The 576,716-nt window shown below is 36.9% G+C and overlaps 2 protein-coding genes, 1 long non-coding RNA gene and 4 pseudogenes across 4 annotated transcripts; 1 reads left to right on the top strand and 6 right to left on the bottom strand.

Annotated features, from left to right (window-relative positions):
• Positions 1–20,809: 20,809 nt before the first annotated feature.
• On the bottom strand, positions 20,810–104,018 carry LOC143671398 (ribosomal protein S6 kinase alpha-3-like). Its single transcript, XM_077146552.1, has 5 exons — positions 103,640–104,018; positions 78,234–78,404; positions 54,879–54,993; positions 22,909–22,991; positions 20,810–20,889 (listed from the first exon to the last, which is right to left on the bottom strand). The coding sequence occupies exons 2-4, from the start codon at positions 78,345–78,347 to the stop codon at positions 22,960–22,962; spliced, it is 261 nt and encodes an 86-aa protein (XP_077002667.1). The 5' UTR covers positions 78,348–78,404; positions 103,640–104,018; the 3' UTR covers positions 20,810–20,889; positions 22,909–22,959.
• Positions 104,019–169,511: 65,493 nt separating this feature from the next.
• Positions 169,512–169,730, bottom strand: LOC143670258 (cytochrome c oxidase assembly factor 5 pseudogene; annotated as a pseudogene).
• Positions 169,731–241,058: 71,328 nt separating this feature from the next.
• LOC143671910 (ZZ-type zinc finger-containing protein 3-like) lies at positions 241,059–244,792 on the bottom strand (annotated as a pseudogene).
• Positions 244,793–263,128: 18,336 nt separating this feature from the next.
• Positions 263,129–543,200, bottom strand: HDX (highly divergent homeobox). 2 transcript variants are annotated; one of them, XM_077146730.1, is made up of 10 exons: positions 543,066–543,200; positions 486,503–486,649; positions 480,612–481,721; positions 454,382–454,435; positions 348,216–348,362; positions 328,607–328,814; positions 284,941–285,020; positions 281,074–281,157; positions 269,575–269,697; positions 263,129–267,251 (listed from the first exon to the last, which is right to left on the bottom strand). In XM_077146730.1, exons 2-10 carry the CDS (start codon positions 486,647–486,649, stop codon positions 267,126–267,128), a joined length of 2,079 nt encoding a protein of 692 aa, XP_077002845.1. In that variant the 5' UTR covers positions 543,066–543,200; the 3' UTR covers positions 263,129–267,125. The 2 variants fall into 2 exon arrangements, with proteins under 2 accessions (XP_077002845.1, XP_077002846.1); XM_077146731.1 differs by lacking the exon at positions 543,066–543,200 and adding an exon at positions 542,546–542,919.
• LOC143671527 (dnaJ homolog subfamily B member 6 pseudogene) lies at positions 329,352–330,133 on the bottom strand (annotated as a pseudogene).
• LOC143670314 (HAUS augmin-like complex subunit 2 pseudogene) lies at positions 422,055–423,337 on the bottom strand (annotated as a pseudogene).
• LOC143671528 (uncharacterized) lies at positions 449,952–455,653 on the top strand. Its single transcript, XR_013169586.1, has 3 exons — positions 449,952–450,192; positions 454,396–454,466; positions 455,576–455,653. It is a non-coding gene; the product is annotated as an uncharacterized LOC143671528 (long non-coding RNA).
• Positions 543,201–576,716: the final 33,516 nt, after the last annotated feature.

Genomic DNA, 576,716 nt, shown 5'->3' with positions numbered 1-576,716 from the left:
TACATCTTGGAACTGGGAGTGGTTCTTAAGAAACAGAATCTTAAAAATGGTTTTTTATGAATGGTTTTCTACTCTGACTGGACTCAGAGATACTAAGGACTCTGATTCCCATAATCAGAATGACACTCCCAATCCATGGAGTGAGTTGGCAAAGGAGATAGTCAAAATATCATCATTCGATTCTCCTAATGCTTCAGGTGTACGAAGCCAGACTCTGGAGGATAATGTTTTTGACACCTTTACAGAGTTTTGTAGAAATAAGAGTTATAGAGATGTTGGTTGGTTGTTGCTAGATACACTGGCTACATTAGGAGTGAAAGGGATGGGCTTAAGGCTTCAAATGAGAAGCTTAAGCACCGTCTGAAAGATGTAGATGTTTCTCTGAGTATCCTGAAGGAAAATCTTATTTCCTGTAGCCATAGACTTGAGATCAATGTAAATCAGACTTAGAATCTTATTGTTAGAGTAGCAACTTTACAACGTAAACTGAAATCTCAGTCTACCATTAAAGTGAGGGCATTGATTGGAAAGGAGTGGGACCCTGAAAAATTGGATGGTGACATATGGATTGATAATGATGTTGGGGGCGAGGTTGAAACCCTAGGCCATGCTGAGTCTTCTCTAGATAACCCTGTAATAGTCTGCCCTGAGGACACAGCCACTCCACCTCCAGCCTGCCTTGAGGAATTGGCCACCCAACCTCCTCCTAAAGGGATTAGCCCTACAGTGATTAATCCTGTTTCACCAGATGAACCTGCAAATGAAGGCCCTGAAGCAATTGGCTTGGAAGATATTTCTAATTCTTTTCATGACCCACCCCCACCACCTCTCATTTCTTTCAGACCTATGACTAGACTAAAGTCCCAACAGACCCCTAAAGGTGAGGTAGAAAGTATCACACATGAGGAGGTACATTATACTCCAAAAGAACTGTGTGAGTTTTCCAATTTATATAGACAGAAATCAGGGGAATATGTGTGGCAATGGATTTTAAGAGTGTGGGATAATGGTAGGAGGAATATAAGGCAGGATCAGGCTGAATTCATTGATATGGGCCCACTAAGCACAGATTCTGCATTCAATGTTATAGCTTGAGTGGTTAGAAAAGGTGTTAACAGCTTGTTTGGGTGGTTGGTTGAAACATGGAATAAAAGGTTGCCAACATTACCTGAGGATGAAATGCCAGAACTGCCCTGGCATAATGTAGATGAGGGGATCCAGAGGCTTAGAGAGATTGGAATGTTAGAGTGGATTTATCATGAAAAGTCTGCTCTTACACCCCAGGAATGTCCAGAGGATACACCTTTTACCAGAACAGTGAGAAATAAATTTGTGAGACTAGCACCATAATCCCTAAAGAGCTCTGTGGTTGCACGCCTCTGTAGGTCAGATATTACTGTAGGAACTGCTGTCACCGTGCTGAAATCCCTAAACACAATGGGGAAGACAGGATCCCAAGTTGGCAGAAGCCAGGTGGCAGCACTTAAACACCAAAGACAGGGTAGACGTGACTATTATAATAGAAAGCAAACTTAAAGGAGGCGTCAAAATTATATGACACTCAGAGATTTGTGGCATTGGCTAGTAAATCATGGGGTACCTAGAAATACAATAGAAGGTCTACTAAATCCTTGTTGGAACTGTATAAACAAAAGAGTTCTAGGTCAAGTGAACAGAAGTCTAACCTGAATTACAAAAACACAGAGTCACGGCCCCTTAATCAATTTCCAGACTTGAAACAGTTTACAGACCCAGAGCCCCTTGAAAGAAGGGGAGGCCAGGTCCCTTTGGGGGAGAACCCTGTTACACTGCCAAAAATTTATACTTTTAATCTTCTTCCAAGTCTACCCCAAGGAGACCGACGACCTTTTACCAGGGTAACTGCATTGGGGAAAAGGAAATGATCAGATATTTCGGGGATTATTAGACACTGGTTCAGAAGTGACATTAATTCCAGGGGACCCAACACGTCACTCCGGACCAACAGTCAGAGTGGGGGCTTATGGAGGCCAGATGATCAATGGAGTTCTAGCTCAGGTCCATCTCACAGTGGGTGCAGTGGGCACCTGGACCCATCTTGTAGTAATTTCCCCAGTTCCGGAATGTATAAGTGGCATAGACATACTGAGCAACTGGCAGAATCCCCACGTTGGCTCTCTAACTCATGCAGTGAGGGCTTTTATGGTGGGAAAGGCCCAGTGGAAGCCACTAGAACTGCCTCTACCAAGCAAAATAATAAATCAGAAGCAATATTGGATTCCTGGAGGGATTGCAGAGATTACTGCCACTTTTAAGGACCTGAAAGATGCAGGGGTGGTGATTCCCACCACATCCCTGTTCAACTCTCCTATTTGGCTTGTGCAGAAAACAGATGGGTCTTGGAGGATGACAGTGGATTATCGTAAGCTCAACCAGGTGGTAACTCCAATTGCAGCTGCTGTTCCAGATGTAGTATCATTGCTTGAGCAAATCAATACATCCTCTGGTACCTGGTATGCAGTTATTGATCTGGCAAATCCTTTTTTCTCAATAGCTATTAGTAAGGACCACCAGAAACAGTTTGCTTTCAGCTGGCAAGGTGAGCAATATACTTTCACTGTCCTACCTCAGGGGTATATCAACTCTCCAGCCCTATGTCATAATCTTGTTCGCAGAGACCTTGATCGTTTCTGCCTCCCACAAGACAGCACACTGGTCCATTATTTTGATGATATCATGTTGATTGGACCTAGTGAGCAAGAAGTAGCAACTACTCTAGATTTACTGATAAGACATTTGCGTGTCAGAGGATGGAAGATAAATCCAACAAAAATATAGGGGCCTTCCACCTCAGTGAAATTTCTAGGTGTCCAGTGGTGTGGGGCATGTCAAGATATCCCTTCTAAGGTGAAGGATAAGTTGCTGCATCTGGCCCCTCCCACAACCAAAAAAGAGGCACAATGCCTAGTTGGTCTTTTTGGATTTTGGCGACAACATATTCCTCATTTGGGTGTGCTACTTCAGCCCATTTATCGAGTGACCAGGAAAGCTGCTAATTTTGAGTGGGGACCTGAACAAGAGGAGGCTCTGTGACAGGTCCAGGCTGCTGTACAAGCTGCTCTGCCACTTGGGCCATATGATCCAGCAGATTCAGTGGTGCTGGAAGTGTCAGTGGCAAATAGAAATGCTGTCTGGAGCCTTTGGCAGGCCCCTATAGGAGAATCACAATGCAGACCCTTAGAATTTTGGAGCAAAGCCTTACCATCTGCTGCAGGTAACTACTCTCTTTTTGAGAAACAGCTTTTGGCCTGCTACTGGGCCTTAGTAGAGACTGAACGCTTAACCATGGGCCACCAAGTTACCATGAAACCTGAGTTGCTTATCATGAGTTGGGTGTTCTCTGACCCACCAAGCCATAAAGTTGGGCGTGCACAGCAGCACTCTATTGTAAAATGGAAATGGTATATACGAGATAGAGCCAGAGCAGGTCCTGAAAGCACAAGTAAGTTACATGAAGATGTGGCACAAATGTCCATGGTTTCCACTCCTGCCACATTACCTTCTCTTTCCCAGACCAGAGCTGTGGCCTCTTGGGGAGTTCCTTACAGTGAATTGACTGAGGAAGAGAAAACTCGGGCCTGGTTTACAGATGGTTCAGCACGATATACAGGTACCACCCGAAAGTGGACAGCTGCAGCATTACAACCCCTTTCTGGGGTGTCCTTGAAGGACAGTGGTGAGGGGAAATCCTCCCAGTGGGCAGAACTTCGAGCAGTGCACCTGGTTCTTCATTTTGCTTGGAAGGAAAACTGGCCAGAGGTATGTTTGCATACTAACTCATGGGTTGTTGCTAATGGTTTGGCTGGATGGTCAGGGACTTGAAATGACCGTAATTGGAAAATTGGTGACAAAGAGGTCTGGGGAAGAAGTATGTATATAGACCTTTCTGAGTGGGCTAAAAACATGAAGATATTTGTGTCCCATGTGAATGGACACCAAAGGGTGACTTCAGCAGAGGAAGATTTTAATAATCAAGTGGATAAGATGACCCGTTCTGTGGATACCAGTCAGCCTCTTTCCCCAGCAACTCCTGTCATTGCCCAATGGGCTCATGAATAAAGTGGTCATGGTGGTAGGGATGGAGGTTATGCATGGGTTCAGCAACATGGACTTCCACTCACCAAGGCTGACCTGGCTACAACCACTGCTGAGTGCCCAATCTGCCAGCCGCAGAGACCCACACTCAGCCCCCGATATGGCACCATTCCCCAAGGTGACCAGCCAGCTACATGGTAGCAGGTTGATTACATTGGACCACCCCCTTCATGGAAGGGGCAGCGATTTGTTCTAACTGGAATAGACACATACTCTGGATATGGGTTTGCTTTCCCTGCATGCAATGCTTCTGTCAAAACTACCATCCGTGGGCTTACAGAATGCCTTATCCATCGTCATGGTATAACACATAGCATTGCTTCAGATCAAGGAACACACTTCACAGCAAATGAAGTGCGGGAATGGGCGTATGCTCATGGAATTCTCTGGTCTTACCATGTTCCCCATCATCCAGAAGCAGCTGGATTGATAGAACGGTGGAATGGCCTTTGGAAAACTCAATTACGGTGCCAACTAGGTGGCAAAAACTTGAAAGGCTGGGGTAATGTTCTCCAGGAAGCTGTGTATGCTTTGAATCAGCGTCCGCTGTATGGTGCTGTTTCTCCCGTAGCCAGGATCCGTGGGTCCAGGAACCAAGGGGTGGAAATGGGAGTGGTACCACTCACTATTACCCCTAGTGATCCACTAGGAAAAGTTTTGCTTCCTGTCCCTGCTACCCTGAGTTTTGCTGGTCTACAGGTTTTAGTTCCAAAACGGGTGTGCTTCCTCCAGGAGAAACAACAATGATTCCACTGAACTGAAAGTTAAGACTGCCACCTGGTCACTTTGGGCTACTTATGCCCCTGGATCAACAAGCCAAGAAGGGGATTCCATTATTGTTTGGGGTAATCGACCCTGACTATCAGAAGGAAGTAGGACTGAAACTACATAATGGAGGGAAAGAAGAGTTTTATTGGAATATAGGAGATCCCCTAGGGTGTCTTTTAGTACTACCATGCCCTGTGATTAAAATCAATGGAAAACTGCAACACAATCCAGGCAGGACTATTAATGGTTCTGAAACTTCAGGAATGAAGGTTTGGGTCACCCCACCAGGCAAAGAACCACGGCCAGCTGAAGTGCCTGCTGAGGGTAAAGGGAACATGGAATGGGTAGTGGAAGAAGGTAGTGATAAATATGAACTTCGACCATGTGATCAGTTACAGAAACGAGGACTGTAATGCTGTTTTGTTCATGTTATACTATTTAAGTTGTAAGATATCAAGTTTAAGAATGAATGTTGCCCAAGGATTTGCACCCTATTCTGGAGAGATTTAATGTGTTTCCAGTTATATGCAGGACAGTTGAGTATTGTCAGGTAAAAGAAAAAAATGTGTGCTTATTTGTTTTCATTTGGAAATTAAGTATGGTTTAAGGTGATATATATATATAGGTGCCAATTTGACAAGGGGTGGACTGTCATGGTTAGGCACATGTGTCAACTTGGCCAAGTTGTGGTACCTGCTTATCTGATACAGCAAGTGCTGGCCTGTCTGTTGCAATGAGGACATTTCATAGGATTAGGTCATGATCACATCAGCTGCATCCACAGCTGATTCCATTTGTAATCAGCCAAAGGGGAGTGTCTTAGAAGACAATTAGTAGACAATTACTAATTGTCTTGTAGACAATTAGTAGACAATTACTAATTGTCTTGTAGACAATTAGTGATGCTTAATCTAATCATGGGAAGCCTTTTAAGGAGGACTCAGAGGAGACAGGTCCCATTCCTGCTTCGGCTGGTGAGCCTCTCCTGTGGAGTTCATCCAGACCCTCCATCGAAGTCATCGGCTTCACACCCTGCCCTGTGGATTTTGGACTCTGCATTCCTGTGGTCACGTACGACACTTTTATAAATTTTATATTTGCAAGTGTTCCCTGTTGATTCTGTTTCTCTAGAGAAGCCTAACTAATACAATTGCCAATTAAAAAGGCAGTCTGAAAGGCTACATATTGTATGATTCCACCTCCGTGATGTTCTGAAGAAGGCAAAACTATAGAGAGTGTAAAAAGATCAGTGGTTATCAAGGGTTCAAGTGGACAGGGGTGAATAGGTGAAGCACTTTTAGGACAATAAATCTATTCTATCTGACTTTGCAATAGTGGATACATGACACTATGCTTTGGTCAAAACCCATAGAACTGTACACAATAAAAAGAGAACCTTAATGTAAACTATGGATTTTAGTTTATAATATGTATCAATAGTAGTTCATCAATTGTAACAAATGTACCACATTAATACAAGATGTTATTCATAGGAGAAACTATGGTGGAAGCAGTATATGTGAACTTTTTCTGTTAACCTGAGAGTGCTCTAAAAAACTAAAGTCTATTATTTTTAAAATGCATGTATACAAATGTGCATAGCACCTTTTATCATTATTGCCACAAACAAGAAAGGTGCATATGGGTTGTTTCTTGTTTGTGGCAACAATGATATATGTCCCTTAATTGGAGAATGGATAAACACACTGTGGAACCTCAATAAAATGGAATACTTACTACTTAGTGATAAAATGGAACAAATTATTGATACATGCAACAATATGGATGAATCAGAAATACAGTAAGTAAATGAAGCCAGTCTCAAAAGGCTATATACTTTACGCTTCTGTTTATGCTACACTCTATAAAAGGCAAACTGTAGGGGCAGAAAGCAGAATGATAGCTGTCTGGAGGCAAAAGGGAGGGATTGATTTATATTGTCAGAATTTTTGTGGGTGATGGTACTGTTCTATATCTTGATTACAAGTCTGTATATGTTTTTCAAAACTAGTAAAACAATAAACAAAGTGCATGTTATAAACTTTTGGGGGGGGGATAATTGTAGATTAACATGCAGTTATTAAAAATAACAGAGATCATGTTTACCCTTTAACCAGTTTCTCACAATGGTAACATCTTTCAAAACTATAGTACAATATCACACCAGGATACTGACATTGATAAATCAAGATATAGAAAAGTTCCATCACCACAAGAATCAAAAGGATGAGTTTAAGAGATGAATATTATATAACTTTAAAAATTGAAAAAAAACCTTGAAGCCCTATATAGCTTTTTTACAATAAAATACCAATATTAACACTTTATTTTTGGACCAGTCCAAGCTGATTTACTACTTGTACTCAGTATTTTCATTTAAAACCAAAATTACTTATCCTTGCACAGTAAGTATACTATAATTAGTAGTATAAGTTTTAAAGATCATTTCAATGTATTACTATGTTCTTTCTCTAGATTCGAGAAGTTTTAAACCCTCCACATTTGATTTAGAAAATTAAGTGAAATAAGAGCTAGTCTTCAAGGTCAGTTCAGCTGAATATAACTACAACTTACTTTGTAGAGAAGAATATTGGCTTCCTCTGGCCAGGAAGAATGGGAAAAGGGAAGAGAATTTTCTTATCCTTCTGATACCTTTCAGAGATTTATGTCACTTCATAGAGTTCCTTTATGACAAAGCTGATATTTAATGCTAGAATTTGTTCATCAAATAGAGAAAAATTTTTCCAATCATGAGTTAGCTATAAGATTAAATAAGATATTTGATATACAATGGATTCTCCAAACCATTAATTTGAAAATAAAATGAATGTATAAATCAGCTATATAAAGGAAGGGTATTTTTTGAAGACGTGGTATTTTACATCTTTGTAACTTTAAATGACCATTTTATAAGACTTTAACATTTTTAAAGTAGGCTAAAACACAATAAATAAAAATAACCTCAGTGGTTAATTTACAAGTAACCTTCAAAATTACCTAAAAGTTGCTTTCTTATGCATACATTTTCTCTTAAATATTCAGCTCAATTACCCTGTGATTTAAATTCCTGCCATTGTACAATTTCTCATCTCTCCATAAAAATTACTTCTGAAATATGTCCTTCAGGAAACACTTTGCAGCAACCACATACATTTCAAATCAGTTCCATATTCGATAAATATTTTTAATTGGAAATTATAAGTAAACTTTTTTCTAAACCAGAAAAGCCATATTATGTATTTAGTTTTTAAACAGACTATCATAGGTTGGAGGATTCTAGAGGAAAATTACTTCATATGGACAATAGAAATATTAGCATGTACACAGGTGTATTGGGATAACCTCTCATTTTGCTCATTTCCTATTAAACCATAATCTCAGGAGGAAGTCCATCAGACTCAAGGTATAGTCATATTGCCTGCTACACATGGGGTCCATTCCTCATGCCTATGGGATTTTTAAAGTTATTGCCCCTCCCCTAAGATTTTTCAGGGGAAATTTAGAATGCTGGACAAGACCTTGCTTAGATGAGACATTCCTAAGCCACTGCAACCCATACACAACTCAGTGGTATTAAGGCCAAACAGGAATTGATCTGACACTTCTGGCATTCAAAATAAAAGGAAGAAGACAGTACGACGGTGGCTCAGTGGTAGTTCTTGCCTGTCATGCCCGAGACCTGGGTTTGATTCCTGGTGCCTGCCCATGCAAAAAAGAAAAAACAAAAGGAAGAAAAAGGGAGGGAAGGAGGGAAGGAAGAAGGGATGGGAGGGAAAGACAGATGGACAGATGGACAAATGGAAGGAAAGAGGGAGGGAAGGAAGGAGAGAAGAGAGAAGGAAAGATGCAAAACATAAGAATGCAAAATGGAAGAAAAAAGAGGAAGAAGGAATACAAAAGGAAAGAATGAAAAGGAAAAGAAAAGAGAAAGTCTTAAAATATTTGCTATGAATGGTCATACTTAACTAACTTAACTGGAATCTTGTGAGGATACATCCATAAGTTAATTGCTCATTATAAACTTTTAAATCAGGTTATAATGACAAAAAGATGTAAATCAGTATTTGTTATTGTGTACTTTCTTCAACAGGGTGATACTTTGTTTTTACATTAAAGAAGGAAACCTAGGAAACTAAAGCAACTTACCTTTAAAGCATACTGTCCAAACTTCTCTGTAAAGAACCATATCTTAATATTACCTCTGTTTTAACATTCAGATCATTAAATATATACTTAACTGTTTATTTAAAATATATGTAACCTTTTGAGATTGGCTTTCCCACTCAGCATAATGCCCTTGAGATCCATCCAAGTTGCTATGTGTATCAATAATTTGGCTCTTTTTATTGCTGAGTAGAATGGATCTACCATAGTCGGTTTAACCATTCACCCTTTTGAATGGTATTCAGGTCATTTTATCTTTTATAAACATTCATGTACAAGTTTTTATGTATGCATAAGTTGTTATTTTTCTAGGATAAATACCCAGGAATAAGAATGTTGTATGGTTCTATTTATACAGCATTTTCAAAGTGACATAATTTTATAGATGTAGAACATATAAGTGACTATCAGGGGTTAAGGAAGGGGAGGGAAGATGTGACTATCAAGGGGCAGAGCAAGGAAATTTTTTGTGGTGGTAGAACAGTTCTATGCCTTGATTGTGATGGTGGAATACAAATCCATATATGTAATAAAATGTTGTAGAATTATTCACAAAGACCTACCAAAATAAGCATACTGAAAAACTAATGAAATCCAAGTAAAGTCTGTAGTCCAGTTAATTGTAATACACCAACGTCCTGGGTTTGATAATGCACTGCTGTTTTGTAAGATGTCACCACTTAGGGAATTTAGGTTATGGGTACACAGGACATATTGGCCCTATTTTTGCAACTTCTTGTGAGTCTATGATAATTTTTTTTAAAGTTTTTAAAATGATATAATAAAGATACTTTATACCTAAGTGTCCTATGAGGATTAGCCAGTGTGTTATACTCAATAAGCAAAACAAAATAAAATAAGAACATTAACCTCCAATTATGAAAACGTGTGGATGAAAACTTTATAATTCACTATGTTTCAAATGTGGCCACTAAATAATAAAACATACCATATACATACCGTATAGACTGAAACATAGATGCCATTTTTAAATTAGGATAGTGATTCTATTCTTATATTTTTTAATGCTACAATTAGAATATATTGAGATACTGTTATTCGATTGGCATTATTATTGAAGTACAATTCCCAGATAGATGAAACTAAGCTCTAAGAATCCACTCCTTTAATATTAACCAATTTAATATAAATCTCCCTTAAATATTATGTAGCTTGCATTTCTTCTTACACAGAATGCACTGTACAGAATTTACCTTTTTTTAAATGACTTGGTATCATAATACCAATATCAACATTAGTATTCTGCTATAATATAGTGATGCCCTCCGCGTCTTTGAAGTATATAGGATGTTTTATTTTAAACTGGCAATTCTACTATTTCTACCATTTTTTTCTTTCACTGCCTACTATCACTTCTCAGGAATTTCATTTTTAGAATCTCTACTAACCCAAGGCTTCTAATATACCACCACAAAGTTGTTAAATTAGTAAGCCAAATATTGCACACAATCCTAACCCCATTTCTGATCTAAGGGGTAGTTCCAGGCCTCTTCTACTAAAATATATGGGTTTAATGCCACTGTATTCTTCAAACATTTTGTGTCTGGGAATGGAGCTGCTATGATAAGAGCACTATAAATCTAAATTAGTATTTTAACCTTAGTCATGTCACTTCCCTCTGGGCCTCAGTTTCTAAAAAATCTGTAAAACAGAGATAATATTTGTTATAACTACAAAAAAGAGTATTAGAAGAATCGAATTAAACTAGATGGATAAGAAAGCTTTGTAATCTGTAAAACACTGTGCAGCCACGAGTTATTTTTATGACAGGTTTATGTTTATATCCATTCATAAACGAGTGTTAATTTACACACATAATTGGGAACTACTTAAACATTAGGTGTAATTTTAAAGATTTTTCAAGGATTGTAAAATCAATTAGCTCTTTCCATTTTAAAAAAACCTCTGGATTACTGAAAAGGCTCAAAATTTGAATAAAATTCAATAAAATTGAACAACTAGCTTGCCGATTTACAGTCATGTCCACTATATTACACAATGCAGATTCAGGTTACTAGTAAAACTGCAGAAAATGAACAGTTAAAGATAACTTCCATGTCCCATTTACTTTTCAAAGTGACCTATAGGAAAACACAGATTGTTCATTATCTAAGTTTCAGGAGAGTTACTTTGGATATTATAATGGTAAAATAATAACATCACTTTTACTTGACACTTCATTCAGAATAAAAATATCATTTAACTTCTGAAGAATAAAAATGTTCACTGAAATTCAACACATAGGAAATCCCTAAATAAAACTCTTTCAGTTCTAAACTTAAAGAAGAAACTTTGCTTAGATTACAGTTTATGGGAAGCCTATCAACTTATCATGAAGTTGTCTCTATGGAAAACTTCATGATGGATGCAAAGAAGAAGCTGACTAAAGCAATTATATGAGAAGCTTAAACAATTATGTGACAGTTGTTTTACATTCATTATATTATTTTGTAATGTAATGTAAAGGTAGGTATTATCAGTATTTTACATATGGGAAAAGACATATGGTGATTAAATCACTTGCCCAAAATAACATAGCGAGTAAGAAGCAGGCCTAGGGTTTGAACTCAGATATACTTGTCCCCAAAGCTATAGGCTGAGCCCCCAGTCTTGGGGTTTGTTCACATGAAACTTAACCCCACAAAGGATAGGTCAAGTCTACTTAAAATTTAGGCCTGAGTCATCCCCAAGAGAGCCTCTTTTGTTGCTCAGATGTGGCCCCTCTCTCCAGCCAACACGGATGAGCAGTCCCACCACCCTCCCCCTCTCTGCGTGGGACATGACTCCCAGGGGTGTGGACCTTCCTGGCAACATGGGACAGAGATCCTGGAATGAGCTGAGACTCAGCATCAAGGAACTGAGAAAAACCCTAGAATGAGTTGAGAATTAACATCAAGGGATTGAGAGATCCTTCTCGACCAAAAGGGGGAAGAGTAAAATGAGACAAAGTGTCAATGACTGAGAGATTCCAAACAGAGTTGAGAGGTTATCCTGGAGGTTATTCTTACACATGAAGTAGATATCACCTTGTTGTTCAAGATGTAGTGGAGAGGCTGGAGGGAACTGCCTGAAAATGTAGTGCTGTGTTCCAGTAGCCATGTTTCTTGATGATGATTGAACAATGATATAGCTTTCACAATGAGACTCTGTGAATGTGAAAACCTTGCGTCTGATGCTCCTTTTAGCTACTATATCAACAGAAGAGTAGAATATATGGAATAAAAATAAATAATAGGGGGAACAAATGTTAAAATAAATTCATTTTGAAATGCTAGTGGTAAATGAAAGCGAGGGGTAAGGGGTATGGTATGTATAGTCTTTTTTTTTTTCTCTATTATCATTTTATTTCTTTTTCGGTTATCTTTTTATTTATCGATGCAAATGTACTAAGAAATGATGAATATGCAACTATGTGATGATATTAAGAATTACTGATTGGTACTAAGAAATGATGAATATGCAATTATGTGATGATATTAAGAATTACTGATTACATATGTAGAATGGAATGATTTCTAAATGTTTTGTTAATTTTTTTAATTAATAAAAAAAGAATTACTGATTGTATATGTAGAATGGAATGATATCTAAATGTTTTGTTTGTTAATTTTTTTTAATTAATAAAAAAAGTTTTAAAAAAATCTTAACTATATTTAGTCTTTCAAACCATGAACATGGAATCTCCTTCAAATTATTTAGGTCTTCCTTGATTTCTTTTAGCACTTTTTGTAGTTTTCAGTCTTTACACCCTTTACATCCTTGCTCAAATTTATTCTTAGATATTTGGTTCTTTTAGTTGCTATTGTAAATGGAATTTCCTTCTTCTTGATTCCTTCCTCAGTGTACTCTGTACTAACGTACAGAAATATTACTGATTTTGCACGCTGACTTGTATCCTGTCACTTTGCTGAACTAATTTATTAGCTCTAGCAGCTTTGTTGTAGATTTTCTGGGAGTTTATAAATATAGGATCATGTCATCTGGAAACAGTGAAAGTTTTAGTACTTCCTTTCCAATTTGCATGCTTTTATTTTTTTCTTGTTGTTGCCTAATTTCTCTAGTTATAACTTCCAGCACAATGTATAATAACAATGCTGACCAAGGGTAATCCATGTATTGTTCCAAATCTTAGAGGAAAGTTTTCAGTGTTTCACCATTGAGTATGCTGTGGGTTTCCCATATCCTTCTATCACATTGAGTAAATTTTCTTCTATTCCTATCTTTCAAAGTCTTTTTAATCAAGAAAGGATGGTGAATTTTTTCAAATGCCTTCTCTGCATCAATTGAGATGATCATGTGGTTTTTCTCCTTAAATTTATTAATTTGTTCATTACAATAATTGATTTTCTTGCATTGAATCACCCTTGCATACCTAGGATAAAACCCATTTGATCGTGGTGAATAGTTCTTTTAATGTGCTGTTAGGGTGAATTTCCAAGTATTTTCTTGAGGATTTCTGTATCTATATTCTTTAGTGAAATTGTTCTTTAATTTTCTATTCTAGTACCTTTGTCTGACTTTGGGATTAGGGCTTTCATTTTTTGGAAGAGTTTGAACATGAAATTGGTATTAATTCTTCTTGGAATGCTTGGTGGAATTCACCTATGAAATCATCCAGTTCTGCTTTTATCTGTTGGGTGGTTTTTTATGACAGTTTCAATCTCTACTTATAATTAGCTGGATGAGATCTTCTATTTCTTCTTGAGTCAGTGCACGTTGTTCTTGTGTTTCTAGGAAGTTATCCATTTCATCTACATTGTCTAGATTGGTGGCATGCATTTGCTCACAGTATCTTATTATGGTCTTTTTAATTTCTGTGAGGTCAGTAATAATGTCCCACCCTTCATTTCTGATTTTATTTATTTGCATCTTCTCTCTTTTTGTGTCAGTCTAGCTTAGGGATAATTGACTTTATTGATTTTCTCAAAGAACCAACTTCTGTTTTGTTGATTCTCTATTGTTTTTTGTTCTCAATTTCATTTATTTCTGCTCTTACCTTTTTTATTTCTGCATCTGTATGCTTTGGGGCTAGTTTGCTGTTGTTTTTATAGTCCTTCTAGTTATGCAGTTTGGTCTTCACTTTTAGCTCTTTCTTCTTTTTTTAATGTAGGCCTTTAGTGCAATAAATTTTCCTCTCAGCACTGCCTTCATGCATTCCATAAGTTTTGATATTTTTCATTTTCATTTATTTCAAGATATATTCTGTTTTCTCTTGTAATTTATTCTTTTACTCACTGATTGTTTAAGAGTGTGTTGTTTGTCCTCCATAAATCTGTGAATTTTCCAGCTCTCCCACTGTTATTGATTTCCAGTTTCATTACATTATGATCATAGGAAGTCCTTTGTATAATTTCAATATTTTTAAATTTATTGAGACTCATTTTGTAACACATCATGCAGTCTATCCCGAAGAACGATCCCTGAGCACTTGAGAATAATGTATATCTTGCTGTGTAGGATGCAATGTTCTGTAAATTTCTGTTAGGTTTAGTTCATTTATCATATTATTCAAGTTTTCTGTTACTTTATTGATTCTCTGTCTAGATATCCTGTCTATTGATTAAAGTGGTGTACTATTATTGTAGAAACATCAACTTATTCCTTCAGAGTTGCCAGTGTTTGCCTCATCTATTTTGGGGCACGATGGTTAGGTGCATAAATATTAATGTGCTCTTTCTTCTTGGTGAATTTCCCCTTTTATTATTATATAGTATTGCAAATATCTGAGTCCCTTCTTTCAATTATTTAGGGTATATACATAGAGGGATTGCTGGGTCATATGGTAATTCTGTACTTAGCTTTCTGAGGAAAGGTCAAATTGTCTTCCACAATTCTTGCATCATTTTACATTCCCACCAGCAGTGTATGAGTGTCTCTATTTCCTAAACTCTCCAACAATTGAAAGTTTCTGTATTTCTTTTTAATAGTAGCCTTTCCAGTGGGTTGGAGGTGACATCTCATCATGGCATTGATTAGTTATCGTAACAGGTAATTAAGTTGTGTTTTTGGCCATTTGTGTGTCCTCTTTGGAGAAATGACTATTCAAGTCTTTTGTCTATTTTTAAAATTTGAAAAAAATATATATAGTGTCCTTCTTTGTCTATTTTAACAGCTTTTAACTTGAAGTTTATTTTGTCTGATATTAGTATAGCTATCCCCACTCTTTTCTGGTTTCTGTTTGCATGGAATATTTTTTCCAACCCTTTACTTTCAACTATTTGCGTACTTGGTATTGAGTCTCTTTTAGACAGCATAGAGATGAATCATATTTTAAAATCCATTCTACCATTCTATGTCCTTTAATTGTGGAGTTCAATCTAGTAACATTCGATGTTATTACAATAAAGGCAGCATGTTTTTCAACCATTTTATCCATTGGCTTTTATATGTCATGTCTTATTTTTCTCTGTTTTTTTTTATTACCCTTACTGAAAAATTTTTCATTTCTACACTCTCCTCCAAACCTCTCTCTCCTTTCTTTTTCTTTCAGCCTGTAGGACTCCCTTTAGTATTTCTTGTAGGGTATGTCTCTTCTTAACAAGCTCTCAGTTTCTGTTTATCTGTGAATATTTTATATTCTTCCTCATTTTCAAAGGACAGTTTTGACAGATAAAGAATCCGTGGCTTGCAATTATTCTCTTCGAGTATTTAAAATATATCATACCACTGCCTTATAGCCTCCATAGTTTTTAATGAAAAGTTGGGACTAAGTCTTATCAAGCTTCCCTTGTATGTAATGAGTTTTAGAATTCTCCTTTTGTTTTTGGCATTGGACATTCTGATTAGTAAGAGGCTTGGACTAGTTCTATTTGGATTTAGTCTGCTTGTAGTATGTTCTGCTTCTTGAATATATATTTTGATATCTTTCTTAAGATATCAAGATTGTGGTGTATTATTTCTTCAAATACTCTTTCTGCCCCTTCTCCCCTTTCTTCTTCTTCTGGAATATTAGTGATGTATATATTTGAATGCTTCATGCTGTCATTCAATTTCTTACAACCCTGCTCAAATTTTTCCATTCTTTTTATTGTCTGTTCTTTTACCTATAAGATTCAGGATGTCCTACACTCTGGTTTGCTTATCCTTTCTTCTGCCTCTTCAAATCTGCTGTAGTATGTCTCTACTGTATTTTTATCTCTTCTGTTGTGCCTTTTATTCCTCAAAGTTCTGCTATTTTTGCACTTTTTCAAATTCACCTTATGCTCACCCAGTGTTTATGTATATACTTTATCTCTTTCACCACGTTTTCATTCATCTCATTGAAATGATTTAGAAGATCTGTTTCAATATCTTTAATTAGTTGTTTCAACTCCTATATCTTGTCTGAAGCTTTAGTTCATTTCTTTGATTGGGCCAGCTCTTCTTCTTTCTCAGTATGGCTCGTAATTTTTGCTATTGTCTAGGCATCTGATTTCCTTGATGAGCTTATTCTGTAGGTCAGTTTCTTTCTCTTGCCAAGGTTGGTTTTTTGTTTATTGGCTTTATGCTATAGCTCTTCTTTGACACTTGGATCAACTTATTCGAGACCTTTAGAATAGCTCGAGTTTAACTGGTCAGAATTTTTTCAACTCTTATCCATCTGAATCTTGCCCTGAATACATGGTATGATTTTTGAGATTGCAGTATTTGAGCAATTGTTTCACCCCCGGAAAAAGCTTCCTTTACCCTGTTACTCCTCTAGAAATACTGATCTATTGTGTTTGATTTTTATTTGACTCTATATGTTTGTAACACTTCTTTTGTTATCTGTAGCTCCTTTTCTCTGGAGGGCTAATTCTGAGAGGAGGGTTCCCCTGGGGAGAACCTAACCACATCAGTTTTTCCCAGTCAAAAACAGGCCCAGGACCCACAAAACAGGGTACAGATCATTTCCAAAATGCCCAGGGTAGGTGACACAGAAGGATGCCAGTCTTCTCTATGACACTTCTCCCTGATTCTATAATTATCTGTCATGTCCAGAAGATGGCATTCTTCAGCCAACTGCCCGCCACAGTTCTAAGGTAGTTCTGTGCCTTTAATTCTCAGCCAACTCTGCCCCTACCAGATATGGGTATGTGGTTGAGACAGAGGTTGTCAGCTGCTTCTGGCCTGGAGCAGGTTGAAACTGCCACTCAGATTCCTGACCCGGGAACCTGAAGTCTCTAATAAACAGCCACAAACTGCCCTAGGCATCCCCCACCCCTTTTCTTTGGGAAAAGTTACCATTCAGCACCTTGTTCCCTGCAGCCCTGAGAAGTTACAGTGTATATCAATTCAGTCCCACTGCCACCTAAACCGACTGTCTGGTTGAGGCAGAGGCTGCCAGCCATTTTGGGCCAGAGAAGGTAGATAATCTTGCTCAGATCCCTGACCCAGGAATCTAATCAACAGCCACAAGCTATGCTGGGACTTTCCCTATATTTTTTCTTAGAGAACAGCCACCATTGAGCAACCTGTCCCTCACAACCCTGAGAAGTTACTGCGTCACTCATTCAGTCCCACTTCTGCCCTGGCTGGGGGCAGGGTTGAAATGGAGGCTGCCAGCAACTTTCTGCCCTAGGCAGGTTAAAAATGTAGCAGTTTTCTTGGAGCTGGAATTCAGCACTCTGAATTCACTGATCAAAAGCGGGATTTGGTGATGGCCCTACCCACTGAACAGTACATTTTTAAAAGGGTAAGTTTTATAGTATGTGAATTATATCTCAAGGAAGTCATAATTAAAAACAAACAGAAAATGCACAAAATATCTGTAGAGTAAAAACTACAAAATGTTGCTGAGCATAATTAAAGGAGACCTAAATAAATGGAGAGATTTGCCATGCCCATGGACTCGAAGAATGTCTATTGCTAAAAAGTCCAGTATCTGCAAATTGACCTATAGATTCAACACAATCACAATCCCAGCAGGCTTTCTGTAGATACTGAAAAGCTGATTCTAAAATTGATACAGAAATGCAAAGTACCTAGAAGAACCAAAATAATTTTGAAAAAGAAGTACAAAGCTTAAGTCATTTGTGATATCCTGATTTCATTATATATTTTAAAGGTACAGTAATCAATTCCCAATCCCCAAAGAATGTGCGCCACCATCTCCAAGGCCTGAGGCAGCACCACTCCTCCATTGCAATGAGGTGGAAGGCCCATCCTCTAACTTCTGGGCAAATTCACCCTCTCCAAGTGCTTGGGTGGGTCTGCTCTCCTGGCCATGGTTCCTTGACTTCAGACTTTAGATTCTATAGTTCTGCCTCTGAAATTATGTTTCCTCCAGTGTATCCCTTTTCTGTCCCTCTCAGTCCAGACTGACAGTGGTTCTGTTTATACGGATCCCACAACACTCTTGTTGGCTGTCTATGCAGTAGGCTTGGATTATGCCCATCAGATAGAAGGAATTTCCACAAATCCCTCCTGGATAACTCCATCTCCAATCCTAGCCTTCTCTGAAATGGGTGACTAGTTCCACATTTGGTTAAATCCTCACGTGAGGTACTATTCTCTTGGGTCTCCTTTCCTAGAAGCTGAGAATTTTCCAAAACATCAATTTCTGGTTTCTTTATACCCAAGAGTTCAGTTCTCAGCTTATCTCTTTCCTGTCATATTTCACTATAAGTTGCAAGGAGAAACCAGGCTGCACTTTCCATATTTAATTTGGAAATCTCTTCTGCTAAATATTCAAGTTCATGGCTTTTAAAATCTGCCTTTCAGTCAAAGTCACTAGTCAATTTTGCAAGATTATCTGTCATTTTAAATCAAGGATCGCCTTCCTTCCAGTTTGCAATAACACATGGCTCATATCTGTTTAAGGTCTTATCAGAAGTATTTTTAGAGTCCACATTTCTATCAACAGTCTCTTCAAAGCATTCTAGGGCTTTTTCCTCAATTTCCTCAAACTCTACCAGAATCTTTCCCTTATCCATTTAAAAAGCTGTTCCAACATGTTTGGTATTTGCAAACTGCAGCAGAACCTCACTTTTCCATTACTAAAATCTGTTCTAGTTTGCAAGCTGCTGGAATGTGATATACCAGAAAGAGAATGGCTTTTAAAAAGGGGGAATTTATTAAGATGCAAGTTTACAGTTCTAAAGCTGTGACAATGTCTAAATTAAGGCAAGGCTGTGAAAGTGTCCAAATTAAGGGACCAACAAGGGGTTAACTTCACTCAAGAAATGCCAATGAAATTCAAGGTTTCTCTCTCAACTGAAAAGGCACATGGCAAACATGCAACTTCTGCTAGCCTTCTCTCCAGGCTTCTTGTCTCATGAAAGTCACCTGGGGGTGTTTTCCTTCTTCATCTCCAGGATCTCTGGCTGTGTGGGCTCTCGTGGCTCTAAAGCTTTTTACAAAATGGTTCCCTCTTAAAGAGCTTCAGTAGGCAACCCCTCCTTGAATGGGGGGAGATATATCTCAAAGGAAACCTTCTAACAAAAATTTACCACCCACAATTGGGTGGGTCACATCTCCATAGGTAATCAAAAAGCTCCCACCTTGCAATGAATAAGGATTAAAGGACATGGCTTTTCTGGGGTACAGAAAAGATTCAAACTAGCACAAATGGCAAATCAGCACCTGAAAAGATGGTCAACATCAGTAGTCATTAAAGTAATGCAGATTAAACCTATAATAATATACCACTACAAACGTACCAGCATGTCCAAAATTTTAAAAAGATTGACTTTACCAAATGTTGGCAAGAATGTGGAACAACTGGTACTTTCATACACTGCTGGTGGGAATGTAAAAAAATATATAAGCACTTTGGAAAACATTTTGGCAGTGGCTTTAAAAATACACATACATGGCAGTGTGACGGTGGCTCAGTGACAGAGTTCTCACCTACCGTGCTAGAGACTGGGGTTTGATTCCCGGTGCCTCCTCATGCAAAGAAAAAAAAATACACATACATATGACCCAGTCATTACAACTCAAGGAATTTACCCATGAGAAATGAAAGCATATGGTCACATAACCACTTGTACATGGATGTTTACAGCAGCTTTATTGGTATATCCAAGAACTGCAAACAACCCAAATACTCATCCAGAGGTGAATGGATAAATAAATCATGGCATATCCATACAGTGGACTACAACTCATCAATAGAAAGGAATGAACCATTTGTACCTTCAACAACATGGATGAATTAAAGAAGCCAAACAAAAAAGTATATATTGTATGATTCCATTTATATAGAGTCCTAGAAAATGCAGAGCAAACAGTGACAGAAAGCAGCTTCAGTGGAGCAGGAGAGAGAGATTATAAAAGGGCAGAAGAAAACTTTTGGGGATGATGAATATGATCATTATTTTGATTGTGATGATGGTTTTACAAGTATATACAAATGTCACAAATTCTCAAATTGTACACTTTAAATGTACAATTTATTGCACGTCAATTATACTTCCATAAGGCTATTTTAAGAAATGATTAAATTAAACATTACTCCCAGAGGCATTCGGTAGTTTGAGAAGCTAAAGTTCTAAGCTGGCCCCTATCTACTTCATCCAGTTATTTATATTGTTCTTGTACATAAGAGAAAAATGAACAGCACAGGAGAATGACATTTTTCTGTCTGCCTTTCATTTAGACCATTAACTGATACATCTACTAGATACTAGGCATTGAAACAGGCAGAATAATTACTATTAAAAGTTTCTATATGAAAAATGTAATTGACAAAAGAAAAAAAGTGATTTTTCTTAGTTTTGTTTCAATAAAATATAGTAAATATTTACACACAGATGCTCACCTCTTTGGATAATCTTGTGAAGACATCCCTTCGTCTGAGAAAATCCAATACTAAATACAGCTTTCTTTCAGTCTGAAAGGCTAATTAGAAACGAGGATGAAGTAATAGAGCACTCTTAAAAGCTCAGAAAGTTATTTATTATGTTTTTAAATTAATATATCTGTTTAGAATTTTAACACTAAACATGATAAAGCAATTAAGCATTTAGTCACATGGTCTATTACTGGATAACATTATCTTAAAATTGAATCCAGTATTAAGTCTAGTGTAGAAAACAGCTATAAATCCATTCCCAGAAAATAATCAACTTTGCATGTGTCTTTAAACGGAAACAACTAGAACCGTCATTTTCTTGATCTATGAAGCATCATGTTCTACTGCAGTTCCCTGAGCTCTGACTCTTAACTCTAAAACACCTATGAAATTCTAATTCTTTACAGCTTAACAAAAAAGCTGCCTCCTGTATTAAGTTTTCCAGGATGTCCCCCTTTCTTCATTTCCCTGCAGCATCCTCATCCTCTTACCCATCAAAATTGATTGCTACTGCTTTTGAGATCTCATTTTGTTTATACCTCTTTTATGTTACCTATTCCATTCTGACTGGTACAATTAAGTCGTTTATATGTCTGTGTATCCTATAAATTATATATCCCTTCACGTTAGGGATTACGTTTGCTTCGCCTATATAGTCCCACCATATTAATACAGACTTTTGTGTACAGTAGGTGTTTACTGATTAATCTAATGACATAATGGAGAGTCAAGGAAGGAAATCTTTAGATATTGTTACTTTCAATTCCATTAGAGACTAAGGTATCAGGGAGTAAAAGAATAATGGATGAAAATTTTTTCTGGATTTTTATAGGGATCCTTGGGTATATTTTGAATGTATTAGTTTTCAAACATACACTAAGAATACAATCAATAGCTGCTACTTTTTAAATCTAGAAAACTGAAAGTAACAAGGTATACTATAACAATGACTTAATGATACATATTCCTTATAGTTCTAAGGAAAAAATTCCTCAATCTCATCCATATATTATAATATACCTATTGCTTCTCACTAGTATTCTTCTTCCCCTAAGTATAAGAAAGAATAACTCAAAAAGACTAATATAGTTATATGATCCTCTCAACAGACCCAATAAATGGATAAATTTGGGTAATATAAACATGTCAGAACATCCAAGTATTACAATGTTTTACATAAACTATCACAGTAGTTAATATACTAAGATAGATAAACTAGTAGAATAGAAACACTAGCAGAGAGTTAATCAGAAATCATATCTTTTTACCTTAGAGAAGTTAACCAACTTAGACAAGAAAAATTTAAGAAGGAAAAGAAGGATATTTATATTTATTTCAGATAGATATATTTTACATAGTTAAATGTATTGAATCAGTTTTGGAGTATTTATTACCTGCTATATGACTGTCTGAAAATAAATCTTAATTCTCTAACACCATATATAAAAAAATACATACCATAGTGCAATTTGACAATAAATGGATGATTTAATTCCACAAGTATATCCCTCTCCACCTTTGTCCAAACCCTGTCTCGCTCTAAAAATTAAAAGCAATATACTTACACTAAAAAGAGTTAAATATATTACTCTTGTATGTAAGTTCAGTAAAAATATCATCAAATAGTAACATATTCTAAGAGAAAAAATTTTTTTTCATTTAGTAAATATTACTTTACATATTTATATTAAATAAAAAAACAGGCCAATTCAAGATATAGTGTAGATACGTGTATGCAGTCAGCTGTGTTTTCTCAATATGTAATGCCAACAGAAATGGTACTGGAAAAAACAAGTTTCTTGAAAGAAAAGAGTATTGCTTAATAAAATTAATAAGTTCATTTTAAAATAAATGAAATGTGTCACTTTTTCTAACATTAGGAAAAAGTAAAATCTCACTAAATTAGGACACATGGCAATATCAAACCCAGAAATATCACTTATTGAAAAGAAAACTGTAACAACCAAAAGAAACAGAATCTAAACATTTTATGCAAGCAATACACAGAATGTCTTTTAAAACGAGCTATACCAAATTCTATTTTAATAAACTGTCTAATTGTCTACCTTTTGAAGAAGCTTTTTTTCAACACCTTCATTGCATAGAGCTGCCCAGCATCAGGACCAGTTTTCTTCCTGACAAGAAAAACCTAATGGGAGAATAAAAAAATGTTAAATTCATATTTCAAGCCATTCTTGCTATATACACACATCAGCACACACATATATCCTTGAATTTCCTTTCATTTTATAGATAAAATGCTATCCTATAAGTTATATTATCATTTATAATATTAGTTAATATATTATCATTTTCTTCATTTAATAGATCATACTTTACATACACATACTACTGTAAAAGATGATTAAGAAAAATAGATAAATGAACTCACTGGCCATTTTTTATTCTGAAATATTACTAAATATTGGTTTACCTTATATATTACTTAGGTAAATGTTACTTTGCTTAGTTTGGGTAAATCACCTTTTACAGAGGCTGTAAGGATTTTCTTTTGTTTTGTTTTGTTTTTTTCTTGTAAGGACTTTTGGAATATAACTAAATAAGAGCAGTTTTGTGCTCTTTGGAGGAAAAGCAACAAATTAATGTAACATCTCAACCCAAAGAAGTTATAACCACAATTATATTGCCTCATTTTAATGAAATTTTGTTCTCTACAACTGTACTGAAAATAAAGGGAGGAAACATAGAAAAAAATAGATGAATTTGAGAGGTTTGTAATATGAGAGATAAATAATACACCAAAAGACTAATTTGAGCTAGATACCTCCTTTTATATCCCAAGCACCTTTCTGTTACTTTGATAAAGAGCAAACAAACGTTATGTAAATTAATTTGGTAACTTCATCTTCATTTTTAGAAGTTAACAGGCATTTCGTTTTCTAATTAAAAAATCAGAGGAAATTCCTATTTCTCTGACAGGTAAAATAATCAAGATAGCATATGTCAATAAGCAAATGAAAGTGAAACTCTTCAGAGTTAACAAGCAAGCTTTATTACCTTCTTTTTTTCAAACTAAGATCATGACTCATTAAAATCAAAGTTTCCAAAAAAGCTTTATCACAAAGACAAATATGAATAGATTACACACTTTTTATAACTGCTATTTATTAAGAAAGTACCACTTCATTGTTTAAATTGACTAGTAAAACTAGTTCACTGCCTCAACCTACCATCTCCAATTCTGCCAGGTTCTAATCAAGTATGCTTAAATTAAAAATTAAATTATTTTCACATAAAATTGCAGATGGAAGGGCTGTTAATAATTTCAGCCTCACCTCTTCCTGAAAATATAGTCCAAAACCTTTTATTCCAGATCTTCTATGTGATAATTACTATTCTGCAAACTGGAAGGTTAATTCAAACCCTATGACCAGAGTGTCTGTGCCATTTAGCAGATTCACCCATTAAGTGATCAATTACTCACCTACCAATATCCTTACACTTCATGGAATCTCTGCTTTCCTCTCTCCAGAAGATAAAACTTAAGATCAGACCTACACTTATAGACCATTTTCTCTTTAGAGTTTTCACACTCATCTAGGGTAATACTTCTAATATTTCTCACATTTTCTCTACAGAAGAACCAGTTTGGTTTTCCCTTGTACCAATCCATTGCAATCTTACTTTTATAAAACATCATCAAAATGAATTACTAAGAAAAATGAAATTAAAATGTCATTCACTTATGTTGAACCATCCTTGTATACCTGGGATGAATCCCCCTCAGACTGTTCATTACTAGTGTATAGAAATACTACAGTTTTTTGAGTGCTGATTTTGTAACTTATCACTTTGCTGTACTCATTTATTAGCTCTAGTAGTTTTGCTGCGGATTTTCCAGGGTTTTTGACATATAGTATCATATCATCTGCAACAGCGAGAGTTTTACTTCTTCCTTTCCAATTTTGATGCCTTGTATTTCTTTTTCTTCTCTAATTGCTCTGGCTAGAACTTCCAACACAACGTTGAATAACAATGGTGACAGTGGACATCCTAGTTTTGTCCCTGATCTTAGGGGAAAGTTTTCAGTTTTTCCCCATTCAGAACGATGTTACCTGTGGGTTTTTTCATATATTTCCTTCACCATGTTGAGTAAGTTTCCTTATATTCCTATCCTTTGAAGTGTTTTCAACAAGAAAGGATGTTGAATTTTGTCAAATGCCTTTTCTGCATCAATCGAGATGATCATGTGGTTTTTCTGCTTTGATTTGTTGATATGGTATATAACATTAATTGATTTTTTTATGCTGAACCATATGGAATAGAATAGATTGGTCAGATGTAGACCCTCTCATCTATGGTCAATTGATCTTTCATAAGGCAGTCAAGCCAACTCACCTGGGACACAACAGTCCATTCAATAAATGGTGCTTAGAGAACTGGATAGCCACATGCAAAAGAATGAAAGAGGATCCATATCTCACATCCTATACAAAAATTAACTCAAAAATGGATCAAAGACCTAAACATTAGATCTAAGACCATAAAACTCTTAGAAGAAAATGTAGGGAAATATCTTATAAATCTTATAATTGGAGGCAGTTTCCTAGATCTTACACCTAAAGCATGAACATTGAAGAAATAAATAAATGGGAAGTCCTCAAAATTAAACACTTTTGTGCATAAAAGAACTTTGTCAAGAAAGTAAAAAGACAGCGTACACAATGGAAGACAATATTTGGAAATGACATATCAGATAAAGGTCTAGTATCCAGAATATATAAAGAGAGTGTTCAACTCAACAACAAAAAGACAGATAACCCAATTATAAAATGGGCAAAAGGCATGAACAGACACTTCTCAGAAGAAGAAATACAAATGGCCAAAAGGCACATGAAAAGATGCTTGCTCAACTTCCCTGGGTATTAGGGAAATGCAAATAAAAACCCCAAGGAGATATCATCTCACACCCACCAGAATGGCCCTTATCAATAAAACAGAAAACAACAAGTTCTGGAGAGGATGTGGAGAAAGAGGCACACTTATCCACTGTTGGTGGGAATGTAAAATGGCACAACTGCTGTGGAAGGCAGTTTGGTGGTTCCTCAGGAAGCTAAGTATAGAATTGCCATATGATCCAGCAATACCATTGCTAGGTATCTACTCAGAGGACATGAGGGCAAGGACACAAATGGACATTTGCACACCAATGTCTATAGCAGCATTATTTACTATTGCCAAGAGATGGAAACAGCCCAAATGTCCATCAACAGAGGAGTGGCTAAACAAGCTGTGATATATACATATGATGGAATATTATGCAGCTATAAGACAGAATAAAGTTATGAAGTATGCAACAACACGGATGAAACTTGAGGACATTATACTGAGTGAGATTAGCCGGAAACAAAGTACTGTATGGTCTCACCGATATGAACTAACATTAGTGAATGAACTTGGAGAATTTCAGTTGGTAACAGAGACCATCAGGAGATAGAAAAATAGGGTAGATATTGCGCAACTGGACCTAAAGGGATACAGATTGCGCAACAGGACTGATTGTAAAAGTTCAGAAATGGATAGCACAATCTACCTAACTGTAATACAATATTGTGAGTACACTGAATGAAGGTGAATGTGAGAATGATAGAGGGAGGAGGGCTGTGGGCACAAATGAAATCAGAAGGAAAGATAGACGATAAAGACTGAGATGGTATAATCTAGGAATGCCTAGAGTGTACAATGATAGTGACAAAATGTACAAATTAAAAAATGTTTTTGCATGACGAAGAACAAAAGAATGTCAATATTGTAGGGAGTTTAAAATAGATGGTAACTCATATTTTAAAACTTTAACTTGTGTGTAAGAGTTATTTGGTACAAAATTTATAATTTGACTAGTGTATTTCCTAATATAACTTATGTGGACAGTTTTAAAAAGTGTCATTCACTAATACACGGTGTTAATAATATGGTGGTATATGGAGAAAGATACACCCTAAAGTAAACTATCATTATAATATTCTTTCATCAATTGTAACAAAGGTACCACACTAATCAAAGTGTTAATAATGTGGGGGAGGGGATATGGGAATGCTATATTTTTACATGATTTTTCTGTAAACTTTCAACTTCCGTAATTAAAGCTTTTTTAAAAAATTTCTACAAAATACAATCCCTTTTTTAACCTAATAAATTTCACATGCATAAAATTAGTCCATGAAAGAAAGTGCTATAAGAGTTTCTCAATGCTTAGTCTTCTGTTTCTGAACATGTTTCATAATGAACAAGTAACAAGCAGTTCAAAGACCACACTTGGGATAGACTAATCAAGAGAGTCTACATATTAACAAATGGTTGGTTTTTGAAATGCAAAAGTATTTTTAGAGAAAAGAATTCAGGAGTTGAACCAATTCATACATTTTGAGATCACCACAAATATTTCAGTATTAAAAGGGGCTGACATGTTAAAATTACTATCCTATGCTATTTTCTGTTGTCTGAAACCTAGTCTGAACCCCAAACAGATTTCCCCAAACAATTCAGAGCCCTGAGAAAGCATTGAGTCTTACCACAGATTTCAGTGGATTCATTCCATTTAATTAATTTTACTGGATTTGAACTTAGAATGGATATTCCTAAAAACCCAGAATTATCACTAATAAAACTGGTAAATATCTGAGCAAAGATTGTCGTATTTAATACAACTATAGCCTACTCTCAGTGTTCTTTTTTTTATTAATTAAAAAAATTAACTCAGTGTTCTTTATAATAGAACCATTAGAAAATAAAATCTTCCATTCCTGCCAATCCTGAAGAATACCTAGGACATTATATAAAATTCTACAAAGGATCAATGCACTAGGTAACTTTCCAGAAACCTACAACCTCCAGATGGGTCCCGGACTAGATAAATCCTGAAATGCAAAGAGGCCAGCCTCTCCATAACATCAACTAGTTCCATCCCCCAATCCTATATTATCAACAGCCCCTTCCAACATGAAAAAGTTAGAATGGGCATAGCCCAAATACCCCTAAAGAGTAGGGGAAAGATCAAAAGTGATGGTGGAGTTATACAGAGAAGGTAGGGTTTAACAAATAAGTATGATTGCTGAATCATTACACTGATATTTCTTTTAGTCTCCAGTACCTTAGAGCAGCTAGAAGTAAACACCTAAAATTGTGGAATTGTAACCCGTACCAAACTCTGAAATCTGTTCTATAACTACCTGTTAAAATGTACTTGGGAATTTACTGCTTTTCCATATATATTTTTTACAATAATAAAACATTAAAAAAGAAGAGAAAATCTTATAAATTAGCAGTGCTATAAATCAGGCTTTTTAATTATAGAAGAATGTCATTCAACCTAGCTTACATAGAATATACACACAAACAATTATCATAGAGTCCTAAATGTCATTCAGTAATTATCAATAAGCTAAATAAGATACAGTCACAGATACACATTTACTCATCTGCTTTTTCCATGTTTTCAGTTATTGGCAAACAAATGGACTTGTATATATCTGAATAGCTGATTTAAGAGGCAGTCTTCAGCAGTTTCTTAAACAGTAGATTAAGTGAACTGCCACACACTAAAAAAGCTTCAAAGCTAAGCAAATGGCGTTAACTCTAAGCATCAGGCTCAAAGTTTTCCCTCAGTTTTACTGAGAAGGGCAAATAAATGCAGATAACCATAGAATTCCCTTTTTCCTAATCAAAATCATATGACTAAGAGATAACAACAAAGAGATCAAATCATTTTGAGTGATGACTCCACCTCAAATCTCTTCCAGGAGAACAATTCTCAATTTTTTGGTCTCAGTAATACTTTATATTGTTAACAATAACTAAAGATTTCAAAAGCTTTTGTTTATGTGGGTCATAGATATTGATATTTACCATTAGAAATTAAAATGAAAAAATTAAATATGTAATAATTTATTAAAAATAAACTCATTAAATATCAACAAATATTTTCATAAAGATATTCATATTTTCAAAAAAATTAGATGTATGACACTATATTTTTGCAAATCTCTAATATCTAGCCTAATAGAAGAAAGTTGGATTCTCATATCAGTTTCTACATTCAGCCTATTGCAATAAGTTGCTTGGGTTGAAAGACAGGAAGAAAATTAGGCCTCACACAGCTATGAATTGGTGTGAGAAAAGGGAGGAACATTTTTTAATAGCTTTTTCATATTCTTTCATATAATTGTATATCAAAGAAGGTACTCAATATGTATCTTCTTAATATGACACCAGAACTCAACAAGTGGCAGTTTCTTAAAGCTTATGTACAGTGGGGAATCTGAAACCATATCAATTAACAGTCTGTATTCTGTTATATAAAAATCTATTGGTTGGTGGTACGACAGTGGCTCAGTGGCAGAATTCTCACCTGCCACGCCGGAGACCTAGGTTCGGTTCCCGGTGCCTGCCCATGCAAAAAAGAATCCATTGGTTTATCTTGTATTTGAATGGATCTTATACCCATATCTGATTTGATAGCATCATGCATTAGTCATCACAAAAATATTGGTTCACTGAGTTCTGTGCATTTTTCAAATGTGGCACAAACTTACCTCATCAGAAAAGTATTAGGAAGATGTCAAGCTCATGGTGGCAAATAAAAAATTTCCAAAATTGTAATTTTAGCTTGAAAAGCTCAAATTGTATCAATAATAAAAATACAGTGAGTTGTTTTCCATGAAGTAACAGGATCATTCCATTGATTTCCTGAGAAAATATCTACCAAATACTCAGGTTTAAATAGCCATAGTTTGTCAGTTGTTATTTCAAGGAAAAAGTCTGCTCCATGATAAAAGTTGTTAGCTCAGCTCACAAATTAAAAAAAATTGCAGAAATGATTTGCTGTGAGACAACCATACTATTAGGTTAGCAACTAAAGTGTACTTCCCATTTCATCACACAGAATATTTTTTTAAAAGTGTACTGAAGGGCTGAGATTTAATCAAATTAATAATTTTTAATGTCTCAAGAACATTCTTACCTAAAATTTACATTTTTATTAGAGAAGTTGTGAGTTTAGAAAACAATTACGCACAAAATAAAGGATTCCTGTGTACCACCACACCACTTACATCTTGAATTGGTATGGAACATTTGATACTACTGATCATAGCACTTTTAAAATTATACTATTTTTTAAACAGGGGTTACCTTTGTTACAATTGATGAAAGATTATTAAAATAGTTCAATCATTGGTTATTTACATTAGGTGTATTTTTTCCCAGACACCACCCTATATTAACACCTTGTATTACTATCCCTATACGTTTGTTATAATTCATGAAAGAACATCCTTATTCTTACACTATTAACTATAGTTCATTGGCTATAATAGGGTTCATTGTGTTGTACAGTCCTATATTTTATCTTTTAATTTTTTTCCTACTAATATATAAGTCCTAAAGTGTTCACTTTAAATCACATTCACCTATACACTTCAGTACTATTGAAAACACTCACCATAATGTCTAACATCACCATCATCTATTTCCAAACCTTCAGCCTACATAGAAAAACTGTACAAATTAAGTATCAAGTCTCCATTCTCTAACCCCAATCTATCTCCTAGTAACATATATTCTAGATTCTAACTCCAAAGGCTTGCTTATTATAATTAGTTCTTAAAAGTGAAATCATGCAATATTTGTCTTTTTGTGTCTGGCTTATTTCATTCAACATAATGTGCTCAAGGTTCATCCATGTTGTCACATACATCAGGACTTCATTCCCTTTTACAACTGAATAATTTTCCATAGTATGTAGATACCAAATTTTATTTATCCGTTTAATGGTTGATGGACACTTGGATTGCTTCCATCTTTTGGCAATTGTGAATAATGTTGCTATGAACACTGGTGTGCAAATATCTGTTCAAGTACCTGCTTTCAGTTCTTCCTGGTATATATTGAGTAGCAGTGATACTGCAAGCATGGCTCTTTCCCATAGAAAGGCCCACCTGACCTGGTGCTACAAAGGAGAAACATGTCTCTCAGAGTGATTTATTACAAGTGTACTTGTAAGGAGCTGGAAGAAATCTTCCCCAAACCAGTTCAACATGAGGATGTGAGTGATAGCTTTTATAGGTAGACAAAGTGGTCTCTTGTTAAAATTAAGCTAAGATACAGTCATATAAATGTTATGTTCTTGATTTTTTGGTCATGTCTTGCTTCTCAGAATTGTTACATGCAGAACTTTATGGTCTTAAGTAATCAGCCATAGGGGTCAGAACTTCTTCTTTATCTTGGTGACCTATAGCCTCTGCTTCTCATAGTAACTCAAAACAAGATTTCAGTTAGGGTTTGCAAAGTACGGTCTCATACAAAGAAGAAAATATTATTTAAAATATTATTTATAGATTCCTTCCTTCCTCCCTTCCTTTCTTCCTCCTTCCTTTGCTCCCTTCCTTTATCTCTGTCTCTTTCTTTCTTTCTTCCTTTCTTTTCTCTTTCTCTCTGTCTCTATCTCTTTCTCTTTCTCTCTCTTTTTCCTTCTCTCTCTCTTTGTTGCCTCCTCCTCAGTGTGATGAGTGGTTTATTACTTTTATGCGTTAAAGTTTTAAATTAATAAGTAAAAGAAAAAAATAGATAAGACCATCAATTTTGCTGTGATTTTCAGCTATTTAATTTTTTATAAGATTTTTTTTAACTAACCGGGATTAACAAGTCATATGGTAATTCTATACTTAGCTTCCTGAGGAACTGCCAAACTGTTTTCTACAGTGACTGCACCATTTTACATTGCTACCAGCAATGAATAAGCATTCCCATTTCTTTATATACACTCCACACTTGCAGTTTTATGCTTTGTTTTTAATAGTGGCCATCCTAGTAGGTGGGGAATGCTATATCAGAGTGGTTTTATCTACATTTCACTAATAGCTAGAGATGCTGAGCATCTTTTCATGTGCTTTTTAGCCATTTGTATTTCCTCTTTGTAAAAATATCTACTCTTGCCCATTTTTTTCATTGGGTTGTTTTTCTACTGTTGAGTTGCAGGATTTCTTTATATAATCAGGATATTAAATTCTTATCAGATAGGTGGTTTCCAAATAGTTTGTCAATTGAATAGGTTGAGTTTTCACTTTTGCAACAAAGTCTTTTGAAGCTCAAAAGGTTGTAATTTTGAACAGGTCAAAATTGTCTGTTTTAAATTTTGTTGCTTCTGCTTTGGGTGTAAATTCTAAGAAACCATTGTCTAACACAATCCTGAAGATGCTTCTCTACATTTTCTTCTAGGAGATTTATAGTCCTGGTTCTTGTATTTAGGTCTTTGATTCATTTTGAGTTGATTTTTATATAAGATCTGAGATGTAGGTCCTCTTTTATTCTTTTGCATATGGATATTCATTTCTTCCAGCATCACTAATAGAAAAGACTGTTGTTTACCAGTTGAATGTATGTGGCTGCCTTGTCAACTATCAATTAGCCATAGATGTGAGGGTCTATTTTTGAACTCAGTTTGATTCCATTGTTCAGTATATCTATCCTTATGCTGGTACCATTAATTTTTGACCACACAGCTTTGTAATATAAAGTTCAGAAGCGTGAGACTACTAACTTTTTACTTCTTTGTCAGAAGGTTTTAAGAAATTTGGCGGCCCTTTCTTTTCCAAATACATTTAATAATTGGCTTTTCCATTTTGGCACAGTGGCTGTTGGAATTTTGTTTGGGATTACATTCAATGTGTAGATCAATTTGGGTAGAACTGATATCTCAATGATAGGTACTCTCCCAATCCAAGAAGATGAATGTTCCTACCATCCACTTGTGTTTTTATTTCTTTAGGCGATGTTTTGTAGTTTTCCGTGTCCAAGTCCTTTACATCCTTGGTGAGATTTATTCCTACATACTTGATTCTTTTAGTTGCTATTGTAAATGGAATTTTGTCCTGATTTCCTTCTCGGAATACTAATTAATAATGTATAGAAACACTGTTGATTTTTACATATTAATCTTGTATCCCAGCACTTTGCTGAATTTTTTTTTTAACTCTAGAATCTTTGTGTAGATTTTTTGGGGCTTTCTATATATAGGACCATGTTTTCTACAAATAGTGAAAGCTGCATTTCTTTCAATCCAATTTAGATACATTTCTTTTTCTTGCCCGTTTAGGCAAAAAATTCTAAGCACAAAGTTGAAAATCAGTGGTGACAGTGAACATCCTTGTCTTGCTCCAGATTGTAGAAGGAAAGATATCAGTCACCATTGAGTAAGATATTAACTGTGGTTTTTTTCATGTGTACTCTTTATTGTGTTAAGGAAGTTTCGTTCTATTCCTACTTTTGAAGTACTTTCATCAGGAAAGAGATACTGGATTTTTTCCAATGCCTTTTTTGCATTAACCAAGATGATCATGTGGGTATTCTCCTTTGATTTGTTGATGTGGTGCATTACATTAAATGATTTCCTTGTGTTGTACCAACCTTGAATTCCTGGGATAATACACACTTGTACATGGTGTAAAATTCTTCTGATGTACTGTTGGATTTGATTTGCAAATGTTCTGTTAAGCACTTTTGCATCTATATTCATAATAGAAATTGGTCTGTAAATTTCTATTCTTCTGGTATCTTTATCTACTTTTGGTATTAAGGTGATGTTGGCCTCACAGAATCAGTTAATGTAATGTTCCCTCCTCTTCAGTTTCATTGGAAATTTTGAGCAGTATTGGTACTAAGTCCTCTTGGAATGACTGGTAGAACTTATGTGTAAAACCATCTTGTCCTGGGCTTTTCTTGGTTGGGAGTTGTTTTTGTTTTTTTTTTCTTTTTTTTTTGCATGGGCAGGCACTGGGAACCAAAGGTTGGGAGGTTTTTGATGACTGATTCAATAACTTTACTTGTAACTGTTCTGTTGAGGTCTTTTCTCTCTTCTAGAGTCAGTTTAGGTTGTTTATTTCTAGGAGTTTGCGCATTTAACTTTATTTTGCCTCATTTCACTCATCCCCCTTTTGATCGAGAAGGCATTCTCAATCCCATGATGCTGTACTGACCCATCCTGCGAGTCCTGCCCCACATTGCCAGGGAGATTTATACCTCTGGAAATCCCACGTAGCAGGGAGGGCAGTGAGCGCATCTGCCAAGTTGGCTTAGAGAGAGAGTCCATAGCGCATCAACAAAAGTAATTCTAATGCTTTTAATCTCAATTTTATTTATTTATGCTATAATTTTTTATATTTCTTTCCTTCTGTTTACTTTAGATTAGTTTGTGGTTATTTTTCTAGTCCCTCCAGGTGTGCAGTTTGGTCTTTGATTTTATCTCTTCTTTTTTAATGTAGGTTTTTAGGGCTATAAATTTTCCTCCTAGCATTGCCTTGATTGCATGCCATAACTTTTGGTATGTTGTGTTCTCATTTTCATTCATCTTAAGATAGTTATTGATTTCTCTTCCAATTTCTTCTTTGACACACTAATTGTTTGAGAGTGTGCTGTTTAAGTTTCACAGTTTTATGAATTTTCCAGTTCTCCACCTGTTATTGATTTCCGGCTTCATTACATTATGGTCAGAGAAAGTGCTCTGCATAATTTTAATCTTTCAAAATTTATTGAGACTTGTTTTGTGACTCAATATGTGATCTATCCTGGAAAATGAACCATGTGCACTTGAGAATAATATATAGCCTGCTGCTTGGGGGTATAATAGTCTGAATATGTCTATTAGGTTCAGCACATTTATCATATTGTTCAAGGTCTCTGTTTCCTTACTGATCCTCTATGTAAGTATTCTATCTATTGATGAGAGTGGTGTACTGAAGTCACCATCTGTTATTATTAAAGGTGAATTTTTTCCCTTTAGGTTTTGCATTGTTTGCATAATGTACTTTGGGGCACCATGGTTAGGGGAATGCATATTTATGATTGTTATTTGTTCCTGGTGGATTGCCACTTTTATTAACATTTAGTGTCCTTCTTTGTCTCCTATAACCATTCTGCAATTAAAGTCTATTTTGTCTGATATTAGAATAGCTATTGAATCTCATTTTTGATTACTGTTTGTGTGGAATATCTTTTTCCAACCTTTTCCTTTCAAACTATTTGAGTCTTGGGTCTAAAGTGAATATCTTTTAAACATTATATATTTCGCTCATACCTTTTCATCCGTTCTACAAATCTGTGTCATTTGATTGGGAAATTTAATCCATTAACATTCAATGGTATTACTGTAAGGCAGTACTTACTTCAGGCATTTTATCCTTTGGTTATGATTTTGTTTTCTTTTCTTTTTCTTTCTTTTTTTTTTTTTGCATGGGCAGGCACAAATCAAAGCAGGGTCTCTGGCATGGCAGGCAAGAATTTTGCCACTGAGCCACTGTCGCATTGCCCTATCCTTTTTGGTTTTTATATGTCATATTTTTTGTCTCTCTTTTTACCCTTTTAATTACTGTTACTGATAATCTTCATTTCTTCCCCCTACTTCAAACCTCTCTCTCCTGTCTTTTCATTTCGGCCTTCAGAATTTCCTTTAGTATTTCTTGTAGAGCAGGTCTCCTGTTGACAAACTCTGTTTCTGCATATCTGTAGCTATTTTAAATTCTCCCTCATTTTGAAGGTCAGTTTTACTGGATAAAAAATTGTGGGCTAGCAGGTTTCTCCTTCAGTACTTTAAATATGTCATAAAATATTTATGCCATCTCACCTTCATGGTTTCTGATGGAAAATCGGCACTTAGTTTTATGTGGATCTCTTATATGTGATGAATTACTTTTCTCTTGCTGGTTTAAGGATTCTCTCTTATAGTTGGCATTTGATTCTGATTGTACGTGTCTCAGACTAGGTCTCAGCATTTATTCTGTTTCAAGTACATTGCTCTTCTCAAACATGTATATTTATGTCTTTCACAGAGCTAGGAAATTTTCAACTGTTATTTCCTCAAATATTCTTTCTGTCTCTTTTCCCACTCTTCTCCTTCTGTGACACCCATGACACATATGTTTGTGCACTTCATGCTATCATTCAAACCCCTGAGCCTCTGCTGTATTTTCTCCATTCATTACTCTACAAGTTCTACCTTCTGTTTGATTTTGGATGTTGTTTCTTCTAGTTTGGTGATTCTTTCCTCTGCCTATTCAATCTGCTGTTGTATACCTTGAGTTTGTTTTCAATCTCTTCGAATGTACCTTTCAGTCACACAGTTTGTTACATTTCTTTTTGTACTTTCAAATTTTTCTATATGCTTACAGTGACTTTTTAGTATCCTTTATCTCTCTAGCCATATATTCCTTCAGCTCCTTCAATAGATTTAGATTTGTTTGAACATCTTTGATTACTTGTTCCAAATCTGTGTCTCCTCTGAAGTTTTAATTTACTCTTTTGATTGGCTGAACCCTCCTGTTTCTTAGTAGTACTTACAATATTTTGCTGATGCTTGGCCATGTGATTATTTTGATGAGTTTACTCTAAAGGTAAGTTTCCCTCTCTTGCCTGGAGTTTTATTGTTGATTATCTTCATGTTAAGGCTCTACTTTGATGCTTGGTTCAACTTACTCTAGACCTTTAGTATAGTCTATGTTTAAATGATCAGATTTTCTAAACTCTTCATCTGATTCTTGCCCTGGAAACACAGAACAATTTTTAAGATTGCAGTTTTTGTGCAATTTTTTTTACCCCCAGGAGAAAGCTTCCTTTCCTTTTTTCCCCTCTCTGGGAATCCTGATCTATTCAGTTTGTTTTTGTTTTGCCTTCATAGCTTTTAGACACAACTTCTGTTGTCTCTAGCTGCTTTTGCCTGGAGGGAAAATTCCAGGAGGAGAATTAGCCCAGGGAGGACTTTCCTATATCATTAATTACCCAGCCAATACAGGGCCAGGGACCCAGGAAGGGGTGTGATCAGCTCCAAAGTATCCTGGGAGGGGATCAGGATGGATGCTAAATGACTCTTGTCAAAGCTATGCTTCCCTGGCATGTCCATAGATAGCCCCCTCAGCAAACTGATCCCTGCAGACATGAGGAGGTACTTTGTCTTAAAATCTCTCCTACCTCCTCTGGGATGGGGCTGAAATAATGGCTTCTGCCACCTTTTGTCTGGTGGTGGGTTGAAACACTAGCTCAGAGTGGAAACAGAGATCCAAATTTGCAAATCAAAGGCCTTGATCGGGGCTCAGCTGTGTTCCTCTCTGTTGCTGGGGAAGAGGATTTTATGTCCCTACTGTAGCCAGAATGGGAGCTAATCCTAAATTTGCCTGCCATGAGAGTGGGGAATGGGTGTCAGCAGCCTCCAAGTGAAAAGAGCTACTCAGAGTTCTTTACAGTATTTTGTCAAACTCTTCCTTCCACCCTTTCCTGGATGCTACAGTGTTCTTTTAGCTTCTTGAGTCCCAGAAGTGTTATTTCAGATAGTTCCTACTTGTTTACCCAGCTGCTTTTATGTTTTTTCTAAACTGCAAGTCTAAGGCAGTAAGGAATACAATAACTATGGGTATAGCTTGGAGGCAATGCCTTGACTGTGTCAAGGCACCAGCATTTTTATAAATAATACCTCAGTAGTATTATGAAAGTAATTTTGATCTTGAGGACCCCCTGAAAGGGCATTAGGGATGCCCAAGGACATGCTGACCATACTTTCAGAACCACTATACTAGAAAATAGTGGGATTAAAAAAGAGCAAGAAGAGACAATGAAGGAAAAAAGGGAAAGTCCAGGCTTTCAGGAAAACAGTTGTACAAAGCAGTCATTTTTTCTCTACCATCTAATAGAAGCTATAATTCATAGTCTAAAAAATTAATTGCTTATCTGTTCATAATCTGCTTTATTCTTTTCAGTTCTTATGGATTAATAGATGTGAAATTTCCTAGGATGTGAAAACATCATCTCCCTCTCCCTTTTACCTAAGATCAACAACAGAAGAAGCTGCATAGTTTCAAACTACTTTACCCAAAAAAAAAAATCTATCCTGATAATAGAGGTTACTTTTCTGGCACCCCAAACCAATTCTGGGAAATTTCTCAGAACTGACTGAGTTACCGTAATGTACCCTTCTCTCAATCACAGGAACTTTTATAATTGTCCATTAAGAAGGTATTCAGAAAGTGTTTATTGAAGTGAACTTAAAAGATCACAGAGTGGAGGAGAGTCAAGACGGTGGCTTAGCGAGGTGTGTGATTTAGTTCGTCCTCCAGAGCAGCTCATAAATAGCCAAGAACAGAACAGAACAACTGCTGGTGAAATGTCAGTAAACGGACACACAGCATACCCCAGTCTGGACCAGCTGAACTGGCTGTGAACGCCCCCAGAACTGTGAGTCCCCCAGGCCGCAGCGGCCAGTGCCCCACCCCAAAGGCTGCTTCCCAGAGGGGAAAGGAAATGGACTTTACTAGCAAGAGGGGCTGAGCACAACAAACTCCAATTTTGGAATTAATTAACAAATTCCGCTACAAAAATAGACCCCCAGCTTCAGCTGAACCTTGAGTAAAAGCAGTGGTCAAGTAAAAGTGGAGGTTGCTGGGTTTTGCCCTGGCACAAAGGGGGCAGGGCTGACAGAAAAAGAAAAAAAACAGGTTTTTTTTTTATCTGAAAAGGTCTGGGCCCTGCAGGAAAGGAGGGGGCACATAGGACCTGGAGATACACAAAGCAACATACCAACTTAAGCTCTTGATTGGCAAACCCGAGGAACAGGGTCCTGCTCTGAAAAAGATGTTTCATTTTCTCTTTTATGTCTGTGTTCCTATGCCTTGATTACTGTTTGGATACAGCTGCAAGGCTACTCGGGCTCCACTGCCCCAGGCATAGGCAGAATTGAGCTTGTTTGAGAGATTGTCTGGAGCCTGTGCCTTCACAGGAGAGGGGTGGGGCTCAGCTCAGGTGGAATCCCTTTCTCAATGAATTAAGACCCCAGGGTCTGGAAGAGTGAAGCTATTAAAGCCAGCCTACAACCTCTCCTGTCTCCACCATGCCCCCAGCAGGGAGAGTCTGCTGGCTGAAGTCAAAGGTACCACATCACCTTATGCTGGTGGGACCTGCAGGTCGAACAGCGCAACATACTGGGCAGGATAGGAAAAACACTAAGTCCAGAGACTTCATAGGAAAGCCTTTCAATCTGCTGGGTCTCATCCTCAGGGAAAACTGAGGCAGATGACTCTTTCCTCCTGAGAGATCAGTTTGGTCTGGGGAAATCTGACTGGGGTCTATAATACCTAAGTGAACCCTCCTAAGGTGGGTGGGGAGAAAGGCACGATTCAGGCAGGGTAAGAAATGGAAAAAACAAGAACTGAAAATTTCTGATCTATTAAACAAAACCTAAGCTAGAGGATCAGAATAAACTGAACTGAATGTCAAAGAACAGACAGACATCAAAGTCATCCAGCAAGAAAATCCTAGGGAAAATAATCACCAGAATAAACTAATTAAGGTAATTAACTGCCTAGATGTTAGTAAAAAAGGACAAATCATACTAGGAAAATTGAAGAAATGGCCCAATCAAAGGACAAACCAACAATTCAAATGAGATACAGGAATTGAAACAGTTAACTCAATGTTCAAACAGACATGGAAAGCCTCATCAAAAATCAGATCAGTGAATTGAGGGAGGAGATAAAGAAGTCAAGGAATGAAGAAAAAGAAGAAATCGAAAGTCTGAAAAAACAAATCACAGAACTTATGGGAATGAAAGGCACAGTAGAAAAGATGAAAAAAACAATGGAAGCCTATGATGTCAGATTTCAAGGGGCAGAAGATAGGATTAGTGAACTGGAGAACAGGATATGTGAAATCGGACAAGCAAAAGAAAATATAGGGAAAAGAATGGAAAAATATGAACAGGGACACATGGAATTGAACGACAACATGAAGTGCATGAATATACATTACACATGTTGTGGGTGTCCCAGAAGGAGAAGAGAAGGGAAAAGGAGGAGAAAAACTAATGGAGGAAATTATCACCGAAACTTTCCTAACCCTTATGAAAGATTTAAAATAACAGATCAAAGAAATGCAGCATACCCCAAACAGAATAGATCCAAATAGATGCACTCCAGGACACTTACTAATCAGAATGTCAGATGTCAAACAGAAAGAGAAAATCTTGAAAGCAGCAAGAGAAAAGCAATCCATCACATACAAGGGAAGTACAATAAGACTATGCATAGGTTTCTCAGTAGAAATCATGGAGGTGAGACAACAGTGGGATGATATATTTAAGACACTGTCCTAGTTTGCTAGCTGCCGGAATGCACCACACCAGAGACAGATTGGCTTTTAATAAAAGGGGATTTATTTTGTTAGTTCTTCAGAGGAAAGGCAGCTAACTTTCCACTGAGGTTCTTTCTTACATGGGAAGGCACAGAATGCTCTCTGCTTGCCTTCTCTCCAGGCCCCTGGGTTCCAACAACTTTCCCCGGGGTGACTTCTTTCTGCATCTCCAAAGGCCTGAGCTGAGCTGCGAGTGCTGAGATGAGGAATGCCAAGCTGCTTAGCTGTGCTACGCTGAGTCTCTCATTTAAGTACCAGCCAATTAAGTCAAACGTCATTCATCGCAGCAGGCACGCCTCCTAACCAACTGCAGATGTAATTAGCAACAGATGAGGTTCACGTACCATTGGCTCATGTCCAGAGCAACAAAGCTAGGTACATTCACCTGGCCAAGTTGATAACAAATGAATCTAACTACCAGTGATACTAAAAGAAAAAAACAGCCAACCAAGAATTCTATATCCAGCAAAACCATCTGTATTAGTTAGGGTTCTGTAGAGAAAAAGAATCAACAGGGAACACTCTCAAACATAAAATCTATGAAAGTGTCCCACATGACCGTGGGAATGCAGACCCCAAATTTGCAGGGCAGGCTGTAAAGCCAATGACTACGATGGAGGGTCCAGATGAACTTCACAGGATACACTCGCCAGCCGAAGTAGGAAGAGCCTGGTCTTCTGAATCCTCCTTACTTCCTATTGGCTGATTACAATGGAATCAGCTGTGGATGCAGCTGACATGATGATGATTTAATTCTATGACATGTCCTCATGGCAACAGACAAGCCAGCACTAGCCCAACAAGACAAACAGGTCCCACCACTTGGCAAAGTTGACATATGAACCTGACCATGATAGTCCATCCCTTGTCAATTTGGCAGCTATACAAATCACCATAAACTGTGCCTAATTTCTAAATAAAAAACAATAAAACACATTTTTCTTTCAACTAACAATACTCAACTGTCCTACATATAACTGGAAATACATTAAATCTCTCCAGAATAGGATGCAAATACTTGGGTGATATTCATTCTTAAACGTGATATCGTAAACTTAAATACTATAGCATGAACAAAACAGCACTACAGCCCTCGTTTCTGAACTTATTACGTGGTCGAAGTTCATATTTATCACTACCTTCTTCCACTACGCATTGCATGTTACCTTTACTCTCAGCAAGCGCTTCAGCTGGCCGTGGTTCTTTGCCTGGTGGGGTGACCCAAACCTTCATTCCTAAAGTTTCAGAGCCATTGGTGGTCCTGTCTGGATGGGGTCTTGCAGTTTTCCATTGACTTTAATCACAGGGCAGGGTAGTACTAAAAAACGCCCTATGGCATCTCCTATATTCCAAGAAAACTCTTCCTTACCTCTATTATGTAGGTGCAGTCCTACATCCCCCTGATAGTAAGGGTCAATCACCCCAGACAATAATGTAATCCCCTTCTTAGCTAGTTGATCTAGGGGCATAACTAGTCCAAAGTGACGAGGAGGCAGACTTAGATTCCAATTCAATGGAATCATTGTTGTTTCTCCTGGCGGAAGCACTCTCCCTTTTGCAACAGCAGAGCTCAGGGACGCAGGGACAGGAAGCAAAAATTTTCCTAGTGGATTATTAGGGGAAATAGTGAGTGGCACCACTCCTATTTCCACCCCTTGGTTCCTAGACCCACAGATCTTGGCCATGGGAGAAACACCACCATACAGCAGACGCTGATTTAGAGCATATACAGCTTCCTCAAGAACATTACCCCAGCCTTTCAAGGTATTGCCACATAGTTGGCACCATAATTGAATTTTTAAAAGGTCATTCCACCATTCTATCAATCCAGCTGCTTCTGGATGATGGGGAACATGGTAAGAACAGAGAATTCCCTGAGCATGCACCCATTCCCTCACTTCATTTGCTCTGAAGTGTGTTCTGTGATCAGAAGCAATGCTATGTGGAATACCATGATGATGGATAAGGCATTCGGTAAGCCCATGGATGGTAGTTTTGGCAGAAGCATTGCGTGCAGGGAAAGCAAACCCGTATTCAGAGAATGTGTCTATTCCAGTTAGAACAAACTGCTGTCCCTTCCATGAAGGGAGTGGTCCAATGTAATCAACCTGCCACCATGAAGCTGTCTGGTCACCTCAGGGAATGGTGCCATATTGGGGATTGAGTGTGGGTCTCTGCTGCTGGCAGATTGGGCACTCAGCAGTGGCTGTAGCCAAGTCAGCCTTGGTGAATAGAAGTCCATGTCGCTGAGCCCATGCATAACCTCCATCCTTACTACCATGAACATTTTGTTTGTGAGCCCACTGGGCAATGACCGGAGTTGCTGGGGAAACAGGCTGACTGATATCCACAGAACAGGTCATTTATCCACATGATTATTAAAATCTTCCTCTGCTGAAGTCACCCTCTGGTGCACATTCACATGTGACACAAATATGTTCATTTTTTTAGACCACTCAGAAAGGTCTATCCACATAGTTCTTCTACAGACCTCTTTGTCACCAATTTTCCAATTATGTTCTTTTCAAGTACCTGACCATCCAGCCAAACAATTAGCAATAGACCATGAGTCAGTACACAAGTGCACGTTTGGTCAGTTTTCTTTCCAAGCAATATGAACAACCACGTGCACTGCTTGAAGTTCTGCCCACTGGGAGGATTTCCCCTCATCACTGTCCTTCAAGGACACCCCAGAAAGGGGCTGTACTGCTGCAGCTGTCCACTTTTGGGTGGTACCTGCATATCGTGCTGAACCATCTGTAAACCAAGCCCAAGTTTTCTCTTCCTCAGTCAATTCACTGTAAGGAACTCCCCAAGAGGCCATAGCTCTGGTCTGGGAAAGAGAAGGTAATGTGGCAGCAGTGGAGAACATGGGCATTTGGTCCACTTCTTCACGTAACTTATTTATCCCTTCAGGACCTGCTCTGGCCCTATCTCAAATATACCATTCCCATTTTACAATAGAGTGCTGCTGGACACATGCAACTTTATAGCTTGGTGGGTCAGACAACACCCAGCTCATGACAGGCAACTCAGGTCTCATGGTAACTTGGTGGCACATGGTTAAACATTCAGTCTCTACTAAGGCCCAGTAGAAGGGGAAAAGCTCTTTCTCAAAAGGAGAGTAGTTATCTGCAGCAGATAGTAAGGCTTTGCTCCAAAATTCTAAGGGTCTGCATTGGGATTCTCCTATAGGGGCCTGCCAAAGGCTCCAGGCAGCAACTCTAAATGCCAGTGACACTTCCAGCACCATTGGATCTGCTGGATTACTCGGCCCAAGTGGCAGACCAGCTTGTGCACCAGTCTGGACCTGTTGCAGAGCCTCCTGTTGTTCAGGTGTCCACTAAAAATTAGCAGCATTTCTGGTCACTCGACAAATGGGCAGGAGTAGCACACCCAAATAAGGAATATGTTGTTGCCAAAATCCAAAGAGATCAACTAGGCATTGTGCCTCCTTCTTGGTCGTAGGAGGGTCTAAATGCAGCAACTTCTCCTTCGCATAAGAAGGGATATCGCAACATGCCCCACATACCTAGAAATTTCACTGAAGCAGAAGGCTCCTGTATTTTTGTTGGATTCATCTCCAATCCTCTGACACGCAAATGCCTTACCAGTAAGTCCAGAGAAGTTGCTAATTCTTGCTCTCTAGGTCCAATCAACATGATATCATCAATATAATGGACCAGCATGATGTCTTGTGGGAGGGAGAAACGATCAAGCCCCTGCAGACAAGATTATGACACAAGGCTGGAGAGTTTATATACCCCTGAGATAGGACAGTGAAAGTGTACTGTTGACCTTGCCAGCTGAAAGCAAACTGTTTCTGGTGGTCCTTACTAATAGCTATTGAGAAAAATGCATTTGCTAGATCAATAGCTGCATACAAGGTTCCAGGGGATACTTTGATTTGCTCAAGCAATGATACCACATCTGGAACAGCAGCTGCAATTGGAAAAACCATCTGGTTGATCTTATGATAATCCACTGTCATTCACCAAGTCCCATCTGTTTTCTGCACAAGCTAAATAGGAGAGTTGAATGGGGATGTGGTGGGAATCACCATCCCTGCATGCTTCAAGTCCTTAAGAGTGGCAGTAATCTCTGCAATCCCTCCAGGAATCTGGTATTGCATCTGATTTACTATGTACTTGGTAGGGGCAGTTCTAGCGGCTTCCACTTGGCCTTTCACACCATAACAGCCCTTACTACAAGAGCTGGAGAGCCAATGTGGGGATTCTGCCAGTTGCTCAGTATGTCTATACCCGTTATATATTCTGGAACTGGGGAAATAATTACAGAATGTGTATGGGGTCCCAGTGGACCCACTGTGAGACAGACCTCAGCTAAAACTCCATTGATCATCTGGCCTCCATCAGCCCCCACTCTGACTGGTAGACCAGAGTGATGTTTTGGGTCCCCTGGAATTAATGTCACTTCTGAACCAGAATCTAATAATTCCCAAAATATCTGATTTCCTTTTCCCCAATGCACAGTTACCCTGGTGAAAGGCCATCAGTATACTTGTGGAAGTCTTGGAGGAAGATTAACAGTATAAATTTGTGACAGTGTGACAGGGTTCTCCCCCAAAGGGACCTGGCCTCCCCTTCATTCAAGGGGTTCTGGGTTTGTAAACTGTCTCAAGTCTGGAAATTGATTAAGGGGCCATGACTCTGTTTTTGTAATTCAGGTCAGACTTCTGTTCACTTGACCTAAAACTCTTTTGTTTATTCCACTCAAACAAAAGTTTAGGAGATTGCCCTTCTATTGTATTTCTAGGTACCCCATGATTTACTAGCCAATTCCACAAATCTCTGTGAGTCATATAATTTTGACACCTGCTTTGAGTTTGCTGTCTATTATAATAGCTACCTGTACCATGTCTTTGGCGATTAAGTGCTGCCACCTGGCAACTGCCAATTCAGGATCCTGTCATGCCCATTGTGTTTAAGGATTCCAGCTCAGTGACAGCTGCTCCCACAGTAATATATGACCTAAAGAGAAATGCAACCATGGAGCTCTTCAGGGATGATGGTGCTAGTCTCACAAATTTATTCCTCATTGTTCTGGAAAAAGGTGCATCCCCAAGACATTCCTGCGATGAAGAGCATGCTTTGCATGATAAATCCACTCTAACATTCCAATTTCTCTAAACCTCAGGATCCCCTCATCTACATTATACCAGGGCAGTTCTGGCATTTCAACCTCAGGTAATGTTGGCCACCTTTTGATCCATGTTTCAACCAACCACTCAAACAAACTGTTAATATCTTTTTTAACTCCTCAAGCTATAACACTGAATGCAGAATCTTTGCTTAGTGGGCCCATATCAATAAATTCAGTCTGATAAGCCTTATATTCCTCCCACCATTATCCCACACCCTTAAAATCCATTGCCACACATATGCCCCCGATTTCTGTCTATATAAATTGGAAAACTCACACAGTTCTTTTGGAGTATAATGTACCTCCTCATGTGTGATACTTTGTACCTCACCTTTAGAGATCTGTTGGGACTTTAGTCTAGTTATAGGTCTGGAAGAAATGAGGGGTGGGGGAGGTGGGTCATGAAAAGAATTCGAAATATCTTCCAAGCTATTTGCTTCAAGGCATTCATTTGCAGTTTCATCTGGTGAAACAGGATTAATCACTCTAGGGCTAATACCTTCAGGAAGAGGTTGGGTGGCCAACTCCTCAAGGCAGGCTGGAGGTGGGGTGGTTATGTTCTCAGGGCAGACTATTGCAGGGTTATCTAGAGAAGACTCAGCATGACCTAGGGCTTCAACCTCACCCCCGACATCATTATCAATCCATATGCCACCATCCCATTTTTCAGGGTCCCACTCCTTTCCAATCATTGTTCTCACTTTAACAGCAGACACCATGCAACATTGAGATTTCAGTTTATATTGTAAAGTTGCTACTCTAACAATAAGATTCTGAGTGTGATTTTCAGAGATCTCAAGTCTATAGCTACAAGAAATAAGATTTTCCTTCTGGATACTCATAGAAACATCTATATCTGTCAGACAGCACTTAAGCTTCTCATTTGAAGCCTTAAGCCCATCCTTTTCACTCCTTAATATAGCCAGTGTATCTAACAACAACCAGCCAACATCTCTATACCTCTTATTTCCACAAAACTCTGTAAAGGTGTCAAAAACATTATCCCCCACAGCCTGGTTCGTACAGGCGAAGCATTAGGAGAATTGAATGGTGATATTTTGACTAACTCTTTTGCCGACTCACTCTATGGATTGGCAATGTCATTCTGATTACGTGAATCAGAGTCCTTAGTGCCTTTGAGTCCAGTCAGAATAGAAAACCATTCATAAAAACCCACTTTTAAGATTCTGTTTCTGAAAAACCACTCCTGGTACCACGATGTATTAGTTAGGGTTTTCTATCGAAACAGAATCAACAGGGAACACTCGCAAACATAAAATCTACAAAAGTGTCCCACGTGACCATGGGAACTCAAGAGTCCAAATCTGCAGGGCAGGCCATGAAGCCAAAGACTCTGACGGAAGGTCCAGTTGAACTCCACGGGAGAGGCTCACCAGCTGAAACAGGAAGAGCCTGGCTCTTCTGAATCTTCCTTAAAAGGCTTCTAGTGATCAGATTAAGCATTACTCATTGCAGAAGACACTCCCCTTTGGCTGATTACAAGTGGAATCAGCTGTGGATGCAGCTGACATGATGATGATTTAATTCTATGAAATGTCCTCATCACAACATACAGGTCAGCACTTGCCCATCCAGACAAACAGGTCTCACCACTTGGCCAAGTTGACACATGAACCTGACCATGACACTGTCCTTCAAAAATGAGGGGGAAATTAAAACATTTGCAGATAAAAATTCATTGAGAGAATTTATGACCAAGAGACTGGCACTGCAAGAAATATTAATGGGAGCACTAGAGACAGATAAGAAAAGATAGGAGAGAGAGGTGTGGAGAAGAGTATAGAAATGAAAACTATCCGTAAAGGTAAAAAGAAGAAAAATTAGATATGACATATAAAATCCAAAAGGCAAAATGGTAAAAGAAAGTACTGCCCATACAGTAGTAACACTAAATGTTAATAGATTAAACTCCACAATCAAAAGACATAGGCTGACAGAATGGATTAAAAAACAGGACCCATCTATATGTTGTCTACAGGAAACACATCTTAGACCCAAGGACAAACATAGCTTGAAAGTGAAAAGTTGGGAAAAGATATTCCATGCAAATAACAATAAGAAAAAAGCAGAAGTAGCTGTACTAATATCCAACAAAATAGACTTCAAATGTAAAACATTTAAACGAGACAAAGAAGGATGCTATGTATTAATAAAAGGAACAATTCAACACGAAGACATAACAATCATAAATATTTATGCACCGAGCCAGAATGCTCAAAAAAACATGAGGCAAACACTGAAAAAAGAAATAGACACATCTACCATAATAGTTGGAGAGTTCAATTCCCCTCTCTCACCAATGGACAAAACATCTAGGCAGAGGATCAAAAAAGAAACAGAGAATTTGAATAACACAATAAATGAGCTAGACGTAACAGACATATATAGAACATTACACCCCACAAGAGCAGGATACATCTTTTTCTCAAGTGCTCATGGATCATTCTCAATGATAGACCATATGCTGGGTCACAAAGCAAGTCTCAATAAATTAAAAAAGATTGAAATCATACAAAACACTTTCTCAGATCATAAAGGAATTAAGCTGGAAATCAATAATAGGCAGAATCCTAGAAAGTTCACAAATATATAGAGGCTCAACAACACACTCTTAAACAACCAGTGGGTCAAGGAAGAAATTACAAGAAAAATCAGTAAATATCTCGAGGCAAATCAAAATGAAAACAGAACACATAAAATTTATGGGATGCAGCAAAGGCAGTGCTAAGAGGGAATTTATTGCCCTAAATGCCTACATCAAAAAAGAAGAAAGAGCAAACACCGAGGAATTAATTGTCCACTTGGAAGAAACAGAGAAAGAACAGCAAATTAACCCCAAGGCAAGTAAAAGAAAAGAATTAATGAAGATGAGAGCAGAAATAAATGAAATTGAGGACATGAAAACAATAGAAAAAACTGACAAAATCAGAAGTTGGTTCTATGAGAAAATCAATAAGATTGATGGACTCTTAGCAAGGCTGACAAAAAGAAAAAGAGGATGCAAATAAATAAAATCAGAAATAGAAGAGGAAATATAACCACTGAACCCACAGAAATAAAGGAAGTAATGAAAGGATACTATGAACAACTTTATGCTAATAAACTAAAAATTGAAGACGAGGGAAAGCTATCTAACTCATTTTATGAAGCCAACATCACCCTCATACCAAAGCCAGACAAAGTTATTACAAAAAAAGAAAACTATAAACCAATCTCTCTAATGCATATAGATGCAAAAATCCTCAACAAAATTCTTGCAAATCGAATCCAGCAGCACATTAAAAGAATTATACACCATGACCAAGTAGGATTCATCCCAGGTATGCAAAGATGGTTCAGCATAAGAAAATCAATTAATGTAATACACCATGTCAACAAATCAAAGCAGAAAAACCACATAATCATCTTGACTGATGCAGAAAGGGATTGAGAAAATTCAACATCCTTTCCTGTTGAAAACACTTCCAAGGATAGGAATAGAAGGGAACTTCCTCAACATAATAAAGGGAATATATGAAAAACCCGCAGCTAACATCATCCTCAATGGTGAAAAACTGAAAACTTTCCCCCTAAGATTAGGAACAAAACAAGGATGTCCACTATCACCATTGTAATTCAACACTGTGTTGGAAGTTCTAGCCAGAGCAATTAGACAAGAAAAAGAAATACAAGGCATCAAAATTGGAAAGGAAGAAGTAAAACTCTCACTGTTTTCAGATGAAAACACTATATGTCTAAAAGTCCAAAAAATCCACAACAAAACTACTAGAGCTAATAAATGAGTACAGCAAAGTGGCAGGTTACAAGATCAATACTCAAAATCTGCAGTGTTTCTATACACTAGTAATGAACAATCTGAGGGGGAAATCAAGAAAAAAATTCCATTTACAATTACAACCAAAAGAATAAAATATTTAGGAATAAACTTAACTAAAGATACAAAAGACCTATACAAAGAAAGCTACCAGAAATTGTCAAAAGAAATCACAGAAGACCTAAATAAATGGAAGGGCATAGTCTTCATGGATTAGAAGACTAAATATAGTTAAGATGTCAATTCTACCTAATCTGATTTACAGATTCAATGGAATACCAATTAAAATCCCAAAAACTTACTTTTCAGAAATAGAAAAACCAATAACCAAATTTATCTGGAGTGGCAGGGTGCCCCGAATAGCTAAAAGTATCCTGAGAAAGAAAAATGAATTTGGAGGCCTCATGCTACCTGACGTTAAGGTGTATTATGACGCTACAGTGGTCAAAACAGCATAGTACTGACATAAAGATAGATATACTGACCAGTGGAATCAAATAGAGTATTCAAATACAGACCACTCCATCTATGGACATTTGATCTTTGATAAGGCAGTCAAGCCAACTCACCTGGGACACAACAATCTATTCAATAAATGGTGCCTAGAGAACTGGATATCCACGTACAAAAGAATGAAAGGGGATCCATAACTCACACCCTACACAAAAACTAACTCAAAATGGATCAAAGACCTAAATATTAGATCTAAGACCATAAAACTTTTAGAAGAAAATGTGGGGAAATATCTTATCACTCTTATAAAAGGAGGCGGTTTCCTAGACATTACACCCAAAGCACGAGCACTGAAGAAATAAATAAATAAATGGGAACCCCTCAAAATTAAACACGTTTGTGCATCAAAGATCTTTGTCAAGAAAGTAAAAACACAGCCTACACAATGGCAGACAATATCTGGAAATGATATATCAGATAAAGGTCTGGTATCCAGAATATATAAAGAGATTGTTCAACTCAACAACAAAAAGACAGACAACCCAATTACAAAATGGGCAAAAGACTTGAACAGACACTTCTCAGAAGCTGAAATACAAATGGCCAAAAGGCACATGAAAAGATGTTCAACTTCCCTGGCTATTAGGGAAATGCAAATCAAAACCACAATGAGATTCATCTAACACCCACCAGAATGGTCATTATCAATAAAACAGAAAATGACAAGTGCTGGAGAAGATGTGGAGAAAGAGGCACACTTATCCGCTGTTGATGGGAATGTCAAATGGTACAACTGCTGTGAAAGGCAGTGTGGTGGTTACTCAGGAAGCTAAATATAGAATTGCCATATGAACCAGCAATACCATTGCTAGGTATCTACTCAGAGGACATGAGGGCAAGAACACAGACATTTGCACATCAATATTTATGGCAGAATTATTTACAATTGCCAAGAGGAGGAAACAGCCAAAATGTCCAGGAGTGGCTAAGCAAGCTGTGGTATATACATACAATGGAATATTATGCAGCTGTAAGACAGAATAAAGTCATGAAGCATATAACAGCATGGAAGGACCTTAAGGACATTATACTGAGTGAGATTAGCCAGAAACAAAATGACAAATACTGTATGGTCTCACTGATATGAACTGACATTAGCAAATAAACTTGGAGAATTTCAGTTGGTAACAGAGACCATCAGGAGATAGAAATACGATAGACATTGGGTAATTGGAGCTGAAGGGATACAGATTGTGCAACAGAACTGATTGTCAAAATTCAAAAATGGATAGCACAATACTACCTAACTGTAAATACAGTAATGTTAGAACACTGAATGTAGCTGAATGTGAGAATGATAGAGGGAGGAAGGCTATGGGCACAAATGAAATCAGAAGGAAAGACAAACAATAAAGACTGAGATGATATAATCTAGGAATGCCTTGAGTGTATAATGATGGTGACTAAATGTGCAAATTTAAAAATCTCTCTGCATGAGGAAGAACAAAGGAATGTCAAAAATGCAGCGTGTTGAAAACAGATGGTAATTAATATTTTAAAACTTTAATGTATATGTGAGACAAGCAAAAAAACATTTATTTGGAACAAAATCTATATTCTGACTAATGCATTTCCTAATATAACTTATGTGGACAGCTTAATCAAACACCATAGTATTTGGAATCTTGCATAGAGCATCAGATTTTGTAGGTTTGTTCAGAGTGATGCCCAGATAAATCCCAGAGCGATTTGAACAGTGACTAGGGAAGTACTTGCAGAGTCCCCTAGAGGGAATGGTGAGAAAGAGGGAAAATTCAACTTCCCCAAGTGGAGAATTCTTGATATTTTCATAGGCAGTGGGGATAGCCAAAGCAATCGGCCGAGCCTCCAATCTTGGGGTTTGTTCATATGAAACTTAATTGCACAAAGGCTAGGCTAAGTCTACTTAAAATTAGGCCTCAGAGTCACCCCCAAGAGAACCTCTTCTGTGGCTCAGATGTGGCCTCTCTCTCTCGGCCGACACAGCAAGCAAACTCACTGTCATCCCCATCTCTATGTGGGACATGACTCCCAGGGGTGTGGACCTTCTTGGCAATATGGGACAGAAATCCTAGAATGAGCTCGGACTCAGCATCAAGGGATTGAGAAAACCTTCTCGACCAAAAGGGGAAGAGAGAAATGAGAGAAAATCAAGTGTCAATGGCTGAGAGATTCCAAACAGAGTCGAGAGGTTATCCTGGAGGTTATTCTTATGCATTAAATAGATATTACCTGTTTAGTTAAGGTGTAACAGAGAGGCTGGAGGGAACTGCCTGAAAATGTGGAGCTGTGCTCCAGTGGCCATGTTTCCTGATGATAATTGCATGATGATATGGCTGTAGCAGTGTGACTGTGTGGTTGTGAAAGCCTTGTGTCTGATACTCCTTTTGTCTACCTTATCGATGGACAAGTAAAACATATGGATCAAAAATAAATAAATAATAGGGGGAACAAATGTTAAAATAAATTTAGTAGTTTGAAATGCTGGTGATCGGTAAAGGGGAGGGGTAAGGGGTATGATACATATGAATTTTTTTCTGTTTTCTTCTTATTGCTTTTTCTGAATTGATGCAGATGTTCTAAGAAATGATCATGATAATGAATATACAACTATGTGATGATAGTGTGAGTTACTGATTATATAACAAGAATGGAGTGATCATACGATAAGAATGTTTGTGTTTTTATGTGGTTATGTATCATAAATAAAAAATAAATTAATAAAAAAATCACAGAGCTTTGAATGTTGACTGAAGAAATGTTAAGATAAAAACATATTTTTTAAATTATCATTTGGTGCTGATTAATTACTTAAGAGCACAAGGCCTCAATAATTTCAAAATTTCATTTTTAAGTCCTATAATTAAAGGGTTTACTATTGAAAAGCAGAAATATTGTTTATTCATAATCCATGAATATTAAAATGCATTTTTTGCTAAATACGATTTAGTTTTTGAAATATACAGAAGGCTAGTTTGACAATTTCAAATGTATATTTTCATGCATTTTGTTTTGTGTTTTTAAATAACTAATTTTAAGTTGCTTGTATACTAATCTATACATTATTGATTAATAGTTATATATTATAAATGGCATGCTAAGTACAGAATTGAATATGCAACATTCAGGATGATAATGCATACTTCTTTAAAATATATATTAAAATGGACTTTTTTGTTCCTCCCTCCGCCAAAAACATTGAATAAGCTATCAAGACATTTAGATCCCAAGGGTTTATATAGGCTAAAATCCCATTTATTGTGTTTTAATGATGGAACATTTGCAGATAAACTTAAATAAGACTCTGCAGCCCAATTCCAAGTTTCATGGAATTTCTCCTACCCTTATCTGAATCACAGCCTTGGCCATATTCCTGAATAGGTTCAACATATAAGAAGTGACACTCACACAATGACTACACAAATGATGTAATACTGACAAGCAAGTATATTCACATCCTAGGAAGAAAAAAAAACAATCATCTTAATTTTTTTTGGTTATGAACTGCATAAAGATCACTATTCTGTATTTTAGTATTAGAAATCTTAAAAAAGCTTCAATGATATAGTTTGTTAGCTCAAGGTTCCTGTACAGACAAAGCTGAGTGTTTCCTGAATTTAAGGATGACATTGACAACTTATCAACATGTTGTTGTTTTTATTGTGAAGATGTTATTGAAGACATTTTCTTATGTTATACAATATCCCTCTTTCTGAAAAGCCATGACAGAAATTTCTTTGGTCTGATCTATTTCTATCTTACAGATACTGCAAATAATCCTATAATTGAATGCATCTGCTTCTTTATAATGGTTACCAGAAAACTTTACTCTTTCACACACAGCTTCATTTTTGGCCCATTTCTCCAAAATGTATAGGTCTTATGTTATGCATTTGTGGATAACAAAGTATACTCCTGGCTTCAACTAATCTTTCCTCTACTCATTTTTCCCTGCTTCCACCACCTTCTCTGCTTAGTCACTCATATTCATCTAAGAAAGCCTTAGATTCTTTCTGGAATAAAAGCTGGATAGAAATAAATACATACATGAATATACACATATATCAAATGACAAAATAATCACTTTTTTTTTTGCATGGGCAGGCACCGGGAAAATAATCATTTTTTTTTAATTTAATTTTCTTGAGATATAGTCACACACCATACAATCCGAAAATAGTCACTTTTAAAGGCTTCCAAATTTTGCCTATGAAATTTTAAGTCAGATATTTAAGTATTTATAAAGTTGGGATGAAACTTCATTTCTGTTCTTCTAAAATTAACACAATAAAATAGGTATATATAATAACATAGTCAGAGCAACACTGTACATTTTGAAACCTTAAAATAAAGGTTGGTTAGGTACACGTCACTACTTTACAGGTGAGCTCTACAAACATGTGGCCTTCTACCAGTCTATTAACAGCTCCTTCTAGTTTTGCTTTCACCAGCATAGCTGTCCAAGTCTTTTTCAGAGCATAATAAATCATCACTATTCTACCTAACTGCCTTACTTCCCATCTTTTTTTTTTTAACTTTTTAATTTTTTTATTTATTTATTTTTACATGGGCAGGCACCGGGAATCAAACCCGGTTCTCCGGGATGACAGGTGTGGACTCTGCCACTGAGCCACAGTGGCCAATCCACTTCCCACCTTTTAAACTGGAACTCAGACATTCTGAAATTAGTACTTTCATCTTATCTTTCTTCCCTTCAATTGCTGTTGCTGTGGTTTTCCTAAATGCTGCTACTTACTATGGGTATGCAATAATTGTCATGTTTTAGATATTAGGTATACAAATCTCAGGAACCAGACATAAATACTTCTTTGCCGAGAAGAACTTAATAATTCTAATAATGAATTTAAGAGTTAAAACTTTCAATTTTGCTTTCTCCCTTGAAATTTAAGCTGCTTACAAGAGTTTAAGACAATTCATATATCATTCAGTATCTACCATTGCCATATGTTACACACAAATTGCTCTAGCACATGATAGATGAATTGATATACAAGTTCTACTATCTACGGTAGAGCTAAGGAATGTAGACAAAATTACTGGGAGAGAGCAAGTTGTATTTATGCCAGTATGTGAACAGGAAGACAAAGATGACTTTTTTTTTTAAATATCAAACTATCATCTAGATTTAAGCAGCTAATAATTAGCATGCTGTATTTTGCCCTAAAGGAATCAGTGAGCACAGGAGATTGGAAAGTCTTGATTACTACAGAAAAAGTATAAAGAAATGGGGATGAAAGTATAAAAAAAATAAAAAGTTTGGAAATGGCACGTATATCAGAGTCCTATATATATGTACATTTTTGCCAGATGTTTAGAAGAGAAACAAATGGGAAAAAATATTACCTTTCCATGATCCCTGACCAAGAACTTTGAGCAACTCAAATTGGGCAGGATCTGCTTTCTCATATCCTTCCTTAACATGATGAGTAATAGGGATTTCTTTAATAGCTCCTTCATCCTATTAAAAGAAACCCAAACAATACTCAATTATAGTTGCAAAGTCTTATGATTAGTTCCATGTAGAAAGAACAGTCTATCCCACAGATTAAGTTCCTCACAGTACAAGAAATCACATAATACCTAACTCCCTTAATCTAGCACCAGGCAGTTTTATGGGCATTAGTATCGTCATTTACCTGTTTTCCAACACATAAAGGTACACCACCATCATTTTCACTATGATATAATTTTTGTAAATAAGAGCATTTAAAATCCATGTTCCATTCTTCCCTTCCGACTACACTGCAATTGAAGGAAAGTATTAACAACTAAGAGTTTCAAGAACCATGCTGGAGTATGACTTATGAGGTGGATGCAGAGAAAGTAAAGAGGTAGATGAAACCATGTAAATTGCGAGGCATGATAAAAAATGTAAACCTCAACATCTCCCTTAAATAGTATTTCACCAGCCTTTTAAATAGTCATGATAGATAAATATTTAAATGTCTAACTAGAAACATCAATGAAAAAGAAACTGGCATAGCCAAAATTTGCAGAGCTCAAACAAATGTTTCCATGCCATAGCCCCACTTTTTTTGAAATTTTGTGTATATATGATATGCCATATAGCCTTACACCAGGGTGAGGCATAAAGGAAGTCACCCAGGAAGTGTTTATGTTTCTGGTACAGGACTCTACTCGTTCTGATGACTACACCCAAGTGAGTTGTAATTCTTGTCTCTAGATAAGCACAGCAGCTAGAATGAAATAAAACCTCAGATGTATTACATATCACAAAACAATGGATCTGGAAGGGATACTTTATCTAATACTCTGACTATATAGAGGGGAAAACTGAGCCACACAGAGTTTAAGTTCACATGACTAGTTAATCATAATATTTAGAAGTCTAGAGAACTTCCTATTATACCATATTAATCCTGGTCTGGAGGGCAACAATGTTCTGAAATTAACAGCTAATTAAATTCCAACATCCAATCAATCTACCATTCAATTAACTGATTAATCAATGAGGACTGATTAATCATCATCTTCATGGCAACTAAGCTTCAAGGCAGATAAAACAACTAAATAACATAGCTAATCAGGCAATCATGCTCCCAAAAGGGGAATCTACAATGATGAATCTTAGCTTTATGTATTGGTAGCCACTACTAAATCAATAGGAAATGAAGAATAATCAATTCTGAAAGTATGTCAGTGGATGTTTCCTATACATCAAAATAGCATTTCACCAGACCTTTTTATGTATTCAGTGATTTAGAAAGTTATATTTGCTATAGGAATGGATTTCCCCATTTGAAAGGGGTCTTTTTTTTTAAGTCAAGAACCTCTTTTATGCAAAAACATAGGCTCTATAGCTTACATTTTGGAATTATATTAAATTATGGTATATCTGTAAGCACCTTTGTAATATAAAATATATATATATCAAAAGAAAGCGATTGTATGTTCTTATTAATACTATGGTTAACTCAGTCTTCACCACAAATTATGAATGAATTTCTTCTGTTCTTCAAAACAGAGGATATAACAAAAACATACTTTTTGGAAGTTTTCTTCAATGGAAAAAACACTAAGGAAGAGTCTATTGACTTTAGCTTTGGTCCTGGCACTGCTGTGCATAAGCTAAGTGGCCTTGGTAAAATCACAAAGCACTTTCTACTTCAGTTTTTGCAAATGAAAAAAAGGAGTTATGTTGGGTCAGATGGGCCACTAAGGTCTCCTACAGAACTGTGATTCTATACTGAAATAACACACTATTTTTATTGTTAAGAAGGCATTTCAATTCCTGCCAGGTTTGAGACCATCATTACAAATTTGGATAATAATATCATCTTTGAAAAGTGATCAGAGCTAAGAAACAACTGTACTCTAGTTATTCTGAACCTATGCAAGTTATCAAAAAGAAAATGTCTGTCTAAAGCCCCTTCTTCTCTTTATTAAGATCCATGTATGTCAATCATTGTAAAAATACAATATGACATTTTATTTTCAGCAGCATTACCCTAAAAGTTCCCAAATAAGCCTAATAACTTGCTTGTTTTTCTCTCCTACTAGACTGTAAGCTTCTTAAAAGCAGGTACTATCACAGTCATCTCTGTATTTCTAATGTCTAGCAAAATACTTGTTTGATCTTATGGTAGTAGAAAGCCAAAGAAGTACAGTGATTCTCCTAAAAAGGAAAAAAGAAAAGAGTAATTTTTTGAATAAAAGAGTTTAAAAATAAAAATACCAATAGAAAACCTCCAAACTACTTTTAAGGGGAGTTGTTGTTTGGTAGGTATTGGAAATTAAATCACATTTCCCATAAAAGCATGCTCAGATCTCAACCCCCAGTCCTGCGGATGTGAACCTATTTGTAAAAAAGACCTTTAATAATATTTTAGCTAAGGTATACCCAATCTGAATGAGTTTGGGTCTCATCCCAAAATGGATGCAGTCATTATAAGCAAAAGAAAGTGGATACAGAAGGGAAAGCACAGGGAACAGCCAGAAGCTAGATGTCAACAGAACCCAGAAGAAAAAGGAAAAGATGCCACAATGTGCAATATAACTGAAAAGCCAAGGAACCCCAAAGACTGTCAGCAAGCCCGAAGATACAGACTCTGGAAGGAATAAGCCAACTAAACTCTGAAACCATGAGTAAATATATTACTATTGTTAAGCCAACTCATTGTATGGTATTTGTTTTAGCAGCCAGGAAATTAATACATTGGAAATAGAGGCTGCATAAATTTTAGAAAATTCTAAAGAAATTTAATTAAAAATACAAATAATTACTCATTTGAAAGTTTACACAGCTGTAGTACAAAGGTTCCTCATTTAAAAAAAAAGTGACTCAAAACCAGAAGTAAGTACTGACATTACATGAGAAGGAAAAAAAAATAATGATGAAACATAACTGGGCTAATGTCCTTGGAATGGAAAGACAAATGCAGGCAGGAAAAATATACCATAACAGGAAATAGGTACCCCAAACTTAATCTGGTCCCTACTTTATAGTTCTACAAGAGGTAAACTAAGTAAAAAACAATATCAACAAGTAGTAAAGCATTCTTACGAGACATATGTCAAGAATAGTTTTGCAGTTAGAAATTTAGGGCTAAAAAGTGCCAGGAAATCAGTTTTGGTGTCTGTGGTAGTTAGATTCCAGTGTCAACTTGGCTAGGTGAAGGTGCTTAGTCCTACTGCTGTGGACACCTAGTTCTATTGCTGTGGACATGAGCCAATGGCATGTGAACCTCATCTGTTGTTGATTACATCTGCAGTCAGCTAGGAGGCGTGCCTGCTGCAATGAATGATGTTTGATTTAATTGGCTGGTGCTGAAATGAGAGACTCAACATAGCACAGCCCAAGCAGCTCAGCATACCTCATCTCAGCACTCGCAGCTCAGTCCAGGCCTTTGGAGATGCAGAAAGAAATCACCCCGGGGAAAGTTGTTGGAACCCAGAGGCCTGGAGAGAAGGCCAGCAGAGATCACCCTGTGCCTACCCACATAACAAAGAACCTCAGTTGAAAGTTAGCTGCCTTTCCTCTGAAGAACTAATGAAATAAATCCCCTTTTATTAGAAGCCATTTTGTCTCTGGTGTGTTGCATTCTGGCAGCTAGCAAACTAGAACAGATTTGGTACCGGAGAGTGAGGTGCTGCTGCAGTTTGCAAATACCAGACATGTTGGAATGGTTTTTTGGATGGCTAAGGGGAAGATTTTGGAGGAACTGTGAAGAGAATGATGGAGAAGTCCTGGAGTGCTTGAAAAGACTGTTGTATAAATGGAACCATTGCCAATCTGGACAAAGGGGAATCCAAAAGGGACAAACAGCAGTTTGCAGAGTGAGAACCATGGAAGCTTGGGTCTGAAACCAAGAAACCTCAGCCAGGAGAGTGAACCCACCCATATACATAGAGAGGGTGAGTTTGCCCTGAGGGCAGAGGATGAGTCTCCCATCTCATTGCAGTAGAAGAGTTGTGCAGCCTCAAGGCTTGGAAAAGGTATAGCACGCTCCTTTGGGACTGGGGAGAGCCTGGCTGCCACCACATGGAGGGTGTGTCCTGGAAATGGCAGAGAGCCCAGGGGTGACCCTGATGCCTGGAGAGAGTGGAGCCGAGAAAAAGGTGGTCTCCTCAATGTTTCCCAAGGTTGACTTGGAAAGAGGCGGGCTACTGCATAAGCCCTTGGAAAGGGTGGGACTGCCACTTTCTAAAGCTGAAGGATAAATGACTTTCAGACTTTGAAATCCAATGGTCTTTGCCCTGCAGGTTTTCAGAACTGTTTGGGTCTTGTGACCCGTGTTCCTTCCAATTTCTCCCTATGGAAATGAAAACCTGTATCCTGTGAATGTCCTCCTTTGCATTTTGGCTCCAGATAACTTGTTTTGAGATTCATAGGTCCACAACTAGAAGAGAATTTTTGGCACTTTATTATTGCTTAAGGTGATGAGTCTAATTGCCAAGTTGACAAGGGGTGGACATGTGGTAGTTAGAGTCTGGTGTCAACTTGGCCAGGTGAAGGGGCCTAGTTCTATTGCTGTGGACATGAGCCAATGACATGTGAACCTCATCTGTTGTTGATTATATCTTCAGTCAGCTAGGAGGCGTGCCTGCTGCAATGAATGATGTTTGATTTAATTGGCTGGTGCTTAAATGAGAGAGCTCAACATAGCACAGCCCAAGCAGCTCAGCATACCTCATCTCAGCACTCGCAGCTCAGCCCAGGCCTTTGGAGGTGCAGAAAGGAATCACCCTGAGGAAAGCTGTTGGAACACAGAGACCTGGAGAGAAGGCAGGCAGAGATCGCCATATGCCTTCCCACATAAGAAACAATCTCAGTTGAAAGTTAGCTGCCTTTCTTCTGAAGAACTATCCGTTAACTAAATAAATTCCCTTTTATTGAAAGCCAGTCTGTCTCTGGTGTGTTGCATTCTGGCGGCTAGCAAACTAGAACATAAGCCAATCAAGATATTTACATGCTGTGAAGAGAATAGAAGACCACTAAGCATACCATGATGCAGACAAATATAGCCATGCCTAATGGCCACATTAAAACACCTGAGGAAACACAGACATTGTAACAACTAATCAAAGGCGTTCATATAACTCTACTAAATAAAATAAATGGATGGCAAATAAAATAAAGGAAATCTAGAAGACCATAAAGAGGAATTTTTAAAAAGAAGAAAACAGCAGATATCACAGAGATTAAAGATGCTATAGACAAAATAAAAAACATACTAGAGTCACACAACAGCAGATTTGAAGAGGCAGAACGAAGAATAAGCAAAATAGAGGACAGGACAACTGATTTCAAACACTCAAAACAGCAAATGGCAAAAAAGATTGAAAAATATAAACGGGATCTCAGGGAAATGATGGACAAAACAAAGCACACAGATATAAGAATCACTGCTGTCCCTGAAGGAGAAGAGAAAAGGGCTAGGAATATTATTTGAGGATATAATGGGGTTAAAACATCCCAAACCTTATAAAGGCCATAAACACACAAATCAAAGAAGCTAAAGGAACTCCAAATAGAATAAATCCAAATAGGCTTTCCCCAAGACACATACGAATCAGTCTGACAAATGTTGAAGAGAAGCAGAAAATCCTGAAAGTGGCAAGAGAAAAACAATCTACCACACACAAGAGAAACCACATAAGACTGAATTCAGACTACTCAACTGGAACTATGGAGGCAAAAAAGCATTGTTATGATATATTTAAGATCCCAAAAGAGAAAGACTTCCAGCCCAGAATTCTGTATGCAGCCAAACTGTCCTTCAAATCTGAGGGAGAGATTTAAATTTTCACAAACAAACAAATCCTGAAAGAATTTGTCAACAAGAGACTGGCACTACAAGAAATACTAAAGAGAGTTCAACCAATTGAAAAAGAAAAAAAGACAGGAGTGGGAAGTCCGGAGGAGGGCACAGAATTGAAGAGTACCAGTAAGGGTAACTTAAAGGATAAAAAGAGAAAGAAGGAAAAGAACATACACATCAGAAAAATAAAATACAAAAGATAAGATGGAGGATTCCAGAAATGCCTGTTCAGTAATAACTTTTAATGTTAACAGACTAAATTTACCAGTTAAAAGATAGAGATTGACAGAGTGGATTAAGAAATATAATCCAGCTAGATGCTGCTTATAAAAGACTAATCTTAGACACAAAAGGATACAAATAGATTGAAAGTGAAAGGTGGAAAAAGATTTCCACCCAAGTTGTAACCAAAAAAAAGCAGGAGTAGCTATACTAATACTTGACAAAATAGATTTTAAATGTAAAGATAGTATAAGAGACAAAGAAGGACACTATATATTAATAAAAGGGAAAATCTACCAAGAAGAAATAACAATCATAAATGTGTATGCTTTCAATCAAGGAACTCCAATGTATGTGAGACAGACATTGGCAGAAATGAAGGGAGTGATAGATGTTTCAACAATAATAGTAGGAGACTTCAATATACCACTCTCCTCTATACACAGAACAACAAGACAGAGGATCAACAAGGAAATACAGAAGTTAAGCAATTTGATAAATGAATTAGATCTAACAGACATATATAGGTCATTACACCCCAAAACACCAGGTTATATGTTCTTCTCTCATGCTCATGGAACAATCTGGAGCACGATTGCTGGAGCACAAAAATGTCTTTATAAATTTAAAAACACTGAAATTATTAAAAGCACTTTCTCTTATCATAATGGAATGAAGTTGGATATCAAAAAACAACCAAAGAGCAAGACCTTTCACAAATTTATGGAGATTAAATAACACACTCTCAAGTAACAGTGGGTTGAAACAAAGATGAAATTGACAGAGAAATCAGTAACTATCTGGAGATGAACGAAAAGGAGAATACAACATATCAGAACTTATGGGATGCTGCAAAGGCTGTGCCCAAAGGGAAATTTATTATGCTAAATGCCTATATTAAAAAACAAGAAAGAGCAAAACTCAAGGACATAACTGCTCACCTGGAGGAACTTGAAAAAGAACAGCAAACTAACCTCAAAGTAAATAGAAGAGAAATAACAAGCATTAAAGCAGAGTTAAATGAATGTGAGAAAAAAAGAGCAAAAGAAAGGATCAATAAAACCAAAAGTTGGTTCTTTGAGAAAATCAATGAAATTGATGGGCCACAGGCAAGACTGACAAAGAAAAAAAGAGAGAGGATGCAAATAAGCAAAATCAGAAATGAGATGGGGTGTATTACCAAAAACCGAGAAGAAATAAAAGGAATCATAAGACGATACTATGAACAACTATACGCCAACAAACTAGACAAGTTAGGTAAAATGGACAATTCCTGGAAACACACAAAAACGCTACACTAAGGAAGAAATAGAAGATCTCAAAAAACCAATCACAAGTAAAGAGATTCAATCAGTCATCAAAAATCTTCCTACAAAGAAAAGCCTAGGGTGAGATGGCTTCACAGGGGAATATTATCAAGCATTCAAACAGAACTAACACCAATCCTGCTCAAACTTTTCCAAAACACTGGGGGAAAAGGAACACTACCTAACTCATTTTGTGAAGCTAATATCATTTTAATATCAAAATTGGGTAAAGATGATGTAAGAAAGGAAAACTAGAGACCAATCTCCCTAATGAACCTAGAGGCAAAAATTCTCAACAAAATGCTAGCAAACTGAAACCAACAACACATTTAAAGAATTATACACCACAACCAAGTGGGGTTTATATCAGGAATACAAGGGTGTTTCAACACAAGAAAATCAATTAATCTAGTACAGAACATTAACAAATCAAAAAGGGAAAACCACATGATCATCTCAATAGATGCTGAAAAGCATTCGACAAAATTCAACATCCTTTTCTGATAAAAATCCTTCAAAAAATGCTAGTGATCAACGAAAGGGAGGGGTAAGAGGCATGGTATGTATGAATTTTTTTTCTGTTTTCTTTTTATTTCTTTATCTGAATTGATGCAAATGTTCTAAGAAATTATCGCGATGATGAATATACAACTATGTGATGAAAAAAAGAATGTTCATATTGTATGTTGATTGGTTTTACTAATAAAAAGTTTTAGAAAGGAAAAAAAAACACTTCAAAAGATAGGAATCAAAGGTAACTTCCTCAATATGATAAAGGTCATATATGTAAAACCCATAGCCAGCATCGTACTTGATAGAGAGTGACTGAAAATTTCCCCCTAAGATCAGGAATGAGACAAGGATACTCTCTGTCAACCACTATTACTCAACATTCTACTAGAAGTTCTAGCTAGAGCAATCAGGCAGGAAAAAGATTGGAAAGGAAGGAGTAAAACTTTAATTATTTGCAGAAGACAGGATACTATACTTGGAAAATTCTGAGTAATCTACAACAAAGATACTTGAGCTAATAAACAAATTCAGCAAGGTGGTCGGATATAAAATTACTGTACAAAAATCAGTAACGTTTCTATACACAAGCAATGACCTAACCAAGGAGTCAGTTAAGGAAAAAAATTCATTCACAATAGCAACTAAAAGAATCAAGTACCTAGGAATCAACTTAACTAGGGACATAAAGGACTTATAAACAGAAAACTACATAACATTCTTAAAAGAAATCCAAGATCTCAATAGATGCAAAGACATCCCCTGCTCATGGACAGGAATGTTATAAATAATTAAGATGTCAATTCTACCCAAATTGATCTACAGATACTACACAGTACCAATCAAAATTCCAACAACCTATGAAGACTTGGAAAAGCCAGTTACCAAATTCATCTGGAAGGGAAAGAAACCCCAAAGCCACAAGCATCCTTAAAAGAAGAATGAAGTGGGAGGATTAACACTTCCTGACTATAAAATTTATTATAAAGCCACAGAAGTCAAAACAGCATGGTGCTGGCACAAAGATAGAAGTATTGACCAAAGGAATCAAACCAGGAGCACAAAAATAGACCACCAAATCTATGGTCAACTAATTTCTGACAATGATCCCAAATTCACAGAATTGGAACAAAACAGCCTTTTCAATAAATGGGCATGAGAAAACTGGATATCAATAGCTAAAAGAATGAAAGAGGACCCTTACTTTATACCCTACACAAAAATGAACTCAAAGTGGATCAAGCACCTAAGCATAAGAACTAGCACCATAAAACTTTCAGAAGAAAATGTAGGGAAACATCTTCAAGACCTAGTAATAGGAGGTAGCTTCCTAAACTTTACACCCAAAGCACAAGCAACAAAAGAAAAAATAGATAATTGGGAACTCCTCAAAATCAAATGCTTCTGCACCTCAAAAGACTCTGTCAAAAAGGTGAAGAGACAGCCAACTCAATGGGAGAAAATATTTGGAAATTACACATCAGACAAAGGTCTGATATGCTGTATACATAACGAAATCATACAACTCAATATCAAAAGAACAAACAACCCAATTTTTAAATGGGTTAAAGACATGAATAGGCATTTTTCTGAAGAACTAATACAGATGGCTCAAAAGCACATGAAGAGATGCTCATTTTCATTAGCTACAAGGGAAATGCAGATCAAGACTACAATGAGACACCACCTCACACGGATAAGAGTGGCTGCAGTTAAACAAACAGGAAACTACAAATGCTTGAGAGGATATGGAGAAATTGAGACACTTATGCATTGCTGGTGGGAATGTATAATGGTATAGCCACTATGGAAGACAGATTGGTGGTTCCTTAGGAAAGTAAATATTGAATTGCACTATGACCCAGGAATAGCACTACTTGGTATATAACCAGAAGAGCTGTAAGCATAGACACAGACAGACATTTGCACAACGATGTTCATAGCAGTATTATTAACAATAGCAAAAAGATGGAAGCAATCCAAATGCCAATCAACAGAGGAGTGGATTAACAAAATGTGGTATATAAGGAATGATGGAATATTATGCAACAGTAAGATGAAATGATGTCCTGAAGCACAAGACACAATGGATGAGCCTTGAGGATATAATGCTGAGTGAAATAAGCCAGACAGTAAAGGACAGATACTGTATGACTCCATATTTATGACCATTGTAAAAGTAAAACCAGAGGCTTATAATACAGAATATAGGGGACTTAGAGTGATATAGAAGTTAGAGATGGGTGAATGGTTAGCTAATGAGGTTGAACTCAAATGTAAGGGAACAGATAGAAGTGAAGTCAGTTCTCTAGTGTGTCTATAAGTAACATTACCATATTGAAGGTGAACATGACTGAAAGGGGTTGTATAGACATGTGTCTGATTAAATTACAGAAATAAATAAGTTCTTGCAGAAATTACTTCAAAGGTATGATTCATGCACAAGGAATGTTTTAGTCCAGGGTACAGGGGGAAAACTGCTATTGCATGCTATGTGCTGTTTGTCAGGAAAGTATCAACAGTACCACAGCAACAGGGGGGAGGAACAAGGGTTAAGGGGAGGTATAGATTTTCTATTTGGACAGATGTGTTTACTGGTTATCCTTCTCTTGGGAACAATTAAATTACGTAAAATTGAGAGTGCTGATGGACTGTGGACTTTGGGCATTATAAGTGATGCCTAACGAATGCAGGTAGCTGAAGGATGCACTGACTGAGAAGCAGATTGGAGAACGATGGTGTATATATATGACTGAAAATTGCGCTGCTACAAAATGGAATGAATCATGAGACATGCAGCAATGTGAATGAACTTGTGGGACATGTGGTGAGGGACAATTATTATATTGTCTCCTTTAGAAAATGCTTATAAGGAAACAGGGGCCTAGACTGTAAGCTCTTACAGCAGACACATTTAGTCTGGAGTGGTAATTATTTTTTCTGGGTTTTGAGAGGCTATTTTTGTATATGTATAACCTGGTATTTAGAGATAAGAATGAAGCCAAGCAGGTCAAGATTAAGGTAATTCAGAACACAAGGGCAATGAAGACATTGTCTATATTTTGGAACCACACATATTCTTTGAGATCAAAGGAAGAAAGGTTTATTTTGTGTGGAACCTAAATTTTCTGAAGCACATAATCTAACTCAAACTGGATAGCTCATTTGAACAATTGAAACACAGGGAGCCCAGAATAAAGAATGAAGCCTTTAATCTTGTGTAGCTAAATGTAATTCCTAGATACATCCTAGAATATATTAAGCAGATAATCAAAAAGTATTGGCAAAGTCCCTTGAGGAATGGGAGAAAAAATATGTAATTATTAAACTTTGCCATCGGGCATCCCCTGATACTGTGTCTAACATTAGGGACATCCAAATCAAAAGGACAAGCCCTTGATCTTGAGGCTTACTCATATGAAGCTTATGTACGTAGCGGAGAAGCTTAGCCTCCATACAGGTATGCCTAAGAGTTACTTCTGGAGGACCTCTTTTGTTTCTCAGATGTGGCCTCAGTCTCTCTAAGCCCAACTCTGCAAGTGAAATCATTGCTCTCCCAGCTACGTGGGACATGACATCCTTGGGTGAAAGTTTCCCTGGCATCATGGGAGATGACTCCCAGAGATGAGTCCAGCCCTAACACCATGGGATCAACAATTCCATCTTGATCAAACTAGGGGAAAAGAAGTGTAATTACTACAGTATCAGTGGCTAAGAGAGTTCAAATAGAGTCAAGAGGCTACTCTGGAGGTCACTCTCATGCAAGTTTCAGTTAGACATTGCTACCTATCATAACTTGCCAAACCACAACCAAAACAATTCCAGCCAATCCTAAAGAACCCCTAGGGCAATATATAAGATTCTACAAAGGTTCCATACACTAGGGTAACTTTCCAGAAACCTACAATCTCCATATGGGTCCCTGGAATAGATAAATCCTGAAAGGCAGAGAAGCCAGCCTGTCGAGAACATCAACTAGTTCCATTTCCCTATCCGATATTATCTGCAACCCCTTCCAACATGAAAATGTTAGAATGGGCCTAGCCCAAATACCCCTAATGAGTGTGAGAAATATCAAAGTTGATGGAGGAGCTATACAGAGAAAGTAGGGTTTAACAAATGTGTATAATTGCTGAATCGTTATATTGATATTTCTTTTAGGTTCTAGTATCTTAGAACAGCTAGAAGTAAAAACCTAAAATTGTAAAATGTAGCTCTTACCAAACAATTAGTTGTGATACGCTAAATGTTTGTGATGTACTTTGAAATTTACTGTTTTTTTATATATATTATTTTTCACAAAAAAAAGAAAAATATATATTTCTCCTAGCCTCCAGTTTTTGGTGCAGCTAGAAGGAAAATCTGAAATAGTGGAATGGTAACCCATAACAAACTCTGAAATCTGTAACTACTTGTTGAACTGTGCTTTAGAAATCATTGTTTTTTCTTTCTTTTCTTTGTATATATGTTATATTTAACAACAAAAACATTTTTAAATGCTTTGATTGACAATTTTTTTTTATTTTGATGATGTCCCATTAACCTATATTATTCTTTTGTTGCTTGTTCTTTGGTTGTAAAGTGTTCTAGTTTGCTAGCTGCCAGAATGCAACACACCAGAGACGGATTGGCTTTTAAGAAAAGGGGATTTATTTTGTTGGTTCTTCAGAGGAAAGGCAGCTAACTTTCCACTGAGGTTCTTTCTTATGTGGAAGGCACAGGATGGTCTCTGCTGGTCTTCTCTCCAGGCCCCTGGGTTCCAACAACTTTCCCCGGGGTGACTTCTTTCTGCATCTCCAAAGGCCTGGGCTGAGCTGCGAGTGCTGAGATGAAGAATGCCGAGCTGCTTAGGCTGTGCTACCTTCCGCTCTCTCATTTAAGCACCAGCCAATTAAGTCAAACGTCACTCATTGCAGCAGACACGCCTCCTAGCCGACTGCAGATGTAATTAGCAACAGATGAGGTTCACGTACCATTGGCTTATGTCTGCAGCAACAAGACTAGGTATGCTCACCTGGCCAAGTTGACAACTGAATCTAACTAACACATAAAGTCTAAGAAACCATTACTTAAAACAAAGTCTTAATGATGCTTCCATGTGTTTTCTTCTAGGAGTTTCATATTCCTGACTTCTTTTATTTAGGGCTTTAATCCATTTTTAGTTATTTTTGGATATAGTGTGATATAAGGGTCCTCCTTCATTCTTTTCAATATGGACATCCAATTCCCCTAGCAACATTGGTTGAATGACCTATTATTCCCCAATTGAGTGGCCTTGGCAGCCTTACCAAAAATCAACTGGCATAGATTTTAGAGTTTATTTCTGAACTCTCAATTTGAATCCATTGTTCTATCTAGTTTTGTGACACTATCATGGTGTTTTGTCCATGGTTACTTTGTAATAAGTATTAAAGTCAGGAAATGTGAGAACTACAACTTCATTCTTTTTCAACATATATTTGGATATTCAGCACCAATTACCCTTCCAAATATGTCCGATTATTGGCTTTTCCATTTATACAAAGAAGCTGATGGAATTTTTAAAAATATTTTTATAAGGAACATCCACAAACACACAGTACAACTATATTCTACAGTCAATGGCTCACAATGTCATCACATAATTGTGTATTCTTCACCATGATCATTTCTCGAACATTCACATCACTAAAAAAGAAAAAGAAGAGAAAAGAACTCATACATCCCATACCCCTTACCTCTCCCTCTCACTGACTGCTAGTATTTCAATATACCCAATTTTTACCCTTTATCTCCCCCTATTAATTGTTCCTTTTCATCCTTATTGTTTTATTCATCTGTCCATACCTTGGACAAAAGGAGCACCAGACACAAGGTTTTCACAATTACACAATCACATTGCAAAAGCTATATAGTTATACAGTATTCTAGAATCAAGGCTGCTGGAACACAGTTGAACAGTTTCAGGTACTTCCCTCTAGCCAACCCAATACACCATAAACTAAAAAGGAATATCTATATAATGCCTAAGAATAACCTCCAGGATAATCTCTCAACTCTGTTTGACATCTCTCAGCCACTGAAACTTTCATATGTCTCATTTCACTCTTCCCCCTTTTGGTCAAGAAGCATTTTTCATTCCCATGATGTCATATCCCAACTCATCCCAGGGAGTCACGTCCCACATCAACAGGGAGATTTACATCCCTAAGAGTCATGTATCACGTGGGGGGAAGGACAGCCACTTCCCCTGCCAGGTTGGCTTAGAGAGAGAGGTCACATCTAAGTAACAAAAGAAGTCCTCTGGGGGTCTCTTAGGCATAATTATCAGTAGACTTAGCCTCTCCTTTGCGGGAATAAGTTTCACAGGGGAGAACCCCAAGATCAAGGGCTCAGGCTACAGAACTGGTCATCACCACTGCTTGTGAGAATATCAGCAATTCCTCAGATTGGGAAGTTGGACATTTCCTCCTTTTTCTCCATTCCCTCAAGGGCACTTTACAAAGACCGTTTTATTCTCTTTCTGAAGTACTCAGGGATATATCAGGGAATTGCATTAACCTATACAAACCAACAAGATCTCACACCCTATTCAAGATTATATGCAATTACGGTGTTCAAATAAACTGACCATACAAGATAAATTAGATAATGTGCTATCCAAAATGTTAATTTTGCACCAAATAAACATCTCTCCCTTTGGTCTTGCACAGAAATTGGAGTTTGAAAATATGGGCCATATCAGGCTAATGGATTTTGACTGGGATTGCACTGAAACTGTAAATCATTTTGAATAGAGTTGACATCTTTTTTTTTTTTTTTTTTAATATGGGCAGGCACCGGGAATCGAACCCAGGTCCTCGGGCATGGCATGCAAGCATTCTTGCCTGCTGTGCCACCGTGGCCTGCCCTAGAGTTGAAATCTTAACAGTATTTAGTCTTCCCATCCATGACCATGAATTTCTTTCATTTATTTAGATTTTTTATGTGTTTAGCAAAGTTTCTTTAGTTTCCCATGTATAGGTCCTTTATGTCCTTGGTAAAATATATTGTTACATATTGATTGTTTTAGTTGCTATTGTAAGTGGAATGTTTTTGGTTTCCTCCTCAGATTGCTCATAAATTGTACGTAAAAACACTTAAGATTTTGTGTGTTTATCTGGTACCCCACCACTTTGCTGAATTCATTTATCACATCTACTCGGTTTGTTGTACATTTTTCAGTAATTTGTATATGTAGGATCATGATATCTCCAAATCAAAACTTTTACTTCTTCCTTTCCTATGTGGATGTCTTTTATTTTTTTCTTATTTTAATTGCTCTACCTAGAACTTCCAGTACAATGTTGAATACTAGTGGTGACAGTGGACATCTTTGTCTTGTTCCAGATCTGAAAGGGTGAAAGCAGAACTTTTTTCACTTCATTTTGTTAATGTGGGACATTGCATTAAACAATTTTCTTATGTTGAACCACCCCTGCATACCTGGATAAACGACACTTGTACATGGTGTATATATAATTAATTTAAGATACTGTTGGATTCAAATTGTTAGTATTTTGTTGAGGAATTTTGCATCTATGTTCATAAGAGAAATTGGACTGTAATTTTCTTTTCATGTACAATCTTTAACTGGCTTTGGTATGAGGGTTCCCTCCTCTTCAATTTTTTGAAGCAGTTTAAGCAGGACTGACATTAAATCTTATTGGAATGTTTGGTAGAATTTACCTGGGAGGCCATCAGGTCATGCACTCTTCTTCATTTGGAGGTTTTTAATGACTGAATCAATCTCTTTACCTGTAATCGGTTTGTTGAGATCTTCTATTTCTTCTTCAATCAGTATAAGTTTTTTGTGTGTTTCCCAGAAGTTGTCCATTTCACCTAGACAATCTAATTTGTTCACATGAACAGTTGTTCATGGTATCCTTTTGTGTTCTTTATTATTTCTTGGGGGTCAGTAGTAATATTCCCCCTCTCTTGTTTGATTTTATTTATTTGTGTCTTCTCTCCTTTTTTCCTTGTCAGTCTAGCTAAAGGTTTGTATATTTTACTGATCCTTTCAAAGAACAAACTTTGGTTTTGTGAATGCTCTCCAATGTTTTTTAATTCTCTATTTCATTTATCTCTGCTCTAATCTTTCTTATTTCTTTCCTTCTTCTTGCTTTGGGTTTAGTTGCAATTGTTTTCTAGTTTCCCCAGGTATGCAGTTAAGCCACTGGTTTGAACTTTCTTCTTTTATAATTAATCACTTAGGGTCTATAAACTTCCCCCTTAGCACTGCTTTCACTGCATTCCATAAGTTTTTATACAATTCATCTTATGCTATTTAGTAATCTCCCTGTAATTTCTTCTTTGACCCACTGATTGTTAAAGAGTGTGTTACTTAACTGCCATATATTTGTTTATTTTCAAGTTGTATTTCTCTCCATTTTTGCCAGGGTTCACCTCATATATTGTGGGCACCATGGTTAGGTGCATAAATATTTATGATTGCTATTTCTTCTTGGTGGATATACCCTTTTATTAGTATATAATATCCTTCTTTTCTCTTTTAACAGCTCTTAACTTAAAGTCCATTTTCTGTGATATTCATATAGTTACCCAGCTATTTTTTGGTTATTTGCAAGGATTATTTTTCCATCATTTCTCTTTCAACCTCCATGTATCTTTGGGTCTAAGGAGAGTTTATTGCATATAATTTTTTTAACTTTTTTATTGTAAAATAAAACACATACACAAAGCAAAGAAATAAAAAAGCAATAGTTTAGAGAGCACTCTTCAACAAGTAGTTACAGGACAGATCCCAGAGTTTGTCATGGGCTACCATATCCTCTCACATTTTTCCTTCTAGCTCCTCCATAATATAGGAGGCTTAAATATTTTTATCATCACAATTGACTTTCTTTCTTTTTTGGTGAAAAATAACATATATACAAAAAAAAAACTATAAATTTCAGAGCACAGCACCACAATTAGTTGTAGAACATATTTCAGAGGTTGACATGAGTTATAATTCCACAATTTTAGGTTTTTACTTCTAGTCACTCTAAAATACTAGAAACTAAAAGAGATATCAATTTAATGATTCAGCATTCACATTCATTTGTTAAGTCCTACCTTCTCTGTATAACTCCACCATCATCACCTTTGATCTATCCATCTTTCTCTTTAGGGGTGTGTGGGCTATGGCAATTCTAACTTTTTCATGTTGGAAGAGTCTGTCACTAATGTGGGGTAGGGAGATGGAACTATCTGATGTTCTGGTCATGCTGGGCCCTCTAGGTTTCAGAACTTATCTGCTCCAGGGATCAATCTGGAGGTCGTAGGTTCATGGTAAGTTGCCCTCGTGCATGGAATCGTTGTGGAATCTTATATATCACCCTGGGTGTTCTTTAGGATTGGCTGGAATGGTTCCGGTGGGGGGTTGGCAGGTTATGATAGGTAGCAATGTCTAACTGAAGCTTGCATAAGAGCAACCTCCAGAGTAACCTCTCAACTCTATTTGAACTCTCTCTGCCACTGATACTTTATTAGTTACACTTATTTTCCCCCTTTTGGTCAGGACAGAATTGTTGATCCCACAGTGCCAGGGCCAGATTTATCCCTGGGAGTCATCTCCCATGACACCAGGGGGACTTTCACCCGTGGATATCATGTCCCATGAAGGGGGGAGAGCAATGATTTCACTTGCAGAGTTAAGCTGCGAGAGACTGAGGCCACATCTGAGCAACAAAAGAGGACCTCCAGAAGTAACTCTTAGGCATGCCCATAGGTAGTCTAAGCTCCTCTACTACTTACATAAGCTTCACAAGAGTAAACCTCAGGATCAAAGGCATGGTCTATTGATTTGGGTGTCCCTAAAGTTTGACACAGTATCAGGGATTCTCTGATAGTAAGGTTTAATAGTTTCATATATTTTCTCCCATCCCTCAAGGGACTTTGCCAATACTTTTTGATTATCTGCTTACTATACTCTAGGATGTATCCAGGCCTTACATTAAGCTATACAGGATTCAAGGACCTCTTTCTTATTCTGGGCTCCCTGTGTTTCAGTTGTTCAAATGAGCTATACAGATAGGTTGAGTTAGATTATGCACTACAGAAAATTTCAGTTCCAGACCAAATAAACCTTTCTTCTGTTGGTCTCAAAGAATATGTGTGGCTCCAAAATATAGACAATATCTTCCTTACCCCGTGTTTCGTGTTCTGAATTACTTTAACCCCAACCTGATCGGCTTTGTTCTTGTTTTTAAATTCCAGGTTTTATATATACACATAAAACAGCCTCTTGAAATCCAGAAATAATAATTACCACTCCAGGCTTAATATGTCTGCTATAAAAGCTTACAATCTAAGCCCCTGTTTTCTTATAAGCATTGGAGACCATACCATTGTTGTTCTTTTGTTTCTGGCTTATTCTGCCTTACCAAATGGCCCATATATTAATTCACATCGTTGCATACTTCACAACTTTGTTCCTTTTAGTATACTGCACATAATTTAATCATGCATTTTTATCCATTCTGCCAACCTGTGTCTTTGGATGGTTTATTCCGTTAACCAGCAGCGTTATTACTACAAAGCGGTACTTCATTCAAACATTTTCTCCTTTAGTTTTTTTACACGTCAAATATCTTGTCTCTCTTTTCCTTTATTGCACACTCCTTTTCTGTATAGTTGGTCTTTTGTAACGTATGTCTCTGATCCCTTCCTAATATCTTTCTGTATATTTTTTAAATACTTCCTTAGTGGAGAGGATTGTGGGAAAATAGCACAGTAGGGAGTTCCAAGACTCAGTACTTCCACTAGAACAGCAATTAAACAAGTAGAAACTACCAAAAACAATTATTTTGAAACTCCACAGGCCAAAAGAATACAGTACAGCATACAGGAAAGAGTGGGAGGAAGAGGCTTATATATAATGGAAAAACTATTAAATTGTTCTCTCTGCCCATGGGCACTATCAGATAAAAATACAGAAAACACCATACTGAACAAAGACATTAAAAATATGATCTTAAAAATTCTGAAAATACAGAGAAAGAAATAAATGATATCAGGAAAACAATCAATGAGCAATATGAGACTCTTGGTAAAGAGTTAGAAATTTCTAAAAAAATCAAACGGAACTACTGGAGTTGAAGACCACAATAAGTGAAATGAAAAATACCAAGGACAGTTTCAGGAAAAAATTGGAACTGGAGGAAGACTCAGTGAACTTGAAGATAAGACACTTCAAATGACAGACTAAGAAGCAAATGTTTAATGTGTACAGAATTTTTAACCAAGTTGAGTATAAATGTTTGGAAATGCATACAGGAGTGTTATTAACACCACTGAATTATGTGCATGATTGTAGTTGAAAGGGGAACTTTAGAGTCATGTATTTCACTAGAAGAAAAGCCAAAAGATACAACATGAGACTCTATAATACAGTGAACCCTGAGATGGATGATGACAATAATTAATAGTATAAATATAAAAATATTCTTTCATAAATTGGAACAAATTCCTGTTACTATTGCAAGGAGTTAATGATACAGTTATAAATGGAAAATATGTACCTATTATAAACTGAGGGCAATAGCTAGTAATATTTTAATATTATTTTATCAATGATAACAAATGTACCACACCAATATTAAAGGTTAATAATAGGAGGGATTAGGGGTATAGGATATTTTGTAGGGTTTTTTTTTGAAGTACTGAAAATGTTCTAAAAATGTGGGGATGAACCCACAATTATGTGAAGAAACTGTGAATCACTAATTCCATATTTGGATGGCTTGTATAGTGAGAGACTATATCTCAATAAAACTTTAAAAACTGCCCAAGACACCTCAGGGACACCATCAGGCATACTGATATATGAATTACGGGAATCCCAGAAGGAAAAGAAAGAGAGAAAGGGTCAGAAGGGATATTCATTTAAATAATGATAAAGAACTTTACAAACTTAGCAAAAGACATGAACATACATATACAAGAAGACTAGAGAAGACCAAACATGAAGAAAAATACAGCCCATCATACAATGATCACACTACCATATGCAAAAGACAAGGAGAGAGTTTTGAAAGCTGCAAAAGGAAAGGGACATGTTATGTGCAAAGGAGTCCCAATTAGACTGAGTGCCAAATTCTGATCAGAAACCATGGAAGCAAGATGATCATGGGTTGAAATAAAGTACTGAAAGAATACTACTGCCAACCAAGATTCATATAAATGGCAAAGCTTTATTTCAAAAATGATGGAGAGATTAAGACATTATTAGACAGACAAAAGCTAAGTTATTTCATCACCACTAGACCTGCACCACAAGCAATGCCAAAGGGAATTCTTCAAACTGAAAGGAAAGGACACTAGGCACCTGTTCAAAGCAGGATAAAGAAATATAGTCCTGCAGGAAAGGTAACTATTTGGATAATTATAAATGCCAGTATTTTTTTGGTATGTAACTTCACTTCTTACTTCCTACATGTACTAAAATGCAAATAAATAAAGGTAATAATAAATCTATAGTGTTTGACATACGGCATACAAAGATAAAAGTGGTTGAAAAGACAAAAAAAAAAAAAACGGGGACAGACATGTATAGGAAAAGGATACGTGTATACTAGTGAAGTTCAGTTGCTGTCAAACCAAGTAGGATTGTTATATGCCGTGAATATTACGTTTTAACTCCATGGTAACCAAAAGGAAAACAAACGAAAAATATATCCAGATAGACAAGAGAAGGCACTAAATATAGAAAAACACAAAAATAAAATAAATATGAGTAGGTATTAACAGAAGAATTGAGTGACTATAAAGATAGACATACTAGGCTAAATAGGAAAATGGCAGAAGAAAGTGTTGCATTATCAGTAGTGAGTTTAAATGTAAATGGATTAAGCTATAGTTAAAAGGCAGAGACTGGTAGAATGGATGAAATAGCTTGAGTCACCTATATATAACCTCCAGCAGAGTCACCTTAAATTAGAAGATACAACTAAGGTGAAAGTGAAATGATGGGAAAAAATATATAACCTGCAAGAAGTAAACAAAAGAGAGCTTGGGTAGCTATACTAACATCAGAAAGTATATACTTTAAGCCAAAAATAGTTACAATGATCAAAGATAGCAATTATATATTGATGTAGGAGACATTTGAACAAGATGATGTAAGAATTTTAAGTATATATGCACCTAGCAGCAGAGCCGCAAGAGATATGAAGCAAATACTGACAGATTTGAAAGGAGAAATTGACAATTCTACATTAATTTTAGGAAACGTTAAGGCACCACTTTAAATAATGGCCAAAACATCTAATCAGAAGATCTATAAGGGAATATAAGATTTGAAGGTTACTCTAAAGCAACTAGAACTAAGGAACATACATAGAACACTTCAGCCAACAAAAACAGAATGTACACTCTGCTTAAGTGTACATGGATCATTCTCCAGGATAGACCATGAGTTAGGTCACAAAAGAAATCTAAATAAATACAAAGATAATGAAATAAAATGCATTTAATCTTACCACAACAAAAGGAATCTAGAAATAATATGCAGCAGGATATATGGAAAATTCACAAACATATTCTAAAACAACCATGGGTTAAAGAGGAAGTCAGAAGCAAAATTTGGAAATATCTCACAAAGAATGAAAATCAAAATACAAGTTACCAAAATTTATAGAATGCAATGAAGGCAGTGCTGAAAGGGAAATTTATACTTCTAAATGCTTACCTTAAAAAAGAAAACTTCCATTCAAAGAGCTAAACTCAGAACTAGTAGAACTAGAAAACAAAGAGCAAACTAAACCCTAAAAGGATCAGAAACAAGGAAATAAAGACTAGCATGTTTAGAGATAAATAAAACAGGAAAAAAAAGAGAAAATCAATAAAAGCAAACATTGGCTCTCTGAAAAGACCAATGAAATTGGCAAACCATTACCCTGATTGACAAAGTGAAAAAGAGGATAGTCAGAACTAAAAAGGGAGACACGATTACCGGCCCAGTTGTAATACCAAGAATTTATAAGAGCATAGATCAGGGCGTACAGGTGGTTCAGGGGTAGAATACTCGCATTTCATATGGGAGCCCAAGGTTGATTCCCGGACTATGCCCCCCTACCCCTCAAAAATAGAAGATAGATCAATAAAGAAACAGAGAATTTGAATAATATGATAAGTGAACTAGACCTAACAGACATATACAGAAGACTGCACCCTAAAATAGCAGGATATACATTCTTCTGAAGTGCACATGGGTCATTCTCCAGGATAAGCCTCTAGTTGGTTCACAAAACAAGTCTCAATAAATGTAAAAAGATTGAAATCTTACAAAGTTTCTTCTCTGACCATAAAAGGATGATGCTGAACACCAGCAACAGTCTGGAAATTACAGAACTGGAAAATCCACAAATATATGGAAGTTAAATAACACTCTATTAAAGAAGCAGTGAGTCGAAGAAATTGTAAAGGAAATCAGTAAATATCTTGACAAGAAAGACAACGAGAACACAACAAATCAAAATTTACAGAATGCAGAAATGCAGTGCTGAGAGGGAAATGTATACCCCTAAAAGCTTATGTGAAAACAAGAAGAAATAAGGACCATACTTTTACATCCACTGCCAACCTGCATTTTTTGATTGGGGAGTGAAATCCATTCAAATTCAATGATATTACTCTATAGGCAGTAACTTATTTCAACCACTTTATCTTCTGAATTTTATATGTTATATTTTATTTTTGTCTCTTTCTTTTAATCCTATAAGTGAAACTTAACAATAATCTTCATTTCTAAACTCTCCTGAAAACCCCTCTGTCCTGTCATTTCCTTTTGGCCTGCAGAAATCCCTTTACCATTTCTTGTAAGGTAGGTAGGTCTCTTCTTGACGACCTTTTGTGGTTACTGTTTATCTTTGAATATTTAAAACTATCCCTAATTTGTAAAGGACAGTTTTGCCAGATAAAGAATTTTTAGCTGGCAGTTTTTCTCTTTCAGTATCGAGAAAAACAGCACATAGAGGCCTTCTTGCCTCTATGGTTTGTGATGACAAATTGGCACTTAAACTTATTGCATTTCCCTTGTAAGTGATGAACTGCTTTTCTCTTCCCACTTTCAGGATTCTGAAAGCTTGCTAAAGCTGCCAGAATTCAATATACCAGAAACGGACTGGCCTATATAAAGGGGATTTTCTAAGTTACAAGTTACAATTCTAGGTCATGAAAATGTCCAAATTAAGGCACCAACAAAAGGATACCTTCAATGTAGAAAAGCCAATCATGTCAAGGGTTTCTATATCACAGGGGAAGGTACATGGTGATATCTGCTCTCCTTCTCTCTGGGATTCTGTTTTCAAATGGCTCTCAGCATCAATTCCCAACCAATGAAGTGGAAGACCCACCCTCTGCTTCCAGGGCAAACTCACTCTCTCCACAGGCATGGGTGGATCCACTCTTCTAGCCTGAGATTTCCTGGCTCCAGACGTTAGCTCCCATGGTTCTGCCTTTGAAGTCATTTTTCCTTCAATCTGTCCCTTTTAGTCCATACTGGCAATGGTTCCATACATACAGATCTGAAAAAAAAATCTGGTTACTCAGCATGCAGGATACAAGGGTCAAAACCATGAGTCAATAGGACTTTCCACAAATCCTCATCTCCAATACTGTCTTTTTCTGAAACAGATGACTGGTTTCTATATTTGGTTAAATCCTCACATGGAGCAATATCTCTGGGGTCTTATTTTCCAAAATTCAGAATTTTCCAAACTATCAGTTTCTGATTTATTTTTACCCAAGAGTTCAGTTCTCAGCTTATTCATTTCCTGTCACATAAACTGCAAGAAGAAATCAGGCTGCATTTTCCATATTCAGCTTATAAATTTCCTCAACTAGATATCCAAGCTCATCACCTTCAAATTCTGCCTTCCATCCAACATTAGGACTCATTTTGACAAATTCTGTGCCACTGTAAAACAAAGATCACCTTTCAGTTTGCAACAACACATTTGTCTAAAGCCATCTTGGAAGAACCTTTATCATCCATATTTCTAATACGAGGCTTTTCAAAGCAATCCAGATCTTTCCTGTTCACCTCCTCACAATTCTTCAAGAATCCCCCTAATCCATGTAAAAAGACACACCAACACATTTGGTATTTACAAACTGTAGCACCCCACTTCTCTGGTACCAAAATGTTTCAGTTTGCTAAAGCTGCCAGAATGCAATATATGAGAAATGGATTGGCTTTTATAAAGGGTGATTTACTAAGTTACAAATTACAATTCTAAAGCCATGAAAATGACCAAGAAGAGGATACCTTCAATCAAGAAAGACTGATTGAATCTGCAGTTTCTCTGTCACATGGCAAGGCAAATGGTGACATTTGCTGTTCTTCTCTTGGGCTTGTTTTCAAACAGCTCTCTCAGTATCTGTAAGCATCTGTGTCTGAGCTATCTCTAAAATGTTCTCTTACTTGAAAAACTCCAGTAAGACCCACCTTGAATGGGTAGGGTCACACACCATGGAAATAGTCTAATCAAAAGGTCACATCCAAAATTAGGTGGGTCACACCTCCATGGAAACTACCTAATCAAAAGATCTGACCCACAATAAGTCTGTATCCACAAGATTGGATTAAAAGAACATGGCTTTTCTGGAGTATATAAGTTTCAAATCAGCATACCCTCCTTATGTTTTACATTTGATGTTCTGATTAGTATACGTCTAGGAGTAGGTATATTAGGATTTATTCTGTTTGGAGTATGCTGAACTTACTCAACATGTATATTTATAACTGTCATAAGACTTGGGGATTTTTCAGCCATTACTTCCTCAAATATTCTTTCTGTCTCTTTTCCCTGATGCATATGTTTGTGTGTTTTGTGATGACATTCAAGTCCCAGAGGCCCTGCTCAATTTTTCCCATTATTTTTTCTTTTCTGTTCTGTTGTCAATAAGATTTCCACTGTCTTGAGATCTAGCCCACTGAAAATCCTAGAAAATCTACAACAAAGCTAATAGAACTAAAAAAACAAGTTCAACAAAATGGCAAGATATAAGATCAATGTGCAAATATCAGTAGTGTTACTGTACATGAGGAATGAGCTAACTGAAGATAAAATCAAGGGAATAAAGCCATTTACAATAGCAACTATGAAAACAAATACTAGGAATAAATTTAATCAAGGATATAAAGGAACTGCACACAAAAAACTTCAAAACTATGCTAAAAGACATCAAAGAAGACCTAAATAAATAGAAGCATGTTAAGTGATAATGGATTGGAAGGCTAAATATTGATAACATGACAATTCTACAAAATTAGCTTTCAGATTCAATACAATTCCAATCGAAATTCCAACATCCTAATTGGCAAAAATAGAAAAGCCAATTATTAAATTTATTTGGAAGGGGAATGGGCCATGAACAGCCAAAAACACCTTGAAAAAAAGAAGAAAAAAGTTAGTGGACTCATACTTCCTGACTTTAAAGCATATCACAAAACTACAGTGGTCCAAACACAATGATATGGGCACCAAAACAGATATACTGACCAATGGAATCAAACTGAGAGTTCAGGAATAGACCTTCAAATCTATGGTCAATTGATTTTTTTTTAACTTCAAATTTGATTAAGATGTACTCACATACCATATAATCCATCCAAATTACACAATGTCACCATATCATCACCTAGTTGTGCAATCATCACACTCAATTTTAAACCATTTTCATTGCTCCAAAAATAAAAATAACAGTGAAATATAAAAAAAAAGGAAAACCCAAAACACCTGAAACCCTTTATACCCCCCTATTATAGACACCCAGTACTGATGTGGTACACTTGTTACTGCTGCTGATATTAAGATATTACTGTTAACTAGCCTGTAGCTTGCAGCACATACTTTTTCTCCATATACCACTCTATTATTAACTTTGTATAAGTGTCATACATTTGTACTTGTTCATGAAAGAACTTTTTAAATTTATAATGTAAAGCTTAAATGAAGTCCACCTCAAATTAACTGTTACACAGTCCCATATTTTAATCTCTAGCTTTCATTCAGGTGACATACATGATTCTAAACTACCCTTTCAACCAAATTCACCCACAATTCAACACTCTTACATATAATCCAAATAATGAGCTATCCTCACCTCTATTCATTTACAAACATTTAAGTTAACTTCATTAAAAATTCTGAACATATTAAGCAATTGCTCTCCATTCTCTACCTTCTGTCTATCTCTAGGTAACCTATATTCTACATTTTATGACTGTGAGTTTACATATTTTAATCAGTTCATATAGTGAAATCATGTAATATCTGTCCTTTTGTGTCTGACTTATTTCACTCAGCATTATGTCCTCAAGGATCATCCATGTTGTTGTGTGCTTCAGGACTCACTGCTTCTCACTGCTACATAATATTCCATCATATATATATACCACATTTTATTCATACATTCAGTGGTTGATGGACACTTACTTGGATTGTTTCCACCTTTTGGCAGTTGTGAATACTGCCACTACGATCATCATTGTGCAAATGTCTGTTCATGTACCTGCTATCAGATCTTCTGGATATATAACTAGTAGAGTAATTGCTGGGTCATAGGGAAACTCAATATTCAGCTTCCTGAAGAACTGCCAAAATGTCCTCCACAGAAGCTTAACATTTTACATTTCCAACAACAGTAAATAATTTCTACACATCCTTACCAACACTTGTAGTTTCCTGTTGTTTACTAGCATCCATTCTTATAGGTATGAGATGATATCTCATTGTAGTTTGGATTTGTATTTCCCTAATAGCTAGCTAATGAAGATGAACATCTGTTCATGTGCTTTTAGCCATTTGTATTTCTTCTTTGGAGAAATCTCTATTCATATCTTTTCCCTATTTTATAATTTGGTTATATATCCTTTCATAGTTCAGTTGTATTTAGTTGTGGGATTTTTTATATATACTGGATATCAAACATTTATCAGATATGAGGCTACCAAACATTTTTTTCCATTGAGTGGGCTGTCTTTTTACACTTTTTAATTTTTTAATTTTTTATTTTTGGCATGGGCAGGCACCAGGAACTAAACCCAGGTCTCCAGCATGGCAGGTGAGAATTCTGCCACTGAGCCACCATCACACCGCCCCCTTTTTACCCTTTTGACAAAGTCCTTTGAAGCACATAAGTATTTAATCTTGAGTTCCCATTTATCTATTTATTGTTTTTTGCTTGTACTTTGGATTTCAAGTCTAAGAAGACTATTAATAATAGTCAAGACTATTAATAAGTCTTGAAATATGTTTCTATATTTTCTGCTAGGAGTTTTACAGTACTAGCTCTTTTGTTTAGGTCCTTGATCCACTTTGAGTTAATTTTTAATACTCAAAATAATGAGATAAGTAATATGGGTAATACTTGTCTCATAAGTTTTGATATGTTGCATTCTAATTTTCATTCATCTCCAGATATTTAGTGATTTCTCTTGCAATTCTCCTTTCACCCACTAATTGCTCAAAAGCATGTATATTCTAGTTTGCTAGCTGCTGGAATGCAATATACCAGAAACAGAATGGCTTTTAAAAAGAGGAATTTAATAAGTTGCAAGTTAACAGTTTTTAGGCCATGGAAATGTCCAGTTAATGCAAGTCTATAGAAATGTCTGATCTAAGACATCCAGGGAAAGATACCTTGGTTCAAGAAGGCCAATTAAGTTCAGGGTTTCTCTCTCATTTGAACTCACCAAAGACACAGATTGTCAGAATGAATAAAAATGTACAATTGATCTATATGCACTTTCCAAAAGACTCTTTTTAGACCCAAAGATACAAGTAGGTTGAATGTGAATGGAGAAAAAAGATATTCCACACAAGCAATAACCAAAAATGCAGAGGTAGCCATTCTAATATCAGATAAAACAGATTTCAAATGCAAAGATGTTATAAGGCAAAGAAAAACTAAATATGAATAAAGGGGAGAAATCACCAAGAAGAAATAACAATCATGACTGTTTATGCACCTAATCAAGGTACTCCAAAGTACATAAGGCAATCAATGGCAAAACTGAAGGGAGCAATCTTACTGTGTTTATCTGTGAAAATTTTAAACTCTCCCTCATTTTTGAAAGACAGATTTGCTGGATAAAGAATTTGGAGCTGGCAATTTTTCTCTTTCAGAATCTTAAATGTATCATACAATTGCTTCTCATCTCCATGGTGCCTGGTGAGAAATCACGGCTTTGTCATATGTTGCTTCTATTTTGTGTGGTAAATAGCTTTTCTCTTGCTGCTTTAGGGTTCTCTCCATCTCTTCGGCATTTGACAATCTAATTAGTCTGTATCTTGGAGTGGGTCTATTTGGATTTATTCCGTTTGGAATTCACTGGGTTTCTCTGATTGCATATTTATGTCTTTTATAAGGGTTGGGAAATTTTCTGCAATTACCTCCTGAAATAATCTTCCTAGCCCTTTACTCTTCTCTTCTCCTTCTGGGACACCTATGATTCATATATTTGTATGCCTCATGTTGTCAATCATTTCCCTGATATCCAACTCAAGTTTTTTTCCATTTTTTCTCCATTTGCTCCTTCTGCCTTTGAAATCAGTTGCTCTGTTCTCTGGTTTGCTTATTCTTTCTTCTGCCCCCACAAATCTGCTGTTCTGTGTCTCTAGTATATTGGGGAGGGGGATTAGAATGTTCAGACACCTTTTCTAGTATATTTTTAATTTGATCTATAGTCTCTTTCATTTCTGTAAGTTGTGCTATTTTCCTATTTATTCTTTCAAATTCTCCTTTATGTTCTTTTATTGTATTCTTAATATCCTTTATTTCTTTGGCCAATTCATTGAAGTTGTTTCAGAGATTTCTTTAAATATCTTTGATTAGTTGTTCCAAATTCTGTTTCTGCTCCAACTTTTTAATTTGATCATTTGGCTTGGCCATATCTTCTTGCTTCCTCATGTGCCTTATGATACATGCGTGTTTCTTGGCATCTGATTATCCAGATAAGATTATTTTAAATGTTGGGTCTCCTCACCTGTGTAAGATTTTGTTGTTGCTTGGGTTTATTTGAAGGTCTCCTTTGCTGTTTTGTCAGAAATTCCCAGTAGACTGCAGGATTCAGACCAGGTAAACATACGGTTAAGGTCAGACTCCAGAGGGTCGCCCTCTCCAGACAACTATTAGCTCAGGACTAATCTATTTCTCCCTCTTTTCCTGAAGGGACAGCCTCCCTGTCTATCCCAAGTCTGGGTGCTCTAGAAGCCACTGGCTCCAGGGGTGGGACATGTACACTTTGTACCATAGAGAAGATTGCATTTCTATGTACAATGAATCTGGTGTTTCCCAGACTCCTGTGTAGGAAAACTCCAGGCTGTGGGACAGAGAGGATCACCTTCACTAGCCAGCAGCCAGCCCAGGAGTGTGCTGCACTCTTACATAAAAACTGTGTGACCCTGTCTCTCTATTCATGTATACACCTAAGCCATGAGTACTCTGGTCCACTATGCAGAAAGGATCCTGGTTGTGGAACTAACAGGGTCTCCCCTGCTGGTCAACCATCAGATCAGTACTACACTACATCCCCCTCTCCTCCCAAGGCAAGTGCTTTCCAATCTCCCCAAAATCCAGGAACCTACAGCAGCCAGCCTCAGGGATGGAGGGTAGAACTGGGCACCCCACAAGGGTCTCTGTATGTGGATAAAATGGGTCTGATGGTTCCTGGGTTCCCATGTGGAAACTCTAGGCTACAGGACTGAGAGGGCTGACTCATCCCACTGGCAGTCAAAGTAGGAGTGCACCACTTTTTGGTTGCTAGAACTGGCTAGTGCACAGACAAGAGGCTCAAGGGTGGCCACAACCAAGTACACTCACCCATTTCTCAGTTGTACTTTCTCTGGTTTTCATCCAACTCTTCCTTAAATATTGCAGTGTTTCTTCTCTGGTAATGGAAATGCCAGAACTGCAGCCTTTGGTCAGTTTCTGCCGGTTCTCCAGTTGTTTTATTGTAGAGAAGTGAGTTCTATCTGTCCTTATATGGTCATCCTCCCAGAAGTCTTCTCAATTAATTTTTGACAAAGCTATCAAGTCCACTCAACTGGGACACAACAGTCTCTTCAACAAATAGGGCTGGCAGAATTGTATAGCCATATCCAAAAGAATGAAAGAGGATCCCTATCTCACACATTACACAAAAGTTAACAGAAATGAATCAAAGATCTTAATAGATGAGTCAGAAATATAAGAATCTTAGAAGAAAATGTACAGAAACATCTTCAGGATCCTGTGGCAGACAATGGTTTCTTAAACACTATACCCAAAGCACAAGCAACCACTGAAACAAAACAGACAAACGGGATCTGCTCAAAATTATATACTTATGTGCTTCAAAGGAATTTGTTAAGAAAGTGAAAAGACAGGTGTGGTAGTTAGATTCAGTTGTCAACTTGGCCAGGTGAAGGTACCTAGTTCTGCTGCTGTGGACATGAGCCAATGGTATGTGAACCTCATCTATTGCTCATTACATCTGCAGTCGGCTAAGAGGCTTGCCTGCCATAACGAATGATGTTTGATTTAATTGGCTGGTGCTTAAATGAGAGAGCTCAATGTAGCACAGCCCAGGCAGCTCAGAATACCTCATCTCAGCACTCGCAGCTCAGTCCAGGCCTTTGGAGATGTAGAAAGGAATCATCCTGGGGAAAGATGATGGAACCCAGAGGCCTGGAGATAAGGCCAACAGAGATCGCCTTGTGCCTTCCCACATAAGAAAGAACCTCAGTCAAAAGTTAGCTGCCTTTTCCTCTGAAGAACTATATGTTAACTAAATAAATCACCTTTTATTGAAAGCCAATCTGTCTCTAGTGTGGTGCATTCCAGCAGCTAGCAAACCAGAACAACAGGCTATGTAGTCTGTTGGAATTGTGATTGGGATTACATTCAATCTAGAGATCAATTTGGATAGAACTGACATCTTAATGACATTCAGCCTTCCAATCCATGAACATGGAATGTCTCCATTTCTTCAAATCAGCATGGTACTGGCTTAAAGACAGATATACAGATCAATGGAATTGAATCAAGAGTTCAGAAATAAACCCTCATATCTATGGTTAATCGATTTTTGTCAAGGCTACCAAGTCCACTCAAATGGAACAGAAAAGTATCTTTAATAAATAGTGTTGGGAGAAACATATACAAACAAAAAGATAAAAGAGGATACTAAATCACACCATATACAAACACAATAACTCAAAATAGGTCAAAGATCTAAATACAAGAATCAATACCATGACTCCTAGTAGAAAATGTAGGGAAACACATTTAAGATCTAGTGATAGGTGGTAGTTTCTTAGGGTTTACACCCAAAGCACAAGCAATGAAAGAAAAAAATAAATGAAAACCTCTCAAAATCAAATACTTCAATTTTCAAAGGACTTTCTCAAGAGTGAAAAAGCAACCAACATAACGGGAGAAAATATTTGGAACGAACATATTTGATAAGGTTTGATATTCAGAATATATAAAGAAATCCTACAACACAGCAATAAAAGACATGAATAGACATTTTTCCAAAGAGTAAATACATATGGCTGAAAAGCACAGGAAAAGATGCTCTCAGCTTCACTAGCAATTAGGGAAATGTAAAACAAAACCACAATTATCAAAAGATGGAAACAAAAACTGATGAAAGAATAAACTAATGTGGTATATACATACAATGGAATATTATCCACCAGTCAGAAAGAATGAAGTTCTGAAGCATGCAACATGGATGAAACTTGACAAAATTATTTTAAGTAATATAAGCCAGACACAAAAGGACAAATACTACATGATCTCACTGATATGAACTAATTATGTTTGTAACTCATAGATTATAAAAACAGAATATAGGTTACTGAAATACAGAATGAGGCTAATGAATGGGAAGCAGCTGCTTAATTTGTGTAAATGTTTAACTAGATTGAACATGAACATTTGGAAATAGAGGTAACAGTAGCAGGTTATTGTAAGAATAATTAACAGTGCTGAATCATATATGAATGTGGTGGAAAGGAGAAGTTTAGAGTCATGTATGTCACCAGAAGGAAAGTTGGAGGTTAAAACATGGGAATATATGATACATGAATCTTCTAGTAGACAATGTCTGTGATTAACTATACAAATATTTAAAAGTTCTATCATGAACTAGATAAATGCACAATACTATAAAAGGAGTTAGTAATAAAGGGATTTTTTGTAGGGGGGAAATGTATTCATTGCAGATTATGGGTCAATAAAACGCCAGGATAAGGGCTATGGGAGAATTTAGGTTTTCTTTTGTATATTTATTTCTTTTTTGAAGTAATGAACATGTCCTAAAATTGAACATGGGGATGTATACACAAATATTTGAAGACACTGGGAGTCAGTGATTATATAATTCAAATGGTTTGTATGGTGTGTGAATACATCTCAATAAAATTGCGTTTTTATAAAAAAAAAGGCAGCCCATACAGTGAGAGAAAATGGCATATGCAATAAAGGTTTAGTATCCAGAATATATTTAAAAATCCTACAATTAAACAATAAAAAAGACAACACAATTTAAAAATGGGTAAAAGATTTGACTAGACATTGCCAAAGAGGAAATACAAATGGCTACAACGCACAGAAAGAGTCAACATCACTTGCTATTAGGGAACTGCAAATCAAAACCACAATGAGATATCATTTCACAGCTACTAGAATGGTCACTGTTAAAACAAACAGAAAACTGTAAGTCTTGGAGAGGATGCTGATAAATAGGAACATGCATTCATTACTGGTGGGAATGCAAAATGGTGCAACCATTGTAGAAAACAGTTTAGCGTTTCCTCAGGAAGCTAAGTATTGAATTGCCATATGATCTGGCAATCCCATTACTAGGTATATACTAGAAGTGTAAGCAGGTGTGCTGGTTTAAAAGGATGTATGCCCCTTAGAAAAGCCATGTTTTAATCAAAATCCCATTTCATAAAGGTAGAATAATCCCTATTCAATACTGTATGTTTGAAACTGTAATCAGATCATCTCCCTGGATGATGTGATTTAGTCAAGAGTGCTTGTTAAATTGGATTAGGTGACTACATGTCTCCACCCATTTGGGTGGGTCTTGATTGGTTTATTAGAGTCCTATAAAAGAGGAGAAATTTTGGAGAATGGAGATTCAGAGAGAGTAGAGAAGAATGACATAACCATGAGAGCAGAGAGCCCACAAGCCAGTGACCTTTGGAGATAAAGAAGGAAAATGCCTCCCGGGGCATTTTCATGAAATAGGAAGCCAGGAGAGAAAGTAGCAGATGATGTCCTGCTCGCCACATGCCCTTCCAGCCGAGAGAGAAACTGTGACTGTGTTTGCCATGTGCCTTTCCAGATGAGAGAGAAACCCTGAATATCATCGGCCTTCTTGAACCAAGGTATCTTTCCCTGGATGCCTTTGATTGGACATTTCTATAGACTTGTTTTAATTGGACATTTTCTCGGCCTTAGAACTGTAAACTAGCAACTTATTAAATTCCTCTTTTTAAAAGCCATTCTGTTTCCGCTATGTTGCATTCCAGCAGCAAGCAAACTAGAACAGCAGGGATGCTAATAGACATTTTTACACTAATGTTCATAGCAGCATTATTCACAACTGCTGAAAGATGGAAGCAACCCAAGTGTCCATCAACTGCTGAATGGACAAAGAAAATGTGGTATACACATACACAGTGGAATATTACTCAGCTGCAAGAAGGTATGAGGTCCTGATGCGTGTAAGCACATGGATAAACCTAGAGGACCTTATGTTCAGTCAAACATGCCAGACACAAAAGGACAAATATTGTATGATCTCACTGATATGATCTAATAAGGAAACTCAGAGTGAAAATCTAGAATATAGATACCAGGAGATAGATAAGGGTAGAGAATGAGGATCTGACACTTAAAATTTGTGCATTTTAAATGTTTTGGGATGGGCAGAGGTGATGGCAGCACATTATTGAGAGAGTAGTTAACGACATTGAATTACAACTGTGATTGTACTGGAACAAGGAATTTAGGGTCATGTATGTCACTAGAAGGAAAGCTAAAGGATCAAATGCAAGATTGTATAACAGTGAACCTTGTAGTGGACTATAACTGTGGTTAATGGTACAAATATAAAACTGGTCTCTCATGAACTAGAACAAATGTACATCATTATTACAAGGTGTTAACAATAGGGTAGTATATGAGAAAAAATATACCTAAGGCAAACTATGGACTACAGTTAACAGTAATATTTTAATATACTTTCAATGATTGTGACAAATGTACTCCACCAATGCTAAGTGTCAATGATAAGGCAGCAAAAGAGAAATAAGGTTTTTTTTCTTTTTGGAGCAATGAAAATGTTTGAATATTGATTGTGGTGATGAATATACAACTCGTGAATGTGTTCCAAGCCATGGGATGTAAACTTTGGATGGATCATATGGTATGTGAATATATCTCAATAAAGCTGCCTTAAAAAAAGAAAGAACTAAAATCAAGAAAGAACAACATTCACCTAACCCCACACCTGGATGAACTAGAAAAGTAATCCCAAACAAAGCAGAAGGAAAGAAACAACAAAGACTAGAGTAGAAATAAATGAAATTAAGAATAAAAAATTACACAGACTTAATATAACCAAAAGCTGATTCTTTGAAAAGAGTAATAAAATTTACAAACTCTTAACTAGACTAACAACAAAAAAAGAGAGAAGACACAATTAAATAAAATCAGAAAGGAGATAGAGGCATTACTACTGACCCCACAGAAATAAAAAGATCATAAGAGAATACTATGAACAGTATGCCAACAATTGATAAAACCTAGATAAAATGTACAAATTCCTAGAAACACATGAACAACCTACACTGGATTGAGAGAAATAGAAGACCTCAGCAGACTAATTACAAGCAAAGTGATAAAATCAGTAAACAAAGTCTCTCAACTAGTAAAAGCTCATGACCCAATGGCTTCACAGATGAATTCCCCCAATCATTCCAAGAAGAATTATTACCAATTCTGCTATTAACACCTGTGCTGTACACTTGTTAACAATAAGATGGTATTTGAGAAAAAACACAATTAATGCAAACTAAGGTCTATAGTTAACAGTAACATTGTAAAATTTATTTTACTAATTGTACAAAGGCACTATACCAAAGCTAAATGTCAATAATAGAAGACAAGTGTATAGGATTTTCTTTTTGGAAGAAATGGGAATGGTCATATATTGATTGTGGTGGTGAAAGCATAAATATGTCATTAAGCCCAGAGCCACTGAATGTATACTTAGGATGGATTGCATGGTATTTGACTAGAATTGCTAAAGTACACACACAGACACACACACACATACATACACAAAATTGCAAGTGCTGGAGAGGATGTTGAGAAATAGGTACACTTATTCACTGTTGGTGGGAATGTAGAATGGTGCAGCTTCTCTGGAAGGCATCTTTGTGGCTCCTCAGAAAGCTAAGTATAAAACAGCAATATAATCTGGCAATCCCATTTTAGGTATATATCTGGAAGAACTAAAAGAGTGCAGGCTACACTCTGATGTTTATGGAAGCATTATTCATGACTGCCAATGGAAGGAGTTAGCCCAAGGGCCCATCAACTGATGAGTGTATGGGCGAACCGTAATGCATAATATTGTGCAGCTAGATGAAGAAATGAAGTCATGATATATGCAACAATGTGGATGAACCTTGAAGACATTATGTGGTACAAAACAGGCCAGAAATAAAAGGCAACTGTTTATGATCTCACTAATATGAACTAACTATAACGAGCAAACTCAGAGAACTAAATATGAGAGCATAGGTAATCAGAAGATAGAAAGAGGATAGAGATTGGGCAACTGATGATTACGGAGTATAGAATGTTTAATAAGGTTGATTGTAAAGGTTTGGAAACTGGTAGCACAATATTGTGTGATGGTAGCACAATATTGTAAGTGTAAGTAACAAAGCTGAGAGTGAATAAGGTTAAAAAAGGGTCATGTATGTCACTAGGAAGAAACCTAGATGATATAAACTTGAACTATATAGCTTAGCAAAACCTAGAGTGGATGATGACAGGGGTTAATTGTACAAATATAAGAAAGTTCTTACACAAGCTTGAATAAACGTACTTCATAATTACAAGGTATTAATAATAGGGAGGTATGTTGGAAAATACAATTCATGCAAAGTAATGTCTATAGTTAACAGTAACATTATAAAAGTCTTTCATTAATTGTAACAAAGGCACTATACCAAAGCTAAATATCAATAACAGGGTATATAAAGGATATGGCATTTTTTCAAAAGAAATGAGAATTTTCTCATATTGTGGTGATGAATGCATAACTATGTAATTATACCAAGAGCCATTGATCATACACTTAAGATGGATGGCATGGCGTGTGAATAAAACTGTTTAAATTTTAAAAGTCGCCACCTCCCCACAAAAAAGCAAAAAACATTCAGCCTATATATGCAAGACAGAAAGTAACACTGAAAAATGACTTTTATATTTAAGGTAAAATAATTGTGATTGCACTCATCTGGTGAAAATTTAATTCTGGTTCCATTAAACATTTCCCAGAATATTGAAGATAAGCCAGTATTCCATGGAGAAGAAAGTATTATGCAGCTTGCATATATGCATATCTGCATATCAGAACACAAAATATTGACATGATAATCACAGTCAAGCATGAGTGAACAGTGGCTTGTGAGAATTCAGCTAGTGTTGTACCAATAGGTGGCTGTATAGGACAGTCTGAAATACAAAGTACAAGTTACCACTTTATTCAGCATGGAGAGGCATCATTTAAAAATCCTTGAGGGCAACCTTGGTGATGTGCAGATGTTAAAACATTCTATTCTGAAGTGCTGATATTTTTGAACACTGTAAGAGACTTCTAAATTCTGGAACAAGACAAAGATGCCCACTGTCACCACTGTTACTCAACACTGCACTGGGAGTTCTAACCAGAGCAAATAGGCAGGAAAAAAAAATAAAACGTGTCCAAATTGGAAGGGAAGAAGTAAAACTTTCTTTATATAAAGATTACATCATCCTATTTGTAAAAAGTCCCCAAAACACAAAAAAGCTACTAGAGCTAATAAACTAATCAGCAAAGTGGCAGGGTACAAGATCACCATGCAAAAATCAGTAGTGTTTGTATATACTAGTAATGAGCAATTTGAAGAGGAAATTTTAAAAAATTGTGAATGTTAATAGCACAGAAATGTACATCTGAATATGATTGAAAGGGGAAATGTCAGATTCTATATACAGTAACAGAATAAAAATTTAAAAAGCAATTCATGGAAACAATTACACAAATAGTGAATAGCAAGTTAAATGATGGACTATAATTTATAGCACAATTATAAAAATTGCTATCATCAATTATAACAAATGTTTCACACTAATGTAAGGTGTTAGCAATAGGGTAGTATATGGAAATCCTGTATGTTATGCATGATTGTTATAGAAATACACAAATTATCTAAGAAAGAAAAAAATACTTTCTTTGTGGGTACACTGGGGTTTACAATATACAATTAACATCTATAACGAACCAGTTTGAAAAGATAACAACTTAATTTCAATAGAGTCCATGCTCTCTGTTCCCATATCCCTCTGTTTACCCTCTCTATATTGTTGTTGTCGTACATTAACATTTTATATTTTTCATGCCCATTATTAGGAAATATGCATTTTTCCTGTTCAAGTGTATTCTAACTCTTATACACATTAGAGTGGAGTTATCTATTGAAGATACAGTATTATTGGGCTTTCTATTTACCTTTTTAGTTATCTTAACTGAAGATCTTCACTTCCTCACATGACTCCAAGCCCTGGATCCTCTCCTGTCTTTTCCTTTCAACCTATAGAATTCCATTTAGTAATTCTTGTACTGCATGTCTTTTATTGGCAAACTCTCTCAGTTTCTGTTTATCTGAATATTTTAAACTCTCCCTCATTGTTGAAGGACAGTCTGCCAGATAATGAATTTTTTGGCTGGCAGTTTTCTCTTTCAGTACCTTAAATATATCATAGCATTGCCTTCTTGCTTCCATGGTTGCTGATAAGAAATCAACACTTACTTTTATTGAGGATCCCTTATGTTTGACAAATCACTTTTCTCTTGCTGCTCTCAAAAGCCTCTATCTTTGGCATTTGGCATTCTGATTAGTATATGTTTTGGAGTAGGTCTGTTAAGATTTATTCTGTTTGGAGTATATTGTACTTCTTGGGCATGTATATTTATGCCTTTCATATAAGAGTTGGGACATTTTCTGCCATTATTTCCTCAAATAGTCTTTCTGCCCCCTTTCCATTCTTTTTTCCTTCAGGCACACTTATGATACATATGTTTACATGCTTCAGGCTGTCACTGAAGTCCCTGAGAAGCGCTCATTTTTTTCTGTTCTTCTGACTGTATGACTTCAACTGTCGTCTTCGACTTCACAGATTCTTCTGCCTGTTCAAATCTGCTGTTGTAAGCCTCTAGTATATTTTTAATGTCTATTATTGTGCCTTAAATCCCCATAATTTATGTTTTTTATTTATTATTCTTTTTAGAGGTGCATGGCCTGGGAATCGAACCCAGATCTCCTACATGGTAGGCGAGAACTCTACCACTGAACTACCCTTGCAACGCCATTATGTTTCTTTTTATACTTTCAAGTACTTCTTAAGTGCTCACATTTTCTTTTTAATATCCTCTCGCTTTTTATCCATATTTTCCTCCACCTCCTTGAATTGATATAGATTTGTTTGAACTTCTTTGATTACGTTTTCCAAATTCTGTGTCTTTTCTGGAGTTTTAATTTGTTTACTTGACTGAGCCATGCTTCCTGTTCATATTATGGTGTGTAATTTTTTGCTGATGTCTGGACATTTGATTATCTTGATGAGTGAACTCAAGGTTGGTTTCTTCTCCTTGTTAATGTTTTATTGTTAATTGGCTTTGTTTTAAAGCTGTTCTTTGACATTTGGTCCAACTTATTCTAAAGCTGTAGGGAAGCCTGTGTTTAAATGTTCAGATTTTCTCAGCTCTTGATTCATGCCCTGAATATGTGATACAATGTTTTAGATTGCCCTTTTTGTCCAATTGTTTTTCCTCCAGGAGAAAGCTTCCTTTCCTCTGTTCCTTCCTGGGAATCAATCTGTTCCATTTGGTTTTTTTACAGAATTTTTTCCCCAGCTCCTATGATTTGTTTAAATTATCTCCTTCACTCAGAGCCCCTTTTCATTATACTTTTAGGTTCTGGGTTCTCCTGTATTATTGCCTTTTTCGAAACTTTTCTGCATCCAATTTCTTCCCCTTTAGTGTATCCTGCCCTGGGGAGCTAGATGGCTTCAGCTCAGAAAGGTCCATTTTCATATAAGTGGTCTAGCAATGAGATACTCAATTAAGTGCATTTTCTGGAAACAGTTCAGCCATTGAGTCTTTTTTTTCTCTCTGGGGCACTTTTATTTCTGGAACTCTTCAGCTGCTTGTGCTCCACGATGGGTGTCTGTGGATTTGAGTCTCTGTGCCTGGATACCGTGGGGTTCTAACTCGCTACAGTCAGTGGCTATATGTTCTTCATTCATGACAGGAGGGACACAGAATGGTAGGTCTGGGAAATACATCTCCTGTATTTTCATGGTTTTACTGTTCTTTTTCTTTGATTCAGCATTTGTGGAGTCCTTCTCCAGTCTATACTGTACTCCAGAGATCCAAGTAAAAGGGGGATTTGTCCTTTTATTAGCTGACTCTGAGGTGACACTTTTTCAGGTGATGTCTTACATTGATATGTTGATCATGTCACCTCATCCACATAGTTTTATTGACACAAAATGAGTACCATCATATACTAAAAGTTCAATGTTTTGAGTCCAGATAACTAAGACCCCAAAATAAATCAAATTCCTGGGAGTGATTCTAGGCCCATTCTTCTCCAACCATTTTACTCCTGCTAGCCAAATGGAGCTGACTGCATAACATAAATCATATTAGCATCTAGCACTGTGTATTTTCACTGTCATTCCATTGAAAGCTATGCTTCTTTACTCATTTTTTTAAAATACACAGGTAAATTCTTGGACAATCACTCCATGTATATGTTTGTATGTGTTCTAGTTTGCTAGCTGCCGGAATGCAACACACCAGAGACGGATTGGCTTTTAATAAAAGGGGATTTATTTTGTTGGTTCTTCAGAGGAAAGGCCTCTAACTTTCCACTGAGGTTCTTTCTTATGTGGAAGGCACAGGATGGTCTCTGCTGGTCTTCTCTCCAGGCCCCTGGGTTCCCACAACCTTCCCCGGGGTGACTTCTTTCTGCATCTCCAAAGGCCTGGGCTGAGCTGCTGGTGCTGAGATGAGGAACGCTGAGCTGCTTAGCAGTGCTACATTGCAATCTCTCATTTAAGCACCAGCCAATTAAGTCAAACATCACTCACTGCAGCAGACACGCCTCCTAGCTGACTGCAGATGTAATTGGCAACAGATGAGGTTCACGTACCGTTGGCTTATGTCCACAGCAACAAGACTAGGTATGCTCACCTGGCCAAGCTGACAACTGAATCTAACACAGTATGTTTATGTTGGCTACATACACAAACACACACAGACACATACACGTTTTCTTCTTCCTGTCGCGTAGGGCAAGGTATTCCCTATTAACTTATTACTTCTAAAATATAATAAAGCACCCTTCCTTGCTGTCTTTTGTATTTTGTTACATTCCTTATTGCTTATAAACTACTAACATAAATATTACTGTGCCTTTTAATCCATGTCATCTGTAATGAATGCATAGATGATTTGGCTAGTTTACATTTAACTATACTCAAAAATTGCAATATATAGTTATTCATATGAAGTAAACTCATAAAGCTGAAATGACAGCATTTTCTCTCTTATCCTATTAACAGAACTGGAGTACAATCTGTTACCCAGTCACTACTGGAAGAGATACTTGCTTTTTAAAATAAACTGTTTCAAATAAGAGGCTTGGGCAAAATCCAACTTAAATCCACTTAGGAACCAGATACATGCAGTTTTATGACCCAATGTAAATAATAATCTCTTTAGATCTCTGTAGGCTAATATATACAATTAAAGTATTATAAAATATAATGAGGCTCCTTCCAGCTTAAAAAATAAATCTATGAAAAATTAACTAAAGAACTGTCAGTCATAAAATAATATAAATGTTATTTATGTTATTATGCCAACTTTTGTTGATGCTTTCTAAAATCTTAAGACCTTCTTCCATAAAACTAGATCTTGTGAAATGAGAGGCTCATATATAGGCCTTGCAAAGAATGGCCTCCCCTAATACTTATGCTAGCCTTAAAACTGGAACAGAAATTTCTGTAATAATTTACATGTAATCTTTTCTGAAAGCTAAGAAATGGATTTTAAATGAACTTAGGTTGTCCATGTGGTTAAATACTTCCAAGTGAGATCTCCCTTGAAGCTGCAGACAATCATATATAGTTTAATTCAAAGGATTCTGTATATAAGTAATCAAATTACTTATTATATATGAACAAATAAAAATTTCACCCCATTACAATTAAAATAGGTGAATTCTGTGGTATGTAAAATATGCATTAATAATAAAGTTGTTAACAAGGAACTTAATGCACAGGAATTTCTAAGAGGAAAGTATTTTCTATATTTTGATTTATTTATTCATTAATAATTGGCTAATTTATTAATAATTGGCTTTTTCTACTAACAACTTACCTGAATAACTTTAACTGACACAAGATTTGCCTACTTCTCATTATCTCCTTCCTTATATGCTAAAAATGATGTTTAATAAGTTAACAAAAGTACTTACCATGGCAAGAATTTGCTTCCTTCTCTTCCATTGGCTGATCAACCATTTTAAAGCTATTTACCTGAAAAATATTGTTCAAAAACTGAGGGGATAGATTGGGGTTACAGAATGGGGAGTGGATACTTAGTTTCTACAGAATTTCTATTTAGGTTAATTGTGAAGGTTTAGAAAAGAATGGAGGTGACGGTAGCACAATATTGTGAGTGGAATTAATAGCACAGAATTATATAGGTGAAAGTGGTCAAAAGGGGAAACTTCAGGTTGTATATGTTATTAGATTAAAAATTAAAATATAAAACATAAGCCTGTATAACACAGTGAACCCTACTGTAGATGATAGACTCTAGTTAATAGTGTAAAAATGTTCTTTCATGAATTATAACAAATGTATACACCAATACAAGGAGTTAATAATAGGATGATATATGGGGAAAATATACCTGATGTAAACTAGGAAGGATAGTTAATAGTGCTATTTTAATAACCTTCCATCAGTGGTAAGAAAGGTAACTGGTACAATTATAAAAAAATTAGTACAATTATAAAAAAGGTGCTATCATCAATTGTGATAAATATTACCCAGCAATGCAAGGTATCAGTGTGGGGTAGTATATGGGCATCCAGTATTTTATGCATGATTGTCTGTAAACCCACAACTTCTCTAATAAAAGAAATTAAATCAGCTAGGACATTAAATTTTGTTTTTATTCTTATAGAAAAGCAAGTCCTCAAAACTAAACTGAAAGAGCATACAGTAACAGCTCAAATATCCCCTCTGCCCCAGTCATATCTTAAAACAACAAAATAAGACACACAGAATACCACAATTCACAGAAAATTTATGTTAGAGCTAATTGCTGTCATAGGAAATACGTTTATTTTTTGTTGGATAATGAGAATTATATGACTATTTTCTTTATACATTTTCCTAGAGTCACAGCTATATATCAGAATCATCTGAGGAATGATGCCCAAGCCCCCTCCAGATCAATTAAATTTGTATCTCTGTGAGGCGGGCAATGGCATGAATAATTTTTTAATACTCCCAGGTAATTCTAATATACAGCCAGAGTTGCGAACTACCAGCCCAGAGGAAACTCAAAGCCAAATTTACAATTAAACTACATGTGTAGTAGACTCTTAAGGCCTGTTACCTGTGTTTTAGTTCACCCTCCACTTTTCAAATATCTCCTAACTTATGTTTTCCCTTATCCTGATTATCAAAATTGTTTGTTATTGGATCGTATTTCTTGTAAACCATCTCAAAAACTTTGTGAAAAGAAACAAGGCATAACAGTAAAATACAAACACAGCAGGACTTTCTTCAGATATCCAGAAACAGGTTAACAGCTAGCAGTAGTCAGGTTACATAGAATGCCTCCAGGGCAATCCAGAAAACATCTCTATTATCTGCAAAAGCCAGATGAAGTTTAGCTCTAAATCTCTCTCCCATCCAACTCCTTTCCTACCTAAAAACAAACAAAAAGAAAACAAAATAACACAGAAGAAAAGCTATCAGCAAAAACAGTAAATAATCCTTGGAATAACATAAATGGGCAAACATTATATAACAAATTCTAACAAAGTGCTAAAAGGCTTACCTCAACATTCCAAGTGCTTATCGAATCTTCAAAGCTGCTGCTATAGACAATAACAGCACCGATCAAAACAGGGAAATTACAAGAAAGGAAAAAAATCTTGCATTTCCTCCACAAAATTATGGATGAGAGAAACTAGGAGCAGTGGTATTGAAACAACAACACGGCCACAAGAAAAACAACAGCAGCATTGTTAGACTTTATTATGGAACACTAAGGTAATGAATAGCTTTCTTGATGAAAGTGGTAAAATATAGAGACTGTCCTGAAGGAAATGACCTAAAATCTCCAGACCAGACCAGTTTAAAGGAAGAGACTTGGAGGAACTAAGAATGTACCCCTATGGGGAAGGGGCTAGAACTCTTCTAATACCTCCCTTGCCTATTACGAACAAACCTACTGAAAGCATACACGACATACATATATTCCTGTTGTCTATTCCACATTCCAGAAAGAAGCACCAGTCATTATTTTCTAAACAGCCCTCTGGACCCATGGGCTACTTATCAAGATGAATATTGAAGAAACAGGCATTACACGCATAAGCCCCACATAAAAACATGAAAGACTTTAGCTATAACAAATGCATCCACATTTGGTAGGGAGGATTGTAAGCGTGCCAAACATGACCACAGATCTGTAATTGTTTTTTCTTGTTCAAGACAATATTAGGGAAGGGAAAGTTCATTTTAACTTTCTGTATCCCTAAACTGCAAAGATGGCTCTTTGTATTCGTTCAGTGGCTAGCATAGAGCCTGATATTGACAGACATGAATTAAATATTTGTTAAATTGAGCTGATTCCTACTACAACATTCCTAATCTCAGTTGTTTTTATATTCCTCCTCTTACTTTCCCACATCAAATCAGTTGCCAAATTCAAACAATTCCTCTGCAAGGTCTCTCACATCAGTCCCCTCCTTTTTAACCTTCTGTACTTAACTTCAAAAATGTCATTACTACTTCCCATGAATAATGCAATAGACTCCTAGCTAGTCTTCCCCACCTTCAGTGTTTCTTCCACTCCAATCCACCCAACACACTGCCATCAATTATTTCACAAAGCACAGACACGATCAAGTCATTCACGTCCTCAAAAACCTTTGATGGTTCCCATTTACAGAATAAAATTGAGTCTTTAACCTGGCTGGAAAAGTCCCATACAACCTAGGTTTAGCCTACCTTTAGTACATTTCCCTACCTCAGCTCACATTATATCCCACTCTAAAGACCTTATACCCTAGCAATATCAGATTCGTACCTCCTCCCATAAACCTTCATGCCTTTGGTTATAGTGCCCCCAATCACTTGAAATACGCTCCATTCATGTCTAACTGTGAAAATATTACCGACTTTCTAATGCCCTGCTCAGATTCCACCTCCTTCACAAGATCTTACCAGACCCATTCCTAAATCACCCCTACACAACCTGGTTGCTGGTGGTCCTGTGCCTTATATAATTATAATTTCCGAACTTGCCTCTCTTTCCCATCTAACTGTAAACCCACAGGAGCTGCATTGCAACTCAGGGTGGTATATCTTTAGGCTTTTCACATTATAGCACTATGCACTGCCCTGCGTTGTACTCAAAAAACATTTGATGAATTGAAGGAACTCCTACCATGATAAGAGTTCAGGATAGAAAAAAAACTAACAAAATAAAATGTAAATGAAATACCTCATTTGACAGTAATAATAAATAAAATTGCCTCATCCCCCAAAGCGTTCATAAACATAACCTCATATTTTATTCCTGAATTTAAATAAAACTGGTCACCCTACCTGTGATCAGACATGTGTGGAGTAAGAGCCCCCTACACTTGAATGAAATAATCAGATATAAAATGGAACTATTATGCACTGGAGGCCTACTATATGCAAAACACCCTGTAAAGTGTATTAAATAGATTACTGCACTTTCTTTTCATAACAACTCTTGAAGATGGTTTTTCTCCCATTTACAGATGAAGGTTCAGAGAGATTAGGTAACTTGTACTGGGTCACAAAGTTAGTGTGAGGTGGTAGGGGGATTGGAACCTAGATTTGCCTGTCTCCAAAGCCCACATTCTTTCTTTTGTTATAAGGGTCTCGTGCAAATTAATTAAAATAGCACTTTTCCCAATCTGCCATATATTTGCCATCCTGGTTAAATTTTTAAGGTCTGTGGCTTTAATCCAAAACTGTTTTTATCAGGGGAATTTATTACTCTCAAACCCAACTTTTTAAACAAAGGTAGCACTGCTAAACAAAGAATGTAAAAGCACCATCATTTTTATAATATAATAATACACAATTTGAAAACTCTATAATCAATTCCTTCATTAGGATATAAACATTCACTCATTAAAACCAACCAAACCTACAACTAAGTGCACAAATTGCAATGCACATGGCACTAACTCCAGAAAAATTCATTTTACTAAAACAGGCAGTATTTATGACCCCTGCACAGGAATGACCAATACCCAACTAACCTCAACTAATATCTCTTCCCAGATCCTGACAAAATCCAGGCAAGAGCTAAAATTGCAGCTGCCTGAGGAGTGATGCCCTTTGATGTCTCTATTCCCAACAGACCTAATTGAGACAGCCCCTGCAAGAAGTCCCATCACCAAAGCCTCTTACTTATCTTTTTCCCTCTTCCAGGAAATTTCTTCCCAAGAGAAATCAGAGCCTATGTCTCTCTTATTCAGGCCCATTTTCCACCTCCCACTGGAACCAAGCTAAAAGCTAGTTCTTCATTGAAACCTTGGACACTTTTTCTCATAGGACAATTTTATAAAAAGCAGTTAGACTCTTCATCATTATACCTCACTATTGTGTACTGATCTGAAAATTTAACAACCCTTAAAAACTTTTTCCTATGGGAAAATATGTTAACAGTCTCAAACAACCAATTTATACACTTTGGAATTATAATTCAAAGGTTAAGAATATCCCACACAGTAGGTGAGTAATAAAATAAAGACAACATAATAAAAGGGGGGATGAGGTGGATGGGATGTTTTGGGTGTTCTTTTTAAGTTTTTTTTTTGAGTAATGAAAATGTTCTACAATTGATTGTGGTGATTTATGCACAACTGCATGATGATACTGTGAGCCACTGATGTATCCTCTGAATGGATTATATGATATGTGAATATATCCCAATAAAATTATATTACAAAAAATAACTTCCCACACGAACAATATAGGTAAAATATATTGAAAAAGGCTCCAAAATATTCATTTCTGTCTATAATCTTTAATCTTACCAAGATTCAAAACACACAAAAATTATTTCCTTTAAACTTTAAAATTAACAAATTCCTATATTTTCTTAAAGATTCTAACACCTTTTAAAATATATATTTTACAGTGGAAACATTTTTACTTCTAAAAATTATCACGAATGAGGACTGTAAAACTCAAATTCAAAGGTTAGTACTTCCAAGGCCAGCATTAACAAATGTGTAATTAAAATAAGTATAAATTCTATATATAAGAAGTAGAAATTGTTTCCTTCTAATCAAAAGAACACCCTTAAAGCAAAACTCTTCTGAATACTAAGCAGGTTTGTTAAAATTCAACATTTAGTTTTTGGCTAGAATATTTTAAATTAACTCACTTGCAGGATAACCATTTAAGATAAAAGCAGAAATACTATCTTCACTACATTACCTTCACCTCTCCTTTTACTTTATAGGGCTTAACTATTTCCACTGGAGTATTTTTCCAAATTGCTGAGATAGAGAGACCAATTATTACATCTGTACAATACCTAAAACAAATATTGCAAATTAAAAAAAAAAACATATGAGGTAATCACAAATAAAAAACATATTATACTCATAAGTTAACCAAAAGAATAAAATATTATGCATTAGAAAGGCTCCCTACCTCCCCATCCCTTCATTATATCAAAGCATTTAACTATTTTTATAAACTAAATGTGACTATTAGTCAATATAATACATTCATACATACAAACAAAATTCCTGTCACCTTGCACAAACCCCGTGTAAGCAGGAAGCATATCCATATTCTAAGAAGAAATTAACTCCTCTTCATTTATCCTGTTCTTACAAATGTGGAATATTTAAAAAGTATTTAACAATTGCCTAGTTCACTAATAAATAAGATATATCCTAGTAAGTACAGAAGGTTCAAGTTTAGGCTATTTCTGAATTTATTTCTGCTACATTTTTTGTTAAATGTTATTTTAGCATGTACACATAATCCTAGCTGAGTTGGAATTAAGAAAAAAAAAGTAAGAGATAACGAAGTAAACATACAGCAGTCCAAAGCATGCTTAAAAAACCAAACAAGTTCTTGAAAGACAAAGCTGCATCTTGATCTGTCAAGGATTTGTGTGCTTATCTCAAAATATCCTATTAATCAATTTGGCATTTATCAACTATTTTTAGGAGGCGTATGGTGGCCTCTACTGGAGTAGTATGCCGTCAGTTACGTTATACAAAAGGATTCGACTTTCTATCACAAAAAGGCACATTTTTGTGTTTAAATGCCGCCTACTTATATAACTAAAAATAAATAAATAAATAAAAACAAAGTACCTGTACGCGTCTAAGACCAAAGCCCAAGCAGAACAGTTCAGAAGGGAGACGAGCGCGAAGAGAAGGAAACCAAAATATTTTGGATGAACCTTGCCAAGCCGTTCCTCTTATTAGGGCTGGGATTTACTTTTCGTCTTCTTTTTTATGGACCAACAGGGTGGGGCAGTGGTTGGCAAAGGGAGAAGAAGAGGCGGCAGGAAGGGGCCATAGAATTGAGGGGACCAAAGAGGAGGCAGAACTTCACATGAATGTAGATAAAGAAACCTGGCCTCCAACAAATCTCGCCTTTGGTTTTACAAAGGCAAAGAACCAAACAAGCCACAGCAAAACAAGAAAGCTAAATCACCAAGGAGCAGTCATCCCTACGTGCAAATGTCCCCAGAGTTACTTCTGCAACTTGGTGTGTTTTTGTAGTACTGGGTTCTTAAGCTAGGAGTTAGAATAAAGCACTCTGGAGTCAGTAGCTGTTCACCCAAAGTGCTCCAAGCCAGCAAATCCGGCGCAGCAGAAAAAGAGGGGCACACGGAATCCGACGCAGCAGTCGGCGCGTCCCTCAGGTCGGAAAGTGAAGAAACTTAGTCACAACTCCCGCGTGACCCGCAAGGAAAGTGATCCGCTAGAGGACAAGACCTGGATGCACTCACTACACAGTCTGAGGTGCGCCACCTTGTCCCCGCCCGCTCACGAGCTGAAGAGCAGTTGGGGCCGTGCTTGCTCCGCCGCCCGACCCCCTGAAGGGGGATCGCTAGGGAACCTAGCCTACCAGGCCCACGCACCTTTTCTCTCGGTCCCCGCCAGGATTCTGAGGGGAGGAGGGGTTAGATCCAGTCCGCTGAACCACCACACTAACCCCTCGGGTGCTCGCGTCGCCGCCGGCAGGGAACACCTTCATTTCTTGGTCCCACGGTTCCTCCTGAGTTGCTAACGGTAGCATCTCTCTTTCAGGAGCACCCGAACAAGAGCTGCCGGCCGCTCTAGCTTGCACGCATCCAGTCTCCGGAGCCTCCCAGCCGCCTCCGCAACCCCCAGCCCCGCCTTCAGCGACCTTCAGCGACCGTTGCCTTAGCTGCAGTATCCCTCCGAGGCTGGGAGCTCCCCATAGAGGACAACTCTGTGCTGCCTCTCCTAGAGCCACTTAACTTGTGCTCACCGCTGCCGTCACCGCGGCTGCCGCTCAAAAGTGACTAACCCCCTCAGGCCCACTCGCCTCTTCCCCCTCCCAGCTCTGGCAGTATCCGTGCGGCGCCTGGAACAAACCCCACCCCACCCCCCACACACAAACTATGACGGCGGCACAAGGCGTCACAAGAACCTCAGTGGTGATTTCCTCGCCTGGGGTAAACGAAGAGGGGGTGAGAAAGAGGGGGCGGAGGTGGATGTGAAGAAACCCTTGGTAAGGAGTGAGCCGTGCTAGGCAGGGTAGGTGGGTGAAAAGCAGTAAAAACCACTGCTATTATTGCCTCAGTAAACCTGCCCACTCCTCAGAGCATGCGCGACACTGTTTGTATATGCTGAGCAGGTCCTCTCAGGTCCACTGAGCACCCTAGCCAGAGGGACGATTCCCTAAAAGGGTGCGGGAGGCCGGGGATCCTGGTGTAGCGTTTGAGAAGCCGAAGTCAGGAGAGACGGGTGATTCAGTGGTAGAATGTTAGCCTTCCATGCGAGAGACCGGATTCGATTTCCGGACCATGCACCCAAAAGAAAAAAAAACACCGAAAGTCAGGAGAGGACTCCAGGACTTTATGCTTGCAGGACTTACAAAAGCAGGTGTCCTGTACGCCGAACCACACTTGGTTCAGTACTTAGTGGCAAATACTAAGACAGGAATTTTAGTCCGTTATACACTAGCTTTCTAGAGGCAGGAAAGAAGTGTATTAAAATGAGTTCACCTGTACTCCCATCAACCCCACCCCCTAAACACTTGTCCCTCGCACTGTGCTCCAGGCCCTCTGAAAACTTCCTGCTCATTGCCCCCCTGCGATTACACCCAATGTTTCCTCTGGCTACGCGCGCACGCACACACAAATACTAATTATTGTACTCGACGTGAGACTAGGAAAGGTGCCAGCTAACCCTCCCCCCACCCCGTTCAAAGGGATATTGGAACTGTAATGGCAATAATGATAATTTTCCATCTCCTTCAATTCAAACCTTAACTGCTTTGCTACCCTAAGGCACACACAGTACTAGGCGCGAGAGATATAATGAAGGTTTAAAAAAGAAAAGAAGAAAAAAACAATCTCAAACAAGGGGAATAATCAAATACTTCTCATCCAAACACTTTAGAACCCAAAGTAGAAAAGTTACCACCATCACCACCCCTCACCCCCGGTCCCTTTGGCACTTCAGAGAGACAAAAGAGTAATTATAATGTCTATTAAACCAGCTTAGTACCTGGCAGAGGTTTTTAACATTCTAAGTAAAACGTAGGACACCCCTCCCCACTTCTACATTTATGGCTGTTGTGTTGTGCTCCGGGAAAACACTGAACTATGCCTTTCATTTATTTCACTATCTGGCATCCAGCGCTAGTGAAGTAAACCGGGCCAAGGAGGTTGGTGTTGAATTGCAAACAAGGACCATGAATAGTGCCCTCCCACCTTCTGGGGGTTAAAATCCATGGAGAAAGTGGGCTTCAGGAATATAGTTCTATAAAAGTGAAAGGTTTGTATAGAATCATTGTAATGAGCGGATAGTCTTTCTAACTCTAAATTTATATTCTCTCCCACCAATACATTCTCCCCGCTGTCAACCAATTGATGGAACACCCTTCAAAGATTTTCCATCAACTTCAGTAAAACTACAAAATTACTAGCTCTGAATGCAAACACTTTCACCATTTGGCCTCTGACAATCTTTCCCTCTTCATCTTCACTATCTACTACCAGGCATAGATTTGACTCCAGTTACTGCTTCTTCTCAACCCGGCTCTTCCTTGACAACATATTCTTAATAGCAATCAATACTAATAACTGCCTTTTTTTTTTTTTGTAAGCTGTATGGCAGTGTTCACATTTCATTCTTTTTCCATGTGAGTATCCCATTATTGCAGCACTATTTTTTAAATTTTTGTTTGTTTTTTTCTTTCTTTGTTTGTTCGTTTGTTTTGGGAAGTGCATGGGCCAAGAATGAAACCCAAGTCTCCGGCATGGTAGGTGAAAATTTTACCACTGAACTACCCTTGCACCCCCTAATAACTGTCTTTTATTGAGAGCCCACTATGCTCCAGGCACGTACTCTTCATCAGTTCATTTAGTTCGCATGGCAATTTGTAAAAGTTTACATTATCTGTATTTTACGGATGAGGAATCTGAGTCTAGAAAAGGTTCAATGATTTTCCAAAGACCTCATGAAAACCAAGTGAAAAATCAGGGATTAAAACCAGGATGAACCTTCCACCACACTATTCCATAAAGCCTCTCTGATCTTACCTTCCCCTCTCTATGCCTTACTTCCACTTATCCCCTGGGGAATATTAGTTACCCAATCCTCTGTACTTCCATAACATGTTTTTCATATTCTTATTAAAGCACTTTTACATCTTTCTTTAGAAACAAACTTTGAGCTTTTGAATGGTAGGTAACTTATTAAGCTCTCTGTTCACGGCATATTGGTGCTCAATAAATATGTAAGATGGAAAAATAACACTTTTTTGTTCTATGCAGACATTGTATTAAAGCTTTCTTGACTCCCTATGTCAAAGCTATGTTATCCAATTTAAGCTACTAGTAAGCAGGGCCCATTAGACCAAAAGGGGCAAGAGTGAAATGACACAAAGTGTCAATGGCTGAGAGATTCCAGAGTCAAGAGGTTATCCTGGAAGTTATCCTTATGCATTAAGTAGGTATCACGTTGTTATTCAAGATGTAATGGAGAGGCTGGAGGGAACTTCCTGAAAATGTACAGCTGTGTTCCAGTAGCCATGTTTCTTGAAGATGATTGTATAATGACTTGCTTTCACAATGTGACTGTGTGATTGTGAAAACCTTGTGTCTGATGCTTCTTTTATCTACCTTGTCAACAGACGAGTAAAACATATGGAATAAAGATGAATGATAGGGGGAACAAATGTTAAAATAAATTTAGTTTGAAATGCTAGTGATCAATGAAAGGGAGGGGTAAGGGGTATGGTATGTAAATTTTTTTCCCTTTTTGTGTTTTTGTTTTATTTTTCTGTTCTCTTTTTATTTCATTTTCTGAATTGATGCAAATGTTCTAAGAAATGTTCATGATGATGAATATGCAACTATGTGATGATATTCTGAATTACTGATTATATGTGTAGAACAGAATGAACATATATTAAGGATGTTTGCATTTCTTTCTTGTAATTTTTTAATTAATAAAAAATTATTTTAAAATTTATTTTTTAAAAGAAGATATCCTTTCAGTCAAGGATATAGAATGCTGACAATTCTACCCTAACAACAAAAAAAAGGCAGATAAACAACAAAATCTTAACTTTTCTTCAGCTCATCAGAGGGCTGAGGTCACAGGGCAACCAAGTATCCTAAAATCCAAAGAGACAGGATGCAGGCACTGGCTCACCTGTAGCAGAGCATGGGGCAGGAGATGCCAGGCACCATAAAAGTAGTAAGGAGAATTGAGCTAAAATTTTTAATGAATTGCTAAAGGTCAATTATGGGACAGCATAAGATTATAGAACTTCTTGAAAGTTGCAGATACAAAGGAAGTTGGCATTCACTCTCAGGTTGTTCTCCACATATTTATATCTAGTGGTAGGAAGAAAGAAAGCAGAATAACAGAGAAAGCATTGCTGAGCTTTGCAAGCCTGGAAGAGGGGTCAGTAACTGCTTTGGGAAAGGTGAAACTTCTTCACAAATGCTACTCATTGTTGGAGAAAAAGAGAAGCACATGCTCTTGTCCCACCCTTCCCAGAGAACAAATGAAGGCACATTGCTGCTGGGGAAGGATAAAAGAATAAAAAACTGATCTTAGGTGAGGGGCAGAGAGCTGTCAGAAACCCAGAGAATGAGAGGCTTCCTACCAATGGGAAGAGACAGGATCCTCTCTTCCTCAAAAACCAGCCAAGATACAAGGAAGAATTTGGCTGCCATGGTTAAAAGGGGCAATAACACTGAGAAAACTGCACTCCTGAGAACCAGAGACATGACACCTAAGACTGAGCCTAACCTGGGCAACATAAAATCTCCCCTGTCCTACTACCATGCTAGCAAGTACAGAATAAATAGCAACAGTAAATTAACTCAATATAGATCGTATGGTAAAACATAAAACTTTTAGAAGAAACAATAGGAATAAAACCTTTGTGAATTAAGTTACCAAGGCTTATACAAGGTTATTACATATGACATCAAAGGTATGATCCATGAAACAACAAACTGACAAACTGGGCCCTCATCAAAATTTTAAAATTTTGTTTTATAAAAGGCCCTGTAGAGTAGATGAAAAGACAAGTCACAAACTGCGGAGAAAAGTTCACAGTTCACATATCACTCAAAAGTCTCAACTTCAGGATATAGAAAGTACACTGTAAACTCAACAGGAAGAAAACCAACAATCTAATTAGCAAATAGTAAAAAGAATGGAACAAAAGCTTGAACAAAGAAAACATGCATGTCCATAAGCACATGAAAAGATATGCAACATCACTACCATTAAGGAACTGCTAACCCACTATGACATACCACTGTATACTTATTCAGAAGGCTAAAATTAAAAATACAGAGAGAGAGAGACAGTACAAATACTGGACTGTGGAGAAATTGACTCTCATACATTACTTATGAGAATGTAAAATGGAACAACCACTCTGAAAAAGATTGGTATTTTATTATAGCTTTAAACATACACTTACCATATGAGCCAGTAGTCACACTCTTACGTATTTAGACTAGAGAAATAAAATTATGTTCTTACTAAAGCCTATATGCAAATTTTCATGGCATCTATATTTATAATAGCCATAGACTGGATAAAATTAAAATGCCCTTGAATGGATGAATGGATAAACTGTGATACATCCATATAATAGAATACTGCTAAGCAATAAAAAAGTAGTAAATTTATGATACATACATGAACTTGGACATTTCTCCAGAGCACTGTGTTGAGTGAAAAAAAGCAAACTTCAAAAGGTTACAAATGATATGATTCCATTTATAAAACAATTTTGAAATGACAGTACATTAGAAATGAATGACAGATTAGTGGTTGCTAGGGGTTAGGATTGGGAAAACAGTATGATTATTAAGGTGCAGTATGAGGGAGTTTCTTTATGGTGATGGAAGAGTTCTGTGTCCTGATTGTGGTGTTAGTTGCTTAAATCTACACGTGTGATTAAAAAATATAGTGTATGTCATTTTTGTGTTATCCCTCCTCCCAAGATGACAGAATAGGGAGCTATAGGATTCAGTTTGTCTTCCAGGGCAGCTAGTACATAGCCAGAAACCATCTGAATCAACTGTTTGGGAGGCTCTAGAACCAGAAAAATTCTATACACTATCCAGGAAAGAGCAGAAGGAGTAGACTAATAAACTGAGGTGAAGATCTGTGAGTAGATCTCTCCCTGTTGCAAAGGCTAGTGCCCACTGGCATGGCAGGCTACTTTGAGAGCCCCTCCCTGGTTGGAAATAGTAGCCCTCTCTCCTAGGGCTGGCAGAACACAGCCAGGCACCAATGGCAGCATCTGATTTAGGGAACTTGGGCTGCTGGCTTCCTGCTCTGAACACAGCTAAATTTACAACCTACCCAGAAAACAGCCAGTGTTTCAACTTCACTCCTGATTTGGGAAGAAGAGAGGTGGTTTGACAGACACAGTAACCCCTCCGGTGGCAGGAAGCAGTTTGCTGGAGGGGAGCTTCTCCCAAAGAAAAGGTGTAGGAGGTGGGGCAGGAAGGAATGCCAGGCATAGAATGCTGCTGTTGATTAGCAAATTCAGAATGTTGGATGCTAGCTGTCAGAATAGCAAAATTTTAACCCTCCCGGGGGAGAGAGCAGCAGGCAGATTCTGTTTCAGCCATGCCCCTGGCAGGGAGAGAAGTGGAGCTGATTAGGAGATGTAGTAACTTCTTGGGGCTGCAGGGAATAGGTTGCTAAAGGGTAATGCTTCCTCCAAAATGTGTGTGTGTGGGGGGGGGGAATGCTTAAACCAGCACAGTTTGCAGCTGTTCTTTATAACAACCCACCCTGGCCAAAAGTGGTGGGAAACATCTGTTTCAACCATGCCCTCAGCAGTGGCAGAGTTGGTAAAGAAGGCACATTCTTAAGGAAAGCACGTAATCAGGGAGGCATCATAGAGAAGACTGGCATCATTCCAGGTCTCCTCCCCAGGTGCTTTGGAACCGATCTATGCCCCTTTCATGGATCCTGAGCCAGTTTTGACTGGGAAAAACTAACTTCGGTAGGCGTTACTTGGGGGACACTCCTCCCAGAATTAGTCACCCAGGTAAAAGTAGCTAGAGATAATGAAAGGAGTGTTAAACCCAGAGGAGGAAGAGGGAAAAGGAACCGTTTATCTGGGGATGAAACAGTTGCAAAAACAGTGCAGTATCAAAAATCTTATATGTCCTAGGCAAGAGTCAAATGAATAAGGAAGAAACAAGAAGATATGGCAGAAAGGAACAAACCAAAACTTCAGAAAAGATTCAGAATTTGAAACAACTAATCAGTGATATTCAAACAAATCTAATGAATAAAAGGAAATGAAGGAAAATATAGCAAAAGAGACAATGGATATTAAGAAGACATTGGGTGAGCATAAAGAAAAATTTGAAAGTATGCAAAAAATTAACAGCTCTTATGGAAATTAAAGGCACAACAGAAGAGATAAAGAATACATTAGAGGCATGCAATAGCAGATTTGAACAGGCATAAGAAAATATCAATGAACTGGAAGAGAAAACATCTGACATCTTACAGATAGAAGAACAGAGAAAGGGATGGGGAAAAAAATGGAGCAGTGTCACAGGGAATTGAATGGCAGCACAAACTATGCAAATATAGGCATCATAGTTGTCCCAAAAAGAGGAAAGAAGGAAAAAATGTCATAAAGAATATTTGAGGAAATAATAGCTGAAAATTTCCCAAGTTTTATGAAAGACATAAAGATACATGTCCAAGAAGTACAACATACTTCAAACATAATAAATCCTAAAGATCTGCTACAAGACACATACAAATTTAAAATGTCAAATATCAAAGACAGAGAGAATTCTGAAAACAGCAAGAGAAAATTGATTCATCACAGACACATGATAAGATTAAGTTCTCACTGTGAAGGTGTGAAGGCAGTGGTATGATATATTTAAGATACTGAAAGATTAAAAACTGCCAGCCAAGAATTCTTCATCCAGCAAAACTGACCTTCAAAAATGAGGGAGACAAAAAAAAAAAAATGAGGGAGACAGAGAATGCCCTCCTTCCATGTAGGAGACCCGGGTTTGATTCCCAGACCATGCACCAAAAGAAAAAATGAAGGAGACAGAAAACCTCTTCTGTTGCTCAGCTATGGCCTCTCTCTCTCTATGCCAACTCAGCATGTAAACTCAATGCCCTCACCCCTACATGGGACATGACTCCCAGTGGTGTAACTCTCCTCGGAAACAAAGGACAGAATTCTCAGGATGAGCTGGGACCCAGCATGAAAGAATTGAAAAAGCCTTCTTGACCAAAAGGGGAAAGAGACAAATAAGACAAAATAAAATTTCTGTGGCTGAGAGATTTCAAACAGACTTGAGAGGTTGTATTGGAGGTTATTCTTATGCTTTATATAGATATCCCTTTTTAGTTTATGGTGTATTGAGATGGCTGAGGGAAATACCTGAAACTGTTGAGCTGTGTTCCAATAGCCTTGATTCTTGAAGACAATTGTATAAATATATAACTTTTTAAATAAATGAGGGGGAGTTTAAGATAGTCAGAGATAAACATAAATTGTGAGAGTTCATTAAGAAGAGACCTGCCCTACAAGAAATACTACAGGGAGTACTACAGTCTGAAAGGAAAATGCAGGAGAGAGATGCTTATAGGAGAGTGTAGAAATGAAGAATATCTATAATGGTAACAGAGTTAAAAAAGAGAGAGAGAGATGAAATTGAATGTGGCATATCAAAGCAAAAGGGTAAAATGATTGAAGTAAATAATACTTTTACAGTAATAACATTGAATGTCAATCGCTTAAATTCAATCAAAAGGCACAAAGTGGCAGAATGGATTTAAAAAATACAATCAAACAATATGCTGTCTACAAGAGACTCACCTTAGAATAAAAGACACAAATAGGTTGAAATTGAGAAGTTGGAAAAAAGATTTCCCACACAAACAGAAAACAGAAAGGAGCTGGGGAAGTTACACTAATATTGGGCAAAATAGACTTTAAACACAAAACTGGTAAATAAGACAAAGAAGGTCATTATATATTAATGAAAGGGACAATCCAACAAAAAGAAATAACAATCATATATATTTATGCACCCAATCAGTGTACCTGATAATACATGAGGCAAGCGCTGGCAAAACTGAAGGGAGAAATGCAAGAAAATAAAATCAGAAATGAGAGGTCATTAACAAAGACCCCGAAGAAATAAAGATCGTAAGAGGTTACTATGAACACCAACAAACCAGACAACTGATAAAAAACAGACAAATTCTTATAAACACATGAGCAACCTACACTGACTCACAAAGAAATAAAAAACCTCAACAAACCAATCACAAATCAAGAGACTGAATTAGTCATTAAAAAACCTCTCAGTAAAGAAAAGCCTAGGAACAGATGGCTTCACAGGTGAATTTTGCCAAGTATTCCAAAAAGAATTAATGCCTATCCTGCTAAAGATCTTCCAAAAAATTGAAGAAATGAGAACACTACCTAACTCATTCTATGAAGCCAACATTGCTCTAATACAAAACCTGACAAAGTTAATATAAGAAAACCACAGACCAATCTCTCTAATGAGTATAGATGCAAAAATCCTAAACAAAATACTTGCAAATTGAATCCAACATTACATTAAAAGAATCATACACCATGACCAAAGAGGTTTTATTCCAGGTATGCAAGGGTGGTTCAACGCAAGAAAATTGATACACCACATTAACAAATCAAAAGGGAAAAAGCACATGATTATCTTGATTGATGTAGAAAATGGAATTGATAAAATTCAGCACCCTTTATGATAAAAACACTTCAACAGGTAAGAATCAAAGGAACCTTCCTCAACTTGATAAAAGCATATATGAAAAACCCACAACTAACGTACTCAATATTTCCTCTAAGATCAGGAACAGGACAAGTCTACTGTCACCACTGTTTTTCAACATTGTGCTAGAAGTTCTGTCAAGAATAATTAGGCAAGAAGAAGAAATAAAGCCATCCAAATCAGAAAGGGAAAAGTAAAACTTTTGCTATTTTCAGACAACATGATCCTACATATAGGACATCCAGAAAAAAATATGACAAATTGATTACAGCTAATAAGTGAGGTCAGAAAAGTTGGAGGATACAAGATCAACATGCAAAAATCAGTGGTGTTTCTATACAATAGTAATAAGCTATCTGAGGAGGTAATCAAAAAGAAAATTCCATTTACAATAACACCTAAAAGGATCAAATATCTAGGAATAAACTTAATCAAGGATGTAAAAGACCTGTAAACATAAAACTACAAAACAGTGCTTAAAGAAATCAAAGAAGACCTGAATAAATGGAAAGACATTCTACATTCATGGATTGGAAGGCTAAATGTCATTCAATGTCAATTCTGCCTAAAATAATCTACAAATTCAATTTGATACCAATCAAAATTCCAACAGACCCCTTTGCAGAAATTGAAAAGCTAATTATCAGTTTTATTTGGAAGGATAAGGGGCCTCAAATAACTTAAAACATCTTGAAAAGGAAGAATGAAGTGGGAGGTATCACACTTGCTGACTTTAAAGAATATTATGGGGCCACAGTGGTCAAAACAGCACAGTACTGATATAAAGATAGATATATTGATTAATAGAACTGAATTGAGAGTTTGGAAAAGATCCTCACACCTGTGGTCAATTGAGTTTTGACAAGGCCCCCAAATCTACTGAACTAAAACAGAATAATCTCTTCAACAAATGCTGTTGGACGAACCAGATATCCATATCCAAATGAAAGAAAGAGGACCCCTATCTCACACCATACCCAAACACAAACTCAGATTGCAGCAAAGTTCTTAATATAAGACCTAGTACCCCAAAAATCCTAGAAGAAAATGTAGGGAAACTTCTTCAAAGTCTAGTGATAGGCAGCACTTTCTTAGACCTTACAGCCAAAGCACAAGCAATGAAAGAAAAATTAGATAAATAGGACCTCCTCAAAACTGAATACTTTTGTGCTTCAAAGGGCTTTTTCAAAAGAGTAAAAAGGTAGCTGACTCAATAGGAGAAAATATTTGGAAACCACATATCTGATAAGGGTTTGACATCCACAGTATGTATAGAAATCATAGAACTCCGCAATAAAAAGTCAAACAACCCTATTAAAAAATGGGCAAAAAACCAGAATAGACACTTTTCCAAAGAGGAAATGCAAATGCCTAAAAAGCACATGAAAAAATGTTCAAAATCACTATCCATTAAGGAAATACAAGTCAAAACCAGAATGAGATATTTCACACCCATTAGAATGGCTACTATTAAAAAGAAAAGAAAACTAAAAGTGCTGGAGATGATGTGGAGAAATAGGAACATTTATTCAATGTGGGTTGGATTGTAAAATGGTACTGCCACTGTGGAGGACAGTTTGGTGGTTCCTCAGAAAGCTCATTATAGTGTTACCTTATGACCTGGCAATCCTTCTACTCAGTATATTCCCAGAAGATATGAAAGCAGGGATATGAACAGGTGCTTACACATGGATGTTCATGTTCATAGCAGCATTACTCACAATTGTCAAAACGTGGAAACAACCCAAGTGTCCATCAATGGATGGATAAATAAAATTTGGTATATACATACAATGGGATATTATTAAGTGGTAAGAAAGAATGAAGTCCTGAAGCACTTGAAAACATGGATGAATTCCAAGGACTTTATTTTGAGTGAAATATGTCAGAAAAAAGGATGAATATTGTATGATCTCAGTAACGTGAACTGATTCTATATAAACTTGTAGACACAAAATCTAGAATATATGTTGCCAGGAGATAGAATGAGGTTATAGAATAGGGACTGGTTATTTGTTATATCCAGAATTTTTAACTAGGTGAAACTTAATTGTTTGGAAATGGATAGAGGTGAGAGTAGCACATTATTGTGAGTATAATTAACAGTGCTGAATTGTGAGCAAATATGATGGAAGGGAAGTTTAGAGTCATGTATGTCACTGGAAGGAAAGCCGGAGGTTAAAACATGGGAATGTATAACACAGTGAATCTTGTGGAGGATATTGACTGTAATTAATAGCACAAATGTAAAAAGGTTCTTTCATGAACTAGGACACACATGTGACGTGTGTATGGGCTGTTTTGAGATTTCTTTTTATTTCTTTTTTGGAGTAATGAAAATTTTCTAAAATTAATTGTGGTGATAAATGCACAAGTATGTAATGATGCTGTGAGCCATTAATGGTATACGTTGAATGGATTGCATGATATGTGAATATATCTTAATAAATTTGTATTAAGAAGAAAGACTGTCTCGCCTGCCATGCTGGAGGCCTGGGTTCAATTCCCAGAACCTGCCCATGCCAAGAAAAAAAAAAAAAAAAGGACTGATAACTACAAGGGCTGGTGATAATGTGGAGAGAGAGTTTTCTCATCCCATTACCTGTGCTGATGTGACTTGCTACTGTTTTTTAGGAAATTATAAAAACAAATGTCTTCTGACTCAGTAATCTCACCTTTGGAAGTTTTATACCATAGAAATGCAAGTATCCATTCATAAAGGAATTAGCACAAAGTGTTTATGGCAGCATTCATTTTACGGGGAGGTTTGAAATAACCTGATTCCCCATTAATCAGGGAATAGCTGAATAAATTTCAAGAACCTCCATGGAATTATGCAAGTAATAAAAAGTATCGGTTAGCATTCTATCTCTTGGCCTGGATGTATTCCCCCAATATACTGCTAAATGAGAAAAACAAGTTGCAGAGAACTGTATATAACTAATCCCAGGTTTATAAAATAAAAAAATAACACTCTCTCCCAAATGCAAATTATCTATATATGTACTATATTTGCATATGAATGCAAACGTACTAAGTTGTTAAAAATGTTGGCTAACCCATCAGGATGAGAATGGGGTAACAAGTGGGTGAGGTGAGAAGAATAAAAGAAAAGACCATGCTTTGTATAATAGTGAAAGAAAATGCTAAATATAAATTCCTATTTATGGTGATAAATAAAATGTAGTAGGCCCAACATGGAGGTACCCATGCTAAGCCCCACATTAGCAAAAAAATGATTAAGATATTTCCAGATAAAGAAAAGCTGAGAGTTCATCAAAAGTAGACCAGCCCTACAGGAGATGTTAAAGCAAGTTCTGCAAGTGAAAGGAAAGGAAAATAGACAATAGATCAGAGCCACATGAAAAAATAAAGATCTCCAGTGAGGATAAAAATAAATGCCAATACTATTGTATTTTTGGTTTTTAACTCCACTTTTTAGTTCTTACAGGATCAAAAAGGCAAATGCATACAATGTAATGACAAATTCATGATTTGAGATTCATAATGTATACACATGAAATTTGTGTCAAGAATTACATAAAGGTGGGGAATGGAGGGATATAGGAACACAACTTGTGTATACTATTGAAATTTAGTTTGTATCAAGTCAAATGAAATTGTAATAGATTTAAGATGTTAAATTTAAGCCTCATGGTAACTGCAAAGAAAATACTGGAACATATGCAAGCTCAAAGAAAGATAAATTAGAATACAGGCTGCCAGGGGTTGGGGAAAAGGGGAATGGGGATTTACTGCATAATGATTGTAGGGTTTCTGTTTTAGAAGATGGGAAATTTTTGGTAATGGAAGGTGGTAAGAGTACTGCAATACCATCAATGTGATTAATCTCATAGAATGCTATGCTTGGGAGTGGTTGAGATTGGAAAATTGATATTGTATATGTGTTCCCACAAGTAACACCCACCTCAAGTGCTCAGAAAATGAAATTATAAATAAAAGATAGATAGATAAATGAATAAGTGGATGAATAGATAAATACAATTATATGGCAAATGTGGCAAAAAGTTAAAATTGATGGCTTTGGGTATTTGGTGGGTTAGGGGTATGTTGGAGTTGCATATATGGTTTTTGCATTACTTTTTGAACTGCCTTTAAATCTGAATGTATTTCAAAATAAAACAAAGAATGAATTTTAATTTCTCAGAACAGACTGGATTAAAGGTGAGTTTGGAGTTGGGTTGGCTTTTGAAAGATTCCAGACAACTGCAGATTAGAGATTTCATCAGGAAAAATTATACTATGAATATTTATGCCAGAGTGCTCACACAAAGCACTAAGCAGGATTAGCCATTTCAGACTCTATCTGAAAGGCTATAAAATATGGTTAGGCTTTACTACTTTTCATTTTAGACTCTTTCACAATGAATGCTTCAGGTCGCCTCATAACTTTCTGACCCTTGCTCAATCTCCTATGATAACTCCTTTTTCTCTGAGCACCCCTCAAATGGAGACATTCTTTTTCTTCCACTACACATACACACACACACACACACACACATTCTCTCTCTCTGATATCGTTCTTCATCTGTTCCTACAACTTCAACAATCCCATTATAGACAAATTGCTACCAAATCAGTATCTTCAGCCAGACCACTCTCTTAAGTATGTCTTTGCATAGCCATCCCTTTCCCTCCTTATCTACTCCAAAGACTCCCACATTTCTTTCAAAATCTAGTTCAAGAAACCTTTCCTTTTGAAGCCTTCTTAATCCAACAGTTTATGTCAAATACCTCTGCTTTTCATTCTGATAGCATATCTTTCCTTCATAGCACTTATGGTCTGAATGTATACATTTATTGTGAGATTATTTGATTATTGTTTGACTCCTTTACTAAAATGTAAATTATAAGATGGCAGGACCACATCTATTTTTTCTCATTACTGTATATCTCCATCATCCAGCACAATTCTTAGCATATAGTACATGCTCAATAAACAATTGTTGGGTAAATAAATATTGATCCTTTGTGTCACCTCTGTACATATCTTTATTATTGCCCTCATCTGCGTACATGTCTATTTTCTCTACTAGCCCATGAGCTTATTAAATACAAAAAAGCTTTGATGAATTATATATATGTTAATGATAGAAGCACCAAAGAAAGGCTTCTATACTGTAAGATAAGAACAGCTTCAGTGTTGCATGTTTTTTCCTGCAAATGAGGAATATTGGGTCCAGAAAGTTTCAAAGACTTGCCCAAAGTCAGACAGCTAGTATGTATTCCAAATGAGATGCCACACAAAGCTTCATAACATAATAGATGCATTTTTAATTGTGATATCTATCCACTGATAATTGTTTGAATGGCTACTTCACTATATAACATTTTTCTCACCAATGAGAAGCAGTTTGGTGTAGTATCTGGCAGACATCAATTTAAAGCTTAGCTTGCACCACATGTGACCTGGAGCAATATACTTAAGCTTTCTTAGCTTCTGTTTCCTCAATTTTTAAATAATTAAACCTATCATGTGGCATAGTTGTGAAGATTTTAAAAGATAATACATGAAAATACCCTAGCATTTTTTGTGGGAAGTATGGAGCTGGAGAGTACCATATTAATGGTTAATTGGTGCAAATCTATACCCATTCTTTCATTAATGTGTATTGATTGCACTGGGACAAAATCCAAGTAGCTGTTTTTCTATGGTTATACAGATATTTCAATTGCAAATTTCTAAATTCATTAAATGTCCGACTTTGCTCTATAGTCACGTTACCTGGGCCGATTTGCTTTCCTCCATTACTAATTTGCTAAGAGTGCTGGTTTCAAGCTGTTATGTACCCCAGAAAAGACCATGTTCTTTTTTTTTTTTTTTTTTAATTTTTTTATTAATCAAAAAAAGAAAAGAAATTAACACAACATTTAGAAATCATTCCATTCTACAAATGCACTCAGTAATTCTTAGTATTATCACATAGATGTATGATCATCATTTCTTAGTACATTTGCATCGATTTAGGAAAAGAACTAGCAAAACAGCAGAAAAAGATATAAAATGTTAATATAGAGAAGAGAATTAAAATAATAATACTACTTATATATATATATAAAAAGGAAAAAGAAAAAAAACAAAAACAAAAGATACAAACACACAAACAAACAAACAAAAAACCCTATTTCAGGTGCAGCTTCATTCAGTGTTCCAACCTAGTTACATTACACTTAGGTATTATTGTGCTGTCCATTTTTGAGTTTTTGTATCTAGTCCTGTTGCACAGTCTGTATCCCTTCAGCTCCAATTACCCATTATCTTACCCTGTTTCTAACTCCTGCTGGTCTCTGTTACCAATGATATATTCCAAGCTGATTCTCGAATGTCGGTTCACATCAGTGGGACCTTACAGTATTTGTCCTTTAGTTTTGGGCTAGACTCACTCAGCATAATGTTCCCTAGGTCCATCCATGTTATTACATGCTTCATAAGTTTAGTCTGTCTTAAAGCTGCATAATATTCCATCGTAGGTATACGCCACAGCTTGTTTAGCCACTCGTCTGTTGATGAACATTTTGGCTGTTTCCATCTCTTTGCAATTGTAGATAATGCTGCTATAAACACTGGTGTGCAAATGTCCGTCTGTGTCTTTGCCCTTAAGTCCCTTGAGTAGATACCTAGCAGTGGTATTGCTGGGTCGTAATCCATTCTGCCATTCTATGTCTTTTGATTGGGAAATTCAGTCCATTAACTTTTAGTATTATTACTGTTTGGATAATATTTTCCTCTACCATTTTGGCTTTTGTATTATATATATCATATCTGATTTTCCTTCTTTCTACACTTTACTCCATACCTCTCTCTTCTGTCTTTTCGTATCTGACTCTAGTGCTCCCTTTAGTATTTCTTGCAGAGCTGGTCTCTTGGTCACAAATTCTCTCAGTGACTTTTTGTCTATAAATGTTTTAATTTCTCCTTCATTTTTTAAGGACAATTTTGCTGGATATAGGAGTCTTGGTTGGCAGTTTTTCTCTTTTAGTAATTTAAATATATCATCCCACTGTCTTCTAGCTTCCATGGTTTCTGCTGAGAAATCTGCACATAGTCTTATTGGGTTTCCCTTGTATGTGACAGATTGTTTTTCTCTTGCTGCTTTCAAGATCCTGTCTTTCTCTTTGACCTCTGACATTCTAACTAGTAAGTGTCTTGGAGAATGCCTATTTGGGTCTATTCTCTTTGGGGTGCGCTGTACTTCTTGGATCTGCAAATTTAGTTCTTTCATAAGAGTTGGGAAATTTTCAGTGATAATTTCTTCCATTAGTTTTTCTCCTCCTTTTCCCTTCTCTTCTCCTTCTGGGACACCCACAACACGTATATTTGTGCGCTTCATATTGTCATTCAGTTCCCTGATCCCCTGCTCAAGTTTTTCCATTCTTTTCCCTATAGTTTCTGTTTCTTTTTGGAATTCAGATGTTCCATCCTCCAGTTCACTAATTGTAGCTTCTGTCTCTTTAGATCTACCATTGTAGGTATCCATTGTTTTTTCCATTTTTTCTTCTTTGTCCTTCACTCCCATAAGTTCTGTGATTTGTTTTTTCAGATTTTCTATTTCCTCTTTTTGTTCAGCCCATGTCTTCTTCATGTCCTCCCTCAATTTACTGATTTGGTTTTTGAAGAATTTTTCCATTTCTGTTCGTATATTCAGCATTAGTTGTCTCAGCTCCTGTATCTCATTTGAACTATTGGTTTGTTCCTTTGACTGGGCCATATCTTCAATTTTCCGAGCGTCATCCATTATTTTCTGCTGGTGTCTGGGCATTTGATCAGATTTCCCTGGGTTGGGGACCCAGCTGGTTGAAAGCTTTTTCTGTGAAATCTCTGGGCTGTTTTTCTTTTCCTGCCCAGTAGGTGGCGCTCGTGGCGCTCGTCTGTCTGCACGGCAGTCGGCCCGGGAAACCGCGCGTGGAGGCGGGGGTCGCTGGCCGCCGCGGCTTGGGAGAGTGCCGGTCCTAATTGCCCAGCTGGCCCGAAACGCCAAGCGTGACGGGAGGGCCCCGCTATCCAACGTTCCCAGTCAGACCGGGGAGCCACGTGCGTGGAGGGGACCCCAGTCGCCAGCCGCCCCGGCCGGGAAAACGCGCACCCCTTGGGTATCTCACCGCAGCGGATTCTCCCTGCCCATTCAGCTGTTCCAGAATGGGGTACGCTGTCTTTTTGGTCTCTGTCGTGACTCCGGGAGCTGTTTTGTATTGTTTCTGTTTCTTTAGTTGCTTTTCTGGAGGAGGAACTAAGACCCGCGCGTCTTACTAAGCCGCCATCTTCTCCGGAAGTCAAGACCATGTTCTTTTAATCCATTCCTGTAGGTATAGATCTATTGTGGGTGGGAACTTTTGATTAGGTTGTTTCAATTGACATGTGACCTACCCAATTCAAGGCAGTTCTTAATCATTTACTGGAGTCTTTTATGAGGATAAATGTTGGAAAAAGCTGAGAAAGCTTAGAGAGAAAACACCCAGAGAGAGAGAGAGCTCAAAGAGAGATGAAAACCCTGGAGATGGTAAAAGAGAACCCACAGAAACTCAGAGAGGAGGCCACTGGAACCAAGAGTTGAAGGCAATGAAACCTGGAGTGAGGGACCAGCAGACAATAGCCATGTGCCTTGCTATCTGACAGAGGAATCCTGGATGCCAGCAGCCTTTCTTCAAAGAAGGTATCATCCTATGCTGTTGATACCTTAATTTGGACATTTTCATGGACCTAGAACTGTAAATTTGTAAATACAATAAATCGCCATTGTTAAAAGCCAGCCCATTACTGGTATATTACATTTTAACAGCTTTAGCAAACCAAAACACTAAGTAATGATGATCAATTAGTTATGTTGCATCTTCTATTACATTATAGCACTGTGTTCAGCAATAAAAGACAATTGATGCCTCATTTCTGCTCATAGTTTCAATGAACTGATATTGGAATAAACATGCATGCTTGTAGTGAAGAAAATACCCTCTAATTACTCAGCCATTACTGTTTGTAGCTGCTTGTAAGTATGCTTGTAGCTATTGCTGCATTTTTAATGGAACAAATTTAATAGCCTTGAACATTTTATTTTATAAGAAAATAATCTTTCATCAATGTTTTATAATATATTTAATAGGTCAAGCAGTAATTGTAAAACTATTTGATATTTTCTGCTCTTGAGTTAGATACATAGCTGACCCAGTTGTTACAGCCCTGTGGTCTATCAATATAATTAGACAACAAATTGAAAAGAGGGGTGGATGTAGGCCAGGAAAGAGAATCTGGATCAAAGACATAAAATAGTATCTGACAAAAGGATTACTTTTAGGGAAGGAGTAAGGGCCAGGATGAGGTGAAGTTCAGGGATGTATTAAGGGTCACAGATGGGATGAGGATCAGCTGACATACTTTTCCTTCTGGATGGGCCTATGCAACTGTCTCACACATAAGCAAATCAATTTCAAAGGCCGTTAGCAATCCAAGTTATCATGGCCAATGGGTCCTGGAATAGACACAACTGTCAGTTTATTGAATACCCACTTTGTGCAGGGATATACTGAAAGTAAATGATGGGGAAAGGACCAGGGATGGAGTGAGGGTTGGGAGTTATTATATGAATAAATGAAAAATTTATTCTTAGAATACACTGGAGACTAGGATTTCCTCTGCCACTCAAGACTGATCATAGACAACCTGGTGCTCATTGCATTATGATTCAGGAAGGAATTCCATTAAAGGATTCTTAACCCCTGGAATTTCCCCTGAACAACCTAAGTATTTAAGTGTGGCACTTGGACCAGCTAAGATAGGCCTCAGTTCCAAAAAGTGCTATTTGAGACCCGTGCTGGTTTGAAACCGTAGTGTACCCAAAAATACCATGTTCTTTAACCCTGATTCAGTATTGCCGGGTAGGATATTTTGATTAAGTTGTTTCCATGGAGATGTGGCCCACCCAATTGTGGGTGGGACCTTTTGACTAAGTGTTTCCATGGAGATGTGTGTCCATCCATTCAAGATGGGGTTGCTGACTGGAGTCCTTAAAGAGGGAACCATTTTGGAAAAAGCTTTAGTGCTCACACAGCCAGAGACCTTTGGAGATGCAGGAAGAAAATGCCTCCAGAGAAGCTGTTTGAAGAAGTCAGTAGAGAAAGCTAGCAGGTATCGCTCTGTGCTTGCCCAGCTGAGAGAGGTGTCCAGCAGTCAAAGATCCCAGCAAATGTCAACCCTGTGCCTTCCCAGCTGACAGGTGTTCTGGACAGCAACAGCTTTTCTTGAGTGAAAGTAACGTTTTTGGTGCCTTGATTTGGACATTTTCACAGCCTTAGAACTATAAACTTGAAACTTAATAAATCCCTTTTTAAAAGCCATTCCATTTTTGGTATATTGCATTCCAGGAGCTTTAACAAACCAATATAAGAACCATGTCTTTAAAGTGCTTTCTCCATTAGGCTGATTTGACATGGGAATATTCCATACTCAAAAAATGTATTTTCTCATATTGTAAGACATTCAGAGGTAAGGCAGGCTCTAGGTTCTAGGATCCAGGCATGCTCAACTTCTGCTTCTCTGGAATGATTTTGACTCTGCCCTCTTTTGCATTGCTTTCATTTTCCACCATCTTTTCTGACATTTTAAACCGTAATTTTAGAATCTCTTTTTTCCTTATTGCATGTTTTTGGTATAACACCACACTGGTAACTACGAAGACTGCTTAGAATCTCGGTCATCTTTTCTCCTTTCCTAATAAAAATGTTTTTACAAGGACAATTTGAAATTGCTATTTATCTTCAAACAATGCTTTTCTTATGAGGAGTCTGTGTCTTGTGCATTTCATTAATTAGCACTACTGCAATTTTTGTTTAGGCACACATAAAGCAATGCAGAAGTTGAGGATTTAGAATCTAGGCAGTGTTCTGAAAATATATTTACTTTCATAAATATTTAATACTGTTCTAGTTTGCTAGCTGCCAGAATGCAATATACCAGAAACAGAATGGCTTTTAAAAGGGGGAATTTAATAAGTTCCTACTTTACAGTTCTAAGGCTGAGAAAATGTCCCAGTTAAAGCAAGTCTATAGAAATGTCCAATCTAATCAAGGTATTGATTAATCCAGGGAAAGATCCCTTGATTCAAAAAGGCCGATGAAGTTCAGGGTTTCTCTCTCAAGTGGAAGGGCACATGGCAAACATAGAGTTTCTTTCTCATCTGGAAAGGCACATGGTGAACACAGTCAGGGTTCCTCTCTCATCTGGAAGGGCACATGGCAAACATGGCATCATCTGCTAGCTTCTTCTCCTGGCTTCCTGTTTCATGAAGCTCCCCGGGAGGCATGTTCCTTCTTCATCTCCAAAGGTCACTGGTTTGTGGACTCTGCTTCTCGTGGCTATGTCATCTTCTGCTCTCTCAGAAATCCCTACTCTCCAAAATGTTTCCTTTTTTATAGGACTCCAGAAACTTATCAAGACCCACCCAAATGAGTGGAGACATGTCGCCACCTAATCCAGTTTAACAGCCACTCTTGACTAAATCACATCACCCAGGGAGTTGATCTGATTACAGTTTCAAACATACAGTATTGAATAGGGATTCTTCTACCTTTATGAAATGGAATTTTGATTAAAACATGGCTTTTCTAGGGTCCATACATCTTTTCAAATCAGCACAAATGCCAACATTTTTTCCACTTCAGTTTGCACAAAGCAACTAATTGAATGAAAATTTCCATTGAAAATTTCAATGAAAAAACATTCAAAAATGAATTTTGAGCATTTTCAAGCCAAAACAAGTGGCTAATTGCCTGAAATTACCAGTTTGTTTGGCTGTCTAGCCTTGGTGCACTTAGGTATAGTCATAGGGGAATTGAAATAGAGAAAAAGAAAGATCCGTTTAGCATGTTTACCACAGTGCTTAATGAATGTCTATTCAGTGAATTAATAACACATTAAAAGTTCTCATTTTTTCCTATTTCTCATTTTATCTCCTGAAATAAGTTTAAGTGGTGAGAATTTATGTCAGTACATAAAAAAATAAATTGAATGACAGCCAGTGGCCCACTTTATTTCAGTTAATTGTCATGAGTATGTGCTTTGGACGTGAAGAAAAAAATTCTTGAGGTAGAAAATTAAGTAAGAAATAAAATGATTATTAAACAGTGGTGTAGTAACTAAACGGAAATATTTTCACGTATATCATTTTAGTTTGCCTAGGAAGCCTAAAACATTAGAAATCATCAATGAGGAGGAAATCAGATAAACAAATGACAGATGTTTAGGCATATTAAAAATGGAAAAACTGTTGGCATTAAGTATTTACAAATGTAAAAGAGGTCTCTGAAACTGATGGTTTTTTTTTAAAAAAAACACCACTGGTGGCAAATGCTATCAAAACTATAATAGGAAACAAAATAAATATTTAGGAGTCTAATTTTCCCCTTTATTCACAAACTTCTATTTCTTAAAACATTTATCCCCAAAATTTTGAATAGATCCAGTTTGCCATTTACCAATCTGCACATAAGTGATTTTATAATGGTAGCTCTTTGCCCTATTCAGAGAAATCTCAAAAGGGGAAAAATTTTGCCCCATATTTCCTTTTAAACATTCTAGTTTTTCAGTACTGTGGAGTGAGAAGTGTTGCATAAAAAGCACACTTCTGACTTGCCCTGCTATAATTAAATCTCATCTCCACTGGTCTGACTTGAGTGAATATGTTGAACAGCTGCCTGCTCCACCCTACAACCCGTCAATCAATATTTTTCCAACTATTTGAAGACTTGTAGTTAAGCTCAACCTTCAGTTCTCCCAGACTTCTTTTAGAGGGACAATTTTCTAAGAGTTTCAAAGGAAAGGGCTTTCCCTGGTCCTTCTCTAAATACTCTGCATCTCACTTACATCATAGACCCTGCAACTGAATTCATTGTTCCACCTGGAAGACATAACAAAAACCTACCTAATGCAAAAATATGCCAAGAAGATTACACCTTGGCCCCTTCACGGTATTACTATAGCTTAAGATAATGTTCACCATTTCAACTGCAGAGCATCTATTACTGGCATTTTTAACCTGTGATTCCCAGAGTCCTAGGGCAATTATTTGCTATACACATACATAATCATTCCAGGATCACCTTGTACTCATTTCTATAATCTGGTATCCTTCTCTAAGTGAGCTTGTCTTTAATAAGCTTTGTTTCATTTATTTTTACCCATTTTAGCTTGTCAAAGTTGTTTGGAATTCCAATCTTATACCACCTCCCCAACCCCACAAAGGCAGAATTCATCAGACTTCTTAAGTTCCATAGAAAAAGTCTCTAACATGATATTCCTATTTGGTAGGTCTGTACTCAGCCACAGCATGAAGACATTTAACATTTCCCACTCTTCTCTCTGGTCCTCACAGCCTAATAAAAGTCAAAGTCTTGTTTATAGATTCCCTTACCTGATTCACAAGACTCTAGTGATGTTTGAAGAATGGAAGACAATAGCATAGGTCTAAATTGTACTTGGCCCTATGGCCAGATGCTCTATGATGTGTCCTTTTAGAATTCATTGCATCTCAAAGTGGGTACTGTCTATAAGTTTGTTCCTCCTGAAGTATAGCCTGAGGAAAGTACATGACTGAAAATGAAATGGTGGTGGAGCTGGGAAACATGCCAATTCAATATGTGGGGAAGAGAGTGGGATGGAATTGTAGAAGTCCCAGAATAAGGGATTTCATCCTAAACGTTGTTCACTGGGCATGCAGAGAGAGCTTTAAGCTGGCCATAGTAACAAAAATTTGCAACTCTTTAAGTCAACTCTTTCTCTTGCATAAGAGGAAGAGAATGCATAAGAAAGACTGAATGAGGTGCCCCCTTACAAAACCTAAGCTTTACATATCCTTCAGACATGGAAGGGGAAAACAGGTCTAGTTTTCCTCTATTTTCTCCTGAGATGTACAGTTACTGAAATTCTTAGCATTACTTTCTCCGAACTGTCCCCATCCCTGGGCAATTCCTGGCATAAATATAATCTTCCACATCATGCTAGACTTTCTGAGCCACCAGCTAAATGGCCACATCCTTTCTATCAATAATTAGATTGTCCCTAATTATACAATATTTAAATGCTACAAATATCAATGTGAGTAATTAACTTGGACTGTGAAGTGATCAACAGCATCTAGTCTATCATTAGCATTTAATACATATTGTCATAACAAACCAGTGCATTATTATGTCAACATAAGTTTGTGATGAAATTTAAAATAGGTTATATCAAATTATTAAAGGTTTGGGGAGATTAAAGAATTTTCCAGTTGAAAAGATCCATGGCATTTTAGTTTTCATAATATAAATGTGGGGAATGTTAATTTGCAATGTTAAGCACTTGGATATATAGGGGACAGAGGACAGCTGGAGTCTGACATTGATATTTATTTTATTTGTTTATAATGTACACTCCATCTACTTCTACACTCCACCTACTTCTAGACATTGAATTGGAAGTGTTTTATTGTCAATTACATGTTAAAGTATGTCACTCAAATATCCATAAAAGGATTGTTCATATATTTGCTCCATTCATATTTTTCTTAAATGCCCTCAAATAAATAAGTTGAGAACCAGATTTTATTCTTTTTTAAGGGAACACTTAGTGATGAGGGGAATTGGAAAGTGTATTGCTGAAAAGGGCAGACCTTCATTTTAGTGAATGGATAGATAATGGAACATTTTTCTCCATCCTACTATGTCCCTATCTCCTTCCTTTTCAACTCTCTCCAATAATGTAATATAATAGAAAAAAATAGAGTTTTCACTATTATAGGTAAATATCATTACTACTATACCATGGTATCTTCTTTCCTATTTTTCAAAGGTACCCTTTGAAAATGTCTGCACACATTAGCTGTCAGAGTCAATTACCAAGATGACCAAATGCATGATTGTTCATGATCTCTGACTGAGGTAATAGTTGGCTATGAACTTTATAAGAGATATGAATGAGAAAATTATAAAAGCAGCAAGTTTTATAAACAAGAAAAATTAGTTTTGAAGAAGGGGAAAAATGCAAGAAGAAAAGGAAAATATCTAGTCTAAGCAGTGTGCTAGGTGGTTTGTGGAAGTTATTTCATTAAATCCTCAAAACTACAAAGGAGATAATATCATCCTATTTTTCAGTTTTGAAAACTGAAGCTAATTAGTGGCATAACTTAAACTAGAATTGATATGTGTCTGATTCCAAGGGCTGTGCTCTTTGTTGTACTCATCACTGTGGTAAAGAGTGAACATAATGAAGAATGAGGCACAAAAACAGTAGCAAATTCCGAGAGGGGCATGCATTCATTTTCTCACTATTCATCTGCTTTGTCCCCAAAACAACACAAAATAATATAACTTTTCTATTCAGTTTTGAAGAATATTTACACAGTTGAACTACTGAATGATCTTTGTTTGTAAAAATTGAGTTGGATTCATAAAGTAGATTCAGAAAAATGAACTTAAGCAGAAAAATGAACATGAGCATTTAATACCATTAGCATTCCAATCCTCCAAACTTTGCCTGTGTGTTTATAATCTAATCACTTGTGTTTCCATATAAACTATTAGCAATCTATTCCAAAACTGGAGTCTATTCCAAAAAATCAAATTAAGGGAAAACCTTTTCAAGGTAACATAAAAATGATTAAACATGACTTAACATAGCTGTAACATTAATATTTTAGCATCAATGCACACTAGACTGAAGGTTTCTACTGGTTATGTACATTAATTGATAGTTTGATGGATTTGTTTATTCATTGGATTTTATAATTAGAACACACATGTAATAATAATCAAATATTTAAATCTTTAACAATTTCATCTTGGCCTAGGTCTACCCAGCTTTGAAACACATCTGTTATTTAATCTTACTGTTTTCTCTAGTTACTACCTTATTTTCTGTTTCTTTTAATAGTCAAATTTCTTAAATGGTCTACACAAATTTTCTCTTCTTTCTATGTAACCTCTCCCTATATACACCACTTCAATTTTACTTCTGCTTCACCTTGCTAGGGCAACTGATTATTCAGAGTTCACCAATGACCTACTTGTTAAGAAATTCACATTCTTTCTTTGAAGCATGTTGTTGCCTGCCACCTCCATCTTGAAACACTTTCTTCCTATGACCTCCATAACCATATGTATCTTGATTCTTTCCCCTCCTTCCAAATATTCATTTTTTATTTACTTAACTGGTTACTCTTCCTTATACATCATTCTTAGTTTTTAATGTCCTTGCTCTTTTTTCAGTTTTTATATCATAAAGTTCATTCATTTTCATGGATTCTATCACATCTGTGTTGATGACTGATAAAGCTAGAAGTTCAGGCTTCTTCCAGTGCCATAATTCCTATGGAAAATGTTTACATGACTATTAATCATTAATATAGATTCCTCATCTCCAAAACAGAGGTCACCATATTTTCCTCACAAAAATTACTTTCCCAATACACTCACACTATCTCCCTACTCTCCCCTTCTCTCAGTTGTAGCAATGTGCTCTCATCTATGTTCCAATACTTTCCTTCATCCATTATATAAAATCAGTCACCAAGAATGACACATAAGAATTCATCCCTCCTGACTATTCTTGTTCTTATAAATCAATTAGGCACATCATCTTAAGCCAGAGTTATAGCTACATTTAAAGCTATTTACATTTTACCATCAGAATAAACTTCGGAACAACTAATCAAAGATGTTCATATAACTCTGAAATAAAATAAATTGGATGGCTAATGACATAAAGGAGATAAAAAAGACACTAGAAGAGCATAAAGAGGAATTTTAAAGAATAAACAGAAAGATAGCAGACATCACAGAGATCAAAGATGCTGTAGACCAAATAAAAAATATACATTAGAGACACACAACAGCAGATTTGAAGAGGCAGAAGAAAGAATAAATGAACTAGAGGACAGGACAACTGATTTTGAACACTCAAAACAGCAAATGGCAAAAAAGATGGAAAATTTTGAATTGGATCTCAGGGAAATGATGGAAAACACAAAGCAGACAAATATAAGAATCATTGCTGTCCCTGAAGGACAAGAGAAGAGTAAAGGGCTAGGAAAATTCTTGGAGGATATAATAGGAGAAAACTTCCCAACCCTTATAAAGGACATAAATATGCAAATCAAACAAGCCCAATGAACTTCAGATAGAATAAATCCAAATTGGCCTTCACCAAAAACATAATAATCAGTCTGTCAAATGTTGAAGAGAAGCAGAAAATCCTGAAAGCAGCAAGAGTAAAATCTACTACATGCAAGAGAAACCACATGACTGAGCTCAGACTACTCAACTGGCACTATGGAGGTTAGAAGGCAGTGGTATGATATATTTAAGAACTGAAAGAGAAAATCTTCCAGCCAAGAATTCTATATATAGACAAGTTGTTCTTCAAAAGTGAGGGAGAGATTAGAATTTTGACAGATAAATCCTGAGAGAATTATTCAACAAGAGACCTGTCCTACAAGAAATACTAAAGGAAGTTCTTCCAGATTAAAAAATAAAAAATAAAAAAAGACAAGAGACAGTGGTCTGGAGGAGGGCACAGAATTGAAGAGTACTAGTAAGGGTAACTTAAAAGATAAAAAGAGAAGGAAGGAAAAGAATATATATATCTGACAAATAAAATCCAAAGAATAAGATGGTGGATTCAAGAAGCGCATTTTCAGTAATAACTTTGAATGTTAACAGACTAAACCTACCAATTATAAAATGCAGAATGGCACAATGGATTAAGAAATATAATCCAGCTATTTGCTGCTTACAGGAGACTCATTTTAAACACAAGGGTACAAATAGATTGAAAGTGAAAGGATGGAGAAAGATATTCCACACAATTTGTAACCAAAAGTAGCTATGCTAACATTGGACAAAATAAACTTTAAATATAAAGACATCATAAGTGACAAAGAAGGATATTATATATTAATAAAAGGGACAATACACCCAAAGAAAAATCATAAATGTTTATGTTTCCAATCAAGGAGCTCCAAAGTACATTGGCAAAATGGAAGGAAGTCATAGATGTTTCAACAATAATACTAGGAGACTTCAATACACCACTCTACTCAATATACAGAACAACCACATGGAGGATCAACATGGAAACAGAGAAATTAAACAACTTGATAAATGAATTAGACGTAATAGGCATACACCCCAAAACACCAGAATATACTTTCTTCTCTAGTGCTCATGGAGCATTCTCTAGAATAGACCATATGCTGGGGCACAAAAGAGGTGTTTATAAATTTAAAAACATTGAAATTATTCAAGCACTTTCTCTGATCACAATGGAATAAAGCTGGATATCAATGACCATCAAAGAACAAGAACTTTCACAAATATATGGAAGTTAAATAATACAATTTTAAACACCAGTGGATCAAAGAAGAAGTTACTAGAGAAATCAGTTGTTATCCGGAGATGAATAAAAATGAGAATATAGCATATCAGAACTTATGGGATGTGGCAAAGACTGTGCTGAGAGGGAAGTTTACTGTCCTAAATGCCTATATGAAAAAACAAGAAAGAGCAAAAATTAAGGACTTAACCAATCAACTGGAGGAACTAGAGAAAGAACAGTAAACTAACGATAAAGCAAATAGAAGAAGAGAAATAACAAACATTAAAGCAGAGTTGAATGAATGGGAGAACCAAAGAACAATAGAAAGAATCAATAAAGCCAAAAGTTTCTTTGAGAAAATCAATAAAATCAATGGGCCACTAGCAAGACTGACAAAGAAAAGAGAGGATGCAAATAAACAAAATCAGAAATGAGAAGGGGTGCATTACCACAGGCCCTGAATAAATAAAAGAAATCATAAGATGATACTATGAACAACTATATGCTAACAAACTAGACAACTTAGATGAAATGGACCAATTCCTGGAAACACACAAACAAGCCACACTGACTCAGGAAGAAATAGAAGAGCGCAACAAACCAATACAAGTAAAGAGATTAAATTAGTCATCATAAATCTTCCTACAAGGAAAGGCTATGCTGGATGGCTTCAGAGAGGAATTTTATCAAACGTTCCAAAAAGAACTAACATCTGTCCTGCATAAACTATTTAAAAAACTTGAGGAAAAAGAAACACTACCTAACTCATTTTATGAAGCTAACATAATTTTAATATCAGTACTGGGTAAAGATGCTATAAGAAAGGAAAACTACAGACAAATCTCCCTAATGAATATTGATGCAAAAATTCTCAATAAAATAATAGCAAATTGAGTCCAACAACATTTTTAAAAATTATACACCCTGACCAAATGGTGTTTATACCAGGAATGCAAGAGTAGTTCAACACCAGTGTTCTAGTTTGTTAGCTGCCAGAATGCAACACACCAGAGATGGATTGGCTTTTAATAAAAGGGGATTAATTTTGTTAGTTATCCAGAGGAAAGACAGCTAATTTTCCACTGAGGCTATTTCTTACGTGGGAAGGCACAGGATGGTCTCTGCTGACCTCTCCAGGCCTCTGGGTTCCAACAACTTTCCCCAGGATAATTTCTACATCTCCAAAGGCCTGGGCTGAGCTGCGAGTGCTGACCTGAGGTATGCTGAGCTGCTTGGGCTGTGCTACATTGATCTCTCTCATTTAAGCACCAGCCAATTAACTCAAACATCATTCATTGCAGGAGGCACACCCCCTAGCAGACTGAAGATGTAATCAGCAACAGATGAGGTTCACGTACCGTTGGCTCATGTCCACAGCAACAGAACTAAGTGTGTTCACCTGGCCAAGTTGACAACTAAATCTAACTACCACAACCAGAAAATAAATTTATGTAATACAGCACATAAAAAATTGAAAGGGAAAAATCGCATGATCACCCAATTGATGATGAAAAAGTATTCAACAAAATTCAACATCCTTTTCTGATAAAAACACTTCAAAAGCTAGGAATCAAAGGTAACTTCCTCAATATGATAAAGAGCATATATGGAAAACCAATAGCCAACATAATATTCAATGGAGAAACAATGAAAGCTTACCCCTAAGATAGGAAACAAGAGAATAATGCCCTCTGTCACCACTATTATGTAATATTGGGCAAGAAGTTCGGGCTAGAGCAATCAGGCAGCAAAAAGAAATAAAAATGGTCCAAATTGGAAAAGAGGAAGTAAAACTTGCATTATTCGTAGGTAACATGATACTATACTTGGAAAATCCTGAGAAATCTACAAGAAAATTACTTGAGCTAATAAATACTTTTAGCAGTGGGGCAGGGTATAAAATTAATGTGCAAAAATCAATAATGTTTCTATACACAATCAATGAGTTAACTGAGGAGTCAGTTAAGGAAAAAATTCCACTAAGATAGTAACTAGAAGAATCAAGTACCTAGGAATAAACTTAACTAGGGATGTAAAGGACTTGTACAGAGAAGACTACATAACATTGCTAAAAGAAATCAAAGAATGTCTGAATAGGTAAAAAGGCATTCCCTGCTCATGGATAGGAAGGCTAAATGTAGTTAAGATATCAATTCTACCCAAACTGATCTACAGATTCAACACAGTACCAATCAAAATTCCATCTACCTACTTTGAAGAATTGAAAAGCTCATTACCAGATTCATCTGGAAGGAAAAGAGACCCTGAATAGCTAAAATCTTCCTAAAAAAGAGAAATGGAGTGGGAGGATTAGCATTTCCTGATTTTAAAACTTGTTATAAATCCACAGTAGTCAAAACAGCAGGCTACTGGTAAAAAGATAGAAGTGTTGACCAGTGGAATAGAATCAAGAGTGCAGAAACAAACACCAAATCTATGGCCAACCAATTTTTGACAACACCCTAAAATCTTCTGAACTGGGCCCAAACAGTTTTTTCAATAGATGGTCATGGAAGAACTGGATATCAGTAGCCAAAAGAATGAAAGTGGACCCTTACCTTATACCCTGTACAAAAATTAACTCAAAATGGATGAAACACTTAAATATAGAACTAGCACCATAAAGCTTCTAAAAGAAAATGTAGGGAAATATCTTCAAGATCTAGTAATAGGAGGTAGCTTCTTAAATTTTGCAAACAAAGCACAAGGAAAAAAAGAAAAAAAATAGATAAATGAGAGCTCCTCAAAATCAAATGGTTCTGCATCTCAAAAGACTTTTTCAAGAAGGTGAAGAGGTAGCCACCTTTTTGAAAATTGACAAAGAAAATATTTGGAAATCACACATCAGACAAAGATTTAGTATCCTGTACACATAAAGAAATCATACAACTCAACAATGAAAGAACAAACAACTCAATTATAAAATAAGCTAAAGATATGAATAGGCATTTTTCTGAAGAGCAAATGCAGGTGGCTCAAAAGCAGATGAAGAGATGCTCATTTTCATTAGGTACAAGGGAAACGAGATCAAGGCTACAATGAGATACCACCTCACACCTATAAGTATGGCTGCTATTAAACAAACAGGAAACTGTAAACGTTGGAGAGGATGTGGAGAAACTGAAACACTTATGCACTGCTGGTGGGAATGTATAATGGTGCAGCCACTATGTAAGGCTGCTTGGTGGTTCCTTAGGAAACTAAATATCAAGTTGCCCTATGATTCTGCAGTACCACTACTTGGTATGTACCCAGAAGAGCTGGAAGCAGTGACACAAACAGACATTTTCACACTGATGTTCATAGCAGCATTATTCACAATTGCCAAAGATGGAAATAATCCAACTGTCCATCAAGAGCTGAGTGGTTTAACAAAATTAAATGTGGTATATAATACGATGGACTATTATGCAGCAGTTAGACAAAATACTGTCCTGAAGCATATGACAAGATGGATGAGCCTTGAGGACATAATACTGAGTAAAATAAACCACACACAAAAGGATAGATATGGTGCAATTCCACTTCTATGACCATGGTAAAGGGAATATTCTAGGCTTACTACACAAAATATAGGGGACTCAGACAATGTGATTGTGAAAACCTTGTCTGATGCTCTTTTTATCTATGCTATGGAGAGGTGAATAAAAAATATGAATTAAAAATAAATAAATAATAGGGGGAACAAATGTTAAAATAAATTGGGTAGATGGAAATACTAGTGGTCAAAGAGAGGGAGGGGTAAGGGGTATGGTATTATGAGTTTTTCTTTTTATTTCTTTTTCTGGAGTGATGCAAATGTTCTAAGAAATGATCATGGTGATGAATATAGAAACTATGTGATGATATTGTGAGCCATTGATTGCACACTAAGTATGGAATGTTCATATGCTAAGAATGTTCATGTTTGTATGTTGTTATGTTTTAAAAAATAAGTAAAAATTAAATATAGGGGACTTAGAGTTACTTAGAATCTAGAGATGGGTGAACAGTTAGCAAATAAGCTTGAACTCAAATGTAAGGAAATAGAAGTAAAGGCAGTGGGTCTGTAAGTAATATTACCATATGGAAGGTGAGCATAATTGAAAAGGGTTGTAGAGACCTTTGTGTCCCACAGATTAAACTACAAATGTAAATAAGTTCTTGCATGAACTACTTCAAAGGTATGATTCTTGTTCAAAGTTTGTTTAAGTTCAAAGTGTAGGAGGACAACTGCTATTGCATGCTGTGGGCCACGTTTACCAAGAAAACATCAGCAGTACCACAGCAACACCAGGGGCAAATAATGGGGGTAGGGACAAGAATTAAGATAAAATTTAGATTTCTTATTTGGTGAGCGTGTGTTTATTGGTTATCTTTCTCTTGGGAACAATGAAATTACGTAAAATTGAAAGTGTTGATGGACTGTGGACTTTGGACATTATGCATGATGCTTAATGAATGCAGGTGGCTGAAGGATGCACTGACTGAGAAGTAGATTGGTGAAAAATGGTGTATACATATGATTGAATATTGCACTGCTACAAAAAGGAACAAAGTTGTGAGGCATGCAAATTGTGAATAAACATGAGGTGAAATAAGCCAGAAAAAAAGGAGCAATTATTGTATGGTTTCCTTTAGAAAATGCTTATGAGAAAACAGGGGCCTGGATTGTAAGCTCTTATAGCAGTCATATTTAGTCCAGAATGGTAATTATTATTTCTGGATTTTGAGAGGCTCTTTTATATACGCATAACCTGGTATTTAGAGAAAAGAATGAAACTGATCAGGTCAGAATTGAGGTAATTCAGCACACAGTGGTAAGGAAGACATTGTCTATATTTTAGAACCTCACCTACTATTTGAGACCAAAGGGAAAAAGGTTTATTTGATCTGGAACTGAAATTTTCTGTAGCACATAATCTAACTCAACCTGCCTGGATAGTTCATTTAGACAATCAAAACACTGGGAGCCCAGAATAAGAATGAGATCCTTTAATACTGTATAGCTTAATGTAATGCCTAGATACATCCTAGAATATATTAAGCAGAGAATAAAAAAGTATTGGCAAGGTAGGCCATGGTGGCTCACCAGGCAGAGTTCTCACCTGCCATACTGGAGACTCAGGTTAGATTCCCAGTGACGGCCATGCAAAAAAAAAAAAAAAAAAAGTATTGACAAAGTCTCTTGAGAGTTGGGAGAAAAAAATATTTAACTATTAAACATTATCACCAAGGAAACCCCTGATACTTTGTCAAATATAGAGACACCCAAATCAATAGGACAAGCCCTTGATTTTGAGGTTTGCTCTTGTGAAGCTTATGTAGGTAACAGAGAAGCTTTGCCTACCTATAGGTATGCCTAAGAGTTATTTTTGGAGGACCTCTTTTGTTGTTCAGATGTGGCCTCACTCTCTCTAAGCCCAACTCTGCAAGTGAAATCATTGTTCTACCCTCTACATGGGACATGACATCCAGGAATGAATGTCTCCCTGGTGGTGTGGGAGATGATCCCTATTAATGAGTCTGGCCCTGGTGCCATGGAAACCAGAATATCATTCTGACCAAAAGGGGGAAATGAAGTGTAACATATAAGGTATCTGTGGCTGAGAAAGTTCAAACAGAAATGAGAGGCTACTCTGGAGGTTGCTCTTATGCAAGCTTCAGTTAAACATTGCTACCTATAATAATTTGCCAAACTCCAACCAAAAACATTCCAGCCAATCCTAAGGAGCACCTAGGACAATATATAAGTTTCTACAAAATTTCCACTGGGGTGATTTTCCAGAAACCTACAACCTCCAGATATATCCCTGGACAAGATAAATCCTGAAACCTAGAGAGGCCAGCCTCTCCAAAATATCAACTAGATTAATTTCCTTACCTTATATTATTGACAGTCCCTTCCAACATGAAAAAGTTAGAATGGGTATAGCCCAAATGCCCCTATAGAGTGGGGAAAAGATCAAAGGTAGTGGTGGAACTAGTCAGAGAAGGTATGGTTCAACACATGAGTATTGGTGATGAATCATTATATTAATATTTCTTTTAGTCTCCAATATCTTAGAGCAACTAAAAATAAAAACCTAAAATTGTGGAATTGTAACCTGTACCAAATGCTGAAATCTGTTCTACAACTAATTGTTGCAATATGCTTTGAAATTTATTGCTTTTTTGTATACACATTATTTTTCACAAAAAAGAGAAAAAGTCAACTGTGATAATAAAAATATTCATTCCTTCTAGCCTCCAATATTCTGGAGCAGCTAGAAGGAAATATTGAGGTAATGGCCTGGTAGCCCATGACAAACTGGGATCTGTCCTATAGCTACTGGTTGAAGAGTGCTCTGAAAACTACTGCTTTCTTTCTTTGCTTTGTATAAATGTTATATTATACAATAAAAATTTAAATAAAAAATACATAATTCTACTGCTTACCTGCTTGTTTGGACTACAAATCCCTTGGAAATACAATCAGGGGAAAGGTAGAATAATCAGGAAACTATTAAGTAGTGAAATTACCAAGATGGCAGAGTGAAGTTCTGCAGAATTCAGACTCCACACAGACTCCTTAAACTAGCAAATACTCTTTTTCAGAGTTCTGGAAAGTATTTAAAGGATTGCAGTAACCAGGCAAGTGTCAAATAAAAAAAAAATGCAACTGAAAAGGAACAAGAAAAACTCATGGTTTCATTGCTGGTCCATTGCTCCCTGCCCTCACCTTCCTAGTTGAGTGTGGAGCCATCCAGCACATTCAATGTGGGTCCCTGGTCTTGGATCCAGAGGGAACAAAGTAACCCCTCAACACATGGTGTGTTTGTATGTTTCAACTAATCTCTCTATTGGCAACATGGACTAAACCGGGACACTTATCTCTAGCTCACTTTCTGAGAATATGCCTGCATGCAGATGTGGCTTACGGGACAAATAAATCAGTGTGAGAAACAATCAAATCGCAGTGGCCTTTGACAAAGGATTACTAGGTTTATGGTATACAATAGAGTGCCCAGAACTGGGAGAAAAGACTATTTCCAAGGAGGAAAACGTGAATCCAGATCTGTATAAACAAGGGAATTCCTAAGCTCATAAGTGCATGCCCAGGATGGCTGAGTTCTGAAGGAGACTACCAAGCAACAAAGAACCAGTCTACAAAGACAGTGAAAGGTACTGTTTTTATGTTTAGCTCCTAGCATTTAAATAATTCTCTATCATATGACAATCTGGAAACAAGCTTAAGGAATAGACACATCAGGAAAAAATTCCACAGATAACATATTAAAATATAAAATGTGCAATAAAAGTGACAAGTAATACCAGGAAATAAGAAATGATAGGCCATCCAAAGGAGCAATATAAAATGTCAGAAACCAAGAACTGTAAGACCAGACTTTGAACATACCTGATAAAGACTTTGTAAAAATGATCTTAAATTTGTTCAAAAAACTAAAAGAAAACACAGAAAGACTAAAGCGTAACAGTAAACAAGTTAACAAAATGAGAATTTCAATAAAGAAAGAAAGAACATAGAAAGAAAAAATACTGGAAATTAAAACAAAAATGATTAATACAAAAAATATCCTAAATGTGTTCAACAGCAGATTGGATCTGGTAGAAGAGTCTGGGAACTTGATCATAAGACAACTGAAGTTATTGAGCATGAAAAGAAAAAACAAAAAAGAATGAAGAAAAGTGAGCAGAGACTGAGAGACCTGTGGGATACCAACAAGTATACCAATGTACATATTATAAGAGTCTCAGATGCAAAAGAGGAAAAAAGAATATTCAAGTAAATCATGCCTGAGACCTTCCAAAAATTTAATGAAAAGCAAGCATATATGCATAAAAGAAGCTCAACAACCTCCAAACAATATAAGTAAAAGAGATCAACAATAGCATTCATTAAATTAGTTAGCAAAAACCTCCCAATAAAGAAAAGCTGATGACCAGATGGCCTCATAGGACAATTTTATCAAATACTCCAAGAATACATAACTCAAATTCTTCCAAAAAATTGGAGGGAGGGAATATTCCCTAATTCATTTTACAAGACCAATATCACCATCACAGCAAATCCAGATAAAAATACCATGAGAAAAGAAAACTATAGACCAATATATCCTATAAATGTAGGTGGAAAAATCTTCAAAAATTACTAGCAAATCACTTTAAAAGAATTATACACCATGATCAAGTAGGACTTATTCCAGGTATGCAATTGTGAGATCAAAAGGATAAAAATAAAACAAAAAGCAGAAATGAAAGGTGGAACATTAATACCAAATTCACAGAAATAAAAAGGATAATAAGAAGATGATAGAAAAATTGTATTCCCCCCAATTTTACAACCTAGAAGGTATAGAAAATGCCTAGAAACACACAAACTACCTACGCTGACTAAAAATGAAATAGAACATGCTAGCAGACTAATAAAGAGTACAGAGGTTGAATCAGTAATCAGAAAACCTCTCATTAGGTATATGAGTAGTTTAGTGGTTAGAATGCTTGCCTTTCATGCAGGAGACCTGGGTTTGATTTCCGGACCATGCAACCCCCCTAAAAAAAACCTCCCATCAAATAAAATCTAATTGTAGATAGCTTCAGTGGTGAATTTTACCAAATTTTCACAGAAGAAATAATACTAAACCTTCACAAACTCTTCCATAAATTGCAAAGGAGAGAACCTTTCTTAACTCATTATATGAGGCAGTATCACATTAATACAAAATCCAGATAGAGTTATCACACAAAAAAGAAAATTACAGACCAATATCCCTTATGGATGTAGCTGCCAAAATCCTCAGCAAAATACTAGCAAACTAAATACAACAGTACAGTAGGGATTAGGTACAACAATCTCATGGGACTTATCATAAGAATGCAAGAGCAGTTTAGCATAAAAATGATTTAATATAATACACCACATTAGTAGAAAGAAGAAAATAGACCACGTGATCCTCCCAATTGATGCAGAAAAGGCATTTGACAAGATCCAGCATCCCTTCTTTACAAAACAATGAGAATTTGGAATAGAAGGGAACTTCGTCAACATAATAAAAAGGCATGAAAAATACACAGTTAACATCATGTTCAAAGGTGAAAGACTAAAGTCTTTCCTCTGAGATAAAGAACAAGACAAGAAACCAACTATGACCACTGCTCTTCAATATTGTATTGGAAGTTCTAGCCAGGACAGTTAGGAAGAAAAAGAAATAAACTGCATCCAAATTTTAAAGGAATAAGTAAAACTTTTCTTAGTTGCAGATGCCAAATTGTACATATAAAAAGTTAAGAATTACTGATTGCATATGTAGAATGGTATGATTTCTAAATGTTGGGTTAATTTCTTTTTTTTTCTTTTTTCCGTTAATTAATAAAAAAAAAATTAAAAAAAAAAGTCCTGAACAATCTACAAGAAAGATACCAGAAGTAGTAACCAAATTCAGCAAAATGGTGGGTAAAAGATGAATACACAAAGCTCAGTGGTGTTTCTATATACCAGCAATGAACAATTTGAAAAGGAAATCAAGAAAACAATAGTGACAAGAAGATAAATATATCTACCAAAAAATTTAACCAAGGATGCAAAGGACTATACAACATTAATGAAAGAAATGAAAGACCTAAATAAATGGAAAGACATCCTATGTCCTTCGATTAGAATAATATATAGCGTTAAGATATCAGTACTACTCAAAACAATTTACAGATTCAATGCAATCCCAATAAAAATTCCAACATTCTTTTTTTTGCAGAAATGGAAAACCCACTTATCAAATTCATCTTAAAGGCAAGAGCACCTTAAGGGTCAAAACCATCTGAAAAATAACCAAGTTGGAGGGCTCACATTTCCAGTTTCAAAACTTATTACAAAGTTACAGTGATCAAACTGTGTGGTACTAATACAATGACAAACATGGAGACCAATGGAACAAAACTTTGAGTTCAGAAACAAACCGTCCAATTCAATTTTACAAGGGTACCAATCCACAATGGAGAAAGTATACTCTTTTTAACAAATGGTGTTAGGAAAACTGGATATCCACATGTAAAAACATGAAAATGGACCCTTCCTTCACACCATATAAAAAGTTTACTCAAAATGGATCTCTTAGAAGAAACGGGGAAATATTCTCATGACCTTGTATTAGGCAATGAATTTTTAGACTTTACAACAAAAGCAACAAAAGAAAAAATGAATAAATTGGGCTTCATCAAAATTAAAATTTTTCATGCAGCAAAGGACATTCCCAAGAGTGAAAGTACAATCTATAAAGTGAGAGAAAATATTCAGGAACCATATGTGTAATAAGGGCATCATATCCAGAATATTTTAAGAACTCCTACAACTCAACAAGAGAAAATAAGAAACCCAACTAAAAATGGGCATACTAGTGCTCTTTTTCAGAAATGGTTTATGTTTAAATGTCCTATTTAAACAGGACATTCTCTTTTTTCATATTTTTAATTCAATAAATATCTTACACAGAACTACATTATTATTGTAATTTTAAAAAATGGGCATAAGATGTTAATAAACATTTCTCTATAGAAAATGTATAAATTGGCCAATAAGCACATGAAAAGATACTTAATATTATTAGCTATAGGGAAATTCAAATAGGATGGCTATTAAAAAAACAGAAAATAAGAAATATTAAAGCAGATATGAAGAAATTCAAACACTAGTGCTTTGTTGGTGGCAATGTAAAACAGTGCAGCCACTGTGGTCAGCGGTTGTTGCAGTCTTTCAGCAACCCCTGCAGAATGAAACACACAGACACACAAGACAAGACAGACAAGATGACTGCAGCCCTGAAGAGCTTCAGCTGCTTTATTTTATATCCTTTCTCACAGCTCTTTTGCTGACCAAGCCTGCTTTTCAGGTTATTACTCCCTACATACAAGAGATAGCTAAAAAGACCTTGGGGCTTAAGAAAAAACAAACCTTCTGTCCCTCTCAGACTGTCCTCCAAGTATGTAGATAACAGTCTCCACAGTTTACTGCCAAGGCCACTCTGAAGCCAGTCACCCCCAATAAATTCCACAGGTTTTTAATTAACCCTTTGGCTCCTACAAGTGGTTTTTTGATTCCTCAGAAAGTTAAGTAGGGAATTACCATATGCCCCCAAATTGCACTTCTAAGAATATACCCCCAAAGAATTGAAAACAGGGTCTTGAACAGATATTGTACATGAATGTTCACAACAGTATTATTCACAATAACCAAAAATTAGAAGCAACCCAAATGACTATCAATGTATGAATGGCTGAATAAAATGCAGTATGTACATACAATGGAATGTTACTCAGCCATATAAAAGAATTAAATTCTGATATGTGAAACAATATGGAAAAATTTGAGGACATCACGTTGAATGAAATAAACCAGTCACAAAAGCACAAATATTGTATAATCTCAGTTATATGAAAAACAAGAATATGCAAATTCATAGAAACGAGAAGTAGATTACAGGTTATCAAAAGTGGGGAGAGGGACAGGGGATCAGGATTTAATATTTAAGGGTACAGAGTTTGGAGTGACAGAAATGTTTTGTTAATGGATGGTGGTGATTGTAGCAAACCATTGCAAATTAATTCCACTGAATTATATACTTGAAAATGGATATAATGGGAAATTTTATGTTGTATATATGTTACCACAATAAAGCATTTTTAAAAGCCCATAGAACTGCACAATGTAAAGAGTAAACTTTAATGTAAACTCTTGACTTTAGTTAATAATATAATTCTAATAATATTGATTCATCAGATATAGCAAATGTACCACACTAATGCAAAATGTTAATAGCGATAACTGTATGTGTTTAGGAGGGGATATGTGTGAACTGTGTTCATAATTTTTATGTAAACCTACAACTGTTCTAAAAGCAATTTTAAAAACTAAAATTAAAGCCTATTTTAAAAGAGAGACTATTAGACCTTTCTTGTCTTAACTTCTGTATCTAGCCTAGATCCCATTATCCTTCACCTCAATTATTCTCTTGCCAAATTCCTTATCTTTCTTATACCATTGTCCTTATGAATCACCAACCTAATAAAATCCAAGCCACATATCAATCCACATATTCATCTCTCTGGCTATACTAAGTTGAATTCCTGAACAATATTGGAGAGAATTATAAATTGGTGCAATGCAAATTATTGGTTTCTAATCTCAACTTGCTCTCAATGCCTCATAGGTATATTCCCATCTTTCTCTCTCTCTATAGCAGCTCTCTCAAATCTACTCTACTCCCTTACCAGCCCTCTGTTGCCCTATAGTCTTTTCAGACAACCACATCTCCTGTTATGTGGAGAAATTAAAAATATCATATGAGAGTCCTTCACACCTGCTCAGCATGCAGTCTCTCCTCTTTCTTTTCTGTCACAATGGAAGAGGTGACCCAACTCTGGTCCAATGCTATTACCTCCAAATATGCTTTTACTTACTTTCTCAATGTTGCTACTCTACCACATCCCCCAACCCAAAATAATTCTCTTTTCTCTCTCACAACAACATTGAAAAAAGTTTAAATCTCTAACTTAAAAACAAAACAGGATGTACAGCCTCTTGGTCTTTTATCTCCTCCTGTTACTACAAATTTCCTTACTTCTGCATAATAGCCAAGCTTATTTAAAGAGTTGTCTACACTTGCTTCAATGCCCACACCCCTAATTTGCTCTTCAACCAACCATAATAATTTATACCCTGCTGATTCATTGAAATTACCAAAGTTAACAATGTGAAACTTATTGCTAAATCACTTGGTCATACTGATACCCCCTCTTATTGAAATGCCTCTTCTCTTTCTTTTGGATTCTAACACACCAAAATTTCCTACTTTTCCTTTTGTCTAGCTACTGTTTTTCTGTCTTTTGGGGGAGGAGCAGTACTCTTAGAAACTCTGTTAAATATTGATGTTGCTTAATGTTATATGCTCAGCGTTTGACTTGCCTCATTTTACACACTCTTCTCATTTGATCTCATGCCTATGTTATTAAATTACAAATTTCATTTTATATCAATATTTCATAATTCATTTTATAATTCATTTAATAATTCAAAAATTTCCAGATCTCCCTTCTAAACTATTAGACATCTCCACTTGAACTTCTATCAACCTTTACAAAACTGAGCTCATCAATCTCCTATCCCCAACTCTAAACTGCTCCTACACCTTTGTTCCTATTCTCAGTAAATGGTCTCACTAACTGCCTGGCTGCCCAAAATCAGAAACCTGGAGGTTAATCTTGACTCTTCCTTCTTTAGTGAACTTCTTACCATTTCCTAGACATAGCCATCCCTTTCACAACTCTATGCTTTTGTAAGTAATACTTTCTATGCCTGAAAATTCCCTCTCTTCTTCATGTTTGCATAGGACATTTCTTATTCATCTCATCCATATTTACTCTTGCATATTTGATATTAAATACCCTATTCAGGACTTTATTCCTTTACACTTCTATAGCAGCCTATTCCTAACTCTGTAGTGATAATTAGCCTATTGTTTCATTCAGTATTATCCCAGCCCATCATAAGACTGTAAGTAATGTGAGGGCAGGGACTGTGCTTTAGTCATATCTATTTCCATATACTCAAAACACTACAACATCCATGTTTTAAAATGTTTGTTGAATAAGAATTTTAAAAGCTTAGCAGAATCAAGTGGGCAGACAGAATGCAAAACTAGAGAAATTATCATAATGGCTTTGAAGAGAAAAGTATAAATATCCAACCTATAGGAAATAGATGCATTTCTTAATCTCTCAACATTAATACATTTTACTGACTATTATAAATGCTGTGTTCACTGGAGGATTATTAGAAAATACAGGTAAATTTTGAAAACAATCTCTGCCAATGGCATCATTTTTCTTTGTTTGTTTATTTAAAAATATCTTCATAATAGAAAAGTCGTGACAATATTATGGAAAACACCTGTTGTGATGATTTGAAGATGTATATACCCCAGGAAATCATGTTATTAAATCTAATCAATTCTTGTGGGTGTGAATACATTGTAAGTTAAGTCCTTTGATGAGGTTACTTAAGGTGTGACCCACCTCATTCAAGATGGGACTTAATTCTATTGCCAGAACCCATTATAAGTGAAATAAATACAGAGAGAGAAAAAAGCCATGGAAGTAAGAAGTTGAAAGCAACAGAATCTGGAAGAGAAGGGAGAAACCAGATGTATTAGTTAGGGTTCTCTAGAGTAACAGAATCAACAGGGAACACTTGCAAATATAAAATTTATAAAAGTGTCTCACATGACCACAGGAACACAGAGTCCAAAATCTGCAGGGCAGGCTGTGAAGCCGAAGATTCTGATGGACAGTCTAGACAAACTCCACAGAAGAGGCTTGCCAAGCAAAGCAGGAAGGGAGTATGTCTCCTCAGAATCCTCCTTAAAAGCCTCCAGTTATTAGCTTGAGTATCACTCATTGCAGAAGACATTCCCCTTGGCTGGTTGCAAATGGAATCAGCTGTGGATGCACCTGGCGTGATCATGATTTGATTCTAAGAAATCTCCTCATAGCAAAGAAACAGGCCAGCACTTGCCCAACCAGACAAACAGGTACCACCACTTGGCCAACTTGACACATGAACCTGACCATGACAGTCCATCCCTTGTCAACTTGGCAGCTATATATATCACCTTACACCATACCTAATTTCTAAATAAAAACCATTAAAATACACATTTTTTTCTTTCACCTAGCAATACTCAACTTTCCTGCATATAACTGGAAACACAGTAACTCTCTCCAGAATAGGGTGCAAGTCCTTGGGTAATATTCATTCTTAAACTTGATATCTTACAGCTCAAGTAGTATAACAGGAACAAAACAGCATGACAGTCCTTGTTTCTGTAACTGATCACGTGGTCATAGTTCATATTTATCACTGCCTTCTTCCACTACACATTTTATGTTTCCTTTACCCTCAGCAAGCACTTCAGCTGGCCGTGGTTCTCATGGTGGGGTGACCCAAACCTTCATTCCTGAAGTTTCAGAACCATTGGTGGCCCTGTCTGGATGGAGTTGTTGCAGTTTTCCATTGATTTTAATCACAGGTCATGGTAGTACTAAAAGACACCCTAGGGGATCTCCTCTATTCAAAGAATCCTTTCTTTACCTCCATTTTGTAGTTGCAGTCCTATTTCTCCCTGATAGTCAAGGTCAATCACTTCAGACAATAATGCAATCCCCTTCTTGGCTTGTTGATTCAGTGGCATTAGAAGCCCAAAGTGACCAGGTGGCAGTCTTAGATTCCAGTTCAATGGAATCATTGTTGTTTCTCCTGGTGGAAGCATTCCCCCTTTTGGAACAAAAGCCTGTAGACCAGCAGAGCTCAGAATCACAGGGACATGAGGCAAAAATTTTGCTAGTGGATCACTAGGGGTAATAGTGAGTGGTGCCACTCTCATTTCCACACCTTGGTTCCTGGACCCATGGATCCTGGCTATGGGAGAAACAGTACCATACAGCAGATGCTGATTCAGAACATGTACAGTTCCTGGAGAACACTACCCCAGCCTTTCAAGGTATTGCCACCTAGTTGGCACTGTGATTGAGTTTTCAAAAGACCATTCCACCATTCTATCAATCCAGATCCTTCTGGATGATGGAGAACATGTTAAGACCAAAGATTTCATTGAGCATGTGCCTATTCCTACAATTCATTTGCTGTGTAGTGTGTGCCTTGATCAGAAGAAGTGCAATGTGGAATACCATGATGATGGATAAGACATTCTGTTAGCCCATGGATGGTAGTTTTGGCAGAATCATTGTGTTCAGGGAAAGCAAACCCATATACAGAGTATGTGTCTATTACAGTTAGAACAAATCACTGAGCCTTCCATAAAGGGAGTGGTCCAATATAATCAACCTGTCACCATGTAACTGGCTGGTCACCTCGGGGAATGGTGCCATATTGGGGGTTGCGTGTATGTCTCTGCTGCTGGCAGATTGGGCACTCAGCAGTGTCAGTAGCCAAGTCAGCCTTGGTGAGTGGAAGTCCATGTTGCTGAGCCCATGCATAACCTCCATCTCTACCACCATGACCACTTTGTTTATGAGGCCATTGGGCAATGACAGGAGTTCTGGGGAAAGAGGCTGCCTGGTATTCACAGAACAGGTCATTTTATCCACTTTATTATTAAAACCTTCCTCTATTGAAGTCAACCTCTGATGTGCATTCAAATGGGGCACAAATATGTTCATGTTTTTAGCCCACTCAGAAATGTTGATCCATATACTTCTTGCCCAGATCTCTTTGTTACCAATTTTCCAATTATGGTCTTCCAAGTCCCTGATCATCCAGCCGAACCATTAGCAACAGCCCATGAGTCAGTATACAAATGCCCCTATGGCCAATTCTCCTTCCAAGCAAAATGAACAACCAGGTGCACTGCTCGAAGCTCTGCCCACTGGGTGGATTTCCCCTCACCGCTGTCCTTCAAGGACACCCCAGAAAGGGGTTGTATTGCTTTGCTGCAGCAGTCCACTTTCAGATGGTACTTGCATATCGTGCTGAAAAATCTGTAAACCAGTCTCGAGTTTTCTCTTCCTCAGTCAATTCACTGTAAGGAACTCCCCAAGAGGCCATAGCTCTGGTCTGGGAAAGAGAAGGTAATGTGCCAGGAGTAGAGGCCATGGGCATTTGGGCCACTTCTTCATGTAATTTACTTTTGCCTTCAGGACCTGCTCTGGCCCTATCTCGTATATACCATTTTCATTTTACAAAAGAGCTGCTGCACACATCCAACTTTATGGATTGGTGGGTCAGACAACATCCAGCTCATTATAGGCAACTCAGGTCTCATCATAACTTGGTGGCCCATGGCTAAGCATTCAGTCTCTACTAAAGCCTAGTAGCAGGCCAAAAGCTGTTTCTCAAAAGGAGAGTAGTTATCTGAAGCAGATGGTAAGGCTTTGCTCCAAAATCCTAAGAGTCTACTTTGTGATTCTCCTATAGGGGCCTGCCAAAGGCTCCAGACAGCATCTCTATTTGCACTGACACTGTCAGCACCATTGGATCTGCTGGATCATACGGCCCAAGTGGAAGAGAAGCTTGTACAGCAACCTGGACGTCTCATAGAGCCTCCTCTTGTTCAGGTCCCCACTCAAAATTAGCAGCTTTTCTTCTCACTTGATAAATGGGACAGAGTAGCACACCCAGTTGAGGAATATGTTGCCGCCAAAATCCAAACAGACCAACTAGGCATTGTGCCTCTTTTTTGGTCATAGGAGGGGCTAGATGCAGCAACTTATCCTTCACCTTAGAAGGGATATCTCAACATGCTCCACACCACTGAACACCTAGAAATTTCAGTGAGATGGAAAGCCCCTGTTTTTTTGTTGGATTTATCTCCCATCCTCAGACAAACAAATGCCCTACCAGTAAGTCTAGAGTAGTTACTACTTTTTACTCACTAGGTACAATCAACATGATATCATCAATATAATGGCCCAGTGTGATGTCTTGTGGGATGGAGAAATGATCAAGATCCCTGCAGACGAGATTATGACATAGTGCTAGAGAGTTGATATACCCCTGAGGTAGGAGAGTGAAAGTATATTGCTGACCTTGCTAGATGAAAGCAAACTCTTTTTGGTGGTCCTTACTAATACTTATTGAGAAAAAAGCATTTGCCAGATCAAAAGTTGCTTACCAGGTACCAGGGGATATTTTGATTTGCTCAAGCAATGATACCACATCTGGAACAGCAGCAGCAATTGGAGTTGGCACCTGATTGTCCTTATGATAATCCACTGTCATCCTCCAAGACCCATCTGATTTCTGCACAGGCCAAATAGGAGACTTGAATGGGGATGTGGTGAGAATCACCACCCCTGTATCCTTCAAGTCCTTAAGAGTGTCAGTAATCTCTGCAATCCCTCCAGGAATCTGGTATTGCTTCTGATTTACTTTTTTGCTTGGTAGGGGCATTTCTAGTGGCTTCCACTTGGCCTTTCCCCCCATAGTAGCTCTCAGTGCATGAGTTAGAGAGCCAATGTGGGGATTCTGCCAGTTCCTCAGTATGTCTATTCCAATTATACATTCTGGAACTGGGGAAATAAGTACAGAATGGGTCCAGGGGGCCCACTGGAACATCTGTGAGACTGACTTGAGCTAAAACTCCATTGATCACCTGGCCCCCATAAGACCCCACTCTGACTGGTGGACCAGAGTGATGTTTTGGGTCCCCTGGAATTAATGTGAGTTCTGAACCAGTGTCTAATCATCTCCAAAATATCTGATCATTTCCTTTTCCCCAATGCACTGTTACCCTGGAAAAAGGCCATCAGTCTCTTTGGGGAAGGCCTGGAGAAAGATTGACAGTATACATTTGTGGCAGTGTAACAGGGTTCTGCCCCAAAGGGACCTGGCCTCCCTTTCATTCAATGAGCTCTGGGTCTATAAACTGTCTCATGTCTGGAAATTGATTAAGGGGCCGCAAATCTATGTCTTTGTAATTCAGGTTAGACTTCTGTTCACTTGACCTAGAACTCTTTTGTTTATACAGCTTGAACAAGAATTTAGTAGACTGCCCTTCTATTGTATTTCTAAATATCCCATGATTTGCCAGTGAAATTCACAAATTTGTGTGAGTCATATAATTTTGACGCCTACTTTGAGTTTGCTGTTTATTATAATAGCCATGTTTACCCTGTCTTTGGTGATTAAATGTTGCCACCTGGCTTCTGCCAACTCAGGATCCCATCATCCCCATTGTGTTTAAGGATTCCCACTCAGTGACAGCAGTTCTCACATTAATATCTGACTTACAGAGAAATGCAACCACAGAGCTCTTCAGGGATGATGGTGCTTGTCTCACTCTTCTGGTAAAAGGTGCATCCTCCAGACATTCCTGGGGTGGAGAGCAGGCTTTGCATGATCAATCCACTCTAACATTTCAATCTCTATAAACCTCTAGATGTCCTCATCTACATTATACCAGGGCAGTTGTGGTATTTCAAGCTCAGGTAATGTCGGCCACCTTTTGATCCATGTTTCAACCAACCATCCAAACAAACAGTTGACACCTTTTCTAACCCCTCGAGCTATAACATTCAAAGCAGAATCTCTGCTTAGAGGACCCATACCAATAAGTTCACCTAATCCACCCTTATATTCCTCCCACCATTATCCCACACTCTTAAAATCCATTGCCACCTGTATTTCCCTGATTTCTGTTCATATAAATTGGATAACTCACACAGTTCTTTTGGAGTATAATTTACCTCCTCATATGTGATACTTTGTACCTCACCTTTAGGAACCTGTTGGGACTTTAGTCTAGTTATAGGTCTGGAAAACATGAGGGGTGGTGGGGGTGGGTCACAAAAATAATTCGAAATATCTTCCAAGTCATTTGCTTCAGGGCCTTCATTTCCAGTTTCATGTGGTGAAATAGGATTAGTCACTGTAGGGTTAATGCCTTCAGGAGGAGGTTCGGTGGCCAACTCCTCAAGGCAGGCTCGAGGTGGGGCAGCTATTTCCTCAGGGCAGACAATTGCAGAGTTATCTAGAGAAGACCCAGCATGCCCTAGGGTTTCAACATCACCCCCGACATCATTATCAATCCATATGTCACCATCCCATTTTTCAGGGTCCCATTCCTTTCCAATCAATGCCCTCACTTTAAGGATGGACACCATGCAAGATTGAGATTTCATTTACACTGCAAAGTTGCTACCCAAGCAATAAGGTTCTGAGTCTGATTTACAGAGACCTCAAGTCTCCAGCTACAGAAAATAAGTTTCCTTCAGGACCCTCATAGATACTTCTACATCTGTCAGACAGTGCTTAATCTTCTCCCTTGATTCCTTAAACCCATCCCTTTCATGCCTTAATGCAATCAGTGTATCTAAAAACAATCAGCCAACATCTCTATACCTCTTATTTCCACAAAATTGTGTAAAAGTGTCAAGAACTTTATCCCCCAGAGCCTGGCTTCATACGAGTGAAGCATAAGGTGAATTGAACAGTGATATTTTGACTATCTCTTTTGCCAACTCACTCCATGGGTGGGGAGTGTCCTGATTATGGGAATCAGAGTCCTTAGTGCCTCTGAATCTAGTCAGAGTAGAAAACCATTCATAAAAACCCATTTTTAAGATTCTGTATCATAACAACCATTCTTGGTACCAAGATGTATTAGTTAGGGTTCTCTAGAGAAACAAAATCAACAGGGAATACTCGCAAATATAAAATTTATAAAAGTGTTTCACGTGTACCGTAAGAATGCAGAGTCAAAATCTGCATGGCATGCTGTGAAGCCAATGATTCCGATGAAGGGTCTGTACAAACTCCACAGAAAAGTCTTGACGGCCAAAGCAGGAAGACAGCTTGTTTCCCCTAAATCCTCCTTAAAAAGCCTCCAGTGATTAGACTCAGCATCACTCCTTGCAGAAGACACTCCCCTTGGCTGATTACAAATGGAATCAGATGTGGATGCAGCTGACGTGATCATGATTTAATTCTATGAAATGTCCTCATAGCAAAAGATGGACCAGCACTTGCCCAGCCCATCAGGAACCAACACTTGGCCAAGTTGACACAGGAAGCCGACCATGACACCAGCATATGCCACCATGTGCTTTGCCATGTGGCAGAAGAGCCAAGGATATCTGGCAGCTGATCTTCAGGAAAAAAGTATTACCTCAATGATGCCTTGATTTCAAAACTTTCTTAGCCACAAAATGTAAGTTAATGAATCCTCATTGTTTAAGCCAATCTATTTCATATTATCTGCTTTAAGCACCCTAGGAAACTGAAACACATGTATACCCCATGACCTGTCATTTATTATCCCTCAAGAACTCTTAAGACTCCATGAGATTTCTCACATAGTTGTCATTCCTGTGTTTCTTCCCCGTTTGGTCTAATTAATGTTCAAAAACATGTATTTGGCCTATCAAGATCTTCCCTGCTTTATTTTATTTTATTTTTTTGCAAAGTATTTCATGGTCATAGAAACAACTGACCAGTATCTCCATTTTCTTTACATAAACCCTCTTCCTTTTCTTGCTGATACTAATTACATTCTTCCTTATCCTTCTCTTCTACAGAAAGAACAACCTTAAATGTGTTAGGGCCTAGTCTCTATTTTGCTGATTATTTGGGTTCATTTTCAAGAGAGTTCCTCCAGGTGCTCTAAGTCTAAAGAACCAAATAGAATGCAGTTTCCAATTAATAATGATAATAAGCAAACTAAAGGGCCATGTAATAGTAATAACAGAGATACCCAGCTTAAAGGAGGAGAATCTTCATTTAAAGAATGCAACAGGAATGATTTTCGTCTTTCCAATCCTTTATTCAGAACCACACAGAGGAAATGTCTTTTTTTCCATTCCATTTATTTATTAATTTGCAAGACAATGATGGTCCAAATGAGGTGATCAGTTATGTAAAAAATTATCGTTAAGAATCCATGGATTTAAACATTTTTGATAAGTTTCAATCTGTTGCAATTATTATCTTACAGAGCTCAAATTTTTCTATTTTTTTTGCCAATGGTAACCTCTTCAAGTTGACTCCTGAGTCTTTTTTTCTTTCAATTTTTAAAAAATTTATTTATTTATTAAAAAATTAACAAACCAAATAAAACATCAACATATATAATCAGTAATTCACAATATGATCACTTAGTTGCATATTCATCATTTCTTAGAACAGCTGCATTAATTCAGAAAAAGAAATAAAAAGACAACAGAAAAAGAAATAAAACGAACATAGGAAAGAAAAAAAAATTTTACCTACCATACCCCATACCCCTTGGTTTCATTGATCACTAATATTTCCAACTAACTTTATTTTAGCATTTGTTCCCCCATTATTTATTTTTATTCCATGTGTTCTACTCGTTTGTTGACAAGGTAGATAAAAGGAGCATCAGACACAAGGTTTTCACAATCACACAGTCACTTTGTGACAGCTATATCATTATTCAATCATCATCAAGAAACATGGCTACTGAAACACAGCTCTACGTTTTCAGGAAGTTCCCTCCAGCCTCTCCATTACATCTTGAATAACAAGATGATATCAACTTAATGCATAAGAATAACCTCCAGAATAACCTCTTGACTCTGTTTGGAATCTCTCAGCCATTGACACTTTGGCTCATTTCACTCTTCCCCCTTTTGGTCGAGAAGGCTTTCTCAATCCCTTGATGCTAAGTCTCAGCTCATTCTAGACTTTTTCTCAACCCTTTGATGCTGAGTCTCAGCTAATTCTAGGATTTCTGTCCCACATTGCCAGGAAGGTCCACAACCCTGGGAGTCATGTCCCACATAGACAGGGGGAGGTTGGTGAGATTTCTTGACGTGTTGGCTGGAGTGAGAGGCCACATCTGAGCAACAAAAGAGGCTCTCTTGGGGGGTGAGACTTAGGCTTAAATTTTAAGTAGACTTAACCTATCCTTTGTGGAGTTAAGTTTCATATGAACAAAACCGAAGACGGGGGCTCAGCCTATAGCTTTGGTTGTCCATACTGTTTGTGAAAATATCAAGAATTCAACTTGGGGAAGTTGAATTTCTCCCCATTCTCACCATTCCCCAAAGAGGGCTTTGCAAATACTTTTCCACTCACTAATCGAATCACTCTGAGATTCATCGGGGCATCACTCTAGACAAACCAACAAAATCTCATGTCCTACCCGAGATTCCAAGTACCTATGGTGTTCAATCAAACTATCTATATAAGTTATATTAGGAAAGACACTAGTCAAAATATAAATTTTGTAACAAATAAACATTTTTTGCTTTAGTCTCACACATAAGGTGACATTGTAAAACATTAATTACCATCTACTTTCAGCACTCTGCAATAATGACATTCCTTTGTTCTTCCTCATGCAAAAATATTTTTAAATTTGTACATTTAGTCATTATTATTATACACTCTAGGCATTCCTAGATTATACCATCTCAATCTTTAACATCTGTCTTTCTTTCTGATTTCATTTATGTCCCCAGCCCTCCTCCCTCTACCATTCTCAAATGCAGTTTCATTCAGTGTTTTAACATAATTGAATTACAGTTAGGTAGTATTGTGCTGTCCATTTCAGAGTTTTTGTATTCAGTCCTGTTGCACAGTCTGTATCCCTTCAGCTCCAATTACCCAATTTCTTACACTACTTCTTTCTCCTGATGGTCTCTGTTACCAACGAAATATTCCAAGTTTATTCACTAATGTCAGTTCATATAAGTGAGACCATACAGTATTTGTCCTTATGTTTTTGGCTAGTCTCACTCAGCATAATGTTCTCAAGGTCTATCCATGTTGTTACATACTTCATAAGTTTATTCTGTCTTAAAGCTGCATAATATTCCATTGTATGTATATACCACAGTTTAGCCACTCATCTGTTGATGGACATTTTGGCTGTTTCCATCTCTTTGCAATTGTAAATAATGCTGCTATAAACATTGGTGTGAAAATGTTCGTCTGTGTCTTTGCCCTTAGGTCCTCTGAGTAGATACCTAGCAATGGTATTGCTGGGTCATATGGCAACCCTATATTCAGCTTTTTGAGGAACTGCCAAACTGCCTTCCACAGCAGTTGCGCCATTTGACATTCCCACCAACAATGAATAAGTGTGCTTCTTTCTCCACATCCTTTCCAACACTTGTCATTTTCTGTTTTGTTGATGATGGCCATTCTGGTGGGTGTGATGATATCTCATTGTGGTTTTGATTTGCATTTCTCTAATGGCCAGGAACGTTGAGCATCTCTTCATGTGCCTTTTGACCATTTGTATTTCCTCTTCTGAGAAGTTTCTGTTCAAGTCTTTTTCCCATTTTGTAATTGGATTGGCTGCCTTTTTGTTGTTGGGTTGAACAATATCTTTATAAATTCTGGATACTAGACCTTTATCTGATATGTCATTTCCAAATATTGTCTCCCATTGTGTAGGCTGTCTTTTTACTTTCTTGATGAAGTTCTTTGATGTGTGAAAGTGTTTAATTTTGAGGAGGTCCCATTTATTTATTTATTTCTTCAGTGCTCTTGCTTTGGGTGTAAGGTCCATAAAACTGCCTCCAATTGTAAGATTCATAAGATATCTCCGTACATTTTCCTCTAACTGTTTTATGGTGTTAGACCTAATGTTTAGACCTTTGATCCATTTTGAGTTAACTTTTGTATAGGGTGTGAGATATGGCTCCTCTTTCATTCTTTTGCATATGGATATCCAGTTCTCTAGGCACCATTTATTGAAAAGACTCTTCTGTCCCAGGTGAGTTGGCTTAACTGCCTTATCAAAGATCAAATGTCCATAGATGAGAGGGTCTATATCTGAACACTCTATTCTATTCCATTGGTCAATATATCTATCTTTATGCCAGTACCATGCTGTTTTGACCACTGTGGCTTCATAATATGGTTTAAACTCAGGCAGCGTGAGTCTTCCAGTTTTTTTTTTTTTCTCAAGATACTTTTAGCAATTCGGGGCACCCTGTCCTTCCAGATAAATTGGCTTATTGGTTTTTCTATTTCTGAAAAGTAAGTTGTTGGGATTTTGATTGGTATTGCATTGAATCTGTAAATCAATTTAGGTAGAATTGACATCTTAATTATATTTAGTCTTCCAATCATTGAACACGGTATGCCCTTCCATCTATTTAGGTCTTCTGAGATTTCTTTTAACAGTTTCTTGTAGTTTTCTTTGTATAGGTCTTTTGTCTCTTTAGTTAATTTTATTCCTAAGTATTTTATTCTTTTAGTTGCAATGTAAATGGAATTCATTTCTTGATTTTCCCCTCAGATTGTTCATTGCTAGTGTATAGAAACACTACAGATTTTTGGATGTTGATCTTGTAACCTGCCACTTTGCTGTACTCGTTTATTATCTCTAGTAGTTTTGCTGTGGATTTTTTAGGGTTTTTGACATATAGTATCATATCATCTGCAAACAGTGATAGTTTTACTTCTTCCTTTCCAATTTTGATGCATTGTATTTCTTTTTCTTTTCTAATTGTTCTGGCTAGAACTTCCAACAAAATGTTGAACAACCGTGGTGATAGTGGGCACCCTTGCCTTGTTCCTGATCTTAGGGGGAAAGATTTCAGTTATTCCCCATTGAGAATGATATTAGCTGTGGGTTTCTCATATATTCTCTTTATCATTTTAAGGAAGTTCCCTTGTATTCCTATCCTTTGAAGTGTTTTCAATAGGAAAGGATGTTGAATTTTGTCAAATGCCTTCTCTGCATCAATTGAGATGAGCACGTGATTTTTTTTGCTTTGATTTGTTGATATGGTGTATTACATTAATTGATTTTCTTATGTTGAACCATCCTTGCATAACTGGGATGAATCCTACTTGGACATGATGTATAATTCTTTTAATGTGTTGCTGGATTTGATTTGCTAGAATTTTGTTGAGGATTTTTGCATCTATATTCATTAGAGAGATTGGCCTGTAGTTTTCTTTTTTTATAATATCTTTGTCTGGTTTGGGTATGAGGGTGATGTTGGCTTCATAGAATAAATTAGGTAGCTTTCCTTGCTCTTCAATTTTTTCTGAAGAATTTGAGCAGGATTGGTACTAATTCTTTCTGGAATGTTTGGTAGAATTCACATATGAAGCCGTCTGGTCCTGGACTTTTCTTTTTGGGAAGCTTTAAAATGACTGATTCAATTTCTTTACTTGTGATTGGTTTGTTGAGGTCATCTATTTCTTCTCGAGTCAAAGTTGGTTGTTCATGCCTTTCTAGGAAGTTGTCCATTTCATCTACATTGTTGTATTTATTAGCATAACGTTGTTTATAATATCCTGTTATTACCTCCTTTATTTCTGTGGGGTGAGTGGTTATGTCTCCTCTTCCATTTCTGATCTTACTTATTTGCATCATCTCTCCTTCTTTTTGTCAATTTTGCTAAGGTCCCATCAATCCTATTGATTTTCTCATAGAACCAGCTTCTGGTTTTATTGATTTTCACAATTGTTTTCATGTTCTCAATTTCATTTATTTCTGTTCTTATCTTTGTTATTTCTTTCCTTTTGCTTACTTTGGGGTTAGTTTGCTATTCTTTCTCCAGTTCTTCCAAGTGGACAGTTAGTTCCTGAATTTTTTCCCTTTCTTCTTTTTTGATATAGGCATTTAGGGCAATAAGTTTCCCTCTTAGCACTGCTTTGCTGCGTCCCATAAGTTTTGATATGTTGTGTTTTCATTTTCATTTGCCTTGAGATATTTACTGATCTCTCTTGGAATTTCTTCCTTGACCCACTAGTTGTTTAAGAGTGTGTTGTTGTGCCTGCACATATTTGTGAATTTTCTGGTGCTCTGCCTATTGTTGATTTCCAACTTCATTCCTTCATGATGAGAAAGTGTTTTGTAAGATTTCAATTTTTTAAAATTTGTTGAGCCTTGCTTTGTGACCCAGCATATGGTCTATCTTTGAGAATGATCCATGAGCACTTGAGAAAAAGGTGTATCTTGCTGTTGTGGGGTGTAATGTCCTATAAATGTCTGTTAAGTCTAGCTCATTTATTGTAACATTCAAATTCTCTGTTTCTTTATTGATCTTCTGTTTAAATGTTCTGTCCATTGATGAGAGTGGCGAATTGAAGTCTCCAACCATTATGGTAGATGTGTCTATTTCCCTTTTCAGTGTTTGCAGTTTTTGCCTCATGTATTTTGGAGCATTCTTGTTTGGTGCATAAATATTTATGATTGTTATGTCTTCATGCTGAATTGTTCCTTTTATTAGTACATGGTATCCTTCTTTGTCTCTTTTAACTGTTTTAAATTTGAAATCTAATTTGTTGGATATTAGTATAGCCACTCCTGCTCTTTTCTGGTTGTTATTTGCATGAAATATCTTTTTGCAGCCTTTCACTTTCAACCTATGTGTATCTTTGTATCTAAGATGTGTTTCCTGTAGACAGCATATAGAAGGATCCTGTTTTTTAATCCATTCTGCCAGTCTATGTCTTTTGATGGGGAGTTCAATCCATTAACATTTAGTTTCATTACTGTAAAGGTAGTACTTTCTTCTACCATTTTGCCTTTTGGATTTTATATGTCCTATCTAATTTTCCTTATTTCCACACTCTTCTCCACACCTCTTTCTTCTATGTTTTTGTATCTGTCTCTAGTGGTCCCTTTAGTATTTCTTGCAGAGCTGGTCTCTTGGTCACAGATTCTCTCAGTGATTTTTTGTCTGAAAATATTTTAATTTCCCCCTCATTTTTGAAGGACAATTTTGCTGGGTATAGAATTCTTGGTTGGCAGTTTTTTTCTTTTAGTAATTTAAATATATCATCCCACTGTCTTCTAGCTTCCATGGTTTCTGCTGAGAAATCTACACATAGTCTTATTGGGTTTCCCTTGTATGTGATGGGTTGCTTTTCTCTTGCTGCTTTCAAGAGCCTCTCTTTCTCTTTGGCCTCTGACATTCTGACTAGTAAGTGTCTTGGAGAATGTCTATTTGGATCTATTCTCTTTGGGGTGTGCTGCACTTCTTGGATCTGTAATTTTAGGTCTTTCATAAGAGTTGGGAAATTTTCAGTGATAATTTCTTCCATTAGTTTTTCTCCTCCTTTTCCCTTCTCTTCTCCTTCTGGGACACCCACAACACGTATATTTCTGCGCTTCATATTATCATTCAATTCCTTGAGTCCCTGCTCATATTTTTCCATTCTTTTCCCTATAGTTTCTGTTTCTTTTTGGATTTCAGGTGTTCCATCCTCCAGTTCACTAATCCTAACCTCTGTCTCTTGAAATCTACCATTGTAGGTTTCCATTGTTTTTTTCATCTCTTCTACTGTGCCTTTAATTCCCATACATTCTGTGATTTGTTTTTTCAGACTTTCCATTTCTTCTTTTTGTTCATTCTTTGCCTTCTTCATGTCCTCCCTCAATTTATTGATTTGGTTTTTGAAGAGGTTTTCAATGTCTGTTCGTATATTCTGAATTAATTGTCTCAGCTCTTGTATCTCATTTGAACTATTGGTTTGTTCCTTTGACTGGGCCATATCTTCAATTTTCTTGGTGTGATTTGTTATTTTTTGCTGGCGTCTGGACATTTAATCAGACTTCCCTGAGTGTGAGACCCAGCAGGTTGAAAGACTTTCCTGTGAAGTTTCTGGGCTCTGTTTTTCTTATCCTGCCCAGTATGTGGCACTTGTCTGTCTGTGGGTCCCACCAGCAAAAGATGTTGTGGCTCCTTTAACTTTGAAAGGCTCTCTCTGCTGTGTGCATGGTGGAGACAGAGGAAAGGTTGTTGGCTGGTTTTAATGGCTTCAAATTGCGAAGTCCTGGGATCTGAATTCCCTGAGAGAGGGACTCCACCTGAGTTGCATTTCACCCCTCCCGTGGGGAAGGTTCATGTGGTAGAGAGCCCTGAAAGCAGCCTCTTTCTGTGTTTGGGGCAGTTGCACCTTGTGTAATCCTGGCGCTGAGCCCAGAGGCCACCGAGCCTCCATAGAAACAGCCGCAGAAGGCTCTGTTTTGCCCCCTTTCTTCTTTTTCGGTTAGCCTAATAGGCGACTTCCGCCTTGATCAGTTTCGCCTGAGCTGGGGGCCTACTTCTAGTAGTCAGAATTTGCCCATTAATGCCACTATTGGTGTTTGGTTGGGCTCAGTCCCTGCTACTGTTTGTAGACTCTTTCCTTTCCCTCCGGGTAGCCACCTGTGGGGGAGGGGTTCTGGGCGCCGGCCACGGTGGCCTGGGAAACTCGCCAATCTGAGACTCGTAGCTGGTCCGGGAAGCCGCCCGTGAGGGAGGGGTGTCGGCCGCTGGCCACCGCGGCCTAGGAAACTCGCCTCTCCGAGACTCCCAGCCCTTCTGGGAAGGAGGGAGGGAGGGGCACCGGCCGCCAGCTGCCACAACCCGGGGAAGCGCGTGCCTCTCGGGGAGCTCACCGCAGTGGATTCTCGCAACCGGACCAGCCAATCCAGACTGGGGTACACTGTGTGTCCAGTCCCTGCCATGGCCCCGGGAGCTGTTCTGTACTGTTTCTGGTTATTTAGTAGTTGTTCTGGAGGAGGAACTAAGATGCGCACAACTTACTAAGCCACCACCTTGGCCCCTTCTCGAAAATTAAACACTTTTGTGCATCAAAGAACTTTGTCAAGAGAGTAAAAAGGTAGTCTGCACAATGGGAGACAATATTTGGAAACCACATATCAGATAAGGGTTTGGCATCCAGAATATATAAAAAGATTCTTCAACTCAACAACAAAAAGGCAAATGACAAAATTTAAAAATGGGCAAAAGACATGAACTGACATGGAACATGAATTATTCCTATTATAATATAATAGGAATAATTATTCCTATTATATTATAATTATATAATAGGAATAATTATCCCTATTATAATTCCTATAATCTCAGAATAGGAATTATAAATGGCTAAGAGGCACATGAAAAGATGCTTAACTTCACAGACTATTAGGGAAATACAAATTAAAGCCACAATGAGATATCATTTGACACCCACTAGAATGGTCATTAAAAAGAAAAAACAGAAAATGACAAGTGCTGGAGAGCATGTGGAGAAAGAGGCACACTTATCCTCTATTGGTGGGAATGTCAAATGGTACAATCACTCTGGAAGGGAGTTTGGCATTCCTCAGGAGGCTAACTATAGAATTGCCATATGATCCAGCAATCCCATTGCTAGATATACATTAAGAGAACTGAAGGCAAGGACACAAACAGCCATTTGCACACTAATGTTTAACAGCATTAGTTATGACTGCCAAGAGATGGAAATAGTTCAAATATTCATCACTGGATGAGTGGCTAAACAAGCTGTCATACATGCATATCATGTAATATTATACAGCTGTGAGACAGAATAAAGTCATGAAGCATGTAACAACATGGATGAACCTTGAGGACATTATGCTGAGTGAAATTAGCCAGAAACAGACAAATGCTGTATGGTCTCACTAATAAGAAGTAACATTAACAAGAGAACTTTGAGAATTGAAGTTATGAGCACAGATTATTAAGATGGGGAGTGCAAGGGTAGTTCAGTGATAGAATTCTCGCCTGCCATTGTGGGAGACCTGGGTTTGATTCCAAGTCCATGCACTTGCCAAACAAACTAATGAAAAACCAACCTACCAAACAAACAAACAAACAAAATTCAACATATGTTGCTGAAATAAGGGGATACTCACATGGAAAAATAATGTAATGTGAGTATCAACAGTAACATTGTAACATGCTTCTACTGAATGTAACAAAGGCCTTATACCAAAACTAAATGTCAATAGGCAGGGGCCATGTGGGAGGGGTAGGGATTCCTTCTGGAAGAAAAGAAATGTCTTCATATAGAATACGGTGGTGAAGAAATGTCTAGATACTTAGGTTGGATTGTATGTGTGTGAATAAAACTGTTTAAAAATGAACAGAGAGAAAGAAGTGCTTGAGAAAATATAGAGAAAGAGATGTACCTATTCACTGTTGGTAGGAAAACTGAGAGGTGCAGCCCACTCAAAGGTACTGTGCTGGTTCCACAGGAAGCTAAGGGTGTGTTTGCCATTTGATCCTGAAACCCCACTGCTCAATATATACCTGAAGTAACTGAGTTTGGGGACAAATGGACATTTGCACATAGGCATTTATGATGGCAGTATTCATGATCCAGAATAGGTGGGGGTGGCCTAAGGGTACAACTACTGAGGAATGGGAGGGGTAACTGCATTGTATACATACACTGGACTACTGAGTGGCCACAAGAAGGAATGAAGTTGTGAGGCATGCAACTAAGGGTGTGAGCATTAAGGACTGTATGTTGAATGAAATGTCAGGAACAGAAGAATACAAATATTATCATGCCTCAATTGATATACAAAACTTGGTGAACCGAAGTCAAGAACATGGGTTATTAGATTGGGGCCTATTGTAAAGGGTTATAGATTGTAAGCTCTTATAGCAGTCAGATGTATTCAGGAGTTGTAACTATTATTTCTAAATTCTGAGAAACTGAGCTGTTTGTATATAACCTGGCAGTTTCCAGAAACTTCGGGTTTTTATGTGGCACCTGAGACTCAATGTGAGAGCTCAGAACCTTTGAAAGTCAGGAGTATCCCATACAAGAACTGTTTAAAAAGTTGAAAAAGTGATGATCAGATATGGATGAAGCTGATCTGGATAAGACTAATGTAAATCAGAATACAGCATAAAGGATGATATCATCCATATTTTAGTACTTCAACATCTGTGTGAGACCAAAGGGAGAGATATTTACTGGGTGCAAAATTTATATTTTGGGTAGTGCATTTCCTAATTTAACTTGTACAGTCAGTTTAATTGAACACCATAAGTACATGTAATCTTGAATAGGGTGTGAGACTTCATAGGTTTATTCAGGTTAGTGTGATGCCTCGATATATCCCAGAGTAATTTCGGCAGTGAACAAAGAAGTATTTGCAAAGTCCTCTTGAGAGACTGGGGAGGAATGAGGAAATATTCACCTTCCCCATTTGGAGGATTTCTGATTTTCTCACAAGCAGTGGGGATACCCAAATTAATAGGTTGAGTCCTCAATCTTGGGGTTCATGTCTATGAAACCTTCTCCTGCAAAGGATAGACTAAGCTTAGTTAAAACTAGGCTTAAGAGTCACCCACAAGAACATCTTCGGTTGCTCAGATGTGGCCTCTCTCTCTAAGCCAAGTCTGCCTGTGAACTCACTGCCCTCCCTCCTACAATGGGACATGACTCCCAGGGGTATAAATCTCTCTGGCAACATGGGACAGAAATATCAGGATGTGATCTGGCATCAAGGGATTGAGAAAACCTTCTTGACCAAAAGGGGAAGAGAGAAATTAGACAAAATAAAGTTTCAGTGATAGAGAGATTTCAAACAGAATCAGGAGGTTATCCTAGAGATTATTCTTATGCATTATATTGATATCCCCTTTTAGTTTATGGTGTATTGGAGTGGCTGGAGGGAAGCATCCGAAACTGTTGAGCTGTGTTCCAGTAGCCTTGATTATTAAAGATGATTGTATAAAGATACAACTTTTACAATATGACTGTGGGATTGTGAAAACTTTGTGTTTGTCACTCTTTTTATCCAGGATATAGAAAGATGAGTTAAAAACAAGATAAAAAATATATAAATAATAAGGAGGGCAAAGGGTAAATCAAATTGGGTATATGGGAATACTAGTGGTCAATGAGAGGGAGGGGTAAGGGGTATGTGTGCATGAGTTTTTCCTTTTATTTCTTTTTCTGGAGTGATGCAAACATTCCACAAAATGATCCTAGTGATGAATTCACAACTATGTGATCATATTGTAAGCCACTGATTGTACACTATGTATGGAATGCATATGTGTGAAGATTTATCAGTAAAAATATTTTAAAAAGATCAATGGTGTTTATATGCACTGATAATGAGTTACCTGAAGATGAAATCAAGTTTAAAATTCCATTCACTATAACATCTAAGATAATAAGATATCTAGGAAAAAGACTAACCAAGTATGTAAAGTACATGTACACACAAATCTACAAAACATTGCTAAGCAGCATTGTGAATGAAATTGTGGTCATTTGGTGAAGCAAAATAAGCCAGAAACAGAAGAGCAAACATTGTATATTCTCATTTAAGAAATACTTACAAGAAAGCAAGGGCCTATATGCTCCTATAGCAGTCACATTTAGTACAGAATGGTAATTGGTATTTCTGGATTTTGTGAGGTTGTTTTATATACGTATAACCTGATATTTAAAGATAAGAATAAAGCTGATCTGGACATGATTAAGGCAATTCAGAATACAGAAGCAAGGAAGATGTTGTCTATATTTTATGACTTCATTTGGTCTTTCAGACCAAAGGAAGAAAAGTTTATTTTGTCCAGAACTTAAATTTTCTGTGGCACATAATCTAACTCAATCTGTCTGTATAGATCATAATCTGTCTGGATAGATCATTTAAACAATCCAAACACAGGGAGTCCAGAATAAGAATGAGGGACTTTTATCCTTGTATAGCTTAATATAATGCCTGGATACATTTCAGAGTCTATTAAGCTGATAATCAAAATGTACTGACAAAGTCTCTTGAGGGATAGGAGAAAAAATATGAAACTATAAACCTTACCACTGAGGAATCCCTTGAAAATGTGTCAAATATTAGGGACACCCAAATCAATATGCCAACTTCTTGATCTTGAGGCAAGTTCTTGCAAAGCTTATATATGTAGCAAAGAAGGTTAGCCTACCTACAGGTATGCCTAAGAGTTACTTCCAGAGGACCTATTTTGTTGCTCAGATGTGGCCTCTCTCTCTAAGCCCAACTCTGCAAGTGAAATCACTGCCCTCTCTTCTATGTGGGACATGACATCCAGGGGTGAAAGTCTCCCTGACAGTGTGGGTGATGACTCCCAGGGATGAGCCTGGCCCTGGCACTGTGGGGTCAACAAAGCTATCCTAAGCAAAAGGGGGAAAAGAAGTGTAACAAATATGGTATCGGTGGCTGAGAGAGTTCAGATAGATTTGAGAGGCTACTCTGGAGCTCATTCTTATGCAAGGTTCAGTTAGACATTGCTACCTATCATAGCTTGCCAAACACCAATCAAAACCATTCTTGCCAATCCTAAAGAACACTAGGTCATCATATACGATTGTACAAAGTTCCATGCACTAAGGTAGTGTGGTAGTTAGATTCAGTTGTTTCCTTGAGCAAAGTAGTAACCAATAAAAAATGTAGAAAAAGCCTCTGAATATATGAAGGAGAATTCTGTAAAGCTTGAATTTCAAGGAGGAAGAAACTTGGTATATTAATTTCACTGTCATAAATAATGAATTACTACAGAGAGAAATATTCCTGGAAGAGAAATCCATTCCTTTCATTGACATACGAAAAAGGTATGGTATACTGATGAGGTCAAGAGTTATTCTGGGAGTTATCCTCCCTGCACATTCTTTTCCTTTAAGATCTTGCCCACTAACCTCACTTCAACTATCATATCGATGTGGGTGACTTCTAAATCTATATCTGTAGCCCACCCAGGCACTCTAACTCCAAATTTGTATCTCAGATGCTTCCTGGATATTTCCACACTGATATTTCAGCAACACTTCAGATCTATCAAATGTCAAACCAGATTCATTATCTTCTATTCCAAGTCCACTCCCAAAAGTGAGAAAAAAATCATTTGATGTTTATTAAGATAAGTACAAATATATTTAGTCAATATTAATGATAGCATTGTTCTTACAGGATTTTGGAGTGTTCTCCGAATCCAGGCACTTACTAAATCCTCTAAACTCTTCCTTTGTGAGATCTCCTCTTCCTTTCTATTTTCAGAATCATCAACTTTAGGCTGATGAATCTTAAATCTTTATCTCTTATCTTACTTAAATAACTGTAAATATATAAAGTACCTGGCATACAGTATGTCACCAAGCAATGTTGGATGTCTCCCCTATGTTCAAGTATTAGACAAGATGTTAACTCAGACACTTAATGTTCAACATGTCTTGAACTGAATTAATTCACTTCCCTAAATGAGATTCTTCTTCTAAGTTTCCAAATTCAATGATTGACACCATAGTCTACTCAGTTACTCAAATCAAAGACCTGGGAGTGAGTAGTATTTGAATCCTTTCCCTTTCTTAGTCCCTACACCTAATTTCTCTTTCTGAAATCTTACCAATTCTGTCTCTGTGTTTTCTTTCCAATATATCTCTTCCTCTGTATTTTCACAGGTTCCAATCTAAAAAAAGAGCTTTGACTCTGACATACCTGGATTTGAATTTACCTCAACAACTTACTGTGTGATCTTGGGTAAATTATTTAATATCCTTAAGCCTCAGTTTTTCCCCTGTAAAATGATGACGATAATACCTGTATCACAGGTTGTTTTCTGATTGAAATGAGATTATTTTATGTAAATCGCTGGTAACACAGTAAACTCTTAAAACTTTATTCCTTCCTTCCCCCTCAAAGTTAGATTACAAATAGTTACTGAAGTTGCTTCACTGACTTCATGCCATTTCCAACTTAGTTTATTCTCTTGACAGATTCATATTAATTAATTAATTTACTTAATAAATATTGAGTACCAACAATGTGCTAAATGGGAACACTGCTAATCTTCCATAAATCATGCTATACACCTACAGAAAAAACTTCTATTTGTCTAAATTCCAGTACCTGACTTTAATATCTTACAAAATCTGATAGAACCCTACTTTCCAAACCTTTAATCCCACTGCTTACCTCTGCTCTGATCACTTCAGTCTACTTACTCCTTCACTACCATAGCATTGTCATTCTTACTTCCATATGACTCTCATGTATAGCAGGATGCCTGGAACATAGTAGATACTTATTTATTTCACTTTTATTTTACTTTAAAAGGGTGAATTTATTTTTAATATTATATATTCACATACCATGTAATCATCCAAAGTGAACAATTAATGGCTCACATTGCTATCATATAGTAGTGAGTTCATCATTACAATTGACTTTTTTTGCTTTTTTTGTGAAAAATAACATAACATAAATAACATAACATAAAAAAAGTAATAAATTCAAAGCACATCACAACAATTAGTTCTAGAACAGATTTCAGAGTTTGGTATGGGTTACAATTCCACAATTTTAAGGTTTTGCTTCTAGCTGCTCCAAGACACTGGAGACTAAAAGAAATGTTAATATAATGACTCAGCATACTCATTTGTTAAGCTGTACCTTCTCTGTGTAATTCCACCATTTCCTTTGATCTTTCTCCCACTCTTTAGGGTTATTTGGGCTATGCCAATTCTAACTTGTTTTATGTTGTAAGGGGCTGTTGATAATGTGGGATGGGGGATGGAACAAGTTGATGTCCTGGAGAGGCTGGCCCCCTGTGTTTTAGGACTTATCCAGCCTAGGAATTCATCTGGAGGTTGTGGGTTTCTAGAAAGTAATCCTAGTGCATGGAACCTTTGCAGAATCTCATATAAAGCCCTAGGTATTCTTTAAGGTCGGCAGGAATGGTTTTGGTTGGGGTTTGGCAAACCATGTTAGGTAGTAATGTCTAGCTGAAGCTTGCATAAGAGTTGCCTCCAGAGTAGCCACTCAACTCTATTTGAATCCTCTCAGCCACTGATACCTTATTTGCTGCATTTCTTTTTCCTCTCTTTGATTAAAAGGGTGAATTTTATAGTACGTGAATTATATATCAATAAAACTGTTGTATAATAAAATGGGATATTATAAAATACATTTTAGAAAGATTCTTATCAAAGCTTTTAATAAAACTTGTAACATTTAGATATTTTCTTTTGCTGAAAAGAAAAAAAAACCCAAAAACTTCTTTTTCCCTTTACCAGTGAAAAATAGAACATGCAATAAACCTCAGTGGTATTCTGCAAACATGACTAGTGTTGGAATGGAATCCTCCCCATCTAAGGTGAACCATTCAAGTAAACAAGCCATACACCACCTTGATTGGTTTACCTCCAATGAACTGTTGAAGGATATAGAAGCTAGGATTCATTATTCTTCAATACTGATATAAAGCTCGAAACTTGGATTCAAAGTTGGTCCTCTGTTGTATGAGGTGATCAAAATAATGTCTATGATTCTAAAGCTCTCCAAGCATTTCCTATTTTCACCTTGCTTTCCACAATGACCAGCTGTTCTTTCTACTTGCTCCAAATCCTTCTAAACCCTCCTGCAACAGGATTCTGCTAGAAGTCATCAACTACATGCAGGTCTGGCTGACCATGTTATCCCACCTCTTTTTCTGCAGGGATTGGTTCAATGGTAGGTGATCCAGATAAGACCAAAATCATTTTGTAAAATTTGATTTGGGGATCTTAGAAAAGGGTATATCTTCTTTTTGGATCTCAGATATTAGGGATGTAAGCTTATGGCTGATACTGCTTATCTTTTGCATCAAGTGGAGAGGGCCAGCCTCAAAATGAAGCCAGGAAACAGGGAAAATGATGAAACAAAAAACACTCAAAACCTGGAGACAAAGAGCCCTGCCCAAAATAATCTGAGGCTCTGTATCCAGCTATGCCTACTAAATAATATTAAAGTTTTTGAATTATTTACTTCAGTGATCAAATGAGAATGAAGCATTTCATCTCTGAGGACTCAAGCACAATTTACCTTAAAGCTAGACTGAAACTAGGACTGGCTGAATAAAAGAAAAGAAACTTTTTCAAATGATACTATCTGACCAAGGTCCATGTTATCTATTGTATCAGTCATATAAGTGGCCTTCATAATATTCACAAAGGATGTACACAAATTGTGCTATTTGAATGAAGAGTCAAGTTTGACACTAACAATCTTTCCACTCTTTGTACTTTAGAACAACTCTCAAAATATATTTATTATTTGCTGTTCTAGTTTGAAAGCTACCAGAATGCAATATACCAGAAACAGAACAGCTTTTAAAAAGGGGGAATTTATAAAGTTGCAAATTTATAGTTCTAAGCCTATGAAAATGTCCAAATTAAAGCAAGGCTATATAATTGTCCAATCTAAGGCATCACGGAAAGATGCCTTGGTTCCAGAAGGCTGATGATATTCAGGGTTTCTCTCTCAACTGGAAAGTCACATGGTGAACATGGTGACATATGCTAGCTTTATCTCCATGTTCTTGTTCCATGAAACTCCCCCAGATGTATTTTCGGTCTTCATCTCCAAAGGTCTCTGGTTATGTGGGCTCTAAAGCTTTTTCCAAAATTGTTCCCTCTTAAAGAGCTCCAGTAAACAACCCCACCTTGAAAGAGTGGGGATACATTTCCATGGAAACCATCTAATCAAATGTTACCACCCACAGTTGGGTGGGTCACATCTCCATAGAAACAATCAGAAATGTCCCACCCAGCAATACTGAATGAGGATTAAAGGACATGGCTTTTCTGGGGTACACAAGATTCAAACTGGCACATATACCCATACTGTTTAACTAAATTTTTCTTGTAAAAGCAACTTAGAGGAAAAGAATATTTATGTTATACATATTCAAAAATAGAACTAATCCATTTTCTCTCATTTTCCATGGAGTTAACAACTGGTCCAACCAGATATAGTAAATGGTATGTTTCCTATTATGGCTTTTCTGTATTAATGACAAGAAAAAATCCATTTTTTAATTTTTATCTTGCTTTTAACATAATAAATAGTATCAATATCCTTTTCTCCCTCTGAATCTTGATCTGGTATATAATATTGACCTTTTACATTAAAAAAAAAGGAGTACTTCAAAGCTTTGCAGTTTCCTTCCTTCAAATGTTGTCAAGGAGGTTTTCCTTCCTGGAGCACACAGTCGAAGTGGAGCACTTAGGCCTTCCTTCAGACCCCTGCACATGCCGCCCTCTGGCTTATACTCATAATATTAGAGCATTTCCAGTGCCTCCACTCTGGCTTCAAGCCACTGGGAATGCAACAGCAGCGGTCTGCTAGAAGTGAGCAACGCCCACTGAAGACCGAGCCAGAACTAAATATTTCTTAAATGAATAACCTGTAATATTATCTCTATCACAAATGACATTTCCCACCCTTTCCCATAAATTCACATGACAATACATATTTGAAGCACAGATCATGCCCCATTTCTTACATAAAGTATTCCAGGACTATCTCAGTCTTTACTGCTTTCTGAAACTTTTCCTGAACTACTGACCTATACTTCTTGGCACATACTTGGAATTGGTTTTATATAATTCATCTCTTTGTTTTTGTCTGTAGTTTTAGTCTTGCCTCACCAAAAATGCTCAAAGCTCTACATCCTCTCTTCTCTATCTCCCATAATATTTAGCTCAATCCTGGGGGCATACAGTTGAGCTTATTTATCAGCAGATTAATTTATTTCTGACAATTGAAATAAGGAACTGATGATTATAAGATTAGAAGAGTAACCAATCCCCAATCTGAAAAACAAAGAAAAGAAGTGCATTGGAAGCAAAATAGAGCTCCAAGTGAAGGTCAACTATTGACCAGTTACCTCCATTGTTATGTGATATTCCGAATGAAGATCAGCTACTGACCAGTTACCTCCTGTTCCAACCCAGCTCTTGAAGAACCTAGGTCAATGCCCCAAGACCGAAGAACACTGTAGGCAGAGATTTAGGCATGGATTTTATTGGAAATTATGAGCAGGAGAAACTCTTTCCCAGTGGCACCCATCTGGAAAATAGAAGTCAGTCCTCTGTAAAAGAGTAGGAAGTGCAAAAGACAGCTTATAAGTGTTTAGGATGAAGACATTCCATGGAATGTGAGACCAAAGTTTCAGCAGGGTCTTGTAACACAGGGGTCTGGGTGTTTGTTAGCAACAGTGATCAAAGGAGGGGAGTTTTAATGCCTTGTTTATAATACCATCTGTACATTCTTCCACCCTCTGAGGAGGTCTGATGACCTTTAACTTCTGTTCCAGTCATTGTAGTTGTCTACATGCAGAAACTTATTCTCAATATAGATGTGAGGGGCAGACCCTGGGTTTCCACAAGTCACCTCTATGCAGTATACTGTGTTGACCATAGGACAGAAATTGTATCCATATTCCACAACAACAGTATAAGAGACTAAAGAACACTAGGAGTTCCCCACACAGAAATAACCCCACAAAGAGATGTAGCTATTGCCAAGAAAGGCAATTAAGCCATTTAGACAAGGGGTTTACTGATTATTGATCAATATTATGTATTGATTCAAACTCATGAAACATTGTGTGAATGATCAGGAATGTATATTCAGCACTGCACATTAATTAAAGCACAAGTGCTGCCATCTGCTGCAGTGAAGATATCTAAGGACATTCTAGCTTATAAGACTACATTTCTATGCTGTCTGTTTTCTTCATTTAGCAAGGATATAGCTACTTTGGGATCATTAACTGCTTCAGCAGTATAATTGGATAAAACTGCCATGTGTTTTTCAGTAACTATTGCAGCTTCACCTGTGCAAGAATGGCTAAAGGATAATACCACCAGGGATTGCTTTTATCCTATATTTAGCTTTAACTATTTCCCAATTACTGAGAGTATGGGGTAAAAAGTCATATAAGGTAGCAAGAACATAGAGCTCTCCCCATGTACAACATCCTGTCCAGTTACGGAGTAAATAAGGCCAACCATATTGCGCAAAGCTCCATAACCATCCCCATAGGGGAAAGATATGCCTATGTTGGTTGGAGATATATTGCCAGTTGTTCTAGTTTGCTAGCTGCTGGAATGCAATATACCAGAAATGGGATGGCTTTTAAAAAGGGGAATTTATTAAGTTGCTAGTTTACAGTTCTAAGGCCAAGACTATGTTCCAATTAAGACAAGTCTATAGAAATGTCCAATCAAAGGCAGCAAGGGAAAGATACCTTGGTTCAAGAAGGCCGTTGAAGTTCAGGGTCTTTCTCTCAAATGAGAAGGCACATGGTGAACAGGGTCAGGGTTTCTCTCTCATCTGGAAAGGCATGTGGCAAACACAGCATCTTCTGCTAGATTTCTCTCCTGGCTTGCCTTCATGAAGCTCCCCAGGAGGTGCTTTCCTTCTTCATTTCCAAGGGTCACTGGCTGATGGACTGTCTGCTTCTTGTGGTTATGTCATTCTGCTCTCTCTGAATCTCCTCATTCTCCAAAATGTTTCCTCTTTTATAGGACTTCAGAAACTAATAAAGACCCACCCAAACGGGTGTAGACAAATCTCTCCTAATCCATCTTAACAACCACTCTTGATTGGGTTACATCTCCGGGGAGATGATCTAATTACAGATTCAAACATACAGTATTGGATAGGGATCATTCTGCCTTTATGAAATGAGATTGTGATTAAAACATGGCTTTTCTAGGGTCCATACATCCTTTCAAACCAGCACATCAGTGGAAAAGAATATTGTTTTGTAGCTTAACAGTAAAATTACACAATTTTGGAAATAGCTACCCCACATCATGAATTCCTTCAAGTCATTCCATATGGACAGGGACAATATGGTCTACTGTTACAGCTTCTGCCATCAGCCACCTTAAACCATCATATACAGCATGCCCCAATAGAGGTTGGGTCTTGTTCACTTGTTCCACTATAAAGGAGGACATGTAAGTCCTGGCCTCATTATAGGATGGTAGTTAGGTTTCAGTCTTAAATGAGAAGATTATTTGCCAGATTTTAATGTGTTACATTATATCAGACCAGCAGGGTCTTCCATGTAGTCCAATTCACAAGGGTTGCAGTCCAAAGAAGGCTGGTAGTGCCTGAAGTTGACAAGTCCATGCAACCCAATGTTGGGTTTGATTGTGCACATGAACAACTACTGAAACCTAGATAAGCCAGCACTGTTCAGGATTGTGACATACAATGGTGGTGTTAGTTTAACTCCTGATAATTGACTGTTGTACACTATGTTCCATCAGGTTTTCATACTGCCCATACAGGACCATTGAAAGAACTATGGGTGGGTATTATTATTCCCACCTGCTCTGACTCTTTGATAGTGGCTGATATTTCTTGGTGGCCTCCAGGAAGTTTATATTGTTTTGAAGCCATGGGCCTCTGAGGTGGGGGAACTTTTACAGGGGAGCAAGCTCCTTTATGACTGCTTTGATCACTCTACACTGGGGGCAGAATTCATCTATAGTTGTCTGCCATGTGGCATTCTGTAGAAGATCAATTCTTAAAATGTGTTCCAGTATAGGGGAAATATATATCATATACACTTTGTGGGAGGCTATTTCCTAATTTGTAAAGTTAGACTGTCACTTTGCTTGGACTGTTTTTCCCCCATAACTGTCTATAGCCAGTATTGGTCTGTGGAATCAGGCTACATTCCCATAGACTAAGGTACATTCAACTCTTGTATCTACTAGTGCTAACACTTGCACTTGGTTAGTAGGGGACAAGTTGATGATTAATTTTCCATGTGGCTTCAATCTCTGGGGCCCCAGGCTATTGTTTTTTTGGTTTGTTTGTTTTGTTTTTTGCATGGGCAGGCACTGGGAATTGAACCCAGGTTCCGGCATGACAAGCAAGAATTCTGCCGCTGAGCCACCATCACACCACCCTGAGGTTATTGTTTGCATCTGGGAATCTCAGACTCTCCCATATGGAAGAGGGAAAGGAGCTCGCCAAACCTCTTGTGAGGAGTGGAAGGCTTCTAGGATCAGGCTTTGAATGGTGGTTTCTTTCCTGACTTATTTTCCCCTTTTAGTAAATCTTTGGCCCTTAGGCAATTTGCTCCATAATTTTACCAGACTTCATTAAGTTGCTTATCTACATCCTCTATCTCTGTGCCTGCAGCAAGAAGATCTGCCCACATCTGCTTGCAGAATATCCAATTATGGCTGTCATGCTCATGGGGAGCCTCGCCCATTGCCCTTTTCCCTCTCCCTTTTTCAACAGCTTCTCTGACTCTCCAAGGCCAGCTATAGCCTGAAAAGCAAGGTAAATTGTCTGTCTTACTAGTGGGCTTAGGATAAACATGAGAGGCCTATAATAATGGTTGTGGGCAGTATGCAATACCATATCTTTCATTCCTGTGTTAAAAGCTTCAGTGTCAGGACCTATGAAAGTCATGGCATAAATGGCATATTTCATTCCCAGCCCCCTTAAAATGTCTTGTACCATCTCTATATTTTGTTAATGGGGGGTGAGGTGTGGTATATTCCCTTTCATTAGGCCATGCAGCCTTACATCTGTCAACTGGCCATACCAATAAGGAGGCCATTTTTCCATCAGCTGATACAGCATACAAGCATTGTCATAGCAAATGTTGGTTGGTAATAGATGCTAATCCACTCATCTTCACTCCAGAATGCATTACCCCTCTGTTCTGGCGTCCCATAACATCAGAAGCCAATTGGGTAGGGACGCCCTAGTTTTTTGTCTATACTACTGCCCTATATCATCCAATTCAGAAGTGGTATAATATCTCATAATAATGTGTAATTTCTGTTCAGGAGGTTGATCTTGTGATGCCTTCCATCTCTGTTGTATTATGGGGCACGCTTATTGGAGCTCTTCATCTTCCTCCACTTCTCATTCCTCCTCCTCCTCCTCCAATTCTTCTTCCCTTCCTCTTCAGAGGATGAGTCTATGAGGCTCGACACTTTGGGGTCCCATCCCAGAATAGCTAAAAAAAATCCTCTGAACTTTTGAGCCCCAGACAATTTACTGCCTTTGACTTGGGCACATCTGTATGCCAGAGTCTCTAACTGACCATCCACTCAGCATAAACAATCAGTCAGTCTTTCATTTCAATTTGGGCAAGGCATTTATCTCTTTCTAGTTTTAATTCCTCCTGTATATGGTGTGCTGTTGTTTTTTTGCTGCCTGTTCTGCTTCTGTGGCCATAGGTAATACACCTAAAAGGAGCCAGCTATGGCCAACTCTACTTGACATTTTTTTCTTTTTGATAAAATTCAGTTGTCCTGTTATCTGTTGTAAAACAATTAGCAACCCCACCTGAGTTTGCAGGGCATCTCCATTCTCTCATAGCTTTCCCTATTTGTCTAGGAGGGCAGCCAACCCTTCCCATATGGGTGATATAGGCCAATTTGGTATTTCCTTGATGGATTCTCCCTTCCCAGAATTTATGCCCACTATGGCCTGTGGCTCTTTTGCCTCCTGGCTGGATCACCAATTGTTCCAATTGAGCTCTTGGAGAGCTTGGGTCAGTGCAGCCCCAAGACCAAAGAACATGCTGAACAGAGAGTTAAGCCTGGATTTTATTGGGGCTTGCTAACAGGAAAAGATCTTTCCCAGTGGTGGCCATCTGGAAAATGGAAGTTAGTGCTCTGCAAAAGATGGGAAATGCAAGGGACAGCTTGTAAGGATTTAGAACAAAGACAATCCATAAGAAGTGAGAACAGAATTTCACAGTGTCTCATAACATAGGGTTCTGGAGGTCTGTTATCAACAGTGATCAAGGGAAGGGTATTTTAATTATTTATTAGTGATACCTTCTGTACATTCCCTCCTCCTCTTCAGAGGTCTGATGAGCCTTAACTTTTGATCATTGTAGGCAGTTACATGAAGTAACTTATTCTCAATTTAGGGAGGGCTGGGCCCTCCACATATCCATTACTACATGGCATTCCCTAGAACTTGTCAGCTTCACCAGGACCTAGAGAGCAATAAGAGACTCACTGGAGGCTTACATACACTAGACCAGGAAATGAAGGTCTTTCAAATGTCAATACTTCTTATCAGGAAGGTAATTTGAGAACACCTTACTGTTTGCAAGTGAGAAAAGACAATGCCACTTTCAGAAAATTGCAGGCGGTTTAATTATCAGAAAACAGTTAAAGAGTAAACTCTGTGGGCAGATATGATAATTAGATGGGAGGGGATGACATGAGCAAAGGCTCTAGGCACCCATAGAAGACATATCTTGACAGGGCAAAGATTCTTCCAGACCAGTCCTGGCTTCATCACTTTACTTGCTATATGACATTGGGTAAGTCACTTCCTCTTTCCAGGCCTCTATTTTCCTGTCTCTAAGGATACTATTGATATTCCTAAATTTCTGATACCTATAGATCCACTCTCCATGCTAGGTTAAATCTAGGACAAGGCTACATAATTGTTGTTTATAAGGCATCCATTTCCAGGCACAGTTCTTGGCAAGAGAATGAAGTTAAAAACTTATCTCTGGTACTCTTCCACTTCACTAACTTGGTGGATAAATCTATCCTGCCTTTGCTTTAGTTTCTACACCACATCTTCCCCAACAGCTAATCTAAAGTCCCTCACAGTTTAGCTGCTAATAGTTTAAATGCTTAAGGGGAGGTAGTGGGCAAGTATAAGGGGAAAATGTGGAGAGAAAAGATGAACATTTGAAGTGAAATATTTGGGGCAAAGTGAATAGTCAAATTTGCTTGGCATTCTGTGTAGATTTCTGGGAGAAATGAGCTGAAAATTTGCATTGTGATCAGATTGTGAAAGACTATATAACTCAAGAGGAGGAGTTTGAAATTAATTTGATTGACAATATTGAGAAACCTTATAAGTTTCTCTCCAGGGGTGATATGAGCAGGATGGAGCACTGTTCTAAAAAGAGCCCCAGTTGAAATTCAAATATACTCCCTAGGAGGTAATATATTAGTTTATTAGTATTAACTAATACCTTAGAGAGTTTCACTATAAAGGAGAAAAGTGCCCTAAAGGACTGGGTCACAGGCACACTGTGTCAGAACCACTTTGATTAGGAAGGAAGACAGAGCAAACAAGGTTCAGAGAACAAAAAGTATCCGGGTGTAAAGATGCCCTGAAGGCATCAGGAGAGCAGTACTTGGATGTGGGTTCGTGTAAGAATCAAATTTTAAGATTAGCTTTCACAAAGGTGATGCAGGCCAGGAAAGGGGAGGGCCTCTGATGCAAGCTTAGAACTGGTGCCAAATCATTAAAGGTCAGGGTCATTAAAAATGTAAAACATAATAAAGGGGAAACCTTCAGCAGGAAGTTCAAATTCATTAGATTTCCCAGATAGGCTGTAGCCTCTGGAGTGTCCAATCAGTGGAGAAACGGGACAGTTTGTGGGTCAGGAACAGGTATAATTGTCTGGGCATTCTATTGTTTGGCATGCCAACCAGCCACCATTTTATGTTTGGCTAGGTGCTTGTTCTTGTAAAATCATGAATAAATTCTTTCCTCTTCCACAATCGAATGAGCATTTGTTCTCCTTCCAGTATGACCTTCTTTCTAACAACTTTGAGGTCTTGTCCAAGGTTTCAGAGGGGCATCCTTGGGGAGAATGATGGGAAGACACATCCTTTTGATTGAGCAGTCACAAACTCTGCTTTGGCTGGGGGGGTTCTGCCTCCAACAGCCAGAGAGACCCAAGACCAGATGCTTGGGTCCACCAATTGTAAATGAGAAAGAGGAAGGTCTGCCTCACAGTGACCAGGCAACTCTGTGCACAGACCAAGGTAAGAAAACAGCTGTTAAGTATTGCCTTGATGATCAGGAAGGATTCTGATGAGTCCGAGGTGGAGTGTGTGTGTCTGAGTTATGCAAAGCAAGCACCAAGTCCCAAATCACCTCCACGAGGAAAAGGGGGGGCTGGAGACTGATGGAGTGAATTGTTGCTGAGGGAAAAGGACCTAGACAAGACTCAGGATGGGGACTAGAGGCAGCAGGGAGGGGGTACTGGTAGAGGCCCCTGGGGATATTCCCCTGGAGAGTCCATTAGGGAGAATGTTAAAATATTGGGCAAATAATTATTGAACAAAGGGGAAGGACAAACAGGAAATGGTTAAATATTGTTATATTTGTACCAAAGAAAGCATTGTGTCACCCAGTGTATGCTGGCCAAAATATGGGGCAGATGATGATTGGCTTTGTGCAAACCTCATGCTTTATGTTAATGATAAGAAGCTCTTTCCACGTGTGAGTTGGATTACACCATGTGTTAGCTAAAGAGAAGGGGAACTCTTCTTTATCCTGTAAAGGTAACCCCAGAGTCAGAGGCTAAATCTTTAGAAGCTAAAGCTTGGGAACTTTTACTGAGACGTCCCCTGCCCTATGCTCCTACCCCATTAAGGCCCAATGAAACTAACCCATGTATCCCACCCATGGGGAGTGGGACGGGCAATCAGGGCCAACTGTTCCACCCATAATGACCCACCAACCGTGAGGAAGGAGTTGGAACAATGCAAGAAAGATATATGGAATTTTCCATTTCCAGGGGCTCCTGAGGGGAAAAGGGTGAGGGAACATAGAACTTTTTAGTCTCTATATCCTCTGAGAGAAGTATCTATTGGAGCAGGGGAAATTGGTTATGTAAATGCTCCCTTGATGAGTACAGAAGTGAGGAACTTTAAGAAAGAACTGAAATAATTAATGGTTGATCCAGCAGGGCTAGCTGAACAACTGGATCAATATTTAGGGTCCACTTGTATACCTTCTCTGAGCTTATGTCCATACTAAAGATCTTCTTCATGGTGGAAGAAAGGAGAATGTTGAGGAGGGCAGCTATGGGAGAATGGGAGAGGCAACACCCACCCAGACAAGGGGGATGGCAGCAGAACAAAAAATCCCTAATGTAGATCCCAACTGGATAATAATGATCAGGAGGACAGGGCACAAATGAGAGATCTTGAAGACCTCATTATACAAGGGATAAAGTTGGCAGTACCTAAATCTCAGATCTTAAATAAGGCTTTTGAGGTGGCCCAAGAAAAAAATGAGACTCCTTCTGCTTAATTACAAAGGTTGAGGGACCAGACAAGGAAATACTCAGGAATGGACACTGATAGCCTTGTGATTCAAAGAATATTAAAGGTCAGCTACATGAAGAGGTCTTGGCCTGACATTCAGAAAAAGAACCGGAAAATTGGTGGGTGGATGGATAAACCACTGGAAGAGCTATTGAGAGAGTTCCAGAGAGTATTTGTGAGAAGGAGGAGGAAAGACAGAAGCAGAAAGCTAAGGTCATGATAAGCATCCAGTCGACCACACGGTCAAGAAGAGATTAGAGATAAAGCAGGGAGGACACAGACAAAGGCAAAAGAGAAGAAGAGTCTGGGCCAGAGGAAATAGAGAGAGGAGGGAACAGGACTCAGTAGGATGTTATCATTGTGGGAAACCTGGTCATTTTAAAAGGGAATGCCTGAGTTTAAAGAAAGATCAGGTGATATCCCCAATGAATTTTGAAGATTAGGGATGTCAGAGGCTCCTTGTCTCAAGAGCCCACTAGGAGCCTTTGGTAAATCTGAAGGTGGGCCCATATGAGGAATAAATTACAGTTTTGGTAGACACTGGGGGCAGATCAATCTTCTATGAACCACATCTCAAAGAGGATTGAGTTCTCTGGTAGTTACCTCAGTTTTGGGAGTAAAAGGGGAGAGATTTAAAGTCCCCATTTCCAAACCTACTAATATCTACTGGGAAGGGAACCAAATCTTCAGTTCCCTGTTATACATCCAGAAGCCAGGGGTAATTTATTGGGAAGAAGCCTAATAGTACTCATGGTACTGGACCTGGAGGTAATGGATGGCCAAATAAAAATTGTCTTAGCCTTGTTTACTAAGGAAGATGAGAAAGACGTCCAAGAAAAAGTATGGGTGAAGAAGGGTAACAGGAGGGTGTTGCAAGTTCCTCCTATAAAATTAAAATAAAAAGGAAGGGGAAGTGGTTTGTCAAAAACCATACACCATCCCATTGAAGGGAAGACAAGGACTTCAGCCCATCATTGAAGGTCTCCTTCGAGATGTGCTCTTGGAAACCTGTATGTCCCCTTTCAAAACTCAAATTCTTCCCATCCAGAAAAGAGATGGCAGTTGGAGGATGGTACAGAACCTGAGAGCCATCAATCAAATTGTTCAAGTTAGGCACCCCTTGGTCCCTGTCATGGTCAGGTTCATGTGTCAACTCGGCCAAGTAGTGGTACCTTTTTGTCTGGTTGGGGAAGTGCTGACTTGTCTGTTGCAATGAGATCAGTTCATAGAATTAAATCATGATCGGGTCAGCTACATGAAGAAGGGAATGTCTTCTGCAATGAGTAATGCTTAATCTGATCACTGGAAGCCTATTAAGGAGAATTCAGAAGAGACAGGTTCTTCCTGCTTTGGTTGGCAAGCCTCTCCTGTGGAGTTCGTCCAGACCCTCCATTGGAATTATTATCACAGTCTTCCCTGTGGATTTTGGACTCTGCATTCCCATGGTCACGTGAGACACTTTTATAAATTTTATATTTGTGAGTGTTCCCTGTTGATTCTGTTTCTCTAGAGAACCCTAACTAATACAGTCCCTAACCCTTAAACTCTCCTTAGTAGAATTCCCTACCATTATAATTGTTTCAGTGTATGTAGATCTGAAGGATGCTTTTTGGGTCTGCCCTCTTGACCCAGAAAGTAAGGACTTATTTGCCTTTGAATGGAAAAATCCCTTCACTGGAAGGAGGCAACAATATAGGTGGATAGTCTTACCTCAGGACTTCACAGAGTCCCCCAAACTCTTTGGGCATGAACTAGAAAAAATGCTGGAATGGTTTTTGATCCCACCTGAAATTATCCTTTTACAATATGTAGATGATCTGTTAATATTAGGTAAAGAAAAAACAGGGGGTTGCCCAGGGTACAATGGACCTGATGAACTTCCTAGGGGATCAAGGACTAAAGTTATCAAAAAAAAAACAACAAAACTACAGTTTGTGGAAAGGGAATTTAAATACTTAGGGTATTTCATAAGTGAAGGAAAATGGAGAATAAATCCAAACAGAATTCTGGCCATAGTTGGATTGCCTCTTCCCCGGACAAAGAGGGAGCTAAAAAAAGTTCTTATGTTTAGTAGGTACTGTAGGTTGTGGATAGATTCTAGTGCCTCTCAAACTAAAGGGTTATACCAAAAACTGTTAGAGGAAGAGCCTGACAAATTAGAATTGGGAGGAGGAGGAGGAGACTTAGAAGGGCTCAAACATGCACTGGTACAGGCTCTTGTTCTAGTTCTCTCCTCCCTTGAGAAGCCTTTCCATCTATTTGTTACAGTGGATAAAGGAACAGCATTAGGAGTACTAACCCAAACTTGGGGAAGCCAAAAGAGAGCTATAGCCTTCCTTTCTAAACTTTTGGATCCTGTCTCCCAAGGATGACCCAGGTGCATTCAGGCTGTTGTGGCAATTGCTCTCCTAGTAGAAGAAAATAGGAAACTAACCTTTGGAGGGCCATTAGTGGCCAGAACCCCTCATTAGGTCAGAACTATTTTATCCCAAAAGGCAGGGAAGTGGCTGACTGATTTCTGAATCCTGAAGTATGAGACAATTTTAATAGAGAAGGATGACTTGGTTTTGACTGTAGACAATAGTTTGAACCTGGACTCCTTCCTTTGGAAAGGGCCTGACCAGATGAAAGCCCTTTAACATGACTGTTTGGACTTAATTGAGTATCAAATCCAAGTTTGGCCTGACCTGGGGGATCTCCTCTTACGTTCAGGGGAAAAATTGTTCATAGATGGTCTTCTAGGGTACTGGAGGGAAAGAAGCACAATGGTTATCCAATTTTGGATGAAGTAATTTATGAAATAAGGGAAGCTAGTCGATTATCCAATGATTGGTCAGCTCAAACTTGTGAGTTGGATGCATTAAAACAAGCCCTCAAATTATTAGAAGGAAAAGATGGTACAGTCTACACTGACTATAAGTATACCTTTGGGGTAGTCTACACCTTTGGAAAAATCTGGGAAGAAAGGGGACTAATTAATAGCAAGGGGAGGGAATTCATCCATGGAGAATTAATAAAACAAGTATTAATTAATCTACTCTTACTAAGGGAAATATCAGTGGTGCACATAAATGGACACCAGAAAGGCCACACCTTTGAGGCAAAGGGCAACAAACTGGCAGATGAAAAGGCTAATGAAGCTTCCCTTTGCCTTTGTTGAAGTTAATGGTCTTAATACCCTCCATTCCCAGAGAATTTAAGGTCCCTGTATTCTCTGAGAAGGAAGTAAATGAACTGGAACAATTGGGAGCAAGTCCAGACAATCAGGGGAGATGGGTCCTCCAGGATGGCAGGCAGATGTTGAATAAATAGGTAATGAGGGAAATATTAGCAGTCTTACAGCATGGAAGTCACTGGGGAGTACAGGCCATTTGTGGGTCTCTATACCATAGCTAAATAAACATATGAATGATACATAATTTGCCAAAAGATCAATAAAAAGTTTCTAAGGAAACAAGCACAAGGGGAAAGGGAACCAGGCCTCAGGCCATTTCAAAGCATTCAAGTTGTTTACACTGAGATGCCTCCAGTGGGATGGCTAAAATATATTCTGGTTCTTGTAGCCCATCCTAACAAGGTGAGTGGAAGAATATTGTCCGGTCTCAGCTACAGCATTGGGAACTTCCAAAATTACCCTTGAATAAATTGTTTCCCACTATGGGTTGGTAGAGAATGTCAATTCTGACAATGGTAGCCACTTTACTTCCCATGTACTGCAAGGTGTTATGCAAAGCTTAGACATTGCATGGGATTTTCACACACCTTAGTATCCATCATCCTTGGGAAATGTGGAAAAAATGAATCAAGCCTTAAAGAAGCATCTTACTAAACTGGTCTTAAAACCCAAGTTACCTAGGACTAAGTGTCTACCCATAGCTCTGCTAAGAATTAGAATTTCCCCTAGGAAACATTTAGGGATCTCCTCTTATGAAATGCTCTTTGGCCTGCCTTTTGGGGGGAGAACTAGAGATCTACCTTCCTTAGAATCAAAGGAACTCTTCTTTAAGAATTATGTGCTGGTTTTGTCTTCTACTCTGTCATTCCTCAGGCATTGTGGCCTGCTGGCCCAGACTGCACCTCTTGAATTTGTTTTCCATCAACACCAGCCCCGGCAGTTGGGTCCTCATCAAATCATGGAAGGAGTCCAAATTCTAACTGTCTTGGGAAGGACCCTATCAAATTCTGTTAACAACTGAGACAGCCATCTGGATGCAGAGAAGGGTTGGACCCACTATACCTAAGTGAAAGGACCAGTACCTGTGCCAGATGATAAGTTTGATTGCTGAGAAATAGCTCCAACTTCAGTCCCTTTAAAAATTACATTGAAGGGCAGGCCATGGTGGCTCAGTGGCAAGAACATTTGCCTGCCATGCCAGAGGACCCGGGTTCGATTCCCGGTGCCTGTCTATGTTAAAAAAAATTACATTGAAGAGGCAATAGTTGGGGAATAAAGGAGGTTTTCAGATTTGGGTTTTTTGAGAGTCTGCTTTTTAACCTAAGATAATTAATAGTGACTCTGGTCAAAGGAAAGATGAGGGAACTGAGGCCCAATTTAAAAATGAGAATAATTATACTCGTCCCAATTGGGGATGCGATAAGCCCTGTCAAGTTGGTGGTGAGTGTAGCTGAAGGTTTGAAGCCCCACACTGTGCAGTTTGATGCTTGCCAGGTGGTGGACCATGGAAACTTGACAAGTCAATGATGATTAAGTTGGGAAAATGAGTGCCTATATCCAGAGCTAGTAAGCAATCACAAATACTCCCCTTGGTCACAGGGGCCTTGCCACCCCTGGATTTTTGTGTGGTGGACTACCCAATATAAGGGGTGTACTATGGCCAGTGCTGGGGTTCAAAAATATGGCAGGACCTCCAAAATGAAATACCCTCTTATGAAGAAAATCTCCCACCAGACTGCCAAGATTTCCAGTACAACCCTTTACTGATGATGATAAAAAAAAAAAGGCTGACAAAAATCAATATCACTACTGATGGTAAGAAATTCAGTTTGGGCTCAAACAGGTGCACCTCCCCTGATGGGGTGTATGGAATGTGGGTAGAAATTACTGGAGGGGAGTCTCTGGGAAAATTCTGGATGCAGGCCCTATCCCTGACACCAATAACACCCTTTTCAATTGGCCCTTCAATAGCACCTAAGGATACTCAGCTAGATGATCCCAAAGTTGTCAGAGAGGACAGGACAGAAGAATTGGAGCAAACAATAAGGTTAGGGACAGGTACAGAGATACAAATGCCTGGGTGGAATGGATCACATATACAGTTCAGACTCTAGAGAAAAGCAACTGTTATGCTTACATAACAAGTTGATTCACTGTTCTTGTTATGCCATTCCCAATGGGTATGGAGGAACACAAAAAAAAGTCCAAGTGCGTGGTACTCCTTTTTCAGAATACTGCTCTTGGTGAAAATTGTACTATGTTGTCCTCTCTTTTCCCTCATACTAACTTCAAGGTCATACTGACTTCTCATCTTGGTTCAAGAAACCACTCTGCCTGTCTCTCTAGACAGGAAGAAGGGCTCCAGGATCTTGCGACCATGATCTTGCATGCCCAAGTGTGGGATGTGGCAGAGGATAGTACTGGCAGTTTCTCCAGTTCCACCATACCACAAACAGATCTTTGGTGGTATTGTCAAAAGGGCATCCTCCAACCAGCTTTGCCCAAGAAGTGGAAGGGACATGTGCTCTCGTCCAATTTGCCATCCCATTCACTCCAGCATTTGAAAAGGAGGAGGATCAAGTTGATTTAGACAGCATAGGGGTGCCAAGGGAAATCCCAGAGGAGTTTACAAGGTCTGAGGTCTTATCTGAAGAATTAGTGAAAAATTTAGGCATTGATGACCCCCTCATGAGATGGTTAGAAAACTGATTTGGGTAATGGAAAAGGGTGGCACTGTCAATGCTATGTTCTTTAACCATCATAGCTGGGTTACTCACAATACTTAGGTGCTGCATTATCCCAGGTGCCCAAGGGTTAGTTCAGATACTTATCAAGAACTTCCTTATAGAGGACGATCCCTATGATGAAGAATGTGAAAAGGCTCTTATCAGCTTCTGAGAAGGGACTAAAATGGGAAACGAAAGGTTTGAAAAGAAAGAGAGGTGATTTGTGAGAATCAAACTTTAAGTTTAGCTTTCACAAAGATGACACAGGCAGGGAAAGGGGAGGGCCTCTCATACAAACTGAGAACTGATGACAAATTCTTAAAGGCCAGGATCATTAAAAATATAAAACATAATCAAAAGGAGAATCTTCAGTAAAAAGTTCAAATCAGTTAGATTTCCAGGATAGGCTGCAACCTCTGGAGTATCCAATCAGTGGAGAAACAGCATTAGTATCAGCTGAGAAACTTGTTAATAAGCAGAGTCTTAGTTTCCAGACTGCAACCTCTGGAGTATCCAATCAGTGGAGAAACAGGGGAGGGTCTGTAGGTCAGGTATAACCATCTTGGTGTTCTATTGTTTGGTGTACCAGCTAGCCACCATTTTGTGTTCAGTTAGACACCTGTTCTTGCAAGATCATGAATAAATTCTTTTCTCCTCCACAATTGAATGAGTATCTGTTCTCCTTCAGGTATGGCATTCTTTCTAACAGTTGGGGAGATGTAAGGGTACTGAGAGCTGAGGTCTCTTAGGTCCAAGTATAATGATCTAAAGACAGCTTCTGATTCAGAATCTGTCCTTTTTACTAGCTGGAAATCACAATATGAGATATTGTTTATGATCTAGAAAGGTTTTTGTTTATTTGCTTGTCTTTAAGACACTCTGAGATCCCTAACAAAACTGAAATACCCCTCAGAAATAAATAACAAATGCATTATTGGGCTCTAATCTCTAACTCCAAACTTATGAGGTAGACAAAACAGATATTATCTGTTCACAGAGATGTGAAACAGAGATAATACCTGTTTTGCCTACTTTATGAGTTTGGGATTAGAGAGAGTGGGGGTCAAATGAGATGGTAGGTGTTACAGCATTTTGTCATTTAAAAAATGCTGGACCATTGTAAGGGAGGATGATAATTTTTATAGTTTTCCTCTTTCCCATACAGGAACTAGCTGAGTGCTGGGTTTTTTGTTGTAATGTATTTAATTAAGGTTGGTTGAATTGAAATGAATTTCCATAATTTAATTTCTTTTCACACAGGCCTTATGGAGCTTAAAATCTCCAATAACAACAGCAACAATTAAAGTCTTTCTTAAGGAAAGTTAGTCCATGATCAGTCTAACTGAGGTTCCAGAAGAAATCTAGAAGCTTGAGAAAGTGTGTGTAATTACCTACATTTACATTTGTTATAGCCTATAGAAGATGTATGCCCAGGCTGCCCAAGTCCAGATTTTACTTCAAGCTGTCACCATTTCTTGATTAAATGCAGGTTTGAAGTATTGACCCATGCTATTTAACTTTAAAGAAATAATGTAGTACAGTTTGTTTATTGAAAGAATTTTGAGTGTTTAATTTTTAATACAAGAAAGAGGTTAATTGCTATTGTCTAAATGTTTCATATCAATAGTTACTATTGGTTTCATATTATTGGTATATATCTTTGCTGAAGCTCTTTGGTCATTCTGTATAAATTAGAAGGTGGAAATAATCTATGAGGTTATTGAAGCAATTAATGTCTTTAAATGTAAAGATTTATTTTCTTAGTCTTCAAATCATGCTTAACCTTATAGGGCGCAGGTCCAGAGACTTCAAAGTGCCTTTATAGGGACTGGTAGTGCACTAATATTTCAGTAGTTCTAGCTTTTCATCTTTCTCATTTTCTCTGCTTCCATAATTACATCCCAACCTGACTTTGCACCATCAACAGCAACAAAGTTTTCCATACTGATATAGATCTATTAAAGGACATAAATGTAAAGGACAGAAATAAAAGTTATCTATGCAAAGCTCATTTCAAAGCCATGATCACTTTTTATGTAACATAAACCACTAAACTGGAAGGTATCTAAGGCCTGTTCAACCTTTACCACTGGAATAATTATGCTTGAGAATATAGGATACAAATTCCGGTTTTCCATTGGCCTAGGTGAGTAACATCAAAAGACATGCAGTTGTTCAGGGGCTCTACCTAATTATTTTATTCCTTTAAATGGGTCCCTTAGCAAAACTTTATACATTATCACTTGTCTAAGTACATATTCTAAGTATGATTATCTTACCACCCACACAACAATATTTAAAAAAATGTAATCTTAGGATCATTCTCATTAAAATCACCTGGAATGTTTGTTGTAATGCTTTTTTCAAAGTTGCAATTCAGAGATGCTGAATTAAGAACCTCCTGGGTGGCTGGAAACTAGGAATCTGCTTATTAATTTTTAATAAATTTTAGCAGCATTAGTATCAGCTGAGGAACTTGTTAATAAGCAGAGTCTTAGTTTCCAGCCACCCAGGAGGTTCTTAATTCAGCATCTCTGAAATGGATCTTTAGAAAAAGCATTACAACAAACATTCCAGGTGATTTTGATGTGAATGATCATAAGAATACATTTTTTGAAATGTTGTGTGGGTGGTAAGATAATCATAAGTTCCTCAGCTGATGCTAATGCCGCTAAAATTTGAGGACCATAGAATACAGGTTTAGAGTCATCCAAGAGTATTTAAATACAGGGAGAAGCAGGATTCATGTCTTGAACAAAGTGCTTGCTTGGGTAGTAGGAATGTGGATGAGGAGGTGAACAGGGCAATTGGTATAATAAAATTAAATCCCTGTTCACAGAACAAAACACTACTTAAAAATTGAACACAATAAGCTTGTAGTTAAGCAAAAAATTGTATAAATCTTAAGGTAAAGATATTCCACTTTTTGAGCGTAAATGTTGTGAGTCAGGCTAGAACAGGGAGAGAGGGGAGAGAAAATACCATGAAAAAAGCCCTTCAGCAAGGATTGTTAGTCCTGTCCCCACAGACCCCTGCCCAGGGGCCTACCCACTTACGGGAAACATCTGGCAACAGCCAACCAGCCCAGATGCACTATCTACCACCAGGCACCATCCTGGAGAGAAGGGAGGACAGGAGGAAGGGCCTCAAACAAGGAATGGGGCAGTAAGTCAAGTGAAGCAATAAAAGCAGATGGTCCCAATGTTAAGGGCCTCTTTGCCTCTATCATCTTGCAAGAGTGCCCACATGCTCCCTGCATTTTGAACTCAAATTTTCTGCCTATTTGCTTTATTTGTGCTGGGCTCTCGAATTCTTTCTTATGGTGCAGCCAAGGACCTGGAAGTTCAAACCCTGCAACATATTTTGGTGAGCCAGTCAGAAGACACATCTCTCTTACCATCTGGACTGATAAGTCATGGCTATTGACCAGAAGGCTTGGCTGCATGCTTTTGCTTTTTTTCTTCTCACTTGGCTCTCTCTCTCCATTTCACTCTGTCTCTGTCTCTTTCTCTGTCTCTTTTTTTTCTCTCTCTCTCATTCCCCTTGGCTCTCTGATAATTTCCTACTTGCTTGGATTCTGTGATTCTAAGAATCTGGAGGCTCTTATTTGGCTCCCCCAGTACAAACTTAGCCCACCCTGAGCCTCTGACTCCTTCCTCAGAGGTGGGAAGAGCCCATCTCCATGCTGTGTAGATCTAAGGAGACTCAGAGTGGTGGGGTGATACCACCCTCTGGGAACTGACTGGGGGCTTCTACCTGTGTCAAACAGGAATGGGAGCCAAATCTAGTCCCCATCTCTCTCACTCTTCTCTGAGACTTTCCTGCACTCTTTCTTTTCTTCCCCTCTGAGGACCCAGACCCATTCTCCTGCTCAATCTGTTACTTTATTCACCCCTTCAACAGAGGTTCTCTCCCCTGCCTCCATGAGAACCTCCCTTTTTCTCCTCTATCTGGCTTTCAGTGCCTCATGTGGCATTCCACCTTTAGTAACACAGGATTCTGGGCTAAGGATTCTTGTATCAAACAAGGTGTTTAATATTCTAAGGAGTCACCTCTGGTTTGCTTCCATGGGAATTAGGCGTCTCCTCACCAGGCCCTATTTGTTTAATCTCTATTAAGACCTTTTGTAGCCAAATATAAAGCTTCTTATCTAAACCACATTTACATTTTAGCCTACAGGAAACAGGAAACTTAGAGGACAAAAGTATTCTTGGGAGCTTTGTCCTAGGTTCTCTCAGTTGGAGAATGCCTCCCCATCATCAGGAGAATAGGTATAGACATCTCCCAAGGAAGAGCATCCCAGAAACACCCAGCAACTTCATTCCCTGTGTTCCCAAAGCATTGGCCCAGCAGAGAGGCAGGGTGGGATTAGAGTTCCTCACCTCTCTTTGGAAATGTCCCAGAAGTTCAGGTCCAGACATTTCTCAAGAAACTGCAGGGTTTGAGTCCCCAACTCCTCAAGAGTATTGTCCTGGAATTATTCCAGGCAAGGACAGGGTTAGGGTCTCTGGCATGTGTCTGTAATGTCTTCTATTTATCTTTCCAGAGAAAATGGGAACTATCAACAATGTCCCTGAGGATTCTGTGCTGGGTTGTCTGTTAAAGAACTGGAATAATTTCCCCATGGAAGGCCTGAAAGGATCCAATCCTTCTTAAGCATACCACCTCTGCAGTAATAAAAGCAGCTCTGCACTTTAGGGATGGTGGGTACTGCCTAATCTGGATCCCTAGATTTTGGGAAATTGTTTGGCTCCTATACCAGTCAGTAGCTGGGACAATAACCTTCCCCTTAATTAGAAAGCAGGAAAAGAAACTGCCTTTAATGCCCTTAAACAAATCCTTGTCTCTTCCTGCCCTGGAACCTCTAAACCTTGGCAAACCTATCACTCTTTATGTTATGAAAAGAAAAGGCATAGATTTAGAAGTGCTCACTCATAGCTCAGGGAACAACCCTTGGCCAGTAGACTATTTTTCTAAATGAACAGATGTCACTGTCCAAGGATGGCTGCCCTGCCTGAGAATAGTGGCTGCCAGTGTGCTTCTTGTTGAAGAAGTCTCAAAGTTTACATGGGGGCAGCCTTTCACTGTCTTTACCCACTATCATGTGTGGGATATTTTAGAAGTCAGGGGCCACCAGTGGCTGATGAGCAGCCAACTAATATAATACCATTCTCTGCTCATAGACTCACTAGAAGTTAATTTACAAACCTGCCAAACCCTCAATCTGACCTCCCTGTTAACCATGGAAGTGGATGCTTCCTTCAACTACTCCCTTTTTCAGACATATTCAAGCATGACTTACCTAAAAGAACAGCCTCTAGAAAACCCTGAGGAAGAATGGTTTACAGATGAAAGCAGCTCTATTGACCAGGGGACAAAAAAAATGTATGCAATAATCAGCCAGACTATAATAATTAAAGCCAAAGCCCTGCCCCCTCTCCCCAGGACCTTCAGCTCAAAAAACAAAACTAATTGGTCCTTGCCTGAGCTCTACAACTAGGCGAAGAAGAAAAGCTAAATCTCTATATTGACACCAAGTATGCCTTCCTAGTCCTGCATGCTCATGCAGCAGTGTGGAAACAGAAAAGCTTTTTCGCAAATGGTGGAACCCAATTAAACATCACCAAAAAATACCCAATCTCTTAAATGCTGTGCTCTTACCAACAGAAATAGCTGTATTCATTGCTCAGGTCATCAAAGAAATAATACTCACATCTCTCAAGGGAATAACTGAGCTGATGCATCATCTAAGACTGAAGCCCAATCAATTAAACCCTTTTTAAGCCTCATTCCTGCACTTCTTAAATTGCCATATGCAACACTCTTATTCTCAAGTCGAACAGGAACATGCTGCCCAGGTAGGACTCACTCTTTGACCTTAAGGATGGTTTATGGAAGGGAATAAGGTATACTTTCTGGGGGCCATCCAGTGAAAAGTTATCCAAGGACTCCACGAGGCCACCCGTCTCAGATGGGCTGCACTAACTACCTTAGCCAAGCAAATCTTTGAGGGGTAAGGAATAAGAAGACCATTAAAAGGATCACCCAAAACTTTTTGCTATGCCTGTCTAATAATCCATACCAAAGTAAATTAAGAAAGTCTCTTCCCCTGAACTCTTCTGTCCAGCATAGAGGAACACACTCCGGGGAAGATTGGCAACTCGATTTCATACAAATGCCTTCCTGTCAGGGATATAAACATCTCTTAGTGCTTGTAGATACCTTTACTACATGGGTAGAAGCTTACTCTATCCAGAGTGAAAGGGCCATTGAAGTGGCTAAAGTTTTGTTAAAAGAGCTCATTCTTAGGTTTGGGTTGCCAAAACCACTCCAAAGTAATAACTGGATTGCCTTTACTGACAAAATCACACAAGTTCTTTTGCAAGCCCAAGGCATTGAATATCACCTACACAGCACATAGTGACCCCAATCATCATGGAAAGTAGAGTGAGCAAATGCCACCCTAAAACAAACCTTAGCCAAACTGCCAAGTGCCACCTTGTGGATGACCAACTTGCTTATATTCACCCCTAGAGGGAATTTGTGCCACAGTCTCTTCGAAATTATATACAGAAAGCAATTTCTCATCAGATACTTTGTCCTAAATTCTGAAGCCTAAGGGCTGACTAATTGTGTTATTAATTTAGGAAAATCTCAACAGCTCATCCAAGAGTATGGGAGTAAAGTTCTCCTGCAACCCACCAAGTACCTTCCCGAGTCTGCCATCAGATCATAGGCTCTAGTATTAATCAAAATCTGGAAAGATGATTGTAGTGGTTAGATTCAGTTGTCAACTTGGCCAGGTGAAGACATCTAGTTCTGTTGCTGTGAACATGAGCCAATGGTACATGAACCTCTTCTGTTGCTCATTACATCTGCAGTCAGCTAGGAGGCGTGCCTGCTGCAACGAATGATGTTTGACTTAATTGGTTGGTGCTTAAATGAGAGAGCACAATGTAGCACAGCCTGAGCAGCTTGGCATACCTTATCTCACAGCTTAGCCCAGGCCTTTGGAGCTGCAGAAAAGAATCACCCCAGGGAAAGTTGTTGGAACCCAGAGGCCTGGAGAGAAGGCCAGCAGAGATTACCCTGAGCCTTCCCATGTAGGAAAGAACCTCAGATGAAAGTTAGCTGCCTTTCCTCTGAGGAACTAATGAAATAAATCTCCTTTTATTAAAAGCCAATCTGTCTCTGGTGTGCTGCATTCTGGCATCTAGCAAGCTAGAACAATGATAGATCCCAGTCCCAGCTGAAACCAAAGTGGAAGAGACCCCATGTTGTTTTGTTTGCTACTCCACAGTGATTAAAGTGGAGGGAATTGCCAGCTGGTTGTATGTATTATGTGTTAAACTTGCCTCTGCAGAAGCTCCAGAGATGCCACCAACACAAACATCATATACAAACCTGTGAGCCTATATGTGACCTCAAATTCATCTTTAAAAATTTGCTCTAAAAGTAAGCGCCATTCCAAAGAATGAACACTTTACTTTCCTTCTGCCTTCTAGCTCTTCTTGCTCCTTTAATACTAGCCAATACCACCTACTTAGTCACCTAGTGCAGTCTGCGACCCACCTTTTATTTGCATCCAATGCTGAATATATATCTATTAGCTAAAAAATCACTAGCATGGCCAGCAGCAGTCCACCACTGTGCTTTAGCCTCTCTATCTATAACCCCTACCATCTCCAAAGAATAGTAGTCTAATGATTATGTGTACCTCCTTCCTGCTGACCTCCAGAATCTTGCAAATAGTTACATCAAAACCTCCTACTCATACCTTCTAAGATTAAGAGGAAAGAACTCTCTGAGGGGGAAGTTGAGGCTGCAGTAGGGAGTGAAGAGAGAGAAAATACCAGAGAAAGCCCTAGAGCAAGGATGGTTAGTCAAGGTTTGGGGTGAGTGTCCCTATAGACACATTGCCCAGGGGGCTACTCACTTATGGAAAACATGTATCAGCAGCCAACCAGACTAGTTGTACTATCAACCACGAGGAACCATTCTGGAGAGAAGGGAGAATAGAAGGAAGGGCTTCAATCACGGAAGCGGGAAGGGAGTAAGTAAAATGAGGCAATATAAGCAGATGGCTGCTGTTCTAGTTTGCTAACTGCCAGAATGCAATATACCAGAAACAGAATGGCTTTTAAAAAGGGGAATTTAATGAGTTGTTACTTTATAGTTCTAAGGCTGAGAAAATGTCTCTATTAAAGCAAGTTTATAGAAATGTCCAATCGAAGGCATCCAGGTAAAGATACCTTGGTTCAAGAAGGTCGATGAAGTTCAGGGTTTCTCTGTCAAATGGAAGGGCACATGGCAAACTCAGAGTTTCTCTCTCATCTGGAAAGGCACATGATGAACACGGTCAGGGTTCCTCTCTCATCTGGAAGGGCACATGGTGAACATGGTATCAACTGCTAGCTTCTTCTCCTGGGCTCCTGTTTCATGAAGCTCCCCAGGAGGCATTTTCCTTCTTCATCTCCAAAGTTCGCTGGCTGGTGGACTCTGCTTCTCATGGCTGCATCATTCTCTGCTCTTTAAGAATCTCTTATTCTCCAAAATGTTTCCTCTTTTACAGGACTTCAGAAACTAATCAAGACCCACCCAAATGGGTGGAGACATGCCATCACCCAATCCAGCTTAACAACATTCTTGATTACATGACATCTCCAGGGAGATGATCTAATTACAGTTTCAAACATACAATGCTGAATAGGAATTAGAATAAATGGCTGCCTTTACAAAATGGGGTTAGGATTAAAACATGGCTTTTCTAGGGGACAGAGATCTTTTCAAACCAGCGGAGTCCCAATGTTGGGAGCCTTTTTGCCTCTATCATTTTGGAAGAGTGCCCATATGCTCCTTGAATATGTACTCAATAAATTTTCTACCTACTTGCTCTATTTGGTAGAAATTTGTGCTGTGCTCTTGAATTCTTTCTTGTGGTGCAGCCAAGAACCTGGAAGCCAAAATCCGGCAATAGTAATAACACATTCAATGTATCACAGTTTTACTAGCAGGACTCCTTATTGCCTTTCTCCAGAGACCAAGACTGCAGCTCTGCTTTACAAGAGGTGTTGGACTTTTCCTTTTAAAGAGAAGGATTTCCCCCAGATGCTTTAAAAGTCAAATTATCAGTGCTTCTCTCCACTCCGAGGTGCCAATTTGGAAGGGGAAATAATGGAAAGAGAGCCAGAGGAAAATGAAACTGTGAGAAAGTAGATGTAAATGACATATGAGTCAGGGAAAGGATTTAATCAAAGAGAGGGGGATCATTTATAGGAAAATGGAGAAGGTAAACTAAGCCATGTAAAATAGTGAAGAGAGATTGGGAGAGTAAACAATGCTGGAAATGAGAAAAAGAAGAAAGCTAGGTAAATTACTTATTGAATGAAATTCTTTCTTGTATGTCACATGAAAGGAAAAATGATTTGTTTGGTTCAATGGCTAACCTGGAGTAGAAATCCACTGCAGATATCTGTTACCCTGACACAAATGATTTTCTACTTGAAATTAAGAGTTAGATCCAAGGTTGTTCTTGCCTTAAAATATCTTTAAAGAGTTTCTTCTTTATATATATATATATATATATATATATATATAAGAACAATCAAATCCTTTTGCACATCATTATATCCTAATTTGCCAAACAGGCAAATCTTGAGACTCCAAATATTTACCTGAGGTACAGTGATAGGTTCTATCTTGTGATTTGAGGCCAAAGACTCTCCACCCAGAACTATGTTCCCTCAACTACCCTGTCTGATATTCCCAGGAGAATCCCAAAGTCTGTGGGCTTTTTCTCCAGAAAGTCTTTGTTAAAATCCAAGGAAGCTTAGATTTCTTTTTGCAGGTGTGTGGTGGGGAGGGCAAGATGAATTTGGGGAAGACCCTGAGAACAAGGTGTTTCTAGGGTGCTGCTTAAGGTTAATGTTCATGGTGGGCTAGGATAAACTGGAGGAGGATTTATGTGTGGCTTTCTTAGTGGCCAGTATTCATGGGCTGCATACCTAGGGTGGGGGAAAGTGTTGGAAAAGGGTTTAAGCACAAGAAGTTTGTGGTGGGGATGTGGTTACAGAGAGAAAAATCTCTAAAGATCAACTTCTATGACTTATCTGGACCTCACTTTCCTCATTTGGTAAAATAAGTGGGAGGGAACAAATAATACCAAATCTCCTCCAGGGGTTAGCATTCTAGGACATTTGCTTCACAATTTGACCCGGGTCCTTCTGCATCTGGTAAAGTTAAGTTTCTAGTATGCTTACTGTTAACAAGGATTCTGGTTAGAAATGTGGAACAAGGAAAAGGCTTAGTTAATTTGCTCACTGGTCTACTGGTAAAGTCCAATAAACCACCACTGGTTTTGAGTAAGTGAAGGAACTGCACTCTCATTGGGTCAAAGTGTCTATGTACAAAGTTGAATAACTAAAAAGAAAGTATAAATGGCTTATGCAGTTTCAATTTTCTTTCATAAAATGGGATTGATGAGCAGTAATGTCTCTCCCTAAGCAGGAAGTAAAGAAAAGTACACATTTTCCATCTATTGATGAGTCACCAAGAGCCATTAAAGTGAGAAGAAATGCCTTGGACATTATACAAAAAATATCTTAGGGTTAGCCTCACTTTCAATAAACTACATATGTATATACACATGCTTTACATATCTTTACATGTCTTGTTCAGTAAACCTCCCAGCTCTTATAAATACTTATCTGAAAAAGGATGTGTTTTTAATTTATTGGTACCTAAATATAATGTTTTTCACTGAGTCCACAAGAGATAAGTACAAGCTTAATAATCTTCAATCCACTGTTTCAATATGGAGGACAAAGACTTATTGCCTACAGAGTTTCATAGGCTTTCAAAACTAGAAGGATTTCAGAATTCATCAGCTCAATCTTCTCATTTGTAAAGTGGCAAGGTTAATATAACATATATACAAAGCAAAGAAAGAAGAAAGCAATAGTTTTCAAAGCACTCTTTCTTGTATCTTTCCTGTAGCTACTTTTTGAAGAGTGCTTTGAAAACTATTGTTGCAGTAGCTACAGGACAGATCCAAGAGTTTGTCATGGGCTACCATACAATCCTCTCATATTTTCCCTTCTAGCTGTTTCAGAATAAAGGTGACTAGAAGGCATAAATATATATTTTTTATCATCACAGTTGATTTTTCTTCTTTTCTTGTGGAAAATAACATATACACAAAAAAGCTATAAATTTCAAAGCACAACACCACAGTTAATTGTAGAATGTATTTCAGAGTTTGGCATGGATTACAATTCCACAATTTTAGATTTTTACTTCTAGCTGCTCTAAGATACTGGAGACAAAAAAATATCGATTTAATGATTCAGCATTAATATTCATTTGTTAAACCCTATCTTCTCTGTATGACTCCAATATCACTTTTGATCTTTCCATCTGTCTCTTTAGGAGTGTTTGGGCTATGAGCCATTCTAACTTTTTCATGTTGGAAGGGTCTGTCAATACTATGTGGTAGGGAAATGGAACTAGCTGATGTTCTGGAGAGACTGGGCCCTCCAGGTTTCAGAACTTATCTGGTCCAGGGGACCATCTGGAGGTTGTAGGTTTCTGGAAAATTACCCTGGTGCATGGAATACTTGTGGAATCTTACGTATATATATATATATTTTTTTCATGGGCAGTGCCAGAGATCAAACCTGGCTCTCTGGCATGGCAATCAAGAACTCTGCCTGCTGAGCCATGGTGGCCTGCCTTGGAATCTTACATATTGCCCTAGGTGTTCTTTAGGATTGCCTGGAATGGTCCTGGTTGGGGTTTGGCAAGTTATGATAGGTAGCAATGTCTAACTGAAGCTTGCATGAGAACAAGCTCCAGAGTGGCCTCTTAACTTTATTTGAACTCTCTCTGCCACTGATACTCTATTGGTTACACTCCTCTTCCCCTTTTTGGTCAGGATGGAATTGTTGATCCCACGGTGCCAGGGCCAGACTCATCCCTGGGAGTTGTCTCCCATGCTGCCAGGGAGACTTTCACCCCTGGATGTCATGTTCCATGTAGGGGGGAGGGCAATGATTTCACTTGCAGAATTGGGTTTAGAGAGAGTGAGGCCACATCTGAGCAACAAAAAAGGTTCTCTAGAAGTAACTCTTAGGCATACCTATAGGTAGGCTAAGCTTCTCCACTACCTACATAAGCTTCACAAGAGTAAGCCAAGATCAAGGGCTTGGCCTATTGATTTGGGTTTCCCTAAAGATTGACACAGTATCAGGGGATTCCCTGGTGTAAAGTTTCAATAGTTCCATTTTTTTCTCCCATCCCTCAAGGGACTTTGCCAATACTTTTAGATTATCTGCTTAATGTTCTCTAGGATGTATTCAGGCATTACATTAAGCTATACAGGATTCAAAGATGTCTTTCTTATTCTGGACTCTCTGTTTCAGTTGCTCAATAGAACTATACAGATAGATTGAGTTAGATTATGTGCTACAGAAAAATTAGGTTCCTGCCAAATAAACCTTTCTTCCTTTGGTCTCAAAGTGTATGTGTGGTTCTAAAATATAGATGTCTTCCTTAACCCTGTGTTCTGAATTACTTTAACTCCAACTTGATCAGCTTTGTTCTTGTCACTAAATCCCAGGATATGTATATATGTTTTATGTATACGTATACACATAAAACAACCTATCAAAATCCAGAAATAATAATTACCACTCCAGAATAAATGTGTCTGCTATAAAAGCTTACAATCTAGGGTCCTGTTTTCTTGTAAGCATTTTCTAAACGAGATCATACCATACTATGTTTTATGTATACGTATACACATAAAACAACCTCTCAAAATCCAGAAATAATAATTACCACTCCAGAATAAATGTGTCTGCTATAAAAGCTTACAATCTAGGGTCCTGTTTTCTTGTAAGCATTTTCTAAACGAGATCATACCATACTTGTTCTTTCATTTCTGGCTTATTTTGCCTCACAAAATGCCCCACACATTCATTCGCATCATTGTATGCCTCACAACTTCATTCTTTTTGCAGCAGCACAATATTTGATCATATGTATACACCATTGTTCAACAATCCACTTCTTAGTCAGTGTATGCTTGAGTCACCTGCATTCATCAGGGATCATGTATAGTGCCCAAAGTTCACAGTCCATCAACACTCTCAATTTTAGATGATTCCATTGTTCCCAAGAGAAGGATAATCAATAAACAAACCCTCACCAAATAGGAAACCTAAACCTCTTTTTAACTCTTGTCCCTCCCTCATTATTTACCCCTGGTGTTGCTGTGGTAGTGCTGATGTTTTCCTTTTAAACAGAGCCCATAGCATGCAATAACAGTTTTCCCCCTGTACCCTGAACTTAAACACTCTTTGTATATGAATCATACCTTTGAAATAGTTCCTGCAAGAAAGTGTTAATTAGTGGGACACATAGGTCTATACAACCCCTTTCAATCTTTTTCATCTTCAATATGGTGATATTACTTATAACCCACTAGAGAACTTCCTTCACTTCTATTTATTCCCTTACATTTGGGTTCAACCTCACTAGCCAACTGTTCACCCACCTCTAGCTTCTATGTATCTCTAAGTCCCCTATATTCTGTATTATAAGCCTCTGATTTAACATTTACAAGGGACATAAAAGTGGAATCATACAGTATCTATCCTTCTGTGTCTGGCTTATTTCACTCAGCATTATTCCTAAATGTTCATCTATATTGTTATATGCTCCAGGACAGCATTTCATCTTACTACTGCATAATATTCCATCATATGTATATACCACATATTGTTAATCAACTCATCTATTGATGGACATTTGGTTTGTTTCCATATTTTTGCGATTGTGAATAATGCTGCTGTAAACATAAGTGTGTAAATGTCTGTTCATGTCATTGCTTTCAGCTCTTCTCGGTATATATCAAGTGGTGCTATTGCTGGGTCATAGGGCGACATGATATTTAGTTTCCTAAGGAGCCACCAAACTGTCTTCAATAGTGGCTGCACATTCATACATTCCCACCAGGAGCACGTAAGTATCCCAATTTCTGCACAATCTCTCCAACATTTATAGTTTCCTGTTTGTTTAATAGCAGCCGTTCTTATAGGTGTGAGGAAGTATCTCATTGTAGTCTTGATCTACATTTCCCTTATAGCCAGTGAAAATGAGCATCTCTACATGTTCTTTTGAGCCATCTGTATTTGCTCTTCTGAAAAATGCCTATTCATATCTTTAGTCAATTTTATAATTAGGTTGTTTGTTCTTTTGTTGTTGAGTTGTATGGTTTCTTATTTACACAGGATATCAAACCTGTGATATGAGATTTCCAAATATTTTCTCTTTTTGAGTTGGCTGCTTATTCTTTTTGACAAAATCTTTTGAAGTGCAGAAGAATTTGATTTTGAGGAGTTCCCATTTATCTATTTTTTCTTTTGTTGCTTGTGCTTTGGGTGTAAAGTTTAGGAAGCTATCTCCTATTACAAGGTTTTGAAGATATCTCCCTACATTTTCTTCTAGAAGCTTTATGGTGCTAGTTCTTATATCTAGGTATTTGAGTCACTTTGAATTAATATTTGTATAGGGAGTAAGGTAGAGGTCCTCTTTCATTCTTTTGGTTAATGTTATTCAGTTTTCCCATGCCCATTAATTGGAAAAACAACTTTGTCCCAGTTCAGAGGATTTGGGAGCCTTGTCAAAAATAAGTTGACTGTAGATTTGATGGTCTATTTCTGCACTCTCACTTCTATTCCATCGTTCAATGCTTCTATCCTTGTGCTATTACCACATTGTTTTGACCACTGAAGCTTTATAATAGGTTTTAAAGTCAGGGAATGTTAGTCCTCCCACTTCGTTCTTCTTTTTTAGGATGCTTTTAGCTATGTGGGATCTCTTTCCTTTCTAGATGAATTTGGTAACTAGCTTTCCCAAGTCTTCAAAGTAAGTTGTGGAATTTTGATTTGAACTGTGTTGAATCTGTAGATCAATTTGGAGAGAATTGATATCTAAACTATATTTATCTTTCTTATCTATGACCAGGGAATATTTTCCCACCTATTTAGATTCCCTGTGATTTCTTTTGGCAATGTTACACAATTTTCCATGTACCAGTCCATTACATCCCTAGTTAAGTTCATTCTTAAGTACTTGATTTTTTTAGTTGTTATTTTGAATGGATTTTTTTCCCCTTAACGGACTCCTCAGTTAGGTCATTGCTTGTGTATAGAAATGTTACTGTTTTTTGCACATTAATTTTATATCCCATCATCTTGCTGAATTTGCTTTTTAGCTCAAGTAACTTTGCTGTAGATTTCTCAGGATTTTCCAAGTACAGTGTCATGTTATCTGCAAATAATGAAAGTTTACTTCTTTCTTTCCAATTTGGATGCCTTTTATTTCTTTGTTCTGCCTGCTTGCTCTAACTAGAACTTCCAGCATAATGTTGAATAGTAGTGTTGAAAGTTGGCATCCTTGTCTCATTCCAGATCTTAGGGGGAAAGCTTTCAGTCTCTCTCCATTGAGTATATTGCTGGCTATTGTTTTTTCAAATATTCCCTTTATTATATTGAGGTATTTACATTTGATTCCTATCTTTTGAAATGTTTTTATCAGAAAAAGATGTTGAATTTTGTTGAATGCTTTTTCATCGTCAATCAAGATGATCATGCCATTTTCCCCTTTCTATTTGTTAATGTGCTGTATTGCATTAATTGATTTTTTGTGTTGAACTATCCTTGCATTCCTGGTATAAACCCCACTTTGTCGTGGTGTATAATTTTTTTACTGTGTTGTTGGGTTTGATTTGCTAGTATTTTGTTGAGAATTTTTGCCTCTATATTCATTAAGGAGAATGGCTTGTAGTTTTCCTTTCTTGTAGAATCTTTACCCTGTTTTGGTATTAAAATGATGTTAGCTTCATAAAATGAGTGATGTAGAGTTCCTTTTTCCTCAATTTTTTTGGATAATTTTGAGTAAGATTGATGTTAATTCTTTTTGGAATGTTTGATAAAATTCCCCTGTGAAACCTTCTGGCCCTGGGTTTTTCTTTGTAGGAATATTTTTGATGACTGATTGAATCTCTTTACTCGTGATTGGTTTCTTGAGATCTTCTATTTCTTCTTGAGTCAGTGTAGTTTGTTTGTGTGTTTCCAGGAATTTGTCCATTTCATTTAGGTTGTCTAGTTTGTTGGCATATAGTTGTTCAAAATATCCTCTTATGATTTCTTTTATTTCTTCAGGGTTTGTGACAATGCATCATTTCTCATTTTGTTTATTTGCATCCTCTCTCTTCTTTTCTTTGTCAGTCTTGCTAGTGGCCCATCAATTTTATTTATTTTCTCAAAGAACCAACTTTTGCTTTTATTGATTCTTTGTATTGTTCTTTTGTTCTCCCATTCATTTAACTTTGCTTTAATCTTTGTTATTTCTCATCTTCTATTTGCTTTGAGGTTAGTTTGCTGTTCTTTCAAAAGTTCCTCCAAATAGGGAGTTAAGTCCTTGAGTTTTGCTATTTCTTGTTTTTCATATAGGCATTTAGTGCAATATATTTTCTTCTCAGCACATACTTTGCTGCATCACATAAGTTCTTATATGTTCTATTCTCATTTTCATTCATCTCCAGATAGCTACTGATTTCTCCAGAAATGTCTTCTTTGACCCACTGGTTGTTTAAGAATGTGTTATTAAACTCCATATATTCGTGAATGTTCTCATCCTTTGGTGGTAATTGAGATCCAGCTTTATCCCATTGTGATCAGAGAAAGTGCTGTGAATAATTTCAATACTTTTTAATTTATAAAGACCTGTTTTGTGCTCCAGTGTTTGATCTATCCTGGAAAACATTTCCATGAGTACTAGGAAGGAATGTATATCCTGGTGTTTTGGGGTGCAATGACCTATATATGTCTGTTAGGTCTAATTCATTTATCAAATTGTTTAACTTCTCTATTTCCTTGTTGATCTTCTGTCTGGTTCTACTATCTATAGATGAGAGTGGTGTATTGAAGTCTCCTACTATTATTTTTGAACCATCTATCACTCCCTTCAGTTTTGTCAATGTCTTTTTTAGGTACTTTGGAGCTCCTTGATTGGGAGCAGAAACATTTATGATTGTTATATCTTCTTGGTAAATTGTCCCTTTAATTAATATATAGTGTCCTTCTTTTTATCTTATGATGTCTTTACATTTAAAGTCTATTTTGTTTGATATTAGTATAGGTATTTCTGCTTTTTTTGTTACAACTTATGTGGAACATCTTTTTCCATCCTTTCATTTTTAATCTATTTATATCTTTGTATCTAAGATAAGTCTCTTGTAAGCAGATGGAATTATATTTGGATTATATTTCTTAATCCATTCTGCCAACCTGCATTTTTTAATTCATAAGTTTAGTCCATTAACATTCAAAGTTATTACTGAAAAGGTGTTTCTTGAATCTACCATCTTATCTTTTGGCTTTTGTATGTCAGATCTATACATTACTTTTCCTCTTTCTCTTTTTACCCTTTAAATTACCCTTACTCTTCTTCAGATTTCCCTCTCTTATCTTTTTTTTTTTCAACCAGCAGAGCTCCTTTTAGTATTTCTTGTAGGGCCTGTCTCTTGTTGACAAATTCTTTCAGCACTTGTTTGTCTGTGAAAACTTTCATCTCTCCCTCAGTTTTAAAGGACAATTTGGCTGGGTCCAGAATTCTTGGCTGGAAGTCTTTCTCTTTCAGGATCTTAAATATATCGTACCACTGCTTTCTCACCTCCATGGTGCTAGTTGAGTAGTCTGGACTCAGTCTTATGTGGTTTCCTTTGTATGTAGAAGATTGTTTTTTCCCTCAGTTATTTATTTATTTATTTTTGGCATGGGCAGGCACCAGGAATTGAACCTGAGTCTCCAGCATGGTACGTGAGAACTCTGCCTGATGAGCCAACATGGCCCACCCTCTCCCTCAGTTTTGAAGTACAATTTGGCTGGGTACAGAATTCTTGGTTGGAAGTCTTTCTCTTTCAGGATCTTAAATATATCATACTTCTCACTTTCATGGTGCCTGTTAAGTAGTCTTAACTCAGTCTTACATGGTTTCCTTTGTATATTGTTTTTCTATTACTGCTTTCAGAATTTTCTGCTTCTCTTCAATGTTTGACAGCTTGGTTAGTATGTCTTGGAGAAGGCCTATTTGGATTTATTCTGTTTGGAGTTCATTGAACTTCTTTGATTTGTTATATTTATGCCCTTTATAAGGCTTGGGAAGTTTCCCCCGCTATATCTTCAACTGATCTTCTTAGTCCTTTACTCCTCTCTCCTCCTTCTGGGAGACCAATGATTCTCAAATTTGCATGCTTTGTTTTGTTCATCATTTCCTTGAGAGCCAATTTAATTTTTCCCATCTTTTTGTCATTTGCTGTTTTGAGTGTTCTAAATAAATTATCCTATCCTGTAGTTCACTTATTATTTCTTCTGCCTCTTCACATCTGCTCTTGTATGTCTCTAGTATGTTTTTTATTTGGTCAAAAGAATCTTTAATCTCTGTAATATCAGCTATTTTTCTATTTGTTCTTTCAAATTCCTCTTTATGCTCTTCTACAGTATTCTCCATCTCCTTTATGTCAGTAACCATCCCACATTATTATTATTATTATTATTATTATTATTATTATTATTATTGAATGGGCAGGCACTGGGAATTGAACCCAGGTCTCTAGCATGGCAAGCAAGAATTCTGCCATTGAGCCACTGTCACACCACCCCATCCTACTTATTTTACTTAGAAGACTTATATGATCATTTTGATTAGTTGTTTTGATGTCTGTGTCTCCTCTGGTGTTCTAATCTGGTCATCTGTCTGGGCTATATCTGTCTGCATTGTGCTATGCTTAGTGATTTTCTGTTGTTTTCATCACATGTAAATATCTTGATTGATTTACTTTGGAAATTGATTTCCTTCAGTAGTCTAAAACCTTGTGTTTGTGGGATGGATGTGTAGCAGGATGCAGGGCATGGTGTGGGGCACAACAGTATAATGACGTTGCAGTGCATTGCAGCGCACATATAGGTTCAAGTTGGGGATGCTACACTGGTGCTTGTGAATGTGGTTGTCCAGCAGCCAGGAAAATGAAGCTATGTGGGTGCATGGGCCTGGGGGAGCATGAACCTTGTGTGTGCTGGTCTAGGGCATGGGGCCCTTTGTGCATATGTGCACTGGGTCAACATTATGCCCACATGGGCTGGGTGTATATGTGACATGGCTGCGCAGATCATCACTTTCCCAGACCTTTGGGGCATGACTGGAGGCCATGCACATGCATGGGTCTAATACTACCATAAACTAATGTCCTTTTATGGAGAGCTCAGGGTGGGCAGAGTGGGGATGTGCCACTGTATGGGCTGGGGCCAGTGTAGCCTGGGAATGGAGGTAAGCACCTGCAGCATAATTTATGCACTGGTGACAGCCTGTAGTGTGCAGGGAGGAAGAAGTAGTGCTTGGAATGGGTGGAGGACAGATGGGTCGGGCTGCACTTGGGGTGGGAGTGTGGCACAGGTATGTGTGCGAGGGTATGGTGAGGCAGGGATGCTTGGGGTATGGAGAGTGGGGGCAGGTGATGAGGTTCCAGTGCCTGGGGTGTGGGGTGAGTCGTGTTGTGGGGCTGCATTGGTGAGGGTAGTGTGTTCAAGGAACATGGCTTGGCTTGCTTTCTAGTCCCCATCTCCCAGTCCATGTACTCCTGTGGGCTCCAGACTTCCACATTCTTCTCCAGTTCTCTGCTTCTCAGTCCCTCAGCTTTTGCAACCAGGGCTGCATTTTGTGGCACAAAAGACTTTCTTGGGAGGTCAGTTTTACTTTGGAATCGCCATCTCATTTCTGTTCCCTTCCCTTCTCTAACTTCCTTGGAAGAGGGTTGAACTCAATCTATCTTATTTGGCCATCTTCCCAGAACTAGTGGTTTTCTTTTAATCCCTGTTCAGTAATGTAGGTTTGAAACTTGATTAAATTATCTCCATGTGACACCCAATTGTGGGTATTAACTTTTGATTAGACAGAGTTGTTACTTCACCCATTCCAGGTGGGTCTTGATTACTTTTCTGGAATCCTTTAAAAGAGGAAGCATTTTGGAAAAGGCTTGAGATCTGAGAGAGTGAGAACCATTAGAGCCTATGCAGGCAGAGGCTGTTAGAGATGAAGAAGGAAAATACCCCTGGGGGAGCTTAATGTAACAAGAAACCTGAAGAGAAACCTAGTAAACTCCACCATGTTAGCTATGTGTCTTTCGAGTTGAGAGAGAAGCCCTGAATGTCAGTGGCCTTTGTGGACGAAGGTATCTTTACCTGGATGGCTTAGATTGGATATTTCTATAGTCTTGCTTTAATTTGGACATTTTCATAGTCTTAGAACTGTACACCAGCAACTTATTAAATTCCCCTTTTTGGAAGCCATTCCATTTCTGGTATATTGCATTCTGGCAGCAAACAAACTAGAACAATCTCTGTGTTAGTTAGATTCAGTTGTCAACTTGGCCAGGTGAGCATACCTAGTCTTGTTGCTGTGGACATAAGCCAATGGTACGTGAACCTCATCTGTTGCTAATTACATCTGCAGTTGGCTAGGAGGCGTGTCTGCTGCAATGAGTTACGTTTGACTTAATTGGCTGGTGGTTAAATGAGAGAGCACAATGTAGCACAGCCTAAGCAGCTCGGCATTCCTCATCTCAGCACTAGCAGCTCAGCCCAGGCCTTTGGAGATGCAGAAAGAAGTCACCCCTTGGAAAGTTGTTGGAACCCAGGGGCCTAGAGAGAAGACCAGCAGAGACCATCTTGTGCCTTCCACGTAAGAAAGAACCTCAGTGGAAAGTTAGCTGCCTTTCCTCTGAAGAACCAACAAAATAAATCCCCTTTTATTAAAAGCCAATCCATCTCTGGTGTGTTGCATTCCCACAGCTAGCAAACTAGAACAGATTTGGTACCAGGAGTGGGGTGCTGCTGCAGTTTGCAAATGCCAGATATGTTTGAATGGTGTTTTGGATGGCTAAAGGGAAGATTTTGGAGGAACCATGAAGAGAATGATGGAGAAGTCCTGGAGGGTTTGAAGAGACTGTTGGTGTAAATGAAACCACTGCCAATCTTGGCAAAGGAGGACACAAAAGGGGAAAATTGGAGTTTGCAGAGTAAGAACCATGGAAGCTCGGGTCTGAAGCCAAGAAACCTTGGCCAGGAGAGTGGACCCACCCATATACATGGAGAGAGTGAGTTTACCTTGAAGGGCGAAGATGAGTCTCCCCTCTCATTGCAGTGGAAGAGTTGTGCAGCCTCAGGCCTTGGAAAAGGCATAGCATGTTTCTTGGGGGACTGGGAGAGCCTGGCTGCCACCATGTAGAGGGGTTGAGCGTGTGCCCCAGAAATGGCAGAGAGCCCAGGGGTGGCCCTGATGCCTGGAGAGAGTGGAGCCCAGAGGTGGTCTCCTCAATGTTCCCTGAGGTTGATTTGGAAAGAGGCCGGCCACTGCATAGGCCCTTGGAAGGGGTGGGACTGCCACCTTCTATAGCCAAAGGATGAATGACTTTCAGACTTTGAAATCCACAGCACTTGCCCTGCAGGTTTTCCAATTTCTCCCTATGGAAATGAAAATCTGTATCCTGTGAATATCCTCCTTTGCTTATTGGCACCAGGCTTGTTTTGAGATTCACAGGTCCATAGCAAGAGAATTTTTTACATCTGTGTAAGGTGATGCTTGAAGTTGCCAAGTTGACAAGGGGTGGACATGTGTTAGTTAGATTCAGTTGTCAGCTTGGCCAGGTGAGCATACCTAGTCTTGTTGCTGTGGACATAAGCCAATGTACGTGAACCTCATCTGTTGCTAATTACATCTGCAGTCAGCTAGGAGGCGTGTCTGCTGCAATGAGTGACATTTGACTTAATTGGCTGGTGCTTAAATGAGAGAACGCAATGTAGGACAGCCTAAGCAGCTTGGCATTCCTCATCTCAGCACTCGCAGCTCAGCCCAGGACTTTGGAGATGCAGAAAGAAGTCACCCCTTGGAAAGTTGTTGGAACCCAGGGGCCTGGACAGAAGATCAGCAGAGACCATCTTGTGCCTTCCACGTAAGAAAGAACCTCAGTGGAAAGTTAGCTGCCTTTCCTCTGAAGAACCAACAAAATAAATCCCCTTTTATTAAAAGCCAATCCATCTCTGGTGTGTTGCATTCCGGCAGCTAGCAAACTAGAACAATCTCTAATTCACATTGCAAGCAGCAGTATAGTATAGTGGTTAAAAGCATGTATTCTGGGGCCAGATTGTCTTGATTTGAATTATAGCTGCACCATTTAACCTCTCTGTGTCTTAGTGTATTCATCTTTTAAATAGTACTTACCCTATAGGATTATGTATAAAAGTATCTTACATGTAGCAACTCAACATTGATGATAGATCTTAGAATTATTATCATATGCTCTCCATCTTCTCACCACCTGGTTAATTGCTTCTTTATGGTTGTAAAGTAGACTAACAAGGGTGGGGTAATATCTATTTTATCCCACTGGCCTCCATTGTGGCCTGGCCTTCTCAGCATTGGTAGAATACCAGGTTTCTGAAAAGTCTTTGAAGCCATCTGTTAGTATACAATCTGCTATCTGAGAGGAGGAACTTTTAAGCCATTTTCACTTTGGTCAGAAGAATCAGATTGGCTTCCAGTATTTATCAAGGACTTTATTGTCAGAATCCAGGGGTTTTGAACTGGGTAGTGAAAACCTAAAAGGTTTGAAAAAGTAGGGAGAAAAACACAGGTAGAAATTCAGAGTGAGAGGTTTTGGGTACTTACATTGGGTGGAGGAGTGGTGGAAGAATGGGAAGCTAGTAAACCAAAGGATGAGAATTAAGAAAGTTGGATTGATGGAGAGCAAATCCAGCCCTACATGAAACTGTGACTTTTCTTGAGTGACACACATACCCCTTCTTCAGCCAATCCTTCATTCTTTTAATGCCACTTCCCCTTTCTGCATTTAGAAAACCAACAATCTCTAAGTTATAGGTGGCTTAATGTATTGCTCTTTTCAAATGTTCATTTTTTATAATCAGATGTGCTTTGGTACTATTTATGATATGGATTGCATATGAAGTGGAAGAGTCTTGAGGATAACATTTTGTCACTTGATACTTTTGCCAAATGTCGACCAAATTTTAAGTCAAGGTGTAAAAATGTGAAGGTCCTCTCTTCTAACTCCTCTAAGGAGGGCAAGGGCCATTTTGAGAAGTGTGTTTATGCATAGAAAGTCAAGGTGACTCACATTCAAACATTTCATTTGTTTTCAAATGGATTGCCTTGAAATGGAAGCATAAGCATAATAAAAGACATCATTGGTATCCACCTCTCCCCCACTCTGATGTGTTGGTCACATTGCTATTTCCCTAGGCAACCCAGGCCTGTCTGCCTCATCATTGCTTTAGTCACTTCAGCAAGGCTTGACTTCCCCCCCAAGAATTGGAAATTGTAGTTCCTCCTACAACTGATATCTTTGTCAGATGGATTTGTTTAATCAAGTATTTTACTATCCTGATTCAGAGCCTGAACAACAATAAACTATGACAGTGGAATGGATCCAACAAAAAATATGAAAAAGTGTCATTCATTAGCATGCCACTGATCTTCTCTAAAATCCTTCACTAAAATGAGTTTGGATTTTCCACCTGATCCAAGAATCAAGAACAGAATTATACTCTTTCCCTCTACAATGCTATTTATGGTTGAGTCTGTGATCTGAAAGAAAATGAATGATTGGAAAGTCAAATGAGATTAAAGGATGTTAAATCCACTTAGTTTTTCCTAATATTAGGAAATGTATTAATAAGTAGAGTAGGGGGAGCATCCTATGTTGTGTGATTCATTCAATAAACATTTATAGTTTCTACTATGTGCCATGCATTTGTAGTGGGCAATAGTATGGTGACCAAAACAAAGCGTCTGCCCTTACAAAGCTTACATTCTCAGGAATGTGAAAAAGGCTGAGAATATCTTCAGATGGAAAAGAGAGATAATGCAAAAGGCACTTGGAAGATGAACTATGGGGAGTGTCAGAGGGGAGTGAGAAAGGGATACTACCAAGAGAAGAACAAGTTCAGTAAGGGAAGATAGATTTTCCTTATTTCTCAATTGTGGTTCCAATGACACTGTTAATATGTCTGACTCACAGCTCCAATTAGCTAGTTCAATTGGTAATTGTAACTCTCAACTAACCAGTACCCTTAGTTGTGGGTACTGGTTACCCTTAGTTGTAGAGAATTATCCTGCAAAAAGTAATGTTTTGCAGTTAGGTTTTATTTCTTTACTTTAAGCATTTGGAATGATTGTTGAATAGGTATTACATTATTTAAGGGAAATGTAAACAAATTTCAATACCCAACAGCCACCCTTATTAGCCTGTGACTGTGTCAGCAATCTTGTTTTGAGAATCAGAGAACAAATAATATAGATTTTCAGTTCTTTCTCCAAGTCCCATTTGTTTCTAATTCCTTGGTAAACATTACTTTAGGGTATATGTATTTTTTTTTTACCCAACTCATATATGTTCAAAAGTCACTGATTACACATCATTGTATCGGCAGTTTCTCACAAGGACAGATATATTGGGTTTATTAGCTCTTTTTGCCTGATTCCTGAATCCAGTAGATAATGATGCCAATGATACTCCTGAGCTGTTTCAATAAATTTAAACAACAATGCAGCATAAATCTCACAGTCTGACATGGTTGAGTCAAAGATTAGAAAATTGCTTTTTAAACTCTACTCTCTAGTTAAGTAGGCAATGCATTTATTTCTGCAGGTGAAACATAAAAAGTTTATTCCTTTTTAAAGGTATGACCACAACAAAAACATCTCTCTAAATTATTGAATAATGCCTTGGTTTATGTATACTATACTACTGCTATTTAACATAAGAAAACTCCCCCCTCTAGTTCCTTAAATATATGAAAGTATCTCCTATCACAGGCTTACCAACCTCCATTCTCCGATCAGGATGAATCTTACTCTATTAGAAAAACTCATTCTGTCTCAGAAAACTATTGAAGTATCTAGTCTTTTCTTATTCCAAAACTCTTTGCAGTCTTCAAATGAAAAAAAACTTCTCTTCCCTTGTTTTGCCAAGGCTGTGAATAACTTCAAAATATTAACAATCTATTAAAATTAATAAGGGAATTTATACCCTAACTTTCAACATTTTTTTCTAAAATCCATAATGGATTTATATACAATTGTTTCAGAAGAACACAAAAGCCTCAGGATTATGAAGAAAAAGATAGATGATTTTGAAAGGATTAAGGTCAATAATTGTGAGATGTGATATTTCTTTATTAAATCTTCATGTAGTTAATACCTCAAATACACAATCCACAAAGAATTATACTTATTATTGCACTTTTAAATATAATTCACTGGTATCTTTACTTATCCATCTTTTTCTCTCCCACCAATCCTTTGCCACAGGAAATCTGCCATATCATTGTTTTATGGAAGCAGATTCTACAGAGTAACAATCTTAATAAAAGCAATATAGCCTTTTCTTGGGATTTCTAGGATCTAATTACAACTATGGCAATGAGGCTTATGAACACATGACAAGCTAGAAAATCTATTAGAGCCTCATATCAGGTTGTTCTTAGAGTTCATGTTATGGATCCAATCCAAGTTAGATTAACTATGAAGCTAATATTGTTTAAGCTTCTGACTTAATCCTGATTGCTGGAATCCTTTATAAGCAGAATGAAATTCAAACAAAGAGGGACAGAGTCATGGTGAAAAGCTGAGGTGAAAGGATAAAATATCTCCTTGTGCATTGCCATGTGACAGAAAGTCAAGGACCAAAGATCACCATCAGCCAGCCCAGAACACCTCAGCCTTTGTAGGTAAAGCATTGCCTTGCTGATGCCTTGATTTTGGACTTCTAGCCACAAACCATGAGCAAATAACTTCCCATTGTTCAAGTCAACACACTGTATGGTATTTATTTAAGCAGCAGGGAAATTAAACAATGGCATTACTAACAAAATGTATAATCCCTGAGTCCAGTCATAAAATAATCACAACTCTATATTGAGGAACATTCTACAAAATAGCTTCCATAATGCATCAAAAGTGTCAAGGACCTGAGAACTGAAGAAAGATTAAGGAACTGTTCCAGTTTAAAGGAGACTAAGGAGACATGACAACTAAATACATCATATATTGGTATGGATTGAATCATGGATCAAAAAACAAACACATTAATTAGGCCATTTGTGAAATTTGAACAAGCTCTGTACATTAGATAACATTACTGTTAATTTCCTGATTTTGATGATTGAGCTATGGTTATATAAGATATTATCACAGAATCTAATGAAGGGTAGTTAGGAATTATTTGACAATCTTTGCAACTTTTTTCTATGTCCAAAATTGTTGTAAAAGACCAAGTTATAAAATTAAAATCAGGGCAGGCCACGGTGGCTCAGCAGGTAAGAATGCTTGCCTGCCAAGCCCGAGGACCCGGGTTCGATTCCCGGTGCCTGCCCATGTTAAAAAAAAATATTAAAATCAAATTTAAATATAGGCTCATATTTTTGAATAAAACAGCTACTTATTTTCTTTTATTAACCTGTTCTCATATTTCAGAGAGCTGGGCTCCGTCTTAATACTGGCTTGAAGAGATTCAATACATCATGTTTTGAACGTATCCCACATGTGAGGTTCAGGACAATGTGGAAGACACTAAAATGAATAAAACTTAATCCCAGGTGCCATCTCAGTCTTTTAGGAAAAAAAACATATCTAACCAAGATGAAGAGTAGTGGTTAGTGTTGTAAGAGAGAGTCATATCGCGTGTTATAGGCATGCAAAAGAAGGAGAGTTTATTTACTGCTTTAGTATGTATACCAGAGAAAATGCCATTGTGAAATTAACCTTTGGGCTAGGTTTTGAAGACAGCAAGATTTTGACAAGTACAATTTGAGATATGGTGGTAAAAGATATACAAGCCTAACAGAATAACATAAAGAAAACTTGGAGGAGAAAAAAAGTTCAAAGAACAGTCTTGCCTTCTGCCCCAACACAACACATTCATACATTTTGTTATGGCTCACATTATTGAGCTATAATTTAATTATTATAATTTTTGATTGCACAAGAAAAATGCAAACTCATACTCATGAAACACTAAATATGAAAGTTACCTTAGAGATTTTCTTACCCAACCATCTCATTTTGGTGTTGGAAAAATGAACAAACTCTCCTAAATTCACATACAATGTGTTGCTGGCAGCAATAGGACTAGGACCCAGAGTTTCTGTCTCCTAAGTGTTCTATCTATCTTAACACTGTGAAACTTTTAAACAAGCATTGTAAAGTTAGCCAGATACATTACCATGCACTTACAGTAAACTTCCTATTGGCTTATCCAGATTTCTATCATTCCCTGAATTTAATCACACTGAAATTCTGGTCTCCTTTTCCTATGCCCTGTCTCTCTTCATTATAAAGTTTTACATTAAAGATGAAGAGGGAGACAGTTTCAAGGCATTCTGACAGTCAGCAAGTGGCCAACTATTAGCTAACTTTGATGGAGTTGAAGTCTTATTCTAATGTAAACCCACTCATGTGTTCATTTTTTTTGGGGGGGGGCTGTAATTGGCCAATGAATCATTCTTTTTTTTAAAACTATTTTAATTGTATAGTATAACATATATACAAAGCAAAGAAATAAAAAAGCAATAGAAATAAAAATGCACTCTTCAACAAGTGGTTACAGGACAGATTCCAAAGTTTGTCAGGGGCTACCATATGATCCTCTCATATTTTCCCTCTAGTTGCTCCAGAATATAGAATGTTAGAAGGCTTAAATACTTTTTTATCATCACAATTGACTTTTTTCCTTCCTTTTTGTGAAAAATATCATATATATGAAAATGCTATAAATTTCGATGCACAGCACCGCAATTAGTTGTAAAACATATTTCAGACTTTGATATGGGTTACAATTTCACAATTTTAAGCTTTTATTTCTAGCTGCTCTAAAATACTGGGGACTGAAAGAGATATTAATTTAATGATTCAGCATTCATATTCACTTGTTAAGTCCTATTTTCTATGTATAATTCCACCATCACCTTTGATCTTTCCACACTTCTCTTTGGGGTTGTTTAGGTTATCACAACTCTAAATTTTTTATATTGGAAGGGTCTGTCACTACTATGGGGTAGGGAGATGGCACTATCTGATGTTCTGGAGAGGCTGGGCTAGGTTTCAGGACTTATCTGGACCAGGGACCCATCTGGAGGTTGTAGGTTTCTGGAAAGTTACTGTAGTGCCTGGAACCCTGGTGGAATCTTATATATTGCCCTAGGTGTTCTTTAGGATTGGCTGGAATGGTCCTGGCCAGTGAATCATTCTTTAGCCTAAAGCAAAACAATCAACAAAGAGCCAAATTATCCTGTAATTTATATCTCTTCAGGTAAAGCCTTCATAACTATCCTGTACAGCTCTCCCTCAGAATCATGTTTTCATTTCTTGAAGATACGGCTTACAAATTCTAAAATGCATTTGTTGAAATTATGTCTGAAATGCATGAACCCAGCCAGAGTAAAAGGGAGAGAGGGTGATGTAGTTAGGTCAGAGGTTGAAGATTAAGACTTTTTTATCCTTACCCACCCAACGTTGTCCACTATGAAGTCTCAATTTTGAAAATTTGCTCTTGCTGTAAAAATAAAACCTTCTCCATTATTTGAAGTATATGGCTGCCTCATCTGGATGGATGTACACAAGGTTTGTGCCTGGACAACTATAAGGGAGAGACAGACAGAATTTAGTGATATGCTCTCTCACTGCTCACTAGATCTGCAGGGTCAAAGGGATCACTAGAAGCCCCCTTGAAATTCTAAGCAGTTTGCCAGTAAATCTTAAAATACATATTATGATAGATATAGCCCCTATTATACTCAAAGCCAAGGTTGAATCCATTTAAATTTGAGCCCAAGTAACAAGGCCGGTCATAAATTACAATAAGAAACTTAAAAAAAAAAAACACAAAGATAAGATGGGGATGGAAGTAAGACTTTGTGACAGCTCTGCAAGGGAAAGATTGAGGTTTCCATTGTCAAGTGGATTATTAAAAGAGCAAGAAATTAGTTAGCTCTATAAATTTCCCACTTGTGAGCAGCTGCTGTTATGATGAAGATTACAGTCAGAGCACCTGGAAGTCTTGGCTTGTAGTCTGATGTGCATGTATTCACAAAATTAGACTGTCAAAGTAGGTGAGTTGTGAACAAATATGGTGAAGGAGTCAAGATTTTAGTCTTATAATACATTTCTTGCTTTTGGCAGTCCATCTCAGAGGTGTTTCGTGCCCCTACTTCAGTTTTTCCTTATTGGAAGATATATCTGAGGAGTAATACTCTTGTTTTCAATATTCTCTTTCAACTTACACTGCTTCCTCTCCCAACATCAAAACTTGCCATTCCTCTGTCTTATTTTCTCAAGACCCTGTTGAAGGAAGTACTAACTGAGATGGTTGAGGCTGATTATTGTGCATTATATAACCTATCTCAGACAAAATTTTATATTCTAACAAGAATTTTAATCCCAGAAACAAGCTAGAGAAGGTACAATGCTTTGGATATTGGATATCTCTTACTGCTCTTCATTTCTTGGCATGTAGCCTACCATATTTTTCACCCTATAAATAATGCTGGTCTTGTATAACAAAAAGGCATCTTTTAAAAAAACATTTTTATTGACAAATCTTAATACACATACAGTTCATATATGGTTGTGCTTGTTTGAAAGGATTATGTGCCCTGGAAATGCCACATTTTAATCCTGATCCATCTTTTAATCCCTATTCAGTTCTGTAGATTGGAAACTTGATTAGATTATATCCATGGAGATATGACACACTCAATTATGGGTATTAACCTTTGATTAGAGGGAGATGTGACTCCACCCATTCTAAAAGGGTCTTGATTACTTTACTGGAATCCTTCAAAAGTGGGAGCCATTTTGGAAAAACTTTCAGAGCCATGAAAACCATGAGAGTCCACACAGCCAGATTCCTTTGGAGATGAAGAATTAATATGCCCCCAGGGGAGCTTCATGAAACAATAAGCCGGGAGAGAAAGCTAGCAGACTCTGCCATGTTCACCATGTGCCTTTCCAGTTGAGAGAGGAACCCTGAACTTTATCAGCCTTCTTGAACCAAGGTATCTTTCCCTGATGCCTTAGATTGGGCACTTTTGTAGCCTTGCTTTAATCTGGACATTTTCATTGGCTTAGAACTGTAAATTAGAAACTTAATTATTTCCCCCTTTTAAAAGCTGTTCTTTCTAGCATATTACATTCTGGTAGCTAGCAAACTAGAACTATGGTGTACAATTCATGGCTCACAGTATCATCACATAGTTGTGTATTCATCACTATGATCATTCTTAGTACATTTGCATCACTCCAGAATAAGAAATAAAAAGAAAAAAAGGAAAAAATCATACATCCCAAACCCTTATCCCTCCCTCTACTGGCCACTAGTATATCAATCTACCCAATTAATTTTACCCCTTATGCTCCCTATTATTTATTTATTTTTAATCCTAATATTTTTTTACTCATCTGTCCATATCCTGGATGAAAGGAGCATCAGACACAAGGTTTCCACAATCACACAGTCACATTATAAAATTCATAGCATTATACAATCATCTTCAACAATCAAGACTACTGTAACATGGCTCATAAATTCCAGGTACTTCCCTCTAGCCACTCCAATATACCATAAACTAAAAAAGGATATCTATATAATGCATGAGAATAACCTCCAGGATAATCTCTTGGCTTTGTTTCAAATCTGTCAGCCATTGAAACTTTATTTTGTCTCATTTCTCTCTTCCCCTTTTTGGTTAAGAAGGATTTCTCAATCTCATGATGCCAGGTCTTTGTGAATCCTTGGGATTCTGTCTTACATTGCCAGGGAGATTTACACCCCTTGGAGTCATGTCCCAGGTAGGGGGAAGGACAGTGAGTTCACCTGCTGAGTTGGCTTACAGAGAGAGGCCACATCTGAGCAACAAAAGAGGTTTTCTGGGGGTGACTCTTAGGCATAATTATAAATAGGCTTAGCTTATCCTTTGTAGAAATAATTTTCACAGGGGCAGACCCCAAGGCTGAGGGATCAGCCTATGGATTTTGTTGTACCCACTACATGCAAGGATACCAGAACTTTTCCAAATGGGGAAGTTGAATAGTTCCTCCTTTCTCCCCAGTGTCCCAAGGGGACCTTGCAAATACTTTATTCACTGCCCAAATTACTCTGGAACATGTCAGAGCATCACACTAACCTGGACAAACCAAAAAGGTCTCACATCATAGTCAAGATTCCATGTACTCATAATGTTTACTAAACAGATCACACAAGTCAAATTAGGTAATTTACTACCCAAAATATAAGTTTCACCCCAACTAAACATCTCTCCCTTTGGTCTCACACAGAAGTTGAAGTGTTAAAATATGGATGATATCATCTTTTACCCTGTATTCTGATCTACTCCAGTCCTATCCAGATCAGCTCATTCATATCTCTAGTTGAAGTCTGATCCCCACAAAAAGGTATCTTGATAGACTAACAGCAAAGACACTACAGTGAGCCTTCCATTCTTTGCTCCATGGATATAACCTTAATAAGTTAATAATGCAGAGTACAAGCATATTGAGATGAGCCTCTGATATAAGGCTAGATTCACTGAGAAGAAGAGTTACTAGTTTGAATTTCTCTTGAATGATCCTCACCCTTCCCATACACATATCCCCCTGCTACCTCTTCTAAGCTGGCTAAAGTAGCCTCTAATATAGCATTCACTGTATAGCTTACTCAAACCCACCCTTCTCCTGGATGCTGTTAATTAGCTGCCTTTATGGATGGACACAATCTGAGAATTATATAATGAGTATAATCAATAGGTATGTGAATCTGAATCTTTATATTATGGAACTACTTTATAGGCAGTTGTGGCCATTCTGAGAGAGGGAAAGACTTTATAATTTAGATGCTGTCATAAGAATAGGATTTTCTATTTTATACCTTGGCTGTAAAAGAGCTTTTTGAGATGGGAAATCAGAAATTGGAAGCTACTTCAAACAAATTAAACAGCACTAGAGTCAATATGTTATTAATTTCTTTCTACTGCTCCTGCAATCGGTTTTAAGACACAGAGTTGGGCTTCCCAGCCATAGAGAGGTTAATCATCTCCAGGTACAACATGACATTTTACAAAAATAAATTATTTTAAATTCTTAATTCAAAAGAAATAAATATAACCCAGACAAGCATTTTTAGGAAGCAGGTATGGTAGTGAGTATAATAAAATCAAACAAATGACAAGGTTGTCCTGACTTTCCATCACATAAGAAATAAATACAGAAGTATATATATGAAGTATGGAGGTGATAAGAAGGTCAAGGACAAAGCAAAGTTAGATCTATCAATATGCCAGGCTCAGGCAGCAGTTGGACTAAAAATATATGTCTTATACTATCCTTGAAGGACAGAGCCCAGGATATGGTCCTTAGCAGTAAAGAATTCCAAAGGCAGATAAGCTATTTTGGTTTAGGGCAGAGAACATTTTTGGGATCAGAATGACAGGTATACACTTCGGATGACAACATGATTAGAAATACCCACTGAACAGCTGTGTGCATCAAGGAAGGCACAAATAATGTACCCCTTTAGTAACCTGAGCAGGAACCCTGTAACTTTTTTCACCCAGTGGTTTTTTTTTATGCCATTGCATTCTCACTAATTCCTGCTAAAGGCTTTACAGCATCAAAACTTGAGCACTGCTACTCTGCCAAGGATATTAATCATTGCTTTGATAACTCCTTAAAAGTGCAGCTCTTGGGACAGAGGTGGAGTGGGGGGAGGGGTAATCTATTGAAAGTTAAATTCACATCTATCTGAAGGCCATTGCATTGCCACAAATGAAATAGGTATCTAAGGGAATGCAAAAAGCTCCTTTGGAATTTAAATATTATATTAAAATTCCACTTCCATTGTTTATTCTTACAGTATCTAATTACAAAAATATTTTCCATAGAAAGCTAGTACTAACAGTCAGCCTCAATTTCTACTTCTTCCTCATATAAAACTTCCACTTATCACAAACTGAATCCTTAATGCTGCTCATGCTTTTCTGATTTGCTTGTACCATTCCCTCTCTTTTGAAAGCATGGCTCTGTCCCATCACCTTCCATCTCTGCTGGTTAGAAATTTATTAATCTTTCAGAGTATGTCTTAATCACCATCTCTTCAATAAATCCTCTTCTAATTCCTTCTTTATGGATACAATAACCCCAAACTTTGAGCCTCAATGAAAATCTTCAGTGTTATTTCTCTTATTCTGCTTCATATTATAGTCATTGATATATTTGACTTTATCTTTCCACCAAGCCAAAAAGTTCTATTAATACAGGGGAATATGTGTACTGGAGGGGTGGGGATAATTCTGGGTCCTCCCAAAAAGATATGCACAACTTCTAACACATAGTCTATGAATGTGATCCTATTTGAAAATAGGATCTTTGAAGATGTTATTAGTAAAATGGGGCCCAACTGCATTAGGATGGGTCCTAAACTGATAGAATTGGTGTCTTTATGAGGAGAAGAAATTTAGACATAGGTAAACAGAAAATGAAGGCATCCATATGACAGAGGAAGAGATTGAGTTAAGCAATAAGCCAAAGTATGTTATGGATTGCCAGCAAGGCACCACCAAAACTTGATGGACTTCAGAGGAAGTCCTGCTGACACCTTGATTCAAACTGCTAGTCCCCAGAACTGTGAGACAATAAATTTTTGTTGTTTTAAGCCACTGAATTTGTGGTACTTTGTTATGGCTTTCCTAGGAAACTAAGACATCTAATTTGCACATTTATTCCCCAAAGCATCAGGCTGTACTGTATACAGTAAAGATGCTTTATGAATTGCTTGTTGAATTGAATTGAAGAAGAAGGCTAATTGTAGCAAGTTTATATCTCATTAGTGTCTATGCAGTTTCAGTTAATGGACTTGCTGAAGCCTTAAATGCAAGAATGGCTTCCTAAAATCAGTGTCCCACCCTAAAAAAAGATAGAAGTAAATGCTCTTATGAAGAGAGCATGTTAACAGGTTTCTTAATATGCTCTTGGAAAGGAAAAGTTATGGCACAGCTTCAGGCACAGCCAATTGTCACCTTACATAGCAGTGACTCCAACCTTTATCCATTAAGAATAATAATATTGATTTCCTCAAATATAATGCTGGCTGACAGGTTGAGCAGATTACTGACAACTGCAAATCCCTTAAAGAAATTATGTAATTTCTGATAATCTCTTTACAAGTTTTTTTTTTTTACATTATGGGACCAATAGAAAATGATAATACTTTGTATAGCCAACTAGGGTAAGCAGATGAGGTTGCTACTGGTCAAAGATAATAGTGGCTCAGCACACCGGAATCCTATTCCCAGTTACCTATTAACTGACATATATCATAGAATGGTGGTGTGGCGGAAGCAATAGTTTGAATTTGATTAGTCATGTAGTCTACCTGTTGGGAATGCTGAATCAGGGAGGTGGTATACGTTTAAGTTGAGAGGTAAAGGGGCAACTAGGAAAAATATTTGGTGATTAATAAAATTTTCAATTAGTTCTCAAAGTCCAAAGTGCAAATTTTTTAGTTGTTCTCAGAAAGTTAGACTGACTTTGTGCTGAAAGTCATTCTGGAAATGTGCCTGATGTTTTCACACCCAGCTCAAGTACAAGTAGAAATTTTACACTCGTAAAGTGAAAAACATTCATAAAATGTAGAAATTTTGCACACTCAAAAAGGTGAAAGCCCAAAATGTGTCTTAGAAAACATGACTTTGAATATTTATAAGCTCTTAAGAAGCAATGTGAATGCATCTGCATTGCTATGCTGCCCCCTTGCAATGAATGCAGATACAAAAACTATTAAGGGCAAGAGCAGTTTCATCCCCTTGATTTCACAAATATAGCCTCACCCATTGCTTGAGATGAGTGGTATGCAAGATTTTAGGCTTCCTAAGATTTAACAGTAATCAATCACTCGCCATCATCTTGTTGGCCTTTTTAAATGTTGCAGATACATGGGGCTATCATTTTAGCTGCTTTCTCAAGCAAATTGATCAACTAAGTCATATAGCCAACAAGTTGGACACATTATTTTCAGCAAACTGATTGGTTATTCTGGTGTCATGTAGACACACAGTCCCAATATCTTCAGGGATTCTTTCTAGTGTGTAACTTATAGAGAAAGTAATACACTATAAACAGAAAAATAAATATCTTTTAGAGGATTAATGGCTGCTGTTTATGTCAGGGGATTAGAAACTTCAGATTTTATTCCAATCATGGCTCTCAATTTTGGAAAAGACCTTGGGTGAATCATATAACTTCTGAGTGGCCTTACATTCTTAATTTACAAAATATGAAATCATATCAACGCCTTAATATGATGTCAAATTATATTTTATGGTTGTGGGCATTTTTCAGTCTTTGTTATGTGTCTTTGTCAATTCAAAATCATGTCCTCAATATGGTCATTTCCATTTCAGCCAATATTTCCCTGAGATCATATATTGGAGATACCAGTGGTTAGTAGAAAAGGAATGCTACCACAGTTCACACAAACAGGCTGAGAGCTACTCTATTGATGGATTCAATCTTCTTACCTAAACTCATATAACTCACTCTCATATTTTTATGAAGACAGAGTAAAATCATTAATAATTCCTATTGCCTGATATCTGGAAAGAGAATATTGGCATAGTATGATCTAGTTCTCTGAAAAACTAGAAGGTAGAATTATTTCTCAGCTAATATGTTGTCAAACCACCTCTCACCATAGAGATTTTGAATCTGTAAAATGTGGAAACAACACATATAACAGTAGTTTGTCTTATCAAGTACATCATTTATTTTTTATTAAGTGCTGTCATGGTCAGGTTCATGTGTCAACTTGGCCAGGTGGTGATTCCTGGTTGTCTGATTGGGCAAGTGCTGGCCTTTCTGTTGCTATGAGGACATTTCATGGACTTAAATCATGACCACACTGGTGACATCCAAAGCTGATAGCATTTGTTAAGGGGAGTGTCTTCTTCAATGAGTGATAATTAATCTAATCACCAGAAGGCTTTTAAGGAGGACTCAGGAGAGACAATCATTCTTCCTGCTTCAGCCAGCCAGCCTCTCCTGAGAGTTGGTTGAGGACCTTCATCAGAGTTGCCAGCTTGTGGCCTGCCCTACAGACCTTGGACTCTACATCCCCATGAATACATGAGATTTTATATTTGAAGATACATCCTGCTGATTCTGTTTTTATGGAGAACCCTAGCTAATACAGCTTGGTACTGAGTGTGGAGGGGTTATTAAGAAACAGAACCTTAAAAATGGGTTTTTATGATTGGCTTTCTACTCTGACTGGACTCAAAGACACTAAAGACTTTGTTTTCCATAATCAGAATGACACTGCCAATCCATGGGGTGAGCTGGCAAAAGAGATAGTCAAAATATCACCATTGGATTCTGCTAATGCTTTGCTTATATGAGGCCAGGCTCTGAAGGATAACGTTTTTGACACCTTTATGGAGTTTTGTGGAATGAGGAGGTGTAGAGATGTTGGCTGGTTGTTGTTAGATGTGCTGTACACATTGATGAGGGAAAGGGATGAGCTGAAGTCTTCAAATGAGAAGCTTACACACTGTATGACAGATATAAAAGTTTCTGAATGTCCTGATGGAAAATCTTATTTCCTATAGCCACAGACTTGAGATCTCTGAGAATCAGACTCTGAGTCTCTTGGTTAGGTTAGTGACTTTACAATATAAACTGAAGTCTCAACCTTGCATGGTATCTGCCATTAAAGTGAGGTCAATGATTGGAAAGGAGTGGGACCCTGAAAAATGTGATGGCTACATATGGATTGATAATGATGGCTGTGGAGAGGTAGACACCCTAGGTTATGCTGAGTGTTCTCTAGATAACCCTGTCATAGTCTGCCCTGAGGACATAGCCACCCCACCTCCATCCTGCCCTGAGGAATTGGCCACCCAACCTTCACCTGAAGAGATTAACTCTGGAATGATTAATACTTTTTCACCAGATGAAACTGCAAACTAATGGCCTGAAGCAATTGGCTTGGAAAACACTTCTAATTATTTTCATGACCCACACTCACCACCCCTCATTTCTTATAGAACTACAACTAGGCTGAAGTACCAATAAGCCCCAAAAGGTGAGGTACAAAGTGTCACCCATGAGGAGGTATGCTATACCCCAAGAGAACTGCATGAGTTTTCCAATATATAAAGACAGAAATCAGGGGAATGTATATGGCAATAGATTTTAAGGGTGTGGGATTATTAGTGAGAGGAATATAAAGCTGTATCAGGCTGAATTTATTGATATGTGCCCACAAACCAGAGATTCTGTATTCAGTGTTATAGCTCAAGGGTTTAGAAAAGGCATTAACAGTGTGTTTGGATGGTTGGCTGAAACATGGATCAAAAGGTAGTCGACATTGCCTGAGGTTGAAATGCCAGAACTACCCTGGTATAATGTAGATGAGGGGATCCAATGGCTTAGAGAGAATGGAATGTTAGAGTAGATTTATCATGGAAAGTCTGTTCATATACCCAGGAATGTCCAGAGGATGCACCTTTTACCAGAACTGTGAGAAATAAATTTGTTAAACTAGCTCCATCATCTGTATTTGTCCTTCTCTGTAGGTCAGATATTACTGTGGGAACTGCTGTCACTGAGTTGAAATCCTTAAACAGAATGGGGATGATCAGATCCCGAGTTGGCAGAAGCCAGGTGGCAGCAATTAATTGCCAAAGACAAGGTGAATGTGGCTTCATAATAGACAGCAGACTCAAAGCAGGAGTCAAAATAATATGACCCATAGAGACTTGTGGCATTGGCTAGTAGATCATGGGGTACCTAGAAGTACAACAGATCGACAGTCTACTGTTCTAGTTTGATAGCTGCCAGATTGCAACACACCAGAGATGGATAGGCTTTTAATAAAAGGAGATTTATTTAGTTCAAAACGTATAGCTTTTCAGAGGAAAGGCAGCTGACCTCCAACTGAGGTTCTTCCTTATGCGGGAAGGCATAGGATGATCTCTGTTGGCCTTCTCTCCAGGCCTCGGGGTTCCAACAACTTTCCCTGGGGTGATTCTTTTCTGCATCTCCAAAGGCCTGGGCTGAGCTGCGAGTGTTGAGATTAGGTATGCTGAGCTGCTTGGGCTGCACTACATTGAGTGCTCCCATTTAAGCATCCAGCCAATTAAATCAAACATCATTAATTGTAGCAGGCACACCTCCTAGCCAATTGCAGATGTAATCAGCAACATATGAGTTTCACATACCATTGGTTCGTGTCCATTGGCATGTTCACCTGGCCAAGTTGACAACTGAACCTATCTACCACATGTCCACCACTTGTCAACTTGGCAACTATACACATCACCTTAAGCCATATTAAAGTGGCAAAAATTATCTTCTGGCTGTGGACCTATGAACCTCAAAATAAGTTATTTGATGCCAATATGCAAAGGAGGGCAGTCACAGGATGTATGTTTTCATTTCCATAGGGAGAAATTGGAGGGAACACAGGAGTCACAAGACCCAAACAGTTCTGAAAACCTGCAGGGCAAACTCCATTGGATTTCAAAGTCTGAAAATCATTTATCCTTCAGCTTTAGAAAGTGGCAGTCCCACCCTTTCCAAGGGCCTATGCAGTGGCCTGCCTTTTTTCAAATCAACCTCAGGGGACATTGAGGAGACTGTCTTTTTCTCAGCTCCACCCTCTCCAGGCATCGGGGCAACACCTGGGCTCTCTTCCATTTCCAGGGCACATGGTCAATCCCTCTAGGTGGTGGCAGTCAGGATCTCCCCAATCCCCAAGGAGTGTGCTATACCTTTTCGAAGGCCTGAGGTGGCACAACTCTTCCACTGTAATGAGGTGGGAAACTCATTTTCTGCTTTCAGGGCAAACTCACCCTCTCCATGTATAGGGTGGGTCCACTCTCCTGGCCGAGGTTTCATGGCTTCAGACCCAAGCTTCCATGGTTCTCACTCTGCAGACTCCAATTTATCCCTTTTGTATCCCCCTTTGTCCAGATTGACAGTGGTTTCATTTACACCAACAGTCTCTTCAAGCACTCCAGGACTTCTCCATCATTCTCTTCTCAGTTCCTTCAAAATCTTCCCCTTATCCATCCAAAAAAACTGTTCCAACATTTCTGGTATTTGCAAACTGCAGCAGCACTCCACTTTTCTGGTACCAAATCTGTTTTAGTTTGCTAGCTGCCAGAATGCAACACACCAGAAATGGATTGGCTTTTAATAAAAGGGGATTTATTTAGTTAAAAATGTATAGTTCTTCAGAGGAAAGGCAGCTAACTTTCAACTGAGGCTCCTTCTTATGTGGGAAGGCACAGGGTGATCTCTGCTAACCTTCTCTCCAGGCCTCTGGGTTCCAACAACTTTCCATGGGGTGATTCCTTTCTGCATCTCAAAAGGCCTGGGCTGAGCTGTGAGTGCTGAGATGAAGTATGCTGAGCTGCTTGGAATGCGCTACATTGAGCTGTCTCATTTAAGCATCCAGACAATTAAATGAAACATCATTCATTACGGCAGGTACACCTGCTGGCTGACTGAAGATGTAATCAATGACAGATGAGCTTCAACATGCCATTGGCTCATGTCCACAGCAAAAGAACTAGGCACCTTCACCTGGCCAATTTGACACATGAACATAACTACCACATCTACTAAATACTTGTTTGAGGTGTATAAGCAAAAGAGTTCTAGGTCAATTGAACAGAAGACTAACTTGAATTACAAAAGCAAAGAATCATGGCCCCTTAATCAATTTCCAGACTTGAGACAGTTTACAGACTCAGAGCTTCTTGAATGAGGGGGAGGCCAGGTCCCTTTGGGGGAGGACCTTGTTACACTGCCACAAATTTGTAATGTTAATTTTCCTCCAAGCCTTCCCCAAGGAGACCTACGGCCTTTTACCAGGGTAACTGTGCATCAGGGAAAAAGAAATTTTCAGATATTTTGTGGATTATTAGACAATGGTTCAGAAGTGACATTAATTCCAAGGTATCCAAAATGTCACTCCGGTCCACCAGTCAGAGTGTGGGCCTATGGAGGTCAAGTGATTGATGGAGTTTTATCTCAGGTCCATCTCACAGTGGGTCCAGTGGCCCCTGGATCCATTCTGTAGTTATTTATCCAGTTCCAGAATGCGGAATTGGAATAGACATACTGAGAAACTGGCATAATCCCCACATTGGCTCTCTGACTCATGGAGTGAGGGCTATTATGGTAGTAAAGGCTAAGTGGAAGCCACTAGAACTGCCCCCAACTAGAAAAATAGAAAATCAGAAGCAATACTGAATTCCTTGAGGGATTGCAGTGATTAGTGCCACTCTTAAGGACTTGAAGGATGCAGGGGTGGTGATTCCCAACACAGCCCCTTTCAACTCTTCTATTTGGCCTATGCAGAAAACAGATGGGTCTTGGAGGATGACAGTGCATTATTGTAAACTCAACCAGATGGTGACTCCAATTGCAGCTGCTGTTCCAGATGTGGTATCATTGCTTGAGCAAGTCAATACATCTCTTGGTACCTGATATGCAGCTATTGACCTGGCAAACACTTTTTACACAATAGCTGTTAGTAAGGGCCACCAGAAACAGTTTACTTTCAGCTGGCAAGATCAGAAATACTTTCACTGCCCTACATCAGGGGTATGTCAACTCTCCAGCTCTATGTCATTATCTTGTCCTCATGGACCTTGTTATTTCTCCCTCCCACAAGAAATCACATTGGTCTATTATATTGATGATGTCATGTTGATTGGATCTAGTGAGCAAGAAGTAGCAACTACTCTAGATTTATTGATAAAGCATTTGCATGTCAGAGGTTTGGAGATGAATAAAAAAAATAAGGGTCTTTCCACGTCAGTGAAATTTCTAGGTGTCCAGTGGTGTGGGACATATCAAGGTATTCCTTCTAAGGTGAAGGATAAGCTGCCGCATCTGGCCCATCCTAACACCAAAAAAGAGGTACAATGTTAAGTTGGCCTCTCCGGATTTTGGATACAACATATTCCTCATTTAGGTGTGCTACTCCAGCCCCTTTACTGAGTGACCAGAAAAGCTGCTAATTTGAGTGAGGACTGGAAGAGGAAGTTTTGTGACATATACAGCCTGCTGTGCAAGCTGCTCTGTCACTTGAACCATATCATCCAGCAGATCCAATGGTGCTGGAAATGTCAGCGGCAAATAAAGATGCTGTCTGGAGCTTTTGGCAGGCCCCTGTAGGAGAATCACAGTGAAGACCATAAGGATTTTGGAGCAAAGCCTTATTGCCTGCTGCAGATAACTACTTTCCTTTTGACAAACAGCTTTTGGCCTGTTACTGAGCCTTAGTAGAGACTGAATGCTTGACCATAGCCACCAAGTTACCAGAAGAACTGAGTTACTTATCATGAGCTTGGTGTTGTCTGACTCAGCAAACCATAAAGTTTGACATGTGTAAAAGAGCACCCCATTATAAAGTGGAAGTGGTATATATGCGTTAGGATCAGAGCAGGTCACGAAAGCACAAATAAGTTACATGAGGAAGTGGCCCAAATGCTCATGGTCTGCATCCCTGCCACATTACCTTCTCCTTCCCAAACCAGAGCTATGGCCTCTTGGGGAGTTTCTTACAGTGAATTGCCTGAGGAAGAGAAAACTCAGGCCTGCTTTACAGATGATTCTGTAAGATATGCAGGTACCACTTGAAAGTGGACAGCTGCAGCACTACAACCCCTTTCTGGGATGTCCACGAAGCACAGTGGTGAAGGGAAATCCTTCCAGTGAGTAGAACTTTGAGCAATTCACCTCATTATTCATTTTGCTTGGAAGAAGAACTGGTCAGAGGTGTCAGTTTGTATACTGACTCATGGGCTGTTGCTAGGGGTTTGGTTGGATGGTCAGGGACTTGGAAAGAGCATGGTTGTAAAATTGGTGACAAAGAGGTCTGGGGAAGAGGTATGTGGATAGACCTTTCTGAGTGGGCTAAAAATATGAAGATCTTCATGTCCCCTGTGAATACATACCACAAGGTAACTTCAGCAGAGGAAGGTTTTAATAATCAAGTGGATAAGATGACCCGTTCTGTGGATGCGAGTTAGCTTCTTTCCCCAGCAATTCCTGTCATTGCCCAATGGGCTCATGAACAATGTGGTCATGGTGTCAGTGATGGGGGCTATGCAGGGGCTCAGAAACATGGACTTCCACCCACCAAGGCTCACCTGCCTACAGTCACTGCAGATTGCCCAATCTTCCAGGAACAGAAACCAAAACTTAGCCCCTGATATGTGGCACCATTCCCCAAGGTGATCAGCTGGCTATATGGTGGCAGGTTGATTACACTGGACCACTTCCATCAGGGAAGGGGCAGAGATTTGTTCAACTGGAATAGACACATAATCTGGATATTGGTTTGCTTCCCCTACATGCAATGCTTATGGCAAAACTACCATCTATGGACTTACAGAATACCTTATCCATCATCACGGTATTCCACACAGCATTGCTTCTGATCAAGGATCCCACTTCACAGCAAATGAAGTGCAGGAATGGGTACATGCTTATGGAATTCTCTGGTCTTATCATGTTCCCCATCATCCAGAGGCAGCTGGATTGATGGAATGGTGGAACGGCCTTTTGGAAATTACAGTGCCAACTAGGTGGCAATACCTTGCAGGGCTGGGGTGATGTTCTCCAGGAGGCTGTGTATGCTCTAAATCAGGATCTACTGTATGGTGCTGTTTCTCCCATAGCCAGTATGGTTGTTAGGCTCAGGTGTCAACTTGGCTAGGTGAAGGTGCCTGGTTCTATTGCTGTGGAGCCAATGGCATGTGAACCTCATCTGTTGCTGATACATCTGCAGTTGGCTAGGAGGCATGCCTGCTGTAATGAATGATGTTTGATTTAATTGGCTGGTGCTTAAATGAGAGACTCAATGTAGCATAGCCAAAGCAACTCAGCATACCTCATCTCAGCACTAACAGCTCAGCTCAGGCCTTTGGAGATGCAGAAAGAAATCACCCCTGTGAAAGTTGTTGGAAACCAGAGGCTTGGAAAGAAAGCCAGCAGAGATCACCCCGCGCCCTCCCACGTAAGAAAGAACCTCAGTTGAAAGTTCGCTGCCTTTCCTCCGAAGAACTGAAAAAATAAACCCCCTTTTATTGAAAGCCAATTCATCTCTGGTGTGTTGCATTCTGGCAGCTAGCAAACTAGAACAGATTTGTACCTGAGAAGTGGGGGCTGTTGCGGTTTGCAAATACCAGATATATTGGAATGGGTTTTTTTGATGGATAAGGGGAAGATTTGGGAGGAACTGAGAAGAGAATGGTGGAGAAGTCCTGGAGTGCTTGAAGAGGCTGTTGGTGTAAATAGAACCACTGCCAATCTGGACAAAGGGGAACACAAAAGGGATAAATTGGAGTTTGCAGAGTGAGAACCATGGAAGCTTGGGTCTGAAGCCATGAAACCTCGACCAGGAGAATGAACCCACTCATATACATGGAGAGGAGGAGTCTCCCACCTCATTTCAATGGAAGAGTTGTGCCACCTCAGGCCTTCAAAAAGGTACAGCATGCTCCTTGGGGACTGGGGAGAGCCTGGCTGTCACCAGATGGAGGGGTTGAGCATGTGCCCCAGAAATGGCAGAAAGCCCAGGTGTGGCCCTGATGCCTGGAGAGGGTGGAGCCGAGAAAAAGGTGGTGTCCTCAATGTCTCCCAAGGTTGACCCAGAAAGAGGTGGGCCACTGCATAGGCCCTTGGAAGGAGTGTGACTGCTACTTTCTAAAGCTGAAGGATAAATGACTTTCAGACGTAGAAATCCAATGGTGTTTGCCCTGCAGGTTTTCCTACCAATTTCTACCTATAGATCCTGTGACTGTCTCTTCTTTGCATATTGGCACCAGATAACTTGTTTTGAGATTCATAGATCGACAGGCAGAAGATAATTTTTTGCACTTTAATATTGTTTAAGGTGTTGCATGCAGTTGCTAAGTTGACAAGGGGTAGACATGTGTTAGTTAGATTCAGTTGTCAAGTTGGCTAGATGAAGGTGCCTGGTTCTATTGCTGTGGACATGAGCCAATGGCATTTGAACCTTATCTGTTGCTGATTACATCTGCAGTTGGCTAGGAGGTGTGCCTGCTGTAATGAATGATGTTTGATTTAATTGGCTGGTGCTTAAATGAGGCACTCAATGTAGCACAGCCAAAGCAGCTCAGCATACCTCATCTTAGCACTTGCAGCCTAGCCAAGGTCTTTGGAGATGCAGAAAGAAATCACCCCAGGGAAAGTTGTTGGAACGCAGAGGCCTGGAGAGAAGGCCAGCAGAGATCACCCTGTGCCTTCCCACATAAGAAAGAACCTCAGTTGAAAGTTCGCTGCCTTTCTTCTGAAGAACTAATGAAATAAATCCCCTTTTATTAAAAGCCAATCCGTCTCTGGTGTATTACATTCTGGCAGCTAGCAAACTAAAACAGCCAGGAATCATGGGTCCAGGAATCAAGGGGTGGAAATTGGAGTGGCATTCTTCACTATTACCCTTAGTGATTGTATTAGTTAGGGTTCTCTAGAGAAACAGAATCAACAGGGAACACTTGCAAATATAAAATTTATGAAAGTGTCTCACGTGACTGTAGGAATGCAGAGTCCAAAATCCACAGGGCAGGTTGTGAAGCCGATGACTCAGATGGCCTGGATGAACTCCACAGGAGAGGCTCACCAGCCAAAGCAGGAATGGAACCTGTCTCCTCTGAGTCCTCCTTAAAAGGCTTCCCATGATTGCATTTAGCATCAATAGTTGCAGAAGACACTCCCCTTTGGCTGATTACAAATGGAATCAGCTGTGGATGTAGCTGATGTGATCATGACCTAATCCTATGAAATGTCCTCATTGCAACAGACAGGCCAGCGCTTGCCCAATCAGATGAACAGGTACCACAACTTGACCAAGTTGAAACCAGTCCCTAACCATGACAGTGATCCACTAAGAAAATGTTTGCTTCCTATCCCTGCAACCTTGAATTCTGTCGGTCTACCGGTTTTAGTTTCAGAATGAGGAATGCTTCCACCAGGGGAACAACAATGATTTCATTGAACTAGAATTTAAGACTGCTACCTGGTCACTTGGCTACTCATGCCCCTTGATCAACAACCCAACAAGGGGATCACTTTACTGGCTGGGGTGACTGACCCTGACTATGAGGAGCAAGTAGGACTGCAACTGCAGAATGGAGGTAAAGAAGAGTTTTCCTGAAATATGAGATCCCCTAGGGTGTCTCTTAGTGCTACAATGCCCTATGATTAAAATCTATGGAAAACTGCAACAACCCAGTCCAGGCAAGACTACCAATGGCTGTGAAACCTCAGGAATAATGGTTTGGGTCAACCCAAGAGGCAAAGAACCACGGCCAATTGAAGTGCTTGCTGACAGTAAAGGGAACATGGAATGGGTAGTGGAAGAAGGTAATGATAAATATGAACTATGACCATGTGATCAGTTACAGAAATGTGGACTGTTACAGCATGAATACTTACTTCTTCCTTGCTTTGTAATTAGTGTCTATGTATTTATACATAAATCAAATACCTTTGTTTTCCTCTTTATTTTATCCACTTTGTTATACGACATAAGTGGTTTTGTTCATGTTATAGTATTTAAGTTGTAAGATATCAAGTTTAAGAATGAACATTACCCAAGGACTTGCACTGTATTCTGGAGAGATTTAATGTTTTTCTGGTTGTATGTGTTACAGTTGAGTATTGTTAGGTGAGGAAAATATGTGTCTGTGATTGTTTTTTACTTAGAGATTAAGTATGGTTTAAGGTGACATGTATAGCTGCCAAGTTGACAAGGTGTGGTCACTGTCATGGTCAGGTTCATGTGTTAACTCGGCCAGGTGCTGGTGCTCAGTTGTCTGGTAGGGCAAATGCTGGCCTGTCTGTTGCTATGAGGACATTTCATGGACTTAAATCATGGTCATTTTGGTGGCATCCACAGCATTTGCAATCACCTAAGGGGAGCATTTTCTGCAATAAGTGATGCTAAATCTAATTATTAGAAGGCCTTTAAGGAGGACTCAGTAGAATCAATCACTCTTCCTGCTTCAGCCAGTCAGCCTTTCCTGAGAGTTCATTAAGGACCTTCATTAAAGCTACCAGCTTGTGCCTGCCTTACAGACCTTGGACTCTACATCCCCACAGTTATGTGAGACATTTTTATAAATTTTATATTTATAGATATCTCCTACTGATTCTGTTTCTCTAGAGAACCCTAGCTAATGCAAGTGCTGTAGAAATAGCTTTTAAAGTAATATTCCAGAAATAATGGTCAGCTTATTTAAAAATATGCTTTATCAATAATTAAATGAGAAATCATTTTCATTGAGATGTCTTGCTATATGCTCCCCAAGTCATTTTACTTAAGTACTTTAAAAGTTCACATCTTTGCAGTATTTCTAAGATATTATATTTCAATTTTTAAATATAACTTAATTGTGACATTTGCCTTAGTCGTGCAATCCGTATGAAACTATATTATTTCTGTAGTTTAATCTGCTGCATTCTAAGAAGTGTCAGACATTCAGAATTCTTTGTCTTGTATTCGCACATTTATAGCTATGCAGACTCATGCTAAGTGTTGTTATATTGGCCTTCTATCTCTCAGAACACAGGAATTTTATCTGGCTCAGGAGGTTCTCAGGATCCTTGAAGGATCTGAATCAAAGTAACTCCTCCCCGTGCCCCCTCCATCTTTTACTGTAAAGTGTTCAGACACACAAGTTTTTATTACAGCCCTATGATGCTTGCTCTTTCAGTTTTTGGTATGTCATAAAACCACATAGGGGAGAACACCTGTGTTAATCAAAAGTAATCCTTATCTGAAAGTGAAGTGTTATTATAAAGAGTTGGGACTGTACAGTCAAATGAGTAGTGTTCCATTCAAAGTAATAACTTTAAGAAGCTACGCATTTTATTTAATGATCCTGTCTTTAGTCTAAACAATGTAAGAACTCCTCTTTGGAACTGCAAGCAGAGCCAGTTTATGAGTCATACGAGGAATTCAGTCCCACTGTTGCATAATCATGCCTTGTACAATGTGGGAGACAAAATGGCAGAGCCATTTCTCTCAGTGGGAACTCATCTGAGATTATCTCAAACTGACTTTACATATGAGGAAAAATTCAGGCCCGGCTTAAATGCCCAATTACTTCCCCCCAATAATTCTGATTTTCCATAATCAGAGGGACACTTGTCCACCTTTAAACTATGAGAGTGCCATTTTGACACATTTCTAAGGGCATTTAGCTCATATTATACTGTACATAGTTTATTATTTCTTTCCCCACCTTAATTATAAATTACATAGGAGCATGTCATATTTAGCTTTGTCTTCCCCTCATGACAGGCAATCAATAAATTTTTCTTGAATGAATGAATGACCAAATAAAAGCCACTTATCTGCTCATTTATGAAATGGGAACACTAAAACTCATATTTAGTTCCAAAAGATGTTGTGAGGATAAAGTCAGCAGAGCTGCAAAATGATTTGAGATTAATAAATGCAATGCAAATGTAAAGTATTAGTAATTGAACAGTTTTGTTAAAACGGAAAGCTCTCCAAACCCTCAACACATATTTATTGGGTAATGTGGTGAAATAAAGATTAGCCCAATATTTTCACTGCTCTCAAGGATTTTCTGAACTTATTCATAGCACTTTATTACTCTCTAAATTATTTATTGATTATTTTTTCTTCTCCACTAGAATGAATCCTTTAAAAGGATAGAAATGTTGTCTATGTTCAGTGCTGTATCCCCAATAAATATTTCTTGAATGAGTAATTATACTTAGTAGAAAAAAATGGCCATTTGACAGTATTCAATAAATATTTACTGAGCACCTACTATGAATTAGACCCAGAGGTGAAGATGTACACAGACATCTAACATAGTAGGCAAAGTGTGAACAGAAAGGTGAGAGACTTAGAAGCAAAATTCCATGAGGATCTGTAAGACTTCATGGAGTTGGTAGTTTAACTAGACCTTAAAGTGTGGGCAGATTGGGACAAGTGGAGAGGAGATGAAAGATTCTAATCAGAAGTAGCAGCATAGGGAGAGGCATAGAAGGTAGGAAAGGTCAAGTACACTTGGGAAATCCAGATATTTCAGTATAATTGAAGGATAAGATCTAGGGGAAGCGAAAATAGTTAAGTTCCCACTACAGAGGGCTTTGGATGCCAGGATAATTCAGTCAAACCATATTCCTGTCTGAAAAAGAGGAGCTTTATGCAATAATTCAGGAAGGCAGGGATTAGAGTTGACTTAAAATTTCACCCTAGACCCATTATTTCCTGATCTTTGAAGGCTGTTACTAGTGCTAAGATTTTGTTTAGAACTCAATGAGAACAAAAGGTAGAGTCTTCGAGGTCAGTTTTATTCAAGGATCTTTTCTGACCCTGTAGAAAGTAGTCTGACATGTTTAGAGAATCTGTGTTTCTGGCAGCAAAGGAAAATCTTGACTAAAACAGAGAACAGCAGAAGTAAGACATTTCCTTTTGTTGTCAATTTCTCTTGCCTCTGGCCAGAAATTTGTTATAGTTTATCTTGTTTTAATTTCCATAGGTCAGTACAAATCAAATAGCATCAAACTCTGGATCAGAAAAATATGTGAGGTTTTGAGCAAACGTATTCCACACAACTTATGATGGGGAAAAAGATGTACAAAGGAGGTCACTGAAATCTGTTTCAGCTTGTTGTTTCTTTTCAAGGTTAGGAGTGATGTATTATGGGAATAAAATATGTGAACATGAGAACTGTTTCCCTTCTCTGGTAGATTTAAATAATGGAATGCCATTTCCTCATTCTAGTCACCCTTAATGTTTGCACACACACACACACACACACACACACACACACACACACACACATACACACAAACATACCCATTTCTGCCTGTAAAATCTTTGGAAATGGGGGAATGATGCTTTACTTCATTCCCTTTGAAAGTCTATAAAACTAAAATGCCAATCCAATTAGTTGTCTTAAATTGTCTCCTTTTTGTATTCCACATATAACTAAGTGCTTGTTATCTGCCATTTTCATCCATCCATCTATTCATCCATAGATCCATGCATCTAAGTATTCATCCAATAAGTACCTCCTCATTTCCAGTACCTTGTTCAGTACTATAGGTACTGCACTTTCTCTTAATAAAATTATTGCATTTATTTTCAGCATAGCATACTCACATGCAAATTCTAGAATGATCTATAAAACATTCATTGTTGATAAAGCTATTAACATTTTTAAATATTTAATGTATACTGATGTATTATTTATTAATTTTTTGTGATGTGACTGAAGCAGTCTTATATTTGAAACTCAGAAAGGAAACAATTGTGTTCCAAACAGCTAAATATGCAGGTCCATAAACAGAAGGCTTATTTTTTTAAACTGCCACATTCACTCTGAAGCCCACTCATCTCTTTTAGCATTCCAAAGATTAAACACATGTTCTGTTTAGCTATATAATAAAGTGGCAAACACGCTGCACCACCGACATCACAGGACAGGTGCCTATAAAACTAGAATTCTGACACTGGGCTCCAGCTTCATTTTCTCACAGGTCATCAACCTCACTGGTAGAACAGTTGTCATGTTCTTCTTTTGGAGTGAGAATGGATTTTGCCTTAACTTTCCTGTCCTTAATATCACTTTGTTGCCACACGACATGATGGGGATGTTTTTGACACTCATACCAGATCTCTATGCCAGTTAGGCACATTCTGGTGAGTAACTTTTGATGTTACATCAAACATTATAATAGCACACTGGGCTTGGATCTAATAGCCATCTCACAGTCTACCGTATTTCTCCTGACCAGTGGTATCCCATACATTTAATAGGTCTTCTGTTGGTATGGAACACAAGGGGATGGACCTCAATGCCCAAGGTGGCTACATACTTCTCAAATTCACCAGTCAAATGGCATTTTATGAATGTAGTTTTTCCAGTACCACCATCGCCACCAATACAAGTTTAAACTAAACTTGGTGTTCTCGTTGGGTGGTCATTGTGATGGTTCTGTGAGAAGCGTCTCCATCCCATCTGACTATGCATTAATTTTTAATTCCCATTGAATGGGTTACCTGAAGAAAAATGTTCCTTTTGTTTTAGATTAAGCAGGGTGAAAATGTGTTAGATACACATGTGAGAAGACACGTGGGCACTCTTCCAAGAAAAGAAGGATGGAGGATGAGAGGCAATAGGCAATTTGAGACCATTTGCTTTTATAAATTAGCTTTACTTACTTCCCCTCCCCCTTCCTTGTTCAGGGCTTTCTCCTAACTCACTTTCTCTCCAGGGCAGTGCCTGGTGATAGTGCATTTGGGTGGGTTTGTTGGCTCTACCCATCACTATAGATAACTCACTCAGGTGGGGGTATTTGCCTCTACGTGGGTTGGCTGCTGCCAGGTGTTTCCCATAAGTAGGCAGCCCCAGGCAGGTTGTCCATCTAGGACACCAGCCCTCCTGACCTTGATTAATGGTCCTTGTTCAAGGGCTCCTTCATGTTTTTTTTTTTTTTCAATCTCTCTTCTTGTTCTAGCCTGCCTCAACAGAGTTCTTGTCACTTAATCTTAAAGGTTGATGAGGGGTAAAGGTCTGTTTTCTGCCTCTGCTTCCTGCTTGATAGAGGGTACAGGCCCTGCCTATTGGGCATAGGACTTTCTGGCTATTTCATTTAAATTGAGAGAAGAGGAGTCTGGAGGGGTGGTTGGAATGGCAGAAAATCTTTGCATTAGCATTAGTTTGATGTGAAAGGCTTCTGGTCTGGAAGAAATAAATTTGGTGAGAAGTTTAAAAATGCAAGGGCTGATCAATAGCAAGAGGATAGGAGTGATTGGGCCTATGAGGCATATTAAACAAGGGAAACTGTGAAAGAGGGAAGGAAATGGCTATCTTTCAGGTTTGATAGTGCACTTTAGTTGGATAGCTCATTCTAACTCAACTGGGAAATAAGAGTACAAATGTACTAAATTAGGGGTTGCAGGAATGAGGTTTAGAAGGGGCTTGATTGATCAGGTTGCAGCTTTGGCTGCCATGTTGGCCTGGTTATTCCATCAAGAGACATCGGTGTTATTTCTTTGATGGCCAAGGCAAAGAGTCACTGTTATTTTTGTTGTTGTTGTTGGTAAAAGCATGGCACTTAAGGGATTGACTATTTTTTGTGCTGTTTAATTGGAAGAAAGCCTTGCTACTTTTACCCTGCTGGGTGACCATACAGGATTAGGAAGGAATAGCTTTTTCCCTTTTCTTAGGTTCTAGAGCTCAGGTGAGGGCAGTTAATTTTTCTTTCTGAGCTAAAGTCCCTGGGGACAGGGCTTTGGCTTCGGTCTAGTTTGGCTATCATATGCTTCATTTTCTTTGTATTCTGGTTAATGAATTTTATTTTAGAAATAAAAATATTTACAAATTACAGCAGGAATTTTATCCCATTTACCTTTACACATTTACTAGGCTTATGCCAATCAACAGGTAGAACATAATTTTTATACTTGCCTTGTTGCTTCTTTAAAGTAGTTTTTATTGAAGATGAAGTTTTGACTTATAGCTGACTACCTGTATTTTTCAGAGAAGTTTTGGAGTAAAGTAGTGTAACTGACAAGCAAATTTGTTGTTCACATGATTGGTAACTTTTCACATTATACAAATTAGTATTAGGACAGAACATTGTTAAAATTTTAAGAATTTTAAATACTTTTCAAATATATGAGTAACATTTCACCCATGAAAATTTAGCTAAGAGAAGGACAGAGACTTTTTTTAATTATTGGTAATTCTTCTTAAACATTTTTCAATGTAATATATTGAGCTGTTTTAGCACTTTACTTTTAAAAGGTGAGAGAACGAATCTTTTGTAATAGTTTACCTTTAAGAGTGAGAAGATTGCTTTCTGAATAAAGCATGATGAGGTTAACATAAACATTAAAATGGATATTTGATGTAAAATTTATCTTTTAGACAGAGTACTTAGATGGTTAAGAAAAACTTTTTATAACCTTTTATTAAAGTAGAATAACAATTTACATTATTTAAAAAGGAAAAACTAAATTCCAGCTTTGTATGCACACACAGTTTTACAAAAAAAGTTATTTTTTAAAAACTATCACAGTTTTATTAAATCTTGTTAGCCTTGAATATGACAGACAGAATTTACTTTCATAAACTTTTAAAAACTTTTTGTTGTTAGCAGTGACTAAAAACTTAGTTTCTTAAACTCTCCACAACTCTCTACATCTATTCAGGGCTTGTAGTCAGTAATGACTATAACAAACAAAATTTACTTTTATATTGGAAATATGTTAGTTTACAAAGTTAATACTTTGCAAGACCATGCTCCGACGCAGTTGGAGGTCAGCAAGGTCTTCTGCTAAAGCCTTTTTAAACAAATGGAGCTTATTGCAAAGCTTTTGGGGCAGCACTGTCTAAGTGAGTATGGTGAGAATTTTATTTTAAAGTCCTTGCCATTTAACAGCAAATAGGTATTGAGAATTAGGATGAAGAGGAATACAAAAAAAAACACGTCTTTAAACATTTAAGATTCAAAATTTGAATGTCATAAGAGCTACTCAGGGGGCTCATACTGGGATGCATTTACGCCTTACAGAGAGGTTTATTTGCTTAACGATTTCCTTTGGGATGACAACAGGCCTCAGATCTAGACGGAGCCTCACAGAAAACAAGGGATAAATGCAAGTCCGGATTATTAGTCTTACAGTGACCCTGAAGGAGCAAAGAAGATCCTTTCTTAGAAAGGGGTGGGGCATTCAGGGACAATGAGAAATTGATGGAACACTGAATGATTCTAAACTTACAAAGGAGAGGGTTAGTGAAGGTTTTCGTTTCAACTTTACTGTCAACTCCCATAACTAGGCAAGTCCAAGTGGAGATGGGCTCAGAGTGGCAGTTTAGAACACTGTGGTTTCTAGTATTAAGAAATTATCTTTCCTGTCATGTTGAGTGTCACCAAGGGTGTCTCTCAGTTGATCACATGTGAAGTCAGCAGAGCCATACGTGGCCTCAGGCATCCTCGGTTTTGTTTACTTGCCATCAGCAGAGCTCGAAGGGCTGTCCTGACCCCCTTCAGGGGACAGTGCAGTCCCTGGGCCCAAAGGCCATGTTGGTGGCACCCGTGGCAAGGACCCAGTAGTCCCAAGGTTGAGGGTTGTTTTGAAATTTCTAGCAACCTCTTTTTGCCAGTAGCCCTTTGAATCACAGATGAAGCAAGGATTTTGAGGCTGGGAGTCATGATTTGGGTGACTTTGAGAGGACAGAGCACTGTTAACAGTTACTGCAATAAGCTGAGCCTGTTTTCTGGTATTTTGCCTACCTGTCTTTGCCTTTTCTTCATCTTCAACCTTGTCCTAATTGTTAAAGACAGAAAAGGCAGTTTCTAATAATTCATTAGCAGGAGTTTGCTGGCCCATGGAGAGCTTTTGCAACTTTCTCTGAATGTCAGAGGCAGACTGGCTGATGAAATGGGTGCCCGGCAAAATCTAACCTTCCCTGGAATACAGGCTTACATTAATGACTTTTTAAGTCTTCCACTAGTCTCCCCTGGAAGAGAGCCAGGTTTTTTTTCTTGAGTGATTTCCCTTAGCTTATTACAGTTAACTGGCTTGGTGGCACATTTTTTTCATGACTTTTAGCAAACAAATTTTAAAAGGGATAATTAAAGAGTTTTCCCCTAATGGAAATTAAAACATGGCATGACACATGAAGCAAGTCATTTTTAGGCCCTTGTCTTGATAGAGAGCCATAAATATCTGGGCATGAGGGTTTTTTTGGCTACTTTCCCTGTCTTTTACAGACTAGAGGATGGTATTATAATTGGGAGTCCCATGGGATGGGCTATCTTTCTCCATCTTTTAGCTTATATTGAGAAGAGAAGCTTTATATTTGGCTTCAATGGATTTTAGTAGAGAATGAATTTTTCCCACATTCCCTCCCTCTTTCAGAAGAGATGTAATTGTAAGACAGCTGACTATTCTATTTGTGGGCCAATGTTATTGGTGATGTTTCAGTTAGGCAGTATTGCAATATGCTGGGAGTACTACCCATTTTTAAGGAAGAGAGAGAAGAAAAAGGCATTTTCCTACAAGTTCCAAGCATCCCAACTAACCAGCCTGTAGTTCCAAATGCTGTTCCCTTGGGCCCAATGGATCAGGTTCCCTATCCTTAGGCATCCATAGGGTCCTCAAGGACTCAGGAAACAAATGGCTCAATACCATCTTGAAGCTTCTGAGCCAACCCACTCATCTTCCTGAGTGTCTGTGCTTTTAATTACTGCCTAGATTATCACCTAAGAGACTAGAAAGTATTTCCCACAAGGAAATTTTGAGGAGATGTCCCAGGTGCCAGCCCTGGGTAAGAATATGTAGAAAAGAAATTGAGAGTGCACTCTACACAGTATATGATTTATTACTATTCGTTGGCTTTAGGTATGGAGACATTGTAGCCTAAACCAGACATGATTCCCTAGAATGTTACAAATAACACCTTGTTTGCTATAAGAATGTTTAGACCAGAATCCTGCGTTATAAAATATGGAGCATCTGAAGGGGCATAGAAAGCCAGGCAGAGGAGAAAGGAGATTCCCTGAAGGCAAAGGAGAGGACCTCTGTGCAGGTGGTGAAAAGAGGGACACATTCAATAGGAGAACAGGTCTGGGTCCTCAGAGGGGAGGGAATGAGAGTGCAGGGAAAATCTGGAGAGCCAAGGAGGGGTGGGGCCATGCTCAGCACCCAGGGGACTCCTGCTCAACATGGGGAGAAGCCCCCAGTAAGGTCCCAATGGACAGTATCACCCGCCACCCTGGCCTCCTTGGATCTATATAACATGGACGCAGGGTTCCTTCCCCCTCTAAGGATGGAGCCAGAGGCTCAGTGTGAACCGAGTTTGTGTCCTGAGGGAGCCAGATTTGAGCCCCTAGATTCCTAGAAAGAATAGTGAAAATGATTCTACCTTTTCAGGAGGACATAGAGTTGCATGAGGACATAGGAGAGGATAGCAATGAGCCAAACAAGAAGAAAAACTGAAAGCACATGGCCAAGCCTCCTGGTACTCACCAGTCCAGATGGTTGGACAGAAGTATCTCCTAGCTGGCTTGCCAAAACATGTTACTGGATTTTAGCCTCCTAAATTCTTGGCCATGCCATGAAAAAGAATTCAAGGTCACAGCACAGCATAGAGAAAGCAAGCAGAATATTTTTTAGTCACACATGTGAGGAGACATGCAGGAACTCTTGTAAGAAAAGAAAGATGGAGGATGAGAGGCCCAAATGTTCTTTTAAAGTCAGTTTACTTGAATAGCTACCATTAATTTTTGGATGGGATCTTTCTCTCTTTTGTTAAGACAGTATCCATATAGTTTATTTCTCACAGTTTTCCTGACAAATGAACATTACTCAAGAACATACCATATACACAGATAAGAAGAAACATACAAAATATTTTAAATGATGCACAAGAAAATCCAGCAAGTATAAAAGAATGCATGTGAACTCTTCCTCAATGTTCGGATTAAGTTTAGTCACTTGTTTACATAGTAATAAAAATAGAATTTTTTATGGATCTTGTGCAGACTACAAAACAGGGAAATTATTACCATATATATGATTTTTATATTAAGCAGTTTTGTTTGATGAGTTGCACTGACAACTATAAATACAGAGGCAGAATCCTGTGGGTTTTAAAGGAATTAATATTGTGAATTAGCATCTTTATACAGTTACTGCCATTGGCACTTTTCACCATAGTTTGTACACATCACATGATAATCTTATATAACATTACATTTAAATATATATCTGAGTGACACTTTTATAACATTCACGCACCATGAGCTGGTTAAGCAAATAATGCCACAGTTGCCTTCTTTAGTAATAAGGATAGCTCATTGTGGTTAAAAGGAATTAGATATCAATATGGTTAAACAGCTCTGATTTACTAAAGGCCATCAGTGGTCACCACTGGGACAGTGAGTTCTTTTAAAGTGTATATCCTAGAAGCAAACACCATCATTGGTTAAACTTTGTCTAAAGAAGTTAGTTTCCGTGCTGAAAACTATTTTCACAACAAAACCGAAAGCTACTAAACTGTTTTTATATAAACACTTTGTATTCTCATTATCATATTTATGACCCAGATCTCTGAAACTTTGGTATTTAGTCTCCTTAATATGTGCTCCATCTCACCCATTTAAATCATCACTTAACAAGGCTTTACAGTGGTGGTGAAAATTCACCAGGGAAAACTCTTCGCTCACCAGGAATGTTCAGCCACTGAACAGTAATCTAGAGCCACAGTGGTGCAGAGCTGCAGTTGATGAGAACACTCAGGAAACTGTCATACTTTGAGTGTAATTTCAGGGAAAGAAAAGAAACTTTACAAATTGTGCACATAATTAACAACGATAGCATTGCTATGTGTTGAAGAGGACTAGCAAATGATGGTCTCCTCCATGTCATTTGTTTGCTGACAGTAGTTTGGGTCAAGGTAATTTTAACTGGTGTACCTGGACACATGGTAGTCTCTCTCTAAGAATGTCTCAGACCTATAAATAGGTTCTAATTGGTGACCTTCCTTGTGAATATCTGTTTCATGCAGGCAGTCTGAACAAGAATCACAGAAATCCAAAGACATCTGGAGGACAATCATGGCAGTGCCACCAAATGTCCTGGATAGGTTCTATGCCACAGTTATCATAATTGAAGCCCAGATGTTTGCACAAAGCCATTTTCAGCTTGCATCTGAAGTTTCTGTTTCTTCAACTTTATTTAAACTGTAATAGTTCTTAATATTCATGTAAACTCCTATAAATCTATTCCAGTTTGCTAGCTGCCAGAATGCAACACACCAGAGATAGATTGACTTCCAATAAAAGGGGATTTATTTAGTTAACATATAGTTATTCGGAGGAAAGGCAGCTAACTTTCGACTGAGGTTCTTTCTTATGTGTGAAGGCACAAGGTGATCTCTGCTGGCCTTCTCTCTAGGCCTCTGGGTTCCAACAACTTTCCCCGGGGTTATTCCTTTCTGCATCTCCAAAGGCCTGGACTGAGCTGTGAGTGCTGAGATGAGGTATGCTGAGCTGCTTGGGCTGTGCTACGTTGAGCTCTCTCATTTAAGCACCAGCCAATTGAAATCAAACATCATTCATTACAGCAGGCATGCCTCCTAGCTGACTGCAGATGTAATCAGCAACAGATGAGGTTCACATGCCATTGGCTCATGTCCACAGCAATAGAACTAGGCACCTTCACCTGGCCAAGTTGACACCTGAACCTTACTACCACAATATCACTGGAATACTTTCTTCATCTGATGCCTCCTCAACCGTTGTATTCATGTGGCTATGAAAACAAGTTTAGTCATCATCTTTGTCCATATACACTGGAAGTTAATGGAATGTCATGAAGGGGAAGGTTTAAAGGCATGCTTATTAAGGGGATACTGTCATCTACTTATTGAAGACTTTTTGGAGTACACATATAAGTTTGGTGTTCTGCCTGGGACTGGAATGCCAGATTTTGTCAGCTTCATAAAATATTTCTGCACTTGGCTGGTGACCTCTTTTGCTGTTCTATTGACCAGTTCATCTGCTATCTTCTACCAGCATTGAGACTGTACTTCTTCAGTAGGGTATTTCAGGAGTAGTTGTTCAGGATTTTCTGTTCTTCTAAAGTCCAGAACTGGTTAAACATTTCACATTTGCTATCATCACACAGGCGTCCTCTTATCATTGGAGGATGACTGTTTGAGCCTTCTGGACCATCACTCAAAGACAACATAGAGTATGAAAGGAACTCCTCATCCTTCTTAGTATCTAAAGGATTTTTTGGTCTTGTAGATAAACCTACTTTATTAAAAACTAATTTAAGTCTTCATTCTAGTTTGCTAGCTGCCAGAATGCAATATACCAGAAACAAAATGGCCTTTAAAGAGGGGAATTTAATAAGTTACTAGTTTACACTTCTAAGGCTGAGAAAATGTCCCAATTAAAAGAAGTCTATAGAAATGTCCAATTTAAGGCATCCAGGAAAGACACCTTGGTTCAAGAAGGCTGATGATGTTCAACGTTTCTCTCTCAGCTGGAATGGCACATGGCGAACATGGCGGCGCCCACTGGCTTTCTTGTGGCTCTACCGAAAAGGGACTCTCTCCAAAGTGTTTCCTCTTCTAAAGGATTCCAGTAAGCAACTCCACCTTCAATGGGGTGGAGACACACCTCCATGGAAATCATCTAATCAAAAGTTATCACCCACAATTGGGTGGGTCACATCTGCATGGGAACAATCAAATGCTCCCACCCAGCGATACTGAATGAGTATTTAAGAACTTGACTTTTCTGGGATCCACCACAGATTCAAACTGGCACAGTCTTCTAGTGTGTCATTTATGGTTTTTAAATTCTCTTTCAAAGTTACCAAGGCTACTGGAATATTGGCTCCATGCATTCTTAGGCAACCGAACAACTCTCTGTGGTTATGGAAGCCCTAAATCAGCCTTTTTCTTTCTTCCCCAAAATCCAGTGGGATTTTTTGGTGCTTCTTTCTGGTGTCTGTCTAAACTTTCAAAGTCTGGAACTGCTTGAGAACACTGAGCCCCGAGTATGGCAACTGTCTGTAAGAGTCTTCGATAATCTTTGTTGTGTTTGAGTGCCACATGATCTGATTCAAAGTAACATACATCAGGATCATCTTCTTCTTCTTCTATAATGTGCTGATTGGCATAAACTTTGGCAAATAACAAATGTTCAGTATTGCGTTTTGCCTCTGGGGCTCACTTAGACATTCACTTGCATAATTTTCAGTCACAACATATCTTTCTTTCATTCTGAGAAATTTCATCTGGATTTGCCTGAGACTCATTTATATAACCACTAACAGTTACATTTGTTTCACTGGGACTAAGATTATTCTTCTCATATTGTCCATTTTCTGGACAGGAAAATTGTTCTTAATGGGACTACCTCTGGTTAGTGCCTGAAGTTCTCAGGGTATAATGGTGTTCTTGAGGTTCTGCTAAAGACATCATCTGAGCTGAAATACAGTCTAGAACAGAAGGTGGTCCTGATTCTTCAAAGACTGACATACTCTCAAGATTTGTGTCCAGGATGTTATTGGTGTTTTCATTATACCATTCTTTTGAGGCACTGCTATCTCCCATCATATCTACTTCCTCCTCAGAATCACTTTAAGATGACTGAATTTCAGAAAAGGGCCCGGTAGCTGACTCAGTCGTCAGCTGATTAATATGTTCTGCAGGCCAGCAGCAGTTAGTATTTTGTGGTCCTCTATATGACCTGCACTTATGAATTTGTGCAAGGCATGTCATGGTTTATATAACTGTCTTCCTATTATCAAGGACCACTGAAGTTTGGATATCAAAATCCCCGTTTTCAACTGCTGATGTTTCCTGCAACACACAGGAATCAGTATTATTTTGTTTAGTGTTCCCTTCAGGGTGACAGTTTCCACAGTTCATAACAGCTGAATCACTGTCATCAATACCACTGACAGTCAAACCGCCTGCAATTTCTTCAACTACTGCAGAATTAACTGGCCTTTCCTCATTGATAATTGCTTTTTAAATTTCCCTTCTCACCCTCATCCAGTATAAGACATCAGCAAGCTCATTTAGGCACTTAAAAATCTGCATTATTGCCTACTACTGTGCTTCTCTGTTCTACTGATTCCTTGTCTGATTTTACAGGTGAATATTCTTCTGAACTGTTTGGTGCTTCATATCTTAGACAACGCTTAATTCTTTTTAAAACTGGTGAAACAGGTTCTGTTTGCCTTCTCTCACAAATTTTTTATAGCCTGCCTTTCTATGTTATTCTGTTCCGAAGAAGAAAGTCCTCTTTTCCTAGGGCTTACTCATGCTTCTTGAGTACTTTGCTGTTTTAAGTGTGTTTCTTCCATTACTATTTCCTTTCTGAATTTTCACAGGTTCTGGTCTCTTCTTTGGTGAGGTTTCTTCAGAATGAGCAATGCTATTATTCCTTAAAGTTCTACCACCAAAAAAAAAAAAATCATCCTAGCCGTTTAACCCCACTGTTGATCTTCTAACATGAGTAGCTCGGGAAACAACCATACGATGACAAGTTCCTACAATATGGTCATCATAAATCACTCATTGGGAAGACTGTACAACTAAAGATCTATCATTGTGGAAATATTATCTCTTTTCCTTATATCCTGATGTGTTGGAGCTACCATCTAGAATTGAGCTTAAGAATCAGGGTTTCATACTCTCAGCTGCAACCATGGAGTATAGTTGAACTTCCTTAATTCCTTTCTTTTTACAAGTGTTTTGCCTAGTATTTGATTCCCAAGTGTCTGCATTTATCTGTCATCACTGTAAATGTCCATGTTACATTGAGACTTCAGGTTTTAATTATTTATATAGACGTGTGAACAAAATTTGGTACCTTTCGCGTGAGGCTGGGCATCGCAGACCAGTCGAAGAGGCACCACCGCGGTCGCCACTCTTGGACCCCGCCACAGCTCTTGCTGGATGGCCACCACAGCTGGAAGCTCCAGAGTGGCGCCGCAGTACCTCCAGGTGGGTTCACGCTCCCTGCTTCTGTCACTTCGCGCAGCACCAGCAGCTCCTTCGTGTCTCCTCCTTTCTCTTTTCTGGGACTGGTGAGCCACGGCAGTTGCACGCGAGCTCACTACAACGCTTACTGGTAACCTAGGCCCTTGCAGCACCTGGGCCGCGGGTCGGGGGCCACAGGTGCCCACTCCAGCAGCCCGCCTCCGTCCCCGGGCGAGGGTGGGTCTTCAGAGGATAGGCTCCAGTCCATCTCCTGTGACAGATTAGTTGGGCCTTACCCATAGAAGAAAGACGTGTGCATAACTTCACTGTTGGAAATCCACTTCACCCTGTCATTTGTGACCTCTCTGGAGAATTTGTAAACTCTAGTTTCTTTAGTATTGTGGTCTCAGGCTAGGAAAAGATATCCGAATGTATATTAGATATGGTCCTGCCTATCTCAGCCCCAACCCTATGGCCACATACTAACGCCTCTGGCTTTCCAGCTGTTCCTACAGCACGCAAGCTCTGTCAACTCTTTCTTAAGGAAGTTGAAGAATGTTACATTTGGAGGGAACCTTGCAATCTGATCATTAAAATGCCCATTTACATACTTTTCTCCAATGAGGAAAGTCCTTTATATTTGTTCGTAAATCTAAAGCACATTATTTTTTGCTGTTTTGTAACTGACACAATGTTGGCCAGTAAAAAGAGCACTGGACTTGGAGTATGAATACTGGTTCTGATTTTTAATTCTATTATTTACTCCACAAATGAGTAGAGGCAAATCATTTAACTTTTTATGAACCTCAGGTTCCTCATCTGAAAATAGAAAAAATAAGACTGCCTTGTCTACATCAGAGAGTTTTCATGAGAATAAAAAAAAATAATAATAGACATGAATGCTCTTGGTAAATTGCCAAATGCACTTTAGTTTAAAGGGAATCTTTTTTATTTCTTTCAGGCTTCATATCCAGATGAAACATTTCATACAATTTAAATCTAAGCTGCTGATTTTTTTTTTCAAAGAACAGTTGTAGAAATCCAAGGAGAACAGAGATATTTCAAACGAAAATCAAAAAGAAAAAACCCAAACCTCCTCATTTATGACAGTGCATTAGGTAGGCCCCAGGTCAGAACAAATTTTCGGATCTATATGGTATTTTTATTACTCTGTCCTCCAATCCATCAATTTTTCTTTGAGCATAAATTATCCATAACTAACAGACTTATGGATAACGCACAGAGGTGAGCGCTGTAGGCTTCAGGACTTGGGGGAAGGAGGGGCTCATTCCAGGAACTGGGAAGTGTCTAAGAGACGCAGACTATAGGAGAGAAAGTGATGAGTCCCCTAGATGGTACTTGAAAGAAAAAAAAGGCCCAAGTCCAGTCCATAAATTTTCCCATTTGAGTGAATAGACTGTAATATAATAAGGGCAAACACAATGCTTGTCTTGTTCATTATTGTACGTGTATCTCAAAGACTGGCATACTGTAGTTGCTTTATACATATGTGTCCTCTAATCCTCAACTTCTAATAAGGGAAAGAACTTTCTACCTTTAACTAACCTTTCCACAGAGGCTTCTAAATATTATTTTATTTTATTTCTGTTTAAGGGCTGATTTCACCTGGATATAAATGTCTGAAGAAAGGCTATGGATGAGGAACAAGTGTTGTTCTAGGGTCTCCAATCAAAGTGCTTTTATGAAAATTACAAAACAGTGCCCCTTCTGGCCAAATAAATTCGAAAAGCGTTCCCCTTTTGACTGGCTGCATTCCATCCTCAGGTTGCAGATCTTGATAAGAAGTGAACAAGTTGAATTTTAGAACCCATTCAATCCCTTGGCTGGGTGCCTAAATGCAGTGTGCACTATACATAATACATACTATCACTTCCACCACTTTCACACTATTCCTTAGAGATTCTCTTTTAGAAACAACTCTGACAACTAGTAATTACTTCTTGGAGTTAATTTTGTTTCTTTATTATTAATTTCTTATTCATCTGTCTTTGCTGCATTACAAAGGCATTGAAAATTTAATATTTACTATTATCTTTGGTAGACATAACCCATATTCTTTTTATTTTTTTTACATGGGCAGGCACCGGGAATCGAACCCGGGTCCTCTGGCATGGCAGGCAAGCATTCTTGCCTGCTGAGCCACCATGGCCCGCCCGTAACCCATATTCTTAAAAACCCCATCTTCTTAAACCAAGAGGGCTCATTTTATATTAATTGTTCCACAATGGTACAGGAAATGAAAGTATTGTTGGAATCAATTCCAAATTGTGTCATAGTATAGACAAAAAGGAAGTCATACTTAATGCTTCTTGAAAATAGAAAGCTTTGAAGATCTGTTCTTAAAAAATTAAGAAATGGAAGGGTTGTTGATCCTTAACTTTAAAGATTTATGAAGAGAGAAAACCATTACTTTTGGTCACTCCTAAGAAGAAGATTAATTACACAGATGCCCAAATTCAATAATACTTTAATTTGAATAATAAAAATAAGGCATGTGAGATTCTATAGTATGTTGTGAATGTTTTAGCTTTTCTAATGTGCAGCTTAGACTATTTAATTGTACAGAAATCCAGAATGCCATTAATAGCTCCACTTTACTCCTGGCTGGCTAACCTACATGTGGCACATGATTTTCTTCCAGGTACAACAATTTCAGATAGTCTTCTAGAGGAGAATGATCAGGCTAATTTAAACTATGATTGCAAGGTAAAATGTGAAATGGTTGGAAAGAAATGCGGCTGTTTGGCATGGGAGAAAAAGCTCATTAGGGAAGAAAATTGGAGGTGTGGATGAACATCAAGGCCATGACCACTGCCTTAAAATATATGCAGATTCTTTTCTCATACAAAAGAGAGAATTGCTTTTTGACACTCAAGAAGGAAAATTATGAACTAATAGAAGTTAGAGGGGGTCAGAATTCAATTCTTTAGAATATTTAAAATATCTGTGTTAGTTAGGGTTCTCTACAGAAACAGAACCAACAGGAGAGAACTGTAAATATTAGATTTATAAAGGTGTCTCACACAACGGTGGGAAAGGAAGAGTCCAAAATCTGTAGGGCAGGCCGTGAAGCTGGAGGCTCAGATCAGGTCTGGACGAACATCTCAGGAGAGGCTCACTGAATGAAGAAGCACTGAAAGAGTCTCTTCTTCCTCAAAAGCATTCAACTGATTGGATTATTACATTGTGAGAGTCATGCCTTAGTTGATTGCAGATGTAATTAGTCACAGATGCAATAAACTGAATGATGATTTAATACATCAGTCTCCCGTTTTATCAACCAGCCATGAAATATCATTGCAGCAATGGTCAAGCCAGTTCTTCCCTGAACAGACAACTGGGAATAACCACTTGGACAAGTTGACACCAGAACCTAACCATCACAGTCCACCCCTTGTCAACATGGCAGCTATACACATCACCTTGAAACATACTAAATTTGCAAATTGAACACAATAACAAACATATGTTTCACCTAACAATACTCAACTCTCCTGCATAAACTGGGAATGCACTACATCTCTTCTTAATAGGGTGCAACTCCTTAGGTGACATTCACTCTTAAACTTCAAATCCTATGACAAAAAAACCCCACTATAACATGAACAATACAACTTATGACATATGTGAAGAGGATAACAAGATATTTGCTTATGTACAAATGCAAACATACTCATAACAAAATAGGGAGGAAATATTCGTATAATCACAGTCCTCATTTCTGTCATGTGATCATAGTTCATATTTCTCACTACCTTCTACTACCCATTCCACATTCCCTTTGCCATCAGCAAGCACTTCAGCTGACCATGATTCTTTGCCAGGTGGGGTGAACCAAACCTTCATTCCTGAAGTTTCTGGGCCATTGGTATTCCTGCCTAGATTGGGTTGTGGCAGTTTTTCATTGACTTTAATCACAGGGCGTGGTAGTACGAAGAGATGCCCTAGGGAATCTCCTGTATTCTAGGAAAACTCTTCTTTCCCTCCATTGTGTAGTTGCAGTCCTATTTCCCCCAGATAGTCAGGGTCATTCACCCCAGACAGAACAGTAATCCCTTTTACTGCCTTCTAATTCAGTGGCATGAGAAGCCCAAAGTGGCCAGGTGGCAGTTTCAAGTTCTAGTTCAATGGAATCATTGTTTTGTCTTCTATTAGGAACCCTCCTCCATTTGGAACTAGTACCTGTAGACCAGCAGCATTTAAGGTTTCAGGGACAAGAAGCAAAAGTTTTCCTAGTGGGTAGCTATGGGTGCTAGTGAGTGGTGCTGCTCCCATTTCCCCTCCTTGATTCCTGGACCTTTGAATCTTGGCTATGGGAGTGACTGTAGGTCAGCCTTGATGAGTATAAGTCCATGTTGCTGAACCCATAACTCCCTATCCCCATGCCCCTTTGTTCATGAACACATTGGGCAATGGCAGGAGTGGCTGAGGAAAGAAGATGACTTTTATCCACAGGACAAGTCATCTACACTTGATTATTAAAACCTTCTTCTGCTGAAGTCAAACTCTGGTGAGCATTCACATGGAACACAAGTATTTTTATATCCCTTACCCACTCAGAAAGTTCTGTCCACATACATCTTCCCCAGACCTCTTTGTCACCAATTTTCCAATCATGCTCCTTCCAAGTCCGTGACCACCAAGCCAAACCATCAGCAACAGCCTATGAATCAGTATATAAGCACGTCTCTGGCCAGTTCTCCTTCCAAGCAAAATGAACAACCAGGTGCACTGCTCGAAGTTCTGCCCACTGGGAGTATTCCCCCTCACCACTGTCCTTTATGGACATCCAAGAATGGGGTTGTAGTGCTGCAACTGTCCACTTTTGGGTGGTACTTGCATATCGTGCTGAACCATGTGTAAACCAGGCCCGAGTTTTCTCTTCCTCGGTAAATTCACTGTAAGGAACTCCCCAAAAGGCCATAGCTCTGGTCTGGGAAAGAGAAGGTAATGTGGCAGGAGTGGAGACCATGGGCATCCGGGCCACTTCTTCATGTAACTTACTTGTGCCTTCAGGACCTGCTCTGGCCCTATCTCGTATATACCATTTCCATTTTACAATAGAGTGCTGCTGTGCACACCCAACTTTATGGCTTGATGGGTCAGACAATACCCAGTTCATGATAGGCAACTCAGGTTTCATGGTAACTTGGTGGCCCATGGTTAAGCATTCAGTCTCTACTAAGGCCCAGTAGCAGGATAAAAGCTGTTTTTCAAAAAGAGAGTAGTTATCTACAATGGATGATAAGCTTTTGCTCCAAAATCCAAGGGTCCATGTTATGATTCTCCTATAGTGGCCTGCCAGAGGTTCCAGAGAGCATCCTTATTGGCCACTGACACTTCCAGCACCATTGGACCTGCTGGATCATATGGCCCAAGTGGCAGAGCAGCTTGTACAGCAGCCTGGATATGTCAAAAAACCTCCTCTTGTTCCAGTCCCCATGCAAACTAGCAGCTTTTCTGGTCACTAGTTAAAGAAGCTGGATAGCGCACCTAAATGAGGAATATGTGTCTCCAAAATCCAAAGAGGCCAACTTGGCATTGTGCCTCTTCTTTTGTTATAGGAAGGGCCAGATGCAACAGGTTATACTTCACCTTAGAAGGGATACCTTGACATATCCCACACCACTGGACACCTAGAAATTGCACTGAGGAGGAAGGTCCCTTATTTTGTTGGATTTATCTCCCACCCCCTGACATGCAAACATCTTACCAATAAGTCTAGAATAGTTGTTACTTCTTGCTCACTAGGTCTAATCAGCCTGTATCATCAATATAATGGTCCAGTGTGATGTCTTTTGGGAGGGAAAAACTATCTAGTTCCCCACAGATAAGACTGTGATATAGGGATGGAGAGTTGATACACCCCTGAGGCAGAACACTGAAGGTATATTGCTGGCCTTACCAGCTGAATGCAAACTGTTTCTGTTGGTCTTTACTGACAGCTATTGAGAAAAAAGCATTATCAGATCAATAGCTACATACCAGGTACCAGGTGCTGTGCTGATTTGCTCAAGCAATGATACCACATCTGGTGCAGTGGCTGCAATTGAAGTCACAGCCTGGTTAAGTTTACGATAATCCACTTTCATCCTCCAAGTCTCATCTATTTTCTGCACAAGCTCAATATGAGGGTTGAATGGGGATGTGGTGGGAATCACCACCCCCACATCCTTCAAGTCCTTGAGTATCATTAATCTCTGCAATCCCTCCAGGAATGGGTATTACTTCTGATTAATTATTTTTCTAGTTAGATGCAGTTCTAGTGGCTTACACTTGGCCAGTCTTACCATAATAGCCTTCACTCATGAGGCAGAAAACCAATGTGGGGATTGTGCCAGTTGCTGAGTATGTCAATTTCAATGATGCTTTCTGGAACTGGAAAAATGACCACAGAATGGGGCTGGGGACCCAATGAACCCACAGTGAGACAGACCTGAGCTAAAATTCCACTCATCACTTCCCCTCCATAAGCCCCTACTCTGACTGGTGGACCAAAGTGATGATTTGGATCTCCTTTCATTAGTGCCACTTTTGAGCAATGTCTAATAATCCCTGAAATATCTGATAATTTCCTTTTCCCCAGTGCAAAGTCACTCTGGTAAAAGGCTGTAGATCTCCCTGGGGAAGGCTGGGAGGAAGGTTAATTTTGTAAACTTTTGGCAGTGTAAAAGTGTCCTTCCCCACGGGTATGTGGCCCTTCCATATTTCAGTGGGTTCTAGGTCTGTAAACTGTCTCAAGTCTGGGAATTGATTAAGGGGCCGTGACTGTTTTGTAATTCAACTTAGACTTCTGTTCACCTGACTTAGAATTTTTCTGCTTATACAGCTCAAACAAGGATTTGAGTAGACTGTCCATCTATTATATTTCTAGGTACCCCATGATCTACTAGCCAACGCCACTAGTCTCTGTGAGTCAGGTTACTTTGCTGCTTTGACTTTACTGCCCATTATGGTGACTATGCTTACCTTATCTATGGTGATTAGCTGTCAGCACCTGGCTTCTGCCAACACAGGATCTAATCATCTCTTTCCTGTTTAAGGGTTCCAGCTCAGTGAAGCAGTTCCCACAGTAATATTTGACTTACAGAGAAGGGCAGCTACAGAGCTCTTCAGCGATGGTGGAGCTAGTCTCATGAATTTATTTCTCAAGGTTCTTGTGAAAGATGTCTCCTCTGAATATTCTTGGGGTGTGTGAGCAGTTTCCCATGATAAATCCACTCTAACATTCCAATCTTTCTAAACCTCTGGATCCCCTTATCTACATTATATTAGGGAAGTTCTGGCATTTTGACCTCAGGTAATATTGGCCACCTTTTGACCCATGTTTCAGCCAACCATCCAAACAAACTGTTAACGCCCTTTCTAACCCCTCGAGCTATAACATTGAAATCAGGATCTCTGCTTAGTGGGCCCATATCAATAAATCCAGCTTGACCCGGCTTTATGTTCCTTCCACCATTATCCCACACCCTTAAAATCCCTTCCCACACATAGTCCCCTGATTTCTGTCTGTATAGATTGGAAAACTCATGCAGTTCTTTTGGAGTATAGTGTACCTCCTCATGGGTCACACTTTGTACCTCATCTTTCAGGGTCTATTGGGACTTTAATCTAATTACAGGTCTTGAAATAAAGAGGGGTGGTGGGGGTGGGTCATGAAAAGTAATTGAAGTCTCCTTCAAGCCAATTAACTGAGGGCATTCCATTGCAGTTTCATCTGGTGAAACAAGATTAGTTTCTCCAGACAGAGGAGCGATGGCTATTTTCCCAGGGGAGGTGGTTACAGCGTTAGTAGGCACTGAATGGTTAATTTCGTTAGGTGGATGTGGGATGGCAGACTCCTCTGGGGAGAGTGGAGGCTGAGAAGCTGTTTTCTCAAGGCAGGTTGGAAGTCGGGAAGCTCTTTCCTCAGGACAGTCCATTACAGGCCTATCTAGCAAAGGTTGTGCAAATTCCAGGGATCCTGTCTCCCCATCACCATCATTATTAAGCCATATATCACCATCCTATGTTTCAGGATCCTATTCTTTTCCATCAAAGTCCTTACTTTAAAAGCAGACATGCTGCAAGGTTGAGATTTTAGTTTACATTGAAAATCTGCTACTCACACAATGAAGGTCTGTGTCTGGTTTTCAGATATCTCAAGTCTGTGACCACAGGAAATACAAGTTTCTTTCAGGGCACACGTGGAAACCTTTACACCATTCATACAGTACTTAAGGTGCAAATTTGAAGACTTCAGCACATCTGTTTCCCTCATCACTGTATCTAGGATATCTAACACCAATTAGCCAATATAATTATGCCTCTTAATTCCACAAAACTCCATAAAGATGTCAAAAACATTCTCACCCAGAGCCTTCACTCACAAGCATACAATTGTCAGAATCTAATGGTGGCATATTGAGTATCTCTTTTGCCAACTCACCCCATGAACTGTCAGTGCAATTTTGATTATTGGAAACAGAGTAATTAGTGCTTCTGAGTCTAGTCAGAGTAGAAAACCAATTGTAAAAAAACATTTTTAAGCATTTGTTTTTCAAGAACTACCCCATTACTGGTACCAAGCTGTGTTAGACAAGATTCTCTAAAGAAACAGAACCAACAGGAGAAATCTGTAAGTATTAGGTTTATAAAGGTGTCTCATGCAACTGTGGGAATGGAAGGGTCCAAAATCCATAGGGCAGTCTGCGAGGCTGGTGGCTCTGATGGAGGGTTTGGATAAACTTCACAGGAGAGGCTCCCTGGCTGAAGAAGCAGTGAAAGAGCTTCTATTCTTCCTTAAAAGACTTCATCGGATTGGATTAACTCATTGTGGGAGGCACACCTTAGTTGGTTGCAGATGTAATCAGCCACAGATACAATCAACTGACTGATGATTTAATACACCAGCCTCCTAGTTTAATGACCAGCCACAAAATATCCTTTCACCAATGGTCAAGCCAATTCTTGCCTGACCAGAGAATTGGACATAATCACTTGGCCAATTTGACATGAGAACCTAACCATCAAAGTACCTCACAATGGAATGGATTGTCTTCTCAACCAATGAACTCCCCATTGCTAGAAATGTTTAGATAGAAACTGGAGACTAATATTCCAATGGTATCTAAAGGAATTTCTTTGTTGGCTTGAAAGTTGATTTGAAAATGCATCTTGTTCATATGAGACTCTATACCAAAATTGGCCTAGTGGATTTTGTTCATAAGATTAGTATTCTTAGAGTAAAATATATCCATCATTAAAAAGCATTTTTTTGAGTGACAATTGAGTATGGACTGTTGTATTTATTCCTTAAATTAAGTGTATGTTCTGTGCACCAAAGGGCTTTGTCAAGAAAGTAAAAAGACAGCCTACACAATGGGAGACAATATTTGGAAATGATATATCAGATAAGGGTCTAGTAATCAGAATACATAAAGAGATTGTTCAACTCAACAACAAAAAGACAACTCAATTACAAAATGGGCAAAAGACATGAACAGACACTTCTCAGAAGAGGAAATACAAATGGCTAAAAGGCACATGAAAAGATGCTCAACTTCCCTGGCTACTAGGGAAATGCAAATAAAAACCACAATGAAATACCATCTCACATCCAGCAGAATGGCCATTATCAATAAAACAGAAAATGGCAAGTGCTAGAGAGGATGTGGAGAAAGAGGCACACTTATTCACTGTTGGTGGGAATGTAAAATGGTACAGACACTGTGGAAGGCAGTTTGGCAGTTCCTTGGGAAGCTAAGTGTAGAATTGCCATATGATCCAGCAATATCATTGCTAGATATCTATTCAGAGGACATGAGAGCAAGGACACAAACAGACATTTGCACACCAATGTTTTTAGCAGCATTGTTTACAATTGCCAAGAGATGGAAACAGCCCAAATGTCCATCAACAGAGGAGTGGCTAAGCAAGCTGTGTTATATACATATGACAGAATATTACACAGGTGTAAGACAGAATAAAGCCATAAAGCATGTAACAACATGGATGGACCTTGAGGACATTATGCTGAGTGAGATTAGCCAGAAACAAAAGGACAAATACTATATGGTTTCACTGATATGAACTAACATTAACGAATGAACTTGGAAATTTTCAGTTAAGAACAGAAGTCATCAAGAGAAAGAAATAAGGTAGATTTTGGGTAAATGGAGCAGAAGGGATACAGATTGTGCAACAGGATTGATTGTAAAAATTCAGAAATGGATAACACAATACTACCTAATTGAAGCACAATAATGTTAGTATGCTGGATGAAGCTGAATGTGAGAATGATAGAGGGAGGAGGGCTGGGGGCACAAATTAAAACAGAAGGAAAGAGAGATGATTGATTTGAGCAGTGAATTAAAAAGTATTTGCAAAGACTCCTTGGGGGAATGGTAAGAAAGGGAAAAATTCAATTTCCCCATTTGGAGAATTCCTGATATTCTTGCAAGCAGTGGGGACAACCAAATTAAAAGGCCAAGCCCACAATCTTGGGGATTGTTCATATGAAACTTATCCCAGCAAAGGACAGAGAAAGCCTACTTAAAATTAGGCCTAAGAATCACCCCAGAGAACCTTTTTTGTTGCTCAGATGTGGCCTCTCTCTTTCAGCCAGCGTGACAAGAAAACTCACTGCTCTCCCTGTCTCTACATGGGACATGACTCCCAGGAGTGTAAACCTTCCTGGCAACATGGGACAGAAATCCTAGAATGAGCTGAGATTCAGCATCAAGAAATTGAGAAACCTTCTCGACCAAAAGAGGGAAGAGAGAAATGAGACAAAATAAAGTGTCAATGGCTGAGAGATTTCAAACAGAGTTGAGAGGTTATCCTGGAGATTATTCTTACGCATTTTATAGATATCTCTTTTTTAGTTTAAGGTGTATTAGAGAGGCTAGAGGGAAGTGCCTGAAACTGTAGATCTGTGTTCCAGTAGCCATGTTTATTGAAGATGATTGTATAATGATATAGCTTTCACAATGTGACTGTGTGATTGTGAACCTTGTGTATGATCCTACTTTTATCTAAGGTATTGACAGATGAGGAAAAAACATGGGTTAAAAATAAATAAATAATAGGTGGAACAAATGTTAAAATAAATTGAGTAGATTGAAATACTAGTGAACAATGAAAGGGAGTGGTAAGTGGTATAGGAAAAATAGGGGGAACAAAAGCTAACATATATTGACTAGATGGAAATACTAGTGGTCAGTAAGAGGGAGGGGTAAGGGGTATGGTATGTATGAGTTTTATCTTTTGTCTTTTTATTTATTTTTCTGGAATGTTGCAAGTGTTCTAAAAAAATGATCATGGTGATGAATATACTACTATGTGATGATACTGTGTGCCATTGATTCTATACCATGCAGGGAATGTTTCTATGTTGTTTTGGTTTGATAATAAAAAATAAATTAAAAAAAGAACTTTGCTATCTGAATATGTAAAAAAAAATTAGATGTATGGCAACTGAAATTATAGTAACTACCTTTTTAAATTAGATACTGGTGGGAGACCAAAAACCTCCAACCCATATGATAAAATTTGTGAATGCCTGCTTTCTAAATAGTCATTATACATTTTGACTCCCTTTTCTTTCTTGAAAGTGTCAAAAAACCACAACTACTACTCTCTTTAGGAATAGGTAGCCCTAAATGGCTACTTAGCGTGGAACTCCTTAGTGCAAAGTGTATAAGACTTTAATGCACAGGAATCCTGTGCTCTATACTGATTCCTAGGTTCTCATCTAGATCTTGAACCTTGGGCAAGTCACTTTATCATCAGATAAAATAAAAGTGGTTCAATAATATTCAGTTCTAAGATATTTTTGCTATTGTTATGGGTTGATGATGGGATTTGGAGTGCTACAGAGAAGTAAAACTATCTATATTCCACCATGGTAATCACACTTTTCCCCATTTTGAAGTCCTTAAAGAAGAAATAACCATGAGAGACAATAGTAAATGAGAAAGTGAAGTATGGTTGTATTAGTAATTGGGCTCGTAAAACCATAGTGTTGAAGTAAGACTTGTTGGAGATTTGTCTGCTTAGGCTAGACACTTAATAGGATTCCTATCTTTCCTCTTGAGCCAAAATTAGATATCAGGTTCCAACTGGCTGCATAACATAGGAAACTGACAGATATACTTGAGAAGAGGCAAGGAGGCAGGAGGAGACAATGTTTTTGACCCTTTTGGTTCATGGAAAGAGGATGCTAAAAAATACCAGGGAGAGGGAGAAATACAGAGGGAAATACCCACATCACTGATATTTTAATACATAGTTATACCACCCACCAGCCACAGATAACCCAAGAATCTGATCCACTCATATTTGTGGATTGTTGTGTGGTGTGTGTGTGTGTGTGTTACTTTAGATAAAATTTTAACGTGACCTTCCTTTAGAGGCCTACATCTACTATCATTAAGATATTGTTCTAGGCTCCGTGTTAGCAACAGGCACTATACTCTAATATGGAATCCCTTCTAAATTTTTGAAAATCTCAGACAGGTATTTATTCAGGAGAAACCAACTCAGATCGGGGTCATTGCCATAAGACTAAGGGCATAGGGTACTCACTTCTTATCCATGATGAAGGAACTAAAATTTCCAAGGGCAGAGAAGCCTGCAGTATAAGAAAATAACTTAAAATCTAGAGTTTTTCTATCTGAAAAGATGAACACTGATAGCGATCAATGAAGCCCTTAAAATCATGAAGATTATTAAAAAGAGAAACATCTAATCAGAACATTGGAACTATGTATAGTCATTACTTGAAACTTTAACAGAGTTTCTACAAATGTGATCTCAGGACCGTTTACATCACAATCATTTAGGAGGCGCTGGGGTAAAAAAAAATGCAGAAAACATACAGATTCTTAAATCCAGTCACAGCTCCCATAACCTCTGGGTATGAGGCCCAAGAATTTGCATTTTAACAAATTACCACTCCCCTCCCTGCCATGATTCTGACGCATTTTAAAGATTGAGAACCATTGTTTTAAAGAGGTAGTTTTAGTATCAATCAAATAAGGTACTATTCTATAGTATAGATTAATAGAAACCACACTGACCTGGGGAGTAGAAGACCTGACTGCCATTTATCATGTGTAGGCTCTTGGACAAGGGATGTCATCACTAAGCACCACATTTTCTTTCTTTGTATAATGAGAGATTTGATCCAGAGAAAGAAACTCTGTCCTTTTCAGCCTTAGCATTCTATGACTCGACCCAGTGGATGTTCAATTAATGGAACTTATTCTAAGATGTCATAGGGCCAGCACAGTGCTTGGCACATAATATGAATTCAACAAATATTCATTACAGAATGCCGATAGAAAATATAAACAGGTTCAAACAGAAATTAAATAAATTCCAAGGTGATACATATGTAATGGACAATGCTTAAGGGAAAATACGAAAATATTTGGGAGTTATCTTTAACCTTGTGAAGACAATAATGTATTCTTCCCCATGTCATCTGTTTGGACGCCTCTAGAGAAAGCTGGAAAGACCTTAGTTGACTCAAGTTTAATCTTGTACATGAAGCTACTTTTGACAACTGCCCCTGACTGAGGACCCTCCCAGCAACTCCCCACCAACCCCTTAGAAACCATGCCGTAACATTTAATGTTCAATTGTATGCTGTCTTGTATGATAAATTCATCTCTTTAAGCCTAATTTTTCAAGGTAAGCCAAACTCCTGGAAGCTATGGTTCATAGTCCTTTCCATTTTCCCCCAGTGCCTATATAGTGTTGAATACATAGGCAATAAATAAATACTCTATTAACAGATGTTGATCATTTGCATTTCTGTAGTACTCTGTAAAGTGCTTTTAAAACTAGCTCATTTAATCCTCACAACCACTATGAGAAACAATCAGACCAGGTATTCCCCTTTCATAAATGAAGAGACTGAGGCTTAAAAATTTACAGCTTGAGCAAAATCATATAGCCAGTGCTTTTTATCTTATACCACATTTCATTGTAACTTAGTGGAGAAAGGGGAGCCTGAGGTGTAGGTTTTAGGATCCAAGGACTTTCCACCTCACGTATTTCAGACCTTTATACTAAAAATGTTTATACTAGAAAAAATAAAAAAATACAGAATATTATGAGTTTCTAATTAGGCTGAGTAGAAACATTAATTATTGAGTAGTAGTTGTATTGCATTTAAAGCTCGATATTGTATTGGTTCTAGGGTTTTCTAAATTCCTATAACTTAGCTCTTCTCTTTTCTGGTGTCCAGCAAGCATTTGTATCTAATGGGTCAATGTTTGTTTTCTGAGTGAATCTGAGGTATCTTTTTTTCATGTCTTTATCTTTTTGCTGTTTTCAAGTTAAAATGTGCTCTAATGTTTTGAAAATAGAACATGAATATAAAGATTTATGAGGTCATATAAGAAAATGAATCCACTAAAATCTTTATCTAATATCTCCACATTTACATTAGCAGGTTTAAAAGAAAACAGGCAGAGCAAAGGATTCCTCTAATCCAACATACCAGTGGAGGTACAGATTGTGCAATCTTTGATATAGATTTGAATTATGTATTTTCAAATGACATATGATTAGAAAGAACCACCTTTAAAAAGAAAAATGTGTTCTTGCGAATATACTGGAAAGAAAGCTTCATGTAAACATTGAATCTGCAGTTAGAAAAACAATGATGCAGATTCACATAAATAAAACATGCTTGAGCAAAATAGGCTAGTTTAGATAATCCAGAGCCAGCAATAATTGGTTAGAATTCACATGACCATGACTAAAAACAAGCTGAAAAAAAGCAAGTAAAATATAAATTCTGCATATAATCTCAAAAGGTCTGGATCAGACATTTATGTGTTCACACACACACACACAAAGCTGGAGACCAATATTTGATATATAAACTGTCAAATGAATTTTCAGAGGAATAGCTTTTTCCATGATGGGTTTGGTTTATACAAGAATATAAAACCTTATACATATATATGAAGGATTAATAAATGTGGATGGAATATGATATAGGGCATCAATATTTCATTCAAAGTAAGATAGTGAGCTGGCTTCTCCTCAGTTCCCATGGCAACTCACTGATGGGGAGGGAGGGTTGTTAACTTTTTATTGCAGTAAGAAGATGACTGAGGGCACTAAAAATAACATTATGTTTCCTTTTGAATATGAAAACTCTGCTAGTAAGTCACTGTGTGTAGGTTAAATTATTTTGTGTTGTGTTCTGATTCATGTGTTTGCTTTCAGTCATCTCTGCCCAGGGTAAAATTGTTAGTACAAGGTGACCTTGGCTCCTTTAAATTTGTGCTTTAGTAAGCAATAATAATTGTATTGGTTAACATTACTGAGCATTTACTGTGTACTAGGCACTGTGTAAGCACTTTATGACAGGTTATCATATTCCTCAAAACAATCCTGGGAAATAAGTACTATTAATATTCACTTTTGCAAAGAAACTAAAACACAAAAAGGTTGAATATCTGCTCAAGATCACACAGCCAGTACATGTTAAAACCGATATTAGACACTATAACTTTACCCTTACATTATTCCACCCTGAGCCCCGCACTAGATTACTACACATAACATTAAACCATCTAGATCCCAGAATCCCCTCTTTCTTCCAACCAGTTGCTAATGTCTGCTGTTATCAGCCTCCCTCAAGACTTCTAGAAGCTCTATATTTATTCTTTTCCATTTTTAAACCTTCACTCCCCCACAGCCATCTTTATCTTAGTGCCCTGACCTTGACCTGATGTTTTCAAGAATGCAGCTGATTAAGCAAATGCGCACTACAGTATGAATGCTTCATAGGTCCCCTTATTTTTGTCAGGGATGATTACATTTGATACCAAATTAGCTCCAATAAATTACTACTAATAACATTTCAACAAAGTCATGGGGGTTGGGGAGTGGGAGTGGGCAGCATACCCTCCAAGCATCCATTTTATGCCATTTAAACAATATATAGGACTGACTGCATCTGCCTACTTCTCCTCCCAGCACAATGTGAAAGACAAAAGGACAAGGTTAGGAGTGCAGGTACGTAGTGGCTCTGTATCAGTGGGGATTTCCCTGCATAAAGTAACTGATCTGAATGGAGATGAAACCTGTGCCCTGGATTCCCAGTCTCAGAACTGTGCTCTACCAAGTGTAATCTAACAAGTTTCAGTGATACTAGTTCCAACATTATTGAAGCATTGCACTGAATTGTCTCATAACAGCTTGAAATAATTAATAAGCCTCTGTAAAGAAAGACCTAACTTTGACTATGGAGTGCCTAGGTTTTGGAAAAATTAGAGTTTCATAAGACCTAGATCACAAAGAAGGTATTTAATTACAATAGCCTCACTATTTTATTACATTGTAAAAAGGAAACACATATATTAATCATTATTTTACAGCAAAATCTAGAACTGGCAAAATATTCCCAAACTTTCCAAAGAAATGGCTTTATTTTTTACAGAAAAATTGGAATTGCATTCCAACTGGCTCATTTTTTAAACTATTACTCCAAGTGATATATCAGTGTGCCCAATATGAGATTTTTTTCATAGCTAAGAATGATTTCTCCTCTAATTTTTAAACTTTGCATAGTTTACTGGTGTATGTGATATAAACATTATGTGGGTAGAAGTGTTAAGGAGAAGTGCTTGTAACTTGAAGCCAAAATATAGCAGTTTTATTATTGTGAAGGAAATATGTGGCAGCATTTGTTTTACATCTCGGGTAAGAGGTACAGTTTTTATGTAAATCAGCTACTTGTTAATTCCCTAGGAAAGAATGCATTTTCAACAGCAGATGCTTTCTTTTCTTCTTGCATAAATAAATAAAAGTATTTTTCTCCTTTAGGTCCAAATGTAACTGAGGATAAAATGCCTTGGTAAAAAATAGTTACATGGGAAATTGTTCTCCATAAATCATTAGAAGAAAAAGCTGGACACATAACCACATAATCAGTATAATCCTAGTTTTGCTAATAGATATAATATACAGAAAAAAAGGACTGGAATGAAATATATGAATATGGTAACTGTGGTTATTAATGCATAGTAGGATTATAAGTGGTTTTGTTTTTCTTTACATTTTCTATATTTTCCAAAACAATGAACATCTATTATTTTTAAAGTAAGACATAATATAAAAATGTCTTTAGTCTCAAAGGATGTGAATAATATCATTCACTCTTATGGATATACTTCATCCATAAACTTGTCTTTTAAATAGATTTGTTGTGTTCCTCATTCATTTTTATAAAATCAAAGTATTTCAGCGTTTTCATCTTTGTGCAGATCTGAGAAAGACTTGGGTCATTTAAAGTGCGTGTTTGCATGTAATGTTCTCCTTGTAACATTCTTGAAAATGTATCAACAGGGAGGGAAAACTGCTGATGTGCTACTTGAAACACACTTCTTTCCCTCCTCTTCCCTTCCCCCATCATATCGGAAACATGAAGAGCTTTAATTGGTATAAGGCTTTGACAAAGAAAGCATGAGCATATTTCACCCAAATTAAAAGCATGCTCAACTGGTGTCAGAGAGACAGAATTTAGGTTCAACATGACCACTTAAAAGAATTCTGGTTTAAAAATACCTTTTCTTGCGTATACTGTAGCTATTTACTTCCTGCTTTTACCATTTAAATATACTATCACAAACAAACATGTTGTTTATTAGAAAATATTCACTTGATTCCTTGTCATTGGAGTAGATTCTTGTTGGTAACAAAAAAAATTTCGACCTGGAACCTTGGAAGGCAACCACATTTCTACTTGAGCACTCTGTGTTCTTCCTTCCCTGATCCACAACACCCTATTACTCACTGTATTTTTTGTCTTTTTATCAGAACCTTAGTTTTTAGAGAAAAAAAACACTTTAAAAGAGGAACAGTATTATATAAAATACAAAGAATTAGAAAAATAAACATTAAAAGAAAGAAGTAGATGTCTATTAGTTGGAAATCATTTATTGCCTCTATAAAAATTTAAATAAAAACCCTACAAAAGTTCACATTACAGTCTGATGTGGTCTTCAGGTGATTGCATGTTTCAGAGGTAGTACCAGTAAAAAGGGATGCAGCGTTGCTAAAGGAATTACTTAACAAGTTAATGCAAAATAAAATTTCAACATGGGGCAATATGTACTCAGTATACACTTTAATGAAACAATCATAATTATTCTTCAATGAAAATATTAGTTTATTCTCTTTCCCCCTTAGAGAATCTGCTTTCTTTGGGGGGGAGGTGCATGGTCTGGGAATTGAACCCGGGTCTCCTGCATGGAAGGTGGGCATTCTAACCACTGAACTGCTGATTCATGCACCCCCAAATCTGCTTTTTAAAGATTTGTTTTGAGCAATGCTATGCTCTCTGTAGGCTTACAAGTTAGTAGGTCCCTCCATTATAGCATTACAAAGCATAGCTTGGTGAAGAGCATGATACAGTGCTGTCTGCCAAGGATAACACTTCAGAGGAAAATGTCTTCATTGACCCATCCTTTAGATAAGTCCTCTAAAAGGCTAACCTATAAAAGTTTTGCATTTTTAGGATCTGAATGAAAATTTAATACATTAAGAAGATAGTCAATATTCCTGGTACTTCATCACTGCAATGTTGAGAAAGGAGAGAAGATAGAGCTTTCAGAACTTCTCTTAATTATGATCACAAGCTATCAGGCTGAGATGTGGAAATAGTCCCTTGTAAATGGGCTGAATGCCTCCTCTCCTCCCCTCAAAAGGCAACAAAGTCAGTCTCAGAACTTAGAACTCTTTTAAATCCATCACTATGTTTTTTCCTACAAACATACAGAATGCTGATTATGAAAGTGGCTCAAAATAGATTTTTTTTTTTGGTAGAAATGGAATCTTGGGCACCTTTTGAGGTCTTCATAGAATACAGAGCACAGGGTGTTACTGGGCTGCAGGCTTTTCTTCTCCAACAATAACAAACATTTCTGTTTCATGATTGCAAAGTTGCACAAAAGTCTTGATGTTGGTAACTAGCCTTATAACAAAACATCTCAGGTTCCATGAAGAGGCCAACTTTCTTTTTACATTTTCCTGGCATGTGCTAATTTTCCTATTCTCCGGGGAAACTGCCATTCTCATTTTCTTGTGACTAATTTTAGCTTGGCTGAAAGAGGAAGATATCTTCAGTTTTTTTTTTTAATTTTTAATATGCATATTGCAAGGTAAATGCTTAAATACACATTTCCTGCTTAGAAATTCCTTAACTCTCCCAAGCTAAATGCAGGCATCAAAGTGTGTTTAACAGAAATAAAAAGGCTTTTTTTCCATGTTAGTTTCTCTCTTTCTGAGAAATGCTTCAGACAGTGTGGCCAGTTTTAATATTGTGTCAAAGCCCTAAAGAAAGAAACACTAATCGTTTCTTCCCCCACTCCAGCCAGGAAGATGCTCATGAGAGATTTAATAAACTGATATTTTTTCCTGCTTTTAAATGTCTCAAAATCAATTCTGATGTACACTTGTAAAGAAAAAGATACTTTCTGTAAAATGGTTTTTGAATACTTGACCTTGGCATCTTTTTCAAAATTCCCAGTGCATAGTTGCGTCAATCTGCCAATTATGATTCTTTTTTCCTGAATGCAGGTATTTCCTTTGGTCCCTGCTAAAGAATGACCCCATTTCATTTTAGAAGTGTTTCAAATTCCAATGATAGTAGAATAGATAATTCTGGTACTGGAACAAAAATGCCAAGACAAAAGGAGTAGTGAGTTTATTGTTATGATTTACATATAGTTTATATTTTAATGGAAGTTTTATCTAAACTGGGACAAGAGAATCATGCTTCCTTTCAAAATTGTAGGTTAGGATTTCTTTTAGGAATCATACCTTGGAGAATCCTTAAATCCATAAGAATTTCAATTTAAACAAATTTTATCAATGCCCTGGAAAAGTTAACAATAATTATGTTTGAACTTTAAGGCTTGCTGAGAAATTGAAATTCAATGCCTACCACAGTGCTTTCCTTATAGGAGGAGCTCAATGGATATTTGTTGGTTTATTGGCTAATTGCTGAAGTGTGACAAATACAAATAGAATCCATGGAAATGAAAAGATGTAGAAGAGAATCATCTATCCTTGTTTTACAACAAGAAGCAAATAAGAAGGGGCGTAAATTGAAGCAGAAGAAACTAAAGTTAAAAGACAGACTCAATAACTAAGAAGGAGACTGTAGGAGAGACCTAGAACCTGTTCATGCTACTCTAGAAAATGGTTTATTTATTTGTTTATAAATAAATAAACAGAGTGAGATCTCTGTCTCTTAGAGAAATTTGTGTGAACTGATAAATTTAATCCTAATATCTGATGTTCTGTTATTTAATACTCTTTTCTCTTTGAACGGAATTCGACTTGTCAGGAGGAAATTCTAACCATCATTTTCAAAGACCCAAATGGCCTTCAGCATTAAGAGGACATAACCTAACTACTGAAATATTCCTGCTAACAAAGGTACCAAACAGCAGAATGGTACTTTTCAAGGTTAAAGACATTCATGACTGCTTTTCTGCCTTGAGAAGTTGGTGTATGTGAATTCCAAAATCAAAATCGATTTTAATTACAAACTGCAAAAAAAAATTTACCTGAAATGGAAACTTGATGGCCAAAACTGCCACCTATCTACCTCATTAATATTTTAGGTTATAGATAGTTATTTAACCATACAAACACAATTTTACACTGTCAAGTCACAAATATATGAATACAGAGAGGAACTGACATTTTCCCTTTTATAGGCCTTGGTAATGCCATATGGTACCTAGGAAGGGAAGATCTGCAAAGAATAGTTTACAGTGTGTTGCCACCTGGAACCTACCAACAAAACAACTGGGTAACATGCTCATTTTAGGTGTGTAGTCATAGAAAAGTATTCAGGAAATTCAGAGGACTCTGATTTACAATCAAAGTAGTAGATAACACTTTTTGGATATCATCCTTGGCTGATGGCTCTGTACAGGCCTTGTGTGGAAATGAGGTAAATTTTGTGGCAGAGCTAGATAAAATATAATCTCAGTGGCTTACCTTGACTTCCTGTTTCATAAAAAACAAGAACTGAAAAAAGATATTATGAAGATAGTGTCAAGCTTATATTGTGCAACATTTTATCTAACTCAGTTACACGAATTTACTAGTAGAATATGAATCCTATCAATTTTTCTCATATGCAGCAATGAAGAATTCCCATTAAAACTAATCTTTTATAATATATATGCTTTTTCTGTACACTTAATAATTTATTTGACTTTATGTTGGTAGGTTAGTTTTCCATAGTATATTCCCCCTCCCCCCAAATATTTGTGTTAGTTAATGGAAGAATACCAGCAATTTAACAATTACAGATTAGTAATCAGTTCACTTTTCAATCATTAGCTTCAGTCAGATTCTCATAAGGGATGAAAAATAAATCCCAGTTTAAATAATACAGTTTTCTTTTCAAATTTCAGTTCACTTTCCTGAGTAAAAGTACATGTGGATGACAGGGAAAGGAAAGAGGAGGAAAGAAGATATAATGGCTCCAAAAACAAGGCTAATCAAGTTTCAGCAACTTGATAAGTAATGTTGAAATATCTTCATTTTTGTGTCTCTGTTCAAAATTATCACTAAAACTAAGACTCTTCTATAAAATCAAACAAACATCTTTCAGAAACTAGACACTATGCATTTCATAGCTGAACTGCTCAAAATTAAATACAATTTTTCCCCAGAGTTCCATCAGTTTGGAAAATAACTCTTAAACAATGTTTTTAAATTTCATATATATTTCTTGCAGTGTACATTGCAGCCATTATATCTTGTTCATCCTTCACAGAATATATCTGTTTCACACAATTTGTTTTCTCCCAGTGAAGAATATTGGGCCACAGAATAAAGTTATCCTGAAATGCACACCTTTTAGGCAACCAAAAGGCTGTAGCATATATTCCCCTCTCTCTCAAATCACAAACTGTCTGAGGCATTTTTCTCTGATAAAGAAGACACACTGAATGAGGTATCATCAGGCTCCGGCGTAGCATGATTGAAATCCAGCTCTTCTAATTCAGGAGGTAAATCTGACAGCAGTGCCTGAGTCAGAAAAATAATTTTTTTTGGATTAGTATGTGGATTTTAGTAATTGCTTTTTTTTCTAATTTTATCTTAAATGTGCGTACTCTCATTTTGATTTATGCTTAAAGAGTTGAAGAAAGGACCATTTCTCTTCCAGTATCTTATACAAGATCTTATTTAAAAGAAAAATTCTTCATAAGCTATGAAGGAAGTAGTAAGACCCTAGATGTTGAGAGTGTTGATCATGCAGATAGAACCATGGACAAAGGGGAAAATCAAGAGGGAAAATAAGCAAATATCCTGAACCAAGTGCTTTGAAGTGTTTGAAGTAAGTGATTTTCATACTAGCTTTGAACATTCATTGATTATTGCTAGAGAGCTTTAAAGTTATATTCCTCATTAAAATATTTCTACCCAGTTATGCTTTCTTTTAAAGAAAAATGCATTTCACAAAAGACTATTTTATACATCAGTGAAAGAATGGACTTAGCAGTTAGGAGTTTCAGTTACAGTGCTTTAAACTTTAACAATTTGCAAAGAAAAAAGGATTTTTAAATTTCCTTAGCTATATCTTTATCTAGAGATGGCCAAGCACCCACCAGGGCATGGCAGAACCAGTGAATCTTGTTTTTGCAATGGTATTTCTAAAGTGTTGCCCATTCCTCTGATTAATTGGATAAGCCAAGAAAGATGAGTTAAGTTTTGTCATGGTCATATTGTTTCATCTGGAGTTGCAGAACATGCCTGCATACTGTAATAAGTGATTAATCTGGATTTATGTGGCTGACAGTGGTGATGCCCACATAATCATAAGAAATTGTGACTAAATGATTGATTTGCTGCTCCCAATACTAAAAATAATGTAGCATATCTGAGCAATTTTTAATGATCATTACTTGTAATATGGTCTCTGGGTGCAGTCGTAGGCTCCTGGACCTAATGTACAAGAACAAATGAAAGCTTCCCACAACCCAATTAAGTAACAGAACAGCATGGCATGTTGAAGAACATATTAAATCCACTATTGAAAAAAGAGAGTATACTCTTATTTTCTTAAAAGAAGTGAAAACTGCGAATCCTATACTTTTTGCTTGTAGATCAGAGGCAAGATTGGGTACTTCCTCCTCATTTTCATGCTCTGTAAGACTAAATTGTATCTGTAAGAAAAGTTACTTTTCAAGATCTTTTTCTCTGAAATGAAACACCAGGTCACAGAAAAGTGTTATGTGCTTTTTAAGGTGCTGCATTGCAGTACTTGGGCACAACCATTTTCTTTGATAATACTGGTTTACCACTAACCCAAACCCAAGTGCAACAAAGCCTTTGCTAACAATGGCTAGTCAGGGTCTATGAGAAATATCACTGGATTTAATTCACTTTGCAATTGCTAAGAAGCCATATTAAAGACAGTTTTCTTTGAAAAACAAAAGGAAAATTGTGGGATGCTAACATTTTAATCTTTTTTCCTAGAGATGCCTGGGATGGGCTACATGCAGTCTTGCTTGGATGTGTAGGATAGATTTCTGTACTCCTGAGGTTACTTACTGAATAAAAACCTCTGATGCTATCATCCTAAATAATGATGGTGGTATACAATGTGTGGTGGTATACAATGCACAAGCAAGTTTGGTAGCATTTATCATTAAATGGAATATGTAATAAAATTCTTTTCAGCAAGTTTAATATAATATAGATTTCACCTGAAAATATGATAAATAACATGTAATTTTGGAAAAATTTGTTAACAAACATTCACAGAGACAAAAGACATTACATTTCATATTTGGAGTAGAGGAATCAAACACATTACTTAAATTGGAAAAATAAAAGATGTTCACTATGATCACAAATAATTTTATAAATTAATTTCATATTTACTTAGTGAGGAATAATATATCATGGAATGGAATGTATCCAAATACTTTTTGAACTCTAGTAGGGACTGAAGGTAACTGAGAGCAGAAAGAGAGGCAACTGCCTTAATTCTTTCACGTACAAAAAGTCCCCATATTTCATTCTCCAGTTAAATAGCCTCATCTCTAGAAACATTTTGAGATGTTTCTATTAAATTGATTTTAAAACGTTAGCTTCTCCCTATTTAAAGTCTAGAAATAATAAAGTATGCTAATCAGTCATTCTGATTTCTCACTGAAGTTGCACACAAAATCCAAATATCTATTTTCAAGAAAGCTGTGCTAAAAAAAGGTCACAACATAATAAATACTTCTTCCATGCCAAGCTGGAATGAAGCATAAAAATGGAAAAATATGAAGAATCCAAATGTGATGTACTATTTTTCAACACAATATATTGCAGCTTATTAGTCTCTTCTGGGACCTACCTGCTGTTGTTCCTTATTATCAGCTTTCATAGCTAGTATCAAGCTTCTAACAAAAGTCTGAAGTTTAAAGTATTTTCGTTTTTGAATCTCTAGCTCATTTTCAATGAATCTGACTTCTTCATTCTGAAGGAGAAAACATCAAACAATACAATTATCTTATGTAAGCCTAAGACTGTACACGCTTGATGCACAATAAAATTGTAAAGACCAATCAAATTAGAGGGACTATAAAGAAAATAAACCTTTAATAAAAAGGAATATAAAGCACAGAAGAAAATTATCCTATTACTCAAAAGCTATATTTTAAGTAAACAATAGAAAACAATTTGCAAGGACAAAAATGCAATCACATAAATTCCAGTAAAAGAAAAACCAAGAAACAGTTCTTTCTTGGAAAGTCCCTTCCTATATCAAACCTAATTAACACTTGTACAAATATTAAGAATAAACAGTCCAATAAACCCCAAGTAAAGAACACTAGCAGATGAAGTAATGTTGAATGTACCATTCACAAAAGCCAAATACTGAGAACAATAAATGTTATTATTTTGTACAAAGGAGAGACTGAAATTATTACGAAGACTATCTTAGTAGTTCACTGTCCCCGTTCCATTATCTACGAGTCTGTCATTCAGAAAGTATCTCTGAATGTACCACGGATTTGAGGCTCAGTCTCTCTTCACTATTTTTTTCTAGTTGTATAGGATTTAAGGGTGTTTGGTGCCTGGTCTACTGATAACTGAGTAATTTTTGGTAGGCCAATTAACCTCTCTGTGCCTCTGCTTGCTCATTAGTAAAATGGATATAATACTGGTAATCCTTGGCAGCTTTGGCCTTAAGAGTTATGGGGCTCAACCAAGACAGTGGACCTGAAAGTGCTCTGAAAATACTTATTATTAAATCTATAGTAATCAAGAAAGTGTGGCATAAGGATAGATATATGAATAAATGAAATAGAAGAGTCCAGAAATTAACACACACATTTTTTATCAATTGATTTTCAAAAAATATGTTGAAGTAATTCAATAGACAAAGGATAGTCATTCATGAGACAGTAGTGGCACAATTGTAATTTCATATGCCAAAAAGAAAAGGAAGGAAGGAAGGAAGGAAGGAAGGAAGGAAGGAAGGAAGGAAGGAAGGAAGGAAGGAAGGAAGGAAGGAAGGAAGGAAGGAAGGAAAGAAAGAAGGAAGGAAAGAAGGAAGGAAGGAAAGAAGGAAGGAAGGAAGAAAGGAAGGAAGGATACCCACGAAAAGATGTATACCTGAATATTCAGAGCAGGTTTATTTATAATAGCCAAAAATTGTAAACAACCCAAGTGTTCATCAGTTGGTGAATAAACAAATCGTGGTGGTTACATAACTACGTACACTTGTCAAAACTCATCTAACTGCATACATAAAGAAGTGAATTTATTTTATGGATGTTATATATCAATCAACCATATTAAGAAATAAAAATGATTACCTAGTCCCTTTGCCAAAAAAAAAATAACTCATGAAAATAGCTAGGAGTATTCTCTGCAGAAAGCATTACAGGATGTTTAACATTGTTTTCTCAGTAAGCTACATTAAAATTAGTTAATTCTGTTGGTACTTTTGTTGTCTCAGTTGAGAGGATGCTATTGTACTAATTACATTCAATCTATGATCATGTTTATGCCATCATTTACTTTATCAGTTTAAATATTCTTTTGTATAATAAAACTGCTTCATGTTCAGACCATTTTAATGTCAAGTAAATCTTCTGCACAAGCTGAATTCTTTACTCAGAGGCATTCTACAACAATCTAAGTCAAAAGCAAGCATCATAATAAAATTTAACATGTTCTTGCAGTATTGCATTTTATTAATTCTAAGTCTTTGTTCTTTAGTAGTATTCATAGTCAGAGCATTAGAGTTAGTAAAGTGTTGACTGGCAAGTATTTTCAAATACAGGAGCTATCATCATTATAGCAGTGTCTAGTTTGAATAGACAGTCCTTCTCAGCTGCACTCACAGTCTGTTAGAAAACACTTTGAAAATATTTATTTACATTTGCAAAAGTCAGAAAGAGTCTTTTGGTATGTAGCTCTCTAATTTTTATGACAAACATCCCTCTTGCTCAATATGTAGGCAACGTTTGAAAGACATAAACAGCTTTAAGATAATTGTAATATTGCAGACATTTTCTTCTTGGAGCTGCTTTTTGCAAAGTTATTAAACACTTCTTAGATTACAGGCAGTAATGTATATGCACTTGATATATTTTCCTAAGTAAATGGAATGCTTGTGAGAGGAATTAGTAAGGTAACATTAGTAACGTAATTTCACAAAACAAGATCTAGCTCACTTTTCATGTTGTTAAAATCCTACCTACATTCCTGTGCTGGTTTGAAAGGAAGCATGCCCCCTAAGAAAAGCCATGTTTCAATATAAATCCCATTTCATAAAGGTAGAATAATCTCTATTCAATATTGTATGTTTGAAACTGTGATTGGATCATTTCCCTGGTTGATGTGATTTAGTTAAGAATGGTTGTTAAACCGGATTAGGGGATGACATGTCTCCACCCATTTGAGTGGGTCTTGATTAGTTTCTGAAGTCCTATAAAAGAGGAAATATTTTGGAGAGAGAGATTCAGAGAGAGCAGAGAATGCTGCAGCACCACGAAGCAGAGAGTCCACCAGCCAGCAACCTTTGGAGATGAGGGGGGGAAGGTGCCTCCCGGGGAGCTTCGTGGGGCGGGGAGCCAGGAGACAAGGCTGGCAGATGACGCCGTGTTCGCCGTGTGCCCTTCCAGCCGAGAGAGAAGCCCTGACTGTGTTCGCCATGTGCCATCTCACTTGAGAGAGAAACCCTGAACTTCATCGGCCTTCTTGAAGCAAGGTATCTTTCCCTGGATGCCTTTGATTGGACATTTCTATAGACTTGTTTTAATTGGGACATTTTCTCAGCCTTAGAACTGTAAACTTGCAACTCATTAAATTCTCCCTTTTAAAAGCCATTCCATTTCTGGTATATTGCATTCCAGCAGCTAGCAAACTAGAACAATTCCCAATAAACTTTGTCAAATTCTTTTCCAAGAACATTGTAGAGAGCACTTGAGATTCCATGTAGACCAAAGCTTTTATCTCTGAGTGAACTATTAATGACTTCCAAGTTGAGGCATTATTTTATGACATAGGTACTCATACCTCAGGGATTTAGCCCATCAACTCATCTCATAAGCATTTTGAGTTAGTTTAAATTTCCTAGCGATGTTATTTCTAGAGATAGATCTCAATCAGAACTTCCCCTTATGCCTAAACTGAATATTCATTGTTGCATAGTAATAATTATCAAATGCACATAGGAAGCATTCTTTTACTTTATTACAAGTAATCCCAAGAAAAATGAGAATGTTTAATTCAGTGAGGGAGAGAATAATTTATAATGATCCAACTCTGGATATTAATTAATTTTATATAAATGAGTACTTGTATAATACTATTAATGTTACTTCAAAGAAAATTGAATAATTTATTCACTCACTCAGTAATTGGTTACTGAATACGTATGTGCCAGGCTGTAGGCTAGGTAATACAAAGATGGATAAATATATGTTTTCAAGAAGCTTATGGTGGATAAACATACAAAATTGACTAAGTGATTTTCTTCCAAAAACAAGGAACACTAGCATGTGAATGTAAACAGAGTGTAACGGTTTTCTCTGAAGTCAGATTAAATGTTTAAAATCAACATCCCGAAATCAGAAACAATAACTGCCATAAGGTTTCATTTAGCCTTACTTTAGAATGAAGGTAACAAAGTTTGTAGATGAGATGAATGGAAAAATTTTTAATAAGGATTAGAAAAAGATATATTTTATATTATAAGTACTGGTTTTTGGGAGTTAAAAAAAGTTTATGTAAGATGGTGGTGTGTTATAAAACACATCTCTACTGTGGTAGTAAAGGACAGAAAACCTGTTCCCACAGTATTTGTTACAACAGAAAACACTGGTTTTCTGCCTTTCCCTGCCCTGGTCTTCAGCTCCAAGTCTGCTCAAGTGGGCTGGCACCCAAGAGGGGAGAGGTCCTGGAAAGAATCTTCTGAGCCCCAGACCCAATCCTGTCTGATCTGTTTGCAAGTCCTAAGTGGAATACACTTAACAGCTGTGCAATTCAGTCCTCTTGGCTATAGTTTCCACTCTTGTGCCAAGTAGTGGCTTATAGAGCCGTTTTAATCCTGAAATGCATATTTAGAAATATATGACCATATAGGAGAGATCAGTATGATCTCTTTTATATTAGAACTAACAACTTTATAATTCTGTTAGTTGGAAATATAATTTAAACATAGGAGTGTGTTGTTCTTTTTGACCATCTAAGAAATAAATTTCTAAGAATAGTTTGCTCCTGTATTGACAATATTTAAAATTTAAAGTCCAACCTGTTACGAACATTTGGAAAACAGAATCTATTGAATGACATAACATTCATTTATAATAAATCTGTAAAGATTTTTGAGAAAATGACATTTGTTGTCTTTTCTGATTAAATTTTATTTTCTGTTAAAATCTTGAAATTATTAGCCACTTCTATGAACTCTGATGATATTCCAAGAAAAGCACTTTTGAGTGTAGAAAGAGTTGCCAAAATCTCAGAAGGTCCTAAAATTATTTAGTGAGATAAGATACTGATTAACAAAGGAACACCAATACACATCTATGCAGAAAGCATAATGACATACTGACAGATAGCTTATGTCAAAAGTTAATAAAAACAAAATTATGTATGGCATGCTGTCAAAGTAAGCCTTTTGGTTCTGTAACAAGTGACATTAAGAAAAATTCATCTTTATTCGTATTCACTCTGTATTTGATTTGGGTATTGTTTTTAAATTTCTAGAGCAGGTACATTATTAAATAAAAAAATAATTTGGTCTTCAAAACAAGTTGCAGTTCAATGTAGAATTAGCCAGGGTCACTGGAAAAAATATATATATCCCCTTTCATTAACATTTAAAAAATGACATTGGAGTTCTGGGAAGTTGGTGGAAGAGGATAGGTCGAGTTCACCCCTGCTTAAAGGGACAGCTAGAGAAGTGATATAAAAATGACCGGGAGAGTAATTCCAGGGTATAAGTGACCTGGGTGGGTCTTCTATACCACATAGGGAGGCCCTGGTTGAAAAAGAAGAACTGAGACACAGAGAACCAGAGACCATTCATCTAGTGCAAACAGCCTAATGCATCCCCTACCAAACAGAGGCCCAGAGCCCTCAGGAGTGCATAGACAGGGAGACAGGGACAAGGAAGTAAGCCAAGCCATTCCTTAAGAGCACTACCCTCACACGCCCTGCCCCTGCCCCACAATCTGCAACTCCCCCACACCACATGCACCTGAGCTCTGTCACCTGCTCCCCCAACCGTGCTCCAAGCACCCCACCCCAACACCCCTCCCCGCGCATCCCCACCCCACACCCCCGCCCAACACATGCACACAGTCCTGTCCACCTCTCTCACCCTGGGGCACAGTCTTGCCCTGCCCTTCCTGAGACCCGCAAACCCTCGTCCTACCTCTTGACCTCCACCTTCCCTTCCCTGCCACCTGCAGCCAGAGTGCAGGAGTTCACTTTCATACCCAGGCCACACCTGCACACATCCCATATAGTCGCTCAGCCCCTCCTGGCACCCCCTGAACTCTGCACACACACACACAAGCATTCAGCCCCTTAGACATGTGCACGCACATGTGCTCACTCACATCATGCCCCTCAGCTCTAAGCAAGCACTGACCTGTGTATACAGGCCACACCTTCCCCTAGCTCATGCAAGGGCAATACCACCCCACTGCCCTTGGGCACTAAGTACTGCACACCAAGGCCTTGGGCACAGCCACAGCCACCCTGCCGGGCACCCACATATCCATGCAGCAACCTCTTGACTCCTGCCCTCCACTACCCCCCCATCCTGCACAAATGTACTCACTTGTCCCAGGCCCCTGCACAAGGGCCCTTCTCCCACACCTGGCAGGTGCTCTCACGTACATGTCTGCCACAAGCATGTACTCCTAACTTATGCCCCACACCTGCTCACCCATGCCAGGACCCTGCACATTGGTTATCACCCACCCCGACACGTGTTCCGCAACCTCTGCAACCTATGTTCTTATACACTTGTGCATCTATGCACTTGTGCATCTGCATCCCGGGCCCCCTGGAGCTCTCCCCCACGCAAGGACACACCCGCACCCTGCTCTCCTATGCCGACTTCTGTGCCTTGCACACCATACCCTGACAACCACAACCTGCATGCTTCACATGCCCACTCAAATACTGCCCACATACCAGCCCCTACACATCTGCTCAGCACCCCCATCCAATTCCTGACACAACCGACATCTGTGTCCCCTATGCCACATACTGCTCCTGCTTTCCAAGAACTGCCTGAGCTGCACCTTGCCCCAGTGGCCCCAGCACAGCATATCCACAGCTCTGTGACTCACACCCATGCTCACAGGCACCACCGCAAGCCATCACTGCACTGTTTTGCCCCTCCCCACACCCTGCAACCTGCTCCATACAAATCCCATGAATACAAAGCTGTAGACTACTGAAGAAAATCAACTTCCAAAGTAACTCTATCAAGATATTTATAGACATGAAGACAACAGACAATCACGAACCATAAGACGATGCAGACAGACATAGACCAGTTGGATGACCAAATTGAAACATCAGAGAAAACACAGACTTTGGAACAACTAATCAAAGATGTTCATATAACTCTACTAAATAAATCAGTGGGATGGCTAATGACATAAAGGAGATCAAGAATACTCTAGAAGAGCATAAAGAGGACTTTGAAAGAATAAATAAAAAAATAGCAAATATAACAGAGATTAAAGATAGGGTACCCCAAATAAAAAAATAAACTAAGGACACACAATAGCAGATTTGAAGAGGCAAAAGAAAGAATAAGAGAATTAGAGGACAGGACAACTGATTTTGAGGATGCAAAAGAGATGGAAAAAATTGAATTGGATCTCAGGGAAATTATGGACAAAACAAAGGGCACAAATACGAGTCATTGGTATCCAAGAAGAAGAAGAGAAGAGTAAAGGGCTGGGAAGATTAATTGAGGATATAATGGGGGAAAACTTCCCAACCCTTACAAAAGACATAAATATGCAAACTAAAGAAGCTCAATGAGCTCCAAATAGGCTAAATCCATAGGCCTACCCCAAGACACATACCAATTAGTCTCTCAAATGTTGAAGAGAAACAAAAAAAAAAAACTGAAAGTGGCAAGACAAAACAACCTACTACATACAAGGAAAACCACATAAGACTGAGTTCAGGCTACTCAACTGGCACTATGGAGGTGAGAAGGCAGTGGCATGATATATTTGAGATCTTGAAAGAGAAAGACTTCCAGCCAAGAATTCTGTACCCAGCCAAATATTCCTTCAAAAGTGAGGGACAGATTAATATTTTCACAGACAAACAAATCCCGAAAGAATTTGTCAACAAGAGACTGGGCCTACAAGAAATACTAAAGGGAGATCTGCTGGCTGAAATAAAAAGACTGAAGAGGGACGTCTGGAGTAGGGCACAGAATTGAGAAGTATCAGTAGTGGTAGCTTAAAGGATAAATAGAGAAAGAAGGAAAATTATATAAATAACTGAAAAATAAAATCCAAAGGATAAGATGGTGGATTCAAGAAATGTATTTACAGTAATAATTTTGAATGTCAACTGACTAAACTTAACAATTAAAAGATACATATTGGTAGAATGGACTAAGAGATATAATACAGCAATATGCTGCTTATAGGAGATTCATCTTAGACACAAGGGTACAAATAAATTGAAAGTGAAAGGATGGAAAAAGATGGTCCATGCAAGTTGTAACCAAAAGAAAGTAGGAGTTGCTATACTAATATCAGACAAAATAGACTTTAAATGTAAAGACATCATAAGAAACAAAGAAGGACACTATATATTAGTAAAAGGGACAATTAGCCAAGAAGAAATAACAATTATATATTCTGTGCACCCATTCAAGGAGCTCAAAGTATATGAGACAGACTTTAGCAAAACTGAAGGGAGTGATAGATGTTTCAACAATAATAGTAGGATACTTCAATACACCACTCTCCTCTATAGATAAAACAGACAGAGAATCATCAAGGAAATAGAGAATTTAAACAATGTGATAAATAAATTATATCTAACATACATATATAGGTTGTTATACTCCAAAACACCACGATATACATTCCTCTCTAGTGCTCATGGAACATCCTCCAGGATAGATCATATGCTGGGGCACAAAATAGGTCTTTATAAATGTAAAAGCATCGAAATTATTGAAAGCATTTTCTTTGATCACAATGGAACAAGACCTCTCACAAATATATGGAGATTAAATAACATACTCTTGAACAGTGAATGGTTCAAAGAAGAAATTGCTAGAGAAATCAGTAGCTACCTGGAGACAAATGAAAATGGAATGCAACATATCAGAACTTCTGGGATGTGGCAAAAGCTGGGAAGAGAGGGAAATTTACTGCCCTAAATACCTGTATTAAAGAAGAAAGAGCAAAAATTGAGGACTTAATTGCTTACTTGGAGGAACTTGAGAAAGAACAGCAAGCTAACATCAAAACAAATAGAAGAAGACAAATAACAATGATTAAAGCACAGTTAAATGAGTGGGAGAACAAAATAACAATAGAAAGAATCAATAAAACCAAAAGTTGATTCTTTGAGAAAATCAATAAAATCAATGGACCACTAGCAAAGCTGACAAAGAAAAAGAGAGAGGATGCAAACAAGCAAAATCAGAAATGAAAGGGGGTCCATCATCACAGACACTGAAGAAATAAAAAAAATCATAGGGGGATACTATGAACAATTATAAACCAACAAACTAGACAACTTAGATGAAATGCACAAATTCCTGGAAACTCAGAAACAAACTACACTGACTCAAAAGAAATCGAAGATCTCAGCAAATGAATCACAAGTAAAGATATTCAATCTGTCATAAAAAATCTTCCTATAAAGAAAAGCCCAGGGCCAGATGGCTACACAGGGTAATTGTAACAAACATTCCAAAAAAGAACTCCAGAGTAGCCTCTCGACTCTGTTTGAACTCTCTTGGTCACTGATACCTTATTTGTTACACTTCTTTTTCCCCTTTTGGTCAGGATGGCATTGTTGATCCTGTGGTGTCAGAGCCAGGCTTATCCTGGGGAGTCATCTCCCACACTGTCAGGGAGACTTTCAGCCCTGAATGTCATGTCCCACATAGCAGGGAGGGCAATGGTCTCATTTTCAGAGTTGGGCTTACAGACAGAGAGGCCACATCTAAGCAACAATCCTGCTGAAAATATTCCAAAAAATTGAGGAAAAATTATTATTACCTAACTCATTTTATGGATGAAGAATGTAAGGATGGTCAACATAAGAAAATCAGTTAATGTAATACAACACATTAACACATTAGAAGAGAAAAATCATATGATCATCTCAATTGATACTGAAAAAGCATTCGACAAAATTCAACATTATTTTCTGGCCATTGTGAATAATGCTGCTATGAACATCGGTGTGCAAATCTCTGTCTCTGGTAATTGTTATTTCTGGATTTTGAGAGGCTGTATTTAGAGATAAGAATGAAGCCAACCAGGTTGGCATTAAGGTAATTCAGAATACAGTGGTAAGGAAGACATTGTATTTTAGAACTTTACCTACTCTTTGGGACCAAAGCAAGAAAGGTTTATTTCATCAAGAACCTAAATTTTCTGTAACATATGATCTAAATCAACCTGTCTGGATAGATCATTTAAACAATCCAAACACAAGGAGTCCAGAATAAGAATGAGAGTCTTTAATCCTTTATAGCTTAATATAATGCCTGGATAAATGCCAGAGAAGATAAAGCACATATTCAAAATGTATTTGCAAAGTCCCTGGAGGGATGGGAGAAAAAATATGGAACTATTAAACTTTACCACCTGGGAAATCATGGATACTGTGTCAAACATTAGGGACACCCAAATCAATAGGCCAAGCCCTTGATCTTGAGCCTTGCTCTTGTGAAGCTTAAGTATATAAGGGAGAAGCTTAGCCTATCTATACGTATGCCTAAGAGTTACTTCTAGAGAACTTCTTTTGTTGCTTAGATGTGGCCTCTCTGTCTGTAAGCCCAACTCTGAAAATGAGACCATTACCCTCCCTGCTATGTGGGACATGACATCCAGGGGTGAAAGTCTCCCTGGCAGTGTGGGAGATGACTCCCCAGGATAAGCCTGGCTCTTACACCACAGGATCAACAATGCCATCCTGACCAAAAGGGGAAAAAGAAGTGTAACAAATAAGGTATCAGTGACCAAGAGAGTTCAAACAGAGTTGAGAGGCTACTCTGGAGGTTGGTCTTATGCAAGGTTCAGTTAGACATTGCTTTCTATCATAACTTGCCAAACCCCAACCAAAACCATTCCAGCCAATCCTAAAGAATACCTAGAGCAATAGATAAGCTTCTACAATGGTTCTATGCACTATGGTAACTTTCCATAACCGTACAACCTCCAAATGTGTCCCTGGACCAGATTAGTATTGAAACACAAAGGGGCCAACCTCTCCAGAACATTAACTCGTTCCATTCCCTTATCCCATATTATCAACAGCCCCTTCTAACGTGAAAAAGTTAGAATGGCCATAGCCCAAATACCCCTAAAAAGTGGGAGAAAGGTCAAAGGTGATGGTGGAGTTATACAGAGAAGATAGGGTTTAACAAATGAGTATCAGTCTTTAATCATTATATTAATATTTCTTTTAGTTTCCAGTATCTTAGAACAGCTAGAAGTATAAACCTAAACTTGTGGAATTGTAGCCCATACCAAACTCTGAAATCTGTTAGACAACTAACTGCTGTGATGTACTTTCAATGCTTTCTTTTTTGTATATATGTTATTTTTCACAAAAAAATAAAAAAGAGAAGGAGAAATGTAACAGAGAAGATAAGATTTAGCAAATAAGCATGACTGCTGAATCACTGTATTTATATTTCTTTTGGTCTCCAGTGTTTTGGAGCAGCTAGAAGACAAAACAAAAAATCATGGAACTGCAGCCCATGCAAAACTTTAAAATCTGTTCTATAACTTCTCGTTAAAATGTACCTGGAAATTTATTGACTTTTTTGTATATATGTTATATTTCACAGTTTAAAAAAGTGTTAAAAAATGAACATTGACCTTAAAAAAGTTTCATCATAAATTTCACATTACCCACCAGTATGCCTTGTTGATCCCCATCAATGCCTCACAAACTCATTGCTTAAAATCAGAAGTACTAAACAGCACTAATTAAAATGTCCATCACCCTGACTGATACCCAATATGCCCAAGACAATTGATGCAGGGCCCCAGGATGCTTAAATTATAAAAGGGGATTAATATAGGTACTGCAAAATCCTGGTTCACGTAATACCTTCTCTTAATGAATTCAGAATTTGAATCACTTTTACCTTATAATCCGAGAGAGAATTCACTTGTTCTACTTCAGGATTACTTGTCATGTCACTTTCATCATCATCAATAATTTCTATTTTCTGTAACAGGTAGAGAAGTTTTGATAAGTATATATCTGGTTATTATCACTACTCTCAACAATATATAGAACATATACATTCAATGCTCAATATAGTAATGGGGTCCTCTACTCCAGGTTATCTGAAATAAACTTTGATAACTGATAGGCTCCTCTGTACTACTTCCAATGTGTATCTGAGCCATCTCTTTTTACCTTTAACTGATGACTGCTTAGTAAATAAGAAATGACTTTAATACTATTTAAAATAGAAAAAATCCCTTTCACAATACCCCTTAGAAAACAAGCACTCAAAGTCTGCTTGAATATCCCCCTCCAGTGACAAGAAACTCACTTCATATAAGGTTAGTCTATTTCAATGGTAAACATTTCTAGTTGATATGAAAAGCTTTATTTTTGAAGTCTCCACATTCTTCTTTGTGACTTCTGGAGCAAAATTTCAACATATGGCATGTATTCCAAAGTCAAACACAATTTTTAAAAAATCACATATTTACTAAATCTATTAGATAGACAATTGACATCAGACATCCATGATGTAATGATAAAAAGTGCACAGTGATTTGTTTCCATCACTGGACTGTAACAATGGAAGAAACAGAGAGAAGCAGAAGGAGAGGGAGAAAGACTAATTTTCCCTTAGCTTTAGAATTAAGGTACAGCTTTATTTTTACCATAGCTTATGCACAATAGGTACTAATTAAACATCTGTCAAAAGAATGAACAAAACAGCTTAGTGCTGATGTGAAGAACGACCAATATGCTTGGGAGTTGAGATGGGAAATTTTATATTGTATATATGTTCCTACAAATTAAAAAAAGAGAGAGTAGATAGACAATGACATTTAAATGCAGTATGTGATTCTGGACAGGATTTAATAATGGAGGAGAAAAGGGCTAAAAGGACATTACTGAGACGATTGACAAACATGGAATACAGACTGTATGATTTATATCATTTTTAAATTCCTTGAACTTGATAATTACTACATAAGTGAATGTTCTTGTTGTTAGGACTGAAATAAATAAAAATCAATTCTAAACTACATTCTGCATGTGGAAAAAACACTGTTATATATTGCTGATATTTAACAACAAAAGAAAAACAATATTCTTTGTGCTCAAATTTTATTTAAGAGATGTGATAGGATTATGATGTCAAATAAATAAATAATGATGTCAAATAAATAAACATAAATAATGTTTCCAAATAAATAAAATTTGGAAAACATGGTAATTCTTGAAAGCATAACCATTTTGTAACAGAGAAAACCATTATAAGGGCCTTTTTAAAGGTTGCAATCAACTAAAAAATACTGATTCAAAGCTGAAAACAAGCACAATGGCATTTCCCCTTACATATGACTTTAGTTTAATACCATCTTGATTTTTGCGTTACTTAATGGTCAGAAAATAAACAGGAATATTTTATTCTTTATAATGAAATTGGACTCTTTTAGTCATCTAAAAACTTGCAGTAAGGGAGAAAAGACAATATTAGGAGGTTGAGTAGCAAGCAGAGAGGCTGTGTGTGTGGATTAATCTGGGTTTAAAGAAAACATTATGGATATATAGAGAGGATATTCTCTAAACAGATCTATTAACAGCATCTGTTTATATTCTCTACCTTTGAACCTATTTAAAAATAAAAAATTGAAAAAAGAATGATCAAGAAACTCTAACCATGGGGACCAGGCAAGTTCTCTAACTGATAACCATTTTTTTTTAAGCTAAAATAAACAACAACAAAAATACATAAAATTGGCCCTAAAGTTTTCTCTTTTGCATGTGAAAAACACAGTTAAAAAAAGAACTTGAAATATCTAAACCTGCCAACTCAAAAGAAAATTTAAAAAAGAGAAAAGCTAAGCTAAATGTAGTCACTAGACAGTCTTTTAAGAACAAGCACATTAATAGCAACATGTTGTAGGCAGATTTTGAAATCAGGCTTCCTATCCAGCAATAAACATTGAGATTAAAAGTCACAAGCAAAGATCATATTTGATACATTATGTAAAAGGACACAATACCATTACACAGTTTGTGACCTGCAGGCATCTGAATCAGGACAGCTGCAATGAAATTGCTTTTTACAGCTGCCTGGAGATGAATTTAATGTTTTGTTTTCTATTATAATCACTATAAACTTGGGGCTTAATCATGTCAGCTCTCACTGCACCTCAGATTTAATATTTAATTGATTTTAGATTGTCTACATATTTGGATTTGTTCTGAGAAAAGCAAGCTAGGCAACTCAGGGAGGAAGCACCACAGCCACTGTATATATTTCTGCATATAAATAGGTCTTATTTGTCTATGTGATTTGTTATCCATGAATAATTGGGGGCACTCAATAGTTACAGGCAGAAATCAACCTTTGAAGGTTTGGAGTTTTTCTCTAAAAATCAATTGTTCTTGAAAAATTAAGTGCCTAAGTGACTAAGAGTCATCCTGAGCCATGATTTCATTCATTATCTTCAAATGGCTGCTGAAGGGGAGATTCAGTGTGGAAAAATTCAGGCTAAAAAGGAGCATGGCTTTAAAAGAAAGGATGTTCAGTTTGTAAATCATTTTATATACCTTGTATGGCATAACTCAAATCTACAGCAGAGGGAGATTGTTACTGGTGGAACTTAAGACAGCACAATTTGTAATGGTGTGAAACATTATTAGCCACCTCATGAAAATATGATTTTGCTCAAAATAAATCTTATTTCCTTATAGGCTTGTTGAATTTAGTGCTAGAAGGCCAATGATTGATTTAAACCAGGACTGAAATCAATAAAAAGCAATTCTAAACAATATTCTGCATGTGGAAAATATTGTTATATATTATTGATGCTTGACAAAAAAGAGAAAACATATTCTATGTGTTCAACTTTTATTAAGGAGATGTGGCAGGATTGTGATGTCAAATATATAATGTTTGCAATGGAAGTCAGGGTAAATTTTGAAATTGTAGCCATTTTGTAATAAAGAAAACCATAATAAGGTCTATCATAAAAGGTTGCAGTCAAGTAAATAATGCTGATTCAAAACTGAAAACAAGCACAATGTATTTATCTTTATATATGACTTTAGTTTAATACTATCTCGATTTCTGCATTACTTAATAGTATTAGAATATAAACAGATGCAGGTAAAACAGCTGCTTAGAGAATGTGCCCTATATATATGCATAATGTTTTCATCAAACCCAGATTAATCCACACACAGCCTGTCTCTGCTTGCTATTCAGCCTCCTAATACTGTCTTTCATCCTTTAGTGCAATTTTTAAGATGACCAAAAGTCCAATTTAATTAGAAAGAAGAAAATATACCAAACACAGTATAGATGTATAGGGTTTAAATGGAAGACTCAGAGTCAGGAATCTTGACTAAGAAAGAATTTCTGTCATGAAGTTCTAAGAAAGGCCTTTGCCATGATCCCAGGCTAAACTCAGTTCTAATCCTGCCATCTGTCAAATGAGAATAATTCTGCTGAAGTTTTAATAAGGTGTTGAAGAAAAATAACTTGCCATGTATAAAATGACCTATACATACCAATCATTAGGTGTTTATATTTGTGAAACTCCTAAAACAAACATTTTGAAGTTTCAATGACAGCACTTTAAAAGGTATTTTATAAAGTTCTCAAAGATATATGATTTCATTACCAACAATTATGTTTTGGTTTGTGAAATGGAGCAAGACTTTATTCTGACAATGCTGAAATTGTAACCAACTGGGAATATGTCCTTGAAATCCATCATGTAAAGAGGGAAGAATTTCAAAATGTACATACCACATTATCTGTGGACACTGCATTGTGGTCCTCCTTCTTATGAGCTCTTGCCTCATTTGAAACAACTTCATTGGACTCTTCTATGGAAAAAAAAAGCATGATTCCATTTATCATTTCTCAAAACTTCATTGAGAATGCACTTTTGCAAAATTGCTTGAATAATTCCTCAATTGAAAAAAGCACAAATGACAAAATCAGTGCATACATGCTTTTATGAGCAATTCCATTTCTGATAAATCTCTACCTTAAGAAAGTATGCATGGATGTGTGCAGACATGAGAATGGTCCACACTGTGTTATATACAGTAGGTAGAAACCTGGAAACAATCTGTAGCCTTCATAATGGAAGATTTTAAAAATAATTTAGGGCCTATTTCTCAAATAAAATATTATGGTTTTTGACATCCAGGGAAGATGGTAGAGTAGGGAACTCTGGGACTTAATCCTTCCACCAAATGGCTGTTGAGCAAGCAGGAACCATCTGAAACAACTGTTCTGGGATTCTGGAGGCCAAAAGAACACTGTACAGCATCCAGGGAAGAGAAGGAGGAAGAGGTTGAGTGGTGGAGTACAGGGAGTTGCTCTTACTATGTAGCTGGTGCCAGTGCCCACCCAAACTCTTATGGTGGGCTGCTTGGGGTCCAGACCCTGGCTAGCTCCCTGGAGACAGAAAAGGTTATAAAAATCATCTTCCGCAGGAACAGGGCTGGTCACAGCCCATCACTGACTTTTGATTTGCAAAGACAGATTTCAGGGTCCTGACTCTGAGCTACTGTTTCAACCCAGTCCCAGACAAAGGTGGTGTCATTGTTTCAACCCCACTTTGACAGAGGTACAGGCAATGGAGACTTAACAATACAGTGCTTCCCTCAGGGCTGCTGAAACAATAAGTTGAAGAGCTCCATTTGCTGAACAGGCAAGGAAAACACAGCTTTGGGGAGAGATTAAAGGTGCTTTTGGTGTACTTCCTGATCCCCTCCCCAGGGTTCTTTGGAGCTGGTCCATGCCCATTTTGTGGATCCCTGGTCCTGTTTTGGATGGAAAATAGTGACTCAAGAAAGTCCTCTCTGGGGTGAACCATCTCCCAGAATTTGCCCTCTAAGCAAAAGCAGCTAGAGACAACAAAAGTAGTGTAAAAAATTATAGAAGCAAAACAAAAACAAACAACACAGACGAAAGAAGGAACAGAGGAATAGGAACTTTCTCCTGAATGTGAAACTGCATAAAAAGAGAAATCTTAAAAATTGTACCACATATAAAGGGCAAGAATGAGAAGTACAAAAGTAGAAAAAATCTGATAAAACGTGGACTATTTTTTGACTTTTTAATTGTATAATATAACATATATACAAAGCAAAAACAGAAACTTTTTATTGTATTGTTATAACATATATACAAAGCAAAGAAATAAAAAAAGCAGTAGTTTTCAAAGCACGCTTCAACAAGTAGTTAAAGGACAGATCCCAGAGTTTGTCATGGGCTACCATACAATCCTCTCATATTTTTCCTTCTAGCTGCTCCAGAACATTTGAGGCTAGAAGGAATAAATACTTTTTTATCCTCACAATAGACATTTTTTTTTGGTGAGAAATAACATATATACAAAAAGCAGTAAGTTTCAAAACCCAGCACAACAATTAGTTGTAGAACAGATTTCAGGGTTTGGTATGGGTTATAATTCCACAATTTTAGGTTTTTACTCCTAGTTGCTCTAAGATACTGAAGACTAAAAGCAATATCAGCATAATGATTTAGCAATCATACTCATTTGTTTAACCCTACCTTCTCTATATAACTCCACCATCACCTTTGGTCTTTTTCCACTCTTTAAGGGTATTTGGGCTATGAAAATGGGCTATTTTAAAGGTTGAGAATAAGTTGAATGAAGCATCAAACAAGAGCCTTAACACCAAGTCAATCAATAATAAAACCCTAGCCAGAGAGAGAAACTAATCTTCTCAGTAAACTCATCAACATAATCAGTTGCTTAGATGTCAGCAAAAAATTACAAGCCATAATAAGAAACAGAGGATATGGCCTATTCAAAGTAACAAATTCAAACTTCAGAGGAGACACAGAATGTGAAACAACTGGGCAAACATGTTCAAACAAATCTCCTAAATGAATTAAAGGAGATGAAGGAAAATATGGTTAAAGAGATAAAATATATTAATATTGAAGGTGAACATGATTGAAAGAGGTTGTATAGAGCAGTGTGTATCACCAATTAACACTAGAAATGTAAATCAGTTCTTGCATGAACTACTTCAAAGGTATGAATTTTGTAGAAAGAGTCAAAAATAGAGGGGTATGGGGGATAACTACTATTGCATGTTATGGCTTATATTTAATAGGAAGACATCATCTATATCACAGTAATACCAGTGGTAAATAATTGGGTTGGGAGGACGGACAAGAGTTAAGGGGAGATATGGATTTTGTATTTGTCAAGGGTATTTATCAGTTATTTTTCTCTTTGGAAGAATGAAAATTGTCTAAATTTGAGAGTGTTGATGATTGTACAGCTAAGTGAGGATAATGTGACACTTAGATTGCATACTTTGGACATTATTCATGATGCCCAATGGATGGAGGTGGCTGAGGGATACATTGACTGAGAAGCAGAAAGGTGAGCAGTGGTGTATGTTTGTGATGGAATACTGCGTGGCTACAGAAAGGAATGAAGTTCTGAAGCATGCAATGATGTGTATGAACCTTGGGGACATTGTGTGGTGTCAAATTAAGCAGAAACAAGAGAACGGATATTGTATGGTCTCTTTTAGAAAATACTTATTAGAAAATTGGGGCCTAGATTTTAAGCTCTTATAGCAGTCACATTTAGTTTGGAGTTGTAAATGTTATTTCTGGATTTTGAAATGCTGATATATATATATATATATACATATTTGGTTGCCTGTGTGACACCTAAGATCAGAGTTTGAGTACGGCAGCTCTGACAATCAACATTGTTACATATAATAACTGCTAAAGAAATCAAAAAAGAGGCCAGACTTCAATTAGAGATAGGAATGAAGCTAATTTGGTCAGTACTAAGACACAGCAAAATACAGAGTAAAGGATATTTTCTGTATTTTAGAACTTCATTTACTGAATGAGACCAATAGAACGAAGGTTTATTTTGTCCAAAACCTAAGTTTTCTATAGCATTTAATCTAACTCAGCTTGTCTGTATAGCTCATTTAGACAACCTAAACACATGTAGACCAGAATGGGAATGAGGGCTTGTAATTCTGTATAGCTTAATGTAATATGTGGATACAACCCAGAGTATGATGGGTGGATAATTTAAAAGTATTGGCAAAGTCCCTTGAGGGGCTGGAGAAAAAATATGGAACTATTAAATCTTCCCATTGGGGAAATCCCTGATACTTTCTCAAAAAGTAAGGATTCCCAAGTCAATGGGTCAAGCCCTTGATCTTGAGATTTGCTCTTATGAAACTTATTTCTGTAGCAGAGAAGCTAAGTCTACTTATGGTTATGCCTAAGGGTTACTTCAAGAAAACCTCTTTTGTTGCTCAGGTGTGACCTCTATCTCTCCAATCCCACTCTACAAGGAAAATGAATACCCTCTTCTGTATGTGGGACATGACATCCAGAGTAAAGTCTCCCTGGCAACATGGGACATGACTCCCAGGGATGAGCCTGGCCCTGATTCTGTGGAATTGACAATGCCTTCCTGACCAAAAAATGGGGAAAGAAATGTAACAAAACTAGGTATCAGTTGTAAAGAGAGTACAAATAGCATTGAGAGGCTATTTTGGAGGCTGCTCTTATGCAAGGTTCAGCTAGATATTGAACATTGCCAGTTTGTCAACCCCCAACCAACACCATTCCTGTTAACCCTAAAGAACACCTAGGCTCTCTCTGAGATTCTACAAGTTTCACACACTAAGATTACTTTCCAGAAACCTATAACTTCCATATGTTTCCTCGGCCAGATAAGTCCTGAAATACAGAGGACCAGTCTCTCCGCAAACATCCACTAGTTCCATCCCCCTATCCCTTATTGTTGACACTCCTTTCCAATGTAAGATATTTCAAATGGGCATAGCCTAAATGCCCCTAAAGACTGGGAGAAGGATCAAGGTAAAAGAGGAATTCTAACAGAGAAGATAGGATTTAACAAATGAGTGTGACTGCTGAATAATTTTACTGATATTTCCTTTAGTCTCTAGTGTCTTGGAGCCACTAGAAGGAGAAAACTGAAATTATGGAACTGTATCCCATACCAAACATTGAAATCTACTCTATAACTACTTGTTACAATGGGCTTTGAAATTTATTGCTTTTTTGTATTTATGTTATATCTCACAATAAAAAATGCTAAAAAAAGCAATAAAGGATATTAAGAAGACAATCTGAGAAGATAAAGAAAAATTTCAAAGTATAAAAAGAAACTGGAAATTATGGGGATGAAAAACAAAATAGTAGAGATGAAAAATACACTAGATGCATATGGCAGCAGATTTGAGCAGGCAGAAGAAAGAAGCAGTGAACTAGAAGATGGGGCAAATGAAATCTTACAGACAGAAGAACAAATAGAAAAAATAATGGAAAGAATTGAGGTAGGTCTTAGGAATTTGAATGACATCACAAAATATACAAACATATGTGTCTTGGCTGTCCCAAAAGGAAAGGAGAAGGGAAAGAGGGCAGAAGAAATATTTGAGAATGGGGAAAATTTTCCCAACTTTTATGAAAGACATAAATATACATGTCCAAGAAGCACAACATACTCCAAACAGAATAAATCTTAATAGACCTACTCAAAGACATACTAATAAAAATATCAAATGCCAGAGATAAAGAGAATTCTGATAGCAGGAAGAGAAAAGCAATTTGTCACATACAAGGACTTTACAATAAGGCTAAGTACCTATTTCCCATCAGATACCGTGTAGGTGAGAAGGCAATGGTATGATATATTTAAGGTACTGAAATAGAGAAGTTGCAAGGCAAAAATTCATTATCCAGCAAAACTGCCCTTCAAAAATGAGGGAGAGTTTAAAATATTCACAGATAAAAAGAACCTGAGAAAGTTCATCAAAAAAGCCTGTGCAACAAGAATTAGTAAAGGGAGTTCCTCAAATTTGAAGGATAAGCCAGGAGAGAGTGGCATGGAGTAGTAGTGTGAAGAAATGAAGATTATTGTAAGTATAACTGAAAGGGTAAAAATAGAGACAAAAAAACCAGACTTACCATATAAAACCAAAGGATAAAATGGCTGAATTAAGTACTGCTTTTACAATAATAACATTGATGTCAATGGATTTAAACTCCACAACGAAAAGGCACAGATAGATAGAATGTATAAAAAAGCATGATCTAACTATATGTTACATAAGAGACTCACTTTAGGCCCCAAAACACAAATTGATTGAAAGCAAAAGATTTAAAAAGGATATTCCATGCAAATATAACAAAAAAGAGCTGAGGTAGCTTTATTAATATTAGACTAATAGACTGTAAATGCAAAAAAGTTATAGGAGAAAAAGAAGGACATCATACATTAATAAAAGGAACAATCCACCAAGGAAAATAAAATCATAAATATTTATGCACCTAACCTGGATGCTCCAAAATACATGAGGCATACACTTGCTAAACTGAAAGGAGAAACAGAAGTCTCAACAATAATAGTTGGACACTGCAATGCATCACTCCCATCTGCACATACAACATATAGAGTGACAATCAAAAAAGAAATAGATAATTTGAATAAAAGGATAAATGAACTAGATCCAACAGACATGTACAGAGCATCACATCACACCCCCAAAACACCTGGATATATATATATATATATTTTTTCCCTTCTCTTTTTGATTGCTCCTTAGAATTGCTGCTCATTTTCACTTGGTTTTCCTTCTAGGTTTACCATCCCTCAGATACAGTGAGCCAGGCTTTCCTCCATTTCCTGACCCATACCCTAGGACTCTTAGGTCTCTGCTCCCAGTAGTGAGTGTAAAGCCACCCAACTCCACCTCCTGTCTAACCAGATGTTTATCTCAGTTGGTCTCCATTAGTTGAGGAGCAAGAAAAAAAATGATCAGACAAGATAGATATTATTACCCTACTTTTACAGATGAAGAAGAAACTGAGCCTGAGGATTTAGGTAAATGCTGATGAGCCAGGATATTGTACAGCTATATGTCCTAACTATTGTTATTTAAAATATAGGAAATAAGTGAAAAAGTTGCGTTGCGTGTCTTTTTAATACCATACTGGGGTGTTGACAGGATCATTTAAGGATTATTTAATTATTTAGTGGAATATATCTGTGTATTACATTGCCATTTACTTTTTTTAATAGTTTAAAAATTTTTTAAAATATGTAACAACAAACACAAACATTCTTAACTTACGATCATTCCCTTCTACATATATAATCAGTAATTCACAATATCATCACATAGTTGCATATTCATAATCATGATCACTTCTTAGAACATCTGCATCAATTCAGAAAAAGAAGTAAAAAGACAACAGAAAAAAACTAATACATGCCATACCCCTTACCCCTCCCTTTCATTTTTGCTCTAGCATTTCAATCTAAATTTATTTTAACATATGTACCCCCCATTATTAATTTTTATTCCATATGTTTTACTCATCTGTTGATAAGGTAGATAAAAGGAGCATCAGACACAAGCTTTTCACAATCACACAGTCACATTGTCAAAGCTATATCATTATACAATCATCTTCAAGAAACATGGCTACTGGAACGCAGCTCTACATTTTCAGGCAGTTCCCTCCAGCCTCTGCATTACATCTTGAATAACAAGGTGATATCTATTTAATGCCTAAGAATAACCTTCAGGATAACCTCTAGACTCTGTTTAGAATCTCTCAGCCATAGACGCTTTATTTTGTCTCATTTCACTCTTCCCCCTTTTGGTCGAGAAGGTTTTCTCAATCCCCAGATGCTGAGTCTCAGCTCATTCTAGGATTTCTGTCCCATGTTGCCAAGAAGGTCCACACCCTTGGGAGTCATGTCCCACGTATGCAGGGGGAGGGCAGTGAGTTTGTTTGTTGTGTTGGCTGGAAAGAGAGGCCACATCTGAGGAACAAAAGAGGTTCTCTTGGGGGTGATTCTTAGGCCTAATTTTAAGTAGGCTTGACCTATCCTTTGTGGGGTTGTTTCATTGGAACAAAACCCAAAATTGGAGGCTCAGCCTATTGCTTTGGTTGTCCTCACTGCTTGTGAGAATAACAAGAATTCAATTTGGGGAAGTTTAATTTTCCCTTTTTCTCATCATTCCCTGAAGGGGACTTTGCAAATACTTTTTTATTCATTGTTCAAATCACTCTGGGATTTATCAGGGCATCACTCTGGACAAATCAACAAAATCTACCCAAGGTTCCATGTACTTATGGTGTTCAATTAAGCTATCCACATAATTTATATTAGGAAATGCACTAGTCAAAATATAAATTTTGTACCAAATAAACTTTTTTTGCTTTAGTCTCACACATAAGTTAAAATTTTTAAATATTAATTACCATCTATTTTCAGCACCTTGCAGTAATGACATTCCCTTGTTCTACCTCATGCAAAAACATTTTTGAAATTTGTACATTTAGTCACTATCATTATACACTCTAGGCATTCCTAGATTATACCATCTCAGTCTTTATCGTCTACCTTTCTGATTTCATCTGTGCCCCCAGCCCTCCTCCCTCTATCATTCTCACATGCAGCTTCATTCAGTGTTTTAACATAATTGTATTACAGTTAGGTAATTGTGCTATCGATTTCTGAGTTTTTACAATCAGTCCTGTTGCACACTCTGTATCTCTTCAGCTGCAATTACCCAATATCTTACCCTATTTCTATCTCCTGATGGTCTCTGTTACCAATGAAATTCTCCAACTTTATTCACTAATGTCAGTTCATATCAGTGAGACCATACAGTGTTTGTACTTTTGTTTCTGGATAATCTCACTCAGCATAATGTCCTTAAGGTCCATCCATGTTGTTATTAACTTCATAACTTTATTCTGTCTTACAGCTGTATAATATTCCATCGTATGTATATACCACAGTTTGTTTAGCCACTTGTCTGTTGATGGACATTTTGGCTGTTGCCATCTCTTCACAATTGTAAATAATGCTGCTATAAACATTGGTGTGCAAATGTCCATTTGTGTCCTTGCCCTCATGTCCTCTGAATAGATACCTCATTAATGGTATTGCCAGGTCATATGGCAATTCTATATTTAGCTTCCTGAGGAGCCACTAAGCTGCCTTCCACAGTGGTTGTACCATTTGACATTCCCACCAAACAGTGGATAAGTGTGCCTCTTTCTCCACATCCTCTACAGCACTTGTCATTTTCTGTTTTATTGATAATGGCCATTCTGGTGGGTGTGAGATATCTCATTCTGGTTTTGATTTGCATTTCTCTAATGACCAGGGAAGTTAAGCATCTTTTCATGTGCCTTTTGGCCATTTGTATTTCCTCTTCTGAGAAGTGTCTGTTCAAGTCTTTTGCCCATTTTGTAATTAGGTTGTCTTTCTTTTTGTTGTTGAGTTGAAAAATCTCTTTATGTATTCTGGATACTAGAGCTTTATCTGATATATTGTTTCCAAATATTGTCTCCCACTGTGTAGGCTGTCTTTTTTACCTTCTTGATGAAGTTCTTTGATGCACAAAAGTGTTTTGAGGAGTTTTCATTTCTTTGTTTCTTTCTTCAGTGCTTGTGCTTTGGGTATAAGGTCAAGGAAAGCACCTCCTATTATAAGATTTATAAGATATTTCCCTACATTTTCATCTAACAGTTTTATTTTCTTAGATCTAATGTTTAGGTCTTTGATCCATATTAAGTTAATTTTTGTATAGGGTGTGAGATATGGATCCTCTTTCGTTCTTTTGCATGTGGATATCCAGTTCTCTAGGCACCATTTATTAAATGTCCCCAGTGTGTTGGCTTGACTGCCTTATCAAAGATAAATTGTCCATAGATGAGAGGGTCTATATCTGAATACTCTATTCGATTCCATTGGTCGGTACATCTATTGTTATGCCAGTACCATGCTGTTTTGATCACTGTAACTTCATAATATGTCTTAAAGTCAGGTAGCGTGAGACCGCTGACTTCATTTTTTTTTCCTCAGGATACTTTTAGCTATTCTGGGCACCCTACTCTTCCAGATAAATTTGATTATTGGTTTTCCTATTTCTGGAAAGTAAGTTTTTGGGATTTTAATTGGCATTGCACTGGATCTGTAAATCAATTTAGGTAGAATTGACATCTTAACTATATTCAGTCTTCCAATCCATGAACACGGTATGCCCTTCCATCTATTTAGGTCTTCTGTGATTTCTTTTAACAATATCCTGTAGTTTTCTTTGTATAGGTCTTTTGTCTGTTTAGTTAAATTTATTCCTAAATATTTTATTCTTTGGTTGTAATTGTGAATGGAATTTTTTTCTTGAATTCCCCCTCAGATTGTTCATTACTAGTGTATAGAAACACTACAGATTTTTGAGTATTGATCTTGTAACCTGTCACTTTGCTGTACTCGTTTATTAGCTCTAGTAGTTTTGCTGTAGATTTTTCGGGGTTTTTGACATATGGTATCATATCATCTACAAACAGTGAGAGTTTTACTTCTTCCTTCCCAATTTTGATGCCCTGTATTTCTTTTTCTTGTCTAATTGCTCCGGCTAGAACTTTCAACACAATGTTGAATAACAGTGGTGATAGTGGACATCCTTCTCTCGTTCCTGATCTTAGGGGGAAAGTTTCAACTTTTTCTCTGTTGAGGATGATGTTAGCTGTGGGCTCTTCATATATCTCCCTTTATCATTTTGAGGAAGTCCCCTTCTATTCCTATCCTTTGAAGTGTTTTCAACAAGAAATGATGTTGAATTTTGTCAAATGCCTTTTCTGCATCAATTGAGATGATCATGTGGTTTTTGTGCTTTGATTTGTTGATATGGTGTATTACATTAATTGATTTTCTTATGTTGAACCATACTTGCACACCTGAGATGAGTCCTACTTGGTCATGGTGTATTATTCTTTTAATGTGCTCCTGGATTTGATTTGCTAGAATTTTGATGAAGATTTTTGCATCTATATTCATTAGAGAGACTGGTCTGTAGTTTTCTTTTCTTGTAAAACTTTTGTCTGGCTTTGGTATGAGGGTGATGTTGGCTTTGTAAAATGAGTTAGGTAGCTTTCCCTCCCCTTCAATTTTTTTGAAGCGTTTGAGCAGGATTGGTACTAATTCTTTTTGGAATGTTTGGTAGATTCACATGTGAAGCCATCTGGTCCTGGTCTTTTCTTTTTAGGGAGTTTCTTAATGACTCATTCAATTTCTTTACCTATGATTGGTTTGCTGAGGTCGTCTATTTCTTCTTGAGTCAATGTTCATTGTTCATGCCTTTCTAGGAAGTTGTCCATTTCATTTACATTGTCTAATTTATTAGCATAAAGTTGTTCATAGTATCCTGTCATTACTTCCTTTATTTCTGTGGGGTCAGTGGTTATGTCTTCTCTTCCATTTCTGATTTTATTTGTTTGCATCCTCTCTCTTCTTCTTTTTGTCAACCTCGCTAAGGGCCCATCAATCTTATTGATCTTATCATAAAACAAACTTCTAGTTTTGTTGATTTTCTCAATCATTTTCACGTTCTCAATTTCATTTATTTCTGCTCTAATCTTCATTATTTCTTTCCTTTTGCTTGCTTTGGGGTTAGTTTGCTGTTCTTACTGTAGTTCTTCCAAGTGGATAGTAAATTCCTTGATTTTTGCCTTTCCTTCTTTTTTGATATATGCATTTAGGGAAAGAAATTTCCCTCTTAGCACTGCCTTTGTTGCATCCCATAAATTTTGATATGTTGTGTTTTCATTTCCATTTGCCTCGAGATATTTACTGATTTCTCTTATAATTTCTTCCTTGACCCACTGGTTGTTTAAAAGTGTGTTGTTGAACCTCCACATATTTGTGAATTTTCTTACACTCTACCTATTATTGATTTCTAACTTCATTCCTTTATGATCTGAGAAAGTGTTTTGTATGATTTCAATCTTTTAAAATTTATTGAGACTTGCTTTGTGACCCAGCATATTGTCTATCCTTGAGAATGATCCATGAGCCCTTCAGAAAAAGGTGTATTCTGCTGCTGCGGGGTGTGATGTCCTATAAATGTCTGTTAAGTCTAGCTCATTTATTTTATTATTCAAATTCTCTATTTCCTTATTGATCCTCTGTCTAGATATTCTGTCCATTGATGAGAGTGTGGAATTGAACTCTCCAACTATTTTCGTAGATGTGTCTATTATTCTTTTCAGTGTTTGCCTCATGTATTTTGGAGCATTCCGGCACAGTGCATAAATATTTATGATTATTACGTCTTCTTGTTGAATTGTTCCTTCTTTGTCTCTTTTAACTGTTTTACATTTGAAGCCTAATTTGTTGGATATTAGTATAGCTACTCCTGCTCTTTTCTGATTGTTATTTGCTTGAAATGTCTTTTCCCAACCTTTCACTTTCAACCTAGATTTATCCTTCAGTCTAAGATGTCTTTCCTGTAGACAGCATATAGATGGGTCCTTTGTTTTAATTCATTCTGCCAGTTTATGTCTTTTGATTGGGATGTTTAATCCATTAACATTTAGAGTTATTACTGTATGGGTAGTACTTTCTTGTACCATTTTGTCTTTTGGATTTTATATTTCATATCTAATTTTCCTTCTTTTTACCTTTACTGATAGTCTTCATTTTTACACTCTTCTCCACACCTCTCTCTCTCTCGTCTTTTCATATGTGTCCTTATGCTCCCCTTAGAATTTCTTGCAGAGCTGGTCCCTTGGTCACAAAATCTCTCAGTGATTTTTTTTGCCTGAAAATGTTTTAATTTCCCTCTCAGTTTTGAAGGACAATTTTACTGGATATAGAATTCTTGGTTGGCATTTTTCTCTTTTAGTATCTTAAATATATCATCCCACTGTCTTCTCACCTCCCTGGTTTCTGCTGAGAAATCTATGCATAGTCTTATTGGGCTTCCCTTGTATGTGATGGATTGCTTTTCCCTTGCTGCTTTCAAGATTCTCTCTTTCTCTTTGACCTCTGATATTCTGATTAGTAAGTGTCTCGGAGTACGTCTATTTGAATCTATTTTGTTTGGGGTATACTGCACTTCTTGGAGCTGTATTTTTAAGTCTTTCATAAGAGTTGGAAAATTTTCAGTAATAATTTCCTCCATTAGTTTTTCTCCTCCTTTTCCCTTCTTTTCTCCTTCTGGGACACCCACAACATGTATATTCATGTGCTTCATGTTGTCATTCAATTCCCTGAGTCTCTGCTCATATTTTTTCATTCTTTTCCCTATATTTTCTTTTGCTTCTTGAATTTCAGATATTCCATCCTCCAGTTCACTAATCCTATCTTCTGCCTCTTGATATCTGACATTGTAGGTTTCCATTGTTTCTTCATCTCTTCTTTTGTGCCTTTCATTCCCATAAGTTCTGTGATATCTCTTTTCAGACTTTTGATTTCTTCTTTTTGTTTATTCCTTGCCTTCTTTATGCCCTCCCTCAATTCATTGATTTGATTTTTGATGAGGTTTTCCATGTCTGTTCAAACATTCTAAATTAATTGTTTCAACTCCTGTATCTCATTTGAATTGTCGGTTTGTTCCTTTGACTGGGCCATATCCTCAACTTTTCTAGTGTGACTCATTATATTTTGGTGGTGTCTAGGCATTTAATTACTTTAATTTGTTTATTTTGGAAATTGTTTTCATTTCTTTTACTTAGGATTTTCTTGCTGGATGACTTTGTTTTCTATCTGTTCTTTGACATTCAGTTCTGCTTATTCCGGACCACTAGCTTAGGTTTTGTCAAAAGAGCAGGATTTTTCAGCTTTTGTTTTCCTGTTTTTGCCCTGCCTGTATGGTGCCCCCCCCATCCTTAGGAGGGTCTACTTAGGTATTATGGACTCCAGCCAGATTTTCTCAGAACAAACTTTCAGGAAGAAACAGTCACCTGCAACAGTCTTCCCTGAGAGTGAGACCCAGCAGGTTGAAAGACTTTCCTGTGAAGTCCCTGAAAAGTGTGCTTTTCCTATCCTGCCCAGTATGTGGTGCTTGTCTGCCAGCAGGTCCCACCAGCATAATGTGATGTGGTACCTTTAACTTTGGCAGACTCTCCCTGTTGTGGGCATGGTGGAGACAGAGGAGAGGTTGTAGGCAGGCTTTAATTGCTTCAAATTTCCAATTCCTGGGGTCTGAATTCCTTGAGGTAGGGAATCCACCTGATCTGGGCCCCACCCCTCCCCTGGGGAAGGCACAGGCTCCAGACAGGCTCTCAAACAAGCTTGTTTCTGCCTATGCCTGGGGCAGTTGCAGCCTGAGAAGCCCTGCTGCTGTGTCCAAAGGCAGTCAAGCCTTTGTAGAAACACAGACACAAAAAAGAAAGAGAAAAATCCTTCTCAGAACAGGAATCCCATTCCTCAGGTTTGCCAATCAAGAGAATAAGCTGGTATGTTTCTTTGTGTACCTTCAGATCCTATGTGCCCCTCCTTTCCTTCAGGGCCCAGACCCTTTCAAGTATTATGTGCTATCAGATCCAAAACCTGTTTCTTATTTTCTTTTTCTGTCAACCCTGCCCCCTTGGCATCAGAGCAAAAATCAGCAACCTCCACTTTGACCAGGTTCAGCTGAGCTCTGGGCCTATTTTTAGTAGTCAGAATTTGTCAATTAATTCCACAATTGAAGCTTAGTTGTTCTCAGCCCCTGCTGATGTAAAGTCCCTTTCCTTTTCCCTCTGGGAAGCAGCCTTTTGATATAGGGGCAGTGGCTGCTGCAGCTTGGGGAACTCATGGTCCTGGGGGGGCTCACAGCCAGTCCAGCTGGTCCAGACTGGGTACGCTGGTCACTGACATGGCCCCAGCAGTTGTTCTGTACTGTTCCTGGCTATTTAGTAGCTGTCCTGGAGGATGAACTAAATTCCACACCTCACTAAGCCACCATTTTGGACCTCTCTCCACTTTGTCATTTACTTTTAATTAAGGGTTTGGACTCTGAAATTATTATTTTAATATTTCTGTCCAGTAGAAAATGTAACTGCAAAGTTACAATTTCATTGTCCTTTGAACATTAGCTGGTGTTGTCTCTAACTTAATAAACATATTTCAAAATGCCTTTCCTGGTACACTACAAATATGCCATCTTCAAAATGCTCTTTGAATCAGCTTTACCACCTTATTGGTTCCCTCATTAATGAATTGAATAAACACTTTGACATGTGTCCATTTTATATTTGTAGGACAGTCATTTTTTTAACTGTTGAAAATTATTCTTTGATACTCATGATATCCTTCATCTTTCTCTATACCAGATAACCTTTAAAAATGGGCTTGCCAATATATGTTGGAGCAGAAAAAGACCTATGATGTCTGAGGTTAAATACTATAGAATTAGGAGAGACATCTTATGCTGCATATCTCCTCATGTCAAGACTAGGCCCTCATCTTGGGCCATGTCATTTGTTTGGGAAGACCTTTCCTCTTACAGAGACTTCTGGGGAAAGAAATCTCAGATACACTGACCTTGAGAACTGCCTAAGGAATTGTTCCTGGGATTTTTGAAATCTTAAAACAAAGCCTAAGTGCTTTAAACAAAGGCTTGAATTCCTTTTTTGAGGGTTTTTTGCTGTGGGAAGCCTTCAGGATGCCTTAAAGTAAAGTCAAGATCCTAGTCCAGAATGAACAATGAGGAGCTAATCTACTCTATGTAATGTGAATAAATGTCTTCATTGTGAGCTGGGGGACATGCTTAGAGTTTATGCTGCTTTGGCTTGCCATCATTATTTATTTTTGCCTGATGCAAGATGATAAAATCCCTTATCTCCTAATATAGAAATGCTAGATAAAAGATGAAAAAGTAATTTTAGAACACTATTGACCACAAAAGCATATCTTCAGGTGTCAGGAAAATAATGGGTGTCCTAATCAAAGCAGTGAGAAGGACTTGAAGTCTAGCAGCTTTTGGCCTATTGGTCCTGGAGACACATTTCAGGGGCTAGGCTAACCACACATGAACAAAACTGACTGGAATCCAGGTTAAAGGAATAAGTCAAATTGGGAAACTGGACCTAAGCTCTCAGGAGGGGGCTTCCCTGGCCATATTCAGAGAGTAGAAGCAGCATGCACGTGACCATGATGCCCATCCTGAGCTGCTGGAGGAAATGGAAAAATCTGCAAGAAACTGGAACCCCAAGTTTGATCTGTGCCTGGGAGTGGATACAGATTCACACTACTTTGGAGTGTGAAACTTACTTAAAACCGTTATTCAATTTATGACATTTGCAGGACCAGACTGTTCTAGTTTGCTAGCTGCTGGAATGCAATATACCAGGAATGGAATGGCTTTTAAAAGGGAGAATTTAATGAGTTGCAAGTTTACAGATCTAAGGCTGAGAAAATGTCCCAATTAAAACAAGTCTATAGAAATGTCCAATCAAAGGCATCCAGGGAAAGATACCTTGGTTCAAGAAGGCCGATGAAGTTCAGGGTCTCTCTCTCAAGTGAGACGGCACATGGCGAACACAGTCAGGGCTTCTCTCTCGGCTGGAAGGGCACATGGCGAATACGGCATCATCTGCTAGCTTTGTCTCCTGGCTTCCTGTTTCATGAAGGTCCCCGGGAGGCGTTTTCTTTCTTCATCTCCAAAGGTCACTGGCTGGTGGACTCTCTGCTTCGTGGTGCTGCAGCATTCTCTGCTCTCTCTGAATCTCTCTCTCTCCAAAATGTTTCCTCTTTTATTGGACTTCAGAAACTAATCAAGACCCACTCAAATGGGTGGAGACATGTCATCCCCTAATCCAGTTTAACAACCATTCTTGACTAAATCACATCAACCAAGGAGATGATCTCATTACAGTTTCAAACATACAGTATTGAATAGAGATTATTCTACCTTTATGAAATGGGATTTATATTAAAACATGGCTTTTCTTAGGGGGCATGTTTCCTTTCAAACCAGCACACAGACAGAGGCAAATGTCAAGCCATCTAGTTGAGACATCTCCTCAACCTAGGGCATACAGAGGACTCTCATGGAAGATAATTCCCATTGAAGATGAGCTCAGAGCAAAAAATCAAAGCACATGAGAAAATTATCTGCCCTGAGTGTTAGCAGATGTTATTAATCAGAGAATCCTTACGCAAAGAATCACAGAGAAATCTAATAGGTATAGGGGAACCACCTTCTCCCTTTTCCCTTAGTCTTATTTTAATATAGTTTTATTGAGATACATTCACACACCATACAGGCCATCTGACGTATACAATTACTAGCTCACAGTATAATCACGTAGCTGTGAGTACATCCCCATGATCAATTTTGGAACATTTTCATTACTCCAGAAAGGAAATAAAAATAAAAAATAAAACCCAAATCCTCCCATATCCCTTATCCCTCCCCCCCATTGACCAATATTATTGATATGGTACATTTGCTAACTGTTAATGAAAGAATATTAAAATATTAGTCTTAACCGTAGTCCATAGTTTGCAATAGGTACATTTTCCCCATATATCCATCTATTACTTTTTATGGCATTTGTTCCCCCCATTATTCATTTATTTTTAATCCATAAATTTTCTCATCTGTCCTTACCATAGATAAAAGGAGCATCAGACACAGGTTTTCACAATCACACAGTCACATTTGGAAAACTATTTCATTATACATTCATCTTTAAGAAACATGGCTACTAGAACACAGCTCTACAGTTCCAGGAATTTCCTTCTATCCTCTCCAATACACCTTAGACTAAAAAGGGGATATCTACATAATGTATAAGAATAGCCTCCAAGATAACCTCTCAACTGTTTGAAATCTCTCAGCCACTGACACTTTATTTTGTCTCATTTCTGCCTTCCCCCTTTTGGTCAAGAAGGTTTTCTCAATCCCTTGATGCTCAGTCCTAACTCATTCTAGGATTTCTGACCCATGGTGCCAGGGAGGTTTACACCCATGGGTGTCATGTCCCATGTAGAGATTGGGAGGGCTGTGAGTTTGCTTGCCATGTTGGCTGAGAGAGAGATAGGCCACATCTGAGCAACAAAAGAGGTTCTCTGGGGGTGACTCTTAGGCTTAATTTTAAGTAAGCTTAGCCTATCCTTTGCAGGGATAAGTTTCATATGAACAAATCCCAAGATGAAGGGCTCGACCTATTGATTTGGTTGTCCCCACTGCTTGTGAGAATATCAGGAACTCCAAGGGGACTTTGCAAATACTTCTTTACTCACTGTCCAAATCACTCTGGCATTTATTGGGGCATCATGCTGGACAAACCTGCAAAATCTCACAAATATATGGAAGTTAAACTACACATCCTTAAATAATCAGTGGGTCAAAGAAGAAATTACAAAAGAAAACAGTAAATATCTCAAGATGAATGAAAACACAAACACAGCACATCAAAACTTAAAGTAGGCAGCAAAGACAGTGGTAAGAGGGAAATTTATAACTCTAAATGTTTACAATAAAAAAGAAGAAAGAGCTAAAATCAAAGACCTGGAGAAACTAGAAAAGAACAGTAAACTAATCTCAAAGCAAGCAGAAGGAAAAGAATAAAGATTAGAGAAAAATATATAAAACTGACAATTAAAAACAATAAATAGAATCAACAAAACCAAAAGTTGATTATATGAGAAGATCAATAAAATTGACAGTCCCTTAGCTAGGTTCACAAAGACAAAAAGAGAAAATGCAAATAAAACAAAATCAGAAATAAGAGGGGATTGCATAGAATATGTAAATTTAGATAGAACTGACATTTTAATATTTAGTCTTCCAATCCATGAGCGTGGAATGCCCTTCCATTTATCTAGGTCTTCTTTGATTTTAACAATGCTTTGTCATTTTCAGAATACAGATCCTTTACATCCTTGATTAAGCTTATTCCTAGACATTTCATTCTTTTAGTTGTTATTGTAAATTGACTTTTCCCCTTACATTAGTAGTGTATAGAAACACTACTTATTATGCATGTTGATCTTTCCTGCAACTTTGCTGAACTTGTTCATTAGCTCTAGTAGCTTCATTGTAGATTTTTCAGAACTTTCTAGGTATAAGATCATATTATATGCAAATAATAAAGTTTTTCTTCTTCCTCTCCATTTTGGATGTTTTTTATTTCTTTTTATTGCTGAATTGCTTTGACTAGAACTTCTAGCATAATGTTGAATAACAGTGGTGACAGTGGGCATCCTCATCTTGTCCCCAATATCAATGGAAAGCTCCCAGTGTTCTACCATTGATTATGATGTTACTGTAAGTTTTCATACATGCCATTTATCATGTTAAGAAATTTTCCTTTTATTTCTATCTTTTTAAGTGCTTTTATTAAGAAAGAATGCTGGATCTTGCCACATGCTGCGTCAATCGAGATGATCATGTGGTTCTACTTTGATTTGTTAATTTGGCATATTACGTTGATTGACTTTTTTGTGTTGAACCACCCTTGCATACCTGGATACACTTGATCGTGGTGTATAAATCATTTATGTGCAGTTAGTTTCTCTTTGCAAGTATATTGTTGATGATTTTAGCATCTATATTCATTACAGAGATTGGCCTGTAATTGTCTCTTCTGGTGGTATCTTTATCTGTTATTTGTTTATTAGGGTGATGTTGGCTTCATAGAATGAGTTAGGTAGCATTCCTCCTCTTCAGTGTTTTGGAAGCATTTGATTAGGGTTCATATTAGTTCTTCTTGGAATGATTGGTAGAATTTACCTGTGAAGCTATCTAGTCCTTGGCTTTACATTGTTGAGAGGTTTTTGATTTCAACCTCATTACTCATGCTTGGTTTGTTGAGCTCTTCTTTTTCTTCTTAAGTCAGTGTAGGTTGTTCTTGTATTTCTAGAAAATTGTCTGTATCATCTAAGTTATTTTAGTTTGTCAGTCTACAGTTGTTCATAGTATCTTATTTTATTTCTGCGGGGTCATTGTAATGTCTCCCTTATCATTTCTGATTTTATTTATTTGCATCTTCTCTTTTTCTTTGTCAGTATAGCTAAGGACTTGTCAATTTTGTTGACCTTTTCAAAGAACAAACTTCTTCTGGCTTTATTCATTCCCTATTTTTTCCTCAATTTCATTTATTTCTGCCCTAATCCTTGTTACTTCTTTCTTTCTCTTTGCTTTTGGAATTAGTTTGCTGTTCTTTTTCTAGTCCCTCCAGTGTGTAGTTAGGTTTTTTATTTTATCTCTTTTTTCTTTTTTAATGTAGGTATTTAGGGCTGTAAATTTCCCTCTCAGCACTTTTGCTGCATCCCATACATTTTCATAGTTGTGCTCTTACTTTCATTTGTCTTAAGATATTTACTTACTTCTCTTCCAATTTCTCCTCTGATTTAGAGATTGTTAAAGCGTCTGTTGTTTAACTTCCAGATATTTGTGCGTTTCCAGTCCTCTACATGTTGTTGGCTCCCAGATTTTCATTCTATTATGATCATAGAGAGTGCTGTCTATAAATATAATCTTTTAAAATGTGACCTAAAATGTGGTCTATCTTGGGGAATGGCTCATGCACACTTGAGAAGACTATATCCTCCTGTTTGGGGTACATTTTTTTTCTGTATAAGTCTGTTAGGTCTAGGCCATTTATCAAATTAATCAAGTTCTTTGTTTCCTCATTTATTCTTTGTCTATATGATCTATCTATTGACGTGAATGGTGTATTGACATCTCTGATTGTTACTATGGATACATCTATTTCTCCCTTCAGTTTTGTGAGTGTTTACATGTATTTGGGACACCCTGATTAGGTGCATATATATGTATGATTATTTCTTCTTGGTGAATTTCCCTTTATTAATATATAGTGCTTTTCTTTGTCTGTTGCAACAGCTTTGTATTTAAAACTTGCTTTGTCCAATATTAGTATAACTAGCCCAGCTTTTTCTTGCATACTGTTTGCATGGAATATCTTTTTCTAGCTTTTCACTTTCAGCATAATTGTATCATTGGGTCTAAGGTGTCTTGTAGGCAGCATATGGATGGTTCATATTTTTTAATCCATTTTAACAGTTTGTGTCTTTTGATTGGGTAGTTTAATCCATTAACATTCAATGTTACTACTGTAATGGCAGTACTTCTTTCAACATTTTATCGTTTGGCATTTATATGTTGTATCTTTTGTTTCCCTTTATACTTTTTTACTTGTCTTTACTTATATTGTTCATTTCTACACTTCCCTTCATCTTGTTTGTCCTGTTCTGTCTTTCACCCAGCAAGACTCCCTTCAGTATTTCTTGTAGGGTAGTTATCTTATTAACAAATACTCTAAGCTTCTACCTATCTGTGGCTATCTTAAACTCTCCCCCATTTTTGAAAGACAGTTTTGCTGGATAAAGAATTCTTGGCTGGCAATTTTTCCATTTCAGTGTCTTGAGTATATCATATTACTGCCTTCCCACCCTCCATGGTATCTGATGAGAAATCAATACTTATTCTCATAGGCCATCCTTAGTATGTAATGAATTGCATTGCACTTGCTGCTTTCAGAATTCTCTCTTTATCATTGGTATTTGTCATTCTGATCAGTATGTGTCTTGAAGTAGGTCTATTTGGATTTATTTTGCCGAATTATGTTGTAGGTCTTGAACGTGGATATCAAAGCCTTTAATAAGAGTTGAGAAGCTTATGGCCATTGTATCTTCGCATGTTCCTTCTGCCCTTTTCCTTTCTCTTCTTCTGAGACACCCATGATGCAAATACATGTGTGGTTTGTATTGTCATTCATTTTTTTTCTGAGACTTTGCTGATTTTTTCCAGTTCTGTTCTCTTTTTGTTTTTTATATGTTAAATCTGGATGCTCTGTTTTTATCTCTCTGAACCTTTCTTCTGCCTCTTCAAATCTGCTCTAGTGTGCCTGTAGTAAATTTTAAATTTCATCTATTTTGGCTTTCATTCCCATAAGATCTATTATTTTTTTTTGCATGCTTTCAAATTCTTCTTTATGCTCACCCAGTTTCTCCTTATTATCCTTTATTTCATTAGCTATCCCCTTGAATTGCTTTAGGAGATGTGTTGAAACATCTTTGATAATTGTTCCAGATTCCATATCTCCTCCAACTTTTTGAGTTGCTCTTTTTTCTAGGCCATATCTTCCTGTTTCTTCATATGGCTTTATAGATTTCTCTGATACCTAGCGTTGGATTATCTTGGTCAGTTTACCATGAATGTCGATTTCTCTCTCTGTCAAAGCTTTTGTTCTTGCTTGGGTTTGTGTTAATGTTCTTTTTTGACACTTTCAGCATAATTGTATCATTGGGTCTAAGGTGTCTTGTAGGCAGCATATGGATGGTTCTTATTTTTTAATCCATTTTAACAGTCTGTGTCTTTTGATTGGGTAGTTTAATCCATTAACATTCAATGTTACTACTGTAATGGCAGTACTTCTTTCAACATTTTATCGTTTGGCATTTATATGTTGTATCTTTTGTTTCCCTTTATACTTTTTTACTTGTCTTTACTTATATTGTTCATTTCTACACTTCCCTTCATCTTGTTTGTCCTGTTCTGTCTTTCACCCAGCAAGACTCCCTTCAGTATTTCTTGTAGGGTAGTTATCTTATTAACAAATACTCATATTACCAAACCAGGGCTGGACCAGGGACCTACAAAGGGAGTGTACCTCATTTTATAAGTCCCTGGAGCCAGAGTAAAGCAAATATTTCCTAAGAGTGTTTTTTTTATTCCACTCCCCAAATGTTTTCCTGGCCTTTTCCAGCACATTGCCTTCATTGCCCAAAAGCCTTTCATACATCTTCCTGGAGGTGCCCTTCTCTTACCTGCCTATAGATGGTCATATTCAGAAACATCTTCCCCTCAGCTCTCAGGAGATGGGTTATTCTTAGCTGTGAGCTACACATATTTGATAGCAAGGCTGGGCCAGGTGGGTTGAAACTGCCAGTCTGCACAGCCCTATTCACCGGGCAAAAGATGGAACTTTTTTAGACTGTATCCCACCCTGTTCTTGGGAGAGATGACCTTCAATGCCCTTTCAGTATGCCTTTGCCTGCCCAGAAGGGATCAGAGACATTGATGCTTTCTTCCCTGTGGGTGATGGATGGGTAGCAAGATCCAGGGCTGAGGGGGATTACTCATGATCTCTCACTGCAGCTTCTCTGTCTCTTTTCCCCATACTTTCTTTGGTGGTGCACTGCACTCCCCCAATCTCCAGAGTTCCAAACTCATTGCTTCAGACAGTTGCTGCCTGTTCTCTATTTGTTTTACCAGTGTGCTAGTTTAAAACTGTTGCATACTCCAGAAAAACTATGTTCTTTTCCTCATGCAATCTTGTGAGGGCAGACCTATTGTTTAGGGTAGCAACTTTGGTTAGATTGTTTTCATGGAGATGTGACACACACCCAATTGTCAGTGTGACTTTTTGAATAGATGGAGATGTGACCCTGCCCATCCAAGGTGAGTCTTCCTTAGGTTACCTGAGTTCTTTGAAAGCGGAGACATTTTGGAAAAGAACAGCTGCTTCAGAGCTGACATAGATGCAGACATTTGAAAATTCAGAAGCCCCAGGAGACAGCAGGAGCTGAGAGCTTACAGAAGCTAGAGAGGAACTAAAGCCCAGAAGACATCACCATGTTCCTTCTCATGAGATGTGAAGATAAGAGATGAAACTCAGAGTTTTGCCCCAGAGCAGCTAAATCAGAACCCAAAGATGCTTAGAGAGGAAATCACTGGAGTAAGAATCTGGAAGCAATGGAACTGGGTACAATGATGAGCAGACACCAGCCACATGCCTTCCATGTGACAGACAGCAGCCTTTCTTTAGAGTCAAGGTATCTTTCTTTGGATGCCTCAGTTTGGGCATTTCTATGGCTTGAGAATGGTAAACTTATAACTTAATAAATCCCCTTTATACAAGCCATTCCATTTCTGGTATATTGCACTCTGGGTTTAGGAAACTAAAACACTAGGAGAGAGGAGAGCCTTTTCTCTCTCTAATCAGCCATCTTAAATCCTCTGTAATTATATATATATTTTTTTAACATGGGCAGGCACCTGGAATCGAACCCGGGTCCTCTGGCATGGCAGGCAAGCATTCTTGCCTGCTGAGCCACCATGGCCCACCCTGTAATTATGTTTTGACAAGACTGCCAAGTGCACTCAACCGATAAGGAATAATCTTTTCAACAATTGGTGCAGGAAGGAATGGATATGTCTATGCAAAAGAATGAAAAAGGAACCCATATCCCATCATTTACAAAAATTAACTAAAAATGGATCTAAGACATAAATATAAGACCCAAGGCCATGAAACTCCTAAAAGGAAATTTAAGGAAGTATCTTCAAAATATGTTAGTAGGATCTGGTTTCTTAGATTTTACATTCAAAGCACAAGCCATGAAAGAAAAAATAGATGAATGGAACCTCTTCAAGTCCGGAAATGATATATGATTTGGAAATCACATATCTGATAAGGGTTAAATATCCAAGAATATATAAAGAAATCCTATAAGTAAACTCTAAAAAGACAAACAACCCAATTAAAAATGGGTAAAAGATTTGAATAGATATTTTTCAAAAGAGGAAATGAAAATAGCCAGATAGCACATGAAAAGATACTCAACATCACTAGCTATTGGAGAAATGCAAATCAAAACCACAATGAGGTATAATTTCACATCTATCAGAATGTCCACTATTTAAAAAAACAGAAAAACACAAGTGTTGGAGAGGATGTGGAGAAATAGGAATACTCAGTCACTGTTGTTGGGAATGTAAAATGGTATAGCCTCTGTTGAAGACAGTTTGGTATTTCCTCGCAAAGCTAAGGATAGAATTCCCATATGATCTGGAATCCTGCTACTAGGTATATATCCAAAAGAACCGAAAGCAGGGACTTGAATATTTATTTGCACACAGATGTTCATAGTGACATTATTCACAACTGCCAAAGGACTAAATCAATTCTAAGCGTCCATCAGTTGATGAATGGATAATAAAATGCAGTAGATACACACAACAGAACATTATTCAACCTTTAAAAAGAATAATTTCCTGATGTATGCAATAGCATGGACAAACCTTGAGGACATTATGTTGAATGAAATAAGCCAAATACAAAAGGACAAATACTGCACGATCCCACTGTTATGAATTAATGATAAGAAAATTTGTAGTGTTAGAATGCAGAGTATAGGTTACAAAGAGATAGGTTATGGGTAAACAATTGGGTATTGATACTCAACTTGGACAGAATTTGTATTTAGTCTGATTGTATAGATTTGAAAATGGATGGTGGTGTAATCAACAGCAATGCAATAAATAGGCGAATGTGGCTAAAAAGGAAAACTTTAGATTGAATATATTAGTATAAAAATTAAAAGACTAAACAAGACTATACAACACAGTGAACCCTATTGTAGATGATGGACTACACTGAATAGTACAAATACAAGTAGTTTTTTTCGTGAATTATATCAAATGTACAATACTAATACAAGGTGGTAATAATAAGCTGGTATATGGAAAATACACCTAATATAAATAATGAAAGATAGATAGAACTATTTTAATAATCTTTCATCACTTGCAACAAAGGTAACTACTGTTTAAAAAATACAATTTTTAAAAATGCAGCGTCATCAATTGCAACAAATGTTCCACACCAATGCAAGGTGTTGGTGTTGGAGTGGTATATGGGAATCCTGTATGTTATGAATTATTGTTTTGTAAACAGAACTTCTCTAATAAAAAGTATGATGCCACTAAAAATGCAGCAAATGTGACAAAAAACATATAACAAAATTTGCCATTTAAATTTTTTAACGTGCATAATTCAGTGGCATTCATTACATTTAGAATATTGTACTACCAATAGCACTATCCAAACCAAAAGTTTTACATCACTCCAAACAGAAACTTTATACCCATTATTCAATAACTCCCCATTCCTTCTCTCCAAGGCCCCTTGTAACCACTAATCCATTTCCTGAATGTATGTGTTCCAGGTATTTCATATAATTGGAACCACATGGTATTTTTCATTTTGTGTCTGGTTCATTTTGCTTAGCATAATGTTTTCAATGTTCATACATGTTGTACCCTGTTTTGGTATTTCATTATTTTTTATGGCTGAATATCCTACTGTATGTATGTACCACATCTTGTTTATTGTACTTTTACTTGGTTTTGGTTAGTAATATTTTATTCATTTTGCTTTTGTCTAAATATTTTCTACAATGGACATGTATTTCTCATTTTAATAAGAGAAAAGCAATAAATATAGATTTGCCATATAAGATATAAAACCACATATCCAGTATACTTCTAACTTTGTAAACATACACAAGTATATACATGGAAAGAAAAAAAAAATTGGCAGAAATCCCCCTCCATTTTAAGAATGATTAGCACCGAGTGATAAGATTATTTCTAGTTTATTTCACTGCATTTTAAAAAAATTTGTACAGCAAACATGTATTCCTTTTATGACAAAATTCAAAATTCTAAAAATGAGAAAGAAAGAACGAAAGAAATTCAGAGGAAAAGTTTACTAAAAACTGTCCATCCTGATCTAAGGAAAGTGGTTGCTTCACAGAACTGGGTGTCTATATGCATAATCCCATTTTAGATAACCCTTAGAAAGAAAAAGCAGCAATGTTTTTCTCTTTTTGTTCTGTACAGCCATGCTATGGACATTATTTGGATGAATATTAGTAGAAGTTCTCAGTCCCTTGTTGTGCTGGTTTGAAATTCTTATGTACTCCATAAAAGTCATGTTTTCCTTCCTAATCCAATTTTATGGGGGCAGACCTATTGTTTAGGGTGAAAACTTTGATTGGATTGGTTCCATGAAGGTGTGATGTGCCCAGTTGTGGGTAGATTAAAGGTGGATCTTGTTTACTGGAGTCCTTTAAAAGGGAACCATTTTGGAAGAAGCTGAGATCCTTGGAGAACAGTTGCTTTTAGAGCTGACAGAGACACAAACATTTGGAGATGCTTGGAGTGCTGACAGAGAGAGCAGATGCCTAGACATGGAAGTTTTGGGATACCCAGGCCAGCAGACATTGCCACATGCCTCCCCAAGAGATGCTAAGCAAGCCAGAACTCAGAACTGTGTCGCAGAGGAGCTAGGTGAAGGCCTACAGATGTTTAGAGAGGAAATTATTGGTCTCAGAAACTGGAAACAACAGAACTGGGAACAAAGATGAGCAGATGCCAGCTACAGGCTTTCCTATGTGACAGACATAGGCCTTTCTTGAGTCAAAGTATCTTTCTCTGGATGCCTTATTTAGATATTTTTATGGCCTTAGAATTGTAAACTTGTAACTTGATAAATTCTCTTTATAAAAGCCATTCCATGAGTGGTATATTGCATTCTGGCAGCATTCATCAAACTAATACACTTGGTAACCCACATTTTATTTCACTTTAGAAAGAAGGACAAACATATTTATCAACCCCCCAAAGATTTTTCCACGACAATTCCTTCCCATGGAAAGACACATAAGAGTCCCTGTATGAGAATGGGGGTGATTACAAGGAAAACAGATGATTCAGGAAATCACATATGAAGACATAGAGAATTAGAGTTTAAGAATTCAGTGTAACCTTGCCAAAGTTTTTATGCAAATTTCATTTTTATAAAATTTGTTCCTAGACAGGGGAGACTATTAAATATTTAGACAGTTCAAATCACATGCATTTCAAATCTAATGTAATAAACAGCTAAATGAAATGAAAGAAGAGATAATTGTCATCAAGGTTAGCTACATAGCTGGCATTACTTCTGGTAGTCTCAGAATACAAGGTTATATTGCTCATCATCAAGTTCATTATCAGCTACATTCCTATAGGTTTGACTTATATTTCTGCTTTCACTTTGTCATAATCTTGTACACAGTTTTGTTTTACCAGTAACATATTCATGCATGGTCTGATTATTGTATAAGATTTATATAGAACCTATTTTGAGGATTTCTAAAGTAAAATGGTATGAGGTGATACAACTGAATAAGGAATGTCTTCTTTTGTTTACAGATAGCTTCAACATTAGTGAAAGTTTGCAAGCTAAAAGTTGTCACTGTGTTTAAATATTACTCAAAAAAGTAGCTCCGCTAATTGGAAAATATAAAGTAGAACTACTAGTGAAAACTTCAAAGGGTACTCTAAATGGTGGCCTTATGCTCACACAGAGTAACTGTATGCAGAATAATTTTCCATGTGCACACCTACATAATACACTGAGATGAAAAAGAGTCTTTTCTGTAGAATTTATTGTTATAGATGTTAATCGTTCCCATACTGGAAAAGAAATTGCTTCTCAGGATAGTAAAAATCTTTAAAAGTGCTCAACAATAAATATATTCTGGTAGACACTGAACTTGAAATTGAAGATCTCAGTTATTCAAGTATTACTTTTGCTAGAGTTTTAGTTGGGGGATGAGTGAATCCAGGGAGCTTTTTGTTTATCAACCCCAATCACACCTCCTTTCCCTTCATCCTTACATTCCCCCTTTGAGTAGGGAAAGGGAGGGAGATGAAAGTGGGGAAAAGGGAGCTGAAAGTTGCAGGGTAAGTTGGAAGCTCCATACCAGGTCAGTATTTATTTCTTCTCAAAGGGAATAAAATGAATTGAAACTGTTAAAAAATCTGCACCATTTTTTGGTGACTTTGGCTAACCCCACTTTTTACTGTGCTTTTAAAAAATAATCCTTATTTTTGCTAGAACATTTTAATGTGATTTTTTTGTTTATGCAGGGATTTCTTTTTCAATTTTATTGTGATATATTTAAATACCACACAAACGATCCAAAGTATACAATCACTGCCTCAATGTCATCACAGTATTAGACATTCCCATTACTAATCTTAGAAAGTTTTCATTACTCCAGAACAGAAATAAGAATCATAAATAAAACACAAATCCTCCCATATCCCTTATCACCATCCTATTGTTGATCAATATATTGGTGTAGTTATTTTTTACTGTTGATGAAAGAATATTTAATGTGATTTTAATAGATTTTTTTATTAGATAAGTTGTTGGTTTATGGAACAATCATGCATAAAATACAGGAGTCCCATAATGACCTCAAAACCAACACTTGCTTTGATTTGGAACATTTGATAAAATTGGAATAGAAAAAAATTTTAATTGTACTATTAACTAAAATCCAATGGTTTAAACTAGGGCTCACTATTTGTGTAGTATAGTTCCATTGATTTATTTTTATTATTATTTTTATTTAAAAAGTTTTATTCACACACCATACAATCAACCCTAAATGTGCAATCAATAGCTCTTGTGATAATCACAGTTACACATTCATCACCACAATCAACATGAGAATATTCTCATTTCTTCCAAAAAAATCCCATACACCCTATATTCCCCTAGCATTGGCATTTAGCTTTGGTATAAGGCATTTGTTATAATTTATGGAAGAATATTACAATGTTTCTGCTAACCATAGACCTTCATTTGCATTAGTATTTTTCCCATATACCACCTTGTTCTTAACGCCTTGCAATAGTGACATGAATTTGTTCGAGCTCATGTAAAACTTTCTTATATTTGCACAACATCATTGTCCACTCCAGGTTTAACTAAGTTAAACAATCACAGTTTTTACCCTCAAGCTTTCCTTTTGATGATATAAATGCCCCTAATCTTCCTCTTTCAACCAAACTCACATTCATCATTGTTAATTACACTTTTAATATTGTGTTACCATCACACAATATTGTGCTATCCATTTTGGAACTTTTACAATCAACCTTATTAAAAATTTTGTACTCCTTAATCATCAATTGCCCAATTTGTACACTCTTCCTATTTCCTGATAACCTATCCTCTCAAAATTTAACTCCCAGAGTTTGCTCATTATAGTTAATTCACATTAATGAAACCATACAATATTTATTCTTTTGTTTCTGGCTTATTTCACTGAACATAATGTCCTCAAGGTTCATCCATCTTCATTCCTTCCTGAAGATGCACAATATTCCACTGTATGTATACACCATAGGTCACCCATCGACTCATTAGTCGATAAACACTTGGGCTGCCTTCATTCCTGGCAATGATGAATAATGCTGCCATAAACACCAATGTGAAAACATCTATTTGTGTTCCTGCTTTCAGTACTTTTTTGGGTATATACCTAACAACAGAATTGCTGGATCATATGGCAGTTTTATACTTAGACTTCTGAGGAACCCCCAAACTGGTTTCCAGAGTGGCTGCACCCTTATACATTCTCACCAATAGTGAATAAGTGTAACTATTTCTTCATATCCTTTCCAGTACTTGTAGTTTTCTGTTTTTTTTTTGCAGTTTAATTCATACATCATACAGTCCATCCTAAGTGTACAATCAATGGGACAATAAAGGAATCCCACAGACCATCCCACTAACAAAACCTTGCATTGGTGTGGAAAATTTGTTATAATTGAGATAGCACACTTTTATAATTGAGTTCTTAACTAAAGTCCAATGGCTCAACTGAGGGTTCAATGTGCAATGCATTTCCATGGATTTTTAAATTCTATTCCCATATATACAACCTAACATTTCACATTTTAATCATGTTGACATATATATTTTGGTGTTGTTAATTGTGTTTACAGTATTGGACCACCATCACCACCATCCATTACCAAAACATCTCCAGCATTCCTGTGCATTTCAAGCCTTAACTTCCCATTCTCTATCCCAAGCCCATACCCTGGTAACCTATATTCTCGCTCCTAACTCTATGACCTTGCTTATTATAACCGTTTCAAATCAATGAGATGATGCAATATTTGTCCTTTTGTGTCAGGCTTATTTCATTTGCTTTCAAGTTTCATTCATGTTTTGCATGTGTCAGAACTTCATTCCTTTTTACAGGGGAGTAATATTCCATTATATATATATATATATATATATATATGACATATTATTTATCCATTCATCAGTTGATGGACACTTAGGTTGCTTCCATCTTTTGGCAATTGTGAATAATGCTGCTAGAATATTAGTGTGCAAATATCTCCTTGAGTCCTTGCTTACATTTGGGTATATAACTAGTCATAGGATTGCCGAGTCATATTGTAGTTCTGTGTTTTGCTTTCTGAGGAATAGTCAAACTGTCTTCTAGATTGCTGACAGCAATGAATGAGTGTCCATATTTCTCTGCATCCTCCCCAACTCTTGTTACCTTCCATTTCTATAATAACAGTCATTCTCATGGGTGTGTAATAGTATTTCATGGTGGTTTTGATTTGCATTTCCTCGATGGCTAAAGATGTTGAGCTTCTTTTCATGTGCTTCCTGGGCATTTGTATATCTCCTGTGGAGATACTGGTTTAACTCTCTTCCTCATTTTAAAACTGGGTTGATTGTTCTTTTTGTTATTAGGTTGAAGGACTACTTTATATATTCTGGATATTAATCCTTCATTGGACATGTGGTTTACAAATATCATCTCCCATTGTATATAGGTTATTATTTTACTTATATGAGAAAGTCCTTTGAGGAATACAAGTTGTTAATTTTGATGATGTTCCATTTATCTACTTTTGTTGTTGTTGCTTGTGAATTAGGTGTAAATTCTAAGAAACTGTTGCCTAACATAATGTCCTGGCGATGCTTCCCCACATTTTCTTCTAGGAGTGTGATAGTTCTAGTTCTTGCTGAACAGACTATGCTTTCCCAAATGAGTGTCCTATGCTCCCTTGTCAAAAATCAGTGGGCTATAAATACGAGTTGAGGGTCGACTTCTGAGCTCTCAATCTGATTCCATTGCTCTATATGTCTGTCCTTGTGCTGGTACAATGCTGCTTTAATTATTGGGGGTGTGTAATAAGTTTTAAGTTTGGGAGGTGTGAATCTTCCAACTTGATATTTCTTTTTCAAGACGAATTTTGCTATTTGGGGCCACTTGTCTTTCCATATACATTTGATGATTGGCTTTTCCACTCCTGCAAAGAAGGGTGTTGGAAATTCAATTGGTGTTGCATTGAATCTATAAATTGCTTTGGGTAGGATTAACATCTTAATGATATTTGGTCTTCCAATCAATGAACATAGGATGTCCTTCCATTGATTTAGGTCTCTTTCATTTCTACTAAAAATGTTTTGTAGTTTTTTTGTGTGTGTGTACAATTCTTTTACATCCTTAGTTAGATTCATTCCTAAATAACTATCATTTTTGTTGTCATTATGAATGAAATTTTTTTCATGATTTCTTCCTCCAACTGTTCATTGCTTGTGTATAGAAACACTATACTGATTTGGGGGTTTTCATCTTATTCTCTGCATTTTTACTGAATTTGTTTATTAGTTCTAAGGTGTTTTGTAGTGGAGTTTTCAGGATTTTCTGAATACAGAATCATATCATCTGCAAATACAGAAAGTTTTAATTCTTCCTTTCCAATTTGGATGCCCTTTAATATCTTTGTCTTGACAAGTTGCCCTGACTAGAACTTCCAGTACAATGTTGAACAACAGTGGTGAAAGTGGACATCATCTCTTGCACCTGATCTTAGAAGGAAGAATTTCAGTCTTTCACCATTAAGTAGGATGTCAGCTGTGGGATTTTCATAGATGCCCTTTATTGCGTTGAGGGAGTTTCCTTTTATTTCAAGAATTCTAAGTGTTTCATAGAAGCATGCTGAATTTCATCAAATGCCTTTTCTGCATCAAAGGAAATCATGTGATTTTCCCTTTCATTCTGTTAATGTGGTTTAATACATTAATTGATTTGCTTGTGTTGAACCATCTTTGCATACCAGGAATAAATCTCACTTAATCATGGTGCATAATTCTTTTAATATGTTCTTGGATTCAGTTTGCTTGCATTTTGTTGAGGGTTTTTGCATCTTATATTCATGAGAGATGTTTGTATATTTTTTTCTTGTGGTATCTTTATCTGGATTTAGTATGAGGGCAATTCTGGCATCATAGTATGGATTAGGAAGTTCTTCTTCCTCTTTACTATTTTGGAAGTGTTTGAGCCAAATCGGAGTTAAGTCATTTGGGAATGATTGTTAGAGTTGCCCTTTGCAGCCATCTGGCCATGGGCTTTTCTTTTTTGGTAGGTTTTTGCTTATTGATTTAATCTCTTTGTTGGTAATTGGTTTGTTGAGATCTATTTCTTCTTGAATGTAGATACTTTGTATGTTTCTAAAAATTTGTTCATTTCACATGTTATCTAATTTATTGGTGTACAGTTGCTCATAGTGTCCTCTTATGTCCTTTTTCTTTCAGGAGGATTGGTGTAATGTTCTTTTTAGTTATCATTTTTGCTCTCTATATCTTCCCTCCTTTTTGCTTTGTCAGTCTGCCTAAAGGTTTGCTGATTTTATTAATCTTTTCAGTGGACCAATTTTTGGTTCTCCTGAGTCTCTCTATTGTTTTTTGTTTATTGTTTCATTTAGTCTGTACTCATCTTTTTTCTTTCCTTCCTTCTGCTTTCTTTAGTTTAGACTGCTCTTCCTTTTCTCATTCTTCCAATTTTGATATTACATCTCTGACTTGAAGTCTTTCTTCTTTTCTGATGTAAGCATTTACAGCTATAAATGTCCCTTCCAGGATTGCCTTCACTGCATCCAATAAGTTTTGGTATGTTGTATTTTCATTTTCATTTATCTCAAGACATTTCTTAATTTTGCTTCTGAATTCCTCTCTAACCCATTGTTTGTTTGTTTGTTTGTTTTTTTGAGTCAGTTGTCAACTTGGCCAGGTGAAGGTGCCTAGATCTATTGCTGTGGACATGAGCCAATGGTGTGTGAACCTCATCTGTTACTGATTACATCTGCAGTTGGCTAAGGAGGCATGCCTGCTGCAGTGAATGATGTTTGATTTAATTGGCTGGTGCTTAAATGAGAGAGTTTAATGCAGCACAGCCCAAGCACTTCAGGATACCTCATCTCAGCACTCACATCGCAGCCCAAGCCTTTGGAGATGCAGAAAGGACTCACTCCGAGGAAAGTTGTTGGAACCCAGAGGCCTGGAGAGAAGGCCAGCAGAGATTGCCCTGTGCCTTCCCACATAAGAAAGAACCTCAGTTAAAAGTTAGCTGCCTTTCCTCTGAAGAACTAATGAAATAAATCCCCTTTTATTAAAAGCCAATCCATCTCCAGTATGTTGCATTCCAGCAGCAAGCAAACTAGAACACTGTTTTTTTTTTTTTTAATTTCCCCTTATTTGCAAATTTTCCATTTCTCTCTGTTACTGATTTCTAGCCATTAAATTGTGGTCAGAGTATATACATTGTATGATTTCAATATATTTGAATTTATTGAGACTTGTTTTGTGACCAAACATAAAGCCTATCCTGGATAATGATCCATGTGCACTTGAGAAGAATGCATATTTTGTTTTTTTTTAGTGAGTTGGTCTGTATAACCCTGCTAGGTCTAGGCAATTTAGAATATCATTCAAGTCTTGTAGATCCTTACTGATCTTCTGGCTATATGGCCTATCCACTTTCAGATATTAAATCTCTTTTAATTTGAATATTAAAATCTCTGCCTATACATGTAGAACTGTCAATTTCTCTTATCAAATCTGTCAGTATTTACCTCATATATTTGGGGGCTCTGCTGTTGGGTGCATATATATTTATAATTGTTACATCTTTCTATTGAGTTGTCCCCACTATCAGTATATAATAACTTTGTCCCTTGTAACTGTTCTTTATTTAAGTCTCTTATCTGATGTTACTATAGCCATCCTTTCACCCTCAATTTACTTGTATCTTCAAATTAGAGTTCATCTCTTCCAGAGAGCATAAGTTGGGTCATACTTTTTTGTCCATTCTGCCAATGACTGCCTCTTGAATGGAGAGTTTAATTTATTTACATTTAAAATCACCACTGCAATGCAGGATTTTTTTCCGCCCCACTTTTCCATTTAAGCGTTGTAAGTCTTATACTGTTTTTGTCTGTTAATGCCTACTTTTATATTCATTTGCTTTTTGGTATTGTACCATATCGAATACTTCAAGTTTTCATTGTGGTTACCATGCAGTTAAAATTTAGCAACCTAAATACATAACAACCACATTTAGTTTGGTACAAACTTAACTTCAATAGAATGCAGGTATACTTTTCTTATACCCTTCTGTCCCCATCCATCACCATTTTTGTATTTGTTACCAATTATTCTTTGTAAATTGTAATTAATTTTATTTTCTTTTTTTGGCTTGGGCAGGAACTGGGAATTGAACCCAGGTCTCCAGCATGGCAGGAGAGAACTCTGCCTGCTGAGCCACCATGGCTCACCTTGTTCTTTATAAATTCTATCCCCAAAACAATAGACTTATCATTACTCTTCATGCATTTACACTTTAAGACCTGTAGGAAGCAATGAGTGGAGTTACATACCAAACAATACAGTACAATAATACTGGCATTTATAATTCCCTAAATGTGTACCTTTAACACAGGTCTTTATTTTTTCTGCCCCTTTGAACCATCTATTGTCCTTCGTTTTCTGTCATAAGAACTCTATTTACCATTGCTTGTAAGTAGATTTGTTGCAATGAAACTTCCTCAGCTTCTATTCTTCTGAGTAGTTCTTGATCTTTTCTTCATTTATGAAAGAATATCTCAGTGATTATAAAATTCTTGCTTGGTTGTTGTTTCCTTTCAGCACCTTAATTATCTCAGCACACTGCCTTCTTGCTTCCTTTGTTTCTGATGAAAAATTGGCACTCAATCTAATTGGGACTCCCTTGTAAGTAACACATTGATATTATCTTGCAGCTATTAGAACTTTCTCCTTGTCCTTTGAATTCTTTTTTTTTGGTCCTTTGAATTTGATAGTGTTATCAATATATGATGTGGTACATTGTTCTTCATATTTATCCTATGTGGTCTTATCTGGGTATCTTGGATGTGTATATTCATGTATTTTGTATTTTTGTATTTTTTATCTCTCATTATTGCTTTTAATATTCCTTCTGCCTATTTCTCTCTTCTCCTTTTGGGGCTTCCATTATATGTATATAGGTGCATTTGACAGTGTCCAAGAGGTATCAAATTATTTTCCATCTTTTCTCTCTGCCTCTCAGCCTGACTTATTACAAGAGTCTTGTCTTCAAATTTAGTGATTCTTTATACTGACAGCTTGGCTCTGCTGTAGAAACCCTCCTTGTCATTATTTATTTCACTGAGTTTAGTCTTCAACTCCAGCAGTTTTATTTGGTTCCTTTTTAAAATTTCTACCTCTTTACTAAGACTCTCATATTGTTCATTCATTGTTTTCCGGATATCCTTTAGTTTTTTCTCTGAATATTCCTTCATATCCTTGAGCATTTCTTGTGAAGAAAATCAAACACAAACTTAATAAGTGACACAGTGTTTGTTACTACAATTTCATCATTTCTTATTTAGAAAAGAGAAGATAATAGCCATTTGCACACTGATGTTTATAGCTGCATTATTCACAACTGCCAATAGATGGAAACAGCTCAAGTATTCAACAACTGAAGATTGCATAAACAAACTGGTATAAACATGCAATGGAATATTATGCAGCTATAAGATGGAATGAAGTCATGATGCATACAACAATATGGATGAATATTAAGGACATTATGTTGAGCAAAATAAGCCAGCAACAAAAGAGAAATATTGTATGGCTTCAACTAATATAAAGTAACTATAATAAGTATAATCTGAGAATGAAATTCAAGAGCATAGGTTATCAGGAGTTAGAAAGAGGGTAGAAATTGGGTAATTGATGCTTAAGGAGTACAAAATGTTCAATAAGGTTAATTGTAAAGGTTTAGAAATAGATAGAACAATACCATGTGGTGGTAGCACAATATTTTATTTTGAACAAAGCTGAGTTTGAGTATGGTTGAAAGAGGAAGGATAGGGTCATGTATGACTCGAGAAAGAAAGTTAGAAGATAATAACTGAGACTGTTTAATATAGCAAAACTTATAGTAAATGATAATGGTGGCTAACTGTATAAATATAAGACAGTTTTTACATGACTAGGACAAATACATGTCATTATTACAAGGTGTTAGTAATAGGGAGGTTATGGGAAAATACTAATTAATGTAAACTAAGGCCTAAGTTAACAGTAACATGGTAATATTCTACCATTAATATTACAAAGGCACTAAACCACAACCAAATATCAATAATATGTGGATAAAAGGGAGGGGTTGGGTGGTGCAATGGGGCTCAGCAGGCAAAATTCTTTCCTGCCATGCTGGAGACCCAGGTTTAATTCCTGATGTCTGCCCATGCGAAAAAGAAACGGGGGGAAGGAGGGGTTTCAGATTCTTTTTTCCCCAGAAGACATGGGAATGTTGTCATATTGATTGTGGTGGTGAATGCATAACTGTGATTATATAAGAACTATTAATTTTACAGTTAGGTTGGATTGTACAGTGTGTGAATAAAACCATGAAAAAACAGCAGAGTACATATTCTCCTTAAGTGCACATGAACCTGTCTAGAGTACAGATGCATCTGTGGCCAAAAAACAAATCTCAAAAAATTCAATAGCATTTACATCATAACATTTATCTACTTTGACCAAAAACAGAATGATACTAGATATCAATAACAGAGGGAGGAAAGGAAAAATTCTCAAATATGTGGAAATTAAAAAGCATACTCTTAAACAACCAGTGGGTTAAAGAAGAAATCACAAGGGAAATTTTGAAGTATTTTGAGATGAGTGAAAATGAAAATACAACATACCATATTTCATGGGATGCATCAAAGGCAGTGTTGAGAAAAATTTATAGCACTAAATACTCATGCTTTGAAAAGAAGAAAGAATTCAAATCTGAGATCTAACCTAAAAATTGGAAGAATTAGAAAAAGAAGAGCAGACTAAATCCAAATGAATAGAAGCAAGGAAATAAAAATTAGAGAAGAGATAAGAGAAATGAAAAAATACAATAGGCTATCAACAAAGTCAAGAGTTTGTTCAATAAAATTGGCAAACACTTAACTAGATTGACAAAAAGAGAGAATATTCAAGTAATGAAAACCAGAAATGAAAAAGGGAACATTGCTACTGAATCAAAAAGGAATATAAGAGAATACTATGAACAGAAGAACACCAATAAATTAAATAACCTATATGAAATTTTAAAAAATCCTTGGAAAAATACAAACTATTAGCACAGATTCAAGAAGAATTAACAGACCAATAACTAGTAAAGAGATTGAATCAGTAATCAAAAACATCTCAACAAAGAAAATCCCAGGACCAGGTGACTTCACAGTAGAACTTTAGCAAAGATTCCAAGAACACTTGACTCCAATTGGATCAAACTACTTACACAAAATTGAAGAGGAAAGAACATTCCATATTTCATTTTCTGAGGCCAATATAAACTTCAAAACACAGCAAGATAAAGATGCCACAAGAAAAAGAAATTGCAGACCAATACATCTGTTTTAGATTGCTAAAGATATTGGAATGCAATATAACAGAAATTGAATGAATTTTAAGATGAGTATTTATTAAGTTGTAAGTTTACAGTTCTAAGGTCTTTAAACTATCCAAACTAAGGCATACAGAGGGAGATACCTTGATTCAAGAAAGGCAGATGGGTCCAGAACACCTCTGTCAGCTGGGAAGGCACAAGACAACATCTGCTAGCTTTCTATCCAGGCTTCACATTTCATAAGAATTCCCTGGGGGTGTTTTCCTTCTGCATCTCCAAAGATCTCTGACCATGTAGGCTCTGTTAGCCCTAAAGCTTTTTTCAAAATGATTCCCTCTTAAAGGGCTTCAGAATGTGACCCCACCTTGAATGGGTGGAGATACATCACCATGGAAAACATCTAATCAAAAGTTACCACCTACAATTGGGCAGATCAATCTCCATGGAAACAATAAAAGACCTCATTCAGCAATATTGAATGTGGATTAAAGAACTTGGCTTTTCTGGGGTACACAACAGATTAAAACCAGCACAACAACTTACCAATATTTAGCCTTTCAAACCATGAATGTTCTCCCACTTATTTAGGTCTTCTTTCATTTCTTTTAGCAATCTTTTCTCTGTGCAAGATTTGGTTAAATTTGGAAAATTTGGTTAAATTTTCTTGTAAATATATGATTAGTTTTGTTGTAAGTAGAATTTATTTTCTTGATTTCTTCTTCAGATTGTTGCTTGTTTATAGAAACACTTCTGATTTGGGAATGTTTATTTTGTACCCTATCACGTTGTTAACTAGGTTATTAGCTCTAGGAGCTTTGTATTGATTTATCAGGATTTTCTGAACACAGGATCATGTCATCTTGAAATAAGGAATGTTTTACTTCTTCCTTCCCAATTTGAATGCTTTATATCTCTTTTTCTTCCCTAATTTCTCTGACAAGAACTTCCAGTACATTATTTAATAACAGTGGTGTTAGTGGGCCTCCTTCTCTTGTTCCTGATCTTAGAGGGAAAGCTTTCAAACTTTCACCATTAAATAGGATAGTCTTGTGAGCTTTCCAACTATACCCTTTATCATGTTGAAGAAGTCTCCTTCAGAACCAACAGAGCCCACACAACCAGAGACAATTGGAGATGCATAAAGAAAATGCCCCCGGGGAAGTTGATGAAGAAGCCTGGAAAGAAAGCTAGAAGAAATTGCCATGTACCTTTCCAGCTGAGAGAGAAACCCTGAGTTTCTTGAGACAAGGTATCTTTTTCTGGATGCCTTAGTTTGGATACTTTTATAGCCTTAGAACTGTAAACTTGTAACTTATTAAATTCCCTTTTTCAAGGCCATTCCATTTCTGGTATATTGAATTCTCACAGATTATAAACTAAAACAGATGTCAATCATACCCAAAATGATTTGTAGATTCCACTCAAACCCAATAAAAATTCCAACAACTTTCTTTGCAGAAATGGAAAAATCATTCATCAAATTTATATGGAAGGACTAGGGGCCCCAGATAGCTAAAGCCATAGAAAAAGAAGTACGAAGTTAAAAAGCTCACACACCCCAATGTTAAAACGTATTAAAAAGCCACAGTAATCAAAACAGGATGGTATTGGAATAAGAACAGATATATAGACCAATGGAATCTAATTGAAAGTTCAGAAATCAACCCTCACTTTTAAGGTCAATTGATTTTTTAAAACTGTGAAATGCATATACAAAAAAACAATAAAGTTCAAAGTACATTTTAACAAGTAGTTATGGAGCAGATTTCAAAGTCTGGTATAGCTTCCAGTTCCAGAATTTTAGATTTTTCCTTCTAGCTGCTCCAAGACACTTGAGGCTAATAATAAATATTACTACAATGATTCAGTAGTCATATTCATTTGTTAAATCCTAACTTCTCTGTTATAACTCCTCTTTCTCCCTTGATCCTTCTTCCAATCTTTAGGGATATTTGGGTTATGCTCATTCTAATGTATTCATGTTGAAAATGGTGTTAACAATACAGGATAGGGGGATGGACCTGGCTGATACTCTTGAAGACACTGGCCCCTCTGTGTTCCAGGACTTATCTGGCCTAAGAATCTTCTGAAGGTTTTAGGTTTCTGAAAAGTAAACTTAGTGCATGAAACTTTTGTAGGATCTTATATAGAGCCCTAGGTATTCTTTAGGGTTAACAGGTTGGGGTTTAGCAAACCATGGCAATTAGCAATGTCTAGCTGATGCTTGCATAAGAGTAACCTCCAGAATAGCCTCTTGACTCTATTTGAGGTCTCTCTGCCACTGATACCCTGTGATGTTGCATTTCTTTCCCTTTTTCTGGTAAGGCCAATTTATTATTTTTATTTTAACTTTTTAATTGTATAAGATAACATATATACATAGCAAAGAAAGAAAAAAGCAATAATTTTCAAAGCACTCTTCAATAAGCTGTTACAGGACAGATCCCAGAGTTTGTCATGGGCTACCACACCATCACCTCAGATTTTTCCTTCTAGCTGCTCCAGAACATTGGAAATTAGAAGGAATAAATATTTTTTTTATCATCACAATCAACTTTTTTTTCTTTTTTTTGTGAAAAATAACATATAAAAAAGCGATAGATTTCAAAACACATAACAAAAAATTAATTGTAGAACAGATTTCAGAGGTTGGTATGGGCTACAATTCCACAACTTTAGGTTTTTATTTCTAGCTATTCTAAGATACTGGGGACTAAAAGAAAAATCAATATAATGATTCAGCAATCATTCATGTTTTTTAAACACTGCCTACTCTGTATAACTCCACCATTACCCTTGATCTCTCTCTCACTTTTTAGGGGTACTTGGGTATGGCCATTCTATGTTTTTCAGATTGGAAGGACTGTCAATAATAAAGGGCAGGGAAATGGAACTAGCTGTCTGGAAAGGCTAGCCCCTCTAGGTTTTAGGAGTTATCTGGTTCAGGGATCCATCTGGAGGTTGTAGGTTTCTGGAAAGTTACCCTAGTGTATGAACCTTTGTAGTGTCTTATATATCGCCCTAGGTCTTCTTTAGCATTGGCTGAAATAGTTTTGATTGGGTTTGGCAAGTTATATAGGTATTAATGTCTAATGAAAGCTTGCATAAGAGCAACCTCTAGAGTAACCTCTCACCTCTATTTGACCTTTCTTAGCCACTGATACTTTATTAGTCACACTTCTTTTCACCCTTTTGGTCAGGATGGCATTGTTGATCCCATGGTGCCAGGGCCAGACTCATTCCTGGGAGTCATATCTCCTATGCCCCCAGGGAGACTTTCACTCCTGGATGTCATATCCCATGTAGGAGGGAGGGCAATGATTTCACTTGCAGAGTTGGGCTTAGAGAGAATGAAGACACATCTGAGCAACAAAAGAAGTCCTCCAGAAGTTACTCTTAGGCATACCTATAGGTAGGCTAACCTTCTCCACTACATACATAGCCTTCACAAGAGCAAGCCTCAAGATCAAGGGCTTGGCCTATTGATCTGGGTGTCCCTAATGTTTGACACAGTATCAGAGGTTTAAGGCCAATTTATTTTTGATAAGGGGGCAGACAATACTCAATTGGAAAAGAATAATAATTTCAAAAATGGTGCTGGGAAAACTGGGCTTCCATTGGCAAATAAGGAATGAGGACCCCTATCTCATATGATATACACAAAGTAACTCAAAATGAATCAAAGACCTAAATATAAGAGCTAGAACTTTCAAACATAGAAGAAAACATAAGGAAATATATTCAGGACCTTGTGTTAGGCAATGGTTTCTTAGATTTTACACTCCAATGCCCAAGCAAGAAAAGAAAAAAATAGATAAATAAGAGTTCATGAAAATTTAAAAACAAAACAAAACACTCTGTGCCACAAAGGAATGTATCATGAAATTATACCACATGAAAAGCATATGTCTGATAGGGGCTTAAGATTCAGAATATATAAAGAAATCCTTCAACTTAACAACAAAAAGACAATCCAATTTAAAAATGGGCAGAAGATTCAATAGATATCTCACCAAAGTATATACACAAATAGACAGAAAGCACATGGAAAAATACTCAACATCACTAACCATCAGGGAAATTCAAATGAAAACCATAGCATGATATCATTTCACACCCAGTAGAATCACTGTTATTTAAAAAAAATGAAAATTCCAATTGTTGGAGAGGATGCAGAGAAATAGGGACAATCATTCATTGCTAAGTAGCAATGTAAAATGGTGCAGCCACTGTGGAAGACAGTTTGATGGCTCTTCAGAAAGTTCAATATAGGATTACCTTATGAGTTGACAATCCCACCTCTAGCCAAAGAATTGAAAGCAGAAACTCAAACAGATATTTGCATATGAATGTTCACAGTAGCATTATTCACAATTTCAAAAAGATGGAAGCAACCCAAATATCCATCAATTAATGAGTGAGCAAACAAAATGTAGTATATTTGTGGAATGGGACATTATTCAACCGTTAAAAGGAATTAATTCTTGTTACATGTGACAAGATGGATGACCCTGACTCATCATGTTGAGTGAAATAAACCAGACACAAAAGGACAAAATTGCATAAGCTCACTGATTTGAAATAATTAAAAGAAGCTAACTCATAGAGTCAGAATCTAGAATATAGCTTACCAGGGGACAGGGTGGAGATAGGGAATTGGAAGTTTAGGCTTAAAATGTACAGATTTCCTATTGGAATGATGGAAATGTTTTGGTAATGGATGGTGGTATTGGAAGTACAATCTTAGGAACATAATTTATAGCACTGAGATATATATATCTGATTGTGGTTAAAAGGCGAAACATAAATTTGCATGTATGGTAACAGAATATTTTTCTAAATCTCTGGATCTGCATTACAGAAGCAGTGAATCCTAAATTAAACCATAGACTATAGTTAGTAATACAATTACTAAACTTTACTTTCATTAATAGTAACAAATGTACCACACCAATGCAAGGTGTTAATAATATGGTGGTGTATGGACATCCTACATTTTATACATGATTGTTCTATAAACCCACAATTCTCTAATAAAAAACTAAATTAAAAAATCAGAATAACAGTAAGACAAATTACTGGGAAAAGGATGAATTACTGAGGATATACTGTAGGAGTAATTGGTTAAATATGTGGCAAAATGAAGGTATGTATTTTCCTTATACACCCTTAGAGATAATTACAGGTGAAATAAATATCAAATTGTGAAAGTGAAAGCATAAGGATAACAGAAATGAATGTAAATTGTATTTATATAATTGTAGTAAAGACTGTAATCATGACACAAAATGCAAAAACATAAAGGAAAGCATTGATAAATTTGATAACAAAAATTTTTAATGAAAATTGTGACATCAGAAAACCCTATAATTAAAAGGCATATAGTAAAGTAGAAAATATAGTATTAATACCCTGAACAGAGCTAAACAAATGAAAAACAAAATATGCGAAGACAAGATTCTCTGTTTCTATCTCTATCACTAGCGTACACAGATGCAAAAGACATTGGAATAGTGTATGTTTCCAGTTATTTATAATGTATAGAAAGGACAACTTATTAGAGACAGAAAGCAGATTAGCATTTGTCTATGGTTGGGGGTGGAAGTGGAGATTGACTGCAAATGGGATTAAGGGAATTTTTAGTGCAATGAAAATGTTCTGAAACTGACTTTTGGTGATGGTGATTGTTGCACAACTTTATAAAGTTTGCTAAAACATTGAATTTTACACTTCATATAGTTACATAATCAGCTAGTGGATGAACTAAGACCTGCATCCATTTTGTGTGACTCCTAGCCTGGTGTTTATCACATTATATCACACTCTATTTTCAAAACAGTGCACCTATTTTGTTTCCCGGTGCCTGCCCATGTAAACAACAACAACAACAACAACAGCAAAACAGTGTACCTATAATGCTCTATACTTAAATTGACTAGAATTCCAATAAAATAAAAACAATCATTTACTTAATTATAATGTATGGATTGTTGTAACCACCAACATTTCAAAATGCAGAATATTATTATTGTGGTGGAAGAACAGTCCTTGTGGTGATGACTTGATGTGAGATACTGTTTAGGTGCAGGGATTAAAAACAAATCTGTTTATTTTAAATATTTTGTCAAATATTCTGTGGACTTTAGACTTGAAGTGATGTAGGCTGAAAAGTAATTAAAACAGCATCAAAGTTACAAAGGCTATTTTTAGGAGATGCAGCATACAAAGTACCTTGAGCACTTCCTTCTGACAAACAGATGGACACTTGATCATTTTTGTCATTATCCTCTCCCACTTCAGGCCCAGCTTCATCTCTTGGTGTGAATGCAGACAAAGAACCAGACTCAGGTTGCTCAGAGAAATCTGCAGGCCCTCCTCTTGGAGGTGGAACTTCAATCCCCATTAAACGGTATTTCCTTCTTCGATTACCAATCCAAGTCTTTATAAGAGAAATACAAGAGAAAGTTACATATTTACATCACATATTTAAACAATTCTCAAAACCTGCTAAGTTGCCAGCATTCATGCATGACTGGAAAACATCCTTAATTTATATTAAACCAGAAATGTATCACCATTAATGTATTAATATCTTACAGTATTAAATACTGAAAAAAAAAGAAATATTTTTGTAGAAGATTCATCCTGGCAATGTTAACTTCACAGCACACAAACTATTTGGCTCACATTTCAAGCAAAATGGAGAGAGCAAGATTCAGGCTGGTGTTAGTGTACAATTTTGTCCTAGCACTACTAAAGAATCATGGTTCACCTTGGATTAAGTTTAATAAAAAAGCAAAGTGCATACAGAAATTTACAACAATTTTTAAAGACAAAAAGGAAAAAAAATGGTCTTATTAATGTGGTCCCAACAACAAACTCAAATGCTTCCATGAGCTGTTTATAAATACTTTAGATTAGGTACAGTTATACTGAGAGTAGAGTTTGTTTGAAATCTTCAAAAAACGGTTCCTGTTAATCCTCAAGTGGTGCTTGTTGTAGTTTAACATTTCTGTTAAATGTGTGTGTTGAATTACTTGTTATCCAAGCATAGTGGCTACTCCTTACCATTTACTGTTAAGGACTTAAACTGGCCATCTTCTTCAACTTCTATTCTTTCTTGACCATTCTCAGTAATCTTCTTTGTAGTGATTTTTCAGCCATTAACTATTTTAGTAGAAGTTGATATAGATTTGAAGTTGCTCATCCTACTACTACCAAAAGATACTGAAGAAAATGAAGTAAGGCTCCCATGCCCCAGTGAACTAAATTAAGTAAATCTTGTATCAAAGGAAGAAAATCCACCTCAAAAGATGGAAACCCACTGAAGGCAGAGAAAAAAGATTCTGTGCCCCTATTTCTGGTTCTGTGGAGGCCTCTTTGATTTCCAAAAAACTTCTCAAATGGGTCTTCAAAGAGGTCAATTGAAAATGGGTCCCACCCACCAAAAAGTTCCCTGAAGACCTCATCTGTATTACGGAATGTAAAGCCAAACTCAAATGGACTGTCAAAATGACTTCCACCTCCACCTCCACCATTTAATCCTTCTTTGTCATATTTGCCATAGATGTCCTGTGTTTTAACATCTGATAACACCTCTTATACCTCAGCTACTTGTTTAAATTTTCTCTCTGCTTCTTCTTTATTCTCAGGATTTTTATCAGGGTGCCACTTGAGTGCCAATCTACGAAATACCTTTTTAATATCCTCGGATGAGGCATGTCTCTGCACGCCTAGAACTTCACAGTAATCCACCATGTTTTAACAAATTGTTGGAACAAGTCCTGAGGAGGTTGGTAGCCAGGAGCAGGAAGGAAGAGAGGCTGGGGGGTGGGGCCCATGGTCTCCCTTCAGCTCCATCATGGCTGGTAACGGTGGAGGTGATGTTGGTAGGATTTTGGTGACAATTTCAATCTCTTTACTTTTGATTGGTTTATGGAGATATTTAATTTTTTTTCTGGAGTCAGTGTAGGTTGGCCCTGTGTTTCTAGAATATTTTCCATTTCATCTAAGTTGTCATACAGTTGTTTACAATATCCCTTTATGACCATTTTAATTTCTATGGACTCATAAGTAATGTCTTCCATGTTGTTTCTGATTTAATCTATTCATATCTTCTCTCTTTTCCTTGTCAGTCTAGCTAAATTCTTGTCAATTTTGTGGATCTTCTCAAAGAACTACCTTTTTGTTGCTGATTCTCTCTATTCTTTTGTTGTTCTCAATTTCATTTATTTGTGCTATAATCTTAATATTTCTTTCTTTCTGCTTGTTTTGGGATTAGTTTTATGTTTTTCTAGTTCCTCCAGGTGTGTAATTAGGTCTTTGATTTTAGCTCTTTCTTCCTTTTTTTAATGTAGGCATTTAGGGTTTAGGGTTACAGATTTGGTTTCTGCATTACCTTCAGCATCTCCCATAAGATTTGATATGTTGTGTTCTCATTTTTATTCATCTCAAGATATTTACTATTTTCTCTTCTAATATCTACTTTGACCCACTGATTGTTTAAGAGTACATTGTTTAACCTCCATAAATGTGTAAATTATTCAGTCCTCCACCTGTTGATTTCCAGCTTCATTCCATTAAGATCAGAGAAAGTGTTTTGTAAAATTTCAAGGTTCTTAAATTTATTAAGGCTTGTTTTCTGATCCAACACGTGGTCTATCCTGGAGAATGATCCATAAGCAGCTGAGGAGAATGTGTATCCTGTTGTTTTAGGGTAAATTGTTCTGTGTATGTCTGTTTGGTCTAGTTCATTTCTCAAATTATTCAATTTCTCTGTTTTGTTAGTGATTCTCTGCCTAGATGTCTTATGTGTTGATGTGAATGGTGTAATCAAGTCTCAACTAGTATTGTAAAGACGTCTATTTCTCTTTTCAGTTTTCCAGTGTTTGCCTCATGTATTTTTTGATCACTCTGGTTAGGTACATAAATATTGTGATTGTTTTCTTTTTTGGCAGATTGTCCCTATTATTAATATGTAATGCACGTCTTTGTTTCTTATAACAGCTTTGCTTTTAAAGTCTATTTCGTCCAATATAAGTACAGCCATCCCAACTTTTTCTTGGATACTGTTTGCATGAAATACCATTTTCAGCCATTCACTTTCAATATATTCATTTCCTTGGGTCCGAGGTGTGTCTCTTTTAGGCAACATATAAATGGCTCATTGTTAAATCCATTCTGAAATTTTTTTATTAGGATGTTTAATCCATTAACATTCAATGTTATTACTGTAATAGCAGTACTTACTTCAGTCATTTTATCATTTGGCTTTTATATATAATTTCTCTTTTTGTCTTTCTTTATATACTCTTAGTTTCCTTTGCTGATATTCTTCATTTCTACACTCTCCTCCAAACCTCTCTCTTCTGTCCTTTCACTTCAGCCTGTAGTATTTCCTTCAGTATTTCTTGTAGGACAGTTCTCCTATTGTTCTAAGAAATGATCATGATGATGAATATGCAACTATGTGATGATATTTTGAATTACTGATTATATATGTAGAACAGAAAGATCATATGTTAAGAATGTTTTTGTTTGTTTGTTTTTAATTTTTTAATAAATAAATAAATAAAATGCAAAAAAAAAAAACCTCTCTTAGCATCTGCTTATCTGTGAATATCTTAAACTCTCTTTCATTATTGAAGGACATTTCTGCCCCTTTTCTTCTTCCGGGACAACCATGATGCAAATATTTGTGTGCTTCATGTCATTCAGTTCCCTGAGACCCTGATCAATATTTTGCATTCTTTTCGCTATCTGTTCTTTTATCTAATTGAATTCATATGCCTTGCCTCCTAGCTCACTGATTCTTCTGCCTCTCCAAATCTGCTGTTGTGTCTCTCTAGTGTATTTTTAATTTCATCCATTCTGCCTTTCTGTCCCATAAGAGCTGTTATTTTATTTACATGCTTTAAAATTCTTCTTTATGCTCACCCCGGCATCTTCTTGATATCCTTTATCTCTTTAGTCATCTCCTTGAATTGGTTTAGCACATTTGTCTGAAAATCTTTGATTAGTGGTTCCAGATTCTGTATCTCCTCCAACGTTCTGATTTACTCCTTTGATTGGGGCACATCTTCCTGTTTCTTAATATGGCTTGTTATTATGTTGCTGATGTCTGAGGCTTGAATTTTCTTGGTGAGTTTACTCTGAAAGTTCAATTCTGTCTCCTGTCAAAGCTTTTGGTTTTGATTGGTTTTGTGTTAATGATCTTCTTTGACACTTGGTTTTTCAGTACTTCCCAACACGGCTGGGCCAGGGACCCATGGATGACACTGAACAGTTCCACAGGGCCCCAGGGAGAGAGTCAGGTAAAGACACCCAAAAATCTTTTAATTCTACTCCATAAGTGCTACTTTCCTGGCTTGCCCATCACATGCCCCTTTTGCCCAAAAATCTTTTAGATATCTTCCCATAGGTGCTCATCCCTTGTTTGCCAGTGAATGGTGCCCTTTGGCAATCACTTCCTCTCAGCCCTCAGAATGCTGGCTATTCTTAACTGTCAGCTCCAGACAAAGGTAGTGCTCGGTTGGGTGAGTTGAAATCACTGGCCCGCACAGCCCAAATTCAACAGACAAAAGCTGGAATAGGGCTAGACTGTGCCCACCCTATTCTTGGGAGAGTTAACTTCCACTGCTGTTTGTCTGCCACTGCCTGCCCACCAGGTATTGGTGATTCAGAAGCTTTCTTCTTTGAGAGTGGGGGATGGACACCAGGAACTGGGCCTGAAAGGCGTTACTCATGATCTCTCACCACAGCTTCTATCTTTGTCCTGCTTCTTACTGGATGTTGCACCACAGTCCCCCTGAACACCAGTGCTCCAAAAACCTTTGCTCCAGACAGCTTCTGCCAATTCCCTAGTTGTTTTTCTGGGAGAGAGGTCACTCCAGCCTCTCCTTAATCAGCCATCTTTGATCCTCACCTGTCAGGAGGTTTTTAATTAATTATTCATTCTCTTCAGTTGTTCTTGGTTTGTTGAAATCTTTTATTTCTTTTTGAGTCAACACAGGTAGTTTATGGGTTTCTAAGAATTTGTCCATTTCATCGGGGTTATCTAATTTGTTGGTGTACAACTGCTAAAAGTATCATCTTACATTCTTTGGTAATTCATTGGTAATGTCTACCATTTCTTCTGATTTGCCTTATTTGCATTCCCTCTCTTTTTTTCTTTGCCAGGTGAGCTAACCATTTGTAAATTTTACTGATCTTCTCAAAGAAATTGCTAGGGCTTCACTTTTTTTCTCTACAGTTTTTATTCTTTATGTCATTTATCTCCACTCTAAGATTTATTTCCTTCCTTCTTCTAACTTTGAGTTTAGTTTGCTTAGCTTTTTGTAGTTTCTCCACTGTATGGTTAGGTTTCTGATTTGAGATATTTCTCCTTTCTAATGAAAGTATTTAGAACTATATATTTCCCTCTCAGCACTGCATCTGCTGCACTCCATGTTTTGATATATTATTTTTCTGTTTTCATTCACCTTAAGATATGTAATAATTTCTCCTGTGATTTATTTTTTGACTCATTTATTGTTTAGTAGTATGTTGGTTTATTTCTACAGATCTTTGGATCTTCCAATTGTTGATTTCTAACATCATTCTATTTGGTTGGAGTACATACATTACATGATTTCAATATTTTTACATTTGTTGAGTCTTGTTTTGTGCCTTAACATATGGTCTATCTTGAAGAATGACCCTGGTGCACTAGAGTATTATGTGTATTCTGTTGCTATTAGGTGAAGTGTTTTATAAGTATATTTCTCTTATGTCTGGTTAATTTATAGTATCATTCAAATTTTCCATTTCCTTATTCATCTTCTGTCTAGATGTTCCATCTCTTACTGAAATTGTGTATTGAAGTCTCCTTCTATTAAGGTAGTGCCATATGTTTAATACACTTCTCCCTTGTAATCTCTCAGTGTTTGTTTCTTACATTTTGGGGTCTGTGGTGGCTTAGAATTACGTTTCCCGGAAAGACATGTTCTTATTCTTAATTCATTTCTGTGGGTGTGAACCCACTGTAAGTAAGACCTTTACATGAGGTTACTTCAGTTAAGGTGTGTGGCCCATCTGAATCAGAATGGATTTGAAACTTTATACTTGAGGTTTTATAAAGAAGGCCCCAGAAAGAGAAAACATGGGGAGTAGCCAGAAGCTGGAAGTCAGTAGACTACAGAAGAGAAAGGAGAAGATTCCATCATATACTTTGCCATGTGATGGAAAAGACAAAGACTAAGGATTGCTGGCAGCAAGCCCCAGAACATAAAAGTCTTCAGGGAGAATTGAATCATTTGCTGACACCTCAACTTTGGAATTTTCATAGCCTCAACACTGTGTACCAATAAATTCCCATTGTTTAAGCCAAGTCATTGAACAGTATTTGTTTCAGGCACTGGGAAACCAAAACCATTTTGTTACTGGAAAGAAGGGTGCAATATTACAAATAATTTAAAAAGTGGGAATGTTTTTGCAATTGGGTAATGGATAAAGGCTAAAAGAATTGTGAAGTGTTTTATTGAAATAGCCTAAATAGCTTTGAAGAGACTGCTTGCAGATATTTGGATGTTACAGGTGCCTCTGATGAGGCGTTAGAAGGAAATGATGAAAGTGTTCTTGAAAACCAGAAGAAATCACTTTTGTCATGAAGTCACAGAGAACTTGGCAAAATTGTGTTCTGATGTTGGAATGAAGTTGGAACTTGTAAACGATAACTTGGATATTTAACTAAGGAGATTTTCAAGCTAACTGTGGAATGTGTAGCCTGCAGCTTATAGTAAAATGTGAGAGGAAAGAGATAAGCTAAAATCTCAACTTTTAAGCACAGTGAAACCAGAATTGATGATTTGGAAAATTCTGAACTTAGCCAGATAGTGTGATCTTAGACTAGGGACAGAAGAGGCTCTATTAGGGACCTCTGAGCTTTTGGGAAGTGAGTTACCAGACAACAGAGCTTCATGTGAGGGTTTAATTAAATAACCCTTTGTTAAAGATGATGTGGCTGAACTAGTCAGCCATTTCAGTGAAATTCAGAATTGGAATTGCATATGTACCTGAAGGATCTGTGGAAAGTTCTATTTTCTGATGATATGGACCCACTGGAATTACACCCAAAGCCAGTATGGTTTTTGCAAAATTTGTATGAAGAGAAGCAATGCTTAAAAGGGACAGAGAAGGGATGAATTGAAGGAGGAATGACTTCAATGGCAGAATCACTGAAGACAAGCTCTGGGCTAAAAAGTTCTGTTCACACCAAGAGAGGGGTCAACCCATGTGTGTGAAAGGGGCCGGCCCTCCCCTGCACATACAGAGGGCAGGCTAGCTACCCCAGTATTTGGTTAGGATAGACCTTGTCCCCACCTTTCAGGCAGAGTACCTCCATCCCAATACTAGGAGATGCTGGAGTCTGAGGCACAGCATTTTTAGAGAGCCTAACCACCATTCCAATGCTCAGAGTGGATGGGGCTTACACCCCAGCCAGTGTTCAGAGAGAGCACTTTGAAACACAAATGGTTTGGAAGGGGTGAAGCTGCTGCTCCATCAGGCCTGGAAGATAAAGAACGATGCCAGAGATGGCTTTCAGACTTTGAGATCCAATGAAACTTGCCCTGTTGGGTTTTGGACTTGTTACCCATGGCCCCTGTTTTCCTTCCAATTTCTCTCTTTTGGAATAGGAATGTTTTATCCTATGCTTGTCCCTCTATTGTAATTGGGGGTAGATAACTTTTTCTCTAGATTTCACAGGTGCATCAGACAAAGGAGTTTTGCCCCAGGACAGACCACAGCAATAACTGATGAAGCCAACCTATTATATGGTATTTATTTTAGCAGCTAGGGAAACTAAAACAGGACCATGCTGTTGGGTGCATAAATATTTATAACTGTTATACCAGCTTGTTGAATTGACCCTTTATCAGTATACAGAGTCCTTCTTTGTCCTTTGTAACAGTTTTTTACTTAAAATCTATATTATCCGATATTAGTATAGCTACCACAGCTATCTTTGGGTTACTATTTTCATGCTATACATTTCTTCTATCCTTTCATTTTCAACTTACTTGTGTGTTAGGATTTAAGGTGTCTCTCATAAACACCATATAATTGGATCATGCTTTGCTATCCATTCTGCCAATCTGTGCCTTTTTACTGGAAACTTTAATCCATTCAAATTTAAACTACTGATATTGCAGGACTTACTGCTGATATTTTGCAAGTTTGTCTTTGAATGTCTTATGCCTTTTTTGTCCCTTGATTATTACATTAATACCAACTTTGAAATTTGATTTTTTATAGTATATCATGTTGAGTCCTTTCTCATTCATTTCTACATATATTTTCATATACTTTTTGTGGTTACCATTGGGCTTAAATTTAACATCTTAAATCTACAACAGTCATGTTTGACCAGATACCAACTTTTTTTTTAATAGGCAGGCACCGGGAATTGAGCCTGGGTCTCTCACATGGCAGGTGAGAGCTCTGCCACTGAGCCACAGTTGCCCACCCTTGGATACCAACTTTTGTGATGTCTTCAGTCATTATTTCTTAGGAAATTCTTTTCACCCTTTTCTCATTCTTGGACTCCCATAAAGCATATTGGTTCATTTGATGGTGTCCCACATGTCTCTTAGGCTCTGTTCATTTTTTTAAGATTCTTTTATCTTTCTACTCCTCAGCCTGGAACATTTCAATTCTTATCTTTGTGTTCACTGATTTTTTTCCTCTGCCAACTCTGATGTTCTAGTGTGCTAGCTGCTGGAATGCAATATACCAGAAATGGAATGACTTTTAAAAAGGGGAATTTAATAAGTTGCTAGTTTACAGTTCTAAGGCTGAGAAAATGTCCCAATTAAAACAAGTCTATAGAAATGTTCACTCTAAGGCAACCATCCAGGAAAACATACCTTGGTTCAAGAAGGCCGATGAAGTTCAGGGTTTCTCTCTCAAGTGAGAAGGCACATGGTGAACACAGGGATTCTCTCTCAGTTGGAAGGGCACATGGCAAGCACAACATCATCTGCTAGCTTCTTCTCCTGGCTTCCAGTTTCATGATGCTCCCTGGGAGGTATTTTCCTTCTTCATCTCCAAATGTTGCTGGCTGGTGGACTCTCTGATTTGTGGTGCTGCAGCATTCTCTGCTCTCTCTGAATCTCCCATTCTCCAAAATATTTCCTCTTTTATAAGACTCCAATAAACCAATCAAGACCCACCCAAATGGGTGGAGACATGTCATCACCTAATCCACTTTAACAACCACTCTTGACTAAATCACATCATCCAGAGAGATGACCTGATTACAGTTTCAAACATATAGTATTGAATAGGGATTATTCTACCTTTATGAAATGGGATTTTGATTAAAACATGGCTTTTCTAGGGGGCATACATCTTTTCAAACCAACACATCTGATCTACTGTTAAAACCCTGTATGGGATTTTTCATTTCAGTTATTACGGTCTTCTACTCCAATATTTGTTTGGTTCTGTTTAAAAATTTCTGTCTTCTTATTGAGAGTCTCATATTTTTTATTCATGACCTTCCTGATATCCTTTGTTCTTTCTATGTGATTGCTTTTATCTTTTTTATCATATTAAAGGTGATTATAAATTATTTTATTTTGAGTCCATCCATTGAGATTTTTATTTTGGTTATTATATGTTAATTATAAAGTTTCCATTTAGTTCTTCTTTGTATATTCTGCTTCTTGCTGAGCTTCTTTACATTTGCATTTGATTCAAGTGTTTTTTTTTTCTTTTTCAACATGCTTTTATTAGGTTACAAATGTACAGTTCTGAGGCCATGAAAATGTCCAAATTCAGGCATCAAGAGGAAAACACCTTCTTTGAGGAAAGGCTGCTGGCATCTGGGGCCCCACTGTCACATGGGAAGGCACATGGTGACATCTGCTGGTCCTTCTCTCTTGAGTTGGTTTCAATGTCTCTCTCTCTCTTCCAGAGGCTTTTATCCGGATTTCATCTCTTAGCTTCTCTTAGCTCTCTTAGTTTCATCTGTCTTCTTTTTTTTTTAACATTTTTTTATTGTGAAGTATAACATATATACAAAAAGTAATAAATTCCCAATAAATTCCAAGTACATTCCAACAAGTAGTTATAGAACAGATTTTAAAATTTAGCATGGGTTACAGCCCCACAATTTTTCATTTTTCTTCTAGCTGCTCCAAGACACTGGAGACCAACAGAAATATCAATTAAAAAAATCAGCAGTCATACTCATTTGTTATATCCTATTTTCTCTGTTGTACTCCTCCTCTTTAAATAACATATATAAATAAAAGCAATAAAATTAAAAATACATTGCAACAATTAGTTGTAGAACACATTTCAGAGATTGGTATGAGTTACAATTCCACAATTTTAGGTTTTGATTTCTAGCTGCTCTAAGGTACTGGAGGCTAAAAGAAATATTATAATAATTCACACTCATACTCATTTGTTAAACCTGACTTTCTCTGTGTAACTTCACCATCAACTTTGATCTTTCTCCCACTCTTTATGGGTATTTGAGCTATACCCTTTTGAACTTTTTCATGTTGAAAGGTGCAGTTGGTAATATGGGATAGGGGGATGGAACCAGGTGATGTTCTGGAAGGGCTCGATGCTCTGCATTTCAGGACTTATCTGGTCCAGGGACCCATGTGGGGGTTGTAGTTATTGGAGAGTTACCCAAGTACATGAACCTTTGTAGAATCTTACATAATGTCGATTCAAGTGTTTTTGTAATTGCTTTGTTAATTGTTTTTAAGATACTTGTTTAAAATCTATGTCAGATAATTCTAATATTTGTGTTATATTGGTGATGACACCTGTTAATTTTCTTTTCTCATTCAATTTCCATTCTTTCTGCTTCTTCTTTTGGTGGGTAATTTTTTATAATAATCTGGACATTCTTGGGTATTATGCTATAAGACTCCAGAGCTTATGTATTATCTCATGTTTCAGTAGGCTTCCTGTGACATCATTCCTATGGTTTAAAGGGGGCACCAAAGTCTAGGTTCTCCTCTTGGCCTCCATTGATAACCAGTGGGAAGAGTGACATTTTATTATTCGTGAGTGGGACTTGGAGTCCAGGATCTCCACTAGACCTCTTCTGACACCACACCAGGGAGGGGGGTGTTATTCACTACCTCTGCGTCACAATGAAAGTCTAGGCTTTCCATGTGGTCTCCAATGACACAGCATGGGGAGGGGAACTTGTTACTCCCCAGTATGGATACAAATCCTGGTTCTCCACTCTTCTTTCCCTGACACTACCCCAAAATGGGGTGGTTTGAATACCTATATAGTCTAATGAGGCCAGATACTTAGGCTTCCCATTTGTCCTTTTCCAGTAAGGGTGGGGGGAGGCTGTACCCCTGAGCTGATATTGCTGAAAAGTTTTCTGTCTTGCTGGGCCACCTTTTTCCTGGTTCTTGGCTAGAGAAAACAGAATTTTCTTGGGTCTTTTTATGTTTGCACCTGCAGATGTATTTGTATTGCTGGCCTCTCCAATATTCAAACTGGGATATATGAAGCCAAATAGGAAAGCAAGGGAATTCATCACTGTGTCATTACTCAGATTCTGAGTTCCCTAGCAGGTCTGACTTCTACCCACCCTTCTAAGTCTTATATTTGTTTTATATATAGTGCCCAGGAATTTTATTTGTACTTATTTGGAGGAATAGAGAAAAGCATGTCTACTCCATTTTTTGGGATGCATTAATCTAAAACTAATTTTAATCTCAAGTCTCAAACAATTTTCAAAAGGCCCAATTTATATGGCTAAAATGTGAAAACTTTATAGATTTTGACCATGTCAATCAACATAAAGAATTCTTGAAACTTGAATAGTGCAAAAAACATTCAGTGGTATTTCATAATTTCAGCTCTAAATTTATTTATGGTAACATTTCTTTGCACACCAAATAGGGTGTCTTCTATGCAAAGCCACCTTAGATATTCTATAATGTAAATTTTTAAAAAGTGAATTAAGTAAACATTATAATTGGTAAGATTTTGCTAAAAAAAGAACATGTCAAAACAGAAGAACTATTCATTTACTTCAAGAAGACTAATTCTTCTTTATATTTGTTGGGGCATTTCCCCCTTCAAATTCAGGAAATGTAGTATCTCGGATGCATTTAAAATTTAATACAAATGTGAACTCTGGAGCATGTGGATTGTTTTGTAGACTCTCAACTGAAAATTATCCAGTAGAAAAGAAAAATATTTATAGTTATTAATTTTCCTATAAATTCTTCCATAGGAGAAATATTAGTTTAAAGAGTGGAGTTCAATTTCAATTTCCCATTATATTGTCCCCATGAAAATGAACTGCTAATCTTAAGAAAAATTAAATAACTGCAACTTCTTACTAAGGTTCCATTAAATTGTTATTACTTCCTCTATTTCCCATCTGTGAATACTCATGCTTATCAAACTGTAAATGAAAAAGCTTTTCTTTTACAATAATCCTAGCTGCTGATACTTGTGAAAATGATGGTGTGGGCAGAAAGAGGATGAAACTAGTCTGCTCGGAATGCTTCTGGCTTTGTTCGGGCCATAAAGATTACAGAAGGGAGAAGAAAAAGGAAAGTGGATAACAATTTTATAATTACCTTCAACTCCTTTTGTGCTCTACTTGGGAGAAATGAGTGATTATGGAACATTCAATGATGAAGGTAAAATAATAAATGATATGAATATTGGGATTATGTGAGATTTTATTGCATATTAGGGCTAAAATATTACCTTTTTGTTTATTTTTCAAATCTAGGAGATTCAGGAAATTATTCAATATATAAATTCAATGCTGAAGCATTTATTGCATTTTTACGGTATCGTAAAAGATGGAAGTAATCTTAGAAGCCAACTAGACTAAATGTTCATTCAATGTTAAAGTCCCTTCTTCAACATCCTAGGTGACGGATATCTAGTGTTTGCATGAAAACTTCAAGAATGTGGAACATACCACTCTGTAAAGTTTCCTAGCTGTATTTGCATAACTTTGTCAAAATGCTCTTCCTTAAACTGCATCAACATATCCTCTTCTATTACTTCTAGGTATTGGTTCTACTTCTTCATTTTGGATCTATCTTACCACAAATACCCTCTACTACATTTCAACTATCAAATGTATAAAGATAATTTTTTTCTCTTTTTCACATTAAACATTCTTATTATATATAATGCATTTTTGCAACCATTTTATGTGACCCATAGGCAAGTTACATTATTACTTTCAGCCTCAGATTCCTTACATACAAATCAAGAGAATTCATTTCCAAACTTTTACTCTTTTGGATTATATATAATATTACTTCTTTCAGGAGGGTCATAAGTCTATAGAATTATAGTGAATCTTTTCATCCAGAATGCCTATGTATTTACAGAACAAATAAAATGGTTATTGAGAATGAAGACCCTTAGGCTCTATAAGATTCTATGTGAAACTTCTATTAAGACAATATGACGTTATATTCCAAACTTCTTTTATTTTAAATGAATTTTATTGTATATTTGGCAATCCACATGTGATACATAGATGGCACACCTTTCTGTTATCTATTCATAAATTCATTCCACAAATATTTATGGAACACCTACTATATACCAAGCACTTGTTTTAATGTTGGTGATAGAATGGTAAACAGAACAAGCATGGTCTATGTCCTCATAGAACTTAAATTTACAATCTGGTAGGGGCATAGACGATAAAAAATAGATAAGAAAATATAAATTGTAAATTTTGACTGAATGGCATAAAGGAAAAGAATTGGCTAGAATATTTAGTCCTAATGACATAGTGTAGTGAAGTCTTCTAAATTTACCTGGTCATAATACAGATTACCAAACTCTCCCCTGCAAATTCTGATTCACTGGATTTGGGATGGTATGTGGGAATCTGTATTTTAAGAATATCTAAGGTAATGTTATAAGTTATTCACTGGGGAAATAATGTTACACTGGGAGTAAAAAATCTGGTTTCTAGCCACTGACTGGCTGTGTGATCTTCTACAAGACATTTGGCCTCATTTTTATTATATTTAAAATAAATTGAATTCAGTATTAAGGTACCCTCCAACTTTGAGTCAATGTCTTTGGTTAATAACAGAGAGTTTAATATATTTGTTTTTCATTGAAGATGGGGTTTAAGTGTTATATCTAATAGAAAAATCAAGATAAAAGCTGTAAAAGTGAAAATCATTCTTCTATTTAAAGATGCTTTAGGTACAACCATGGCCTTTTGGAAATAAATATAATCTAAAATTTAAAAGTATGCATGTTTTTCATGAAATTTAAGTCTTCAAAATGCATTTCAAACATTCAAACATGTTGTTCATACAAGAATACTTTTTTTACCTAAGCTCACCAAAACCCAAATACAGATGGGCAGGTATTAACCTAAATTTTAGTAAGACAGGGGAGGGAGATAATTTTCCTTGTGGACCTGTGGTGCTTCATATTTAAAATACATATATATTATCTCAAAACAAGCCTTTGCCATATAATCTCCACTTATTGATAAGGAAACTGAAGTCAAGAGACATTTAAAAATTTGTCCATGTTAAACTGCAAGTTCCTCAAGTGAGGTGCAGTTTTCCCTTCACACTTAGAAGCATACTAACACATAATAGGTGCTCACTTTACCTTTGCTGCATGAATAAGTCAATAATGGACATTAACTCTGGAATGACATACCAAGTTAAATAAACATATGCACATAATTAATAATGTTTAATAAGATCAAAGGAAAAATATGCCAAGTTTTCTTCCTAGAACATCTTAGTCATCTAAGACATAATGGAAAAATGCACCAAAAATTTCCAAATTATATCATAATTGAAGGTTAACTAGGCATTGTGAGGCAAAGTTCCTTTCGGTGAACAATAAAAGTATATTAGATTTAAAAGCATTTTAATGTTTTTTCCTGAAATCTCAAGAATATATTTATATGGGAAAGTCTTTTTCTTTGGAATTAATCTACCAAATATTACAGAAAAAGTCCTTTTACAACCTATCAATCCTCAAATTTTATCTCTTCTGTGAACATTCTGGCATGTTAGAAAATCATTGGGAAGCAGTTTCCTATTCTTTCCTAAGCAGTCTTAAGCAAGAGTGCTCTATTTCTGCATTTAGGATTTTCTGTACAGAAAATACAGAGAAGACTCTGCATATTGTATTGACTGAGTGAGGTCATTTTTGACAGTATGACCAAAATTCCTTGGCTTCAGAAAGAATCTTTTCTAGGAATACTGTGAATCTTTTATCTATCATTTTGAAGAGTTTGATTTTAGGAAGACTCTGTCCTTGTATCTGCTCTCTCCTGTAACATGGGGATCTCAAAGAAGCCCTGGCTGTTCTGTTCATAAACTCTGAAAGCTGTTATCATGACACAAGTTTCCTATTGACACTAGTGGCAGACTGAAGACAAAAAAAAACTTGAAAAACTCAGTAAAAGTGCTGGAAAATAAATTTGAGGACATCCTACTGAAAGTAGAACATAATGACAAATAGATTGAAAATAGAAATCTAAGGGTAACAGTTGTGCTTCATAAACAGAGAGCAATTAATCAGTTTGGAGAAGATCAGAGGATTCAAGAAAAGATTTCTTAAGATTTTGATATTGTACAATACCTAATGTGCATGAATACAATGAGAGGAGATATATGTAAATGGGAAAGGATCTGAGGATAAATTAGTTATAAGTACCTAGAAAACTAAACAAGAAAACATACAAAAAACAAACAAAACAAAAACTAAGCAAATTATGAACTCAAAGGAAGTATTGTTAAGCAGAAAAGGAAAAATAATATATTGCATAATTCAAATGTGAAAATAATTTATGTAGTTATAATAATGTTAAAATTCAATATAAACTAACCAAAAATTATGAAATAGTTCTAGTGAGAGGTTAAGATAGAGGAAGTATGCATTTATGTGAAAGTGTCAATGAGGAAGTCATGAAAGAGATATAAAACCTCACATTTTATACTGAGAAATGAATATGCAGTACCTAACACTGAATAATCAAGAAGCAGCAATATATACAGGTTTGACAGAGACTGCTGCTGGTTCCCCAATACCTGAACTACAAGGGGCCCTAAGTAGCCAAAAAAAAAATTGAAAAATATTGAAAAAGAAGAAACAGGTTTGGGGGATTCACACATTCTGATTTCACAACTTCCTACAAAGCTACGGTAATCAGACAGAGTGGCACTGGCAGAAGGATAGACATATAGACAAATGGAATAGAATTTAAAGTCCAGAAAGAAATATTTATGGCCAATTGCTTTGAAACATAGGTGCCCAAACCCTTCAATGGAGAGAGAATTTGTTTTTTTCAACAAATGGTAATGGGACAAATGGCTAATTCAGATGCAAAAGAATGAAGTTGGTTCTCCATGTAACTTCATAAAAAAATTAATTCAAAATGTATCAGTGGTCTAAATATAAGAGCTAAAATTATAAAATTCTGAAGAATGGCTTTAATTGCAAAAACAGAAAATAACAAGTGCTGGTGAGGATGGAGAGAAATAGAAGCCATTGTATATTGTTGGTGGGAATGCAAAATGGCATAGCTTCTGTGGAAAACAGTTTGGTGCTTCCTAAAGCTTAAACATAGTTATCATATGACCCAGCTATTCCAGTCTTAGGTATATACCCAAGAGAAAAGAAAACATATGTCCACAGAGAACTTTGTACAAAAATAAATATAGCAGCATTATTCCTACAAGCAAAAATGTATAAACAACCAAATGTCCAACAACAGATGTATGAATAAACAAATTGTGGTACACAATACAATGGAATAAAATAAAATAAAATAAATAAAATAAAATTCAGTCATAAAAGGGAAGAAAGTACTAATATTCTACAACATGAATGAACCTCAAAAACATTATGCTAAGTGAAAGAAGCCAGATACAAAAGGTCTCATATACTATGTTTCCTTTTATATAATATATCCAGAACAGAAAAATCCATACACACAATGCAAATAGGTTTTGATTTCTAGCTGCTCTAAGGTACTGGAGGCTAAAGAAATATTATAATTATTCACACTCATACTCATTTGTTAAACCTGACCTTCTCTGTGTAACTTCACCATCAACTTTGATCTTTCTCCCACTCTTTATGGGTGTAGGTGAGGAGAGTGGGGAGTGATTACTTAATGGGAATGGGGTGTTTATATTGGGTGTTAATAATAGGAAAAAATTTTGAAATCAGAGAGAACTGGTGGTTGGCAACATTATGAATACACTAAATACCACTGAATTTCAAATGAAAGGTCACTGAATTATATGTTATATTAATTGTATGTTATATTAATTTCATTTCAATAAAATATTATTTTTTGAAGTCTGGTATCACACTTAAGCCTTTCCTTTCTCCCCCTCTTCATCAAGCTGCCTGTGACATAAATACCATAATTTTGGACCTTGAGGAGAAGTGCCCCATGGAAGGAATTCAGGGATGGTAAGGTGGAAGGTGTCTGGGTCTCTGAGGATGTCAAAGAGGAGAACTGCCACACCAACTCTAAATTGCATATCCTGAGACTTCAGGGAAGAGAAATATCCTTTCTAAACCACTGTTATTTTGAGCTTTTCTGTTACAGTACATTATTCATAGATGGAGGTAAATACCATAAGAATCACCTAAAGGGCAGGCCATGGTGGCTCAGCAGGCAAAAATGTGCGCCTGCCATGCCAGAGGACCCGGGTTCGATTCCTGATGCCTGCCCATATATATATAAAAAAATGAACCAACTAAAAGTGTGGAAAGTGGTGGACTCTGGATATTGGGAAATGGAAGAGGGGAGTTGAGTGACTGTTGGTTTTTTAGGAAGTTCTACAAAACTACTTCATTTTTGGTGGTGCAATGGTGGCTCAGTTGCAGAATTCTCACATGCCATGCCAGAGACCCGGGTTGGATTCCCAGAGCCTGCTCATCATGCCAAAAATAAAAACAAAAACAAAAAAACTACTGCATTTCTTAAGTTAGGTGCAAGCATAAATTTGACTTTAAAAATACTGAAAATGATGACAACAAAGTGCAATCTTTGCATATCTCTATTCTTAACTTTTGCTTAGGCTGTGCACATTATGATCCTACTCCAATTCCTCTTCAGTCATTTGTATTCCTGGGCCATTTGTCTTGCTAAACTCCCAAAACAGGAAAAGTGTTGAATGTATGTCTACCTCATTGTTAGTATATATGAACACAGAGCAGTGTGCTCAATAAATAAAGGATTGCATTTGATTTCCCATTTAAATCCTAATGTAGGAAAAAAAAAAGCAAGATTCCAAAAAGGATTAATTTTGACAAATCTGTGTTGTATGACTTCTTGCTATACTGCTCTTCCTTCATGTATATATATGTAGCAAAATATTTTGTTCCTCTAGTAGAGTTTTGTGTTATTTCACTTTAACTACTACTTCCTCTTGATTGGCTGAGATGGTCCTCCAGTGATGTGCTGAAAGCTAGTTTATACTTGCTAATGACAGCAAATTATTAGCGTCTCTTCCCAACTCTGCATTTAGTGAGGCTGTGGGATCAGTCATGGTGGGAATATTTCCACTATGGAAATCAGCAAATATTACAATTAAGTGTTTTTTGTCTGTATAAAGAGCTAGTTGTTAAATATTAGCACACCATGACCATCACCTAATTCTTATCTTTTAAATAGATTGCAAAATACTATTCCCATTTATAATCAATATAATTCCTAATCTATCGTTGCATAACACATGAGATATAGTTCAGATGAACTCATGAATCTTTTAAACAGCTTTATTGAGAAATATTTCACATACAACACAATTCACTCATTCAAAATGTATAATTCAAATGTATGTTCACAGATTCGTGCAACCATCACCACAATCCAACTTTAGAATATTTTCATCAGTCCAAAAAGAAACTCCGTATTTATTATCAGTCACTTCCCATTCCCCCACATTCCTCACTTCTACCTCAGCCCCTAGAAACCAAAATCTACTTTCCATATCTATACATTTCCTATTCTGGACATTTCATATAAGTAGAAGCACATAATATGTGGTACATTGTGACTGGCTTCTTTCATTTGGTATATTTTCAAGGTTCATTCATGTTGTAGAATGTATCAGTATTCCTTTCTATGACTGAATAATATTTCATTGTATGGATATACCATATTTTGTTTATACATTCATCACTTGATGGACATCTGGGTTGTTTTAGTCTTTTGACTATTGTGCATAGTGCTGCTATAAATATTCATGTACAAATATTTGTGTGAACATAATTTTAAATTCCTTGGATAAATACAGAAGGTTGGAATTGTAGCTCTTTTGGTAACTGTTAAACTCTTTTGAGAAACTGGTGGACTGATTTCCAAAGTGGTTAAAACATTTTACATTCCTACCAGCATTGATTAAGGGTTCCAATTGCTCCACAACCTGATCAACACTTCTTATTATCTGTCTTTATTTTCAGCCATCCTAGTAAGTAGAAAGAAGCAGCTCATTATGGATTTGATTGGCATTTACCTAATGATTAATTATATCAAATCATTGGCAATTTATATATTTTCTTTGGAAAGATGTCCACTCGGATCCTTTGCCTATTTCTAATTAGAAAACTTGCCTTTTTATTATTGTTTTTATTATTGCTTTAAGAGTTCATCACATCATCCAGAGATAAGTCACTTAATGGATATATGATTTGCAAATATTTTCTCCCCTTCTGTGGGTTTTTTTCACTTTATTGATGGTATTGTTTGCAGTACCTTATGTAATTTTAAAAAGGTTTCATTTATATCACTTATCAACTACAGTATAAATTATTGAAAAGATCTTACCCGAACTATTTCACAGTCAACATTTAATTCAGCTGCAACTGCTTCAATTTTGTCTCTACAAACAGATCCCAGGCTAGTCATGCCATTGTCCCAGTACTTCTTAAGGGTGGCTAAGTCTTGGTCACTGAATTGAGTGCGGTCCTGTAGCTGTAAAACACATTTTTAAAAATCAGAATAATCAAAGGAAACAATGTTACAGAGTAGATGATCATGTTGAGACCTGTTAGGTTATTTTCAACACCTAATAGCAGCTAACTTAATTTCATAATTCTTACTTTATGACTCTACTCTGAAAATGAGCAATTCATTGTATTTATTTACATAACATAATATGGCATATTAGGATAAAATGAGTGGAATTATTTTTAACTGATGGCAATTAATGTTGATTTTAAAAGGTTATAATTGCACAAATAATACATGTTGATTGTAGAAAATATAGATAAATAAAAAAGTTTAAATTTAAGTAAAACTTCCTCTTTTGTTGCTCCAATGTGACTGCTCTTTCTTTAAGCCTAACTCTTCAAGTAAAATCATTGCCCTCCCCCCTACTTGAGGCATGATATACAGTGGTAAAAGTCTACCTGGCAACATGGTTATGACACACAGGGATGAACCTGGCCTTGCCACTGTGGAATTGACAATGCCTTCCTGATCAAAAGGGGGAAAATAATTGTAACAAAATAAATTATCAGTGGCTGAGAAAGTTCAAATAGAGTTGAGAGGCTACTCTGGAGGCTACTTTTATGCAAGGTTTGGCTGGATGTTGCTATTTGTCATAAGGGTTTGCACACTCCAGTCAAAAGCATTCCTGTCAACCATAAAAAACACTTTAGAGATTCTACAAAGTTTCCATGAACTATGATTACTTTTTAGAAACCTACAACCTCCAGATGGGTTCCTAGGCCAGGTAAGTTCTGTAACCCACAGGGGCCAGCCTCTCCAGAACATCAACTAGTTCCTACCCCTATCCCATATATTAACAGCACTTTCCAACATGAAAAGTTAGAATTGGCAAAGTCCAAATACTCCTAAAGATTGGGAGAAATATCAACGGAAAAGGTAGAGTTATAACAGAGAAGATAGGATTTAACAAAGGAGTATGACTGCTGAATCATTACATTGATATCTCTTTTAGTCTCTAGTATCTTGGAGCAGTAGAAGGAAAAAACTAAAATGGTAGAACTGTACCCAAACCAAACTCTGAAATCTGTTCTATAACTAACTGTTGTGATGTGATTTGAAATTTATTGCTTTTTTGTATATATGCTATTTTTAACAATAAAAAAATTAAGCTGCACATAAGTTTGGAAATAAAAATTTAACTTAAAATTTTTATTGAAAAATCCTCACCACTTGTTCATTCTCTTCCACACACTGCACACATTAAAAAAATTAAAATATCACACCTCTGAGCTGCCTTTTGATAAATTAATCTAGATTTGCCATACATAGGTCTCCTATGGATATTATCACTTAAAAGAGTAAATAATAGAAATCTGCAAAGATAATGTAGTCCTATAAGAACAATAATATTTATGGCTTTAGAAAGTTTTCCCTTTTGTTTTTAATGTATTCCTTTTAGCAATATATTAATGTTCTGATCTTAGACTTTTTTACCCAGTAAATTATGGACTTATATATTACTTTTAAAAACATGTTCTCATTGAGAAATATCCAAACATATACATTCAACAATATGGTACAAACAATTGCTCACAATATCATCACATAGTTGTGTATTCTTCGGCATGATCATTTTTAAAACATTTTCATTACTCCGAAAAAATAAATGAAAAGAAAAAAAGAACTCATATATCCCATCTCCCTTACCCGTTTTTCTCATTGACCCACAGTATTTCAATCCACCCAATTTTTACCCCTTATCTCCCCCAACTATTTATTTTGTTATTCTCATTTTCTTTAATTCATCTATCCATACCCTGGATAAAATGAGCACCAGACACAAGGTTTCCACCATCACTCAAGCATATTGTAAAAGCTATTTAGTTATACAGTCTTCTTCAAGAATCAAGGCTACTGGAACACCTTCAACAGTTTCAAGTACTTCCCTCTAACCACTCCAATACACTATAAACTAAAAAGGGATATCTGTATAATGCATAAGAATAATCTCCAGGACAACCTCTTTACTCTGTTTGAAATTTCTCAGTCACTCAGACTTTATTTTGTCACATTTCTTTCTTCCCCATTTTGATCAAGCAGGCTTTCTCATTCTAATGATGCTGTGTCCTGGGGCAGTCAGTTCCACATTGCCAGGGAGATTTACACCCCTGGCACATGGTGGGGGAGGGCAGTGAGTTCGTCTGCCAAGTTGGCTTAGAGGGAGAGAGGCCACATCTGAAAAACAAAAGAGGTCCCCTGGGGGTGATTTTAGGCATAATTATCAGTAGGCTTAGCCTCTCCTTTGTAGGAATAAGTTTCATAGGGGTGAGCCCCAAGATTGAGGGCCCAGCCTATTGAATTGGTTGTCCACACCGCTTGTGAGAGTATCAGGAATTCCCCACATGGGGAAGTCGAATATTTCCTCCTTTCTCCCCAGTCTTCCAAAGGGTATTTGCAAATACTTTTTTATTCTCTGCCCAAATTACTCTGGGATATATGGGGGCATCACACTAACCTAAACAGATCAACAAGATCTCACACCTTATGCAAGATTCCATGTAATTATCATGTTCAAGTAAACTGGCCATACAAGTTAAATTAGATAATGTGCTACCCAAAATATAAATTTTGCACCAAATAAACATTTCTCCCTTTGTACTCACAGAGAGGTTGAAGTTTGAAAATATAGGCCATATCATCCTTTACCCAGTATCTTGATTTATCTTAGTCCTATCCAAATCAGCTTCATTCATATCTCTCATTGAAGTCTGATCACTTTCTCAGCCTTTTAAACAGTTGCTGAATGGGGTAATGTTGACTTTCATAGCTTCAGTGCTCTAACTCTGAATCTCAGGTGTCACATAAATACCCAAAGTTTCTGGAAATTACAAATTGCTCAGTATCTCAGAATTTAGAAATATCAGTCACATATTCCTAAATATATGTAACTGTTATAAGAGCTTACAATCTAGGAACCTTTACAACAGGCCCAGCCTGATAACCTATGCTCTCCACTTCAAATCTCTGAGGTTGTATATTATAGTAAATCCACATGAATGAGGCATGACAATATTTGTCTTTTTGTTTCTGACATTCTATTCAATGTACTGCCTTAAGGTTCATTCACCTAGTTGCATACCTCACAACTTCATTATTTCTTACAGCTTCTCAGTAGTCCATTGTGTGTGAACAGCTCAGTTCATCCTTCCATTCCTCAGTCATTGAACCCTTAGGCCACCTCTATCCATTATAAATCCTGAACACTGCTGCCATAAATACCAGTGTGCAAATGTTCATTTGTGTCTCCACTCTCAGTTCCTGCAGGTATATACCTAGCAATGGGGGATGCAGGATCTTATGGCAACCCCAATCTAAATGTTATTTATATTATTTATATAAAATAACTAAATGTTATTTATATTATTTATATAAAATAACTAAATGTTATTTTAATGCCATGAATTATGGAGGCATCCTTGGGAAGAAAATTAGAAACACAATAGAATAATGACCTTTATTTTGTTGATAGGTAGTTAGGAAAAGAAAGGTCAAATACTCATTCAGCAGACCAATGATTTCTTAGATTTTGTACCAAAAGCATGAGCAGAAAAAGAAAAAATAGCGAAATTGTACTTCAAAAAAATGAAAACCCTTTGTACATCAAAGGATTTCATCATGAAAATAGAAATCCTACAGAGTGGGAGAAAATATTTGGAAAACACATATTCAATAAGAGTTTATATCCAGACTATTTAAAGAAATCCTAAACTGAACAACAAAAAGACACACATCTCAATTTAAAATGGGCAAAAAATTTTGAATAGAAATTTCTCCAAAGAAGTATACCAATGGCCAAAAGGCATATGAACATGGTCCACATCATTAGACATTAGGGAAATGCAAATGAAAACCACAATGAGATACCATTTACACCCATTAGAATAGCTACTATTTAAAAAATGGAAAATTACAAATGTCGGAGAAATAGCAATACACGTTCATTGTTGGTGGGAATGTAAAATGGTCCACCTGCTGTGGAAGACAGTTTGATGGTTCCTCAGAAAGTTAAGTATAGAATTAACATAAAACCTGTTAATCCCATCTCCAGGTACAGATATCTGCATACCAATTTTCATAATAGCCTTATTCCCAATCGCCAAAAGATGAATGTAATCCATGTGCCCATCAGTAGATGAATAGATAAACAAAATGTAGTATATCCCCATAATGAGATGTTATTCAGACATAAAAGAATGAAGTGCTGATACTTTTATAGCAGCATGGATGAAACTTGAAGACCTCAAGTTGAATGAAAGAACTTAGACACATAAGGACAAATGTTGTGTGGTCTCATAATATATGAAAATTTGAATAAGCAAATATATAGAGTCAGAAATTAGAATATGGCTAGCATGGGCTGGGGCATGGGTTGGAAATGGAGAGTTAATACTTGATTAGTATCAGATATATTTGGGGTGACAGAAAAGTTTTGCAAATGGATGGTGGTGATGGTAGGAGAACATTATGAACATAATTAACTGTACTGAATTACATATTTGAATGCTGTTAATAGGAAAATTTTAGGTTATGTATATGTTATTAGAATACAATTTTTAAACAGTATTCTACAATACAAAAAATTATGGATTACAATTAAGAGTACAATTGTAATAATATATTTTCATCAATATTAACAAAGGTACCACACTAATGGAAAGTGTTAATAATAGGTGGGGTACATGTGAATTCCATATTTTCTGCATGATTTTTCTGTAAACTTATGTCATAAATACTCCTATAATTTTCCAGTGCACCAAATTCTCGAATACAAATGTCATATTGGAAGGAAAAATGAACAGAATGCTGAACTCTGACAATTTTTAATTCATTTAGAAAATATCCAAAGCTTATTCGTACCTTAAATTGAACTGAATAAAACCTGAATTGATTATCTTGTATATTTGCAATGATAAGTGATAGAGAAGTTCTAGCAGTGGAATTGCTGGGCTAAAGAGTATTTGCATTTGCATTTTTTATTCATATAGACAAATTTTCATATTAAAGAGGTCAGAAGGCAGGCAATGGTTGCGTGGTGGCAGAGTTCTTGCCTGCCATGCCAGAGACCTGGGTTCAATTCCCGGTGCCTGCCCATGAAAACAAACAAAAAATTAAAGAGGTCAGAAATGCCAGAGAGCTCCTATTTTCCTATATCTTTATCAATACTAGGTATTAGCAAACTTTTAGCTTTTTGCCAATGTAATGTAAAAAATGGTATCATTTTTATTTGTATTATTTTCATTATAGTGTGATTATAAATTATTATACATTTATTTCCCATAGGTATTTATTTTTGTTAACTACTTATGAAAAAGTGCATGCTTTTCTTTCTGCTTTATTATTTTGTATATTTTGTATACAAATACAGAATTTTGTACGCCCATAGTGACCAGAACTGTGTTAAACATGTAATAGTTATCATTTACCTTTTGACAATTTCTGGTTCTTGAATTTCTGAAATACATCTCTTTATAATCCCAAGATGACTGTACTTTATCCTTGAGAAAGATAGGATTCCCTCAGTTTTGCACTATAGAAGTCTTTCTTTTATTAGAGAAGTTGTAGGTTTATAGAATAACCATGCATAAAACACAGGATTCCCATATACCACCCCAACAACAACACCCTGCATTGGTGTGAGTCATTTGTTACAATTGTTGATAGAAAATTTTTATAATTATGCTATTAATTAAAGTTCATGGTTTAACTTTCATTCACTGTTGGTATAGTGTAGTTCCATGGATTTTTTTAAAAAAATTTATTCTGTTACCATATATACAATCCAACTTTACCCTATTAATCAAATTCTGGTATAAATTTCAGTGTTTTTATTACATTCACAAAGTTCTGCTACCATCACCACCATTCATTACCAAAACATTTTCATGATTCCAAATAGGAACCCTGTACATTTTAAGGATTAACTTCTTATTCCTTATACTCACCCTGTCCCAAGGTAGCTTATTTTCTTGATTCTGACTTCATAAGTGTGCTTTTATGCTAATTGTTTCAAATCAGTGAAAGCATACAATATTTGTCCTTTTTGTTTGGTTTATTTTGCTTAACATGATGTCTTCAAGTTCCATCCATATTGTAGCATGTATTAGGATTTCATTACTTTTTACAGCTGGACATTCCATTGTATGTATAAACCACAATTTAATTATTCATTGTTTGGTGGACCTTGGGTGTTTCCATCATTTAGCAGTTGTGAATAATGTCACCATGAACATCAGTGTGCAAATATCTGTTTGAGCCTATGCTTTCTAATCTTTTGAATATATACCTAATAGTGGGATTTCCCAGTCATGTGGTAGATCTATATTTAGTTTTGGAGGAAACATCAAACCGTCTTCTACAGTGGCTGCACCATTTTACATTACCCCCCCCCACAAAAAATAAATGTTTCTATTTCTCCATATCTCCTGCAACACTTGCTATTTTCCATTTTATAAATAGCAGACATTCTAATAGGTATTGTTCTGCTAAAGCTCTCAAAATTCCCAAGCTCATGGCTCAATTAGATAACTCACCACAATATACTCTAACCACTTTATTGTAAGCCAATATAATTAATGAAAGTAATTAAAAATATAAAATCATACCCACTTGATTAGAATTACTAGACATACTTAAGTATACATAAATGAGGCAATAGAATCAGAAAGAAAGGAACACAGGGTGAAAGAAAAATTCATTGGGGGAAATGACAACATCTGAGCTTACAGTCTTGGAAATCCCTGGTTAACAGCCAGTCAGAGTCCTGATTGATCACATGGTCCAAAGCAGTGTGTCCTCTCCTGGGTGAGACTTCAAACTAGCTGGCAACCCAGGTCCCCTTTTATAGTGCACAGTAAACAGGCTATGTGTGCACACATATGATTTTAAAACACCAGGTGTTTTACTTCAGTTCTTGGGAAAGGGGCCAGTTCTCCCAAGAAGTGAATAGTGCACATTTCAAGAGTACCACATAGCTCCCCAAGGGAGGGGCCAGCTCCCGTGAGAAGTTATGGGGAGACCCATTGAACTTGCTGTTCTTGGTTAACATCTTCTCTATCTTAGTTTCCAGGGCCTTCTGGCACCAGGTCTTCTCTACCCAGTGGTTTACCATGGGTTTGAAGTTGTTCTATTGTTTAGTAACAATTGGAATTTCCTGTGCTAACAAAGGCTGTTTCTTATGCTAACAAAGGAAAACAAGATAAAGTCTCTTAGCAATACACTAAGCAGACAGTTATCACTATAAACATCCCACATCAGGTATGAATTGGTATTTCATTGTGGGTTTGATTTGCATTTTCTGATGGCTAATGATGTTGAGCATCTTTTCATGTGCTTCTTGGCCATTTGTATATTTTCTTTGGAGAGATGTTTGTTCAAGTCTTTTTGCCCATTTTTACATTGTCCTTTTGTTTTTAAGTTGAAGGATTTCTCCATATTAATCCTTTATCAGATATGTCGTGATAAAGTGATGATGACACATTTATCTATACTTTCGTTTGTTGCTTCAGTATTGAGTATAAAGTGTACATAATCATTGCCTAATTCCAGATCCTGAAGATACTTCCCTATCTTTACTACTAAGTTGGATAGTTCTAGCACTTATATTAAGGTCTTTGATCCATTTTAAGTTGATTTTTACAAATGCTGTTAAGTAGGGAATTCTTTTTTCTTTGCAATTGAGACCAACTTTTCCCAGCACCATTCACCTAAGAGATTATTCTTTCCCAAATGAATGGTCTTTGTCACCTTGTGAAAAATCAGTTGGCCATAAATGTTAGGGTTGATATCTGAGCTCTCGATTGTATTCCTTTGGTTTACATAACAGTCCTTCTGTCAGTACATTGCTGTTTTGATTACTGGGGCTTTGTAATGTGTTTTAAGATCAGGAAGTGTGATCCCTTCAACTTTATTTTTCTCTTTAGGTGACTTTAATCATTCAGGACAACTTGCATTTCCATATAAATTGATGATTGGCTTTTCCACTTCTGCAAAGAAGGCTGTTCAAATTTTGATTGGGATTGCATTGAATCTATAGTTTTGGGTAATATTGACATCTCAAGGATATTTAGTTTTCCAATCCATGAACATTGAAAGTCCTTCCATTTATTTAACTCTTCTTTGATTTGTTTAGCAATTTTTTGTAGGGTTCTGTGTCCATGTCCATTACATCCTTGGTTAGATTTATTCCTACATATTTGATTTTGTCATATGCCTTATGTGCTTGAGATGATTGTGTGCTTTCCCCTTCAGGCTGTTAATGTGATGTATTATATTAATTGATAATCTTATGTTGAACCAATCTTGTATACCAGGGATAAATCCCACTTGATCATAGTGTATAATTCTTTAAAAAGCTCTTGGATTCAGTTTGTTAATATTTTTTTTCAGTTTGCTAGCATTTTGTTGAAGATTTTTGCATATATATTCTTAAGAGATATTGGTCTGTAGTTTCTTTTCTTGTGGTGTCTTTAGCAGGCTATGGTATGAGGGTATTTTAGCTTCAGAATGAGTTAGGAAGTGTTTCCTGCTTTAAAATTTTTTGGAAGAGTTTGAGCACAAATGGAGTTAAATCTTCTTGGAATATTTGGAAAAACTCCCTGTGAAGCCATTTGGCCCTGAGCTTTTCTTTGTAAGAAGTTACTGATTTATTCTCTTTATTAGTAATTGGTTTGTTGAGATCTTCTATATCCTTTTGAGCCACTGTAGGTAGTTTGTGTGTTTCTAAATAATGTGCATTTCATCTAGGTCATTGAATTTATTGGCATACAGTTGTAAATAGTATCCTCTTACATTCATTTTTATTTCAGTGGGCCAGTAGTAATGTCCTGATTTTCATTTTCTGAGTTCCATTATTTGCATCCTCTCTCTCTTTTTCTTTGTAAGTCTAGCTAAAGGTTTGTTAATATTTTTGATCTTTCCATAGAACCAACTTTTGGCTTTGTTGATTCCTCTACTTTTTTTTGTATTCCATTTCATTTATCTCTGCTCTGCTCTTTATCATTTCCTTCCTTCTACTTGCTTTGGATATAGATTGCTCTTCTTTTGTAGTTCTCCAGCTTTGAGGTTAGGTCTGATGTGAAGACTTTCTTATTTTAAAATGTAAGTGTTTAGAGCTTTAAATTTCCCAATCATCACTGTCTTCTCTGCATCCATAAGTTTTGTTGTGTTGCATTTTCATTTTCACTCACCTCAAGATATATCCTAATTTTGCTTCTGATTTTCTCTTTATTCAATTGGTTGTATAATAGCATGTTGTTTAATTTCCACATATTTGTAAATTTTCTATTTCCCCTTTTATTATTGATTTCTAGCATCATTATGTTGTGGTCCATGTATGTACACTGTATGATTTCAATATTTTTTAATTCACTAAGATTTTTTTGTGACTCAACATTTGTCTACCTTGGAGAATGTTCTATGTGCACTCAAGAATAATGTGTTTTCTGTTTTCATTGGATGCAGTGCTTTATATATCTCTTAGGTCTATTTGATTTAATGTATCATTCAATTCCTGTATTTTCTCATTGATCTTCTGACTAGATAGTCTATCCATTATTGAGAGTGATGTGTTATAGTCTCCTACTATTAGTGCAGAACTGTCAATCTCTCCCTTCAAATCTGTCAGTATTTGCTTCATGTATTTTGAGCCTCTGATGTAAGGTATACACATTTTCTTGTTGAATTGTCCTTCTTAACAGTATGTGATGACCATTTTTGCTCCTCATAATGGTTTTTGACTTAAAGTCTACTTATCCCATATTTGTTTAGCCATCCAACTCTCTTTTGGTTACTACTTGCCTGGAATATTTTCTTTCATCTATCACCCTCAACCTGGTTGTATCTGACTTTAAGGTGAGATTTTTACTACAGCATGTAGTTGTTCATACTGTTTCATTATCCTGCCAGTGTCTGCCTTTTGACAGGAGAGTTTAATTCATTTACATTTAAATTGCTACTGATAATACCTTACTTTCTCCTGCCATTTTGCTATTTAGTATTTGTTCATATTATACAGCTTCTGTTCCTCAATTCCATAAATGCCTACTTTTATATTTATTTGCTTCTTTGCATTTTATGATATTGTCTTGTCATTTCTATCTTTATATATATTTCAACTGTTTTCCTTCTGTTACCATGGGGTTAAATTTTAACATCCTAAATACATAATAATCATATTTGGTTTTAATTCTAATAGTGTGCACATATACTTTTCTTATACCCTTCTGTGCTAGGTATGACACATATTAAGGTATGACAACATTAATATTGTTATCTTGTGAAAGGATAACAACATTAACATTTTCTGTTCTGTTTCCATGTACTGTTTACAAGTTTATATTTGCTGTCATTAAAACCCATGTAAGTCCAACTACTCAGTAATGTAAGCTTAAAGCCTTCCAGAATTATTTCTCTAAAAGCCTTCATTCCTTTCATCTCACTGCATTGTATGGATGCTTTTTTTCCCCATGAAATCCTGCTTTTTAATATTTTAAATTTTACTATACTAAAGTACAACAAAGATCTAACAATGAGCATTGTCTTCATATTAATGTAATTAAGCTCCTAAAAGTTTTTCAGAAAATATGACTTTCAGTAATTAATCACACTGGTGAATTGGAAAGCTTGTGCAAGAGTGTAAAACAATTAAGATAATAAAAATTAGAAATGTGATTTGCAGCAAGTGTGAGACAAGGTAATTCAACTTAATAAAATAACTGTATAAAGAGAAATTATCCTGCCCTTGCCACCGCGATCTTACAACCCTTAGGTGAACCAGAAAAACTGTATTAATACTTTGACAACTGCATTTAAAATATTCCCAGCTTTAAATTGACAGTGTAAGAAAAGTTCATGTTCTTCAGAAGGCCAAATTTAGACCTAACACTTATATTTAAAAGGTACATTAAAAAAAATGGATTCACTCATAAAAGCTGATGTTTTGAGAATGGGATAAAAGAAAACAATCAAATAAATAGCCTATAAGAATTTTCAAAGAATAAGACCTAGTTTAGGGCAAAACCATTACTTATGATCTAAGCTGCCCCAAACCTACTTATGTGTAAAACAGTGAAAAACAGAGCTACTCTGAAGAATAACAAAATAAATTCATAACTCAAGTCCAAGGATAACTTCTAGAGTAGATACCAGAGGAGGGAGCTCCAGGACCCACTTGTATTGGTCAAGGCTCTTTAGAAAAGCAGAACCAACAGGTGATATATGTAAATATGAGATTTATAGAAGTGTCTCAGACAACCATGGGAATGGAAGAGTCCAAAATCCACAGGGCAGGCTGAGAAGCTAGCAGCTCTGATGAAGTGTCTGAACAAACTCCATAGCAGAGACTTGTTGGCTGAAGAAGCAATGAAAGAGTCTCTGTTTCCTTAAAAGTCCTTAACTGATGGAATTATCTCTTTTGTAGAAGACACACCTTAGTTTATTGCAGATGTAATCAGCCACAACTGCAGTCAACTGACTAATGATTTAACACACCAGCCTTCTGGTTTATCAACCAGCCACAAAATATCCTTGCAACAATGATCAGGCCAGCGCTTGCCTGACCAGACAACTGGGCATCACCACCTGGCCAAGTTGACCCCAGAACCTAACCATCACACCCCTCATCCTTCAAAAAAGCTAGCAGACAGGAAGGAATTGTCTTAACAACTTCTCCGAGGTTCTAGATGCCAGGGGAAAACCATACAGCATCCAGGAAAGAGCAGGAGGAAGAGGCTGAGAAACTATGGTAAAAAACCAGATAGCTCACTCTGCAGTGGCTGCTCATGCTCATTCCCTGCTCCTAAGACAGGCTGCCTTGGAGTCTGGTCACTACCTGGCTGCTGCAGATAGAGGGGGTTGAAGCAGTCCTCTTCCCCAAGTACAGGGCAGGGCAAACCAAGCACTGATCAGATTTTCTCAACAGTGAATTCAGATCCCTGTGTCCAGGCTCTGTGCTACTCTTTCAGTCCACCCTGAATAGGGATGACCCCAGCCATTGTTTAAAGTCCACTCTTGACAGGGCCATAGGTGGTCGAGGCTTAAAGGCACAGTACATCTTTAGGGCTGTGGGGAACAATTTGCTGAAGGATACCATCTCCTGGAGAAGCCAGGAAAACACAGCTTCAGGACATCATCAAAAAAGTTTCTGGTGCTTTTCTGACATTCTCTTCAGGACTCTTTGAAGCTAGATGGAGCCTTCTTTGTGGGTCTGTGGCCCTGTTTTGGCTGGGTAATACTGAGTTGAGAAAGTCCTTTCTGGGGTGACCTTCCTTCCACTATTTACTCTTAAGGCAAAAGCAGCTAAAGCAATGAAAGGAGTGAAAAAAAAAACTGTAGAGGCAAAGAAACCCAAATAGAAAAAATCAAGATTCCCAAATACGTAACAGAGGAAAGAAAGCCTTCTCTTGGGGTATGAAACTATTGTATAAATAGTGAAATCTAAAAACAGTACAACATATCCAGAGTAAGAAAAATATGAAAAAGAACTGGAAAATTCTGATCAGATAAACAGGCAATTATAAACATCTAGAACAAGTTGCACCAAGTGTCAAAAAGTGCCAAAGAAGAGCCATAACACAAAGCCACCAATAATAAAACTTTAGCAAGAGGGAGAAACTGACCTTAAGAGTAAGCTCATCAAGATAATCTGCAGGGGTGGGCCACGGTGGCTCAGCAGGTAAGAGTGCTTGCCTGCCATGCCCAAGGACCCGGGTTCGATTCCCGGTGCCTGCCCATGTAAAAAAAAAAAATCTGCAGCCCAGATATCAGGACAAAATTACAAGCCATACTAAGAAACAGTAGAATACAGCACAAAGAAATTAATTAATACTTTGGAGGAGTCATAAAAATTGAAACAACTAATCAATGATGTTCAAACATATCTGTTTAATTAGTTCAAGGAAATGATGGAAAATATGACTAAAGAGACAAGGATATTATGAAGACACTGGTGAGCACAAAGAAGAACTTGAAAATATAAAAGAAAAACGAAAATTATGAAAAAGAAAGGCACAATAGAAGAGATTGAAAATATGCTAGAGACATACAATAGCATATTTGTAAGCAGAAGAAAGAATTAGTGAACTAGAAGGCAGGAGATAAAAATCTTATAGAAAGGAGAACAGGTAGAGAAAAGATGGAAAAAAAATTGATCAGGTCTCAGGGATTTGAATGACAGCATGGAGCACACAAAGATGCATGCCATGAGTGTCCCAGAAGGAGAAAAGCAAGAGAAAAAGGCAGAAAGAATATTTGAGGAAACAATGGCCCCAAATTACCCAACTGCCATCAGAGACATAAATACACATGTCCAAGAAGTCCAACATTTTCCAAACAGAATAAATGTTAATAGAGATACTCCAAGACACATATTAATCAGAATGTAAAATGCAAAGATAACAAGATAATCTTGAAAGTGGCCAGAGAAAAGAGACTCATCACATATAAGTTAACCATAATAAAATTAGTTCTGACTTGTCATCAGAAACCATGGAGGCAAAAATACAGTAGTATGATATATGTAAGGTACTGAAGGGGAAAAACTGCAGGTCAAAAATTCTTTTTTCCAGCAAAATTGTCCTTCAAAAAATGAGGAAGAGTTCAAAATATTCACAGATAAAGAGAAACTGAGAGAGCGTGGTAACAAGAGACCTGCCTTACAAGAAATACTAAATGGAGTACTGCAGGTTGAAAGGAAAAGATAGGAGAGGAGCTTGGAGGAAAGTACAGAAATGAAAATTATGTAAGGGTAGCACAAGGATAAAAAGAGAGACACATAAAGTCATGACATATTGAAATCAAGGGATAAAATGGTTGAAGTAAATACTTCCTTTATAGTAATAACATTGAACGTTAAAAGAGATTAAACTCCCCAAACAAAAGACACAGACTGGCAGAATAGATTAAAAACTATAATATTTCTTCTATATGCTGTATACAAGAGACTCACCTTAGGTCCTAAGACACAAATATGTAGAAAATGAAAGGCTGTAAAAAGCTATTCCATGCAAACAGTAAAGAAAATAGAGCTGGGGTAGCTATACTTAGAGGTCAGAAGAAATAGACTCTAATACAAAACTTTTATTAAACAAAGAAGAGCACTATGTATTATTAAAGGGAGCAACCAACTAAGAAGAAATAATGATCATAAACATTAAAGTACATTAACTGGGTTCACCAAAATACATGAGGCAAAAACTAGCAAAACTGAAGGGAGAGAAATAGATATCTCTACAATAATAGTTAGAGACTTCAATACACCATTCTCATCAATAGATAGATCATCTAGACTGAGGATCAATAAGGAAAAAGAGAACATGAATAATATAAATGAACTGCATCTAACAGATATATACAGAAAATTGCACCCCAAAACAACAGGATATACATTCTTTTCAAGTGCTCATGGAACATTCTCCAAGATAGACCACATGTTGGATCATAAAACAAGTGTCAATAAATTTTAAATGATTAAAATTATAGAAAGCACTTTCTCTAACCATAGTGGAATGAAGCTGGAAATCAAGAAAAAGGTGGAGAACTGGAAAACTGACAAATATATGTAAGTTAAATAGCATGTTCTTAAACAATAAGTAGGTCAAAGAAGAAATTGCAAGAGAAATCAGAAAGTATCTTGAGATGAATGAAAACAGGAATACAACATATCAAAACTTATGGGATGCAGCAGATGCAGTGCTGAGAGGGAAATTTATAGACCCAAGTGCCTATATATAAAAAAAAGAAAGTGCTAAAGTCAAAGACCTAACAGAACAACTGCAGGAACTAGGAAAAGAACAGAAAAATATCCCAAAGTAAGCAGAAGGAAAGATACTACAAAGAATAGAGCAGAAATAAATGAAATTAAGAATAAAAAACAATACATAGAGCTAACAAAACCAAAATTTGATTCTTTGAGAAGATCAATAAAATAGACAAATGTTTAGCTAAACTGACAAAGAATAAAGAAGAAAAGATACAAGAAAATAAGATCAGAAATGAAGGGAGGACATTATTACTAAAACTGCAAATTAAAAGGATCCCATAAGAGGATAGTATGAACAACTGCATTCCAACAAATTATACAACTGAGATGAAATGGACAATTCCCAGGAATACATGAAGAATCTATACTGACTCTAGAAAAATAGAAGACATCAACAGACCAATTACAAGTAAAAAGATTGAACTCCCAAGAAAAGAAAACCTAGAACAAGAGGCCTTCACAGGTAAAGTCTGTCAATCAATCCAAGAAAAATTATTATAAACCTTGTTTAAACTCATCCAGAAAAATGAAGGAGAGGGAGCTCTACCAAACTCAATCTATGAAACCAACTTCATCCTAATACCAAAGTCAGATAAAGGTACTACCAGAAAAGGAAATTACAAACCAACGACTCTAATGAACATAGATTGAAAAATCCTCAATTAAATACTTATATATCAAATCCAATAGCACACTAAAGGAATTTTACACTATGATCAAGTGTGTTTTATCCAAGGTATACAAGGGTGGTTCAATACAAGAAAACCAATTAATATAATACACCACATTAACAAATCAAAGAAGGAAAACTACATGATCATCTTTATTGGTACAGAAGATGCATTTGAAAAAATCCAGCATCCTTTTGTGATTAAAAACTTTAAAAGTTAGCAAAAGAAGGAAACTACCTTGACATTATAAAAGGCATATATGAAAAACCATCAGCTAACATCATATTCAATTATAAAAGATTGAAATCTTTCCCTCTACAACTAAGAACAAGGAAAGATTCCAACTGTCACCACTGTTATAAAACATTTTGCTTGAAGTTCTAGCTAAAACAGTTAGGCTTCCAAAAGTTTGCTTATCTGTTTTTTTTTTTTTTTGTATGCTGTATGATGGGGTCACATTTCATTCTTGTTCCATGTGAGTATCCTGTTATTGCAACAACATTTTTTTTTTTTACATGGGCAGGCACCGGGAACCAAACCCGGGTCCTCTGGCATGGCAGGTGAGCATTCTTGCCTGCTGAGCCACCGTGGCCCACCCGCAACACCATTTCTTGATATTTTGTTCACTTGTTTTTGCTGGTTTCTTTGTTTGTTTGGGAAGTGCATGGGCTGGGAATCGAACTTGGGTCTCCTACATGGCAGGTGAGAATTCTACCACTGAACTACCTTCTCACCCCTCAAATGTACACCTATCTTTCAATGAGAAGCTACTAGATTGTTGGGATTGGAACAATTAACTTCCTTTTGTACATCTGACATGGATTTAAAGTGGTAATTCTGAGGCATTTGACTCATAGAAGTTCAGATATAGAAGAGACATACAGCAACTCTTCATTCCAGGCTGGACTATTTCAAAGTTATCCAAGATAAATTAATATTAATATTTATCTGTAGTTTTCCAGTTTGCAGAGGATCTATGCAAGTTATCAATACATTTTAATTTCTGATATCTTTTGTATTCTCATGTACCTAAATTGTTAGTCAAAGAATAAAGGAACTAACTTTTTAGTTTACAGCTTCCAATATAAACATTCAATTGAACAATAAAATAGCTTAAATAACAGATCAGAATAAATTCCTATTTTGACATGTTTAACAATAAGGTATTCAAATTGAGACTTGTCTCATAACAAGACAACTCTAAAAGGTAGTAAAAAGTGCTACTGATAAAACAAGATAAATGTAAAAGTTGAAAAATATTCTAGAATCAATTTCATTTGACAAGTTGAGACTTGGTGCAATTTCATCAAAGGTATTAGGCATATTGTGCTGGTTTGAAGGTGTTGTGTACCCCAGAAAAGCCATGTCCTTTAATCCTGAATCAATATTGTAGAATGGAAACTTTTATTAGATTGTTTCCATGGATACTGGCCCACTCATTGTGGGCGTGACCTTTTGATTAGATTACTCCCTGGAGACGTGACATGCCCAATTGTGAGTGTGGTCTTTTGATTTGTTGGAGATGGGACTCCACCCATTCAAGTTGGGTCTTGATTAGTTTACTAGAGTCCTTTAAAAGGGGAAAATATTTTGGAGGAAGCTTACATGTTTGGAGAACAGATTCAGAGCTGAAAGAGACAGACATTTGAAGAGGCGTTGGAGTGCCAACAGAGAGAGCAGATGACTAGACACAGATATTTGGAGGTGCAAATCCCAGCATACATTGCCATGTGCTTTCCCATGACACAAAGCAAGCCAGAACCCAGAGTCATGTCCTAGAGAAGCCCACAGATGCTTAAAGAGGAAAACACTGACATCAGAAGGTGGAAGCAATGGAACCAGGAACAAGGACTAGCAGACACCAGTCATGTGCCTTCCATGTGGTAGACATTGGCTTCCCTTGAGTCAAGGTATCTTTCTCTGGATGCCTTAGTTTGGACTTTTTTATGACCTTAGAACTATAAACTTGTAACTTAATAAATTTCCTTTCTAAAAGCCATTCCATTTCTGATGTATTTCATTCTGGCAGCACTTAGCAAAACAATACACATATCTTCATAGTATGTAGAATGTAGCTAAAGTGCTAGAAGGAAATGGAATTTTAGAAACCATCAAACCTCATCTTCTTATATTATAGATGAAAAAAATTGAGGCCCAGAGTATAAGTGCTTCACCTAAATTCGCAAGCCAATTTGTAGCATAACCAGGATTAGATCTGAAATCTAAAATTTTATCACACTATCTCTGTAACCTTCAAAGATTAGATATAATTCCTGCTAACAATAACAAGCAACAAGGGTGTGGTGCATAAAACCAACATCAAAACCTGGCTCTTGAGGCCCCCAAATCACCTTCTAACTCCTAGTGTGCAGAAGAAATACAATTCCCAAATCAACATAAAAGTGTAATGTTAAAGAATAATCATAACGTTTCACAAACTGTGGAAAGCTAATGTTTTTAAAACATTTTGGCTTTATCTGCATTGATACTATAAGGAAAAGAATACTTTTATGAGTATTTTCCATGTCAATTTTGAGTTCATAATTCTTTTCTGAGCTGTTAATGTGATTTGTTTGTCTCTCTAGAATTGAAGGAAGTTATTCAGAAGCATCAGGTCTCATTAAAGTGTTGAATTAATTACTTTTGGAGGTTAGCCTAGTGCCCCTTGGGAAGGCTTCACCACTTGCTGGAGTTTGTTGGTGCTGCTTTGTCCTGCCACCCTTTTTATCTGTTAGTTGTTGCCTAGGTTACCCACACCAAATTGCATATCCATTAAATATGAGGGATGTGCAGTGAGGCATGGGCAGGCTAGGCTTCAAGGAAGCCATATAATTCAGCCATCTGCCTTAGTGGGAGAAGAGGGGTAATGAGTTCCTATCACTCCCTTGAAAAGGAATACAAAATTGGGTAAGACAAGTGCAAATTTGGTGTAGATTAATTGGTTATTATCCTGCAAAGATATTGAGTCCACATAAAATTTAGAAGGGGGGGCAGCCCCAAGTCCATGTGTCTTAGGCTGCCTGAGGGTAAGGACTCATGAACCTGCCATTGGCTGTATCTGCCAAATCACTGAGAGGCCCAAGAATAAATTTATATGAAGATGGATGCCCCCATTATTCAGTTCTGTCTGAGCTGTGTCTGCCAGATCTTGTCCAATGGCATTATACCATCCTAAGGCTTATGTGCTATTTCTCCTGCTAGAGCACATAGAGAGGGACAGACTCCTAACTGGGATAAGATGACACTTCATTGGCCAAAGGGATGCAAGGATCCATGACTCTATTATGATATTGCTGTGTTTGCTTCTGTCACATTTTGTCCCATGACCCCATGGGTTACAGAGGTTCTGGTCCTTGGCTGTGGACAATATCCCCTTTGATCTTGATGGGAATACACTGGAGAGAGAAGAGGCAGAATATAAGATAGGGTAGAGGGAAACTGCCCTACCCCCCACTTTTTTCAGCAATAACCTACAAACAAAGCCAGATAAACTACAGATGGGGAGAATTATGAAACCAAAACCAGAAATTTTACCAGCCCTGTAATTCAAACCATTTTTAAGGATCTTTTCAGCAGGAGGAAGAAACAGTGGCTGGCTAGTTGCTAAGGGTATTCAACAAGGGGTCCAAATTATTAGTAACCACTCCTCACCAGGAGATGAGACAATTAACAGGTAATGCCAAGGAATCCAAATTACAGTTAACTCTGGGATCCCCCAGCTTCCATGCTAAATTTATCCACAACCACCTGGGTCCCACTATATTTAAAAGAGCCAAGGGCTGTAGCTGTACCCAGGGTATAAAGGCTGATGTTATAGAGGAGGAAAATGAGGACAAAGAGGCCTCTAAGACCTTTAAAATTTGAGGTTGCTTTACTTCTCTTCACATGGATTTTTATGGCATGGAAGAGAACTTATCCCTTGGTGGCTATTATTGCCATAAAGGTGAAAACCACTTAGGGGACAGTAGAGGAAATAAGGGACCTCCTGTATCAAACATGAATGGTGCAGTGTGCATGTCATTTTTTTTCAAAGTTGAAAAGATTTATTGAGGGGAGAAAGCAAGTTGGAGAAGGCAGGTGGGATCCAGCAAAACCTGCCAGCAAAAGGAAAGAGAATGGCTTCCATATGTCATTTTGATACCTACCCTGAAAAAAATGTCATTCAATGGGAAAAGGTAAAGGGGCACATTAGTTTCGGAGAGTCTTTAATATGGGGTCTGAGTTGCCACTCTTATCTTAGCAACAGAAGGAAAGAAAGAGAAAGAAAGAAGGAAGGAAGGAAGGAAGGAAGGAAGGAAGGAAGGAAGGAAGGAAGGAAGGAAAGGAAAGGAAGGAATGAAGGAAGGAAGGAAGGAAGGAAGGAAGGAAGGAAGGAAGGAAGGAAGGAAGGAAGGAAGGAAGGAAGAAAGAAAGAAAGAAAGAAAGAAAGAGAAAGAAAAAGAAAGAAAGGAGGGAGGGAGGGAGGGAGGAAGGAGGGAGGGAGGGAGGAAGGAAGGAAATGAAGCAATTGACTTAAAAAGAAGACACACCTGTCCATAATGGGTATTATTGCCAAAGTAAATACCCACTGTCAAACAAATACTGAGGCCTGATTGCTGTTACTTAAAAAGATTTGGATGTTGCAATAGCCATAACATTTATTTGAGCATTCAGACAAAGGACACCCAGAGTTTGCATCTGGCCCTGGTCTTTGACACAGAGTCACAAAAAATTTTCTCACAGGGAACTGCCCCTCCTCCCAAATTGCTGGACAACATTGCTCAATCTTATCAGTAAGGCTCATACTATCAGTAAGGCTGTGGATGGGATGGAGTTATTGGCAGGACATAAGGGGTACTCATAGATCCTGGCTTATCAGGCCAAGGCCACCACCTTCCCTCTACCTCTTGCATATCAGAAGTCCAATTCCTCACAATTTTGGGAATTGTTAATATTATTGGAAAAATTCTTATTAAACAGTTAGCCCTAGTGGTGGTAGCTTGTGTTCTTACCTTCCCCACTCTAGGTATTTATGCTCCAACACTTCACCTGGCATAAGAACAAATCTTTGGCTCCCTTATCAGGTATTGCCAAATGGGACTTTGTGATTCTGTGCCTGCCAATTAAGGTGGTAAATGCCCCAATATTGCTTGAAACAAGGTACGATGGGGCTCCATCAAATTCAAGATCTGCTCAAAGAGAAAATCATTTATTATACATATTATCTCTATATACAATGGTCCTATTAGGCCTGTGCTTAAAGCCTCCACCAATGAAGTACAATTAGGTATCAATTATATCAGGCTTACTGTACAAGTCATGCTAATCAAAGCTCTTGTTCTTAGCATCATCTAATTAATGAACAATTGCTTTGCTGTGACTGAACTGGCAGATATGTTTTGCTCAGTGGGAACACTTAAAGGAATAAAAAGTCCTAACTGCTATTGCCAGGAACTTAAAAGTGGTCTTTAAAAAATTGCTTAATACTGGCACTATATAGCTAACATTTAGTTAAGGGGTGACTCTAAAGAAGGCCTCCAAGAGGACCTAACCACACTAACATGTCATTAAAAGAAATTCATCTGGACAATAGCACCCAATAACAAATAAGGGCAATAAAACTCTGTCAAACTCCTGGGTCTCATATGGTCCCCTATGGACAACTAGATTCCCATCACTATAAACACAAGCCCACTTCAGACCAATGGAAACAAAATTATTTTCTCATTAAAAAAGTTCTTGTGTGGGGCAAGATGCACAGTAAGGTGCAGAATTTAGTTCATCTTCTAGAGCAGCTGGTAAATAGACAGGATTGGTAGAGAACAACTTTTGGGGGAATGTCAGCAACTAGACACACAATGTACACCAGTCTGGACCAGGTGGAAATAAATGAAATAAATGAATTTCAGAATATGAAAACAATTGAGAAAAATCAATAAAACCAGATGTTGGTTCTTTGAGAAAAATCAATAAAATCAATGGACTCTTAGCTTGACAGAAAAAAAAAGAGAGAAGATGAAAATAAATAAAATCAGAAATGGAAATAGAGACATAATCACTGAACTTATAGAAATAAAGGAAGTAATGAGAGGATACTATGAGTAACTATAGGCTAATAAACTAGACAACATAGATTGAATGTATAACTTCCTAGAAAGGCATGAACAACCAACATTGACTTGAGAAGAAATAGACAACCTCAACAAACCAATCACAAATAAAGAGATTGAATCAGTCATCAAGAAGTTCCCCCCAAAAGACCAAGACCACATGGCATCACATGTGAATTCTACCAAGCATTGAAGAAAGAATTAGTACCAATTCTGCTCAAACCCTTCAAAAAGATTGCAGAGAAAAGAAAGCTATGTAACTCACTCCATAAATGGAAGGATACACCTTGATCATGGATTGGAAGTTTAAATATAGTTAAGAAGTCCGTTTTACCAAAACTGATTTATGGATTCAATGAAATTCCACTTAAAATCCCAAGAACGTACTTTACACAAATAGAAAAAGCAATAATCAAATTTATTTGCAAGGGCAGGGTGCCCCGGATAACAAAAAATATCTTGAGAAAGAAAAATGAAGTGGGATGTCTCATAGAATCTGACATCAAAACATATTACAAAGTTATTGTGGTCAAACAGCATTTATCTTTACTGGCATAAAGATAAATACACTGGCCTATAGAATTGAATTTAATGTTAGAAATAGACCCTTTCATCTATGGAAAATTTATCTTTGTAAAGGTGGTCAAACCAACCCACCTGGAACAGAGCAGCCTCTTCAATCAATGGTGTTTGGAGAACTGGATTACCATATGCAAAAGAAAGAGATTAAACATATCTCACACCTTTTACAAAAATTGACTCAAAATGTATCAAAGACCTATACATTAGAGCTATGATCATAAAACTTTTAGAGGAAAATATCTTAAATCTCGTAATAGGAGGAAGTTTCCTAGACCTTACACCTAAAGCATGAGCACTGAAAAAAGAAATAGATAAATGGGATGTCCTCAAAATTAAAAACTTTTGTGCATCAAAGAACTTTGTCAGGTAAGTAAAAAGGCCATCTACACAATGAGAAACAATATTTGGAAACCACATATCAGATAAGGGTTTAGTTTCCCAATATATAGAGATTTTTCAATTCAACAACAAAAAGACAAGCAGCCTAATTAAAAAATGGGCAAAAGACATGAAAAGACACTTCTCAGAAGAGGAAATATAAATGCCTAAAAGACACATGAAAAGATGCTCAACTTCACTGGCTATTAGGGAAATGCAAATCAAAATTACAATGAGGTATCACCTGATAGCCACTAGAGTGGCCATTATAAAAAACAAAACAAAACAAAACAAAACAGAAAATGACAAGTGTTGGAGGGGATGCGGAGAAAGAGTTACACTTATCCACTGTTGGTAGAACTGTAAAATGGTTACAATCACTCTGGAAGGCTGTTTGGCCAATCCTCTGGAAGCTAAGTATAAAATTGCCATATGACCCAGCAATCCCATTACTAGGTGCATATTCAGAGGAAATGAAGGCAAAGACACAAATGAACATTTGCAAACTATGTTTATAGCAGTGTTATTTATGATTGCCAAGAGAATGAAACAGCCCACATGTACATCAATGGATGAGTGGCTCAACAAGCTGTGTGTGATGGTTAGGTTCTGGTGTCAACTTGACAAAATGACTATACCCTACTGTCTGGTTAGGCATGCACTGGCCTTACCATTGCTGCATGGACATTTCATAGCTGGTTGATAAACTGAAAGACTGGTGTATTAAGTCATCAGTCAGTTGATTGCATCTGCGGGTGTTTACATTTGCAATCTACTAAGGCATGTCTCCCACAAGATAATCCAATCCATTGAAGGCTTTTAAGGAAGAAGAGAGACTCTTTCACTGCTTCTTCACCCATGAGCCTCTCCTGTGGATTTCATTCAGACCTATCATCAGATCCACCAGCTTCACAGCCTGCCCCTTGGATTTTGAACTCTTTCATTCACATGGTTGTGTGAGACACCTTTATAAATCTCATATTTACAAATCTTTCCAGTTGGTTCTGTTTCTCTGACCAACACAGCTTGATACTGAGTGGTTCTTGAGAAACAGAATCATAAAAATGGGTTTTATCTTTATTTGGTACAAAATTTATATATGCTTATTTGGTACAAAATTTCTATTTTTGACTAGTGTATTTTCCTAATATATCTTACGTGGACAGCTTAATTGAACACCATAAGTACATGGAATCTTGAGTAGGGCATGAGATTTTGTAGGTTTGTCCAGAGTGATGTGTCCATAAATCCCAGAAGGATTTGAACAGTGAATAAAAAAGTATTTTCAAAGTCCCCTTTGGGGAATGGTGAGAAAGGGGGAAAATTCAACTTCCCCAAGTGAGGAACTCTTGATATTCTCACAATCAGTGGGGCCAACCAAAGCAATAGGTTGAGCCCCCAATCTTGGGGGTTGTTCATATGAAACTTAACCCTGCAAAGGACAGATTAAGCCTACTTAAAATTAGGCCTCAGAATCACCCCTCAAGAGAACCTCTTTTGTTGCTCAGATGTGGCCTCTCTCTCTCAGCCAACATGACAAGCAAACTCACTGACCCTCCTCCTCTTCCCCTCTCTACATGGGACATGACTCCCAGGGGTGTGGACCATCCAGGCAACATGGGACAGAAATCCTAGAATGAGCTGGACTCAGCACCAAGGGATTGAGAAAACCCTCTCAACTGAAAGGGGGAAGAGAGAAATGAGATAAAGTGTCAATGGCTGAGAGATTCCAGAGTCAAGAGGTTATCCTGGAGGTTATTCTAATGCATTAAATAGATATCACAGTTTTAGTTAAGGCATAACAGAGAGGTTGGAGGGAACTGCCTGAAAATATAGAACTGTGCTAGTAGTCATGTTTCTTGAAGATGATTGTATAATAATATAGCTTTCACAATGTGACTGTGTGATTTTGAAAACCTTGTGTCTGATGCTTCTTTTATCTACTGCATGGACAAATGAGTAAAACATATGGATTAAAAATAAATAAATAATAGGGGGAACAAATGTTAAAATACATTTAGTAGATTGAAAAAATTGGTTTTATGATTGGTTTTCTAATCTGACTAGTCTCAGAGGCATTAATGACCCTGTTTCCAATAATCAAGATGGCATGAACAGTCCATGGGGTGAGTTAGCAAGAAACACTGAAACTATCACCATTAGATTTTGCTAATTGTACACTTATACGTGGCAATGTCCTGGGTGACAATATTTCTGTAAACTTTACAGAGTTTTGTGGAATTAACAGGTATAATGATGTTGGCTGATGGTTGTTAGTGCACTGGATACAGTGATGAGGGAAAGGGATGAGCTGAAGTCTTCAAATTTGAAACTTTAGCACCATGTGAATGATGTAAAAGTTTCCATGTGTGCTGTGAAAGAAAAATATTATTTCCTTTGATTCCAGATTTGAGATCTCTGAAAACCAGACACAAAGCCTCATTGTGGGAGTAGCAGATTTACAATGTAAAGTAAAATCTCAACCTTGCAGGGTGTCTGCAGTTAAAGTTAGGGCTTTGATTGATAAAGAGTGGGATCCTAGTAGTGGAACGGTGATATTTGGCTTGATAATGATCACAATGGAGAGATGGGAATCTGCTGAGCCTTTGCTAGATAGATCTGTAATGAACTACCCTGAGGAAAGAGCTTCTTGACACCGAGCCTGCCTTGAGGAAACCACTTCCTGACCTCCAGTCTCTTCAAAGGAGTCTGCCATCCAACCTCCACCTAAAAAGTTAACCCTTCACTGCCTGCTAACCCTGTAACCACCTCCCCTGGGAAAACAGCTCTCATTACTCTGTCTGAAGCAACTTATCTTGTTTCACTAGATGAAACGATAGATCCTTCCATTTCTTTTCATTACCTTATTTTCTTCCAGACTATAACAAAACTAAAGTCCCAACAGGCCATGAAAGTTGAGGTACAAAGTGTGACCCATGAGGAGGTATGCTATACACCAAAAGAACTGCAAGAGTTTTCCAATCTATACAGTCAGAAATCAAGGGAATTTCTGTGGGAATGGAAATAAAGTGGTTAGGATAATGGTGGAAGGAATATAAAGTTGGATCACTGAATTTATTGATATGGACCAACTACGCAGCGATTCTGCATTCAATGTTGTAGCTTGGGGGGTTATAAAGGGCATTAGCAGTTTATTTGGATGGTTGGCTGAAACATGGATCAAAAGGTGGCAGACATTGGAGGTGCAAGAGCAGTTCAGTGGTGTAATTCTCACTTGCCATGCAGGAGACCCGGGTTCAATTCCTGGCCCATACACTTCCCCAAAACAAAACCAATAAGCAAGCAAACAAACAAAATTCAATAAATGGTGCTGCAAGAATGGGATACTCACATAGAAAATGGAATGAAGTGTGATCCCTGCCACAGCATACAAAAGAAAAAAAAATTAAAAGGTGGTTGACATTGTCTGAGGCCAAAATGCCAGAACTGCTCTGGTATAATGCAGATGAGAGGATTCAGAGGCTTAGAAATATGGGAATGTTAGAGTGGATTTATCATGGAAGACCTGCTCACTCACCCCAGGAATGTCCAGAGGACATATCTTTCACCAGAACCTTGAGAAATAAATTTGTGAGACTAGCTCTATCATTCCTGAAGATCTCTGTAGTTGCCATTCTCTGTAGGTCAGATATTACTGTGGGAACTGCTAGGTCAATCAACTGGAGTCCTTAAACCAAATGGGGATGAGCGGATCCCTAGTGGGCAGAAGCCATGTGGCAACAGCGAATCACCACAGACAAGGTGGGCATGGCCACCATTATGGACAACAGACTCAAAGCAGTAGTCAAAGTAATCTGACTTGCAAAGATTTGTGGCATTGGTTGGTAGGTCATGGGGTACCTAGAATTAAAATAGATGGGCAGTCTAATAAATTCTTGTTTGAGCTGTATAAGCAGAAAAATTTTATGTCAAGGGAACAGAAGTATAAGTTGAATTACAAAAATAGAGCCATGGCCCTTTCATCAATTCCCAGACTTGGGACAGCTTACAGACCCAGAGCCTCTTGATAGGGGAGGGTTGGTTACACTTGGGGAAGGACCCTTTTACACTGCTAAAAATTTACACTGTTAACCTTCTTCTCAGCCTTCCCCAAGGAGACCTAGGTCTTTCACAAAGGTGAATGTACACCGGGGAAAAGGAAATGATCATATATTGGGGGGATTATTAGATACTGGCCCAGAAGTGACACTAATTATACAAGACCAAAAACTTTATTCTGTTCCACCAGAGTAGGGGCTTATGAAGGTAGGCCCATCTCATAGTAGGACTAGTGGGTCTCTGGACCCATTCTGTGGCCATTTTCCCAGTTTCAGAATGGATAATTGGAATTGACTTATCAACAACTGGCAGAATCCTGACATTGGTTCTTTGACTCATGGAGTTAGGGCTATTATGGTAGGAAAGGCCAAGTGAAAGCCACTAAATGTGCCCCTACCTAGCCAAATAGTGAATCAGAAGCAATTCTAGATTCCTGGAGTTTTTTCAGGGATTAGTGCCACTCTTAAGGACTTGAACGATGCAGGGGTGGTGATTCCCACCACATCCCATTTCAATTCTCCTATTTGGCCTGCACAGAAGACAGATGGGACTTGGAGGATGGCAGTGGATTATTGTAAACTTATCCAGGTGGTGACTCCAGTTGCTGGTGCTGTTTCAGATGTGGTGTCATTTCTTGAGCAAATCAACACATTGCCTGATACCTAGTATGCAGCTATTGATCTGGAAAATGATTTTCTTCTCAATAGCTGTCAGTAATCACCACCAGAAAGAGTTTGTATTTAGCTCACAAGACCAGAAGTATACCTTCACTGTCCTGCCTCAGGGGGTTATTAACTCTCCAGCCCTATTTCACAACCTTGTCCACAGGGACCTTGATTCTTTTTCTTTCTTTCTCTTTCTTTCTTTCTTTCTTTCTTTCTTTCTTTCTTTCTTTCTTTCTTTCTTTCTTTCTTTCTTTCTTTCTTTCTTTCTTTCTTTCTTTCTCTCTCTCTCTCTCTCTCTCTCTCTCTCTCTCTCTCTCTCTCTCTCTCTCTCTCTCTCTCTCCCTCTCTCTCTCTCTCTCTCTCTCTCTCTCTCTCTCTCTCTCTCTCTCCCTTCCTTCCTTCCTTCTTTCTTTCCTCCCTCCCTCCCTCCCTCCCTCCCTCCCTTCTTCCTTCCCTCCTTCCTTTCTCTCTTTCTCTCTCTCTCTCCCTCCCTTCCTCCCTTCCTCCCTTCCTCCCTTCCTCCCTTCCTTCCTTCCCTCCTTCCTTCCTTCCTTCCTTCTTCCTTTTTTCTCTCTCTCTCTCTTCCTTCCTTCCTTCTTTTCTTTCTTTCTTTTTTTTTGCATGGGCAGGCACCAGGAATTGAGCCCAGGTCTGCAGCATGGCAGGGGAGAACTCTACCTGCTGAGCCACCATGACCCACCCCCTTGATTGTTTCTTGCTCCCACAAGACATATATTAATGACATCAGTCTGACTGAACCCAGTGAGCAAGAAGTAGCAAATAAACTAGACTTATTGATAAGAAATTTGTGGATCAGGGGATGGGAGATACAAAAATACAGGGCCCACAAAAATACAGAGGCCTTCCACCTTGGTGAAATTTCTAAGCGTCCAATGGTGTGGGATATGTCAAGATATCCCATCTAAGGTGAAGGATAAGCTGTTGCATCTGGCCCATCCTACAATCATAAAAGAGGCACTACACCTAGTTGGCCTCTTTGGATTTTGGAGACAAACTATTCTTCATTTGGGTTTGCTACTCTGGCCCATTTACTGATTGGCCAGAAATGTTGCAAGTTTTGAGTGGGAATTAGAACAAGAGGAATTTCTGTGACAGGTCCAGGCTGCTGTGCAAGCTGTTCTGCCACTTTGGCCATATGATCCAGGAGATCCAATGGTGCTGGAAGTTCATGGCAAAGGGGGTTGCTCTCTGGAGCCTTTGGCAGGTCCCTAAAGGAGAATCACAATACAGATCCTTAGGATTTTGGAGCAAAGCCTTATCATCTGCTGTAGATACTCTCCTTTTGAGAAACAGCTTTTAGTCTGCTCCTGGGCCTGAGTAGAGACTGAATGCTTAACCATGGGCCACCAAGTTGCAATGAGACCTGAGTTGCCTATCATGAGCTGGTGTTGTCTGATTCACCACACCATAAAGTTGGGTTGTACAGCAGCACTTAATCATAAAATGGAAATGGTATATTAGAGATAGGGCTTGAGCAGGTCTTGAAGGTACAAATAAGTTACATAAGGAAGTGCCCCAAATGCCCATGGCCCATACTCCTGCCTCATTACCTTCTGTTCCTCAGACCAGAGCTATGGCCTCTTGGAGAGTTCCTTGCAGTCATTTGATTGAGAAAGAGAAAACATGGGCCTGGTTTACAAATGGCTCTGCACAATATGCAGGGACCACCCAGAAGTGGACAGCTGTAGCACTACAGCCCTATTTTGGGATATCCTTAAAGGACAGTGGTGAGGGGAAATCCTCCCAGTGGATAAAACCTCAAGCAGGGCACCTGGCTGTTCATTTTGCTTGGAAGGAGAACTGGCCATAGGTGTGTTTGTATACTGACTCATAGGCTATTGTCAATCTTTTGCCTGGATGGTCAGAGACTTCGAAGGAACATGATTTGAAAATTGGTGATAAAGAGATCTAAGGAAGAGGTATGTTGGTAGGCCTTTCTGAGAGGGCAAAGACACTGAAGATATTTGTGCCTCATGTGAATGTTCACCACAGGGTGGCTTCAGCAGAGGAAGGTTTTAATAATCATATGGATAAGATGACTATGACTCATCCTGTAGATAGGAGTCATCCTCTTTCCTCAGCCACTCCTGTTATTGCCCAACCGGGTCATGAACAAAGTGGGCATGGTGGTAGGGATGGAGGCTATGCATGGGCTCAGCAACATCAACTTCCACTCACAAAGACTGACCTGGCTACTGCCACTGCTGAGTGTCCAATATGCCAGCAGCAGAGACCCACACTCAGTCCCCAATATGGTACCATTCCCTGAGGTGACCAGCCAGCTACAAGGTGGCAGGTTGATTACATTGGACCACTTCCAACATGGAAGAGGCGGCAATTTGTTCTAAATGGAATAGAAACATACTTTGGATATGGGTTTGCATTCCCTGCACTCAATGCTTCTTCAAAAACTATCATCCATGGATTTACAGAATGCCTCATACACCATCATGGAATTCCATATGGCATTGCTTCTGATCAAGAAATCCATTTCAAAGCATATGAAGTATGGGAGTGGGCACATGCTAATGGAGTTCTCTGGTCTTACCATATTCCCCATCATCCAGAGGCAGCTGGGTTGATAGAACAGTGGAATGGGCTTTTGAAGACCCAATTACGGTGCCAACTAGGTGGCAGTACCTTGCAGGGTTGATACAGTGTTCTCCAGGAGGCTGTATATGCTCTGAATCAGCATCCACTCTATGTTGCTATTTCTCCCATAACCAGGATTCACAGACCTAGGGACCAAAGGGTGGAAATGGGAATGGCACCACTCACTATCTCCCCTCATGATCCACTAGGAAGAATTCTGCTTCCTGTCCCTGAAACCTTAAGCTCTGTTGGTCTACAGGACTTTGTTACAAAAAAATAAGTTCTCCTTCCGGGAGATACAACAATGGTTCCATCAGACTGGAAGTTAAAATTGCCACCTGGCCACCCTGTGCTTCTCATGCTACTGAATCAACAGGCACAAAATGGGATTACTATTCTCTCTGGAGTGATTGATCCTGACTATCAAGGGGAAATAGGACTGTAATTATACAATGGAGGTAAAGAAGCATTTTCCTGGAGTTTCTGAGCCACCACACCTGGCAAAGAAACAGAGCCAGCTGACGTGCCTGCTGAGGGCAAAGGGAATGTGAAATGGGTAGTAGAAGAAGGTAGTGGTAAATATGAACTATGACCACATGACCAGTTACAGAAATGAGGACTGTGATTGCATAAATATTTCCTCTCTGTTTTATTATTAGTACATTTACATTTATACATAGGCAAATATCTTGTTTTCCTCTTATCATATGACATAAGTTGCAATGTTCATGTTATGATATTTAAGTCATAGGAAATGAAATTTAACAGTAGATGCTACCTAAGGACTTACACCCTATTCTGGAGAGATGTAGTGCATTTCTGGTTGTACACAGGACAGCTGAATATTGTTAGGTAAAACACATATCTGTTATTGTGTTCTATTTGGAAATTAAGCATGTTTCAAGGTGGAGTGTGCAGTTGCTAAGTGGTCAAGGAGTGGACTTTGTTGGTTAGGTTCTGGTGTCAATTTGGTGAAATGATCATGCCCAATTATCTGACCAAGCAAGCACTGGCCTAACCATTGCTGAATGGATATTTCATGGCTGGTTGATAAACCAGAAGGCTGGTGTATTAAGTCATCAGTCAGTTGATCATATCTGTGGCTGATTACATCTACAATAAGCTAAGGAGTGCCTCCCACAAGGAGATAATCCAATCAATTGAAGGCTTTTGAGGTAAAAGAGACTCTTTCACTGCTTATTGAGCCAGTGAATTTCTTTGGAATTCATCCAGATGCATCATAGGAGTCACCTGCTTCATAGCCTCCCCTATGGATTTCAGAATCATCCATTCCCATAGTTGTCTGAGACACCTTGTACATCTCATATTTACAGATCTTGCCTGTTGGTTCTGTTTCTCTAGAGAACCCTGACTGACACCCTGCAGTATATGCATATGTTGGAATATTAAAGAGCTGTAAGACAGAAATGACATCATGAAGCATGTCACAATGTTGATGGACCCTGAGGACATTATGTGGAGTGAAATTAGCCAGAAACAGTAGGACAAATACTGTATTGTCTCACTAATATGAACTAACTTTTATGTGTTAACTTTGAGATTTGATATGAAGAACACAAGTCGTCAGGAGTTAGAAATAGGGTAAATATTGGGCATTTTGGGCTGAAGGAATACAAATTGTACTATAGGACTGATTGTAAAATTCAGAAATGGATAGCACCATACTACGCAATTGTAACACAATAATATAAGTACACTGAATAAAACTGAATATGAGTGTGATTGAGGGATAAGGTCTGGGGGCATGTATGAAACCAGAAGGACAGAGGATAAAGACTAAGATGATATGACTTAGAAATGCCTAGAGTGTACAATGATGGTGATTAAATGTACAAATAAAAAACAATTTTACATGAGGAAGAACAAATGAATATCTCCACAGTGCAAGGGCTTAAAAATGGATGGTGTATTCATTAGGGTTCTCTAGAGAAACAGAATCAACAGGGAACACCCACAAATATAAAATTTATAAAAGTGTCTCATGTGACCACGGGAACACAGAGTCCAAAATCCACAAGGCAGGCTGTGAAGCCGACGATTCCAATGGAGGGTCTGAATGAACTCCACAGGAGAGGTTTGCTGGCCAAAGCAGGAAGAGAGCCTGTCTCTTCTGAATCCTCTTTAAAAGGCTTCCAGTGATTACATTGAGTATCACTCATTGCAGAAGACACTCCCCTTGGCTGATTACAAATGGAATCAGCTGTGGATGCAGCTGACGTGATCATGATCTAATTCTATGAAATATCCTCATTGCAACACACAGGCCAACACTTACCCAACCAGACAAACAGGTACCATCACTTGGTCAAGTTGACACATGAACCTGACCATGACAGATGGTGTCTAGGAGAAAGTATGATTTATGTAAACTAGGGTCTATAGTCAGCAGCAACATTGTTTTATGTTTCCACAGAATATAACAAAGACATTATGCCAAAATTAAATGTCAACACGTGGAAGGCATCAGGGAGGGGTTTGGATTATTGGGGAAGAAAAGGAAATGTCTTTATATAGGTTATGGTAGTGAAGCAATGTCTATTTACTTAGCTTAGATTGTATGATGTGTGAATAAAACAGCTTAAAAATGAGCAGAGATAAACAAGTGCTAGAGGAAATATGAAGAAAGAGATGAAAGAGATGTATCTATTCACCACTAGTAGGCAAAGTGAGAGGCACAGTCCCTTGGAGGGCAGTGTGGTGGTTCCACAGGAGGCTAGGGGTGGGTTTGCCATGTGATCCTGAAATTCCATTGCTCAGTATATGCCTGAAGGATTTGAGTGTGGGGACACAAATGGACATTTTCACACTGGTGATTGTGGGGGCACTATTTGGATTCACAATGGATGGAGATGTCCTAAGAGTACAATAACTAAAGAATGGAAGGGGTAACTGTGGTGTATATATACAATGGACTACTGAGTGGCTGCAAGAAGTAATGAAGTTCTGAGGTATTCAACTAGGTGAATAAACCTTAAGGACTGTGTATTAAATGAAATGTCAGAAACAAAAAGACAAATATTACCATGCCTCACTCATATGGACTAACTATAATATAAAAAGTCAGTGAACTGAAGTCAAGAGCATGGGTTATCTGGTTGGAGCATATTGCAAAGGGTCCTAGATTGTAAGCTCTTACAACAGTCACATATATTCAGGAGTTGTAAGTATTATTTCAAACTTTTGAGATACTGAGATACTGAGCTATTTGTATATAATATTCAGAAATTTTGGATATTTATGTGACACCTGAGACTCAGAGTTAGAGCTCTGAAAATATGAAAGTCAGCATTACCCCATACAGAAACTGTTTAAAAAGTGGAAAAAAGGGATCAGGCTTCAACTAGAAATATGAATGAAAGCTGATCTGGGTAGTACTGGGGTGGATCAGAATACAGGGTAACGGATGATATTGTCTGTATTTTAAAACTTCAACTTCTGTGTAAGACCAAAGGGGGAGATGTTTATTTAGTGCAAAATTTATATTTTGGGTAGCACATTACCTAATTTAACTTGTATACTCAGTTTATTTGAACACCACAAGCACACTGAACCTTGAATAGGGCATGAGTTCTTGTTGGTTGGTCCAGGTTAGCTAGATGCCCAGATATATACCAGAGTAATTTCAGTAGTGAATAAAGAAGTATTTGCAAAATCTCCTTGGGGAACTCAGGATAAAGGAGGAAATATTCAACTTTCTCATTTGGAGAATTCCTGATGTTCTCACAAGCAGTGGGGAGAACTAAATCAATAGGCTGTATCCTCCATCTTGTGGTTTACCCTTATGAAACTTATTCCTGCAAAGGATAAGCTAAGCCTACTTATAATTATGCCCAAGAGTTCCTCCCCGCCCCCCCCCCCCGGCCCAGGGAACCTCTTTTGTTATTCATCTGTGGCCTCTCTCTCTAAACCAACTAGCAGGTGAACCCACCTCTTTCCCCCCATGAGGAAGATGACTCCCAGGGGCATAAATCTCCCTGGTAATGTGGGACAGAACTCCCTGTATTTGCCGGGATCTGGCATCATAGGAATGAGAAAGCCTTCTTTTTCAAAACAGGGAAGAAGGAAATGAGACAAAACAAAATTTCTGCACTTGAGAGATTTGAATAATCCTGGAGGTTATTCTTAGGCAATATATATATCCCTTTTTAATTTATGGTATATTGGAGTGGCTGGAAGGGAGTATCTGAAACCGTTGAGTTGTGTTTCAGTTAGCCTCGATTTTTGAAGATGATTGTACAATGATATAGCTTTTGTAATGTGACTGTGACTATGAAAATCCTGTGTCTGATCCTCTTTTTATCCAGGGTATGGAAAGATGAGCAAAAAGATATGGATAAAAATAAATAACTAATAGGGAGGATAAAGGGTAAAATAAATTGGGTAGATTGAAATACTAGTGGTCAGTAGAGAGAGGGGTAAGGGTTTGGGATGTATGAGTTTTTTTCTTTCTATTTATTTTAGAAATGCAAATGTACTAAGAATGATCATGGTGATGGATACACAACTATGTGATGATATTGCGAGCCATGGATTGTACACCATTGTTCTAGTTTTCTAGCTGCCAGAATGCAATATACTACAAAGAACAGTTTTAAAAGGGGGAATTTATTAAGTTTCTAGTTTACCTTTCTCATGGCTAAGCCCCACTATCTGGGGCTAGCTTCATGACGCCTTTCAGTTACTAGTCATAAGACTAGTTCTAATTATGATTATGGTGCCCTTAGAATGATCATTCTAACCATAACGCACAGCATATATATCTCTTAAAACACTTCAACTCTTTGGGCCATAGCCAACTTGAAAAATGATAATAAGGGACCACAAGGTGAATTGAAATGGCAATAAGGAAATTATGTTTGTTACCTCATCATATTGCTCAGCTTAGTCATAAGTTTCCCTTGTGAGTGATCACCTGAGCTAACCCTTCCCTGGGTGCACATGGAACTAGAAAGGCATGCACCTCCATATGGTTTGAATGATAACCACCCTTAGCTTCTCCAAACAGCCCTTGTCACCTCTTCTCTGAATGATCCTTGCCACTTCTGATTTTTGCACCATATAGTTTAAAATCAGCAATCTCCAGAATCTTCAGGAAAGTCCTAACCCTCCCTTCTGGATCACAATAAAGGCAAGAGCCTGGTGCCCATATGTACCCATCTTCCCAAACCTCTCCACTGACCCTCACAAGAGCCTACTTTAGATAAGAGCCCTCTTCCACTCTCATTTTTCCTTTCTCTCTCCAGTTCCTTTGATCTAACAAAGCTTCCATTTCATGCATTCTTGACTGGCTGGCTACTTGTATTTGTGCCTCATCACCTGAAGGACCACACATAATGTCCCAAATAGCTTCAGTGTCTAAGTTTCAGAGAAAACACATTAAAATTAAAATGCCCAAAATGTTCCAAGAAATGATCATGATGATGAATATGCAACTATGTGATGATATTGTGAATTACTGATTATATATGTAGAATGGGCTGATCAAAAATTATGAGTGTTTGCATTTGTGTGGTGATTTTTGGTATTTAAAAAAAATTAAAAAATTAAAAAAAATCAAAATGCCCAGGTTGCAATAAAAGATCATAAAACATACATAGAAACTGGAAGCAATGGCTTGTACATAGCAGCAGGATAAAAAATGAGAAACTATCAATGAGGAATAACAGTGCTTGCCATACCAGGCTAAAACTAAAAAATATGGTCTTAAGTATGCTCAAAGAGCTTAGGGAAAACATGAACAAAGAACTAAACAATATGAGAAACAATAGATGAACAAAAAGATACAGAAAAAAAATTCTATATCTTAAAAAAGATATAGAAATCATGTAAAGAAAACAGAGCTGAATATCACAAATACCCTAAAGGGTTTTGTGTTAGTTTGCTAAAGCTGCTACAATGCACTATAACAGAAATAGAATGACTTTTATAAAGGGAATTTAAAAAATTCAAGTTTACAGTTCTAAGGCAATAAATATGTCCAAACTAAGGCATCCAAAGAAAGATACCTTGGATCAAGGAAGGCTGATCTGGGAAGGCATGTGGTTGGTGTCTGCTGGTCCATGTTTCTGGTTCATTGCTTCCACTTCTGATGCCAGTAGTTTCCTCTCTATGTATCTGTGGGCCTTCACCTGTTTCCTCCAGGACACAACTCTGGGTTCTCGTTTGCTTAGCATGTCATGGGAAGGCATATGGCAACATTTGCAGGGTTCTGCTCAATTCTAGGCATCTTCCCTCTCTGTCTGGAGACAGCAAAAGGCACTCCAAGTATCTCCAAACATCCGTGTCTCTGTCAGCTCTGAAACAACTGTTCTCCAAGTGTCTGCATCTGAGGTTTCTCCAAAATGTTTCCCCTTTTAAAGGATCTGGTAAACTAATCAAGAAACACCTTGAATGGGTGAAATCATATCTCCATCTAATAAAAAGGCCACACCCACAATTAGTGTGCCATATCTTCATGGAGGTAATCAAATCAAAAGTTTCCACCCTACTATATTGAATCAAGATTAGGAGAAACAGGGTGGGCCATGGTGGCTCAGCAGGCAGAGTTCTCACCTGCCATGCCAGACACCCAACTTTGATTCCTCATGCATGCCCACGCAAAAAAAGAGACAATGAACAATTAAAAGAAACAGCTGTCTCCACACGGTTGTATCAGGATTAAAACATGGCATTTCTGGAGTATATCATAGTTTCAAACTGGCACGGGGTTCAACAGCACATTGGAGCTGGCAGAAACATGAATCAGTGAACTTGAAGACAATTGATATCATTCAGTCTGAGGAGTAGAGAGAAACAAGAATGAAGAAAATTGAACAGACTCTGAAACGTTTTGGAGTCCATCAAGTATACCAATATATGCATTGTGGATGTCCCAGAAGGAGAAGGAAGAAAAGGACAGAATGCATGCTAAAAGAAATAATGGCAAAAAACTCCCCAAATTAAAAAAAAAGTACATTCTAGAAGCTCAAGGAACTCCAAATATGATAAAGTGTAATAATAATAAAAAAAAAACCAAAACAAGACATATCATAATTAAACTGTCAAATACTAAGGAGAGAGAAATTCTGAAATAGGAAGAGATAATCAATATTTCATGTAAAAGGGAGCCTCAATAAGACTAAGTGTTGATTTCTCATGGGAAACCATGAAGGTAAGAAGTCAGTGGGAAGACATATTTAAAGTGCTTAAGGCAAAAAATTTCCAACTAATAATTCTATATTTGGCAAAACTGTCTTTCAAAAATGAGGGAGAGATGAAAACATTGCCAGTAAGCAAACCTGAGGGAGTTTGTCAGTACTAGAACAAGCTTATGAGCAATAATAAAGCATTGTGAATGTGACTGGTCCCACTGAATTATGTGCTTGGAAATGGTTATATGTGAAAGTTCATGTTGCACATATGTTTCCACAAAAGAGAGAGAGAGAGAGGGAGATTAAAAGAGACAATTATAACTTAGGCAACACATGATCTCCGACTATATATAATAATGAGAAGAAAATGTCCAAAATGACATTATTGGGTTATCTGAAAAATTGGAGTAAAGACTGTAAGCTTTATATCAATTAAATTTATTGAACTTGATAACTATATTTAAGGTAGTTACAATAATGAATATCTTTGTTCTCAAGAAATGTTCATGGAAGAACTAAATGTTCAAGGTGCATGATGTATACAACCTACTCTCAAATGTTTAGATGATAGATGAATACAAAGATAGATAGGTAGATAGATAGAAGATACATAGATAGATAGATAGATATAGAAAATGTGGCAAAATGCCAAAAGTTGGTGGACGTGGGTATCTAGGTGGTGGGTATGTTCAAGTTCTCTGTATAGGATTCATATTACTTTTGCAATTGTCTTGTAATTTCAAAATAGTTTCAAGTTAAAACTTTTAAAATGTATTTATGTTAAAATATAAGCTTGTTTAAAATGTATTTTTAAAAGTCTGGAATTATTTGCCTCAACATTACCTTGTGAGAACATCACTATCAACAACTAATATTTATCCATCATCTGAAAATATAGTGTGTGCTATCAGCAGGCAGAAAATGCTAGACACTGGTCAGAATTTTCAGTGACTTTGAATTTGAAGTCTCATGCAATCTAAACCTGTATTAACAAGTTCTATAACCCTGCTATAAGAATAACAACAAGAATTAATTGGAACATTCTTAGCACTTGTTAAAAAAAGCTAAAATTTTCTTGCTGAGATTAAGACTGCCAATCATAAAAAAGAAAAAGGAATAAACCCAGAAAAACATACCACAAAATTATATCACCAGATTATTAATATCCTTGTCCTTGCTTAATGACAAAGAAGAATCAGTGTTCAAAAGATATTTCAATTTCTAAGTACATTAAAACCAGTGTATTCAGTATTTAGTATTGACCTCAGTTTATACTAGTTTGAATATATCCCAGTGTACTGGACATCAAGCACCATAGTACGGATATTCTAGTCATACAATAGCCCAAACCTAAACTAGAGAGTATGGACAATGCAAATTTAGTAAACAGCTTATGTTACATTTCACTGGAATATTTACCAAGATAGTCGAGGTCATTTAATTGCTATATAAAATGATCTATAAATTAAGGTTTTTCATTTAAATTTAAACTTTATCAAAATTAAAAGCAAACTAACAAATATACATGTAGGTAGACAGTTCAGAACCTTTATGATGAAAACATGATATATTAAGTACTGAAAGAAGTTTTAAATGAAACCCACTGAACATAAGATTGATGTGTTTTAGCAGGCACACAGCTACTAACACTATCAGACAGAAAAAGGGGCACATTAATTTGGAACACTGGGAAGATGGAATTAAAAAAAAGGATCCAAAAGCTCCTTTAAAGATCCTTTAAACAAACCAGATTGGTAGTCTCAGTTAAAAAATTCAGTTCATAATTCTTAATTTTTGGTTAATCCTTCAAAAAGAGAGTCTAGATAATTAACTGCTCTAATCCTAATAAAATGAAATAATTAAACTAGTTATCTTTTTACATTGTGTTTTAGCTACTGGAATTCAATATACCAGAAATGGAACAGCTTTTAAAAAGGAGAATTTAATAAGTTTCTAGTTTACATTTCCAAGGCTGTGAAATGGTCCCAATTAAAACAAGTCTATAGAAATGTCCAATCTAAGGCATCCAGGGAAAGATAGATTCAAGAAGGCTGATAACATTCAGGATTCCTCTCTCAGCTGGAGAGACACATGGCAAACATGGTGGCATCTGCTAGCTTTCTCTCCAGGCCTCTTGCTTTATAAAGCTCCCTGGTAAGCCTTTTCCTTCTTCATCCCTAAAAGTCACTGGCTGGTGAACTCTGTCATTCTCTCATCCTTCTGTCATGGTTCTGTGGCTCTCTCATTTCCAAAATGAACTCTCTCCAAAATGTCTCCTCTTTTATAAGACTCCAGTAAATTAATCAAGACCCAAATAGAATGGGTGGAGACACATCTCCATCTAATCAAGTTTAATACCCACAATTGATTGAGCCACATTTCCATGGAGATAACTTAATCAAGCTTCCAACCTATTATACTGAATAGGGATTAGAAGAAACCATTGTTCCCACAAGACTGATTAGGATTAAAACACGGCTTTTCCAAAGACCCGGGTTCAGTTCCCGGTGCCTGCCTATGTGAAATATATATATATGACTTTTCTAGGGTACATAAATCCTTCCAAACCAGCACATTTCACCCTCTGGACCCTAAAAAAAGACATGTTTTCCCCATATACAAAATACATTCATTCCATCACAATATCAGAAAACTTTAAACCATTTTAGTAGCAATCAAATGCAATACAAGGTAAAAATCAGTACACAGACTCATCAAAGTCAGCTACAGGAATGGAAAGTCCTAAGGCAAAATTTTCTCCACTGACTCTGGACCTGTAAAACTGAGAACAAGTTATTTGCTGCCAACACACAAAGTAGGAACAGTCATAGGATACATATACCCATTTCCATAGGGAGGAAGGAACACAGAGGTCACAGGATCCAAGCAGTCTTGAAAACCTATAGGACAAACTTGATTAGATTTGAAAGTTTGAGAGTCATTTATCTTTGGGGCTTTAGAAAGTAGCAGTCTCACTCCTTCCCAGGGCCTATGCAGTGGCTTGCCTCTTTCCAAATGCAACCTTGGGGGACACTGGGAAGATCACCTTTTTTCTCAGCTCCATCCTGTCCAAGCATCATGGCCACACCTGGGCTCTCTGCCATCTCTGGGGCACACACTCAACCCCTCCACCTGGTAGCAGCTAGGCTCTCCCCAATCCCCAAGGAATGTGCTGCACCCTCTCCAAGGTCTGAGGCAGCTTGACTCTTCCACTGCAATGAGGTGGAAGGCCCATCTCTGCCTTTGGGGCAAACTCACCCTCTCCATGTGCTTGGGTGGGTCCGTTCTCCTAGCCTGAGGCTTCATGACTTCAGACTTCAGCCCTCATGGTTCTGCCTGTGAAGTTATTTTACCTACACATTGTCCCTCTTCTGAGCCCCTCAGTCCAGACTGGCAATGGCTCTGTTTATACAGGTTCCACAGCACTCTTGTTGGCTTTCTATGTAGTAAGAAAGGATCATGCCCGTGAGATAGCAGGAGTTTCCACAAATCCTTTCTAGATAACTCCATCTCCAATCCTGGCTTTTTGCCGAAATGGCTGACTGCTTCCACATTTTGCTAAATCCTCATATGGGGCATTATTCTCTGGGGTCTCCCCTTCTGGAAGCCCATATTTTTCCAGAACATTAATTTCTGGTTTCTTTGTACACAAGAGTTCAGTTCTCAGCTTACTTCTTTCCTGTCACATTTCACTATAAGCTACAAGGAGAAACCAGGCTGCATTTTCCACACTTAATTTTGAAATATCTTCTGCTATATATAGAAGTTCATAGCTTTTAAAATCTGCCTTCCAGCCAAAGCCATTAGTCAATTTTGTCATATTATCTTTCATTTTAAAAACAAGGATCACCTTCCTTCCAGTTGCAATAACGCATAACTCATTTCTGTTAGAGCTTCATCAGAGGTGTCTTTAGAGTCTGCATTTCTACCAGCAGTCTCTTTAAAGCATTCTAGGCCTTCTTTATCAGCTCCTTACAAGTCCTCCAAAGTCTTCCCCTTATTCATTTAAAAAGCCATTCAACGTGTTTAACATTTGCAAACCACAGCAGCATCCCACTCTCAGTACAAAAATCTGTTCTACTTTGTTAGCTGCTGGAAAGCAATATATCATAAATGGAAGAGCTTTTAAAAGGAGAATTTGATAAGTTTAATAAGTTTCTAGTTTACAGTTCTAAGGCTGTGAAATTGTCTAAATTAAATCAAGTCTATAGAAATGTCCACTCTAAGGCATCTAGGGAAAGATACCTTGGTTCAAGAAGGCCAATGACATTCAGGATCTCAGCTGGAAGGGCACATAGCAAACGTGGCAGGCCCCTTGCTTTATAAACCTCCCTGGGAAGTTTTACTTTCTTCAACTCCAAAAGTCACTGGCTGGTGGACTCTGGCTGGTGGACTCTTTCGTTCTCTCATCCTTCTGTCATGGTTCTGCAGATCTCTCCTCATTCTCAAGAGGAACTTTCTGCAAAATGTCTCCTCTTTTATAAGATTCCAGTAAACTAATCAAGACCCAAATAGAATGGTTGCAGAACATCTACATCTAATCAAGTTTAATACCCACAATTTATTGAGTTACATCTCCATGGAGATGACCTAATCAAGTTTCCAACCTATAGCACTTAATAGGGATTAGAAGAAACCATTGCTCCCACAAGATTGATTAGGATTAAAACATGGCTTTTCTGGGGTACATAAATCCTTTCAAACCAGCACAGACTGTAAAAATATCTGAAATACAGAAATAATTTTAAAAGACACACACTCATATTCTTAAGATGTATAGATCTGAGATTCTGGTTACATACACTGTACATTATTTTCCTAATACCATGGCTGTGTCATGTCTATAGGATGTTAAAGCAATGCTATAATTCAACATATTTAGAAACAACTGGCACAGATTTGAAAAAATCATCAAATAGTTTTTTATCCAATTGATCAATGAAGTCAAAACAGCAGACATAATTTTCTCAAATAGAGAATGCTGCAGTATAATACAGTGCCAACTTAATTCAACATGTTTACAATTAAAATCACAGAACTGTAGTAAATATTGTAGGTGACAGAGCAGAGGTGATCTTTGCACTTAGGGAAATTGCTGGGCAGACAGGGTAAAGAAACAGAAAATTATTTGAAGGTTACATGGAATTAAAGACAATTGAGTGTTGTGGAATTTCAAACAGAAAGAGTAATGTAGGCAGCCACCTGGGAAGACTGTAAACTGAGTCTTGTGGCATGAGTAAGATTTGGATAGAGAAAGATAAGAGAGAGGTGAGGACAGTATAAGTGAAGGTGAGAAAACCAGGGAACACAATATATATGTCCAAATGACAAAAGGAAATAACTCCCATTAAAAAATACATTTAAACAGGCAAGTTGGAACGAGGTAACAGGGAATTCTGATGCTAGAATAAGTTTGTATCAGATTCCATAGGCAATGGAGAACCAAAGTGGCCACTTCAGCAGAAGAGGGAGAAAAAAACTATATAAATGCTTAACAGTAATATAGTAACCAGTAGGGGAAACTATATTTCAAATATCAGAGGGAGAAGGGAATATATATAGGAATTTATTTTATCAAAGTAAAGCTTAATAAATGAGTACTAAATAATGGGCAAATAATTCATCTATAAGTAAAATGTACTATATATTTGTAAAACTGTCAATTTCATGGCAGCTAATACTGAAGGATTTCCACAGTAGTATTGCCAAAATAGCCAAGAGGGCAAAAGATCCCTTTGAGTAATGAAACAGTCTAGTATCAATAAGTAAGTAATGGCCCACTGCAGTAAATAGTCTTTCACTGTAAAGAGGCCTACTCAATACCAAAACCTGCCTCTCCTATCACTTGTGATCTCCCTTACATTTCCTGTTTTCTTCACAGCACTTATGACCTTATAATAATTTATTTGCTTATCATATTAATTGTTTACTATTTTCCCTGATTAAAAAGTGAGACCAACAAGAGGAGTGATTTTTGATGGTTTGGTGCCTGATATATCCCAAGGGCTTAGTTCAGTGCCTGGACAATAGTAGAAGCTCCAAAAAATATTTGTTGAATGAATAACTAAATCAATGGGTGAATATGGGGGTTCATTAAAATTAATTACCATCTAGTACATTCTCAGTTTAAGAAGATAGATATGACTAGAATTATTGAGAACACAAGTGAAAAAAAGAAAGCAGGAGGTTCCTGTGCTTTTGAAAATATATACATTTTATATTAAAGAAGTTGTAGGTTTACAGAAAAATCATGCAGAAAACATAAAGTTCCCATATACAGCACAAATATTATTAACATTTGGCATTAATGTGTTATCTTCCTTGCAATTGAGGAATGAATATCATTGTAATTTTACTATTAACTGTAGTCCATAGTTTATATTAGGGTTCACTGTTTGTCTTGTATAGTCCTGTGAGTATTTAAAACTTTTTTATTCTAATAATATATATACAACCTAAAATATTTTCTTTTAACCACATTCAAATATATAATTCAGTGCTGCTAATTACATTCACAATAATGTGCTGTCATCACCAACATCTATTACCACAGCATTTCCACCTCTCCTGACAGAAATTCTATACCAATTAAGTATTAACTCACCAATTCCTTATCCCATTCCACCCTTGGTGACCAATATTTTAGTTTCTGTCCTACATGAATTAGCTTATTATGAATATTTCATATCAGTGAGCCCATACAATATTTGTCCTTATGTGTCTGGCTTCTTCCACTAAACATGATATTTTCAATATTCATCTATATTGTTGTACTTATCAGAACTTCATTTTTTTGTGGATGAATAATGTCCAATTGTATGTATGTACCTCATTTTGTTTATTCATTAATTGGTTGATGTACACCTAGGTTGCTTCCATCTTTTAGCAGTTATGAATAATGCTGCTATGAACATCAGTGTGCATATATCTGTTTGATTCTATGCTTTCAATTCTTTTGGGTATATACCTGTAAGTGGGATTGCTTGATCATAAGGTAATTCTATGTTCAATTTTCTGAGGAACCAAGAAATTCTTCCACAGAGGATGTACCATTTTACATTCCCACCGACAATGAATGAGTGTTCCTATTTCTCCATATCTTCTCCAAGATTTGTCATTTTCTGTTTTATTTCATAAGTGTAGCCATTCTTTTGAGTGTGAAATGGTATCTCTATGGTTTCAATTTGCATTTCTCTACTGGCTAATGATATGGAGCATCTTTCCACATGCTTTTTTGGTATCTGTATATCTCTGCAGAAATGTCCATTCAGGTCATTAGCTCTGTTTTAGTTTCCTGGGCTGCTCAAGCAGATACCATGAAATGCACTGGCCTTAAAAAAATGGGGATTGATTTGTTAATTTACATTTTGAGGTTGTGGGACTGTCCAAATCAAGGCATCATCAAGGTGATTTCTTCCCAAATACCAGTTGCTGGCAATCCTTCTTTCCTTTGCCACATGGCAAGGCACATGACAACATCTGCTTGTCTCTCCCTTATTTTCCAGATGCCATTGCTTTCAGCTTATTGGTTTCATAGCTGTCTCTCTCTGTATTCATCCCATTTATACAGGACTCAAGTAAGAGGATTAAGACCCCCTCTTAAATTAGGTGGGTCACACCTTACCTGAAGTAGCTTCATCAAAAGATTCTACTTACAATGGGCCCACATCCACAGGAGTGAATAAAATTTGAGAGCATGCATTTCTGGGGTACACATAGTTTCAAACCACCACATTCCACACTTGGGACCCCCAAAAGACATGTTCTTTCTGTATGCAAAATAAATTCATCCTATCACAATATCCCCAAAGCCTTAAGATATTTCAGTAACAATACTCAATACAAAGTCTCACCAAAATTGGTTATAGATGGGGTCTGTCCTGGGGTATAAATCCCATCTGTCTGTCGACCTGTGAAACTTAGAAAACAAGCTATCTGCTTACAACATACAAAGGAAGGACAGACATAGGATAAACATTTCCATTCCAGAAGGGAGAAATTGGAAGGAAAATAGGGGTCACGGGTCCCAAACAATTCTGACACCATGTAGGGCATATTCCATTAAATTTCAAGATCTTAGCATCATGTATAGAATGATGTTTTTCCTTAAGGCCTGATGGAGAAAAAGAGTGCTTGTGCAGTAGCTAGGCTCTCCATGAATATGGCAGTGTTGCTCTCCCCAAATACCAAGGGAAGTTTCCACTATTATCAAGCATCAGGATGGCAGCCAGGCTCTAGGCTCCACCCTCATCAAATATTGATGTGGTGAGGACTTCCGGAGAAGATGGCGGCTTAGTAAGACGCGCGGATCTTAGTTTCTTCTCCAGGACAGCTACTAGGGGAGTAGAAACGATACAGAACAGCTCCCAAAGCCACAACAGAGATAGAAAAGACAGCGTACCCCATCCTGGAACAGCTGGCTGGCTGAGAGAAGCCGCTCGGGTGAGATCGCCGAGGGGCGCGGGCTTCACCGGCCGGGGTGGCAAGCGGCCGGAGTCACTCCCTTCCCCCTTTCCGGGCCGGCTGGGAGAATTGGACAGGCGGTCCCCTCAAACCGTGGCGGCTGGTGCCCACACCACGCGCGGCCCCCCGGACCAACTGAGAGAATTGGATCGGAAATCCCCAGGCCACGGAGAATGGTGACGGGTGGGGGAGGCCCCTTCCAAACCCGTGACTCCCCGGGAACGTGCACTCTCCCGGGCGGGCCGCAGCCGCTGGCGCCCTCCCGCCACGCTTGTCGCCCCAGGCCGACTAGGAAATTTGGACGGGTGCTTTCCCGGGCTGTGGTGGCCAGCGACCCTCCCTGCGTTCGGACCCCGGGCCGGCTCGCACTCTTCCAAGTCGCTTCAGCTAGCAAACCTCCCGGACGGCGAGAGTTTTCCAAAGTTAAAGGTCCCACAGCACCTTTTACTGGTGGGACCTGCAGACAAACGTGTGCCACGAGCGCCACCTACTGGGAAGGATAAGAAAAACAGAACCCAGAGATTTCACAGAAAAATCTTCCAAACTTTTGGATCCAATACCCAGGGAAATCTGTCTAAATGCGCAGACGCCAACAGAAGATAAGGGATCACGCTCAAATAATTGAAAATATGGCCCAGTCAAAGGAACAAACCAATAGTTCAAATGAGATACAGGAGCTGAGACAACTAATGCTGAATATACGAACAGAAATGGAAAACCTCTTCAAAAACGAAATCGATAAATTGAGGGAGGACATGAAGAAGACATGGGCTGAACATAAAGAAGAAATAGAAAAATTGAAAAAACAAATCACAGAACTTATGGAAGTGAAGGACAAAGTAGAAAAGATAGAAAAAACAATGGATACCTACAATGATAGATTCAAAGAGACAGAAGATAGAATTAGTGATTTGGAGGATGGAACATCTGAATTCCAAAAACAAACAGAAACTATCAGGAAAAGAATGGAAAAATTTGAACAGGGTATCAGGGAACTCAAGGACAATATGAAGTGCACAAATATACGTGTTGTGGGTGTCCCAGAAGGAGAAGAGAAGGGAAAAGGAGGAGAAAAACTAATGGAAGAAATTTTCACTGAAAATTTCCCAACTCTTATGAAAGACCTAAAATTACAGATCCAAGAAGTGCAGCGCACTCCAAAGAGATTAGACCCAAATAGGCGTTCTCCAAGACACTTACTAGTTAGAATGTCAGAGGTCAAAGAGAAAGAGAGGATCTTGAAAGCAGCAAGAGAAAAACAATCCATCACATACAAGGGAAACCCAATAAGACTATGTGCAGATTTCTCAGCAGAAACCATGGAGGCTAGAAGACAGTGGGATGATATATTTAAATTACTAAAAGAGAAAAACTGCCAACCAAGACTCCTATATCCAGCAAAATTGTCCTTCAAAAATGAGGGAGAAATTAAAACATTCTCAGACAAAAAGTCACTGAGAGAATTTGTGACCAAGAGACCAGCTCTGCAAGAAATACTAAAGGGAGCACTAGAGTCAGAACCGAAAAGACAGAAGAGAGAGGTATGGAGAAGAGTGTAGAAAGAAGGAAAGTCAGATATGATATATATAATACAAAAGGCAAAATGGTAGAGGAAAATATTATCCAAACAGTAATAACACTAAATGTTAATGGACTGAATTCCCCAATCAAAAGACATAGATTGGCAGAATGGATTAAAAAACAGGATCCTTCTATATGCTGTCTACAGGAAACACATCTTAGAACCAAAGATAAACATAGGTTGAAAGTGAAAGGTTGGGAAAAGATATTTCATGCAAATAACAACCAGAAAATAGCAGGAGTGGCTATACTAATATCCAACAAGTTAGACTTCAAATGTAAAACAGTTAAAAGAGACAAAAAAGACACTATATACTAATAAAAGGAACAATTAAACAAGAAGACATAACAATCATAAATATTTACGCACCGAACCAGAATGCCCCAAAATACATGAGGAATACACTGCAAACACTGAAAAGGGAAATAGACACAAATACCATAATAGTTGGAGACTTCAATTCCCCACTCTCATCAATGGACAGAACATCTAGACAGAGGATCAATAAAGAAATAGAGAATCTGAATATTACTATAAAGGAGCTAGACTTAACAGACATTTATAGGACATTAAATCCCACAACAGCAGGATACACCATTTTTTCAAGTGCTCATGGATCATTCTCAAAGATAGACCATATTCTGGGTCACAAAGCAAGTCTTAACAAATTTAAAAAGATTGAAATCATACACAACACTTTCTCGGATCATAAAGGAATGAAGTTGGAAATCAATAATAGGCAGAATGCCAGAAAATTCACGAATACGTGGAGGCTCAACAACACACTCTTAAACAACAAGTGGGTCAAAGAAGAAATTGCAAGAGAAATTAGTAAATACCTCGAGGCAAATGAAAATGAAAACACAACATATCAAAACTTATGGGATGCAGCAAAGGCAGTGCTAAGAGGGAAATTTATTGCCCTAAATGCCTATATCAGAAAAGAAGAAAAGGCAAAAATGCAGGAATTAACTGTTCACTTGGAAGAACTGGAGAAAGAACAGCAAACTAATCCCAAAGCAAGCAAAAGGAAAGAAATAACAAAGATCAGAGCAGAAATAAATGAAATTGAAAACATGAAAACAATAGAGAAAATCAATAAGACCAGAAGTTGGTTCTATGAGAAAATCAATAAGATTGATGGGCCCTTATCAAGATCGACAAAAAGAAGAAGAGAGAGGATGCAAATAAATAAGATCAGAAATGGAAGAGGAGACATAACTACTGACCTCACAGAAATAAAGGAGGTAATAACAGGATACTATGAACAACTTTACGCTAATAAATACAACAATTTAGAGGAAATGGACGGGTTCCTGGAAAGACATGAACAACCAACTTTGACTCAAGAAGACATAGATGACCTCAACAAACCAATCACAAGTAAAGAAATTGAATTAGTCATTCAAAAGCTTCCTAAAAAGAAAAGTCCAGGACCAGATGGCTTCACATGTGAATTCTACCAAACGTTCCAGAAAGAATTAGTACCAATTCTCTTCAAACTCTTCCAAAAAATCGAAGTGGAGGGAAAACTACCTAATTCATTCTATGAAGCCAACATCACCCTCATACCAAAACCAGGCAAAGATATTACAAAAAAAGAAAACTACAGACCAATCTCTCTAATGAATACAGATGCAAAAATCCTCAATAAAATTCTAGCAAATCGTATCCAACAACACATTAAAAGAATTATACATCATGACCAAGTAGGATTCATCCCAGGTATGCAAGGATGGTTCAACATAAGAAAATCAATTAATGTAATACACCATATCAACAAATCAAAGCAGAAAAATCACATGATCATCTCAATTGATGCAGAGAAGGCATTCGACAAGATTCAACATCCTTTCCTGTTGAAAACACTTCAAAAGATAGGAATACAAGGGAACTTCCTTAAAATGATAGAGGGAATATATGAAAAACCCACAGCTAATATCATCCTCAATGGGGAAAAATTGAAAACTTTCCCCCTAAGATCAGGAACAAGACAAGGATGTCCACTATCACCACTATTATTCAACATTGTGTTGGAGGTTCTAGCCAGAGCAATTAGACAAGAAAAAGAAATACAAGGCATCAGAATTGGAAAGGAAGAAGTAAAACTATCACTGTTTGCAGACGATATGATACTATACGTTGAAAACCCGGAAAAATCCACAACAAAACTACTAGAGCTACTAAATGAGTACAGCAAAGTAGCAGGTTACAAGATCAACATTCAAAAATCTGTAGCATTTCTATACACTAGTAATGAACAAGCTGAGGGGGAAATCAAGAAACGAATCCCATTTACAATTGCAACTAAAAGAATAAAATACCTAGGAATAAATTTAACTAAAGAGACAAAAAACCTATATAAAGAAAACTACAAAAAACTGTTAAAAGAAATCACAGAAGACCTAAATAGATGGAAGGGCATACCGTGTTCATGGATTGGAAGACTAAATATAGTTAAGATGTCAATCCTACCTAAATTGATTTACAGATTCAATGCAATACCAATCAAAATCCCAACAACTTATTTTTCAGAAATAGAAAAACCAATAAGCAAATTTATCTGGAAGGGCAGGGTGCCCCGAATTGCTAAAAGTATCTCGAGGGAAAAAAACAAAGCTAGAGGTCTCACGCTGTCGGACTTTAAGGCATATTATGAAGCCACAGTGGTCAAAACAGCATGGTACTGGCATAAAGATAGATATATCGACCAATGGAATCAAATAGAGTGCTCCGATATAGACCCTCTCATCTATGAACATTTGATCTTTGATAAGGCAGTCAAGCCAACTCACCTGGGACAGAACAGTCTCTTCAATAAATGGTGCCTAGAGAACTGGATATCCATATGCAAAAGAATGAAAGAGGACCCGTATCTCACACCCTATACAAAAGTTAACTCAAAATGGATCAAAGATCTAAACATTAGGTCTAAGACCATAAAACAATTAGAGGAAAATGTAGGGAGATATCTTATGAAACTTACAATTGCAGGCAGTTTTACGGACCTTAAACCTAAAGCAAGAGCACTGAAGAAAGAAAGAAATAAATGGGAGCTCCTCAAAATTAAACACTTTTGTGCATCAAAGAACTTTATCAAGAAAGTAGAAAGACAGCCTACACAATGGGAGACAATATTTGGAAACAACATATCAGATAGAGGTCTAGTATCCAGAATTTATAAAGAGATTGTTCAACTCAACAACAAAAAGACAGCCAACCCAATTACAAAATGGGAAAAAGACTTGAACAGACACCTATCAGAAGAGGAAATACAAATGGCCAAAAGGCACATGAAGAGATGCTCAATGTCCCTGGCCATTAGAGAAATGCAAATCAAAACCACAATGAGATATCACCTCACACCCACCAGAATGGCCATTATCAACAAAACAGAAAATGACAAGTGCTGGAGAGGATGTGGAGAAAGAGGCACACTTATCCACTGTTGGTGGGAATGTCAAATGGTGCAACCACTGTGGAAGGCAGTTTGGCAGTTCCTCAAAAAGCTGAATATAGAATTGCCATATGACCCAGCAATACCATTGCTGGGAATCTACTCAAAGGACTTAAGGGCAAAGACACAAACGGACATTTGCACACCAATGTTTATAGCAGCGTTATTTACAATTGCAAAGAGATGGAAACAGCAGAAGTCTCCATCAACAGAAGAGTGGCTAAACAAACTGTGGTATATACATACGATGGAATACTATGCAGCTTTAAGACAGGATAAACTTATGAAGCATGTAATAACATGGATGGACCTAGAGAACATTATGCTGAGTGAGTCTAGCCAAAAACTAAAGGACGAATACTGTATCGTCCCACTGATGTGAACAGACATTCGAGAATAAATTTGGAATATGTCATTGGTAACAGAGTCCAGCAGGAGGTAGAAACAGGGTAAGATAATGGGCAATTGGAGTTGAAGGGATACAGACGGTGTAACAGGACTAGATACAAAAACTCAAAAATGGACAGCACAATAATACCTAATTGTAAAGTAATCATGTTAAAACACTGAATGAAGCTGCATCTGAGCTATAGGTTTTTGTTTTGTTTTGTTTTGTTTTGTTTTGATTTTACTATTATTACTTTTATTTTTTTTCTCTATATTAACATTCTATATCTTTTTCGGTTATGTTGCTAGTTCTTCTAAACCGATGCAAATGTACTAAGAAATGATGATCATGCATCTATGTGATGATGTTAAGAATTACTGATTGCATATGTAGAATGGTATGATTTCTAAATGTTGGGTTAATTTCTTTTTTTCCGTTAATTAAAAAAAAAAAAGAGAAGGGGTAATTGGAGCTGAAGGGATACAGACTGTACAACGGGACTGGATATAAAAACTCAGAAATGGACAGCACAATACTACCTAATTGTAATGCAATTATGTTAAGACACTGAATGAAGCTGCATGTGAGGTATAGGTTTTTTTTTTTTTCTTTCTATTATCGTTTTAATTCTTATTCTGTTGTCTTTTTATTTCTTTTTCTAAATCGATGCAAATGTACTAAGAAATGATGAATATGCAACTATGTGATGATATTAAGAATTACTGATTGTACATGTAGAATGGAATGATTTCTAATTGTTTTGTTAATTCTTTTTTTAATTAATAAAAAAAAATATTGATGTGGTGGCCAGACTCTCTGAAGTCTCCCAGGAATCAGAGAAAACTGGAGTGGTAATGCTCTTCCTGACGAATGGGTGGAAAGCTAGCCCTATCCAAGTGCTAGGTCATATTCATCATTTTCACATATATCGGTGGGCTCACTCTCTTAACCGAAGAAGATGTCTTCAGTCCAGACCTCGGCTTCCATGGTTCTGCTTTTGAAGTCATTTTGTCTTCAATCTGTTCCTTTTCTGTCCCATTTAGTTCAGGCTGGCAGCAATTCTGTTCATACGGATCTCACAAATAACTAACTGTCAATTCTGTGGAGCCAAACCATCAGACAAAAGAACTTTCCACAATCCTTTTTGGATAACTGCATTTCCAGTTCTGACTTGAGCTGAAATGGCTGGCTGGATCCATGTTCAGTTAAGCCCTCACATGGAGCACTATTCTCTGGGGTCTCACTTTCCAGAATGTCAGAATTTTCGAAACCATCAATTTCTGGTTTCTTTGTGTGGAGGAGTTCAATTGTCATCTTATCCCTTTCCTCTCACATTTTACTATAAGCTGCAAGGAGCAACTGGGCTGCATTTTCCATATTTAGTTTGGAAATCTTTTCAGCTAAATATCCAAGCTCATCACTTTCAAATTCTGCCCTGCATCTTACATCTGAATTCAATTTTGCCAATTCCTCGGCCACTCTAGAAGAAGTGGCACCTTTCTTCCAGTGTGCAGTGATACATTCATTACTTGTGTCCAAGCCTAACTGGCAGTACTTTTAGCATCCATATTTCTACCAACAGTCTCTTCAAAGAACTCGAGGCCTTTTTGGTCAACCACCTCACAGTTAATCCAGCCTCTACCAATTACCCAATTCCAAAGTCATTTCCACATTTTTGGTTTCTGCAATAGCAGCACCTGACACCCAGTAACCAACTATGTTTTAGCTTTCTCGGCTGCTCGAAGCAGATACCATGAAGTTGGTTGGCATAAACAATGGGCATTTACTTGCTTATAGTTTGAGGCCATGAGCATGTCTGAATCAAGGCATGAAGGAGCTGATTTCTTCCCAAAACCCAACTGCTTCCAATCCTTGGGTCTTCTGCTACATGGCAAGGCACATGGTGGCATTTGCTGATCTCTCCCTCCTCTTCAAGGTTTTGTTACTTTCAGCTTGCTTCTGTGGCTTTCTCTCTCTGTATTCATCCAGTTTATATAGGACTTCAGTAAGAAGAGTAAGAACCCTCCTGAATTAGGTGGGTCATATCTTCACTGAAGTAACTCCATGAAAAGATCTCACTCAAATTGTGTCCAAACCCACAGGAATGGATTACATTTAAGAGCATGTTTTTCTAAGAAATCATTGCCTAACATAATTCTATAGTTCTGATTGTTAAATTTAGGTCTTTGACCCATGTGAACATCCAGTTTTCCCAGCACCATTAATTCTTTGAATATTCTTTCTGCTCCTTGTTGTCTTTTTTTTCCAGGATGCCCATAGTGTATAAATTGGCACAATTGATGGTGTCCTAGAGGTGCCTTAGGGAATTTTTTCTTTTTATAATTATTTTCTCTTTCTGTTCCACAATCTAACTCATTTCAAGTGGCTTGTCTTGGAGTTCACTGATTCTTTCTTCTGTTAGCTCCAATCTACTCTTGAAATCCTCCTGGTATTTTTTTCTTTACACTTATTTATCTTCAACTCCAGTATTTCTGTTTGATTCCTTTTAGAATTTCTTTCTCTTGACTAAGACCCACATAGTGGTCATTAATTTTTCTCCTGATATCATTTCTTTCTTTCTCTGTATTTTCCTTCTTCTTGAGTATTTTAAGATCTTTTTCTTAAAGGCTTTGTTCTGTATATCTTCTTCATTGGTGTTTTCTGTATCTTCATCCTTTTTAGAATGCCATCATTTCTTGTTTCCCTGATATGTCTGATTCCTGATTTTGTAACCAACTGGTAATAAGACAGATTTTTTGAGGTACTTTCCTCCTATCAGGATGGTCTTCCTAAGGCAAATGCAGTGTGCATGGGTTTTCCTGGGTATTGTCCTGGGCTTTTGCTTAATAGTTGTTTTAGAGTTCCCCTATTTACAGGAGTTTGGTTTCCTCCTCTGTTCTAGTTTGCTAGCTGCTGGAATGCAATATACCATGAACAGAATGGCTTTTTAAAAGGGGAATTCATTAAGTTGCTATTTTACATTTCTAAGGCTAGAAAATGTTCCCATTAAAGCAAGTCTATAAAAATGTCCAAATTAAGGCACCAGCAAGAGGTTACCTTCTCTCAAGAAAGTCTGATGAAGTTCAGGGTTTCTCTCTCAATTGGAAAGGCATGTGGTGAACACAGAGAAGTCTGCTAACTTTTTCTCCAGGCTTCTTGTTTCATAAAGCTCCCCCAGGGGCATTTTCCTTCTTCATCTTCAAAGGTCTCTGTCTGCATGGGCTCTCTCATATCTCATGGGTCTCTCATGACTCTTTACAAAACATTTGCTCTTTTAAAGGAGTCTACTGAACTAATCAAGACTCACCTGGAATGGGTGGAGTCACAACTCCATGGAAGCCATCTAATCAAAAGTTACCACCCACAATTGGGTGGGTCACATCTCCATGGGAACAATAAAAAATCTCCCAGCCAGTAATATTGAATGAGGATTAAAGGTCATGGCTTTTCTGGGGTCCAACACAGATTCAAACTGGCACACCCTCTGTTTTTCAGGAGAACAGCCTCACTCTCTTGCATATTTGAAGCTGACAAGTCTTTGCCCCAGATTGTCCACTTGTATGTTTTTTTACATTCCTTTCAGTGTCTTAAGCTACCTTTGCCTGGAAGATAAATTCTGGGAGGAGCGGTACAATGGAGGAAGCTGTCCCAATTTAGTCTTGCCCAGTCAAAACAGTGCCAAGAACCCATGCAGGGGCAGCAAAATGGTTCCAAAGTGCCTGAGCTAGTGGGTTAGGAGGGGTGTCAAGAATTTCTTCCAAGAATCCACAGGTTGAGCTTTCTCAGCCTGCCCAGTGAACAATTAACTGTCCCCCAGAGCCCTGAGGAATTGTAGCATCTTTACATTTCCCCTGGCTTGATCTTTATTCATGGTGGGTTGAAGCAGTGGCTACTGCTTTGTCCAGGGTGGGTTGAAACAACTGTTGCCCTCAGAGCTGGGTATCTAGTGATCTGAAATCACCAGTCAAAAGTCATGATCAGTGATTGGTCATGGCCACACCTGGCTTTGGGGGAGAAGATTTTTACATCCTTTTCTGTCACCAGTGAGATGGCCATGGGCAGGAGTCCATGGAGACCTGCCACGATAGTGGTGGATGGGAATTGGTAGCTGCTGCATGGAGAGATCAGTTTACTGTTTGTTACTGTATTTTATCAGTTCCTTCCTCCCTCTGTTCCCTGGATACTGTATGGTATCTTCTGGCCTATAGAGATTCAAAATAGTTTCTTCAGATAGTTCCAACTTGTTTAACAATTGCTCTGGTAGAAGGACTGAGTCCTGGATCACCCTACTCCACCATCTTCACACAATCCTCTATGGCTAGCTTTTAATCAACTTTAGGCTCTATCTGATTGTTCTACTTTGCTAGCTGTCAGAATGCAACACACCAGAGACAGATTGGCTTTTAATAAAAGGGGATTTATTTTGTTAGTTCTTCAGAGGAAAGGCAGCTTACTTTATCTGAGGTTCTTTCTTACGTGGGAAAGTTCAGGGTTATCTCTGCTGGCCTTCTCTCCAGGCCTCTGGGTTCTGACAACTTTCCCTGAGGTGATTCCTTTCTGTATCTCCAAAGGCCTGAGCTGAGCTGCAAATGCTGAGATGAGGAATGCCGAGCTGCTTGCTGAGTGGAGGGTCCAGGATGGCGGCTTAGTGAGGTATGAAATTTAGTTCATCCTCCAAAGCAGCCAGTAAATAGCCAGGAACAGTACAGAACAACTGCTGGGGCCACATCAGAGACCGGACATACCGTGTATCTGAGTCTGGACCAGCTGGGCCAACTGTGACCCCACCCAGAACCATGAGTGCCCCATGCTGCAGCGGCCAGTGCCCCTCCCCCACAGGCTGCTTCCCAGAGGAGAAAGGACAGAGACCTCACTAGCAGCAGGAGCTGAGCACAACCAAACGCCAATTGTGGAATTAATTAACAAAATCTGACTATTAAAAATAGCCCCCCAGCTCAGGTGAACCTCGAGTAAAAGTGGAAGCCACTGTTTTTTGCCCTGGTGCAGAGGGGGCAGGGCTGACAGAAAAAGAAGAAAGAAAAAAATACAGGTTTTTTTTTTGGATCTGAAAAGGTCTGGGCCCTGCAGGAAAGGAGAGGGCACATAGGGCCTGGAGATACCCCGAGCAACGTACCAAATTAAGCTCTTGATTGGCAAACCCAAGGAACAGGGCCCTGCTCTGAAAAGGATTTTTATTTTTCTCTTTTGTGGCTGTGTTTCTACAGACTGACTACTCTTTGGATACAGCTGCAAGGCTTCTTGGGCCCCACTACCCCAGGCATAGGCAGAAACAGGCTTGTTTGAGAGCTTGTCTGGAGCCTGCATCTTCCCCAGGAGAGGGGTGGGGCCCAGCTCAGGTGGAATCCCACCTTCAAGTAATTCAGATTCCAGGGTCTGGAAAAGGGAAGTGATTACAGCCAGCCCACGACCTCTCCTCTGTCCCCACAATGCCCCCAGCAGGGAGAGTCTGCTGAAGTTAAAGGTACCGCAACACCTCATGCTGGTGGGACCCGCAGGCAGAAAAGTGCCACATACTGGGCTGTATAGGAAAAACACAGAGTCCAGAGAATTCATTGGAAAGCGTTTTAATCTGCTGGGTCTCACCCTCAGGGAAAACTGATGCAGTTGACTCTTTCCTCCTGAGAGGAGACCAGTTTGGTTTAGGAAAATCTGAATTAGGTCTGTAAAACCTAAGTAGACCCTCCTATGGGATGGGGTAAAGGCAACATACAGGCAGGGCAAGAAACAAAAAACAAGAACTAAAAAATTCTGATCTATTAAACAAAACCTAAGCTGGAGGACTAGAATAAGCTGAACTGAATGTGAAAGAACAGATAGACAAAAAAGTCATCCAGCAAGAAAATTCTGGAGATTGTGAAAACAATCTCCAGAATCAACTAATTAAGGTAATTAAATACCTAGATGCCAGCAAAAAATAATGAATTATACTAGGAAAATTGAAGAAATGACCCAGTCAAAGGAACAAACCAAAAATTCAAATGAGATACAGGAGTTGAAACAATTAATTCAGAATGTTTGAACAGACATGGAAAATCTCATCAAAAATCCAGTCAAATAATTGAGGAGGATATAAAGAAGGTGAGGAATGAACAGAAGGAAGAAATTGAAAGTCTGAAAAAACAAACCACATAACTTATCAGAATGAAAGACACAGTTGAAGAGATAAAAAAAAAACAATGGAAACCTACAATGACAGATTTCAAGGAGCAGAAGATAGGATTAGTGAACTGGAGGGTGGGACATCTGAAATCTGACAAGCAAAAGAAAATATAGGGAAAAGAATGGAAAAACATGAGCAGGGACTCAGGGAATTGAATGACAAAATGAAGTGCACAAATATACATGTTTTGAGTGTCCCAGAAGGATAAGAGAAGGGAAAAGGAGGAGAAAAACTTAAGGAGAAAATTGTCACTGAAAATTTCCCAACTCTTATGAAAGATTCTGAATTACAGATCCAAGAAGTGCAGTGTACCCTAAACAGAATAGATCCAAATAGACGTACTCCAGGACACATACCAATTAGAAGGTCAGATGTCAAAGAGAAAGACAGAATCTTGAAAGCAGCAAGAGAAAAGCAATCCATCACATACAAGGGAAGCCCAATAAGGCTATGCACAGATTTCTCAGCAGAAACCATGGAGGTGAGAAGACAGTGGGATGATATATTTAAGATACTAAATGAGAAAAACTACCAACATGAAGTCTATATCCAGCAAAAATGTCCTTCAAAAATGAGGGGAAAATTAAAACATTTGCAGACAAAAATTCACTGAGAGAATTTGTGATCCAGAGACTGGTTCTGCAAGAAATACTAAAGTGAGCACTAGAGGCAGATATGAAACAACAAGAGACAGAGGTGTGGAGAAAAGTATAGAAATGAAGACTATCAGTAAAGGTAAAAGGAAGAAAAATTAGATATGACATATAAAATTCAAAAGGCAAAATGGTAGAAGAAAGTACTGCCTGTACACTAATAACACTAAATGTTAATGGATTAAACTCCCCAATCAAAAGACATAGACTGGCAGAATGAATTAAATAACAGGACCCATCTATATGCTGTCTACAGGAAATGCATCTTAGATGCAAGAATAAACATAAGTTGAAAGTGAAAGGTTAGGAAAAGACATTTCATGCACATAACAATCAGAAAAGAGCAGGAGTAGCTATACTAATATCCAACAAATTAGACTTCAAATGTAAAACAGTAAAAAGAGATGAAGAAGGACACTATGTATTAATAAAAGGAATAATTCAACAAGAAGTCATAACAATCATAAGTATTTATGCACCGAACCAGAATGCTCGAAAATACATGAGGCAAACACTGAAAACACTGAAAAGAGAAATACACACATCTACCATAATAGTTGGAGAGTTCAATTCCACACTCTCATCAATGGACAGAACATCTAGACAGAGGATCAATAAAGAAACAGAGAATTTGAGTAATACAGTAAATGAGCTAGGCTTAACAGACATATATAGAACATCACACCCCGCAACATCAGGATACACCTTTTTCTCAAGTGCTCATGGATCATTCTCAAGGATAGACCATACGCTGGGTCACAAAGCAAGTTTCAATAAATTTAAAAAGATTTAAATCATGCAAAACACTTTCACAGATCATAAAGGAATGAAGCTGGAAATCAATAATAGGCAGAGTGCCAGAAAATTCACAAATATATGGACGCTCAACAACACACTCTTAAACAACCAGTGGGTCAAGAAAGAAATTACAAAATAAATCAGTAAATATCTTGAGGAAATGAAAATGAAAACACAATATATCAAAATTTATGGAATGTAGCAAGGGCAGTGCTAAGAGGGAAATTAATTGCCCTTAATTCCTATATCAAAAAAGAAAAAAGGGCAAAAATCGAGGAATTAACTGTTCACATGGAAGAACTATAGAAAAAACAGCAAATTAACCCCAAAGCAAGAAAAATGAAAGAAATAATGAAGATTAGAGCAGATATAAATAAACTTGAGAACACGAAAACACACGAGAAAATCACCAAAACCAGAGTTGGTTCTATGAGAAAAACAATAAGATTGATGGACCCTTAGGGAGTTTGACAAAGAAGAGAGAGGATGCAAATAAATAAAATAAAAAATGGAAGAGGAGACATAACCACTGACCCCACAGAAATAAAGGAAGTAATGACAGGATACTATGAACAACTTTATGCTAATAAACTCGACAATGTAGATGAAATGGACAACTTCCTAGCAAGGTATGAACAATCAACTTTGACGCGAGAAGAAATAGACAACCTCAACAAAGCAATCACAACTAGAGAAATTGAATCAGTCATGAAGAAGCTCCCCCAAAAAAGAAAAGGCCAAGACAAGATGGCTTCACATGTGAATTCTACCAAACATTCAAGAAAGAATTAGTATCAATCCTGCTCAAACTCTTCCAAAAAATTGAATTGGAGGGAAAGCTACCTCACTCATTCTATGAAGCCAACATCACCTTCATAACAAAGCCAGATAAAGATATTACAAGAAAAGAAAGCTGTAGACCAATCTTTCTAATGAATATAGATGCAAAAATCCTCAACAAAATTCTTGCAAATTGAATCCAGAGGTAGAATTAAAAAATTATACACCATGGCCGAGTAGGATTCATCCCAGTTATGCAAGGATGGTTCATGAAAAGAAAACTAATTAGTGTAATACATGATATCAACAACTCAAAAGCAGAAAACACACGTGATCATCTTGATTGATGCAGAAAAGGCACGTAACAAAATTCAACATCCTTTCTTCTTGAAAATACTTCAAAGGATAGGAATAGAAGAGAACTTCCTCAACATGATAAAAGAATATATGAAAAAACCCACAGCTAACATCATCCTCAATGGGGAAAAATGGAAAACCTTCCCCCTAAGATCAGGAAGAAGGCAAGAATGTCTACTATCATCACTGTTATTCAACATTGTGTTGGAAGTTCTAGCCAGAGCAATAAGACAAGGAAGAAGTAAAACTCTCACTGTGTGCAGATGATATGATACTGTATGTTGAAAACACTGAAAAATCCATGGCAAAATTACTAGAGATAATAAATAAGTACAGCAAAGTGGCAGGTTACAAGATCAACACTCAAAAATCTGTAGTGTTTCTATACACTAGTAATGAACAATCTGAGGGGGAAATCAAGAAAAAATTCCATTTACAATTGCAACAAAAAGAATAAAATATTTAGGAATAAACTTAACTAAAGATACAAAAGACCGATACAAAGAAAACTACAAGAAATTGTTAAAAGAAATCACAAAAGACCTAAATAAATGGAAGGGCATACTGTGTTCATGGATTGGAAGACTAAATATAATTAAGATGTCAATTCTACCTGAATTGATTTACAGATTCAATGCAATACCAATTTAAAATCCCCCAAATTTACTTTTCAGAAATAGAAAAACCAATAACCAAATTTATCTGGACGGGCAGGGTGTCCCAAATAGCTAAAAATATCCTGAGAAAGAAAAATGAAGTTGGAGGCTTCATGTTACCTGACTTTAAGGCATATTATGAAGCTACAGTGGTCAAAACAGTATGGTACGGGCACAAAGACAGATATACTGACCAATGGAATTGAATCAAGTGTTCAGATATAGACCCTCTCATCTATGTACAATTGATCTTTGATAAGACAGACAAGCCAACTCACCTGGGACACAATAGTCTCTTCAATAAATGGTGCCTAGAGAACTGGATATCCATATGCAAAAGAATGAAAGAGGATCCATATCTCACACCCTATACAAAAATTAACTCAAAATGGATCAAAGACCTAAACATTAGATCTAAGACCATAAACCTTTTAGAACAAAATGCAGGGAAATATCTTATAAATCTTATAATAGGAGGTGGTTTCCTAGACCTTACATCCAAAGCAAGAGCATTGCAGAAATAAATAAATAAATGGGAACTCCTCAAAATCAAACACTTTTGTGCATCAAAGAACTTCATCGAGAAAGTAAAAAGACAGCCTATACAATGGGAGGCAATATTTGGAAATGATATATCAGATAAAGGTCTAGTATCCAGAATATATAGATTATTCAACTCAACAACTAAAAGACAGACAACCCAGTTACAAAATGGGCAAAAGACTTGAGCAAACACTTCTCAGAAGAGGAAATATAAATGGCCAAAAGGCACACAAAGAGATGCTCAACTTCCCTGGCCATTAGAGAAATGCAAATCACAACCAGAATGAGATATCATCTCACACCCACCAGAATGGCCATTATCAATAAAACAGAAAATGACAAATGCTGGAGAGGATGTGGAGAAAGATGCACACTTATCCACTGTTGGTGGGAATGTCAAATGGTACAACCACTGTGGAAGGCAGTTTGGCAGCTCCTCAAAAAGCTTAATATAGAATTGCCATATGACCTGGCAATAACATTGCTACGTATCTACTCAAAGCACATGAGGGCAAGGACCCAAACGGACATTTGCACACCAATGTTTACAGCAGCATTATTTACAATTATCAAGAGATGGAAACAGCCAAAATGTCCATCAATAGACGAGTGGCTAAACAAACTGTGGTATATACATATGATGGAATATTATGCAGCTGTAAGACAGAATAAAGTTATGAAGTATGTAACAACATGGATGGACCTTGAGGACATTATGCTGAGTGAGATTAGCCAAAAACAAAAGGACAAATACTGTATGGTCTCACTGATGTGAATTGACATTAGTGAATAAACTTGGAATGTTTCATTGGTAACAGAGACCATCAGGGAGATAGAAATAGGGCAAGACATTGGGTAATTGGAGCTGAAGGGATACAGATTGTGCAACAGAACTGAATATAAAAACTCAGAAATGGACAGCACAATACTACCTAACTGTAATACAATTATGTTAAAATACTGAATGAAGCTGAATGTTAGAATAATAGAGGGATGAGGGCTGGGAACATAAATGAAATCAGAAAGAAAGGTAGATGATAAAGATTGAGATGGTATAATCTAGAATGCCTAGAGTGTATAATGATAGTGACTAAACGTACAAATTTTAAAAATGTTTTTGCATGAGGAAGAACAAATGAATGTCATTACTGCAGGGTGCTGAAAATAGATGGTAATTAGTATTTAAAAATTTCAACTTATGTATGAGACTAAAGCAAAAAAATATTTGGTACAAAATTTATATTTTGACTAGTCCATTTCCTAATATAACTTATCTAGATAGCTTGGTTGAACACCATAAATACATGGAAACTTGGGTAGGACATGAGATTCTGTTGGTTTTTCCAGAGTGATGCCCGGATGAATCCCAGAGTGATTTGATCATGAGTGGAAAAAAAATGTGCAAAGTCCCCTTCGGGGAAAGGTGAGAGCGGGGGAAAATGCAACTTCCCCAAGTCAGATCCTTGATATTCTCACAAGCAGTGTGGACAACTAAAGCTATAGGCTGAACCCCCAGTCTTGGGGTTTGTTCATATGAAACTTAACCCCACAAAGGATAGGTCAATCCTACTTAAAATTAGGCTTAAGAGTCACCCCCAAGAAAGCCTCTTTTGTTACTCAGATGTGGCCTCTCTCTCCAGTCAACACAACAAGCAAACTCACCACCCTCCCTCTGTCTACATGGGATATATGACTCCCAGGGGTGTGGAACTTCCTGGCAATGTGGGACAGAAATCCTAGAATGAGCTGGAACTCAGCATCAAGGGATTGAGAAAAACTCTAGAATGAGTTGAGACTTAACATCAAGGGATTGAGAAAACCTTCTCGACCAAAAGGGGGAAGAGTGAAATGAGACAAAGTGTCAATGACTGAGAGATTCCAAATGGAGTCAAGAGGTTATCCTGGAGGTTATTCTTACACATTAAGTAGATATCACCTTGTTACTCAAGATGTAATGGAGAGGCTGTAGGAAAATGCCTGAAAATGTAGAGCTGTATTCCAGCAACCATGTTTCTTGATGATGATTATTTAATGATATAGCTTTCACAATGTGACTGTGATTGTGAGCACCTTGTGTCTGATGCTCTTTTTATCTACCTTGTCAACAGACAACTAGAACATATTGAATAAAAATAAATAATAGGGGGAACAAATGTTAAAATAAATTTAGATTGGAATGCTAGTGATCAATGAAAGGGAGGGGTAAGGGGTATGGTATGTATGAATTTTTTTCTGTTGTCTTTTTATTTCTTTTTCTGAATTGATGCAAATGTTCCAAGGAATGATCATGATGATGAATATGCAACTATGTGATGATATTGTGAATTACTGATTATATATGTAGAATGGAATCATCATACGTTAAGAATGTTTGTGTTTCTTTCTAGTCATTTTTTTAAAAAAAATTTAAAATTAATAAAAATAAATAAATAAAAAAGAATGCCCATCTCAACTTTTAGAAATTGCTTTTAAGATTTTTAAAAACTGGGACCAAGCCCAGTAGAAAAAGATGAAACATCAAGCTGCTTTGATCAGAGTGGCTATCAGTCAAGGAATAAACAGACCAAGACAGAACTGGAGAATCATAGATCAACAAAGGGTAAGATGCACAGGGCCCACAACCATGAAACCAAGACCTGCTTATCCCCTATGGCCACAAAACTGTACCTATTGCAATGAAGAGGGACACTAAAATTGAGAATTCCAAACCTCTTAAAGAAAAAAAAGACTTAGGCCTCTGCTATACCCATTTCTACTTCTGCAATCTATGAGGGACAACAGTGATCAAGTATTATGGGGCCTGGAGTATCCTTCCATCATTAATAACTCTATTACCATTATCCACCAGGGGTCACAGGTATCTCTAAAAATGAAAAATAAATAAATAGACTTTTAAATAGATACAGGAGCAACCTATTCTGTCTTAAATAAAAAACAAGGGAGTATATCTTCTAGGCCAGTTCCTGTGATTGGAGACTGGGACTCAAAAAGCCCTTCTTACAACTCCTTGATTGCCAATTGTGAGAAACTCATTTTCAATGCAGATTTTTGCCACAGTGTCCCATCCTGCTACTTGATCAATACTTGCTAACTGTACTAAATGCTCAAGTTATCTTCTTGTCTGGGATAATATATGTTAAAACGCCCCTGGACAAAGCTTGTGCCTTCTAAGCAGACTTATTACATCCAGAAGACCTGCTTTCTCTGGTGCCAAAAAAGTGCTAATCAGGGTATCATCTGGAGTATAGGCCAAAAGAACGCCAAGGAGGGCCCAGACAGCTGTGCTTATCAAGAGCAAAAGGGGCAGGAGGGATATCGGCTCATGCTAGACACTTCAGTAAGTACCAGGTCATTTTACTTAATAACCCAAATGTAAGGCTCAAGGTTATTTCTTCACTAAACCCAGCAACTCTCTGGCTAGAGAATAATTGTGAAGAGCCTAAATATAATTGTATATGATTAATTGAAGAAGTTTATTCCAGATACCCTGAATTTATAGTCACGCCTCTGAATATCTTTTACCTGGAAATATTCAACAATGGAAGTAGTTTCATGAACCATGAACACCGAAGAGCAGGATATGCTACTGTAGCTCTTCAAAAGACTCTAGAGGCTAAAGCCCTTCCTCCAGGTATGTCATTTCAATGCACTGAACTAATTGCACTCACTATAGCTTAAGGGAGGGAAGAAGAGTTAATATTTACACTGTCTTTAAATATGCCTAGTCAGTAATGCATGCTCATGGAGCTATCCAGAAAGAGAGAGGTGTTTTAAATTCAAGCAATAAGGACATTAAGCCTGAAGCCCCTGAAGTATTTAAAGTCCTTCTAAAAGAAATCATTCCTAGGTTTGGACTGCCTAATTCTATTCAAAATGATAACAGAGGTGCTTTTATTTCAGAAGTTTCCCAGGAAGTGTCATATGACTTGCACATTACTTGGAGTATACATACACCATGGAGGCCTTAACCTCCTGGAAAAACTCAAAGAATGAACCAAACATTAAAGAAAATTTTAGCTAAAATTTGCCTAAAAACAAACTTACCTTTGGACTAGGCCTTGCCAGCTGCCCTGCTTAGAATAAGGGTAGCTCTTAGAAGTGGACTTGGATTATGTCCCTATGGTATATGGGAGACCATTTCTTAAGAATAACCACCACAATAATGCTCACATAGCCTCAGAAATAGAAATTATTAAATATGTTCCTTCACTTGGAGCTATACTGTTGGTTACTCAAGTATGTTTCTGACCATCTCATTTCCCGCATATGTTCTTTTACATACAACATACTCAGGAGATCAGTATGGCTTAAGACCTGGAAAATTCAACATTGGGATAGCCAATTAACACCTAAATTGGAAGGGTCATATTAAGTCTTAGTTGTTATCCTTTCATCTGTTAAGTTGCATGGAATCAAGTCATTGGTCCACCAATCCAGGGTGAAGTCTAGACCTTCCAAGAGAGATACCCTTCATATTTGAAGAGAGAATAATTTGACTTTACCTGAATACACCTGCAAACCAATCTCTGATCTCAAGTTCTTCTTCAGAACAAAACCACCAGGTAAGTGATGAGCAACATAGATCGCTCTTCCTGACCTTGTATCTTATTATTTCTTGTTGCTGCAATAACTCTCATGGTCTTTATTACACTTTAGCAAGTTTGCTTATTGCCGGAGGGTTGGAATAATTTTTTCTATTGTTGGAATGATAATATCTCACTGCCCATATTATTAGACTACTCTTATTTCCTCTATCTGTAAGCCTTAATTCTGCAGCATAGGAAAGAAAAACTCTTAAAATTACCCCAAGCTCTAACTTGGGAAAGGCAACTGAAAGCCTGTGGGATATACCACCCAAACTCTTATGTGAAGCATCACCCTTATACTGCTGTTTCTATCAGCAACTTAATCATTTTCAGAGGATCACTAAATTCTGTAAAATCCTCTGAAAAAAGTAAATTTTGAATTGGAAGTACCCATAAAAGGAAAGCTAATAGCATCAAATCCTTTCTGTGGTTCAATCTCACTTCAGTCTTTAACTATAGCTATAGTTAAAAAAAAGTTACCATAGCTTGCTGTATACCAACCTTTCCATATGGGCAGAATGGTTTATATATTGAAAAGGCCACTCAGAAACTGTTGGAGGATGGTAGTTATGAGAACCATTTACAATGGGCCCACTGTCACCTTTCTGCACCACAGTTATACCTGCACAAGAACAATAATCTTATATTTCAAAGCTCACAGCCACAGGTCTATTCTTTTATCCCTCAGAATGCAAATACCAACCTATACCTGACTTGAGATTCTCACCACTAAAACCAGCAGCCTCTGGAAATCAGAAGGTCTTTCAACCTAGGATATCTCATGCCTCTTCCATCTCCCAAACTATGCCCTAAATCAGCAAGAAGTATAGTGCACAATTGTTGCCCCATTTCCTCAGGATTGAGAAAAGGAAAATCAAAAAAGGGGAACTGTAGTGGGCTCTGACTAGTTTTTCATACACCCTCCCCCACACACACTGACAACTTTCAGAAGGAGCTTCCTCCCTGACTAGGTTGCAAAAGTTTCCATTTCTTTTTTCTCTTATCTCTGAAATCTCAACCCTACACACTCATAGATAAGTTATCATTTTTAATAGCTCCAGGTAGACCAGCCTTAATTGGCCTTAACGGCAATATATGTACAGTTAAAAAGGAGGTTAACCTAGAAAACTTTGCCTAATTATAATAGCAAAAATCACATTCACTGAACTGTAATCCAGATGTCTTTTCCTGTTGCTAAGTTTTGAAACTGTACCCTGTAACTGGACAATAACATGACACCTCATGAATGGCCCCATTTCTTGTTTTTTCAACCCTGAAATCAGGTGCTTCTGCACATAGTCCCCTAAAGTCAGGAGACCTTGCATGTAGCACCTTAGTGATTAATATAAGCCCAGAACTAAACACTCCAAATTACTAAACTATCTTGCTAAACCAAGCCAGTCCTAATCAAGGTTAACACACCTGACATATGCAATAGCCTAAGTATGTTATCACTCTATGCATACTCAGTAATTTGATTATCTATGACCTCATCATCTCAAACCACCTTGTTTATTTTCCTAAGCCTTCCTGCTTTTGTTGGAATACCATAAAACACTGAAATTTCCCCAGTTCTGAGTGACAGATTTGAAGACCACCCTCCTGCTTTTGTGAGGCTAGGTTTTCCTAATAAACTTTTTCTCTTCTCAAAATCCTGGTGTCTACTGATTGACTATGTGTGCATCAGGGTGAGGACTCACTTTTGAACTGCAACATCATTGGCACTTGTAAGACTTTCTTTATAAATAGAATTGGGGGAATTTCCAGGGATAGTGATTATATTTCACTGTGTGGCTAAAATGCACTTCCACAAGAACTTGGAAAGTTCCTGTTCTAGTTTGCTAGCTGCCAGAATGCAACACACCAGAAATGGAATGGCTTTTAAAAGGGGGAACTTAATGAGTTGCTAGTTTACAGTTCTAAGGCTGAGAAAATGTCCCAATTAAAACAAGTCTATGGAAATGTCCAGTCAAAGCCATCCAGGGAAAGATACCTTGGTTCAAGAAGGCTGATGAAGTTCATGGTTTCTCTCTCAAGTGGAAGGGCACATGGTAAAAACAGTCAGAGTTTCTCTCTCATCTGGAAAGGCATATGGTGAACATGATCAGGGTTTCTCTCTCATCTGGAAGGGCACATGGCAAACACGGCATCATCTGCTACTTTCTCTCCTGGCTTCTGGTTTCATGAAGCTCCCTGGGAGGCGTTTTCCTTCTTCATCTTCAAAGGTCGCTGGCTGGTGAACTCTGCTTCTCATGGCTATGTCATTCTGCTTTGCTCTCTCTAAATCTCTTTCTTTCTCCAAAATGTTTCCTCTTCTATAGGACTCCATTAAACCAATCAAGACCCACTCAAACGGGTGGAGACATGTCATCACCTAATCCAGTTTAACAACCACTCTTGACTAAATCACATCATCCAGGGAGATGATCCGATTACAGTTTCAGGCACACAGTATTGAATAGGGATTATTCTACCTTTATGAAATGGGATTTTGATTAAAACATGGTTTTTCTAGGGGGCATACTTCCTTTCAAACCAGCACAGTTACAAACATGGCAGCTTGTCAATAATTGCCATTTTATATTTGATTATATGATTATTTCATTAACAATTATCTTTCTACTCAATCTAGATTGTTTGTTCCATGAGATCAGGGAATATATCTGGTTTTGTTCACCACTGTATCACCTACATCAAGTACAATGCCTGGCACACTGTAGACTAGTGTTGTCCAATGAGAATATAAGATGAGTTGCATGTGTAAATTTAAATTTTATAGTAGCAACATTATCAAATGGAAAAGATGCAAGTAAAATTTAATTTTAATATTTTTATTTACTGCAATATTTCAAAAATAACATTTTGACTTAAAATTTATATAAAATCATTAAATGGTTATTTGACATTATTTTTTATCATACTATGTCTTTGAAATAAGGTATGTATTTTACATTTACAGCACACATCAATTTAAATACTAAATTTTCATCAAACTTGATTTTTATTTAGATTTTATAAAATTTACAGATGAAAACTGGATTCACATGCCCAGGTTTTCAATAACTGAATTAAATATCAGTTTTTTTAGAGTTTTATTGAGGTATAAGTGATATCAACAAATTATATATGTTTAAACCATACAGCCTGAAGCTTTGATATGTGTATACACTCAAGATACCATAATCACAATCAAAATAATGAGCATATCTATCACCTCCAAAAGTTTCCTCATGCCCCATGGTAATACATTTCTCCTTCTTCTCTCTCTCCTACCTCACTATGCCATAACTAACCTGCTTTCTGTCATTATATATTAGTTTTTATTTTAAATAGTCTTATGTATTTGGAAGCATAAAGTTTGTGCTCTTTCTTTTATCTGGCCTTTTTCCCTCAGCATGGTTATACTGAGACTCACTCATGTTTTTGCATGTCCCAATAGTTCATTCCTTTTTAGTAAGTAGTATTTCCTGATATGGATATATAAAATATGCTTTCCCATTCACGTATTGATGAACATTTGGTTTGTTTTCAGTTTTAGGATATTACAAATAATGCTGCTATAAACACTCATGTACAAATCTTTTATAGATATGTGCTATAACAATTTTCTTGGGTAAATATCAAGCAATGGAATGGCTGGATCAGTAAGTGGGTGTAGGTTAACTTTTTAAGGAATTGACAAACTCTTTTCCAGAATAGTGTACAATTTTGCATTCCTTACAGCATTATATGAGAGTTCCAGTTCCTTTGCATCTTCACCAACACTTGGTTTGATGTGTTTACAAAAGTTTTTTAGCTATTGTAATCTCTCACTGTGGTTTAAATTTGCATTTTGATAATGACTAATGATGTCGAGTACCTTTCCAAATGCCTATTGGTATCTATATATCTTCTTAGGTGAAGTGTCTTTCAAAAGGATGTATCGCATATTTTTCCTTGTTATTAAGTTTTGAGAATTCTTTATATATTTTGGACATGTCATTTATCAGATGTACATTTTGTAATTATTTTCTCCCTCTCTGTGGCCTGTCATTTCATTCTCTTAACAGCATTTTTTTAAAAAACAAGTTTACTTTTTTTCTTTTATATGTACAACATACAAGCTCTCATTGTATTCACTTTTAAGTGTGTACTTCAGTGGTATTAATTACATTCACAATGTTATGCTACCATCACCCCCATCCATAACCAAAAATTTTTCATCACTCCAAAAAGAAACTCTATATTCATTAAGATTAACTCTCCATTTCCCACCTTCCCACCCCTGGTAATCTGTAATATACTTATTTCTATGAATTTGCATATTCTAGATATTTCATACAAATGAAATCATAAAATAATTTACCTTTAGTACCTGGCTTATTTCATGCAGCTTAATGTCTTCTAGTTCAATCCATATTGTAGAATGTGTCACAATTTAATTCTTTTTATGGCTGAATAATATTTTATTATCTATACATATCACATTTTGACAGACAATTTTCTTGTGGTATGTTTTACATGTAATCAAATGCAGCCATTTTAAGTATGCAATTCAATGATTTTTAATAACTTCACTGCATGGTGCAAACATTACAAGAAATCAGTTTTAGAACATTTTCATCTCCCCCAAAATATCTCAAATGTCCATTTCCAGTTATTTCCATTCTCACCACAAGCCCCACTAATCTGTTTGCCCCACAGATATACTTTTTCTAGAATTTCGTATTAATGGACTCATACAACATATGGTCTCATGTCTGGCTTCTGTAACATCACATAATGTTTTAAAGGTTCATTCATGATGCAACATGTGCCAATAGTTAATTCCTTACTGCTGAATTGTATTGTACTTGTCACTTGATCGGAATTTAATTTGTTTAAAGTTTTTGGTGATTATGAAAATTATGAACATTTGTGCACATGTCTATGTGTGAGCATGTGTTTTCATTTCTCTTGGTTAGATACCCAAGATTGTGATTACTGGGTTGCATGGTATTTTTTGTTTAACATTTTGATAAAAACTGTCAAACAGTTTTCCTAAGCAACTACACCATTTTATAGTTTCACTAGCAATGAATCAATGTTACCTTATCTCTATATTCTTGTCAACATTTGTTCTTGTTAATCTTATTATATATATATAAAATAGCCCTTCTAGAGGGGTGAAATAGTATCTCATTTTGCTTTCAATTTGAATTTCCCAATTGACTAAAGATGTTGAGTTCATGTACTTTTTAAACATCTATGTATCTTCTTTGATTAAATGTTTGTTAATATCTTTTGTCTATGTTTTGAATGAGTTATCTTGTTTTTTCACTTCTTTGAATAATTTAATTTGAAAACCTCTTCTGAAAAGTAACCAGTGTATAGGCTCTTTGCTAAATTCAGAGATATAGTTACTGATAAGAGTAGACAAAGGGAATTACTTAGAATATAGGTGTTTTTCTTTATATAATGGAAATGTTAAAGTTGAATGGCACTCTAAAAATCGCCTAAGGGAGTTTTGCTTTGTAAGTTAACTCACTTTTTTATGTACATAGAATTTGATATGATTTTCATTGTATTCTTTTATTTAGTTAGAAATTACAGGTTTATTTTTGTATTTTTATGAGGATATAATAGAAAACAGACATATCAGTATTTGTGATATATATATATATATATATATATATATATATATATATATATGTATAATACAGTCATATAAACTATATAGGAAATCCCATGAAGAAAAAGCACAGTGAAATATTTTGAAACCAAGCCTGGGCTTAAACAGATTTTTGATGAAATATGACTGAAGGCTTTTGTGTCTACTAATGTTAAAAATATCATGACCGATTTTCTATAAATCATTTAAAAAATCAGCAAAGTAGGTTTCAAAATACGGTCCCTGATTGTTTTACTAGAAATTTAAAAAATTATTTCCTTAGACAATTACTCATCATACTGTGTTCTAGGTCTTCTTGTTTTAAGCAGTGCAATAAACACAAGGATCAGTGAACCCCTGTGGCACAGAAAATGCAACAGCATAAAAATACTGATGCCCACATTTTAAACAAAACAGAACCCCAAGTCTGAAAATAAAATAAGCCAGTGTAGTTAGAATACTGATAAAAATGAGTATATCCTAAAGTAGCTAGTTTCAGTATTCCACTCCCTATTTATTATAGATACAACAATCTTAGACTAGGTAAGATATCTGGCCATATAATGTGCCTTTTTCTTTGCTTTGCTCTACCTTTTTTCTCTGCCAAATCCTAAGGCTGCAAGTGGACATTTTAGGAATGCTTAGTGTAACCCAAGACCACCTCTAGGTTCTAATTCATTAGGAGGATTCTCAGAACTCAGCATATAGTCATGCTTATGTCTATGATTTATTGCAGTGAAAGGATATAAAGCAAAAATCAACAAAGGGAAAAGGCACATTGGTTGAGGCTGGGGAAAATCAAGCACATGTTTCCAGAGTTCTCTCCCGGTGGAGTCACACAGGACATACTTAATTCCTCCTGCAACTGAATTTGAATTGTGAAAACTTGTGGGAAATGTTGGTGCAATCAAAGGAGCTCATTGGAGATTCAGTGTGCTGGGTTTTTGTTGGGAAGCTGGTCATGCTGGTATCTTCTGCCTATCACATATCCAAATTCAGATTCCCAGAAGGAAAGCATGTGTTCAGCATAAACCACATTGTTTGTATAAACAGTTTAGGCATAGTGAACCACTTTCAGAAGTTAGGGTGATATCTAAATTCTCAGATGCCAAGGACCAACCTTAAAAGCAGGCCTTTCACATGTGAGATGACTCCTAGGGATGAGTCTGGCCCTGGCACCATGGGATCAACAATGCCATCCTGATGAAAAGGAGGAAAAGAAGTGTAGCAAGTAAGGTACCAGTGGCTGAGAGAGTTCAAATAGAGTCAAGACACTACTCTGAAGGTCACTTTTTTTTTTTTTACATGGGCAGGCACCGGGAATCGAACCCGGGTCCTCTGGCATGTCAGGCAAGCATTCTTGCCTGCTGAGCCACTGTGGACTGCCCTGAAGGTCACTCTTATGCAAGCTTCAGTTAGACATTGCTATCTACCATAACTTGCCAAACTCAAACCAAAACCATTCCTGCCAATTCTAAACACCTAGGGCACTATATAAGATTCTACAAAGGTTCCATGCACTAGGGTCATGTTCCAGAAGCCTACAACCTCCAGATGGGTCCCTGGAACAGATAAGTCCTGAAACATACAGGGTCCAGCCTCCCCAGAACATCAGCTAGTTCCATCTCCCTACCCTATTACTGACAGCCCCTTCCAACATGAAAAAGTTGGAATGGGCATAGACCAACTACCCTTAAAGAGTGGGATAGAAAGATCAAAGGTGATCGTGGAGTTATACTGAGAAGGTGGGGTTTAACAAATGAGTATGAGTGCTGAATCATTATATTAATATTTCTTTTAGTCTCCAGTATCTTAGAGCAGCTAGAGGTAAAAACCTAAAATTGTGGAGTTGTAACCCATACCAAACTCTGAAATATGTTCTACAACTAATTGTTGTGATGTGCTTTGAAATATATTGTCGCTTTGTATATATGCTGTTTTTCACAAAAAAAGAAAGCAAAAAAATGTGTTTTGTAGAATACTGGCTTGAAGACTGATTTCAAGATCTTTTTGGTAATTTAAATAAGTAAAGTATGCAGGAAGTGTTTTTGTTAAGGAAAAAGTGAGTTCTTTTGCCCCTAAAGTAAAATAACCATTTGTTGCAGAATGAGAAACAGAAATGTGTAGGACAAAATGGATGGATATAGAAAATTGTAAAAGTCTTGTTGGAAGTGAATTTTATTGATTGTGATTAAGGTTGGCTAAGATTTTACAGTTTTACAAGATTTTTAATAGTTTTATTATCAGATGTCTCTTCATGCAAAACAAGAATTTGGTTTTCACTGTTAAAATTACATTGTTTTCTTGGATTATTGTTTGCTCTTAATGAGATGCTATAAAAGGTTTTTAACCATTTGAGTAATCTGCCTAGATGGCAAAGATTCTATGTCTTATCAAGCCAAAATATTTATTAATATGTATGTTGACCATCTAATTACATATTGTTTTAGACAACGCCTCCTCACTTCCGAAAAAATTATCTTTTAAAAATCATGTTAATTCCTCCATTTACTTTCAAACTTTGATGTCACCTTGATTAAATAAAGAATAACAACAAAAAAGCAGGCCTTTCAAAAGTTAGTAGTCAGGCCTGCCATATTAATTCTTTTCTGCACATTTACTGACAACTCCACAGGATTAATCAACAAAGACATTTTCAGATTCAGGAAGACACTTTATATTTAGAAACATGCATTTTTAGGTTTTTTTTGTGTGTGTGGCATGGGCAGGTTCTGGGAATCAAATCCGAGTCTCCAGCAGGGCAGGTGAGAATTCTGCCACTGAGCCAGCATTGTCCACCCCAAACATGCATTTTAAAAAGACATTTTAATAGAGAATATGCTGCCTAAGAAATGCACCTGTGTCAATAAAATGTCATGTCTATTTTTGATCCTCAATAGTTTTACTGTCAAGTGGAATGAAAATATATGAAAAACAAAAGAAAACTCAGTTTGGTCTTGATGAACCTGGAACTCTGATACTCTAATATAAAGAGGCTCTTTCAGTATTGCTAGCAGCAAAGTCTAGGACTACTCATGTCACAATCAATTAGAAATGGACTTCATGAGTACATATAATTAAGCAAAAATAAACAGTTGATGGTCACTTGCCACTAATAGAACATGAACTTTAGAATTAAAAGGCAAAGGAGCCATGTTTATGAAGATAATTTTCTCAAGCTATTTTTTGGGGGGATACAAAAAGCAATTTCCTTTTGTTGTTCTCACTGCTTAAGTATGTTCTCCATCAGTTCTTGTCTCAGTCACCAAAATATCCATTTTTGCTAAAGCTTTGCTAATATTCTTTAGATTTGCATGTCAATGAAAGATATTTCTAATTGTTTCAAGATGGGTTTTCTAATCTGTCAATGAAAGTCAATGCCAATTCCAGAAAATATACCATGTATCTGTGATAAATGGTCTCAATAAATAAGTTTTCCTGGCATATGTGTTCCATTAGTCTCTGCCTGAGGGGCCTCTTCTCTTTTAGCTCTGCTTCCAAATGACTGTTCATGCTCTATAGGATATGACATTTCTTATCTAAAAAGAGCATGAACAGCTTGTCATATCTTTGTGTAGTTTTAGGAGTTGAAACTCCAAATTTTTCTGGTAGATTTCAGCTTGAATATTTATGATCTGATGTAGTCTTGACAAGTTCACAAAGCATGAAGACGATTTCTTAGATACATTTGACATCTCTTAGTGACCAGGCCCAAAGCTAATAAATGGCCCAGCAGTAGCCTGGCAGCTTTTGGCAAAGACACAGGTTCCCAAGGGTTCATCATAGCCAATGCACCAACAGATCTCACCTGGTGTCATGGAGGTTCTGTATTATTCTTATAACAATTTAAGGTGATACTGGTCTTCCATTTATGGTAACAATATAAATTTCTTATTAAAGTACAGTAACAAATGAAAACATGGTTTGATTTGAATAAAAATATTATCTACCTAATATTTCATATTTTATACAGATATGGGAAAAATCAGGAAAGAGGTATACCTGTGACTAAAGTTTGCGCTATCTCACTTAACTCCTTAGAACCACTTTGTTAATCAAATACTATTTTTTCTTTAATATGTACTAAATTTAATGCAATGCAATAAATGATTACAGTATACTAAGGTAACCAAATCCTCACTGCCACATTGCTTTCATAGTTTACATTAGGTGCATTTTTGTCCATACACCACCCTATTATTGACACCTTGTATAAGTGTCATACATTTGCCATAATTCATGAAAGAACATTCTTATATTTGTACTATTGATCCCAGCCCATTGTCCAAACAGTGTTCACTGTCATATATAGTTCATTCTTTTATCTTCTAATATTCATTCTAATAACATACATGACCAAAAACTTTCCCTTTCAACTACATCTACATACATAATTCACTGTTGTTATTACACTCACAGTAATATGCTACCATCACCACCATCAATTTCCAAACCTGTACAATCACCCTAAATAGAAATTTTGTACAAATTAAGCATTAATTAGCTCTCCATCTTCTACCCCAATCTATCCCCAGGTAGCTCTATGAGTTTGCTTAATGTAGTTAGTTCAGATCAGTGAGATCACACCTATTTGTCCTTTTGTGCTTGGCTTAATTCACAAAGCATAATGTTGTCAAAGTTCATCAATATTGCTGCATGCATCAGGACTTCATTTCTTTTGATAGTTGAATAATACTCCATGGTATGCATATACCACATCTTGTTAATGGCTGATGGACATACATTGCTTTCCTCTTTTGGGAAATGTGAATAATGCTGCTATAAACATCAATGCATAAATATCAGTTAGAGTGCCTGACATCAAGTCTTCCGGGTATAAATGTAGTAGTGGGACTGGCAGGTCACATGGCCATTCCATAATTGGCTTCCTGAGAAACTTTCAAACTGTCTTCCACAGCTACTGCACCATTTTACATTCCTACCAACAACGAAGGAGCATTACTCTCACTCCACATCCTCTCCAACACTTGTGATTTTCCGTTTTTAGTAGTAGCCATTCTAATGGGTGAGAAATGATATCTCATTGTGGTTTTTATTTGCATCACTATAATACCTAATGATGTTGAGCATCTTTTTCAATGCTTTTTAGCCTTTTGTATATCTTTTCTGGATAAATGTCTATTCAAATCTTTTACACATTTCTAATTGGGTTGTTTGTATTTTATTGTTGCATTGTAGGATTTCTTTATATATTCTGGATATTAAACTCTTATCAGATATGAGGTTTCCAAATATATTCTGCAATGAGTAGGTTGTATTTTCATAATTATGACAAAGTACTTTTTTGGGGGTGTATGGTCCAGGAATTGAACCCAGGTCTCCTGCATGAAAGGTGGGCATTCAAACCCCCGAGCTACCCATGCACCCAAAGTACTTTTTTTTTAATGCAATTTTATTGAGAAATTTTTACATACCATAGAATTATCCAGAGTGTACAATAATGGTTTATAGTATCATCTTATGCATCCATCATCACAATCAATGTTTGAACATTTTAATTATTCTATAAACAAAAAATAAGAATAAAATTAAGAATAAAAGTAAAAAGAATACCTAAAACATCCCATACCCCCTATATCCCTATTATTTATTTTTTGTGTTTTTATTTTCTTACACATCTGTCCATACACTAGATAAAGGGGGTGTCAGTCACAAGTTTTTCATAATCATATGGTTACAGCATAAATGCTATCTAGTTATGTGATCATTTTCAAGAATCAAGGCTACTGGCAACTAGCTACTCCAATACACGAAAAACTGAAAAGGAATATCTATACAATGTACAGAATAACCTCCAGAATGACTTCTGTACTCTATTTGATATTTACCAGCCACTGAAACTATTTTGTTTCATTTATCTTCCCCCTTTTGGTCAAGAAGTTTTTCTCAATCTCACTATTCCAGGAGCAGGCTCATCTCTAGGAATCAGTTCCCATGTTTCCAGGAAGATTTACACCCCTGAGAGTCATGCCCCATGTAGCGGAGGAGGGCAGCGAGTTTACCTTCAGAGTCGGCTTAGAGAGAGAGGCACATATGAGCAACTAATGAGGTTCTCTGGGAGTGACTCTTATGCATAACTATAAGTAGCCTTAGCTTCTCCTTTGCAAGAATAAATTTCATAAGGGCAAGTCCCAAGTTTGAAAGCTTTGCCTATTAAATTGGTAGTTCCCAGTGCTTGTAGGAATATCAGGTCTTCCCCAGGTGAGAAGTTTAATATTTCCAAAATTTTCCCAGTATCTCAAGAGGACTTGCAAATTTTCTTTTTTTATTTTCTGCTCAGATTATACTTGGATGTATCAGATCATCACACTAGCAGATACAAACCAACAAGATCTCACTTTCTATTTAAGTTTCCATGTAATTATGGTATCTGACTAAACTGAACATAAAGGCAAATTAGATAGTGTGCTACAGAAAATATAAATTTTGCACCAAATATATATCTCTTCCTTTGGTCTCACACCACAGTTGAAGTTTTAAAGTACAATCAATGTTATCCTTTATGCTTCAGTATGACTTAGATTAGTCCTAACCAGATCAGCTTCATTCATATCTCAAGTTGAAGTCTGATATCTTTTACAGCTTTTTAAAGAATTGCTGTATGGAGTAATTCTAACTTTCATAGCTGCAGAACTCTAGCTCTGTGTCTCAGATGTCACACAGAAACCCAAAGTTCCAGTGAAAGACTAGGTTATATATGAAGAGCTCAGCATCTCAGAATTTAGAAATAGCTCAGGAATAGATAAGACTGCTGTTAGAGGTTACAATCTAGGAACCTTGACAATAAGCCTTCCCCTGATAACCTGTGCTCTCAGGTTCAATTCTAAGAGTTTGCACATTGTAATTAGTCCATATTAGTGAGGCATTATAATATCTGTCTTTTTGTACCTGGCTTATATTACTCAACATACGGTCCTCAAGGATCATTCACCCTATTGCATGCCACACAACTTCAGTCTGTCCTTCAGATTCTAAATATTCCATTGTCTGTATATAACACTGTTTACCCCTCCATTCATTAGCTGATGTACCCTTAGGCCACCTCCATCCATTGCAAGTCACGAATACTAATACCATAAACACCTGTGTGCAAATGTCCATTTCTGTCCCTGCTTTTAGTTCTTCGAAATACAAACATAATAATGGGGTTGCAGAATCATATGGCAACCCCACCCTTCACCTCCCGTGGAACCACCACACTGCCCTCCAGAGAGAGTACACCATTCTACTTCCCTACCAAGAGTGAGACCTATCTCTTTCCACATTCTCCAGTACTTGTAACACTGTTTATTTTTAAGGAGTTTTACTCACACACCATACAATCCATCATAAGTAAACAATCAATGGTTTCTGTTATAATCACATAGATATGAATTCACCATCAAAATCTATATGAGGATATTTCCATTTCTTCTGCAAAGAAAGAAGAGGAAAAAAATGAAGAATAAAATTAAAAAATAAAATAAAAAGGAACAACAACAGCAATACGAATAATCCCATACCCCTCCCTTATATCCCATCATTGATATTTAGCTTTGGTATATTGCTTTTATTACAATTAATGGAAGCATATTACAGGGTTGCTATTAACTATAGACCCTAGTTTGTATTGATTGTATTTTTTCTTATATCATCCCATTTTCAAGACCTTAAACATTCTTATATTTGTACACTTAATCACCATCATTGTCACTCTAGATTTCACTAAGTTCCAGTCTTCATCTTCTGTCTTTCCTTCTGGAAAGACATACATGCCCTTAGCCTTCCTCTTTCAACCCTACTTTCACTCAGCTTTGTTCAGTGTACTTATAATATTGTGCTACCATCAGATAGTATTATGCTGTATAATTTTTTATCTTTGTAATCACTCCTGTTATCCTATTGAAAATTCTGTACTCCTTCAGAATCAAATGCCCAATCACTACCCTTTTATTAATTCCTGATAACCTTTATTCTCAACTTTAAATCTCAAAGTAAACTCATTAATGTTGGTTAATATTATTGAGACCATACAGTATTTGTCCTTTTGTTTCTGGCTAATTTCTCTCAACATAATGTCCTCAAGGTTCATCCAAGTTGTTGCATGTGTCATGACTTTAGTCTGATATGTCATGTCTTATATTTTCTCTTTTTTAACCTTAAGTACAGACTTCATTCCTACACCCTTCTCCAGACCTCTCTTTCCTGTCTTCCTATCTGCCTATTTTGCTCCCTTTAGTCATTCTTGAAGAGTAGTTCTCTTGTTCACAAATCTCTCAGTGTCTTTGTCTGAAAATATTTTAAACTCTCCTTCATTTTTGAAGGGCAGATTTTTGCTTGATATAGAATCCTTGGTTGGTATTTTCCTTTTTCAGTGTCTTAAATGCATCATAGCACTGCTTTTTACCTCTATAGTTTCTGCCAAGAATGATGTACATATTCTTATTGAGCTTCCCTTGCATGTGATAGTTCACTTTTCTCTTGCTGCTTTCATCATCCTCTCTTTCTCTTTGACATTTGACAATCTGATTAGTAACTGTCTTGGAGTAGCTCTATTTGGATCTATTCTGTTTGGGGTATGCTACCCTTCATGGATCTGCAATTTGATGTCTTTCATAAGAGATGGGAAATTTTAAGTGACTATTTCCTCTATTACGATTTATGCCCCCTTTCCCTTCTCTTCTCCTTTTGGGACACACATAACATGCATATTCATGTGCTTCATGTTGTCATTCAATTCCCTGAGACCCTGCTCCTATTTTTCCATGTTTTTCCTAACTGCTTTTTGTGTGAAGGATTTCAAGACGTCTTGTCCTCTAGTTCAGTAATCATATCTTCAGCCCCTTCAAATCTGCTGTTAGTTCTCAATTGTGTTTTTCATCTCATACATTTTGCCTTTCATTCCCATACATTCTGCCATTTGTTTTATCTTACTTTCAGGTTCTTCTTTATGGTCGCCAAATATCTTCTCTATATCCTTCATTTCATTTGCCATATCTTCCCTCAACTCATTGATTTGATTTTTGAATTGCTTTATCATGCTTGTTTGAACATCTTTAATTGGTTATTTCAACTCCCATATATCGTTTAAAAGGTTAGTTGGTTCCTTGAACTCGGTGTGACTTGTAGTATGCTTGCAATGTTTTGCTGATGTTTAGGTATCTGATTTCCTTGTTTAGTTTATTCTGGAGGTTGTTTTCACTCTTTTTCTTCTTGGTTGGCTTTGTTCTCTATTTTTTCTTTAGCATTCAGTTCAACTTATTCTTGATCTCCAGAACAGCTTCTATTTGACGGATGAGAATTTTGAAGCTCTTGTTTTTCTGTTTCTTGCCCTGTCTTTATGATGCCTGTTTTTCAGGAGGGTCTCCACAGCTATGATTGATCCCAATCAGATTTTTCCAGACATGGAAAGCCCAAGTCTCTGAAGGAGGATGTAATCAGTATCAATTTTTTTTCCTCTGAGGATGAGACCCAGTAGGTTGTCTGACTTTCCTGTGAAGCCTCTAGACTCTATGCTTTCCCTATCCTTCCCAGCAGGTGGCATTTGTCAGCCCACTGCTCCCCACTGGTGTAAAGTGGTGTGGAGCCTTTAATTCTCAGTTTGTCAGGGGCATGGTTGTGACAGAAGCTGAGGTGAAAGGAAAGGTGAAGCTGTTTCTGATTCTCAGTACCTGGGGTCTGAATTCTCTGAAGAGGGCCCACTACTTGAGCTGACCCTTGCCCCCTTTTCTTGGGGAAGATACACCCTTTCTAAAGGAACTATCTTCTTCACTTGAATTGTTACTCTGTATCTCAGATCTATCTTAATTCTGTCGTTGCCTGGGTCTGCACTGAAAACTGAAAATGCCTGAGGCTTTCTCTAATGAGCTACCTAGAATACTTAAAAAAGAAAAAATAATAAAATAAAATCCATTTTCAGAGCCAGCCTCCCCCAAAGCCAAGGTTAGACAGTCAGGACCCAGAGTTAGTACCTGGCTCTATGTGCTTCTTTCCAGGGGGTACAGCCCTTTTCCAGTATTCTGAGCTTGGTCAATGTCAAAACCCTCTGCTTTTTTTTTTCTTTATCAGCCATATCTTCTTTCTGTCAGGACAGACCTCAGGGTTACTTTCCAGCTTGCTCTGGGTTGATCTGTGCTAGGAGCCTGTATTCATCAATCCAAATTTGTTAATTAAAACTGCAATTGGAGCTTGTTAAGCTACCATTCCTTGCTACTAGTAAAGACTGCTTCTTTTTCCCATGGGGAAGTGTCTCAAATAGCCTGCCATGCCAGTGTGGGACGGACGTCAGCCACTGCAGTTTGGGAGCTTTACTTACAGCTCTGTACTGTTACCTTGGTCCTTCCACCTGTTCTAGAGTGGTGTACGATGTGTGTCTGGTTAGAGATGTCCCCCAGAGAGTTTTTCCACATAGTTCTTGGGTATTGACTAGCTGCTCTAGAGGACAAACTAAATTCTACACCTCTCTATGCTGCCAGATTATCCTGCCTCCTCTGTGACAAAGTCCTTTGATGCCAAGAAGTTTTTAGTTTTGATGAGATTTCATTTATCTATATTTTTCTTCTTTTCTTGTCCTTTGGGTGCAAAGTCTAAGAAACTACTGCCTGAAGAAGCTTTGCTATATTTCATTTTAGGAGTTTTATAGTCCTGGTACCTATATTTAGGCCTTTGACTAATTTGGATTTAATTTTTATATTTTACATTCTTGTACATATGAATATACAGTTTTCCCAGCACAATTTGTGCTTTTGAACTTTTGATTCTTTTGGTCAATATATGCATACTTATGCCAGTTCCATGCTGTTCTGACAACTGTAACTTTTTAATATGCTTTAATGTCAGGAAGTTTGAGTTTGAGTGCTCCAACTTCATTATTTTCAAGATGTTGTTGGCTATTCAGGGCCCTTTATACTTCCAATCAAATTTTATAGTTAGCTTTTCCAGTTCTGAAAAGTAGACTGATGGAATTGTGATTGGGGTTGCATTAAATCTGTGAATCATTCTGGGTAGAATTGACCTTGCAATGATATTTCAACTTTCAATCCATGGAAACAGAATGTCCCTCCATTTATTTAAGTCTTCTTTGATTTATTTTAGCAATGTTTTGTAGTTTTCTGTGTATAAGTACTTTAGCTCCTTAGTTAAGTTTATTCGTAGATATTTGATTATTTAGTTGCTACTGTGAATGAAAAATTTTCTTCATCTCCTACTCAGACTGCTCATTACTAGTGTACAGAAACACTACTGAAGTTTGCATGTTGCTCTTGTACCATGCGCCTTTGCCAAATTTGTTTATTATCTTCAGTAGCTTTGTTGTCAATTTTGGGGGACTTTCTATACATGGCATCATGTCATCTGTAAATAGTGAAAGTTTTATTTCTTCCTTTACAATTTGGATGTCTTTTATTTCTTTTTCTTGTCTAACTTCTCTGGCTAGAACTTGCTGTATAGTGTTGAGTAAGAGTGGTGACAGTTAGCATTTCTGTCTTGTTCCAGATCTTGAGCGAAAGCTTTCAGTCCTTCACCATCGAGGATGATGTTAGCTGTGGGCTTTTTATATATGCCCTTTTTCATGTTGAGGAAGTTTTCTTCTATTCCTAGTGTTTCAAGTGTTTTTGACATGAAATGGTGGTGGATTTTTTCAAATGCCTTTTCTGCCTCAATGAGATGGTCATGTAGCATTTGATTTGTTAGTGTGGTATATTATATTAATTGATTTTCCTCTGCTGAACTTCCCTTGCATGCCTGGGTAAAAAAGCAGTTGAAAATGGTGTATAATTTTTCAGTGTGCTGTTGGATTTGATTGCATATATCATATTGTGGATTTCTGCATCTCTATTAATTAGGGAAATTGACCGTAATTTTCATTTTCTTCTAGTATCTTTATCAAGCTTTAGTATTATGTTGATATTTGCTTCATAGAATGAATTTGGTAGTGGTGGTTCTTCTTTCATGTTTTGGACGAGTTCGAGCAAGCCTGGCCTTAAATCTTCTTGGGAAAAAAAAGAAAAATAAAATTCTCTTGGTCTTGGTCTTTTCTTTGTTTGGAGGTTTTTAATGACTACTTTAGTCTCTTTACTTGTGTTTGGTTTTTGAGGTTTTTGTTTTCTTCTTGAGTCTGTGGGCTGTTCATGTATTTTTAGGAAATTGTCCATTTCATCTATGATGTCTAATTTGTTGGTATAAACTGGTTTATTGTTTCTTTTTATGATCATTTTTATTGCTATGGTGTCATTATTAATGAACCACTACTCATTTTGGATTTTAGTTATTTGCATTTTATCTCTTTTTGTCTTTTTCAGTACAGCTAAGGCTTTGCCAATTTTATTGATCTTCTCAAGGAACCAGCTTTTTGTTTTATTGATTCTCTCTATTCTTTTCTGCTGTTGTTCTCAATTTCATTTATTTCTGCTCTAATCTTTATTATTTCTTTCCTTCTGCTTGTTTTAGGATTAGTTATTTTTAGTTCTCTTTTTTTCCAGGTGTTCAGTATGTATTTGATTTTATCTCTTTCTTGATTTTTAATGTAGGCATTTAGTTGTATAAATTTCTCTCTCAGCCCTTCTACTACTGCATCCCATAAGTTCTGATATGTTGTGTTCTTATTTTCATTCATCTTGAGATATTTATTGATTTCTCTTGCAATTTCTTCTTTTGTCCACAGATTGTTTAAGAGCATGTTGTTTAACCTCCAAATATCTGTGAATTTTCCAGTTCTCTGGCTATTGTTGATTTCCACATCATTCCATTATGATCAGAGAAACTACTTTGTATAATTTTAATCTTTTAAAATTTACCAAGGCCTGCTTTGTGCCCAAACATGTGGTACAATCTGTAGAATGATCCATGAGCACTTGAAAAGAATGTACATACTCCTGTTTTTTGGTGCAATGCTTTGTGCATGCCTATTAGGTCTAGTTCATTTACCATATTAATTAGGTTCTCTGTTTCCTAGCTGTCCTGTTTAATTGTTCCATCTCTTGATGAGAGTGGTGTGCTGAAGTCTCCCACAGTTATTGTAGAGATGCTTCTTACTCCCTTCAGTTTTCCCAGTGTTTGACTCATGTACTTTAGGTAAGTGCATAAATACTGTTATTTCTTCTTGGTTATTTTCTCCTTTTATTATTAGTATATAATGATCTTCTTTGTCTCACAAATTTTTAACATTTAAAATCCATTTTGTCTTATATTAGCATATGTACACTATGTCTCTCTCTCTTTCTTTTTGTTATTGTTTGCATGTAGTATCTTTCTCTTTCAAACTAGTTTTATCTTTGGGTCTAAAATGAGTCTCCTGTAAACAACATATAGATAGATATTTTTTATCCATTTTGACAATGTGTCTTTTGATTGGAGAGATTAATCCATTAACATTCAGTGTTATTATAGTAGGGTCAGTACTTCCTTTAGCTGTTTTTTTTCCTTTGGCTTTAACTGTTTTTTCCTTTGGCTTTTATTTGTCATATCTTATTTTTCCTCTCTTTTATCCTTTCTTTAGTTATCCTTACTGATAATCTTCATTTCTCCATTCTCCTCCAAGCCTCTCTTTCCTGCTTTTCCTTATCAGCTTGAAGAAATACCTTCAATATATCTTTTAGGGCAGGTCTCTTGTTAATGAACTCGCCCCAGCTTCAGTTTATCTGTGAATATTTTCAACTCCCCTTTCTTTTTGAAAGACAGTTTACAAGATAAAGAATTCTAAGCTAGCAATTTTTCTCTTTCAGTAGCTTAAATATATTGTACTACTGCCTTCTCACCTCCATGGTTTCTGATGAGAAGTCAGGATTTGGTCTTATTTGGCTTCCCTTGTAGTTTGTGAATCACTATTATTTTGCTGCTTTCAGAATTCTCTTTATATTTGGTATATGACAGTCTCAGTAGTACGTGACTTGGAGAGGGTCTATTTGGAGTATGTTGGACTTCTGGGATATACATATCTATGTCTTTCATAAGAGTTGGGGAATTTTTGACCATTATTTCTTCAAATATTTTTCTAGCCCTTTTCCCTTCTCTCCTTCTGGGATATGTGTGGCATGAATGTTTGCCTGGTTTTTGTTGTCAATCATTTCCCTGAGACCCTGCTAAATTTTTTCCAATCTATTTTCTATCTGTTCCTTTGTCAGTTTGAAATTAGATACTCTGTCTTCTATCCCGCTGATCCTTCCTTCTACCTTATAAATATGCTATTATGTGTGTCTAGTGTATTTTAAGCTTATCTATTGTGTTTTTCATTCCCATAAGATTTATTTTCTTTGTATGCTTTCAAATTCTTCTTTATGCACACCCAGTGTCTTCTTAAAGTCCTTTATCTCTTCAGTCATCTCCCTGAATTGATTTAGATTTGTTTTAGCATCTTTGATTTGTTGTCACAAATTCTGTGTCTCCTCTGACTTTTAAATTCATTCCTTTTCCTGAGCCATACCATCTGTGTCTTAGTATGGCTTGTGATTTTTTGCTGATAACTGGGCATCTGATTATCTTGAGGGGTTTATACTGAAGGTCAGCTTTCTTTCTTCTCCAGGATTTTGTTGCTGATTGGGTTTATATTAAGGCTCTTCTGTGACTGTTGGCTCTTCAGTATTTCCCAACCCAAACAGTGCTAGGTACCCATGCAGGTGGCTCAAATCAAATCCAGTGGGCTCTGGAGGGTCAAGAAGGACTCTAAAGAGCCTTTTTATTTTTTCTTTCATGTCATCAGGCTGCACTTTGTGGTCTTCCCAGAAGACGTACTCTTCAGGAGCACCAAAAGCCCCTCAGCTGTATGGAGGTTGGCTGTCATTGCCTTTTGTCAGTTCTGCCCTTAACACAGTCAAAACAATGGCTGCGGGTAGCATCTGACCCAGATGAGCTGGAACAATAGGACTCTTCATTCCAAATTCTCTGTCCAGTATCTGGCTCAGTACTGTGCTGTGTCCCCCTCTCTACTCGGAATGCAGGATTCCAGTACCATCCCAAGCAATAGCAGCCCCCAGCAAGTTTGGACTGCCCACTCCTGCTTCCCTTTTGTGTGGGGCATGGTGTTAGGAACTGTGGATGGAATTACCCAGTCTCTGACCATGGTTTCTCAGTAGCTTTATCCCACACTTCCCTGGATGTTGTAAGGAATTCCACTGGTCTCCAGAACCCCAGAAGAGTTGATTTAGACAGTTTCTGCCTGTCTACTCACTGCTTTTGGGAAAGGAATAGTTTTTACAGCTCCCTCCATATTCCACAATTTTTCTTGAAGTCCTCTGTTTTGGGGTGCAATGTTCTGTATTTCTGTTAGGTCTAATTCATTTATATTAGCCACATTCTCTGTTTTCTTATTGATCTCCTGCCTAGATGACCTATCTGTTGATAAGAGTGTTGTACTGAAGTCTCTAATTATTATTGTAGCAGTGTCTATTTATCCTTTCAGATTTGCCACTCTTTTCCTCCTATATTTTGGGGCACCATGGTAAGGTGGATGAATAATTATGGTTTTTATTTCTTCTTGGTGAGTTGCCTCCATTGTTAATATAAAGTGTCCTTCTTTGTCTCATAACAGCTTTTGATTTAAGGTCTATATTATCCAATATTAATATAGCTGCTCCAGATCTTTATTGATTACTATGTGCATGTAATATCTTTTTACAACCTTTCATTTTCAACCTATTGGTGTCTTTGGGTCTAAGATGAATCTGTTAAACAGCATATAGTTGGATCATGCTTTTTGTATCCATTCGACCAACCTGTGTCATTTGATTGGAGAGTTTAATCCATTATCTTTCAGTGTAACTGCTGTAAAGGCCATAGTTGCTTCAGCTATTTTGTCTTTTAGTTTGTATATGATACATATTTTTGCCTCTCTTCCTTTATTAAACCTCCTTTTCTGTATAGTTGATATTTTGTTATGTATCTGTCTGACTCCTTTCTAATATGTGTTTCTGTTTTGTTTTGTTTTGTTTTTTAACATGGGCAGGCACTGGGAATTGAACCCGGGTCTCCAGCATGGCAGGCAAGAAGTCTGCCTGCTGAGCCACTGTCACACCACCCTGTTTCTGTTTATTTTTAAACTACTTTCTTTCTGGCTACCCTGGAGTTTATATTATGTTACCTACATCTACAGCCTCCTAATTTGAACAGATACCAACTTGGTTTTAATAGCATACATGTTTTGTGTTCACGTATCCCTCTTTTTCCCTTATGTTTTTGCTCCACCTTACCATTTTATATTTTGCATGTTCCTTATCAGAAAATATGCCTTTTTATTGTTCAACTGTATTCTGACTCTTAAAGGAATAAAAGAGTAGCATTGTAAATTGAGCATAAAGTACTATTAGCGTTTGCATTTATACTTTTAGTTACCTTTACTGATGATCTTCATTTCTTCACAGTATTCCAAGCCATTCTCTCCTTTTTTTCTCTCTCAGCCTGCAGAATGCTCTTCTGTAATTCTTGCAAGGCAGGCCTCTTTTTGACAAAATGTCTGTGAATATTTTAAATTCTCCCTCATTTTTGAAGGGCAGTTTTGCCAGATAAAGAATTTTTGGTTGGCAATTTTTCTCTTTCAGTACGTTAAAATATCATAGCACTGCCATATCAACTCCATGGTTTCTGATGAGAAATTAGAACTTAGTCTTTTTAAGGATCCTTGGTATTGGACCAATCACTTTTCTCTTGCTGCTTTCAGAATACTCTCTTTATCTTGACATTCTGATTAATATGTGTCTTTAAATAGGTATATTTGGATTAATTCTGTTTAGAGTATGTTGTGCTTTTTTCATCAGAATTGGAAAACTTTCAGCCATTATTTCTTCAAATATTCTTTCTTACCCTTTTCCCTTCTCTTCTCTGTCTGGGACACCCATTATGTGTATATGTATATGCTTTGTGCTTTCACTCAAATCCCTGAGAAAATGCTCAATTTTTTTATTCTTTCCTCTACTTGTTCATCTGACTAATGATGAATGATTTTGATTGCCTTGTCTTCTATTTTCTGGTTTCTTCTTCTGCCTATTTAAATCTGCTGTTGTATGCCTCAATGTATATATGCCTTTATGTTGTATGCTGTTGCAGTTTTAATTTCTACTATTGTCCCTTTCATCCCATAATTTCTGTTACATTTCTTTTATACTTGCAAATGCTTCTTCATGCTCACACATCATCTTCCTAATATCCTTTATCTCTTTGTGCATATTTTCCTTCATCTCCTTGAATTGATTTAGAGAATTTATTTAAACTTCTCTGATTCATTCTAAATGCTGTGTCTCCTCTGAAGTTTTAAGGTGTTCTGTTGACTGAATCATGTCTTCCTCTTTCTTTGTATGGTTTGTAGTTTTTTGCTTATGTCTAGGCATCTGTTTATCTAGATGAATTATCTCTGAAGGTCAGTCTCTCCCTCTTGTCTATGGTTATATTGTGGATTGACTGTGTTAAGGCTCTTCATTGATAATGTATTCTAGACCTTTACAATAGCCTATGTTTAATTATTCAGTTTTTCTCAGCTCTTCTTGATCTGATTCTTGCCCTGCATATGCAGTGCAATTTTTAATGATTGCAATTTTTGTGCAATTGTTTCACCTCTAGAAGAAAGCTTCCTTTCCTCTGTTCCTTCTCCAGGAATATTGATCTTTTCTGCTTCTTTTTATAGAGGACTCTTCCTAGCTTTTATGACTTCTTTAAAGTTTATTCTTCACTCAGTGTCTTACATGTTTTACTTCTGGGAACAATCACGTCTTATACCAGTTCAGTTTAAACCCTACATCTTTTTTTCTAGAGGCTTTCTGTCTGTGGTTTCTTCACCTTTAGGGTAACCTACCCTTGGGAGTCAGATGGTGTCAGACAGTATTTTGGTTTCCCCAGAAAAGTCCATTTTGTTTTTAGGTGGCCCAGCCAACAGAAACTGGATTGAGTGAGTGCACCTCTTGTCAAGCTCTACTATGATGTCTCTTTATGGCCCCTGCCCTGGGTGCTCTTTTCTATACAGCACTCCTCATCAGCTTGTGTTCTTTCCTGGTCTCTGTGGACTTAGGTTCCTGTTCCTGGCTTAGCATGGATTCTTTTTCACTGGTATGATTGGCTCACTCAATTCCACAGTGAGTGGGATGTGAGCCACTGCCTCTGCATGACTTCCAAGCTGTGCAGGACAAATTGAGGGGAAACAGCATGGACTGGTGGGGCTGATACAGAAATTTCCTATGTGGTATTATTCTTTTTCTTTAATTCATCATTTGTGGAGTCATTCTCCAGTCTCTACCATCCTCCACAGTTCTAAACAAGTAAGATTTGTCCTTTTATTTGTTGAATGTCTTGGGAGGTGTTTTCAGGTGATTTCTTATGTTGCAATGTGATGATATCCTCTCTTTTCCCAAATTTTTATATATTATTTCATTTTTATTCATTATGCATTCCTATAAATATACTTGAGCTTTGTCCTGAGATGCCATTAGATTATCTGGAAAGTGATCCTTTATGGACTTGCTTTTAGGATGTGATAGGCAGAACAAAAGCAGTCTTTATTCTTGGGTTAATTAATTCCCACTACTACAGAAAAAACCTTGTGGATATCTACCCATGTGACATGAATTATAAGGTTTTACAGTCTGAATAGAAGGAATCGGCACTATCCCTGACCAATACGAATCATTAGCACTGTTAATTCTAATAATGTTTGCGTGTTTCTTTTCTGGGCCTTAGGAAATTTTAGCATATGCATGGATACTCAGCACTTAAATTAATACTTATAGTGTTGGGACTCTGAAGATCTAGCATTCTATGTGAATTTTTCTTATTTGCAGTGTTCTGTCCTGTAAACTATAGCCATCTTATTCTTCCTGGACTCTTAACTCTATCTACTCAAGTCAAAGAGTTCTTCCAGTCTCTTCCTGGGCTCCTTCTCCCTGACAATGTTCTCAAGACAGTAAACTGGGGAGGAGATGATAAGCTCTGGCATCACTGTCCTTCCATTGTTTGTAGTCAACAGACTCTAAGGTGACACATAATCCCCACTTGCTGTTGTTCATTAGTTTGTATAGCCTCTCCCTGAGTGTGGCTAGTACATGTGACTTGAATCTAATGAATAGAATATGAAAAAGATGATAGGATACCACTCCTGAGATTATGTTACACTTAAAAAGCTCTATCTGGTTAACACATTTCCTCTAAACTCCTTGTTGGCTTGTTGATATAAGTGACCATGTTTGGAAAGGTAGTCTCTAGCCTGTAGGAACTGACTACATGTAGCCTTTTTTAGGACCTATGGGTGGCCTTAAACTAACAGCCATCAAGAAACCTTGACATCAGTCCTTTGGACATAGGGAAATGATTTCTTCTAACAGCCTGAATGAGCTTGGAAGTACATTCATCCTCACTGACCTTCCATATTGAGAACATAGCACAGCTGACAATATTTTTGCAGTCTTTTAGACCCTAAAAAGTTGACCTAAGCAAGATGTGACTGGACTCCAGATCCACAGAATCCATGAGATAATAAATGTGTACAACAGTAAGCTGTTAAGATTGTGGTAATTATTATGCAGCAATAGATAACTAATATAGTTACCTGATGTCCAAAGTCTTGAAAACTCTTGTTTCAAATATTTAAGTAAGTTTTTTCAGTTGTTTCATGTGGTAGCATAAATCCAATCTTTATTACTTTTTTTGACCAGCCATGGAATTTCTATGTATGGAATTTTAAATTTAAATTTAAAATAATTAAAATGAAATAAAATGCAAAATTCAGTTCCCATACTAAACCATGTTCCAAGTGCTCAATAGCTTAGCTACATGTGGCTAGTGGCTACTGTATTGCTTAGTCATGGACACTTTACTCAATATCCAAATTGAATACAAGAATGACAGTTATGACTGTCAGCATTCTGATTTTCAGGGTTTATTTCAGTAGAATATACTTTCAGTGAAAGTTAGTTGTTGAAGATCAGATGAAGTGAAACAGAAACAGGGGTGCCAGGTTAACTTTAGGACAGTGATATTAGATAATTGGTGTTATAGGAACTAATAAAGAAAAGTGACAAACGATGGATGGGCTTACCATTGAGGATAAAAGCTGGAGAGAAGAAGCACTTGAAAGGTGCATGTGTTTTGACCAGGCAAGCATCAGAATTCACTCTAAAACTCTCTCCACTATCTCAGGAACTCTGATCACAACTCTATAATATGATTGGTCTTTTACCAAACCCATTCTTCTTTCTTTATTTTTTATCTTGGTGAATGGCACTATCTACCTTGTCACCATAATAAAAAAATATAATTTCATCAACTCATTCATCCTCTCCATATCAGTTTATCAACTTTATAATTTACTTCCTTAATGTTTATTTTGTTTTCTCCTCTCCTCTCTATCCCTTCTGTACCTGCTTAAGTTTATATCTTCATCAACTATTGTTTTGAGTATTGAAATAATATCAGCACTCTATTCTTAATTTCAGTTTAAAATTTTTCAGCTTTATTAGAGGCTTAGGAATATTTTTTGAAGAACCAGTTTCTTCGTTTCATTGATTTGCCATATTGTTTTTCTATGTACAATTTCATTGATTCCTGCTGTTATAATTTCCTTTCTTCTGTTTGCTTTGGGCTTACTTTGCTCTCCATTGTTTACTTTCTTGAAGTTGGAACTTAGATTATTCATTTGAGAGTTTTCCTCATTTTTAATGTAAGCATATAGCACTGTAAAATTCCTTCTCAGGACTGCTTTACTTGCATCCCACATCTTTTAAAAAATATTTTTATTGATAAATTTTCCACACATACAGTCTATACATGGTGCACAATCAATGGCTCACAACACCATCGCAATGCCATGCACTCACCACCATTATCACTTCTACAACACCTGCACCACTCCAGAAAAAGAGACAAAAAGAAAAAAGATAAAACACAAGCATCCCACACCACTCACCCCTCCCCCCACTGACTCAGTCCACCCTACACCCCATCCCCTGTCATTCATCCATTCTCTGTCCATATTTCCCTATTCATTTTTCCACACACTGGACAAGAGGAGCACCAGACACAAGGTTCCCATAAACACGCAATCACATTGCAAAATCTACATTGTTATACAATCATCTCCAAGAATCAAGGCCTCTGTAACACAGCTCAACAGCTTCAGGCACTTCCCTTCAGCCACTCCAATATATCATAAACTAAAAAGGGACATCCATACAATGCACAAGAACAATCTTCAGGACAACCTCTTGACCCTGCCTGAAATCTCCCAGCCACTGAAACCATACCTTGTCCCATCTCTCTCCCGAGCCTGGCCAAGAAGGCTCTCTTAATCCCATGATGCCAGACCTAGTGAATACCAGTTCTGTCCCACACTGCCAGGGAAACTCACACCTGGGAGACATACCCCTTGCATGGGTGTGGACAGCGAGCTCACCTGCCAACTTGGCTTAGAGAGAGAGGCCACATCTGAGCAACAAGGGGTTCTCTGGGGGAGAATCTTAGGCATAATTTAAGTAGGTTTAGCCTATCCTTTGCAGGAATAAGTTTCATAGGGGTGAACCCCACAATCAAGGGCTCAGTCTATTGATTTGGTTGTCCCCACTGCTTGTAAGAATATCAGAAATTCTCCAAATGGGAAAGTTGAATATTTCCTCCTTTCTCCCCAGACTTCGCAAATACTTCTTTATTCACTGCCCAAATTACTCCGGGATATATCAGGGCATCACACAAACCTGGACAAACCAACAAGATCTCATGTCCTATTCAAGATTCCATGTAATTGTGGTATGCAACTAAACTGACCAAACAAGTCAAATTAGGGGATGTGCTACCCAAAATATAAATTTTGCACCAACTAAACATCTCTCCTTTTGGTCTCACACAGAACATGAAGTTCTAAAATGTGAATGATATCATCCTTTACCATGTATTCTGACCTACCTTAGATAAGCTTCATTCACATTTCTAGTCAAAGGCTGATCCCTTTTTCAACTTTTTAAGCAGTTCTTTTATTATCCCACATCTTTCATTCATTCAGTTCCATGTATTTTTTATTTCCACTGAGCCTTCCTCTTTGATCCATGGATGATTTAGAATTGTGACATTTAATTGCCATGTAGTTAGAGATTTCCTGTTATTTTTGTTATTGACTTCTAGTTTGATTCCATTATGGTGAGAGAAGGCACTCTGTATGATGTCAAATTGTTAAATTTGTTTATGTTTCTGAATATAGTTTCTCTTGGTAATGTTCCATGGTCCCCTAAAAATATAATTTTTTCTCTTTTTTTGCAGTGTTCTATATATGTTGATTCAATCCTGGCAGCTAACTGTATTGTTCAGGTATTTTACATCCTTGCTTATTTTCTGTCTAGTAGTTCTTTCCATTCCTGAGAAGGATATGTTTAAGTCCTCAACTATAACTGTGGATTTTTCAATTTCTCCTTTCTGCTATATTTTTGCTTCATGTGCTTTGAGACTGTATTGTTTGATGTGTACATATTATGGTTATTATGCATTCCTGGTAGGTTGATCATGTTACAATATGTATTTTCCTCTATCTTCAGTAATTTTTTGCTCTAAAGTCTATTTTATGTGATATTAACGTAGCCACTTCTGCCCTTTTTGATTACTGTTCACATGGTACCTCTTTTTCCATCATTTTTCTTTCAACCTACTTATATAGTTGAATTTAAAGTAAGTTTCTTGTAAACACCATGTAGATAGGTCATGCTTTTTATCCAGGCTGTCAATCTCTGCTTCTAATTGGTATATACAGACCATTTGTATTTAAGATACTTATTGATATGTTAGTACTTACATCTGCCATTTTATTTGTTTTCTGTTTCCTTAGTTTTTATTCCTATGTTTCTCTGTTCTTGTCTTCCTGTGTATTATTTGCACTTTTTTATTTTTAAATTTATTTTTAGTATATTAGAGTGTCACTTTGCATAGTTTTCATATATAAACTGTGTATCTGTTTGTTGCTCTGGGCATTGCATTATACAAATATGATTTATTATAGTGTACTGGTGTCAACATTTTACCCCTTTTAATGAAGTGTGGAAACCCTACTGCCATTTAGGTGTCCTTATCATCCCTATTTTTAAATATCATTATCTTCAGTATCAGACAGTGGTGTAATTTTTGTTTTTATGAACACATATGACCTAGAAAACTCATGAGGACAAGGATTATTGTATTTCTTCTCTTTACATTATTCTGTTTACTTTTCTGGTGCCCCAAGATTCCCTCATCAATTATTACCTGTCTGTTTGAAGCACTTTCTTAAGGCATTCTTTTTTTTTTTTGGCTTTCAAAAGGGGGAACTTAATAAGTTGCTAGTTTACAGTTCTAAGGCTGAGAAAATGTCCCAATTAAAACAAGTCTATAGAAAGGTCCAATCAAAGGCCTCCATCCAGGGAAAGATACCTTGGTTCAAAAAGGCCGATGAAGTTCAGGGTCTCTCTCTCAAGTGAGAAGGCACATGGCAAACACAGTCAGGGCTTCTCTCTCAGCTGGAAGGGCATATGATGAACATGGCGTCATCTGCTAGCTTTCTCTCCTGGCTTCCGGTTTCCTGAAGCTCCCCGGGAGGCATTTTCCTTCTTCATCTCTAAAGGTCGCTGGCTCGTGGACTCTCTGTTTTATGGTGCTACAGCATTCTCTGCTCTCTCTGAATCTTTCATTCTCCAAAATGTTTCTCCTTTTATAGGACTCCAGAAACTTCTCAAGACCCACCCAAATAGGTGAAGACATGTCATCACCTAGTCCAGTTTAACAACCACTCTTGATTAAATCACATCTCCAGGGAGATGATCTGATTACAGTTTCAAACATACAATATTGAATAGAGATTATTTTACCTTCATGAAATAGGACTTTGATTAAAACATGGCTTTTCTAGGGTACATGCAGCCTTTCAAACCAGCACACCAAAATATAAATTTTGCACCAAATAAACATCTCTCCCTTTAGTCTCACACAGAAGTTGAAGTTTTTTTTAAAGTAAGTCTACTTTTGACATGTGAGTATATGTTTAGTTTCCCTTCTAATTGAAGGGAAAACCAAAGGATGGTTTCATTGGATGTACAATGAATGACTGATGGTTCTCTTCTTTCAGATTTTGAAAAATGTTGTATCACTTCCTTCTGGCCTCTATGGTTCAGATGAGAAATCCTCTATTATTTAAATAGGTGTTCCCCTATAGGTAATGAGTCATTTCTATCTGACTGCTTTTTATATCTTTTTTTGTGTTTAATTTTAAGAAGTTTAATTGTGCTGTATCTTGGTATGTATTTCTTGGTTTTATCCTGTTTGTGGTTCACTCAACTTCCTGAGTCTGTAGGTTTAGTGTTTCCCCCTAAATCTGGGATGTTTTCATCATTATTTCTTTGAAAATTCTTTCAGTCTCATTCTCTTTATCCTGTTCTTCTAGGACTCTAATAATACAAACATTGGATCATTTGTTATTGTCTCATATGGCTCTAAGGCTCTTTTGATAATCTTTGGGATAATTTTCTCTCTGCTGTTATGACTTGGTAAATTATATTAATCTTTCCTCAAGTTTACTGTTTCTGTCCTCTGTTACCTCCACTTTATTACTGAACTCAGTAAGTTTTTTGTTTTTTTTTTAACATGGGCAGGCACCGGGAACTGAACCTGAGTTTCTGGCATGGCAGGCAAGAACTCTGCCACTGAGCCACTTCTGTCTGCCCTCAGTAAATTTTTATTGTAGTTATTGTACTTTTTAATTCTATAGTTCCCATTTGCTTCTCCTTTATAAATTCTATTGTTTTGCTGAGATTTTCTGTATGTTCATTTGTTTGAAGATATTTTGTAATTGCTTATTGAAGCATTTTCAGAATGGCTTTTTAAAAACCACGTCAGATAGTTTTGGGAAGATGGTGGAATAAGATAGGTTAATTTTACCCCTGCTCCAAGGAAGAGCTAGAGAAGGGATGGGAGGGCAGCTAAGATGGCAATTCCAGGATGTAAGTGACCTGGGAGAGTCTTACACACTACATAGGGTGGCCCTGGTTGCAAAAGCTGAGGAAATGAGAAGCAGAGAATTGGAGACCATCTGGTTAATGCAAACAGTTAACACAGAAGCCTAGCGCCCTCAAGAGTGCATGTATGGGGAGGCAGGGACTAGGAAGCAAGCCAAGCTGTGTTCCTTGAACACGCTACCCTTACTGGCACAGCCCTGTGTCCCACAACTCACACCACACCCTATGCACCTGAATTCCATCACCTGTCCCCCTCCCTATGTTCCAAGCGTGCTCCCACCAACCCCCTGTGTGCATCCCCACCCCATAATCCTACCCCAAGCATGCATACACCTGCCCCAGCAAAACCCACCTTTCTTGCAAAAGTGCTGTTTTGCCCTACTTCTCCTGAGCACTACCTCCCCTTCCCTGGCCCCTGCAGGCAGTCACCAGTGCATAAAGGTTGCAGGCACTTACCTCCATACCCAGGCTACACTGGTCCCCAGCCCATACAGTCATGCAACTTCACCTCAACCCCCTGACTTTGCACATGTGTACTTCAGTTTACAGCCCTCCCAGATCTGTGCATGCACATGGCCCACATTCATAACCCCCAGCTCTGTGCAGCCAGGCCACATTCATCCCCAGCCCAAGCAGGTGCAATACCAACACATTGCTCTGAGCTCTGTACATGTGCAAAAAGGGCCCCACACCTAAGACCAATGCACACCAGGGCCCCACCCCCCAGATGCCTGCACCCAAACAGCCACATACTCATCACTGTTGGGTGCCCATGTTCACAAACAACAGCATAGCATCCTCAGCCTGCACCAATACCTGCACTGTTATATATCACTGTTGTGCCCCGCCTTGCACCCTGCATCCTGCTCCACATACATACCGCAAATACAAAGCATTAGAGTACTGAAGGAAATCAACTTCCAAAGTAAACCAATCAAGATATTTACATGCCACAAAGACAACAGAAGATCACAAAACATATCGTGATGCAGACAGATGTAGCCCAGTCTAACAACCAAATTAAAACATGAGACAAGACACAGACATTGGAACAACTAATTAAAAATGCTCATATAACTCTACTAAATAAAATAAACAGGATGGCTAATGGCATAAAGGAGATCAAGAAGACACTAGAAGAGCACAAAGAGGAATGTGAAAGAAGAAATAGAAAAATATCAGATATCACAGACATTAAAGATGCTGTAAACCAAATAAAACACAACAGTAGATTAGAAGAGGTAGAAGAAAGAATAAGTGAACTACAGAACAGGGAAAATGATTTCAAGCACTCAAAACAGCAAATAGCAAAAAAGATGGAAAAAATTTGATTGTAATCTCAGGGAAATGATGGACAAAACAAAGTACACAGACATAAGAATCATTGGTGTCCCAGAAGGAGAAGAGAAGAGTAAAGGGCTAGGTAGTTCAGTTGAGAATATAATGGAGGAAAACTTCCTAACCCTTATAAGGGATATAAATATGCAAACCAAAGAAGCTCAATAAACTCCAAATAGAATAAATCCAAATAGGCCTTCCCCAAGACACAAACGAATCAGTGTGTCAAATGTTGGAGAGAAGCAGAAAATCCTGAAAGCAGCAAAAGAAAAACGATCTTCTAAATACAAGGGTAACCACATAAGACTGAGTTCAGACTACTGACACTATGGAGGCATGAAGGCAGTGGTATGATATATTTAAGATCCTGACAGAGAAATACTTCCAGCCAAGAATTTTGTACCCGGCCAAATAGTCCTTCAAAACTGAGGAAGAGATTAAAATTTTCACAGACAAACAAATCCTGAAAGAATCTGTCAATAAGAGACTGGCCCTACAATAAATACAAAAGGGAGTTCTGCCAGTTGACAAAACAAAGACAGGAGAGGAAAGTCAGGAAGAGGACACAGAATTGAAGAGTATGAGTAAGGGTAACTTAAAGGATAAAAAGAGATAGAGGGAAAATGATATAGAGATCTGAGTAATAAAATCCAAGGGATAAGATGGTGGATTCAAGACATGCATTTTCAGTAATAACTTTGAATTTTAATGGATAAAATTACCAATTAAAAGATACAGATTGGCAGAATGGATTAAGAAGTATAATCCAGCTACATGCTGCTTGCAAGAGACTCATCTTAGATGCAAGGACACAGATAGATTGAAATAAAAGGATGGAAAAAGATGTTACATGCAAGTTGTACCAAAAGAAAGTAGAAGCTGGTATACTAATATTGGATAAATAGACTTTAAATGTACAGACATCATGAGAGACAAAGAAGGACACTATATATTAATAAAAGGGTCAAGCTACCAAGAAGAAATTACAATCATAAATATGTATGCTTCCAATTAAAGAGCTCCAATGTACATGAGACAGATATTGGCACAAATGAAGGGAGAGATAGATGTTTCAAAACAATAATAGTAGGAGACTTTAATACACCACTCTCCTCTATAGATAGAACAATGAGACAGAAGATCAACAAGGAAATAGAGAAGATAACAACTTGATAAGTGAATTAGACTTAACAGACATATATAGGTCATTACACCCCAAAACACTAGGATATACATTCTTCTCTAGTGCTCATGAAACGTGCTCCAGGATGGATCACATATAGGCTGGGGCACAAAACAGATCATTAAACATTTAAAAATTGAAATTATTTGAAGCACTTTCTCTGATTACAGTGGAATGAAGCTGGATATCAGTAATCACCAAAGAATGAGAACTTTCACAATATATGGAGATTAAATAACATGCTCTTAAACACCCAGTGGGTCAAAGAAAAAATTGCTGGAAAAATCAGTGGCTATCTGGAGACAAATGAAAATGAGAATACAACAAATCAGAACTTATGGGACATTGCAAAGGCTGTGCTGAGAAGGAAATTTATTGCCCTAAACACATATATTGAAAAATAAGAAACAGCAAAAATTGAGGACTTATCTGCTTACCTGGAGGAACCTGAGAAAGAACAGCAAACTAACCCCAAAGCAAATGGAAAAAGAGAAATAACAAAGACTAAAGCAGAGTCCAATGAATGCAAGAACAAAAGAATAGAAATAATCAATAAAAGCAAAGTTGGTTCTTTGAGAAATTCAATAAAATTGATGGACCACTAGTAAGGCTTCAAAATAAAAAGAGAGAGAGGATGCAAATAAACAAAATCAGAAATGACCATGGGTGTGTTACCAGAGACCCTAAAGAAATAAAAGAAATCATAAGAGGATTCTATGAACAATTACATGACAACAAACTAGAAAATTTATATGAAGTGGATAAATTCCTGAAAAAACTCAAAGAAACTATAGTGACTCAGGAAGAAATAAATGATCTCAATAAACCAATCTCAAATAAAGACAGTCAATCAGTCATCAAAAATCTTCCTACAAAGAAATGCCCAGGGCTAGATGCCTTCACAGGGGAATTTTATCAAACATTCCAAAAAGAACTACCACTCCTGCTCAAACTTTTCTGAAACATTGAGGAAAAAGGAACAGTACCTAACTTATTTTTATGAAGCTAATATCATTTTAATACCAAAACCAGTAAAGATATTATAAGAAAGAAGAATGACAGGCCCATCTCCCTAAGGTACATAGATGCAAAAATTCTCAACAAAAATACTAGCAAATCAAATCCATCAACACACTGAAAGAATTATACACTATGACCAACTGGGATACAGGCCAGGAATGCAAGGATGGTTCAACACAAGAAAATCGATTAATGTAATACAGCATATTAAGAAATCAAAAGGGAAAAATCACATGATCTTCTTGATTGATGCTGAAAAAGCATTTGACAAAATTAAACATCCTTTTCTAATAAAAACACTTCAAAAGATAGGAATCAAAGGCAACTTCTTCAATATGAAAAAGGGCCTATATGAAAAATGGACAGCCAAAGCTGTACTCAATGGAGAGAGACTGTAAGCGTTCCCCCTAAGAACAAGAATGAGACAAGGATGCCCTCTGTCACTACTATTATTCAAAATTATACTAGAAGTTGTAGCTAGAGCAATCAGGCAGGAGAAAGAAATAAAAGGCATCCAAATTGGAAAGGAAGAAGTAAAACTTTCATTATTTGCAGATGACATTATACTATACCTGGAAAATCCTGAGAAATCTTCAACAAAGGTATTTGGGCTAATAATTTCAACAAGGTGGTTAGGATATAAAATTAATGTGCAAAAATTAGTAATGTTTTTTTTGTTGTTAGGTCACCAGCAATGACCTAACTGAGGGGTCAGTTAAGGAAAAACTTCCATTTAAAATAGCAACTAAAATAATCAAGTACCTAGGAATGAACTTAATCAGGGACATCAAGGACTTGTACACACAAAACTACATAACATTGCTAAAAGAAATCAAGGAAGATCTAAATAGGTGGAAGGACATTCCCTACTCATGGACAGGAAGGTTAAATATAGTTAAGATGTCAATTCCCCCCAAATTGATCTACAGATTCAATGCAGTATCAATCAAAATTCAAACAACCTACTTTGAAGACTTGGAAAAGCTAGTTACAAAGTTCATCTGGAAGGGAAAGAGACCCCAACTAGCTCAAAGCATCCCAAAAAAGAAGAATGAAGTGGGAGGATTGACACTTCCTATCTTTAAAACTTATTAAAAATTCACAGTGGTAAAAACAGCATGGTACTGGTACAAAGACAGAAGCAGTAACCAATGGAATCAAATCGAGAGTGCAAAAATAGACCACCAAATCTATAGTAAAACTGATTTCTGACAAGGCCTCTAAATCCTCTGAACTGGGACAAAATACTCTTTTCAATAATTGGGCATGGAAGAATTGGATATCAATAGCTAAAAGAATGAAAGAGGACTCCTATGTTATACACTATACAAAAAGTAACTGAAAGTGGATCAAATACCTAAATATGAGAACTAGGACCAAAAAACCTCTAGAAGAAAATGTAGGGAAACATCTTCAAGACCTAGTAATAGGGGTAGCTTCCTAAACTTTACACCCAAAGCATAAGCAATGAAAGAAAAACTAGATAAATGGGAATGCTTCAAAATCAAATGCTTCTGCACCTCAGAAGACTTTCAAAATAGTGAAGTGGCAGCCAATTCAATGGAAGAAGATATTCAGAAAGTACACATTGGACAAATGTTTGATATCCTGTGTACATAAGAAATCATATAGCTCAACAACAAAAGAACAAACAATCCAATTACAAAATGGGCTAAAGATATGAATAGGTATTTTTTCTGAAGAACAAATATAGATGGCTCAAAAGCACGTGAAGAGAGGCTCATTATCATTAGCTTAAGGGAAATGCAGATCAAGACCACAATGAGATACCACCTAACACTTATAAGAATGGCTGTTATTAAACAAAAGAATTTACAAATATTGGAAAGGATGTGTAGAAATTGGGACCCTTATACACTGCTGGTGGGAGTGTATAATAGTACAGCCACTAAGGAAGACAGTTTGCCAGTTACTTAGGAAACTAAAATTGAGTTGCCCTATGACCTAACAATAGCACTATTTGGCATATACCCAGAAGAGCTGAAAGCAGTGACACAAACAGACATTTGCACATCAATGTTCATAGCAGCATTATTCACTATTGCCAAAAGATGGAAACAATCCAAATGTCCATCAAGAGATGAGTGGATTAACAAAATGTAGTATATATATACGATAGAATATTATGTAGCAGTAAGACGAAATGATGTCCTGAAGCATATGACAAGATGGATGAGCCTTGAGGACATAATGTTGAGTGAAATAAGCCAGACACAAAAGGATAGATACTGCATGACTCTGCTTTTATGACCATGGTAAAGGTAAAGGCAAAATTGGATGTTTATAATACAGAATATAGGGAATTTAAAGGTATATAGAAGCTAGAGATGGGTGAACAGTTAGCTAATGAGGTTGAACTCAAATGTAAGGGAAGAGAAAGAAGTGAAGAAAGTTCTCTAGTGGATGTATAAGTAATATTACTATATTAAAGGTGAACCTGATTGAAAGGGGTTGTACAGACCTATGTGTCCAATGGATTAACACTAGAAATATGAACAATTTCTTGCACAAACAACTTCAAAGGTATCATTCATGTACAGAGAGCGTTTAAGTCCAGGGTACGGGGGTAAAACTGCTCTTGCATGCTATGTTCTATGTTTAACAGGAAAACAGCAGTACCCAGCAATAACAGGGGTAAATAATGGGGGAAGGGACAAGAGTTAACAGGAGGCTTAGATCTCCTATTTGGTGAGGGTGTGTTTATTGGTTATCTTTCTCTCAGGAATGATGACATTATCTAAAATTAAGAGTGTTGATGGACTGTGGACTTTGGGCATTATACTTGATGCCTAATGAATGCAGGTGGCATTGACAGAGAACTAGATTGGTGAATGATGGTGTATACATATGATCGAACATTGTGCTGCTACGAAAAAAAAAAAAAAAGTTATGAGGCATGCAAGACTATGAATGAACCTGTGGGACATTTGGTGAGGCAAAATAAGCCAGAAATTAAAGAACAATTATTGTATGGTTTCTTTAGAATATGCTTATAAGAAAACAGGGGCCTAGATTGTAAGCTCTTACAGCAAACACATTTAGGCCAGAGTAGTAATTGTTATTTCTGGATTTTGAGAGGCTACTTTATATATGTATAACTGGGTATTTAGAGATAGGAATGAAGCCAGTCAGGTTAGGATTAAGGTAATTCAGAACACAGGCATAAGGAAGACATTTCTGTATTTTAGAATTGCACCTATTCTTTGAGACAAAAGGAAGAAAGGTTTATTTTGTCCAGAACCTAAATTTTCTGTAGCACATACTCTACCTCAACCTGTGTGGATAGCTCATTTTAACAACTGAAACATAGGGCACCCAGAATAAGAATGAGGGCTTTTAATCCTGTATAGCTTAATGCAATGCCTGGATACATTCTAAAATATATTAATCAGATAATCAAAAAGTATTGGCAAAGTCCCTTGAGGGATGGGAGAAAATATATGGAACTATTAAACTTCACCATCAGGGAACACCCTGATACTGTATCAAACATTAGGGACACCCAAATCAATAGAAGCCCTTGCTCTTGAGGCTTACTCTTCTGAAGCTTATATAGGTAGTGGAGAAGCCTAACATACCTATAGGTATGCCTAAGAATTACTTCTAGAGGACCTGTTTTGTTGCTCAGATGTGGCCTCACCCTCCCTAAGCCCAACTCTGAAAATGAAATCATTGCCCTCCACCCTGCTTGGGACATTACATCCAGGGTTGAAAATCTCCCTGGTGCCATGGGAGATGATCCCCAGGGATGAGTCTGGCCCTGGTGCTGTGAAAAAAACAATGCCGTCCTGACCAATAAAGGGAAAAGAAGTATAACTAATAAAGTATTAGTGGCTGAGAGAGTACACATAGACTTGAGAGCCTACTCTGGAGGTCACTCTTATGCAAGCTTCAGTTAGACATTGCTACCTGTCATAACTTGTGAAACACAAACCAGCACCACTTCAGTCAATCCTAACGAACACCTAGGGCAATATGTAAGATTCTACAAAGGTTCCATGCACTAGGGTAACTTTCCAGAAACCTACAACCTCCAGATGGGTTCCTGAACCAGATAAGTTCTGAAATCTAGAGTGGCCAGCCTCTCCAGAACATCAGCTAGTTCCATCTCCCCATCTCATATTTTTGACAGCCCCTTACAAAATGAAAAAGTTAGAATGACTATAGCCCAAATACCCCTAAATACTGGGTTAGTAAGATCAAAGGTGATGGTGAGTTATACAGAGAAGGTAGGGTTTAACAAATGAATATGATTGCTGAATCATTAAATGGATATTTCTTTTAGTCTCCAATATCTTAGAGCAGCCAGAAGTAAAAATCTAAAATTACGGAATTGAAACCCATACCAAACTCTGAAATCTGTTCTACAACTAATTGTTGCACTGTGCTTTGAAATTTATTGGTTTTTTGTATATATGTTATTTTTCACAAAAAAGAAAAAAAGTCAGTTGTGATGAAAAAAATATTTATCCCTTCTACTCTCCTATATTCTGGAGCAGCTAGAAGGAAAAATCTGAGATAATGATATGGTAGCCTTGACAAACTCTGTGATCTGTCCTGTAACTACTTGTTGAAGAGTGCCTTGAAAACTACAGCTTTTTTCTTTTTTTGCTTTGTATATATATTATACAATAAAAAAGTTAAAAAATAAAAGAAAAACAAAGAAAGTTCATGAATGAGTGTTAAAAAGAAAAAAAAAATCATGTCAGATAATTCTATTACCTGATTCATTTAATGTGGCTGTCAGTTGATTGTCTTTCTCATTCAAGTTGTGCTTTTCCTGGTTCTTGGTATAATGGTTAATTTTCAATTGTATCCTGCACATTTTGGCTGTAATGTGAAGATACTTTTGGTCTTATTTAAATCTTTTATTTTAGCAATCAATCTCCCTATTTAGGTTTAGCATGCAAACCCTGGTCTAGTTTTTTTTGGCTGTAGTTCATGATACTTTCATTTTCAGAGTCTTTACCATGCTATTTTATTTTGTTTAGTTTATCTGATGCCACTGGGACTTCCACTTATCCTTGCTAGTGCTGATTGAGGGGTAGTATGACTTTTCCCAGGCTAGGAGCTTGTGTGCAGAGTGCATCGCTAGAGTGACCTGATCACTTGGTATCTGTAGGCAAGAGATCTCCAGCCTGCTAGGATGCCTCCCAAACTGGGTTTCTGTGGTGACGTAATCCCTCTTGCCAATGTCACCCAGCTGATGGTGTCTATAGGTGAGGAAAACAATTTTCTGGCCTGCGTGGACAAAAACACCTCCCAGGCTAGGATGTTGTTGTGGCATTATCCCCTTTGCCAGTGCTGGCTAGCTTCTTGGTGTCTCTGGTAGAGAAGGAGAGTTCAGATCTGGAGAAGATTTCTCCTGGTGACTTAATGTCAGGGGAATCCGAATTAATTTCCTCTGCCAGTGTTGATAAGCTACCTTCATATTGTCAGTGGTACTCTGGTTCCATGTGTGGGACGAATAAGATTAACTAAATTGCTTTTTGTTACTAGGCTCGGCATCAGAAAATGCTGGGTCTTGGGCAGCTTCTGTTATTGGGTATGCAATTGTACAACACTCAGCATCTTTGTAGTGGCTCTAGTCATTGAGTTCCTTACCAGTTGATTTTTTCTTTCTACCTTTCAGAGTTCTCCCTTGGTGGCCTCTTGCATTATTTCAACAGTTTATAGTTACAGTTTGCAGGGATGAGAAGGGAGAGGGGACTCTATAATACCATCTTTTCCAGTCCTGAAAGCCAAACTTCAGTTTTACTATCCACAAACGTGACCATCATACTGATAACTTGTGTTATATTTCTAAAAGACTGCTCATGTCTCTTTCTATGTTTAAAACCCTTTTAATAATTCCCATCTATGGACCAACATCAAAATCCACTGGGGTACTTGTTGAAATGCAAATTTATGGGCTCTACATAGACTAATGAGATTCTTTGAGAAAACGCAATTGTAATGAAATTATTACTTTAATATAATAAAAATCACCGTTGCTGTAGGTGAAAGTCAGAAGATCAAAATAAGACTGTTATTTATCATTTCTAGACACTGAAATGTGCTAATAAGAAATAGTAAGGTTAAGTTATATAATGCTTATTGAGATTTTTGTATCAATTATGACTCAACCATATGATCAAAATAACTGGTGCTAATCAGATGTAGAACACATTATATAATATTGTATAAATTACCTTTAAATGCTTCTTAAAACTGTAAAAACCTGCTTATGATTTACAGTGTGCTGATTATTGTATTTTATTTAAGGTTACTTTTATTTTGTAGTATATATAGACATTATGAACTCAAAATCTGTCCTTTATGAGGTTCTTCATATTTTAATGAGGTTCAGTTATGCCAACTTTACAAAAATTATTACTGTTTTCTTAACAACATTCCTACTTACAACACAGAGGAAAACCTATTTGCTGCTTTAAATGAAATGCTACTTACTGCTCTTTTCCTAGAACACCCTGTAATCCAAGGCACTGTAAGGTTTCCTGAAATCTGTGGAAACAATAAATGCAATCTCAGTAAGGTATGTTTTGATACTCCTTAGAACACAAAGAATTTATATATCAAGATAAGTCTGCATTCAGAGCAAATTCCCCAAATAAACAAAGTTGATTCCGTATTGAGCTCAACAGATTTAGAGGGCCTTCTTTTGTGGAAAGAAATTTAGAATTGGTATGTGTTTCCCTTGGAAATTCAAAAAAGTTTCTATGGCTTTGTTGAGACCTGGAAGCATGGTCTCAAAATACATAGACAATAAAATTATAACAAAAATGCAAAGCTCTGTGGAATAAATGAGAGAGTAATCAGCACTTTAGAACAGTTAATGTGTCATTCTAAATAGGGGCACACCTCAAAGCAAGCGAGGACTTCATAATGAAAGGTGTACAGTACAACCTTTTTAAACACAATCCTTCTATTTACTTTGCAAAATCATAACTGACCAATAGATCCTTTCCGAATGTGTTTTCCTTATAAAATTTTAGATATACAAAGTAACTGACAGGAACATTTTGTTTTTTCTAAATTGTGTCTTAATTAGAAGTCTATACTCTAGGCACTCCATCCTTTCTTAAGAAATGTTCAATTGTAGATTTTCACAGGCCCATTGATTTAAAGGAAGATTAATTTTCATAAATGACGTATGAGTACAAAAGGGAGAAAATGTGACCCTTTTGACATTATCATCTATACATCAAACCTCCTAGATAAGGATGTCTTCAATAAGACTTATTCTTTTTGAGTCACATTCCAGTGATCAGTGGTTGTGATGTTTTTCAATGTTGCAACCTTGAGCAGATTTTTTTTTTTTTTTTTACATGGGCAGGCACCGGGAATCGAACCTGGGTCCTCGGGCATGGCAGGCAAACACTTTTACCTGCTGAGCCACCGTGGCCCACCTGAGCAGATATTTCTTATATAGAAAACAAGTATTTCATCTGGGAGTAAAAACTTTATAATAATCTCCCTGAAGTGTTGAAAGATTTGACCTTTACAAATGGAGTAGAATATTATGGTAACTAAGGACGTATTTATTTTTCAATCCTCTCCCATCTACCCATCCACTCATACCTGAAATTGAAATAATTTCTCTACAAAATCCCATTCAATATTATCTTATTCCCTTTTTAATAGAAACTACTAAGATGAATGACCAGCAACACCTGTTGCTCCAGATTTGTCACACAAAAAGATGAGCATAGTTCAATTCTGGTAAGTGTTTAAAACAGAGATCAAAGAAGTCCAGAGGCTCTATTCCAGGTTTGGCTCAAGATATTCTGGGCTTAACCATAGTTTTTACTGGGGGGGATGCACCAGGATTTAGAAGTAATCCAAACTTTCCATTTCCCTCTCCTTCCCTACCAGGCACATATCTTCTGAGAGTCTAACAAGAAATCAAATCAGCATCTGTAGGTGGTGGTACTTTGAGCTCCAGATATGCTGATATGCTTGGGATAAGCTAAAACTTATTTAAACTCTAATATTTTTATGGATTTGACTTCTATTTTTACTCAAGGTAAAATCACCTTACAGTAAAATGACAACTTTTTACCTTTACAATGGAGCCATTGTAAGGTTATATAAACTTAAAGTGATAAAAAATGCATTTTTCAAACTTCTTCAAAATGTAGTTTCTGTCCCAATGATTAATTGGTATATGATATAATGTTTGCAAAGTAAAATGTTTATTAGCCTCAATGAGAGGTAAATCTATAAAAATAATCACATAACATACTCTTAAAAAAATTTGCAGATATATCCAATTGTTTTGGATTATTCGTGCATTCACTCCAATCATCCATTAGAGAAGATAATTCAAAGTTGGTTGTATAGTCGCTAAAGAAAATATGTAAAAAAACCAAGTGGAGTGCCAACCTCAAAGCCTGTTGGTGCTACTTTCCAAATAGTCTTGAACTTATCCTCTCCTCTCCATTCCCACCACTGATTAATAAAGCCCTCATCATCGCAAGTCAGGACTTTTGCATTAGACTCTACTTGCTTCTGGTTTCTCTCTCTTCCTATCCATCCTTTATAATGATTACAAGATAATCATTTCACTTTTCTGTGTCTTTCAAAAGCTATCCATCTAATATGGTAGATTTTTCATATTCTCTTATCTGACACTGCAACCCTTTGCTTTCTGCTGCTAAGCAGCCCTCTCTGTTTCTCTCTCCTGCATACATTTACTTCCACCAACATGCTGCACACTCATGCCTCTGGGCCTGTGCTCACTAATAGCCCTTTGGCCTTAAAGTCTCTTCCCCTGCTTTTTGTTTGTTTGTTTTGTTGTTTTTTAATCCAAGCATATCCTGTGAATCATTCAAGGCATAGTTACAAAGTCCCCGAGGCCTGGAGAAAAGAACAGCTCTCCCCACCAAGGTTTCATCTATCATCGTATTCCACTTATTACACACTTATTGGTTGTGACTAAGTTATAGTCACCTTGGTAAACCTAGCACCTAACACATCATAACAGTCAGTAAATAATGGTGAATTAAATGGAATTAAATTTCAATAGCAGCTGTATTCCAATTTCTAGAAGTTCCTTTAACAATATCATCCAGGCCTTATATCTTAAAGTAGTCATAATTCTGATGTGTTTTATCCTTAGTTGACAACTAAATATACCAAGAGTCCTGTCCTGGTGGGTGATCATTCTCTAATTAATACAAAAAGATATTGTAACAATTATTAGGCATATTGTTTAAAATTCCATTAACTTGTCTGATCTCAAAAAAGGACAGGTAAACACTTTTCTCCAGAGCCTCAAAGATGCAGTTAACCTTGGATACTAGTGTTCCTTTCCCAACTATCCTTGTTGCATTCATAATGAATTCATTGTTGGCTCTGTTGCTTTAGACCACCTGGAACAGAAAAATAGCCTAGAACCAACATATGAATTAAATTTTAAACAGAGATGGCATGGGGTATAAAGTGTGGAAAACCAAACATTACAATAATATTTCAATAAACAATTAAATTGTTAAAAAAAAAAACCCAAGTGGAGTGCCATAACCTTCCCACAAAGAACCTATAAAAAACATCAACCCAGTATCTCCCCAAAAGTTACATATAAAATAATACAACTAATACTTATAATGAACATGGTAACTGAGTCTGTATACACATGGACATCATATGGGAATATAAAATGTGGTTTCTTGTTTAAGTAGATTGTACATAAACAAGAAAATGTCCAGTAAACACATTAACATACAAATATTATAAATTCTATGCTATTTTGGAAGGGATGAAGTTTCATTTTTTAATTTTATAATTCTGTGGTAGCAGTTACATGATACTCAAATGCCATATTCAGTCATCTTTCACTATTTCAAATCTATTATTCAGTTCTTTTAGTTTCTGGTAAAATACAGGAGCATCCAGGAGTAGTAGCTGAATTTGTAGGCTTTTTTGAATCATAGGTCCTTTATAAGTACGTATCTCCAAATTTAGGAAGTTTTGTTTGATACAATATTGATGACAAGGTTCCTCACGCAGCAAAAAGTACACGATACAGTATTTCAAGTGAGCAGGGTAATACAATTCTCATTTAAATTATAATTTACTTCTAAATATGTTTCCAACAGTAAGAATTAGAAAACTGCAAAATTAATCTACAAGGAAACAAGAATGATTTTTAAAAATTTATCAGAACTTACACATGCAAATGAATGCTACATGATTCAAATTACTAAACGTTGGAAGTTATAAACCCATTACAATGATGTTGTCATTGTTTTTTGTATGCTGTATGGCAGGGTCACACTTCATTATTTTTCCACGTTAGTATCCCATTATTGCAGCACCATTTGTTGAATTTTTGTTTGGTTGGTTTTATTTGTTTTTGCTTTTTTTTTTTTTTTTTTGGCAAGTACATGGGCTGGGAATCGAACCCAGATCCTCTGCATGGCAGGCGAGAATTCTACCATTGACCTACTCTGGCACCCCCAATGTTGTCATCTTTGAAAGCATTTTGGGAACATTTCTTTTGGAATTGTCAGTTTATGACTCATCCAGATATTCTTTCTCACTATTTTACATTCCTGTAAACAGCTCAAATTTATCATTCATATTAGTCACTAAATGTCGCTCAGAATGTATTTTGATTATTCTCCAAGATCAAATTTACCATCAAATGATAAAGATTTGTTACCACTGAAGCATTTAAAAGAATCCCATATGCCCTTGAAACAGTTCTGAAAGAACTTCAAAGACTCTTTGACAAATTGAGCATTATTACAGTAGGTACAAATAAATTTCCTGGCTAACTAAATTTAATTCTGCTCAAATATTTATCAGGTATCTATTCTATACAAGGTGCAGTTTTAAGTGCAGTGATATAGGAAATAAAAAGATAAGTAAAATATGATTTCCTGGAGAGTAAGAGGTATGATCTGAGAGGGAGAAATAGGAAGGTACATGACTGACTTTAGTACAAAGAAAACTATAATAAGTGACATAAGGAAGGTACAATAAATGAAGTGCAAAAGGAATTCAAAAGATGGAAAAATTACACCTACTTGGGGATCTATATCTCAGCTGTACCTTAAAAGATGGGTAGAATTTTGATAGACAAAAATAAAGAAGGAAACAATCCAGGGAAAAGGAATGGCATGAGCAGATGGAATAAAAGGATAATGGGTATTTGGGGAATGGTAAGTTCAACTAGAACTAGAAAGGAAGTGGAGCTCACTTTGTGGAAGGCCATGAATGAAAAGGTATACTTATATCTATTTATTTAAAAAATGGAGAGCCAGTGAAGATTTTTAAGCAAAGGAGTTGTATGGTCAAATTTTTATTTTTATACTTTATTATGATTAATTTGCCTATGTGTATAGTGAAACTGAAGAAATAAAGAAAGTTTTATAATAGTTTGGGTAAGAAGTAATTCAATCTTGGAACTGGGGTAAGGAAAACATGAGAATTTGAGAAGAGAAATATAAAACATAATAATAGGGTGGTGCAATGGTGGCTCAATGTCAGAATTCTCGCCTGCCATGCCGGACACCCAGGTTCAATTCCCAGTGCCTGCCCATGCAAAAATAAAAACAAAAACAAAAACACCATAATAATAAAGAAAGATCTTGGGCAGGATATAGAGGAGAACTAAACAGTCTCCAGATAACTGGCATAGTCTCTTTATGGTAATCATAAAACTGCTTCTTCAAAAGAGTGGCCTTCTCAAACTAATGGAGAGTCAGAACTCTGAATGTAAATGCAAAAAAGAGCCCAGTGTTGAAAATATGCTTCTTTTGTCTGAGTGGATACCCTAAAAGAGATAACACACATACCTGGATGTAAAATGAAGTCATAACATATTCATATTTAAAGTTGATAATCCAACTATAGCATACTTCTCTTTCTCAAGTAATTAAAATTCTTTAAAATTATACTTTGAAAGGCACCATATATCAGAATATTAGTTATACATTATATATGCACATTGCTGTACATAATTGTGCAGTCACAATAATACATGTACATAGTTATTTTACAGATGATTGAAAGGGATTTTCAATGGACTTTTTATGACTGCTATAACATTTCTGCTAAACTATGACATTCTGAAAGGCAAAGTATCATATTTGAAAAAATTACTCTAATTTTTACAGGTCACACAAGTATTCACAAAAAATGCACTTATTTGATTACAAAAATATTTCTGTTACAGAGACAATTTTACAAATAAGCTGGTTATCTTATTTTTTAAAAATTCAGAGGACTTTATGGGTGGGGTAAAACTACTACCTGACATATTCATATCTTATGTGAGTCAAAAATTGAGTATTTTATTAACAAGTATGTCATTAAGTGGACTTTGATGAACTGAAATAGTCAATCAGTTTTTGTTAACAATAACAAGGTCACTCAGCAAAGTGAATCAGTAAGAGATTCATAAATCAAAGTTTTAGCTTTGCATTAATTGCTTTAGTATTAGTTGAGAATTGAAACATCAATCATTCTGCTTTAATCTGCAGGACTTCTTAGGTGTTTTTTAATTATGAGGTGTACAACACAGTTGCTATACATGTAGTAGGTACTCAATAAATACTTGCTGATTGATCAATTAATTGAATTAACTTGGGCCTTTATATTCACTAGCTATCACTTGTTGAAATTCAAGAAAAGGCCACTGTAATAAATACAGAAACTTGAGCAAATATAAAAATTCTTCAGTAATTTCAGAAAATAATCAGATGTTAGCTTTAGATTCTTTTAAAAGATGGACTTTAAAAAAAATCAAATACATTCACTGTTGCATTAACACTATAGGGAAAATACATTCACTCTGTGATTGAAAAAATAGCCATTGGAAACTAATTTTGTTTTTGTATGTTTTTGGCCAAAAATGTCTTGATGAAGTCCCTAATAATATTGTATTTACTGTTATGAATTTAAAATATCCTTCTTCCTTTAGTAGAATGATACTACACACTGCAGGCTGAAGAACTACACATACTTCCCTGCAGAACTTCATATGGCCTGATCTGAATATCTAGCCTCTGTTTTCAGCTATAAGAGTATTCTTCCTTGCACTTAATCAACCTCCAGAAGAGTCTGCAACCCCCAGAACTCCTCTGACAGTATCTTCAGATGCTAACACTGCTCATCCAAGCACTCTGCCAAAGGGAGAGTGGTGGATAGAGGTAAAATTATACATTTCACCTCTTTTAAATTGGAATGTAGAGATATTTGAATATGGCAAATAGCAATTTCTGTGTGCACATTTGGCAATGTGAAATGACAAATATACAGTAACAAGATACACTAAACTCAGTACAGGATTTCCAGAATGGTAGAGTGAGGACATCTGTAAATCTGCTCTTCCATAAAAGTAATTAAAACATTTGCAAAAATTATCAAAATCAACTTTTTCATAGCTCTAGAAATTACCCAAAGAGCAGCAATATTCTGAGGAGCTTCTTTATAAGAAAAATTACTAAACTGCTGTAAGTACTGCATGACTTGTAGCATTGTAATTTGACATACACCAAAATCCTTTGACACAAATCCATGGTAGACTTGAAAATCAGCAGATTGGCAGCCAGGGTAGTTGTGCAAACCAGAGCCTTGCAGCCACTGGAAGGGACAGAATGTGTTTGGAGGTACTAAAAACTCTCAACCCCAGTTTAGTGTTACTATTTGACATGTTTTGCAGTTCTTTGGAAAAGCACCATTTGCATGGTGCTCTCTTAACTTGGAGCTCACACAGTGGATAAAGCGCTATGCTCAGGGGGTTGTTGAAAACAATTGCTAGCAATAACGTAACATAGCACTGCAAAAGCCAGCAATACCAGTTGAGGAAAACAGGAGTTTGCCCACCCCCATTTTTTTCTAAATGAAGGGAATGAGGTGTCCATAGGAGACTGAAAATTCTGACATATTCCTGGTGATCTGCAAGACTGCATTTGAGAACTACAGGGTGGCGATCATTTCTAGGAATAACATAAAATGGACCCAGTATACAATCTGGTTGATGCTGAGGTACTGATCAAGTAAGAAGTGAAGGCTAAGGCAGAATTTTAACTGCCTTAGTGTCATATACGTTCCTTGACATCACACATAAGAAATATCTGACCAGTCATTAGCTGATCATTAAGCTAACTGGATAGAGACTTTAGTGAACACACAATACATGGAATACAGACTTTATAGAAATAGTCCAGAAATACACTAGAGAAAGAAACAGCAGCAGCAACAAGAGCAAAAAGTCCCAGCTACCACACAAATCTCAGGGAGGGGAAGACTTAATTTTCAGAGTTGTCACATTATATCATCTAAAAAGGCCAAGTATTCAAAAATATATCATGATATATGCAAAGAAACAGTAAAGTATGGCCCATACACAGGGAAATAAAAGTCAATAGAAACTATTAACGAGGGGGTCCAGATGTTGGACTTACTAGGCAAAAATTTTATAACACTTATTATAAATAAGATCAAAGGATGAAAGGAAACCAGACCTAAGGAACAGAAAGAAAGAATGATGGTGTCATCTCCCCAAATAGAGAATATCAATAGAGATAGAAATTATAAAAAATAACCAAATAGGAATTCTAGAATTGAGAAGTACAATAACTGAAAACTCACCAGAGGGAACTCAACAGCAAATCTGAGTTGGCAGAAGAAAGAATTGATGAACTTGAAGATAGGTCAGTTGCTATTATCCAGTCTGAATAGCAAAAGAAAATGAATGAAGAAAATTATCAGAGCCTCAGAGACCTTTGGGACCCCATCACATGTACAGACATATTTAAAATGAGGGCCTCAGAGGAAGAGAAGGAAAAAGAGGCATAAGAAATATTTGAAGAAATAACATAAAATTTCCCAAATTTGAGGGAAAGCATTAATGTGTAATCAAAAAAGCTCAACAAACTCCAACTATGAAAAACTTAAGGAAATACAGACATAGTACATCATAATCAATCGGGCCAAAGCAAAACACAAAGAGAATTTCATGAGCAGCAAGGTAAAAATGAATCATCACATACAAGTGAGCCTCAATGAGATTAATAGCTGATTACTCATCAGAAAACGTGGAGGCCATAAATCAGTGGAAAGGCATATTCAAAGTGCCAAAGAAACTGTCAACCAAGAATTCTATATCCAGCAAAACTATCCTTCATAAATGAAGAAGGAATCAAGGTATTCACATATAAACAAAATTTTAGATGATTTATTTTGGGGTACTAGATGATAAATGAATTCACACAAAGAATAAAGAAAACCACAGGATAAATGCATTTGGGGAGGGGTGACTCTTCTTGTCCCAACTGATTTAAAAGACAAATACATAAAGCAATAATTATAAAACTGTGTTGTTGGGCTCATAATGTATAAATATAATTTGCATGGCAATAATAGCACACAGAAGTGTGGAAGGAGAGGAGCTATATTGGAGCAAAATTTTTATATAGTAGTGGTATTACAATTAATCTGAACTCAATTATTTTAAATTAAGATCTTAATTGCAACACTCAGGGTAACCACTACAAATATTCCTAAAAATTTCAGTAAAAGAAAATACAAGATAATTAAAATTGTTTATTAGAAAATATTTATTTAATACAAAACAAGGAAATAAAGGAAAAATAAAGGAACTAAAAAGACATAAGGCTTATAGAAAACAAAAAGCAAAATGACAAACTTAGTCTAAACATATCACTAACAACATTAAATGTAAATGGTTTAAGCAGTCTAATCTAAAGGAAGAGACTGGCAAAATGGATAAACATGTGATCCAACTAAATGCTGTCTACAAGATGCAATTTACATTCAACAACACAAATAGGTTGAAACTAAATGGATACAAAAAGAAATACCATGCAAAGAGTAACTGAAAGAAAATATGGAGTGTCTATGTTTATATCAGACAAAATAGATATTAAGAGAAAAAAATTTCCTTGAAAAAACAAAGGGGATCCTATAATGATGAAAATGGCAATCCATCAGGAAGACATAGCAATTATAAACATATAGCATCTAATAAAAGAGCAGAAAAGTACATGAAACAAAAACTGACAGAATTGAAAGGAGAAACAGAATAGTGGAATACCTAACTATTATACCTTCCATAATAAATATAACAATAAGGTAGAAGATCAACAGGAAATAAAAGACATGAAAACACTATAAACTACCAAGATCTAACAGACTCTAGAGAACAACCCACCCAACAAGAACAAAATACACATTGTTCTTAAGCACACATGAAATAGTGTCCATTATAGAATATATGTTAGGCAAAAAAAAAAATCTTAAATTTAAAAGGATTGAAATCAACCAAAGTATGTCCTCTGATCACAATGAAATGAAATCAGACACCAACAACAAGGATATCTGGGAAATGAACAAATATGCACATTTTTATGCACAAATTAAACATCACACTCATAAATAACACACATAGGTCAAAATATAATTAACAAGAGAAATAAGACATTACTTGGAGATGACTGAAATGAAGATACAACATAAATTTATGAATATAAATACAAAATCCTTAAAAAAATAGCAAACCAAATCCAGTAGCATATAAAGAGGATTACACATTATGTCCAAGTTAGATTCATCTTAGAAATGTAGATTGATTTAATATGTGAAAATGAATTATTTTAATATATCATATTAATAGAATAAAGAACAAAAGACACATGATCATCTCAGTGGACACAGAGAAAACATTTGACAAATACAATACCTCTTCCTGATAAAAACACTCAACAAACTAGGGACAGAAAGGCACTTCCTCATCTTGATAAAGGACATCTACCAAAAACTCATAGCGAGCATCATATTTAATGAGGAGAGACTGAATGCTTTCGACCTAAGATTAAGAAGAGAAAGATGTCTGCTCCTGTCACTTTGATTCAACATTGTACTAGAATTATTAGCCATGGAATTAATGAAGAAAAATAAATAAAATGCAGTAAAGTTTTACAGAAGTAAAACTATTTGTATTTGTAGATGACATGATTTTGCATATAGAAAATTGTAATAAATCCACCAATATCATTAAAAGTAATAGTTTAGTTTAGCACATTTCCAGGGCATAAGATCAACATGAAAAATCAACTGTATTTCTATATACTTGCAATAAACAATCTGAATAAGAAATTAAGAAAACAAATCTATTAAAAATAGGATAAAATATAACATACATAGGAATAAATTTAACAAAAGAAGTGCAAGAATTATCTACTAAAAATAAAATATTATTGTTGAAAGAAATTAAAGAGTTAATGGATTAGAAGTCGTAAAATACCAAGATGGTAATACTCCCCAAATTTATGTACAGATTCAATATACTGCCTATCCAAATTCCAGCTGACAGATATGACACCAAAGCATGAACAACAAAAGAAAAATTAGATAAACTGCACTTCACTGAAATTAAAAACTTTTCCACATCAAAGAATATTATCAAGAAAGTAAAAACACAACTTACAGAATGGGAGAAAATAACTGATAACTACATATATGAAGAGGATTTAATATCCAGAATATATTAAAAATTGCTACAATTCAACAACAAAAAGACAAATAACCCTATTGAAAATTGGAAAGGGACTTGAATAGGCATTTCTCAAAAGATGATATACAAATGTCCAATAAGTATATTAAAAGGTGCTCAACATCTTTGGTCATTGGGGAAATGCAAATCAAAACCACAGTGAGATATCACCTAACACCCTCTAGGGGGGCTATTATTTCAGAAAAACAGAAAATAATAAGGGTTGGAGAAGATGTTGTGGAGAAATAGGAACAATTATACATTTCTGGTGGCATTATAAAATGGTGAAGACACTATGAAAATCCACTTTGAAGATAGAAAGTTGAACATGGAATTAGCAAATAATCTGGCAATCTTACTTCAAGTAGGGGCTTGGATAGATATTTGTACAGCAATGTTATTCACATAACCAAAAGGTGGAAGCAACACAAGTGTATATGTTGGGAACATTGTGTTGCATGAAATAAGCCAGAAATAAAAAGATAGATATTATATGATCTCATTTACATGAAATGCCTATAATATACAAATTCATAGGCACAGTTAGTAAACTACAGGTTACTAGGGGCTGGGGGTAAGGGAAATGGGTTGTTGTAGCTTTAATGGTGCAGTGTTTTTGTTTGTAGTGATGAATAACTGGGTTAATGGATGTTGGAGATGGTAGTCAAATATTGAGTGGGAATAATACCACCAAATTGTATACTTGAAAGTGGTTAAAATGGGAAAACTTGAGTTGTATATGTTACTACAATAAAAAGTTTTTAAAGGAGTCATATTTAGTTACAAAAGAATTCCACCTGTAGCTTTTTGTCAGAGAAGATAAGCTGATACTAAAATTCATATGCACAATAAATGCTAGAGACACAGAATTGTAGGAGATAGGATTAAAATAAGACCTGCGGAATTAGTTGGGAGTAGATGGCATTATAGTGGTGTTGGCAATAAACTGTGGAGATTGTAATCTGCTTTATGTTCCCTGATTTATGTAAAACAGTCTGGGAGGAAGACAATGTTTGTTTACCACAAATGGTTATCCTAAGTATAAAGGAAGATAAGCACTCTGTTCCCTCAGGAAATGCATGCATGCCTTTTGTCATCCTGCAGTATGTAAGCAGGATCTGGTTAAGAATAAAGTTGTCTGTTATCACTGATCTTCAGATCCCCTGATCCCATCTCTTTCTCATCATTCCTTAATATCCTTCGAGCTTCAATCCCATAGGAAGCAACACAGAATAGCCAAAATAATCTTGAAAAAGAATAAATCTGTTTAAGGGCATGCACTTCCCTATTTCAAAACTTATCCAAAGCTACAATAATCGACTGTGTGATACTGGTATAAGGATAAACACACAAGTAAATGAAATAGAACTGGGAGCCCAGAAATAGACCTTTATATATAATCAATTGATTTTTGACAAAGGTGCTAAGACTATTCAATGGGGAAGGGATAGTCTTTTCGCAAAACAGTGCTGGGAGAAGTAAATATCCATGTGCAAAAGAATATGATGACCTTAACCTCAAAACAGGTACAAAAACTTTCTAAAATGGATGAAAGACTTAAATGTAAGAGATAAAACTGTAAAATTCTTAAAAGAAATCATAGAAGTCAGTTTTCCTTACCTAGGCTTAGGTAACTTGTTTTTTAAATATAATGCCAAAAGTACACATGACAAGAGAAAACAGATAAACTGGACTTCACCCAATTTTGTGGTAACAACAATGCCACCAAGGAAGTGAAAAGACAATTTATGGAGTGGAAGAAAATATTTGCAAATCATATATCTGATAAGGAACTTATATACAGAATATATAAAGAACTGAACAGATACAACTAAAAAAATAATAAGGCAAATAACACAAATAAATATGGACAAAAGGGCAGGCTATGGTGGCTCAGCAGGCAGAGTTCTTGCCTGTCATGCTGGAGACCAGAGTTGGATTCCCAGTGCCTGCCCAAAGGAAATATACAACTAGCTAATAAGTAAACAAACAAACAAAAAAACTGCTCAACAACTTTTGCCATTAATGAAATGCAAATCAAAACCACCATCAGACACCACTTCATACATGAGGTTGGCTACAATAAAAAGACAGACAAGTGAGAAGTGCCAGGTGGAATGTGGATAAATTGGAACCCTCACATTTTCAGTGGGAATGTAAAATGGTGTAGCCAATTAGGACAACAGTTTAGCAGATCATCAAAAATTTTAAGCATGTAATTATCAATGGACCAGATATTTCACACCTAGTTATATACCCTAGAGAACTGAAAACATGTTTTCACACAACTTGCACATGAATGTTCACAGAGGCATAATTCTTTTAAAAATTATTATATTTTCCAAAATGTGGAAACAACTCAAGTACCCATCAACTAATGTGTAGAAATGAAATGCTGTACTTGCATAGAGTGGATACTAGAGGTCAATGTAAAGGAATGAAGAATTGATACATGGCCTGGAGGCAAGATGGCAGCATAAAGAGGTGTGGAATTTAGTTACTCCACTAGGGCAGCTAGTACATAGTCAGGAACTGTCTAGAACAACTGCTTAGGAAATTCTGTGACTGGAAAAACATTTTAAACCAGTTTGGAATGAGTCGAAGGGCTGAGATCACAGCACACAGAACTGTAAATCCCCCAAACTGTGAAAACCAGCACCCCTCACCCACTGGTACAGGAAGCAGTTTTGCAGACACTTGTGTGAATAAGAAATAGTCTTGACTAGGAGCAGGGGAAGGAGAGCGCCAACACACTCTAATTGCAGTTTTAATTAACAAATTCAGACTGCATACAGGCTCTGAGCACAGATAAACCCAGAGTGAGCATGAAAGGAACCCCAAGGTCTCTACTGACAGAGAGGAGGTGGGGCTGACAAAAAAAAAAACAAAAACAAACAAACAAACAAAAAACAGAGGTTGTTGAAATCTGCTGAGCTCAGAAAACTGGAAAAAGACTGTTACCCAAGAAAAGGGGCACATAGAGCTGGGTACCACTTCTGGCTCTTAATTGGTGAACATGGGGGGTTGGGGACTAGCTCTGAAAAAGATTTTAAAAACTCTTTAAGCAGCCCATTAAAAGATAGAACAGCCATTTTCTATTGTCAGCAGTGACCCAGGTAAGGAGGTAGTTAAGGTATGTTTGAGAGACAAAGAAACTCAAGTGAAGGAGATAACTCCCTAAAGCATATATCTTCCCCAAGAAAAGGGGAGGGGGTCAAGGCCCAGCAAAGGTGGCAGCAGTCATTCAGAGAATTCAGACTCCAGGGCCTGGAAAAGAGAAACAATTTAAACTCACCTTCTACTTCAGCCTGTCTCAATCACACCTGTGGCAGGAACAGGGTCTGCTGAGAATTAAAGGCACTGTACCACTTTTTGCGGGTGGGGAGCTGCAGGATGACAAGCAACACATGTTGGACAGGATAGGGAAAGCAAAGACTCAAGAAGCTTCACAAGAAAGACTGGCAATCTGCTGGGCCTCACCCTCAGGGAAACCTGATAATGGATACATCCTCTCTCTGAGAACTTGGACTGTCTTCTCTGGGAAAATCTGATTGGAGTCAATCATATCTTGGAAAATTCTCCTCAAAAAACATTCCATAAAGGCAGAGCAAGAGCCAGAAAAATGAGAGCTGACAAAATCTTATCAGTTAATCAAAAACTATGCTAGAGGTCTAGAAAAAGTTGGAAAGAAGAGAGAGAACAGTAAACTGACTGAAAATTTTCCAACTCTTATGAAAGACATAAAATTACACATCCAAAAAGTGCAGCATACTGCAAACAGAACAGATCTTAAATGACCTACACCATGATGCTTACTAATCAGATTTTAAGATGTCACACACAAAGAGAATTCTGAAAGCAGCAAAAGAAAAGAGATCCATCACATACAATGGAAGCTCAATAAGACCATGTGTGGATTTCTCAGCAGAAACCATGGAGGCAAGAAGGCAATGGTATGATATATTTAAGAAATTGAAAATAAAACTGCTAACAAGAATTCTATATGTGTTAAAACTGTCCCTCAAAAAATAGGGGAGAGTTAAAATATTTTCAGACAATCAGACACTGAGAGAATTTAAGAACAAGAGACTTGTCTACAAGAAATAGTGAAGGGAGTGCTACAGCCAGATAGGAAAAGACAAGAAAGAAGTTTTGGAGAAGATTATAGAAATGAAGTTTATAATTTCAATAAGGATACAAAGAGAGGAAAAATATGAATTATGGCATATAGAATCCTAAAGACAAAATGGTAGAAGAAATCAGTGCCTTTACAGTAAAGACACTTAATGTTAATGTGTTAAACTTCCAAACCAAAGCCATAGACTGGAAGAATACATTTAAAATCAGGACCCAACTATATGCCAGATAGAAGAGACTCACTTTTAGAGCCAAGCACAAAAATAAGTTGAAAGTGACAGGTTGGAAAAAGATATTTTATGTAAACAAAAACCAGATACCAGCAGGGGTACTATACCAATAATAGACAAATAGACTTCAAATGTAAAACAAAGAGACAAAGAGGGGCACAATAAATTAATAGAAGTGACAATTCATAAAGAAGACATAGCAATCATAAATATTTATGCAACAGCCACAGTGTACCAAAATACACGAGGCAAACATTGACAGCACAGAAGGGAGATACAGACTTCTCTAGAATAATAGTTGAAAACTTCAATACACTACTCTCATCAATGGATAGAACATCTACACAGAGGATCAATAAGGAAACAGAGATTTTGAAGAGTAAGATAAATGAACTAGACTTAACAGATTTCTACAGAACATTATATCCTTCAACAGCAGGATACATATTTTTCTCAACTGCTCATGGTTCATTCTCTAGGATAGAAAATAGGTTTGGTCATAAAACAAGTTTAAATAAATTAAAAATGATTGAAATTATACACAACACTTTCTCAGATCATAATGGAATGGAGTTGGAAATCAATAACAGGTAGAAGGCTGGAAAATTTTCAAATATATTAAGGCTAAAAAACACACTCTTAGACACCCAGTGGATCAAGAAAGAAAGTACAAGAGAAATCAGTGAATATCTCGAAGCAAATGAAAATGAGAACACAGCATACCAAAACTCACTGGATGCAGCAAAGGCAGTGCTGTGAGGGGAATTTACTGTCCTAAATGCCTATATCAAAAGAGAAAAAAGAGGAAAAATTGAGGAATTAATTGGTCACCTGGAGGAACTACTAGAGAATGAACAGAAAACTAAACCCAAAGCAAACAGAAGGAAAGAAATAACAAATGTTAGAGCAGAAATAAATGAAATTGGGAACATGAAAACAATATAATCAACAAAACTAGTAATTAGTTCTTTAAGAATATCAGTACATCAATGGACACTTAGCTAGGGAGACAAAAAATGAGAGAGCATACAAATAAATAAAATCAGAAATGGAAGGGGGACATAACTACTGACATGGCAAAAAAAAAAAAAGGAGATAATGAGAGGATACAATAAGCAACTATATGCTAACAAAGAAGACAGCATAGATGAATGGCTAGTTTCCTAGAAAAGCATGAGCAACCCAGCACTGACTTGATAAGAAATAGATGACCTCAACAAAAATAATTACAAGTGCTTGAATCAGTAATCATAGCCTTCCAACAAAGAAAAGCTCAGGACCAGATGGCTTCATGGGTGTATTCTACAAAGTAATCAAGAAAGAATTAGTACCAATTCTGCTCAAACTCTTCAAAAACTTGAAGAGGAGGGAATGCTACCTAACTCATTCTATGACGCTAACATCACTCTAATATAAAAGTGAGGCAAAATATTACAAGAAAAGAAAATTACAGGTTAACCTCTTTAATTCATTTTTATTTTTAAGAAACAAAAATCCTCAACAAAATACTTGCAAACTGAACCCAGCAGCACATTAAAATAATTATACACCATGACCAAGTGGGATTTATTCCAGGTATGCAAGTCTGGTTCAACACAAGAAAATCAATTAACATAAAACACCACATCAATAAATCAAAGGGGAAGAACCACATGATCATCTCAATTGATGCTGAAAAGGGATTTGACAAAATTCAATATCCTTTCTTCATGAGAACACTTCAAAGGATTGAAATAGAAGCGAACTTCCTCAACATAATAAAGGGAATATATGAAAAACTCACAATTAACATCATACTCAATAGGGAAAGACTGAAAGCTTTCCCTCTAAGATCAGGATCAATTATCACTGCTATTATTCAACACTGTACTAGAAGTTCTAGCTAAAGCAATTAAGCAAGAAAAAGAAACAAGACATCCAAACTGGAAAGGAAGTAGTAAAACTCTCACTGTTGGCATATGGCATGATCTGATGTGTAGAATATCCAAAAAAAAAAAAAAAAACTACAGCAAATCCACTACAGCTAATAAATGAGTAGAGCAGAGTGGCAGGATAAAAGATCAACACACAAACATCAGTAGTGTTTCTATACAACAGTAATGATCAATCTGAGGAGGATATCAAGAAACAAAATCCATTTACAATAGCAACCAAAAGAATAAAACATTTAGGAATAAATTTAACTAAGGATGCAAAAGACCTATAAACAGAAAACTACAAAAAATTACTAAAAGTAATCAAGAAAGACATAAAGAAATGGAAGGGCTTAGTATGTTCATGGATATAGTTAAGATGTCAATTCTACAAGAATTGATTTATAGAGTCAATGCAATACCAATTAAAATTCTAACAACTTACTTTGCAGAAATGGAAAAATCAAAAATCAAATTTATATGGAAGGGTGAAATGCCCTGAATAGCTAAAATATCATGAGAAAGAAAATGAAGTGGGAAGTCCCACATCATCTGACTTTAAAGCATATTACAAAGCTACAGTCTTCTTAAAAGCATGGTAGTGGCATAAAGAAAGGTATACTGAGCAACAGTTTCACTTTGAGTTTCAGAAATAGACCCTCATATCTATGGACAATTGCTCTTTAATAAGGCAGCCGAATCAACTCAAAAGGGAGAGAACAGCCTCTTCAAGAAATGGGCTGGGAGAACTTGATGTCCATATCCAAAACAATGAAATAGGATCCTTATCTCACATGTTATATAAAATTTACTCAAAATGGATCAAAGACCTAAGTATTAGAACTAAGACCAAAAAAACTTCTAGAAGAAATGTTGGGAAACATCTTGAAAATCTTCTAATAAGAGGTGGTTTCCTAGACCTTATAGCCAATGGGCAAGGAATAAAAGAAAATATAGACAAATAGTATCTTCTCAAAACTAAATACTTTTGCAAGTTAATGGGCTCTGCCAGGAAAGTAAAAGGCAACTTACGCAATGGGAGACAATATTTGGAAGCCACGTATCAGATAAGTGTTCAATATCTAGAATATACAAAGAGATCCTACAACTCAACCAAAAAAAGACAGACAACCCAATTAAACAATGGGCAAACAATCCTAAAGAACACCTAGGGCAATATATAAGATTCTACAAAGGTTCCATGCACTGGGGTAACTTTCCAGAAATCTGTAACCTCTAGAGGGTCCCTGGACAAGATAAGACCTGAAACCTAGAGGGCCCAGCCTCTCCAGAACATCAGCTAGTTCCATCTCCCTACTCCATATTATTGACAGCCCCTTCCAACATGAAAAATGTTAGAATGGTTATAGCCAAAATACCCCTAAAGAGTGGGGTAAAAAGATCAAAGGTGTTGGTGGAGTTGTACAGAGAAGGTAGGGTTTAACAAATGAACATGATTGCTGAATCATTACATGGATATCTCTTTCAGTCTCCAATATCTTAGAGCATGAAACCCATGCCAAACTCTGAAATATGTTCTAAAAGTAATTGTGCTGCTGTGCTTTGAAATTTATTGCTTTTTTGTATACATGCTATTTTTCACAAAAAAGAAAAAAAAACACGTCGATTTGATGATAAAAAATATTTATCCCTTCTAGCCTCCTATATTCTGGAGCAGCTAGAAGGGAAAAATCTGAGAGGATCATATGGTAGGTAGTCCATGACAAACTCTGGGATCTGTCCTGTAACTTCTTGTTGAAGAGTGTTTGAAAACTATTGCTTTTTTCTCTCTTTGCTTTGTGTATATGTTATATTATACAATAAAAAAGTTTTAAAAAACTATGTGGCAGGGAGAAAGATCAAAGGTGATGATGGAATTATACAGAGAAGATCAGGTTTAACAAATGAGTATGATTGCTGAATCATTATACTGATATTTCTTTTAGTCTCCAGTACCTTAGAGCAGCTAGAAATAAAAACCTAAAATTGTGGAATTATAATCTATACCAAACTCTGAAATCTTTCCTACAACTAACTGTTGTGATATACTTTGAAATTTACTGCTTTTATGAATACATGTTATTTAAAAAGAAGGAAGAGTATAACAAGATAGGATTTAAGAATTGAGTATGACTGCTGAATCATTATATTGATACTTTTGTTGGTCTCCAGTGTCTTGGAGCAACTAGAAGAAAAAACAAAATCATGGAACTTAATCCATACCAAACTTTAAAATCTGCTCTATAACCAACTGTTAAAATATACTTGGAAATTTATTGCTTTTTTGTATATATGTTATATTTCACAATAAAAAACATTAAAAAATGGACAAAATACATGGACAGAAACTTTTCTGAATAGGAAATGCAAATGGCTCAAAAATACATGAAAAGATGCACAACTTCACTAGCTATTAGGAAAATGCAAATCAAAACCACAGTGAAATATTGTCTTATACCTACAAGAATGGCCATTATCAAAAATCAGAAAACTACAAGTACTGGAGAGGATATGGTGAAAGAAGCACACTTCTTCACTGTTGGTGGAAATGTAGAATGGGGCATCTGCTGTGGAAGATGGTTTGGTCGTTCTTCAGGAAGCTATGTATAGCATTGCTGTATGATCCAGCAGTCACATTACTAGGTATAAACTCGTAGGAACTGAAGGCAAGGGCACGAATGGTCATTTGTACACTATTGTTTACAGTGGTATGTTTCACAATTGCCAAGAGATGGAAACAGCCCAAATGTAAATATACAACAGAATATTGAGTAGCTGTAAGACAGAATGAAGTTGTGGGACATGGAACTAGGTGAATGAACCCTGAGAACATTATGTTGGGTGAAATAAGCCAGAAACGAAACAGATGAGTGGAGAAACAAAATGTGGTGTATACATATGATGGAATATTGCACAGCAGTTAGACAGAATAAAGGCATGCCACATACAACAATTTTGATGAACCTTGAGGACATTATGTTCAGCAAAATTAGCCAGTGAAAAGGGCAAATAGTGTATAGTCTCACTAATATGATCTAACTGTATTGAGCAAACTCTGAGAGTTAAAGTTAAGAACACAGGTTATCAGAAGAAAGAAAGGGGGTAGAGATTGGGCATTTCATGATGCAGGAGTACAGACTGCTCAACAGGCTTCAGTATAAAGTATGGCTGGCACAATACTATGTAATGGTAGCACAATAATATTACGAGTGTGAATATTGCTGAAAGAGGAAGGCTAGAGGCATGTATGACCCCAGAAGCAAAGATAGAGTATAAAACTGGACTTTATAATGTAGCAGAACATAGAGTGGACAATGATGGTGATTAAATGTAAATATAAGAAAGATTTTACATGAGGGGAAGAAATGAATATCACCATTGCAAGATGTTAAAAATAGGATGGTATATGGAAAAAATGCAATCAACATAAACTAGGGCCTATATTTAACACTAGCATTGCAATATCTTCCACTAATTATAACAAAGGCAATATATCAAAGCTAAATATCAATCAGAGGGGCACATGCAGGAAGGGTACGGTATTCTTGTTGTATTTGTTGTTCTTTCTCCCTTTTATTGTTTTATTCTTTGTTTTCTCTTTTTTATTATTCTCTTTTTAATTTTAAAATTATTTTCTGTTTTTTTCTCTTCTTTCTTCGTGTAAGAAATGGAAATATTCTCATATTGATTGTGGTTTTCTCATATAGATATACGGCATAATTGTATAACTGTGTGATTATACCAGAAGTTATTGATTGTTCACTTTGGATGGATTGTACAGTGTGTGAATGAAGCTGTTTAAAAAAAATAAGCAGAGAGATATAAGTGCCGGAGAAGATGTTGAGAGAGAGAGATAGCTATTCACTATAGGGAAGCAACCCATCTAGAGGACAGTGTGATAGCTCCAGAGGAGTCTAAGTATAGGGTTGACATATGATTCTACAACCATATTATCTTGTATATACTTGGAAGAACTAAAAGCAGGGACACAGATATTTGCCCCTTGATGTTTATGGAGATATTTTTCATGATTTGCAATGGATGAAGGTGGTGTAAGTGTACACTGATGGATGAATGGAATGGTGAACTGTGGTGTACATATACAACAGAATATTGAGTAGCTGCAAGACAGAATGAAGTTGTGGGACATGGAACTAGTTGAATGAACCCTGAGAACATTATGTTGGGTGAAATAAGCCAGAAACGAAAAGACAGATATTGTAAGGCCTCACTAATATAAACTAAATATAATGAGCAAATACTGAGAAATGAATTCAAGAACATAGGTTATCAAGGGATAGAATGTGAGAAGAGATAGGGCAAGCAACAATTAAGGAGTACAGAATGTTCACTAAAGCTTATTATATAGGTTCCTAATTGTAAGCGCTTATAGCAGTCACTCTATTCCTGAGTTTTAACTGTTATTTCTAAATTCTGAGACGCTGAGCAATTTGTGTTCAACCTGCTAGTGCCTTGGAACTTTGGGTATTTGTGTGACACCTGAGACTTAGAGGTAAATTTCTGCAGCTCTGAAAGTCAGTATCTCCCTATACAGCAATTGTTAAAGAAGCTGAAAAAGTGATCAGACTTCAATTAGAGCTAGGAATGAAATGGACCTGGTTAGTACTAAGGTATATCAAGATAATGGGTGATATTGACTGTAGTTTAAAACTTCAACTTGTGTGTGAGTGAGACTAAAAGAAGAAATGTTTATTTCGTACAAAATTTATCTTTTCTGTAGCACAATATCTAATTTAAGCTGTATGGTCAGCTTATTTAAACAATATAATTACATGGAACCTAGAAAAGGGAATGAGATCTTATTCTGTACAGGTTAATGTAACAACCCCAATACATCCAAGAGTATTTTGAGTAGAAAATAAAAAATTTTTTGCAAGGTCACCTTAAGTGACTGGGGGAAAAGGTGGAACTATTAAACTTCCTACCTTGGGAATTCCTGATATTCTCTCAAGCATTAGGGACTCCCAATTTCATATGTCAAGCACTTGATCTTGGAGCCTGTGCTCATGAAACTTATTCCTGTAAAGGAGAAAGTAAGCCTACTTATGATTATGCCTAAGTGTCACCCCAAGAAAACCTCTTGTTGCTCAGATGTGGTCTCTCACTCTAAGCCAACTCCGCAATTAAACTCACTACTCCCCACCCCCCCCCCAGGGGACAGGACTACAGGGATTTAAGTCTCCCTGATAATGTGGGACAAGACTCCATTTATATGAAATGTCCATAATACACAAATGTATAGAGACAGAAAGTAGATTAGTGGTTGCCTAGGGCTGAGGAAGCATGGTAATGGTGTGCCAATGGGTATGGGGTCCTTTTGAGATGATGAAATGTTCTAAAGCTAGATTTTGGTGCTGTTTAAACAACTATGAATATATTTAAAAACCACTGAGGGCACTGTGATGGTTGCTCAGTGACAGAATTCTCACCTACCATGCCAGAGACCTGGGTTGGATTCCCAGTGCCTGCCCATGCAACAAAACAAAACCAAAAACACTGAATTGCACACTTTTAATGGGAGAACTCTTTTATAAATTATATCTAAATAAAGCTGTTAAAAAAATTCTTACTAACTCCATTCACTCAGCACAAATTACTATTTCTTATTTGAGTACTTGCTTAAGAAATATTTTGGTCAAGTCATTTAACCTTACTGGCTTCCAATTTCCTCAGGTAAAAATGCCAGTTGGGATGGATTAAGATGCTATGATGCTCCAAGTTTATGTAAGTATAAATGTCCATTTTATTTAAAAGGTATACTAAAGTTCTCAAATACTGAGGAAAGTTGGAGGGCACTATGAAGTCACTTTCAACTAACTGGAATTCTTTATACTTATAAAATGCTTTTTAAAGGCAGCTTAAAGTTCTCTACTTCTAATAAATCTTTTTGAAGTCCATAAGATATGTATATGTAGTTAATTATTACATCTCAATAGTAATTTCAATAAATCCTGTGTTTATAGCACCTGTCTTCAAAATGCTTCAATACGGTCATATATATGATCACTAATTATTGATCTTCAATCATCACACCACGCTTATGATAAATAGGTAGTCTGACCTAGAGGTAATACGAAAAGTGAATGGCACTTTGCAGAGCAATTGGTTACAAACTGGCCCCAAAGCAGTGAGTTTAGCATAGAAAGTTTATGAAATAGGGTTTGACTGTGTTATCCTGGAATAGCACCTCCTTTTAGCTTTCTGACTATTGCTTAAACAGTCAATATGGTATTCCAAGGGCTCCAAAACAGAACTGATTTCAATTTATCAGCATCCTCTAGGAGTTCCTCAATGTATAGTCATTCTACTAGAGATTGCTTTGAACTAGACTGTCCTCCAGGAATTGAACCTCAGCTTTAAGATTTCTGGTGCATCAGAGAGAAGAGGCTGATAACTGTAATATAGTTCCAGTGTTAGAAAACTGAGAAAATTGCTTGCATGCTTCCAGTTTCAAGAAAGTTACAAATAAGGACTTAGATAGATTATATTCTTCTAAGTCCTAATTCAACAATATGGGCCATATAGCTTCATTTAAAACCTTGGAAGCTAGCCTCCATGGACTCTACTTCTCCAGGCTACCTTGGTTTCTCCAAATCTCAAATAACTAAAAAGAAAAAGTTGGGGTCAAATGACATTTCTCTGCAAACAGTTTTCACAGTATGATCTCAGTTAAAGTTCGCTTGAAGAGGTTTGGGATAATAAAAATAGAAATACATGGGATTTTAATAGATACATTATGTTGAGTATAAGAGCTGATCCCCAGTCTTCTCCTAGCCAACACTGTATGCTATTTCTTCCTCAATTATCATAAGATAATTTTGGGTTCTGAAGTATTTTATTAAAATTGGAATGTAAAGGAGACCTGAACTAGCCGCATTTCATTGATTATCCAGTAATGAGTTACATGTATAAGAAAGTTTGTGTGTCAAGGAAAGTACAAGGAACCTTACACAGATTTTCATTTCAAGTTCATAGTATTCCTGAGAAGTAGGTTTTATTAACAACATTATACAAATGAGGAAACTGATGCACAGAAAGGTTAGGTCACTTGTCAGCAGTCACATAAGTAGAAAGTTGCAAGGTATGGATTTGAATCTGGGTCTACTAGGCTCTAAGTTCATTCTCTAAATTGTCAGACCACCTTTCCAAATGGAGATAACTATTCAAAAAACTGTTAAATTTTATTGCATTCAAAGTTTCTTAAAAAATAAAAACAAATTTAATTCCCTTAAAATTCTATCACCCCCAAAATAGAAAGTATAAAACATAAAATCATAGGTTAAATAATAAAAAGGGAGTGGTAGGCTCATGAAAAACAAAAAAGGTAAAATCTATACTCTCAGGCTTCCCAATGGTCTAACACAGTTGATATGGTTAGGCAGTGTGTATGGCGAAAAAAAAAAAAAAAAAGAAGTGATAGATTCCTAAATTGGAATCTTGGTTCTGTCATTTACTAACCATGTAATTAAAATATGGATAAAATGCCTATGCATCCAGACTGGTCTGAAAATTTGAAAATTAAATGGAATCAGGCACATAAAGTACCTAATGGTGCCTTGCACATAGTAAGTTCTCAGCAAATGGTAAATGTTTTCCTTATTACTGTTATTAAGAGCAATGCTGTAGGTGTAAAGAAGTACAAATGAGTAGGTGAATGAAAGGGGAGTTTGTTATTTTAAGCATGATTTAAGAAGGAGCAAACACAGGAAAATAAATAGGTTTAAATAAGATGTGCCTACTAATGATGGTTATCAGGTTCTTTTTCTTCTTGGGCCAATATGACCAGAGGGATAATTCCTATACTATATTATTTATTGAATTTTCATTTCTCATTTTGAAGCAGGGAGCTGTAAGACAGAGGAAGTTAAGAAAAGTTGATTTCCTAAATTATAAATAATGGGTACAAGGGTGGTTCAGTGGTAGAATGCTCACCTTGCATGTGAGAGACTCGGGTTTGAGCCACAGATGATGCTCCCCACCAAAAATAATAAATAAATAAGTAAGGAGAACAAACTAGAAGCATCTTAAATCAGGATAAAGTTTAAGTACTGTGTTTGAACAGATTAAAGGGTCTATCCAGTGCCAGGGAATGTGGCAACACCTTACTATTCAAATTCTCTGAAGTAGATTTTTCAGAGAAAGTATTGCAGGAAAATCTATGACCTAATGAGATGTTCTAAGGTTAGTTTATATGTCACTGTTAAAAAGATTATTTGAGTCATACATAATTTAATATGTTAAAGAGTAAAGAAATGATATCTATTTTATGCCCAGGTCTAAAATTGCCCTCTTTTTCTGAATAGTGTATTTTCCCTACAAACATTCTTAAAAAGACTATCTGATTAATGGCCCACCTAATGTTTAGAATAAGCAGTCAACTGAATTATTGCAGATGCTGACCTCTCAGCCATCAGCATGAGGAAAAAGGATTGATTTTTCTGGCTGTGTATCCAGGGAAGGCACCACTCATCCAGTGACATCTCCCCAAACTGCAAATGAAAACCATTACATGAATAATCATGTTCAAGTGGATGAGTCTAGCCAATTTAATCCTATTTTATTGATGAGAAATGCCATGCTTCCCATGAGGCTACTATTTCCTGAACAAAATCATTTAAATGTCAGTGAAAAGTTGCCACGTTATAAAAATGAATATATTCAATGAAAACAACTAATCAATTTTAAACATGACAAAAGCAAATGATTTTTCAAGTAGTTGACCCTAAACCATCACTTTGAAACAAAAATTTCAAATTACTTCAAAATATGTTTAAATCTGACTGGATAACAACATAACTTTTTAAACAAAATACAGCTTTTTAAAATCTTTATAAAATAGACTTACACATTACCTGGTAATTGTTTTGGTTTTGCGATAACCTCAACTGGTTTGATGATGTGAAATGTGGAGAAAAATTATTCCGTGATGCATTACTGTACATTGTACTAGATGCTGTATGTAATGAGGTCCGTGGTGCCAAGTTATAGTCTCTGTTTTGATAAAGTACATTGTCTGACAAGTCTCTAATATTCACCATTTGTGAATTTGGCATATTTCTTCCTGGTCCGGACAAAGTTGTACTTTGGTTCTCAGCTCGAAGAGAATTGCCACTTTCATAAAATCTTGAGTAGTTTGGCATCTGTGCTCCCATCAATGCCAACTCTTCCTCTCTGGCATATTCATCATCAGCATCTCCAGTCTCCATTGCAATGGATAAACAAGTTCCTTCTGCTGAGCTAGGTTTCTGTGGGACATTTCCTCCCAGAATTCTCTGAGGGTAATCACTAACTGCCAATGAAAATACTTCACGGATTTCTAAGTTTTGTGTTCTACAGTAAGGGTCTCTAATAGTTGGCTTCTGCCCACATAAGTTATGTGATACCAGACCAGTGTGTTCAGGTTTATATGACCTTTGAATACCAACTGGTTCAATTTTGCAAGATCGGTGGCACACAGATGGCTTTTGAGGTACCGTCATTTCAGAAGTTTGCGCTGAAGAACTGTCATCATTTTTCTTTGTGTGATTGTACACTGAGTTTCCAGAATTTAGCACACTTGTCTGTCTCGATAATATAATTGTTTTTTCACCTAGGAGCAGGGAGGCATTTTTGCAGTGTGCAACTTGTCTTTGAACAGGAATGTGCAACTGAAACTCACTCTCATTTTTGCTGGCAGTTTTCTGAATAGGAATTTTATGTGCTTCTGTAATATGTGTATTTGTATGTTTGTTTGTCCCTTGCCTGCTTGATGAACTGGCTGGGCTGTAAATACCAGTTACAATAACGTCATTATTGGCAGGTGTCCAAGAAGGCTGCTGGTTTGAGGGTTGAGCAATATTAACAACATTTCTTACTGTAATGTCTGGAGCTGCCAAAGAGGTACCAGAAACAGTTCCTGGTGTTGCTGCTCCTGCTTCAGAATTCTTACTACTCATTTTTCTTCTCTTATTGCCAACCCACGTCTGGAAGGACAAAAAATGATACTATGAAGAAAATCTTAACAACAAGCTAAGAAGAAACAATTTCTAAGTGATAAATTATATTCTCATCTGTCATAGAACCAAGACCTACACAAAGATAAAAGAAAAAGACAAGGTAAAGGAAAAGCTAACTAAAAAGTATATGGTGAAAAATGATCGAGGATCATAGAATGTATAGATTCACACTTAATAAGTATCTAGGGATTCTGAGAACAGAGCATGGTATTGTTCCTGTTCTCCTCAAAATTTATCTAATTGACATGTAACAAGAGCCCTAAAATTGTTTAGGGCTAGTAAATCCACTTTTGGGAATGTATCCTAAGACTAATCAAAGAGATAGACAAAGTTTATGCACAATGATGTTCACCATGTATTTATTTATAATAGTGAAGAATTGAAAGCATACTAAAGATAGAATATGTAATGACATTGGAAAATGTTCATAGTATTGACAAACAAATGGATATTTGCACTCCTCGGGTTTAATGAGTGTTGCATGGATATATCATAACTTGGTTAATTTCATACAGTTAGCTGGTTAGATTATTTAGAAATATTCATTATTTTAAACCATACTTTAATACACATCATTGTACATGTACTTTTGTGCTGTTGGTGCATTAGAATTCAATTCTAGAAGAAAATTGATGAACTTTTGATAAATACTTTCAAGTGCCCTCCAGTGTTTGAGCATTCTGGTTTCCCCACACCCACACCAACATTTTATATCATCTTTTTGTAGTCTTTACTAGTCCAGGAGTTAAAAAAAAGGCATATAATTGCTGTTTCGCTTTGAATTTCTATGATATTATATTACTTTGATAGATCTGACTATTTATTACCTTTACCCATTTTATATTGGGATATTCGTCTTTCAAAATTAAGAGCAATTTATCTACTAAATATAGTAATACTTCGTTATATGCTGCAAATATTTTTCTCAGTTTGACACTAATTTGTGATAGTTATTTTTCTTCTTTACATTATTCTCTAATTACCAAATTTTATACAGTGAATATTTATTATCTTTTTTTACAAAAAAAAGTTTTTAATAAAAGTAACACCCAGTGGTTGACATTTAGGATTTGATTACAAATTATGTATTTTATTTAAGTAATTTACTATAATTATATTACTATTATCACACTCAACTGTGGTTCTTGAATGGGCAACAAAAATATTGCATTCCATAATATGATTATCAAACTTTAAAAAGATCTCAAAATGCATGCCATGTTACAAACTACCAAAATACATTAATCTTTTGAGAATAAAAATAAATGGAGAAATGAATAAATAAAAACATTAACTAGCTTTGCACAAACATAAGGTATGTTATATTTCATTAATTTTCATATGACATGTTTTGAAGCAGCATAAACCATCCAATTTTCAATGTTCATTTATAAATATTATTTATAAACATTACTATAAATAAAAGGTAACACATTGAGACTCATTTATATGTTCTTCATATACATTGACTCCTTAGTAGGTGTTATTCTTCTAATTGTACAAATTAAGAAACTGAGATTCAAAAAGATTAGGTAGCTCATGGAAAGTTATACTGTCAACAAGTGGTAGAGCAAGAATTCAAAGTCAATTCTACTTGACTTTGAAGTACATTCACCTTCCACTATACTACATGTACTGGTGATAAATTCCTGAAATAATCATCTCTTTTGGCCATTTACTTTATAATTAGCATATCTCCCATAAAGAAAATGTTCCAGAAGCTGTAATGCTCCATGTTAAATGAGCATTAACATGAGGTTGTGAGAATTTTAAAGTCACTCCAACTTACTTTCATCAAATAGCAGAAGTGAGAATTATAAGCAGAGGAACAAATGAATACAAATGTCATAAGGCAATGAGGCTGGGTAGAAAAACTAAAAGGTTTAAAAGTATATATAAAAGATCAATATTTAAAAAGAAGTCTTGAAATAAATATTATTTCAATGTATGGTTCAAAAAGGTAAAGTTTAAAAATATTCAAAATAAGTTGCCATGTTATGGCTTTTCAAGCAAGAAAAGTATATGTGAGAAATGATGCATTTGATCATAAATTTTTAAAATAATAATCATTACATTAAAAATTTCAATGGAAAGCACAGCAAAATTGCTAAAATTTGTATTCATCTGGAGGGCAGCTTTGAGCCTTCTCAAAACAAACAACCTACTATGGTGTCATCACACATTACCTACCTTAATTCAGGAAATTTAAGAAGGAAATTGGTTATCACAAATTTATGGTTTATGCAATACTAATTTACTGAAAATTATAATACATGCTCATCAAAAAGTAAAATACAGACTGTCACATGCATATGAAACTCAGCTATCCTAGCAACCTCACTTATCCAGAACAGAGCTAACATAGATCTCACAAAATCCATGTAATTTTCTAATAGAATGGCTGTTGATCTTACAACTCACTTCTTTTAATTTAATTTAAAACAATTTAAAACATAATTTTAATAAATTTGGTTTCCAAATCTATAACCAAAGAAACAAAATAGAAAGGGGTATTAGGAATACAGGTTGCTGTAGGTAGGCATCTTGTAGCACCAAAAATCAAAAAAGTAGCAGCTCATGACAAAGGAGAAGACAGGAAAAAAGGAAACACACACACAAAGAGACGTTGAAGAAAAGTAGGAAAGTATATACTTAAAAAATATTTCCATTTAATATGTTGAAAATAAAGTTCACTGCCTGAGGTTCCCAATAATTGACTTGAGCTTTACTAAAATTGTTCAGATATAAGATAAAAAAATTTACCAATATTTTTATCAGTTATAAATTATTTCAATACAAATACCTCATTAGTGAGGGGAAAAATAGGTCAAATAAAATTGATATGATGAGAGTGTGGGTTTAGGTATTAACAAAGCAATATTACATAGGAAACAAAGGAAAAGAAAGACACTTGTGTCACCAATCTTTGCTGTCCATAAAATTCTTTCAGCTATCTCCTAGAAAGTCAGTCTCTAAAAGTCTTCCCTCTCTATGTTTCCTTCTTCATTTTCCTGACCCTCCCTCCCACATTTTATTTATTCTTGCTAGAATGTTTTAGCCTTTTTAACTTCTCTTTACATTGGGATCAAGTTTTTAGTACAGTGAGACTTGGGTTCTTTTGCGAAAAACACAGTGAATATTATATATTAAAATAATAAAGAAATTTCTCCTTCAAGTAGAACATATAAACCTAGCAAAGCATGGGGGAGAGGTAGTTGAGTATAAAAAAAACTCCCTTCTCCTGTGACTGGAAAAAACACCAAAGTTATGAAGATGTTTAGATTAGGAAGACTGAATTTCTGTACAATGTACATTTTCCTGGTAGGGGTAGAATGAATCAGTTTTACACAATTCTTTATACTTATATAATAATTTACCTGTAATTTTACATTCTAGAATTTAATTTCCTTCATTTTCATTGCATGTTTTATATTTTCACACCATTTGGAGCATAAACATAAATTTTTGCATTTCAATATCCTGAATATTCAAGCACAAACCAAGTAAGTCATTAGGGAAAGAGTGCAATAATAAATTAGAAATATGAAAGATAACAATCCATAATGTAGCTGCTTGTGAAAGCTTTCTAGTTTAAAATAATGGAAAGATAAAAGGGGAAAGAAAACAGAAGAAAATCACAGCAGAAAAAAATGTTTTTTACTTATAAATTCAATCTCATCAACTTGAAATATCATACATTTTTACATGACTTTTTCTAAGGCAATTAAACATTTTTCTCAAAAGTTTAGTAAATGTATTTCAAGCAGTACATTTATAATTATCAATAAGAGACATGTACAGTTTCTATACAAAACTGAGTGTAGGTTGATCTCAGCAAATAAACATCCTGGATATATTCCCCTTAAATTGGGGGCATAATTTGAAGTTGAATATATCCTTTGGTCTTTAAGAAATACAGTCTCCAAAGAATTCTGCTTATCAAGAGTCTTTTATCTTTAAAGACTTTGGAAGTACATCTATCAGAAAAATAAATGTAAAAACAAATGTTTTTTACTCTTTCCCAAGTTAATCTAATGAATGCCAAGGATGAAAAAGCCACTAATCTTTGAATTACTTAAATTTCACACCAAGGGAATCTGTAGCATGTTCAAATAAATATGAAAAGACCTATGCACTTAATAAAATTTGGGTCTATTACCAGTAGATTTGCTTTCTGCCTCCTCTCTATCACTTTATTTCCTTTCAAAAATGGATATCAGCTCTCACTTTTATTACTATGGTTGTAATAAAGGAAAATCCCCCCTGCCTTGGGTGTTCTTGTCGCTTACATGCCAATCAAAATGCATGTATTTTACTTAGAAAGAGGAGGAAATATTAAAAAGACCAGGAAATGCCTGATAAATATTCAAATACAACAAGAACACAGGAGGCCCTCAGTAAATACCTGTTTTATTTATGTCATTTTAGGATATTATACCTAGATTAATGTAGGATTTAAAGAAAGTATAACATCAACAACTTATCTTAAAGCTATTCAATCATTCAAAGGTTTGAGACTTTAAAGATATGTTTACACTGCAAAGGTTGCAGTAAGTTATTTATAGAAACAAGTAAATACATACTAAATGATTAGCTTTATCTTAAAAAATTAGTATTATTGTTTTTAGGGAAATGAAGCTGCTTATAAAATTAGTGACTTTATATGATGAATATTTTTTCTCACTTCATGCAAATATCATTTGTAATTTAATGCTGTCAATTCGAGAGTGGGAGACTTCAATACTTACCCTCACTACACTGAAGTCCAGCTTAGTCTCTTGTGCACACTGTAATATGAGCTGAAAGCAATTTTTACTTTGATTTGTCATTCCATTTTCATAATAACGCTGTAAAATCCTTTGCTGTTCTACAGTAAATACAGAACGTAGATTCATCTAAAAATAAAAGAAGATATCCTGAAAATTGGTATAAAATTTGTGTGTGTGTGTGTAGAATTTGCACCATTTCATTTTTCAATACAATTTCAGTGCTTCCACAATGCAGGATTTCTTTAAATGAATTAATTCCCAGTAACGGGCAATAATTTGTGTAGTAAAGGGAGACAGGTTGTCACTGAAAAAGTATTACAAAAATACTTAATGAATTCATTCAGAAAAAGTACCAACTTTAAAGTTAAAGAGAGAGAGAGAGAAGAAAATAAAAAAAGGAAGCTCTTATCTGGTTAGTGTCAATGTATGGGAAAAAAGCTTCTTTCAATGAAACATACTTATGGCTAGAAAAGTTAGGAATGGCTGTAGTCATATGTAGTCGATTATTAATAATTGATTGACAAAGAACAGTGAATATTCTTTGTCAATCAAGGCATCTGGCATATGTCTTATAGTCAAAAGCTGCACTTGAACAAAAAAGGTACTTTTATTTTTCCTCTTCTGGAATAAAAGGATTCTTTTCATATATTAAACCAAAACCTATCCTTCAAAGCATAAAAATAAACAGAAAAGTTTTGTGATTGTGAAAATTTCTTTGATAAAGGCAATGCTCTCCAAAATAAGTATTTTATTAATGACAACATACACATAAAAATTCAAAATAATATACATTTCACTAAAAAAAACTATGCAAAAGGTATGTATCCTTTAATTAAATTTACACCATTATAAGAGACAAGAGACATAAAATAAATTCTTCCTGCCAATAAGCAAGATATTTAACATTAAGGGGAGAAAACTCTGAATCTCACAATTAAAAGGCAGGGCAAACTCTTAGTAAAAGAAAGATGATTTCTAGTAATGCATTTTATATAGAAGAACCCTTGTTACTGGATTAAGTCAACTTCAGGTTCTTATTTAACACTATCACACTGAAATTGATGTTTCTAACAGTCAACATACAGAAAGAAAACCTTTCCCAAGTAAAGTTACTCTTCAAAAATAAGAAAACAGCAACAATAAAAACACTGCAAACCAAACCAAACATAGAAATAAACAATTCTTTCCCTTTCTCTGAATATTTTGAACAATAAAGCAGGCTAATAATAAAATACGTCATTAAGCCATCCATTGCAATGTGGTAACTTGACTGACTTTGTTTCCCACAAAAGCATCTTCTTATCTAGTATTAAGAGATAAGATTAGAGAAAATCAGAGGTGAGAGAGGGCTTGGGAAAGTTGAGAGTAGAGTTTTTCCTTTTCAGAACATTCAGAATATTGTAGAATTTTCAGAAACAACTAACTCTACTAGCATTCTCTAAGAGTTCTCATTTGAATACGTCAATAGAGAAATATGAACTTCTTATTTGCAGCTTGCCTAAATTTTCAAGGCTGTTCATGCCAGTGGGTAGGGACAATATCCATTAAATAATTTTCAACATCATAAATGCCAGCTTTCAGATCAATTTACGGTTCCATTCTCAAAATGGTTCACCCACAAGCAGGAGAGAAGCCAGAAGATGGAGTGCAGATACCTTAAATGCTTCTCCTTATCTGGTGTAGATTTAGAAGTAAGGTTCTTTGGAATAGGTTCCGAGGGGATAAACTTCATTTCAATAATGCACAATCAGGGTGATGACTCTGTTTCTCTTCTGCTTGGTTGTATTTCACACAAAAACACTAGAGAGTAAGGTATGGGTGATTTCTAAGTGTGGTGACACCAGCCCTAATAACATAGAAGTAATTTCCTGTTGGATGGCTGTAACTGCTACATTTCTCCAGCAATGATATAAACCACAAAAGGCACAGAGAGTCCTTCCCCACTGAAACTAACAGCCTAATATAGGTGACTGATTACTAAACATATTCCTGGAGTCTACAACTCTAACAACAGACAATACTGTTACCTTTGCAGTTTTTCCCATAAACTCAGAAGCTATAGCAGGAAAGGCCACATTTCTCTAAGGATCCACTATTTTTCTTTCAAATTATAGGAAGTTAATTCTTTACCACCACAAGATAATATCATACAAGCAAGTTAACTGGTCATTATCTCCACCCACCTTAGTTATCTTGGTTTGTGAAGTGATAAGATACTGAACAACTGCACAGACAAAGTTCTTAATCATTAGCAAGAAATCAGAAAGGCAGTTTTAAAAATCTTCATTTTAAAAATTGTGTTCTTATTTATTCAGAACATAAAATTAGAGGCCATTAATTATCATGGAAATTTAGGTCCCTTAGGTTGGGTGGGAAAGTGAATGGATTAGGGGATTAAAGTACTGGAAAAGCAAGTACTTTAGCCTTACTCCAAAGTGTCCTATCTAATATTCATGCACTGTACCACCCATTCGACACATGACAGCCAATAGGAATAAAATAACATGGGTTCTGTGCTCAGTTCCACCACTGACTATTCAGGTGATGTTGGTAACTCACTTAAACTCTATGAGTATCCATTCCGTAGTTTGTAAAATGCTATATTATATAACTTGCCCTGCCTAGCAGTCTGAGGTCTTGTAAATAATCTAGGCTATGTGAACTTACTTTTTAAAATTATAAATCATTTTACAGTTGTGATATATTTACATTTTTTATTTAACTATGCTCTTTGGTTATCTATCTATCATATTCAGGTTTGGAATTTCTAAGATTATTCTCAGCTTTTGGAATATGTCTGAATGAGGACTCTGAGCCATGGAGAAAAAGTTAAATTATGTGCAGTATAAGCAGGCAAAACAATGAATAAAATATGTTAGATTTGTTGGTTTGAAAGTACCTGGAAAATAAAGTTTCTAGGAATGACTACTTCTATAAGGTTCCAGACAACTAGGGCTTAACACATTTTCACATAGAAATCTTTCAGACAAATTCCTATATAACACTGTTCCTAAAAATATAATGCTGTAAAATATAATGCCAGGAGAGATGGCTCCAGGACTCAGTCCTTCCACCAAAACAACTATTTTGAAGCTCCAGAAGTGAAAAGAACACTGTACAGTATCCAATGAAGAGCTGAAGGAAGACACAGATAAGTTATTGTAAATAATTGCAAATTGTTCTCTCTGTGCAGCAGCTACTGACACCCACCCCCCACTCTCTCAGCAGGCCACCATGGGGACCAGTCCCTAGATATCTGCTGAAGACATAAAAATCCTCTTCCCCAAGAACAGAGATGGGAATGACCAATCACTGATAACAGCTTTAGATTAGCAAATTTGGATCCCTGAGTCCCAACTCTGAGGGCCACTATTGTAACAACCTGTTCTAGATAAAGGCAGTAGCAGCAACTGTTTCAACCCTAACCAGATGAGGGTAGGCAGGGTGGAGATTTAAAAACGCAGTGATTTCTCTGCATGAGACAGTTAGTTGAAGAGATGCATTTACTGGGAACCATGGAAGAAGCTTTTAACTTACTTCCTGATCCCAAGGCACTTTGGAGCCAGTCTTTGCCCTATTTCTGGTCCATAGCCTCATTTTGGCTGAGAAAGACTAACTTTGGGAAGTTTTGCCTGGGGTGACCCTACTCCCAGAATTTGTCCTTCAGGAAAAAATAGCATGAGACAACAAAAGGAATGTAGAAGTCTGTAGAAGTGGACAATGTGGGACAAAGGCCTTCCAGCTTCAAATACATGAAAGAGGGATATCTGTCTCCTGGTAAACAGAGGGGAAAAATAAACCCTTATGAACAAGAGAATGTCCAAACAACTAATAAGCAAAATCCCAGGAAAAACAGCGTTCCAAAATGACAGAGAAAACCCTGCAAACTGCATTTGCCTCGGACAGAACTTCCTGAGAGGAGGGCTGAAACTCAAGAATATCTGTCTTATCACCAGTCAGTTAGAAAAAGCAGACATCCCAGGGAGTAAATCCCAGAGTTAACATGTGAAAATATTAAAATGTACAATGTGCAACAAAAGACTACAAAACAAAGAAACAGAAAATGGTGGCAAATACAAAGGATGAGGATAAAAATTCAGACAACCCCAAAGAATAGAATGTGGACATACCAAACAAAACCATTAAAAAATGATCTTAAAAATGCTCAAGAAGATGAAAGAAGGCACAAAGTAAGAACTAAAGGATATCAGGGAAACAATGAATGAGCAATGAGAGTCTAAGTAAAGAGACAGAAATTGCGCATAGGTACCAAATAGAACCACTAGAGTTGAAGACCACAATAACTGAAATGAAACTTCCTCAAGAGAGTTTCTAGATCAGACTAGAGATGGCAGAAGAAAGACTCAGTGAACTTGAAGAAAACCCTTGAAATGAGTCAGGCTGAGGAGAGGAAAGAAAAAAAGAAATGTTAAAAGCAAAAACAGCCTTAGACAGCTATAGGACACCATCAAGCCACACCAATATAAGCAGTATAGGAATCCCAGAAGAGGAAGGTGAGAAAGGCAGAAGGAATAATTGAAGACATAGTGACACAGAACATCCCAAACTTAGCAAAAGATGGGAATATGCACATTCAAGAAGCTCAGAGAACACCAAACAGAATAAAAATGAAGAAAAATAACTCCATCATATACTGACTACACTATCAAATACAAAGGACTGAAACCTGGAAGTGTAAAGCAGTGTTACATAGAAGGGAGTTCCAATGAGACTGAGTGCCAATTTCTCATTAGAAAATTTGGAGACAGGAAGGTGGTGGGTTTAAAAACTTGAAGTGTTGAAGAAAAACCACTGCCAGTCAAGAAGCTTATATCCAGTGAGATTCTTTTTCAAATATGAGGGAGAAATTAAGACATTCTCAGATGAGCAAAAGCCAAGGGAGTTCATCATCACTAGACAAGCCGTACAAGCAATGCTAAAGGGAGCTCTTCAGAATGAAAGGAAAGATCACTAGATAGTGGTTCAAACCAGCAAAGACAAAATCTGTGGTTAAGGTAATCATTAGGCTAATTATAATGCCAGTATTACTGTAATGTATTATTTGGTATGTAACTCTACTTCTTACTACCCACAGATGCTAAAATGCAAATGTGTAAAAAGGAATGATAAATCTAGGTTTTTGGGCATACAAAGAACAGACATATAAGTGATAACAAGCACAAGCGTAATGGTGGGGGGAAGGAAGGGTATGGGAAAATATATGTACATGATTTGAAGTTAAGTTGGTATCAAACCAAATATTATTGTTACATATATAGCATATTAAATTTTAATCTTATGGGACCACAAGGAAAATAGATGAAAAAATATTCAGATAGAAGTGAGAATGCACTCCATATGGAGTAATAAAAAAGCAAATAAATTTAAAAGTAGGCTAAAATGGTATAAGAAATACATAGACTAAATAGCAAAATGGAAGAAGCAAGTCCTGGATTATCTGTAGTGACTCTACATGTAAATAAATAAAATTCCAGTCAAAAGGCAGAGATTGACGCAATAGATAAAAATGCATGACCCAACTATATGTTGTCTGAAAGAGTCTCACCTTAAATTCGAAGATACGAGTATGTTGAGGGGGAAAGTATGGAAGAAAATATACCATGCAAGTAGTAACTAAGAGAGAGCTAGAGTGTCTATAAAATAATTGGTTAAAAAAGACATTAAGTTAAAAACACTAATGAGAGTCAAAAACAGCCATTATATAATGATAAAGGGGATAATTCAACAGGAAGATATAACAATTATAATCATACGTACACCTAACAGAAGAGCCCAAAATATATGAAGCAAATACTGTCATATTTGAAGGGATAAATTGACAGTTCTTCATTAATAGTATGAGACTTAAACAATATTGAATAGCACATCTAGTTGGAAGATCAATAAGGAAGTACAGGACTTGAATGACACACTAAGTCAGAGATAACTAACACACACATATATAACACTACACCCAAAAAAACATGGTACATATTTTTCCTGAGTACACATGGATCATTTTTCAGGATAGACTACATGTTGAGTCACAAAAAAGGCTCAATAAATTTAAAAAAATATTGAAATAATACAATGTACTGTCACAGGTGAAAATGTAATGAAGATATAAATCAACAAAATAAGGAGAAATGGAAAATTCCAAAGATGTTGAAACTGACATAGTCTTAAACAACTAAGGGGTTAAAGAGGAAAAGAGAAGCAAAATTAGAAACTATCTTGAGGTGAATGAAAATGAAAATACATCATATGAAAACATATGGGATGCAGAGAAGGCTGTGCTGAGAGGGAAAATTGTACCACAAAATGCTTGCATTAAAAAAGAGTAGAGGGTGGGCAACAGTGGCTCAAGTGGCAGAATTTTCACCTGCCATGCCAGAGACCCGGGTTTGATTCCCAGTGCCTGCCCATGGCAAAAAAAAAAAAAAAAAAAAAAATAGAGGTGGTGTGACAGTGGCTCAGTGGCAGATTTCTCACCTGTTATGCTGTGGAACATGCCTGCCCATGACAAAAAAAAAAGAACAGAAATTCAAATCAGAGACCTAACCTCAAAACTGGGAAAAGTACAGAGGAATGTACAAACCCAAAAGTTGTTTACTTGAAAAGATCAATAAAATCGACAAAACTTTAGCTAGACTCACAAAAAGGGAGTATACAAATAACAAAAATCAGATATGAAAAGGGGGCATTATTACTGACCCTACTGAAATAAAAATGACTGTAAGAGGATACTATGAAAAACTGTATGCCAATAAATTAAATAACCAAGATTAAATGGACATTTTCTTAAAAACACACAAATTACCTATATTGACACAGGAAGAAGTAGAAGATCTCAACAAACCAATTACTTGTAAAGAGATAGAATCTGTAATAAAATATCTCTCAGGAACAGATGGCTTCACAGAGGAATTTTATCAAACATTCTAGGGAGACTTAACTCCAACTCTGCATAAACTCTTCCAAAGAAATGAAGAGGAGGGAATACTCCTTAACTCATTCTATGAGACCAAATCAACTTCACAAGAAACCTGGAAAAAGATAGCACAAGAAAAAAAATTGCAGACCAATATCTTTTATAAATATAGAAACAAAAATCCTCAACAAAACACTAGGATACAGAAACCAACAGCATATTAAAAGAATTATACACCATGATCAAGTGGGATTTATCCCTGGTATGCAAGGTTGGTTCAACATAAGAAGATCTATTAATGTAATAAGCCACATTAACAGAAAGAAGAAACCACATGATCATCTCAATTAACGTAGAAAATGCATTTGACAAAATCCATCACCACTTTTTGTTCAAAACACTTGGAACACTAGGAATAGAAGCAACCTCCTCAACATGATAAAGGGCATATAAAAAAATATGACAACCTCCTTAATGGCAAAAGACAGAAACCTTTCCCTCTAAGATCAGGAAAAGACAAGGATGCCCACTGTCTTTTCAACATTACTTGACACTGTATTGGAAGATCTTGCCAGAGTAATTAGGAAAGCAAAAGAAATAAAAGGCATCCAGATTGGAAAGGAAAAAGTCAAACTTTCACTACTTGCAGATGACATGACCTTATACAGAAAATCTCGAAAAATCCACAGCAAACCTCCTAGAGCTCATAAATAAATTCAGCAAAGTGGCAGGGCACAAAATCAACACCCCAAAGTCAGTAGCATCACTATACACAAGCAATGAGTAATAAGAAGAATAAATCAAGAAAAATTCCCTTTCACAATAGCAACTAAAAGAATAAAATATCTAGAAATAAATCTAAACTAAAGATGTAAAGGATTATAGACAGAATACTACAAAACACTGCTAAAAAAAATGAAAGAAGACCTCAGTAAATGGAAGGACATCATATGTTCATGGAAGCGAAGACTAAATATTGTTAAAATGTCAATCTTACCCAAAATGATATATAGATTCAACTCAATCTCCATCAAAATTCCAACAACTTCTTTGCAGAAATGGAGAAGCCAATCATCACATTTATATGGAAGGGTAAGGGGCCCGTAGTAGTTCTAGCTATCTTGGGAAAGAAGAATGAAGCTGGAGGATTCACACTTCCCAATCTTAAAAAAAAAAGTTAAATAATTAAAAATCCATAGTATTACAAACAGCAGAATACTGGCACAAGGGCAGACATTTAGATAAGTGGTATCGAATTGAGAGCTCAGAAATCAACCCTAACATGTATAAGCCAATTGATTTTTGATAAGGGGCAAAGACCAATCAATAGGGAAATAACAGACTCTTCAACAAATGGTACTGGGAAAACTGGGATTCAATTTCCAAAAAAAGAGAAGGAAGACCCCTACATCACACCATATGCAAAAATGAAGTAAAAATGGAATAAAGACCTTAATGTAAGAGTTAGAACTATCAAACTCCTACAAGAACACTTAAGGAAGCATCTTCAGAACCCTGTTAGTCAATAGTTTCTTAGACTTTACACCCAAAGTACCAGCAACAAAAGAAACAATAGATAAATGGACCCCATTAAATTAAAAAAAGCACTTTTGCTCCTCAAAGGAATTTATCATGAAAGTAATATGACAACCTAAATAATGAGAGAAAATATTTGGAAACCATATATCTGATAAAGGATTAATATCCAGAATATATAAAGAAAACCTCCAACTTAACAACAAAAAGACAAACAACCCAATTTTAAAAATGAGCAAAGGTATGAACAGACATTTCTCCAAAAAAGATATACAAGTTACCAGAAAGCACATGAAAAGATGTTCAGCATCATTAGCCATCAAGGAAATGCAATCAATACCACAATGAGGTACCAATTTACAGCCATTAGAATGTCTGCTACAAATAAAGTGGAAAACAACAAGTGTTAGAGAGGCTGTGGGAAAATAGGAACACTCATTAATTGCTGGTGGTAATGTAAAATGGTGCACTTGCAGTGGAAGATAGTGTAGTGGTTCATCAGAAACCTAGGTGTAGGATTTCCATATGACTCAGTACTCCCTCTACTAGATTTGGAAGCAGAGACTTGAACAGATATTTGCACACCATGTTCATAGCAGTATTATTCACAATAGCCAAAAGATCAAAACAACTCCAGTGTTCATCCATTGATAAATGGATAAATATAATGTGGTATATATGGAAAATTGAATATTATTCAGTCATAAAAAGGAATGAAGTCCTGATACATGTGACAACATGAATGAGCCTTGAAGATAGTACATTGAGTAAAATAAGCCAGAAACAAAAGGACTGATATTATATAATCTCACTAATTCAAACAATTAGAATAAGCAAATTATTAGGGTCAGAATCTAGAATGGAAGTTACCAGGGAATGGGGTGGGGTTAATGAACGAGATATTAAGGCTTAAAATGTACAAGGTTCCTTTTGAAAATGGTGAATTTTGGTAGTGGATAGTGGTGATGTGAGCACACCATTGTGAACACAATTAACAGCAATGAAATACATAGCTGAATATGAATAAAACGGGAAATATTAGATTCTATATAAGGCAACAGAATAATTTTTTTAAAAACACATGAAACTATACCACACAGTGAACCCTAAGTTTAAACATGGACTTTAATTAATATTACAATTATAAAAATATGCTATCATCAACTGTAACAAATGTTGCACACATCATTGTTGGTGTTGGTCTTACTAAATGGGAATCCTGTATTTTATGCATGATTATTCTGTAAACCTACCACTTCTCTATTAAAGAATATATATATCAACAAGCAAAAAAAATTAATGTCATACTTAAAACCAGCTCAATGTTCTAATAATGCCTTAACTGGTTAAACCATTTAAAAACTACCAAAAATCATTTTAGTCTTGTAAAACCTTATTGTAAAAATGGATGAGATCATAAAATTATCATCAATTCAAATGTAACATATTCTTTCCTATATAAAAATTAAAAATTTGGGGTAAGGCTTTGGTGTTTCATGTTTTTTGCAAAGAGTTAATATGTAATGCATTGAATATTTTTTGTTTGCCATTGTCCTTTTTATTATTATTGCCTTTTCATTTACATATAGTAAAATTAATTCTTTTTGGTATAATTTTAGAGTTAAGACAAATGCATATAGTAATAAAACCACCACCACAATCAAAATACAGAACAGTTTTAGTACTCAAAAAAAAAATTCCTTCATGCTATCTGTGGTAGCTTGCATTATGTGGATTTGAATCCATTGTAAATAGGACCTTTTGCAGATACTATTTTCAGTTAAGAAGTGGCCAACTGAATCAGTTTGGAATTTAATTGGGATTTGTGGAGTCCTTTATAATAGAATGAAATTCAGACGTAGGGAAAGAAAGTCATGAGAAGCCAGAAGCAAAAGTCAATGAAATCTAGAAGAGAAAGGAGAAAACATTTTTATGTGATGGAAAATCCAAGGACTCCCAAGGATCATAGGCACCCAGCTCCCGAAGGCCAGTCTTTGGAGAGATAGCTTCACTTTACTAACACCTTGGTTTTGGATTTCTCCTAGACTCAAAAATGTGAGCCAATAAATTCCTGCTGTTTAAGCCAATCCATTGCATGGTATTTGTTTTAGCAGCTGGGAAACTAACACACTGCCTTTTTTTAAAAAAATCAATTCCTCAGTCACCCCAGCTGCTGGAAACACCTGATCAGTTATCAATTCTTATAGTTTTTACTTTTGCAGAATGTTGTATAAATGGATTCATACAGTATGTAGCCTCCCAAGTTTGGCTTCTTTGACTTAGCATAATGTATTTAAGAGTCATCTGTGTTGTGTTTATTGTTAATTTACTCAATTTTATTGCTGAGTAGTGTTCTGTTGCATGACTATACCAGTTTGTTCATCTATTCATCCATTGGAGGACATGTGAGCTATTTCAAGTTCTTGGCTATTGTGAATAAAGCTGCTTTAGACAATCATGTACAGGTTTATGTGTGAAAATAATTTTTCATTTCTATTAAGTAAATACCTTAGAGTAAGACTACTAGGTCATATGGTATGTGTGTATTTAGCTTTATAAGAAACTGCTATACTGTTTGAAAAAGTAGTTGTACGAATTTGTATTTCTATCAACATTCTATGAATGCTTTGGTTCCTTCACTTCCTTGCTAGCACTTGTTATTGTCAGATTTTTTTTTAACTTAGCCATTCTAATATGTGTGTTGCAGTATTTTATCATGGTTTAGATTTGTTTTCCCCTAATCACTAATTATATTAAGCATCTTTTCATATATTTTCTTTGCAGAAGTGTCTATTGAAATATTTTGCCAATTTTAAATTTTGGTTTTATTACTGAGTTTTGAAGGGTTAATTTTATATACTGGATATAGGTTCTTTATCAGAAATATGATTTGAAACTATTTTCTCCAGTCTGTAGATTCTCTTTATATTTTATTAACAGTGTACTTCACAAGCAGAAGTTTATTATTTTAAGGAAGCCCAATTTTTCATTGCTTTTTTTTCTTTAATGGATTGTGCTTTCATGGCTATATCTGATAATTCTTATCCTAAATCAAGATCACACATTTTTGTATAGTCATTTTTAAAACAGTTTAGCAGCTTCTTGTAAATACATAATAAATATTTTCTCCTATGTTTATCTTAGAAGTTTTGCATTTTAAATTTAGGTCTCTGATATATTTTGAGTTAATTTTTGTATAAGGTATGAAGAATGGATCAAAGTTCAATCTTTCTTTTTGAATATGAATATCCAATTATCCAAGCATTATCAACTGAAAAAAATACATTTTTTTCTATTGAATTGTCAAAAATCAATTGGCTACATATGTATTTCTATTTTTGGACATCCTTTTCTGTTCCATTAATGTATGTATTTATCCTTTCACCAATACCATGCTATCTTAACTACTGTAGCTTTACGTTGAGTTTTGAAATAGGGAGTATGAGTCTTGAAACTGCGTTATACTTTTTCAAAATTGATTTGCCTATTCTTTTTGTTTGTATGCTGTATGGTGGGGTCACATTTCATTCTTTTTCCATGTACTATCCCTTTATTGCAGCACCATTTATTGAAATTTTTTTTGGTGGGGGGGGGATGTGCACAGGCTGGGAACTGTACCCAGATCTTCTGCATGGCAGGTGAGAATTCTACTGCTAAACTACCCTTGCAGCCCCTAATTTGGCTATTCTTTATCCTTTATATTCCCATATAAATTTTGGAATCAGTGTGAGATTACATTGATTCTATAGATCAGTTGAGAAGAATTGGCATCTGAAAAAAATATTGTCTTCCCATTCATAGATATGATATAACTGCAATTATTTATCTCACCTAATTGCACTGGCTAGTAACTATAGTATATTGTTGAATAAGAGCTCTGGGAGTGGAAATTCTTGCCTTTTTTTAATCTTAGAGGAAAAAACTCAGTCTTTTACCATTATGGATGTTAGCTGTAGGTTTTTCATAGATGACCATTCCTAGGTTAGGTTCCCTTTTATTTCCATTAAGCTGAGTATTTTCATTATCATTATCATGAATGGATGTTAAATACTATCAAATACTTTTTCCTACGTCTATTGAGATGATTACATATTTTTTAATTCTTTCATCCTTTGATAGAGTGAGTTATGTTGACTAATTTTCAAATTCCTGGAATAAAGCTGATTTGGTCATCATGTATGGTCCTTTTCAAATGTTGCTGGATTTGATTTGTAAATATTTTGTTGAGGATTTTTGTGCCTATATTCATGAAGGATATTGCTCTGTAGTTTTCTTTTCTTCTATTGTCTTTGGTTTTGGTAGCACATTAATGCTGCCTTTATGAATAGGGAAGTATTCCCTTTCTCTCCACTTATATATTTCCAGAAGAGAATGTATAGAACTGTTATTAATTTTTCCTTAAATCTTTTGCTAAAAATTGTCAGGGAAGTCATTAAGGCTTGGAGTTTTCTTTGTTGGAAAATTTTAAACTACAAATTATCTTTCTTAAATATTTATATTATTTCTTTTTAAGTAGGCTCTTTTCTTTGAACTACTAAGCAGGAATCTATTGTTTTTTTTTTAATGTGACCACATTAATCTTCATTTTTTAACAAACACTTTATACCCAGTGAGCGAAAACTCCTGCTCCCCCATACCTTGGTTACCTCTAATCTACATTTCTGTCTCTGTGAATTTACTATTTCTGGAGACTTCATATAAGTGACATGATACAGAACTTTTCCTTATGTGCCTTATTTATTTCACATAACATTTCAAGGCTTATCCCTGCTGTACCATGTACCAGAACTTCATTCCTTTTTAGGACTGAATAATATTCCATTATATGGCTATACTACATTTTGTTTATCCATTCATCTTCTGATGGATACCTGGGTTGATTGCATCTTAAGGCAATTATGAATAAAGCTGCTATGAACTTTGGTATGCAAATACCTTTTCAAATCCCTGTTTTCAACACTTTGGGGCATGTACCCAGAAGTAGGATGTTGGGTATTTTAGTAACATAGGCTGCTGAAGCAAAATACCGTTAAATGTTGGCTTAAACAATGGGACTGTATAAGCTCATGGTTTTGAGTCCAAAAGAAAGTTCAAATCAAGGTATCATCAAGGTGATACTTTTTTCCTGAGATTCAGAGTTCTTTGACTGGCTGCCAATGATCTTTTTCTCCTCTGTCTCATAGCAAGGCACATGGTGGCATTTCTTTTTCTTCTGGATTCTGTTGATGTAACTTCTCACTTCCCATGGATTTCTTACACTCTTTTTGAATTTCATTCTTATAGAGGACTCCACTTATAGAATTAAGATCCATCTTGATTGAGGTGGAACACACCTTAGCTGAAGTCATCTCACCAAAGGTCCTACTTACAACGGTTTTACACACAGAGGAATGGATTAAATTTAAGAACATGATTTTCAGGGGTACATACAGCTTCACTATCACTGCACTCCACTCTCCAGACCCCAAAAAGACATTTTTTCTACATGCAAAATACATTAATTCCAATACAATAGTTTCATACCCATAAATCATTTCAAAAACAATCAATGCAATGTCTCATCAAAGTTAGTCATGGATGTGGTCTGTACTGGGGCACAATTCCTCTCTGTCTGTGGATCTGTAAAATGTAGAGTTTTCTGATGCTGATATTCAATGGATGGACAGGCATAAGATAAACATTTCCATTCCAATAGGGAGAAACTGGAAGAAAGATGGGGGGGGGGGTCATTGTTCCCAAATAATTCCAAAACCCAGCAGGGAATACTCCATTAGATTTCAATGTCTGAGAGTCATTTTTGGAAAAATGTTTTGTCCTGTGGGACAGATAGACTGGGAGCCACATCCCTTCCAAGCATTTGCCAAGCAGCCATGCTCTTTCTGAACACTGCATTTAAGGCTCTACCCTCTCCAAGCATTGGGATGGTGGCCAGGTGTTCAGCAATCACTGGCACATAGACACTGGCCTCTCCAAGGGCTGGGATGGCAGCATGCTTCTAGAACAATGGGGCAGAAGGCCTACCCTAAGTACTGATGCAGACACTCTTTCCACATACATGGGTAGGCCTTCTCTCCTAGCTCAAAAAGTCTTTGGTCTAGACCTTAGCGTCCACGGTTCTGCTCTTGAATTGATTTTTCCTTCAATATATCCCTTTTCTGCCCCTTTTTAGTCTAGACTGGCAGTGGTTATATTCATACAGACCTTGCAAAAAGCTTGCAAATTTTGCATATAGTTCACAGGAGTCCAAACCATTAGACAGAAGGCCTTTCCAAAGATATTTCCTTCCTAAATAACTGTACCTTCAATTCTGACTTTCACTGAAATTGCTGACTTGTTCCTTGCTCAATAATTCCCTCACATGTAGCACTAATCTCTGAGGATATGAGAACTCACCTTCTGGAAGATCAGAATTTCCCAAACCTTCAATCTCTGGTTTCTTTGTCCTCAGAAGTTCAATTCCAACTTATCTTTCCTCTCACATTTTACTATAAACTGTTAGGAGAAACCAGTTTGTACTTCCACATTTAGTTTGAAAATCTTCTCCGCTAAATATTCAGGTTCATTAGTCTCAAGTTTTGCCTTCCATCTAACATTATAACTCAATTGTGCCAAGATGTTTGCTACTTTAAAAGAAGGAAAATCTTCCCCAATTTAACAATATCACATTAACCTTTTCCTTGTAAGGTCTCATTGGAAATAACTTTAGCACCCATATTTCTACCAGCAGTTTCATGAAAGCAATCTAGCCCTTTTCTAACAAGCATCTCCCAATTCTTTCATGCCTCTGCCCATTACCTAATTCCAAAACTGTTTCCACATTTTTCATAATTGCAACAGCAGCACTCCACGAACCTGGTAGCAAAATATGTTTTAATTACCTAGGCTGCCCAAGTAATATACCAGGAAATGGACTGGCTTAAACAGCAGGAATGCTTATGGTTTCGAAGCTAAAAGAAAATCCAAATCAAGGCCTCATCAAGTTAAAGCTTTTTCCTGAAGACCAGAGTTCTGGGGCTGGCTGCCGGCAATCCTTTGCTTCTCTATGATATGACAAGGCACATGGTGGTGTCTCCTAGTCTCTCCCTTCTCTTACTGATGCCATTTATGCAGATTTTTGCTTCCTGTAGCTTTCTTTCTCTATTTCTAAATTTCATTCTCTTGCAAAACACTCTGGTAATGGGATTAAGACCCATCTTGATTGAGGTGGGACACAACTGAACTGAAGTAACCTCATCATTTTGAGGTTTATTACTTTCAATAGGTTTATTGAGTCAGTGTAGGTAGTGTGTTTCTAGGAATTTGTCCATTTCATATAAGTTACCTAATTTTTTTGTTGTACAGTTGTTCATAATGACTTCTATAGTTCTTTTTACTTCTGTGGGGTCAGTATTAATGTACCCCTTTTCATTTCTGATTTTAGTTATTTACATTATTTCTTTTTTTCTTTGTCAGTCTAGCTAAACTTTTGTCAATTTTATTGATCATTACAAAGAAGCAAATTTTGGTTTCTTGATTCTATTTTTTATTTTCTATTTCAGTTATCTCTGCTCCAGTGTGTATTTCTACCATTCTTTTCCTTGTGTTTCAATTCCTCTTCTCTTTCAAGAACCTCCAGTATTGTGGTTATTTCCCAATTTTGAGATGTTTCTTCTTTTTTAATGTAAGCATTTAAAGATATAAATTTGCCCCTCATCACTGCCTTTGATGTATCCAATAAGTTTTGGTATATTTTGTTTATCTTTTCATTCTCCCCAAGCTATTTCCTAATTTCTGTTGTGATTTCTTCTTTAACCCATTGGTTTTTAAGATTACATTGTTTAATTTCCAAATATTTCTGAATTTTCAATATTTCCCTCTTTTATTTATTTCTATCTTCATTTCATTGTGATCAGAGAAAATATATTTTATGGTTTTGATATTGTTGAAAGTATTGAGATTTGTTTTGTGACCTAAGGTATGATCTATCCTAGGGAATGATCCATATGCACTCTAGAAGAATATGTATTCTGTTGATGCTTGGTGAAGGGTACTATATATGTCTGTTATGTCTAGTTGGTTTACAATATCATTCACAACTTGTACCTCCTTATTGTTCATCTATATAAATGCTCTATTCCTTACTGAAAGCTGTGTATGAATGTCTCCCATTATTATTACATGTGATGTTTAAGTTCTAGTGTCACCTTGGCCAGGTGATGGTGCCAAGATGTCTGGTCAGGCAAGCAGTAATCTAACAACTACTGCAAGGATATTTCATGGTTCATTGATAAACCAGAAAGCTGGTTTATTAAATCATCAGTCAATTGATTGTATCCGTGTCTGGTTATATTTTATGATCAATTAACGGCACATCTCCAGCAATGAGATAATCCAATCAGTTGGATTTGAGCTGATCGGTTGAAGACTTTTAAGGGAGAAGAGATAACTTTCACTGCTTCTTCAGCCAGGGAGTCTCTCTCGTGCAGTTCGTTGAAACCCAATTGTCTGCCTCAAAACCTTCCCTATGGATTTCAGACTCTTGCATTTCCACAGTTGCATGACACACTTTTATAAATTTTATATTTAGAGATATCTCCTCTTAGTTCTATTTCTCTAGAAAACCCTTACTAATACAATGTAAAATCATTAATTTCTCCCATCTGTCAGTAATTATTTCATGTATTTGGGGGTGCTGCTTTTAGTTGTTATTTCAGTTTGCTAAATCTGCTGGAATACAATTTAATAGAAGTGGATTGGCTTTTAAAGGGGATTTATTAGGCTACAAGTTACAGTTCTAAAGCCATGAAAATGTCCAAATTAAGGCATCTATAGAAAGATACCTTGACTTTGAAGGAAAGCCACTGGCATTTTGGATACCTCTGTCAGCCAGGGAGGCACGTGCCCAGAGTCTGCTTTTCTTTGCTCCTTAGTTCCATTGTCTGTAGCTTCTGATTCCAGTGACTTTCTCTCTAAGCTTCTGTGGGTCCTCACTTAGTTTCTCCAGGGCAAATTCTGGGTTCCATCTCTTAGCTTAGCATCTCCAAATATCTTTGTCTTGGCTTCTACTCTTAATGTCAACTCTGAGCCCTTTCTCTTTCTGTGAGCTCTTTTAAGAACTCCAGAATAACTACCTAAGATCCACCTTGAATGGGTAGGGGTCATATCTCAATCAGAATAATCTAATCAAAAGGTCCCACCTACAATTGGGTGGTTTCTTCTTAGAAATAACCTAATCAAAAGACTCCATCCACAATAAGTCTGCATCTGCAAGACTGGATTTAAAAAGCATGACTTTTCTGGGGTACATAATGGTTACAGACCAGCAAAGATAGATACATACTCATAATTTTTATGTCTCCTTGTTGAACTGACTGCTTAATCAATATAATGATCAAGACTGCCCCTCATAGAAGTATTTTACTTCATCTATTTTCTTTGATATCAGTATAGCCACCACAGGATTATTTTGGTTACTACTTGCATCATCAATATTTTTCCAGACTTTCATTTCCAACATACTTACATCTTTGAAGTGAAGGTGAGTCTCTTGTTAACATCATAATAACATGTCTTTTTATTCAGTCTTCCAATCTCTGCATTTTGACATTAGTTAATTTACATTTCAAGTCCCATTTTAAGTCATTTTTCATTTCTTTCAGAATATTTTTTCATGTATCTTTTGTGGTTACCATTCAGTTAAAATTTACATCCTATATCAATAACAATCATTTGATTTGATACCAATTTATTTTCAGTAGCATAAAAAAAACAGTAGCATACACTGTTTCTATATCCCTCCATCTTCTCATTGTTTTTTGCACTTGTTACAAATTATAACTTTGTACATTGTATACATTTGCATTTTAGATCCTGTAAAAATTCAGAAGTGGTGTCATATGCCCCCCAAAAATACAATAATACTCATTTATAATTATACATATGCTTAGTTTTATCAGAGTCCTTAATTTTTTATGACTACTTAATTGATTGTCTAATATCCTTTCCTTTCAGTTTCAAACACTCCCTCAAGCATTTCTTGTAGGGTAGATGTAGTGTTAATGATCTCTATCAGCTTTGGTTTACCTACAAATGTATTACTCTTTCCCTCAATTTTAAAGAAAGCCTTGCTAGATATAAAATATTTGTTTAGAAATTGTTTTCTTTCAGCACCTTAAATATTTTGAACCACTTTCTCCTTGTCTCCATGATTTCTGATGAGAAATCAGCATTTAATCTTGTTGCAATTCTCATGTACATAACTCATCGCTCTTCTCTTGCAGGCTTCAGAACTCTCTCCTTGTCTTTAGCATTGGAAAAATTGTTTAATATGTGTGTGGGCATGGCTCTCTTTGAGTTGAGTTTTCTTGAATGTGTGTATTCATATCTTTTGTTAAATTTGGGACATTATTTCCCATTATTTATGTGAATATTCTTTCTGTGCTTTTCTCTCTTTCTTCCCTTTTAGGAACACTGGTAATGTGTACATTGGTATGCTTCATGATGTTCCACAGATCCCTTAGGCTCTGTTTCTTCTTTTATCCTCATTTTTTTTCTGTTCTTCAGCCCAAATCATTTCAATAGCTTCATCTTTGAGATCACTGATTCTTCTGCTACTTCCAAACTGCTGTTGAAGGCTTTGTGGGTGGTGGTGGTGGTTCACATCAGTTATTGTGTTCTTCCACTCCAATATTTTGGTATGGTTCCTATTGAGTATATCAAAGTGATTCCTATTTATCGTTTCCCTCATTCACTTTAGTTCTTTCTTGGTGTTTTCCTTTATCATCTTGAGCATGTCCTTTTTAAACTGTATCTTTTAAAATTTGTCCACAACCTGGCATCTTTTTCCATATTTTCTGATATTTATTCTGCTCCTTTGTATGGGCCATCATTTACTGCTTCTTTGTCTTGTAATCTTTTTACATTTTAATATTTACAGTGTTAACTCTGGAATTTTGTCCTTGAGCCTTCTATTATTTAACTTATTTCCAGCTAGTGATATGACATAGGTTTTCTGGAATGCCAAAAGTTAATCAAAACAAAGCAAACCAAAAGCATCTTTCACTGTTTTGCAAATTGGCTCAGCATTGGGTGGTGGTCTTCTTTAGAGTATAGTCCTCCTATCAAGAAGATTAGCCCAATGCAAAAGCAAAGTGCAGGGTCCTCTCTGTCGTGTTCTAAGCATGAGTGGAGCCACAGAGCCTGCTGCTTTTGCTGGGTTTGTGCTTGCTATAGGCCTTAGGACTTCCCTGTTTACAGTTTACAGCAGTTCCCCATCTTGTATGCTATCTTGAGTCACTTAATGCAGGCAATCCTTTGCCCCAAGTCACTGCAATTTAATTGTTTCTCACATTGTCCCAGTTGTTGCAATCTGTTTTTCTGCCTTCAGGACAAACTCTTGGAAGGCATGACCTACACAAGTCTCTGGGCTCAGTCTCTCAGACTTCCATCCAATATTTTGGCAGTGAGCTACATACACCCCAACATGTGCACAGGGACCACCGCCTCCTTCCTCTAGAACAGCATCAGTGACGCACAATGTAAGTGCAAACTGGTTCCACTTTGCTGTGGAGGGGATGGAGGAGGGACTAGCAAGGTTGTCAAGAACATCTTATATAACTTTTGAAGCTGCATTTTCTTGATTCAGTGCTTATCCAGTTAATACAGCCCTTTAACTGTTTTCCATAGGCTTGATATCTATGCTGCCTTTGTCCCAAGGGGATTAAAAGAATGGCCACCCTCAGAGCTGAAACCCAATGATATGAAGTAGCTGAACAAATAACATTGATTTGTTTTATTTTGTTTTGTTTTGTTTTGTTTTACCACAAGATAGCAGAATAAGGAGTCCTTATAATTGGTCCATCTTCCAGGGGTCTAGTAAACAGCCAGAAACTGTCTGAACCAACTGTATGGGTGGTACCAGAGGTCAGAGGCACATCATACACCAGCCAGGAATGAGTGGAAGAAAGAGACAGACAAATTGTAGGGAATATCTGTGAATAGATCTCTTCCCACAGTGGCTTCTTAGGGTCAGGAAGTCAGTTTGCTGAAGGATGGATCTTTTCCAAGAAAAGAAGGACACAGGGCTAGGCGCTGACTCCGGCTCCTGAATGACAAATTCAGGATTTTTCAAATTCAGCTGGACTCCAGTTCTGAGAACAGCTACATTCTTAAACTTCTCTTTAAGAAAGCAGTTGGTAACTTCAGTTTTAGCCCTGTGCCTAGCAAGGGTGGAAATTGGGCTGACTGAGAAGCACAGTAACCTCTCTGAGAGTTGGTGACAGGTTGTGGAAGCACGGCTGTTCTCCAAAAAAGCAAACACGATTTGTGGCTGTTGTTTAGAGAATTAAGATCCTAGGGTCTTAGATCCCAGCAACAATTTCTGATATTGAAATAAATTGGTGGATTCTCTGTCCAATGTACCATTAGCCAATCTATGGCACCTGGGTTTAAAAGAGAGAAATTATTTATTGCTACACACGAAGCAGGAGATCAGATGTCCTACTGGACCAAAAATCTGTCTCCTTGAGTCTAAGGAGTTCAGGGTTTGTATAGATTCAAATAAGGGGGGTAGGAGTTGTTACCATTACAATAGTATTTGTACACAGGGCTGAGACTAGGCTAGAATAACCACTACAGTGGTTACTGTAAATAGAGAGCTGACTAAGTTATATTAACCATTACAATAGTAAGTATACACAAAGTCAAGACCAGGTTAAAATGACCCTGATAATAGTAAGCATAAACAAGGGTAAAACTAGTTGAGTTTCAGTAATTTCAGGTATTAAGTTCTGAGTGTTATACAATATAGAAAGAAAAACATGTATATAATGATTCAGTTCTCACAGTTATTTGTTAATAATTAATTTCCTGTTTGCATTTCCACCCACAAAAAGTGTCTGGCAGCCTGTGTCTCAACCATGCACCTGTTAGGAGTGGGAGTGGGGCTGATTGAGAAACACTGTAATTTCTTAGGGAAGTGGAGAAAGAGGTGCTGAAGGGTGACTCTTCCACAGAAAAAAATATGGGGGCAAGGACCAGTGCAGTTTGAGGCTGCTGTTTAGAGGATTCTGATCCCAGGGTCTGGGATCCCAGCAACAGTTTCAATACAAAAAGCTGCTGGCAGTTTCTGTCTTAACCAAGCAAGCAGGGGTGGGGTTGGCTGAGAAATACAGGCACAGTACCATCTTAGGACTGTGGAAACAGTTGGCTGAAGATCACTATCTACTGGGCAACTGGAAAAGCACAGAATCTGGAGACTTTATAGAGACTATTGGCATCCTTTTGGGTCTCTTACCCAGGGAACTTTGGAACTGATCTACACTCTCTTCATGGGTCCAGGGAATTTTTTGACCAGGAAAGGCTGACTTGGGTAGATCTTCCCCAGGGGAACCATCTTCCCGAAATCAGCCATCCAGGGAAAAGTAGCTAGAGATAAGAAAAAGAGTGTTATACATTTATAGAGGTGAATCAATAACAACAGAACAGATCAACATTCCTGGAGGAGAAAGAGGGAACTGAAGGTTTTTCCTAAGGGTGAAACTATTGAACAAATACTGAAATCTGAAAAATCATACCATATATGCAAGGTAAAAATCTTATAAATAAGAGCTGAGAAAATTCTAGTAAATTAAACATGAGATATTCTAAAGGTCTAGAATAAGTTGGAATAAGTTTCAAGGAAGAGTTATAGCTCAAATGAATCAACAAGAAAACCTAGACAAGAGAGAGAAAAATTTACCTCAAGAATAAAATGATCAAGTAAATCAGACGCCTAGACACCAGCAAAAAATACTCACAAGCCACCATAAGAAGCATGAAGATATAGCCCAGTCAAAGGTACAAACTAAAACTTCAGATGAGATACAGAGGTTGAAACAACTAAGCATAGATGCTCAAACAAATATCTTAAATCAATTCAAAAAGGTTAAGAAAAATGTGGCAAAAGAGAAAATGCATATAAAGGAGACATTGGGTGTGTTAGTTAGGGTCAGGTGTTAACTTGGCCAGGTGATGATGCCCCATTGTTCTGTTTCTGTGAACTTAAATCATCAGTTTGTGAAATTCATCTATGGCTGATTATATTTGTGGCCAGCTAAGGAGAATTCCTTCTACAATGAGTGAGATTTAATTTCATTAGCTGGAGGCTTAAAAGGAGACATCAGAAGAAAGCTCAGCAGGTTAGCATATCTCATCTCAGTACTCACAGCTCAGCCCAGATTTTTGGAGCTGCAGAAAGGAATCACACCAGGGAAAACCACTGGAACCCAGAAGCCAGGAGAGAAGGCCAGCAGACATCACCATGTGCCTTTCCACATGACAGAGAAACTCAGATGAAAGCTAGCTACCTTTCCTCTGAAGAACTACAAATTTTTTAACTAAATAAATCCCCTTATTAAAAGCTGATCCATCTCTGGTGTGTTGCATTCTGGTAGCTTTAGCAAATGAAAACACTGGGGGATCATAAAGAAGAATTGGAAAGAACACACACACAAAAAAACTTATGGGAATGAAAGGCACAAGAGAAGAGATAGTATAGTGGAGATATACAACAAGAGATATGAAGAGGTAGAAGAAAAGATTAGTGAAGTAGATGATAAGACTTCCAAAATCTTACAGACAAGGAAAAGAATGGAAAAATTTGGGCAGGATCTCATGGAATTAAATGACAGCAAGAAGCACATTAATATATATGTCATAAGTGTCCTAGAAGGAGAAAAGAAAGGAAAAGGGGTAGAAAGAATATTTGAGGAAATAATGGTTGAAAATTTCCCAATACTTATGAAAGTATTCAAAATACCTGTCCAAGAAGTACAATGTACTCCAAACAGAATAAATTCAAATATATTTACTCCAAGATACTAATAAAACTGTTAAACACCAAAAACAAAAAGAGAATTCAGAGAGCAGGAAGAGAAAAGCAATTCATCACACAAAAGGTTAAGACTGACTGCTCATTTCTCATCAGAAACCATGGAGGTGAGAAGGCAGTGGTAAGATATATTTAATATACTGAAAGAAAAAACTGCCAGTCAGTAGTTCTTTATACAGCAAAACTGTCCTTTGAAAATGAGGGAGAGTTTAAAATATTCACAGATAAGCAGAAACTGAGAGAGTTCATTAACAAGACACCTGCCGTACAAGAAATACTTAAGGGATTGTTTCACACCAATAGAAAAAACAAGACAGACAGGCTTGCAGGACAGTGTAGAAATGAAGAATAACAATAAGGGTAACTAAAAGGGTAAAATGAGAGAAAAGTAAGACATAACATATAAATTCCAAAGGATAAAATGGTTGAAGAAAGTATTGACTTTACAGTAGCACTGAATGTTAGTGGATAAACTCCCAATCAAAATATAGACTGAATACTCACCTTTCATGTAAGAGACTCAGGTTCTATTCTCACACCATGCACCTCCCCCCCCCCAAAAAAAGACATAGACTGGCAGAACATATAAAAATATATGAGCCTACTACATGCTGTCTATAAGTGACTCACTTTAGACTCGAGGACACAGATAGGTTGAAAATGAAAGGTTAGAAAAAAGAATTCCATACAAACAATAAACAGAAAAGAGTGGCAGTACCTATGTTAATATTAGAAAAATATAGATTTTGATGAAAAACTGTTAAAAGAAACAAAGAAAGACTATATATTAATAAAAGGAGCAGACCACAAAGAAATAACATTCATATTTATGTAACTAACCAAGGTGCCCCAAAATACATGAGGCAAAAACTTGCAAAACTGAAGGAAGAAATAGACATCTCTACAATAATTTTAGGATTCACTAAACCACTCTCAATAGATGGATTAAAAAATCTTGATGGGTCAATAAGGAAACAGAACTTGAATAATATCATAAATCAACTAGACCTAACAGACATTTACAGAGCATTGGAACCCACAAAAGCAAGATATGCATTCATTTTCAGTGCTCATGGATCATTCTTCAGGTTGGATCACATGTTGGGTCACAAAGCATGTTTCAATAAATTTAAAACTACTGATATTATACAAAGCACTTTCTCTGATCATAATGAATGAAGCTGGAAATAAATAACAGGTGGAGGATTGAAAAATTCACAGATATATAGAGGGTAAGCAATGTCCTCTTAAAGAATCAGTTGGTCAAAGAAGAAATTACAAGAGAATTCAGTAAATAGCTCAAGACAAATGAAAATGAGAACACAATATATCAAAACATATGGGATACAGTGAAGGCAGTTCTGGGAGAAAAATTTATAGTCTTAAGAGTGAACAGCACACCGGGAACTAGAAAAAGAACAAAACTAACCTCAAAAAAAACAGAAGGAGAAATTCAAACATACTAGAGCAGAAATAAATGAAATTGAAACTAAAAATCAGTAGACGGAATCAACAAAATGAGAAGTTGTTTTTTGAGAGTATCACTAAAATTGACAAACGCTTAGTTAGACTAACAAAGTAAAAGGGACAAGAGGAAAACAAAATAATAAATGAGAGGGGCATTACTATTTTCTCCATTGAAATAAAAATGATCATAAGAAGATACTATGAGCAACTATATGCCAAGAAACTAGAGATCTTAGATGAAATGGTGGTCAACATCCTAGAAACACATGAATAACCTAGAAGAAATAGAAGACCGCAGTAAACCAATTACAAGTAAATAGATTGAATTATTCATCAAAAACCTCCCAACAATTTAGGTCTTCTGTGATTTCTTTTAACAGTTTTTTGTAGTTTTCTTTGTATAGGTTTTTTGTCTCTTTAGTTAAATTTATTCCTAGGTATTTTATTCTTTTAGTTGCAATTGTAAATGGAATTCGTTTCTTGATTTCCCCTTCAGCTTGTTCATTGCTGGTGTATAGAAATGCTACAGATTTTTGAATGTTGATCTTGTAACCTGCTACTTTGCTGTACTCATTTATTAGCTCTAGTAGTTTTGTTGTGGATTTTTCCGGGTTTTCGACATATAGTATCATATCGTCTGCAAACACTGAGGGCATACCGTGTTCATGGACTGGAAGACTAAATATAGTTAAGATGTCAATCCTACCTAAATTGATTTACAGACTCAATGCAACACCAATCAAAATCCCAACAACTTATTTTTCAGAAACAGAAAAACCAATAAGCAAATTTATCTGGAAGGGCAGGGTGCCCCGAATTGCTAAAAGTATCTCGAGGAAAAAAAACAAAGCTAGATGTCTCATGCTGCCGGACTTTAAGGCATATTATGAAGCCACAGTGGTCAAAACAGCATGGTACTGGCATAAAGATAGATATATCGACCAATGGAATCAAATAGAGTGCTCAGATATAGACCCTCTCATCTATGAACATTTGATCTTTGATAAGGCAGTCAAGCCAACTCACCTGGGACAGAACAGTCTCTTCAATAAATGGTGCCTAGAGAACTGGATATCCATATGCAAAAGAATGAAAGAGGACCCGTATCTCACACCCTATACAAAAGTTAACTCAAAATGGATCAAAGATCTAAACATTAGGTCTAAGACCATAAAACAATTAGAGGAAAATGTAGGGAGATATCTTATGAAACTTACAATTGGAGGCAGTTTTACGGACCTTAAACCTTAAAGCAAGAGCACTGAAGAAAGAAATAAATAAATGGGAGCTCCTCAAAATTAAACACTTTTGTGCATCAAAGAACTTCATCAAGAAAGTAGAAAGACAGCCTACACAATGGGAGACAATATTTGGAAACAACATATCAGATAAAGGTCTAGTATCCAGAATTTATAAACAGATTGTTCAACACAACAACAAAAAGACAGCCAACCCAATTACAAAATGGGAAAAAGACTTGAACAGACACCTCTCAGAAGAGGAAATACAAATGACCAAAAGGCACATGAAAAGATGCTCAATGTCCCTGGCCATTAGAGAAATGCAAATCAAAACCACAATGAGATATCATCTCACATCCACCAGAATGGCCATTATCAACAAAACAGAAAATGACAAGTGCTGGAGAGGATGCGGTGAAAGAGGCACACTTATCCACTGTTGGTGGGAATGTCAAATGGTGCAACCACTGTGGAAGGCAGTTTGGCGGTTCCTCAAAAAACTGAATATAGAATTGCCGTACGACCCAGCAATACCATTGCTAGGTATCTACTCAAAGGACTTAAGGGCAAAGACACAAACGGACATTTGCACACCAATGTTTATAGCAGCATTATGTACAGTTGCAAAGAGATGGAAACAGCCAAAATGTCCATCAACAGAAGAGTGGCTAAACAAACTGTGGTATATACATATGATGGAATATTATGCAGCTTTAAGACAGGATAAACTTATGAAGCATGTAATAACATGGATGGACCAAGAGAACATTATGCTGAGTGAGTCTAGCCAAAAACTAAAGGACAAATACTGTATGGTCCCACTGATGTGAACCGACATTCGAGAATAAACTTGGAATATGTCATTGGTAACAGAGACCATCAGGAGTTAGAAATAGGGTAAGATAATGGGTAATTGGAGCTGAAGGGATACAGACTGTGCAACAGGACTAAATACAAAAACTCAAAAATGAACAGCACAATACTACCTAATTGTAATGTAATTTTGTTAAAACACTGAATGAAGCTGCATCTGAGCTATAGTTTTTTTGTTTGTTTGTTTGTTTGTTTATGTTTTTTGTTTTTTTCTTATATATATTTTTTATTTTTATTTTTTATTATTATTTTTTATTTTTTTCTCTATATTATCATTCTATATCTTTTTCTGTTGTTTTGCTAGTTCTTTTCCTAAATCAATGCAAATGTACTAAGAAATGACACTCATACATTTATGTGATATTAAGAATTACTGATTGCATATGTAGAATGGAATGATTTCTAAATGTTGGATTAATTTTTTTTAATTAATTAAAAAACAAATAAATAAATAAATAATAGGGGGAACAAATGTTAAAAATAAATTTAGTTTGAAGTGCTAGTGGTAAATGAAAGCGAGGGGTAAGGAGTATGGCATGTATAATCTTTTTTTTCTGTTATCATTTTCTTTCTTTTTCTGTTGTCTTTTTTATTTTTTTCTAAATCAATGCAAATGTTCTAGAAATGATGAATATGCAACTATGTGATGATATTAAGAATTACTGATTGTATATGTAGAATGGAATGATATCTTAATGTTTTGTTTGTTAATTTTTTTAATTAATAAAAAAATAAAAAAAATAAAAATAAAAACCTCCCAACAATAAAAAGTACAGGACCAGTTGGCTTCACAGGTGAATTCTAATAATCATTCCAATAATTCTTACCAATCTTGCTCAATCTCTTCCAAAATATAGAAGAGGAGGGAATGTTACCTAACTCATTCTATGGAACCAACATGACCCTATTAGAAAACCAGGCAAAGATACAAAAAAGAAAATTACAGACCAATTTCTCTTACGGATATAGATGAAAAATCCTCATCAAAATACTTGCAAATCTAAGTCCCCTTTGGGAAATGGTGAGAACAGGGAGAAATTCAACTTCCCCAAGTTGAATTCTTGATATTCTCACAAGCAGTGTGGACAGCTAAAGCTATAGGCTGAGCCCCTAGTCTTGGGGTTTGTGTATATGAAACTTAACCTCACAAAGGGGTTAAGGTCAAGTCTACTTAAAATTTAAGCCTAAGTGTCACCCCCAAGAGAACCTCTTTTGTTGCTCAGATGTGGCCTCTCTCTCCAGCCAACACAACAAGCAAACTCATCACACTCCCCCTATCTACATGGGACATGACTCCCAGAGGTGTGGATCTTCCTGGCAACATGAGACAGAAATCCTAGAATGAGCTAAGACTCAGCATCAAGGGACTGAGTAAAACCCTAGAATGGGCTGAGACTCAGCATCAAGGGATTGAGAAAAATTTCTCGACCAAAAGGCGGAAGAGTAAAATGAGACAAAGTGTCAATGGCTGAGAGATTCCAAACAGAGTCAAGAGGTTATCCTGGAGGTTATTCTTATGCATTAAGTAGATATCACCTTGTTATTCAAGATGTAATGGTGAGGCTGGAGGGAACTGCCTGAAAATGTAGAGCTGTGTTCCAGTAGCCATGTTTCTTGAGGATGATTGAATAATGATATAGCTTTCACAATGTGACTGTGTGATTGTGAACACCTTGTGCCTGATGCTCCTTTTATCTACCTTGTCAACAGACAAATAGAACATATGGAATAAAAAAAATAATAGGGGGAATAAATGTTAAAATAAATTTAGTTTGGAATGCTAGTGATCAATGAAAGCGAGGGGTAAGGGGTATGGTATGTATAATCTTTTCTTTCTGTTTTCGTTTTATTTCTTTTTCTGTTGTCTTTTTATTTCTTTTTCTGAATTGATGCAAATGTTCTAAGAAATGATGAATATGCAACTAAGTGATGATATTGTGAATTACTGATTTTATATGTAGAACAGAATGATCACATGTTAATGTTTTAGTTCATTTGTTGTTAATTTTTTAAATTAATAAATAAATAAATTTAAAAAAACATTTCACAAGGAAAAAAAAATACTTGCAAATCAAATCCAACAGCGCATTAAAAGAATGAGATACTACGATCAAGTGGGTTTTATCCCAGGTAGGTGAGGGTGGTTCAACACAAGAAAATCAATTAATGTAATACACAAAATTAACAAATTGAAGGGGAAAACCCACATGATTATCACAATTGATGCAGAAAAGGCATCTGAGAAAATCCAGCATCCTCTTTTCAAAAAGATAGTGATAGAAGGAAGCACCCCCAACATGATAAAGGGCATATATGAAAAACCCATAGTTAATATTGTACTCAATGGTGAAAGACTGAAACTTTCCCTCTAAGATCTGGAACAAGACAAAGATGCTCACTGTCACTATTGCTATTTAACATTGTATTGGAAGTTCTAGCTATTGCAATTAGGGAAGAAAAAGAAATAAAAGGCACCCAAATTGGAAAGGAAGAACTACAACTTTCACTGTTTGTAGATGACATGCTCCTATGCTTAAATAGCCAAAAAAAATCTACAGAAAAGCTACTAGAGCTAATAAATTAGTTTATCAAAGTGGCAGGATACAAAATCCACCCAATAAAATCAGTAGTGTTTCTATGCACTAGTAAGGAGCAATCTGAGGAGGAAATCAAGAAAAACTCAAATTATAATAGCAAGTAAATAATAAAATATATAGGAATAAACTTAACAAAGAATGCAAAATACCCATACAAAGAAAACTATAAAATATTGCTAAAAGAAATCAAGGAAGAGCTAAATGATGGAAGGAAGTACCATGTTCATGGGTTAGAAGGCTAACTATCATTAAGATGTCAATTCTACCCCAATTGATTTACAGATTCAATCCAATACCAATAAAAATTCCAATAGTCTACACTCTACAGAAATGGAAAAACCAATCATCAAATTTATTTTGAAAGACAAGGTGTCCTGAGGAGCTAAAATCATCTTGAGAAAGAAAAATGAAGTTGGAGGACACACACTTCCTGATTTGAAGCATATTACAAAGCTGCAGCAGTCAAAACAACATGGAACTGGCATAAGGATGGATATATTGACCAACGGAATTGAACTGAGAGTTCAGCATAGACCATCATATCTATAGTCAACTGATTTTTGACAGGGCAACCAAATCCACTCAACTGAGACAGAACAGTCTCTTCAACAAATGGTGCTTGGAGAACTGGAAATCCATATACAAAAGAATGAAAGAGGACCAATATCTCACACCTTATACAAAAATTAATTCAAACTGGATCAAAGACCTTAGCAATAGCACTAAGGCCATAAAATTCCTAGAAGAAAATGTAAGGAAGCATCTTAAATATCTTGTATTAGGAGATGTTTTCTTAGACCTTACACCCAAAGCACAAGCAATGAAAGAAAAAATACATAAATGGGATCTCCTCAAGACTGAATACTTTTGTGCTTCAAAGGATTTTGTCATGAAAGTAAAAGGGTGACCTATTGAATGGGAGAAAATATTTCAAAACTATATATCCAGTAAGGATTTAAATCCAGAATATATAAAGTAATCCTACAACTCCACAATAAAAAGACAAATAACACAATTAAAAAATGGGCAAAATACATAAGACGCTTCTCCAAAGAGGAAACACAAATGGATAAGAAGCACATGAGAATATGCTTGACCTCAGTAGCTATTAAGGAAATGCAAATCAAAGCCACAATGAGATACCATTTCACACCTACTAGAATGCCATAACGACAAAAAAGAACACTACAAGTGCTGGAGATGATGTGAAGAAACAGGAACACTTATTCACTACTTGTGATAATGTAGAATGGTGAAGCCACTCTGGAATGCAGTTAGACAGTTCCTTAGGAAGCTGAATATGGAACTGCAAGTGATCTAGCAATCTCATTATTAAGTATATATTTGGAAGAACTGAAAGCAGGGGCATTAATAGACATTTACACTATGATGATTATAATAGCATTATTCATGATTGTCAATAGATGCAAACCACCCAAGTATCCATCAACAGATGAGTAGATAAACAAAATACAGTATATACATTAGATGGAATATTATGTAGTTGTAAGAAGGAATGAAGTCTTGATGTATGCAATAACATAGATGAACTTGGAGACATTATGTTGCATGAAATAAGCCAGATACAAATGAAAAAAATACTGTGGTCTCACTAATATAAACTAATTATTATGAGCAAACTCTTGGAGATAAAATCTAGAGGAGAGGTTACCAGGAGATGGAAAAGAGGGTAGAGAATGTGCAGATGATGCTTATTCTGAAAAGAATCTTTAATAAAGTTGACTTTGGAATGGATAGCACAATATTCTGTGATTGTAGCACAATAATGATAGTGTAACTAACAATGCTGAGCATAAGCGTGGCTGAAAAGGGGAGGCAAGGTTTGTTTATGTCACTAAAAGTTAAGCTAGAGGATAAACATAGGACTGTATAACATAACAAAACCTGTAGTGGGTTATGAGTGTGGTTAATTGTACAAATATAAGAAAGTTCTTAGATGAACTAAAACAATTGTATATCACTGTTAAAAAGTGCTAATAATAGGGTGGTATATAGAAAAATACAATTAATGCAAACTACCAACTATAGTTAACAGGGACATTGTAATATTTTCTCACCAATTTCAACAAAGGCACTGTAACAAAGCTAAACATCAATAATAGGGGGATATAGGAGTTATGGGACTTTTTTGGAGAAATGAGAATGTTCTCATATTGATTTTGGTGGTGAATGCATAACTATGTGATTTTACCAAGAGTTATTGATTATATACTACAGATGGATTGAATGGTGTGTGAATTAATCTGCTTATTAAAAAAAGTCAGCTTGAAATGGATCAACCTAAGTATAAAAGCTAAAATTATAAAACTTTTAGATCAAAATTGGAGAAAATCTTCACAGCTTTGAATTAGACAAAAATTTCTTAGATAGAGGAAGCACTAACCATAAAAAATTTAGATAGATAGCTTGGACCTCATCAGAATTTAACATTTCTACTCTTTGAAAGACACCATTAATACAAATAAAAGACCAGTTGGAATCTGGGGGGAAATATTTGCAAAACACACACATGGCAAAGGACTTGTATCCAGAATATATAAAGAACTCTTACAACTCAATAAAAGAAGATGAACAACCCATATAAAAGTGAGAAAAATATCTGACCTGGCACTTCAAAAAAGAAGACACTTGAATGGCACATTAAAAACATGCTTGATAAAATTAGTTAGTAGACAAAAACAAATTTAAATTACTATATATTCACTAGATGGGCTCAATTGAAAAACACAACAATGCCAAATGATGACAAACATATGGAGAAACTGAAATCCATAAATTGCTGGTGGGAGCGAAAAATGGCAAATGCTCCTTGGAAAGCAATTTGGCAATTTCTTGTAATGTTAAATATACACCTACTATATGATCTAGTCTCATAAGTATTTCCCAAGAGAAATAAATATATATGTCAACAAAATTATTTGTACACAAATGTTCATGTCAGTTTTATTTGTAACAGCCCCCTAACTATAAACAATTAAAACGTCCATCAGCAGGGAAATGGATAAACCAAACTGTGTACATCCATACAGTGAGACACTACTGAACCACAAAAAGGAACAACAACAACAAAAAAGAAAAAATACTGATACACACAGCACAATGGAGAGGTCTTAAAAACATTATGTTGAGTGAAAGAAGTCAGATGAAAATTATATTCTGTATTATTCTACATACATGAAGTTCAGGACAGGCAAAGACAATCTGTAGAGACAAAAAAGATCAGTGTTTACAAAGGGTCAGTGTTGTGGATAGAGTGTACTGACCTCAAAGAGATAAAAGGGAAATTTTTGTGGTAATGGAAAGATTTTGTATCTTGGTCATGTGATAGTTACACAAATGTATATATTTGTCAAAACTCATTGAAATGTTCACTTAAAATGATACAGCAATAGTTGATTTTCAAGTAAAAAATGAAAATATCAAATGAAAGGAAGACTTTGGTTACCCCTATAAAATTTCTTGCTAATGAGCATGATTGTAGTTCTCTGTTAAGGCCAACCAACAAGGCACTTAAAGTCCATGCACATCACCGACCCCCCAGAGGCCACTTCCCTTGGCCCTCTGGCCAGAAAGATGAGGCTTCATTAAAACTGTTTTTCTGTTGCTTCAAAGCCACTGCAGCACAACTCTGCAACAGGAGCCACCCTCAAAGCAAAACCAGGAAAAGAGAGAGCGATCAAGAGAGAGGGAGGGGAAAACAACCTCAGGCTCTCTTCCACACTATTAGGACTATAGGTTACTATTGGAGTTCTAGCCAGTATTGCATCATTGCACAACTCCACAACTGGGATCCATCCATAGGTCAAAGCCTAAGAGGAAGGAAGGGCAAAACAGGAAACTTGCTCATTTATTGGCCACTTCTCCAAATTCTCACATCCCTCCCCAATATGCCTGTATTTGTTTAACTTTTAAGATTTCTCAGATAGTCACTTTTAAAACTGTGTCCAGAGAGTTTAGCTGTAAACATCTGGAGAGATAGGTTATAGGGGGGCTTACTCCATATTGGCCAGAACTGGAATATGAACAAATTTTTAAAATAGAATAGACCCAAATAGGCGTTCTCCAAGACACTTACTAATCAGAATGGCAGAGGTCAAAGAGAAAGAGAGAATCTTGAAAGCAGCAAGAGAAAAGCAATCCATCACATACAAGGGAAGTCCAATAAGACTATGTGTAGATTTCTCAGCAGAAACCATGGAGGTGAGAAGACAGTGGGATGATATATTTAAATTATTAAAAGAGAAAAACTGCCAACCAAGAACTCTATATCCAGCAAAACTGTCCTTCAAAAATGACGGATAAATTAAAACATTTTCAGAGAAAAAAAACACTGAGAGAATTTGTGACCAAGAAATACTCTGCAAGAAATATTTCTCTGCAAGAAATACTAAAGGGAGCACTAGAGACAGATAAGAAAAGACGGAAGAGAGAGGTATGGATAAGAGTGTAGAAAGGAAGACTATAGTAAAGGTAAAATGAAGGAAAATTAGATATGACACAAAATCCAAAAGGCAAAATGGTAGAAGAAAGTAGTACCCATGCAGTAATAACACTAAATGTTAATGGGTTAAACTCCCCAATCAAAAGACACAGACTGGCAGAATGGATTACAAAACTGGGCCCATCTATATGCTGTCTAAAGGAAACACATCTTAGACACAAGGATAAACATAGGTTGAAAGTGAAAGGTTGGGAAAAGATATTTCATGCAAATAACAATCAGAAAAGAGCAGGAGTAGCTATACTAATAATCAACAAATTAGACTTCAAATGTAAAACAGTTAAAAGAAACAAAGAAGGATACTACGAGGTAAACAAAAGGGACAATTCAGCACTAAGGCATAACGATCATAATATTTATGCACCGAACAAGAATGCTCCAAAATACATGTGGCAAACACCGAAAAGAGAAATAGATACATCTTCCATAATACTTGGGGACTTCAATTCCCCACTCTCATCAATGGACAGAACATCTAGACAGAAGATCAATAAAGAAACAGAGAACTTGAATAATACAATAAATGAGCTAGACTTAACATTTATAGAACATTACACCACACAACAGTAGGATACACCTTTTTCTCAAGTGCTCATGGATCATTCTCAAAGATAGACCATATGCTGGTTCACAAAGCAAGTCTCAATAAATTGTAAAAGATTGAAATCATACAAAACACTTTCTGAGATCATAAAGGAATGAAGTTGGAAATAAATAATAAGCAGAGTGCCAGAAAATTCATAAATATGTGGAGGCTCAACAACACACTTTTAAACAACCAGTGGGTCAAGGAAGAAATTAGAACAGAAATCAGTAAATATCTCAAGGCAAATGAAAATGAAAACACAACATATCAAAACTTATGGGACACAGCAAAGGCAGTGCTAAGAGGGAAATTTATTTCCCTAAATGCCTACATCAAAAAAGAAGAAAGGGCAAAAATTAAAGAATAAACTGTCCACTTGGAAGAAGTAGTGAAAGATCAGCAAACTAACTCCAAAGCAAGCAAAAGGAAAGAAATAATGAAGATTAGAGCAGAAATAAATGAAATTGAGAACATGAAAACAATTGAGAAAATCAACAAAACCAGAAGCTGGTTTTATGAGAAAATCAATAAGATTGATGGACCCTTAGCAAGATTGACAAAAAGAAGAAGAGAGAGGATGCAAATAAATAAGATCAGAAATGGAAGAGGAGATATACCACTGACCCCACAGAAATAAAGGAAGTAATGACAGGATACTATGAACAACTTCATGTTAATAAATACAACCATGTAGATGAAACGGACAACTTTCTAGAAAGACATGAACAACCAACTTTGACTCGAGAAGAAATAGATGACCTCAACAAACCAATCACAAGTAAAGAAATTGAATCAGTCATTAAGAAGCTCCCCAAAATGAAAAGTCCAGGACCAGATGGCTTCACATGTGAATTCTACCAAACATTGAAGAACGAATTACTGCCAATCCTGCTCAAACTCTTCAAAAAAAATTGAAGAGGAGGAAAGCTACCTCACTCATTCTACAAAGCCAACATCACCCTCATATCAAAGTCAAACAAAGATATTACAAAAAAATAAAACTACTGACCTATCTCTCTAATGAATATAGATGCAAAAATCCTCAACAAAATTCTTGCAAATAAAATCTAGCAACACATTAAAAGAATTATACATTATGACCAAGTAGGATTCATCCCAGGTATGCAAGGATGGTTCAACATAAGAAAATCAATTAATGTAACACACCATATCAACAAATCAAAGCAGAAAACCCACATGATCATCTCGATTGATGTAGAAAAGGAATTTGACAAAATTCAACACCCTTTCCTGTTGAAAACACTTCAAGGGATAGGAATAGAAGGGAACTTTCTTAAAATGATAAAGGGAATATATGAAAAACCCACAGCAAACATCATCCTCAATGGGGAAAAACTGAAAACTTTTCTCCTAAGATCAGGAACAAGACAAGGATGTCCACTATCACCACTGTTATTCAACATTGTGTTGGAAGTTCTAGCCAGAGCAATTAGGCAAGAAAAAGAAATACAAGGCATCAAAATTGGAAAAGAAGAAGTAAAACTCTCACTGTTTGCAAATGATATAATATTATATGTGGAAAAATCCACAACAAAACTACTAGAGCTAATAAATGAGTACAGCAAAGTGGCAGGTTACAAGATCAACATTAAAAAATCTGTAGTGTTTCTACACACTAGTAATGAAAATCTGAGTGGGAAATCAAGAAAAGAATTCCATTTACAATTGCAACCAAAAGAATAAAATATTTAGGAATAAATTTAATTAAAGATACAAAAGACCTATGCAAAGAAAACTACAAGAAATTGTTAAAACAAATCACAGAAGACCTAAATAGATGGATGGGCATACCCTGTTCATGGATTGAAAGACTAAATATAGTTAAGATGTCAATTCTACCTAAATTGATTTACACATTCAATGCAATACCAATCAAAATCCCAACAATTTACTTTTCAGAAATAGAAAAATCAATAACCAAATTTATCTGGAAGGACAGGGTGCCCCGAATAGCTAAAAGTATCCTGCGGAAAAAAAAAAATGAAGTCGGAGGTCACACGCTACTTGACTTGAAGTCATATTATGAAGCTACAGTGGTCAAAACAGCATGGTACTGGCATAAAGATAGATATATTGACCAATGAAATAGAATAGAGTGTTCAGATATTGACCCTTTCATCTATGGACAACTGATCTTTGATAAGGCAGTCAAGCCAACTCACCTCAGACAGAATAGTCTCTTCAATAAACGGTGCCTAGAAAACTGGATATCCATATGCAAAAGAATGAAAGAGGACCCATATCTCACACCCTGTACAAAAGTTAACTCAAACTGGATCAAAGACATAAACATTAGATCTAAGACCATAAAACCGTTAGAAGAAAATGTGGGGAAATATCTTATAAATCTTATACATTGAGGTGGTTTTATAAACCTTGCATCCAAAGCAAGGGCACTGAAGAAAGAACGAAATGGGAACTCATCAAAATTAAACACTTTTGTGCATCAAAGAACTTCATCAAGAAAGTAAAAAAGACAGTCTACACAATGGGAGACAATACTTGGAAATGGCATATCAGACAAAGGTCTAGTATCCAGAATTTATAAAGAGATTGTTCCACTCAAAAACAAGAAGATAGACAACCCAATTACAAAATGGGAAAAAGACTTGAACAGACACTTCTCAGATGAGGAAATACAAATGGCCAAAAGACACACGAAGAGATGCTCAACTTCCCTGGCCATCAGAGAAATGCAAATCAAAACCACAATGAGATATCATCTCACACCCACCAGAATGGTCATTATCAATAAAACAGAAAATGACAAGTGCTGGAGAGGATATGGAGGAAGAGGCACACTTATCCACTGTTGGTGGGAATGTCAAATGGTACAACCACTGTGGAAGGCAGTTTGGCGGTTCCTCAGGAAGCTAAATATAGAATTGCCATATGATCCGGCAATACCATTGTTAGGTATCTGTTCAAAGGACATGAGGGCAAGGACACAGATATTTGCACACCAATGTTTATAGCAGCATTATTTACAATTGCAAAGAGATGGAAACAGCCAAAATGTCCATCAACAGACGAGTGGCTAAACAAACTGTGGTATACACATACGATGGAATATTCTGCAGCTGTAAGACAGAATAAAGTTATTAAGTATGTAACAACATGGATGGACCTTGAGGACATTATGCTGAGTGAGATTAGCCAATAAACAAAAGGACAAATACTGTATGGTCTCATTGATATGAACTGACATTAGTGAATAAACTTGGAATATTTCATTGGTAACAGAGATCATCAGGAGATATAAATAGGGTAAGATATTGGGTAATTGGAGCTGAAGGGGTACAGATTGTGCAACAGGACTGAATAAAAAAACTCGGAAGTGGACAGCACAATACTACCTAACTGTAATACAATTATGTTAAAACACTGAATGAAGTTGAATGTGAGAATGATAGAGGGAGGAGGGTTGGGGGCACAAATGAAATCAGAAAGAAAGATAGATGATAAAGATTGAAATGGTATAATCTAAGAATGTTTAGAGTGTATAACAATAGTGACTAAATGCACAGATTTTAAAAATGTTTTTGCATGAGGAAGAACAAAGGAATGTCATTACTGCAGGATGCTGAAAATAGATGGTAATCAATATTTTAAAATTTCAACTTATGTGTGAAACTAAAGCAAAAAATGTTTATTTGGTACATAATTTATATTTTGACTAGTGCATTTCCTAAAACTTCTGTAGACAGCTTAATCGAACACCATAAGTACATGGACCCTAGGGTAGGACATGAGATTTTATTGGTTTGTCCAGAGTGATGCCACGATGAATCCCAGAGTGATTTGATCATTGAGTGGAAAAGTATTTGCAAAGTCCCCTTTGGGGAATGGTGAGAACAGGGGAAAATTCAACTTCCCCAAGTTGAATTCTTGATATTCTCATAAGCAGTGTGGACAACCAAAGCTATAGGCTGAGCCCCCAGTGTTGGGGTTTGTGCATATGAAGCTTAACCCCACAAAGAATAGGTCAAGCCTACTTAAAATTAGGCTTAAAAGTCACCTCCAAGAAAGCCTCTTCTATTGCTCAGATGTGGCTTCTCTCTCCAGCCAACACAACAAGCAAACTAACCACCCTCCCCCTGTTTACGTGGGACATGAGTTCCAGGGGTGTGGACCTTCCTGGCAACGTGGGACAGAAATCCTAGAATGAGCTGAGACTTAGCATCAAGGGATTGAGAAAAACCCTAGAATGAGCTGAGACTTAACATCAAGGGACTGAGAAAACCTTCTTGACCAAAAGGGGGAAGAGTGAAATGAGACAAAGTGTCAATGGTTGAGAGATTCCAAACAGAGTCAAGAGGTTATCCTGGAGGTTACTCTTATGCATTAAGTAGATATCATCTTGTTATTCAAAATGTAGTTGGGAGGCTGGAGGGAACTGCCTGAAAATGTAGAGCCATGTTCCAGTAGCCATGTTTCTTGATGATGATTGAATAACGATATAGCTTTCACAATGTGATTCTGTGATTGTGAAAACCTTGTGTCTGATGCTCCTTTTATCTACCTTGTCAACAGAGTAGAACATATGGAATAAAAATAAATAATAGGGGGAACAAATGTTAGAATAAATTTAGTTTGAAATGCTAGTGATCAATGAAAGGGAGGGGTAAGGGGTATGGTATGTATAATTTTTATTTCTGTTTTCATTTTATTTCTTTTTCTGAATAGATGCAAATGTTCCAAGAAATGATCATGATGATGAATATGCAACTATGTGATGATATTGTGAATTACTGATTATATATGTAGAATGGAGTGATCAAAAGAGGAATGTTTGCATTTGTTACATGTTTTTTGGTATTTAAAAACATAAAATTAAAAATATATACTTTTTCTTTCCTTCCACACTCCTGGAACTCCAAAAACACATAGATTAAGTTGTTCAATATTTTTCCACAGGTCACTGTTGCATCATTTTTTTCTGTACATTTTCTGTCTTTCATTTTGGATAATTTCTATCTCTATATCTACAGGTTCACTACAATTTTCTTCTGCAGTGTCTACTAATTTGTAAAAGCCGTCACATGTATTTGTTATTTCATATGTTGCATCTCATCTCCAAAATTTCAGTTTGGACCTTCTTTAAAAAACTTCCTTTCCTTCCATCATGTTTGTACTTTCCTCTACCTTCTTGAACATATGGAATATAGCTATTTTAACACTGTCCTCTACTGACTTTCATAATCTGTTATTTTTATTGTTTCTAAAATTGCTTTGTCACATTGGATAGGAGTGCATTTCTGTGAATGTACAGCAAGTTTTTATTTAATTCCACATACTCTGAATTTTTATTTAATTCCACATACTGGCATTTTTAAATTCAATTCCAGATACTGGAAATTTTTTATTTAATTCCAGATACTGTGAATTTTATGTTGTTGGTTGCTTCATGTTTTGCTTTCCTTAAAGGCTTTGTCTGGGATGTATTTAAGTTACTTGGAAACCATTTTATCCTTTTGAGATTTGCTTTTAAGTGTTGTTGAAAATCCAGTATTGCATTGAGTCTAAGGCTAATGTGACATGTTACTGAGGCAATATTCTTCAGAAGTCTCTACTAGCTTTACCATGAATGATAAGGATTTCTAGTCTGGCTGTAAGCAACATGAAATCTTCCCTGCCCTGCTGAGAATTGTTGTGCCTGATCCTTTAGGGTAGTTCTTTCTCTAGTCTAAGGAATTTCTTCCCACTTTGAGATGATCAGTATTCACCAAAGACTCAGGAGGTCTCTGAAGACCTCTGGAGCTCTCTCTCTGTATATTTTTTTCTTCTCTGTGTAGCTTTCTCCTCTCCAGCATTCTTCCTCCCAAATTCCAGTCACCCTGTCCTTCATGAACTCTGAACTCTGCTCTCCTTTAGCTCATAAAAACTTTCAGACTCTCTTGGTTCCCTCACTCTGGACTGTGGCCTCAAAACTCTCTCCAGTAAGTGAGCTGAGAAATTCATAAGGCTCACCTTTGTTTGCTTCTTTTCCCCCAGGCACGATAATCTGGAGCTACCTTTCATCTAATGTCTGAAATCCACTGTTTCATATACTTTTTGTTTTTATTTAATTTTTTTAGATATTTAAGAGAGGATTAATTCTGTTACTGTTACCCCACCATGACTGTTTGCAGAAGTTCAGGTGACTTTTTGGTGTGGTGTAGTAAGACAACTACTTTGGGAACCAGGACATCTCCATACCTATTAAGCTTTACTACTTGATAATCTTGTGACCTTAGATAAGATCATTGATTTCTTGAATCTCAGCTTCCTCATCTGGAAAATGGAGCAGTAAAACATGTCCCACTCATCTTCACATTATAAGTCATCTTCATTAAAATGCTTGGTAAATTGTAATATACTATGCAAAAGTTATTGTTTTAATAGTAAACATTGATAAAACCAACTGTTTATTCCTATTGAGAATGATTCTTTTAACATGTACCAACACACTCCCACACCATTTGTATTTAAACCTCAAATGAATGAGGCATATGTTATTATCGTATCATGGCAAAAAGAAGACTGGTCCTCTGGCTCCCATCTATTTGAAGAAATTTTGATCTTTTAAAATATTAATGATTAAAAAATAAGCACAGGGTAGTGCAATGATGGTTCAGTGGCAGAATTCTCACCTGCCATGTTGGAGACTCAGGTTTGATTCCTGGAGCCTTCCCATGTCAAAAATAAATAAATAAAACAAAAAAAACAGCATAGGCTAAAAAAATAAGCAGAACACCAGTAACCATGTTGTCCAATTATGCAGGTGTCTCTACAGAATTTTTTAAAATATTTTACTGAAGTAACATATGTAAAATTCAAAATTGTCCATTTTAACCACTTTCAGGTATGCAGAATTTTTAAATGAAAATTTAATATTGAGAATAAAATGTTAGCATATTAAATTAACTGACTTATTCTCTTAAAAACTGTTATTAAAGTTTTACTTAGCAAAGTTTGAGTAAATATACACTAATGAACTGGCATTTTGAGCCTAGTGAAATTTGAACATGTGTAAAATAATTGCTACTTCAAATCTGTGCTGCACTTTAACCTGTCCTTTAAATTTAGTGATCTTCATCTTTACTAAAAGTGTTTCTCTATATTTGCCTTATTTTACAATTAACTTGACAGAATTTGCAGATATTACCAGAAAAAGAAATTTCAGCATCTCCTGAGCATAAGCGTTAAGAGACATCTTGTCTATTCTAATACTATGAAATCTGGATATTCATTATCTGTTTCCAAGGCTGTAATTGTTTAAATGCATTTACATATCTCTTCTCTTCCTTTTTAGATATATAGGCTCCTATCCCTAAAAGGGAAATATAAAACAGAAAGAGCTTTTAGTAACAGCCTATCATAAAACTTTCTCAGGGAACAAAGAAATTGCACACTCACCTAATTAAAAACAGTTTAAATTATATATAATTAATATTCATGTTTTCCAGCTATATAAAAGCTAAGTATATATTTACAGTGACATGAACAGAAACTGCAATACAACTTTCTGTTCACGTCCTCCACATAAATATATAAAAGATACAATTCTACAAGTAACATCTACTTCTATAGCTACATCTCTTACATCTAAATATTAAAGAGGGTTAATGTTTGCAACAAATATATCCAGCATATGGGTATTCAGGATTTCAGATTATACCATCAACAATAACTTAGTAGCTTTTATTGAAACTTACCTTTATTACTACAAGTCTCAATATGTAAAAATAACATACCTGTAAACCACAAATACCTTATCACATGTGCACACATTAAATCCCATATTAAAATTAAATAGATCAGTTTCTAACAAGTTGTCTTTTCCTCCGCTTTCATACCATCCCACCTGCACTCACCCATACAGAATATATGACAATTAATGACTAGTGATATATAGGATCTCCTGATGAGTTAGATAGTACATTGACCTATACATATTTGTTGACTTAAAATGTGTTTCTCTTTACAATTATAGTCCCCAAGAAAATTGTCCAAATAAAAAATTTCTACTTTTCATTAATCAATGAAAGTGTCCGCACTGCCACAAGCATTGAGTGTCAAAATTTCACAATCTTGTAATTCATACACTAGATTAATACCTTTAAAATATAGTTTTTATTTTAATTTACTATTGAAAAAAACTAAATAATTCTCCATTGCTGCACACTGGAAAAGTAATTATTAATAAATCATTCATTATTTTAAAATAGTTTATATTTCCCTTGATTTACTACAGTGGGAGTTTATGCTTATTACTTCTGTTAACCTTCATTCATCATTCACATAATTCTATCTTGGCCTACCTTATCTCTCCTCTCAATCCACTATCAGCCAAAATTTTGATTAATGTTTAAAATTTGTTTTAAAAGGGAAGAAATCATACCTGTTCAGTTGGACTAGGCATTCTTTTAGTGTTTTCTGAAACAGATTTATGTAGTATAATTTGGGGTTAAGGGAAGTTTTGTTTAGAAGCAAAAGATGCCTTTATGACTCTCTTATACATTTTATTCCTGATTTTACATCAGCCTACAAAACTTTAGGGGAAGTAATCTCCTTTGGTGTGCATCCTTCTTTTAAGGGGTTAGAGGAAGAACGAGTGCTCAAAGTCCATCTAGTCATAAGTACGTAATGGTATATAAACACACACATATACAGCGTAGAGATATTATACAAACACACTTATTTGATTCATCAATTAGTGGAAGCATGAATTTATCCCCCTACAAATAACTTCTAGTAGACGAAGAAACTGCTCAATCACTTAAAAGTCTCATGGAGCTCAAACCAAAATCTGATAGACACAAGAAAAGCTCCTCTGTTCTTCTTTTGAACAAGGAAAAACAATAACAAAAACAAAAGCCTTTCTAGAATTCTAAAATCTATCTTTAGATCCCTGTTTGAGGAACTGTTTCAACTCTTACTGCACTAAATATATTGCAATTGTGGCTTATGACTATAAAAGAGAAGTTTTGTCTTTATACTACTTAGGGGCCAATCATGAGCATATTCAGCGATTTTTATTTTACTGCTAATATTTAACTCAGGTAACCTGATAACCTTTGCAAAAAGATCATCAAGGATACTCAGAAACTAGTTTCACCTGTGAAAATATATATTGCTCCAATATACCTTAAAGTACTGAAAAATCGAGCTGACATTTCTGCAAAATAACCCTTTCCTCTCCAGGTTATTGCTTTAAAAGGCTGCTGATAAATAAACCTGTCACCATGATATTTAATAATATTCCCTTTTATTCAATTTTTTAAGTGGTTATTGATTACATAGTATCATTAATGTACTATATTCTGAACCTAAGTCTTAAACCAATTTTAAAGCGGTCAAGAGAGCCAAAAGAACAAAGTTGTTTCTCAATAATATCTTTATTACCTCTTTTTAAAGGAGAAGATTAGAAAGTGGGCAATAAACAGCAAGAATCGCAATAATTAAGACACTCTTTTCTGAAGAATGGCTTAAAGATATTTTGAGAGATTTAGCTGAAGTTAATCATTTTAATTAATATATGGATTTAGTAACTTAAAAGCAATAGAATAAAATTTTAAGTCAGAAATATCCTTCGATACTATGATGATCATATCTTTCATTTCATAGTTTAATGTAATATTAGGAATAGGATGTTAAGTAACATTTCAGAAATTGTTTTACTAAAAATGTGTAATTTAGATCATAAGTACTTTAATTTGAAACTCATTCTTTTAAAAACTTAGCATAGTGTATATATATTTTTACTAAATAAATGCTTTTGAGGATGATGATATTTAGATATCAACAAAAAGGCATTCATGAATAATTGATTATTTCAATTTGAGGCTGATTTTTTTACCAAACATAAATCCCTGCAGAATAATGCCCATCTCCCCAGATGTCTACGTCCATATTCCTAGACCTGTGAATATGTTAGGTTACATGGCAAAACAGGTTACAGATGGAATTTAAGTTGGTAATCAGTTGACCTTAACAGAGGGAGATTATTTTAGATTATCTGGGTAAACCCAATGTAATCATAAGTACCCTTAAATATAGAAGAGAGAGGCAGAAAAGTTAGTGTCAGAGGGATGTGATGTGAGACTCATCAGGCATTGATAGCTTTGAATATGGAAGGGGACCATGAGCCAAGGAAAGTGTCTACTAGAAGCTAAAAAAGTGAAGGGAACGGTTTATCCCCTAGAACATGCAGAAAGAAAATCAGCCCCACTTCCAACACCTTGATTTAACCCAGTGAGACCAACACAGGATGCTGGGAAACCAGCGTGCACAGCAGGGGGGCTGCTCCCAGCCTATGGCAGTGGAACGGCCAGTTCTAGCATGGGACAAGGGAGAAGACAGCAGCATCTGGGGCAGGGGTGGCAGCCAATCTGAATGAACCAGGCTGAGTTCATTCCCAATATATCTCAGGATTTCTCTTTCTGACTTTGGGGGCTACAACTGATGAGGTGTTTTTTTTCTTTCATATTTTTGTTTATTTATTTATTTATTATTAGTAGTAGTATTTAGGGAGCATGGGCCAGGAATCAAGCTTGGGTCTTCTGTGTGGTCCATGGGCATTATGCCACTGACATACACATGTACCCCTGCCTAGGCTTTAACAGACTCTCAGTAGAACTATACTTCCCTACATGAGAGCTGGGCCTTGGTTTGATGGGAAATTATTGACAAATCAAGTGCAAAAGGAAAGCTTCAAAGCAAAACACAGTAAATACAAAACTTTAGATGAGTGAAGGAAACCAACTTGCAAAATAACCTTACTAAGATAATCTTATGTCCCAAACACAACAGAAAACCACAAAGCACATGAAGATCCAAACAGAAATGGCCCAGACAAATGACCAAATTAAAACTCCAGAGGGCACACAGAATATGAAACAACTACTCAATGATATTTATTTTTCAAATAAAGGACATCAGTAACATACTTGAAGCACAAAAGGAAGAATTTGAAATATTAAATAGAAAAACGGCAGATTTCACAGAGATGAAAGATGCTATAGAACAAATTAAAAATATACTAGAGACAAGTGATAACAATCTGAAGATGCAGAAGACAGAATACATGATCTAGAAGACAGATCAACTGAACTAGAGCACACAAAAGAACAAATGGCAAGAAAGAGGAAAAAAATGGAACTGGATCTCAGGGAAATGATGGACAACAAGAGGCCCACAAATATAAGAATTATCAGTGTCCCAGAAGGAGAAGAGAAGAGTAAAGGGCTGGAAATGTTCAATGAAAATATAATTGGGGTAAACTCCTCAACCCTTTTAAAAGACATAAATCTTTTAATCAATGAAGCCTAATGAATTCCAAATAGAATAAATAAAAATAGACCTACTCCAAGACACATAATAATAAAACTGTGAAAACTTGAAGAGAAACAAAGTCCTGAAAGCATCATGACAACAGCAATGTACTACATACAAGGGAAAACATATAAGACTGAGTTTATTCTACTCAACGAGCACCATGGAAGCAAGAAGGCAATAGTATGCTATATTTAAGATCCTGAATGAGAAAGGCTTCCAGCCAAGAATTCTTTACCAAGCTAAGCCATCTTACAAAATTGAGGAAGGGATTAAAATCTTCAAAGACAAACAAAGATTATTTGTCAACAAGAGAACTGCTGTACAAGACTCCTGTCAGCTGAAAAAAAAAAAGACAGGAGAGGAAGGAGTGGAGGAGGGCACATAATTGAAGAGTATCAGTAATGGTAATTTAAAGGAGACAAGAAGAGAAGGAAATAAATACATATATATGACAAATAAAAACTACAGGATAAGATAAATTCAAAAACTGCTTTTACAGTAATAACTTTGAACGTTAATGGACTAAGGTCACCAGTTAAAACATACAGAATGGCAGAATGGATTAAAAAGCATAATCCATCTATATGCTGTTTAAAAGTGGCATATCTTAGACACAAGGACACAAATAGATTGAAAGTGAAAGGATAGAAATAGATGTTCTATGCAAGCTGTAACCAAAAGAAAGCAGGAGTAGCTATACTAATATCAGAAAAAATAGACTTTAAATGTAAAGACATAATAAGAGACAAAGAAGGACATTGTATATTAAGAAAAGGGACAATTTGCCAAGAGGATATCATCATAAATGCTTATGATCCCAATCAAGGAGCTCCAAAGTACATGAGGCAAACATTGGCAAAGCTGAATGGAGCTAGACATTTCAGCAATAATAGGGGAGACTTCAATGCACCACTCTACAAAACAGAATAATCAGATAGAGGATCAACAAGGAAACAGAGAACCTAAACAATACGATAAACAGATTAGACCTGACAGACATATATAGATAATCACACCCCAAAACACTAGCATATATGTTCTTCTCCAGTGCACATGGAATGTTCTTCAAGATAGATCATATGTTGGGGCAAAAACTAGTCTTCACAAGTTTAATAAGATTGAAATTATCCAAAGCACTTTCTGTGACCATAATGGAATGAAACTGGAAATTAATAATTGCCAAAGAACCAGAGCTTTCAAAAATATATGGAGATTAAACACACTCTTGAATAATCAGTGAGTCAAGAAGAAATTGCTAGAGAAATCAGTAAATAGCTGGAGATGAATAATAATGAGATTACAACATATCAGAACTTATTGGATGTGGCAAAGGCAGTGGTGAGAGGCAAATTTATTGCCCTAAATTCCTATATTAAAAAACAAGAATGAGCAAAAATTGAGAACCTAACTGCTCACCTGGAGGATTTAGCAAAAGAATAGCAAACTAACCCCAAAGCAAATAAAGGAGATAATTAACAAAGAGTAAAGCAGAAATAAACAAACTGGAAAACAACAAAACAATAGAAGATTCAACAAAACCAAAAGTTGGTTCTTTGAGAAAATCAATAAATGTGGATCCCCAGCTAGAATAACAAAAAAAGAAAAGAGAGAGGATGTAAATAAACAAAATCAGAAATGGGGGGGGGGGAGGTCATTACCATGGACCGTGAAGGAATTTAAAATCTTATAAGAGAATACTATGAACAGCTAAATGCCAATAAAATAGACAACTTAGATGAAATGAACAAATTCCTAGAAACATGCAAATTACCTACAACTGACTCAAGAAGATCTCAACAAACCAATTACATGTAAAGAGATTAAAACAGTCATCAAAAATCTTTCCACAAAGAAAAGCCCAGGTCCAAACATGTTAACAGGGGAATTTTATCAAAATTCCAAAAAGAACTGTGCTGGTTCGAAAGGAAGTACGCCCCCTAAGAAAAGCCATGTTTTAATCAAATTCCCACTTCATAAAGGTAGAATAATCTCTATTCAATACTGTATGTTTGAAACTGTAATGAGATCATCTCCCTGGGTGATGTGATTTAGTCAAGAGTGGTTGTTAAACTGGATTAAGGGATAACACATCTCCACCCATGTGGGTGGGTCTTGATTAGTTTCTGAAGTCCTATAAAAGAGGAAACATTTTGGAGAGAGAGATTCAGAGAGAGCAGAGAATGCTGCAGCACCATGAAGCAGAGAGTCCACCAGTCAGTGACCTTTGGAGATGAAGAAGGAAAATGCCTCCTGGGGAGCTTCATGAAACAGGAAGCCTGGAGAGAAAGCTAGCAGATGACACCGTGTTTGCCATGTGCCCTTCCAGCCGAGAGAGAAGCCCTGACTGTGGTCACCATGTGCCTTCTCAATTGAGAGAAAATCCTGAACTTCATTGGCTTTCTTGAACTAAGGTATGTTTTCCTGGGTGGATGCCTTAGATTGGACATTTCTATAGATTTGTTTTAATTGGGGCATTTTCTCAGCCTTAGAACTGTAAACTAGCAACTCATTAAATTCCCCTTGTTAAAAGCCATTCTGTTTCTGGTATATTGCATTCCAGCAGCTAGCAAACTAGAACAAGAACTAACACCAATCCTGCTCAAAGTCTTCCAAAAATTGAAGAAAAAGGAACTCTACTTACTTATTTTATGAACCTAACATCATTTTAATACCAAAATGGGATAAAGAATCTACAAGAACGGAAAACTACAGACCAATTTCCCTAATGAACATAGATGCAAAAATTCTCAAAAAATACTTGCAAGTTGAATCCAATGACACATTAAAAGAATTATAAATCACGACCAAGGGTTTATACCATGAATGCAAGGGTGGTTCAAACAAGAAAATCAATAAGTGTAATACAACACATTAACAAATTGAAGGGGAATAGCACATGACCATACTGACTGATGCTGAAAAAGCATCTGACAAAATTCAGCATCCTTTCTTGATAAAAATACTTAAAAAGGTAGGAATCAGAGGAAACTTACTCAACATCATAAAGGGCATATATGAAAAACCCATAGCCAGCATCATACTGAATGGTGAGAGACTGAAAGCGCTCCCCCTAAGATTGGAAATGAGACAAGAATGCCCATTGTTACCATTATGCAACATTGTACTAGAAGTCCTAGCTGGAGCAACTAGATGGGAGAAAGAAATAAAAGGTCTCCAAATAGGAAAGAAGTACAACTTTCTTTATTTGCAGATAATATGTTCCTGTACTTAGAAAACCCTGAGAAATCTATGACGAACCTATATGAACTAATAAGCAAATTCAGCAAAGTGGTAGGATACAAGATTAATGTATAAAAATCAGTAATGTTTCTACACACAAACAATGACCTATCTGAGAAGACAATTGAGGGGAAAAAAACATTAAAATAGGGACAAAAAGAATCAGATATCAAAGAATAAGCCTAACCAAGGATGTCAAGGACTTATATACAGAAAACTACAAAATATTGCTAAAAGAAACCAAAAATGACCTAAATAGATGGAAAAACATTCCATGCTCATGGATAGGAAGATGGAACACCAAGATTTCAATTTTACCCAAACTGATCTACAGAGTCAATGAAATACCAATCAAAATTCCAAGAACCTACTTTAAGACTTGGAAAAGCTGGTTATCAGGTTTATTTGGACAGGAAAGATACCCCAGATAGCTAATGGTAATGTAAATGAAGAGCAAAGTAAGAGGACTATCATTTTCTGACTTTAAAGCTTACTATGAAGCCAGAGTGGTCAAAACAGCATGGTACTAACACAAAGATAGAAGCATTGACCAATGGACAAAGATAGAAGCATTGACTAATGGAATCAAATCAATGGTTTGGAGGAGCTAAACCACCAAATCTATGGGAAATTTATCTTCAATAAGGCCCCCAAATTCACTGAACTGGGACAGAATAGTCTTTTCAATAAATGGGTATGGGAGAACAGGCTATCAATAGCCAAAATTATGAAAGAGGACCCCTACCTTACACCCCATACAAAAATTAATTCAAAATGGATTTAAGACATAAACATAAGAGTGAGTACCAAAAAACTTCTAGAAGAAAATATTATCAAGATCTAGGAATAGAAAGTATCTTCTTAAACTTTACACCTAAAGCTCAAGAAACAAAAGAAAAAATTGACAAATGGGAACTCCTTAAGATCAAGAGCTTCAGTGATTCAAAGGACTTTGTCAAAGAGGTGTAAAGGCAGCCAACTCAATGGGAGAAAATATTTGGATAAAGGCTTGATATTCTGTGTACATAAAGAAATTATACAGCTCAGCAACAAACAGCCTAATTATAAAATGGGCAGTGGATATGAATAGACACTCTTATGAAGAGGAAAGACACATGTCTGAAAAGCACATGAAGAGATGCTCATTTTCATGAGCTATAAGGGAAATGCAAATCAAGATGTCAATGAGCTATCACGTCACACCTATAAGAATCACTGCTATTAAACAAACAGGAATCTACAAATGTTGGAGAGAATGCAGAGAAATTGGAACACTTATTCACTGTTGGTGGGAATGTATAATGGTGCAGCCACTGTGGAAAACAATTTGGAAATTCCTTAGAAAACTATTGAGTTACCCTGAGACCCGGTAATACCAATACTTGGTATATACCCAGAATAGCTGAAAGCAGTGACACAAACAAGACATTTTCACACTGATGTTCATAGGAGCACTATTCATAATTGTCAAAAGATGGAAACAATCCAAATGCCTATAAGCAGACAAGTGGATAAACAAAATGTGGTATATACATATGATGGAATAGTATGCAGCAGTAAGAAAAAATGAGGTCCTGAAGCATATGACGATGTGGATGAACCTTGAGGACATAAAGTTGAATGAAATAAGTCACACACAAAAAGAAGGACAAATACTGCATGATTTTATCTTATGACTTTGGTAAATGTAATCTCAATGGTTACGCTGTAGAATAGAGCAGATCTAGAGGTACACAAAAGCTAGGGAAGGAGGAAAGACCACCCAAAAGGTTGAACCTAAATGCAAGGGAATGATAGAAGTGAGGGTAACTAATTAGTGGGGTTATAAGTAACATTACCATATTGAAGGTGAATATGATTGAAAGGAGATGTACAGTGTCATGTATCCCACTGATTAAATTTACAATTATACAAAGTTCTTGCATGAACTATTTCAAAGGTTTGATAGTAGACAAAGGGTTGATAGTAGAGAGGTATGAGGGAAAACTAAATATGCATGCCACGGTTAATAGTTAACAGGAAAACATCATTAGTACCACAGCAATACCAGGGGCAACTACTTGAAGGGAGGACAAGTGATAAAGGGTACTTTTGATTTGATAGTTGGTGACACTATGTGTGTCAGTTCTTTGTCACTATGGACCAATAAAAATTATCTAACATTGAGAGTGCTGCAAACGAGTGAGGATATTGTAAGATACGGTTTGCTTATCAGAAAGAAAGATAGACCCTAAAGATTGAGATGGTATCAACACTCATGTACAAGTTTTTATGTGGACAAATATTTTCATTTCTCTTGTGTAAACACTTAAGAATGGAATTGCTGGGTTATATGGTATTTTTATGTTTAACATTTTGAAGATCTGCCAAATCTAAGAATGCCAAGAGTGTATAATGACAGTGACTAAATGTACAAATTTTAAAAATGTTTCTGCATGAAGAAGAACAAAGGAATGTCATTACTGCAGGGTGCTGAAAATAGATGGTAATCAATATTTAAAAATTTTACTTATGTGTGAGACTAAAGCAAAAAAAGTTTATTTGGTACAAAATTTATATTTTGACTAGTGCATTTCCTAATATAAACTTATGTAGATAGCTTGGTTGAACACCACAAGTACATGGAACCTTGGGTAGGACATGAGATTTTGTTGGTTTGTCCAGAGTGATGCCCCGATGAATCCCAGAGTGATTTGATCAGTGAGTGAAAAAGTATTTGCAAAGTCAAATGGTGCGAAAGAGGGAAAATTCAACTTCCCCAAATTGAATTCTTGACATTCTCACAAGCAGTATGGACAATCAAAGTGATAGGCTGAGCTCCCAGTCTTGGGGTTTGTTCATATGAAACTTAATCCCACAAAGGATAGGTCAAGCCTACTTAAAATTAGGCCTAAGAGTCACCCCCAAGAGAGCTCCTTTTATTGCTCAGATGTGGCCTCTCTCTCCAGTCAACATAACAAGCAAACTAACCACCCGCCCTGTCTACGTGGGACATGACTTCCAGGGGTGTGGACCCTCCTGGCAATGTGGGACAGAAATCCTAGAATGAGCTGAGACTCAGCATCAAGGGATTGAGAAAAACCCTAGAATGAGCTGAGACTCAGCATCAAGGGATTGAGAAAACCTTCTCGACCAAAAGGGGGAAGAGTGAAATGAAACAAAGTGTCAATGGCTGAGAGATTCCAAACAGAGACGAGAGGTTATCCTGGAGGTTATTCTTACACATTAAGTAGATATCACCTTGTTATTCAAGATGTAATGGAAAGGCTGGAGGGAACTGCATGAAAATGTAGAGCTGTGTTCCAGTAGCCATGTTTCTTGATGATGATTGCATAATGATATAGCTTTCACAATATGACTGTGTGATTGTGAAAACCTTGTGTCTGATGCTCCTTTTATCTACCTTGTCAACAGACAAGTAGAACACATGGAATAAAAATAAATAATAGGGGGAACAAATGTTAAAATAAATTTAGTTTGAAATGCTAGTGATCAATGAAAGGGAGGGGTAAGGGGTATGGTATGTATAAAATTTTTTTTCTGTTTTCATTTTATTTCTTTTTCTGTTGTCCTTTTATTTCTTTTTCTGAATTGATGCAAATGTTCTAAGAAATAATCATGATGATGAATATGCAACTATGTGATGATATTGTGAATTACTGATTATATATGTAGAACAGAATGATGATATGTTAAGAATGTTTTGGTTCGCTTGTTGTTGTTTTTTAAATTAACAAATTAAAAAAAATTAAAAAAAAGAAAGATACGGTTTGCTTATTTTGGACATTATCCATAATACCCAATAGACTGAGAGAGCTGAAAGAGACAGTGTCTGAGAAGCAGAATGGCAAACTGTGATACATTTATATGATGGAATATTGTGTGGCAACAAAAAAAAGAAAGATGTCGAGAGGTATTCAATGAATAGAATAAACCTTAGGACAATGTGTTGTGTAAAACAAACCTGAAATAAAAGAACAGATATGCTAAGGTCTCTTTCAGAAAATACTTATAAGAAAATTGGAGCCTAGATTGTAAGCCCTTATAGCAGCCACATATAGTCTGAAGTTGGAAATGTATTTCTAGATTTTGAGACACTGAGCTATATGTGTATCAACTGGTAGTTCTCCGGAACTTTGAATAACTCTGTGACACCTAAGACCCAGAAATGAACAGTACAGCCCTGAAAGTGAGCATAGCTATATATAATAACACTTAAAGTAACCGAAAAAGAGATCAGGCCTCAGCATTAAAAACGAAGCTAATCTGGCTGGATATAAGGTAAATCAGAATACAGGGTAAAAGATAATAGCGTATGTACTCTAGACCTTCACGTACTATATGAGACCAAAGGCAGAGTGGTTTATTATGTCTGGAACCTAATTTTTCAATAATTCATAACCTAAATCAATCTGTCTGGATAGCTCACTTAAACAATCCAAACTCCTGGAGTCCAGAATGGGAACAAGGCCTTGTAATTCTGTATAGTTTAATGGAATACCAGGATACACATCCTAGACTATGGTGGGGGGGCTGATGATTAAAAGTATTGGTAGAATCCCTTCAAGATCCTAAGGGAAAAAAAAGTATATGTGCATACATATGGAACTATTGAACTTTCCCATCTGGAAGCTTTGGGTACCCTCTCAACCATTGGAGACTCCCAGGAAATTAGGTCAAGTCCTTGATTTTGAGGCTTGCCCATAGGAAACTTATTTCTGTAGAGGAGAAGCTAAGAGTACCCATAATGAGGCCTAAGAGTTGCATCCAGGAAACCTCTTTTGTTGCTCAGATGTGGCCTGGTCTCTTTCAATTATTGATCTGTTGAGAAGAATTTAATGCAATAAATGCTTGGTCTGGGAAAGGGCAAGGCTATCGGAGAATGGGTCTTAGATAATTATTTTTCCAAATGGCACCTCTATTCCACTCACAAAACACACAATAGGCATACCAAGCTAACTAAATAAGAAAGTATCAAAGCAATACATCAGTGTAGTACAAAATTTATATAACTTCATAATCTTACAACCTTATAATCAAGTACCAACTGATAGTGAAAATATCTTTTCATTGGGTTTGATGAAAGTGTAGATTATTAGGATAGTTTATGGGTCTATCTGCCTCCTGCCACTGAAGCCATTGGAGGCCAACACAATAACCCTCTTCCCCTAAACTTCAGCCTTTCTGTAAAAGATTTCCATCTCCCCTAAGAGAAAAAGGAACATGTCATAGGCATATTCTCAGTGGATTTGAAATGCTTACAGAAAGAGAGACAAGTTACGGGGAAAATTACTGGCACACACATACGCATACTCTTTTAAATTAAATAAAGACAGGGTCTCATTTTACTTCTCTAATCCATAACCTAGTAGTCAAGAAGGGAGACTCCAGAGCAATACCTGCCTTCAAATCTTGGTTCTGCCACTTACTAGCTGAATGACGTTGGGCAAGCTACCTAAATTCTGATTTCCTAATATGCAAAATAAGGATAATAATAGTACCTATTTCACAAAATGTCTCTAAGGATTCAATGACATAATGTACATAGGCCTTTAGCAACAGTGTCCAACCTACAATTAAGTGCTCAACAAACATTAGCTATTATTAAAGTCCTTTCAAAATGAGTGAAAAACAGAATGATTGATGTTTACATTCAAACCAAAATGCTTTGATATGTTGTACTTAATGCAAGTATATTAAGACAACCAAATTCTTGGTTTTACCTCTTGACTGACTCCACTGTAAAAATAATCAACAATTGAAATATGTTTTATCCTATTGGGGATTTCACTGAACAAGGACATAATCCCCTCTGAAAGCACAGAACAATTTAAAAAGCAGAATGAATTAAAAATGTCATGCCATATTTTTCAACCAAAATCTATCTGATTTGATAGAAGTGGTATGTTATTCATGGAAAACATTTTTGTAAAAGACATACACATGCATACACATAAATTGGGCTGGGAATCAAGATATTTAGATCCTAGCTGAAGCTTTGCCCAAAACTCATTGTTTGGTCTTAGACAAGCATAGCTTGGTGAATAAGAGTCAAACAGACGTATGTTTGTGTCTTAACTGTGATGTTTAGTAGATGTGTGATCCTGGGCTTTCAGCCTCTTCTCATTTGTAAAATGGGAAATAATAATTAGAAACTATCTTATAGGAATGCTGTGGGGTTTAAATGCAATAATGTTTATAATGATCTAACTCAGAGCCTGGCACTAATTGCTTAAAAAAATTAGCATCTATTAATGCTAGTACATTCACTTCTCTTGGCTTCAGCTCCCTCATACGTAAAATGAGGAGATTGGTTTACCTAGGGAAAATCCCATCCTGCTCAAATTCTACAATTTAAATGAGAAAATCCAGTGTCATCCTCTCATTCAGATAATAATTATAAAATAAAACTTAAAATAGGCTTTGCCTCAGATGGTTGTAGCAGAGACACAGTGAAAAAAGAAGGACTTAATGGCACTAAACCTGAAACTGGGATGAAAGGAAAACTTCCTGAGTTTCCATAATGAATCTCACTCTGAGACTTTCAAAGAGTTTAACCTCAAAATCAGTGATACCTCAAATCATAGCTTTTTGAAGACTGAAAGTCGGACTGATTTGAACAATTAGTTCCCCCACCCCCCACCCCCCATTTCTATTCCACAGATTCGTCTCCAAGCTCTTTCCAAACCTGATATTTTTAGATTAAGAATATGTCTTCTCAAATTTATCGCTCATTTTAGGGCTAGATTATCAGTAGCCCAGATTAAAAGTAACTAGCAGATCCCTCCCCATTAAACTGGCGCTTGAAACATATTCACCTTACCAACTTCTCATCCCTTACCTTACTCCGCCCAGACTGAGCTCAACCGCACCCGCTCTAGCAAAACGGAAAAGGCTCCTGCGCAAGCTCCACACCCCCTCTCGCCGGGAACCCAACCCTGGCAACATGCGAGTGCGCAGGCGCAGCGCTCTCAGTATGTTTGAGTACGGCTATGAGAAATCTACTGTCCAGTGGAATCTCGAAGTGATAGAATTCACCTCCCTTCTTTCTTCAGAGGCAGAGGCGCCACCTCTTGCTACTACGGGGTTAGAAGCGCGTTTAAAACGTTGCCCTCTCTAGGAGCAAGGCCCTTCGCTCTCGCAATACCCACTGCATCTCTCTTCTCAGCTCGTTTTTTACGTTACGCTGACGCCAGTCTTCGCCCGGAGGATACAGGCAGTTGGCTCCGCAGCAGCTGCACCAGTTTGTTGGCTGCCTCTTTAGGCCGCGGAACCTACAGGTCCCACACGGGGCACAGCAGCAGCCGAGTGCCTTGCTCTCCCTCCTTAGCCCTTCTCGTCCACCCAGGTTGGCTGCTTACCTCGTGCGTGGTGCGGTCACGGAGGGATCTGGGGTTCCCAGAACAGGTCAATGCTGGGGCAGGCGAATTCAGCGAGATTTTTCCTGGGTCTCTACTGCCGCCTCAGACAATGAAATCAGCGTGTCCGATCATCAATTCTCATCATGATCGTGACGTCACGAAAGACAGCTGCCAATGGGAGCCCGAGATCAGCTCTGGACAGTCCCTGGCCTCAGCCCAGAACCTAAGAGTGGGGAGGGGGAGGAGAGGTGGCTGCCTGCAGTGTAGCTGCCTCTTCCCAGCACAGATTAGCAACATACAGAGTCAGGCCTCTCTGTACCTCTCCCTTCCAGAATAGCTCAAATGCCCAGTATCCCTGTCATTATAGTGTATGTATGGAACCTTTTGAGCAGGTGCTGTCTGGTTTTCCAACTTGAGATTTGCTTTCAAAAGAATTGTTGCAAGCTGCTAAGATCAAGTGTGCACATAAAGAAATATAGTCTTTTGTGTTCAGTGTTTGACTGACAGGTACATATTTAGTGTTATTAAAATCAAGAAGGCGCCCTTAGAGGCTTTGGAATTTGTCAGTAAGAGCAAATGTACTATTTATATGAGACTGGTTGACTCTGGAGACTAAGACAGGAAATTAAAGTTATGAGTTTTATGCACCTAACCTCAATCGCGGTTCTACCAGAAGTTGCTTAAGTGATCACCAAAACAGCATTACAGTAAAAGATTCAAGAAACCTATTACATTAGTCAACACTCACTTACAACACTCCTACAGTTTGCTGTGTTATATGTAAAATTCACTGGTTCTGTGCTACTACAAAAGTAGGAAAATCATTGGGGAAATAAGATTAGCACACATAAAACATGCATGACAAAAAAATAAATTGCATGATCGTATATTCAGTCAGAAACTAAAGACAAGAGCAACACTGGATAATGATGGGAGACATCAGTGAGATGGGGATAATGAGGGAAGCGTTCTATGTTGTAAACAAAACTTACCGGATAGAAAAAGATGGAAGGCACTGTTTGATAGGGGAAGGAATAGGCAAAAGTGAGGAAATAGAAATATACACAAGAAGGTTCATAATGAAAACAATCTGACAAATGGACTTAAGGACTACTGAGAGATAGGACACATTGATTATTAAAGCCTTTGAAAATAGGTGGAGAACTTCAATTTGATTAAAAACCACCAAAGGCCTTAAGGCAGCCTTCTCAGTCAGTGATCTATAGAGCAGCTTGGGTGATTTTTTTTTTTTTTTTACTGTCAGATCATCCCCAGTTCCAGACAGCCCAATGTCATCCATTCACTAATAACATAAAATGCAAATTTTTACCACAGTTCCAGGGCCCTAAATGATTTGGCTTTTGCCATCTTTCTTACCTCAGTTCTTGCCAATCTCCAGCTAACTCAATTTCCAATCACACTCACCTTCTCTCAATTTCTCATATAAATTAAGCTCATCAGAGTCCTTTTACTATTTACTATTGCTCTCTCTCTTCTTAAAACAACTTACTTCCTCACTTCATTCAAATCTCTGCTCAAATGTAATCTCTTCAAAGTAGTTTCCATTTGAAACAGCAATCTTCCCAACACTCCATATACCCCTTTAACTGTTTTATTTTTCTTCCTAGGACTTATTATTATCTAATCTGCTTATATTTCTAGTTATTATTGCAAATGTACGTTCTATGAGGGCAGGTTTTTTCATGTTTTTTTTTATTACTGTCTGCCTAGGATCTAGAAGAGTTCTAGACACAAAAGAAGACAGATCAATAAGTACTTGTTGAATGAATTACTAAATGCAAAATTTTCAAGTGATTTCAAGTAATTTACAGTTTGAATCATATTGGGGATAGACTGGAGTGAAACAGACCGTTTAGAAAGGTGTATTTGTAATTCATGTTCTGGATGACTGACTTGAGTCTGGATCAGTGTTAATAGCAAGAATTAAAATAAATGAGTGAATCACATCAAAGAAGGAATGAAAAGGGTGAAGGTGGAGGATTCACAGATGACCTACTCATGATGAATTAATGCATGAAGTACCTACCATGTACCTGTCACTGAGATGATATGAGAGAAAAAATAAGGCAGAGTCTCTATACTCAAAAAGTTTATAGTTCAATTGACAAGACTATATATATATATACCAGAGTACAAAAGAAGGCAATTAAATTCACCCAGTTTCCCATTCCTCTTTTTCTGTCACACTCTGTGTCCTTAACTGGAGCACTCCTTACCTCCTCCATCACTAGTACAATGGTCATGATCACTATCACTTCTAGCTTGAATTACTTCAAATTATCTTATGTGGTGATGGCAGCACAATATTGTGAATGTAATTAACTACAATGAATTATATATAATATATGTGAATCTGGTAAAAGGGATAAAGTTCAGGCTGTATACATGTCACTGTTAAATTTTTTTTAAAAAACATAGGACTGTACAACACAAACAGTAAACTCTATTGTGAACAATGGACAATACAAAAAAATGTCCTTTCATGAATTCTAATAAATACACCACACTAATCCAAGGTGTTAATGATAAGGTTGTATATGGGAGTGCTGTGGTTTACACATGATTTTTCTATAAGCCCACAAATTCTCTAATGAAAAAGGGGCTATAGAAAAAAAGATCCTTTGCATCTGGAAGTGCAACTGGAGGAGGAGAGGTCGTAGCCTTTCTAGGAGCCCTTAGAGACAGAGTCCTCAGGAGCAGTGTGCCAACAGATTCATTCCACCACTTAAACCCTAAAATATTGAGCCACACCAGGTCTTAATGATTTAAGGTGAAAACAATAATTGAAAATGTCCAACAAAATAGCAAGCACCAACAACATAGCTGGCCAAAGAGAACTGTGCAGTAGTTAAGATTAGAAGCCTCAAAGATAAGCCTACTCTTTTAGTTTGTAAAAGCTGCCAGAATTCAATATACCAGAAATGGAATGACTTTTTAAAGATGAATTTATTAAGTTGCAAGTTTACAGTTCTAAGGCCATGAAAATATCCAAATTAAGGGAAGGCTGTAAAAATGTCCAAACTAAGGCATCCAGGGAAAGATACTTTGGCTCAAGAAGGCCAATGATGTTCAGGGTTTCTCTCTCAGCTGGAAAGGCACATGGTGACATCTGCTAACTTTCTCTCAAGGTTTTCTTAATGGCTTCCCCGGGGGCATTGTCTTTATGCATCACCAAATGTCTCCGGCTGTGTGCCTTCTGTTGGTTCTGGTGGCTCTTAAGCATTTTCAAAAGTGGTTCCCTCTTAAAGGACTCCACTAAGCAACCCCACCTTGAATAGGTGGAGACACATCTCCATGGAAACCCTATAATCAAAAGTCACTACCCACAATTGGGCGGGTCACACCTTCATGGAAATACTCAAGAAGATCCCACCCAGCAATATTGAATGAGGATTGAAGGACATGGCTTTTCTGGAGTACATAATAGCTTGAAACCATACACCTACTTATAATAATGCCAAAGAGTCATCCCCAAAGAACCTCTTTTGTTGCACAGATGTGGCCTTGCTCTCTAAGTCAACTCTGCAAACAAACTCACTACCCTCCCCACTATGTGGGACATGACTCCTAGGGGTGTAAATTTCCCTGGCAACATAGGAAATGACTTCCAGGGATGAGTCTGGTCCTGCCATTGTAGGATTGAGAATGTCTTCTTGACCAAAAGGGGAAAAAGAAATGGAACATAATAAAGTTTCAGTGGCTAAGAGATTTCAAATAGAGTCAAGAGGTCATTCTGGAGATTACTATTATGCAAGCTTCACCAGATATTGCAAATTTGCCACAGTATACCAAGCCCGAATCAACAGTATTCCTGAAAACTATAAAGAATACCTTGGGCTCTATCTAGGACTCTATAAATATTTATTTAACAAGTTTATTTTTTTCAGAAACTTAATACCTCCAGATTGTTCCTATGCCAAATAAGCCCTGAAACCCTTGAGAGAGGTAACAGTCTCTCCAAGAACATTAACCAGTTTCATACTTCTACCCCATAAGGTTGACACCCCTTTCCAGCATGAAGAAGTCAAAATGGTCATTGCCCAGATATCCCTGAAGATTGAGAAAATGATCAAATGTGAGGGAGGAGGTGTTACTGAGAAATTAGGATATAACATATGATTATAACTACTGACTCATTATATAAATATTTATTTTTAGTTCTTGTGTATCAGAATAGCCAGATGGAAATATGTGAAATTGTTGAACTGTAATCCAGTAGCCTTGAGCTTTGATAATGATTGTAGAGCTATATAGCTTTTATCATCTAACCATGTGATTATAAATCCTTGTAACTGACATTCTCTTTATCCAGTGTACAGGTAGATGAGTAATAAAATAAAGATACGCATAAAAAAAGTAAATTAAAATTATGTTTAATGACAAAACAAAGAATAGGAGACTCCACTGAAAGAATAAAAGGTTCAAAAGTATCTTTGGACTTCATGTCCTATTGTGAGGAGCATGCCAGGGAATTATAGGAATTCCAACTTCAGAAAAACCCTTTCAAGGATTAAAAATTTGCATCATCTTATAGTAGGATAATCAAACAATTCTTCATTTCTTCTCAACAAAGCAAATTATAAGCAGCTCCTTAAAGAGATTTACCTTCAGCTTAATTGGTAACCACTGCTAATAACTTAAATGCTCCTAACTTGAGTTAATGGCCTTTGAAGACTATTTTCCAAGTTTTCCTTTCTCATAAGTACCCTTTACTGATTTAATACAAAATAACTATCATGTTTTTCATTTGGTAACTATCCTGTCTTATTGGATTTCTGTTTAAGGAAAATTTGTTAGATATCTTTTTAAAAGCACAGTTAAATACTCTAAAATATGCAAATGATTTAGAAATATCTGGATCTAAATTGCCTAAACACCTTTTAGATTAAAGTGCCAAGAATAACTTAAATCTTAAAACCTTTTAATTAATATTATGGTATTATTAGGGTCTGTGCCAACCTGTACATTATATAAGGGATGTGTGTTTCATGTATATCTATCTATCTATCTATTTATATCTATATCTCTCTATATACTTGTATATACACATATTAAATAACTTATTACCCCCATTAAAATTCTCTCTGTAATATCATTTCCTCAAGTCCAGAAGTTATACCTTTACCTTGGGTTATGTATGGGCAGAATAAAAAAGATTTTTCATATATTTCTTATACAAAAAGTAAACAGCATCCTAAAGATTATAGTCACTGTAATGGAGTTATGAAATCATGTCTCCTGTCCTGAAAGTTTGCTGGGCTTCTTAGGTTATAATAAATTATGCATATGAAAATCTTATAGCAAAACTGAAACATCCTCTTTTAATATGAGCTATTAATTCACATGGGGTCTTGTAGACATCAATGATCCTGACACTCTTCTTGGTCAATACCCTGAGCAGTTACTGGATTAGAGGTAGACATCTCTAAAATTTCCACCCCAATGATTGGAATTAGACAGACCAGAGAATATGAGCCCGACTACAAAAGGAGCAGAAGTGTGTGAAAAGCAACTGCTCTTCTTGGCCCTGCTTTGTGATTTAGTCTTCTTTTTCCTAAATACTTCACCACGCATCTGGTCAACACAAGGCCATTCTGATATGCAACCCAGTATCTTTCCTCTCCTGTGATAGCACCTATTTTTAGAAGGAATTTTAGCCTCCCCAGCCCCAGGTTGGTAGAGCATGATGGGAAAGAAGCATCAACAAAATAACGTACAATTGTCAATACAGTTGGCTCTTTCCAAATATCTGAAGTTTCACTGATATCCTGTCCACAACTTGCTCCAAGAGAAGTATAGGCCACATAGGCTTACATTCAGTGGTGCACTACTCTGGTGTCCAAGTGTTCCAGCAGCTGAGTATTGGCTTCCTTGCTTTTCCTCTGGGCATGAATGCAGCCCACATGACCTTTGACATTTCCAGTGGGGATCCTCCAAAAAAGAAGCTCCTCTAGAGGTGTTTTCACTGTATCACAGAGGAAGGGAGACTACTTTTGAAATTGTTCTCTTAAGGTCCCAAACCATATACTATGCCTTTGATATTTTAAATCATGTTCAGTTCATTAAAAGTATCTACTAATGAAGGGTTTAAAACTTATTCTCAAAAAGGATTGAACCCCAAGAAGGAATTCTTTACAGTGTCTTTCCCTAATCCTGTACAATCTGCCCTGTAATGCAACCCCTCTTAAAATCTGTTTGGGCTTTGAATATTTTGCTTATTGTGGGTGAACAAATGCAGTACTAACTTTTTTCTTTTTAGCAATACTACTTTTAAACTGCTCAAATATATTCTGTATTTCTCCAAGTCAACTATCTAACAAGCATTTTGAATTGCCCTCACTTTTGTAAGACCATGTGAAAATCATGCCACTGTCCTTAACCTGTGTCATCTATAGCTTGGTTCCATTATATGCCCAGGTCCCAAGTAAATTATAGGCATCTGCTTAGGAGAGATAAACATTTTACCTTTCAAAAGGTAAAGTCTGAAATAAACACTTAAAGGACAACTTTACATTTAAGGTTTCACTTGATGAGACATTCTTATTTTAGGTATATTTTCCTCTGATACTTTCAGAGCACAAATATTATTTTTCACTGATTTCTAAGCCATTCCTTTAACTATTTATAATGCAACCTGTTACAAAGTATTTTCCCGAAATTACATTTATTTTGCCATGCTATGCACATTATTGATAGCAAACAGTTTATTTTCTAGTACTAAAACATGCCCTTTTACCTAATAGAAAACAAATACATATTTTGCTGTATATTTTTTAATCCACTTGTAATGGCAAGGAATGAACCTGAGGTACAAGGAGATTTTATTTTATTTTCACTGGCAAGATATAATAAAGGCTGTGGCTATAAATATCCAACTTTGTAAGCAGGCATAGGGCATGTTCAAGAGAAATGGAACCCAAACTCTTTGATGCTGGACCTAAGGGTGGGGAGGAAATAGGAGCTAAATGTTGATTTATTTATAGCCAGAAGTCTGTGAGAAAATATAACATATGCATGCATATATATGATATGCAGAAGCCACTTTTATTTATCAGATTTTATTCTATTCATGAAGCAACAGTTTAACTGTTCTGCAGCCGTTGGTTTATGATAATGATTGAAAATTGTTCAGTGTGTGCTATTTTTTTCAGCTGCTATTGTAATGACACATTCACATATAGACATGCACCTTCTTGGCTTCATTTCCGTGAAGCTATTTAAATATGTTCAATATACTTTGTCTTCAATACTACTTTTGTTAACAGTGATCTATTTTCCCTCTTTTTTTCTTTTATCTTCATTAGTTCATTATAATTCTGTTCAATTGAGGCCTCAGAACTATGGCAAGATATGGTAGATAAATTTCATGATTCCAAAGTATTTCATAGAAACATTTTTTTAAATAGGGAAAAGACTTTAAAGACCAGATAGTTCACATGCTATGTGTTGTAGCTTAATACAATATTTCCTTAAAAGAATCGAGTTTTTAAATTACCTTGACTTGTTAAAATCAAAATGACCACACATACCTTTTACATGAAAGATCTGATTTGCTTTTGCTCTGTTTAAACTATTTTTTGTATTTTACCAATCTTTAAAATCTCAGAAGAAAACCTTTATACCAATGATTTAGTTATGGTGAAGCGTACATTTGTTAAGGTAGTGGAGGATGTGCCAAACTTTCTCTTCAGATGCTATTTTGGTTTGCTAAAGCTGCTGGAATGCAAAAAACCAGAAATGGGTTGGCTTTTACAATGGGAATTTGTTAGCTTACAAATTCATAATTCTAAGGTCTCAAAAATGTCCCGATTAAGGCATCAGCAGGACAATACCTTCTCTGAAGAAAGACAGCTGGTATCGGGAGTTCTTGTGTCAAATGGGAAGGCACATGGTCTATGTCCGCTGGTCTTTCTCTCCCTGGGTTTCACTGCTTTCAGGTTCTTGCTTCTCAGCTTCTGTGGACCATTGCTTGCTTCTGCTGTTTTTTTTTTTCCCTCTCAACCGTCTAGGCTTTTTTTTTTCTTTTTTGTCATTTATCTTCTCATAAAGGACTCCAGTAAAGGATTAAGACACCCTTGAACAGGGTGGTAGATCCATGGTAGACATTTTAATAGGAAAAAATATATTTAACCAAATAGAATTATGTGTACACTAATGTACAGCACTTACTTGAGGTCATGTGGTCTGGATATTAGTCCTGGATCATTTTCTAGCCAACTCTGTGTGGTGGGACTTTGGAATGGGAATGGTGCTTTACTTCTGTGGATCTCCATTTATCCATCTGTAAAATGAGGGGATTGAAATAGATGATTACTGAGACCTTTTCCTGCCCTCAGATGCCTCTATCCAATGGTCCTACCTCTCTATTGATCCTACCAATATGTTGGGGCTATATGCTGCCTCAAATATGAAAACTTGTTCTTCTATAATGTGTGATCATTTAATAGCTTATGATAGGTCTTTTGTTAAATAACTTTTTTTTTACAAATTTTGTGGATTTGGTTACTCTAAAAATGTCTTATGTTTAGCTATATAACTACAAACATGATGTTTCAGTAAATTAGTGATTGCTATATAGTTGGTGAAATTTTTCATGACATTCTTTGGCTACTCATCTGTCCAGCATTTTGTTATCTGTGAAATAAATGCTTTTATTCTTTTCATAGGAAAGAGTTCCAAACAACAATCACAGTATTAAGATCTGAAAGAAATTTCATTCTTTAATAAAAAGCACTTATATGGTTTTCATCTTCCACTCTTGCCCTCTCAAACACTTTCTCTTAACAACAGGCAAAATATTCTTTATAAAGTTTTAGTCAGATCATACCACACACTGGCTTATAGTTTTCAAATGTTTCCTATCATATTAGTAATAAAGTCCCATGCCCTTGCCATGGCTATTTCCCACCACTTGTCCCTGACCTGCTTCATTACAGTCTAGTTACACTGGCTTTTTCTCTCTCTTTCTTGAAAGTCTGTTCCCTCCTCAGCCTTTGTGCTTGCTTTACCCTCTTGGAAAGTTCTTCCAGACCTTCACATAATATATGTCTTCATTTCACCAAGATTCTCTGTTCAAATGTCACCTCCTCAGATTGACATTTATGGACCAATCTATTTAAAAGAGCACTTTCAAATCACTCTCTATCTCCTATATCCCCTTGGTGGGCTTTATTTTCCTCACATCACTATGGGAAATCACATTATTTATTTATTAGTTTGTTTCATCTCTTCACACCAGCATGTAAGGTCTAAGGGAGTAGAGGCTTTATCTTATTTGCTGTTATATCTCCAATACCTAGTACTGAACCCGGCATGTAGTAGGCATTCAATGAACCTTTGTTGAATGAATGTAGAAAAGCATAGATCATGTGGTACAAACTATACCTGCTTTGTTCATTTGACTGCTCCTTATTTTAAAAGAAACATTCACAAATGACTGCATCTATAGAAGAGGAAGAAGAAATGATAAGGCATCAAAAAGAAGTATGAGATGAGACAAAACTCCAGGAGCAGAGGATGTTTAGCTTAAGGAGGAGAAGACTAAAAAAGATACTAATTGTCTGAAATATTTGAAAAACATTTTCTTCTAGAAGCTTTATGGTGCTAGTTCTTATATTTAGGTGTTTGATCCACTTTGAGTTAATTTTTTGTATAGGGTGTAAGGTAAGGGTCCACTTTCATTCTTTTGGTTATTGCTATCCAGTTCTCACATTTCCATTTATTGAAAAAACTATTTTGTCCCAGTTCAGTGGATTTGGGAGCCTTGTCAAAATCAGTTGACCATAGATTTGGTGGGTTATTTATCCATTCTTCATTTGATTCCATTGGTCAGTGCTCCTGTCTTTGTGCCAGTACCATGCTGTTTTGACCACCGTGGATTTATAATAGGTTTTAAGGTCAGGGAGTGTTAAGCCTCCCACTTTTTTCTTCTATTTAGGATGCTTTTTGATATTCTAGGTCTTTTTCCCTTCCAGATGAATTTGGTAACTAGTGTTTCCAGGTATTCAAAGTAGGTTGTTGGGATTTTGATTGGTACTGCATTGAATCTGTGGATCAATCTGGGTAGAACTGACAGCTAAACTACATTTAGTCTTCCTATACATGGTCAGGGAATGTCTTTCCACCTATTTAGATCTTCTTTGATTTCTTTTAGCAATGCTATGTAGTTTTCTGTGTACGAGTACTTTTCTCCCTAGCTAAGTTCATTCCTAAGTATTTAGTTCTTTTAGTTGCTATTTTGAATGGAATTTTTTTCCTTAACTGACTCCTCAGTTAGGTCATTGCTTGTGTATACAAACATTACCGATATTTGCACATTGATTTTATATTCTGCCACTTTGCTGAATTTGTTTATTAGTGCAAGTAACTTTACTGTGGATTTCTCAGGATTTTGCAAGTATAGTATCATGTCATCTGCAAATAATGAAAGTTTTACTTCCTCCTTTCCAATTTGGATGCCTTTTATTTCTTTTTCCTGCCTGATTTTCCAGCTAGAACATCTAGTACAGTGCTGAATAATAATAGTGACAGTGAGCATCCTTGTCTCATTCCTGATCTTAGGGGGAAAGCATTCAATCTCTCTCCGTTGAGTGCGATGCTGGTGATTGGTTTCTCATATATTCCCTTTATCATATTGAAAAAGTTATCTTTGCTTCCTAACTTTTGGCATGCTTTTATCAGAAAAGGAAAATGAATTTTGTCGAATGCTTTTTCAACATCCATCAAGATGATCATGTGATTTTTCCCTTTTGATTTGTTAATGTGCTGTATTACATTAATTGATTTCCTTATGTTGAACCCTCATTGCATTCCTGGTATAAACCCCACTTGGTTGTGGTGTATAATTCTTTTAATGTGTTTTTGGATTCAATTTGCTAATATTTTGTTGAGAATTTTTGCATTTACATTCATTAGGGAGATAGGCCTGTATTTTCCTTTCTTATGGTGTCTTTACTCTGTTTTGGTATTAAAATGATATTAGCTTCATAAAAAGGGTTAGGTAGAATTCCTTTTTCCTCAATTTTATGGAAAAGTTTGAGCAGGATTGGGGTTAGTTCTTTTTGCAATGTTTGATAAAATTCTCTTGTGAAGCCATCTGGCCCTCGGCTTTTCTTTGTAGGAAGATTTTTTCTTTTGGCATAGACAGGCTCAGAAAATCAAACCTGTGTTTCTGGCATGGCAGGCAAGAATTCTGCCACTGAGCCACTGTTGCACTGTAGGGGAATTTTGATGACTGATTTTATCTCTTTATTTGTCATTGGTTTGTTGATATCTTCTGTTTCTTCCTGATTCAGTGTAGATGGTTTGTATGTTTCCAGAAATTTGCCCATTTCAACTAAGTTGTCTTGTGTGTTGGCATATACTTATTCATAGTATCCTCTTATGATTTCTTTTATGTCTTCAGTGTCTGTGGTAATGCAACCCTTCTCATTTCTGAGTTTGTTTATTTGCATCCTCTCTTTTTTTTGTCAATCTTGCTAATGGCCCATCAATTTTATTGATTTACTCAAAGAACCAACTTTTAGTTTTACTGATTCTATTGTTTTTCTGTTCTCCCATTCATTTAACTCTGCTTTAGTCTTTGTTATTTCTCTTGTAGTATTTGCTGTTGGGTTAGTTTGCTGCTCTTTCTCAAGTTCTTCCAGTTTGGCAGTTAAGTCCTCGATTTTTTCTCTTTCTTGTTTTTTAATATAAGCATTTAGGGCAATTAATTAACCTCTCAGCAGAGCCTTTTCCACGTCCCATAAATTCTAATATCTTGTATTCTCATATTCCTTTGTCTTTGTCTCCATATAGCTACTGATTTTTCTAGAAATTTCTTCTCTGACCCACTCGTTGTTTAAGAGTGTGTTATTTAATCTCCGTATATTTGTGAATGTTCTCATTCTTTAGTGCTTATTGAAATCCAGCTTCATTCCATTGTGATCAGAGAAAATGCTTTGAATGATTTCAATGTTTTTAAATTTATAAAGACTTGTTTTGTGCCCCTACATATGATCTATCCTGGAGAATGCTCCGTGAGCACTAGAGAAGAATGTATATCCTGTTTTGGGGGGTTCAATGACCTATATATGTCAGTTAGATCGAATTCATTTATCAAGTTGTTTAACTTTTCTATTTCTTTGTTAATCTTTAGTCTGGCTGTTCTATCTATAGAGGAGAGTGTTGTATTGATATTGCATACAATTATTGTTGAAACAACTATTGCTGCTTTCAGTTTTGTCAATGTCTTCTTCTCATGTACTCTGGAGCTCCTTGATTGGGAGCATAATCATTCATGATTGTTATTTCTTCTTGGTGAATTGTCCCTTTAATTAATATATAGTGTCCTGCTTTGTCTCTTATGATGTCTTTATATTTAGAGTATATTTTGTCCAATCTTAGTATAGCTACTCCTTCTTTCTTTTGGTTACAACTTGTATCAAAATATTTTTCGATCCTTTCACTTTCAATCTATTTGTCTAAGATGGTTCTTTTATAAGCAACATATAGCTGGATTATATTTCCTAATTCATTCTGCCAATCTGTATCTTTTAATTGGTAAGTTTAGTCCATTAACATTCAAAGTTGTTACTGAAAAGGCATTTCTTAAATCTACCATCTTGTCTTTTTAATTTTATTTGTCAGATCTATATATTCTTTTCCCTCTTTCTCTTTCTATCCTTTAAGTTACCCTTACTGGTCCTCTTCAATTTTGTTCCCTCCTCCGGACTGTCCTCTCCTGTCTTTTTTTTTTCACAACTGTCAGAACTTCCTTTAGTATTTTTTGTTGGGCCAGTCTTTTGTTGACAAATTCTTTCAGGATTTGTTTGTCTGTGAATTTTTAATCTCTCCCTCAGTTTTGAAGGACAATTTGGCTAGATACAGACTTCATGGGTATAAGTCTTTCTCTTTCAAGATCTTAAATATATCATTCCACTGCATTCTCCCCTTCATTGTGTCCGTTGAGTAGTCTGAACTCAGTTTTATGTAGTTTCCCTTGTATGTAGCAGATTGTTTTTCTCCTGCTGCTTTCAGAATTTTCTCCTTCTTTTCAACATTTAACAGGCTGATTAGTTTATGTCTTGGGGAAGGCCTATTTTGATTCAGTCTGTTTGGAGCTCATTGGGCTTCTTTGGCTTATATATTTATGTTCTTTATAAAGGTTGGGAAGTTTTCCTCCATTGTAACCTCAACTTTTCTTCCTAGCCCTTCTCCTCTCCTACTGGGGCACCAATGATTCTGATATGTGTGTACTTTGTCCATTATTTCCCTGAGATCCATTTCAAATTTTCCCATCTTTTTTACCATTTGCATTTTTGAATGTTAGAAATCAGTTATTATTTCCTCTAGTTTATTTATTCTTTCTTCTGCCTCTTCAAATCTGCTGTTGTTTCTCTCTAATATATTTTTTATTTGGTCAACAGAATCTTTAGTCTCTGTGATATCTGCTGTTTTTCTATTTTTTCTTTCAAATATCTCTTTATGTTCTTCTATTATCTTCTTGATCTCATTTATGTCATTAGCCATCCCACTTATTTTATTTAGTAAACTTATATGAACATTTTTGATTAGTTGTTCCAACATCTGTCCCTCTTTTGGTGTTTTAATTTGGTTATTAGGCTAAGCTGTATCTGTCTGCATTCTGATATGCTTTGTGATCTTCTGTTGTTTTCACCACATGTAAATACCTTGATTGATTTACTTTGGAAGATGATTTCCTTCAATAGTCTGAAGTCCTGGGTTTGAAGGATAGATGGATAGCAGGATGTAGGGCATGGGGTGGGGCACCACAGTTTGATGATGTATTGCAGCAAAGCTATAGGTGCAGGTTGGGAATGCTACCATGATGTTTGTGAATGTGGGTGCCTAACAGCCAAGGAGAATGTAACTGTGCTTGTGCACAAGTCTGGGGGTCATAACCCTGGCACAAGCTGGTCTAGGGCATGGGGCCCTTTGTGCACATGTGCAGAGAGCTATGGCAGCAGGTCAACATTATGCCTGCATGGGCTGGGGAGGATGTGACCAGGCTGTGTAGGTTAGTGCTTTCCCATATCTTTTGGTCATGACTGGGGGCCATGCACATGTGCGGGTATATGAGTGTCATAAACTAATGCTTACAGTGGGGCTGTATGACTATATGGGCTGGGGGTAGTTGTAGCCTGGGTACGGAGGTAAGTGCCTGCAGCCTTTATGTGCTGGCAACCGCCTGCAGGGAGGAATGGTAGTGCTTGGGAGGTGTGCAGGAGAGGTGGGCTGGGCTGCACTTGGAATGGGGGTGGGGGTGTGTGTACACATGCTGGGGTTTGGTGTGGTGGGGATGCTTGGAGCGTGAGGAGTTGGGGTGGGTGTTTGGGTTCAGGTGCGGGGGGTTTGGGGTGAGTTGCGAGTCTGTGCCGGTGAGGCTAATGCATTCAAGGATGCAGCTTGGTTTACTCCCTAGTCCCCGTTTCCGCGTCCATGCACTCCTGTGGGCTCCAGACTTCCATGTTAGGCTCCAGTTTTCTGCTTCTCAGTTCCTCAGCTTTTTCAACCAGGGCCACCCTATGTGGTGCAGAAGACTCTCCCAGGTAAGTAGCACTCTGAAATCATAGTCTCAGTTGCCCTCCCATCTTTTCTCTAACTTTTCCTTGGAGCAGGGCTGAACTCAATCTATCTTATTCTGCCATGTTCCTGGAACCCCGCCTCTACTGTGGTTTTTGATTGTGATGTATTATTAATATTCCTGCTTTTTAAATTTAAAATATCTTATTAGAGAAGTTGTGAGTTTACATAGAAATCACGTATAAAATACTAGATTCCCAAATACCACCCCAATACCAACACTTGTATTGGTGTGGAAAGTTTGTTACAATTAATGATGACACTTTACTTGTAATTCTACTATTTTCTTTGGCGGGGGGGTGCATGGTCCAAGAATTGAACCCAGGTCTCCCGCATGGAAGGTGGGCATTCTAACCACTGAACTATCCGTGCACCCTGAAATTCTACTATTTTTATAGTAATTACATTTGATACAATTAATGAAAGATTATTAAAGTGATACTGTGCTGGTATGACGCTTGTGTGTACTACAGAAAATTCATGTTCTTTAACCCTGATTCAATATTGTTTGGTGGTATCTTTTTGATTACGTTGTTTTCATGGAGATGTGACAAACTAAATTGTGTTTGGGACCTTTTGTTAATTTTTTATTGTGAAAAATAAAATATACAAAACAACAATAAGTTTCAAAGCAAACTGCAACCATTAGTTATGGAACAGATTTCAGAGTTTGGTATGTGTTACAGCTACGCAATTTTAGGTTTTTCACCCTAGCTTCTCCAAGACACTGGAGACTAAAAAGAAATCAATATAGTGATTCAGTAGTCATTTAACTCATTTCTCAAATCTTATTTTCTCTGTTATAACTCCACCTTCTCTTCTGAATTTTTCCCAGTCTTTAGGGATATTCAGGCTTTGCTCATTCTAACTTTTCGTGTTAGAAGTTGTTGTCAATAATATGGGCTAGGGGGATGGAATAAGTTGATGTTCTGGAAAATATGGCCCCTTTGTGTTTCAGGACTTTCTGGCCTAGGAACTCATCTAAAGTTTGTAAGGTTCTGGAAAGTAATCATAGTGCATGGAACATTTGTAGAATCTCAGATAGAGCCCTAGGTGTTCTTTGGGGTTGGCAGGAATGGTTTAGCTTGGGTTTTGGTAAACCATGGTAAATAGCATTAGCTAGCTGAAGCTTGCATAGGAGTAGCTTCCAAAAAAGCCTCTTGACACTATTTGAACCCTCTTGGCCACTGATACCTTATTTTGTGCATTCCTTTTCCTCCTTTTGGTCATGTAGGCATTGTAATTCCCATGATGCAAGGAACAGGATCAACTCTGGGAGTTATATCCCACGTTGTCAAGAAGACTCTCACCCCTGGATATCATGTTTCATGTGGGGGGGGGAGTAAAGAATTTACTTGCATATTTGGGCATAGAGAGAGAGAGGTGCTCTGGAAGTAACCCTTAGGCATAACTATAGGTAAGCTTAGGCTCACCAGTACATAAATAAACATCACAAGGTCAAGCCTAAAGACCAAGGGTTTGGTTTATTAACTTGGGAGTCCCTAATGTTTGAGACAGTATCAGGGGTTTGCTTGGTGGTAAAGTTTAATAGTCCCATATTTTTTCACCCTTTCCTCAAAGGACTTTGCCAATACTTGTTGATTATTGCTCAACATTCTCTGGGATGCAACCTGGCATTATATTAAGCTATACAGAATTACAAGACCTAATTCTCATTCTGAGTTCCACATGTTTGGGTTGGTTAAATGATTTATACAGACAGGTTGAGTTAGATTATGTGCTAAATAAAATTTAGGTTTTGGTCGAGATAAACTTGTCTTCCTTTGTTCTCATAGAGTAGATGAAGTTCTAAAATGCAGACAATGTTCTCTTAAACCTATGTTCTGATTTACCTTAGTCCCAACTCAATTGACTTCATTCTTATCTCTAACTGAAGCCTGACCCATTTTTCAATTTCTTTAACAGTTGTTGAATGCAGCAATGCTGTTTTTCAGACTTGCAGAACTCCTACTTTTTTTTTTTTTAAACATGGGCAGGCACCGGGAATCGAACCCGGGTCCTCTGGCACTGCAGGCAAGCATTCCTGCCTGCTGAGCCACCGTGGCCCACCCTGAACTCCTACTTTGAGTCTTAAGTATCAAACAAGTAACCAAAATTCTGGGGAAAAAGCAAGTTATACATGTATAGTATAGCACCTCAAAATCTAGAAATAACAACCATAGCTCTGGACTAAACATAACTGCTATAAGAGCTTACAATATAGGCCCCAATTTTCTCATAATTACTCTCTAAACATGACCATACAATATTTTCTCTTTTGTCTCTTGCTTATTTTGCACCACATAGTGTCCCCTAAGTTCATTCATATCATTACATGCCTCATTACTTTGTTCCTTTTTTGCAGTAGCACAATATTTGACCACAGCTTGACATTCTACTTCTCAGTCAGTGTATCCTTCAGCCACCTCCATCCATTGAGCATCATGATAAGGTGGTTTCCATGGAGATGTATCTCTGCCCATTCAAAGTGAGTCTTAATCCACCTAGTGGAGTCCTTTAAGAAGGAAATATTTTGAAAAATGCTTAAGAACCCACACAGAGATATTTTGTTATGCAGAAAGAAAATGCCCATGGGGAAGCTGATGGACAACAAAAGCCAAAGGACCAGCAGATGCCAGCTATGTGCCTTCCCAACTGATAGATGTGTTCTGACCCCATCAACATTTCTTTAGTCAAGGTACCTTTCCCTGCATGCCTTAGTTTGGACATTTGTGTAATCTGAAACTATAAACTGGTGAATTAATAAATTCTCTTTATAAAGGCCAACCCATTTCTGTATATTGCATTTCCAGTAGCATTAACAAACTAAAAGAGATTTTGGTACCAGAGAAGTGGTGTGTGCCAGTTTGAAATATCAAACATTTTGGAATAGCTTTTTAAATGGATAAGGGGAAGATTTTGGAAGAATTGAGATGTATTTGATTAAAAAGTCTGAATTGCTTTGAAAAGACTGTTGGTAGAAATATAAACTCTAAAGATAGTTCTGATAAGGACTCAGAAATAATGCATGTGTTATTGCATACTGGAAGGTAAGTGATCCTTCTTTTAAAGTGGCAGAAAATTTGGCAAAATCGACTACTGGTGTTGGACGGAAGGCAGCATTTAAAAGTTGTGAGACATGGTACTTAGCTGAAGATATTTTCAAACTAAGTGTGGAAAATGCAGTCTGGTTTCTCCTTGAAGTTTATAGTACAATATTATAGGAAAGAGATAAGCTGAAAGCAGAAATATTTGGTATAAGGGAACCAGAAATTGATACGCTTGAAAATTCTGGTCTTCCAGAAAGTGATACCCCAGAGAATAGTGCCTCACATGAGGTCTTAACCAAACATGGAACAAGTCAGTCCTTTCAAAAAAAGCCAGGATTGGAAATGGAATTATTTAGGAATTATTCATGGAAAATTTTATTGTTTGATGGATTTGATCCCTGTGATCCCTGTGTGCTATATGGAAAATCAACACATTTTTTGCAAGATCTGGACTAAATGTGACAGATTGAAGGAAAAATAACTTCAAAGGCAGAACCATGGAAGCTAAGGTCTGAAGCCAGGAAGTGTCAAACCAGGAGAGTGGACAAATTCCTGTGTTTGCTCTGAAGGCAGAGGGTGGGCCTTCTGCTTCAATGTTCAGGAAGAGTTTTGGCGCCTGAATCCTTGGAGAAGGTGGAACAAATACCTTGGGGATTGGAGAGAGCCTTGCTGCCACCCAATTGTTTTCTGAGGGTGTTGACCATGTGCCCCAGACATGGAAGAGGGCCTAGGTGTGGACTTGATGCTTGGAGAGGGTGGAGCTGAGAAAAAAGTGATCACCACAATGTTCACCAAGGTTGCAGTCATCATCCCAGTGTTTGGAGAGAACAGGGCCTCTGCATAAGCCCTTGGAAAGGGTGGGACTGCAGCCTTCTCAAGCCCCATGTATAATTGACTCTCAGACCTTGAGTAACAATGGAGTGGTCCCTGCAGGGCTTTGCAACTGTTTGGGTACAGTGACTCCTGTTTTCCTTCTAATTTCCCTCTAGAGCAAGGGGATCAAATATCCTATGACTATTCCTCCTTTGTATACTGGCAGCAGATAACTTGTTCTGAGTTTCACAAGGCAACAGCCAGAGGAGAGTTTTGCCTTAGGACAAAACTGTACCTTGCCTTAAAGAGATGTTGTACTGTGTGCCAGTTTCAGTCTGTGGTGGACCCCAGAAAAGCCATGTCCTTTAATCCTCATTCAATGTTTCTGGGTGAGAGCATTTTGATTGTTCTCATGGAGATGTGACCCACCCAATTGTGTGTGGTACCTTTTGATTAGATGATTTCCATGGAGGTGTGTTTCCACCCATTGAAGGTGGAGTTGCTTACTGGAATCCTTTCAAAGAGGAAACATTTTTAAGAGAGTCCCTTTCTGTAGAGTCACGAAAAAGCCAGCATACACTGCCATGTTCACTATGTGCCCTTCTAGCTGAGAGAGAAATGTTGACTGTCATCAGCCTTCTTGAACCAAGGTAACTTTCCCTGGATGCCTTAAATTGGACATTTCTATAGACTTGTTTTAATTGGGGCATTTTCTCAGCCTTAGAACTGTAAACTAGAAACTTATTAAATCCCCCATTTTAAAAGCCATTTCATTTCTGGTATACTGCATTCTGGCAGCTAGCAAACTGGAACATACTGGTTTTGAATTTGTATTGTTGTTGAAATGGTTTAAGTTTTGTGATATTGTAATGGAATGAATGCATCTTGTATATGGGAAGAACACGTCTTTTGGGGTCCAGGGGGTGGAATCTGCTGGTTTGAAACTGCTTTGTAAAGTCATGTTCTTTAATCCTGATACAATATTGTTGCATGAGATCATTTTTATTAAGTTGTTTCCATGAATATGTGACCAACCCAGTTGCGGGTAGGACCTTTTCATTAGGTAGCTGTTTTGTTTGCTAGCTGCTGGAATGCAATACATAAGAGATGGATTGGATTTTAATAAAAGGGGATTTATTTCATTAGTTCTTCAGAGGAAAGGCAGCTAACTTTCAACTGCAGTTCTTTCTTATGCGGGAAGACACAGGGTGATCTCTGCTGGCCTTCTCTCCAGGCCTTTGGTTTGCAACAACTTTCCATGGAGTGATTTCTTTCTGCATCCCCAAAGGCCTGGGATGAGCTGCGAGTGCTAAGATGAGGTATGCTGAGCTGCTTGGGCTGTGCTATGTTGAGCTCTCTCATTTAAGCACCAGCCAATTAAATCAAACATCATTCATTGCAGCAGGCATGCCTCCTCGCTGACTGCAAATGTAATCAGCAACAGATGAGGTTCACATGCCATTGGCTCATGTCCACAGCAATAGAACTAGGCACTTCACCTAGCCAAGTTGGTATCTGAATCTAACTACCACATGTCCACCCCTTGTCAACTTGGCAATGATATGCATCACCTTAAACAATGTTATAGTACAAAAAATTCTCTTCTAACTGTAGACCTATGAATCTCAAAACAAGTTATCTGATGCCAATATATAAAAGAGGGACAGTCACAGGATCCATAGGGAGAAATTGGAAGGAAAATCTGCAGGGCAAACACCATTGGATTTCAAAGTCTGAAAGTCATTTATCCTTCAGCTTTAGAAAGTGGCAGTCCCATCCTTTCCAAGGGCCTATGCAGTGGCCTGCCTCTTTCTGAATCAACCTCAGGACACATTGAGGAGAGCACCTTTTTCTCAGCTCCACCCTCTCCAGTCATTGGGGCCACACCTGGGCTTTCTGCCATTTCTGGGGCACATGCTTAACCCCTCCATCTGGTGGTAGCCAGGCTCTCCCCAGTCCCCAAGGAGCATGCTGTACCTTTTCCAAGGTCTAAGGAGGCACAACTCTTCCACTGCAATGAGGTGGGAGACTCATCCTCTCCATGTATATGGGTGGTTCCACTCTCCTGGCCAAGGTTTCTTAGCTTCAGACCAAAGCTTCCATGGTTCTAATTATGCAATCTCCAATTTGTCCCTTTTGTGTCTCCCTTTGTCCAGATTGGCAGTGACTCCATTTACACCAACAGTCTCTTCAAGCACTCCAGGACTTCTCCATCATTCTCTTCTCAGTTCCTCCCAAATCTTCCCCTTATCCATGAAAAAAACTGGTCCAACATTTCTGGTGTTTGCAAACTGCAGCAGCACCCCACTTCTCCAGTACCAAATCAGTTTTAGTTTGCTAGCTGCTGGAATGCAATATACCAGAAACATAACGGCTTTTGAAAAGGTGAATTTAATAAGTTGCTAGTTTATAGTTCTAAGGCTGAGAAAATGTCCCTATCAAAACAAGTCTATAGAAATGTCCAATCAAAGGCATCCATCCAGGGAAAGACACCTTGGTTCAAGAAGGCCAATGAAGTTCAGGGTTTCTCTCTCAAGTGAGAAGGCACATGGTGAACACATTCAAGGCTTCTTGCTGCTGGGAGAGCACATAATGAATACAGCATCGTCTGCTAGCTTTCTCTCCTGGCTTCCAGTTTCATGAAGCTCCTCAGGAGGCATTTTCTTTCTTCATCTCCAAAGGTCGCTGGCTCATGGATGCTCTGCTTCGTGGTGCTGCAGCATTCTCTGCTCTCCCCAAATCTCTTTCATTCTCCAAAATGTTTCTTCTTTTATAGGACTCCAGAAACTAATCAAGACCCACCCAAATGGGTGGAGACATGCCTCCACCTAATCCAGCTTAAGAACCACTCTTGATTAAATCACATCTCCAGGGAGATGATCTAATTACAGTTTCAAATGTACAATACTGAATAGGGATTAGAAGAAATGGCTGCCTTGCAAAATGAGATTAGGATTAAAACATGGCTTTTCTAGGGTACATACATCATTTCAAACTAGCACAGTGGTTACATGGAATTGTGTCTCTTCCCATTCTACATATAAAATAATCCACCCTCTGGAGTCCTTTAAGAAGGAAGCATTTTGGAGAAAGCCTCAGAGCCAACACAGAGACATTTGAAGATGCACAATGAAAGTGCCCCTGAAACCAAAAGCCAAAGGACCAGCAGACACCAGCTACCTGACTTCCCAGCTGATTGAGGTGTTTGGGATCCATTGACCTTTCTTGAGTCAAGGTATCTTTCCCTGGATGCCTTAGTTTGGACATTTTTATGGCCTTATAACTGTAAATGTAAATTCCCTTTTGCAAAAGCCAACTATTGTCCATAGTTCATGTAGGGATATTTATTCCTTGTATTTCTGCCCTATTATTGTTTGTCATGCATGTCATTATTTTATTACTCAACTACCCACACAGTGGATAAAGGGGGTGTCAATCACAAGATTTTTACAATCACATGATCACATGATAAATCTATATATCTCTACAGTCATATCAAAGATCAATGCTACTGTAACACCGTTCAACAATTTCAGGTATTTACTTCTGGCTATTCTAATACACCAGAAACTAAAAATAAATATTTATAAAATGAGTCAGTCATCATAATCATCCGTTATATCCTAATTTCTCAATTACACCTCTTCTTGCATTTGATTATTCTCTAAATCTTCAGGGTTATCTAGGCAATGACAATTTAAAGTTCTTTGTGTTGGAAAGGTTGTCAACCTTATGGGAGTAGGGGAGTGAAAGTCGTCGTTTTTGGAAAGACTGTGCATCTGGGTTTCAGGGCTTATCTGGCATAGGAACAATCTGGAGGTCTTAGGTTTCTGAAAAAATAAACTTACAAAGTAAAAAAGTTATAGATAGAGCCTAAGGTATTATTTATGGTTTTCAGGAAGACTTTTCTTTTGGGTGTTGGCATACTGTGGAAATTTGCAATATCTGGCTGAAGCTCACATAACAGTAATTTCCAAAATGACCTCTTGAGTCTATTTGAAGTCTCTTAGCTTCTGAAACTTTATTTTGTTCCATTTTTTTCCTCCTTTTGGTCAAGAAAGCATTTAGAGAGAGAGGCTAATCTGAGCAACAAAAGAGGTATAATTGTGTCTCAGTATCACCCCAAAACAACCTCTTTTGTTGCTCAGATTAGTCTCTCTCTCTAAATCAACTCTGCAAATAAATTCACTACATCTCCCCTGTGTAGGACTTGACTCCCAGGTATGTAAGTCTCTCTGGCCCTGTAGGATATGACTCCCAGGAATGAGCCTGGACCTGTGATTGTGGGATTGAGAATGCCTTCTTGATATTGCAAATTTCCACAGTATGCCAATCCCCAAAATAAAAGTCTTCTTGAAAACCATAAATAATACCTTAGCTCTATCTATGAATTTTTTATCCCATTCAGAGATTGGACTGAGGTTTGAGTTTCCAGCCCTTCAGGGCTATGGGAGCAGACTTCCAGTCACTCCATTCCCCTAACTTGCATGGTTGCTATGGTTTCCATGTGATTGGTGGCTTGAGTTTCCTGGCTCAGACCATCTTAACATGATGCCAGCTCACATCCATGGCACTCGAATGCCTACAACTAATTCAGTGACATCTTTCTGCCCAGATCCTCCCCTTGAGAGTTTTATCTCCTGTGGATGGCTGCCTTATGGCATTTGGGCCTGCTTTAATGCTATGCCTCAGCCAGCTCCCTGAGTGGTTTTTTTATTGGCCTGAAAAATCTAAGCACTTAGTGAAAACTCTCCATGTCCAAGAGCATTTTTCCCCATTACAGCAGTCAAAATCAACAGGGGATGCCCTGAGTGAAAGAGTGCATGCACTTTCCTGGTCCCCAACAGCAAACCAAGGATGCCTGCTTTTTTGTTGTGATTGGATAATAAATTTTGGCAGTTTCACTTAAAACCATGTCTTGGGTAGCCCCATAAACTTCCAAGGGAGCAATAATTCATAAGCCTCCTACAAGCAAATCTCCATGAGCCTTATCTGATACCCTTTAAAGCAACAAAAATGTTGGCCACAAAATGGCACTTTTAATTGACAAATGGTCTAAAAGTTCCTGCTAGCAAGCTTAGCAAACATATTCCTCTGTGCTACTCTATTGCTTTACCTCCTTCATAAAAAACCTAAGCCTTTGATTCCTCTAATCACTTCTAAAGTGGTGTCGTAAGTGTTTCATGTCTGTTTGTTAAGTAATATATTTAGTATGTTAAATATTTAATGTCTGTTTGTTAGCTGATGTGTCCAATCTAAATATTAATTGGGATGTTCTAACATTTATATTAGTGAGATGTTCATAACTGGTTACTAATTACAGAAATTCTTTTAAAAAGGGAACCTTTGGGCTATATTAAAAATTGAAAAAAAATTTATGAGCTGTGGTAATTAGATTCAGGTGTCAACTTGGCCAGGTGAAGGTGCCTAGTTCTTTTGCTGTGGACATGAGCCAATGACATGTGAATCTCATCTGTTGCTGATTACATCTACAGTTAGCTAGGAGGCATGCCTGCTGCAATGAATGATGTTTGATTTAATTGGCTGGTGCTTAAATGAGAGAGCTCAATGTAACACAGCCAAAGCAGCTCAGCATATCTCATCTCAGCACTCCCAGCTCAGCCCAGGGCTTTGGAGATGCAGAAAGGACTCCCCCCATGGAAAGTTGTTGCAACCCAGATACCTGGAAAGAAGGCCAGCAGAGATCACCCTGTGCCTTCCCATGTAAGAAAGAACCTCAGTTGAAAGTGAACTGCCTTTCCTCTGAAGAACTATATGTTTTTAACTAAATAAATCCCCTTTTATTGAAAGCCAATCTATCTCTGGTGTGTTGCATTCTGGCAGCTAGCAAACTAGGATGTGAGCCTATAAAAAGGTCTTATTTCTGTAACATACTCTGGCCTTACTGTGATTTAAAGTAAAAATACTATTATAGTTAAAGTTAAAGATATTACAGTTAAAATTGTTCTGCAAACAGTAAAAATGGGATCAATCCTTTACTTGTCCCTCTCAAAAAAATACTTAATAAAATGAATCTAATAGTTAAAAATAGTTGAGAGAAAAGCATAAAACCTCTCAAAACTCCATGGCCCTTACCTAAAACTTTCAAACCCCAAAAGTTTGATATCCTTCTGTCTGTGCAACCAATTGATGTTTTCCTAGATTTAAACTTGTTACAAACTCAATGAATTCAGTATATTTCCCAAAACTTAATTGTCAATGTACTTTTAAAGTTCTTCATAAGTTTAAAATATTATAAGAACAATAGAAGAAATTGAATGATGGATTTTTGAATTGAACAAATGCAATTTTATCCTGCTTATGTATGTTCTCCTTAGGAAATCATTAAGTTTAATGAAAATATAAATGAATTCTTTATAACTTTAATTACCCAAATATTAAGAAATCTGGTTTTTGGTTACTTGGCCATTTATTACCTCAGTATACAAAAAAGTCTAAAATTATAATGAATTTGTTAACATTAGTCAAGAATATTACTGTTAATAAATGCTGTCATAAGTACAGAAAACCTAATTCTTGGCTTAAAAGAGTTTATATTCTATTTAGAATATGCTTGTACCAGGGCATAGTGTAAAACAGTTATAATAGAGGAATAAAAATGCTGGAAAATTTTAAAAAGCAGACAAATAAAAAATGACCTAAGAAATCCTCATAGAGATGACATTTATAAAGTCTTTAAATAATAAAATAGCATTTAAACAAATAGAACTCTAAACTAGTTTTCAGAAACTGGAACTTAATTCTGTAAATTAACACATTTCTGGCATTATTTTGCAGTTGAAAATATTGTTAAGAAAAAACTTGTTTTTTGCTAAGTTGAACTGAAACATTTAAAATATATTATAAATAATCATTTATGTGTTCTAAGTATAAAGTATATAAATGTCTGGCCATGTTCTAAACCCAAACATAAATTTCTTCCCTTCTTCCATTATTTTATAAATCTCTGGCTTTTCTTCACTCCATAAATACTATTATTAGAAGAAAATATACAGGGTCAAAAGTTTCATAAATGTATTATCAGATTTATTTATAATTATGTACAGTTTAAATAAATAAAAACTATAGGTGAAATGAATGCAGAAGGTAATAGAGAGTTTAAAGAAAATGGATTTTGTTTGTTATAGTCATTGTGGACTACAAGCCCTAAATGGATAAAAAAAAAAGTAATAAAGAGTTGAAGGGGATGAATCTTATTTGTTATAGTCATTTTTAATTATAAGTTCTGAATGATTGTGGAAAGTTATAAGGAAAAATGTTATGAAAATAAATTCCATATGTCATAGAATAATTGTAAAGAGTTATAAAGAAGTAGTTTATGAAAGTGAATTCTGTCTGCCATAATCAGTACTAACCAGAATTTAATATGACTGTTTATCATACATTTCAAAAAAGGAAAGCTTTTGTGTTAAGCTGAGTATTCATACAAAACTAAAGTTTTCTCTGTGTTCTATTAACATGGATTGTTAGTATGCCCTTAATATAAAGTATTTTTAAAAATAATTTTTCTTAATCATCCAAATACAGTGTCTGAAATGTTTTACATCAGAATAATATCCTTATTAATGTTTATGCTGGCATTATCCTTTATTTCAGAAGACATTTTCTCACTGTTAGGAAAAAAACTGCTAAAAATAATTTATTCTTTCACCTTGTATAAATAAGGTGCTAAGGTACTAAAGTAACATAACCTATTGCATAAGAAGTATTTGAGACATATAACAATGGTTAAAAAAATTTCTGTCTTGTTACTAATTAAATTTAAATAAATATTCATATATTTGAACATTCTATAAATTCCTAAAAGTGTGACAATATTCTCACTATCAATTTATTTCCTGATACTAATCTATATGATGTTAAGCAATGGTATGGTGTTATTAATCGTGGTTTTAATTATTTTAAAAAGGCTACAGATCATAGAAACAGGCAAATTGTCAGTTTCACTGCTTTGCTCTAATACTTCTCTAAAAATATATGTGCTCAACTTTAAAAGAAAAGTTAAACAAATATGTATATTATATTTTATCTGTTAAATATCATAACTCTGGTAAATGTGTAAAAATATAATAGAACAAAAACCTCTGCTACAATTTCTTAATATAAAACAACTCTCTAGTGTTTTATTTTGTCCAAAATTTGCACTATCTAATTTAATCTGTCTAGTGAATTAAACAACCTAATTCAGCTTTATTTAATATGGAACCTGGAATAAGGAACAAAATCTTGATGTTTTGGTAAAATTAATGTTTTATACTCTGCATTTCAAAGTATTTGGGGCAAAAAATTTTTAAAAATGTCTGCAAAGTCCCTTGGGGGACTTGGAAAAATTAAACTATTAGGAATTCCCCAGGTAGCCAAGGCCTGAATTTTAAGGCTTGCCTTCATAAAACTTATTTCTATAATAGTAAATTAAACCTACTTAGAATTAGTGCCTAAGAACCATCTCCAGAAAATCTCTGCTATTGGTCAAATGTGGTCTCTCTCTAAGCCAAACTCTGAACTTCCCCCCAAAGTGGACATAATTTCCAGGAATACAAACCTGGCACTGGCAGCATATAAGATAACTGTTCCTGGTATCACAGAACATAGCTGGCCCTGGCACTGTGAGACATAAGCTCCAAAGATAACCCTGGCCCTGACATGAAAAAATTGACCAAAAGGGTGAAAAAAATAGTTTTGATGGCTAAGTGATTTCAAATTGAGTTGAGAGGTTATTCTGGGGGTTACTATTTTGCAAACTGCCACCATACAGCAAACCCGAACCAATATTGTTCCTAGAAACCCTAAAAAATGTCTAATGCTTTATAAAATTTTACTTATTAAGTTTATTTTTCAGAAACTTGAAACCTCCAAATTCTTCCAGTGCCAATAAAAGCTCTAAAACCTGAAGATGCTAAACTCTCCAAGAATAACAAGTAGCTTCATCATTCATCCCTTTGTTTTTCTCTCAAATTTTCTTTCATTTTTCTCCACCCTTTATGAGTTATACTGCTCCCTAGCATCGGGGCCTTAATTATCCTCCTGATAATTTTCTTCCTAGACCCTGCCTCTTAAAATGTCTGTCTAGGCTTATTCACAGGTCAACAGCAGCCATGACCAAACAGCATAATTCTAAAAATCATACTCCTGCTACAACAGAAATTTGAAAATCTACTCCTGTCACAGCAAAAAGATCACTATCAGCCAGTTCCAGCAGAAGAAGCCTCTGAACCCAATTAATAATGCCCTGGCTCAACTTGAAGGAATGTCCTCCCCTAACTTCACCTGGACTTGGCAGGAAGTAGCCAAAAAAGAGAACATGACATCCCTGCTCCTTCTAAAAATTGCTCCAAGTTAAGCTAAGGTATCCTCCCAAGTCTAACACCAGACACAAATCAATTTTATTAAAATAAAAAGTCAGGAATGTCAGGACTTAGAAAATAAACTTGACATACAAAATGAATTCTGTGGCATGGGGGCCCCTCAGTTTCTCTCCCTCAGCAGCTTCTCTGACAGGACCTAATGTGCCAGCAAATAGACAAGCATGAATGTGCAAACACCCCACCCATCAGAGGCCAGACCAGATAACCATGAGTATGAAGTCATGATCTGCAGCAGCCTGATATCTCATTGTGATCCCTGCAGCTGCACATCACTGCTCACCCCTCTTGGCATGCTTTGTCCTTTAAAACTGCATGCTGTCAGAAAGAGAACTGGAGCCATTTTTCTTTCCTTTTGCTGGCAGAATTCACTGACCTCCACCAGCCTCCTCTCCCTTTGCTCTCACTCTGCTTTCTCTCTCATTAAACCTATTAAGCTTTGACTCCCTGACTCATGTGAATTCTTCAATGACTCCATGCCTAACAGGTATCATAGATTAGGGAGTCCCATTGAAGAGAACCTATAGGTTGTAATATTAAGATTGATTTGCCATAAATCATGTAACAATTTCCATTTTCTAGATTTCTTTGGAATTACAAAAATTAGAGTATTCCAGAGGCTTGTAGATGGTTCTATATGCCCTGCTTTGAGTTGCTCTTTAATAAGCAGTTGAGCTTGAATTAACTTCTCCTCTTTTAACAGCCAATGCTCCATCCAAACAGGCTTGTCAGTTAGCCACTTTAAGTGTAGAGGAGGAATATGAGCAATGACCACTTGAAAAAGGTTTCATCTGGATGGTTAAATTCCATTGAGTCAATAAATCTCTTATCCATAGGTTTAGGGGTACTGCCAAAATATATAGCTGAATATGTCCAATTTGCTTATCAGCTCCTTAGCACTGTAATATTTTTAAGCTCTGCATGGGAGTTTGTGGTAAAAAGATTTATTTTAAATAACTCAGATGAGGGAGAAATTGGCCTAATAATCCTGTAGGGGTTGAAGTAGTGGGAAATAAAAATAGGAAGTTGGGGATCTTTATGACTTAACCTTTTAAAACAGTGAGATGATTCATTTTTCTTATATATCCAAGGACATGATAAAGTTAACATAAAGTACAAGAAGTTATTTTGATAACACACAGATTTTCTGCTTTCTACACTGATTATTTAAAGAAGACATTTATAACTTTTCATTAGAATAGACTAACAGTCAAAGAAAGCTCTGTAATTTTAACAGAGAAAACCAAATGTTAGCCTTGCATCATTATATTATTTGATACTAAAGCTTCCAAAAATTTTGTAAATGTCAGACACAGAGTCACTAAGGATTCCAGATGAGACAGTAAGTCAAAGTAAAGAAACAGATTTATTAGGGAAGAAGCAGAAGGAAGCCACTGACACAGAGGTCTGTGGGATTTGGGAAAGTAGCCTCAGCCCCCTTCTTAGGGGGCTGCCTCTTAAAGAAAAAATCTTGCCATCAAGACCATACTATCAAAGGGACTGGTTGACTTAGGGAATGATGGACTGTTGAGGTACCAGCACACTCTTCTCCTTTGATGTTCGCCTGCAGGTATCAGGCAGACCGAAGCACTGTTAAGGAAGGGTGTTATCAGTAGAAATAGATTATGACTATATTTCTAGTTATGTGGGATGTCTTCATTCACCATTTGCAGGATACAGCACCAGCCAGTATGGGTAATTAACTCATATCTGGATTCCTGGACCTGCCAAGGAAACTGAGGGAGGGGGAAACTGAGGGGGCTTTGTTCTGAGACTTAACATTCCTGCCTTTTTCTCTTAATAAAATTGAATGAAGCTGGTGTTGAGTTTAGGTTAATGTCTTAGTGTAGCTTGAAGCAATTTTTGAAGGAGTAGGGGTGTTGTGCTCTTTGCATTAGCTACTTCCTGTGGATTGTGGATGGAGCTGAGGAAAATTACTTTGAGAAGTGCAGAGTCATTATTGTTAGGGTTTTGGGGGTCTTTCATTGGCATGGGTTGATAATAATGTAGTCTTTGTGGCAGGAGCAGTTCCATGGATTTTTGTTACAGCAGAAATATGTTTTCAGACATTGGGCTGGTTACAGCAGCTATTGATCTGTGAATAAACTGAGACTGACATTGTAAAAGCAAGGGGCTAAGAACAAAATTAGTAAAAGGATAATTAGGGGTCCAATTAGGGTGAGCAAGGTGGCTTGTAAAGGAATAGAAAAGAATGAAAGTCTGAGAGAAAGTGTACTAACCAAGAAGAATCTGCATTTGTTAAACTATTTATCATTATGGCCAAATTTTCTTTGAATAGTTTTAATTTTGTTCTACTAAACCCGAATTGTTGATTTAAAAACAACAGTTTTCGTTTAATATTGCACAGGTTCCTCCTACAACTGTGGTTAGGACATCTAGGGCTCATCTATTTTGTAATACCACTTTTGCTAAGCTATTTAAAGATTGTTCTTGTTCTTCTAGAGCTTCAATAGTGGCATTCCAAGATTGTTGCATCATCCAGGAAATATTTAGGATAGAGGCTTCTAACTGGGGTATGCCTATAAACAGGTAAAAGCTTCAATATACAGTGTGGCCTACTCCTGAGTTTTCTAGAATAAGATTGAAGCATCCACGAATATGGTTTAAAGTTCTAGTGTTACTTGTTAGAAGTTTGTTTAGGTGAGTTTCAAGACAATAGCCAAGACTGGAAATTTGCCCTGAGGTAAACATTTCAGAAGGTGTTAAGATTTGGGCTTCAGGTACTAATGTAACAATAGTACAGTTTCCTGTCCAATGTTCTGGAAGTAACAAGTAAGGTACATTTCCACATAAAAAATAGTATCTTGTACCCACCATAGGATGAGCTAAAGAGGGGTCCTAAAGCCAGACTCGGTGTCCATTAATAGGGAGGAAAACATACTGGGGGTTGTAGTTATATGACCTTGAGAAAAGTTTATCTTCACATAAAAGAGACTAGGAGGTTTTACAGGGGTTAAATTTCAGATGGGCTGGGCCATAACATAGCCTACTGTGGAAAAAGATTTGGAGAAGATTGTTTCCTTTTGGTACTCCAGGGAATGAGGCATTAGCTGGGCTTCTTGTTATGTTGCAGGTTTTAGTTAGAAAGAAGTTGGAGTAGTAAAGAATTTGGTTTTGACAAGGTGTTAGTAAGAGGCTTTGGACATTTGACTGATTTGAAGGGATTTTGTCATGTGGTAAACAGGCTTCACAGCAGGCAGGCCTCTCCCCCCTTCTCTTTCTTGTATGGCTGCCTCCTCTGTGGAAAATCCCCAAACACCCTCTCCTGACCTTCAGGAATGGGTGAAACTGCAGGCAGGTGAGATAAGACACATTCCTGGGATGGGGACCCCTCCTCTAACAGCTCATTGGCTTCTGTAACCCACTTCATGCCTTAAACTAACCAGTTGTTTTTCTTTTAATACTGCCAGTCACATATTAAGCTTACCTTATCTCTAGCATGTAACACAGTCTAGAAAAGCTAAAGTTGCCTTTTGTTCAGGGCTCAGAATTTCGAGGTGACTCGGCTGAGCCCCATGCACATGAGCTAATAAATCACTTGCTTTTCAAAGCTACAGCCCCTTGGTCTCAGCCTGTTCTAATTTTGCAGAACATCCCTGGATGCCTCTGGCCTTGTCCCTGGTTTTTGCACTACATTTCTGGGGGCTTGCCTGGGATCTAAGTGACTGTGACATTCTCACCTTCCTTGCCTGTGGCAATGATGTTGCCCAGACTGGAGACCCAATGGAATCCAGTGCCAGCACCAGGATCTTCCCATCAGGACTCCTGAGGGAGTCAGGAGGTCAGGACTCCTGACCTCCCCAACCAGGAGCACTCATCACCACCACAGTGGTGATGAATCTGGGATGGTTTTGGGAACCAAGCATCAGGAGCACCTCCTGTCTGGCTGGTAAGCACTTGAGTGTGTCAGGTTATCAGCTCACTCATAGAAGGCCAGGGGCCTGAGTAGAAGGGGGGCTTCCAAGATTCTCTGAGTACCAGTACTCTCCAAGTACCAGTCTCCATCCAGAAGACCAGGGGAAACAGAAGTCTTCAGATTCAGTTTCAGGAAGGATGGTGTGGGAGGAATGTCAATTGAATGTGTGCAACTGAGTGAGTGAATGGAAGTCCTGGGCCATTGGAACCGAGTACCAGGCTGCAAGTGAGTTTAGATTCTGCAAGTCTGTGACAATCCTCATATGGTTAAGAGTGGGCAACCCCAAAAGGGGGGCTGGCTGGGGGGTTATACCAGACCACTAAAACCAAGAGACACCCAACATCCTTGCTAGGGGAGTGGACAGGCCGAACAAAGTGCTAGATTGTCTAAAATCCCTTTGTTGTTTGTCTGTAAATTCTTCCCCTAACTGTTGGCTCTGCCGATATGGGGGGTGTGGAGAATCAAGTAAGACACTGTTGCAGTGCATGATATCCAACTTTAAGAAGGCTTGTACTGATGATTGGAGAGTCAAGCTGATCCCCAGTCAACTCAGGAAATTCTGTATGCTAGAATGGCCCACATTGGGGGTAGATTGGCCATCTGGGGAACTTTTGAGTTAGAGAAAGTGGAAGCAGTTTATAGTATAGTGTCAGGGATGCCTGGACACCCAAATCAGTTTCCCTACATTGCCACCTGGCTGGAGGTCACAAAGAAGAAGCCAGGGTGGATAAAAACTTGCCTTGATGGACAGTGCCATGTGTTTCTCACCCAAGTGGTGGAGAAGTCCCACAAGAAAGGAGGCAGCAAGTCCAAGGTCCCAGTTTTATCCGTGCACCAGAAGAAGAAGAAAACCCCCTGCCTTCACACCACCAACACCTGCAGCCCTGCTGAGCTCCTGCACAGTGACCTCTGACCCCCCCAGCAGCCCATAGGTATCACCTGAGGCTCTGCTGAGCCCAGCCATCCCTGGATCCCCTGAGCCACAGAAGCTGTGGTCCCAGCTGGATGCAGCTGCCCCACCCACAGCCACTCCCTTAATGCCTCTGAGAGACACCCGAGGACCTTCCTATGTCAATGTCCAGGGAGACTTTCAGTAAGGAAGAAGAAACCTCGTATATATTCCCTTCACTTCTACTGACCTGCTAAACTGGAAGAATCATATGCTGTCCTACACTGAGAGGCCACAGGTGATGATTGACCTGTTCCAGTCCATTGTCAAGACCCACCAGCCCACATGGTTCCACTGCAACCAGCTACTTATAATTCTCCTCAGCACTGAGGAACATTGGTGTATGATAGTGGTGGCATGGAAGCACCTGGAGGAAATTACCCCCTGATTACACCTTAGACCCAGCCCAATATGCCACCTGCAGTTTTCCAAGAAAGGACACAGAGTGAGGTCCAAACACTCACATGGAGCTGCAGTCCTTCCAATGGTTCCATGAGGCCTTACTCCAGGGCCTCCAGAAAGGCAACCAAAAGGCCACAACATGACCAAGGTCAAAGAGGTCTTGTAGAAGCCAGATAAGCCCCCAAGTGAATTTCTTGAGCAATTGATGGAATCCTTCCACCAATACACACCATTCAATCCTGAGGTCCCAGAAAGCTAGATGCTAATAAATGCCACTTTTGTAGGACAGGCAGCCCATGACATTGGGCATAAGCTCCAGAAGCTAGTTGAGTTTGCAGGCATGAACACAAGTCAAATGATAGAGGTGGCCACAAAGGTATTTGTTGATCGGGACCAGGTAGAAGCTAAAGAAAGGAAGTGAGAGTTCAGAGAGAAAGCTCAGATAATTTGCTGCTGCCTTCAAGAAGCAGGACCAAGGGCCCCAATCGAGAACAACATAGTGAGCCCACATGC

This window comes from Tamandua tetradactyla, chromosome X, assembly GCF_023851605.1.
Source record: "Tamandua tetradactyla isolate mTamTet1 chromosome X, mTamTet1.pri, whole genome shotgun sequence".
In the NCBI taxonomy this organism is placed as follows: domain Eukaryota; kingdom Metazoa; phylum Chordata; class Mammalia; order Pilosa; family Myrmecophagidae; genus Tamandua; species Tamandua tetradactyla.
Note: the sequence above shows the minus strand (reverse complement) of the source record. Positions and strands in the feature narration are given on the sequence as shown.

Excerpts from the sequence above, each read along its gene's own strand:
- HDX (XM_077146730.1), bottom strand. The coding sequence starts at position 486,649 with ATGAATCTACGTTCTGTATTTACTGTAGAACAGCAAAGGATTTTACAG. Across the intron at positions 348,363-454,381 it reads GGTGTTCTAGGAAAAGAGCA|CTACAGGACCGCACTCAATT; the intron begins GTAAGTAGCATT and ends TGTGTTTTACAG. Across the intron at positions 328,815-348,215 it reads TTGACTGTGAAATAGTTCGG|ACTTGGATTGGTAATCGAAG; the intron begins GTAAGATCTTTT and ends TCTCTTATAAAG.
- LOC143671398 (XM_077146552.1), bottom strand. The coding sequence starts at position 78,347 with ATGACTTCAAAGGCAGAACCATGGGAGCTAACGTCTGGAGCCAGGAAA. Across the intron at positions 54,994-78,233 it reads GTTTGCCCTGGAAGCAGAGG|GATGAAGGAGCTATTAAAGA; the intron begins GTGGGTCTTCCA and ends TTCTTTTAATAG. Across the intron at positions 22,992-54,878 it reads TGGTCAGGGATCATGGAAAG|GTTTTTCTTGTCAGGAAGAA; the intron begins GTAATATTTTTT and ends TTCTCCCATTAG.